Source organism: Lissotriton helveticus, assembly GCF_964261635.1.
Source record: "Lissotriton helveticus chromosome 1_1 unlocalized genomic scaffold, aLisHel1.1 SUPER_1_unloc_22, whole genome shotgun sequence".
Taxonomy (NCBI): domain Eukaryota; kingdom Metazoa; phylum Chordata; class Amphibia; order Caudata; family Salamandridae; genus Lissotriton; species Lissotriton helveticus.
Genome location: NW_027611662.1, coordinates 999,052 through 1,549,127, shown reverse-complemented (window position 1 = coordinate 1,549,127; position 550,076 = coordinate 999,052). Strand labels below are relative to the sequence as shown.

General features: G+C 46.7%; 2 protein-coding genes across 2 annotated transcripts; one reads left to right on the top strand and one right to left on the bottom strand.

Annotated features, from left to right (window-relative positions):
* The first annotated feature begins 37,207 nt into the window (after positions 1-37,207).
* Positions 37,208-106,300, top strand: LOC144805750 (uncharacterized). Its single transcript, XM_078672231.1, has 2 exons — positions 37,208-37,339; positions 102,164-106,300. Exon 2 carries the CDS (start codon positions 103,082-103,084, stop codon positions 104,792-104,794), a length of 1,713 nt encoding a protein of 570 aa, XP_078528357.1. The 5' UTR covers positions 37,208-37,339; positions 102,164-103,081; the 3' UTR covers positions 104,795-106,300.
* A 29,101-nt stretch (positions 106,301-135,401) lies between these two features.
* LOC144805753 (uncharacterized) lies at positions 135,402-521,349 on the bottom strand. Its single transcript, XM_078672232.1, has 3 exons — positions 520,006-521,349; positions 259,147-259,152; positions 135,402-139,881 (listed from the first exon to the last, which is right to left on the bottom strand). Exons 1-3 carry the CDS (start codon positions 521,318-521,320, stop codon positions 138,218-138,220), a joined length of 2,985 nt encoding a protein of 994 aa, XP_078528358.1. The 5' UTR covers positions 521,321-521,349; the 3' UTR covers positions 135,402-138,217.
* Between the last annotated feature and the right edge of the window lie 28,727 nt (positions 521,350-550,076).

Genomic DNA, 550,076 nt, shown 5'->3' with positions numbered 1-550,076 from the left:
AAAAGAAGTTGAGGTCAGGGGACCCACGCAAATAAATACAGAGTCTCAAGAGGTTCAAGTGGTCAACCTCTCCAGTAAGATTCTCTCTCAAGAAATGACGAACGTGCTCAGTAAATGACTTAATTTTAATCCTCAGGACACTGGAGACCCTTGCAAAACCAAAATAGATTTATTCAAATTCGTGCGTCGACTCAAACTAAAGAAACATTTTGTACACAACCCTAAAGAGGGGCCAAGTCCAGGTGTTACATCCACCATATGCACAGAAGGCATGCAAACCATACAAGAAATCAAAGACATACACCTTCTCCTGACTCTCAACGAAACAACTGACCAACTTTTCACACCTGAACACCTACTACATGATCTGGGTATAGTAGATGACAATACACTCACCAGCAATTTGAGATGCAAATCAAAATGGACACCCAACCTACCAGCTGGCAATCCTATAGATACACTCCACACGCTGGTCCTAGAAGACCTTGACAGATATGAAACCAGGAATCATACAACCAAGAAACATAACATCAGCTACAATCTCACTAGAGGTGAACGAATAGCCCTGAAAACTCTCACACTAGATAGAGAAATAGTGATAAAAGAGGCAGAGAAGGGCGGCAACAACTTTGTCATGGACAAAACTGATTATGAACAAGAAATATATTTCCAACTGAACGATGTTACATGCTACACGCCTATCAAGAACAATCCAATAGGGCTGTGACCCTCCAAATAAATGATAAACTAAAAGAATGGCACGGAGCAGGACTGCTGAACGACGCTGAAACAACCTATCTAAAAATCAACAAACCAATGGCCCCTTGGTTATACACCCTGCCTAAGATTTACAAACCTGCCCCTTTTCCTCCAGGGAGACCAATAGTCTCTGGAATAGGTGGACCAATCGAGAGAATGGCAGAATATGTGGACATCTTTCTCAACCCACTGGTGAAAAACCTCCTATCCTACATCCAGGATACTAAACACATCCTTAGCATTCTGAACGACTTACAGTGGCAAACAGGAATGACAATGGCAACTCTGGATGTCGTTTCATTGTACACGTCAATAGATGCAGACAAAGGTTTGGTTGCTGTGTCCAAATATCTCAACACAAGACCAGCTAACTTATGGCAACACACAAATATGATTACAACCATGATGAGCATCATTCTCAAAAACAACTTCTTCATGTTCAACCAGAAATGGTATAAACAAACGAAGGGGGCAGCCATGGGCTCAAGGTTCCCCCTTTCATTTGCAAATCTCTACATGGGCGCTTTGGAGACCACCTGGATTTGGAGTACCAAAGGCGCCGCATGGGTTGACTCAATAGTATACTGGGGGCGATACATCGATGACTGCCTACTGATCTGGTCCAGCACACACTCGAAGCTGGAATCGTTCTTTGACCACCTCAACACAAACGACATGGACATGAAATTTACCTGCAACTACAGCACCGAAAAAGTCACCTTCCTAGACTTGGAAATCTACACACTGAACAACACACTACAAACCAGGCTCTTCCGGAAGGAGACCTCATGTAATGCCATCCTCAGAGCTGATAGTTCGCACCCCAAACATCAGATTGAAACCATACCATACGATGAACTCGTCAGAGCACGCAGAAACTGCAGTGAGGAAGTGGAATTCAATAATTGCATTGATGACATGCGGAATCGTTTTCTCAAACGTGGCTACAATCAAAAGGTCGTCAATAAATCAGTACAAAAGGCGCAATTACTAAACCGGAACAGCACACTACTACCTAAGAACAAACCCAGTCCAAACACAGCTCAAACAAGGATGATCATGGACTACAACAACATCAGCCTTGTCGTCAGAAAAAGCATCAACAGACATTGGAATGTACTCTTGGCCGACAAAACTCTTGCACCATGTATCAGCGCCAAACCACAAATTACATACAGATGCGGCAAGACCTTGCGAACCAGACTAAGCCCAACCGTACCTCCCACTTACAACTCCAACACCTGGCTCACCCCCCACATGAAAGGATTCCACAAATGTAGCTGCTGTGGTGTGTGTAAATGGGCAAGAAACAACACCAAACAATTCCAGGGCCACTTCAAACAGAAGTATGAGATTAATACCAACATAAATTGCAACACCAAATTCGTCGTATACATCGTGGAATGTATGTGCCAGAGCCAGTACGTCGGCAGCACAATCAGGCCCTTGAAAGCCCGTATTGGAGAACATGCCAGGGCCATGCACCAGCAAGATCCCCGATATCCCATGGCCCTACACGTAGCAAAATGTGCGAGCCAATCTACACACAAGAGATTCGAATTCTATGGGATAGACATTGCCAAACCCAACATACGCGGAGAAAACCGCGAACTCCGTCTACGGAGATTGGAAGCTACTTGGATCATGCGTTTGCACACGGTCAAGTACGGCCAGAACATGGATTCTGAATTACAAAACTTTTTGGACATGTGAAATATACTTCATATCTTAGCTCAGTAGCGTGTGTTTTTTCTCTTCCGTACGCTTCCCACCTCTTACATATGTCTTTAGACCCAGACATGACTTTCCCCCCCCCATGTCACGAGCCATGAGGTCACCTTTTACACACTGAACCGTGGCATCCTTGCAATACACCGCCCAGTATTTCAATACTTCCTTTGTGCAGACTGTGTTTCTTTAATTCTTAGTACGAATTAACACTTTGTTGAAATAATGTATAATTTGTAACTTTCCTTCAAGCTTAGCGTTACACCTTAATATGTACCAATATGATCCCTTGTAGGACGCTCCCGTGGTGATTTTTACATTGCCAGACAACAATTTGCTGGATTGCTAACATAATACTGAAATGTTATTATTCCGCCTAGTCGATATTCATTCTTTGTACAAATATGATCCCGTTCGCGGCGCACCCATTCTAACTACTGTTACCAAGTCAGCGTTCCAGTGGTCCACGTCGCGCTTCCTCACTTCCTGTTGCACTCCCGAGTGCGCATGCGGGACTCCACACAGCCAGTACTTCTATGACAGTATGAGCAGCACCTCGCTCTCAGGAACATTGCCATACTACGGCCCGGAGCAATACCACTGTCCGAAGGTAACGACATAGCTCCTGTATACTTGCAGCACCACCCTCATGCTCCCAACCCACACGCCACCCCGGACCGTTTTGCAGCGCTGCTCTCATTTATTTTCTTTCCCACCAACAGGATACCCCGCATCAGTCGTACCCGACTGCATCGCGCACATCTTGGTTTTATCCATACCCTTGCTGACTACTACCTCGTCCTGTCATATTCTGTTTCGCCGGATTCCCAGTGAGTGTCTGTATTATAGTTACAATTCTGATGCTTTCATCCTGTCACCGATGTGTCCCTACTGAAATCTATCCCTCGTTTGCCCCCCCTTTTTTCCCTTTATAGTTTGAACCAATGCGCCTCTTACAGATAATATTTTTACATTCCCACCCGTTGCCGATCCGCCCCACACACCACTCTTTTCTTCTTTATTCTTATACCTATACACTCCCCTTGGGATCATATTTTAGTCTTAAAATCTAAACCTGCAGAAACAATGTAAACCGTTCCGGCATTTTGCCAACTACTGTTTTTCATTAAGTTGAATTTCTAGGCACGATTTCCCCATACGTAATGTAAACGCCCTAATGGCTCCAATTAACATACAATGTATTCACCATTCGAACGTACTGTAGTTGTTTCACTGTTCCGCATCCTTCTCCTCCGCCGACTCTGTAATCACAGTGTTTCCTTCCCCCACTTGTTACAGTTTATACAGAGCGTGTCTTGTACTACTTAAGACTGTTTTTGCTAACTTCTAATTCTATTGTTCCAATTCAGGTGGCTTGCGAACCGCCTTATGTTTTTGAATAAATAGCTATTATCTGCCTACCTCAGAGGGTGCTTGCTTTACGACATATAGCTAAGATTTTATGATCCTGTACATCGATTTGATTCAGTTAAAATGCTTTATAAGTAACCTGCACTGTCGACCACGCGCACTCGCTGTCCGACTGTGCACATGTATTTTTCCGCGGGAAGATCGAAATGACCACAGCATGTTTATCTTCGCCGTCGTCACTGCCCACACGCAACGTTATCCGGTAATTTTCAGCCTTCTGATCACTTTCCGCACCGTAATATTACCATGCACATCTGGCGGTTTCTCATAGCACCGTTAACCATTTCACTTCCATCCCTTTGATTATAAATACCGTTTTTCCATGGCGCACTATTTTGACCAGGGATTCTAAGACACCTATGCTATGCTCTAATAATATATATCCCCTGCCATATCCTTGCACCAGCACTCTCTCATACTACCAATACAAGGTTCTTCCTCACAGAAGACACACTTTTTTTTTTTTTTTACTTTTTTTTTTTTTTTGGCCTCATTTGCCATGCCCTCAGTATAGGAGATACCAACCACCTAGAGAGTCCTTCACTTTGAAGCCAAAGTGGTTTTCGTGCCCTCTTTCCTGTACCAGAACTCGAGTTATTTAAAGGTGGGAGAGATATCCCAGAGACTTGAGGTGTTTGAGCTGACTCCATAAAGGTTTATTTCAACCTTTAGGACCAATATCGTATCGAGGCCAGACCCAGTCCACGGAGTATTTACGGCATAATCATAGGACCCGGGGGGAAAAAAAACCACAAAAAAAAAAACCCGGATTCTATCTCCACTCGGACAACACATCCCAAAATGCTAGATTGCGTTTAGTGCATGATCTATTGAGGTCTGCCTTAGATGTTTCATATAACGATGTGAGCCATCCTGAATGTGAAGGGGCTGTTTTCTCTATCCAATGCAAGCAGATTTGCCTTCTGGCCAGCAAAATGGCATAGAAGAGGAATGACCTTGCTTTACCAGTAAAATTGTCTTCCAACCCAAAGATGATAAGTGGTAGTGTTATTACGAGTGATGTATTCAAGATGGAGTTTAGCATGGCCTTCACTTCTTCCCAAAACGGACTTATTCCAGGACAATCCATAAACACGTGGACATCGGATGCTCCCATAAGATTACATTTATTACATTATTTGTCGGGGAGGAATTTGGAAAGTTTAAGTGGCGTGATGTATGCGCGGTGTACTGAGAAGAGATGATTTCTTTTTAGCCAAGATGGTTTTACAATCTTGTGTAGAAGGGCAAAGGAATTTAGCCATCTCTCCTCACAGTGAAGGCCAGTTACTGAACCCCATAGCTGATCCGGGAGGGTAAAGTCTCCATCAAATTCTTCAAGAATCTGCCAGTACCATAAGGCTACCTCTTTTCTTCCTGCTGGTTTTTCTACTAGCTGTTGTTCCAAAGAACTTACTTTCCCAAGATGTTTGTCTTTACTACGCTGGGCTCTCGTCCAACTCTCCAGTTGAATGTTCTTAAATCTGGACAGTGCGGGGCCGGTGTAGTCGTATAACTCGTCCCATGTAATTAATGAACCCTCCTTCAGTATTTGACCCCATCTTGTAATCCCTGCATGTTCTAGTATAAGTGACAGGCTATCTTTCAAACATAATGGAAGCCCAGGGGATTCCCAAATTGGGGCAAAGTTTGAAGGGTAAGACAGCCCCAGTTTTTTTCTGAAGATAAGCCAAGTCTTAGACCATGACTGTAGTATTTCAAGTTTGATTTTTTTGAAGAATTTCTGGCTAGCGAATTTAAACAAAAACCCGTCCACTGATAAGTTTGCCCCAATTAACATGGCTCTATACATTGACCCATTTGGAATGTTGGATGGAGTTTTTAGGAGCATCCTCGAGTGTGTCACCTGGAAGGCCCAGGCATAGTATAATAGGTCAGGCAAGGCGAGACCTCCCTTCTCTCTTCTCCTCCTCAGCTTTTTCCAGGCAAGTCTGGTGGATTTATAGTTCCAAATAAATGAGTTGATTTCTTGTTGGCTTTTTTCAATTGTTTTAAGATCAAATGCCAAAGGAATAGCGCTGAAAGCAAAAATAAATTTTGGGAGGATACACATTTTGACTAGATTTACTCGGCCTGTTATGGAGAGTGGCAAGTGTGACCAGGATCTCAGCAGCTTTTCGCTCTCATTGTGGATTCTGTCCATATTGGTTTGCTCAATGTTTCCCACTTCTTGAGTGATACGTATTCCAAGGTACCGCATGGAGGTTGAAACGTTTATCTCCAAGTTTAAATCTGAAATATTCCATGTCATAATTTCAGTTTTGCTCGAGATAATATCGTAGCCCGAGATTTGCCCAAATTCCTTTGCTCGCTGTATGACTACCGGGAATGTTGTTACTGGGTCAGATGTGAAAATCAAGATGTCATCAGCGTATAATGCTACCCACCTCTCCCACTCCCCGAAACTAAATGATGGAATATTGGCCTCTACCCGCAGAACCTGGGCGAATGGCTCGATGTATAGGTTAAAGAGGAGTGGGGAGAGCGGACAGCCCTGCCTTGTACCTCTGGTGATATAAAAGGCTTCCGTCAAAACACCATTGACCAGTAGCCTGGCAGAGGGGGCACTGTAAAGTTGGAATATCGCTCTACATAGTCTGCTTCCAAAATTAAATTTTTTACGGACGTCATTAAGGTAGGGCCAATTGACCCTATCAAACGCCTTGGTTGCGTCTAGAGTGAGTGTGGCCAAGGGTAGGGAGAAGGCTGATGCAATGTCTATGGTTCCTATCAGATCGTGTGTTAATTCTGATAATTGTCGGCCTTTGATGAAACCTTTCTGATCTTGATGTACTATATTGCCTATTACACCACTCAGTCTTGTTGATATTATCGTTGTAAAGATTTTATAATCAATCCTCAATCAGTCCTCAATATTTTTTGATCTAAATTTAAACTCTTCAGTCTTAGCTGTTGTGTGGGAGACTTTTAAAGCCTCTCTGAGAGGTCAGATTACTAACAGAGCCTCTTATAGGCATAAAATATATAGAGATAAAGTAGCCAACCTCGAGCAGGAAATGAGGTTATTAGAACAAAAAATGGACACACTGCCGGCAACACCACAGGAGCAGATAACATTAGCAGAAAAAAAGGCACAACTGGAAAATATTCTACAAGAAAGGATAAACAAAAGGTGGGAAGCAAGTAAGATCTCTCAATTTGAATTTGGAGAATCCACCGGGAAAGTTTTGGCCTGGAAAATAAAATCCGATCAAGCTCTTAAATATATCAGAGAAATTCAGGTAGAGGGGGAGGCTACAGCAAGGTCTTCTAACTTAGATATAGGTAAAGCCTTCTATGATTTCTTTGAGGCAATCTATAAAGAAGACCTTCCCAACGACCAACATGTAAGGGACAAATGGCTTAAAGAAATCTTGCTCCCTGCCCTTTCAACAGAACAGAGTAAATCCTTGGTGAGTGAGATAACTGAGGAAGAGGTGAGGAAAGCAATACGTCAATCTAAAAGAGGGAAAGCTGCCGGCCCAGATGGCCTCCCAGGGGAGATATATAGAGCACTGGAAGAAGTTATCGCCCCCGTGTTGTCGGCCGTATTTAATGATATCTTAATAGAAGGAAATCCACCGCCAAAAACATGGGGGGAAGCCACAATCGTGCTTATCCCGAAACCAGGCAAATCTCCCCGGGAATGTGGGTCATATCGACCCATATCGTTGCTCAACAGAAGACACGCCTTATCTTCGTAGATATCACTTCACTTTTACTTATACTCCCCACACGATTAGGTTCCAGTCTGCACATGCTATTCTAATGTGCTGAACTAGTCACTATTATTGGTTTAATTTTTCATCCCTCCCATCCCCACCGTCTATTGTCGTGCACATCCCATGTTTCACCTTTTGACACAAATCACTTATAATTTTGGGACTGCCGGCTTAAGTCCTTTTATTTTATTTTATTTATTTTCATTTTATGTCACAAGTATGCCCAATTACCGTGTTTACTTACAATGATATGTTTTACAGCCCTGATGAGTCACAGGCATTGCCCTGTTGATGAAACACGTGTCGGCTGGCGTTTGTAAACAACTGAGAGAAAAGAAGACTTGTATAAAGTATCACATACTGTCTTCACCTTACAACCGGTGTTCATCGTGTTTTTTTGTCTTAATACTACTGTAATACTAACTTTGTCTTTATCACACGTGTGCCCAGTACCTGTTGTATATTTTGTATGGTGTTTAGGCATCCTGTGCCTGACCACCTTTGAGAGGTTACAGGGTTTTCCTCTATACTGGCAGCACCGTCCAACGCAATTTGCATTTTATCCATCACTATACACTTTAACTGCACTGTGTGAGCACCCTATTCTGTACAACTTATACCCCTAGCCAAACCCTCATCAGCCTAAGACTTCTGTAGGCGAGTTAAGCGAGTTGTTTACCATTTATAATCTCTTGAGTACCAAATGAAAGTACACCACACACCACACCACGTTCAGTGGATGCGCGGGGGGAACTTTGTTGGTTTTGAAAATGCAAACCAGTTCTAGTGACCCGCAATTATTCGTACTGCATAATACAATGTCTGCCGACAGCGTGAAGGAGAGGGAGGCTCGGGCAAGTACTATGTTCTCGGATAATCTCCCTGCACCAGCTGCTATCCGAGATAGATTGGATGTTGCCAGTGGCCCCAGAAATGATTCGCTGCATGACAAAATCAAAATACTTGAGAAGAAATCCTGACAGGAGCAAAGTAAATGGTGGGAATCGAAGTCCCTTCAGAGGTAAATTGATGTCAACAGAATACCTCGGGGGCTCCGTATTCTCACCGCGCCGAGTTATGAGAACCCGAATCCGGACCTCATGAGGGATTGGGCGGACAGTAATCTAGAAGCATCCAGGCGATTGGTCTTAATTCTTATTAAGTATGCTGATATAGAACGTACCAAACTTCTTGAGGAAATTGCAGCATTACAAGAGGAATTAGAATCTATGGGTCCAGAAGATGAAAAAGAGAAACTGATTAAAGAAATGAAAATCAGATTGAAAAAAGAGGAGGAGAAAATAATTGACTGAAAGACCTACAAGTTCCAAAGGGATAGAACGGATTACGAACTGGTTCAAATTTTCACGTTCTCCAAGAATTATGATTCTTTGCGCACAGTAGCCGCGGGGGGGCTCACACCCGGTGCTCGTGGCAGATGGACCCACAACAAAGCTCACAAAGATCAACTGGACTCAACAGTTTCCGACTTTAGCTCAGGAGCAGGGAGCGAGTCAGAGTCCGAACAACGGGGTGCAGCATCCATAGCGGCAAAGAAAAAAGTCACCTGGTGATGAGATAGGTTTTTTATGCCAAGACCGTCTCCAGTCCGTAAGACCTGGGACTCGAAAGAACTACAGCGAAAGTACAAAAACTACATCAGGAGGAAGAGGCAGAGGGCAAGGAAACGGGGGTCAGCTCAAAAAACGGGGCAGGGGCCAGTGGGCCAAGAAGTGACAACTATGAACAACTCACAATTAACTATCGTCAATCTCACACCAATGATTCTAACAGACAGGGAAGAGGACATTCTCAAGTTGGGACTTTCCTTTACTCCCAAGACAAATTTGAATTATGCGGCGGCTCGAACTGACATTTATAAGGCAATGAGGAAACTCAAATTGAAAAAATTTCATATGATAAAAAATGCCAGTACTCAGCCAGAAAGCATTGAGTTGAGTCAGGGAAACTCAACGACTACTTTGTCACAAGAAATGTTAGATCTATGGGTAACTGAAGGAGCGGATTCAACTACGATGGGTATTATTAGACCTGTACCGGATATCAGTACCCCGGGTGTGGCCCCACTTACACCATTCAAACCTCCCTCTACCTTTTGCCCTGTTATGCCACGTGATGGCATCGACGTATTTCATGAGAACTTGACCATAGAACAGAAGGATCTGCATAGAAAAACATGCAAGGGTCATTACAAACATAATCAATTGACAGTGGATTACGAATTGCTGGTGTCCAAGCTCAACAAGGACAAGAATATCATTGTACGCCCCAGTGATAAAGGGGGTAATGTTGTATTACTAACAAGGGCTCAGTGTGATAAAGAGGCTTATACACAATTGAACAATCGTGATCATTATGAAAGAGTGAATGCAGGTATGATCAAGGGTATGCAGAGGGAGTTTCATTTACTTCTGTCTAGATGGAGGACAATGAAACTGATTTCTGACTCTGAATACAAATATTTGAAAACTGATTACCCTGTTACTCCATCAATTTACTTTATACCAAAAGTTCATAAGGATCCTATTAACCCACCAGGTAGACCTATAATCACTGCCAGAGGGGGTCTCCTTGAAAAAACATCTGTGTATATCAAAGCCATGTTAAGTGCCTGGATTCATATATCCAAAATGCAGGGGATTTCTTATGTAAACTAAAGAACATCCAGTGGCAGGCTGGTGATTGGATGCTGGCATTGGATGTTACAGCCCTATATACCAGCATCCGTCATCATGACGGCATATTGGCAGTGAAATACTACCTTGAACGAAGGGATGTTAGTTTTGACCAGCACAACCAGATGCTTATTGAAATGCTCAAGTTTTGTTTGGAAAACAATGTTTTTATGTTTAACAGCTTGCTTTACAGACAGCGACAGGGGGTAGCAATGGGCGCCAGTTTTTCTCCAAGCTTCGCATGTTTGCACATGGGAAGCACTGGTCCACGGAGTTTGCTTCAAGCATGAAATGACTAACAAAGTTATTGCTTGGTACCGATTCATGACTTGTTTGTGGTTTGGCGGGTGAGTGAGTATTTGCCGATAATCATGAGTACCTTTATGCATTGATCCATTGTCCCCAACCCATTCCTGAAACCGTATTGCAGGTCAGATATTATATTACTTGCATCTAACCATATTGTTAAGCGTTGTAAAATCACTTTCCCCAGAGTTTTTGCAGCACAGACTAATATAGAGATGGGCGATAACAAGCAGGCTCATCCCGAGCGCCCTTTTTAAAATTGGGTAAAATAACCGCTGTAGACCAAGAGTGGGGTGAACCACCTACCGTTGCTGCATTAAAGACCCTGGCTAGGATCTATGCCCACAGCCTTTATCAAGATCTGCAGGGACCCCCTCAGGCCCAGGGGCTTTTCGTCCTGATGTGTCCATGATTGCTTTCTGGACCTCAGCTACCTCAAAGCATAGCGGACGCATCTCTATGCAAGGTACCGGGGGGTGATGTTTCTTTCCAAATCCATTCCTCTATAAATCTGCTTAAAATAACGAACCCATACATCAGCAGGGATGACATGGTCTGTTCTCACAAAGTGCTGTTCTATAAAAAAAAGGACTTGTTACGATTTTTCTAAATTTTGAACTATTCAACAAAACACTAACCTGATTCATATTGTGCCATGCTTGTTCCCGTATTGTCTTTCCTTTGATTTATGGCCAGTTTACAGGCTTTCCTACATGCCTTTATCTGTTCTTCATTCTTGGGTTTATATTTTAAAGCACTCATTAGAGCTTTGTGGGATTTAGAACAGTCTGCGTCGAACCACTTTTACCACTCTAATGTCCCTATCCTTCCTCTCCCCGTTAAACTTTCTGCAATCCGCTTGACAAGATTTCCAAAAGCCCCTATTGTCACACCAGCTCCAGCCTGGGAATCAAGACACAATTTAATATGAATGAATATTGGATTTATAGAGTGCGTGGTTACCCTGGAGCGTCCCAGCGCTGTACCACTGGAGAACCCGTCCTGGCTTTCCCTGTGAGATGGTCCCTTTACTGGGCATCCCCAAGGTGAAGCCAGGCATCCCCGGCGGTTGTGGGGCCGGAGTGGAGATTAAGCAAGCTATTGCCCGGAGTTGCAGCGTAGGACCCCATGGTTAGAGTGGCACCGAGGCCGCTGACATTGGTCCTGCACCCGGCCGCGTCAGGAATTGAACCCTGGTCCCAGGCCGACCTTAGCCTCCGGGTCTGCCGCCTCTAACCGTTGAGCCACACTTCTCCATATCTTCAGCACCCTTCGTATATAACTTATCTAAAAAGGCCTCCGACACTATCTTCCCCCACCTCATTTTGCGGACCTGATTTGTTGGTTTAAAGTCCCAATTTGATAAACTCTTTCTCTCCGCTACATGGAAGTCCAGCTCTCCCATCATTTGTAAAATCAGCGGATTGTGATCACTATAGCAGCTCCACATAGGGTTTACTTTTAATAATATGTCAAGGAGCAGGGGAGCAGATATAATAATAAAGTCTATATTCAAAGAACAGCCCCGCCAACAAAAGATGGGACTAACTCTGTCTCACCAGTGTACTCAAGGCAGTGTAAATTATTTGTGGCAAGTGTTCAGGTCGCTTAAAAATGATTAATGTCTTATTACCCTTGTCCAGAGGAGGTCAAAGAAGAAAAGGCTGAAACATGGTCATGTCGACACTTCTAAGGAGGAGTCCTTGGAACTACAGTTTTCCTTGGAATTGTGTAGTGACACACAAGCGCTAGTCCCCATACCCAGGTATAGGAGGGTAATTTGGGTATACCCCTTTTGTTTATGTTTGCAAGCCCACTAGCAGCATTTGGTTTACAGGCCCTGGGCACACACAGTGCACTGTACTAGGGACTTAGCAGTAAACCAAATACGGAAACACTAATCCATGATAACAATTTACAGAGGGAACACTAGTAGAGTGGTGTGGCTCACTGGTTAGAGGCGGCAGACCTGTAAGCAGAGAACGGTCCGGGACCAGGGTTCAATTCCCGACGCGGTAGGGTCTTGGACCAGGGTCAACGGACTCAATAATTCTCGCCTCAGTGCCTACTCCAACCAGAGAACACACTCTGCAACTCTGGGCATTAAGCTTGCCTCATCTCTACAACGGCCCCCCACAGACGCCGGGGATGTCTGGTTTCACCCTGGAGATACTCAGAAAGGGACCATCTCACAGGGAAAACCAGGACGGGTTTCCCAGCGGTCTACAGCGCCAGGACACTCGGGTAGAGTAACAGTGCGCTTTACAAGAATCCCACATTTACATTTACTTGCACTTGGGCACTGAACAGCAGTAATCCAAAGGATTTAGACCAGCAAAAACAAAATCCAACACACAGTAAAACACAGGAGGCAAAGGCAAAAAATGCAGGGGAACCCATGCCAAGGCTGCCAGGTCTAACACTCTCTCTTCCAATTTTCGGGTAACGCCTAATCTGAGCCATGGTATTTCCTCTAGTCACTACCTTAAATGGTTCCCAAACTGTAACTGCTGCAGCTACAGAACACGCAATAATGCCAAAATAGTCTATGATCTTATCCCGCAGATGTTTCACAAGAGTATCATCTAACAGCCACCAGGCATTCCAACACCACATACCCTTCAACTCCCATTGTTGAAGTCCGAAGGTTAGTTGGACCAGTGAATGATCGGAAAGCCCGCAGGAGAGAATGACATATTTACCTGTGTCATCTACATGAACTGTCTGTACTGAAAATGGGAAGGAGCTACAGAGGGGAATGGAGAATAGCGACAACTGTCGACCACAGAGTAAATACTGCATGATAAACACGGGTGTATGTGTACTGCCCAGGAACACACACTTTATACCTAGTAAATGAGTCTCTTGAAGTAACAGGATATCAGGGGTGGGATGCTCAACAAACAACATAACGGCCCCCTCTTAATTTTAGTTTTCAAACTATTATCAGTCCATGACTTTATACTATATCCCATCTCACAGTCTGCTAACAATTTGTGAGTCATTAGAATCAAAGTGATCCCGTACAACTCGCGGGAGCATCTGTCTGGTAACGGGAACAAAATTAAACACTGAAGAATCTAAACTAAAATCCATCCCCCTAACATCCCCACCCAATATTTCCATCCTAGAAGCATCAGTCACCCCAAATCATATGTAATAATCACATGTGAAACTCAATGGCAAAAAGTGAAAATAGAAAATAGAAACAAGCAAGCAAAAGGAGTGATGCACTTTGAATGAAGAGTCCCTTTTCTTTTCTCTTTCAGGAGCTTTGTATTGTGCAGAAAAGCTGAACATGAAGTCAGTCCTTTCATAATGGTCTCTGTTGCCACATGCGTGTTATTTGCCCTGAACCCCCGGGTATGGTGAAGACTGTCTGCAGCAGGAGTAACCTCTACCCCCAATGACTTAAGGTGTGCTAGATTCTTTGATGCCTCATCGGTTTTCGTAGTGTACTTTGCGGGATGAAGATAATTCATCAGACGCCCTTTCAATCCCCCGGATGTGTCAGCTGAAAACATGTCAAAGGAAATATCTTGACCCAGCACAGTGGAGCAGAGGTACTATCCTTCACGCCCATTTGCAGTACTAAGAGCATCTGTGAGAAAGTGCCTCGTTTGGCATGGTTATCCCCTGTTTTTGCTGCCTGGTTTTGATGTGGTTTCAATTGTAGTGCACAGGGTCTCCTGTGCCAGTGCTTTTTCCCAAAACATATCTCAATTGCTATGTCTGCCCCCTGTAAGTCCAAGATGTATTATACCATGTACTCAGAGGGCACCTCAGAGGTGGCCGCTGAAAACCTACCAATCCTGGTGTGGTTTCTGACCAACTGTAGGCATTTAGCCACCACCAGACATGTTTCTGGACCCCTGGGTGGAGAGCCCCTTCTCTCTTGGACCAGAAACAATGCACATCCTGGGCCAAGGTGTCACACCTCCTCCCCCAGGATGTGCCAGTGCTCAAAGGGGAAGCTTCAAAGGCCTGCCGCCTTTGTAATATGCAATCCTGTGCCTCCACTGCTAACAGAAGCTGGCAGTCTCCGGTTTACACCCCCACTTCATGTGGGAAAACCGGTGGAAAAACTTAGGAGAATAAGAGATGCGCCCACCTCTGCCAATCCACCCCTCAGGTGTGGGAGGTGAGGTGAAGCACATCTTTCAGTCCTCACCCTCTTAAAGATGGGTAGACCCACCAATCAGGTCTAGGTCTAAACACACTGCCACAGGAGTGTGGCATAATTGAGGGTGTAGTCACGCCAGGCAAGGTGCCAATTGGCCCTACCTGCTACTCCCCTAAAATGCCCCTAAATTTAGTATTTAGGTGGCTTCCCAGTCATGAAAATTGGATCTGCGATGACCTAAGAAAAAAGAAGACGTCCCTGCAGAGAAGACTGAATACGACGACTGCCTTGGCCCCATCCCTACTAGCCTGTCTCCAGCTTCTGCCAATCTGCAACCTGTCTTGCAGCCGGTGACCTCTGAAAACCCTGGGAGGACTGCTGCCTTTGAAAAAGACTCCAATCTCGCGTGGAGAGTGGACCTGTCCAGAAGAAAACAACTCCAAGGGCTCCGGATCCAGCTGGAACCGCGATCCCTGCACCCGACGCCCACGGGCCGAGTCTGAGTGGCCCACCTGCCCAGTGAAGTCTCCCCAGTGATTCAGACCTCGAATCCAGTGTTCGCTGACCGCTCCCTCCTGACCTCCATGACGATGCCTCTAGACTGAATCCAGAGGCTCTGCCCGACCGTGACTGGCTCAAGTAAGAAGACTTGGAAGTTGAAAGGCACCCCTGTACCCGGAGCCCCTGCGCCTTGGTGAGCTAAACCAATTGTGCCCCTACCACACCCTGCCTCTCTACTTACCTCTCCTGTAGTTGGTCTCCCTCTTGCAACCTCCGGTGAGATGCCTGCAGCCTGTTTGTCAAAGGCTACAAACTCCATTCAAAAGCATTGGGCACCGAGCGCTGATTTAGGATCCAGCTGCCCCTCTGCCCCTGGTGGTGTATGCTTGGTGCTGCTTGGGCCCCCCCTGTGCTTGTGCTCACCCCCAAAGCTTAGCCTCTGCAACTGGTGTACTTACCTGCAAGCAGCGTGGCTCCAGGCACCCCCTGTCTCTACTGAAAAGCATTAGGCCGAACTCTGACTCTGACCTCTGCACTCAGCCGCCCCTGTGCTGCTAGTGGTGCAGTTTTGGTACTCCTCTAACCCGTGCTCCTTGCTGACCTTTGGGCCCGAATACTGGATTTGTAAGTGTGGAACTTACCTGTTAAACTGCATTATTGTTTTCACCAATGGGAACATTGGACTGCTTCAAACATATTCTAAATGCCAAATTTTAAAAGCAAAAGTATTTTTATTTAAAAACGTACTTACCTTTTTGCAAAGATCTTGGTCTTAAAATAAAATACAAACAAAGTATATTTTTCCAAAAGTGGTGTGGATCTCCTTATTGAGCCGTGTGTCCATTATTGGTCAATGTTGTGCAATAAATGTCTTCCACTCCTCTGTGTGAGGCCTAAGGCTGCTCGCCCACACTCCCACTAATAGAGGACTTTGGGTTTTACGTTGAGCCCTTTACACTTTTGGAGAACCCCTGATCTCTGTGCATGGAATGACCACCTAGTAAGCATACCATATACAAAGCCAGATTCATACAGCGCCAATGTACATTTTGAAGGGCTTCTCATAGTGAACCCACCTCGGCACAGAATTTGACTCCCTTTAGTCAAATCCAAGAATCAGCAGAAACAGACAAAGGCTTTAACCACTTTCTCCAGGAAACATAAGTTTGACTTCTCTCTCAGAAAAGACTGTATGCTCTTTCGAGGGCAATTTAATCGGAGAAACAGCACAGCGTGAAAATCAGGAGACTGAAGGTACTCATAGGAACTCAAGCGAGGAACCACTTTGTGACCATAGTAAAGTTGAACAACACTGACATGAAGTGCAATTAAACTGAAACAAACATTTCATTTCTTTTTGCAGAGATCAGCACTCCTCTGGTCTGAATGCTGATAGTATAGCGCCTGCACTGCTTCCAGACACTTTCATCTCTGAGCAAAGAGCATGCTCCTCCCCCTTAGTCCAGATGAGCGCTCATGTATGGGCTTCACATAGCTCAAGGTTTTGAGATTCTTAGGAGCCAAAACAAACTATCCTTGACTATATTGATGGCCTCACAGGAAGTGATTTCACATAACATTTGACTTTGATAATGTCAGAGGAAGAGACATTAGTGAAATTATAGGAATGATGAGTACACAGGTAACATCCAAATCATTAATGCAGACATCTAAATTAACATTACACCAAAAGTATAATCTGTGCAGCCGCAAGGTGAAATATTGAAAATGTAGTGATATCAAAATGTCTGACAGTGGGTTTGCTGAACACTATGAAGTGAATAGTGTGTCCCTCTTTAGTTGTACGCGGCTACTCTGCAACAGTAGAAGTGCGAGCAAAGTCACATATGGAGTACTAGGACCCTCTCCCGTCTCCCAGTGATAAGATTCAGCTAGGTGTGAGTGAAACTTCAGCACAGACCTCTAAATGTGTGAGTGTCACTCATGATGAGTGAGACTTGAAGGCTCTGATGTGTGCATGTTGCATCTGATGTCACTGCCCAGGCAACAAATGCAACTTGCCTGACAGTGCTACGAAGCCCTCCTGCACCCGCACATTGATAGTGCGTGGATGAGGAGTGACTTATAATAGGTGAGAGGGTTACCACCTCGCGGGTCTCTTAGCGGCATGGTCAGTATTTTCTTGTTCCGGCCAGTACAAAAGTAGGAAGATTACTTAAAGCTGGCATTTTTCCTCTAATCAGTGCAAACTTATAATATCAAATATAAGCAGAAATCCCTTTAAAATGTGTTCTAGAGCTGACTTAATGAATCCTGACTGAGAGTTAAAGTAAATAAAGACAGCAAAGCCATTTTAAAAATGAATCAAACACTTTTATTCAAAGTCTTATTGAAGAATAATATCCGGGCCTTTGCAAAATCTTAAAACATGACCAGAAGGCAGGTGGTACCTCTAATAAGAGCCTGTATGAAGGAGTCTGACATTTGTTAGTGATGGAATACCCTCTCATCCTCAGAGCCGGCACCGGTCACTCACTGCCATAGGACCATCCACTGAGGGAGAAACCTCTGAGAGTCAGACCTGATTGTTCTGTCTCATGAATGTATTGAGACTGCAATTTACTTTATTTTGTTTTATAAGTAAAACTTTGGGGGGAGTGAGTGGGTAAAAAATGCAGAGAAATGCAAAACTTAATTTGGGGCAAATCGTTTGAAAGTTGTTTGAATACACACAGCCCTATCAAATATAAAGAATTACCCACAGAAACAGGAAAAATAGAAAAACAGAAAAACGTTGACTAGTTTAATTCTAGCAGTTTTCTTAAATTTTTATGTATTTAATGAAATTCAGGCTGTCACTTCCAATTCACTCTTGAAGACTGAAGGAGGCGGCGGTTCCGTCTGCGGCCACCAGAGGGCGCTCATCGCCTGCTGATGAAACCCACTGAGCTGCACATTGGATGAAAGGGAGAAGGGTTTCCTCTTCCGGGTCAGCGGCGGCAGAGACAGCACCAGCAGCGGGGGTGACATCACTTCCGGCCTCTCCTGGTGTTTGCAGCCTGCAGCAGAGAAGGAAGGAGCCCTGTCTGTTTGTGAAGTTACCTTCATCTGCAGACCCCCCTCAAACCCCAGATTTACCACCCTCAGATCCCAGAGGAGAGAGCCTGGACATGTCTGCACAGGTCTCCACTCAGGTAGGAGATTGTCAGCACCTTCTGCTGTGTTTGTAGAAATAGACTGAATAATCCCGGAGGGAATCTCTGCAGGAGCCGGGCTGAGCTGGGCTCTTCTATCTGTGGCCCCTAGGGCTGAGCTGGGCCCTTCTATCTGGGGCCCCTGGGGCTGAGCTGGGCTCTTCTATCCGGGGCCCCTGGGGCTGAGCTGGGCTCTTCTATCCGGGGGCCCTGAGGCTGATGTAAGAAACTCTTACTGGGCTCTTCTATCCAGGGCCTCTGGGGCTGAGCTGGGCTCTTCTATCCGGGGGCCCCTGGGGCTGAGTTGGGCTCTTCTATCTGGAGCCCCTGGGGCTGAGTTGGGCTTTTCTATCCGGGGTCCCTGGAGCTGAGCTGGCCTCTTCTATCCAGGGGCCCTGGGGCTGAGCTGGGCTCTTCTATCCGGGGCCCCCTGGGGCTGAGCTGGGCTCTTCTATCTGGAGCCCCTGGGGCTGAGTAGGGCTTTTCTATCCGGGGTCCCTGGAGCTGAGCTGGGCTCTTCTAACCGGAGGCCTGTGCGGCTGAGCTGGGCTCTTCTATCCGGTGGTCCTGGGGCTGAGCTGGGCTCTTCTATCCGGGGCCCCTGGGGCTGAGCTGGCCTCTTCTATCCCGGGGTTCTCTGGTGCTGAGCTGGGCTCTTCTATCCTGTGCCCCTGGGGCTGAGCTGGGCTCTTCTATCCAGGGGCCCCTGGGACTGAGCTGGGCTCTTCTATCTGGGGCCCCTGGGGCTGAGCTGGGCTCTTCTATCCGGGGGCCCTAGGGCTGAGCAGGGCTCTTCTATCCGGGTGCCCCTGGGGCTGAGCTTGGCTCTTCTATCTGTGGGCCCTAGGGCTGAGCTGGGCTCCTTTACATAGGGGCCCCTGGGGCTGAGCTGTGCTCTTCTATCCGGGGCCCCCGGGGGCTGAGCTGGGCTCCTCTATCCAGGAGCCCCTGGGGATGAACTGGGCTCTTCTATCCGGGGGCCCTTTTGGGGCTGAGCTGGGCTCTTCTATCCGGGGGCCCTAGGGGCTGAGCTGGGCTCTTCTATCCGGTGGCCTCTGTGGCTGAGCTGGGCTCTTCTATCTAGGGGCCCCTGGGGTGTAGATGGGCTCCTCTATCCATGGGCCCCTGGGGCTAAGCTGGGCTCTTCTATCCGGGGCCCTTGGGGGCTGAGCTGGGCTCTTCTGTCCGGGGGCCCTAATGGCTGAGCTTAAAACTTAATTTGGTGCAGAGATAGAAAGTTGTTTGAATACAGACAGTCCTACCAAATATAAAAAATTACGCACAGAAACAGGAAAAATAGAAAACATTGTCCAGTTTAATTGTAGCAGTTTCTTACATTTGCATATAATTAATGAAATTCAGGCTATTTCCAATTCACTCTTAAAGACTGGAGGCGGCGGTTCTGTCAGCGGCCACCTGAGGGCGCTCCTCGCCTGCTAATGAAACCCACTGAGCCGCACATTGGCTGAAAGGGAGAAGGGTTTCCTCTTCCTGGTCATCGGCGGCAGAGACAGCACCAGCAGCTGCGGTGACAACACTTCTGGCCTCTCCTGGTGTTTGCAGCCTGCTGCAGAGGAGGAAGGAGCCCTGTCTGTCTGTGCAGTTACCTTCAACTGCAGACCGCCCTCAAACCCCATATCTGCCCCCCAGCCCTAGGAGGAGGAGAGAGCCTGGACATGTCTGCACAGGTCTCTGCTCAGGTAGGAGATTGTCAGCACCTTCTGCTGTGTTTGTAGAAATAGGCTGAATATTCCTGGAGGGAATCTCTGCAGGAGCCGGGCTGAGCTGGGCTCTTCTATCCGGGGGCCCCTGTGGTTGAGCTGGGCTCTTCTATCCGGGGGCCCCTGTGGTTGAGCTGGGCTCTTCTATCCGGGGCCCCTGAGGCTGAGCTGGGCTCTTCTATCTGGGGGACCCTGGGGGGGCTGAGCTGGGCTCTTCTATCCGGGCCCCTGGGGCTGAGCTGGGCTCTTCTATCCTGGGGCCCTGGAGCCGCGCTGGGCTCTTCTATCCGGAGATTCCTGGGGCTGAGCTCGGCTCTTCTATCTGGGGCCCCTGGGGCTGAGCAGGGCTCTTCTATCCGGGGGCCCTGGGGCTGAGCTGGGCTCTTCTATCTGGGGGACCCTGGGGGGGCTGAGCAGGGCTCTTCTATCCGGGGCCCCTGGGGCTGAGCTGGGCTCTTCTATCCTGGGGCCCTGGAGCTGCGCTGGGCTCTTCTATCCGGAGATTCCTGGGGCTGAGCTCGGCTCTTCTATCTGGGGCCCCTGGGGCTGAGCAGGGCTCTTCTATCCGGGGGCCCTGGGGCAGAGCTGGGCTCTTCTATCTGGGGGACCCTGGGGGGGGCTGAGCAGGGCTCTTCTATCCGGGGCCCCTGGGGCTGAGCTGGGCTCTTCTATCCGGGGAACCCTGGGGCTGACCTGGGCTCTTCTATCCAGTGTCCCTGGGGCTGAGCTGGGCTCTTTTATCCGCTGGCCGTTGGGCTGAACTGGGCTCTTCTATCCGGGGGCCCTGGGCTGAGCTGGACTCTTCTATCCGGGGGTCCTGGGGCTGAGGAGGGCTCTTCTATCCGGGGCCCCTGGGGCTGAGCTGGGCTCTTCTATCCGGGGCCCGGGGCTGAGCTGGGCTCTTTTATCCTGGGGAACCCTGGGGCTGACCTGGGCTCTTTTATCCGGTGTCCCTGGGGCTGAGCTGGGCTCCTCTATCCGCGGGCCCTTGGGCTGAACTGGGCTCTTCTATCCGGGGGCCCTGGGCTGAGCTGGACTCTTCTATCCGGGGGTCCTGGGGCTGAGCAGGGCTCTTCTATCCGCGGCCCCTGGGGCTGAGCTGGGCTCCTCTATCCGGTGCCCCTGGGGCTGAGCTGGGCTCCTCTATCCGGTGCCCCTGGGGCTGAGCTGGGCTCTGCTATCCGGGGGCCCCTTGGGGGCTGAGCTGGGCTCTCTTATCCTGGGGCTGAGCTGGGCTCTTCTATCCGGGGCCCCTTGGGCTGAGCTGGGCTCTTCTATCCAGGGGCCTGTGGGGCTGAGCTCGGCTCTTCTATCCGTGGGTCTCAGGGGGCTGTACTGGGCTCTTCTATCCAGGGCCCCTGGGGCTGAGCTGGTCTATTCTCTCTGGGGGCCCCTGGGGAGGGCTGGACTCTTCTATCCGGAGCTGGGCTCTTCTATCCAGGACCCCTGGGCTCTTCTATCCGGGGGGCCCGTGGGGCTGAGCTATACTCTTCTATCCGGGGGCCCTTAGGGCTGAACTGGGCTCTTCTATCTGGGGGCCCCTGGGGCTGAGCTATACTCTTCTATCTGGGAGCCCTTGGGACTGAGCTGGGCTCTACTATCTGGGGGCCCCTGGGGCTGCGCTGGGCCCTTCTATCTGCGTCCCCTGGGGCTGAGCTGGGCTCTTCTATCGGGGGCCCCTGCGGCTGAGCTGGGCTCTTCTATCCTGAGGCCCTAGGGGCTGAGCTGGGCTCTTCTAGCCGGGGGCTTTTGGGGGGCTGGGCTCTTCTATCCGGGGCCCCTGGTGCTGTGCTGGGCTCTTCTATCCGGGCCCCTGGGGCTGAGCTGGGCTCCTCTATCCAGGGGCCCCTGGTGCTGACCTGGGCTCTTCTATCCAGTGTCCCTGGGGCTGAGCTGGGCTCTTCGATCCGCTGACCCTTGGGCTGAACTGGGCTCTTCTATCCGGGGGCCCTGGGCTGAGCTGGACTCTTCTATCCGGGGGTCCTGGGGCTAAGGAGGGCTCTTCTATCCGGGGCCCCTGGGCCCTGGGGCTGAGCTGGGCTCTTCTATCCGGGGCCCCGGGGCTGAGCTGGGCTCTTTTATCCTGGGGAACCCTGGGGCTGACCTGGGCTCTTTTATCCGGTGTCCCTGGGGCTGAGCTGGGCTCTTCTATCCGCGGGCCCTTGGGCTGAACTGGGCTCTTCTATCCGGGGGCCCTGGGCTGAGCTGGACTCTTCTATCCGGGGGTCCTGGGGCTGAGCAGGGCTCTTCTATCCGGGGGCCCTGGGCTGAGCTGGACTCTTCTATCAGGGGGTCCTGGGGCTGAGCTGGGCTCCTCTATCCGGTGCCCCTGGGGCTGAGCTGGGCTCTGCTATCCGGGGGCCCCTTGGGGGCTGAGCTGGGCTCTTTTATCCTGGGGCTGAGCTGGGCTCTTCTATCCGGGGCCCCTTGGGCTGAGCTGGGCTCTTCTATCCAGGGGCCTGTGGGGCTGAGCTGGGCTCTTCTATCCGTGGGTCTCAGGGGGGCTGTGCTGGGCTCTTCTATCCAGGGCCCCTGGGGCTGAGCTGGTCTATTCTCTCTGGGGGCCCCTGGGGAGGGCTGGACTCTTCTATCCGGAGCTGGGCTCTTCTATCCAGGACCCCTGGGCTCTTCTATCCGGAGGGCCCGTGGGGCTGAGCTATACTCTTCTATCCGGGGGCCCTTGGGGCTGAACTGGGCTCTTCTATCTGGGGGCCCCTGGGGCTGAGCTATACTCTTCTATCTAGGAGCCCTTGGGACTGAGCTGGGCTCTACTATCTGGGGTCCCCTGGGGCTGCGCTGGGCCCTTCTATCTGCGTCCCCTGGGGTTGAGCTGGGCTCTTCTATCGGGGGCCCTGGGGCTGAGCTGGGCTCTTCTATCCTGAGGCCCTAGAGGCTGAGCTGGGCTCTTCTAGCCAGGGGCTTTTGGGGGGCTGGGCTCTTCTATCCGGGGCCCCTGGTGCTGTGCTGGGCTCTTCTATCCGGGCCCCTGGGGCTGAGCTGGGCTCCTCTATCCAGGGGCCCCTGGTGCTGAGCTGGGCTCTTCTATCCGGGGCCCCTGGGGCTGAGCTGGGCTCCTCTATCCAGGGGCCCCTGGGGCTGAGCTGTGCTCTTCTATCCGGGGCCCCTGGGGCTAAGCGGGGCTCCTCTATCCAGGGGCCCCTGGGGCTGAGCTGGGCATATCTTTCTGGGAGCCCCTGGGGCTGAGCTGGGCTCTTCTATCCAGGGGCCCCTGGGGCTGAGCTGTGCTCTTCTATCCGGGGCCCCTGGTGCTGAGCTGGGCTCCTATATCCAGGGGGCCCTGGGGCTGAGCTGGGCTCTTCTATCCAGGGGCCCTTTGGGGCTGAGCTGGGCTCTTCTATCCAGGGGCCCTTTGGGGCTGAGCTGGGCTCTTCTATCCGGGGGCCCTCTGGGCTGAGCTGGGCTCTTCTATCCGGGGGCCTCTGGGCCTGAGCTGGGCTCTTCTATCTGGGGGCCCCTGGGGCTGAGCTGCGCTCTTCTATCCGGGGGCCCCTAGAGCTGAGCTGGGCTCTTCTATCTTGGGGCCCCTGGGGTGGAGCTGGGCTCTTCTATCCATGGGCCCAAGGGGGGGCTGGGATGGGCTCTTTTATCTGGGGCCCCTGGTGCTGAGCTGGGCTCTTCTATCTGGGGCACCAGGTGCTGAGCTGGGCTCTTCTATCTGGGGCCCCTGGTGCTGAGCTGGGCTGTTCTATCCGGGGACCCCTGGGGCTGAGCTGGGCTCTTCTATCCGGGGGTCCTGTGGCTGAGCAGGGCTCTTCTCTCCGGGGGCCCCTGGAGCAGAGCTGGGCTCTTCTATCCACCGGCCCGGGGGGGGGGGGGCTGAGTTGGGCTCTTCTATCTGGGGCCCATGGTGCTGTGCTGGGCTCTTCTATCCGGGGACCCCTGGGGCTGAGCTGGGTTCTTCTATCCGGGGGCTTCTGGGACTGAGCTGGGGCCTTCTATCCGGGGACCCCTAGGGCTGAGCTGGACTCTTCTATCCGAGGCCCTGGGGCTGAACTGGACTCTTTTATCCGGGGGCCCCTGGGGCTGAGCTGGACTCTTCAATCCGGGGGCCCCCCGGGCTGAGCTGGGCCCTTCTATCCAGGGGCCCCAGGGGCTGAGCTGTGCCCTTCTATCCGGGGGCACTGGGGCTGAGCTGGGCTCTTCTATCCGGGGCCGCTGGGTAGCACAGCTGGGCTCTTCTATCTGGGGCCCCTGGGGCTGAGCTGGGCTCTTCTATCCGGGGCCCCTGGGGCTGTGCTGGGCTCTTCTAACCGGGGGCCTCTGGGGGCTGAACTGGTCTCTTCTATCCGGGGCCCCTGGGGCTGAGCTGGGCTCTTCTATCCAGGGCCCCTGGGGCTGAGTTTGGCTCTTCTATCTGTGGCCCCTAGGGCTGACCTGGGCTCTTCTATCTGGGGGCCCCTGGGGCTGAGCTGGGCTCTTCTATCCGGGGGCCCTGGGGGGCTGTCCTTCTGGCCCTGGGGGTGTTTGTGGGAATCATGTGTGTTAAAGAGGGGATCTGTGCACTGCATCCTAATGCACTGCAAGGAATCTGTGCACTGTGGTGCATCTTGCTGCACTGTGAGGGATCTGTGCACTGCACTACATCTTGCTGCACTGTGAGGGATCTGTGCACTGTGGTGCATCTTGCTGCACTGTGAGGGATCTGTGCACTGTGGTGCATCTTGCTGCACTGTGAGGGATCTGTGCACTGTGGTGCATCTGTGCACTGTGGTGCATCTTGCTGCCCTGTTAGGGATCTGTGCACTGTGGTGCATCTTACTGCACTGCGAGGGATCTGTGCACTGTGGTGCATCTTACTGCACTGCGAGGGATCTGTGCACTGTGGTGCATCTTGCTGCACTGTGAGGGATCTCTGCACTGTGGTGCATCTTGCTGCACTGTGAGGAATCTGTGCACTGTGGTGCATATTGCACTGTGAGGGATCTGTGCACGGTGGTGCATCTTGCTGAACTGTGAGGGATCTGTGCACTGTGGTGCATCTTCCTGCACTGTGAGGGATCTGTGCACTGTGGTGCATCTTGCTGCACTGTGGGGATCTGTGCACTGTGGTGCATCTTGCTGCACTGCGAGGGATCTGTGCACTGTGGTGCATCTTGTTGCACTGTGAGGGGTCTGTGCACTGTGTTCCATCTTACTGCACTGTGAGGGATCTGTGCACTGTGGTGCATCTTGCTGCACTGTGAGGGATCTGTGCACTGTGGTGCATCTTGCTGCACTGTGAGGCATCTTGCTGCACTGTGAGGGATCTGTGCACTGTGGTGCATCTTGCTGCACTGTGAGGGATCTGTGCACTGTGGTGCATCTTGCTGCACTGTGAGGGATCTGTGCCCTGTGGTGCATCTTACTGCACTGTGAGGGATATGTGCACTGTGGTGCATCTTGATGCACTGTGAGGGATCTGTGCACTGTGGTGCATCTTACTGCACTGTGAGGGATCTGTGCACTGTGGTGCATCTTGCTGCTCTGTGAGGGATCTGCGCACTGTGGTGCATCTTACTGCACTGTGAGGGATCTGTGCACTGTGGTGCATTGTTAGACGGGGACCCTGAGGGTCGGCCGGGTACTGAGGGAGAGATCCCCGAGGGGGACCGTCTCCGGCGATCGTACAGACAAGTTACCTCCCTCCCCACAAACAGGCACCACACCAAGTCGAGTTCAATACTTTATATAAGGTTCGTAAGGCAGGGATATCAGCGATACAGGATATCTCGGACCCGGGGGTCCTCTCACTTCTAGTCTTTGTAGGGAAAGGGGGTAGCGGGACAGTCTTGGTACCGGATCGGTACAGGTAGTGGTCAGAGGCGAGCTCACAATCCTCGAGCTGGAGTGTCTGTGGATCGGGCCGCGGCAGCGCCAGCAGGCCAAGATGATAGTCTCACAAGGCAGAGGGCCGCGGCAGCACCAGCAGGCCAAGTCGATGGTTTCACGAGGCAGAGGGCCGCGGCAGCGCCAGCAGGCCAAGACGATGGTTCCACGAGGCAGAGGGCCGCGGCAGCGCCAGCAGGCCAAGACGATGGTTTCACGAGGCAGAGGGCCGCGGCAGCGCCAGCAGGCCAAGATGATGGTTTCACGAGGCAGAGGGCCGCGGCAGCGCCAGCAGGCCAGTCACAGATGAGTTCTTCTCGGGTCTCTCCACTCCAGGATACAACTGGCTTCCTGGTCTGGCCCTGCCCCAGTTATAGGTCTGGTCCCCTTTGATGTCCGGACCCTCGCGCCTGGGGGGCCGGGAGGTCCGGGATGAGGGAGTCCAGACACCCAGCAGGGGGCGGAGCCAGCGCCCAGGCGGCCGGGGGCGATCGACACCTGGCGGAGGAGAGCCGTTGACGATTCCTTTCTCCCATTGACTCGCCAAGTGGTCACTCTGCCTCCTGGGAGGAGGTTGGTGCCTCGATGTCGGGCCCGGCCGGGCCCAGGGTGAGGGTCGAGTTGAGGCCACGCGGCCTCGTGCTGCAGTGCCCCAAGATGGCGGCTGGGCCGAGGCCGTGGTGTGGATGGTGACCCGGGCCAGCTGGGTCCGGAGCTGGTGTCTTGTGGGCGAGGGATTGCAGTGTACTTCGGGTGGTCGTCGGGGACTCTGGCTGGGGATGCAGGGGGAGCCAGGGTCCAGGTCCCATTGCGGGGAGGGGGGCAGCCCGACCATGCGGCCTGTCCAACATGCGTCCCCCCCAGCTGAAGGCGGGGAGAGTCAGCCATCTTCCTGGGGACTCTCCTCGCTGAGGCGGAAAAAGCGTGACAGGCCGTCGGCGTTGGCGTGGTCCTGGCCTGGACGATGTTCTACCGTGAAGTCCATCCCCTGCAGGGAGATGGACCAGCGCAACAGCTTCGGGTTCTCCCCCCGCATTTGCATCAGCCATTGCAGGGGTCGGTGGTCTGTTTGCACCCGGAAGTGGGTGCCGAAGAGGTAGGGCCGGAGCTTCTTGAGTGCCCAGACTACGGCGAAGGCCTCCCTCTCAATGGTGCTCCAGCGCTGTTCTCGGGGCAGCAGGCGTCTGCTGATGTAGGCCACTGGTTGGTCGACCCCTTCGGCGTTGAGTTGGGAGAGGACGGCCCCCACACCATGATCGGAGGCGTCCGTCTGCACAATGAATTCCCGGCTGTAGTCGGGAGCCTGGAGCACGGGGGCCGTGCACATGGCGGCCTTCAGTCTCTCGAAGGCCGATTGGCAGTCCGGGGTCCAGTTGACGGTTTTGGGGCCCTTCTTGGAGGTGAGCTCTGTGAGGGGCCCCATGATGCTGCCATAGTCCTTCACGAACCGCCGGTAGTATCCGGTGAGCCCCAGGAAGGCCCGGACCTCCGTTTGGGTCGTAGGGGGTCGCCAGGCCTGGATGGCAGCAATCTTGAGTTGGAGAGGGGCCACCAGCCCGCTTCCCACTTGGTGTCCCAGGTAGGTCACGGACCCTTGGCCAACCTGGCACTTGCTGGCCTTGATGGTGAGCCCGGCTTGCTGGAGGGCGTGTAGAACCTCCCGCAGGTGGCGGAGGTGGTCGGTCCACTGGTGGCTGTACACAGCAATGTCGTCCAGGTAGGCGGCGCTGAAGTCTTCCAAGCCCGCCAGTACCTGGTTTACCAGCCGTTGGAACGTTGCCGGGGCGTTTTTCATGCCGAAGGGCATTACTTTAAAGTGGTAGTGCCCGTCCGGGGTAGAGAAGGCGGAACGTTCTTGGGCCCTAGGGGTGAGGGCGATCTGCCAGTAGCCCGCTGTTAGGTCGAAGATGCTCAGGTAGCGGGCGGCCCCCATCCGGTCAATTAGCTCATCTGCCCGGGGGATGGGATGAGCGTCGGTCCTGGTAACTGCATTCAGCCCCCGATAGTCCACGCAGAACCGGAGCTCAGGGGCAACGCCCGGGGCGGCTGCTTTGGGAACCAGGACGACTGGGCTCGCCCAGGGGCTGTCTGAGGGTTCGATCACTCCCAGGGTCAGCATTTTGGACACCTCGGTCTGGATGCAGTTGCGCACCCGATCGGGTACGCGGTACGCCCGGTGTCGAATAGGAGGGCTGTTCCCGGTGTCCACATCGTGAAGGCACCAGGGGGTGACTCCGGGGGTGAGGGAGAACAGGGAGGCGAACCGCCTCAGGAGCGTTTGGCAGTCTTGGCGTTGCTCCGGGGACAGGGCCTCGGAGAGCTGGACCCCTTCCACTGAGCCATCCCGTTCGAGGACCCTCAGTAAGTCCGGAAGGGGTTCGGAGTCTTCTTCTGTCCCATTATCGGTAGCCATCAGGAGGCTGAGTTCGGATCGCACAAAATGGGGTTTGAGCCTATTGGCATGGAGGACCCGTAGGGGGTTCCGGGCGGTCTCCATGTCGATTAAATAGGTGACGGGCCCCTTGCGTTCGATCACCTTGAAGGGCCCGGACCATCTGTCTTGGAGTGCACAGGGTTCAACCGGGGACATCACCCAGACCTGTTGTCCTGGTTCGAACTCAATGGAGGACGTGTGCTGATCGTACCACCTCTTCATGTCCTCCTGACTGGCCTCGAGATTGGCTTTGGCGGTGTCTCGGAACCGCCGGGTCTGGTTGCGGAGAGCCAGGAGGTACCGGTAGATGTCCGGGGGAGTTTTCTGGGGGGGCTGCTCCCAACCTTCCTTGACTAGGCTGAGGGGGCCCCGGACGGGGTGCCCGTACAGGAGTTCAAATGGGCTGAAACCGAGGGATTTCTGCGGGACCTCCCGATAGGCAAACAGGAGGCATGGAAGTAGCACGTCCCACTGGCGTCGAAGGGGTTCTTCTAGGCCCATAATCATTCCTTTGAGGGTGCGGTTGAACCTCTCAACCAGTCCGTTTCCTTGCGGGTGATAGGGGGTCGTGAATTTGTAGGTGACCCCGCATTGTTGCCAGAGAGACTTCATATATTTGGAGATAAAGTTCGTGCCCCTGTCACTGACGACCTCTCGGGGGAACCCCACCCGGGAGAAGATCCCCATCAGAGCTCGGCCCACCACGGGGGCCGTCACAGTCCGAAGAGGGATGGCCTCGGGATAGCGGGTGGCGTGGTCTACTAGGACCAGGATGAACCGGTGTCCTTGGGCTGTTCGAGGGTCGAGGGGCCCCACAATGTCTATTCCCACTCGTTCAAACGGGGTGGTGACGACCGGAAAGGGTTGTAAAGGTGCTTTGATTTTTCGGCCACTTTTTCCGCTGGCCTGGCAGGTGGGGCAGGCCTTGCAGTGGTTGGTGACATCCTTTCGCATTTGGGGCCAGAAAAAATGGGTCACCAGGCGGTCGTAGGTTTTATCCTGTCCCAGGTGTCCGGCAAGGGGGACATCGTGGGCTAAGTTCAGGAGGAAGTCTCGGAAGGGAAGGGGCACCACCAGCACCCGACTGGCTCCTAGTTCTGCAATTTTCTGCTCGCTGTAGAGCAGGTCTTGGTCCCAGTAGATCCAGTGGGCCCCCGAGGTATCCCCTGTGCTCTGGGCCAGGGCTTGCTGCCGGAGTCCTTCGAGAGAGGGACATGTTTTCTGTTCGGCCCGGAATTGTTCCTGAGTGGGGCCTCCCTCCTGACGCCATTGTGCCAGGTCAGGGACGTCCCGAAGCTGGTCGGATCCTTCTTCTGTTTGGGTCGAGGGACTGGCTTCTGGGGCGGCCTCCTCTGGGATGAGCGCGGGAGGAGGTTCTGGCCACTCGGGCTCTTCTAGACTGGGGACCGCGCGGGCGGTCATGGACCGGGTCGTGACGCAGACCCATTCGGGGAGGCCGAGCATCCCCAGGTGTTCCCTCCGTTCGACCGCTGCCCAGGGAGAGCTTTCGAGGTCGTTTCCTAGGAGGCAATCCACGGGGGCATCATCGCGGACAGTCACCTTTAACATCCCCGTTACTCCTCCCCACTCGAAGGGGACGCAGGCCATGTGGCACAGGCTTTCGGAATTGTCTGCTGAGCGGACAGGGCAGAGAATGTTCGGCAGGATCTGGTCTGGAGTGACGAGATGGCGTCGGACCGCCGTTACACTGGCCCCGGTGTCGCGGAGGGCTCCCGCCCGGCGGCCATTAATGTTGACCCATTGACTGTACTTCTGCGTGTTGGCGGGAAGGGGGGCCCGCGGAATCATCTCTCTCTCCCCTAAGCAGGCCAGTGCCATGGCGGCGGGAGCCCATTCAGAGGGGTCGGTCTCGTACTCTTCTTGGTCTTCCGGGACTAGTTCTTCCCCTAGGGCGGCCGCTGCGACCTGGCGGGGGGTAGTGTTTGGATTCTTTGGGCAGTTGGGATCACTGGCGTAGTGGCCGGGTCGCAGGCATCTGTGGCACATAACGTGGGCCCGAAAACCGGCCCGGATGGCAGGGCTTCCTCGGCCGACCGGGGTCGAGGGGCTCCTGGGGGGTGACGAGGGGCCGGGGTCTCTCTCCCGACTCTGGCCTCCTCCTCCTCCTCGGGGGCGATGGGGCCCTGGGTACGTTCTGGATGATTCGCTGGGTCCGTTCCGGCCAACTCGGGTGCTTTCCCACCGGTCGGCTTCGGCGGCGAGTTGTCGAGGTTCGGTTAGCTTGCTGTCCAAGAGGTGTTGGCGGAGCTCCACGAAGCAGTTGTTCGACAGGTGCTCCCATACGATAAGGTCAAAGAGTTGTTCGTAGGTGGTTACTTTGTTGCCCTTGATCCACCCCTCGAAGGCTCGGCTAAAGAAGTTCACGTACTCCACCCAGGTTGTACCCGGAATCCGTTTGCAGTCGCGGAACCGTTGGCGGTACATCTCAGGTGTGAGCCCGTATCGAGTGAGGAGGGCGGCCTTCATGTGGTCGTAGGATGTCATCAGCTGGTCCGGGAGTTGCAGCAGGGCGTCCCGCCCTTCGTTGACAAACCTCCCCCATAATCCGGCTCCCCAGTCGCTTCGGGGAATCCGGTGGGAGGTCATTGCCACCTCATAGGCTTTAAACCACTGCTGTATATCATCGTTCTTGTGGTATTCCCGGATGACATCTTTGGGGATGTGAACCTTGGGCTCGGTAGAGGCAGGCAGGGTCGGTCGTTCGGGGAGCCCGAGGTCTTTATTCTGTTTCTGGATCTCCAGTTCTTTGAGATTGCGCTCATGTTCGTACGCTAGTTTCTTTTCCTCTAGCTCTCTCTGTTTTTGCTTCTCTTCTCGCTCCTCTCGGAGCCGTAAGTGTTCCAGAGTTATTTTTTGTTCCGCCAGCTTGAGTTCCCCATCCAAGCGAAGTCGGGCTAGTTCTAACTCGTGGAGTCTGCTTTTTTCTCTTTCTCGGATCTCTTCCAGGGAGAGACCCGCTCTTCTTTCTTCAGTTGGTGCGGGGCTCGTCTCGGTTGTTTGTGTTCGGGGTACGGCCGTACCCGTTTCCGCCCAAGCTTCTAGGGCTCGTTTGAAGTCTTCCTTCGTGCTCAGACCTGTGGTTGGGAGACCAAGTTCTATGCAATATTGCTTCAGTTCTCGGTGGTTGTAGTCTTCCAATTTTTCCATCTGGAATTTCTCCGTTGTTCCGCTCTCTGTTGTCATGGTGGTCGTGTGCCGTGGGTCGAGTGACTTTCTGTACGATTATGCGTAGGTTCGGATCCCGTCGCTGGCCACCAATGTTAGACGGGGACCCTGAGGGTCGGCCGGGTACTGAGGGAGAGATCCCCAAGGGGGACCGTCTCCGGCGATCGTACAGACAAGTTACCTCCCTCCCCACAAACAGGCACCACACCAAGTCGAGTTCAATACTTTATATAAGGTTCGTAAGGCAGGGATATCAGCGATACAGGATATCTCGGACCCGGGGGTCCTCTCACTTCTAGTCTTTGTAGGGAAAGGGGGTAGCGGGACAGTCTTGGTACCGGATCGGTACAGGTAGTGGTCAGAGGCGAGCTCACAATCCTCGAGCTGGAGTGTCTGTGGATCGGGCCGCGGCAGCGCCAGCAGGCCAAGATGATAGTCTCACAAGGCAGAGGGCCGCGGCAGCGCCAGCAGGCCAAGTCGATGGTTTCACGAGGCAGAGGGCCGCGGCAGCGCCAGCAGGCCAAGACGATGGTTCCACGAGGCAGAGGGCCGCGGCAGCGCCAGCAGGCCAAGACGATGGTTTCACGAGGCAGAGGGCCGCGGCAGCGCCAGCAGGCCAAGACGATGGTTTCACGAGGCAGAGGGCCGCGGCAGCGCCAGCAGGCCAAGATGATGGTTTCACGAGGCAGAGGGCCGCGGCAGCACCAGCAGGCCAGTCACAGATGAGTTCTTCTCGGGTCTCTCGACTCCAGGATACAACTGGCTTCCTGGTCTGGCCCTGCCCCAGTTATAGGTCTGGTCCCCTTTGATGTCCGGACCCTCGCGCCTGGGGGGCCGGGAGGTCCGGGATGAGGGAGTCCAGACACCCAGCAGGGGGCGGAGCCAGCGCCCAGGCGGCCGGGGGCGATCGACACCTGGCGGAGGAGAGCCGTTGACGATTCCTTTCTCCCATTGACTCGCCAAGTGGTCACTCTGCCTCCTGGGAGGAGGTTGGTGCCTCGATGTCGGGCCCGGCCGGGCCCAGGGTGAGGGTCGAGTTGAGGCCACGCGGCCTCGTGCTGCAGTGCCCCAAGATGGCGGCTGGGCCGAGGCCGTGGTGTGGATGGTGACCCGGGCCAGCTGGGTCCGGAGCTGGTGTCTTGTGGGCGAGGGATTGCAGTGTACTTCGGGTGGTCGTCGGGGACTCTGGCTGGGGATGCAGGGGGAGCCAGGGTCCAGGTCCCATTGCGGGGAGGGGGGCAGCCCGACCATGCGGCCTGTCCAACATGCATCTTGCTGCACTGTGAGGGATCTGTGCACTGTGGTGCATCTTGCTGCTCTGTGAGGGATCTGTGCACTGTGGTGCATCTTACTGCACTGTGAGGGATCTGTGCACTGTGGTGCATCTTGCACTGTGAGGGATCTGTGCACTGTGGTGCGTCTTGCTGCACTGTGAGGGATCTGTGCACTGTGGTGCATCTTGCTGCACTGTGAGGGATGTGTGCACTGTGGTGCGTCTTGCTGCACTGTGAGGGATCTGTGCACTGCGGTGCATCTTACTGCACTGTGAGGGATCTGTGCACTGTGGTGCATATTGCACTGTGAGGGATCTGTGCACTGTGGTGCGTCTTGCTGCACTGTGATGGATCTGTGCACTGTGGTGCATCTTGCTGCACTGTGAGGGATCTGTGCACTGTGGTGCATCGTGCTGCACTGTGAGGAATCTGTGCACTGTGGTGCATCTTGCTGCACTGTGAGGGATCTGTGCACTGTGGTGCATCTTGCACTGTGAGGGATCTGTGCACTGTGGTGCGTCTTGCTGCACTGTGAGGGATCTGTGCACTGTGGTGCATCTTGCTGCACTGTGAGGGATGTGTGCACTGTGGTGCGTCTTGCTGCACTGTGAGGGATCTGTGCACTGCGGTGCATCTTACTGCACTGTGAGGGATCTGTGCACTGTGGTGCATATTGCACTGTGAGGGATCTGTGCACTGTGGTGCGTCTTGCTGCACTGTGATGGATCTGTGCACTGTGGTGCATCTTGCTGCACTGTGAGGGATCTGTGCACTGTGGTGCATCGTGCTGCACTGTGAGGAATCTGTGCACTGTGGTGCATCTTGCTGCACTGTGAGGGATCTGTGCACTGCGGTGCATCTTGCTGCACTGTGAGTGATCTGTGCACTGTGATGCATCTTGCTGCCCTGTGAGGGATATGTGCACTGTGGTGCATCTTGCTGCATTGTGAGGTATATGTGCACTGTGGTGCATCTTGCTGCACTGTAAGGGATCTGTGCACTGTGGTGCATCTTGCTGCACTGTGAAGGATCTGTGCACTGTGGCGCATCGTGCTGCACTGTGAGGTATCTGTGCACTGTGGTGCATCTTGCTGCACTGTGAGGGATGTGTGCACTGTGGTGCGTCTTGCTGCACTGTGAGGGATCTGTGCACTGCGGTGCATCTTACTGCACTGTGAGGGATCTGTGCACTGTGGTGCATATTGCACTGTGAGGGATCTGTGCACTGTGGTGCGTCTTGCTGCACTGTGATGGATCTGTGCACTGTGGTGCATCTTGCTGCACTGTGAGGGATCTGTGCACTGTGGTGCATCGTGCTGCACTGTGAGGAATCTGTGCACTGTGGTGCATCTTGCTGCACTGTGAGGGATCTGTGCACTGTGGTGCATCTTGCACTGTGAGGGATCTGTGCACTGTGGTGCGTCTTGCTGCACTGTGAGGGATCTGTGCACTGTGGTGCATCTTGCTGCACTGTGAGGGATGTGTGCACTGTGGTGCGTCTTGCTGCACTGTGAGGGATCTGTGCACTGCGGTGCATCTTACTGCACTGTGAGGGATCTGTGCACTGTGGTGCATATTGCACTGTGAGGGATCTGTGCACTGTGGTGCGTCTTGCTGCACTGTGATGGATCTGTGCACTGTGGTGCATCTTGCTGCACTGTGAGGGATCTGTGCACTGTGGTGCATCGTGCTGCACTGTGAGGAATCTGTGCACTGTGGTGCATCTTGCTGCACTGTGAGGGATCTGTGCACTGCGGTGCATCTTGCTGCACTGTGAGTGATCTGTGCACTGTGATGCATCTTGCTGCCCTGTGAGGGATATGTGCACTGTGGTGCATCTTGCTGCATTGTGAGGTATATGTGCACTGTGGTGCATCTTGCTGCACTGTAAGGGATCTGTGCACTGTGGTGCATCTTGCTGCACTGTGAAGGATCTGTGCACTGTGGCGCATCGTGCTGCACTGTGAGGTATCTGTGCACTGTGGTGCATCTTGCTGCTCTGTGAGGGATCTGTGCACTGTGGTGGATCTTGCTGCACTGTGAGGTATCTGTGCACTGTGGTGCATCTTGCTGCACTGTGAGGGATCTGTGCACTGTGGTGTATCTTGCTGCTCTGTGAGGGATCTGTGCACTGTGGTGCATCTTGCTGCACTGTGAGGTATCTGTGCACTGTGGTGCATCTTGCTGCACTGTGAGGGATCTGTGCACTGTGGTGCATCTTGCTGCTCTGTGAGGGATCTGTGCACTGTGGTGCATCTTGCTGCACTGTGAGGGATCTGTGCACTGTGGTGCATCTTACTGCACTGTGAGGGATCTGTGCACTGTGGTGCATCTTGCTGCACTGTGAGGGATCTGTGCACTGTGGTGCATCTTGCTGCTGTGTGAGGGATCTGTGCACTGTGGTGCATCTTGCTGCACTGTGAGGGATGTGTGCACTGTGGTGCGTCTTGCTGCACTGTGAGGGATCTGTGCACTGCGGTGCATCTTACTGCACTGTGAGGGATCTGTGTACTGTGGTGCATATTGCACTGTGAGGGATCTGTGCACTGTGGTGCGTCTTGCTGCGCTGTGATGGATCTATGCACTGTGGTGCATCTTGCTGCACTGTGAGGGATCTGTGCACTGTGGTGCATCGTGCTGCACTGTGAGGAATCTGTGCACTGTGGTGCATCTTGCTGCACTGTAAGGGATCTGTGCACTGCAGTGCATCTTGCTGCACTGTGAGTGATCTGTGCACTGTGATGCATCTTGCTGCCCTGTGAGGGATCTGTGCACTGTGGTGCATCTTGCTGCATTGTGAGGTATCTGTGCACTGTGGTGCATCTTGCTGCACTGTGAGGGATCTGTGCACTGTGGTGCATCTTGCTGCACTGTGAAGGATCTGTGCACTGTGGCGCAGCGTGCTGCACTGTGAGGTATCTGTGCACTGTGGTGCATCTTGCTGCTCTGTGAGGGATCTGTGCACTGTGGTGGATCTTGCTGCACTGTGAGGTATCTGTGCACTGTGGTGCATCTTGCTGCACTGTGAGGGATCTGTGCACTGTGGTGTATCTTGCTGCTCTGTGAGGGATCTGTGCACTGTGGTGCATCTTGCTGCACTGTGAGGTATCTGTGCACTGTGGTGCATCTTGCTGCACTGTGAGGGATCTGTGCACTGTGGTGCATCTTGCTGCTCTGTGAGGGATCTGTGCACTGTGGTGCATCTTGCTGCACTGTGAGGGATCTGTGCACTGTGGTGCATCTTGCTGCACTGTGAGGGATCTGTGCACTGTGGTGTATCTTACTGCACTGCGAGGGATCTGTGCACTGTGTTCCATCTTACTGCACTGTGAGGGATCTGTGCACTGTGGTGCATCTTGCTGCACTGTGAGGGATCTGTGCACTGTGGTGCATCTTGCTGCACTGTGAGGGATCTGTGCACTGTGGTGCATCTTGCACTGTGAGGGATCTGTGCACTGTGTTGCATCTTACTGCACTGTGAGGGATCTGTGCACTGTGGTGCATCTTGCTGCTCTGTGAGGGATCTGTGCACTGTGGTGCATCTTGCCGCACTGTGAGGGATCTGTGCACTGTGGTGTATCTTACTGCACTGCGAGGGATCTGTGTACTGTGTTCCATCTTACTGCACTGTGAGGGATCTGTGCACTGTGTTGCATCTTACTGCACTGTGAGGGATCTGTGCACTGTGGTGCATCTTGCTGCACTGTGAGGGATCTGTGCACTGTGGTGCATCTTGCTGCACTGCGAGGGATCTTTGCACTGCGGTGCATCTTGCTTCACTGTGAGGAATCTGTGGACTGTTCACTCATTGTCATGACACCATCCACTGAGGGAGAAATCTGTGACAGTCAAATCTGATTGTTCTGTCTTATGACGTTATTGAGACTGTAATCTACTTGTTTGTTTATTTTATAAGTGAACCTTTGAAGGGAGTGAGCGGGTAAACAAAGCAAACAAATGTAAAACTTAATTTGGTGCAGAGTCGGAAAGTTGTTTGAATACACACATTCCTACCAAATATAAAAAATTACCCACAGAAACAGGAAAAATTGAAAATATTGTCCAGTTTAATTCTAGCAGTTTCTTACATATAATTAATGAAATTCAGGCTATTTCCAATTCACTCCTAAAGACTGGAGGCGGCGGTTCCGTCAGCGGCCACCAGAGGGCGCTCCTCGCCTGCTGATGAAACCCACTGAGCTGCACATTAAATGAAAGGGATAAGGGTTTCCTCTTCCGGGTCAGCGGCGGCAGAGACAGCACGAGCAGCTGCGGTGACATCACTTCCGGCCTCTCCTGGTGTTTGCAGCCTGCAGCAGAGGAGGAAGGAACGATTGTCTGTCTGTGCAGTTACCTCCATCTGCAGACCCCTCTCAGACCCCAGATCTGCACCTCCCACCCCCAGACCCCAGGGGGAGGAGAGAGCCTGGACATGTCTGCACAGGTCTCTGCTCAGGTAGGAGATTGTCAGCACCTTCTGCTGTGTTTGTAGAAATAGACTGAATAATCCTGGAGGGAATCTCTGCAGGAGCCGGGCTGAGCTGGGCTCTTCTATCCGGGGGCCCCTGGGGCTGAGCTGGGCTCTTCTATCCGGGGGCCCTTTGGGGCTGACCTGGGCTCTTCTATCTGGCGCCCCTGGGGCTGAGCTGGGCCCTTCTATCCGGGGGCCCCTGGGGCTGAGCTGGGCTCTTCTATTTGGGGGCTCGGGGGCTGAGCTGGGCTCTTCTATCAGGGGACCCCGGGGCTGAGATGGGCTCTTCTATCCGGGGTCCCTTGGGTTGAGCTGGGCTCTTCTATCCGGGGGCCCCTGGGGCTGAGCTGGGCCCTTCTATCCAGGGGCCCCTGGAGCTGAGCTGGGCCCTTCTATCCGGGGGCCTCAGGGGCTGAGCAGGGCTTTTCTATCTGGGGCCCCTGGGGCTGAGCGGGGCTTTTTTATCCGGGGGCCATTGGAGCTGAGCTGGGCTCTTCTATCTGCGGGCCCCTGGGGCTGAGCTGGGCTCTTATATCTGGGGGCCCTGTTGCTGAGCTGGGCTCTTCTATCCTGGGGCCTCTGGGGCTGAGCTGGGCTCTTATTTCTGGGGCCCCTGGGACTGAGCTGGGCTTTTCTATCGGGGGCCCTGGGGCTGAGCTGGCCTCTTCTATCCGGGGGCCCTTGGGGCTGAACTGGACTCTTCTATCCTGTGGCCCCTGGGGCTGAGCTGGGTTTTTCAATCCGGGGCCCCTGGGGCTGAGCGGGGCTCTTTTATCTGGGGCCCCTGGGGCTGAGCTGGGCTTTTCAATCCGGGGGCCCTGGGCTGAGCTGGGCTCTTCTATCTGGGGGCCCTGAGGCTGAGCTGGGCTCTTCTATCCGGGGGGCCCTGGGGCTAAGCTGGGCTCTTCTATCAGGGGGTCCTGTGGCTGAGCTGGGGTCTTCTATCTGGGGGCCCCTGGGGCAGAGCTGGGCTCTTCTATCTGGGGGTCCCTTGGGTTGAGCTGGGCTCTTCTATCCGGGGGCCCCTGGGGCTGAGCTGGGCCCTTCTATCCAGGGGCCCCTGGAGCTGAGCTGGGCCCTTCTATCCGGGGGCCTCAGGGGCTGAGCAGGGCTTTTCTATCTGGGGCCCCTGGGGCTGAGCGGGGCTCTATTATCCGGGGGCCATTGGGGCTGAGCTGGGCTCTTCTATCCGCGGGCCCCTGGGGCTGAGCTGGGCTCTTATATCTGGGGGCCCTGTTGCTGAGCTGGGCTCTTCTATCCTGGGGCCTCTGGGGCTGAGCTGGGCTCTTATTTCTGGGGCCCCTGGGACTGAGCTGGGCTTTTCTATCGGGGGCCCTGGGGCTAAGCTGGACTCTTCTATCCGGGGGCCCTTGGGGCTGAACTGGACTCTTCTATCCTGTGGCCCCTGGTGCTGAGCTGGGTTTTTCAATCCGGGGCCCCTGGGGCTGAGCGGGGCTCTTTTATCCGGGGCCCCTGGGGCTGAGCTGGGCTTTTCAATCCGGGGGCCCTGGGCTGAGCTGAGCTCTTCTATCTGGGGGCCCTGAGGCTGAGCTGGGCTCTTCTATCCGGGGGGCCCTGGGGCTAAGCTGGGCTCTTCTATCAGGGGGTCCTGTGGCTGAGCTGGGGTCTTCTATCTGGGGGCCCCTGGGGCAGAGCTGGGCTCTTCTATCTGGGGGCCCCTGGGGATGAGCTGGGCTCTTCTATCCGGGGGCCCCTGGGGCTGAGATGGGCTCTTCTATCCGGAGCCCCTGGGGCTGATCTGGGCTCTTCTATCCAGGGCCCCTGGGGTTGAGCTGGGCTCTTCTATCCGGGGTCCCTGGGGTTGAGCTGGGCTCTTCTATTCAGGGGCCCCTGGGGCTGTGCTGGGCTCTTCTATCCGGGGGGCTCTGGGGTTGATCGGGGCTCTTTTATCTGGGGCCCCTTGGGCTGAGCTGGGCTCTTCTATCCGTGGGCCTCTGGGACTGAGCTGAGCTCTTCTATCTGGGGCCGCAGGGGCTGAGCTGGGCTCTTCTATCCGGGGGCCTATGCGGCTGAGCTGGGCTCTTCTATCCAGGGGCCCTGGGGCTGAGCTGAGATCTTCCATCCGGGGGCCCCTGGGGCTGAGCTGGGCCCTTCTATCCAGGGGCCCCTGGAGCTGAGCTGGGTCCTTCTATCCGGGGGCCTCAGGGGCTGAGCTGGGCTCTTCTATCCGGGGGCCTCTGCGGCTGAGCTGGGCTCTTCTATCCAGGGGCCCTGGGGCTGAGCTGAGATCTTCCATCCGGGGGCCCCTGGGGCTGAGCTGGGCTCTTCTATCGGGGGCTCCTGGGGCCGAACTGGGCTCTTCTATCCAGGGCCCCTGGGGCTGAGCTGGGCCCTTCTATCTGGGGCCCCTGGGACTGAGCTGGGCTCTTCTATCCGGGGGCCTCGGGGGCTGAGCTGGGCTCTTCTCTCCGGGGGCCCCTGGGGCTGAGCTGGGCTCTTCTATCGGGGGCTCCTGGGGCCGAACTGGGCTCTTCTATCCAGGGCCCCTGGGGCTGAGCTGGGCCCTTCTATCTGGGGCCCCTGGGGCTGAGCTGGTCTCTTCTATCCTGGGGCCCCTGGGGCTGAGCTGGGCTCTTTTATCCGGGGGCCTCGGGGGCTGAGCTGGGCTCTTCTATCCGGGGGCTTCGGGGGCTGAGCTGGGCTCTTCTATCCGGGGGCCCTGGGGGGCTTTCATTCCTGCCCTGGGGGTGTTTGTGGGCATCATTTTTTGTTGAAGAGGGGATCTGTGCACTGCATCATACTGCACTGTGAGGAAACTGTCACTGCACTGAATCTTACTGCACTATGAGGAATCTGTGCACGCTGCACTGCATCTGACGGCACTATGAGTAATCTCTGTACAACCTCCCTCTGCACAATGGAAATCACTGCATGCTGCACTGCATTTTACTGCATGAGGAATATGTGCTACTGCACTGCATCTTTACAACACTGTGAAGAATCTTTGCACTCTACACTGCACCTTAATGTAATGTGAGAAATCTATCCACGCAGCCCTGCATCATACAACACTGTGAGAAATCTCTGCACGCTGCACTGTATATACTGCACTATGAGCAGTCTGTACATGCTGCACTGCATCTTACTGCACTATGAATAATCTATGCACACTGCATTGTTTCTTACTGTACTGTGAGCATTATATGCGCACTGCACTGCATCTTACTACAGTGAGAAATATGTGCACACTGCATCTTACTACTATAAGAAATCTGTGCACACGTCACTGCATCTTACAGCATTACGAGAAGTCTGTGCCACTGCACTGTGAGACATCTGTGCACACTGCACTGCATTGTACTGCAATGAGTAATCTATGCACACTGCACTGCAGTTTAGTGTTCTATGAGAAATCTGTGCACACTGTGCTGCATCTTATTCCACTCTGAGAAGTCTGTTCACACTGCACTGTAACGTAGTACACTCTGAGAAACCTGTGAACGCTTCACCGCCTCTTACTGCACTATGAGGAATCTTTGGAGTACTGCAATGCTATTTACTGCACTGTGAGAAATCTGTGCACACTGCACTGCATCTGATTGCATTATGAGGAGTCTGTGCAGTGCACTGCATCTTATTGCACTATGACAAGTCTATGTCAGTGCACTGTACTGTATCTAACTGCACTGTGTGAAATCTATGCACACTGCACTGTATCTGACTGCATTATGAGGAGTCTGTGCAGTGCACTGCATCTTATTGCACTATGACCAGTCTATGTCAGTGCACTGCACTGTATCTAACTCCACTGTGTGAAATCTGTGCACACTGCACTGCACCTTGCTGCACTATAAGGAATCGGTGTCACTGCACTTCGTCTTACCCCACTACGAGACATCACTGAAGGGGGTGGACTGAGCTAGGTTCTTCTACCTGGGGACCTCTGGGAGGGTGAAGGGGCTTTCCTTCGGCCCTGGGGACTTTTGTGGTCCTTATGTGTGTTTAAGGGTGAATTTATGCACACTGCACTGCATCTTACTGCACTATGAGAAATCTGTCACACTGCACTGCATCTTACTGCACTATGAGAAATCTGTGCACACTGCACTGCATCTTACTGCACTATAAGAAACCTGTCACACTGCACTGTATCTTACTGCACTATGAGAAACCTGTCACACTGCACTACTTTTTACTGCACTATGAGAAATCTGTGCACACTGCCCTGCATCGTACTGCACTGTGTGGAATCAGTGCATGCTGCACGGCTATTTGCACTATGAGCGATCTGTGCATGCTGCCATGCATCGTACTGCACTGTGTGGAATCAGTGCATGCTGCACGGCTATTTGCACTATGAGTGATCTGTGCATGCGGCCATGCATCTTACTGCACTGTGTGGAATCAGTGCATGCTGCACAGCTATTTGCACTATGAGCGATCTGTGCATGCTGCCATGCATTGTACTGCACTATGAGTAGTCTGTGCCCCTGCACTGTGAGAAATCGGTGCACATTGCTCTGCTTTTTACTGCACTTTCAAGAGGATGTCTGTGAAAACGGCACTGCTTTTTGCTACTTTGTGAGAAATTTGTGCTCAGCTTACTAATAATCTCTGAGAACCGAGAACATCTGTATATTGCATTGCTTTTCCTTGCTCTATGAGGGCTGTTGACAGGCAAGTTAATATGCACACACTGCACTCCTTTTTATTACACTGTGAGGGGGATCAAAAATAAAAGAAGAAATCTGTGCAGACTCCTCTGCCTTTGACTATTCTGTACAGGGTGTTTAGAGCCCATCTGTGGTCTGCAAATAGAATTACTTTTTACTACAGTCCGAGGGGCGTTTAAAAAAGAGAAAATCTGAGCGCGCAGCACTGCTCTTTACTCTTCAGTGTGATAAATCTGTCCATACTGCACTTCCTTAACTACACTTAGGGGCACGCAGCGCAGCTCAGCAAGCCACCTAGCTGCACTGCGTGGTAGGGAAAGGGCAGGAATGCGCTGTATTTATCTGCGTGAGTGGATTTGTGAGTGGCTCGTTGGATAAGTCACTGATTGTGTGATTGCTGGTAAGGGTCTGTGAATGGGTATGTGAGGGGTTATGTGGGGTTGGGATTGGGTGTATGAGAGGTTCTATGGGGTAGGAGTGGGTGTGTGTCTGTCTGTATGTAAATGCGAGTGGTTGTATTGAGTGAGTGGGTGCATGAGTGGCTGTATGGGTGACTTAGAAATCTGACCTAATTCTAATGTCCATGTAACCTGTAGTTTTTTCAGTGAATATATATGTATATTCCACATGTATTCCGCTTTGCCTGTTACTCCTGAGAAAACAGCCACGCCAAAGCAGTAGTATTTTATCACTGTTTTTTATTTGGCAAATGAAAGTGGCGCGTTTTAATCTGACAAACTTTTTCACATAACTCGTTTTTCTCTATGTTCATTGCATTTATACAACGTGCAATAAAACGTTCAAGTAGACATAAACAAAATTCTTCACATTCTGTAATTCCTCCTCGACTCTTTGTCAACAAAAACTTTATCAAGGACGGACAAAAGTTGTTATTTAGTAAACTAAGCTTTACCAATAATATTTACTTTAGCCACCATATAATAGGTATAGTACAGTTTCTATGACAGTTCAGCTATGTTTTGCTTATTTCTGAATTATATTTTTATTTTGATAAATAATTTCTTGTTAGGGTCTAGTGCCCTAACTCAAAACTGACAAACAAATGCTGCTGTGCTTAAGGGTATAGTACCCAAATGAAACTAAATCGTACTTCCACCTCAGTTAATTACAAAAGGTGTTGCCACATGGGGGTCGCCTTCTATAGTCTCCTTAACGCTACCAACAGATGTGCATGGAAGCTTCCAAATATCTATAAGGGAGAAAAAGAATGATTTAGTATACCAGCGTAACGTAAGTACAACCTTAGTACAGCCTTCTTTGTGTTGCATCTTGGAAAACCATTATAAGAGGAGAAAATATTATCGATGATGAATGTGATATGTCTACAGAAAGAACTATATACATTTGTGACCATTAGAAATATCATCAAAAGAAAAGAAAAATGAGTTACACATAGGAGCTTCTAATTTACAAATGTGTGTAAAGCTCTTCGTCCTGGTTCATACCATGTGGAGCAAGACTTCCTGCTTCTAATATGTACCTAGATTTCATTCTGCGTAATGCAGTAGTTCTGTTGCCACCCCTAGCGTGTTTCACAACAGTATCAATGCCAAACAATCTGGCTTTGGTCCAGTCTCCATCACGGTGTTCCCTGAAGTGTTGTGCTGTAGCTCATGTCTGCATTTGTGATGGCATGCCAATGTTCGAGTATACGCTTTTGTATGGGAAAGGTAGTCAACCCTATATTTCATCTGTCACATGGGCAGATGATTAAATATACTACATATAGTCTGTTTCGCATGTGATTGGTTTAGTGATACAGTATTTCTTCCTAATCCTGTCTAGGGTAATCTCATAGACGTTAGTGCTGAATTTGCACGCCTTGCAGTGACTACATTTTCTGAAACCTCGACTCTGTTGCAACCAAGTTTGTCTTTTACTTGTGAGATGGCTGTGTACTAACATGTCTTTTATGGAGAGATTTCTCTTAAAAGTGATGTTGGGTGTTTTTGCCTCTCTTTGGACTCAAGGTGGTATCATGTGTTAGTATTGCCCATCTACTCTTTAAGATCTTGCTTAAGTTGTTTGTCTGACTTGTAAACTTGGTGATAAATCGTATCGGTTCTTTGTTAGGTTCCCTTGATATATGTGGTTTTCCTTGTAAAAGTTCATCTCTCGATTTTTTATCAGCCCTTATGCTAGCTTTTATAAGGGTTTTCATGGGATACTTTCTGGCACTAAAGCGATCTTGCATCTCCTGTTTGGTTCTCCTAAAGCCTTCTTTGGTGCTACTGTTTCTTTTGGCTCTGAGAAACTTGCTATAGGGGATACTCCAGCAGTAGCTTGGTGGATGATAGATCCGCAAGGAGGATCGAATTGCCAGCAGTGTTCTTCCTATAGAAATCAGTCTGGAGTGTGCCATTTTTGAGTGAAACTTTCATATATCAAGGAAATCCACTGTTTCCTGGCTGTAATTCGTGGTGAATCTCAGATTGATGTTGTTGTTATTGATGACAGATGAAAAGATTTTAAGGTCTTCCTCACTCCCCTCCCAAACGAGGAAGACATCATCAATATACCGGAGCCACACACTGATTTGACCAATGAATCTATTCTGATCTTGATTTCAGAGGACGTGCTACTCCCACCAGCCCACCAAAAGATTGGAATAGCTGGGGGCGAAGCAAGTCCCCATGGCTGTTCCTTGTATTTGCTTATACAATGTATTTTCAATGAGGAAATTGTTCTCCTTTAGACACGTTTCGATCATTTACATGATCATCTGTGTGTGTTGTAGAACCTTAGCATCTCTCATTCTGAGAAAGTATTTACAGGCATTCATTCCATCTTGATGCCTAATACTAGTGTACAGACTTTCCACGTCTAAACACTCTAGCCAACATTCCTTGTCCCAACACATTTTTGGATTTTTGGATGAAGTCTTGCGTATCTCTAATATAGTAATCCAAATTCTGTACATATGGTGCCAGAAAATGATCTACATAGATTGAGGTATTTTCAAAAATACTATTTTTTGAGGGAACAATGCGACGACCTGGTGGGTTTAGTGCATCCTTAAGTACCTTTGGTAAGAGGTAAAGTGTGGGGTTGGTAGGTGTTTCATTTTATAGGAACTGTAGCTCATCCCAACTGAGTAGTTGGTGTTCATGCCACTCCAGTAGTCTTTCTTTATAGTGTGTAATTACATTTTGTAAATATTCCCTGTCAGTTCTAACGTAACAGGTGCTATTCCTCAACTGTCTGAGTCCCTCTTTTATATAGTTCTCTACACATTATCACTATGTTGCCCCCCTCGTCGGAGGGTTTGATGACTATTGTCTGATCTTTCTGTAATTCAGTTAATGTGTTCCATTGTCTCTTGTTCAAGTTACTCTGTTTCAAGTGTTCTCTACTTAGTTTCAAAATGTCCTCTGCAACTGTGTCTGAGAATACGTCAATATTGTTTTTGGGTAGTTGGGGTATGGATCTAGATGGCATTCTAAAATTCGTCGCCTCAGTATCCCCTGTGTCGATACCAAGGATGTTGTTAATATAGTCAATATTAGTGGGATCTAGAGAGTCATTGGAATTACTAGATATGATTGTGGTCTCTTCCATTCCTTCTAAACTGTGTAGTGTTTGTAATACCTCAAGGTCTCTTATTGTAAGGGCAGTCTGAGGAAAATTGGTAGTTGTTGTCACATCAATTGTTTCCCTGTTTGGACGTAATGCATGTATTTTGTACAATTTCACCTTCCTAACAAACTTAAATAAATAAATCCTTAATTGTGCATAATTTACTTGTGATGTAGGACAAAAGGATAGTCCAAGTTTAAGAGTCTCAATGTCCTCATGTGAGGCTTGTGGTTTAGAGAGGTTTATTACCGTTACTTCCTTCGATTGTACTGCCATTACTTGTTCTTTCCTTGCTGGCCCCTTATTCCCATTCCGCTGTTTGTTTGTTTTCCTTCGTTGCCTTCTTCTCTGGCTTTCACTTTTGTGCCCCTTCCTCTGCCTCTTTGTTTTGCCTGAAATGAGTGTTCGCTTTCTTTTTGTAGCATCCGAAGTTCCTCGGAAAAAGAAATCTTTGGTGCCATCTTGTTTCTCAGTACGATCCGAGTTCAGAGCTCTGGTCCGTGCCTGATTCCGATACTCTCTGCTCCATTGCTCACAGTGTTCTATCTTTAGCAATTTGTTGGCGGGCTTTATCAAATTTTTTGGCAAAAGTCAGAATCCTTCCTGCTGCGTAATCCAGTTCATCCCGAAGGAACTTGCGTAGTTTGCGCTCTATTACATCCTTTTCATGGGTCTTGAGGCGTTTTTCAATTGGCTTAAGTATTTTCTTAACAGTTTACAGATCTATTTCTTTCTCAAATTCATCCATTATGCCCTTGATTTTATTTGTTAGTACCGTATGCTCTATTCATGCACTCTTGATCAGGATTCTGAGCATGGTATTCGAGCATGCATTAGTATTTTCTGTCCAATCCTTCAGTAGCTAGTTTCTCAGGCCTCTCGTTATCCTGTTTACATCCAGGTAATTTTGAAGCGATGTGGCTTCCCACCATCAATTGATTTCCTTTTTCCTCATTTTAGGTCGAGGACCGAAGGCTGGCTTGCCAGCCGGAAGTCGGAGATTTAATGATGTTCAGTAGGGCAGTTTAACCCACCTCTCTGCTCCGTCTCTCCTCCATTGGCAGGCTTCCTAAACGGAGGCCAGCCATTGGAGGAAAGAGGCGTCCCTCGAAAGAAGCTCCGTCTCTTTCGGATTCGGGGGTATGTTCGTGCTGTTCTTTCCACTTTTTAGCCACGCCCCCTTTTAGAACGCCGAACACGCCCCCAAATCCGAAAATGTTCGGAAGCTTGCGGCCGCCATTTTTTTTCGCAGTGAAGGTGAGCTGTTGCTTTCCTGCCTTCTTCTCCCTTCCTATCCTCTTCCTCTCTCTTCCGGCAGTAAAATGTGTTTCAGGGCAAATCGGGTGATGCTGTAAGCGGTGTACCGTACTGTGGCGAAGTAACATTCATTTTTCTGTAAATCGTGGTAGTTTTAGGGGTTAATGGCGGTGCAGTTACGCTCTTGTTTTAACAGCGCTCTGCCCTCGAGACCATTCCTTTTCGACAGCAAGGCAGTGCTCATATGACCCCCACTGATTTCATTACACATGGTACCTCTTTCCGTACGTGAGGCTACTCCGGCACTCTACCAAAGTGAGCCGTCCTTTTTCCCCCCAGAGGCTGTGCTCATCAGACCCCCACCGATTTCTTCACACATGGCACCTCTTTCTTTGTGTGAGGCTACTTGTGGACATCACGCCCCCTCCTCCACCCCTGTATGAACTTGCCTGAGTCCGCCAAACTATGGGCTGCCTACAACGAAATAATTAAATGTGTGTTCAGTTTTTGATCGTTTATGCTGTACATAAAAGCTTCTGGAATGGAATCTGGAATCACACTGTGCGCCTCCCTGCACACGTGGAGTTGGGAGCTTTGGTGCAGGCTACTCAATCAGGAAAGCGCGCTCCTACGTTTATTCTACCATTTTTAGTGGCTTGCCTCGTTTAAAAAAATCTTGGGGGCTGTGTGTCCCTGATGTATTGTTCTTTTGGCAGTTTAATACACCGCGAACTTGATCTGACAGTATTGGACAGCTTTACATGATGCACCAGTTGCATTACAAGGCCAGGTTGTGTTTTTTTAAGGCACAGGGATATTATGAGTTTTGCCAGACTCAGGGCGTGTAAGGGACACAGCTTACTTTATTGGACACATGTAATATTATCGAACATGTCAACTTTATGAAATCAGGAGCCATCGCGGAGTTTGTGGATATATGTGGTTGCTGCGTGTGGTGTACCGGATATACTTCCGTTGGGTCTTGCCCCTTACTACAAGCATTTTTGTGGTTTGGAATAGCTCTGTCCACACTTTGTACTCTGGTTGAGTAGTGATGGAGCGGCCTCTGAAAGGGGTTGCGATCATGGGCATCGTATCTGCATGACTAACAATGGTTTAGATTGACATCTACTGAATACACTCTTGTCAACATACATTCCTCGAGCTCCTAGTGGACATCAGATGGAAGATCCTACGGTGAAGAAGCATGGCTTCTGTTTGACCCCCACCCAGTGTGTCAGGTGAGCTACGGAGGCAGGCGCCATCTGGAGCCACAGCAGCATGCCTGGTGCCTGCTGCATGCAGGGCCGGAGTGGCTCGCCCCTCCCCCTCGTATGAAAGTGTGAACCGAACTAGCACATCCCCAGTGCACTTCACAGAAATAATGTTCACTCCACCCTAATACCCGGTCACTCTGTGACTTTTAGGTGCCAGTGACGTCAGATGACATAAAGCAATGTAATGTAGCAGCACAAAGCAAGTGTCAGCTATCAACAGTGCTTGCCCATGATCAATGGTTTCGGATTTAGATTTTTGCTGCGAAATGCCACTTGTCACATCAGTTTTTTTTTTAAGTGGATGGCTCTCGATTTATTTCAGCTTTTAGGCTACGTTTTCCTGAAAAAAATAAGTTTTCATATACATATGGTTTACACATCTGAAAGACAATCCCACAAGTCGCCCTGGTCCCAGATTTTAATTTGTCATTCGAAGCATGGCCATAGCTTGGTTTATTTTTAGTACTTTAGTGGCAGTGCTCACTGCAGGACAACTTTCAGTTCTTATATTTTCTGCTTCTATTGTCCGGGATTTTCACTCAGTGGTACTTTGGCGGCAACGTCACACTCCGCAGGACTTAAATTAATACCTCTGCCATTGTTAAGTGAGTTTAATGAGGCGCAAATCTCATCAAAACTGCTATATTTTGATATAATTTAATTACATAAAATAAGCAAGAAGTTAGTTTTTAAAGTGCAATTTACTTTTAAAAAAACTACAGGGTTCAGGTTGGGAATACCTTGCTAAACAATATCACATGATTTCATAATAGTGTCATTTATGTGGCCCTGCCCTTGTCAGAACAGTGGCAGTAGGTTGTAGGATTTTTCAAAAATGCACGAATCAACACACTGAGGTAAAGAAACCTATTTTATAGCTGATGTACCATGATTATATTTTTATTTGTATGAAGACTTTGTGCTTTTTAGTAAGTGTGTGTGTGGTGCTCTGTGTGTGGGGGGGCTCTGTGTGGGTGTGGATGTGTGTGTGTGTGGGGCTCTGTGTGGGTGGCTCTGTGTGTGTCTTTGTGTGTGTGTCTCTGTGTGGGTGTAAATGCAATAGGTCATGCATTTGCGAGCGATTAACCTATTGGCATTGTAAATGACAATGCCATTTATTTAACGATTAAGCTATTGGCAATGTAAATGACAATGCCATTTATTTAAGATTATATAAAAAAAAAATGTCATAAGCAATGCCAATAGCTCTACCTTTAATAATGCCGAGACCATTGCATTGTAAATGCTTGTTTTCTAGTGTTATTCCTCGTTGTTTCAAAGTGCCAGTTGTGCCATCGGCATCGCTTACATCGGCAGCGCCCTCAACTCTCACAGCTTACTTTGATTTAAAGATTCTAAGAGCCAATGCCTCGCACTCCTTTAAAATTTCATTCGCCATGTGTATTCCGTATACTGCGTGGAGTAGTTGTAAATACCTAATGCACCACAGTCACTGCAGGTTAGAGCCCTTCTACGTGTCGCCGGTTCCCCGTGCGTGAAAAAATGAGCGCAATGTATGTATATATATATATATATATGAAATACTAGCTGTCACCAGTAGGTAGTTATAGTTAGGACCTAGCTTCCGTAGGAAAAGTTTTTTTTGTTTTGCTAACAACTTTGGCTCCATTTGATGAGTCTAAACAAGTTTTTAAGCTAGTTTACCATTCAATTCAGCTGCTGTCTGGAAAGCTTAGGGGTCATTCGTCAGTAGAGGCCGAGAAAAAGGGTGGTCCAAAATGCCTTTTTCCCATGCAATTTCCCATAGGGATTTAAGACATGACTACAGGCCGGACCACTGAACGGAAATACACTAAATTTGGCAGCAAGCTAGAGCTTGGTCCAGAAAGATCTCTTTTCGTAATTTGGTGTAAATCCATTGATTAGTTTTTAAGTAATTAAAAAGAAAAAGATTTAGCAGCATGACCGTCTTGCGGCAGCACCTTGCAGCGCTCTCTTCCATGGTCAGCGGACAGCCACGCTTCAGCCCCGCTTCAGCCCCTGGGCCCCCTCTACATGCTGAGCGGCATGGGAGCCCCAGGTAATTGTTGCACTTTGCATCCGGGTCTGCATGTGCCTATGGCTGAGCACGGATAGGGCACTGGGGCTGGCACTCTCAATGACCGTGTGCTTATTGGGAAGTACTTGTTTATGGTGCATGTGAACAGAGGTGAAAGGGGCTTGCTGCTGTTAGGGCTTGCAGTGGACTCTCTGCTCTGTTAGATCTGCTGTCTGAGTGCAAAGTAAATCCCTGCATGGACAGGGTCAGCGAACTGACAGGAGAGCAGTGTATGCTTTCTAGCAACCAAACTGATAACGTGGGCCACACAGCGGTGCATGCACATCCCACAAACACAGACGTTAGCATCCCACACCTAATCTTTGTGCTGACACACACAGGAACAAAATAAAGTACTGAGCAGTGCATGTTTCCTAGGCATCTAGGATCTGGGTAGTCACATATGGTTGGCTGTGACACTTCTGCTATAACCAGCAGTAGCTACTTAATCATGCTTGCATTACTAAACTGTGTATTCTCTCAATATTTGTTTGATTATTTGTTATAAAAGTCAAGCTCCTTTCATTTACTGTACCCTTGTGCACACTCTGCAGTACCTTGCATGCTCACTGTACTTTGCTGTAGTACACACTGCTGAGCAATACATGGTTTCTTGAGTGCAATTTAGCACCGTGGCGAGCCATGCATCCCTATAAACCACTATTGCTTCCAGTCAGAGGCTCACGGCTGACCTTGCATAATTCTACGCACTGTAATGGGGCAATCACTGCTGAGCCAAACATGCTTTGTATACTGGGTAGTTGTGCACACTGCTGAACCACGCGTGCTTCATCTTCATTTCAGTTGTGCCCACACTGATGAACCACAAATAATTTCTATACCGTACAATTGCACACGTGCACACGACCTCTGCTGCGCCTTTTGTGCTTCATACACTGGTGAGTTCAATCAATCAATCAATCAATCAGAGTACTTGTAATGCACGCTACTTACCTGTGAGGGTCTCAAGGTGCTGAGGGGAGGGGGGTGGGGAGCCGCTACTGCTCGCAGAGCCAGGTCTTGAGGAGTCTTCTGAAGGCGAGTGGGTCTTTGGTCTGCCGTAGGTGGGTAGGGAGGGTGTTCCAGGTCTTGGTGGCGAGGTAGGAGAAGGATCTGCCGCCGGAGGTGGTTCGTTGGATGCGGGGGACAGCGGCGAGGGCGAGGCTGGCGGAGTGAAGCTCGGGGTGGGGGTGTAGAAACTGAGTTTGCTTTTCAGGTAGGCTGGTCCGGCATTGTGGAGTGCTTTGTGTGTGTGGGTGAGGAGCTTGAAGGTGATCCTCTTGTTGATGGGGAGCCAGTGTAGGGCTCCCAGGTAGGGGGTGATGTGGCTGTGGCTGTGGCGGGGGACGTTGATGATCAGTCTGGCTGAGGCGTTTTGGATGCGTCTGCACCTTTCTTAACTAGGCATGCTGAAGAAATTACATCTTCATTCTCAGGGAATACTTACTAATAAAAAAAGAACTTGGCACAGAAGCTGAAAATATGAAAAGACATCTTTATTAAATTTAATAAGTGAGGCCACGTCACACAGAAGCCGTAGCAACTGAATGAGGTAGTCTGAAGAGTACAACAAACAGAGGCCTTTTATATGCTTAGGGTTACAAACTTCAGCATACAAGTAAGGGGCAGTCCTAGCTTTTGCAAGCATGCAAAATGCCTAACATTCCTTCTTACACAAGCCGGACAAACCCATAATAAAAGGACCACAACCCATATCATAAACAGACCATAAAAGAAGGAACAGAAACAGATAGAAGTAGGATAAGGCATGTTTGTGTGCAGTAAAACTTTATGATGTCCTGTGCTCTGATCCTTAATCTTGATCAGCTAAAGGGCAGGAACTGGTTTAACAAGGTCAGCTTCAGGCAACAGGGTCAGTTCACTCAGGTCAAACAGGAGTCAGCACGATCTCGAGCTAAGGTGTAAATGTCCTTAAAAGACTAATTCAGCCACAATCATCGGCCTATGTGAAGGCAACCACAAAATGGCTGCCATACACAAAATGGAACCCACGGGTTCAGAATTCACAGAACCCCACACCCTCCTTTTGCCCTTGCATAGACAATCACTCAGTCTGTATCTGAATCGATGTCAATATTATCCGTTATTCCCTTCACTAAGACATTATTACTCGAGTTTTCTTTCATGGAACGCAAGGGATGGACTTCGTTGGCATAAATAAACATCGTCTGATATGCCCCTACAGACCCATTGTAACTAAATGACAGAACCAAATAGGGAATACCTCTATCTGTAGTATGTGGCATAAGACCACACACACAACAATTAGTGGTGTTCACTACCAACTGGTGTTGATGCAGAAGCTGTACAAAAGAATTATTCACAAATTCCGACCTTCTAATCTGCTCGTGTTCAGGTAAGATATGAAAAGAATGCAAAGAAGTAGTAGTAGGAAAAGACATGGGTTGGGAGGTGGGTGCAGAAGTCAATTGGGTAGTGAAAACAATCCAATCCACAAAAGACAATGTCATCCTTAAAAATACTAGAAAACATGTTATTAAGAACATATGGACAACAGAAGAAAGTAATGACCACTATTACAAACACAATTATCATTTTTCACAACTCTAAGCAGAAAGCAAATCCTAAAATTATCTAGTAACATTTTTTTTTTATGGCTCCTATGCATTTCAGTAACTTATTATATGTTCAGGTGAAACAGTGGTGATCCTCATCAATGCTCCGAGGTGAAAAGGGATATTCTTCCACATAGAATGGACTTTATTCTGCTTTTACTAAACAGAATACTACTTTAAAAATAATGCCGGCAAAATAACCAGAATCAGTCTCCTAACACCCATTTTATGCAATCGCACGGGAAATACCCAGAGTCCGTTCAAGCCTCTCCGGCAGGCTTCTATTGTTCATCAAATCCTCTTCTGTTGTTTTCTTCCGCATGGGCCTCTTCATTCAGGCCTTTCATGAAAATGGTCCTTCTCAGTATCCGTTGGAGTGCCCTTCTGGCAAACACTCGCAGCTTATTTGAAAGTCTCAATGTCTCAAGGCAGTGCACCAATATCTCTCCTCTGCGGCAGGCACTACAGACAGTGTGCTCTCCATTGATCATGGGCACAGATCATCTCATGCAGACCCAAGTACTATTAATCAGGAAAGAGCAACAGGCTTTCATACTCAGCAACACTTTCAGACTCCAACACTCGCTTTTCAGTGTCAGAGGATGCTCGGGCTGCTCTTTCATTTAATCATAGGTACCACAATGTAGTGCCTTTTGCCGGTCTTGGTTCCTCCGGTGCACTGCCTTTCCTTCTGAGCAAAGAAAAGGGGTGTGTGGCCAAAACTCAGGCCAAGGGGCTCAAGGGACTGCACACTGTCAGAGGTTACCAGCACATGACAGGTGGAAGGCTGAAGCCTCAAAACAACATTAATCCTTCTCTTTCGCTCTTTTGCACTGAAATTCTGGTTCTGTGATGTCCAATGCCGTCTGATGGAGCAAGTTTGATGCTTTGGTGATACCATTGATTGCGCGCTGGCGATTGCTTGTCCAGCCTTACTGCTTTCTGGGTGCTGGGACTGACACTGATGGGAATTAGCTTTTCATCAAAGGTCCGCAGGTTATTATGACTTAATCCCGCAGAACCTAGTGGCGTAGGAAATGAGACATAGTTGTTATTTTCCTTCAATTCAGTACAAAAACAGTTCATTGTATAACGAGGGGACTGCAAGCAGGTGGCCTGCAATCTGCGAGGGAGTGGCCATACGCCATTGGACTTTTGTGATCTAAAATACATTGTCATTCTCATAGAATACAAAGACAAAGACAATAAGCAAAACAGTGCCTCTAATCTCTTCAATTGGGTTTCCATGTGAGAGCATATCCTCTACCATCTAAGGGTAGATAACTATAGGAGAATTTTATCTAAATGGATGTCCTCACACATAGTGACATCGTCTAATGGGGTAAACACATTTTTTCTCTCAATAATTAAGTCTAGGTGTTCCTAAATTCCTTATCTAGAACATCTCAAAAAATAAATCACATGATACAGATTACCAGGGACATGTAGATACCTCCCTTTTAATAACTGTTCATCAAGTGCACTATGCAATACACAGGCTAATGATCAAAATGTGGAAACTTGTCTTATAATAGCATTGAGTCAGTTAACCAGTCCATCATTACCATGACGGTCAGACTGGAAAACATCGAGGTAGGCCCAAAGAAAATTCTTAAAAACCAGTCTTGTTATACAAAAGGGATTTATACATAATATGGGGGTCTCTGGGACATTACTGCAATCTGGAAGTGTGAACCTAATACAATAATAAAAATAAAAGAAGGCTAACTGGTGATGAAAGGAATATGGAAAAGGGAAAATGGGACTAGGACACAGCTAACATCCCCAATTACTAGGGACGATGCAACATCAATCAGGGGAGAAGTGACGAAAGAAAAATCTATAGGAAGAACAAGAAATTACTTGGGTGATAGTCAGGCATGTGACACAACACCAAGAGTGGGGGTGATACATAAAAATCAAAATAGTTCATGATAGTCAAATTCAAATTCAAATTCAAAAATAGCTTTATTCGGTATTTTGACAAAAAACCATAAAAGCGTACAGAATACAAACGTAAGCAGACTGAGTAATTTTTCTCTGGTTATAAAATTTCTTACAAAAATACATATCATGAAGAAAAAGCAGGTAAAATTCGTAAAAAACCATCTACAAATTCTAAAAATTAATTAAAAGACTCTTGGAGTTCATACAGTTTACTGTATACGTATTATCTGATGTTATAAGGTACATTATAATACGGTTTTACACTTTTTTTAATTTGTCCAATAAAGTCCTAATCGTTTCCCATGGTCCCTCTACACTTTACAGTGAAAGTCAAAAATGTTATCGCTGTCACTATGGTAAGTTCATCTTCCATCATGTATAGTCTGACCAGTGCAGTTTTACAAGTTCTCACGCCCCATGACTTTAACAATGGTAACAGATACCTTTTTCTCCCCCACTGATAGTACTTGCAAAAGAAAATACAATGTAAATTTGACTGTTTGGATAGGTCATCACACGGACATTTTTCCAAATTAGCAGACCAATCATTCGGAACAGGGAATGTTATTAACCTGTAAAAAGACTCCGTCCTCATTCGAGTCAGGAGCATTCTGTGATAGCACGAATAGGTTGGGGCTAAGTAAACGTGAAGACCAGTACCATGTAAGATGTTGCGATGGGCTACTATGGTGGACTTGTGCCCATCTAGGTACCATCTTCGTTCCTCCAATAAGTCAAGGCATGCCACTTTTAACGCTTTTTTTGCTATTTGTGAGCATGATGTGGGGTTTGAGAAGAGATCTGGTTTACCAATGGAAAACAAAAACTTTTTCACGTAGGCTAACCATGGCTGCTTGCTAGAGGCGGAGTAGTTTAAACAGTCTTGGATTACTTCCCTGTTGAAGCCTGTATCATCACATGTCCAGATCTTAAACCACAACATCACTGGCGCTATCTTTATCAGGTCGATGATAGGGACTCTATCCAGTTCGTTGTGGCACACAGTAGTGGACGTGGAACGGGGGACTGCTAATAAGTACCTCAGAAAGGCATTTTCCACTGTTTGAATTGGTGTACAATCTGCTAATCCCCAGATACCGGCCCCATTTACAGCAGTGGACACGCATTTAGCTGCGTAAATCTTAAGTAATATGTCCACAGGTTTCCTACCCAGTCTCTTTGCAAATTGTTTCAGAGAACCTATCGTGCGAGAAAAGGCCAGGTTCCGGGAGGTTATTGCTGTTGACCATGTGCCCTTGTTGTTAAATATGATGCCTAGATACGAAAAGGTTTTGGTCATAGCTATTTTGGTGTTATTAACGAAGGTTTTGCAGTCTGGTGTGTTTTTCCTCAGGGTGCATGACATTGTAAATGTTTTTCCCTCGTTTATTTTTAAACCTCTCGTAGTCATAAAAGTTGAGAAGCCTGTTAATGCTTTCTGAAGACCCAACTGTGTGCGGGCCATGATCACGGCGTCGTCAGCATATAGTAATAGTGGTACTGAGATGCCGTTTATTTTGGGGTAATCTACTTCAAGATCTTTTAAAAAGTCTGCTATCTCGTTAATATATAAATTAAAAAGGAATGGCGCAAGGATGCAGCCCTGCCGAACGCCCTTTGCTATCGGGAATTTTTTGGTTCGCTCGCCATTTTTGCCGTATCTGACCGTGGCACCTGCGTCTCTATATAGTTCCTGTATGAAATAAAGAATGTTTTTATCTATCCCCAACTTAACCAGGGTTTTCCATAACACAGTATGGTCTAAACAGTCAAAAGCCGAGGTTAAGTCGACGAATGTTAGGAAGAGATTCCCTTTTTTGCTTCTAATATACTTGGTTGTTATTAAGGCCAGGTTTAAACCCTGCTCTACAGTGCCTACGCCCGTTTTAAAGCCATACTGTAATTTCGATAAGATCCCTTCACTCTTAGACCAGGTTTGCAGTTTAGTTAGCAATACTCTGCCTGCCACTTTCTTCAGTGTATCTAGCAACGAGATAGGGCGATAGCATTTTGGCTCCTGTCTATCCCCCTTTTTAAATATTGGAATAACTATGGCTTCATGCCATGTGTCGGGGAAACCCATTTTGCTATACGCGTTTATTACATTTGCTAATAGAGGAGCCCATAGATCTACATTGTCTTTAAATAAGTCAATGGCGACTCCATCTGGTCCGGGGGCTTTTAAATTTGCACTCTGAGAGATTGCTAGTTCGACCTCTGGAGGGGTAATAACTATGTTTAAAGGGAAACTATCGTGCTTCGCTAGCTGATCCCCCTGCCTATTGTTAGTATCATGATCTGGGGTCATGGTTATTAGATCTTTTTTATATAAGGTGGTAAAATAATCGACCCAGACGTCTTCAGTTATGGCTATCTCCATCGAGTCAGCCTTGCTGTCCGTGGAGAAAAAAGGGGCATTGATTTCTTTCCAGAAAGAAATGTTGTCCCTAACGGCGCTTGCCTTTACTAGGGCTTCCCAGGCCTGATTTTTCAGTTCGTCCTGCCTATCACGTAGGGTCTGCTTATAGACGCGCCTGGCCTCCTTAATCAAACTAGTGTCTTTAGGGAGTGTCTTTAATGCCTTTAACAGATCATTATGTGCTCTGGAGCAGGCGGAGTTAAACCAGCCATGTGCTCTCTTTGCTGTCCCTGTCTTTAGTTTTTTTGTTAACTTATCATTTATCGTAGTTGTTATCCTTCCATAAGCCTCTATAATTGACTGAGGGTTAATATTAATTTCTAAGCAGGTCGTAAATTGCTTCAATTCTTTCTGGACTAATTCCTTCAGGAAGGTTGAGGCATCGATTTTTGCCCATTTTATGGCATAACCGTTCTTTCTTGCCAGAGACACTGAGTGACCATGAAGGATGCTGGGTAAGCTTGACGCAGGGCTGTCCGTCTTCCCAGCAGAAATAGTGGTGCTAATCGGGAAGTGATCACTTAGTGCCAAATCTTCCGTTGTAAACTCCTCCAGGCAGCCCTGATTCCTATTGGACACTAGGATATAATCGATTGTAGTGCCTGACCCTCGACCAAAGAAGGTTGTCTGGAAAGCTACTGAAGGCTCGCATAATTCGTTGGCAAACCCCATGTCCCAATCATGCATTAATTGGTTTAGCATGTTACCCATGATGGAATGTTCGAAATGTGTGGTGGGGTCCCCTCTTAAGTTATAAATGCCACAATTCTTTGTGGCACTATAAGGACATAGATGGCAGTTAAAATTGCCTCCTAATAGGATACAGTCTGCATCCCGGCCACCCCTCGTGAGCATTGTAGTGAGCTCCGCTATTAAAGCTTTAGGCTCCACTTTTGGCACGTTGATATATATGTTAACCACAAAGAGGGACCACCCCTTTGCTTTGACCATAAGTCCTTGCAAAGATCTAGCCACCTCTACTTTGGATCCGCTTGCCATGTATGTGGACAGTTTTGTATTACACAGATTGGAAACAAAAATACACAAGCCACCCGACCCTCTCCCTCGATTGCCCTGTATCGACGGGATGTAAAAGGTACTAAAACCCTCAATATGGGACTCCTCCTGGTCCCAGCATTCCTGTAAGCATATTATGTCCTGTTTTTCCATGAAGGATAGAAATGAGTGGGCCCTTACTTTGTTGTTCAGCCCTGCGATGTTCCAGGAAGTTATTTTTAGGTTAAGTTTATGTTGACTGGTTTCTGGTGTCAGTGTCTGGGGAATTGACCTCTCAGCGCCCTCTATGTTGTGTTCTAGCTCCCTATGGGGTTGCGCGGTTTTCCGCGAAATTGAGGGAGTAAGGGATGTTTCCCCTAATGGGGGATCAGATGTGTTCGCTAAGGGCAGGATATTAGCAATGGTAACCTTATGATCATTTTTACAGGGCTCAACTGGGGTACCTAGATTGTTTCCTTTATGTTTTGTTGCCATTATTGGTCAATCGACCATGTCCAAACAGTCGTACCTATTCCTTGTGGGGGCCCCCCTCCAGTAGTCATGGTGTGAATTTTCTCTTCTCGGCGGCCAGGGGCGATTATCCCATCCTCTATTCCAGTGATTGTTACTGTTCCTATTTCTGTTCCTGTTATAGTGCCCCACCTGTGTCCAAGGCCAGTCCTGTACTTCCTCCCAACTATTAGGGTCGCCATAATTAAAGGTGTTTAGAGGTGGATAAAAGAAGGCGAGACGCTGTACGTCAATCCCCCCACTTTTTTCTAAAGCTGGCCATGAGGAGATATAATCCGCTGTAGCGGGGTCCTCACAGTTAAGTACAATACAGTCACCCTGTAGACTTTTTTTGGTATCGCCAATCCAGAACACTCTTTTCATTGAGATGATACTACTTTGATTGGATGGATGAAGAGGTCTGTTTTGGCTCAACCACTGCAGTACCTTGTTGCGCAGCGACCAAGGAGGTTCGTCTGTACCGTCTGCCAGCTCAGTAACCCCAGTAAGTATAACAGTGTATGGGGTCGCCTCGGGCGGCAGGTGTATCGGACGCCTGTGCCTTGGGGCTTTCCTCTCCATGGCTTGTGGCTGGGGGTGTTGGGCTTTTTGTAATGTCTGTAGGGTATCCTTCTGCTTTGCTGCATGGCTATTTGGCTCCACAGGAGCCGGGGTTTTTTGGGCGTTATCAGTTGGGCCTTTTCGTTTATCAATCCCTTCTGTTGGGGCAGGGTTTGAAGTAGTTTGTTTGTTTTGCCTATCGTTTGTTTGGGCTTCCGGATTTACAACTTTTTCAAGCGGCTGGGACTTGGGCCGAGTAACTGGTAAAGACGGGGGTTGGGCCGGATTATTTGAATCTTTCGCAATCCCCAGGCCCTTGGCAGGTGTACCCAGTGTGTTCTGTTTGAAAGCTGGAATATTTAATTTAGCTAATTGCTTCTCAATAGTCATGATGCTCTTCTCCAGTGGTTGCAAGTGATATTTTAGCAGCCGGCCCATGCTATTTGTGATGAGATCATGTAATGTTATACATGCGGTGCATGGTTTTTGTATGCCACCCCCGAGAGCTTTGTTCTCTGTCAGCTCTCGGAGACCAGCTTCATGTAGAGTTAATATGCAATCAGCACCAGTGTTGGAAGAAATCAGTTGATCTGGTAAGGTTATGTCAGTATTTAATTTGGGTGAGGTCATGGTGTTGTGCAGAGCTATAATAGTCTCGTGTGAGGTCGTCTCTGTGTTTTGCCTCTTACTTATGGCACCCTCCCGGTTGGCCGTAGAATTAGAATCTACAGTATCCTGCTCATTTTGGGAGAATTGTAGATCGGGTGTTTTTTCTAAATCCTCACAGGAGTTAGACCCAAGTGAGAGTTGGGTAGCAGATAGATCGACAACATTAGGAACAGTGTGTATTAATACGTTCGTGTTGTCAGCTTGCTTAAGCAATGGGATAATTGGTCCCTTTTGAATAGGGGTTTGTGCAGAAGCCAGGGGCCCCATGGACGACCTTCTTGCGACCTCCAATTCATGGGATACCCTGCGTTCTAGGATGTGTATACTTTTATCTATGACTTCGTGAGTCTTGGTGATGAATAAGTCCAGTGGGCCAGTGATGTCAGTTAGGCTGGAGGTATTTTTACTTCTGGTACGCTTATTCATAGTTAATGACATCAAGTACTACAAAACTAGTAGTAATTATAAGTCAATTACAATGTCCACAACCAACAGTGGGTCACAATATAGAGGTTACGGGCTAAAAAAGTAAATGTAAATACCGTGGCCCAGTCCAGTCCTGCTCAGTCTGGAACGGGCTGAAACGGGCCCGCCCTTGGCCCGGGCTTCGCCCGGCGTCCCGCGAGACGGGGGTTACAGCAGCTTTATGCGCCGCCTGGCGCGTGAATGACGCGGGAAGCGTCTCCAAGGATGCTGGGTATTGTAGTTTGCTGGGGACGACCAGCGCCGCGCTCCGCTCGGCGGCCGGACCCGATGGTAGAGCTGGGGTCTGGCGGCGGGAGGCGGTCGGTCTCTCACACAGCACAGCAAGGGCAACTCTCTCCTCGTGACAGGGCAAACAGTGTTAAGCGTCTCTTTAGCAGATCCACCCCTCGACCGGGGTTACAGCAGCTTTATGCGCCGCCTGGCGCGTGAATGACGCGGGAAGCGTCTCCAAGGATGCTGGGTATTGTAGTTTGCTGGGGACGACCAGCGCCGCGCTCCGCTCGGCGGCCGGACCCGATGGAAGAGCTGGGGTCTGGCGGCGGGAGGCGGTCGGTCTCTCACACAGCACAGCAAGGGCAGCTCTCTCCTCGTGACAGGGCAAACAGTGTTAAGCGTCTCTTTAGCAGATCCACCCCTCGACCGGGGTTACAGCAGCTTTATGCGCCGCCTGGCGCGTGAATGACGCGGGAAGCGTCTCCAAGGATGCTGGGTATTGTAGTTTGCTGGGGACGACCAGCGCCGCGCTCCGCTCGGCGGCCGGACCCGATGGTAGAGCTGGGGTCTGGCGGTGGGAGGCGGTCGGTCTCTCACACAGCACAGCAAGGGCAACTCTCTCCTCGTGACAGGGCAAACAGTGTTAAGCGTCTCTTTAGCAGATCCCAGTTCATGATAGTCAGCTCTACCGCTGGCCTCTACACCATATACTGTAATCACAGCTAATGTTCCAGTTCCCTTCTTCAGGGAAAAATGAAACCTTGTTTCCTTTTTGGTACAAAGCCATACACTACTTAGGAAGCAGACCAAAACTGACTAATGTAATATAGAAATTAGGTCACCATGCACAAGAGTCACAAATCTATAATATTATCCTTACGTCCAATCAGGATACATAAATGTAGGGCTGCCTGTTCCTTAAGGGGAGGGGCAGTACGTGACTAACAGCATGTGACACACTTTGATTCTGTATATCTCTTTTTTATTTTCCTTCAAATACCATTAAAGCCAAATTTGACATACACTGATGAAGTGTTGTCTGTCTTTCTGTGAAATTTAGTGTCAAAGCAAATCTACCCAACTGTTTGCAGGATACACACCGTCATGTATATCCCTTCACAACACAGGTAAACTTGTAATAGTATCAAAAGCAACAACATAAACACAAAACGCACATGTCAAGCCATCAGATATACTTGCTGTATATCAAGCACAAAAAACATAGACAAGACAATAGCATATGTAAATGAGCTGCGACGCACACACTTCAAGTCCTTTACTTTATGCACTGTGAACCTGCAGCCCAAAACTCAATATTTGGGCTTGCTTAATTTGTCAGGTTTAAAATCCTCACCCTCCTTTTGACAGCAAATCACCATTTAGTGGACATTTGGCTGTCAAATACAACCCACTATGTCTCTTCTGACACACAGGACCCGCAGGAACAATTCATGATAGGACCAAATACACAAACATAAAAAAAAAAACACATGAACATTTCTTCCCAAAGGCTACGCAAAAACACATCCCTTTTTAACCAACCAAACTCACGTGTCTTGTCAGCCTTAAAATCGCCCAGAACAATCCATGAATGATCTGTGGGCAGAAGCAAAAAAAAAAATACACAACACACAAAAGAGAGACATTTCTCATAACAAACAGACATCAATTATAACTTTTAATCAGAAGACAAAACATAATACACATGAACAGACACCTAAATAAATTTCCATTACTTAACTGTTACCATCTTGTCAGTCAGCTTGCAACATTAAGCCATTTTAACTTTCCAAAAGTAAAATTCTTTCACTGACACTCCATGTTATCTTTGGGCCACAATTCGTTCTCACTTAGGCATGTAGCCTTCAAAATTTCAATAAAAAGCTTTGTCTTATTTTCTGTCTAAGACTTAATGCAGTGCTTCATTTCCGGTCAAATAAAAGCAACTAGCAGACATTATTTTTTTAGAGGCAGAGATACAAATATATCATTTCTGCAGAGCATTTAGCATGTGTTGGGACTTTCAAAGAAACCTTTTTCATATTTTCCCTTTGGAATTAAGTTCTTTAATTTTGTGGAGAAAACAGAACCCTTCCTTTTAGAGGCCTGTTTAGCAAGGTCATTCTGCATTTCACAGAGACAAGGCCTTAATTTAAAAGGTCACAAATGTCAACATGACAGCCTCCTTCCATTGTTTACAGGGAAACTAAAGATAACACCTCAGCGGGACTTGAGCAAGCCTCTGCAGCTGTACTAGCCCCCACCCTCTGCTCATTCTGAGGCTGACAAAGGCAAAAGGCCTTCCTAATTCCTCCTAACCTGCAATAATTCACTCTATTTTGAAAAATAATGTCTCCTTTTTAGGCGCTAAAAAAATTATCTCTGTTTCCAGATTATTAAACAACATTTACTGTGAATAATTCACAGAACCTAATAACACACAAACCAGTTTTAGAACAAATGCTTGTTGCAATGGTACTTATTTCATCAACCTTAAAATGGATCTCACTGGGCCATTTAAAAGCAAACCCCAAATGAGGACAGCCTGCAAATTTGTATTATACCTAAATGTATGCATTCACTGAAGCCTAAAATCACTTTAAAGCTATTATAAATGGCAAAAATACCCAAATTCGACTTTGATATTTGGGGCACTTAAAAATAAATATCCTATAAGTATGTTACATATTAATCATCCTCAGAATGTTCTTTACACATTACAAATATTAGACATTAGACATATCTCATGTAAATCCTTAGAAAAATGAGTTTTTTACGCCTGCGCTAAGTGAGATGTCGTATGCTAATGTCCTGATTATGCAGTGCAACACAACTCAAATTAAATTATAATGCTAGGAGGTCACAGTATGAGCATTAAGCTTCATGAATAGCAAAAAACGAATTTTGTAGCACTTATTTTTAATAATTATTTTTCATAATTTAACAATTATTTTTAATAAACCCAATAATTTTTGATAATTCCACATATAAAAGCAAGCTGCATCCCTTATTTCAGACATAAACAGAAAGGGGTGAAACACTCAGGACACACAATATGGTGCGCTTTAGCCATGCATTTCATAAATAGCGCCAACGCTATTCACTTACAGAAATTGCACTAATGGGAAAACCACATAGACATTTAAACACACATTTAACCCACAAACCAATACTCAGAACAAAAACAAAGGACAGCCCACAGACTGTACTTAAACCAAACCATTTGTAAATACTAGTTGTAAGTCATATTTACAAGAAACGCTTCTCAATTGTGTTTCAAAAGACTGCAAAAACAGCCCAACAGATTGATGTATGTCCAAGAAGCGAAAATACACTCAATTCACTAGCTTTGGCTAGCAGAACACCATAAAATCGTTCTGCATATCTTCCTTCATAACATTGCGCAGAACAAAGGGTCCTTATATGTATTATGTCATATTTTAATTCCCTGGGGATACAAAATCACCAAGGAAGAAATATGTTTGTAAATCTAAACCTATTTAGATATTCCCTCTAGGGAAGCCGGCTAATTAATTTCACATCACACTATGGTACCTTCCAAATAAAGCCACACATTCTTCTTATGTGAGCTTTTAAACAGGCATGCCCAAAATATTGCAAAATATACAATATTATAATCAATGTAGTGCTTAATGTACTTTTCGTACGTGCACCGTTCAACTAAACCAAATAGAGAAAATTCTCCTCATTACCTGTTCTACACAAATTGCAATTCGCATATACAAACCTATACAAATCCAAAGTTGGCCAACACAAATTCCAAAGTTCCAAAGTTACAGTCCTAAGTTTGCTAAGACCAGGCATCTTATAGCTCACTAATCTAGCTTCAAACTTCAAGGGGTTATCAACAACGATATACTCGCAAATAAACGAGACCCTCGGCTTTGGTAATTGCAATAACCAAATCAAAACTAAGAAACCAAACAAAGTCGTGGGAGCGACCCACTTGTACTTCTCATTTTTACTAATCAAAAGGTTATCCAAATTCTAACTGTCAAGTTCTACATGACCTAACGGTCTTTTTTGAATACTCACGCCAAAAAAAGGTTCTCAGTCAGGAGTGACATCATGTGGAGGATCAAAATCAGGAAGATCAGAAATATACCAGGCTGCGAAGACAGAGAATCTGTAGAATCCTTGTGCACAAAGTAGCAGAGTCCCATCCTCTCCTCCTCAGTAGAATTCAGTCTCCCGACAAGATCACTCCTTCAGAAAGTCATTTCTCTGATGAAGCCCACGTTGGCCGCGCCATTTGAAGAAATGAAATCTTCATTCTCAGGGAATACTTACTAATAAAAAAAGAACTTGGCACAGAAGCTGAAAATATGAAAAGACATCTTTATTAAATTTAATAAGTGAGGCCACGTGACACAGAAGCCGTAGCAACTGAATGAGGTAGTCTGAAGAGTACATAAAACAGAGGCCTTTTACATGCTTAGGGTTACAAACTTCAGCATACAAGTAAGGGACAGTCCTAGCTTTTGCAAGCATGCAAAATGCCTAACATTCCTTCTTACACAAGCCGGACAAACCCATAATAAACGGACCACAACCCATATCATAAACAGACCATAAAAGAAGGAACAGAAACAGATAGAAGTAGGATAAGGCATGTTTGTGTGCAGTAAAACGTTATGATGTCCTGTGCTCTGATCCTTAATCTTGATCAGCTAAAGGGCAGGAACTGGTTTAACAAGGTCAGCTTCAGGCAACAGGGTCAGTTCACTCAGGTCAAACAGGAGTCAGCACGAGCTCGAGCTAAGATGTAAATGTCCTTAAAAGACTAGTTCAGCCACAATCATCGGCCTATGTGAGGGCAACCACAAAATGGCTGCCAAACACAAAATGAAACCAACAGGTTCAGAATTCACAGAACCCCAATGCTTATGATACTGTGCAGTTGTGCACACTGCAGAGCTGTGCCCTCAATGCATCCTATTGTGGTAAATAAATAAATAATACCTCTCTTTTTGACTAGACATATATCATAACAGATAGCTCAATAAATAAGAGTCAAGATTCGAGGTAGTAGGAGTTTTGCAGGTTTAATACAGCATAAGGACAGGAACAGGACAACCTGCATAGGAATAGGATGACAGGGCCCAGCAGCTGCTGGGGCTGGATCTGGGATGAGCGCGCTGACTTTTAATAACAATACATGAGCATATATACATAACGCAAACACATAGCATTACATTGCAGTAGGCGTAGCAGTGGGTGGAGCAGAAGGCGTGACGCGTAGCAGTCGCGAAAGATAAGGGCGAAAAGAGGTGTAACAGGGCGTATACATAGACATGTGATGCAAACGTAACAGAATATGTCATAAATGGGGCGGAAACATTGGAGGGGGCTACCTAAGGAGCCGGGACCTCTAACCTGATGGTGCGCGCAAACTAGCAGTGACGTGTTACTAGGAGAAGCTGGGGGCTATGAACTCTGTGCTAGGAGCAGAGACTGAAGTCTGGAGAGTCAGGGCGACATGTACCTAAACAGTATCTAGTATCTGATGTTTAGAGAACATGTTGATATAAACTAGAAGTCAGGAGAGGAAAGGCTAACTTGATTCTAAGACTGGACCATGCATTATTCTACATGTAGTGTGTGATGAAGAATATTAAATGACCATTAAATGCAGTATTTCTCTAACGTGGAGACGTGAAGGCTAGACAATGACGGAAACTATTGATGCGATTCAGTAGTTTAGGAATGCAGAGGAGGAGGACTGAACTGATAACTGGAATCATAACATATTCTTGGCAGACTCAGAGACTGAGCCAGGCTGGGCCGGGCACTGCGAGGTAGGAAGTAAGTGAAGGGTCGAGGATACAGGTGGGGGCTGTATCGCTCCTCAGCAAAGTTGCAGGAGACAGGAGCTGAATCTGGTGTCCAGGCCCTTTTGAGGCCTAGAAACGGGGACTTTATAATAGAATAACGTGCACACTGAGAAACGTGGCAACGTAACTTTACATAGGCCTGATATTCGTAGTATTCACGAGGACTAGAAACTGGCATACTAGAGGTGGACACAACTGTAATTGCGTCATTAATCGAACATGGGGAATGCATATGCATATTTAATCATGCACACATAACATATGATGGATGACACGTAGGGACACAGAACATGGCAAAATTTACTTTTCCACATTCCCTCCTTGTCACTACGTTTCCATCAGGAAACATCAATATTCATGATACCATCTATCATTTCATACAGTATCATTTGCTCGTCTCGAATTATCCTGGAACGGGTTTTAGAACGGGGCTTGGGACTAGGAATACAAGAGGTAGCACAAATGCCGCAAATCGCAGGGCCACATTGTATACAGAGGCAGCAGCTGAATATGATCGCCACTGCAATACCTAGGAAGGACAATATTTTCCATCCCCATGCGGAAATTATATTCCAGAACCAACCGGACCATGTCCAGGTGCCTGGATCTTGGTGTAACAGATGGGCAATTTTATGGAGTCTGGTTATAGCTGAATAAACAGACGGCGCGTTATTTGGAATGAAAATGCAGCAACTAGATCCGATGACTCTACAGGCCCCGCCCCTATCGGCCAGTATGACGTCAAGGACGAGACGATTCTGTAAAACGACAAATCTCATAGCAGATTGCTCTTCGGTTAAGTTACCTAGAGCAGAGGCAGTCTCATTTACTACAGCTTCAAGGGTTCTGGTTAACCTACGGATCAGTTTACTATTCTGGATAGGTCCTATAAAGAAGAAGAAACCTCTGTTGAAATCTGTATATTGTTCTAGAGCAGTTTCAGTATAATCGACAATTGGGGACTCCCTTTTATGTCTAATGTGTACTAGATGTGTGTTTCTATGATAATCAGGTGGGGCTAGGAAAACAGGTGGCAGCAGGAAGGCAATGTAACAGGTTCCCTCCCAATCGAGGGGCAGACGAACATATGCGGTTTGACCACAAATAAAATAAGAATGACGTGAAGCTTTGAAGATAGATTTCCCACTGTCACTATACTTGACAATAGTAGTACAATCACTATGTCCTACGTGTATGGAACCATAATTACGGACACATAATTCGCCTTTGACTGGTAGTACTGAAATAGCAGGTAAGTCTGGAGTAGTATCAGACTGAACATTCAGGACCATGAAATTCGACGAATAATTACCTAAATTATACACTTCATTTTCTAGATCTAAACCTGTTCGGTGGGGAAGACCTTGTTTGTCTGGAAAACATGTACTGTTAAGAAAAGACATATCTGTTGAGGATGACGTTAACGTGGACCATGCTCCACACGAACCATTATGTGAAAATGGATAAGGAAAAAGTGGCAGAACTCCCTTCGGTGTCTGGAAAGGGGGGAGTCGACCACACACCCAACAATTAGTGGTATTGCTGGACTGGTGTGAGTAATGTAACATGCGGATGAATGAGTTATTTCGCATGGCGAGGCGGTAAGAGAGTTCATGAGGAGGCAGATCACTAAACGTGTGCTCTACTGTAGCATTAGCAGACTTATTTACATGAAGAACTGGGAAATACAAGAAAAATGCATAACTGGTGCAGGAAATCATAATGCTGAGAAATAATATGAAACATAGAAAAACGATACATCGAATTGAGTTTTGACTAACTCTCTCACTATGGGGGTCTATTTTATACATGTCAGAAACAGTCTAACCGTTTCACCTAGGGGAGGACTTAGACAATCAAACTGACTGACTTATTTTACTAGACCGGAGTTTTAACTTATACTCCTGTTGCGGAGTTTTCTCTAACAGGGGAGGGGTTGTAGCAATGTCTTTTGCGGGACAGTCCTTGAGAACAATATTTTGGCAATCCTTCAAATCCTGGGAAATGTTCTTTAAGACGGGTTTCAGTCCATTAGAAAGTTTAATATGAGAAAGGTGCACCCTGCCTTTGCGTCCTTCCAACTTCACGGCTGTACGGGTGGTGAGGAGGACCTGTCGGGGCTCTTTCCAACGAGGCTCCAGCGGACTTGATCTGTCAAAGTTGCGGACCATCACCATGGATCCTGGAACGATTTCATGCGGTGCCACCTCGGTATTGTCTGGAAATGCGGCAGCAACCTGTGAACGACATGAGTTGAGGGCAGACATCAAGGAAGCTAGGTAATCTGTCAGCATATTACTTGAAACATCGGTAATACTTCGGGGTCTAGGAGTACCCCACATGTTAGGGGGGCGGCCGAAAACGACCTCGTACGGGGACAGACCTGATCTGGAATGTGCGACCATGCGCATATAAAATAAAGCAACTGGCAGAGCTACTAGCCAGTCCACACCTTTTTCTTTACACACTTTTGCAATACGGATTTTCAGAGTCTGGTTATGTCTCTCTACGAGACCGGCTGCTTCAGGATGGCGTACACAATGAAACTTCCACTGGTACCCTAACAACAGGGAAACATGCTTCATGAGTTCAGATGAGAATGGCTGGCCGTTGTCAGAATATACGACTCTAGGGAGTCCATAACGGGGGAAGAACTCACGAACCAACTGCTTAGCAGTGGTCGTGGCTTTGTAATCTGGGACTGGATATGCTTCTGTCCACCTGGACAGAGCGCATACAACTACAAGGACATACTTGAAACCTCGACATCGCTCCATCTGAATATAATCCATCTGGAGGACTTCAAAAGGGTGGTCAGGGGGCTGGAATCCACCTTGTTCCACCGGGACACTTTTACCTGGATTAAACTGACAACATATCATACAGGTACGGACTTTCTGCTTGGCTGCAGCCCGTAAATGCTTGTTGAACCAAATGTTCTGGATACTGTCTAACATAGCTTTTTCTCCTAAATGTGCTGGACTATGTGCGGTATTAATAATGACTTGAACCATAGAGTCGGGGAGAAACCATGTGGCTCTACCCTTTGTTAACCATCCGTGATCTATCTCGACCCCTCCTTGTTAGGAACATTTCTTGATTTCTTCAGGAGTAGCATGTAACTGGATATCTATGACATCTTGTGTAGGGTCCTTAACTGTCATACATGTAGTCGGATCTGGAGTATGTGTCTGTGTCGGATTAACTTGAATGTCTGGAGTCTGTGCTGTAAGCTTGGCTGTGCGATCTGCTAGATCGTTACCTTGGGAAATAATGTCAGTAACTTTCGTATGTGCTTTGCACTTCATGATAGCAATAGATGTCGGTAAGTGTATGGCATCTAACAGAGCTTGAATAAGGAGACCATGCTGAATCTTGGTTCCATGAGAAGTCATGAAACCTCTCTCCTGCCAGAGCACTCCGAAGTCGTGTACAACTCCAAATGCGTAACGTGAATCTGTGTAAACATTAACTTTCAAGTTCTTGGCGTGTATGCAGGCTTGTGTCAGAGCAACTAGCTCTGCTGCTTGAGCGGACAGGGTATCAATACGGTGTGTTTCAATAACTTCAGTGTCAGTAGTCACTGCATACGCGGCGACTAGTTCTCCTGTACTAGTTCTCATACATGAACCATCCACATAAAGTGTCAGGTCGGGGTTTGGTAACGGAGTATCTGTCAGATCTTGTCTTGGCTTTGTCGTAATGTTAACTACTTCCACGCAATCATGTGTGGCTGGATTTGAATTAACTGATGGTAACAATGTAGCAGGATTCAGGATGTTGCAGCGTCTGATTTCTATGTGTGGCTGGAACAGTGTCAATTCATAACCTGTTAAACGTGCAATTGTCAAGTGCTGAGTTTGTGTTCGGTTTAAAAGAACTTCCACAGAATGTGGAACTTGTACTGTCAAGGTATGTCCTAAGACTATGGAATCACTTTGTCTGATAGCTAGTGCTGTGGCTGCAACTGACTTGAGGCACGCAGGCAGAGCCTGGGCTACAGGATCTAATGTGCTCGAAAAATAAGCACAGGGCTTGTATTGTCCTGCCTGATCTTGTGTGAGAACAGATAATGCTGTACCTTCACGTTCAGTAACGAAAAGTGTAAAAGGCTTACTGTAGTTCGGTGTCGCTAGAACTGGAGCTTGGCATAGGGCTTTCTTTAACTCATTGAAACTAAGTGTATGTTCAGATGTCCAAGGGAGGACAGTCGATACGGCTGCCTCCTGTGTCGTTAACTGTATCAGTGGTTTGGCTAGAAATGCATACTGAGGAATCCATTGTCTGCAGTAAGAAGTAAGGCCGATAAAAGCACGTACCTCCTTCTGTGTCTTGGGCTGAGGAAGACTCGCTATTAACTGGATACGGTCTGGTGTCAACTGCCTACCCCTCTTGGACAGCAAGTGTCCTAAGTAGACCACTTGCTGGACACAGAATTGAAGCTTAGAAGGGGACACCTTGTGCCCCATCTCGGCTAGGAAATACAAGACTGTAAGGGATGCTTGCTCGCAAGCACGTTCAGAACGGGCTGTGATCAGTAGATCATCGACATACTGGAGCAGGGCAGTGTCAGTTGGCATGTGAATGTTGTCTAGTTGTCTCTTGAGTGCTTGACTGTAAATACTAGGACTTTCTGTGAAACCTTGAGGAGCTCGTGTAAACATATAGCTCCTTCCATTTAAACAAAATCCGAAAAGGAACTGGCTGTCTGGATGAATAGGAACACTGAAAAATGCGTTCTTGAGGTCTATGACAGTGAAGAACGTGGCTTCGGAATCAATGGCTGTCAATAGGGAAGAGATGTCTGGGACAACTGGGTACTGCGGAATAATACATTTATTAAGCTCTCGTAGGTCAATCACTAATCGATATACTGGGGGTGCATTTGGATCAGTACGTTTCATGACTGGAATGATCGGAGAATTACATACATTGGAGTCAGTTTCTACAACCACTCCTTGAGCCATAAGCTCGTCAATAATTTTGGATAAGGCTGCTACAGCCTCAGGTGGCAATCTGTACTGTCTGATTCGTGGTAACACTACACCTGGCTTGAGAGTCACACGATAGGGTGTGATTTGCATGTAACCAACATCAGTTGGACCTTGCGCCCATAAGTGCTGCGGAACATTAGACAGTCTTGAATCAAAATCTCGTAATACATAGTGACCCTTAAAGTCACGTAGGAACAATCGTATTCCCTCTGGGGAACAGCATATAACTGCACCTAACTCTTTCAGTGTCTTAATGCCTAATAGGTTTTCTGGACATGACTTAGTAAGTAACAGATCAGTAGTGCGGGACAATGGACCTACTTCTAGAGTAACTGGCTTTGAAATCTCATTTACGATGGGTTTTCCTGAAAATCCAAGGGAAACATTTCTTGAGCCTGAGAGCGGAGCCCCTGGAACTTCGGCGTGACTAATTGTGGTCCTACTTGCCCCTGTATCAATCAAAAACTTTCTGTCTTTCCCTAATACTTGACTATGAACATAGGGACCTTCTTGATCTACAGGTATCTCGATGAGAGGCAAGCCTACCTCCTTCTCTAGGCTGTTTCATGAATACTGCTGGTACTCTGGATACTCAGACTGTGCATACTGGTACATCTGCTGTGTAACGTGCTGTGTTGCAGCAATAGGCTGCGGTGCGGTAACGGTCTGTGGTGCATTCTGTGGCTGAGGAATCTGTGAAACTTGTTCTTGTCTAGGCGGACGTGGTCTTTCTTTAGTCTTACCAGTAGCTATGTTGTGTTTCAGAACTGCACACTCATTTATAAAATGACCTGGCTGTTTACAATAATTGCAGTTCCCTTTAACGGGAGCTGCAGGATGACTGGCTTGATTCGGACCCCTCTTCTGACTGTCTTGAGGAACAGATTGTGCAACTAGTACTTTCATTTTCGTATCTTTCATACGTTTTCTTTCGTGTTCTTGTTCTTCTCTGATTCTATTCTGGTGGTATTGAAGCATCTGCAACATCTGGGACGGGGTATTAGCTTGCCAGGTACTTTCGACTTTCAAAACTCGATTTTTAATTTGTGGGCTTGAATTCTCGACTAATTTAGTAACAAAAAGGTGAGGGTATGACTCACTACTTGTCTTGAGGCCACTGTTGATGCTAAAACATTTTTCAAATCTAGAATAAAAATCACTAATATCTTCGTCTTGTTTCTGTTTACAGGCTGAGATTGCATCCCAGTCTTCTTTTCTGGTTGTCAATAATCTAGGTAAAACTTGTATTAATAATTCTGGTAATTCTTTACATTTATCTCCAAGACCGGTACCTGGTACTCGTGCCTTGTCTTCAGCTTCTAGAACTGCCCAATCGATCTTTTTCTCTCCCACCTCCCATTCTTTTTCCTTGAGCTTTTCATACACCCCTGCAGGCAGCAGAACCTTTAACATTTTAATTATATCTGGATATGTGTATTCTCCCATACGGAGCATGTCTTTTAGTTCTCTATGGAACCCTGCTGGATCTTTGTCATGACAGGGAATTAATTTCTTCATCTCGAGGAGTTCCATCTTTGTAATTGGAGTGTAAACAAACATTCGTTCTAGTTCGCCACCCGTTCCTCTAACTGGGTGGACTTCTCGTAACGGATTCTGTCTTTCCATGTAAAATGGTTTACCTTCTGGGGGTGGGGCAGGAACAAAATGCGGATTCAAAAACGTTCTATATTTGTGACGCTGTTCTAGAATGACACTAATTAAATCGGTACCTAGACCTTTCCATCTATACTGGAGTAACTCGTTCAGGACATCATGTAACGGGCCTGGATCAGAGTGCTGACCCTCATACAAAGTAATGAGGTGCTGAATCATATACATACCCACCAGTCGTTGCTCGGCTGGGGGCATTTTCAGAAACATTTGTGCCACTATTTCGTCTGGAAAAGTGGTAGAATCAGTAATCCATCGGACTGCTGATCGGGCTAGTTCTTGTTCATGCATGGTACTTAACTCACTGTAACCGATTTCGTGATTTCAAAATGTGATCGGTAGCTTGAAATACTTGTTCTAGGGAACCTTGTTCTGGTGCTGGAGAATGAAAAATAGACTTGTGTTCTAGGCGTAAATGGCGATCTGGAAATCTAGATTTTCCTACATACGCTATTCTGGCGGGATTCTCGTCCTCTACCTCTTCAGTATCAGAGTTACTTTCTTTCTCGCTTACTTGTGCTGCTTTACGTTGTTCGTGTATCTTTATTATTTCTCTACGGATTTTCTTGTACATACTCTCCATAGCACCGACGGTCTTGTGCTTACCCTCGGCTATATTATCACTCCACCTTGTCAGGGTTCTCATTTCGGCCGGATCTTTAGACGGGTAATCTTGTTCTCTTATTAGACAATTGATCAGAAACTTTAATATCATGAGCTGGATCTCGGCTTTCCTTTGAGACATGGCCTCGCTAATACTTTCTGGATCATCCCCTGTACGGATGAAACGATATATTCTGTCTAGATCTTCTTTCATATTCGGTAAGGTGACTAGATACTCGGCCACCTTTCTTACGCGGAATGAATATAAAACCATATTATCCTCGCCTGGGACTGGATCATAGCCGCATTCGGCAAGGGATTTTCTTATTTCTGCTACAGTCTGATGTCTGGGCGTACGCTGTGACGCTTGTGCATGTAATTCGGCTGTCGTTAGACGCTTGTGTGGCGGCGGGGTTTGAGGAGTACCTCCCCCTGCGGCCCCTAAACTAGAGTCGTCTACTGAGGCTCTTCGTCCTGGCAGAGTGGGAAATGGAAATGTAGGCTGGACTTGTATGGCGGGCTGGACCGGGGGTACCGTAACAGGTACTCCGGTGTCTGGAGGAGCGGGAAGTGCCTGATTTACAGGGACTGGCGGAGCGCGAACAGGATTTGCATATTCTGGGACTGTGTCGTCCAAATAGGACGAGATAAAAATATCAGCTGCGGTCTGTTTGTGACGTAGCTTGGTCGGAACTAATGGTGGCGGGAAATTACTGGATGCCTCTGGGGTCGCTTTTGGCAAGCCCTCGGCAAAGAGAGGATACATACCCCTATCAAGGGCATGCCTCTGTCTGTCTGATTGTTCAGTTTTAACTCGTTCACCAATCTCGATTAATTCCCTTTCTTGGGCTCGTTCCAAGGATTCTCTACTTAATTCTGACTTTCTGATTTCTTTTTCGGTTCTTTTATGAGCTTCTTTACGCCATAACTCGATGGCATCTTTCTGTGATTGTCTGGCTTTCTTTTTCCATAATGCTTCTTCTACTCGCATGATGCACTCGGCATCCCATGTACCCGATACGGGCCATCTATACTTTTCTTCTAACTGTTTGGTATACTCTACCCATAAATCTAGATACAATATGGCGCTTATGCCATGCTTCTGATACATAAAGTGACCTGGACTGTCCCTCGGCGGAACAGGAACTGCTTCTTCTAACAAACCCTTTCTAGTTTTTAGCTGACGTAATCTCGAAAAGAGAGACATTGTAAACTTGAATCGGAACACAATACAATACACGAGGAACAATAACAATTGGGAGAACAATTCAGGCATACCACGACATTGGAAATACATTGAACAACATCATAACATAACAGTTCGGACAAAATATTATCTGGAATACTGAAAACAGAAACACAAGAATTTCTCGAGAACGGAACAGACTAGAGTTACTGGATGCACTGCTGAAACAGTACGGAACATACCGGTCCCATAAAGGGACGCATCAAGACCCGTATCCACCTAGGTGAACACTTCGTTTGTGAGTCTGTGTACCACCAACCCACGGACCAGAGTCAATTTAGATTGACCCTGTCTAGATACTACCCCAGTAATGGTACTCACCGGGCAGCAAGAACGGAAAGCCTCGGATCGGACTGGACTGCTACGACGACGGACGACGAACTTCGGACTTCAGTTACGGGTGGACCTCCGGATACCTCGGACCTTGGACTCTCGGCTTGGGCTCTGGTCGGGACTCGCCGCGTTCCTCCACCGTCTCGTTTGGATGCTGGACCGCCTCCTCCGTCTCCTCCGTGGGCCTGAGGGATACTTGAAGCAGAAATATCTGCATGTGCACGGTATGGTTCCGTCACGGCTGCAGAGGGTCAGGGGGTCGGCGTGGCTTCACCGACGCGTGGGGAAAGGGCAAGTTCCTGTTCGGGCGCCATTATGTGGTAAATAAATAAATAATACCTCTCTTTTTGACTAGACATATATCATAACAGATAGCTCAATAAATAAGAGTCAAGATTCGAGGTAGTAGGAGTTTTGCAGGTTTAATACAGCATAAGGACAGGAACAGGACAACCTGCATAGGAATAGGATGACAGGGCCCAGCAGCTGCTGGGGCTGGATCTGGGATGAGCGCGCTGACTTTTAATAACAATACATGAGCATATATACATAACGCAAACACATAGCATTACATTGCAGTAGGCGTAGCAGTGGGTGGAGCAGAAGGCGTGACGCGTAGCAGTCGCGAAAGATAAGGGCGAAAAGAGGTGTAACAGGGCGTATACATAGACATGTGATGCAAACGTAACAGAATATGTCATAAATGGGGCGGAAACATTGGAGGGGGCTACCTAAGGAGCCGGGACCTCTAACCTGATGGTGCACGCAAACTAGCAGAGAACTAGGAGAAGCTGGGGGCTATGAACTCTGTGCTAGGAGCAGAGACTGAAGTCTGGAGAGTCAGGGCGACATGTACCTAAACAGTATCTAGTATCTGATGTTTAGAGAACATGTTGATATAAACTAGAAGTCAGGAGAGGAAAGGCTAACTTGATTCTAAGACTGGACCATGCATTATTCTACATGTAGTGCGTGATGAAGAATATTAAATGACCATTAAATGCAGTATTTCTCTAACGTGGAGACGTGAAGGCTAGACAATGACGGAAACTATTGATGCGATTCAGTAGTTTAGGAATGCAGAGGAGGAGGACTGAACTGATAACTGGAATCATAACATATTCTTGGCAGACTCAGAGACTGAGCCAGGCTGGGCCGGGCACTGCGAGGTAGGAAGTAAGTGAAGGGTCGAGGATACAGGTGGGGGCTGTATCGCTCCTCAGCGAAGTTGCAGGAGACAGGAGCTGAATCTGGTGTCCAGGCCCTTTTGAGGCCTAGAAACGGGGACTTTATAATAGAATAACGTGCACACTGAGAAACGTGGCAACGTAACTTTACATAGGCCTGATATTCGTAGTATTCACGAGGACTAGAAACTGGCATACTAGAGGTGGACACAACTGTAATTGCGTCATTAATCGAACATGGGGAATGCATATGCATATTTAATCATGCACACATAACATATGATGGATGACACGTAGGGACACAGAACATGGCAAAATTTACTTTTCCACACTATAGCCAACTGTGCAACACTCGCTCTTGCCTTGCATGCTTCGTTTAAGGTACAATTGTGCATAGTGTTAGGCCTTAAATGCTTAGTGTGAAAATAATTTTTGCATACTGCTGAGCCATGCTTTCTTTTTACACAGTACAATTGTACACACACTTTAGTGCCATACATTCTTTATATAGACTGCTGTGCTGCATGAGTATAAAGTTACGCCTTGCATGCTTCCTGTGTGGTGCAGTTCTGCACACTGTTAACTCCTACTTGGTTTGCTGTACAGTGCAATTGTGCACACTACTGCACAGTACAATTGTGCACACTGTTGCGCCATCCTGCTTTCAACCTGTGTGCCAGTCACACACACACACACACCACACCGCCACACACATCTTGTATGGATCCAATACAGCTCAGTTGTGCAAAAGACTATTGAGCTATGCTTGCTGTGTTTGTATCCTCTACAGCGCAGTTGTGTGCACACAGATGAGCCGTGCACGACCTTTGCACAGCATAAGTTTGTGCATGCACGCACAGAAATCGCCTCTCATTCTTCCTTCATAGAGTATATTTGTGATGCTAGAATCCTGCTGCCTTCATGCATCGTAACACTGTAATAGTGGACACTGCAGAGCCATGTATTCTTCAGATTTATTTGTGCTCTGATTGCTGAGTCATGCATGCCTCTTTAGGGTTTTTGCAGACAGACTGCTGAGCCATGCATCCATCAGATTTATTTGTGCTCTGATTGCTGAGTCATGCATGCCTCTTTAGGGTTTTTGCCTACAGACTGCTGAGCCATGCATTCCTCAGGTTTATTTGTGCTCTGATTACTGAGTCATGCATGCCTCTTTAGGGTTTTTGCAGACAGACTGCTGAGCCATGTATTCTTCAGATATATTTGTGCTCTGATTGCTGAGTCATGCATGCTTCTTTAGGGTTTTTGCAGACAGACTGCTGAGCCATGCATCCTTCTGATATATTTGTGCTCTGATTGCTGAGTCCTGCCTGCCTCCTAAGGATTTTTTCAGACAGGCTGCTGAGCCATGCATTCTTCAGATATATTTGTGCTCTGATTGCAGTCATGCATGCACCTTTAGGGTTTTTGCAGACGGACTGCTGAGCCATGCATCCTTCAGATATATTTGTGCTCTGATTGCTGCGTTATGCATGCCTCTTCAGGGTTTTTGCAGACAGACTGCTGAGCCATGCATCCTTCAGATTTATTTCTGCTCTGATTGCTGAGTCAAGCATGCCTCTTTAGGGTTTTTGTAGATAGACTGCAGAGCCATGCATTCTTCAGATATATTTGTGCTCTGATTGCTGAGTCCTGCATACCCCTTTAGGGTTTTTGCAGACAGACCGCTGAGCCATGCATTCTTCAGATTTATTTCTGCTCTGATTGCTGAGTCATGCATGCCTCTTTATGGTTTTTGCAGACAAACGACTGAGCCATGCATCCTTCAGATATATTTGTGCTCTGATTGCTGAGTAATGCTTGCCTCTCCTGGGTATTTGTATACAGACTGCCGAGCCATGCATCCTTCAGATATATTTGTGCTCTGATTGCTGAGAAATGCTTGCCTCTCTTGGGTATTTGTATACAGACTGGTGAGCCATGAATTCATCAGATATATTTGTGCTCTGATTGCTGAGTCCTGCATGCCTCTTTAGGGTTTTTGCAGACAGACTGCTGAGCCATGCATTCTTCAGATATATTTGTGCTCTGATTGCTGAGTCATGCATGCCTCTTTAGGGTTTTTGCAGACACACTGCTGAGCCGTGCATTCTTAAGTGCCTACAAGATACTGTACCGCGCTAGCATTTATTCAGTGCTTGCATTGCTTTTGTTACAGTTTATCCAAGAGTTTTGCTCACACTGGGGCATGAGACTGAGCATGGTTTGTTGTGTGCTCCTGGAAGCCTTCAGTGGTTTCCAGGAGTAGATAACCACTTAGTGCTTTGATTGTTCTTGCGAGACCTAGTGTATGCAATAATAGTTATACATTAACAAAAATAATAACAACAACTGTAATGATTTTAATAACTGCAAAAACAACACAAAGAGAGCTCAGTTTACATATCCTCCCATTCTGAACAGACAATGCTTTTAAGTGCTTTATTTCAGCTAATAAGACTGGCATTTTTGTCACTGCCTCCATTTCTGGTCCCATTATCTTTTCTTCTTGCCCTTCTATTGAAGGGCGGAAGAAAAGATAATGGCACCAGAAAACAAGCTTTTGTTTATGCCTGGAGTTCTCCTGGTGTACCTCGTTCACCCTCTTCACTTTTCCATTTTCTGTTTGTCTTGATGTCTCTCTAACGTTGTATGAAATGAAAAGGATTTATAGAGCGCAAACAAATGCCCAAAGGCGTCATAGCGCTGTCAGCAGTTAATCCTAAAGAATGAAAAGAAGACGGAAATAGAAATTCCATGGTCTCAAGCCCCAAAAGCATCCATGACAGAATAAAAAGTCAGGTTTTTAACCCCTTTGGCGCACCGTAGAATCCGCCGCGGTGCAGATGTTTCCGTGCGCGGGCGGGGCTGTGTCGGCCAACGGACGTGCGCAGCACTACGGAGGTAGTGCTCGCGATGGCCGTTGGCAGACTCACGCAACGAACGGGTTAAGGCCTTCCGAAATGGGGTGTGAGCCTGAAGACTGGAGATGGAACGGAGAAGGCAGTTCCATAGCTTGAATACGGCCACGGAAAAGGCTCTGGACTCCTCAACTTGCCTTTTGGTATTTAGGAACAATTACAAGATTTTGACTTGAGGATTGAAGCTGTCTGGAGGGAATATATCATTGAAACATGTCTTTAATATTTCCAGGCCCATGTTATGCAGTGCCTTGTGAACGATGCATAAAGTTTGAAGGTAACAGGTTTGTCACAGGTAGCCAATTGAGCTTCAGAATCTCTGCCGAAACTGGTTGAGATTCAGGAATATTAAAAATCAATCTTGCCGCCACATTGTGGACTAGCTACAGTTTGGCTATTACAGTCTTTTTGATAGCCGAGTGGATTGCATTGCAGTAGTCTAACCGGGAGGAGATCAGTGCCCAGGCCACTTGCTTACATGCTGGGAGTGAAATATAAGGATCTCTCCTTCTTCAGGAGCCATTTTTCTTCCATCCCTTGCACTTTTTCTTCCTTGGCTTTCCCTCTCTCTCGTATCTGTACTGCTGTTCCTCGTTTCCATCTTGTAACCCCAACTGCGCTTCCCGCCCATTGAATACGGATCACGAGGGCTTCAAGAGGAACCATGGCTGGTGACGGCGACCTCTGTGCTCTGTCCTTGTGTATAGACTTCTTTATTTAAGTGATCAGTCTTTTAAAAACAAAAACCATTAAACCAATGACATTTATAATAGTACTACTGCATACTTATATAAACACGTAAAATCATTAGTAGCATTTTTACATGGTTGGGCTACAACATACTTCTATACATCAATTATTAAAATTTTTGTTTAAAATGGAGATTTGGGAGTTCTAGTCATTGTGACAGATTATTGCGATCTCCACGGAGTTTCAGCCAATTTCCTTTAAATACACATTTAAAAGTTTCACCCTGCTGCACTGTTCAGTGATCTCTGAGGGGCTGTTGTGGACAGATGTGATCATGTCTGTGATCCTTGAATACTAATTTAGTGGGAAGTAGCCCCCTTTGGAATATGGTCTTGTCTGCTCAGTGGGCTAAAAATAGCTGGTATCAGAGCTTCCTGCCTGTTACCGACCCACTGGGTGTCTTAAGTTATCGCGTTGCCATCCCTCATCCCTGGCCAAGCAAGATCAGGCTGCAGATTTAGTGGGAACGGCCCCCCTAGAGCACCAGGCCAAGTTAGGCACCCATCCTCTGTGCTGCTGTAGAGACCCTAGTACTTAAAATTCTACTTCATTACGTATTCGGTGTTATACTCTGCCATGCCAGCAGTAAATGTAAATGTATTTTCAGCTAAATAGTTGGGCATAGGTGCTTTTAGTCGGGTATGGTGAGATGTCTGTCATATTTCAACAGGAATTTTTATCGACACACACTTTTCCCTTTCTGTTTTGAAAGTCTTTAAGAATGTTGGTTGTATTACAAAATAACGTGTTTTCTCTCACTCCGCATGTGTCTCCTTTCCATTGCACCGTTAGGCCCTCTCATGCACCCTGCTTGTCATATAATGCATTTTAACATTATAACTCAGCTCCATTCATAAAAAATCTGCAGCTCACCCCCTCCAATCTTACTGCCCAAGCCACGCTCCTGCCTGCCAGTGTCTCATTATTACCTATTTACTCCAGTGTCAATGAGGTGTCTGCTGGTTTACATGTGAGTGTCTTTTAGCCTGTGTGTTTGCTTATGTGTGCATGTTTGTGTGCGACTATTTGAATATCTGTTTGTGGGTGTTAGTTTGTTTCTATTTGTATTTATGTGTTTGTTTGCACCATTGTGGGTAGTGTCTGTATGTTCATGTTTGGTGCGTGTTTGTGGGTCTGTGCATCTCTTTGTATGTGTATTTCTTTGTGGGAGCACTCTTTTCTGTCTTTATCAAGCTATCAATCAGGACACTTGTAAAGCGCACTACATACTCGTGAGGGTCTCAAGGCGCTGGGGGGGGGGGGGGGGGGACGCTGTTACTGATCAAAGAGCCAGGTCTTGAGTAGTCTTCTGAAGGCCAGTAGGTCTTGGGTCTGTCTTAGGTTGGTGGGGAGGATGTTCCAGGTCTTGGCGGCGAGGTGGGAGAAGGATCTGTCTCCGGCTGTTGTTCTTCAAATGCGGGGGACAGCGGCGAGGGCGAGGTCGGCAGAGCGGAGCTTGCGGGTGGGGGTGTAGAAACTGAGCCGTCTGTTGAGGAACGCTGGGCCGGCGTCGTGGAGGGGTATCAATGTGCTTAACCTCTTCCTTAAAAGATAGAAATCCTCTTTTAATGAGGTATTCCCTATGCCTGCCCTATACATTAAAACACACGTTAAACCTTAGCACCGAATTTTCTATGTATTCACAGTCAATTATTAGGATAAGATTTTCAGTGTAAAAACTGTACTTGTAAATCATTATTGTTCTCACAAACACAGATTGTTTATCCTCCACTTCTACTTTCAAACACAATGCGTAAACTACAGGCGTAGCTTTCATTGGTGCAGCAGGTGCAGTGGTGCTTGCACATGACTGGCTGAGCATAAAAGAAGCTGAGTTTTTAGCACAATCAGCACCGCGCATCCCCTATTTCTACTGCATCCCCAAAATTCACAAAAACATCACAAAGCCACCAGGTAGACCAATTGTGTCGGGCAGTGGCTCAATCCTGGAGCCACTATCCAAGTTTGCAGATGCTTTTTTACGCCCATTGGTACAGTCCACCGACACCTACCTCACGGACACAAAATCAGTCCTTCAACTGCTACAGGACAGGACCTTTGACCCAACGAACCAACTCCTGATGAGTTTGGACGTGGAAAGCTTGTATACGAGCTTACCACATGATGAAACACTCCTATTATGGAGAAAGTATTGTTTAAGACTGACTGACTGAAATATTTGTAGAGCGCACAAATGCCGCGGCGTCTTGGCGCTAAAAGATACATAGAAGAGGGGAGGCAGAGGGTTAGATCAGTTTAGGTAAAAAGCCAGGTCTTTAGTTCTTTTCTGAAGCTCGTTTTAGCTTTTTGGGCACGAAGTGCTGGAGGTAGCGAGTTCCAGATTTGTGCCGCATGGTGGGAGAAGGACTTTCCCCCCCATCGAGCTCTGTTTATTCTGGGTTGGCAGACTAGGTCGTGGGTGGCTGACCTCAGTGTGCGCGGGGGAATGTAACGGGGCAGTAGGTTATTGAAGTCGTCTGGTCCCTTGCCGTGAAGAGATCTGTGAACCAGGCAGAGAGCTTTAAATTGAACGCGACATCTGACCGGGAGCCAATGTAGCTCCCGAATAGCTTTGGACGTGGGGTGGCGTCTGGGGATGTTTAATAAAGCTCTGGCCGCCGCATTTTGGATTGCCTGCAGTTTAGACAGCTGTTTTTCTCCTGCACCCAGGTAGAGGGAATTACAGTAGTCAATCCGGGACATTACAAGGGCTCCCATCACCGTTTTTCTTAGCATTTCGGGGATGTAGGGAAGGACTTTCCTGATCAATTTGATATTATGGAAACAGGCGGAAGTCACCTGGTTCACCTGGGCTTTGCACGAGAGTTCTTTGTCTAAATCTTATCTACGGGGAGAGGGCAAGTTCCTGCTTCGGGAGGCCACCATAGGTCGTTCCATATGGAGGGTTTATGACCGAACTCGATGCCTTCAGTTTTCTCTGTGTTTAGTCTTAGGAAGTTATTGCTTATCCAGTTCTGAACCTGAGAGAGGCAGTTCCTAAAACGTTCTGCCGTGGCATCAATGGATTGTGAGATGGACACAATGATTTGTGTGTCGTCGGCGTAAGACACCAATTGTAGGCCATGGGATCTGATCAGGGCAGCTAGAGGAGTAACATATAAGTTGAATAGAGTTGGGGACAGTGCCGAGCCTTGTGGGACTCCACCCGGAAGAGAGAATTCAGCGGATTGCTTTCCATTCCAGATCACTTGGTTAGTGCGGGTGGTTAGGAAGGAGGCGATGAGTGCCAGGGCAGAACCGGTGAAGCCTAGGGATGCAAGTCTTTTTAATAGGACAGAGTGATTTACGGTGTCGAAGGCCGCTGTGAGGTCTAATAGTACCAGGGCCGACCGCCCACCTTCGTCCATGGTTTTGCGAATTTTTTCAGTGGCCATGATAAGGGCTGATTCCGTAGAGTGTAGGGGTCTGAAGCCGTGTTGTGAGGAATCGAGTAGCTTCTTTTCCTCCGCATGCCGCATTATTCCTTGGTTCATGGCTTTTTCTAAGATTTTTGCAGGTAAGGGCAGACAGGAGATGGGCCGATAGTGTTTGGGTTCAGAAGGGTCCAGGGAGTCTTTTTTGAGGATAGGTCTAATGCAAGCCATTTTCCAGTTTTTTGGAAATTCTCCTTGAGAAATGATTTTATTAAGCAGAGGAGTCAGGGTATTTGCGATGGTCTCAGGGATTTGATGCAGCACATAGGGGGTTCATGGGTCCAGTGGAGAGCCGGATTTCATCTGGATTAGTAAGTCATGTACTTGCTGTTTTTCGAGTGCAGAGAAGCTGGAAAAGCAAGGGGGAGTTATGTCGGTATGTGCAGCTTCGTTAGCGGATATGTCGGGTACCCTAGTGCTAAGGTCATCATAAACTGTTTGTACTTTCTTTTGAAAGAAAGTGGCCATTCCATCGATAAAACACTGATCAGGATTAAAAACTGTGTCTCGAGGAGTTTTTATTAAGTGGGCAACAGTTTTAAAAAGTTCCCTGGAGGAATTTGTCGAGTTTTGGATTTTTTCTGTGAAATAAGCGGATTTGGCTAGGACTATTGTGGTTTTGTACTCCTGTAGAGTTTTTAAGTATTCCTGTTTTTTCTCGTGGCTATAGTCAGAGCGCCAGCTCCGTTCTGCGCGCCGGCACTTAATCTTGATTGTTTTCACCTCAGCCGTGTACCATTGAGCGGTGACAAGCCGTTTCCTAGGTTTCTTAGATTCGAGTGGGGCCAGTGCGTTGACCGCCTCGGTAATCCACTTGTTGAAGATGGAAGCCCAATCTTCACTGTTGCCACATTCAAAGTCGGGGGGATTACTTCCCAGTTTCTCAGCAAGTAGGTTGGATTCAAGTTTTTTCCAAGGACGTGAGATTTCAGGAGGTGTTTAACTTCTGCGCTGAGTTGTGGGATTTTTTATTTGAAAGTTAAAGAGGATGGCATTATGATCCGACCAGGGTATAGGAGTGATAGAAATGATTTCTATTGAATAACTATTAGAGAAGATCCCATCGAGGGTATGCCCTGCTGAGTGGGTGGGCTTGTCGATCAGTTGCTTCATATCAAAACTGAGAAGGTTGTCAATAAGAGTGGCTGAATCAGGATCGTTATTTAACTCTAGGTGATAGTTGAAGTCACCTAGGATGGTATAAGAGACTGCGTCAAACGTGGTTTCTAGAAAAGTGTGTAGAGCTTTAGTGAAGGGAGTTCTGGGGCCGGGGGGAGGGTACACTAGCAGTCCCTCAAAGATCAGGTGATTGTTTTCTTTGATCTAAAAGGTCATGGCTTCGGCTTCTAATTCTGGTTGGGGGCAGGTGGTTATTTTGAGGTGCGATCTGTAAATTATCGCAATACCTCCACCTATAGATCCTGTTCGATTCATGCATTAGACAGAATATCCTGCGGGCGTGGCGGTATTCCAGTCAGGTCCGGAGGCCTGAGATGCCCAGGTTTCTGTTAAAAACATGAGGTCAGTGCTGTGGTCGATGAGTAAGGCTTCAATCTCATGTTTATGCTTGGGCATAGACCTTACATTGAGTAATATGCATTTGAGAGACCTATTCCTATAAGACACTGTGTAAGAGCAGTTATCAGGAATGGTAGCCTGTAGCTGGTTACCAGCGGCAGGCTGTGAATTTTTATCAAAGGGTGGTTTAAGCGGGTTAGGAGTGGTATTCATTAGGATAATTGGTAATTGAAAGCCACAGGAGGGACACGTAGGGGTGGTATCGATGTTCCTAGAATCAGTTTTAGTCGGGTGGTCGCAGCAGCGTAGATCAAACCTACATAGATCGAGTTTAGAGTATTGAAGGTTAGGAACGCGGGCAGAATTTCCGGCACTAGGCGTGGAATCGGCACGGACGGGCGCAGACGGGCTTGCCTTAGGCACGCCTTCGGCACGCAAACGGCGCGCCCGCTGCGCTCGTCCGCTGCGCGTCCGGTAATTGCACATGTCTTATAGGGGGGATGAGGCGAAGGGGGGGGCGTGGCCGACCATCGTGGGCGTGGCCTGAGGGAGTCCCCGTCAATGTCGTCAGAGGAGATTGGGAGAGGCCGCGGCAGCGATAAATCCGCTACGCGGGAAGCTGATTCCGGTGCAGCTAAGGTCAGAGATGCCCAAAGAGCAGGACGATTTAATTTTAAAAGCAACACAAGTGAAATTACACAATTCGCTAAAAACAAGTATTAGAGGATCTATCTCCCGGCTGTGCCTCAGGAGGGTTGTATCTTTATGCCGTTGCGCTAGCAGTCAGCGTGTTAAGTAGGCGTAGGGGGGGGTGTGGCTGACCGTCGTGGGCGTGGCCTGATGGAGTCCCCGTCAATGTCGTCAGAGGAGATTGGGAGAGGCCGCGGCAGCGATAAATCCGCTACGCGGGAAGCTGATTCCGGTGGAGCTAAGGTCAGAGATGCCCAAAGAGCAGGACGATTTAATTTTAAAAGCAACACAAGTGAAATTACACAATTCGCTAAAAACAAGTATTAGAGGATCTATCTCCCGGCTCTGCCTCAGGAGGGTTGTATCTTTATGCCGTCGCGCTAGCAGTCAGCGCGTTAAGTAGGCGTAGGGGGGGGCGTGGCCGACCGTCGTGGGCGTGGCCTGAGGGAATCCCCGTCAATGTCATCAGAGAAGATTGGGAGAGGCCGCGGCAGTGATAAATCCGCTACGCGGGAACCTGATTCCGGTGCAGCTAAGGTCAGAGATGCCCAAAGAGCAGGACAATTTAATTTTAAAAGCAACACAAGTGAAATTACACAATTCGCTAAAAACAAGTATTAGAGGATCTATCTCCCGGCTGTGCCTCAGGAGGGTTGTATCTTTATGCCGTCGCGCTAGCAGTCAGCGCGTTAAGTAGGCGTAGGGGGGGGCGTGGCCGACCGTCGTGGGCGTGGCCTGAGGGAATCCCCGTCAATGTCATCAGAGAAGATTGGGAGAGGCCGCGGCAGTGATAAATCCGCTACGCGGGAACCTGATTCCTGTGCAGCTAAGGTCAGAGATACCCAAAGAGCAGGACAATTTAATTTTAAAAGCAACACAAGTGAAATTACACAATTCGCTAAAAACAAGTATTAGAGTATCTATCTCCCGGCTGTGCCTCAGGAGGGTTGTATCTTTATGCCGTCGCTCTAGCAGTCAGCGCGTTAAGTAGGCGTGGGGGGGGCATGACCGACCGTCGTGGGCGTGGCCTGAGGGAGTCCCCGTCAATGTCGTCAGAGGAGATTGGGAGAGGCCGCGGCAGCGATAAATCCGCTACGCGGGAAGCTGATTCCGGTGCAGCTAAGGTCAGAGATGCCCAAAGAGCAGGACGATTTAATTTTAAAAGCAACACAAGTGAAATTACACAATTCGCTAAAAACAAGTATTAGAGGATCTATCTCCCGGCTGTGCCTGAGGAGGGTTGTATCTTTAACTTTAAGACACCCTGGAAGTACCAAACACCAAGGGGTCTAGTCCTCGAGTGCATTTCTTTGGCATTACAGCAAAACTTTGTTCAATATAAATCGACTATTTACCTACAGAGCAATGGTACCAGCATGGGTAGTACATTTGCTCCACTTTATGTCCACCACTTGGAGACAACCAAAATTCTTCATGCAGATAACCCATATAGGAGGAACATCAATACCTGGAAAAGGTATATCGACGACGTCTTGGTCATTTGGGACGGTGACCAACAGTCTGCAGTCGATTTCCTCACATGGCTTAACAATCAGAATGCATTCCTGAAATTCACCAGCGCAGTCTCTAACCAATCAATGTTTTTTCTGGATCTAAACATTTATACCGAAGGGGGCAGGCTCAAAAGTACAACCCATTTCAAACCCACAGCAAGGAATTGTCTGTTAAGATATGATAGCTTCCACCCGAGACATCAGTCATGTCATTTGAGATGTCATCAGTGATGTCACTGACCATGTCATGAATGATGTAATATGTTACATCATCAGCAGTGGATTGGGGGCGCACGAGATATAGTGAGTACAACTAACTATATCGGAGGAATTTCAATGGTTTTGTATGAGTGAAATGTCCAGCTATCTATAACAGTCCTAAAACCTATGGTTTTTCCAGTGAATTTCTAAGGTTTTTTAAATGCTAATTCCTAACTATATCAGGCCAGAAACCTATGTTTTTTTCAGTGAATATATATATATATATATATATATATATATATATATATATATATATTCACTGAAAAAACCATAGGTTATAGACCATATATAGTTAGGAATTAGCATTTACAAAACCTTATTTTACTCACACAAAACCATTGAAATTCCATATATAGTTAGTTGCACTAACTATATATCGCGCACCCGCAATCCACTGCTGATGATGTCACATATTACATCATTCATGACATGGTCAGTGACATCACTGATGACATCACTGATGACATCTCAAATGACATCACTGATGACATCACTGATGACATCATCCAGTGACTGTGTGTTTCTGTAAAGTTTAAATATGTTTTACATATTGAAGAATGAGTGGATGTATAAGTGTCTGGATGAAGGATTTAGTAGGTGCGTGACTGACTGTATGAGTGAGTGATTAAATGTGTCTCACTGAGTGCATGGGTTAGTGACTAAACTGTCTTAATTTGTGCATCATTATGTCTGTTGTTCTGTAAAGTGCTGCATGTGTTGATCAGTAGCTATATAAGTAACTATATGGGTTATTGATTGATTGTCCAAGTATTTGTATGGGAGACTGAGTGTGTGTGTGGCTGGCTGGGAGATGTGTGACTCTGTGCATATCAATGTGTACTTGTATCAATGATTGTATAAGAGAGTAAGTATGTGTTAGTATATGTTTGAAAATGTAAGGTACTCTATGTTTAAGTTTATAGATTAGAAAATGGAAGTGTGATTGATTCTTTACAGGACTGACTAGGTGTGTGAGTAACTCCATGGATGAGTGGCAGAGTGTGAGTGTCTGTATAGGTGTATGAGTGCATATGATAGTGTTGTAAAGATGAGTGATTGTATGTATGAATGATTGTATGGGTGAATGAGTGAATGTGTGTGTAGACATAGGAATCAGTGAGTGCGTATGTAGTAACTAGTATTGGTGTGTCAATGGTTTAAAAAATTATATTCTGTATTTAACACTGGGTGTAACAGAGGTTATATTAAAGTGTGAGGAGATGCATTGTATTGTCACATGAATGATATCATCAGTGATGTGACCATTGATGTCAAATGAGATGTCATCAGTGATGTCATCAGTGATGTCATTTGAGATGTCATCAGTGATGTCATCAGTGATGTCACTGACCATGTCATGAATGATGTAATATGTGACATCATCAGCAGAGGATTGCGGGTGCGCCATATATAGTTAGTGCAACTAACTATATATGGAATTTCAATGGTTTTGTGTGAGTAAAATAAGGTTTTGTAAATGCTAATTCCTAACTATATATGGTCTATAACCTATGGTTTTTTCAGTGAATTTTCAAGGTTTTGTAAATGCTAATTCCTAACTATATATGGTCTATAACCTATGGTTTTTTCAGTGAATTTCAATGTTTTTTTAATAGCAAATATCATAAGCTGTCGAATGTCAAGTACATGGTAAGAATTTTTTTTTTCGTGTTTATGCACACTGATCTGCTTTGAATGCGGCCCCCCCCCCTCATTTCTATTAGGAGTACTCTCTCTTTGCAGATAGTGAAAGGTAGTTAACGCAGGCCTTTGCCCCCGTTGTAATATCTTTGGTTCATTCTCTATTTACAAACAAACACAGAGTCGCAATACTCTGTTTAGTCTTTGCAGATAACGAAAAATCGTGTAAAAAAACAAAAGGAATCGAGCAAAATCAGTAGGCCACTAATGGGATCTCTTTTTGACCTCGCTAAAATAGAAACATTAGGAACAACCCCTCATGACAAATACGAAACTAGTGAGATGAACTGAACTCCACACCATGATGGCTGCAATACAGCACGGCTCCGCCACCCACCCCGCCCAAAATAACGATAAACTCTATACAAATATTACAAATATATACTACACACCAGCAAAGTAACAGGGTAAAACATTTTATTAAACAACTAATTTCATAACTATTTTATACTTTTTGTTGCCCGATCCGGCTAGCTCAATCGATCGAGCATGAAACTCATGCACTCTGATGGTTCAAAGTTTTGAGGAGTGCTTGTAACACTGTCTGAAGCCTATTTGCACTTGCTTCAGCTTCACTATTCTCAAAGTAAAGTGGGGGCTGTTTGAGGACGTGACTGCATTTGAAAACAATGTAATGCGGTGCCACCCTGAACCGTTTGACGGAGGCCCCCGAGGGACGGTGTGATGGCGCGGACTCGGAAGGGGCGCTTGGCTCGGGCCCCCTCCCCAAGTCGTGTTCTCCTGGTGTGGCCTGATATCGCCCCCGACATAAGTGGCCGGCTCCCGGGATCAAGCGGAACTTTTTGCCTTTTGGTAACTTTTCCATTCTTGACCTTGTCCCACAATCCGTTTCACCTAAAGACACGCTGTAGTGGGGCGCCCCTTTACCGTTTCAGTTGCCATTCCGCCCGCTTTTGCTACACTGTGCCTCTTCTGCTATTCAGCTTTTTACCGCCCGCTCTTTCGACTACAGCGTCTCGCTCACCATGTAGTTGAGTTACTCCCGCTCTTGCGGTGCAGCGATAGGCGGCTGCCACAGGACTCTCAAAATGGCGGCCGGCTCTTCGGATTTGGGCGTGGTCCACTAAAATTGCCCTGCGACACCTTGGAACTCGGACGCTTGTCTGCTAGAGATTGGGCTCCATTCTCGAAAGCGTCCCCTCAGCCTTGAAGATTCTACAAAACTCTTGGGGGCCCCCGACTCCCGCAGGCTTCTGGTGGGGAGCGGCTAGCATTATTGCTCGTGGAATGGCCACAACGGAGCTACGAAATGGTGGTGCTCTCATGCTAACGCCAGCTTCAGTCTGAAACTTCCAGAAACACTGTAGACTACCAATTCGATCAGTTCCGGTAGCGCCCCAACGTGACCCGGTAGAGAAGAACTAGCCCTCCCCTCTTTGACTGATGGTACTTGTTGCCTGTCCCTTCTGTTGTCATTTAACAGAACTATTTAGCCTGCTGAAAGGGGTTGTGTTCCGACCGCTGGTTGGTGGAGACATTTTGACTATATTCTGGACCTGCGTTGTCGCGTAATGCGTCATATGACGCGCCGCGTTAGCGCATCCGGAAGTGATCCGGGGCGCGACGCGCAGCGCGTAACGTAAGCATAACAGGTCATGTGACTTGTTAATAAAACTTATCATTGGTTCATTTTACTTTTCTTATTCTAATGATGAAAGGCTTGGTCATATGACCTAAAAATTACGCTTTTTATTACTTCCGAACATTATTTTTTCTTAAATATATGTTATAATGTTCCAGGCTAATGTTCTTTCCCGGAAAATTTACAACTGTCCTGCAAGTAAAATATATTCTTTTTTCGAGAAAAAGGGCGTTTCTTCGTCCCATGACGGAGCCGTTGAGCAAAAGAGGGTCGACCTGCTGTCTTAGTCGCCGATACGCCTGAATATGAGATTCTTATCGATCACTTTATGTTGCAGGAGTAGAAAACACAACAGCCCTTGACCATTTATCTTTACTGCGTTCCTGCGTATTATACCTTTTACCCTTCATGTAATTGGTCTGCTTTATTTCACTTGCCTTTTACTGATTCTAAAACAGTGACTATTATTAAAAACTTTACCAATGTATATACTACTACCATGTTTTCTTTTAAAAACCTTTATTGTCAAAATGTCATTATACAAATACGAGCCTATAACCACGTGGGCCGGCCACGGAGCAAACTGTAATCGTATATGATGAGTAGACATTTACACTGTAGAGGAACGTAACGGGCGGGCCATTAGGTTACAAGAACTAAGGTGTGTAACAGTTGCGGAATCGGTGGACGTACATTTTATAATTAAAATACGACAGGGCCAGTTACAATAAAATTATCTAGATATACATTTGCGGGCAAGTACCATGGGTGACGTTAATTCGAACTTTCAATAGTACAGTAATCAAGAACACATCAGAACTTAATATCAATAGGGATGTCGAAATATTCAATCTATTCTCGTCCCCGCCCGCCATGTGCTTCAAAACTGCATGCGTATCTCGTGATATCAAGGTTGTGCAACCAGTACACAACAAGGAGTTACGAGTCCCATTTATTCTGGCGCCATTTTGGGCGAGGACGGGCAGGTCCACGATATAGTCAAAATGTCTCTACCAACCATCGACTATGATGATGTTCATATGCTGTATTTATTAGAGTAACACTCATCTGTCCACATGAAATTAATTTGCCACAATCTAAACATGTCATTTTAATCTTTCCAAAGTTCTTCTAAATATTTGGGACCGTTTCCCTTGCCTCTGATGCTGTTAGTGCCACTTCTTTGATGAATGTACTGGCAGGTCGGGGGTTCTCCTCCAAATTTCTCTTTTATGCAGCACTATAATTAATCGGTGCCACCTCTCCATATGACGATGCATGGTATAGTTACCATAACTATATTTTTTTTCGGTTCCTCTGGAGAGTACATCGTGGCAGATTAAGCGTGTAACGTACTGGGCATTTACCTTTTTTGCGTGTAGAGGAAAGGAAAAAAAATTCGAGCGTCCGAGTTCTAAGGTGTCCCAGGGCCATTTTAGTGGATCAGGCCCAAATCCAAAGAACAGGCCGCCATTTTGAGAGTCCTGTTCAGCCGCCTGTCGCTGTAGCATCAAGAGCGGCCGAAACTCAGCTAAATGGCAACTGAAACGGTAAAGGGGCGCCCCACTACAGCAGACGAGCCTCCACCTAGGAAGGCCCGTTCACACCGCCTCCCCCCCCCCTTCGGGCACCCCACGCCGTTATTCGGAGCAGTATTGTAGGATGGCCACACCAGTGCGGCAACTTGCTAGACACCACCTCGGTGCCATCCGGATCTTGGCATCTCAGCGCCTTGTGGTGTCTTCTATTCAGAAAATATTGTTGCGCTGCCTTTGGCCCCATTCGCACATCGGTCCGCTACTGACGCCACCTCACAGGCCAACGGGGCGCCCCACGCCTACTTTCAGCATTGTAGGATGGCCACACCAGTACGGCAACTTGCTAGACACCACCTCGGTGCCATCCGGATCTTGGCATCTCAGCGCCTTGTGGTGTCTTCTATTCAGAAAATATTGTTGCGCTGCCTTTGGCCCCATTCGCACATCGGTCCCCTACTGACGCCATCTCACAGGCTAATGGGGCGCCCCACGCCGACTTTCAGCATTGTAGGATGGCCACACCAGTGCGGCAACTTGCTAGACACCACCTCGGTGCCATCCGGATCTTGGCATCTCAGCGCCCAGTGGTGTCTTCTATTCGGAAAATATTGTTGCGCTGCCTTTGGCCCCATTCGCACATCGGTCCGCTACTGACGCCATCTCACAGGCCAACGGGGCGCCCCACGCCGACTTTCAGCATTGTAGGATGGCCACACCAGTGCGGCAACTTGCTAGACACCACCTCGGTGCCATCCGGATCTTGGCATCTCAGCGCCCAGTGGTGTCTTCTATTCGGAAAATATTGTTGCGCTGCCTTTGGCCCCATTCGCACATCGGTCCGCTACTGACGCCATCCCACAGGCCAACGGGGCGCCCCACGCCGACTTTTACCATTGTAGGATGGCCACAGCAGTGCGGCAACTTGCTGGACACCACCTCGGTGCCATCCGGATCTTGGCGCGTTGTGCTGCCTTCGGCCTATTCGCACATCGGTCCGCTACTGACGCCATCTCACAGGCCAACGGGGCGCCCCACGCCGACTTTCAGCATTGTAGGATGGCCACACCAGTGCGGCAACTTGCTAGACACCACCTCGGTGCCATCCGGATCTTGGCATCTCAGCGCCTTGTGGTGTCTTCTAATCAGAAAATATTGTTGCGCTGCCTTTGGCCCCATTCGCACATCGGTCCGCTACTGCCGCCATCTCACAGGCCAACGGGGCGCCCCACGCCGACTTTTACCATTGTAGGATGGCCACAGCAGTGCGGCAACTTGCTGGACACCACCTCGGTGCCATCCGGATCTTGGCGCGTTGTGCTGCCTTCGGCCTATTCGCACATCGGTCCGCTACTGACGCCGCCTCACGTGCCAACGTATTTTCTCCGCATTTTATACCCTATGCCGCATAACAGGTCATGTGACTTGTTTATAAAACTTTTCATTGGTTGATTTTACTTTTGGTTTCCTAATGATGGAAGGCTTGATCATATGACCTAAAAATAACACTTATAATTGGATGAAAACTTTTTTTTTTCCCAAACGATAAAAGCCCCACCTTGTTTCTGGATGTTTCAGACTGAAGCTGGCGTCAGCATGAAAGCACCACCATCTCGTGGCTCCGTCGTGGTCATTCCGCGAGCAATCATGGCAGCCGCTCCCCACCAGAAGCCTGCAGGAGTCGGGGGCCCCCAAAACTTTTGTAGAATCCTCAAGGCGGAGGGGACGCTTTTGAGAATGGGGTCCAAGACCTAGCAGACAAGCGTCCGATTTCCAAGGTGTCCCAGGGCCATTTCAGTGAACCAGACCCAAAAGGAAAGAGCCTGCCGCCATTTTGAGAGTCCTGTGACAGCCGCCTATCGCTGCACCGCAAGAGTGGGCGCAACTCAGCTGAATTGCGGCTTTTGACACAGTGGACCAAAAGCGTACGGAATGGCAACTGAAACGGTAAAGGGGCGCCCCACTACAACAGACGAGACTCCACCGGGAGAAGCCCGTTCACGCTGCCTCCCCCCCCCCCCCGGGGCGCCCCACGCCGTTATTCGGAGGGCGGCAACTTACTGGACATCACCTTGGTGCCATCGTTCTGCTGCCTTGGAACTATTCGCACAACAGACCGCTACTGATGACCCACCCCCCGCGACGCCTCACGCCGGATACCGAAATCAGTGCGGCACCCAGGCAACATCACCTGGGTGCCGTCCAGAAATCTGGACGTTGTGCTGCGTTGGGACTATTCGCACAACCGACCGCTACTTCCTTCTTTTTTCCCTAAAAATGTTTAAATGTTTTTACTGTTTTTGTTTTGTTGTATATATTTATAAGTTATTAAAGTTTTATAATCCTACTACTTTGTTGGAGTGCTATATATTTTTAATGTGACACATAATTGTAAAAACTTTGATGTACAAAGAGTCATCCCTGGAATCTTCCGCTTCAGGCTCGGTCCCCTCCCCAATCACAATACAGGATGGTTTTCAGATAGTAGGAACGCGTGTGCTGTGACGGATCTCATCGGGTGTGGGCCTTGATCTACTATAACTCCTTTGAAGAGGGGTGATTCTTTACAGCTGGGGCCATAAACTACATCTGCAGGGCTAGCTGATAGCCTAGGACCGGCCTGGACAATCGGACACAGAGGAAAAGGAGTGTCAGAGGGTGCGGTAGTGAATAGGGCGAAAGGGAGGTGTCGGGCGGGCACAGGGTGTGATTCTCAGGGAAGAGCAGCGCAGATGGGGGGAGGTTTATTGCCCATGCATAAGACAGAGAGCGGGGGTGACCAGTACCTGGGGGAGATGCTTGCGAGGGTGGGGAGCCATGCTAAGGATCGACAGCGTGCATAGAGTGGGTCTGGTCAAGGCATCTAAAATGGCTGCCGTGCACGACAAAAGTGTGGCATTTGAAAAAAGGCAAGATGGCGCAGACAATGTTTTTCAACACTTCCTGATTTCCTTCGAATCGAACGTTAACAGACGTTGGGGCATATTACCAAAGTTAAGCGATATTTATCCCTAACGATGCTTAGCAAATAATTTTTTACCGCTAAGCATCGTCAGAAATTATCGCAGATAAACCTTGCTATTATCAAGGTTTATCGCAAATGCGATAAAAAACGGCCGCAATGCATTAATATCGCTGAAAAGTCAGCGATATTCATGCATTACCGAGCTAATGCTCTTAGCCATGTTATCCACCTCCCATTGGATAACATGGCTAAGAACTGCTCAGGGCAGGTGTTACTTTTTGGAGATATTCGCCCTTAGCGCAAATATCTCCAAAAGTTGGTAATAGGAGATAGCGATGTTAGCGACTGTTTCCAGTCGCTAACATCTTGGCATGCCCACTTTGCATATCATTAGTGATAAATATCACTGACATGCAAAGTGGAGCCCAAGATGGTCGCTATCTCCTACTAGCGGTCGCTAACTGGTGTTAGCAACAGCTAGGTAATACAGAGATAATTTTATCTCCGCTTTCTTGGCTTTTAAAGCCAAAAAAGCAGAGATAAACCCCCTTGATAATATGCCCCGTTATCTCTCCCACACTACCGGTCCCCCTGGGCTTAAACGCCAAGATGGTAGGGACTGCATCCCGTGGAGATAGGCCGAGACGTCACTCAGCAGAAAAACAAGTCTATAAACATACAATAAGTTAAAAGTCAATCATTCTTCTTTCCTTGTAGTACGCTCCCCAGTCCGCTTCCCGTTACGCTAACCGGGCGCACCCCACCAAAAAAACGATTTTTTTTTTGCCCCTCCAAAAAGAACCAATTTTTGCACTCTATACTATAACTCTTTTTTTATACTACAATCACTTCGCTACAACCTCATAAATTCAAAATAAAAATGAATAATGTCTCAAAGAGGTCAGGGAGGATCTACTATGCCCCCTTATGGTCATTTGCCCCTTCGCTTTGGCCTCCTCTTGTCTCTCGATCCTACCGAGAGACAAGATGGCAGCCGCTACGGACTGTTTGGAATGTTTACAGACGCCGGAGAACCAATCAGCTTCGCAAAGCTCCGTAACGCGAAAAGTGCGCGAAGCGGAGCGCTGTTACAGATATATATCTTTTTTTGAACGTTAATTTCTCAAAATCCACTGGAGCACATATATTGAGACCTAGCAAAGGCAAATCGGGCTACCAGTCCCTACAATTTTGCCAAGTTTCGTGCAAATCCATTCAGCCGTTCGATTATTATTATTTTTTGTGATTTAGTGATGTCATTTGAGATGTCATCAGTGATGTCATCAGTGATGTCACTGACCATGTCATGAATGATGTAATATGTGACATGATCAGCAGTGGATTGCGGGTGCGCGATATATAGTTAGTACAACTAACTATATATGGAATTTCAATGGTTTTGTGTGAGTAAAATAAGGTTTTTTAAATGCTAATTCCTAACTATATATGGTGTATAACCTATGGTTTTTTCAGTGAATTTTCAAGGTTTTGTAAATGCTAATTCCTAACTATATATGGTCTATAACCTATGGTTTTTTCAGTGAATTTCATTGGTTTTTTAAAAGCTAATATCTATAGCTGTAAAATGTATTCTTCTTTAAATCCAAAAATATATTTTATATGTTTATTAATAAATTTTTTTTAAAATATTTTTTTTGTTTCGCTCCCGGTTCGCGAACCGGGAAGCTTTCCATTAGCTCAATTTGATGCCGCGACCCGGTCCGCGAACCGGTAAACGTTCCGTTAGCGCAACTGCCGCGTTAGAAATCAACATCGTGACGCGTCGTGGAAGCGCGACGTATCACGTTGTCGCGTAATGCGTCTTATGACGCGCTGCGTTAGCGCACCCGGAAGTGCTCCGGTACGCGAACCGGGCGCTACCCACGCAAAAAAACAAAAAAAAATTATTTTTTTTTGCCCCGCGGGGCCCTTTTAAAGCCTCCACTTTAAACCTAGGGGGTCAGGGAGGATCTACTATGCCCCCTTATGGTCATTTCCCCCTTTGTTTTGGCCTCCTCTTGTCTCTCAATCCTACCGAGAGACAAGATGGCGGCCGCTCCGGACTGTTTAGAATGTTGACAGACACCGGAGAGCCAATCAGCTTCGCTACGCGAAGTTCCGTTACGCGTAAAGTCCGCGAACCGGAGCGCTGCCCGGTCCGCTGTTACAGATATATATCTTTTTTTGAACGTGAATTTCTCAAAATCCACTGAAGCACATATATTGAGACCTACATACAAAAGGCACATCGGGCTACCAGTCCCTACAATTTTGCCAAGTTTCGTGCAAATCCATTCAGCCGTTCGGGCTAAAAGTGAGGCCAACCGCCCTATGGAAAACTCAATGTTAAAAACACGTTTTGGGACCCCCCTTTTTTCGCGGCCCCCCCTTGACGAACCCCCCCCCAAATTTCCAGGGGCTGCTCAGAAACAAAATGTTCCATTTTCCAGAAAATTTCAGCCAATTCCGTCCACAAACGCCAAAGTTATTAGACGTATAATTTTCAAAAATCCCATAGGGAAAAAATCCTAACTATATATACCTACTGGCGACCGCCAGTAGGTAATATATGTCTCTCTCTCTATATATATATATATATATATAGAGAGAGAGAGAGAGAGCGAAAGAGAGAGATATTTTCACTCCAAAAAAAACATGGTTTACAGAGACGTTATAGGTAGGAAATAGCATCAAAAACCTTAGAAATACACCAAAAAAAACAAGGGTTACCGAGACGTTTACTTAGGTTTAGATTTTACATACTCAAAACCGTAGAAACTGAGCAGTTATAGTTACCTGGGCTAACTATAACTTACACTCCCCACAATGCACAGCTTATAACGCGGGCAGAGAAACACATGAAAAGATTGTTCCTGCCCGTAGAGCGCAGGGTTTTAAGCTGCTCTCTACGGGTAGGAACAATACTGGGTCCCGCTGGCATCATGGGGACTTTGGGGGCCCTCAGCATTGATCATGTGGGTGCCCTGGATGGGCTCACGAGCACCCACCCTTTACTGGCAGGGCCATTTTTGTAAATCCTTCATTATGCATGGTCAAGGCATATTCATGGTAAAGACTTGTGTGGTAAAGGTGTTACGTGGTAAAGGCATGTGTAAGGCATTTGTTGGTATCTATGACATTATAATTAGTCTAATCCTGCACTATCTCTTGATTTGAAACTAAACCCTGGGCCTTGATAAACTGAACACAGACAGCTCAAAAAAGTGTAAAAGCAGGTTTGGTGATAATGTCATGTCACATTGTCATCACATGCCATTTTCCCAGTGCATTGTACCATTTCCTCAGTTTCCCCCAGATAAATAGTGCTATGTACCGTATAGCACTACTCGCCACCACGTTTAGAGGGTGATCCATTTCTCTTCCTACCCTGGAAAGAGAGTTACTCCAGCATTTTGTTGAAGTGAAACTCAAACTGTTTCCAGTGTCAGAAATAGTCAGATTGGGGTCTGTGAATGCTCACTTGCTCACAAACTGACAAGGTGAATCATGCATGCACTACAGTTACTAGTGTGTGATTCTGCACGTGCAAAACATGTACACCTGGCAGCTATCATCTGACTAGTTTTGTTTTCAAACATTGTTGAAAGAGCTGAGGACACAGACAAGCCCACTGACACCAAGAGAGAAACAGTAATAACAGTTATTCACAGGCCCTGGCAAACCCCCTAGGCCTGCTCAACATGAGACCAATCTCCCTCCCAAACATTCTTGCTAAGCTATTCACAGGCATTCTGGCACACAATTTAGTCCGTTCATAATGGCCTTATGACTGCAAGCCACAGCAGTGGTGAGTTAATATTGTGCTGTTAATAAAATTGATAATTTCCAACACTGAGAGGACACTGGGTGTAGGAAGGTGGATATCTGACTATATGGGTACCCCAACTTTTTGCCTTGTGTTTTGCTGGTTTTCGACTTAGTTGGCCTGGGATCCTGCTATTTAGGGCCCCAGGCTATCTGCTCTCCCTATAAAATGGACTCCATGTACTTTAGGTACATACCAGATTGGGTATTGGGTCACCTCTGTGAGCCCCTGTGTAGTGTACCATAGGTACCCAGGGCATAGGTGCATCCAAGGCCTAGCATGGGCTGAAGCATGTATTATGCCACCCCTGTCTGGCCATCCAAACTAACATCACAGGCTGATCACTCAGCTTGAGTAAAGTGGTGTAATCACCCCTTACTTAGATATAGTATACCTATATCTACCTTTATATATAAAAAGATGTCCCCATTAGAGAATTGTATTTGGATATTATCTCAGCCCCATGGGAAAGATCCCTGTATTTTAAATTTAGAATAGGTCTTCTCCCTGTAATGGAACTCACATGCCACTGGAAAATTCCTTACCAAACTGCTCCATGGTGCCCCTTCTGTCCACAGCGTCGTGAATCTGTCCCTCATTTGTTATTCGAGTGCCCTGCCTATAAGGTTCCACGGATGAAATGGTTAAAACCCATGTGTCTAACCTTGGGCACAAGACATTGCAATGTGGCACTAAGGATATTACTCTCAGACACTCGCACTTTTTTTGCATGCGCCACCTCGAAGTATCTTGGGTGGGCATGGCGGATTCGGTCAAAAAGACTTAGGCAAATTGTTTAATCATGTTTTATTTCCTTGGTCTGTTTCTTAAACATACCTCTTTTAGGTAATTTATATAATTCTCCCCCTAAAAATTATAGTAAAAATTGCTGATTTTTATCAGGCAAGGGGTTTTTACACTTTTTATTTTCAATGCTTCAAAAAGAATTTTATATGTATGTATGCTTTTTAAGATATTTTTATGTCGAAATAAAGCCTATTTGACTTGACTTGACTTTATATATAGACACATATGCACCTCTAAGTCACTCCCATGGTAGGCCTCGACAATCCTCAAGGGAGAGTGCTTGGTTTTATGTGGGAGGGTGCCCTAGCATGAGCTGAGCCCCTCTGCAGCTTTCAGAACCATGTCCTTACAGCTGTTCTATGATATAGCCATACCATATGAATGAATGAATGAATGAATGAATGAATGTTGGATTTGTAAAGCGCGTGGTTACCCTGGAGCATCCCAGCGCTGTACCACTGGGGAACCCACTGGGGAACCCGTCCTGGCTTTCCCTGTGAGATGGTCCCTTTACTGGGCATCCCCAAGGTGAAGCCAGGCATCCCTGGCGGTGATGGGGCCGGAGTGGAGATTAAGCAAGCTATTGCCCAGAGTTGCAGCGTGGGACCCCATGGTTAGAGTGGCACGAGGCGAGATTTATCGGGCCCGCTGACATTTGTTCTGCACCCGGCCGCTTCGGGAATTAAACCCTGGTCCCGGGCCGACCTCAGCCTCAGGGTCTGCCGCCTCTAACCGTTGAGCCACACTTCTCCACAGTGCATATACTCTTAAGTGCATTATAATCCTCATGGTTAAATGCTAACTTTGGTGTGGCTTTATCAAAACATGTGGTGGAAGGTGTCAAACACTTTGGAATACTACCCCCCCCCCACCAATTCTGGTAGCTGGGGTAGCATTCCACCCTTCTAGAGGGAAAAGACATGTATGTTACTGCTTTACCCGGTTAAAGTTAAATAGAGCTTCAGCATCACAAAATGGATGCTGCTGACACAGACACGAGTCTGAACTCCTGCTGCTGGATGAAACTCCAGCAAGGGAGGCCTGGATAATGGGTTTCCTGTCGAGGGAGGTACCAGCACCTCCCCAGACAGGCTGTAGTGTATTGGGGCAGGGTGGGTTGAATGGAACAATGCTTTTCCAGACACTGCCTGGGGCACACAAGATGCTCCATGCATAGCCCGGTTCAAACCAGTTGCTGGGGCACTCCAGCCCCGCTCTGGCACGATACTGGACAAAGGGAAAGGGGTGTAACCACCCCCTTCCCAGGTGCACCCATAGGAGGGACCTAGTGGGTAATCCAGCCCATTTTCTTAGTATAAAGATAGGAGCTGTGTCCCCAGGACTTTACATTATCCTGGAACGAAACTCTGAAATGAAACTCTTGGACCTTCAATATTCTATACCGACTAAAAGACTGAAGACATCTCCCTTGTGGTCAAGGAGGGACCACCCTGTGCAAACAGGGACCCCTGTCTTTAGTAACAAGCAAGGTAAAGGCGGCAGTTGGCATTTGAGCTGATCCAGTGTGAACAGGAAAGCATTGTGGAAAAAGATGCCCGGAGTTACCTTTGTCATATATACTTCCTGAAGAGTTACCTTTGTTATACAGTTCATAAAGAGTTACCTTTGTTATACACTTCCTGAAGAGTTACCTTTGTTATACACTTCCTGAAGAGTTACCTTTGTTATACACTTCCTGAAGAGTTACCTTTGCCATGTATACTTCCTGAAGAGTTACCTTGGTTAAATACTTCCTGAAGAGTTACCTTTGTTATACACTTCCTGAAGAGCTACCTAAGGTAGATACTTCCTGAAACTGAATTAATGGCAGCGCTTCCTGATTCCTCTCTTTTTCCACAATCTGTTCTGTTTAAATGAAATCTTGTCCATGTATATCTACCCAAAACTGTACCTGTAGCACATGAGTGCTCTGTAGCTGCCCTTTCTTTAGTAATTTACTCTGAACAATGGTAAATCACTGCCTTTTCAGAAGTAAATAAGATGTGACATGTTCAACCACAGTTTTAATGAAATATCCATGTATGCTAAAATGTTCCTCACTAAATTTCAAATATGATAGAGAAGAGATGTCTTATCCAGCTGGTTAAATATTGTGTATTCACATTGTATTACATTTGCATTTAGTAATATTACATTTCTTTACATCCAACAGAAAATAAGCCTTAAATGCACGGATTGATTATGAATAATGAAGATAACACATCAAACCTGCAAAAATTATCAAAAATAAGGAGCTCCAAAAACATCAGTGCAATCAGAGGCAGAGGACAGATCCAGGAAGACGCAGTCAAAGGCAATTCAGTGAGTGTCCGAGTCTGAGATCTGCACCTCGACACCCCAAGACGAAGAAATGACCTCTACAAAACCAAGACAACAAAACTGACAAACCACCTGCTGTATAAACAAGCGTCCAACACCAGCTTTGATCATGAGGCCGGTATGAGAGTTGGAGGAAGGTCTCGTGTCTATTTGGGATCCATAGCTTGTAACAAACTCCCTCTTCAGTTTTGAGCTGTTAGCAACATGAAAATGTTTAAAAAAGGTTGAAAACTTGGCTTTTTGTCCATGTTTGAAACAACCGGATTTACTTTCTTTTCTGACCTGTGCTTTGCCCCGGGACACTCTTTGGAGTAGCTGTACACATTACGAGTCGCTTCACCGTCATGATATGGCTAGAGCAGTGCTTCGCTATCTAAACTGGCAACAGACCAGCATTCAGTGCTCTAGGTGTATTGTTAACTCTTTCAAGCCAAACCACAGGAACCAGGGAAAAGCACAACGAAGTGGAGCCTAACAACTGAAGGCTAAAGGAAAGCAGAGTTCTGCTCTCTGAAGTACAGAGTATTGTCCCAATTTGCACCTACCGGAAGGAAGATTAAGCTTTACCCGCAAGCAGGCAAAGCCATTATCCAATCTAAAGATGCAATCACCCACGAGGAAGGCTTACTGATATTATGAATGTGGCAGGTATTTAGTGAATCTTGTATTTTATTGTTAAATCGGAAATCAAGCGTTCAGAATATCACACAAATACCGGGAATGTGAAAATAACGCAAGTGGTTTATTAACTATGCTGACCCTTCAGGAAACACGGTCAGGAGAAAAATCTGGCCAGTTAGAAACCATAAAAGAGCATCAGCGAATACAAACAGGGGAAAAACCATACCATTGCACTGAATGTGTGAAGAGCTTCAGTCGGTTATCACATCTCCAAACACATCAGCGAACACACACAGGGGAAAAACCATACCATTGCACTGAATGTGTGAAGAGCTTCAGTCAGTTAACAGACCTCCGAAGACATCAGCGAACACACACGGGGGAAAAACCATACCATTGCAATGAATGTATGAAGAGCTTCAGTCAGTTATCATACCTCCAAACACATCAGCGAATACACACAGGGGAAAAACCATACCAGTGCAGTGAATGTGTAAAGAGCTTCAGTCAGTTACAAGAACTTCAAACACATCAGCGAACACACACAGGGGAAAAACCATACCATTGCAAGGAATGTGTAAAGAGCTTCAGTCGGTTATCACTCCTCCAAACACATCAGCGAACACACACAGGGGAAAAACCATACCATTGCACTGAATGTGTGAAGAGCTTCAGTCGGTTACCAGACCTCCGAAGACATCAGCGTACACACACTGGGGAAAAACCATACCATTGCAAGGAATGTGTGCAGAGCTTCAGTTGGTTATCACTCCTCCAAACACATCAGCGAACACACACAGGGGAAAAACCATACCATTGCACTGAATGTGTGAAGAGCTTCAGTGGGTTAACAGACCTCCGAAGACATCAGCGTACACACACTGGGGAAAAACCATACCATTGCAATGAATGTGTGAAGAGTTATAGTCAGTTATCAAATCTCCAAACACATCAGCGAACACACACTGGGGAAAAACCATACCATTGCACTGAATGTGTGAAGAGCTTCAGTCGGTTATCATATCTCCAAACACATCAGCGAACACACACAGGGGAAAAACCATACCATTGCACTGAATGTGTGAAGAGCTTCAGTCGGTTAGCAGGCCTCGGAAGACATCAGCGAACACACACAGGGGAAAAACCATACCATTGCAATGAATGTGTGAAGAGCTTCAGTCAGTTAACAGACCTCGGAAGACATCAGCGAACACACACGGGGGAAAAACCATACCATTGCAATGAATGTGTGAAGAGCTTCAGTCAGTTATCATACCTCCACAAACATCAGAGAATACACACAGGGGAAAAACAATACCAGTGCAAGGAATGTGTGCAGAGCTTCAGTCGGTTATCACTCCTCCAAACACATCAGCGAACACACAGGGTGGAAAAACCTTACCCTTGCACTGAATGTGTGAAGAGCTTCAGTCGGTTATCAGACCTCCAAAGACATCAGAGAATACACACAGGGGAAAAACCATACCAGTGCAGTGAATGTGTGAAGAGCTTCAGTCAGTTAACAAGCCTCCGGAGACATCAGCGAATACACACAGGGGAAAAACCATACCAGTGCAGTGAATGTGTAAAGAGCTTCAGTCAGTTATCATACCTCCACACACATCAGCGAATACACACTGGGGAAAAACCATACAATTGCAGTGAATGTGGAAGTAGTTTTAGGGTACAATCAAGCCTCCACACACATCAGAGAACACACACAGGGGAAAAACCCTACCATTGCAATGAATGTGGCAGTAGTTTTACTTACTTTTCAGCATTAAGAAATCATCAGCGAGCTCACAAAGGGGAAACAAATCTTTTAAATGCCATGAATGCTTGAAAAGCTGTAGTCCATTATCAATCCTAAACAGGCATCAGCGAACACACGCAGAAGAAAAGCCATTTAAGTGCAGTGAATGTCTGAAGAAATGTAGTCAATTATCAAGCCTATGTAGACATCAGCTTGTACTCACTCTGTACATACCGTACAACTGTAGTGAGTGTAGAAGTACCTTCAGGAAATATTTCGCATTAAGGATTCATCCGTTAATGCTCACAGAGAAAAATCCTTTCAGGTGCAGTGAATGTGTGAATATCTTCTGTAAGTTATTAAACCTACGGATACATCAACTAACACACACAGAGTAAAAATGAGCATTGCAATGAATGTCAGAAGTGATTTTGTCAATTGCGAAAACACCTGGGGTAAACCTTACAATTGCACTAAAGGTGTGACGAGCTTTTATCAATTTCTGATCCTAAATAGCCTCAGCAAACACACACCTTCATTTAACTCACTTAGAAATAATCCTAGAGATGCAGTGAATTCAAAAAGAACTTAAGAACATTGACAATAATATTGACTCATCTGAGGACATAGACAGTAGCAGAACAGTGCAGTTATTGTGAGATGAAGGAATTATAGGAACAACTATATAATTATGTGGGATATGCAAATACCAGATGAATGAAGAGTCGACTAGAAGAAATGAAGAAAACCAAAGATTTGTAGAATATTGAAAGTGTCTGTTCCCAGTGATTGTTCACTTCGGTACACATAGAAAAAAACAACGCGATATAACTGGAAATCCACTGGGAGACTAGCTCAATGTGGAGTAACAGAAAAGAAACACTAGTGGTTTTTATTTGGCGATGAAGAGTTACAAAGAAAAACATCCAAGTGTTCCTGTTCCTGCTACCTGTAAAAGTTTAGGGATGAATATGATTCTGCCTGCACACATTGCTATATTAGCATAAGTGAGTTAGTTGCGAAAACGCCATTTTGCTGCTTTTGCACATGACACTACATGTCTCTGTTTTGATAAAGACAAACTGCTTGATTTTCCTTCACATGAGAACGGTCTGTTTTTCATATCTCTAGACTCACACTGCGACCTCAAGTCTGCACAAAGTGTTCAAGGTTAAAATAACAATGTATGCTGTTGATGCAGGTTGATCGGCCCACGCTCTAGACACAACACGAACACAGCTTCTCATTTCTGAAACTCGGGTGCTTTTAATATTGCACTGCATGCATGAGACTAGCACTTGGAAAAAACCTTTCAATCGAGAAAGAGCTGTGCTGATCTGGGATGTGATTCACTTCACCTGACTTTGGAGGTATGGGGTTCCCGGTTTTAACCTAGAGATCTTGTATTATTACAATACCTAGCTCCTAGCAAGGGGAGGGTGGTACACAAGGCGCTATAGACCTGGTTCCACTATCATTATAATATGATTTCTCCCTTTGTATTTTATGGAATTGTAACAATGTTGATTGTATTGATTTTATGCATCTTTTTACTTATGTTAGCAAAGATACTGCATCTTAGAGCACGTAGTTGAAATAAACATTTTAAACTATACCGTGACTCTGATTGCACACGTTGTGGACATTTATGAATGAGAATAAAAACAAAAGAGTTTTCTTGATTCCCACTATTCCTGAGAGGTCCCAAAGTCGCTTGTTCATTGGTAGCTTCGCTGTAGTACGGAGAATGAATGAGACACTGTTGCTAGTCGGATAGGGGTTCTGGGCACTGAGGTGGATTTTTGGTACACCACAATACACTGAGGTCCTGGTTTCCTGCGCATAGTTCTGTGCATGAGCAGAATTTCCGCAACATTACGCCCAAAGTCTTGATTAGTGCTCGTATCTGTCCACAATACCCTCAACACCTTTTCCGGTTAACAGGCGTGACGGATTAACCTACCTATACGAATGTGTTACAGGTTAATTCAAGCATGAGATTTATGAAAAGGTTCACATTTTGAATTACTAGCCTTTGTTGTACTGCAATTTATAGAAATTGTTTTTATTCTCTATGTCCTCATGGGTGATATTGACATAGCTCAGCATAGCTGGGCAGCGCTCTGGCGTCATCTGACGCAGTTTGGAGTACCAGACAATGGTATGTCTGTTATCTTTGGGGTGAGTGCTGATTCGGCGTTCCCCTTTGAGCTTTTCTTCTCTTGGGTCACGTTTCCTGCAATAAATGCGGATGAGGATACGTTTCATACATACACTCACACTACGATTCCGGTGAACAATACTCTATATAGGACACAAGAGATTCCAATTTCGGCATGGCAGCATCCTGTTTGGTTGTATGGCACCCTCCCCCACACCGTAACTCCGTTTTGGTTAGGTCCCTTGCCAATTCCTGGGGCCACTTGGCCAGTCTTAGGCGGGTTCACACCATATCCATGATTTGTCCGACCACGCAAGAATGAGGTCTCCTGATAGATTTCAGGTTCCTGAGCAACGTACTCCTCGTTCTTCACAGGAAACATCGCACGCAAGCTGGTGGAGGAGAACACGGCAGGGGTCGGGGTGCCCCACAAGCACGTGAGCAGCCCCGCCCATCTGATGGTAAAGACAAGCAGGAAGACTTGCCAAGTTAACGCCCTCATTTTCAGAAAAACAAAGTTGCTGCGTTTGCCGTAATTTATACCACGGATAGTGAGAACACAGCTTCGGATCCTGACATGGGCATTAACGCTGCTCGACAGCACAGCGGAGGTTACAATAGTGCGCAAGCACTGCGTCCATATCTGAAGGCGACAGCAACTGACACTTTTATCACAATGGAAACTGCTGACAGTAGGGTGGCTCCCCCTGACAGACTATATGATATAGTTCTTTTAATAGAAGGTGATATCCAACGTGTAATAAAAGGGATTTTTTTGGAACATCTGACCTCTACATATGACATTCTGTTAGCTGAGTCAGACTGGCCCCCGCTTTTCATTTTGGCCGCTCCAAGAGGGGAGGAGGTCTCCCTCCCCAGCTTTCCGCACACCGTGCCCAAGGAGCAGTTCGCAGAACTTTGCAGAAGAGTGTGCTCTGGTGCTTGCAACTGCATTGTACCATACTCAAGTCAGGTGGGCTAAACTTTCTCCCAGACACGAGATTCCATTGCGGTTTATGGCACAGCCACCACCCCGCTATCCCATGCGGCGAGTGGCTAAAGCCCCCGTTGCGGAAATCCTTGAACAATTAGAATATCAAGGTGTGATTGAGACGTGTGTCACCCATGAATAATCCTCATTTCACTGTTGGGTCGTACTGCCTGGTTTTGGATTATCTTTGTGAAACAAAGGAGTTAGGTCCATGTAGGGTATGGGGTAGACTGGATCGTAATAAACTAGAAAACACAAGAATATGTCTACACCCAATTAATTTCCAAAAACGTATTTCAGATCATAGGAGAAACACAAACGTATTGAGTTTGACCCGGTATTTTTATTTATACCTGTCTATTTCGAAAAAAAAATCATTCTTCTTTTGAAATTTTCGCAAAAAAGGAGAAAACTGTACATTCAATACATTTAAATTCCAACATCTAACTATTTACAAACAAAATATTTACAATTCATTTACACAATTATCATACATTCCACAAAAAATTCACTATACAAACACAAACAATTGAAATTTTCAATAAAGTTAATCTGAATTCATAAAACAAATAAATAATGTCAAATAATGTAATGTTTATTGTTTAGTTAATTAAAACCATAACAATTTTAAAACAAGAACCAAACAACGGATAAAAAACAGGATTGTACAAAGGTTAATAAGACAAGAATTTAAATTTAGTCACTTCATCTCTACATAGGGTCTCTAAAATGACCATTGTTAGTAGAATAAGAAAAAAGTCTGTTCCGTGAGTTAGCCCTCACTTGGGCATGCTTCAGACCCCTTTTAGCACAGCTTTGTAAACACTTTGAGAAATGTAATCAGTCTGCCATTCAATGGGGGATCAGAGGGGTTTAGGCACGCCGTTATTGCAGCTCTGCAAGATCTAATGCCCCTCTCATTGAAGCATGTTTTTAAAAGGAGCGCTCGATCCTCCTGTAGTTTCTTGCATGTGCAGATTACGTGGATAAGATCTTCTTTGTAGAAGTTGCACAGCCGGCATGTTTTGGGGCCTGTATGCAACCACGCGGGCTGGTCAGCCAAGGATGGCAAGATTCCAAAACGTAGTATCATAAGTTGCATTTTTACATTAATTGAAAATGTTTTTCTCAGGTATGCGCCGGTGCAAGGGAATTATAGTGGTTTAACACCATCCAGGCATGCGACCTTGATCTAAAAATGTTTTCATCCAATAGAGGCGAATGGCTTTTTGACGCCTTGTTTACAGCTTGCTTGAAAGATTGGCACGGCAAATTTTTGTTCCATAAATCCATTGTGCATGTAGTGGAGAGTGTTTTGGGGAGGTGTTGATTAAAAAGAGAAGTTTTATCCTCATTTAATTCACACCAAAGAACTTCGTTGATTTTTGATGTGGCTGCATTTAGTTTCAGGCGATACCAGGTTGTCACAGCCGCATACATTCTTCCTATTTCTTCATTTATTAGACCAACTTCAAGGCGGGTCTGCGTTGGAGAGGCCGACCTTTGTATGTGGAATACTTTTTTGTAGATGGAAGGTATTAGTTTGTTTATGAGCTCTCCGTCCTCGCCATGGAAGGCAGCGCTGGCATATGATGGAGTTGGCAGGATTTTTGCCTTCATTACAGCGAGCAAGGGTTTATAGGAGGGACCCTTCAGCTTTTTAGCCAGTAAACTGAAGGCAAAAGTTAAGGCACTTGTTCTCTGAGATATATACTTTTTTGCTCGGTGACATTTTTAGAGTTGTCAAAGTAGAGGCCTAGGTATTTGTATTTTTTACCTCCTCTAGCTGGGTTCAATTAAGCCAAATTGTCTGTTTTCTTTGCTTTTTGCTACCAATCACCATAGTTTTAGTTTTGGATGTGTTTATTTCAAGTTTATTTTCTGAAATATAAGATGACATTTCGTTAAGGCATCTTTGTAGACCGATCTTTGTTTGGCTCATTAACACCACGTCGGCCGCATATGAAATATGCGAAAGCCTCAATTCACCAAGCTTTGGTGGATGGGAGTTAATACTGTCCAGCCTTTGAGAGAGGTCTGATAGAAACAGATTGAAAAGGTGTGGGGCCAGGACGCACCCTTGTTTTAAGCCTCTGGTGGTCAAGCAGCTTCCTCGATAGCCTGGACCCATCAACTATCTTGATCCTTAGCCAGGTATTTGAATAAAATAAAAGCAATATGCCTTTTAATACCCTGTCAGGGATGTCCCAGGCTCGCAGCTTGGCTGCTTTTAGGTCTACAAAGTAGAGGTAGAGATGTAATTTCCTCTGCTTGCACTTGTTTGCAATTAGTGATAGACCTAAGATGTTCGTCGTCGTCCCTAAGCCTTGCCTGAAACCCGTTTGGTTAGCCAGGATGAGGTTAAGGTTGTCAGACCATGCCTTGAGATCTTCTAGCACCCGGGTAGCATAGTATTTCGCCTCTATGTCCAGCAGGGCTATCGACCTATAATGAGCTGGATTTGCTCTGTCACCTCCTTTAAATATTGGAGTCAAGATCGAACCTTTCCAATTTTCTGGTATTGTATTTATATTCTCTATTTCTTGGTATAGATTAGAGAGGTAATTACCCCAAAACGAGATGTCGTGTTTAAAAATTGCTTGCGGGATGCCGTTGGGGCCTGGCTCACCTTCGTTTCTGCCTTTCTTGATTATGCGTGTGACTCCTTCACTTGAAGGGGACATGTAGTTGTAGGTGGTGTCAGAGAGGCGTTTCCCTCTATTGGGTTTATTTCGACATTTATCTGGTCTTTTTTTGTGGAGTAAATGCTTCTTCTGGGCTGGTAATTTCTATGGCCCCTTTGAGTTTGCCATTTCCCTCTACTGAATCGTAGGAGTTTCTTTTACTTCTTTCTTGATAGAATGTTTCTGAAAACCTCATGGTTAAAAATTCCGCCCACTCCGATTCTTGTATATTTGAGGATAAAGCTTTTGCTGGCCGGTTCAAATTGTTTATAATTATCCAAAACTGTTTTGAGTTGGTTTTCTTTGAGCTACAGAGGAGTTCTGCCCAGAATTTGTCATTGCTCTTTCTTTTCTCGTCCCAGAGATCTTTTTTATAGCTTTTCCTGAGCTGCCTTGCCCTAACCCATGCAGCTGTATCAGGGGTTGTTCTTTTTAACATCCTTATTGATTTTTTAAGGTTACGTTTCAAAGTTCACAGCCGTGCTGTTGATGTTTTTCCCCGGGCATTTGTTTGGCTGAGATTGATTATCTTTTTTTGTCCAGGCGACATTAATGTTGTGAGATCCGCTGTGAAGTTTTCCCACGCTTGTATTTTATTCTGAGCCCCGGCTTTACTTGTAGATAACTTTTCTTTTATTTTTGACTGAAGGTTTTCAATTGAATCGTGTGACCATTTTAGACGTTTCAAGTCAACTGTGTGTATGTTGCCTACTACTGTTGCATTTAACAGATGTTTACTGGTTTGTAGCCTAAAATGAATCAGCTGATATGAGGGGTCGCTCTTGGTTGTAAATTCTATCAAAAAATGGGAAAGGTATGGTACCAGTGATACTGAGATTGCTGTATAGTCCAGTCTTGATCTTGTTTTTCCCCCATGGAATGTAAACTTGGGGGGGGGATCGTCAGGAGTCCGACCATTCATCACTCTTAGCCCGAGAAACTCTAGAGCATTTATGAACCCTTGGCCTGCGTGGTCGACATTTGGTCTCGTTGGCTGGTATTGGTGTGGAACAGACCAAATTATATTGTCAGATGCTAGAAATTCGTCCTCATCCGGAGTATGAATTAAGTTTGAATTAAAGTCCCCAGTGAGTATCAAGTCCCACATGGGGAAGGTACTTCCGATATTTGTGATGATAGTGATTAGTTCTTTGTTGTGTGCCAGTTTTTTTCTGGGCGTAGGGTGTGCGTATGTATTCATCAAGAGGACGGTTTTTGTTCTACTAGCAGGCCCCAATGTCAATTTGATCATTTGAATGTTTGGTCCTTCTGTTACCATTTGTTCACTCTCGATTTTTAACTCTGCCGAAATGTAGACTGCCAGGCCCCCTTTAGGGTGACCAAAGGTTTTAGTTTTGGTGGCTGGGACAGTATAGTGGATGTAATTTGCCAAGGGGAGAGCTTCTAGTGCCCAAGTTTCTTGCAGAGCTATTATGTCGTACGTTTCCCATTTTTTTGGGTGAGCACCATTCTCCAACCATTTTTTTGCCCCAGTGATGTTCCACGAAAGCATCTGTATGTTGCAGGAGTCTTGAGTTGCTGGGATGTTTTCCGTTGGTCAGTGCCATGATTTCGAATTTAGCACTCCTGGCAGCCAATTCATAAAGAATGAAGAGACAAAGTCAAAAAGAAGGAGCACGTCCTAAAATAAGGATGGCTTTTACAACCAGCCAGAGCTAGTTCAAACGCTTAGTGATATTGATTGCTCCCTCAGATGTGCTGACGCGTTTCTAGTCCGAGGAAACCAGTTCCCAGACAGTCATCAGGGCTTTGTCACTTTTCTGTGTAAAATGCAGAAAAATAATAACGTTTTAATTATCTAGCTTGAAGCCTCTATTCTTTCTGGTATTGCACTAAACGATCTAAAATATGTACCTGTTGGTTTCTGATGTCCTGGCCTCTCACGGTATCGTTTGGCTCAGAACACCCACAGTTCAGCTCTCGTTAACAGTCTGATGCGAAAAAGATTTAAGTTCACACGAGACATTTCAAATGGCTTTTTTAGTCATAACCTGTCCTCCGTTAGTAGTCAATGGACAGCGTTCACTTGTGGCGGCAAACAAAAACAATTTAAAAGATTGGCCATGGGCTATAAAAACAGCCCAGGTGTCTTCGCCGCACGTGTCGTCTCTTTCTTAGATGGCATTGATCCTGATGCGTACTCGTACATTGATGATATTTATCTAATGTACGACGAATTATGGCCGCATCTGTGTCGCATTGACCGCATCATAGTTATGTTTGTGGACTTCGGTTATAAATTCATCTTTGCAAAGTCAGACATTGCGGAGTTCACAGTGTTGTTCCTGGGCTCAACAATGATGGTAGAGGTCTTCACTTCCTGGAGAAATGCGCATGTTTATGGTCTCCTACAACTCTGAAAAAACTACAATCCTTGCTGGAATTTTTTAATTTTGGGCGTACTTATATTCCCGATTATGCCCAGCGTATCAAACCTCTTTATGCTTTGATACAACCAACTTTTACCAAGTCATGCTGGCTGCCTGAACATTCAGCTATTCTGCAATTTTTGCAGTCTGATCTTCTTGAATCTAAGTACTTATTGACTCATGATAACCACACTAACCTGGTAATAAGAATTGTGCCTAGTGCCGTGGGTTTCACGTACTTGATGTTTAATGAAGGAGACACAGTGCCTATCGCTTACAAGTCACACTTGTACACTTCGGCTGAAAAGCGATTTTCTTCTGTCGAGAAAGTCTTGACAGCTGTACAGATAGCAATTCTAAAAGAGAGAGCACTGTCACAAGGAAAACACAGGTTGGTTGTTACACCTTATCCTGCATTTAAAGCAGTGATGAAAGCCAGTGTACCAAATTCTAAAGTTTCATATCCTAATTGGATACAATGAGCAACTTTGTTGACATCTCCGGATGTCACATTTATCTTTGACCCCTCATTGTAAACTCTGGAGTTCTTACAGTAGGAGTTTGTTCATCCTGCTCCTCTGTCCAAGTGCACGCTTGAGGATTACCATTGTATCATTTACACTGACGGTTCGGCGCAACCGGTGATAGAATCTAAGCATTCTTATTCAGTGGCCTGCGCAATCGTGGCTGGTACCATGGTGAATGGAGAATTCAAGTCCGATGTCGTGCACACTCAGACATTAGGTGACTGTACCGCCCAGTTGGCAGAGCTACGTGCTCTAGTGCTTGGGTTAGTGAGAATGAGGGGTAAAAGGTCCCAATCCCTTACTGGACGTTTATTGAGCAATGGTCCCTCTTTTTTGTCAAGCTTGCCCTTGGCATGGGGAAACCTCTAACCCCCTATTATAGCAAAGTTTGAGAAAGGTGTGTCAGGGCAAGCTTGTTTTTTATAGTCTATTATGGAAAAATTCCAATCGCAGGAGACGACTCGTACCGGCATTACGCCAAAATCAGGGAATCCCTATTCATCCACAGAAAAGAATGACCAGATATACTTCTTCAACCTGATTCGTAACGCCCTGAGGAAGTTCCAGGCCGGATGGCCATGTAAGGGGTGAAACACGTGTTGGCTGTTCTCCTATGTACTATCACGAATATAGTAACACCTTTATTAAAACAAAAAAATGAACCATTGTGTGATTGGAATTTTTCCATAATAGACTATAAACAACAAAGCTTGCCCTGACACACCTTTCTCAAACTGTGCTCTAGTGCTTGCATTGGAGTTTGCTGACCCTCGTGTGCCTACTTTAATTGTGAGTGACTCTTATTACTGTGTTCAGTCCTTCGATAAAAATGTATTCTTTTGGACGCAGAATGACTATCGTGATTCCAAAGGTGGCACAATTAAGCACAAGATGCTATTGGTTTGAGCCTCAGAAATCAAGAACGTCTGCCTCTCGTAAATGTAATTCATACTCTTGGTCACCAACGTGTAGGAGTACACGCTGTTGGCAACAGTCTTGCTGATGAAGCAGCAAAGACCGCAATAGCAACATATGTAGTAGCATCAGTTACAATGTACAACAGTAAGATTAATGATGACATCTTGGCAGCTATAGCTGCTACAGAGATCGTTGATAATTACCCTAAGGGTTTCCCTTATAAATACTCTTATCATTTAAGTCCTGATAAAGTTCCCTATGTGAGAATTAACAACGTTGGGGACAGGCTTATTACCGACGCAGACCGCACGCTATCCTTGATAACAGCCGCTCACGAAGGCATAGCCTCGGCTCATGCCAGGGTTTCAGCGTATGTCTCTATCTTACAGCAGAGGTACTCGTGGCATGGATTGTATAAATGAACTTGTGAATATGTCCTTTCTTGTTATGTATGTCAGCAGATTAAACCTTCAACTGCTGCACGGCTGCCACAAACTCAGCTGTACATATCTAATAGACCACTTGGTTGTGTTTATTTAGATCCCTGCTGACCTTTTTCTGCTGATACTGCATATAAGTATATCTTCGTTGCAGTGGATTCATGCACACGTTTTCTCTGGGTTTGGCCACAAAGGAGTGCTGATGCTCGAACTGTCATCAAAGATTTGCATGTCTTTGTGGGAATTTTTGCATGTGGGACCTTCCATTCTGATCAGGGTCTAGCGTTCACCTATAAGGCGTACAAAGAAGCCATGGGGTCTTTGGGGGTGCAGGTGAAATTTTTGTCTCCATACTGGCCTGAGGGAAATTCTTTTATGGAGCGAATGAACTGTGACTTAAAGCAATATTTGACTGCTAGGGTTTTAGGTACTACGTGCACTAAATAATCTTCCTAGAAGACCTCTGGGTGGGCAGACCCCATACAAAATGCTGTTTGGCATAAAAATGTTTGTCCCGGACCTTGATGGTCTAGACATGGCTGCGACAGCCGTACCCTTTGACGTAAATAATCATTCTGCTGTGTTACAGAACCTACAAGAGACTCGAGACAGTCTTGCAAAGGAACACTTGCCCTCCACATATGGAGCTGAAGCTGCTCTACAGATTCTGGTAGATTCCGGTAGTTAGTTGGCTACCAGAGTCGGTGACCTGGTCCGTGAGAAGCTGGAGAACAAGAAGGAGTTCAGCCCCTCGTATCATGCACCCAATCCAGTCCTTGGCATGCAGGGGACAAGAACAGTCATTTTACCACCACTTCATTGTCGCAAGGGAAACAGGTACGACTCCATTGACAATGTCAAACTACAACGAGTGGCCGATTCTTTTTAGTATGACTCCTGCTGTCTCTTGTCCAGCACTGCTGAGAAATTCTTTTTTGGCCTCGGCTGACACCAACAGGCCTGACCTTGCTATAGAGATGTCCACAGTCACTAATCCATTATTAAATCCGCCAGCTGGCGATCCACATGAAGATACTGAGTATACATATCCCACGGAAGTGTCTTTGACTGGTGTGTAGGCAAGTCCAGCTGACCAGTCACATTTTTCCTTTGACTCTGACTCTATAACATCGAGTGTACCATTGAGGTTTTCTATTTTGGTTACTTGGTTTAAAAGACATTTTTTGGTTCCACCTTGGACTTACATCTGGTTGGTTCTCATCTCCATTTTTTTGTTCTTGTCGATTGGATTTGTGATGGTATTTCTTTTCGTCTGGTAAATGGACACTATATAGGTGCTCGATATTTATCGTATGGGACGCCGTCTTTTTGACCTCAGGTATTGGATAGGAATTCCTGGATTTGTTTGGAGCCCCGCATTTATACTTCTAGTGGCCAGATACTTCGCCTGTTTTTGGATTTCAAAAGACTCGACAATAGATGACTTATTCTTGAATATTTATTCTTTGATACTTCGTTCTAATACGTACTTCCGGACGGTTTGTGGAAGAATTGTGAATACACACCATCTTTTGCTTGCGTGTAACTATTTGGATCCTCTGGATAATTTCTGTTCATAGATTCATCGTTTTATGCAACCTCATATGGTGTTCATTTGTGACTAATGGTGTTAAGAGCTGGGAATCATCTATTCAGCTTCTTCTGGAACTATACGACATCGGCGTCTTATTGTGCCAGACTCTTTTCACATTTATTGTATACTTCTTTTCAGCCTTGAGAAAGTTTTAGTACTCATCTAGTACTTACGAAACACGTGTCGGCTGTTTTCTGTTTGATGAATTGAAGAATAAAAAAGAAAAAGAAGACTCTTAAATTACGAAGGATTGTGACTATTTTTTTTGTTGTGTATTACCTATTGATATCCAATATATCACCTAATGGTGACTATCAGATTGCATATTTGTATTATTGTTCTTTAGGATGGTGCACACCTTACCCAGTTCTTTTTTCTGGACACTATATAACTGAACGATCAAAAATCAGGTTAATTCATGAAACTTTGGCCCCACACTCCTCATCACACATCATGAAAAGAGACCAGACTTTTTTCAACATCACAGCCTAGCCCATGCTAGATGTTGTAAAATTTTGAGATGCTGTAAAATTTCAAATTCATGGACCCACAGAGGTGGTTAATGTTCCTAATGTACTCCGTGTTTCAATGGGGGATGTTGTGAAACAAAACATTTGTTCTGATGATTGGAATGTCCTAGCCATTGAAGCTCTCTTTTCTGATTTGAAATATTATGCTGCCTTTCATGCTGAGGATTTATATTTAGACTCCGCAAACTACGCCGACTTTTTCTGTTACCAACACTATGGCCATCACTTTCTGCATAAGACTAATACATTTAGAAATGTGGTTAATTACATCCAATGGGAACATTGTCCTACTCCCATAGAAGGCAGCTCAAATACCCTTTTGAATAAATTCACATATTTTACTGACTTTGATCAGTCTAACCCGAGTTCATTTTATTTTAAATTAAATTACAAATCGAATTCGAAAGTGAGACTTCCTCACTCAAAATTGTTGTATTCCAAATCATTTATGGATCAGTTAGCTGTTGGTGGCTGCAAGCTATGGAAAGACACCATAGATCTCAAATCTGTTTGGGGTTCTATACCCTGGCAAGTGCAGGGCACTGAAGCTTTACACCGAGCATGTCTTATTCTTGGCCACATGTTGTTTTTAAATAATACGATCTCACAAACAACTTGTGTTAGTTTGGCCACTTCAAAACACATGAATACCCCTAAAATTCCTAATCTGCATGCTTACCCTAATTGGAACAATCATACTGATAGGTCCCTTGATGAATTACAATCTTTAATTTCAAATTTCTCCTTTAACATTTCGTCCCTGGATCCTGAGGGTTGGCTGTTGTGGCCAACAAGTTCTGATTCTTGTCGACATGGCTTTCTGGGTTTAGCCCTGGCCTTACACAGGAAAGAACGGATCCCCGTTTTGAAACTTCCCATTCAGTTACCACCTATTCAGTGGGAAAATGATGTCAAAATTGGCTGAAACATTCTACCCTTTCGTCTGTTAAACATCATTTATCTTTTTTGACCGACAATGTTGATTTAACTGATTTTGTTAAGGGTCCTGTGAGTGGAAGATCTATAAGATATATATAGGTGCTATTTACTATGAAGTTTGGAAACTGTCTCAGGTTGAGGCTGCTTTCAAGCTAATTTGGAAAAAGTGCTTGCTGTCCTTGATAATAGCATTAACACACTCTCTTCCAGGATTTACACCTTGGATAATATTGTTTCATCTGTTGTGGATATTGGGCAAGAAGATGTTTCTGTTTTGTTCCATGGTCAAAATCAATTGTGGTCCATCACGCAGTTTGCATGGACCTTCCAATCTCTTAAATCTGGGAAAGTTCCTTGGGACTACATTAATATTTAGTCAGTGTTTTTACCGTTTAATTTAACGGAAAAACAACAGTTCATGTCCATGAAGGATGCGTCATATTCTCTATTGCATATAAAAAATTAGAACTATTACCATTTTCTGTAGCCAAATCTAATTCAGCTGTGTGGCTCATCCATGGTTTAATAACATTGCCTTTTCCTCTGTTTAAGTTTAGTTCATGTATGAAACAATGTAAGAAATGGGGTAACCAATTCTACAGGGGGGAGCCTGGAGCAGAGTGGGCAGGCCAAACTCCTGAGGACATGTGTGAAACATCCACGCAGTACCGACAGACGACACACCAGGCACACCACAAAAGAGACACGACACTGGGTTGGAAGTAAAAGAATACGTTTCGTATTATCTCCAACCTGCAAAGGTAAAACACAATAATATTAGTAATCACACTGGGGCGCCAACTTGCGCCAGAGCAAAGTATACCAACGGGATTATATACAAGGAAAAATGGGAGAAGTAAGAAAAAGGGTTAAGGAAGTCCATTAGTGTCCAGCTGAAATAAAAATGATATCATTGGCATGAAACACAGGGTCAATATTGCAGGGCAAACACAGGCATTAATCCTCGGCAGCAGGCGTTTAGCTTAACATAACACATTAAGTATGACGACCCAGCATACCTTGCACCAGCATCCCCTGCGAAAAGAAACTCACGCACCTAGCATCAACACCTGGCATAGGGCGGAGCAGGCCTAAATTATGGAGCAGGAAACACATCTACCAGGGGGCATGAAACCTTTAGCAGGATATTCAGCAAACAATAAACATTATGCGCAAGTGTGCATCATGGCTGAACAGGTAACATGAAAACACTAGGCCCGGAACCTGTATGGCCTGTAATCCCCTCTTTCCCTTCCTTTAGCTTGGGGGGCCTCACAAAATCAACAAGAGTAAACAGGGCCCAACTACAGTTCTCCCGGGGAGTGGCGGCCGTGAAAAGCAACAGCGCTATTCAGGATTGGGTACCAGGGCTACAGGTGAGCCAGTAGCGCTTCAAAGGGGCACAGCGCTTCCACAATAAACAATTCTCCGGGGCCCCACAGCACTTCCAGGCGGCACAGCGCTTTGGGGGCTTAGTCCTCCGGATACAGCGCTTAGAGTACACAGCAGCACTCACAGCGCTTGGGCCAGCAGCAGTTCCCAGGGCAATACAGTGCTTAACACACAGCTTCAAGATTGTGGCGCTTAGGGGGCAGACAGCTTCTCAAGCCCCAGCGATTGGAGGCTCAATGCTTCTTGCAGTCCCAGGCAGTATAGCGCTTGACAGGGGCACAACAGACAGACACTCTCCCGGCCACAACTCCCTAAGGGCACAATCTTCCTCATACAGCGCTGTAGGATCATGCAACACAGTGCTTAGCAGGTACAGCGCTTCCAGATTGTAGCGCTTAGCAGGCAATCAGCAGGTCAGTCTTGGTCACAGCGCTCTGGGGACACAAGAAGTTAGTCCATTGTTTTATCTCCATGAGTATGTAAAGGAGATAATTAAGGAAGAATGGATGTCTGGTAGATGTTATTCACTTGTAGCTGAAAGCAGTGCATTAACAAAAAAGTGAAAAAAGTGAGTGTGTTGAACATAAGATTGGATGATGCATGCAATGTAACTTTATTCTGGAGTCATGCACCTCCAACGTTAAAAACAATAGAGTGCAAAAAAGTCAGATGGTTCAAACAAATAACTTCTGACTGTGAAGTAGACCAAATGATGTACTGGGTGACACGGAACGAGTAACTGATGGACATTTTTCACAATGGTTAATTGTCCAGTCGTTTGTCTTCTATTCAAAACTTTTGCTAGCAGACACATAGCCAGCCCTACACACATGTAGTCTTGATCATATTGGTAGACCCACAGTTATCCGTTATTTTTCACAGTCTTCTCAGGGGGGTTATAACTGTGCTTTGGTCTTAAAACTTCCCTTGAACCCTTAACTAATTGTATGTATGTTGTAGATCCATTTTAAATGCGACATTTCACCAGGGTGCATTTTTACAATGGGGGAAAATAAGTGCACACCATTGCATTACAACTACTAGCCATCTCACACCACACATGGCCTATATAACTTTCTACCATGGAGGAGCCATCCTAAATTAGGGGGGTGAAAGGCGAAGATTTTTTGGGGGAAATGGACCAAGTCCAACAGGCTCTGTGTAAAGGCATTCTTATGACGAGTCCGTTAAAAGGTAGGGACGGTTAGTCACCATGGGTGTTGATGGGATTTGTGTGGAAAACTGAGGGATGGAGGAAACTCTCTGGAGGCTCTAGTAATGCGGAAAGTTTACTGCTTGAACCTCCCACTTTCAAGAAGGAAAGATTGATGGCCCAATCCTTTTCAGGCAACGCAGTGAGAATCTGGAACTCACTTCCGCCTCAGCTCCGGACCACCACCTCCCCCCAGGCCTTCAAAACGGACCTCAAAGTTCTCATCCTTCAAAGACACTTCCAAATTTAATTCACGCCCTCTCTATTATCTGAAGGAAAACCTTCCATTATAGAAAACTCTACTCTTCATGACTATGGAAGTGCCTTCCCAGTATGTTCTTGTGGTTTGAGTGTCTGCCATTTATTGCAGTATTAGCCTTCTACCTGTGTTTGGTACTCTTTTGTAACATGCACACGTCACTTTTTTCTGGTAACACACTGTTTGCTACCTCTTACATTTTGTTTGCTTTAGATACTTGCACAAGTGCCACCAATGCTTACGTAATGTTTGTTCTTGTGTTGGAGTGTCTGACATTTATTGCAGTATTATACCTCTATATGTACTGTGTACGCTTTTGTAACTTGCACACCTGTCTCTTTTTCCTCCTGTAATGTACCGTTTGCTACCTCTTGTATTTTGTTTGCTCACAATTGTCACTTTTGCCTCATGTAACTTAACGTTTGCTTTTGTAATTTGTTCACTTTTCTCCTCATGTATCATTACTGTTCCTATTGTGAAGCGCTCCGACACCTTCGGGTAAAGTCTGCGCTATAAAAAAAATTAAAAAATAATAAAAGCATCACTGTCACTACGGTGGTGATGAGAAGTCAGTTGTTATTCAGGATGCGATTGCAGTCACAACCACCTCCACTGTTTCTTTTGTGTTGTTTTGTGGCAACAATTTTAGCTGGGATGGTGATGGGAGTGTAAAAAGACACGCGTGATGATTTGTATGAGAGAGGCCTGGGCATGAATGACTTTGCGTGGTTGTGTGTGGCACTAAATAGGCAACTGTGTGCAAGAAAGCTTGTGTACAAATTACTAGAGTTTGCATGGTACACATTACGTGTGTGTTACTGTGCCTGAAGTGCAAGGGCAGTTGGATTTTGGTGTTCTGCACACATGCAAGGAAGGGGGCAGAGGGGGTGCTGAAAATGACAGAATGCTGGCTTTGCGCTGCCTTTGTCTCGGTCTGCTTCGTACAGCCCTGTGCCGTGAATGCTTCAGTACCGGCAGCAAGCTCCTGCTCACCTCTCCCATCCTACGCTTTGTATGGCTTATGTAACACTGTTATTTATTGTTGAAACATCAAGTTACCATTTGATGAGATTAGGAACGGGAATGACTGCCTTGCACGGAGGCAACTTCTGGACCGTAACAATAAACAAAATAAGTAGAAACGGGCACCCTGCTGAAACATGAAGCGCGGCGCCCGTGTGGAGAAAAGTAATACGGGTGTGGATATAAAAGCAGTAGTCCCCAAAGGAGCATATATATAACTACAGCGGTGCTCCTGAGAGAAAACCGCAAGTGATGTTACAGGAGTGCCAACAAATCAGAAGCCAACAAAGAAGAGTGATGGAGGAGTAACCAATGGCAAGCAGCTAGGTGGGATCACACTCCTTGTAATGATTACAGCAGGTCTTGCAGACAGTGCATGTGCTGATGCTCAACCTATAAAATAGTTAAGGGACATAGTGGGCACACCCGAAAGGAACTCCCCTCTACAGGCTGGCCACAACATGGACAACATGCCGTGGCAGCCGTTACAGGACTCTTGGACATGGAGCCAATTGAAATGGAAAGATGGTAACAGTTACAATGTAAATGATTTGTGGATGGTACCACACTAATTTTAGGAATGGTCTGTTTTAAGGTGATTTTACCCTGTGAAATTAAAGGATGCTAACTGTTACAATATAAATCATTTGTTGTCTGTTCCAAGCTGTTCTAAGCTGATTTTAATCATGTTTAAGAGAAAACAGCTCTCTCATGATTTTCTCGCCGGGGTTATAGAAGGTGTTCCAAAAGCTAAAATGAGAGCATGTTTCCTGTAAATCCACACTGTCTTTCTCAGCCATGTGAGAATAAAGTCTGACATTTTCATTAAATCGTGTACTTCCAGCAGGTGCAGTGAATGTCAGCGGATATAAAGTGTTCTACTGCTGCCTCCCAGAGTGTTCTAAAGAACAACTAGAGTGCTAACAGTGTTACTTATGACAATCTATGTGATACCAAAGGGGATGATGGACGGAGCGTTTGAGCAAATCAAACACTTGACCCCATTCAACTGATCTGGGTTTAATCCATCACCATTCTTTAGCTCACTCCACCACCCCAGTTCAGACATGGCCATATGCAAATCAGTCTGACCCTGTGCCTCATGGGAACATTCCAGCCCGAACTGCCAAGCCATGTCTTCCCTGGACCGGAAACAAGCATCCTGGGACCGGTTTCGGATTCATAATCCTCATCAGCCAGGCTATCTTGAATCCAGTGGTAGAGTGAGCAAGCGACCCACGTCTGGGCATACCCTGCCACACTTAAGGTGAACAAAGCGATACCAAATGGGATGATGGACAGAACGTTTGAGCAAATCAAACACTCACTCTCAGTCAACTGATCTGGGTTTAATGCATCACCATTCTTTAGCTCACTCCACTATCCCAGTTCAGACATGGCCATATGCAAATCAGTCTGACCCTGTGCCTCATGGGAACCGTCCAGCCCAAACTGCCAAGCCATGTCTTCCATGGACGGGAAACAAGCATCCTGGGACCGGTTTCGGATTCATAATCCTCATCAGTCGGCTATCTTGAATCCAGTGGTAGAGTGAGTAAGGGACCCACTTCTGGGCATACTCTGCCAACTTAGGGTGAACAAAGCGATACCGAAGGGGATGATGGACGGAGCGTTTGAGCAATTCAAACACTCACCCTCAGTCAACTGATCTGGGTTTAATCCATCACCATTCTTTAGCTCACTCCACCCCCACAGTTCAGGCATGGCCATATGCAAATCCGTCTGACCCTGTGCCTCATGGGAACAGTCCAGCCCGAACTGACAAGCCATGTCTTCCCTGGACCGGAAATAAGAAACCTGGTACCGGTATCGGATTCATGATGCTCATCAGCCAGGCTATCTTGAATCCAGTGGCAGAGTGAGCAAGGGACTCACGTCTGGGCATACCCTGCCAACTGAGCGTGAAAAAAGCGATACCAAAGGGGATGATGGATGGAGCGTTTGAGCAAATCAAACACTCACCCCCAGTCAACTGATCTGGGTTTAATTCATCACAATTCTTTAGTTCACTCCACCACCCCAGTTCAGACATGGCCATATGCATATCAGTCTGACCCTGTGCCTCATGGAAACAGTCCAGCCCGAACTGCCAAGGTATGTCTTCCCTGAACCGGAAACAAGCATCCTGGGACCGGTTTCGGATTCATAATCCTCATCAGCCAGGCTATCGTGAATCCAGTACTTTGTAATTATGGACATTTTATAAGTTAATAAATTAAAAATAAAAAAATAAGCCAGCCTCCCTTTGCACGTCCTATGGTGGAAGGGGAAGCCATTTTATAAAAAGGAATAATAATGAGAAACCAGGAAGCAGAACTTACAGCAGACTGATCCGGTAACTCCCTGGTACCGTGCATTGACACTAACTGTAACGCGGCAATTCCGAAATGGTCCCGATTCCGGGTGGCTCCGCCTTCAACTAGGCGTCCATTTACCACAGCTCGCAGCCCTAGCAGATCGGGGCAAACTCTCCTCGGCATTAGAGACTTAAAACATTAAGGCATTTAATAAGTGTCCTGATGATGGTCCCCATAACCAAGTAGTGGGACCGAAACGCTGTCGACTTGTTGTGCACCTTATACTAAACCTGATTTATATGTTATGTATATGTAATGGTTCTTGCTTTATACTTCTGTACATTAAAATGATTACAGAAATCGCTGCTTTTGCCTTATAAGCCCTGTCTTGTCTCTTGTTAACCTTCTGTACTGATCTGATTGTGTCTGGGTACAGGCTTGTGCCCCACACTGTTGATTGTTGAAGGTATTCTCCTTTTATACCTAACTTTCAATTGAGTAAATAATTGAAGACCTCTGTCCGGCTGGACATGTCGCTCCAAATATAGAATTGAATTGTCTATATTTTTTGTTTCTCATATATTTTGTATGCATGGGACCGTTGTTGTTTTGTATTTTATAAAAAAGGGGCAAAACCATTCAGGACAAAAGAGTCCGATGTATCCCATGTTTCTTGTAGGGTAACAATATGACTGCACCTTATTATTACAAGCCACGCCTCCACATGTTTTTTAGCCCTTAGTCCTGCAATATTCCAGGATATAATTCTAAGATTCAATGGGTCTGGTTGGGTGGGGACAGATGTTAAGGGAGTGTTTATTAGTCACCCTGTAACCTCCCCAACCCCAGTCGAGGCCAGTTGTCAATCAATACTATCTAAATCCCTCAGTGGAGCAAATCTATTTGCAAGGGGGATAGCTGAGTTCATGTTTTTTTTAAACATCGTTTTATTAAACAGGCTCATAATATCTCAGACATTGCATTAAAGACACACATAATTGACCGTTTTGATACATTGGTACCTATAAAGTTTCATCAAAGCCAGCACAACATTAAAAGTACACTCAACTGAGTTCATGATTGAGCAATGTATTGACCTTACTGGTTGGAAACCGATGTTTGTGCTCTGGGTTCTGTGACGTGGTACCCATGAAGGATAACATAAAATAAAAGTAAAGCAAGAACATCTTAATTCCAGTTTTAAAATCTCGTCTGCGTACCCTGTGAATCATGGTTTTTATATGTATCGGGTACGGAAAGTTAACCACAATGCAGTCGCCGTCCCTATCTTTCTTTGTGGAGGATCCGACCCATCCCACTCTTCTCACCATGATGACATGAGGTGATAAATGGAAACCATTTATTAACGAATTGTCCAGCCAGTTGGTCACTTCGTGTAGCAGGTATATCGTAGACTCCCTGGTACTCTGCTTAACTGGGGGAGCCCCGCTCAGAACGGCCACTACGGGGATTGACTCTGGAGGCAGATGTAATATATCAGTGCTCCCTTCTACCTTCTGAGGGCGTCTGGGGGAATTTGGGCCCTGCAAATCGGACCGAGAGTTGTTATGAGGGTCAATCTTATGAGCATCTAGCATAGTTCCATTATAGGCGCAAGACCCCACCCACACCACAGCAGAATAGGCATTCATGAATAAATACACAACACAACTTTTTTGTTTGGAGAAAATATTGCTGCAGGTTTTGGACTCCTCCTGGAGTCCCGCAGAAGAGAGTGGGGGTGGGGAAGTGCCCAAATGTAACTAAGGGGTAGCCGTTCTCTGAAGTGGCCCCTGGCCGAGGGCAGCCGCAATCTCAACGGGACTGCCCACCACTGCCCCATTTATTGTGATTTTCCCAGTCTCCTTTGTGAGCCTGTGCCCTTCTGTTCGGGGGTATTTATTTCCTGGACCTGACTGCGAACTACTTTTGGCATCCTTGGGGCGGCAGCCACCTGTTGAGGGGGCCACGGACGCCGTTCCAACACACTGTGTTTGCCCTGCACCCTCCGCCACCTCCCAAGTCACTGCTCCCAAGTTGCTGAATAAATGACGAGAGTGCAACTCAGCGGCCTGATGGAGCAAAACTTCTACCTTAGTCAACCGCAGCTTAATGGGTGCCAAAAGTAATTTTAACATATCTTGAATTCTGGGTAACAACTCAGCCACAAACAGACCCAAGTCCTCCTGGTCTATAGCAACTGAACTAACAGTCTTCTTGGGTATCTGCACAGTTTTTTCCCTCCTCCTCTCTTTTTATTTGGAGGTTCAGAGAAAGATGTGACTTCAACTTGGTTTCCATCCACTCCAAATGGCAGATCAATATCAAAAGCAATAATCGCCATGGGTGCCCTCCTGCCATCATTTTCCATTTGCAAAGAGTCAATAGGGGGCAATAAGGTCTAAGGATGATTTACTAATTCCAGCGAGAGCCTCCTTTTAATGAGTGCAATTTTGTTTGACAAAACGTTTGCCTTCCTGGCTAGAAACGTGTTCAGAGCAGTAGCTGTGCTGCCCCCTCCAGGCGGGCCCGTGGCTTGCTTCCCTTTTCACATTCATTTTAAGCAACTGTGTTTTAAGGAACCTTTGCAATTGCATAACGTGATCAGGGGCTTTGATTGCTTGTGTGTAGTGCCTTGCCGGATAAATTATGAGACTTAAAAAAAAAAACTCCCCACAGACTTGCACAGCAAGAAACGTTCATCACTGACAGATCGCACAGAGCAAAGAATAAATTAAGTATTGTTATAAAGTACCATAAAAATATGCCCCAGATCACAGGGGTCAGAGGGGTTGCCCAGCCCATCCTCTTCCGGGCTCTGATGGGTGCAGACGGGCCCGCCCTTGGCCTGGGCATCGCCTGGTTGTGGCCCAGGTGTGCCCACATGCGTCTCGCACTGCAAGAGACCCGCGCTGTTCAAGAGCGCCCCTGGGCGTGGAATGATGTGGTCCTGGGTGTGTGGGGTAGCAGTGGGCACGCTGGGGACTGTAGACTACCTGCCCCCTCACAGTATTGTCTGGTGTGCCGGTCTCAAACCTATCTAATGCATCTTAATAAATATATCTTTAGAGTAAAAATATAATCCTTCTGTATGAATTTTTGTGTATAATAATCAAATAAAAAACTCAATGTGGCTGAATTGCGTTGACAGGCAATTTTTGGGCTACTTAATTTATGTGTAATTAAACTCTTTACAAACATGTTCTGTCTCATTATCATATCTCTTGATTAAATCAACACAGAATAAACCTGTGGTAATTTGAAACTGTTTTTCAAATGAGTTCCATGTAAACACTTGCCCTACATTAACACTTAATACCCAGTTCACATGGACATATTGTTTTTTGGAAAAGGTGGCAAGAGGAAAGGCACTAACTGGGCTGGTGGGTAGTAGCAGCCATTCACTGTGGGCACTGTGGAGAGGAAGTCACTCACTGTGGACACTGTGGAGAGGCAGTCACTCACTGTGGGCTGTATGGAGAGGCAGCCGCTCACTGTAGGTTGTGTGGAGTCGCAGTTACTCACTGTGGGCTGTATGGAGAGGCAGCCGCTCACTGTGGGTTGTGTGGAGAGGCAGCCACTCACTGCGGGTTGTGTGGAGAGACAGCCACTCACTGTGGGTTATATGGAGAGGCAGCCACTCACTGTGGGCTGTGTGGAGAGGCAGCCACTCACTGTGGGCTGTATGGAGAGGCAGCCGCTCACTGTAGGTTGTGTGGAGACGCAGTCACTCACTGTGGGCTGTATGGAGAGGCAGCCGCTCACTGTGGGCTGTATGGAGAGGCAGCCGCTCACTGTGGGTTGTGTGGAGAGGCAGCCACTCACTGCCGGTTGTGTGGAGAGGCAAGCACTCACTGTGGGCTATATGGAGAGGCAGCCACTCACTGTGGGCTGTGTGGAGAGGCAGCCGCTCACTGTGGGCTGTATAGAGAGGCAGCCGCTCACTGTGGGTTGTGTGGAGAGGCAGTCACTCACTGTGGGCTGTGTGGAGACGCAGACACTCACTGTGGGCTGTATGGAGAGGCAGCCGCTCACTGTGGGTTGTGTGGAGAGGCAGTCACTCACTGTGGGCTGTATGGAGAGGCAGCCGCTCACTGTAGGTTGTGTGGAGACGCAGTTACTCACTGTGGGCTGTATGGAGAGGCAGCCGCTCACTGTGGGTTGTGTGGAGAGGCAGCCACTCACTGCGGGTTGTGTGGAGAGACAGCCACTCACTGTGGGTTATATGGAGAGGCAGCCACTCACTGTGGGCTGTGTGGAGAGGCAGCCACTCACTGTGGGCTGTATGGAGAGGCAGCCGCTCACTGTAGGTTGTGTGGAGACGCAGTCACTCACTGTGGGCTGTATGGAGAGGCAGCCGCTCACTGTGGGTTGTGTGGAGAGGCAGCCACTCACTGCCGGTTGTGTGGAGAGGCAAGCACTCACTGTGGGTTATATGGAGAGGCAGCCACTCACTGTGGGCTGTGTGGAGAGGCAGCCGCTCACTGTGGGCTGTATAGAGAGGCAGCCGCTCACTGTGGGTTGTGTGGAGAGGCAGTCACTCACTGTGGGCTGTGTGGAGACACAGACACTCACTGTGGACTGTATGGAGAGGCAGCCGCTCACTGTGGGTTGTGTGGAGAGGCAGCCACTCACTGTGAGTAGTGTGGATAGGCAGGCATTCACTGTGGGCTGTGTGGAGAGGCAGCCACTCACTGTGGGCTGTGTGGAGAGGCAGCCACTCACTGCGGGTTGTGTGGAGAGGCAGCCACTCACTGTGGGTTATATGGAGAGGCAGCCACTCACTGATCACTGTGGGCTGTGTGGAGAGGCAGTCACTCACTGTGGGCTGTGTGAAGAGCTAGCCACTCACTGTGGGCTATGTGGAGAGGCAGCCACTCACTGTGGGCTGTGTGGGGAGGCAGTCACTCACTGTGGGCTGTATGGAGAGGCAGTCACTCACTATGGACTGTGTGGAGAGGCAGCCACTCACTGTGGGCTGTATGGAGAGGCAGTCACTCACTGTGGGCTGTTTGGAGAGGCAGCCACTCACTGTGAGTAGTGTGGATAGGCAGGCATTCACTGTGGGCTGTGTGGAGAGGCAGCCACTCACTGTGGGCTGTGTGGAGAGGCAGCCACTCACTGCGGGTTGTGTGGAGAGGCAGCCACTCACTGTGGGTTATATGGAGAGGCAGCCACTCACTGTGGGCTGTGTGGAGAGGCAGTCACTCACTGTGGGCTGTGTGAAGAGCTAGCCACTCACTGTGGGCTATGTGGAGAGGCAGCCACTCACTATGGGCTGTGTGGAGAGGCAGTCACTCACTGTGGGCTGTATGGAGAGGCAGTCACTCACTATGGACTGTGTGGAGAGGCAGCCACTCACTGTGGGCTGTATGGAGAGGCAGTCACTCACTGTGGGCTGTTTGGAGAGGCAGTCACTCACTGTGGGCTGTGTGGAGAGGCAGCCACTCACTGTGGGCTGTATGGAGAGACAGTCACTCACTGTGGGCTGTGTGGAGAGGCAGCCACTCACTGTGGGCTGTATGGAGAGGCAGTCACTCACTGTGGGTTGTATGGAGAGGCAGTCACTCACTGTGGGATGTGTGGAGAGGCAGTCACTCACTTTGGGCTGTATGGAGAGGCAGTCACTCACTGTGGGCTGTGTGGAGAGGCAGTCACTCACTGTGGGCTGTATGGAGAGGCAGCCACTCACTGTGGGCTGTGTGGAGAGGCAGTCACTCACTGTGGGCTGTATGGAGAGGCAGTCACTCACTGTGGGCTGTGTGGAGAGGCAGTCACTCACTGTGGGCTGTATAGAGAGGCAGTCACTCACTGTGGGCTGTTTGGAGAGGCAGTCACTCACTGTGGGCTGTGTGGAGAGGCAGTCACTCACTGTGGGCTGTATGTAGAGGCAGTCACTCACTGTGGGCTGTGTGGAGAGGCAGCCACTCACTGTGGGCTGTGTGGTGAGGCAGCCGCTCACTGTGGGCTGTGTGGAGAGGCAGCCACTCACTGTGGGCTGTATGGAGAGGCAGTCACTCACTGTGGGCTGTGTGGAGAGGCAGTCACTCACTGTGGGCTGTATGGAGAGGCAGTCACTCACTGTGGGATGTGTGGAGAGGAAGCCACTCACTGTGGGCTGTGTGGAGAGGTAGCCATTCACTCTTAGCTGGAGGTAAAAGGCAGCCACTCGCTCTGATGCTGGAGTCCCTCGACGGGCTTGCTGCAGAAGGACCATTTCCCATTCAGAAAACTTTGTTCGTAGAAATATCTCGGGAGACACTTTTATAGAGAAATATTAGAATCTAAACTCCTTGTAGACAATAGATACAATACAATACATAGGCATTTATAAAGTGTGTGGCGGCTCACAAGGAAGCGTCCTAGTGTCAGCAGCCCGACCACCCAAAAACAGGCAACCAGCCTAGGCAATAAACATATCGAGTATTCAAACCTTTCCTTAAGACCATTTCTGATGGTGAAAGCCAGGACGCAGTTGAAGCGAGTTCCATAGTTTCGCTGTTAGTAAGGCAAAGGCTCTCCCACCACTCCTGGACCTACGAACGCTGAGGGTATTCAAGGGCTTTAGTGAATTGGACCTCAGGGTCTGCCCTGACAATAGATCCTGAGTCTTCTTCTCAGATACTGCGGACCTTTCTGCTCCAGGGCTCTGTAGTAGAAGATTAATGCCTTGAATTTGATTTGGGGGGGGGGGGGGTAGGCAAAACAAGGGTACCCTGTTAAGCGAACCTGGGGTTGTAATGTATATAAAAGGAACAATGGTCCAGGGGTGGCCTAATCTTAGGTCCAAAGATACAAAGAAAAAGTTATTTTATCTAGATATTGAATAAATTAGGGAGCACAGTATGTAGGGCAGCATGTGTACTTTTAATCATTATGATTGCCATTTGGCATTAGACAGGTACGTCCGGGTGCTCACATGAGTGAAAAAAGTGCGTAACGTGACTAAGTGAAAGAGAAGATACACGCAATATCACCAACACAACAACAAGAAATCCACAACGATATATACAATGGGGGGATTTTCATTGGGGGGGTCGACGGCGTTTCGATCTTTACGTAGTCAAGATCATCATCAGGACAGGGTGAGCAGTCTGAAACTGGAGTAAAAAATTAGCTTATGTTAGCACTGTGCCCTACTGGACATTTAATTAATACAGTGCCTTTGTGCTCCCAGTGCCAGAGTAATAACAGTTGGCATGTGTTTAGTTTAGTTCACAGTTTTTTGCATAAAACATCCCAAGTGCGGGAAGGGATTAGAGCTAATGCGTGCTTAAGTAATTGGGGTAATGATACCAGGGTGACCTTTACATTACGTGCTGTGTTGCATACCTATACTTACTAATTAAGGGAGCAGGTAAATGAAGAGGAGGAGTGTCTGGCGCACTCTATGTAGGTTCAGTCTCTTTGAAGCCTGGTTCATGTAGCACTCGAGTATGGAAGGATCTGGGGTGAGTAAGGCAAAACATCAAAAATCAAACCCAATTTTCCATCAATAGAGATTATATTCTGGGTCTTAGCGGTACATAGTGGCTTCTTACTTGCAACTCAGTTGGAGTAGAGGGTCCTCTACATCAATTAATGGTTTCAGGTGAGTATTTAGAGGTCATAGTCTAGAAGACTTTAATTAAACAATGTGGAACATGGTACTAATTTATGAAAGTGTGTAAATTACAGTTAAAATCATGAGCCATGCTTACTTGAGTATACTTTGTGGAGGATATACATATTTAAAGAGGGTGAATACCCCTAAATGTATGTGATACTTCGATGGTTGTTCTTCCTAGTACAGGTGTTGCTAGTGAGGTCCTGGTTCCCTGCGTAATATCTTCCTAAGGTGGTCAGGGTTGCGTAGGTGGTACTTACCTGTTACCAGTGATTACTAGTTGTGTGCTCAATTTCCTATTTTGTGCTACAGTGATTTTATATTCTAGGTTCTAAGTGATATTTCCAACAAGTATTCTAGTTCTAAAAGTGCATATTCCTGACAGTGGTCCATGTGGCCCTGTCCTGTACATATCCCCTGTAAATTCTGCCCGTGCCTGTTGGCACATTGTAAAGTGTGTGTTTTTATCTAATGTGTTTTGGTATAATACAAAGGTTATTTTTATACATAACCTTGTGTGGAGTTTCCTTTGTGGTGGGCCTTGGGTGTTGTTGCTGGGTGCGTGCGCAAACACTTAACTCACATTGCCTCCGAGTTTAGCCTTACTGCTCGTGTCACGTTACCAAGGGACTGAGCAGGGGTTTTCTTGGCGTGTAACTCCCTTGCCCTGACTTAGAGTGGTGGTCTCTGACTGACTTTGGCACGAGCCCTGGCCAGCCGGGGATCCCATTTCTAACAGAGGGTTTTGGAGAATTGTTCAAGTCGAGTCCTAAAAACAAGGTATAGATATTTTCAATTAAGATATCCTCGTTGGTACACCCTTATTTAGGTCCACTAACATTTTTTTGGTTACATAAAACACTATCCGCCTTGAGGGGCTGACCGTTAGTGAAAGCGTGGGCTCAAATAGGGCATAAGCATAATTACCAATACAGTCTCTGATTCACGTCTGAGATCTGGATCTGTAATTAGAGTGGCGGGAATTACAAGGTTGAAATGGGAGGTCATGTACAAGCAGCAGGGTCTGTGGGGCAGGCAGGGACACTTACTAAATCGCTGTGTTCTGGGCCAGGGATAGCTTACCTGCTCCACACGGCGGTCGCGCTGAATGCTGTTGCTGCATCAGGGGGCGGGGGGAGGGGGCGAAGGTAATAATGGCTTCCAGGCATGTTTGATCCTACGCACCCGCACAAGAAGTCATGCACACGTCGCTCTAGTGACTGCTAACACGCGCCTGCGTGTTGGAGCCACATGCGTAAGATGTAGGAGAGACACTACCCGTTTGCGCATGGCTAATGGTTCCCTCGTTTCCAGAATGACATGTCTAATCATTAATGCTATGAGTTCAGTATACATACTTAAATTTCAGGCTTGGGAATAGCCCTTATTACGTGCCGTAATTCTACTTTAGTGTTGACATTTAAATTCAATTGCGGACTTAAAATGAGCCCCTATTCAATAAGGTATTTAATCTGGCAATACAGCTTTTGGGATCAGTAGGTAATAGCTAGCTAGTATTTCCTGCAACCCCTTGTTGGTTATTAAAAATTACAAGTTACAACAGGGTATACGTGCTAATAATTATAATGTGCATATTTTCAACGACAGGGCTTGAGAGTAGCCCTTTAATGCTCAGTTGTGCTTAGTCCAATGTATGTGCTGATATTTACAGTGCGCATGATGAGCCTAAGGGTTCCATAGGTAAGGCAAGTGTAAATATACAGAACTGGCCTCCTAGCTGTAAGGATACATTGATTACAGTGCGCATTCAGCCTAGGAATAGTACAAACACATAAGGGATGCGTAGCGAATTCCAGCACCGCTTTGTAGGTTATGAGATATCTTGATATGTAGATATGGTTAACACAAAAAGTAACATTAGTTAATTCTGTACAAGGTTAGCATAGTGGGTGACAAAAGGCTCATCAGGTTAGACCTATGAGGAGGACAACTGGTTCAAGGGACCTTGGTGGCATGGTATCAAACACAAGTTTTCCACTCATCAAGAGTGTTCAGTCCTTTTTCAATTGTCTTGCAGTTATAGATCCATTTGCATTCTAGACGATTGTGTATGGATTCTTTGTTACCGCCCCTTGTGCCGGGTATCAGGCTGTCTATCACCTGCCAGGTGAAATCTGTTTCTGAATGTCCCTGGGCCAAAAGATGTTCCACCATTGGCACCGTGAGTACTTTACAAAGTATCCAGCTTCTGTGTTGTGAGCTCCGGGTCTTGATCTGCTGTGTAGTCTGACCGATGTAGTATAGTTGGCACGGACACTTGATGCAGTAGATTACATTTTTGGAATTGTAGTTGGTAAATGACTTAAGAACATGCTTGGCTCAATATAAGCCAGCCGGACCTAAAATTCAAATTTAGCTATGATGGACACACACCAGGTTGACTACCTGGATGTAACTATCAAGTGCTTGGATGGCCAGTTATACACTACTCTATTCAGAAAGCCCACCGAACGGAACACCCTGCTTGAATACCACAGTGCGCACCCCAGGGAAGCCAGTGATGGCCTTCCATGTGGGCTATTTCTGAGGATCAGGCGTAACTGCAAATTCAAGGAAGACTTTTTTCATGAGGCAGAGATCCTCTTTCAGTAATTAGCATCCAGGGGCTACCCCAGGAAACTAGTGAAACGCGATATGAAAAGAGTGTGATATGCCCACCGGGAACACCTACTCCACCCACGTGATAAGAAATCACTAACTAGGATCACCTGAGTCACCACTTTCAGCACAGTGAGCAATAAACTGACGAAACTGGTGGGAAAACATTGATCTGTACTAGACCCACTCGAACTAAGTACAGCAACCCTCTTTTTCTCTTTTATAAGAGGGCACAACCTTAAAGATCACTTGGTTAGGGCGTCCACCTCAGTCAGAAAAAATAACACTATTGAGGCTTGTTTAAATCTGCCACCAATTTTTGGACACTACAAATGTAATCTCTGCATGGCTTGCGACTCCACAAACAACACAAATGTTGCCACAGAGGCCAGTGCCTCATGCCCTCTGGCTGCAACGGTGAGTCTCCTCAGGACATGATGCACTTTATAATGTTTTGTAGTTTTTCTGCTATCCCTAGAAAGTTATTGATTATTCCCATTCTCAAAAAAGAGGGTTTTAGGCTGGTGAGACCAGCTTTTATCTTTTTACAACTCCTCTCTAATTACACTGTTTTGCATACGCTTAACTTTTTATGGTGTCGATGTTAGACTCAGGTCAAGCTGCGATTAACTTCTATACTGTAATTCATGAATTTTTATCTAGTGTTCTGATTAACTTGGACATATTATATTTGTCAATCTGTAACTTGGAAGATGTTTTATCATTTTATGTATGACTTTTATGGTTTTCTTTTATAAAACCGAATAAAGTTTGTTGATAATAATCACTAGGGGATTCATTTACAGGGTAGCATGGTATCCCTCACAATAACTCCAGGAGTCACAGTCCACACAATGTACATGCTTTGTTCCCCCTACTTCCAACCTTACATGTACCCCCAATCACCTGCCCAAACCTCTCCCTGCTGATGCCAATGTGGTCCTCTATCATCCCGCAGACCATATTTTTGGCCCCTTTGAAAGTGCCCACACAATAAAAATGCTGCAGTTGTAAATACATATCAACTACCATTTGTTGTGTTTGAAACATTTTATTGAATAATAAAACCTAATAAACATAAGCTGATTATTAAAGCAAAACAAAACATCAGTTGCCATACACATAAGAGACAAAAGTAGTACATAAAAATCAACATACTGTAACAGCAAAGTTATGTAGAGCACAATTCCGAATTTCAGGCAATCTTTAAAGTTCAACGATAGAAACGTTCATAAAGAACAGGAAAGAAAAGAAAGAAGGTGGGATACAGTGATTTCATTAATGTAATGCTTCCTACATATAGAAAAACAAAAATAATTATTTTCCTTAAGCACTAAAGTCTGCAAACTAAAATACTAAGAGAAATATATTGAACAATGAACATTTCATGTGCAATTTGAATTCAATTTGAATGTTTTAACCTCCTCAGCATTCTTTGACTCATGATTACAACCTGAATGCTTGCTGGAAAGGAACCGCCTCATGGGGTTCAAAATCGCATCTTTTCCAACAATAGGATTAAAATGATAAACTTGAATTTCAATTCAATTTATTGATTTAGGCCTTTTTGGAGATCAACAATTTTAAATATATACAAAAACCATACACTTTGGTATATTTGTCACCTAAACTTGAATTCAATCCACCTTTTGATTAAACACTTCCCATTCCAGCAAGCATCACAGGACCACTTGTTGTCTTCCCATTTAGTGATGATGTTTCAGATGGCAACAATAATAAATATGTTTAAAATTTTACCTCCGAAAGCAAAAACATGCCATTTCTGAATCATGGTGCACAATAAAATGTAGGAACAGAAGGGCATCTTTAGGTATACCATTCATTAAGGTTCGACCAGTCTTGAAACTAGAATTCCTGAACTTTTGGACATTTAAATGTCATATTTTTAAAGAGTTCAAACAAACCCAGAACGAGCTCCGCGAAAAATTGAAGATGAGTGAATTGTACTTAGAGAAAATGTGCTGATTAGTAATCTATGGATGTAGAATACAGTGGTCAGGCAATGCTTGTGGATCTAATCTTTTCAGATTTTAACTGCATAGTTTGTTCAATAAATTGACTGAGCATAATACTTGAAGGTCCATCTCTCAGATGAGTTCTATTACAGTTTTATTTGCGATAACACTAAAAGAAGTCAATGATAAATAGATTTTAAAAGCCATGGGTGGAATTGATCCTTGGTCTAAATTCAGATTATTGTCTGCAATAGAAAACAGTGCAAACATAACAAATCTAAAAGGATTGAATATGTTTATTATAGTGGGTTAGAGTAAACCCAGAAGGCACACATTGGTCCTGAAACTCAGAAAATATATCTAAAGATTATGATTACATCCTATTTTATGTCCAGAGACTGCTTTAGATGCTTTCCTGTTTAAGTAACATTTGCAAATATATTTAACAAAACATTAAAGCTGGATGTCAGAAATTCTGTCTTTAAGTATTGTGTAAGAGTTATGTGTGATGGTTTTTATTTGATCTGAAGCAACACTAACACTAAATAGGTACATGCCCCGGTTATCAATCAACTAACATTAGCAAACTTAATTTGGAGGGAATTGAGAAAAATGGCCTCATGTATCAAGGGTTTCATTGTTCAAAAATCCACTGGTTCGGTAATTCACAGAGTTTGCAAATGCTAAACTGCTTTTTGAAATGTACTAAGCCCATTTAACAATTCAGAATTTGGAAGGGGAATGTTAATAGTGTCCCTTCTGAATATGTAATACATCCTTAAGGTATATATTAAGCTTTGAAACCATATGTGGGTTGAAAAACAGTAACAGGAGGTAGTAACCCAAGGGGATATTTGTGAATCTGAAGTAAAATGGGGTGCATTAAAAATGCCTTTATTTAAAAGCAATCACAGACAAAGTAGTGTGCTGACTCCACAAGCAACCACTTTTAACAAATGGATTATTAGTACATGAAACTCAGTATTTCCTATATTGCTGAAATTTAGTCTCTAATATTTTTGTAATGTCGTGTAAATATTTGTTCCTGTTAGTTCCCATTTCAATATTGTCATGAAATGTACCTATTCTTTTTGTCAAACATATTGAAATATCTTTATCACAATTTTTGGGGCATTCTAAAAAGTGTTTTCACTCTCTAACTTGAAGCTTTCTTAGAAAAATACTGACGCCAGTTCCTGGTTTCTCCTAGATCTTTTAGCTTTCTCACTAAAACAAGCACAATATTGATTTGAGAGAGGTGGTTATTGTAGTCATACGCACTGGGGTTAGTTTAGAAATGACCAATTCCTTAATCTTTAGAAATAATACTTGGAAAAGTTTATATTCAATAATTTCGGATAACTTACTGATAAAGATATCAGATAAAGATCCCCAAATGTCTTACCTTGTGGTATCAAAAATATGCTAGAATTAACAGACTTCTCTTCTAGATAAATCCAGGTATGAGAAGTTATTAAATCCGATTATCAACTTTCTGTTATTTTAACACATTTTCAGTGCACAGAGTATTTTCCCTACATAGATCATGCAATGGTCTGTGCTTGAACGTACAATGAAGGGGTAAAAATGCTCTTTTGCTATAAGGATTTTCTGCAGTGTGGAGTTTCTCATTGTGAAATAGCGTTTTTCTCTGCAGCTTTTCTGGCATTCAGAGCACTCATTAGGTGTTTCATCAGTATGGAGTTGCTTATAGTTAGTGAGGCTGTGCCTATCAAATAGGAATTTCTGGCATTCACAGCATTGGTAATGTTTTTCCCCTGTGTGCGTCTGCTCATGTAGAGTGAGATTGAGTTTAAAATGTATGATTTTCTGGCATTTGGAGACCTGAATTATTTTGATGGTGTGTTTTCTTATGGCGCTTGTAACCATCTCTAACTCTGAATTTTTTCTGACATTTAGAGCACTGATAATTTTATTCACCAGTGTGGATTCTCACATGTTCAGTGAGATGAGATTTTTGGCTGAAACATTTTTGGCATTCGGAGCACTGATAAGGTTTTTCCCCAGTGTGGATTCTTATATGCTGAGTGAGACTGCTCTTTCGAATGAAACATATCTGGCATTCAGAGCACTGATAAGGTTTTTCCCCAGTGTGGATTCTTATATGCTCAGTGAGATTGTTTTTTTGACAGAAACATTTGTGGCATTCAGAGCACTGATAAGGTTTTTCCCCAGTGTGGGTTCTTATATGCAGCGTGAGATATCTTTTTTCACTGAAACATTTCTGGCATTCAGAGCACTGATAAGGTTTTTCCCCAGTGTGGGTTATTATATGCAGCGCGAGATGTCTTTTTTTACTGAAACATTTCTGGCATTCAGAGCACTGATAAGGTTTTTCCCCAGTGTGGGTTTTTATATGCAGCGTGAGATGTCTCTTTTCATTGAAACATTTCTGGCATTCAGAGCACTGATAAGGTTTTTCCCCAGTGTGGGTTTTTATATGCAGCGTGAGATGCGTTTTTTCACTGAAACATTTCTGGCATTCAGAGCACTGATAAGGTTTTTCCCCAGTGTGGATTCTTATATGCTTAGTGAGACTGCTTTTTTGACTGAAACATTTCTGGCATTCTGTGCACTGATAACGGTTTTCCCCAGTGTGGATTCTTATGTGCTGTGTGAGACTACTTTTTCTACTGAAACATTTCTGACATTCAGAGCACTGATAAGGATGTTCCACAGAGTGGGTTATTGCATGTCGAGAAAGAATTTGTTGGTTACAAAACCTTTCCTGGCATTCAGAACACTGATAAGGTTTTCCCCCAGTGTGGAATCTCACATGTGCAGTTAGAAGTGATTTAAGTTTGAAATTTTTTGGGCATTCAGAGCACTGATAAGGTTTTTCCCCAGTGTGGATTCTTGTATGTTCAGTGAGTCTGCTTTTGCAACTGAAACATTTCTGGCATTCCGTGCACTGATATGGTTTCTCTCCAGTGTGGGTTATTTTATGCCGAGTGAGACTGTTTTTGTCAATGAAACATTTCTGGCAATCTGTGCACTCATGAGGTTTTTCCCCAGTGTGGGTTCTTGTATGCAGAGTCAGAGTGCTTTGATCACTGAAACATTTCTGGCATTCAGAGCACCGATAACGTTTTTCCACAGAGTGGGTTAATGCATGTCGAGATAGACTCGGTTTGTTACAAAACCTTTTCTGGCATTCAGCACACTGATAAGGTTTTTCCACAGAGTGGATTAATTCATGTCGATATAGATTCGGTTTGATACTAAACCTTTTCTGACATTCAGAGCACTGAAAAGGTTTTTCACCAGTGTGAATTCTTGTATGTTCAGTGAGTCTGCTTTTGAAACTGAAACCTTTCTGGCATTCAGAGCACGGATAACGTTTTTCCACAGAGTGGGTTAATGCATGTCGAGATAGACTCGGTTTGTTACAAAACCTTTTCTGGCATTCAGCGCACTGATAAGGCTTTTCCACAGAGTGGGTTACTTCATGTCGATATAGACTCGGTTTGATACTAAACCTTTTCTGACATTCAGAGCACTGAAAAGGTTTTTCACCAGTGTGGATTCTCATATGCTCAGTGAGATAAGATTTACGCCTGAAACTTTTTTGGCATACTTTGCACGGAGAGTGTTTTCCCCCAGTGTGTATTCTCATATGCTCAGTGAGATAAGATTTACGCCTGAAACTTTTTTGGCATACTTTGCACTGAGAGTGGGTTTCCCCTGTGTGCATTCTGTCAAAAATCTGTGGGATAAGATTTATGGCTGTATCTTTTTGGGCACAGGTAACTTTTCTCCCCAACTTCGGTTATTTTGCCTCGATTTTAGAGTCGGGCTTGTTTAGATAATGTTCAGCACTTTTCCCTAAAAAAAATTGTGTGTAATCTTCTCAACACTTGAATTGAGCAAAAAATGTCGGGAAGCAGTCCTGTAACACCTGTTGACATTTTTCTAGCAGATAATAGTCTTTAGGTAATAGCCTCTTCGGCAGTAACTTAATTTGTGACTGAAGTTTTTCTCAAATCTTTTTGTATAGGTTATTAGCAATGCAGTAATAAGGTGTTAGTCTGATATTTACTGATTAAACTGATAAGTACCTTTTTGCACTTTGTAATGGCAGTAACTAAGGCGTTAGAACGTGCAGAGTACTATTGTGGATCATTAGTCGCAGAACATCAGTTCCTTCTACCCTTTCTATGTTTGGTGTAAGGTTAAGGTTTGTAGTTCGGAGTATGACGATTTATTTACATTAGATATAGCGCAACGGTGCTCCTTTAATCCATTTTTATATTTAACAGTTTTACATATCACTCCTGCACAACAGATAATGTTCAGGCGATTTACATAGAATTACAGAACAGTACACAATAAAAAGGAAACAATCTGAGATGGTCATTAACACAATAAAGTTTTGAATTGTTAAGGTTTTCGCAAGAGTGAACAGAGTGGGTCAAGGTGTTATATCCCAAGGCAAATAGTCTCAAACTTGCATAACTGGTTAAAAACGGTTGTTGAACAAAGGTGATTTTCCAATCTTTTGGTTGTTAACGTGTCAGCTTCGGAGTCTTCTTTCAGCGTCTTTTCTTTGATGGTATCCAGAAGAAACCTTTAGTTGTAACTTTCTTTTATGCAGTGCGTGCTTCTTCTCTAGAATTACATGATGCTTTAGATGAACGTTATTCTGTCATGCTGAGGCAATTTGTCTTTCTGATAGTATTTCAGATGAGGATGCTGAAGCGGTCTTTCTACATTATTTCTGATGCTGCGTGCACAGATATGGCTATGCTCTGGTTTAATGAAATGCAAAATTAGAGACTTCACTTACAGGTATAGTACTTTCCTCGCCACACTTAGATTTTTGGAAATTATTTAAACGTAGAATGCTGGATGTCCTTCAATTTTTCAAAATAATCCTTCTTATGGCACTGACATTCAGTTGATTAGTGCTAAATCTTGCTTTCTTTGTTCGTAATTTCAATCACCTATAGTATTGAAATTAAATTGTTAATACATGTACATTTCCAAAAATATAATTTACAAGCCAAATCAATGCAGAATTTTGAATATGCTGAGCTGTTTTTCAGAAAGAGCAGAGTGTAGAATGGTAGCCTGAGAGTTCTTGGATGTAGGAGTGAGGATTTGTAGAATTTTCCACATTTTATTAAGCTCACAAAGGATACATCTACCCTATGGAGTTCAACAAATAATTGAGTTAAACCTAAATGGCCTAAGATTTGAAAACAATACGACACTTCCGGGAGAAATAACGACAGTAAATTATAAGAAACTTTATTGGTCAGATAACACCAAAGATTCTATTACAAACACTGCGCAAGCAATTGTGGATTTTCTCTTCGAAGGAGATTATTCGAATGCTGTCGAAAAATGGTCTCTCTTCACAAAGCAAATAATTACCACAATCTCAATAATATGCTAATAAATGTCAGTGGAGGAAAAAAGCAGCATGTTCATTGGTGAAAATTTCGTTTGAAAGCCATCAATTAAAAAAAGGACGTAACAGAATCCTGAGATTGATCAAAAAGTTTGAAGTTAATTTAATTTACAGAGTAAAACTCAAAAAGATAAATACAGGAGTAAGGAAAATGACCTGGAAGGACAAAATGCAAGAAAAGCAATAGTTGTGGGCAAAAGCTCTATATGCTTGCAAAATTGAGTAATTCAAAAGGCTTCTGGATTCTATTAAACAAACTGAGTAGATCTTGTAGGAAATCTACTTCATCAACAGTAACTGAATCTGAATGGGTATCGTTCATAGATATGCATTTGAATCCTACTCCAACATGGCTGTGAATTCTACTGATTGGGCTATAAATAGAATAGGAGGAGAAAAGAATAATAACTCAATAGAGATAACAGAAAACCAAGTATGTAAATTAATAAAGAATCAGAGACCCAATGGTGCCCCAGGCCCACATGGGATTCCCGCTGTGTTGTATAAGGAGAAAGCATCAAATTGGTCGAGCTATCGAACAGCAGTATTTAATCATGCTCTCCAACCAAGAACAGTCCCCGAGGCATGGAAGGGATCTATAATTTCTACTATATATAAAAGTCGGGACTGGTCCCTCCCTTCCAATTACAGATTAATTACGCTCCAAGATATCAAAGCTAAATTAGCTGCATCTGTTCTACTTAAGGAGTTAATTGATTGGGCTAATGAAAACCATTTAATTCCACCGAACCAATCAGGTTTTGTACACAGTCAAGGTACAACAACAAATGTGTTAACACTGGGAATTTTAATGGAAAAATATAAAACAAAAAAACAGCCATTATATTTATGTTTCGTTGATTTTAAAGCTGCCTTTGACTGCAAAAATAGGCAGATTTTATGGAGGAAACTGGATCGTTATGGCACTAGCTCCAGCCTTTTAAATGCAATACAATTGTTATATACTGATACCTGGACAAGAGTCCGTCTAGGGAATGGCTCAAAGCTTTCGAGGAAAATTAAAAAAACTCAAGGCCTAAAGCAAGGGTGTGTTTTAGCTCCATATTTATTTAATCTATTTTTATCAGACTTTACTCTTGCAATTAAAAATGAGTTAGCATACTCACCAAAGCTGGCTGAGAAACAAATATCAAACTTATTATACACTGATGACATCGTCCTGCTAAGCCAAACAAGGATAGTACGGCAGCGATTAATAAACAAAACATCAATGTATTCAATTGAGAACAAAATGACAATAAACGAAACAAAAACATAAGTAATGGAAGTCAGTACCAAGAATCGGAAGGGCAGTCAATACAAATGGTACCACCAAAAGCAAGAGCTAGAAAAAGTTCAATGTTATAAATATCTTGGGGTACTGTTTGACGAGAAATTATCTATTTAAAACCATAAAATGGAGATGAAATAAAGAGCCAAAAGTCTACAAGGGTCTTTTCGCCTACTTTATAGCTCCTTGGGAGGCCCAACTTTTACCTCATTAATAAAAGTAATAAAAGCAAAATTGCTATGCACGCCCCCCCCCCCCTCTTCCGGAGATTCCGGATGTCCCTCTTTCTCCCTGATCCGACATTCCAAGACTTGTTTGGCTTCCATGTCATTAGAATTAAGTCTCTCCCCTGCTAACCCCCCCCCTTTCGTATTAATGATTTTGTATTATGTTGTATTGCATTTTCCTTCCTCCTTGAACAGGCACCTAACTGTATTGTTTCTCTGCCTTGCCTGTTTTTTTTTTATTTACAATAAAAAGAGTTATAAAAAAAAAGCGAAATTGCTCCCGAGCCTTATATGGAAGTGAAATACTCGTGGCTTGATGCCGCCCAGGCGGAGTGCCCCAGCCCTGAGACGCTGGCACTGCTTTGCCAAAAGCATACCGAATTCTCAGATGAAGCCGGCCGTAAACTGTCCTTCCTTGGTAGAGAGGGTCGAGCGCGCCGCTTTGGGGAGGGGAATCTCCCGGGACGTACCCTTGCTAACCTCCTACGTCCACCGCGCGCTGCCTCCTATATACCTGCTCTCAGTGATGGAGCCTGGACAGGACCACCTCTCCGGTAGATATTAAATCCTGTTTTCTCGACTTTTACTCTCACCTCTATTGTGCCGGCACTCCCTTGCCACTGGAGGAGTTCGACCAATATTTTGAGTCCGTTGCCCTCGTCTGGCTCGAAGACTACCATAGAATATTTCTTGATGAGCCATTCTCCAGGGAAGAAATATTGGCAGTCATCAACAGCTTACCTAGCGACAAGGCCCCTGGCCTGGATGGCCTGCCTGTCTTGTTCTACAAATCGCTCGCTGACTTCCTGGAACCGCATCTGGCCGCCATGTATACTGAGTCATTCGACACCAGGCTATTCCCGCAGTCCCTGTGCGAAGCATTGATAAATTTGCTCCTTAACCCTGACAAACCTGCCGACCGTCGTGACTCCTACCGTCCTCTTTCCCTAATAAACATAGATAATAAAATCTTTCCCAAATCTCCCTGATCAATCTGGCTTCATACCTGGTAGGGCAACCTCAAATAATCTTCGCACCATTTTCTCTGTCCTGCATCAAACTAACCCTAACTTGCCGGCAGTGGCCGCACTACTCGACACCACCAAGGCGTTCGATACGTTGGAGTGGCCGTTCCTGGTGCATGGTCCAGGGGGCAAGATGGCGGCCGCTTAGTTACGGCTGTAGCAGCAGAGCAGTGAGGACGTATGGCTGTGAGCTCCTATACATGAAGCTAGCCAGGATGCTGAACGTGTAGCACTGCGGCGTGGGAAATACATTTGAACTTTTTACTTACGCAAAACCTTTCCACTCAATTTGTCAGCAGCATCAAAAACAGATACAAAGTAATGATAGATGTGCAGATGGTATTCTCTGCTCTCTCTTGTCGCGGCTCAGCATTACGGCTATTACGGGACCTGGCGGGGGTTTGGTCTTACCTTCAGCCCAGGTGGAGACGGCGAGCTCCGCTCAGAGGGCGGGTCAACTTCCGACGTGCCTGCCGTGGTCAGAGGAATCCTGAAGGTGGAGGCGAAGGCGAAAGTGCAGCACAGAACTGGTGTGACTTGCTGGAACTCCGCGGCCCCGTGCGGCGAAAAACATCCTGTGATATGGCTCCGAAGGTGAATGCCTCGAACAAGGCTGCACAGGCACGGAAGAAGTTACGAGAGGAGACGCTTCCCGAAGATGGTACAGAACCCGGGATAACACGTACTCCTCTGATTGAAGAGCGTGTCAGGAGAAGGCAGCAACAGCAGCAGAATGGTGCCCGGACCCGACCCCCTCCAATCTCAATAGCGGAAATGCTTGTAAAGTCCGGTAAGGAGAAGGGGGTCGGGGGGAATTACAGCGGTTGAGAATACTCCTAATACTCCTAAGAAAGAGACTGTCATGGATATAAATACAGCTGGGGGTACAGAAGGTGATGACCCCATTGCAGGGGGTAATGGAATGGCTCTGGATACAGACAAGGTAGATGAACCATATGTACCTATTAATATCCCGACAAAGAGCCCCCATTTATGAATGACTTTCAGGAGGCAGAAATCTCTCATAAGCAGGGGGGAAGCGCAGGAGATGAAGAACGGGGCAAATGTAATCGCGCTAAACCTCAGTGTGGCAAGAGCAATGAAGACCTGCTTAAAGGCGATGAAGGGATTATAGAAGATGCAGGAGAAGGCAAAGAAGGTCAAGAAAATGCTTCTAATGAAGCCTTTTTCTCGGCATCAGATGGGCAAGAATGGTCTGAGGAGGAAGACGAGGCCTGCTCCTCATATTTAGACTCAGAAAGTGACCCTGAGATAGATCAACCGGCCACAACTATGAAAGCACCTGGAGCATCGAATAACGGCTTGCAGACCACACGACGGGAGCTAAGTTGGGAGCTTCTCTCCGACCACCCTCACCAGGATAACATGGATGACGAACATACCCAGATATCGTTGTTAGAATCCATACATCAAGAAATTATAGCCCACCGGGAAGAAACCCGTAGAGATAATCAGAAGGCTCATTCCGCGATGAAACAGATGCAAGGTGTAGTGCGGAAATTGTCAAAGGCATGCTCTAACACCATTGACAGGGTGGCTAACCTGGAAGATCGGATAGTAGTGGTAGAATCTGATGTGGCAGTGGCTGTTTCCAGTACTAAACAACAAAATGCACAATTGGTGGATATCCAATGGAAACTTGAACAGATGGAAAATCGACAAAGCAGGAATAACCTGTGAGTTCTGGGAATTCCCGAAGGGGCCGAAGGCTCCGATATTAGAACATTTGTGATTAAATTATTCGGACAGGCATTTCCTGAACTTAACGAGTGGGACTGGCCCAGTGAAATTCAAAGAGTCCATCGTACACCGCAAAATCTGAGGAGAGGTGCTAAGGAAGGAGATTTACCAAGAGCCATTTTGATTTATTTTGGGAACTTTATATTAAGACAAGCCATCTCTGACAAAGCAAGACCCAATGCAAAACGTAATGTGAAAGGAATTTCGTTTTTTGTGAGGCCAGATTTTTGCCACACTACAGTGGAGAGACGCTGGCGACTGAGAGGAATGATAAAACAATTTCAGGACTTAAATATGCAGGCATACCTGGTTAATCCGGCTCAACTAAAAATTATTCATAACGGGAAGACTTTGTTTTTCTCTTCGGAGATAAAAGCTAAAGAATTTTTAGACTCAATTGGAGCTACTAGTTAGAAATCCTTGATGTTTATTATAAATCTGTCCTCACTGCCTACACTGCATTCCATCATACACTAAGCTAGGACTGAGTGCCTCGCATTTCCGGGAGGGTAGGGGGGGATCCAGGGGTCACCTGAAGGGGGAGTGGGTGGGGGAGCACGGGGTAAGTGGTGATGGGGGTTGGGGGGAGGGACGAGGGAGAAAGGGAAAAAATGGAGAGTGGTGTAGGATAAGACAAAACGTATTTTTGCTGTTATGTGGTAAAGTAAGGGACTCAGTACCTGTTATTGTCGATCAATTATATAAAGGAATGCAAAATTGTTGGCTGTGGTTATTTAAAAAGAAGCTGGGTCTAGATGTTGGAACCTTAACTCAATTAAATGGCAAATGTTAAGATCTGTACTATAAACGTGGGAGGCATGAATGACTGGAAAAAGAGACAGAGGTTGGCCTACTTAGTTAAACACGAGAATATTGACATTTTTTGTATACAAGAGACTCCCCTTCCGTGGGCTAAGCGTAATTTACTTTATCTGAAGGGTTTTGAGCTAGTTGCTTGTTCAACTCAGACCTCTACAATTAGGGGAGTAGCAATTTTGGTTCGAACATCTCTGGGGAAGGCAAAAAAAGTACTGGCGGATGGTAATGGTAGGTGGGTAATAGCAGAAATGGAACTGGGTGTAACACTTTGTGTAATTTATGGATCAAATCAGGATGATCCTGATATATTTGACTTTTTAGAGGCAGAATTAGTAGGATGGCCCACCCCGTTAATAGTTGCCGGCGATTTTAATATCTCGGCAGATTGGGGGACCCTAAAACCATATACTGGACGGAAACCTAAGGTTTATCGCTCAGTTGATGCTCTTATTAATTCTCATGGATTACAGGATATATGGCTAGTTAAACAACCACAATATCCGGGGTACACATATTTTTCCAATCCTGCCCAGAAACACACAAAATTAGATTATGTCCTTATTTCTTCTTCAGAATTGTCAAAAGTAAATATCACGAAACTCCCAAAGGTAATCTCGGACCACAACCCACTAATAATAACATACGAGGTGAGCAGCTTGAAAAGAAAAAGAAATCCATGGTCTTTTGAAAAAAAATTATTAGTGGATAAAAGATTTACTGAACATCTTAAAAAATGTGTAACAGAGTTCTTTGATAATAATAGATATAGTGCTTCCCGGAATATAGTGTGGGATACATTTAAGGCTGCTCTAAGGGGAGAAACAATAAGTTGCTCTGCAAGACTTAGGAAAAAAGATCGAGAACAAGTTGATAACTTAATGCTGAAAGTAGGGAGTGCAGAGGAACAACATGTGAAGGACATTATGATGGGGAGAGACAGTGCAGAGAGTTTAAAAGCTTTAATGGTTGTGAAAGCTGACCTACAGAAAGAAATAACACAGAAGACTATCAGGGAGTTTCAATCTTCAAGATCTAAGAGATACGAGACTGGAGAACAGGCAGGTAAGGCCCTAGCCCTCCGACTAAGGCAAGTGAAGACAAAGACCACTATTACTCAAATTGAAGAAGCAGGCATAGAGTATACGGAAGAGAAGGATATTCGTAGAGTATTTGACATTTTTTATCAAAGACTGTATGAATTCGAAAAGCCTGGAAGCAAGGAAGGTGGAGAACTTTGTGACAGAGGCCCCAAATTAGACAGGATGTGTAAGGAGGACCTAGATAAAGATATTACAATGAACGAGGTTCTTGTTGCACTTCGGGGGCTAAGCTCTGGGAAGGCTTCCGGACCAGATGGTATACCTCTGGACGTCTTTAAAACTATAGAAGATGAGATCTCACCTCTATTACTGGACCTATTTAATGGGATTTTTTACTCTGGCGCAGTTCCAATGTCTTGGAGAGAAACGACTATTATAATTTTCCATAAAAAAGGGAAACCAGCGACTAGTCCGGGTTCCTATCGGCCCATTACATTAATAAATTCAGAAACGAAATTATATTAAAATTTTTTAGCTAATCGGTTGAGTGGGATCATTGGTAATCTTGTCTCCCCGTGGCAACACGGTTTTGTTCCGGGCCGTGGAACGACGGACCATGTAATTAGAGCCATTAGTTTATTTGATGCTCGGGCTGCAGCGGGAAGAGAGATGGCAATGATCCTGCTCGATGCAGAGAAAGCTTTTGACCGTGTTACTTGGAGCTTTCTATGGGATATATTGGCTGGCAGAGGCTTTGGCCCAAAAATTATCGAAGCCCTTCGGGCAATGTATGTAGAACCAAGAGCTAGAGTGATGGTAAATGGTGAGAAATCAGGGATAATAAACATCAGGAGAGGGACGCGGCAGGGCTGCCCCTGCTTCCCGATTCTCTTTGCCTTGTACATTGACCCGCTAATTCAGGAGATTTTGGCCAATCCAGGAATTGAACCAGCTGTCCATAATGGGTACTCTAATAAAATCCTGGCGTATGCGGATGACTTAGCTGTGATCACTACCAATCCGCAACAGGCACTACCTATTCTGATCAAGGTGGCAAAAGATTTTGGTTTAAACTCTGGATATCAGCTAAACGATACAAAGACCCAGATTATTTGTTCCAAAAACATAACCAGGTCTGATTATAGATTCGTAGAATCCGCAACTTATTTGGGTGTTAAGATTCATGCCTCAGTGGAAAAAATAGTTGAGGAGAATTACATCCCCTAATAAATGCTATTGATAAGGAATTGAGGAGAATTGATGTGCTTCACCTTTCTCTGATAGGGAGGGTTAATGCTCTTAAAATGTTAATGTTTCCTCGAGTATTGTACTTATTTAGAGCAATTTCATTACTAATTGAAGAAAAAATCCTGACAAATCTGGAGTCCACATTTATAAGATTTATATGGCACTATGGCAGGATAAGGCAATCCACTAACTATATGTCCCTTTCGCACGATAGGGGGGGTATGGCCTTACCGAATTTGCGGCTGTATCATTGGTCATGCCTTTTGCTTCAAATGCATATTCTAGTACAGTCAAAAGCTCAGGTAAGAACTGGATCCTTATCAGAAGAAAATCCTATCCCAATCTTTAGAATGCTTATGGGTGATAGAGCGCCAGGGCTGTTTCGGAGGGAATTAACACAGAAATTCTACAAAAAAACTCGATTAAAAACTCTGTTTAGCTTGTGGCAGACATGGAATACTGTTCTAAAATGTTTTCATGTTTCAAGAATTAACCCTCACTTACTGTTACGTAATTCTAGTATCTTCTTTCAGCTGAGAGACGATAGGAATTTTATGATGTGGGAAAGAATGGGAATTTTTACCCTGGGAGATATTACGGAAGAAGGCAAGGTTTTGGGATTTAGGGTACTCCAGAATAAATATGGCATTCCTAGGAGTCATTGGCTTCTATACGGCCAATTAGCCCGTACTATACAATCTTTAAGACCAAGAGCTTTTACCCCTCAGGAACTTCCACTGATCAAGATTCTAGAAAGGGATAGAAATAAGACCCAAATTATTTATAGCAGTTTATTGGAAGTCGTTTCTGATGATATTGAAAAGATGGAAACTAACTGGTCTTCCAAATTAAACGACCCAGAGGTAGATCTAGACCTTGCTTGGTAATGAATAAACGGGTATTAAGAGCATCTAACCTACGTGCACAACATTATAAAACAGTTTTTAATTTGTATCATACCCCTTCAAAACTATATGCTTGGGGACTGATTGAAAATGATAAATGTCCCCGTTGTAATGAGGACCGAGCGGACTTACTGCATATGTTTTTCTCCTGTATATGTCTTGAGACCATTAAAAATGAGATAGGGAGATTCTGGGAAAGCTTAACTGGCCACAACATCCTATTATCCCCGACATTGATGATTTTTGGTGTAGATGCAAACTTAAAACTAGGGGAAGATGAAGTTGCTTTGATGTTTATATGTGTTGCAGTTCTTCGTATATTGATTTCGGCTGGATGGAAAGATGTAAATCCACCATCTTTTCAAATGTGGCTTACTAGATTGTTGGGGATCCACAATATTGAAGCATGTTTATACGAATCTAAAGGTATTAGGAAACGAGTCATGGGCGAACGGAAATGGGCCCCGGTAACTAATTGGAGAACTAACAGGACTTAATTAATTTAGCGGTGTTTAATGTTTTTGTTGATTAGAAAATGTATATAATCCAATGAATGAATTATTTTAAGACATGTATTTGTAAGTTTATTATGAAGTTTTCCTTTTTGTCTATCCTGCTACACAAATCCAATAAAAAATAAAAAAATTAAAAAAAAATTAAAAAAAAGGAGTGGCTGTTCCTGTTCAACATTCTACTGCGTATGGGTTTCAGTGCTTTCTGCGTAATATCAAACTCCTTTACACCAGTCCCTCCGCATGTCTCCGCATTAATGGTCAGGTGTCTGACTCAATCAACATTGCCTGTTGCACTTGCCAGGGGTGTCCGTTATCGCCCATGCTTTTTGCCATCGCCATGGAGTCCCTGGCTGCCAGGCTACGGCAGCACCATACACACAGGGGCATTGGTTTACCTTCCAGCTCTCTCCTGGTCTCAATGTATGCGGATGACGTCACCCTATATGTCCGCCACCCTCAGAAAAATCTTAGCCCCCTGGTTCGGGAAATCGTACCTTTTGGCGGGCTTTCGGGCATCCAGATGAACAGGAGTAAGTCGGTCCTATTTCCCCAGACTGATGCTACTGTTCCCTTCACACCGGACTTTCCATTCGTGTGGGCATCCGGCCCCACGTGCTATTTGGGCATCTGGTTAAGTAGGGATTTGGATGAATTGTGGTGGTCGAATTTAAGGCGTGCTGTTGATTGGCTTGAATCGAGAATCCCTTTGTGGAGCCGACTGCCGCTATCCTTGGCTGGCCGTATCGCCATAGCAAAAATGGTGGTCCTGTCTAAATTCCTCTATCTCTTCTTGAACATACCTATCCCCCACACCTCTCATTTCTTTCACAAACTTCGCTCTCTAGTCATTTCGCTTATTTGGGCAGGTGAACAACCCAGGGTGGCCTACGATATCCTCACCCTCCCTATGTCTGCCGGTGGGATGGGTGCGCCTGACTTTCGGTTCTACGCCTTATGTGCCCAGGCCAGCTTCTTGCATTTCTGGACTCAACCCACCCCATGGAATTGACATTTTGGAGGCCGACTGGTTGTAATCACACTAAAAAGTTGTCCCCGAATTACCGGCTCCACCTGATCCACTTCAAGTACTTGCACAGACTGTACCGCACCCCAGTGCTGCTCCACCGGTTCGTGCTCACCCCTGGAGATACTTGTATGCGTTGCGCTGCTCTCGCCGCAGACTTTGCCCATTTAGCTTGGCTCTGCCCCAAGGTCTCGGAGTTCTGGCAGGCGGTGTGCTCCACCATTTCTGACATCACCGGTACTGCAGTGCGCCCAGACCCTCCCATGTGCCTTCTTGGCTTTGTTAAGTTTTGCCCTGATGCTTCCCGCAGCCTGATTTCGATGCTTTTGGTCCTCGCCAGACGTAGGGTGGCCATGTGTTGGGGTCGGCAGCCTACTCCTAGGGTCGAGAGTTGGTTGGAGGATGTCTCTCGATGCCAGACTCCTCTCTGAGTTTTGGGATTTAATGCCTGCCAGGTCCCGCCCTGTCGACATTTGGGCCCCCCTGGTCGTCTATCTCCTTTCCCGCTCCCACCCCAGTGGCGCTACCTCTACCGTGCTCCCCGCCGGCCCTGGGTCGACGGCGGCCGCCGGTGTTGGTTAGTGAATGCTCCCACCTCCCCATCTGCACCCCTGCTGCTTTAGACTTTCATCTGTTATTGTGCTTCTATGCGTGCTTCTCCTTGGGAGGCTGTAGCCCTGGACTGTGGTTCTGTGACTTTGACATTCCTGGTTTTACTGAATTGCTGTAAACGTAACCCAATTGCAACTCAATGTCTGTACTGTAATTTATCTTGCTACCGCGCGCGGCGGTTCTGCACGGTGTATTGTGTCTGCCATGTTGATATTCCTTAATAAAGGTTTTTGGGGGAAAAAAAAATGTCACTTTTAAAAGACAAAGAACTGTTTATTAAGAGATCCCACGCATGGATGTTGGTCCAGGAATATACAAGTCTTAAGGTCCAACCATATTTAGAAATACCATGGTCTCTACAAACCAAAAACACCTTTATGAAAGCACAATTCGGCAACTTACCTGGCTTAAAATATTTAGTGCCCTGGTTGAGAACATCTAAGCCGACTATGTGCAGCCTATGCAACCTATGGGACGAAAGTATTTTGCATTTTGTTGTATATGTGTAGTAATGATGGCAGAAAGAAAACAATATTTGAAAAACTGCTTCATTGGCAGAGTTGTTCGTACCTGCAGACATGCCATGGTAGTTTTTTTTAGACCGTCGGGTATTAAAATGAACGCCAATTTTACTACATTTTTAATACTTGTTAAAAAGAAGTTGGATACTTGTGAGTTGCCCACAGGAAATCTGGAAGTCTAAGATAATTAAGGACAACATTTAGGACTATTTTTATGACATCACACATAAATTACAGAAATATTAATTGACACAATTGATATTAAGTCCTGGAAAGATGACGGTCCGATGTAATGTCTATAAATTGTGTTTGTGTTATTTAAGAAAACTAATTTGGATTTTTTGAAATTTTAAAATTGTTGGTCTGTATTTAAATTGGTGTGTTTCCTTTAAGAATGCAGTAATCGTAAGATTTTTGTTAATCATGCAAATAAAATGTACCTTACTCCCTCTGTTAGAAAATGCTTTCCCCTTCCCTCCCTTGCTTCACCTATCTCCCCCCAACCAACCACATGCATATATCTACCACCTGCTTAAAAAAGTGGTAAATAAAAGCAGAAAAACACTATGAAATAGTGAATGGCATGTGGTTTGACAGGCAGAAGAATCTGTTCCTCGTGGCAACTGCCCAGTCCATGGCGTCAAACTTGTAACTGGACGTTACTGGGGTAAATCCACTACAAAGTAAAAAAAACAAAACAATTACATGAGATTTTTCTGCCACTCCAGCACTGTGCAACTTCTAACAAGGGACTATGAGAGGTCTTGGACCGGTCCTGTGACCTGGAGGGTCACACCAATTGTGCCCTTATTTAAGGCAGAGGACTGTCATGGGTTTAACAGCTAGAGCGGTGGTGGCAATGCACCCTGTTGTAAGGATCAATAGCCTGATGTGATCTTTGCATCATGGTCAGTGGAGTTGCGTCCTACTGACACACCCATGTAATGCTCCATTTCTATACATGTGCCCAAACTTTGAGCTAACATCAAGTGCGTGTTTAGGGCGTTGGTGTGCGAAGGATAAATGCAATGTGAGAGTGCTAGTCTAAGGGACACCCCCCACCTCCACCCCCAAGTCTCTCCCAACAGTTCAGCGCAGAAAATAATACGCTACGACAACGTGATTGTTGAGGCCCAGTTGGACGATTGTGTGCTGCCAACCCGCCCGTTCAAGGTTGCATTTGCCAAATTCCTAACACAACAGGGTCTGAATCTACTGGCTTCCTGGAAAGCCTGAGTTGGGCTTTTAGTGGCTGAATTCCAGACTATTCTGTGTCAGAGGCCCATGAGGGACTACACTTACGCCAGTGTCGAACACCCTGTCTGAGCTTACGCCTGTGGTCCAGCCGACCACAGTGTGGGCTCAATTGCTGACGGTCGGGCCTCCAGAGGAGCTGCACTTACCGACAGGCCAGGTGTGACTGCTACCTTGGGACTGCTGATCTTCAGGCAACTGCAAAGAAAAAACAGAGTGGGTGCCCTACTGAATGCAGCACTACCTCCAGGACAAAAGCACTCCACAAAAGCCTGCCGGTGGGTCTCTGCTCTCTCGAGTGTTTGCGCGTGCCATTCAAGTGCCGGGAAACAGGAAAGAGACCCAGACAAGACTGACTCATCCGGTGGAAGGATTAGACGCTTACGACAGAGCATAAATGCATTGGGGTGACTGGAGTGACAGAACTGCACCTATACTATATTCATTATACTCCTAAATGCCCCTAGAGGGAAGGGGGTATCAGAACCGGAGGCACCGGTCTGCTGCACATGGTAGTCTGGAATGCCTGCACTATCTTTTCACCCAGACTGTCCATAAAGTTGATTATAGTGCCGCTACACACATAGCAGGGGGAATCTCAGACCATTCGCTGGTGGTGGTGCAACTCGATGGTCCGGTTGTGGACTTCATGCTACCCCCAAGGGTTGATCCATGATATTTATAAGACAAGACGTTCAAAGCTCGTATGAGAGATGGAGCAGACTTCTATTTTAAGGAGAACGGGCTGCCTGTTGAATCAGCTTGTGTGCTATAGGATGAATTCAAGGCAGTGATTGGGGGAATGCCAAAGGAACGTAAATTGAAGTGCGAGGCTCAGAACAGGGAATATGTTTTCCGGGAGGCACGCCTGGCAAGTGGGGAATCAGTTTCTCTCCCATTACACCATCAACTGAAGCAGCACACATTGAGAGCAGTAATGGAAAATAGCGGGCACTCATGCGCTGGCTACCCAGCATTGTCTCTATGATGTGGGGGATAAAGCCAATGAGTTGCTTACATGGTTAGAGAGACAAGACAAAGGACAGAACTGGATCCTTGAGGACACAGACAACAAGGGGACGGAAATACTGGGAGAGACTTCCTGAAAGACCTGACCCTGCCAATGTTCACGAATGAGGACTGAGACGCACTAGACAAAGACCTGACAGTAGACTAATAAATAAGACAATAGGAACCTTGCAAACAGGGCAAGCGACGGGGTCCAATGAGCTCCCCTTAGAATTATATAAAAGCATGATGGATAAAATCAAGGAGTGCCTCCAGAGGAGGTTTCAGACTGCCTGAAAATAAGAGGACCAAAGAACGTCTGAGGCGGTGGTCATCCCAAAAATGGACGAACCAGCAACTGAGTGTGGGTCTTCTATACCTATCTCCCTGCCTAATTTTGAGACTAAGGTCCTTGCGTAGGCCCTGGCGATCTGCCTGCGGACAGTAATTTCAACAGTGGATCATCCTGATCAATCGGTCTTTATGCCACACCAGGGAAGGCGCTTAAATCTCCCGACACCTTAATGGAGTACCAAATGCAACAGGGAATTCCTTTGCTGAACCAGTGGTGCTGCTGTCAAGCTCTCGTATGTCTGGCATTTCCGGCTTAAATAATACTGCTGGGGAGACCACTGCGAAGGCCCATTTGCACCCATGCATGCTTTTAAATACTCGATCACTTGGCAAGCACGCCCTTGACCTCTTCAACTTACTCTCAGAACGGAAGCCGTCATGTCTCTTTCTTACGGAGACCTGGCTATGTGATTCCCCCAGTCCCGACATTTCCACTGCCCTCCCCCCTGACTACTATATTGTGAGGAAAGACCGAGAGTTAGGAAGAGGAGTAGGAGTGGCGATAGTGGTAGACAAGCGATATACCTGCTCAGTGCTTGAAATTGACACCATTCCTGGGGTTGAATCGCTTGGCTTCTGCCTATCCTTTTCCCCGCATCACTCCTGTGCCGGTTTATTGGTCTATCGAGCACCTGGCAACCTGTGCCCTTTCTGTGATAAACTCCATCAGGCCTTATCCCCTCTTGCAATGAAATATAAGCATCTTTTTCTTCTTGGGGATTTCAACATCCATATGGACGAACCTGAGTCTGTCGACTCTGTTAAATTAAGTGATGTTACTAGCATGTTTGATCTCCTACCTTATTTTTCTGAAGCAACCCATAATAAAGGTCATCTGTTAGAGCAAGTTTTTTCTTCCATGCCTATTCAATCTTATCCACCACTTCCTGTGGTTTGGTCAGACCATTGCCTGTTAAACTTTGATATCGTGGGTCTTTCTAAATCCGCCTGTACTGAAAATGGCACTCAACCTACGGTTTTCCGTCCTTTCCACCGTGTTACCACCGATATGCTGGAGCAGTCATTGGCATTCCATCCTTGTCAATTGACCGGCAATCTTGAGCAGGATCTCTCTAGTTTGCAGTCCTGGCTCGCTCAACGTTTTGATGAACTAGCGCCCATTCCTGCCAGATCTAAAACATCTCAATGTACTTCAGCCCCTTGGTTTACCACCGAACTTCACGAGATTAGGAAAAGCTGCATGAAAGCCGAACGATTGTGGCGGAAAAACTATGATGCCCTCCTGAAAATAAGATTTAAAAATCTTACTAAGACCTATCATAAAGCAATCACAATGGCGAAGAAAGTTTTCTTCGCTAAAAGAATTGACTCAGCTTGCAACATCAGTAAGAAAATATTTAAACTCGTCAGGGAATTCACTTCCCCCCTTGCTTCTAGCCCTAAATTCTCTCCCTCCGAATCCTGGGTCAATCAGCTGGCCAGCTTTTTCTTCAATAAAATTCTTAACATCCAGGCATCTTTTCCGCCTATTGCCTCTGCCTCAGATCTTGGTTCCCTTTCATCTGCTATGAACATTTCACAGGACACCCATATTCTTTCAGATTTTCCACCCCTGTCGTCGGAGGCTTCGCTTGCTTTGTTACAAAAACTGAAATCCCTGTCCCGCTAAAATCCTTTCTAAAATGTCCCATGTTCTTAATCCTTTGATCAACCCTCTTCTTAATGCCTCCTTCTCCTCTGGTGAGGTCCTGAAGGCCTGGAAAAAGGTCATGTCATCCCTCTAATAAAAAAAACTAATTTGAACCCCCTAGAACACTCGAACTTTAGGCCAATATCTCTGCTTCCTGCCCTTGCCAAACTCGCAGAAAAACATGTGCATTCCACCTGTCAAAATTTTTAGAAGCTCATGACATTCTGCATCAGACGCAGTCAGGTTTTCGCTCCAACCTTAGTACAGAAACTGCACTGTTGGAGGTAACTGAGTCTATTAAGGAAGTGACAGATCGCGGAGGGAAGGCAATGCTGGTATTACTCGATCTCTCAGCGGCCTTTGACACCGTCCCTCACAACCGGCTCCTTTTTAGACTCCATGAGATCGGAATCAGAGGGACGGTGTTCAATTGGCTTAAGTCCTTCCTCACCGAGCGCCAACAAATGATCTGGTCACCACCTTTTTCAGCAATAGTTCCATCACTTGATGTGGGAGTGCCACAGGGATCAGTTCTTAGTCCCACCTTATTTAACATTTACCTCTCCCCTTTGGCGACATCACCCCATCGCAAGACCTCTGCAACTCCCTCGCCTCCTACTTCCACAACAAGATCGCGGACATACACAACAGCTTCAGCATCCAACCGACGCACGCCACAACCGCAGCAACGCCACCCACCACCACCCTCCGCGCCTGGACTCCGATCAGCACCGAAGACACCGTCCGCACTATGAACTCCGTCCACTCCGGATCTCCGACCGACCCCTGCCCTCACCGCGTCTTCAACAAGGCCGACGTTGTCATCGCACCCCACCTGCGGGACATCATCAACACCTCCTTCGACACCGCCACCTTCCCTGAGAGCTGGAAGCACGCCGAACTCAGCGCTCTACTCAAGAAACCTACAGCGGACCCCACCGAACTCAAGAATTACCGTCCCATCTCGCTCCTCCCGTTCCCGGCCAAAGTCATCGAAAAGACCGTCAACAAACAGCTGGCCGCCTTCCTCGAGACGAATGGATCCCTCGACCCCTCACAGTCTGGCTTCCGAGCCAACCACAGCACCGAGACCGCCCTCATCGCCGCCACCGATGACATCCGAGCCCTGATGGACAACGGAGAAACAGCGGCCCTCATCCTCCTGGACCTCTCCGCGGCATTCGACACTGTCTGCCACCGCACCCTAGTGCAGCGCCTCGGCAACATCGGAATCCAGGAGAAGGCACTGGAATGGATCACCTCCTTCCTTGACGGAAGAACACAGAGAGTCCGCCTACCACCGTACAAGTCAGAGGCCACCGAAGTCATCTGCGGCGTCCCTCAAGGATCCTCATTGAGTCCCACCCTCTTCAACGTCTACATGAGCCCCCTCGCGGCCATCGCACGCCAACACAACCTCAACATAATCTCCTACGCCGACAACACCCAGCTGATCCTCTCCCTGACCAACGACCCCGCCGCCGCCAGAGCCAACCTGCACGAAGGGATGAGAGATGTAGCCGAGTGGATGACGACCAGCCGCCTGAAACTGAACTCAGACAAGACGGAGGTCCTCATCCTGGGCTCCTCGCCCTCCGCCTGGGACGACTCCTGGTGGCCCCCCGCCCTGGGCACCGCACCCAAACCGACAGACCACGCACGCAACCTGGGCTTCATCCTGGACTCCTCCCTCTCCATGACCAGACAAGTCAACGCCGTCTCCTCGTCATGCTTCAACATCCTGCGCATGCTACGGAAGATCTTCTGGTGGATCCCCACCGAGACCAGGAAGACTGTCACCCAGGCCCTCGTCACCAGCCGACTGGACTACGTCAACGCCCTCTACGCCAGAACCACCGCCAAGCTCCAGAAGAGACTCCAGCGGATCCAGAACGCCTCAGCCAGACTCATCCTCGACATCCCACGAAACAGCCACATCTCCGGACACCTGAGAGACCTGCACTGGCTCCCCGTCAACAAAAGAATCACCTTCCGTCTCCTCACCCACGCACAAAAAGCCCTACACGACCAAGGCCCGAGCTACCTCAACAACCGAATCAACTTCTACGCTCCCAAGCGCCACCTCAGATCAACCAGCCACGCCCTCGCCGCCGTCCCCCGCATCCGAAGAGCGACAACAGGAGGAAGGTCTTTCTCCTACCTGGCCGCCAAGACCTGGAACTCCCTCCCGACCAACCTGCGCCTGACCCAAGACCACCTCTCCTTCAGGAAGAAGCTCAAGACCTGGCTGTTCGAGCAGTAACTGCACCCCCCCCTCCTAGCGCCTTGAGACCCTACGGGTGAGTAGTGCGCTCTATAAATGTCTTGATTGATTGATTGATTGATTGATTGATTGGCTGAACTAGTGGAGACCTATGGCGCGCGTATTGTGTCCTACGCTGACGATACGCAGCTGCTCTTCACCTGCGATAAGAACTCCTATTTTGCAGGTGACTCCATCCAAAGCTGCCTGGAGGCGGTCTTCTCCTGGTTTCAGCAGAACCAGCTCAAATGTAATTCAGACAAGTCTGAAATCCTATTTTTTGGCTGTTCTCCTGATACCCAATGGAAATCCTGGTGGCCGGCAGATATGCATCCTCCTTCTTCCCCTACTGCGGTCGCCAAGAATATGGGTGTCAAATTTGACAATGGTCTCACCTTTAAACCCGAGATCCTTTCCCTAGTCAGCCAATGTTTTGGCCTACTGCGAACACTCAGGAAATGTCTCCCTCTATTGTCGCAGGTTCATAGGAGAATTACTGTACAAGCAATGATTGGATCTAGGCTCGACTACGCCAATGTGCTCTATTTAGGTCTCCCAGAGTACCTCCTAGCTCGCTTACAGACTGTACAGAACTCTGCCGCGAGGGCCATTTTTGGCCTGAGCCGCAGGTCCCATACCTCGACCCTCCTTGATTCACTGCACTGGCTCCCGGTGAGGAAGCGTATCATCTTCAAGGCTCTGACCTTGACTTTTAAATCCTTGCATGGTACGGGTGCAGTCTACCTTAGGAAACATGTTCAGTTCTATCATCCTGCTAGATCCTTACGTTCAGCCACTCAAGCCTTAGCTGTCGTCCCAGCTGTAAAGCACGCACGCATTGGTGGTCGCTCTTACAGAGCTTGTGCCCCGCAGCTTTGGAATAAGCTCCCCCTTTCACTGAGAAAAACTGACAATCTCTTGTCTTTCAGGAAAAGCCTTAAGACCTGGCTTTTCAGCCTTTAGTGTGTTTGGTTTTTGCTCTGACTCCCTCTACAGATCTGTACAGCGCCGGGACACTCTGCCCGAGTAGCCGTGCGCTATATAAATCACCATCATAACATAACATAACATAACATTTCTGGCCCCACACCCAGGATGGCGCCCGTTATTCGGCACCTCCTGGCTACCCACACCCAAGAAGGCGCCCAAAATACCGCGATGCGGTCTCCAAGAAGTCCTAGGTCCCGCAAAGTGCGAGTGGCGGTACAATTATAGTGCAGGTAAGAGCTACACTAGCTATAACCCCAGAAGATGTCCCCAATGCGCAAATAAGCGACTGCGTCCTAAGTCGAGCAGCGCAGTGCAAGTGCGCTTGAAGTGAGTTTTAAAATGATAATACAACAAAAAGCAGCAGCAGCTTACGCAAGCGTGCAGTAGCAGGTAAAGTCTACCTGGACTGGGGAGTTCCCGCTTAAATCCCTCCTCAGAGCGCGGGAGTCCTGCGAGGCAGATCTATGGCTCCACACCCAAGATGGCGCCCGTTATTCGGCACCTCCTGGCTACCCACACTCAAGATGGCACCCAAAATACCGCGATGCGGTCTCCAAGAAGTCCTAGGTCCCGCAAAGTGCGAGTGGCGGTACAATTATAGTGCAGGTAAGAGCTAAACTAGCTATGACCCCAGAAGATGTCCCCAATGCGCAAATAAGCGACTGCGTCCTAAGTCGAGCAGCGCGGTGCAAGTGCGCGTGAAGTGAGTTTTAAAATGATAAAACAACAAAAAGCAGCAGCAGCTTACGCAAGCCTGCAGTAGCAGGTAAAGTCTACCTGGACTGGGGAGTTCCCGCTTAAATCCCTCCTCAGTCTTGTTCTTCTGCCTGTTAAAAGACAATCTCCATTAATGTGTCAGGAAATAAAATACTATGAAAAATCCTACTCTATGGCAGGGTGCTGCCTGCCACTATATTGCAGATTACTTCCAACATAATCTGATTTATACATACATACTCCAGTGTGCTGCCAGCTATAGGGTCTGCACACAGCAGACTGGAGCCACTCAGGAAGGAGGTAAGCTCTACATTTCATCTTAGGCCCTTAGGTTACACTCACAGCCTGATGGGTCCGGAGAACTTTATCTTTGCTCTAACTGCGCAGAGCAGATGGACTTAACCCAACATAGTCTGTGTTGTGTGATGCCTGGCATCTTATTATCGTTGGCGGGAGGATGAAGCTCTGATAGGAGCTGCTACAAGAAGAGCAGAGAAACAGGACCACAGATCGCCACAGAGCGACAACTGCCCAGAAGCTGAAAAATGAACTCTGGAACAACAAATCTCCTACACCCTGGAGATTTTCCAGGATAAGTAAATAATGGTAATGAAATGCAAACTGCAGCATTAAGATCACACACTACAACATCTTTCCCTTTAAACCAAAGGTAACAACCTACAAGAAAAAATTAAACAAAAAGTAACAAAACTAGAAAATGCATTTCCAAATGCTGCAAAAGAGAAACAGTTAATAGAAATGAACAATATTGAACGTTGTTGGTACCTTAGTAATGTGCTTACTTCTTGGCTTCACTCCATCTGCAGCAATAACGCTCTGAAAGGAGAAATTACTGCTGTGAGTCTCAGAGTCTTCAGTGTTACTGGTCTTAGTCATGAAGACTGCGTTGTCGGAAGATAACTGTCTCTTATTTGGCTTTACTGTTCCACCAGTCACGCCATTACTTTTAGCAGACACGCTACTGTCAGCAGCATCATAACTTCAGACAGATCAGCAAAGCGGATATCACCACTCACATTGGGTGAACAGACTCGTCTCTGCTACATACATCCACTCTGTTCTCAAATTTGCTTGGGGCTGTCAAAATGCAAAGAGCTGCAATATATTCGCCACACTTTCCTGACTACCTTGTTTTAAAAAGTTGTGACATTCAAGCGTGATTCTTGGTTCGTCTGCAAGATGAAGTTTTTAGGTCTCGACTATTCTATCCCACAGGGATAAATAGACAAGAGTAATGTAGTTAAAACAAACTCTCTGACCAAGCAGATTCCATGCGGATTTCTCACAATGCATGTTAACTCTTGAAGTGTGGCGCTTCTCCAGTACGCGCTTGGCCTCGCACACCACCATCAAAGGCTTCTGCTCCCTCTCACTCACACCCCATCCCCATATGCTCCTTTCCTCCCTCCCACTCGCTGGCTCCCCCGCCCCCCCCCCACCCCACCAGGCTCTTGAAACGTGACGCTTTACCAGTGCTTCCCTCCCACTCGCTCACTCCCCTTCTCCCCCACCCCCACCCCCATCCAACTTGTTTGCCAACTATTTACCCCTTCTCCATTCTCAAACATTCCCTTCTTTAGCTTTCTATTAGAAACCGCTAGCATCAGCCTCCCATTCTGTGCTTTTACTCCTCCCGCCTCATTTGCTTCCGAGTCCATTTTCACGTGATGTTTTCCTTTTTCTCAGTTTTCTATATAGTCTCTACCGGAAGCTATTGGACACCTTTAAAACTCATTTGCTCCAGAGTCCGTTTTTACGTGTTGGTTACTTTTTTTTACCGTTTACAATGTAGCCAGATTTTTTACTTACACTGGTTACTTTGATTAGTTTGCTTCAGACAACAAATGCGCTCCTCTGAGATAACTTTTTTTAATTACACACGGCATTCACGCTTTAATTTTTGTAAGAAACACTGTGATTACTTTGTCTAATCTCCTAAACAAACATGCTGCGTGACAGCATTCTTCCCGGAAATCAGAAAACTAGCCAGACAAACCTCAGTAGATGTTCATTTGGAGGCCCAAGTCAAGAGTCCTAGAAAGACCCTTGTGTGATGTGTCTGAACACTAAACCGGGTAAATCTGCGAACAAATATGGACAAAACGTAGGAGCTACGCTCGCAACTAAGATGGCCGCATAGGCTCCCGGCTCCGCCGACCTCCGTCCTCCGCCGCACAATCCTGCTACAAATCCTGAATTTCTACCCTGCCTCCGGGTGAGTGAACGGCTACGTTATATTTTGGTGCAATCCCGGGATTTTTTCCAGCTTTGTAGACGAAGTTACGTCGAGTTTTAGTTTGGGGCCTACACCAGCTTGTCAGCCGGGGACTCGAGTACTGGCCCAGCCGGGTTCCAGTTGAATAACATCGGCTGTGGGTGACCATCAGGGTCCGGTCCTTGGACATGGGAAAAGCCCGATTTTGACGGCGGGTGTTGTTCTAGCCTACAATCGATGGAGGGTTGACGAGGCACGACAATCAATCATATCAATTTGTATAGCGCGCTACTCACCCGGAAGGGTCTCAAGGCGCTTTGGGGAGGGGTCCGCTACTGCTCGAACAGCCAGGTCTTGAGTTTTTTCCTGAAGGCGAGATGGTCCTGTGTCAGCCAGAGGTGGATGGGGAGGGAGTTCCACATCTTGGCTGCCAGGTAGGAGAAGGATCTTCCTCCGGCGGTGGTTCTTCGGATGCGTGGTACGGCGGCGAGGGCGAGGCTTGTAGAGCCTAGCTGACGGGTGGGCGTGTAGAAAGTCAGGCGGTCGTTGAGGTACTTGGGGCCCAGGTCGTGGAGAGACTTGTGTGCGTGGGTAAGGAGCCTGAACGTGATCCTCTTGTTGACATTTTGTACTTATGTTTAAATTTTGAAAAAAAATACTATGATTGAAAAATTAAAAAAGAGTATATGAAATCTTAATACTGGTTACTGTCTGTATAAAGTGATTAGTAGTCTATGTTATATTGTTGGAAAACGTATAGTTTTCAAGTAGGAACAGTGCTCACTACTAGTAGGTCCTCTCTACTTAGTTATTTCGCTAGGGACCGATCACCATCTACAGATAACCTCAGACTGGGCTGGTGAGGCATTAATAACACAGAACGATTCAGTTCTATGGTTAGGGGCAACATGAATCTTATTAACATCTGCTAAGAGGCCATGTTCTACACCCAGTGGCTATCAGCGCCTTTACCGAACTCAGTGGACCATTAAATCCTTGCTGTCTAAACCCATTTGTACAGTACTGCGCGAACCTAGATGGTTCAATCAGTAGTGCACAGTTGCAAACAGGAAGCTCCGCAAGGTCCTATCTCAAAGCCCTAGGTGTAATGGGATGCGGTCATTAATGCCGCCAGCTTAAATAATGGGAATATATTTTGGACTACCACTAAAGATCAATGGGACAACCGTTCACTCCCATCAGATGCAACATAATGAGCGCCACCTAGGAAAGTCACTTTTCCACTATTTACCAAGAGCCTGCTTTTTAATCCGACCCTTTTATTAACAGGGTGCCACCTGGAATCCCATTATCAATAAACAAGGTTGAGGAGGCTATACGTCAGAGTGCGGGCAAAAAAACTCCAGGCCCTGATGGGTTGGCTATTGATCTTATTAAATATAAACCAGATTTTTGGGCCCCACTGTTGTAAATATTTTTCATATTCTAACCAATGCCCCACTGTCTAAGACATGGTGTACTAGCACGATCGTTCCCATTTTTAAAAACGGCGATTGCACACAACCTTGTTGCTGTAGACCGATCTCCCTCATAGATAACAGCCTTAAAATTTTAGGCAGAGTTTTATACACAAACATTTTAACCAGGACAGAGCACAATCAGAGGACAGAGGCTGCGAGCTCGTTCCCATCGATCCCGCCGAGCTGTAGTCTTCCGGTAACAGCGCATCCAAACACAACAGCACGCCAGGGGGCATAAGAGATCAGCAATGGCCCTGTACTTGATGGAGTTGAGCAGCTACCGACGAGATGTGGCTTCCCGACAGCCGCATATCTAACAACAGCCACACGCCTGGGAGCTAATGAGATCTGCCCCGAAGAGACCGCTTTGCTTGCATCTGTTCTTCCTCGCCGGCCCTCGCATGTGCTGACGCCAGTGGAGTGTCCTGAGGCACAGCGAGGGTCCGCGACCTTACCAACAGCACTGTGGAGACAAGCCCGGACGGGAAAGCAATTCTACTGTGTGGCCCTGCCCCCTTCCGGCCAGTGATGAAACATCGCCGAGAGCGTTCATGGAAATTAAATAACAGCCAGAGAGGACCCCTGCGAGCGAGCCTCCCCTGCTGATGTAGAAGACTGCCATTTAGACCTTTGTTTTTGTAGTGTATAAGTTAAAATCCCATGTTTAGAACAGGGAACTAATAACTGTCATAAAAGAGCTGGAAATAAACTGGAAGTTACAGATTAGGGCGCTATGATCCCCCTCGGTCTTTCATTATTATAATGTTGCAGAAAGGGGTCATTTCGATAAAAAAATAAACAGTTATTATTAAAGAGAACCCCCCAACCACGGAGTAAGATGTTGAATTATGAGTTTGTTGCTTCTCCAGACCAAGTCCTCCTAAACTATACTGTCTATCAGTATGGATGCTTGTAGTTCTTTGTCTTAAGTAACATTCCTATACACTCATTTACACATTTTGAATGAGTGTATGTGTGTGATGTAAAGTGCTCTAACACCCTACACTGGTATGAGTGGCGCTATAAACCTAGTTAAATGCATCCGAGCTACAGTGGTTATGGAGAATTGAGGGGACTGTTAAAGGGGTGGTAGTAAGGGAATCCGCAGCACAGGTGGTCATTGGGGGTCCAGCAAACTAACAAGCCGGCCCTGGATATAATAATATACGTACAGCAGACAACAAGGCGAGTGCTTTTCTGCAATGGCCAAAGTCATACAACTGAATTGAATTACCACCTATCTTAGTGACTCCACTGTTGATTGAGCGTTCGTCCAGTATTATCAGGCTTGAGAGCAGCAGTGAGCCTGGCTGACTGTAACTTATGTGTGCCTCAGCCTCACTCTCCTGAGGCTTGCCTGATGCGGAGAGTCTTTGACCGCTGACCTAACAGGCTACAAGGGCACTAGGCTGTGCCCTTCAATTTCTGGTGCTTTGCAGATACATTTTAAGATCTTTTTAGGAGTTTCTCGTTGCTCCAATGGGTGTCATTTCTTATAATTGTATGTTTCCCTCGTCTTCATTGCTTGATTTTGCTCATGAGAAAGTGTCACTCATAGTGGTTTAAATGTCACTCACAATTACACTGAAATTAAGAAAATGTCACACATAGCAATCAGAAACCTTGGCAGCTCTGCTGGTGTATGACACATGCGGCAAAACCATCAAATTCCTGCCACTCTTGTGATCACTCGGAGGGTCTGTACAAGTAGTGACCGAGGACTGACTCGGCTTCTTCAACACTTCAATGCTCCCCCCGCCGTCCCATGACCGCACTGGGGGCGCTGCAGCAGCAGCTCCAACCTCCCCCCAGCTCCCTCGCGGCTGTTGAAATGTCCCAGATACAAAGCGCGCCAATGCACCTTAGAAACGAGGATGCTGCAGCCAGGCTTAGAATAGACAGGCTCACGCGCCGTGCAACTGCGCATGCGCGGAAAACAGGCACTGTCTCCAGCATGTACAAAGATGACAGTCCCCATGGAGCTTGGAACGGGGATTAGAGCGCCTCACCTCTCCTTGTGCACCGCTCAGTGGAGGCTGCAGGGCCGGGGGGAGAGGTGGGGGCACGCTGGGGACCCGGCTGCCTGTGAGGAGTGTGTCCCGGTGTGTTATTGCCCTCGGAGTGACGCGCACGCTCACGCCGATCCACGGGCGCGCGAACAAAACATGGCGTCTCACGGCTGCGAACGCGCAGGACCGCGCGTCACAGCTGCGCATGTGCGGAGCGAAGACCCTACTTTCTATCGCCGAGTTAGGACCTTGCACGGAGTGTAGCCTGTGAACTGCCCTGGACAGAAGACACTCAGTCTCACTGCGCCTGCGCAGAGGAGAGACATTTCCCCCCAATATAGAAGAGCCAACCCGAGACGCTTTGCCCTGAAATCTCAGCGTTTGCTGTGTCGCGAGGCGCCTCGTGGTCCTTGGTGGGAGAGGTGTCTGTTCTCCGCGCATGCGCAGTTAATCCAAGGCCTCTTTACCCCGCGCTCATGGTTCTGTCCTGGCCTCAACAGAGAGCCCAGGCCCCGAAATAAACCCCAGATGAGGCCCGACCAGCTGAGGCCAAGAGATACAAAGACTGTCTGCTGCTGGAGGGTCTCGAGCCTGCTCTCCGGGGTTCATTTGTTGTTGTTGTTTTTGTTGCATCGATCGATGATTATTTTGTCTCAACAATGCTCATTGGCCCTCACTGCTGGAGTTGGGTCGCTCTTTTGAAGGCCTCAGCAAACGGGGACATTTTATCTGTGTGATGAGAAGATCGACTTGAATCCCGTTTGTGGCTTTCACCAGAGTGAGGGGGGGCCGCTCCGTGAATCGAAAGTGAAAGAACGCACCCCCAGGTAGCACCGACTGCGCCTCATTGCACCTGGGCCTGCACAGCATCATCTGATGAGGATAAAACTTCCCCAAATATGATTCAACCTCACTAGGGCCTCAGTGACCAGGCAGCGGTCAGCCAATGCCCATCAGGTAAACAAGCATTGGCATCGCCAGTAGGTCGCGCCTCTGGGACCTTATAAGTGTTTAGTTATCCAGCACAATATCCTTGGTGCAACAACATCAACTGTTGCATGGCTAAACACTTATAAGGTCCTAAAGGCAAGACCTATTGGCTATGCCAATGCTTGTTTTCATTGGTTCCTGTTTGTGCCTCTTAGAGATGCAAGCTTCTGTTTCATCCTCCTGTCTAACTACTCCCGCATTTTGTTGATCTAGATCATGGGTACTCACAAACATTTTCTCTGGGGCCGCAAAGTTTGGTCTATGGTGTGACCGAGTGCCGCACTGATGCCAGCGGGGTGTAAAGTCAGGGTGGGGAAACAAAGCATGTATATCTAGTGGCTGCCCTTAAGAATAAAGGTGTTCCTAAAGTTAAAGGCCTTGTTACTTCATTTTCCTAACTGCAATTAACCTGTAAGTAAGTGTTTGCTGTATATGTACGTTTCTTGTTCATGTTAGTTCTGACTCGAGTAAACAGCAGCGCAGTGCTGCTGCTGCCCAGGAGTCCGCATGTAAAGGCCATGAAGTGCCTTATGCGGCCCCCGGGCCGTACTTTGAGTATCACTGATCTAGATCCTCCCGGCGACCACCCCAGCTACATGTGTATTTCCATGTTCTTCAAAAAGGGGTCGCAGTTGAGCAGACAGGCTTCTCAAGTCTTCAAGGAAGTGTGAGTGTGACGAGGCTGGTGTATTTATTCACCACTTAACTAATCAGTCCCCTGTCCCTCCGTCCTCGCTTAAGCCACAATTTGTGACACATTTGCTATTTTAAGGATTGTAGTAACATCCCTTTTGTATATTTAAGCCCATACAGATACTGAAAACAGCAAACCGCAAGTACAAAAATGAAAAGTACTGGGGGCACGAGCCCTAAACAAAACAAAAAATAGGTTTCAGAGGGGCAGGGTTTGTTAATTAGCATAGGCAGTGTGCAGTAATGTCACAGAGAGGGACATTGCAAATCTATTATGCCTCTCTTTAATGGTAATGAACCGTCATTCACGTAATATAAGCACACACATGAGCAGCGTATACCCTCATGTACATGAATAAAGAAGTCTTAAATGTATTTTGGTACAACAATGTGGGAGAGTTTTAATGAAACGTGGGGGAACATGTTAACATTGACTTTCATTGGGCAGAGCAAGTTTCCAGTGGGAGAAAGCTAAAATATTGTAATGCATGATATAGAATGAATATAGTGCTCTCTGAATCTGACTTGCATATCTATGTACTTTTTTTTACTGCATTGCACAGATATTCTATGCAGTAGTCTATTATTATTTTCCTTTTGCATGATAGCTGTGCATTACAGTTAGCTTATAGATGCCACTTCTTCAGCTATTCACTAATGGTGAGCATTTTTATTTTGGTGCCCGTAAATATTCTCTATGTCAGTGCGACCCTGATAGTTGGCAGCCCACTAGCGATTCATTTGATGTTTACTAAATACCAGGCAGTTGGGGTAAACCTGCTACTTGCTACCAAATGGGTGTTTGGACACACAACAAACTGGAACAAGCATTTGCAATGCAATTGGTCTCACATTTACGCAAGTTTGAGCTATTGGCATTGTAAATGACAATGCCTTTTATTTATGTTTTGGGTTTCAAAACATAAATAAAATGCTTTGTCATTTACAATCCCAATAGCTTAAACTCGTGTAAATGCGCTACCTGTTGCATTGCAAATGCTTGTTATCTTCAGTCTCATGGTCTTTTTAGTAACATTAGAAAACTTAAATTTGAAGCTTTGGTGTGGACCCTTATGGCCTAGGGCGCTGTACACACAACCATACATTTCTAATTCGTTGTCAACAAAGTTTGAATTTGAATGATTCTGCCCAGGTTTATCCAAAAGCTGTCAGTTACTGAAACATTTTGCATAGTGTATTTTCCTGTCAACAAATAAACATGTGTGTGGAATAAATGCCTTAGTGGCCGCTTACTTCCTTGAAGTACTATTTTCCTTACAGTAAAGTCCCCAATTTAATTATATTCAAATGGCATTAGATTTATGGAATTCCCCCTTCCCACCCCACAACAGAAGCATTCCTATGGATTACCTAGATACCTGTGTGTGTGGTTTGATTGCCACAGTTGTCCTTGACGACTCCGGTTCTGGTGTGCATTACTGGGTCAATGGTGAAGATGGACATATACTGTTTGAAGAAGTTATGTCCAGTGGTCCTTTTGGCAGCGGCTATAAACCACTCGCGCCTCTTTGTCCCATGCTCCACTGGCATCCCACTGATTTTTCATGGAAGATTAAATCTGCCCCTGTAAGTGTATCCCGCTCCTGGGAAGCCTGTGGGATCTATTCAAAGCCAATGGCCTGTTACATTAAACCACGCGAGCTACCGGGGCAGAACCCACAGATGGCAGCCGCGGTGCGTGCATCTGCGGCGTGACGGCCGTGCTCTCAGGGCTTCTACGCGCTTGGTTTCTTGGCCTCCACGTGTAATATTACTGTAGCACCAAGGCCGCAGGCCACGGCTCTCATTCAGTCCATTTTTTTCGTAAATGTATTGTTTGGGTGATGGGTTAAGTTCCTCTTAGTTTCCAACAGGAAGAGGACTTTTCTGCAGATGCGCCACTGGAAAATCTTTTAACGTTATTCATTACATAGGAAATTAAGGTGGTGGACATGGTGGTGGTGGATGCGATGGTGGTGGTGGTGGATGTGGTGGTGGACATAGTGGTGGTGGTAGACTTGGTGGTGGTGGATATGCTGGTGGTGGGGGTGGGGGTGGACATGGTGGTGGTTGACGTGGTGGTGATTGACGAGGTGGTGTTGGACACAGTGGTGGTGGACGCGGTGGTGGGCGTAGTGGTGGTGGCATGGTGGTGGTGGATGTGGGGGTGGACGTGGTGGTGGACGTGGTGGTGGACATGGTGGATGTGGTGGTGATGGACGTGGTGGTGGTAGACGTGGTGGTGGCCTCGTGGTGAATGTGGTGGTGGTGGTGGACATGGTGGTGGTGGACGTGGTGGTGGTGGATGTGGTGGTGGTGGATGTGGTTGTTGTGGACATGGTGGTGGATGTGGTGGTGGTGGATGTTATGGTGGTGGACGTGATGGTGGACATGGTGTTGTTAGTGATTTGGTGGACGTGGTGGTGGATGTGGTGGACATGGTGGTGGATGTGGTGGACATGGTGGTGGTGGACGTGGTGGTGGTAGATGCGGTGGTGGTGGATATAGTGGTGATGGACGTGGTGGTGGACGTGGTGGTGGTGGACGTGATGGTGGTGGACATGGTGGTGGACGTGGTAGTGGTGGACGTGGTAGTGGTGGATGTGGTGGTGGACGTGGTGGTGGTAGTGGAGGTGGTGGTAGTGGATGTGATGAAGGACGTGGTGGTGGTGGATGTGGTGGTGGTGGTAGTTGTGGTGGACGTGTGGTGGTGGGTGTGGTGCTGGTTGACGTGGTGGTGGAGGTGGGTGTGGTGGTGGTGGTGGTGGTGGACATGGTGGTGGTGAACGTGGTGGATGTGGTGGTGGTGCACGAGGTGGTGGTGGTGGAAATGGTGGTGGTGGATGTGGTGGTGGTGATGGACGTGGTGGTGGATGCGGTGGTGGTGGACATGGTGGTGGTGAACGGGGTGGTGGATGGGGTGTTGGTGGATGTGGTGGTGGTGGACATGGTGGTGGACGTGGTGGTGGTGGACATGATGATGGTGGTGGACGTGGTGGACATGGTGGTGGTGGTGGACATGGTGGTGGTGGACGTGTTAGTGGTGGACGTGGTGATGGTGGTGGACATGGTGGTGGTGGACGTGGTGGTGGGTGTGGTGGTGGTGGACATGGTGGTGGTGGAGGTGGTGGTGGTGGACGTGGTGGGGGTGGACGATGTGGACGTGGTGGTGATGGATGTGGTGGTGATGGACATGGTGGTGGTTGTGGACGTGGTGGTTGGGGTGGAGTTGGTGGTGGATGTGGTGTTGGTGGACGTGGTGGTGATGGACGCAGTGGTGTTGAATGCGGTGGTGGTGGATGCGGTGGTGGATGTGGGGTGGACGTGGTGGTGGACGTAGATGTGGTGGTGGCCGTGGTGGTGGTGATGGACATGGTGGTGGTGGACATGGTGGTATTGTTGGATGTGGTGGACATTGTGGTGGTGGATGTAGTGGTGGTGGATGTGGTGGTGGTGGACATGGTGGTGGTGGTGGACAAGGAGCCTCGTATACCACACATATAATAATACAGAACAGAGCACCCTTTCGAGTGGATGACAGTGTAGGCCACATAACTTTCAAGTCAGTAACACCCCCATGCATGCACTCATCCTGCACACACTTTCCTTAAAGCGACTTCCTAGCTGGTGACCCGCATGCATGCACTCACCCTGCAAACACTTTCCTTAAAGCGACTTCCTAGCTGGTGACCCCCATGCATACCTTCACCCTGCACACACTTTTGTTGCAATAACTTCCTAGCCAGTGACCCCCCATGCACGCACTTACCTTGCACACACTTTCCTTGCGGTGACTTCCTAGCTGGTATTCACCATGCACGCACTCACCCTGCACGCACTCTCCCTGCAGTGGCTAGTGGCTACCTAGCTGGTGATCCCCTTTGCACACACTTTTGTTGCAGTGACTTCCTAATCGGCTGTGGTGACTTCCTAACTTGTGACCCCCATACACGCACTCCCCCTGCACACACTTTGTTGTAGTGACTTTCTGCAAGAAGCCTCTCTATGCACAATCTCACTGACACACTCCCTCTGATATAACGTCTGCACAATGGTTCCCGGTGCACACATTTCTCTGAAGACACGCGCCTTGCACGCACTTTCCATGAGGGGTGTCACAGCGATATATATACCGCCAGCGCGTTTTCAGGGCATCGGTGACGTATCACGCACTGCTGGCAGACAGTTGTTCTCAGACACTACCTGCACTCACAGTCCCCTCACAATCACGCTGCACACACCTTCAACGAGCAGCCCTTCATCGCTGCACACAGCCCTCCAGCAGACAGTCATTACACACACTGGTTCACCCTCTCCTTGCTTCCTCACCACCTGCACGGATGCAACCTTCACTTGGTGATTCAATACACTCACTATCACCCGTGCACACATCCACTCTCCCCACAGTGACTTCTTGCAGTGTGCGCTCTATTCACACCTCAACCACACGCGTGCACACACAGTCCCGGTAGACAGGGACTTCCCCTCCCATACAAACTCACTCCTTTCAAGATCTCACTGTGACGGCTCACTACCAGATGCGCACCTCTGATCACTCCCCGAGTTACACCTTCAACCAGTGACGCGCTGATCGGCCTCCCTCCGTGGGGCATCCAATCTCACACCAGAGGGCGCCCGTTTACACACTTATCACACTATCTGCTCCATCCTTTTGTTGTTGTTAGCCACTGCCATGGCACTCCTCACTGTGGTAGTGCCCCCAGTCTCCCCTCTTCAATGCCCTCGATGAAGTCTGCAGCGATCCCCTCTCGTGCACAGCTCCCAGGTACACGTCAGTGTCCTTCTCCCACCAGCAATGTCCCCTCTCCCCCCTTGCAGGGCATCCCTTGCCCTCTGCAGCCCCCGTCCCCGAACCCTGTGTTACCCTTCTAACGCCTGAATTACTGCTTGTCTACTACAGTGCCCTTTCGCTCCCTCTTCAGCACATCTGTTACCCCCACCAGGCTCTCTCTCGCTCAAGCAGTGCAGCTTTCACACCACCTGGAGTTCTTTCTCACCTCTAGCAGAGCCCCTCTCACCCTTAGTAGCGACACTCTGAACCCCAGCAGCACCCCTCACAGCGTCCTCTCACCACCCCACAGCGCCCATCACACCCTCGCAGCGCCCATCACACCCGCAGCGCCCATCACACCCTCGCAGCACCCATCACACCCGCAGCGCCCATCACACCCTCGCAGCACCCATCACACCCTTGCAGCGCCCATCACACCCCCCGCAGCGCCTATCACACCCTCGCAGCACCCATCACACCCTCGCAGCGCCCATCACACCCTCGCAGCACCCATCACACCCTCGCAGCACCCATCACACCCTCACAGCACCCATCACACCCTCGCAGCGCCCATCACACCCTCGCAGCGCCCATCACACCCTCGCAGCACCCATTACACCCTTGCAGCGTCGCTCTCACACCAGCTACAGTTCTCTCACCTCTCGCAGCCCCCTCTCACCCTTAGCAGCCCCCCTCAAGCTTTGAAGCCATCGCTGTTGCATATTTATCTTATGCAACTAACAACCATTGACAAAGCCAATAGTCCTGGCTTGTAGTAGATGTAATCTTACTTGTTATATATGGATGGAATGGCGAATCAGCAAAATACCCTTGGGGCGACACACTATGCCGAGCATGTATTTTCAGTTTGGGTTTTTAAGCCACGCCCTTCATTACATCGACCACGTCCCTCTGGGAGCCAGCACAAGGTTTTTCATTCCACTTAAAGCCCTTTCTCCGGTATAGTGGCTTCCTGCTGAACTGAGAATACAAGTTCACTCAGACTTGGCAGTCAGCTCCAGAGAGACTAATCCATTCCCGGGCCCCTCATCCATTGGCACCTTGTGATTCTTACAGCGTTACAGTTCATATCTCATTCCCCTTATTGGATCTGGTCATTTTAGTGTTATTTTGTTCAATACATTTTACTTTTTTTTTCTATTTTGGTTTGGGTTTTTTATTGTTTTGCATTTTGACTTTTACTTTTTTGGTTTCTGCATAAATATTTGACATATTACCTTAAGTTAAGCCTGCCTGTTCCGTGCTTAGGTACCAGGGGGTTGATCCTAGGTTAATTGAATGGCTTTGAAAGTTCATTCTGACAACGGTTGTGATTGTTCCTCATCTACCGTAAATAATAATTCAGTTTCTTACAGAAACTATCTGAAATTATCTGCAAAACAGGCAGGAGACAACCTACCAGGCTTGAAGCACCCTGTGGACAAACTGGAATATGGGAATAGTATTGTGTGGCAATAGAACCTCTAAAAAAATTCAGCTTGGTGATGAACCAAGAATCACGCTTGAATGTCACAACTTTTTAAAACAAGGTAGTCAGGAAAGTGTGGCAAATATATTGCAGCTCTTTGCATTTTGGCAGCCCCAAGCAAATTTGAGAACAGAGTGGATGTATATAGCAGAGGCGAGTCTGTTCACCCAATGTGAGTGGTGAGATCCGCTTTGCTGGTCTGCCTGAAGTTATGATGCTGCTGACAGTGGCCTGTCTGCTAATAGCGATGGCGTGACTGGTGGATCTATGAAGCCAAATAAGAGAAAATTATCTTCCGACACCACAGTCTTCGTGACTGAGACCAGTAATACTGAAGACTCTGAGACTCACAGCAGTATTTTCTCCTTTCAGAGCGTTATTGCTGCAGATGGAGTGAAGCCCAGAAGTAAGCACATTACTAAGGTACCAACAAAGTTTAATATTGTTCATTTGTATTAACAGTTTCTCTTTTGCAGCTTTTGGAAATGCATTTTCTAATTTTGTTGCTTTTTGGTTAGTTTTTTATTGTAGCTGTTATCTTCGGTTTAAAGGGAAAGATGTTGTAGTGTGTGACTGTGGCGTGGGATCAAGAAGAGACCTAAGACCAGTTCGGGGTAGGTAAGGTTTTATTTTGGAAAACGTCTTTTTATGACAGGTTGTCAAGGTGTCTCTCTGAAAAGCTCTGGGGTGCGTGATGGCGTCTGGTTATGGTCTTGTTTCCAGATGGTTAAGAAGCAGACTTCAGGGGATTTTCCGTTCTTCCTAACTCCTCATTGGACTCCGCCAGGGAAAAGAAAAAGGTACAGGTCGTCAGGATATGTACTCTATCAGGACTCTCCCACAGGGAACCGGGCAAGTGCAGCGGACACCCGTGCTAAGGTGCTAAACACTTTATTAAACGTGCGAGGGTGCAGAGGCGTGATTACTGGTGAGAAGGGGTATATTTACACGGTGAGGACAAAGAAAGGTTGGGCATATATTGTGGCACACACGCGGCTACGGTTTACAAGAACCCCGTCTTCCACGGATTCGGTGGCCCCCTGGCTTACTCCTGTCATCCTCGGGTTCGCCTCCAAATGCTACGTTCTCTGCTCCTCCGGGCCGCTCTCCCACTCTCGATCCTCGGTCGGTGACGTCACACGCCAGGACATCTTCTTCCGCATTTTTACCCACTAGGAATCCCGCGTCGTCATCAGGGGCCGGAGCTGCGTACTCGTGTGTCTTCCAGTTAAAGGGGCCGTCATCCAATTCGTCGGCTAGGTCCCAGGAACAAGGTTCTCCCCTGTTCCAGTTATGCTGATAATGAGGCAGAGAGGGGGAGGACGTCAGTTCACAACGCCACCACTCAACATTATCCGGTTCTTTTCCTCCCGTCCCCTGTCCAGTGTTACAGTGACCTTAATGCTGCAATTTGCATTTCATTACCATCATTTGCTTACTCTGGAGAATCTCAGGGTGTAGGAGGTTTGCTGTTCCAGAGTTCTTTCTTCAGCTTCTGGGCAGTTTTCACTCTGTGGCGATCTGTGGTCCTGTTTCTCTGCTCTTCTTGTAGTAGCTCTTATCAGAGCTTCATCCATCCGCCAACGATAATAAGATGCCAGGCATCACCCAGCACACAACACAGACTATGTTGGGCTACGTCGGCGCAGTTAGAGCGAGGATAAAGTTCTCCGGACCCATCAGGCTGTGAATGTAACCTAAGGGCTTAAGATGAAATGAAGAGCTTACCTCCTTCCTGAGTGGCTCCAGACTGCTGTGTGCAGACCTGATAGCTGGCAGCACCCTGGAGTATGTATGTATAAATCAGATTATGTTGGAAGTAACCTGCAATACAGTGGCAGGCAGTACCCTGCCAAAGAGTAGGAATTCTCATGGAATTTTATTTCCTGACACATTTATGGAGATAGTCTTTTAACAGGCAGAAGAACAACACTGACCACACATTTTCCTGGCACTGTCTTTAAAATGACGTAACCATTAGGAATGGCCTTTCTTTCTGCTGGAATAATAACACAAGTTATCTTGTACTCTGCTATGATGTTGCACCACAGATCTTTGGCTGCAATGCCTTACATGTTTCATTCAAACGTGCTTTCTACAGGGCACATGCATGATTTGCTGCTGTAGAGGTATAATGCTCCTGTGTACTGTGGCAGACTCAGAAATATTGAAAAACTAATGATTTCTCTTTCAGCACTTCATGTAAAGCCTTTCATTTTTTGACTCGTACATTTGGCAGAAACATAACTTAGTACCATTAAAACAGTTGTGATGGGGAACATTCATGTGGGGTTAAGACTGGCTCGACCAGAGTGCTTGCTGACTTGGAGGAGTATGGAGTTGGTCCGGTCCGGTGTCGAACCAAGCCAGCGATGCTTTGCTGCAGGCTCGTTTGCCCTGATAGCTGGTCAACAGTTTGAGGAGGAGGAGGTGAAGAGCTGGCTAAGTGTGCCATGAGGCTGACATTTCAGTACATCCCTGAGAAGTGAGCTTTGAGTCGATGTAGTGTTCCTCTTTTACCACGTGCAATTCACCCTCTCCAAAGCCTCAAGAATTCCTGGGTGTGAAGGGCGACTGATTCTGATTGGGTGCTTGATAGTTTTCCAGAAACTTATGTTCTTGGTTGTTCATGTTTGTCAGTAGTTAATTAAACACGTCCAGGGGTTTTATCTCTTCAGTTGGCACAAGCTGCAATAAAAGTTTCTTTGTCGCTGCAAAAAAATATGAATGGCCGACGGCCTCTATAGATCAAATAATGGAAGGGCTGGAGAACTGTCATTCATCTCACTGCTAAGCAGAGCAGTGTCATGCTTCACCCTCACTCAGGCCTCTGATTTTCACCAACATCGCTTAGAACACTGGGACTTTAGAGCCCATCCTTTTAATGAGAAAAACAAAACTACAAGTCCCATAAGCAATAGTGGCGGAAGGTGTCATGCATGACCTGGGGCAACATCTGATTCAGCACATCCAGTTCCATTTTTTAAGTATTTGAGACAATATTGATTTATAACCTTTGTTTTTTATGGTCATGAGTCACCTGAATACTAAAAACGTGTCTTTTACTTTCAGTATCAATTAAGTAATGGTCACCAGCTTGGAAGCTCTGTTAAATCTTCAGTATTTGTCATTGATCTCCATGTGTGGCTGGTTTGGTTCTGCCCCTGCATCGTTCCCGATAACTCGCACAGGTAAGGAGCTTGTAGCAGCAACATGATAACCCCATACTCGTCTGTAAGAAGTGCGCTCTGAGGCAGGTATCCGATCATTTTTGTGAAACAAGCAAGCGCCAATATCTGCTATGTACAATTGTTGAAATAAAACACAATCAAATCACAGTATACTGTTCCGGAGGTTCAGTCCCAGAGTCATTATCTGTAACTGAACGCAGACACCCTAGGAAGCATGTGCTTTTAAGACAAGTTGCGTTCACTCACCTGCAGGTGACATGCTTCATCATTGGGCTATACTCCTCACCAGGCCGGCACTACAATGCCTTGCGGGCACCACAAGAGGGCATTTTGTCGGACATCTTTTATAAAGTATGCCGGATGAGCATAGTAGGACAGAGGATGTTGTGTCATAAGATGTGAGATTGGTGAAAGTCTGAATATAAGATCAGCTATCGACCAGTTGCCGCAATATAGTTAATGTGATCATACTAGTCCATGTTAAGATTAAAAATAGTGGCAGAGAAATTGAGGAACTAATGGCACCTATCACTGTGTGAATGTGTCGATCACCTATGGACCTGCTGGTAAGCTGGAATCTATACTTCAGGTCAACATTTTTCATGCCTTGTGGAGCAATCTGTTGGCATTTCATCAGGACCAAATATGGGAAAATGGGTAAATGTGACCTAATCTTCTCCACCGCGTGAGGAGCTCTGTAACTCAAAGCCCTGCACTGTGCATAGGTGATTAGGTGCCTATTAACATCTTACTACCAAAGGTGAGCACTGTTTAACAGAGTGCACTAGATAAGTAACCCTCCTAAAATTCAGGACAAACTGACTTATCCAATAGCGAGGACAGCGTATCAGAAGGCAACTGGTTTGAAAAGCACATGCTTCCTAGGGCGTTCAGTTAGAGATTATTTCTGTGGGACTGAACCTCTAGTACAGCATACTGTGAGTTGAATTATAAGAAGAATGTGTATACTGGACTGTCATTTTCCTCGTCATCTTTTATGATATGTAAAATAAAACACAACACACCTGGAGGCCAACAAATCTATCGTACATTTAATGCAAAAATAGCAAAAGGCCAAGCAAACAATTGTCTTTGCAATGGACGAGAGCATCCACCCTAAAGCAAGTTGGAGTATATAATGCTAATGCTACACAAAGTATTTTTATACACTTTTCTCCTAATACAAGTCAATGAAACATGAACACATGATAGAAACAGTGACTGAAACAACACTAATGAGTAGGAGGCAGGATCTTCTCTCGAGAGGAATGTGAGGAGTCCGTAAGGTGCAGATAAAAGATACACAGACAAGCTGCAGAATTCACTGTTTCTGAAAATAACACTTCTGTTTGTCAATATTCAATTTACTACAAGATACAGGAAAGTGTGCAGTTGGACATCACTAAATAAAATGGTTCTGGGCCCTAATAGAATCATATAACTTTGCAGGCATATTAAGGCAAACAGACACATCAAATTAATATAAGAATATTGTAATTTGGTAATGTAATATATCAATGCAGGTTGTGGCATTGATGTGTATGATGTGTAAACAATTATCGGTATTGAAGAAACCAGTATATCCAGTTATGTTTTCTCAATTCCTTCTTCCCAGTGGCCACCACTGCTGCTATCCAGTTGTGTTCAGCAGTGCCTCCTGTGACCTGGAATCCTGTATTTATTCAATAGCAAATGTTGTCAATGCTTCTAGCCAACCCCGGTCACTGGTGCCACTCGCACCCCACCATCCTTGGGACTGTTATTCTTTTAGCTAGCTCCAGTCAGTAGTGGCCCCTTGGACCTGTATGTAAGCCTACTAGCCAGCTCCTGTTAGTACTGGCCCCTGGGACCTGTTATCATTCTAGCCAACTTGAGTCTTTAGTAGCACCTTGGGACTAGTGATCATACTAACCAGCTTCAGTCAGTATTGGCTCCCTGAGACCTATTATCCTGCTAAGTAACTCCAGTCAGTAGTGACCCCTGTACCTTAAATCCTGCAAATATTCAAAACCAGAGGTTAACTCTACTGCCAACCAGTTCCAGTCAATATTGACATGTATTGTTACCCTGCTTGTAATGAATACCAGAGGCCAGCGTTGTTGCTAGCCAGCTCCAGTGACCAGTGCCCGTCACATATTATCCTCAATAGGATCGATGCCCAAGGCCTGTGCAGCTGCTAACCTGCTCTAGTCAGTAGTGACCTCCCAGACCTGTTATTCTGCATATAATCAGCAAGGCTTTGGCCCTAATAACACTCACCCCACATCCTTATGGTATATTAGCAATATAATTTATTTACATCATACGGTAGTTACCGCACTATATCACACGATCCCAAAAACAAAGAAAATAAAAATTTGCCTAACCGTTCAGCACTCCACCTTGTCAAAAATGACCAAATCACACCAAGCACTATAGCCTGCTACATCACATGGCACACTCAGCCACAACATGACAAGATACCACGGCAGGGATTTGGGGACATTAATCCTCAGGCATGTATGCTGTAGATGCACATGCTTCGCATACTCCTGCCATCTTGTGTTGGGTCCGGATGTTTGCAAGTTGTTTCATTATTACCCCTAGATTTATATTCCGGCATAAAAATTACCTGCACCACTTAACAAATCTCTATTAGTTTCATCCCCTCTGATACTCTCCCTCTTTGCTCTATTTGTTTCCAATTGTGATGGCTTATTTTCCACCTGTTTATTACATTCCTCCACTTGCAGCATTTCAAAGGACTGAATTTTCCCATTCTCTATCATTTTTATACTATCAGCTTGATTGTTTAGGCATTTATTTTTCATAACTGCTTGTACCTCCGATAGATCCTTATTAAATAGAGGGTAAAAGGGTTTTGTTGGAGACATTTGTTTACCCTCACCTTCACAATATGATATTTGGTCATGGTTGTTTCCAGTGTTCAATCTCACTATATCTGATGCATTTGTATTTTTTTTATACTCTTAGAAGCTTATTTCTTGCTTTCCGTATTTTTTTCCTCTGTCTTTTTGATAGATGAACGTCCTGAGCTGCGTCTGTCATTGTTGATTGTGTCGAGCATAGGTTTATCACTTCTTGATCTTTTTTTTTATCATCTATTTTTTCTTTAACAACAACAGTATTGTCTTTACATTTTATTGTATCTTTAGAGGGGCAGTCGGTCTTGATGCTTTGAATTCCGACATTAGGAAAATTCCCTTTTACATAGTCAAATATTGTTTTTAAAATATCCGGAATGGTAGCTAGTTTGTTAATTAGTTGGGCACAACTACACTCTGCATACGTAGATATTGGCTGAGATTGTGCCCTTACTATTAGATTATTTTGTGTTGTTATCTTCTGCTCAATTCCGGCAACAGAGGATGACGCAGCACTCAAGAGATCTATTTGGATCTCCTTTTTGTTGGACTGATATGTTAAAGCTTCCAGAGTTAATTGCGAGGTTTTGAAGAATAAATCCCAAATTGCTCCCGCGTTCCCACTTCCTGGTACCTAAGTACCTAGGCTATGGTGTTGCCCATTTATGAATTATAGGTCCTTATACTCCTCTTTTTGTGGTCCTTGAAAATCATGTCCCTCGTCACAAGAATTTATGAATTGTGGACTACTATTCAAAACTTCTTTTTGATACGGAGTACTCCAACGCTGCAGAGTTTCTGGGTTGCTGTTGTATTCGTCCTTATTAATTTGAGATCCGTTATTTTGATTACATTTCGGCTTGTCCTGTTTTTAACTGAATTTATTTTAGACAGAGTAAGATCCGATTTCAGTGGGGTATTGGCTTCCCTTATGATTTTCACCCCACCATTTAGTTCATTTGGAGCTTCTTGCTATGGTTGATTTATTTGGCCCAAATTAGATGGTTCCCCTATACCGTTAGCTTTTCTGATTTTTACTTGCACTTCTATTGGCATTGGCTGCCTAGTTTGTAGTAAGTGCTGAGTATCTTCCATTGTTAGATTTGTGCATTTTACGTCCTCTTGTTGTGAACGACCAGTAAGTGGAATAGTTAACATCTCTAGGTCCGTTATTTGACCCCAATGGTTGACTTGGTCCTTAGTTGAATTTGACATTCGTTCGACTTCAGCTTCAGACTCCGGGTGGCCTGGTTCACTTACTCCTTGCTTAGGGGCTATAACATTTGTTCCACTCAGTGGTTTAATTGGAGTTTGAAGATCACATGGGTTAGTTAGCAATGTTAGCATAGCACCAGTTGGATCTTTCATAAAATCAAACTTTGACGGCGACTTTCCCAGTTTCCCAAATGTATGGACCTTTGATGATTTAAAGGACTATATGTCACCTGCCTATTTTATTTTAAACGTATCTAGTATTAGTGTTTGTTGTATTTTTCTTTTCCTTTTGATAGGAGGGAAAGGTGGCCGCTCCTTTCCTGACCTCATAATACACCCTCTAAGGTGAAGAAGTCTTGCTTCTTTCAGAGAATCAAACGGGCCAGTGACAAGACCAAAGAGTGCTTTGATAGGACAAAAACACCTCCAAACACCTCCAAGGGAAAACACCCCCAAAGCACACCTCAGTACAGAATCCGCCGGTGCTGCTGGTTACTTATTTAATGAACTAATTCATTAATCGATTGATTAATATCCGGGCTCCGGGTAGGGCTGTAGTCTAGGCATGCAGAGTAATTCAGGGGCCGAGGGGTGCATCAATAGGGTCAAAGTCTATTGTCACTTTCCCCTTTGCATAATTTCTCAGATTTTGTTTTACAGACTTGTTACAGACTCCAATGGCTCAGCGACTTAACCTTAACTACTCGCCACATGCCACACCCCTCTTGCCACTTGTCACTCACCACTCACTGTTCATTGCTTGTTCGTTGCTATTCATCGCTGTCAAGAGTACAAGGGAGAATGCTGGCAATCGTTCAGGAGCAAGAGCTGAATCCAGAGCCAGTCCCAGTACAGACGGCAGATGTTTGCACTTCCCTCCACTCCTCGGCTCATCTCTGCTCTGCTCAATGATTGGTGTATACGTAAAATCAGGCGGCAGTTCCCTGAGTTCTGAGGGATGATTGAAGCGTGCGATGTCGGACCATAGATGCGTCCATTCCTCATCGGAAATAGGACAGTGAATTAAGTCTTCCCACATATACATATTCCGGGGGCGTGGGGAAAGCACTGTTTTAAGGAGGAAGCTATAGATAAATGAGATCACCCCTTTCATGTTAGCAGTCTTGGTGAGAAAGGCCTCAAATTTTGTGAGAGGTCGAGTAGCAGCCTCCCGTATCTGAGGTGTGAGGGCGCAGTGCATCTATTGGATATACTGATATCTTTCCATGTTCTTTGATTCAAAGTCCCTTTGACATTGATCAAAAGTAAGGGGATCAAAATTGTGGAACAAATGTATTGGAGCTAAGCAGCCTCCCCTTCTCCAGGCATCATGGGGTCCCTCATATTGGGCCGGGGGGAAAGCTGGATTGAAATGGATTGGAGTGAATGGGGATGGAAAAGGAGTCCACCTGTCGTCGCCCAAAATTAAGTCCCGTACTTTGAGAGTGGTGCATGTGGGGCAGCTAAGGTCACCCTGGCAGCCGCCTTGAAGAGAAGGGTTCCTCCAGCTATTTCCCTATGGCACTCTCATCTTTGGAGACTGCTTAGCCTGGCTGATATTTTCAGGGATAATTGTAAGAATTTCGAATTTAAATGGGGCCCCCTTGTCTCCTTCCTCTCCCGGGGCCTTCCGTCTGCGGTGTGTCCCTCCACCATCAGTGCCCTCAATCTCTTCCACTCTTGATCACAATTCCTGTATTGACCAACCTCTCATTAGTATGAATACGCCGCCACCACTGGTGGGGTGGGAGGTGTTTTTTTTTCTTTGTCCCTGGTTAGATTCATAATTACTTATCTAATGTTAGGATGAGTTTGTCCACGCTTTTTGGCTATTTCACATACAACACCTCGGTGGAGCAACCTGGAGAAATTACCGTTACAGAAGGCCGTTGAGTTTTCTTTAGACCTATCTGCTGGCTTAGCAAAGTTGCATGACCTTCTTTTTTTTCTTTTTTATCTCTCTGTCTCAGCTCCGGGGCACTTAGAAGCTGTATCTTTCATTTGGCGTATCTAATAAGAGGAGGAGCTGGTTTATATTGATCAATGCACTTTGTCCACCTGTTATAATTCTGTTGAGGCTTTATGATCCCCTGCGTGGGACCAAGTGATAATGTCATTTTTGCCTGTGGACTGTGGAAAAAAAAATATTAAACACATTTTTGACAAAAATCAGGCATTATCTGCCCCTCTGTGCTCCTCGGTGCCCTACAGCAGCCGCCGCACGAGCAGCGCCAGCAGCGCCTTAGCACCGCGGTGCCAGCAGCGGCTGTTCCTGACCCCAAAGCAGATCCGTAGAACTTAAAGCGCCCGTATAACAGGACGAGGGTGCAGCAGGAGAAACCTTTGGGAGTGGGAACCGGTCACAAAACAAACCCGGGCAGGAGTCTCAAGCTCCGCTCCGCTTGCTCGTCAACGCCTCCTTGGCTCGGACCCTTGGCTCTAACCGATATGCTCTGCACTCACCGCCGAATCACAGGCCGACTACGACTGTGAACACCAACAGAGGGAAGAATTGTGTGTTTCACCCAGTTAGTAAAAAAAAACAGCATAAGTCTTGGCTGCTTCTGCTGCACCCAGAGTCTTATGCGACTTTTCAGTCTAATTTTTCTGTCTGGAAAAAGATTGTGTCCTGGTTTTCTGCACCCAGTAAAACCAGGTGCAGAAAAACCTAATAACTGATAATCAGGTGGAATAAAATGAACACATGAAAGTACGCCTTAATTTCATTGCCCTTGATTCACACTCTCGACCATAGTTGAGGGATTGGTCTAGGCATAGTCCTCGCAGCACACAATAGATTTGCGTGAGGCAGAGGCCAAAATTCAAAAGTCAGGAAACCAGATACAAGTAGGTGGTAACTCAGGACAGGGGAAAACGCCTGTGGTCCGTGGAGGAGTCATTCCCTTCCCAGAAATCTGCATTACAAATTAATTAATAGTGTATATTTTTTAATATCTGTTTGGTGCCAGTCCATATGACTTATATATCTGCCTTTGGGATTCTATGTTACAACTCCATAGGGTACATGTATCCTTTGTGAGCTTAATAAAATGTTGAAAATTCTACAAATCCCCACTCTTCCATCCAAGTACTCTCATGCTACCATTCTACACTCTGCTCTGTCTGAAAAATAGCTCAATATTTTCAAAATTCTGCATTGATTTGGCTTGTAAATTATATTTTTGGAAATGTACATGTATTAACTATTTAATTTTAATACTATAGGTGATTGAAATTACGGACGAAGAAAGCAAGATTTAGCACTACGCAACTGAATGTCAGTGGCATAAGAAGGATTATTTTGAAAAACTGAAGGACATCCAGCATTCTACGTTTAAACAATTTCCAAAAATCTAAGTGTGGCAAGGAAAGTACTATACCTGTAAGTGAAGTCTTTAATTTTGCATTTCATTAACCCAGAGCAAAGCCATATCTGTGCACACAGCATCAGAAATAATGTAGAAAGACTGCTTCAGCATCCTCATCTGAAATATTATCAGAAAGACAAATTGCCTCAGCATGACAGAATAACGTTCATCTAAAGCATCATGTAATTTTAGAGAGGAAGCACACACTACATATAAGAAACTTACAACTAAAGGTTTCTTCTGGATACCATCAAAGAAAAGACGCTGAAAGAAGACTCCGAAGCTGACACGTTAACAACCAAAAGATTGGAAAATCACCTTTGTTCAACAACCGTTTTTAACCAGTTACGCAAGTTTGAGACTATCTGTCTCTGGATATAAAACACCTTCACCCACTCTGCTCTTTCTTGCGAAAACCTTAAAAATTCACCACTTTATTGTGTTAATGACCATCTCAGATTGTTTCCTTTTTATTGTGTACTGTTCTGTAATTCTATGTAAATCGCCTCAACATTATCTGTTGTGCAGGAGTCATATGTAAAACTGTTAAATATAAAAATGGATTAAAGGAGCACTGTTGCGCTATATCTAATGTAAATAAATCCTCATCCTCAGAACTACAAACCTTAAACTTACCCCAAACATAGAAAGGGTAGAAGGAACTGATGTTCTGCGACTAATGATCCACAATAGTACTCTGCACGTTCTAAAGCCCTCAGTTACTGCCATTACACCAGTGCAAAAAGGTACTTATCAGTTTAATCATTAAATATCAGACTAACACCTTATTACTGCATTGCTAAGAACCTATACAAATAGATTTGAGAAAAACTTCAGTCACAAATTAAGTTGCTGCCGGAGAGGCTATTACCTAAAGACTATTATCTGTTAGAAAGATTTCAACAGGTGTTACAGGACTGCTTCCCGACATTTTTTGCTCAATTCAAGTGTTGAGAAGATTACACACAATTTCTTTTAGAGATAAGTGCTGAACATTATCTAAACAAGCCCGACTCTAAAATTGAGGGCAAAATAACCGGAGTTAGGGAAAAAAGTTACCTGTGCCCAAAAAGATACAGCCATAAATCATATCTCACAGAATTTGACAGAATGCACACAGGGGAAAACCACTCTCAGTGCAAAGTATGCCAAAAAAGATTCAGGCGTAAATCTTATCTCACTGAGCATATGAGAATCCACACTGGGGAAAAACCTTTTCAGTGCTCTGAATGCCAGAAATGTTTCAGTGACAAAAAAAGACTCACTAAACATACAAGGACCCACACTTGGGTAAAACGTTATCAGTGCACTGAATGCGACACATGTTTCAGTGAAAAAAGCAGTCTCACTCAGCATATAAGAACCCACACTGGGGAAAAACCTTATCGGTGCTCTGAATGCCACAAATGTTTCCGTCAAAAAAGCAATCTCACTGAGCATATAAAAATCCACACTGGGGAAAAACCTTATCAGTGCTCTGAATGCCTGATATGTGTCAGGCAAAAAAGGGATCTCACTCAGCATATAAGAATCCACACTGGGGAAAAACCTTATCAGTGCTCTGAATGCCACAAATGTTTCAGTCAAAAAAGCCATCTCACTGTGCATATAAGAATCCACACTGGGGAAAAACCTTATCAGTGCTCCGAATGCCAGATATGTTTCAGTGTAAAAAGCAGTCTCACTAAGCATATAAAAATCCACACTGGGGAAAAACCTTATCAGTGCTCTGAATGCCAGATATGTTTCATTCAAAAAAGCAGTCTCACTCAGCATATAAAAATCCACACTGGGGAAAAACCTTATCAGTGCTCCGAATGCCATATATGTTTCAGTGTAAAAAGCCGTCTCACTCAGCATATAAGAACCCACACTGGGGAAAAACCTTATCAGTGCTCCGAATGCCAAAAATGTTTCAGCCAAAAATCTCATCTCACTGAACATGTGAGAATCCACACTGGTGAATAAAATTATCAGTTCTCTAAATGTCAGAAAAGATTCAGAGGTAGAGATGGTTACTAGCGCCATAAGAAAACACACCATCAAAATAATTCAGTTCTCCGAATGCCAGAAAATCATCAATTATAAACTCAATCTCACTCTACATGAGCAGTCGCACACAGGGGAAAAACATTACCAATTTCTGAGAATGCCAGAAATTCCTATTTGATAGGCACAGCCTCACTAACTATAAGCGACTCCATACTGATGAAACACCTTATTAGTGTTCTGAATGCCAGAAAAGCTGCAGAGAAAAACGCTATTTCACCATGAGAAACTCCACACTAGAGAAAATCCTTATGCCATAAAAGGTTGAATCTGAAAGACAGTGTTATGCTTCATGAGAGATCCCACTCTGGGGAAAAACCTTATCGAAATGCAAGCAATGTTTTGGTTACAAATTACTTCTCACTTGACTTGAGCGAACTCACACGGGGGAAGAAAGCCTTATGTGTGTTCTGAATTGTAGATAAGGTTCAGTCTTGAATACAATGTCATTTCACATGAGAGAATTCACACTGGACTAAAGCCATATACAGGAGGGGAAAGCCAGAAACATTATACTCAGAAAAGAGATCTCACTAAACATGAGAAATGCATCCACACCAGGTGAAAAGTAAGGTGTATCTTGAGTTTGTAGAAAAGCTTCTAACAACCTGACTTTACATGAGAGAGCACATATTGTAGTTGCAATAGAAATCATCAAGAAACTCTTGCAGGATAACTTAGGCTGCCCGCATGCAACATCCTAAGAAATATCAGGCCTGGAAATATTTTTAATTGCAACAGAATCCACAATTTGAGTATCTGAAAGTTACAAAACTCTCAAGGTCTCTACTATACACAGAGAAGTGTTAGTGCTTGCAAAAATCAACTAATTGCCCAAAAATCACAATAATAATGTCTTAAATTTTACTCCACCCAAAAGGTTTCTACTCACCCTTGTTTCTTAACATATGACTGATATCTATTTATTAATGATAAGATTAAGCCTATGCGGAGTTCCTCAGTGAGGAACTCCGCAAAGTGACAAAAAAACTCTTGGGTCTACGCGGAGTTCCGCAAGCAGCGGAGTGCATAAGGGTCATGCCGTTTATGGTGATTTCATCCCATGTTGGAGGATCATTTGGCCCTTCTCTTCCACGAAGTTATGGATCTCTTTGCCAAGGGAGCTATCAAACGCGTCCCTGTGCCAGAATTAGGTTGGGGTTGCTACTCCCACTACTTCTTGGTACCGAAGAAGGACAAAGGCCTGCATCCTATCTTAGTCCTCAGGGACATCAACCGCTTCCTCCGAAAGGAGAAGTTCAAGATGTTAACCTTGGCTCAGGTCTTGTCTGCCTTCGACCCTGGAGATTTGATGGTAGCGTTGGACTTGCAGGCCACTTGCTTTCACATCCCCGTCTTGCCTGCCCACCGGCATTACCTGCGGTTTACGGTAGGCCACACGCATTTACAGTTTACCACGCTACCCTTTGGCCTTACCAGCCCCCCCGGGTGTTCACGAAAGTGATGGCGGTGGTCGCAGCTCATCTGCGCAGATCAGGGGTTCCAGTCTTCCCCTATCTTAACGACTGGCTGTTGAAGGCGAGCTCGCCAAGGCTGTTGTCTCCCACCTCCAGACTACGACGGACTTCCTGCATTTGCTGGGGTTCACAGTTAACGTGCTGAAGTCGCACCTGATTCCCTCCTATAAGCTCCTTTTCATCGGAGCGGTTCTGGACACAGCACAGTTTTGGGTCTATCCTCCCTAGCAGCAAGTCCAGGATATTCGGGCTATGATCACATTTGATTGGATTGTCCACTCCTGATCCTGCTCTGGAAGGAAGTCCTTAGTCATATTAAGGAGGTATTGGGCTTAACCCTGCCTGAGTCCACAGCCAGGGGGAAGCCCAGTACCTCAAACCTGATAACCTAAATGCACTCACTCACAGCGATTGGATTATAGCACTTCACATGCTTGGGGCGGCTAAACAACTTTTAGCACTATACTGGAAAAAAGCGGAGACTCCCCCAATTGCCGCTTGGTTTGTGCGCTAGTGGTATGTAATAACTATGGAACTTTTTACAGCGCGGCTGCAATCACGAGACACCCGCTTCACAGCTGTTTGGCGACCCTTAGTTTAATACCTCTATAAAATAGAACATGCACGTTATTTACCCTCAAAAGTTAAAAAGCGCTGCGACTCTTTGAGGATGCTATACTTCCGCCAGATCCTAACAGGCTTCTCACATAATTAGAACAGTAGTGCCCGCCAACCCCTTCAACCAGCATTAAGACCTTCATTCGCCACACCTGACACCGTCACACACCTATTCCCGTCCGTCCACCCAACCGCCTACTTTGCTGTATACCTCTCCTTTCTATCTCTTTTTTCGACCCTTTTCTGTTCATCTACCGCTATCCACTTTATATGGGGTTCTAGCCTGTGTTCTCAATGTTATTGGTTTTAAACAGGTCCTGAGACTTCCCACAACACGCTAATATTGTTATATGTACTAGATCACGTGGCCGGCCTAACATGGGTTGTAGGCGACATGCTGTGTTCCAATTAGTTTATTATTGCCTTTTTCTATGCTGGGAAACTCTTGAAACCAACGCGGCCGGCCCTCAATGGGTTGTGGGCTTAACGCTGTGCACATCTGGGCCTATGTTCTACTCCTGATTTAGAAAATAAAAGAGATTAAAAAAAAGATATTTCAATATGTTTGACAAAAAGAATAGGTACATTTCATGACAATATTGAAATGGGAAATAACAGGAACAAATATTTACACCACATTTCAAAAATATTAGAGACTACATTTCAGCAATATAGAAAATACTGAGGTTCTTGCATTAATAATCCATTTGGTAAAAGTGATTGCTTGTGGAGTCAGCTCACTCCTGTGTCTGTTATTGCGTTTAAATAAAGGCATTTTTAATGCACCCCATTTTACTTTCAGATTCAGAAACTCCCCCTCGGGTTACTACCTCCTGTTACTGTTTTGCAGTCCACATATGGTTTCAAAGCTTAATACATACCTTAAGGATGTATTACATATTCAAAAGGGACACTATTAACATTCCCCTTCCAAATTCTGAATTGTTAAATGGGCTTAGTACATTTCAACAAGGGGTTTAGCATTTGCAAACTCTGTGAATTACCCAACCAGTGGATTTTTGAACAATAAAACCCTCGGTACATGAGACAATTTTTCTCAATTCCCTCCAAATTAAGTTTGCTAATAATGTTAGTTGAATGATAACCTGTGCACGTACCTATTTAGTGTAAGTGTTGCTTCAGATCAAATAAAAACCATTACACATAACTCTTAAACAAAACTTAAAGACTTTCTGACATCCAGCTTTAATGTTTTGTTAAATATATTCGCAAATGTTGTCACTTAAACAGGAAAGCACCTAAGCGGTCTATGGACATACATAGGATGTAATCATAATCTTTAGATACATTTTCTGAGTTTTAGGTCCAATGTGTGTCTTCTGGGTTTACTCTAAACCAATATAACAAACATATTCACTCCTTTTAAATTTGATCTGTTTGAACTGGTTTCTATTCCAGACAATAATCTAGATTTAGACCAAGGATCAATTCCATCCATGGCTTTTAAAATCTATATATCATTGATCTTTTAGTGTTATCGCAAATAAAACTGTAATAGAACTGATCTGAGAGATGGACCTTCAAGTATTATGCTCAGTCAATTTATTGAACAAACTATGGAGTTAAAATCTGAATAGATTCGATTCACAAGCATTGCCTGACCACTGTATTTTACATCAATAGATTAATTATCAGCATATTTTCTCTAAGTACAATTCAGTCATCTTCTATTTTTCGCGGAACTCTTGCTGGTCTGTTAGAACTCTTTCAAAAATATGACATTTAAATGTCCAAACAATCAGGAATTCTAGTTTCAAGCATGGTCAAACCTTAATGAATGCTATACCTAAAGATGCCCTTCTGTTCCTACATTTTATTTTGCACCATGATCCAGAAATGGCATGTTTTTGCTTTCGGAGGCAAAATTCTAAACATATTTATTGTTGTTGCCATCTGAAACATTATCACTAAGTGGGAAGATAACAACAAGTGGTCTTGGGATGTTTGCTGGAATGGGAAGTGTTTAATCAAAAGGTGGATTGAATTCAAGTTTAGGTGACAATTTTACAAAAGTGTATGGATTTTGTATATATTTAAAATTGTTGATCTCCAAAAAGGCCTAAATCAATAAATCGAATTGAAATTCAAGTTTATCATTTTAATCCTATTGTTGGAAAAGATGTGATTTTGAACCCCATGAGGCAGTTCCTTTCCAGAAAGCATTCAGGTTGTAATCATGAGTCAAATAATGCTGAGGAGGTTAAAATATTCAAATTGAATTCTAATTACACATGAAATGTTCATTGTTCAATATATTTCTCTTAGTATTTTAATGTGAGGACTTTATTGCTTAAGGAAAATAATTAATATTTGTTTTTCTATATGTAGGAAGCATTACATTAATGAAACCACTGTATCCCACCTTCTTTCTTTCCTTAACCTGTTCTTTATGAACGTTTCTGTTGTTGAACTTTAAAGACTGCCCGAAATTAAGAATTGTGCTCTATATATTTTTGCTGTGTTACAGTTTGTTGATTTTTATGTACAACTTTCGTCTCTTATGAGTATGGCAACTGATGTTCTGTTTAGCTTTAATAATCAGCTTATGTTTATTAGGTTTTATTATTCAATAAAATGTTTCAAACACAACAAATGGTAGTTGATATGTATTTACACCTGCAGCATTTTTATTGTATGAGCACTTTCAAAGAGGCCAAAAATATGGTCTGCGGGTTGACGGAGGACCACATTGGCATCAGGAGGGAGAGGTTTGGGCAGGTGATTGGGGATACATGTTAAGTTAGAAGTAGGGGGAATAACGCATGTACATTGTGTGGACTGTGACTCCTGGAGTTATTGTGAGGGATACCACGCTACCCCGTAAATGAATCCCCTAGTGATTATTATCAACAAACTTTATTCGGTTTTATAAAAGAAAAACATAAAAGTCATACATAAAATGATAAAACATTTTCCAAGTTACAGATTGACAAATATAATACATACAAGTTAATCAAAACACAAGATAAAAATTCATGAATTACAGTACCGAAGTTAATCGCAACTTGACCTGAGTCTAACAGCGAACCGTAAAACGTAAAGCATATCTAAAACAGTGTCTTTAGAGAGGAGTTGTAAAAAGATAAGAGCTGGTCTCACCCACCTAAAACCTGTTTTTTTGAGAATGGGAATAATAAATAACTTTCTAGGGACAGCATAAAAACTACAAAACATTATAAAGTGCATCATGTCCTGACAAGACTCACTGTTGCAGCTACAGGGCATGAGGCACTGGCCTCTGTGGAAGCCGCGAGGGTGTGCCATGAGGTAATGGAAGAGGTTGAGCCGAAACCGGGTCATTGAAAATGATTATGGATGCTTTTAAGCCCTATAAGTTAAGGTTCTCTGGTTGGTACGGTTTTTAACACGATGTACATACGCACACTAGGCTTACACCGCTTATTTCCCTCTCTATCACAGTGGCTCATTCCTAAAAACATTCTTTGACCAGTGAAAAGTCACTCTTACATCTGCGCTCAGGGTTAGCGAATGGTTCCTACCTACCCTGGAGAGGCCAACTGTTATATACTGAAGCCATCGGATGCGTGAGACACTGTCAAGTGAAAGGCATTCCCGTAGGATGTCTTTGCTAAGTGTATTTTCTTGCTTAGCCCAAATATTAGCCACAAAGCCAGGGGACAGAAAGCCAGTACATTTGAGAGGAAAGGCATTCCCAACTCTTTGTGCACGACATACAACGAAGTGCTTTGTGGGACTGAAAGGGTCCTTCGGAGGAAAGAGTTTTCAGTACTTTGCACTGCTCCTACCCCAATGTGGCCCAAAGTCTCACTCCCATAACTAACCTTTCAGATATATTTGTCTTCATATGTCTTCAAAAAAGCCCCTATTGGCTTCCTTGCCCCTCTGCTGGCAAAGTTAAAAACAGCTGCAAAAGTTTTCAATAGATCCCCTTTCTTCCAAGTAAGCAAAGGGCACCAACTCAAGGAATCGTCAAATTCAACTCCCAAATAGGAGAAAACATTGGTCTTCGGTATTGATGAAAGTCAGAGTTTAAAAGTGAACTGCTTAGCTTTTACGAGGTCCCACCTGCATAATGAACGACTTGGCATGAGGCCTGCGAGGCCTCTGGGTGGTTGGCGCTATATAAATATAATTTTTCATTTCATTTCATGATGAATCAACAGGTCCAAGTCCTCCATTAAAAGGACAAAAGAATTCAGAAGAAGTTGTAGGCCCCTAGCTGTCCTCGCCAAGAGGACTGCGTCATCAGCGTATAGGAGGACTGGCAGGCTATGCTTCCCTACCTGGGGACAATCCGCATTTGTGGCCAAAAGGGCCTTCTCTAAGGAATTAATATATAGGTTAAAAAGAAAGGGTGCTAAAATGCACCCCTGATGCACCCCTCTCTTGATGTCAAGCTGACAGGACACGTTCAGGTCCTTTGAATAGCGGACAACTACAGTTTAATCACGGTGAATAAAATGATGTTAATGTCAATGCCAATGGAGGACATCAACTGCCACAGCTTGGACCTATTAACACAGTCGAATGCTGAGGACAGGTCCATGAAGGCTAGGTATATGGGGCTGGAACGAGCCACAGTGTATTTGTTCAGAACCATGTAAAGGTTTAAACACTGTTCCACAGTGGAACGACCTGGGCGAATGCCGTTTTGTATATCGGATAAAAAGTTGTTTTCCTCAACCCATGATACAAGTGTGTCAAGTACCATGCGGCCCACCACCTTCACCACAGAGTCCAGCTGAGAAATGGGCCTATAACAATAGGTACTGTCCCGTTATCCCTTTATAAATGCCGGGACTATAAACAATAAAGCCCAAGAATGTGTGCGGCCAATCTGGACTGCAGTATTGACGACAGCTGTGAGGACAGGCACCCAAGTTTTTAAGTGGGCGATGTAGAGATCTGGTGGGATCCCATCTGGCGCGGGGGCCTTGTTTTTAGATAGACCCAGAATACCGGCACTCACCTCTTGCGTGGTGAAAATAAGTTCCACCTTGCCTTCCACCCTTTCCTGCCCCTCAATTGGAGGGGTATCCGACTGGAAGATACCCTCGAAATTATGTACCCAATCGTCCTCTGTGATTTGGGCATCCAGTAAATTAGCATGATTTCCAGATAGAAATGGGCTGTTAATAATGCCCCAGAACTTTGAGCTATTACACAGTGTACTAGCCTCCACTAAATTGATCCAGGCCTCCTCCTTCAGGACAGACTCGCGAGTTGCTGGAGCAGCCTTATATGCTCTTCGTAGTCTGTTGACCACCACCCAGTCTCGGGGCTTAACACCCAAGGTTCCTGGAAGCCTGGGAGCACACAGAGTCAAACCATTGTGGACCTGGTTGCTAACAGGCCCGTAGAAAGTTCCTTATGACAGTAGACATGGATCCAAATGCACCCATGATGTCCGGAGCACTTGTCTCATCGTCGAGACAGGTGGCAAACTCGCTGCGACACCGAGTTAAAAGGGACTCGTGGAGTAGTTCTGGGACAATACACCCCCACTTTATGCTCCTTTCCGCTTCCACCTCTTTAAGGGGGACACCAGCCCCCCGCCCACCTTGGTGTGTCCGAGTGTTCGGGTCCAGCCAGTTGAGACACAAATGGGGTTGTGGTCACTGCATTCACTCGCCTGCACAGAAAAATCGGTAACCAGAGAGTAAAAGGGGGTATATACAAAGGTGAAATCAATAACGATCTCACACCCTCTCCCAATAAAGGTGGGAGTAATGTCTGTTTTCCCCGGAGGCAGCTTATTTATTACAGATGTTAGATCGAATTCAAGCAAGATGGAGTTAAGCTCAATACCCTTGGGAGTATGTTCCATGTGTAAGCCTGCTTGTCGTGCACAGCCCATAGCTTCCACTCCTCCTTGCATGATGTCCCTACACATGAGTGTTAAAATCCCCTGTTAAAAAAATGTAGTGATAACTCTGACCTTTCAAGATGCTATGCTGAAGTACAGACCCCAGCAGAGTTATATTTCCCTCATCCGGGTGTGTAACTCCAGCGTTGAAAAAGTTACCAGAGCAGCTTGCTCCTTCTACTGGGCTACAACATCACATGTAAATTGAGAGAGACATACAGTGAGGTATTGTAAGAAACTGGCTCTGTATACTGCACCAAAGTGAGGTATAGTGTGTATAGAGTCCAAAGGTCTCCAGTGGTAGGCAGAGGTTAAAGTTAGATAGAACCTTACTCTCTAAAGTGGTAGGTTGGTCGAGCAGTAAGGCAGTATAAGAGGACAGTGTTAAGCATTTGATGTACACACTCAGTCAGCAAATTAATTCACACACTCAAGAACTGAACTCTAGGCCAATTTTCTTTGTATAAAAAATATACTGTTGTTTTATTTCTAGAACCAAGAAAGCCTGGCACAGGTAAGCATAAAAATACTTTGCAGTAATCATTTACTTGTATGAACACCGTTCAAGTATGCAGTAGAAATTGTATTTTGTTTGATTTACAAGGGAGCAGTAGTATGCAACACTTAGCAAATACAGTACATTGATATGAATAGGCTTTTTCAATAAATTGCAGGTAAGTTGCTTTTTGCTTTACTTTTCTAACTCAGTGCTGGATACCTAGATTCAGCACTGGTACATTTCCTAGAAACAGCTAAGTAATTATGTATTGGTTATTCGCATGATTTTTAAAGAATATTTTCAGTTTTTAAAACTCTACACTTGTAAACTTTTTGGAGCAGTACATTGAAATGAATGGGCTTCTACAATAAATTGCAGGTAAGTTACTTTTCGTGTTACTTTTCTAACTCAGTGCTAGATACCTAGATTCCGTCCATCATCCCCTTTTGTATCGCTTTGTTCACCCTAAGTTTGCAGGGTATGCTCAGACGTGAATCCCTTGCTCACTTTGCCACTGGATTCAAGATAGCCTGGCTGACGAGGGTTATCAACCCGAAATCGGTCCCAGGATGTTTGTTTCCGGTCCAGGGAAGACATGGCTTGGCAGTTCGTGCTGGACTGTTCCCATGAGGCACAGGGTCAGACTGATTAGCATATGGCCATGTCTGAACTGGCGGACTGAGCTAAAGAATGGTAATTGATTAAACCCAGATCAGTTGACTGGGGGTGAGTGTTTGATTTGCTCAAACGCTCCGTCCATCATCCCCTTTTGTATCGCTTTGGATACCTAGATTCAGCACTGGGACATTCCCTTGAAACAGGTAAGTAAACACGTTTTGGTTATTTGTGCAATTTAAAAAATATTTTTAGATTTAAAAACTCCACACTTTTTGGACAAAAAGTGTCCATGTTATCCTATGGAGGGAAAACAGGTTAACGGTTCTGAGGTAAGTAATTGACTGTGGGAGTTACGGTTCTGGGGTTAGACTCAGGGGGTCTCCCAAGGTCAGTGATGCACTGTTGTTGCACCCTCCGCGGCACTAGGACGGCCGGGTGCAGAGTGTTGACGCCCAATGTTTTCCTATGGAGGATAGGGGGGCTTCGTTTGGTGGCGGCTGGCAAGCAGGCCACAGGATTGTGGGAGCAAAGCTCCTAGGGTTTAGCTCAGGGCAAGTTGGGGACCAAAGGTGCACCCTCAGCGGCCGGGCGCACGGGCTGTATCGAGGTCGGGTGCCCTGTTGATTTCAATGGAGATTCTCCGGGACAAAGAAACACTGCAGGCTTGTGGACGAGGATCTTCCAGGAGCGACCACCACTTCGAGTGGTAAGTTGGGATCTTGTAGGTTGGTTAGGCACCGCTGGGTTGGGCACACAAGGCCGTGGGGAGTCGGATGTAGGGGTGCCTTTGGACGTCGGATTTTCTTACCCTCTCCGGTCACGGTAGGAGGGGTCCTCTGGATTGAGGCTACAGACGTCTTCTGGAGGCTTGAGGCAAGTCATGGGTCACCAGATCTCGTGTCAGAATCGCCGGGGGAACTCCTTGGGGTGTTTTTCCACTCGAGCTCGGGTCGGGTTCAGTGGGTGTGGAGTGGGCTGGATTCTCGGTTTCTGGCTGGCACCAGACGCTGCAGTTTAAACACGTCCGGTGTTCGCAGGAGAAACAGTCTTGAAAGTGAAGGCAGGCAGGTCCTCTGGGGTTTGTGAGGTTGTTGGCTACAGGACACACCGGAATTTCGCAGGAGCAGGTTCGATGGGAGACAGGCCTGTAGGGCTAGGGCCAAGTCAGTGGGCGTCGTCCTCTTGTTAGCTCTGCATGGCTTTTCATCCTTCTCTTCTTTTCTTGTTTCTGGATCTGAGGAAGGAAGGTAAAGGCTGCCACTAAATACTAAATTTAGGGGCGTTACAGGTAGGTAAAGGGCAGGGACCAATGGGTCCCTTCCCTCGGGTGGGTACACCCCCTATTCTGTCACTCTCCAGTGGGAGGGGGGCCGGAGCCTGTCCCTGGTTGGCTGGGTCCCCCCATCCTCAAGATGGTGGGGACTCAAGGTTGTGCTTCACCTCGCCTTCCCCAACTTAGGGGTGGAGTTGGCAGAGGTGGGCACACCCCTCTTCCTCACTTGTTTTTCCCGCCGGTTCTCCCACCCAAAGTGGGGGTTAGAACCAGTGGGGACCCATTGCTGAAAGCAGCAAATAGTATGGAGAGGCTCACAAGGGCAGTATGCCTTTGAAGCTTCCCCTTCGTGAACCCTGCCTATCCTGGGGGAGGAGGCTTGGCACCTCTTCCCAGTATGTGCATTGTTTCAGGCCCCCGAGAGCAGCAAACTCTCAACCCAGGCGTCCAGAAACATGTCAGTTGGTGGCAGCCTAAGCAGCCACTCAGGTCACTAGGAGTTGGTCGAGTTTCAGGTGGCATCTCCTAGCTGCCCTATGTTGTGCTTTTTACATTAAATACCACACTGGCATCAGTGTGGGTTTAATGTGCTGAGAAGTTTGATACCAAACTTCCCAGTCTTTAGTGTAGCCATAATGGTGCTGTGGAGTTCGTAATGACAAGCTCCCAGCACCATATATTCTTAATGGCAGCACTGCACTTACAATGCCCAGGAATAGACTTGGGCACTGTAGGGATATAGGGATCATGCATCTGTACACTCACCACTGGCATAGGGCACCCAGCTAGAGGGATGACTGATGTATGCCAGGGCAGTGGTTTGTGGGCATGGCACACAGGGATGTGCCATGTCGACTCTTCACTTTGTTCTGCACCAAGTTACTGCAACAGAAACCCACTGTTCGAGGCATATGAGCTGCAGAATTCACACTCTGTGTATAGATCACCATCTGGTGTTGGGTTTGGATGCTTGCACCTTGTTGTTGTCTTTAAAGAAGTCTTTTGTAGTCACGAGATAGGTGACTCCTCCCTTGGACCATAGTGTGCATTGACTCCATCTTCAGATTGTTTTTTTCCGCCATCGGGTTCGGATGTAACTTCTGCACTCCAGTTCGGCACCATATCTCCAAACCTTTTCGACGCGCAAACCATCATAAAATTCAACGGTATTGTTTCTCAAATATCCCATTCTGGTCGTCGACAAGGGCCGCTGGGCCTATCGACGCCATTCTGGCCTACGGCTCATGGAAAGGATTCCACACAGTGACCATCACAAGGTCTGTAATCTGGGTCTCTCGACAGAAAACAACAAGAAAAATTGCCATGCCTGCGCCTCCTTTCGATCCAAAAAGACCATCGATGATCGCCGGGCCCGATGACACATCATGGCGCAGCAAGCAGCTCTGGTACCGGTGGACATCTTTGATGAAGGCTCGATTTCCCGGAGGAAGATTCTGAGGAACTGGAAATCGTGTCCGAAGCATACGACTCCGACTCAGACCACCCCATCCCTCCAGATCAGCGAGTGAGTACCACTGCCGCAACCCCAACCCCACTTGTAAAAAAGAAGGCCATGGTCAAGACTTCGCCTGTTGGCCCCAGCAGTGACCGAAAACAATGTTGAGAAGCCCCGCCCCCGGGCTCGGCTCCAAAGACAAGGGACAAGCCTTCAGGCAGCTCGTGTCCGAGCAAGCCGCATGTTAGTGTCCCACAGGCTCCATCGGCACCGAAGTCTGGAGCACAGCCTACTCCCAGAAAGAAATCAGCATCGACCACCCCGGCGCCGAAAGAAAAGGCATCCGATCCGAAACCAACACATTCTGAACCGAAAAAGATTCCCGCCTCCATATCGAAGCCGAAGGATCCAAAAACACCTTCCAAGGCTCCAGAGCAGAAATCCAAACCTCGCTTGGACACGAAAAGATCGGCACCGAAAGCGTCTACCGAAGAGGAAGAACTTTTTCGACCGGATCCTATCGATCCGAATAAAAAAACACTCCACATAGACCCTAAAACCGGACATGTGTCTACTGTTCCACACAAGAAGAGGAAACTGGATACACCAGGCATTCCTGCAGTGCCTATTAAGAAAAAAGACTTTGCTACTTAACTTATACAACCCTCTTCTCCTATTCTTCCTACTAAGCCTATCTCTCCTCCACACTCTCCTATGCTTTCACCAAATTCACCATTACCACAGGTTGATGATGATTTAGGGGATGGGGGAGGCAACAATGACACTTTTATAGACCCTGATACCGACACAGATGTACCACAGGACGACTGGGACAATTATGATGACGCGGCCGACCCTCCAGACCTCCCTGATCCCCAGGCATACTCAACAAAGCCATCTCCCCCAGATGACAATATTGGCTTTAGTCAGTTGGTAAATAGGGCAGCTACATACCATGGTGTTTCAATGCATTCAGACCCTACAGAGGAGGACTTTCTAATAGACACTTTTGAGCAGTCACTAAACACTGCACAAACCCTGCCAATGTTAAAAGGTGTCATTAAACATGCCCCTGACATATTTAAAGACCCTGTTAGGGCTAGAATTCTCAATCCGAGAATTGACAAAAAATATAAACCTCCTCTCAATGATCCCGCCTACATCAAAGGTCCACTCCCTTAAAGAATCCCTGGTGGCAGCTAACGCTAGAAAACGGGCTAATTCTCAGACCTCTGGTGAGGCACCACCTCCGGACAAGGAGTCTAAATTATTAGATGCTTCAATCAATCAATCAATGCATTTCTAAAGCGTGCTACATACCCGTGAGGGTCTCAAGGCGCTGGGGGGGTGGGGGAGGTTGCTACTGATCGAAGAGCCAGGTCTTGAGAAGTCTTCTGAAGGCCAGCAGGTCCTGAGTCTGTCGTAAGCTGGTAGGGAGAGTGTTCCATGTCTTGGCGGTGAGGTAGGAGAAGGATCTGCTGCCGGTGGTGGTTTTCCGGATACGAGGAACTGTGGCGAGGGCGAGGTTGGCAGAGCGGAGGCTGCGGGTGGGGGTGTAGAAGCTGAGTCGGTCGTTGAGGTATGCTGGTCCAGCGTTGTAAAGGGCTTTGTGTGTGTGGATGAGGAGTTTGAAGGAGATCCTCTTTTTGACGGGGAGCCAGTGCAGGCCTCTCAGGTGGGGTATGATGTGGCTGCGTCGGGGGGTGTTGAGGATCAGTCGTACCGAGGCGTTTTGGATTCGTTGTAGTCGTCTCAGGTGCTTGGTTGTTGTTCTTGAGTAGAGGGCGTTCCCGTAGTCGAGTCTGCTGGTGATGAGGGCCTGGGTGACGGTTTTTCTCGTGTCAGAGGGGATCCATTTGAAGATCCTTCGGAGCATTCGGAGGGTGTTGAAGCAGGACGCGGAGATGGCGTTGACTTGCTTGGTCATGGAGAGGGTGGAGTTGTTGAAAATAAATGGGGGGCACTACCAACCAGAATATAAGATCCTTAAGTATTGCCCGGCGGTGTCGCCTCTTGAACCCACAAAGAAGTTAAACGATTGAAGAGGCAGGCGCTGGAGACTGGAAGGCAGGAAACAAGGTTTTTATTCTCTCCGGAGGAGAACACAACGAAACGGACAGAAGGTATCGTTCTGAGGTGCTCTAACTGCATCCCTGAGGCCTGGCCTCTTATACACACGTTTATCTGTTTATTGCATGTAACACATTCTCGTCGATACTTTGATGTACGGAAAGACATCCTCAGAATCCCCCCCTTCCCAGCCCGTTCCCACGTAAGGTTACAGTGGAAGTCCCCGTCCCGTTCACAACAGGTGACGATCATCGCGCAGCTGGATATTCCGCCGATTCACGGAGTGTGTGGGGTTCGATCGGATCTCGTGGGATGGGGGGGGCTTTGATCATCTCGGGGGGTCCTTTGAGGAGGGAAGCTTTCTATTGTACGGGGAGGGGCAAGGGATTGGTATCGGCAGAGCTGGGTGTCGGCCTGGGAACGGGGAAGACAAACGGGCACACGGGGAAAGGGGTTTGCATCAAAGGGCCGGGGATCATAAATGGGAAGAAGGGAGGTGTTGCGCTGGGAACAAGACGAGGGCCTGGGGCAGAGCAGCGCCGAAGAGGGGTTTTATGATTCGTGGCAGGTGCAGGCAGGGGGGGTTGTCAGCGAAGCTAGGAGGGAGAGAGAGGCGCGCTGGCTCTCGGCGAGAGCAGGGAAGCCATGGTGCCCAAAATGGCGGCTGTTTTACGCGCACAAAAGGTTTAAGGAGAGCAAGAGGGCGCCGATAATGTTGACGGTTTCAGCCCAACTTTCAACAGTCCCCCCTTTTCAACATATCTAGCCACCTTGCTTTACTCAATGTCAATTTTCATCAAATTCCTAACTTCGGTATCATACAATGCTCTCATATGTTCGCTTCCAATGTCCACAGTTTTGGGAAAAATACAACTCGCACATAAAGAACACATAGGTGGCAAACATTGAATTCCTAAGCATAGGCCACATATTACAACTACGGGAATCAGGATAATGGTGAGCAGTCTCCAGCCCCAGCTTTTGACGGTGTCCCAGAACCAACCACCAAGCGACCATTCTTCTTGCTCTTGGTGAACTTCCGAAGAGAGTCTGTGAAGATGTTCGATGGCTTTGTACACTGAGGGTGAGTTGTCCGGTATGTATGTACAACAGCTGGACCCAATAATGCGGCATGCTCCTCCACGGTCCGCCAGAACCACATCTAGAACGAGGCGGTTCTGAAGAGCCACCAAACGGACCGCTTGGAGCTCGGCAGTGTTGTTGGCAAAGATGCCCGCTGTGATGTTCATGGTTGTCTCGACTGCCTGAGTCAAATGTCGGATGGCACGGCTGTTTGCCATCGGGCCCCAGAGGGGGACGAGTCCTTTCATAGCATTGAGGAACTGCGCCCCTGTTGAGTCGGCTTGCTCAACGTCTTTGGCTCGTTTTTGCCTGTGGTGATTTGCTGGGGCCACATAAGTTGGAGGAAGGACAAAGGAGATGTAGCAAGTGCCCCCCCAGCCTTTGGGGAGCCAGGTGTAGGCCTTCGTGCCACAGATGAAATACATGTTTGGGGATGACACAAAGGAAGGTGGATCCGTGGAATCCAGAGTGCTGGTAAAGCGGCAAGCGCTGCAACCCACCAGCTGTGTCCCAAGTCCTTCTACACACATGTGGCCTGTGACGTTGATGACCGACAGGGCCACAGTCAGAGTGGCAGCCGTTCGTTTCCGCAGATAGGAGAAGGTGGGTCTGGTTGGATTGTTGAACACCTGCATTTCGATTCGTTCTTTGGCCGGGATGTCCATTTGGATCGAGTCACTGGGGGTCAGCGGGCAGAAGTGTGTCTTTGTCTTGTTTCGCCCGGCCCCATGAGAAGAATGTGCTGCAGTTCTGCTGGAGGTGGCATTGCCCGTATAGCTCTCTTGCAGGAGGATCAGCCAGGCAAGGCAGGAGCCGTGGACGGAGAAGGGTGAAGGGATGAATGGTATTGAATGTCCAGTGGCATGGGGTAGCAACCCACAGATCCAGCAGTTGGTGGTGTTGGTGGCAAGATTGTGCTGGTGAAGTAGCTGCACGAAAGAGTTGTTCCAAAACTCCTTTCGCCTCTCTCTTAGTTGAGGGGAGAGCGAAATTAGATGATGTTCCTTCACGGTGGTAGGCTGAGCAGTGGTTAGGAATGTTTCGTGAGCAGGTGCGTGTTCTTCCATAATCCAGAGCGTAGTCATGAGGAGAAAACAGAGGAGGATTACGATGAAGAGTGCAATTGTCTTTGAGCTATGGAGTCTGTCTATTCTCGGATTTCTGTAGTGGGTATTTCCTGCTGTCTCCGTCGGCTTCTTATTTGGCGCTTCCATCATCTTCTTATCTGGCGCTTCCATCATCTTCGTCTTCAAGGTGCTCGGTAGTGGGCAGGACCACAGACTTAGTTTTAGCTTCTCTCCAGGTAACCCTTGGTAGTTTGGGTCACCGTTCTGAGATCCTTTAACCTAGTCCGTGGCCTACTTAGCCGAAGCTCCCTCCTTTCGACGCAGGAAATACCCTTCTCGAGATGGCACAGTGGGGTCAGGATGTTTTGAAAGTTCAAGTGTCTCAGTATCAGGGTAGCAGTTCAACGATGGTCGGTCCTGGTTCAGGAGCTCTTCTTGGGTGTTGACGGTGTCTGTCGTGGCCAGGGCTGGAGAGACCTTTTTGCAGTGATGAGCGTGCAGCCAGTGTTTCTTCCCCTCCACTCGAAGTGCGGTCCGAGTGGTGATCAGCACTTGCCAGGGGCCCGTCCACCGGGGTTCCAAACTCTTTGATCGCTGAAAATTTCGGATCAGCACGAAGTCCCCCGGCTGGATGGCGTGACCCGGACCCCTGGAAGCATCGGGGATGGCCTGCTGCACCTGCTGATGAAGGACAGACAAAGTTTCACTCAATTTGTACAGATAATCAGACATTAGGACATCCGGAACGTCATGAATGGAAGTTGGTTTCGGGGCAGACCAGACGCTCATGGGTCGACCGAAGACAACTTCATAAGGGGTTAAGTGATGTCGGGTGGGGGTAGAGCGCATCGATAGCAATGCCAATGGAAGGGCGTCTGGCCATTTCAGGCCCGTCGTAGCCACTATTTTGGCCAGTTTAAGCTTTAGTGTGGCATTGTGTCGTTCGACAAGCCCAGCAGATTGAGGGTGGAAGACTGCGTGGAATTTCTGTTTAATACCCATCCCATTTAGGATGAGCTGGATAACATTGGCTACAAAGTGGGGGCCATTATCACTCCATAAAACACGACAGAGGCCATAACGGGGGAAAAACTCCTTTAACAGAACCTTTGCAGTGGCCATAGCGGTGTTGTCACGGGTTGGATATGCTTCCACCCACTTGCTAAATGCGCACACCACGACGAGTACATATTTCAGGCCTTGGCATCTGTCTAGCTGGATGTAGTCCATCTGCAGGACTTCAAATGGGTGGTTTGGGACCCCAAATCCCCCCCGGGGTACTACAGTTCCTTTCCCGGGGTTGTGTTGCAGGCATATTAAGCATTGTTGGACCAGGCGTTTGGCGGAATCTGGGATCTTGTCATTGTGCCAAACCCTGGAGACAAGTTCGATCATGGGGGCTGATCCTATGTGGGCAGGGGAGTGTGCCATGGTTAATATGGGAATCAAGTACGAATCAGGTAGCAACCATCTGTTCGTGTCTTTTGTCCGCCAGCAGCCTTCATCGTCTTTCAATCCCACCCGTGTCCATTCAGTCAATTCGTGTTGTGTGCTAGTCGTTTGTATGTCTCTAATTGTGTCCTTGGCGTCAGTCCAGTTTTCTGCTTGTGACCTGGTCACGTACATATGTGTTGTCGTTCTATTTTCAGCTGTCGTTCGGGCGGTGATGTCGGCTAGTGCATTTCCCTGTCCAATAATGCCTGTCACTTTCTTGTGTGCCTGGCATTTGATAACGGCAAGTTTGTTGGGGAGGAGGACAGCTTCGATTAAGGCGGAGACTAAATCCCCGTGCAAAATGGGTGTGCCGTGTGAGGTCAAGATTCCTCTCTCCCTCCAGAGGAGCCCAAAATGGTGAACCACCCCGAAGGCATACTGGCTGTCGGTGTAAATGTTCGCTGTGGTTCCTGTTGCCAGGATGCAGGCTCGCGTCAAAGCAATCAGTTCCGCTGCCTGGGCAGATCGCTGGGTGATGCGGGCTGTTTCTACTACAGTTCGAGCCGTGGTGACTGCATAGGCAGCGGAAGTGGTACCATCGGAGAGTTTGATGCAAGAACCGTCCACCCACAACTCCCCGTCGGGGTCAGGGAAAGCTGTGTCTCTGAGATCGACCCTACTCCTGGTCTGTTCGTCCGTAAGAGTCACGCAGTCATGTACGGGGTGCACATTGGGATCGTTCTCTGGCAAGGGTAACAGAGTTGCTGGGTTCAGTGTGGTGCATCTTTTCAGGGTGACATGGGGGGCAAGCAAGGTCAGTTCGTATCCAGTCAGTCGTGCACTCGTCAGATGTTGCGTCTTGGTTTGGTTCAGGAGGGTGTCGACTGCATGGGGTACCAGTACCGTGAGGGAATTCGAGAGTACAATCCCCTCACTCTGTCGGATAGAGACTGCAGCAGCAGCTACAGCTCGAAGGCAGGCAGGCAAGGCTCTGGCGACAGGGTCAAGAGTGGCAGAGAAGTAAGCGCACGGTCGTTGCTTAGGGCCGATGGCCTGGGTCAGGACAGATAAAGCGCACCCCTCCCTTTCGTGAGTGTAAAGGGAGAAGGGCTTTTTGTAATCAGGGGTACCCAGGACAGGGGCTGAGCAAAGGGCATCTCGCAGTTCTGTGAAGGAAGTTTGACACTCAGGAGTCCAAGGGAGTGGGAAAGGGACGTCTTTGTTTAGCAGAGAAAGCAGCGGTTTTACAACGAGGCTGAAGTTTGGTAACCATTGTCGGCAGAAGGAGGTGAGGCCTAATAGGGAGCGAACCTGCTTCTGGGTTTTAGGGACAGGGGTATCTAGAATGGTTTGGATTCGATCAGGGGTGAGTTTTCTTCCATCTTTGGACAAAAGGTGGCCTAGGTAAGTGACCTGGGGTAGGCAGAATTGCAACTTCTTCTTGGAGACCTTGTGGCCATTTTCCGCAAGGAAGTGCAAGAGTTGAATGGTGGCGGTAACCGCTAGAGGGGTGGTGTCGGCTGCCAAAAGGATGTCATCGACATATTGTACCAACACCACCCCGTCGGGTAACTGGACTTGGTCTAGTTGTCTTTTGAGGGCCTGGCTGTAGATGCTAGGGCTTTCCGTGTAGCCCTGAGGCGCTCGGCAAAACCTATATGAGCGGGCTTTTAGGGTAAAGCCGAAGAGATATCGGCTGTCTGGGTGGATGGGGATGGAGAAGAATGCGTTCTTGAGGTCGATGACGGAAAAGGTGGTGGCAGTGGATGGAATCAAGGTCAGGATGGTGGTGATGTCTGAGACCACAGGGTACTGGGGTACCACCACTTTGTTGATCTCTCGGAGGTCGATGATGAAACGGTATGCTTTCTCATCTCCCTCTCCCTGCTTCTTGATAATGGGCAAGATAGGGCTGTTGCAAACGTTGCTAACCACTTCCTCTACCACTCCTGCGTCTATCAGTGACTGGATAATCATTACCAATGCCTTCTCGCCCTCTGGCGATATCCGATATTGTGGGAGTTTTGGGAGTGTTGCGTCTGGTCGTGTTGTATAGCTCCTATATATCCATATTTCGTGTTAAGTTAGCATAGGTACATTTCAGATTTAAACGCCATTTTTCCTTTCTTGCAACTTCTGCACACGACCCTCATTTGTTGACTTAGCTTTCAACCTAGTAGTTTGCCGTGGTGAATGTGAGAATAATATGTTATTGCTCTGATATCTGCTTTGTTTAATAAAACATGTCTGCACGGAGAGTGCTGAAGTTTCAGGAGCAACACGATATGGAATTGTTATGAGGTCTGATCTCCACGCCTTCATAGTCATAACACAAGTGCAGCCTTTGCCAACTTGGGCTTGAGGCGGGATTGATATTGCTTTGCAGGAGAATAGTTAACACACACTTGATGCGGTGCACATGCAGAGAGAGCTGGTGTATGCTGATGTGATTCCTTCATGCTAGGACACTAAGGTATGGGCCCGCCCTAAAACAACCCAAAGAGACCTTCTTAGATAATAATATAATATATGTGTTAGGGAGGGTGAGATATAAGTGTTGTTAACTCTTATTCATTACAGCATGTTAACATGCTGTCACCATTCGCTTTTTATGTCTTAGTAACTATGCTGATAATTTTGCTACTGATAATAAGTATACTTGTATTATCAAAGATACTGCGCCTGAGAAGACGGCATTAGTAAATAAACATTTCAAATGCACATGTGTCTTCTTTACTCCATGTTCTGGTTTGTAATGATAATATAACGAAAGAGTGTTCATGAGTCCCACGTACCCTGAGGTACTGTAAGTTCATGTTCTGGTTTGTCTAAACATTGGGTGTTTGATATGTCCAATGAGACACTGTAGCTAGCTCGGTAAGGGGTGAGTTGGTTGCTAAGGTAAGTTTTGGGACATCCTAATTTGCCGAGGTTCCACTCCTCTGTGCACAGTTCTGTGTGAGTACAGAAACCCTGCAACATGGCGCCCAACGGTTTCGGTGGTCTTATATCATGACACTCGAGTAGTTTATCGTTCATGCCTTAACCCCTTCACGTCCGTTTCCGGAAAACGGGGTGTCGGTGAAACCTACCTATTTTTTGAAATAGGTCTTTATTCAAGCTTGATTCTTTCTTAAACGGTTTCTTTGAATTACTGCCCAGTTGTGCTACAAAGTATTCTTTGTGTTTTCTTATTTCCAATTCTGTAATGGCGGCAGCGGTGGCTATTGCGCAGCATAGTCGCGTAGCGGTACGCAACCATCTTCAGACGTACCAAGTCCCAGTAGATGGGATGGCTGTGATTTTCGTGGTATGTGCAGATCCGGCGTTTCCTTACGAGTTGTTTTACTCTTGGGTTACGTTTCCGGCTGTGGACGCTAATTCTGGTTTGTTCCACTCCTACACCGCCTCGGATGTCCCAGCTGCATATACGCCGTACAGGGCATTGGAAATACCTATTGATCATTGGCAGCATCGAGTTTGGTTTGATGGCGCCCTCCCCCACTCTATGTCCCCTGCGAGGTTAGGTCCACTCTCAATTCCAGGTACTAATTGGCCTGCGTTGGGTGGCTTTACCCCGCACCCGAATCACGGGGCTTGCACCCTGGCTGAAATTCGCAGGCTGCATGTAGTTTCCATTTCCGTGATTCGTGCTTTAGTGCAATACATTGGTCGACATCTTCCTGGTGGTCCCCAGGGGGGTGCGGCCGCTCCCATGGAACGAGGCGGTATGCGTCTCAATCCAGTGATGGTAAATTCGGTTTTTGGTGCGCGTCCTGTTGACAACGATGACTTCCCATTCTGGCTAGCAGAGAAGTTTGATCAACTGGAGGCGGTTTTTCCGAATTCTACTCCTGCTGATAAACATAGAATGTTAACGATTACTCTACCGAAGGATATTACTCCTGAACTTGCTGACTGTGACAGCTGGGGAAAAACATTTGCGGCAGTTTATACAAGGTGCTTCGGCACCCCGTCTATGACTGCCCTGCCTGAAATCGTTAGACGTGTTCAGAATGATCACGGTCCAGAGGCAGCGGTTGAATTGGGTATGCGCCTGTGTGGTTCTTTTGAGATTGTAAGTGATCTCATTCTCTCCAATGTTAAAGGAGATGCAGTTAACTTTCAGGTGTCGAATGCTTTGGCTGCTCTGCCCGATGCCGACAAACCCCGCCAGTTAGCAAAAATTGTGGTGGCCGCTTATAAAACGATTGGCCGCACAAGTAGAGGTCTAAAATATTTTCCAGTAAAGGAGAAAAAACAACCACAGGGACAATCTGCAGTGACAGATGCCCAGCCCAAGTCCAAGAAACAAAATTGGCCTAAAAAACAGACACAGGGGAAGCAGACAACGCAGACTCAGGGTAATTTTCCTGCAATACAAGCTCCTGCGCCACCCGAAAAAGTTTATGATTTGCGCGACCGCGCGATGATTAAATCGCCTGATCGTTTTCAGGGTTCTGATCAACGCTCTCCTCGTTCCTTTCAGGACACATCGGCTCCCAAGACCGGTGGAGGAGGAGGGGGTGGACGTGGACGTGGTGGCCAACAAGGACGTGGTCAGTCCCGCCAGACGGACGGCGCAGTGAAGCAGGAGGATTCTACGCCTAGGCGTCCGCAGTTTGCGAAAAAGAAAGTCGCAGCCTTAACAGCGCATCGATATGCCACAGATAGTGAGAACGCGGCTTCGGAATCTGACGTGGGCTCTGACCTTGCTGGACAGCGCGGCGGAGATAACCATAGTCAGAGAGGCGCTGCGTCCACTACTGAGGGTGACAGCGACTGATGTCTACGTTGTGATAGAAACAGCGGATACGAGACTTGCTCCCCCTGAAAGACTATATGAAATTGTCCTGTTAATTGAAGGTGACATACAGCGTACCGTTAAAGGTGTATTTTGGGAGAATCTGTCTTCTACATATGATATTTTACTATCGGAGGCTGACTGGCCCCCACCTTTTGTGCTCGCGGCGCCGCGAGGGGAGGAGGTAATCCTACCCAGTTTCGCGAACACTGTCTCGAAAGAGCATGCGCAGCATTTTGCAGAAGAGTGGGCTCGGGCTCTCGCGCCGGCTCTGTACCGTAACCAATGTGGTTGGGATAAATTGTCGCCTTGCCACGAAATTCCGTTGCGGTCTCAGCCGCAGCCTCAACCTCAATATCCCATTCGGCGTGAAGCAAAATCTTCCGTCGCGGAAATCCTTGAACAATTGGAATATCAGGGAGTTATTGAAACGTGTGTGTCACCGATGAATAATCCCCTTTTTACTGTGAATAAACCTGACGGATCATATCGTTTGGTTTTGGATTACCGGCTTTTAAACTCGCATTGCCGTAACTGTGCAGTACAGAATACCCACGGCTCTGCCCTAGTGGATAGTCTCGTGCGTAAGCGTTTCAAGACAACGCTTGACATATCCAATGGTTTTTATGCCCACAGATTGGACAGCTTTAGCTCCCAATGGACCAGTTTTACAAGCGCTGGAGTCCAAAAGCAATTCCGGCGTCTTCCAATGGGCTACAAGAATAGTCCTGGTGTATTTACCGCTCGAATTGTCTCTATTCTGGAGGCACTCGACCCTGATGCTTTTTCGTATGTGGATGACATATATCTCACAGACGACGATATTTGGGAGCATCTGTGTCGTGTAAATTCTCTTGTTTGCAACTTCGCAGACATGGGTTACAAATTCAACTTTGCAAAATCGCACATTGCTGAACACACAGTGTTGTTTTTGGGCTATGAGCTCAACAATGAAGGTAGAGGTTTGGCTCCTCACTTCTTGGAGAAGTGCGCACAATTGCGCGCACCAACAACTCTGAAAAAATTACAATCCGTACTGGGCTTTTTGAATTTCGGCAGAACTTACATTCCGGAATATGCCCAGCGTATCAAGCCTTTGTATGCTTTGATACAACCAACTTTCTCAAAATCATGCTGGCTGCCTGAGCATTCAGCCATTTTGCAATCCTTGCAGGCTGATCTGCTCGCTTCTAAATATTTACTGACTCGTGATAACCACACCAACCTGGTCATAAGAATAATTCCTGGGACGGTGGGTTTCACTTACCTCACTTTTAATGAAGGTGACACAGTACCTATTGCTTACAAGTCACACTTGTACACCTCGGCTGAGATGCGGTTTCCCACCATAGAAAAGGTTTTAACTGCTGTACAGATGGCTATTCTAAAGGAACGAGCTCTGTCACAGGGGAAACGCATGCTAGTGGTAACACCCTGTCCTCATTTGGAGGCAGTCACGAAAGCCAGTGTACCAAATTCAAAAGCTTTGCACCCTCGGTGGATTCAGTGGGCTGCGTCATTGTCATCCTCGGATGTCATGTTTATTTTTGACGCTTCCTTACGGTCGCAGGAGTTCTTGCAGTATGAATTCGTTCACCCTGCTCCTCTGGCGATGCGACCTTTGGAGGACTTCCATTGCATCATTTACACTGATGGGTCGGCGCAGGTTGCGCATGGCTCTAAACATGCCTACGTTTCCGCTTGCGCCATTGTGGTCGGTGCTATGTTGAATGATGAGTTCATTTCCAGGGAAGTGCACACGATGCCCCTGGGAGATTGCACCGCACAATTGGCAGAGCTTCGTGCTCTATTACTAGCGTTAGAGTACGCAGATCCAAGTGTTACTACTCTAATTGTAAGTGATTCTTACTACTGTGTCCAGTCTTACAATGAAAACTTGTTCTTTTGGATTCAAAATGATTTTCATGATTCCAAGGGTAGCACAATAAAACATAAAAAGATCTGGGTTCGAGTGGCAGAGCTTAAGGCTGTGTTGCCACTCGTTTATGTGATTCATACTCTCGGTCATCAGCGCGTGGGAGTTCACGCTGTTGGCAACTCGCTTGCTGATGAAGCAGCGAAATCAGCAGTATCTACATACTTAGTTGCAGCAGTTACTAGGTCGAAAACCAAGATTGATAGCGACATCTTGGCAGCGATTGCTGCCTCTGAGAAGGGAAGTAAACATCCTTCGGGATTCCCTTCGAAGTATAAATACCACTTAAGTCCCGAAAAGGTTCCTTTTGTGACTATACCTGATGTTGGGGAACGGCTGATTCCCAACTCTGATCGCAGAACAGACTTGATTACAGCGGCTCATGAAGGTGTGGCGTCTGCGCATGCGGGCGTCTCAGCCACTGTAACGCAACTACAACAACGTTTCTGGTGGCGGGGACTGTACAAACAGACGCGTGATTATGTCCTTCTTTGTGACATATGCCAGCAGATTAAACCTTCAACTGCTACGCGTCCGCCTCAGACTCAGTTGTACATTTCTAATAAACCACTAGGCTGTGTTTATTTAGATCACTGCGGTCCATTTTCATCTGATACTGCGTATAAATACATCTTAGTAGCAGTTGACTCATGCACACGCTTTGTGTGGTTATGGCCTCATCGCAGCGCTGATTCCCGGACTGTCATCAGAGATTTGCGTATCTTTATAGGGATTTTTGCCTGTGGTACCTTCCATTCGGATCAGGGTCCGGCTTTCGCCTCTAAGGCGTATAAGGATGCCATGACTTCGATGGGGGTCCAAGTCAAGTTTTCGTCACCCTACAGACCCGAGGGTAATAGTGTAGTTGAACGAATGAACCGTGATTTAAAGCAATCTTTGACAGCCCGAGTTATAGGCACTGGCAGAAACTGGCTGGCCCACCTCTATGGCGTGCAGCGTGCTCTTAATAATCTCCCTAGAAGGTCTCTGGGTGGGCGGACCCCATACGAAATGCTCTTTGGCATCAAGATGTTCGTCCCTGACCTTGACGGTCTAGACTCGGTGGTTCGCGCCACTTGCTTTGACGCAGATGAACATTGCAATGTTTTACAGAATCTACAAAAGACGAGAGACACTCTTGCAAAGGAACATTTGCCCTCCACATCGGATGATGCGTTGCAGATCCCGGTAGTTGGCTGGCTACCCCAAGTTGGAGAACTGGTTCGAGAGAAGATCGACAACAAGAAAGAGTTTGGTCCCTCCTATCGAGCTCCGGTCCCAGTGCTTGGAGTGAAGGGCACAAGAACAGTCATTTTACCACCACTTCCAGGTCGTAAGGAAAACAGGTTTATTTCTATTGACAATGTCAAGATACACAGAGTGGCCGATTCTTCTTAGCATGACACCGGCTGTTTCCTGTCCTTCCATTGTGAGAAATTCAATTATGCCCACTGCTTCTAATAATGAACCTGAGGTGGCCATCGAATTACCTGCTGTTTCCAGTCCATTATTGAATAATTTACCAGGAACTAACCTTGATGAGACAGACTATACATACCCCACTGATTTGTCCATGCCTGACCTGCAAGCTCGTTTAGCCACGGAATCCAGATTTTCATTTGACTCTGCTTCCCTTGCCTCGAAAAAACCCTCTAAAATTGCATTATATGCTAGCCTGTTTAAAAAACATTTTTTGATACCTCCTTGGATATACATTTGGCTGGTCCTTTTTTCAGTTTACCTTTTTATGTCAATTGGTTTTGTGTTTTATTTTTTTCGGATTATGAATGGACACTATGTCGAGGAGAGAACTTGCATTACTCATTTGAATGGAACTTTGGCCCCACTTTCCTCTTCACATTCTACACACAGATTAAAAAGAGACTTGACTTTGGTTAACATCACAGCGTGGCCTGTTCTGGATGGAATCGCGTGGGATGCAGTTCGTTTTCAGATTCATGGCCCAACGGAAGTCGTTAATGTTCCTAATGTACTAAGAGTTAATATGGGGGATGTGGTGAAACAAAACATTCGTTCTGATGATTGGGATGTTAATGCTGTGGAAAGTTTGTTTTCTGATTTGAGATATTATGCTGCTTTTGATGCTGAGGATTTATATTTAGAATCTGCTAATTATGGTGAATTGTTCTGTTACCAACATTATGGCAATCACTTCTTACACAAGACATCTTCCCGAAGGGATGCGGTTAATTTTACTCAGTGGGAACATTGCCCAGCACCAACACAAGGGAGTTCAGAAACGTTTCTTAAAAAGTATACTTATTTCACTGACTTTAATCAGTCCAATCCCGAGTCCTTTTATTTTAAATTTCAAAAACAGCCACTGTCCAAGGTTCGACTTACAAATACAAAATTGTTATATTCAAAGGCCTTCCTGGATCAATTAGTTTCTGGAGGGTATGAGTTATGGAAGGATACCATAGACCTTAAATCAGTTTGGGGCTCAAGGGCCTGGCAGGTACAAGGCACTGAGGCTTTGCACCGTGCATGTCTCATCCCAAATCATATGTGGTTTTTAAATGAAACCATTTCCCAGACCACGTGCTTTGGATTGGCTACATCTAAAAGGTTAAACACTCCGTCTTTCCCGGAGTTGGAGGAATATGAGAATTGGAGTAATTTTACTAAATTGTCCATTAGAGAAATACAGGCTCTGCTTCTGAATTCCTCCTTTAACATTTCCAGTATGAACCCCAAGGGTTGGCTGCTTTGGCACCGTGGTGCTGATTCTTGCCAAAAGAGATTTTTAAATATGACTGACGGTTTTAGGGCTGTTAGATCTGATCCCCGTTTTGATTTGAGTCATACTGTCACCTCTTACTCTGTGGGCAAGTTGTGTCAATCATGGCTGAAACATTCAACTTTACCTGCGGTTAAGTATCACCTTTCCAAACTGAATGCAGACGTGGATTTGAATGATTTCATTAAGGGCCCAGCTAGTGGCAGGTCGAAACGCTGGTTATATGGTGTTTACAATGAAATTTGGAAACTCTCACAAATTGAGGCTGCTTCACGCCTTAGGGCTATTGATCAGGCAAATCTTGAGAAAGTTCTTGCAGTTGTTGACAATAGCATTAACGTGCTTTCCTCTAGAATTTACACATTAGATAATTTTGTGTCGTCTGTTGTTGATATTGTGCATGATGAAGTGTCTGTATTATACCATGGTCAAAATCAATTACGTTCAATCATGCAGTTTGCATGGACACTACAGACTCTAAAAATGGGTAAAGTTCCCTGGGGATACATGAACGTTTCCTCTTTATTTGCACCGTTTAATTTGACAGACAAACAACGCTTGCTTTCAATGCGTGATGCTTCCTTTTCTATGCTCCATATTGAAAGATTGGAATCTTTACCTTTTTCTGTGGCAGAGACCACTGCTGCTACGTGGCTTATCCACGGTTTAATAACACTGCCTTTTGCTTTATATAAGTTTTCAAATTGTATGAAATATGTGCCAATAGGTCGTTTTGAACCCTTAGGTAGCGGTTTTCTTCATGAGGTCTGGTCACTCCCATATACATACAGATGTTTCAAGGATGAACAAGAGGTTTATCTAACAGGGGATGAGTGTACTGAGACGCCAGATCATTCTTTAATGTGTAGACACATACAGTTACACGGTTCATGTAACAAGGACAGACCGAATATGGCTTGCGTTTTACAGGGCACGCCAGTTCCTGCTATCATCCCCACGTTTAAATTGTTAGAGAATGGTAGTTATTTAATGCTCAATAATGAAAACTGTTGTGGTTTAATTAAAGGTATTGCTTTCATAGTAACAGTTAGTGAGCGAGTTATTTGCTGCAGAAATGTTCTTTATCCTCCCACACGTGAACATAGGGAGTCTTCCATTTGGCCACAGATACCGACCTTGGGAGCAGAATTCAGCGGCATGGCTAGAATAAGAGCTCTATTGTCCCAGAAAGAGGTGGCCTTGAGCTCGGCCCGTGAAACTTTCGTGCTTCACATTGCTAACACCCGCACGGAGGTTCAGGCTCTTTTAAACACTGATTTGCCCTTGCATTTCGGAGCTATGGTCCGTTCTATCTTTAACGCATCCTCCACAACGGGCCTAGCACATTTTTTTAAAGTTGTTAGCGGTGGTCTCGTGACTTCCTTTGAGAAGATTTTTGGAGTCATCCCTGCTTTCTTCCATTCTATTTTTTCGTCCTTATTTGGAGGGTTCCCGTTTTTACTTGCTTTAGCGGCAGGCGCATTGGTGGTTTTCTGCCTTTTTAAATATGGATGCCCTTCCTGTGCAAGACCACGCACAGCTACTACTGACGCGGTTTCGCAACCGCATGCTTGATTATTATGGCACACTGCCGTTGGCGACTCTAAGCACGGCGTTTGGATTATCTTTTCGGTTCTCCTATTTCACCTGTGTCCAGCCTGTATTTCGCTGCCTGACCTGTGATTTCCTTTGGGCCATTGATTTGTGTCTCTGCGGACCAGCATCTTCTGACGTCGATTTTGATCAACTGATGAGTCCTATCATTACTCACGAGTTGGTTTGTTCTGACGAAAGAATTATGGCCTTGGCGGTGGCACATGGACTAATGGGTCCCTGGGATGTGTTGTCGGCAGCGCGAAATTTCTTGGAACAAAGTTTTCTTGAAAACCCACCGAGCTGTCCTCTGATGGTTATAGAGGATCCGGTGCTGGAAGATCACGTATGTTCCTTTCATCTTTTAAACTGGATGGCTGAACTGTTTTCGGATGAGGACAGTGATTTCCTCCTTGAGGCTGTTGCAGCTTACTTTTCATATACGGTCTTATCATAGACACTGCCTCAGATTGGCATGCTGATTGATAGCATTTCCTTGATTTTATTGACTTTTGGTCAAGACATTTTTTTTGCTTGCCTATTGGCTTGAGCCACATTATATTTGTGGGCTATTTTTTAGCATTAGTTTTTATAATTGAATTTTTATTCATGCTCGTTTATAAATGGATTCTGCTCTCATGTGATGGCACTTCTGTTACCTTATTTAGTCCGTTCTCGGATCATGGGGGGGTGTTGTATAGCTCCTATATATCCATATTTCGTGTTAAGTTAGCATAGGTACATTTCAGATTTAAACGCCATTTTTCCTTTCTTGCAACTTCTGCACACGACCCTCATTTGTTGACTTAGCTTTCAACCTAGTAGTTTGCCGTGGTGAATGTGAGAATAATATGTTATTGCTCTGATATCTGCTTTGTTTAATAAAACATGTCTGCACGGAGAGTGCTGAAGTTTCAGGAGCAACACGATATGGAATTGTTATGAGGTCTGATCTCCACGCCTTCATAGTCATAACACAAGTGCAGCCTTTGCCAACTTGGGCTTGAGGCGGGATTGATATTGCTTTGCAGGAGAATAGTTAACACACACTTGATGCGGTGCACATGCAGAGAGAGCTGGTGTATGCTGATGTGATTCCTTCATGCTAGGACACTAAGGTATGGGCCCGCCCTAAAACAACCCAAAGAGACCTTCTTAGATAATAATATAATATATGTGTTAGGGAGGGTGAGATATAAGTGTTGTTAACTCTTATTCATTACAGCATGTTAACATGCTGTCACCATTCGCTTTTTATGTCTTAGTAACTATGCTGATAATTTTGCTACTGATAATAAGTATACTTGTATTATCAAAGATACTGCGCCTGAGAAGACGGCATTAGTAAATAAACATTTCAAATGCACATGTGTCTTCTTTACTCCATGTTCTGGTTTGTAATGATAATATAACGAAAGAGTGTTCATGAGTCCCACGTACCCTGAGGTACTGTAAGTTCATGTTCTGGTTTGTCTAAACATTGGGTGTTTGATATGTCCAATGAGACACTGTAGCTAGCTCGGTAAGGGGTGAGTTGGTTGCTAAGGTAAGTTTTGGGACATCCTAATTTGCCGAGGTTCCACTCCTCTGTGCACAGTTCTGTGTGAGTACAGAAACCCTGCAACAGTCGGACAGTAATGTGCACTGGGTCAATTAACATACGCCCTACGTCCGAATCCGCTTTGGCCCACAGATACGGAGGTAGAGTGTCAAGCAGGGACGCGTCAACGTCGGTGATGGAAAACATGTGTCGGGGGGAACAATGTCTAAGCAGAACGGGGTTGTCGTAAAGAAACACTCGAACTCCATCTTGAGAACACCTAATCGTCGCTCGGAAGTGTTTCAGTAAGTCAAGTCCCATAATGGCGTCAGGGCTATTGGAGGAAAGCAAGAACGTGGTGTCAGTGGTGTTGTTTTCTACGTCAAAGAGAATCGGGGCAGACAAAGGGTTGGTGGAGGGCGTTCCATCGAAACCTGTCGATGTTATGAGTGAGCCAGACAAGGGTGCCCTTGGAATCAGTCGTTTAGATAACGCACTACGTGTTGCGCCAGTGTCTACCAGAAATGGAGACTTGGTACCCAGGACCTTAGCAGTGACATAAGGGCCCTGCTGGTCAACATAGAGCTCGACTGGATCCCTCCCTCGCCCTTGGCTGTCCTATGCGAAGGTGTGAGTGTCGTCATAGTCAGATTGTTGATATTGGTTCTGCCTGGGTCGATCGAACGTATTTGGTCTGCTTGATCTGTCATTAGTCGCGTCATTTGGGGGCCCTCGTTGTTGTCCCTTAGGTCTCGGTCCGTTTGCTACATCCCTGGGGTCTTTGTTTCTGATCATTTCCAGAAGAACTGGGCACTGGGATTTCCAATGGCCAGTCCCTTTGCAGAAAGCGCACTGGTCTTCTCTAAGGTCTGTGCGTCCACTGTAGGAAGTCAGAGTGCGGTCCTGGGGAAATGTAGTCTTAGGGACGTTTGTCTGGTAGTTTCCCCGGTATTGGTCCCGTCCTATAGTCACCCCTTGCAGTTTGGCAATCATCACCCTCTCTTTTAAGTCCTTCTTCTTTTTCTCTGTCGCCCTATCGTTTTCATTTTTCTGATGCTCATAATATTGGGCCATTTGGAGAATCGCTGTAGGTTTGGAGGCTGCCCAACTACTCTCGCTGGCTTGTAGTTTCTGGGAGATTTCCGATGATAGGCCCTTAACATAATTCTGGACAAACAGATGGTGTCCGGTTGCAGTGGTCATGTCCTGGCCGCTGTAATCGGAGAACATCGTTTCGAACCGGGAGAAGTATTCCGATACATCCTCCTGGGGTTTTTGGCGACAGGCTGTTACTATCGACCAGTCCACTTTCTTTTCTGGGATTAGGGTTTTTAATTTCTCTACGATTTTATCTGGGAGGTCTAGAATGGATTTCAACGGCTTTTGTCCTGGTCCCCGTTGTTTGTCCAGGTCATCGAGTTGTGACCAGGTATGTCCAAACAGCTCAAGGTGGTCGACTTTCCGGATTTGCTTCCACACATCAGCTGGTAGACATAACCCGAAGAACAAGTCGATGTCAGCCAGGGTCATGATCGTTGAACCCAGGGCTGTACCCAATTCAGTATAGAAGGCAGTGGGGTTTTTACGTAGGTCGGGTAGAGATTTCCGGAATGTCAGTATCTCTTGCCGGTCCCATGGCTGGTAGACCCAGTTGTACACTACCCTTCCCTTCGCATCTTGGTTGTTTGCATCATCGTGAGTCCCTGTACCCCGAGGAGGAACCCAGTAAGGGGCAGCCTCACGTATCGGCATCATGGCGCTAGATTGCTCGGTTGGTGGTTCGGTCACTACGGAGGCTGCGGATTTAGCTCCCGGCTTTCGTTCAGTGAGGTGGCGGAAAACCTCAAGCGTACGCGTAAGGAGGTCCGACACATCACACTCGCCCTCATCCCCGATATCGACCTTCCGGTACAGAGTCCTTAGGCTCTCGGGACCTTTGTCTCGATATCGGTCCTCGTATGCATTCAAGACATGATAACACAGTCGTACGGTGAAATGTCGTCTGTGACTCCCTGTATACGAGCTGAACATATCTGTGATGTACTCTTCATCATCCTTCCTTTCTACCAGTGTCCTTGCTATTTTGTCGATCCCCGCTCGCTCATCTTTGTCTTGTCTGTTTGTTCTTGCAGGGCCAGCCCCTCGAGTCTCATGGTCGTCTAACGTTGTTGTTGATGCAGGTTTTAATACAAGGGGTTCGGCTGGCACAGAGGCCATTGGGGCCGACGCTGTGGCGGTACCTTCGTTTGTACCTGGGGGTGGCGCGTGCTGCGCCAAGGGTTGAGAAGGGGCATATGGAGGGGGCATGTGGATGATAGGAGGACCTAACAGCAGGTCCTCATTGGCTTGTCGTTTCGAGGGTAAATCAGGGTAGAGCATGGAGGGGGTTCTAACCGGACACTGGCTTGGCGTTTCCATTTCTAGTTTCTGTTTAGCTTTCTCTCTTTCCTTTATCTCTTTTTTTTGTTTCTGAGCAGCTAGGTGGGCTGCTTTTCGCAGCTCTTTTTCCAACCTACTCTCAGTTTTCTTTTTACGTTGTTCAGTTTCTTTTCGCCACATGCCGAAGCTGTCAAGCATAGTAGGTGTTGTCTTGTTTTTACCCAGGGCAGTTTCTAGCGTTTTTATTTTATCATCATCGAAGGATCCTATCAGGGGCCATTGACTTTCTTGACCCTTTTTTGTATATTTATGCCATAGTTTACTATAGGCTATAGCGGTCAATCCATGCTTCATGAACATGTCCTTATTAGGGGTGCCTTCCAGTGGGGCTGGATGGTCCATCTCTAATAGGCGGTCCGGGCTAAACAGGCTACTAATCAGTGGGGAGAAGACAGACATGACGGCTCGTAACGAGGGACTAAAAAGTCAGCACTGCCTATCTTATCACTAGGTGCAAAGACTGGACAGAATATTTCTATTCTACGTTGTTTGCAGGCAGTGAATACCTCATGGATCAAAATAACCAAAGACCAATAAATAACAATGGGGAGAATGAGTAGGTCCGCAAAGATCTGCGTTACCTACCCTTTTCACTATCTGCAAAAAGGGTGGTCTCTTCCCTGTTTGCAGACAGGGAATCTCCAGGAAACAATAGTTTTGCGAACAACAGTTCAGTTTCAAGTGATTATTGAGTGGGGGAGAAAAAATAAGCACGGCTGCTGCCCTACCTATCCTCCACTGCTTGCAAAGAGAGAGCCCGTTGTTTCTCCGTTTGCAGACAGTGAATCTCCAAATAAATAAAAAGAGCAATACTAGTATTTTTTAAACAAACAAGCAATCAAGCAATTTTTTTTTCGCAACTTGTCGTGGTAACACGACCTTACCCGGACCGCATGGACAGTTTCCTGGCTTCCGAATCCAGCGCCCGATCGTCCTCTCTTCTCCGTTATCCTCGCGGCACTCCTGATGGTTCCCAGTCAGGACCGTAGATCACTCGAGAGAGGTCTGTTCGGAACCAGTGAAGTTCGGATGATCGGCTGTCAGACGAGGGTCTATCGGACAGACGCGTTCCCGATCGTTGCAGTCGTTCACTTTGTCGTCAGGACCTCTCCCACTGGATCCATGGGTCGCTGATGGGCCCCACGCTTGGGACGCCAATTGTTGAAAATAAATGGGGGGCACTACCAACCAGAATATAAGATCCTTAAGTATTGCCCGGCGGTGTCGCCTCTTGAACCCACAAAGAAGTTAAACGATTGAAGAGGCAGGCGCTGGAGACTGGAAGGCAGGAAACAAGGTTTTTATTCTCTCCGGAGGAGAACACAACGAAACGGACAGAAGGTATCGTTCTGAGGTGCTCTAACTGTATCCCTGAGGCCTGGCCTCTTATACACACGTTTATCTGTTTATTGCATGTAACACATTCTCGTCGATACTTTGATGTACGGAAAGACATCCTCAGAATCCCCCCCTTCCCAGCCCGTTCCCACGTAAGGTTACAGTGGAAGTCCCCGTCCCGTTCACAACAGGTGACGATCATCGCGCAGCTGGATATTCCGCCGATTCACGGAGTGTGTGGGGTTCGATCGGATCTCGTGGGATGGGGGGGGCTTTGATCATCTCGGGGGGTCCTTTGAGGAGGGAAGCTTTCTATTGTACGGGGAGGGGCAAGGGATTGGTATCGGCAGAGCTGGGTGTCGGCCTGGGAACGGGGAAGACAAACGGGCACACGGGGAAAGGGGTTTGCATCAAAGGGCCGGGGATCATAAATGGGAAGAAGGGAGGTGTTGCGCTGGGAACAAGACGAGGGCCTGGGGCAGAGCAGCGCCGAAGAGGGGTTTTATGATTCGTGGCAGGTGCAGGCAGGGGGGGTTGTCAGCGAAGCTAGGAGGGAGAGAGAGGCGCGCTGGCTCTCGGCGAGAGCAGGGAAGCCATGGTGCCCAAAATGGCGGCTGTTTTACGCGCACAAAAGGTTTAAGGAGAGCAAGAGGGCGCCGATAATGTTGACGGTTTCAGCCCAACTTTCAACAGAGTCGAGGATGACCCCCAGGTTGCATGCGTGGTCGGTGGGTTCTGGGGCTGTACCTAGCGATGTGGGCCACCAGGACTCGTCCCAGGCTGATGGGGTGGGTCCGAGGATGAGGACCTCCGTCTTGTCTGAATTCAGCTTCAGCCTGCTATCCTTCATCCAATCGGCGATGGCTTTGAGGGTGTGGGGGTCTTCAGTGAGGGATATGATCAGCTGGGTGTCGTCGGCGTAGGAGATGATGTTGAGGTTATGTTGTCGTGCGATGTGGGCGAGGGGTGCCATGTAGATATTGAACAGCGTCGGGCTGAGGGAGGATCCCTGTGGGACGCCGCAGATGATCTTGGTGGTTTTGGTGCGGAAGGGGGGGATGCGGACGCTCTGGGTTCTGCCGGACAGGAAGGATGTGGTCCAGGCCAGAGCCTTCTCTTGGATTCCGGCGGCATGGAGGCGTGCTGATAGGGTGCGGTGGCAGACCGTGTCGAAGGCTGCTGATAGGTCCAGGAGGAGGAGGGCGGCTGTTTCTCCTTTGTCCATCAGGATCCTGATGTCGTCGTTGGCGGCGATGAGGGCGGTCTCGTTGCTGTGGTTGCTGCGGAAACCGGATTGGGAAGGATCCAGGATGTTGTTGTCTTCGAGGTAGCGGGTTAGCTGTTTTTTTTTTGTTTGTTTTTTATTTATTTTTATTTATAGCGGTGATTACAGAAAATGCTATCAAGCAAATCAGCATGCGAGCAAGCTTAAATTAGGAGTAGTAGTCCTATCATGAAGAATTATACACAGCCGTTTAGCCCACAACCCGGAGGACGGACCGCGTTTACCTGAAAAGTTCCATACAGCAAATAGTGCATAGACTTGCGTCAAATAACAACGAATATATGAACACTGCTTTTTAACATAAATAACTCTAACAGACCTGAGGTGCCATCCAGCTATTGCAAACGTGTGCCTTAGGGGAACATGTCATTCGACAAACTAAAATAAAACTCAGCTAGCCAGGTACGTGTCGTGGATGCTTTGGTTCGTGTCACAGGTAAGCGCGCAGCAACCATGGAGGGATATCAACTTAGCTCTTGGCCGTGCCTTCCTCATCCCCCCCAGTGACGTTCTCGTCTACTCCCTGTGAAGCCTCCACTTCCCGTCTATACTTGTTATCAAAGAATAATCCCCAAAAGTTCTTGGGTCTGCTTTTGGTAGAGAGAAGTTCGCTGTAGTTGTCGGATTGCGTGCAGCAGTGTGTCAAATCCCCAATCCACTGCTCAGCTTTGGTGAGGAGGCCCCTCATCCAACACATCGCCACCCGCCTCTATGCCAGGAGAAGCCCCAGTTCCACGACCCTACGCTGCGCCTTGGATAGTGGCCTGGAGTAGCCTAGCAACGCAAGCAACGGGGATAGGGTTATCTCATCTTGTATAATATTGCTCAGTTCTTGGAACACCGTCCCCCAATAGAGCTGCACCCCCGGGCATTCCCAAGCAAGGTGAATGAACCCCGCGTCCGGTGTGTTACATCTATCACATGACGCATTTTCTCGCAGCCCATATCTGTGCAGTCTTGCCGGGGTGTGGTATACCCTATTAATGTACTTAAAGTGCACTAACCTGTGCCTACCGTTCAGGGAGACGGACCTCGTGCTGGAGCAGCAGTAATGCCATATTGCATCAGAGATAGGTGTATCTAAGTCGCGTTGCCAAGCCAATCGCGCCTTATTATACCCAGCCGCGCGCTCTGACATGGTCATCTTATAGAGAGTGGATACCATTTTTCCCAGCTCCTCCGTTTTAATGACATGTGTGAGTTCTATTAATTCTGGGGGCTCCTGCAGTTTGTCCCCTAGCTGTTCCCGCCAAGCCTCACTAATTCTATGAAATTGGAAGCGCTGCAGCACAGTAGGTCGCGACTCCTGCGCGTCAATATCACTGAGTGTTTTGACAGTCCCGTCAATGAATATATCTCCTGCTGTGTGTATTCCTATGGCCTTCAAGGCCGCAATAACGCCTTTATCTCTATATGGGGCCAGCCAAACTATCTGTCACGCTTGCAAATTCCCGAGTCCCCAAGATGGTTGCCTCACATTGCGCATGTGCAACAAAGTCAGGCAACTTTAAAAGCCTGTCTTCCTCTAAGGGCGGTGCTTCGCGTTCTAGTGCACGATCGTTCATCGCGTCATTACCGCTTCACCGCGCCACCCTTTTCTGTCCTCGTCGTTTCTCCTGCTTTGCAGGTATTCCTGATTCTTCGTGCTGATTTATTGCTTCATGAATCCTGGGCGGCTCTTGGATGTTAAAGGAGTCGCATTCCTTCGTATTGTTTTCCTCCCCGAGGCCAAGGGCTGTGTTCCACTGCTGTGCAGTTTCGGTCCTTCCTCCTGTGTCCCTACCCCTTGTACTTTGAGGCCGGCTGTCTTCTCCATTTCTTCCGGGGGCTGGCCGGACTATTGTTGCTGGGTTCCGCTCACCGGCCGGACTTGTTGTCCTGTCGGTTAGCCGGACTCGAGTGGTGTGGTTCAGCCAGTCCTTCCGGGGGCATTGTGGTAGTTGAAGTCCGCCGATCCCCTGCACCTTCCTTGGAGTTCGTCATCATACTGGCCAACATCACCCATCGGAGAAACCGGGGAGTGAAGACCTGGTAAAAGTGCTCTGTGCACCTATTTTGTCCCGTTCTTTTGAGAAAGGTGTATATTCAGTTATAAACAGAGTGTACTATTTATTGCAGATTCGACCAGTTAACCCATTAGATCCAAGAAGAGATTTTAAGCCTAGTTGTAGACAATTATCTGGGGTGAGAGGTTATTAAAGGCTTTGGGTAACAAGGGTTTAGCCTTGGGTATTCACACAGGCTTACCTTTCTTTTCTTTGCCAGCTTACTAACATTATAGGATCCGGTCCTGTTTCTCGAAGATTCCGGTGTTTGGGAACTTACAAGAAAGACTTTAGGTAATCTGTTAGAGGAACGGCTAGAGTTGTATGGTATTTTTCCTAGCATATACTGACCCTGTTCTTTCTTTCAGTGAGTGTGTTCTGCCAGACGGTTTTGCGACTCAACCAAGGACTCACCTCCCTCTTCCTTTCCTTGTTTTGTTCCCTCCTTCTCCTCCCTGTCAGCAGTGTGGTCTAGAGTTTGATAGACGCACAAGGTGTAGGAGGGAGGGGTTGGGCCTGTCTTCGGTTCCAGAACACTCCTGCAGAGACTACACTTGGATCCTTACAGAACGCGAAGCCCACATTGTTTTCTCTGCCCGGGTGCAATGGATCTGAACCAGGTCACATTGGATGATTTAGCCAATATGATGGGGCGCCTACAATTAGAAACCCAAGCTTTGAATAATAGAGTTGATGCCTTACAAAGAGATAGACTAGTAGAGCCTGATTTAGGAAGGGCTGGTCCCAGTGTTTCTCCCGTTATTCATGTGTCCACTCCCCAGTCCGTTCCTTTAGCGCCACCTGAACGCTTTTTTGGTGACACCGCTAAGTTTGCTTCTTTTATTAGTTAGTGCCAGTTACATTTCATGTGTAAGACTAATTGTTTCCCCAACGACCAAGCAAAAGTCGCTTTTGTTATTTCCTATTTGGGAGGATCAGCGGCTAATTGGGCCGTACACCTGATAGAAAGGAATGATTCTTTATTACATGACTTCACAGCATTTAGACATGAATTAAAGAAGTTATTTGATAAACACACGTTTACACACTCTGCAGACACTGAGTTGTTATCTCTGAAGCAGGGAACCAAAGACTTAGCCACATATGTTACCTCTTTTCATAGACTATTGGCGGAAGCAGGTTGGCCAGATGAAAAGCGTAGTGCCCTGTTATACAAGGGATTACGAGAAGACCATAGGGACGCTTTGGCTCAGGTGGTAGATCCACCTGACAGTTGTCCGGAGCTCATAGATTTAGTGGTTAAGCTAGACCATAGAATCCAAGAACGCAAAAGAGAAAAAGGGAGGTCTGACACCAGGGGCTATGTCTATAAGGAAAGAAGGGCTGAGACGGAAAAGACTGTAGAAGATGTAGAACCCATGCGATTAGGTACCATCAGAGGACCTTTAAGTTCAGAAGAGCGGCAATGCAGAAGAGATAACAAGTTGTGTCTTTACTGCGGCAAGGCAGATCATTTTTTAAGGTCATGTCCTACAAAGCCCCAGCAACAAAATAAATTGGAAAACTAGAGAGCCCGAGGCCCTGTGAGGCCGGGACCTCGGGTAATTCAGGATTGATAGTCTCTTCAGTAGAAACTAGGATTGGTTACCCCAGTCATCTTTCATTACCTGCTTGTTTAACCTGGGAAGGAGTGGAATTGCAGGTCCAAATAATGATAGCCTTAGGGGCCACTGGGAATTTCATGGACGAGGACTGGGCGCAATGCCACAATATCCAACAGAGACCAAAAGAAGTTTGGGAGAAGGTCACCACCATAGATGGTAGTACATTAAAATCTGGGCCCATAACTCACCAGACCGTGACACTACAATTAGATTTAACTCAAGGACATAGAGAACACTTAGAGTTTGATCTAATTCAATCTCCTCAATTTCCAGTGTTATTAGGACTACCCTGGCTTCGTACCCATAACCCTCTGATAGATTGGGAAAAGTCCACCTTGGAATTTAGACAAGAGGTATGTGGTAAAAACGTTGTAGGTGCCTTGCACACCATGGAACCTTCTGATATTCCGATGTTTGTTGAAGACCATACGTTACCCCCAGAGTACCAAGATTACAAGATTATATTCGATGCGGAACAGCCCACGTGTCTTCCCCGGCACGTCCCTACGACTGTCAAATTGATTTACAAGATGGGGCACGTATACCTTGTAGTTGGGTGTATTCACTCACTGAGAAGGAAAACCTGTATTTAAGGGAATATTTGGATAACATGCTCAAGATAGGGTTCATACGTCCCTCTAGAACCCCCAGCCTCCTCGTCTCTTTTTTTATTCCCAAAAGGGAAGGGGCCCTGAGGTGTTGTATTGATTGTAGAACATTAAATGGCATCACCATTAAGAATCGTTATCCTCTGCCTTTGATTTCCTCCCTCCTTAACAGAGTTAAAGACGCCACCATATTTACAAAATTGGACTTACGTGGGGCATACCATCTTGCGCGTGTCAAGGAGGGGGACGAATGGAAGACGGCCTTCTGCACCAAGTTCGGATTGTACGAATACCTGGTGATGCCCTTTGGGCTTTGTAATGCCCCTGCGGCTTTTCAATTTTCTATCAATGAGGTATTGAAGGACTTGCTAGACAAATGTGTCATAGCATTTATTGATAATCTATTTATTTTTTCTTCTTCAGTGCAAGAAGATGAGGGCCATATAAAGAAGGTTCTAGGGCGATTGAAAGACAATAATCTGTATTCCGAATTGGATAAATGTTTATTCCATGTACAGGAAGTGGCTTTTTTAGGATTCATTGTTTCACCCCATGGTTTACGAAGGGATCCTCAAAAGGTGGAGGCGATCCACCAATGGCCGGCTCCTCGGAACGTTAAAGAAATCCAGAGCTTCCTGGGCTTCGCCAATTTTTATCGCAGATTCATCAACGGCTTTTCTAGTTTAGTAGCTCCCATCACGACACTACTAAAGAAAGGGGTGCCCTTCCAATGGACAGTAGATGCCAACACAGCATTTTACACCTTAAAGACAGCCTTCACTCAAGCCCCTATCTTACTACATCTCAATCCAGTATACCCATTTCTGGTGGAGGCTGATGCTTCCCTAGTGGCAGTAGAGGGAGTACTCTCCCAAGCCTATCCAGACACAGGCGTTTTCCATCCAGTGGCCTTTTATTCAAGCAAACTCACGCCTGCGGAGATTAACTATAGCATAGGTGACAAGGAACTTCTGGCCATAAAGAAAGTGTTTGAAGAGTGGAGACAGTATTTATTGGGAACTAACCATACGGTAACTGTTCTAACCGATCACCGTAACCTCCAATTCCTGAAATCTGCCAGAGCGCTCTCTATGAGACAATTACGGTGGACCCAGTTTTTTAGTGAATATGACTTCATTATCAGGGAGAAAGAACGGTAAAGCAGATGCTTTATCTTGCTTAGGCTATGACCCCATCGAAGAGAATACAGAACCGCCTCCCATTATTGCCCAAGATAGATTTCTAGGAGGAATCTACTCAGAAGAAGAATTTCTAGCCCGAATAAAGAGCAGAAGTCAGAAACAATTAAACAAATTCTGCAGTCACAAGAAGCCATAGCAGTGGAAGTTTATTATTACGTAAATTGCGTTCTAGTTCTTCAGACTACAGAATTACAACGACAGGCTTTGGAATGGTGCAATTCCCATCCGTTAGCAGGGCATCCTGGATATAGGAAGACACTAGAAACCATAAAGAGACATTTTTGGTGGCCAGAGATGGGGAAAGACACCAAGCAGTACATTCAGACATGCCATGTTTGTGCCCAGAGTAAGGTCTCTCATCAAAATCCTGTAGGGCTATGTCATGCCCCGAGTTTCTCGATGTACTGCCCCTTTAAGATTCACACTACAAATCATCACAGAACCCTGGGAGCGACGCTTTACGTTCTTGCGTCAAGCTCCGTTGCTCCAAGCTCCGTCCTGTTCCTGTTTCCAGTATTCGGATCTCGACTGTCTGTTCGGTTTCTGAGCGGATTCCTCTGTCCTTTTGTGACTTGCCATTTGTATTCGCGTCTGGCTCTCAGACGTTACGGTGCCTATATTTGCACCTCCTACCTCCGCTCCTATCCTTTGCTCCGCCCGACGGCCGGGATTGTTTCTCCGCCGTCCGGCCGGGCACTGTGTTTTCCCTGCCCTCGATCCTCTCCCCTGCTCCGCCTGTCAGCCGGGATTGTTTCTCCGCTGACCGGCCGGGCGCTGTTGTTCTTTCTTCCACTCCTATTCTTTGCTCCGCCCGACGGCCGGGATTGTTTCTCCGCCGTCCGGCCGGGCATTGTGTTTTCCCTGCCCTCGCTCCTGTCCCCTGCTCCGCCTGACGGCCGGGATTGGTTCTCCGCCATTAGACCGGGTGGTGTGTGTTACCCCTTCCCTTTTAGGTATTTAGGTATATTTTCATTGTTTGGCATATTTACACCCCTCCTCTGGTTGGGCTTGTGCTCCACCTTTTTTTGCTTAGCCCCCTTATTTCGTCCCTTCCTACTTGGCTGTATGTTGGCTGGCCCTTTCACCATCCATTATCCGGTGCCAACATTCTTCAGTGTTTTGGGGATACTTGTGTGGACTCCAACCGAGGTGCAGGATTCCAGATACTTCATATAGAAGAAATACGGTAACAGCGCTGTGCGCTGCCCACTTACTTATTTACCGTGTTGTTGATAAATATAGAGTCTAACTTATGTGTTTCATATTGTAGATGTTAGCACACATTAGTGGAGTGGCATTGGAATACTGTCAAGGGTATTGTTGGATTACTACATTCATTGGACAGTCTTGTACATCAATCCAAGTAAGAACATTTTGTTTAGGTGCTTACATCACGAGCATTTATTTGTAATGAGTTGTCAATAATTATATCCTATCAATCCACTTATAGTTTATGAAGACTTCCACATCTCCCATCTCTCTGTTCTGGGGCATAGACAAAACATTGATGGTATGTACTGTTGATACAGAGTGACTTCAGAGCTACATGAGTATAAGTCGCTTGTGTTCCATAACGTGTACATTTATTTCAGCTCTACAACCACCAGACCTTCCATACAGCGTGTTGCAGGACCAAACCGAAGATTACAGTCAAGTTATCTTTGTACCTCCCCAACCTTTCCTTGTTTTGTCTCCCTGTTTTCCCTTGGCGAGCCTCTCGATACTCTAGTGTTTGATAGAGTCGGAAGGCGCCAGGGGAAGGCTGCGGAATTGTCTTCGGATTCCTGACGCTCCTGCAGAACCTGCCTGGAAATCATTACAGAACGTAAAGCCCACGTGGTCTGTTCTGCCCGAGCGTCATGGATTTGGAGACAGTGTCCCTCTCTGATGTAGCTAGTATGTTAGGGAACTTACAAGTAGAGACCCAGGCGTTAATATCTAGAGTAGACACGTTACAACGACAGCAGGCAGGTGGGGCTCAGGGGGGTGGAACATCAGTAGTTCAGGTAACCACACCTCCTTCCCTACCGCTAGCACCCCCTGAAAGATATGCAGGCGACGCAGCAAGATGTGCCGCTTTTCTTAGCCAGTGTCAGCTTCATTTTTCCTGTAAAGCTAATTGTTTTCCATCTGAGCAGGCAAAGGTGGCCTTTGTGATATCCTATCTCAGTGGGGCAGCTGCTGATTGGGCCATACCTTTAGTTGACCGAGATGATCCTCTCTTACACAGCTACACAGCATTCAGGAGGGAGTTTCGAAAATTATTTGATAGACATGTCTACACCCATTCATCCGATACGGAATTACTGAATCTGAAGCAGGGTACTCAAGATCTTGTGGCTTATATTACCTCCTTTCGTAGACTGGTAGTAGAATCCAACTGGCCAGAAGAGAAGCGCAGTACCATGTTTTACAGAGGTTTAAGAGAAGACCTAAAAGATGCTCTATCACAAATTGTAGACTTACCGACTTCTTGCACTGACCTCATTGATTTGGTGGTTAAGATAGATCATCGCATTCAGGAAAGAAAGAAAGAGAGGGGTAGACACGATGTAAGATATATGCCTCTTAGGGAAAAAAGAGGTGTAGCAGAAAAAACCAGCGATGAGAGTGAGCCTATGCAGATCGGCATAGTAAGGGGACCCCTTACAACAGAGGAAAGACAGAGAAGACGAACACTAAGACTTTGTTTATATTGCGGGAAGGCGGGTCATTTTTTGAAGGATTGTCCAGTTAAACCCTCACAGTCTAAGTATTTGGGAAACTAGGAAGCCTGGAGTCCTGTGAGACAAGGATTCTAGGTAGGTCTGGATTAACAGTCTCGTCCTCAGACTATGACCACACCCCCACTAACCATATCTATGTATCAGCGCTGCTTTCTCAAGGAGGGTTGGGGATACATGTGTTAGTTATGGTGGATTCCGGTGCATCAGGGAACTACATGGATGAGGAGTGGGCTAAGGAAAATATGATTCCTTATACTAAAAAAGAGACAGCCAGTCATGTTACCACCATAGATGGCAGCTCACTTGTTTCAGGTCCCGTAATTCATCAAACCGCACTCCTTCACATGACTTTAGAACCGGAACATGATGAAGAAATACAGTTTGATCTCATCTGTTCTCCACAATTCCCAGTACTCCTTGGTATTCCATGGTTAAGAACTCAAAATCCTGATATAGATTGGGAAACCTCTACGCTCACTTTTCCCCGGGTAACAGGGACTCATGCGGTAGGAGCCTCCATTGATACCGTACCATCTGAGGTTCCATTGAAGGAGAGTAATCCCGAACTCCCCTATTGTTATCAAGACTTGAAGGCTGTTTTTGATGTCACAGAAGCCGAAGTACTCCCTCCTCATAGGGTTTATGACTGCCGTATAGACCTAGAAACGGGGGCAAGAATACCTTGTAGTAGAGTATACGCCCTCACAGAAAAGGAGAATGCGTATCTAAGAGAATATTTGGACACCATGCTAGACAAGGGCTTTATTAGACCTTCCCGTTCCCCAGCCTCTTCATCTCTCTTTTTCATTCCTAAGAGGGAAGGGGGTCTTCGTTGCTGCATTGACTACAGGAAACTGAACAACGTCACTATAAAGAACAGATATCCACTACCTCTGATCGCCTCTCTCCTTGACCAAATCCGCAACGCCCAATACTTTACCAAGCTAGACTTGCGAGGCGCATACCATCTTGTGAGGGTCAAGGAGGGGGACGAGTGGAAAACCGCTTTTTGTACCAAATTCGGGCTGTTCGAATATCTTGTCATGCCCTTTGGGCTTTGCAATGCTCCTGCAGCATTTCAATTCTTTATTAATGAAGTGCTGAAAGACATGCTGGATTTATATGTCATCGCCTACATTGATGATCTCTTGATTTTTTCGTCTTCCATGGAGGAACATGTACGACATGTACGCAATGTATTGGAACGGTTACTGATAAACCGCCTGTACTGCAAGTTAGAGAAATGCGCCTTCCACACACAAGAAGTTCCCTTTTTGGGGTATGTTATCTCTACTTGGGGTTTACGTATGGATTCCACTAAGGTGGAAGCGGTATTGGCATGGCCAGCTCCTAGGACGGTAAGAAATATCCAAAGCTTTTTGGGTCTGGCTAATTTCTACAGGCGATTCATTCGAGACTTTTCTACCCTTGTGGCTCCCATCACTGCCTTGTTGAGGAAAGGTGTTCCGTTTGTATGGTCCTCAGAGGCGGAGGACTAGTTTCAGTTCTTGAAGAAAGCCTTCTAGTGCCCCAGTCCTAAGACATCCTGACCCGGCCTTTCCTTTTGTTGTAGAGGTAGATGCTTCACAAGTAGCAGTGGGAGGAGTATTGTCCCAAGTTGACACGAAGTCTGGCGAGTGTCATCCAGTAGCCTATTATTCCCATAAGTTCACCCCTGCTGAATACAACTATGCAGTGGGAGACAAGGAACTTTTAGCCATAAAAAAGGCTTTTGAAGAATGGAGACAATATTTACTGGGGGCCAGACATCCAGCCACGGTTTATACAGACCACCGCAACCTGCAATACATCAAGACCGCCAAGGCTCTTTCCATGAGACAATTGCGATGGTCACAATTCTTTAGTGAGTATGATTTCACTGTCCAATATAGGCCAGGGAGAAGAAACGGCAAAGCGGATGCTTTATCACGGTTAGGATTTGACGCTCCTACTGATAGGGTAGAACAAACCTACATCATCCCCAGAACCAGTATCATAGGGGGGGTGTCCAATGAAAACGATTTTCTAGCTCAAGTGCAGAATAGTCAGGCCGCGGTGGATATGCCATCCTTGGTAGGTTCCCAGGAAGTGACCTTGAGGGGAGGTATGGCTTGTGTTCAGGGGGGAGTGGTTCTGCCCTCTAAAGAGTTACAAGAACTGGCCATGCAATGGTATCACTCACATCCTGTAGCAGGTCATCCTGGGATTAAGAAGACCACCAAGTCTTTGAGAGACCGGTTTTGGTGGCCTGACATGCACAAAGATATAGAAACCTATGTGAAGACCTGTCATGTTTGCGCTCAGACTAAGGTGTCACGTCTTAATCCTGTGGGTCTACTCATGCCGCTAGCTTCTCCTCCTGGCCCTTGGCATACCGTGTCTCTCGATTTCATAGTAGAGTTACCCCTCACTAAGATGAAGAACAACACCTTGTTAGTAGTGGTAGATTTGTTCACGAAGATGGCCCATTTCGTGCCGTTGCAGGGGTTACCCACAGCAGGAGAATTAGCGTCTGTATTCATGCAACAGATAGTCCGACTCCATGGGTTTCCTTCCGTTCTGGTTTCTGACAGAGGTGCCCAATTTGTATCACGTTTCTGGCAAGGTCTATGTTCTTTGATCCAAATTGAGGTTCGATTGTCCTCCAGCCATCACCCTCAAACAGATGGACAGACAGAAAGGGTTAACCAGTGTTTTGAACAATACATACGTAATCAAGTATTGCATTCACTGAAGGATTGGGATGAGTTTGTATGGCTAGCTGAGATCTCTTACAATAACAGTCCACACTCATCCACCAACACCACCCCGTTCTTTTGTTCACATGGGTATCATCCCAAGTTATTGCCTTCCGGTTCCCCTACTGAGTGTTCCACTCCCGCTGCTTCTGATAGAATAGAGAGATTACAACAGGTGCATAAAGATGCATTGGACTGTCTTGAGATGGCAAAGGTGAGGTACACAGAGGGGGCGAACTTACACAGGAGATTGGAACCCATTTACACACCGGGAGATGAAGTCTGGCTCTCCACGAAATACATAGCGCTGGGGGGTCCACGCAAGTTTATCCCCAAATATATTGGCCCATATAAGGTGGCGAAAATGATAAATCCTGTGGCCATGAAACTGGAACTACCCCCTTCCTTCAAGATTCATCCAGTGTTCCATGTGTCGCTACTGAAGCCTGTGGAACCAGGGACTAGATTGCCTCAAAGGCCTGCTCCTGTGATTCTTCAAGACACGGAGGAGTATGAAGTGGAGGCAGTACTGGATTCCCGCAAAGTAGGAAAACACCTTCAATATCTGATCCATTGGAAGGGTTATGGAATAGAAGAGCGGACATGGGAACCTATGTCCAATATTCATGCACCTCGTCTGCTACGTTTATTCCATCTGAAACATCCTGACAAACCCAAACCAGGGGAGGGACATTGTGGGGGGAGTGTACTGTCATGCCCCGAGTTTCTCGATGTACTGCCCCTTTAAGATTCACACTACAAATCATCACAGAACCCTGGGAGCGACGCTTTACGTTCTTGCGTCAAGCTCCGTTGCTCCAAGCTCCGTCCTGTTCCTGTTTCCAGTATTCGGATCTCGACTGTCCGTTCGGTTTCTGAGCGGATTCCTCTGTCCTTTTGTGACTTGCCATTTGTATTCGCGTCTGGCTCTCAGACGTTACGGTGCCTATATTTGCACCTCCTACCTCCGCTCCTATCCTTTGCTCCGCCCGACGGCCGGGATTGTTTCTCCGCCGTCTGGCCGGGCACTGTGTTTTCCCTGCCCTCGATCCTCTCCCCTGCTCCGCCTGTCAGCCGGGATTGTTTCTCCGCTGACCGGCCGGGCGCTGTTGTTCTTTCTTCCACTCCTATTCTTTGCTCCGCCCGACGGCCGGGATTGTTTCTCCGCCGTCCGGCCGGGCATTGTGTTTTCCCTGCCCTCACTCCTGTCCCCTGCTCCGCCTGACGGCCGGGATTGGTTCTCCACCATTAGACCGGGTGGTGTGTGTTACCCCTTCCCTTTTAGGTATTTAGGTATATTTTCATTGTTTGGCATATTTACACCCCTCCTCTGGTTGGGCTTGTGCTCCACCTTTTTTTGCTTAGCCCCCTTATTTCGTCCCTTCCTACTTGGCTGTATGTTGGCTGGCCCTTTCACCATCCATTATCCGGTGCCAACATTCTTCAGTGTTTTGGGGATACTTGTGTGGACTCCAACCGAGGTGCAGGATTCCAGATACTTCATATAGAAGAAATACGGTAACAGCGCTGTGCGCTGCCCACTTACTTATTTACCGTGTTGTTGATAAATATAGAGTCTAACTTATATGTTTCATATTGTAGATGTTAGCACACATTAGTGGAGTGGCATTGGAATACTGTCAAGGGTATTGTTGGATTACTACATTCATTGGACAGTCTTGTACATCAATCCAAGTAAGAACATTTTGTTTAGGTGCTTACATCACGAGCATTTATTTGTAATGAGTTGTCAATAATTATATCCTATCAATCCACTTATAGTTTATGAAGACTTCCACATCTCCCATCTCTCTGTTCTGGGGCATAGACAAAACATTGATGGTATGTACTGTTGATACAGAGTGACTTCAGAGCTACATGAGTATAAGTCGCTTGTGTTCCATAACGTGTACATTTATTTCAGCTCTACAACCACCAGACCTTCCATACAGCGTGTTGCAGGACCAAACCGAAGATTACAGTCAAGTTATCTTTGTACCTCCCCAACCTTTCCTTGTTTTGTCTCCCTGTTTTCCCTTGGCGAGCCTCTCGATACTCTAGGGTTTGATAGAGTCGGAAGGCGCCAGGGGAAGGCTGTGGAATTGTCTTCGGATTCCTGACGCTCCTGCAGAACCTGCCTGGAAATCATTACAGGCTATTACAACTATTACCCACACCTCCCGGTCCCTGGCATACGGTTTCCTTAGATTTTATAGTGGAATTGCCTCGTACAGTCAAGGGACACACCACCTTATTAGTTGTGGTTGATACATTCACCAAGATGGCCCATTTTATCCCGTTCAAAGGGCTCCCTACAGCTAAATCATTGGTGTCTGTATTTCTTCAGCAAGTGGTCCGACTACATGGAATCCCATCGGTTTTGATTTCAGATAGGGGCGCCCAGTTTGTGTCTAAGTTTTGGAAAGGTCTGTGTGCCCTGTTATCTATAGATGTACGGTTGTCTTCCAGTCACCATCCTCAGACAGACGGGCAGACAGAAAGAGTCAACCAATGTTTTGAGCAATACATTAGAAGCCAGGCATTACAATCTCTTAAGGGGTTGGGATGAGTTGGTTTGGTTGGCTGAAATCTCATATAACAACAGTCATCATTCTTCCACTGACTACACTCCTTTCTATTGCTCCTACGGATACCATCCTAGAACACTACCTAGTCCCTCTTGTTTGTCTACTTGCTCAACACCTGCTGCTGATGAGTTGATACAAGAAATACAAAGAATACATAAGATCACACAAGATAATTTAGAGCAGGCGAAAGCAAGATATAGAAAAGGCGCTGACCTCCACAGACGCCAGGAGCCACCTTACACACAGGGAGAAGAAGTCTGGCTATCATCCAAAAACCTGAATTTGAAGAGGGCATGTAAATTTAAACCTAAGTACATAGGCCCCTGTGAATCCAGTGGCTATGAAACTTGATCTCCCGGCTTCTTTCAAGATACATCCAGTGTTCCATGTCTCACTCCTAAAACCAGTAGAGCCAGGTACTAGACTCCCTGTGTCCCCTCCTCCTGTACTACTCCATGATGATCCTGAATACGAAGTCGAAGCTATCATAGACTCCAGGAGAGTCAGGCGTAGATTACAGTACCTCATTCATTGGAAGGGGTATGGGATGGAGGAACGTACGTGGGAACCAGCTAGTCAGGTGCATGCGCCTCACCCAGCGAGAATGTTCCACAGACAACACCCCAACAAACCCAAGCCAGTAGGGGGGACAGTAGGGGGGTGTACTGTCATGGTTGCAAATTCCCGAGTCCCCAAGATGGCCACCTCACATTGCGCATGTGCAACGAAGTCAGGCAACATTAAAAGCCTGTCTTCCCCTAAGATTCGCGTTCTAGTGCACGATCGTTCATCGCGTCACTACCGCTTCGCCGCGCCACCCTGTTCTGTCTTCGGCGTTTCTCCTGCGTTGCGGGTATTCCTGATTCTTCATGCTGATTGTTTGCTTCATGAATCCTGGGCGGCTACTGGATGTTTAAGGAGTCACATTCCTTCGTATTGTTTTCCTCCCCGGGGCCAAGGGCTGTGTTCCACTGCTGTGCAGTTTCGGTCCTTCCTCCTGTGTCCCTACCCCTTGTACTTCGAGGCCGGCTGTCTTCTCCATTTCTTCCGGGGGCTGGCCGGACTGTTGTTGCTGGGTTCCGCTTACCGGCCGGACTTGTTGTCTCGTCGGTTAGCCGGACTCGAGTGGTGTGGTTCCGCCAGTCCTTCCGGGGGCATTGTGGTAGTTGAAGTCCGCTGATCCCCTGCACCTTCCTTGGAGTACTTCATCATCCTGGCCAACATCACCCATCGTAGAAACCGCGGAGTGAAGACCTGGTAAAAGCGCTCTGCGCACCTATTTTGTCCCGTTCTTTTGAGAAAGGTGTATATTCAGTTATAAACAGAGTGTACTATTTATTGCAGAATCGACCAGTTAACCCATGAGATCCAAGAAGAGATTTTAAGCCTACTTGCAGACAATTATCTGGGGTGAGAGATTATTAAAGGCTTTGGGGAACAAGGGTTTAGCCTTGGATATTCACACAAGCTTACCTTTCTTTTCTTTGCCAGCTTAATAACATTATAGGATCCGGTCCTGTTTCTTGAAGATTCCGGTGTTTGGGAACTTACAAGACTTTAGGTAATCTGTTAGAGGCGGTAAAGGTAGACAGTGGCAGTGTCTCCCGACCCCGCTTGGTGCCAGGTAAACACTTGCAGAGCAGAATACTCTGCTGGCTTTGTGGATCTTATCTTAAAAACTTAATGTCACGCTTTTAAAATTTGATTACGAATTTTAATTCACTTATGGTGTGTTAAAATTGATTAAGAATTTTAATACACTCACCCTCTGTGCATTCACGCTCATTCACGGAGCTGCCAGGGGCATTAGGGCTCACTTAGGAAGTCTGTGCTCAGTGTTGCAGCCTGCCCGCCCCGCTCCGACTCGGTATCCAATACCGTTGAGCGGAGGGCGGGACAGGTACGAGCCAGAGAGACACGCCCACACACTTCCTGACTGTCGAGTCGAGCGGTTAGCGCTCCAGCCTTTAAGCACAAAGGGCTATTTAGGCTACGAGGAGGCAAGGCTGATCGCGGTAAAGGTAGACAGTGGCAGTGTCTCCCGACCCCGCTTGGCGCCAGGTAAACACTTGCAGAGCAGAATACTCTGCTGGCTTTGTGGATCTTATCTTAAAAACTTAATGTCACGCTTTTAAAAATTGATTACGAATTTTAATTCACTTATGTTGTGTTAGAATTGATTGAGAATTTTAATACACTCACCCTCTGTGCATTCACGCTCATTCACGGAGCTGCCAGGGGCATTAGGGCTCACTTAGGAAGTCTGTGCTCAGTGTTGCAGCCTGCCCGCCCCGGTCCGACTCGGTATCCAATACAGTTGAGCGGAGGGCAGGACAGGTACGAGCCAGAGAGACACGCCCAGACACTTCCTGACTGTCGAGTCGAGCGGTTAGCGCTCTAGCCTTTAAGCACAAAGGGCTATTTAGGCTGCGAGGAGGCAAGGCTGATCGCGGTAAAGGTTGACAGTGGCAGTGTCTCCCGAACCCGCTTGGCGCCAGGTAAACACATGCAAAGCAGAATACTCTGCTGGCTTTGTGGATCTTATCTTAAAAACTTAATGTTACGCTTTTAAAAATTGATTACGAATTTTAATTCACTTATGTTGTGTTAGAATTGATTAAGAATTTTAATACACTCACCCTCTGTGCATTCACGCTCATTCACGGAGCTGCCAGGGGCATTAGGGCTCACTTAGGAAGTCTGTGCTCAGTGTTGCAGCCTGCGCGCCCCAGTCCGACTCGGTATCCAATACCGTTGAGCGGAGGGCGGGACAGGTACGAGCCAGAAAGACATGCCCAGACACTTCCTGACTGTCGAGTCGAGAGGTTAGCGCTCTAGCCTTTAAGCACAAAGGGCTATTTAGGCTGCGAGGAGGCAAGGCTGATCGCGGTAAAGGTAGACAGTGGCAGTGTCTCCCGAACCCGCTTTGCGCCAGGTAAACACATGCAAAGCAGAATACTCTGCTGGCTTTGTGGATCTTATCTTAAAAACTTAATGTCACGCTTTTAAAAATTGATTATGAATTTTAATTCACTTATGTTGTGTTAGAATTGATTAAGAATTTTAATACACTCACCCTCTGTGCATTCACGCTCATTCACGGAGCTGCCAGGGGCATTAGGGCTCACTTAGGAAGTCTGTGCTCAGTGTTGCAGCCTGCGCGCCCCAGTCCGACTCGGTATCCAATACCGTTGAGCGGAGGGCGGGACAGGTACGAGCCAGAGAGACATGCCCAGACACTTCCTGACTGTCGAGTCGAGCGGTTAGCGCTCTAGCCTTTAAGCACAAAGGACTATTTAGCCACTCGTCGGCACTAGCGCGCATCGGTTGCGCGCAGGGGTGCGCCTTCGTATGTACCGAAGACGAGCCAAAGGCCAGCCCGTCTTCGTCCATCCGCGACTGGACGGGGTCAGGGGCCAGGGTCTATGGCTTTTACCACCGATGCCCAGTTTCTTGCTCCCAGCATACCGAGAATGTACACAGCCCAGGTATTGCTAGGTATACGAAACTGCCTTCCAAGAGGTTGTAGCAAGATGGCAGATATTAATATAGAAGGCCCGTTCTCCTGCAATTATTGTAAAACCCAGTTCCATACACTACTTGAAGACGTAACCTCCAGTGGTAGCCCGCCTCAGCCACTCGAGAGGGAGCCGATACATTGTAACACCGCCCATAGCCACCGGGTAGATATGGACATCTCTTTAGGGAGTAAGAATCTGCTCTGTAACATCAGATCCCTGCCCAAACACTCCACAGAGGTTTGGGACCTTATCACTTCTGAACAACCGGACATATGTTTCCTGACGGAAACATGGTTAAAGCCCACTCTGTCCAAGCCATAACCTTAGGGATCCCAGCTGGGTACAAGATAGTTAGATTAGATCGGCTCGTCAAACCAGGAGGGGGAATTGCAATTGTTCATAAAGAAGAAATAGACATCTTGGTGATCGAAGGAATATGCACCCCTGAACTAGAACATTTGATTTTTAAAATCAAAACTACGCCCAAAGGGAGCAGGAAAGGAGCATTAGTATACCGCCCCCCTGGTTCATGCACCAACTCCTCCATTCCACTCTTAGAAGTATTGGCTCCTTACGTACATGAACGTGAAGATTTCCTGCTTGTAGGGGACTTCAACGTTCATAGCGAATTAGCAGAATGCAAGGAGGCACAATCTCTATTAGCAGATCTGTCTTCATTGGGACTGAAACAAGTCAATGACGGTCCTACACATAACGCAGGACACACTTTGGACCTGGTCCTGACCAACTCTCCGCGGATTAAATGTTTACCTCCTTCCCAAGTAGAGTGGACTGATCACTTTATTATTAAATTTTATATTCCTATGGTTAAACTCCCGCCAACTAGTCAGATCTCCTTACCTAGTAAAAGAAGACAATGGCACAAAATGACTCAGGAGTCTTTCAAAAATAGATATGTTGAACCCACCCTGATCCCTAGTGAAAACATTGAGACTGCTCTGGCTAAATTTGAAGAGGCAATCACCACAGCAGTAAATGACATTGCTCCACTAAAACATTTTAAAACTCGTCGTGCACAAGAAGTCTGGTATTCAGAGCACCTAAGATCATTAAAACAAGCAGCCAGAAAACTTGAAAAGAAATGGAGAATATCCAAGCTGGCCGAGGACAAACAATGTTACTGGCAGTCTCTCACGACATATCACAAAGCCATTCGTGCTGCACGGAAGAACCACATTGAATCCCAGCTTATGACCGAGGGTAACTCTCCTTGAGTGCTTTATCAAATTCTGCAATCCTTCGTGAAACCAATGGCTTGCCAAAGTCCTGAGCTGGCATCGCAGCAACTCTGCGACGACATTTCGCAGTTTTTCACCCAAAAAATGGACCGAATTTATGATAAAATTATCAGTTCAACCCTACCCTCTGGTGGAGGAAAGCCACTTCCTAGTTTAGCTGTAGGGACAGTGGCAGAAACCCCTCCCGCCCACTCCCTCGACATGTTTCCCCCTATTTCTTTAGAGGAGGTAATATCCTTAATCTCTCAGATTACGAGTGGTTGCCCAGCTGACATCATCCCGGCAAGACTAATACCCATGCTTGCCAATGATCTAGGCCCTGGGGTTCAAAAACTCGTAAATCTCTCCCTAAACAACGTAGAGGTCCCTAAGGAATGGAAAAGGGCCCTGGTCAGACCTATTAGGAAAAATACCGCGATCCCATGGACAGAACTCACTAATTTAAGGCCAATATCCCTTTTCCGTTCTTGGGTAAACTTATTGAGAAATATGTCAACCGCCATCTATCTAATTATATCGAATTAGCTGGAGGATTGGACTATTCTCAATCAGGGTTCAGGCCCAAGCACAGTACCAAGACCACCCTGATGTCAATCGCAGACGATCTACGTATGTATCAGGACAAGGGCTTTTCCGTGAACCTGGTACTATTGGACCTGTCTGCGGCGTTTGACACCGTGTCTCATAACATCCTGACAACTCGGCTGGCCAACATTGGCGTGGAAGACAAGGCTTTAGCTTGGCTTAAGAGCATCCTATCTAACCGGACCCAACGTGTGTCCATGGGGGCATACTGCTCAGAGGAGGCTGAGATCTCAAAAGGGGTGCCACAGGGCTCCTGTCTGAGCCCCACCCTCTTTAATATCTATGTGGCACCCCTGGCCAACATCATGAGAACTTATGGCTTCATTCCGGTGTCTTACGCCAATGATACCCAGCTCCTCTTCCCTTTTAAACTTCTCACCACCAAGATTAAGAACTCCTTTTCCCAGGGCATGAAGGCGGTGGTGTAGTGTGTTTATCTAGGTACCTGAATCGATATTCCTATTCTTTGCCCTTGTCCGGTTATAAATCAATAATATCCCTACAACGGCATAGAAACCCTTTTCATAATTTCAGTCATAGCGCATGCTGTCACATTAAGCAAGCCTACTCCTCCAGCCCCCTAGAAAGCACTCCGAGTTCTTAAACAAATCCAAGCCTCCAGCAACCTGGGAAATCCCCGCTGCTTTGTTTTGATTAAGTCCGAGAACTCCTGCAAAGCACTGTAAGAACGACCAGTTCTTAGTGACATCTTTATTGACGTCTTATGTCCAGCCTTACGTCAAACCCGGCACCTTTCAGGTATAAATATACCAAAGTTGCCTTAAGCAAACACACAGTGGTAATCCTGGAGCAGAGCAGCTATCTACTTCCGAAGAGCCCAGCTGATGCGAGAGCCCACGGACGCTGCCCCTCCCTTTTGACGCGCTGAGAAAGACGCTGTCTTTTCTCTTGCCGAGAAATCCAGCCTCCGGCGTTTCCAGCTTACCCTTGCGGGTGACTGGGATACCGAGTCCTGAGAGAGAGACACCAGCCCTCCTGCCTTCTAATACCCAGGTACTAAACTGACTAAACCCTTACAGAGAAATCTTGAGTCAGATTCTTGGCAAAACAAACTTAACTTAAACTGCTACTTACTTACTCCTTCCCACGTATTAGGCTTAGGTCAGGTACACCGGGGTAGGCGTAGTTAGAAGCACCAGTTGAGTACGATTAGTCAATGTATATATGTATGTATCTATTTTATCCATTTTAAAGTATCATATGGCTAAGAAACCATATCAATGCTTTTACAGTATTATTTCATAATCCTGCTTTTACTGTATGCACTTTACTTAACTATAAGTATTGCAATTGTAGCAATTCATTTCTCTTGTATGAGGAAAGAGACTGCTCAGTAAATAACACCTTTTATTGAAAACGCCCATCTCTCTTTTTCTCTGCCATCTGGTGAAACTAAGTACGCACTTATTGACTGAGTGAAATAGCTGTCTTTTGTTTTCACACGACTCTAGAGATATACTCTTATTCAGGGAGAGCAAAGTTGTCATGTTTTATGGTTGCCAGAAACTAAATCCCTTCTTGTCTATCCAGGGAGATTAAAATTCCTCCTCGCTTATTCGAGAAAGTTTCTAGTGGACTCTGAGCTAGCTGGCAAAAAACTTAAGCCTAATATAGTCAGTAGAGACCTAGTTAGTTAACCTCAGTCCTACGTCTACACTACTGAAGATATTATTCCAATGCGCAGAGCCTATTGGGACTATAGGAACTACACTACAGTGGCAAATTGGATGTCTTCCAACTACCTTCAATGCAATGTCGGGAAGACCGAGGTCATGCTGTTTGGAGAAGCTAAACTCCTGTGGACCCCGGACTCGTGGCCACAAGACCTTGGCCCAGTCCCAGAACCGAAGCAGGTCGTAAAAAATCTAGGAGTCCGACTAGATCAGGAGCTTTCTCTAAAGCAGCATAGCAATTACGTTGTGGGCTCATGCTTTCACGTAATTGGGCTACTACGGAAAGTTTTCCCTCTGCTCCCTGACGCAGTCACAAAAACACTGGTACAGGCTCTTGTCTTAAGCCGAATGGACTACTGCAATGGCCTGTTTCTAAGCGCTAATGAAGGAGTTTTGGCAAAACTCCAAGTAGTTCAGAACCCGGTTAGTCCTAAACGCCCTTTCCAGAACTCCCTCAAAACCTCTGCTGGCAAAACTTCATTGGCTGCCTATTAAACAGAGAACCAAATTTAAAACTTGTTGCCTTATTCATAAATGCCTTAATGGTTTCGGCCCTGAATATCTAAAAAACAAACTCACCCCCTATATCCCTACACGCCCCCTCAGGTCCAGTGACCAAGGTTTGCTATGTGTCCCTCAGATTAAGAAGGCCAGACACGGTGGCAAGGCATTGTCCGTGGCTGGACCATATCTATGGAACAGTCTCCCAAGAGCTCTCAGACAATGCTCAGAACATTTACGATTTAGGAAGCTACTCAAAACCTTTTTGTTTCCACTTTAATTTCCATTCTAGCTACTCCCTTTCGTTCTACTGTTTGTGGCTGCCAAAGCGCAGAGATACTCCTCCGGGAGTCGAATCAAGCGCTATATAAACCCGCAAATAAATAAATAAAGAGGAACAGATAGAGTTGTATGGTATTTTTCCTAGTAGCATATACTGACCCTGTTCTTTCTTTCAGTGCCTGTGTTCTGCCAGACGGTTTTGCGACTCAACCAAGGACTCACCTCCCTCTTCCTTGCCTTGTTTTGTTCCCTCCTTTCCCTCCCTGTTACCAGTGTGGTCTAGAGTTTGATAGACGCACTAGGTGTAGGAGGGAGGGGTTGGGCCTGTCTTCGGTTCCGGAGCACTCCTGCAGAGACTACACTTGGATCCGTACACCATCCATTCAATAGTTATCAGCCGGGCGTAGAGTATCACCCCAGCGTGGTACTGCAACAGTGCATGCCAAGCATGTCTGGGTGAATTCAAGGAGTCTAGCAGCCCTGTGCGTCTGTCCACAGTGTCAAAGACGACCGCTGAAGCGGTAACAGGGCCGCGAAAAGTCTAGCTAGCTCGATAAATGGTGCATTCTCCCTGTCGTGTACCCACTGATGCAAGTGCGCTCCCTGCGCGACCCGATGGTATAATTCGAAATCGGGAGCGCCCAGGCCTCCCAACTGATACGGCAGGACCAGGACTTTCCCCTGCACTCTTGCCTGTTTGCCTGCCCATGCAAGCTTAATCATCAGTGAATTGAGCTGCGAGAAAAAGCAACGCGGAAGTACCATCAGGATATTTGTGAACAAAAACAGCAGTCTGGGTAATACGATCATTTTCATTATCGAGAGCCTACCCAGAAGAGAGAGAGGTAGTCCAATCCATTTATCTATGTTATCTTCCAATCTATCTATAGCTCTGCCGTAGTTTTCACGGAATACCATCTCAGCATCAGTATGCAAGCGTATCCCTAGGTACCGTACGGGCTCTATAGTCCACCTCAATGGATATTCCATCTCAAACTGTTCTGTGGATTCCGTGAGAGGGAACGCTATTGACTTGTCCTAATTCACCTTTAGTCCCGCGAGAGCTCCAAACCGCACCACTTTGCGTAACAGCAGTGCAAGATTCGACTCAGGCTCTCGGGCGTAAAGCTGTGTGTCATCCGCATACGTAGTTATTACTAATTGGTATGTGGGAAAGTTAAGTCCCCGATGTGAGTGGTTTTGTGCATTGCGCACGCCAGAGGTTCTGCAACCAAAGCGTACAACGTGGGAGATAATGGGCATCCGTGTCGGGTGCCCCTACGAATCTTGATAGGTTCGGTGATGTTGCTACCAATTCTAATGCGGGCAGTGAGGTCGTTGTACAGGACTGAGACCATCTGTAAGAACATTGGGCCCAGCCCGAGTCTCGTGAGTACGGCTCTCATGAAAGACCACCCTACTGAGTCAAAAGCTTTCTCCATATCTAAGAAGACCGCTATCACCTTCGACTCCGGCCTCGTGTGTTGGATAGCCCCAAAGACCGTTTGCAAATTATAGGTGATATTTCTGCCCGCAACAAACCCTGCCTGTTCCGGAGCCACAAGATCCGGGGTGAGTAGGGCCAGTCGGGTCGCAAGGACTTTGCATATATTTTTATGTCCGCGTTAAGCAGGGACAGTGGTCTATAAGCACTGCACTCATCAGTGGGTTTATCTGGTTTGTGGATGGCAACGATGAGCGCTTCCCTCATCGTGCTTGGCATCTGCCCTGACTCAATCATATCTGTAAACAATGTAGAGAGGTGTGGGAGCAGAAGTTCCAAGTATGTTTTGTCGAACTCGACCGTTAGGCCGTCGGTGACCGGCGCACTGCCCATCTTCATCCCACCAAGTGCTTCTCGAGCTCATCAAATTCTATAGGATGGATTTAGAACCCCCGTTGCGTGTTCGTGAGGAACGGGAGATGGCTATGTTCTAAATAGTCCACAACCTCCTCCTCGCTGCCCGTAGAGTGTGCCGCGTATAAGTCGGAATAGTATTCAAGGATCTCTGCGCTATCCCTTCTTCCTCTGTGATTAGTGTGCCTTCTTTTGACTTGACCGCTGCAATCTTCACTCTCGTCTTCTGTTGTTTCACCATGTTGGCTTAGACCCTCCCCGGCCTGTCCCGCTCCCCGTATGTTCTCGCTATAGCGTACTTCCCCATATGCTTGACCTCCGCGCTTGCCTCATCCTGATTTTCTGTCAGAAGCCCGTTTCAATTCCTTACATGCGTCTGCAGCTTCCCCGTCAATAGGCAGGCTTCACAGTCCGCTAATTGCTGCTCTAGGCGCGCAAGCCTCCGGCGTATCGAGCGCAATATACCAGAGTGTTTACTCATGGCCTCACCCCTAACATAGACTTTGAACGCCTCCCAGACCGTTTGAAAACTATTCACCATACCTATATTAGTGTCAAAGTATGTCTCAATTTCTTCCTGTGGTTCTTCCCGGAAAACAGGGTCTAGCAGAGAGAACGGTGGGAATCTCCATGTGAATGGCGGGGACCTCTGCGGCAGCACAAAGCCTAGGAATATAGGGGAATGATAGGAGAGGGTACAAGGTAGCACCTGACATCTGCGGACCAAAGAGAGCAGCCCCGGCGAGGCGAGACAGTAATCAATGCGCGTGTGTATGTTGTGAAAGGCAGAGTAGCGCGTGTACCCTCCCTGTGCTGCATGCAAACTGCGCCAAACATCCGCCAGATCTTCACTGATGAGTATCCCATCTAGTTCCCTAGCCGCTTTTGCAGGGTGTCTATCCAGACCGCACGAACGGTCCAAGGCTGGGCATCTGGTCATGTTGAAGTCCCCGCCCCAAAGCACGTTCCGGCTGGAAGTCTCCCGAGCAACGCTAGACAGTTTTGCATAAAACTCAGGGCTGTCATAGTTAGGCCCATAAATATTAACTACCAAAACATCCATCCCTTTCCCCGCCAGTCTAGATATAACGTATCTGGCGTCCGGGTCGGCTGCCACCTTACTAATGGAGTAGTCTGATTTTGGATTGACCCAAGTGAGTACCCCCCGGGCATGAGTTGTAAAACCAGCAGCGTTGATCTGTCCTTGTAACCCCCTGGCCTGCAACCTTGATGCAGCCCTTTGGTAGATGTGTCTCCTGGAGCAAGGCCAGGTCAACCTGGTGTCTAGTCAAGTAATTCAGTCCCCTCCGCAGTTTCCGATGGTCAATAAGACCCCGAACGTTCCACGTCAGCGCATTAAGGCCCCTCGACTCATTGTTCCCAGAAGACATTTCAGGTGTAACACTCATCGCTAGCCAAGTGTTGCATTATCCCGCACACAGTAGACATCTGCATAGTGTCTGTTCTACGCAATATCGTGTCACCCCCCTCATGGCCATAAACCTTAAACTTCCCCACCCCCGGAATCCCGCCCTTCCCGCCCTCAGCGGACCTCCCCCAACTAGGTCGCGAAACAGTCTACTACCGAATCCCCCCTCCCCTTCCCCCCTCCCCAGCTGAAAAAAGAAAACCATAACCAGCTAGGTGTTACCACATGTGGGCGGAGGTGGCTGCGAACCATTCAGAAAAGTAAAATGAAATCACAATGTCTGCCTCTTCTCCCAACCCCCGACCGCCAGTAGTTATGTGTCCCTCAAACCTTGTAGTCATCATGGCAAATCTCAGCATGCATTGTCTCTTAATCCTGGTCCTCCAGTCTGCCTCCCACTGCCTCGTCCAGTAGATCTCGCTCCGGTGATTTCCTCCATTCTTTCGCCCATTCTTTTAGCGCCTTCTGCAGTGTCCTGGGCTCTGTAAAAAAGAGTGTCTGACCGTTCATTTTGACTATCAATTTTGCCGGATAGAGCATTGCGTAGTCAAGACCTTGCTCCCGGAGTTGACGCTTCATCGGGACGAAGTGCTTCCTCGCCTCCTGTACCTTTGCCGTAAAATCAGGGTATAGTGCAATGACAGAGCCCTCATACGACAATGTCTGTTTTTCCCTGGCCGCCCTTAGAGCCGCATCTGTGTCCCTGTAGTTGAGGAACTTAGCTATTATCGGCCTCGGTAGAGCGCCCGGCTTCTGGCGGGGTGCCAGCGCCCGGTGCGCCCGTTCGATAATAAACATGTTGAAAAAGATTCCGTTCCGAGTGAGGACCCCAGCATACGCTCGATGAATCTCTCCATCTTGCCCGTCTGTACAGTTTCCGACAGGCCCAGGATGCGTATGTTGCAGCGACGTGAGCAGGCCTCTAAATCCTTTGTCTTGGAGTACCTGCATGACCCTACCTAATTGCTTGTGATCCCTGTCTATAGTCGACTGCGCTTCTTCAACCTCCTTGATCCTTCTCTCCGACATGTCAAGGCGCTCAGCATGCTTGTCGAGCCTCTCACCCATTCTGTCCTTTCTATACGTTAGTGCATCCATTTTTACTCCTAGAGAGGTGAAACCTTCCTGCAGCCCTTTTTCCATTGATTTCAACATGCTCTTTAGATCTTGGTCCGGTCTCCGACTGTGTGGTGCGTTCCCCTTCGTCTCCTACACCATCGTCCTGTGATTTGGACTGTGTCTGCGTGAAGGGAAGTTTTGATTGCCCACGGTCTGTCTTCCCCATAGCGGCAGTCGGACACACCAGTTGGTGCCTCAGTTGTAAAGAACTGTTGTCCCCTCACAGGGACCAGCTGGAAAAAAAATTGTTTAAGCAGGGCCAGGGCCACCGATGACAATCCCAGCAGGAAACGCCAACACACACGAGATCCGCTCAAAAACCCGAATCCAGCCTGACCCCCAGACCTCACCTCGCAGGGAGTGCGGGCCCAGATGCCTGCAGTGGGCCTCAGAACCTTACACCGATCCTCTCTGACTCTCCGTCTAATGTCTTGCGCCTCCAGGCCAATACAGCGCTGTCCTTGTCCCCGCTGCGTCATGATATATGGCTCTGGCTATACACTCCGCGGGGGTGTCATCTCCCTGTAGTGCCCCTGTGGATCGCCGTCCGCCACTTTGTTTCGGCACCCCCGAGGCCCCCAAGCTCATGAGCCCACGCACACCCCAGTGGGCTGCAGCAGGAGGCCACGAGGCTCGCCGGTGTTGATCACTTCTTTCAGCAGGCAGGCTGCTGTTTGTTCTCCAGCCCGCTCCTGCAGAGTGCCATTCTTCACGGGAGGGGGGGCACCGCGCCTCCGATCACCACTGGAGTCTCCCGGCTGCCACCAACACCTCGGGCCCCCCTGCCTTCTCGCTGAGGGCTACTGGTGTCACCGTATCATAATAGTGACCACTGCTGGTATGGATCCCCTCACCGGATTTTGCTTCTACTCCCGGCACCGCACTTACTCGCCGCCATGTTGTCTTCATGGGCCGAAAAGCAGCACGCAGCCCCAGTTTGCCAATCGCCGTTCTTTATGGGGTCTCCAAAACCCACTCTCCGGAACTTCAAGGACGCTGCCACTCTCCGATCCCTGCATCAGCTTCCGGGCACAGGTCCGACCGCCGTGGACCGCCTTCCCCCCAACCCCACCCCCCGCCGAGGCCGCACGCACTGTGACGTCGCCGGGACGCCCAGCTATACGAGGCCGGTGCTTTACGGCCCTCTCCGCTGCCAGTCCACCTCACGGAGTATCTCCTTATTTGGGCGCCATACACATTCCCCAATTAGACAGCCGTCGGCGGGCCACCTCACCAGACTATGCAGCCGCAATTAGTGAATTCAGTGCCCGAGGGAGCACAGGATAGTGTAGTATATTTCGCTGGCTCGACGGAGCCCGGGATTCAGGTGGCCATCTCCGACTCGAGCAAGCTCCGCCCCCCGGTTAGCTGTTTGTTGACAATCTTCTCCGTGACTTTCGCCGGGAACGGGAGCAGGGAGATGGGCCGGAAGTTCTTGAGGTCCTTGGGGTCCACCTTGGGTTTCTTCAGTAGGGTGTTGATCTCTGCGTGCTTCCAGCTTTCCGGGAAGGTTGCTGTCTCGAAGGAGATATTGATTGTTTTCCGGAGGTGGGGTGCGATGGCTGTGCTCACTTTGCTGAATACGTGGTGAGAGCAAGGGTCGGATGGGGATCTGGAGTGGATAGAGTTAATGATTTTGATGGTGTCTTCGTCGCTGACGTTGGACCAGGCGGTCAGGCGACTGGTGCGGGTGGAGGTCGTAGGGGTGGTGTCGGAGTTAAAGCTGTCGTGGATGTCGGTGATCTTGCGGTGAAAGAAGGTGGTCAGTGAGTTGCACAGGTCTTGTGATGGTGGAATGTCGTTGGTGATGGAGCTAGGGTTGGAGAGTTCTTTCACGATGATGAAGAGCTCGTTGGTTTTGTGTGTGTTGTTGTCTAGGTGGTCCTTGAAGGCGGTCCTCTTGGCTGTCCTGATGAGTTGGTGGTGTCTGCGGGTGGCATTCTTGTGGGCTGTGTGGCTGTCTGGTGTTCGGTCACGGAGCCATTTCTTCACCAGCTTCCAACAGGTGTGCTTGGAGGTCCGGAGGTCTTCTTTGTACCAGGCGGCTTTCTTGTTGGTGTGGTAGGTTGTGGAGGTCTTGAGAGGGGCAAGGGTGTTGGTGCAGTCGTTAATCCACTGTTTGAGGTTGGTAGCGGCGGTTTCGGGGTTGATGGGGTAGGCCGGTGGTCTCAGGGCGAGGGTGGTGGTCAGTTGGTCCTTGGTGACCTTGCCCCAGCAGCAGAGTGGCAACTGTTGGGTGCGGTGGTGTGTGGTAGGTTTTCTGAAGGTGAAGTGGATGCATCTGTGGTTGGTCCAGTGGGGTTCGGTGGTGTGGTTGAAGGAGACGTGGGGGATTGCGGAGAAGATGGGGTCCAGTGTGTGTCCAGCGGCATGGGTGGGTGTCGTCACGAGCTGTTTGAGTGCGAGGTTGTCGATCAGGGCGGTGGAGTTGGCACTGTTGTTGTTCTCGAGGTGGAAGTTCAGGTCCCCGAGGAGGATGTAGTCCGTGGAGGCGAGGGTGTGGGTGCTGACTAGGTCGGCGATGGTGTCGCTGAATTGTGGTCGGAGTCCGGGTGGTCTGTAGACAAGTGTAACTCTGAGGGTCGTGTTGGGGTCGGTGTGGATCTGGAAGTGCATGTGCTTGGCGGTGGTGAGGGTGTCATCGGTGTTGGTCGAGACTCTGGGGGTGCCCTTGTGGATGATAGCGATTCCTCCTCCAACTCCGTTGGTGTGGTCTCTGCGGGAGATCTTGTAGCCCTGTGGGATGGCTATTGCGATGTCTGGTGCTGAGTTGGCGATCAGCCAGGTCTCCGTCAGGAAGGCAACGTCGGGGTGGTAGAGTCTAGGAGGTCCCAGAGTTCGATGGCGTGCTTGCGAGCGGAGCGGGTGTTGAGGAGGATGCAACGGAGGTGGTTGGGTTCTCTGGTTGATGGTTTGGCGGGCTGGATGCTGGTGAAGCTGCAGTTCCGCCAGGTGAAGGGCCCTTGGGTGTACTTCGGGATGGCCTGGTAGCAGGGGTGGTCTCATCCGGTGTTGAGTGCGTGGAGGGTGCTGGAGTAGTATTGCAGTCTGGTGTAGTGGCGGCCTCGGGGTCCAGGGGTTCTGGCGCTAGGCACGGTCCAGGCGCAGACGGGCGCCGACGGGCTCGCCTTTGGCGTTTGTGAATGGTAAAACCCTATTTTACTAAATTGTCTCCAAATTAAGGTTGCTAATACCATTAGTTGAGTTAGTAACATGTACACCTACCTATTTAATGTTAGTATTGCTTGAGATCAAATGAAACCATCTCGCTTAACTCTGACTCAATACTTATTTAAGGACAGAATTTCTGACATCAAGCTTTAATGTTTTGTTAAATATGTTTCCAAATTTTGTGACATACAGAAAAGTAGCTAAAGCTGTCTCTGGACCTTCAACATAAGATATGATGTAATCATAATTTTTAGATACATTTTCTGAGTATCAGCAACAATGTGTGTTTCTTGGTTTTCTCAAAACCAGTTTAATAAACATATTCAATGATTTTAGATTTGATCTGTTTGTACTGGTTTCTGTTGCAGATAATAATCTAGAATTAGACCAAGGATCAATTCCACCCATGGCTTCTAAAAGCTGTTTATCATTGATCTCTATTACTATTATCAGAAAGACAACTGTTATAGAACTGACATGAGAGATGGACCTTCAAGTATTATGCTCAGTCAATTAATGGAACAAAGTATGGAGTTAAAATCTGAAAAGATTAGATCCACAAACATGGCCTGACCACTGCTTAAAATCGTTTAAGCAGGGCCAGGGCCACCGATGACAATCCCAGCAGGAAACGCCAACACACACGAGATCCGCTCAAAAACCCGAATCCAGCCTGACCCCCAGACCTCACCTCGCAGGGAGTGCGGGCCCAGATGCCTGCAGTGGGCCTCAGAACCTTACACCGATCCTCTCTGACTCTCCGTCTAATGTCTTGCGCCTCCAGGCCAATACAGCGCTGTCCTTGTCCCCGCTGCGTCATGATATATGGCTCTGGCTATACACTCCGCGGGGGGTGTCATCTCCCTGTAGTGCCCCTGTGGATCGCCGTCCGCCACTTTGTTTCGGCGCCCCCGAGGCCCCCAAGCTCATGAGCCCACGCACACCCCAGTGGGCTGCAGCAGGAGGCCACGAGGCTCGCCGGTGTTGATCACTTCTTTCAGCAGGCAGGCTGCTGTTTGTTCTCCAGCCCGCTCCTGCAGAGTGCCATTCTTCACGGGAGGGGGGGCACCGCGCCTCCGATCACCACTGGAGTCTCCCGGCTGCCACCAACACCTCGGGCCCCCCTGCCTTCTCGCTGAGGGCTACTGGTGTCACCGTATCATAATAGTGACCACTGCTGGTATGGATCCCCTCACCGGATTTTGCTTCTACTCCCGGCACCGCACTTACTCGCCGCCATGTTGTCTTCATGGGCCAAAAAAGCAGCACGCAGCCCCAGTTTGCCAATCGCCGTTCTTTATGGGGTCTCCAAAACCCACTCTCCGGAACTTCAAGGACGCTGCCACTCTCCGATCCCTGCATCAGCTTCCGGGCACAGGTCCGACCGCCGTGGACCGCCTCCCCCCCCAACCCCACCCCCCGCCGAGGCCGCACGCACTGTGACGTCGCCGGGACGCCCAGCTATACGAGGCCGGTGCTTTACGGCCCTCTCCGCTGCCAGTCCACCTCACGGAGTATCTCCTTATTTGGGCGCCATACACATTCCCCAATTAGACAGCCGTCGGCGGGCCACCTCACCAGACTATGCAGCCGCAATTAGTGAATTCAGTGCCCGAGGGAGCACAGGATAGTGTAGTATATTTCGCCGGCTCGACGGAGCCCGGGATTCAGGTGGCCATCTCCGACTCGAGCAAGCTCCGCCCCCCGGTTAGCTGTTTGTTGACAATCTTCTCCGTGACTTTCGCCGGGAACGGGAGCAGGGAGATGGGCCGGAAGTTCTTGAGGTCCTTGGGGTCCACCTTGGGTTTCTTCAGTAGGGTGTTGATCTCTGCGTGCTTCCAGCTTTCCGGGAAGGTTGCTGTCTCGAAGGAGATATTGATTGTTTTCCGGAGGTGGGGTGCGATGGCTGTGCTCACTTTGCTGAATACGTGGTGAGAGCAAGGGTCGGATGGGGATCTGGAGTGGATAGAGTTAATGATTTTGATGGTGTCTTCGTCGCTGACGTTGGACCAGGCGGTCAGGCGACTGGTGCGGGTGGAGGTCGTAGGGGTGGTGTCGGAGTTAAAGCTGTCGTGGATGTCGGTGATCTTGCGGTGAAAGAAGGTGGTCAGTGAGTTGCACAGGTCTTGTGATGGTGGAATGTCGTTGGTGATGGAGCTGGGGTTGGAGAGTTCTTTCACGATGATGAAGAGCTCGTTGGTTTTGTGTGTGTTGTTGTCTAGGTGGTCCTTGAAGGCGGTCCTCTTGGCTGTCCTGATGAGTTGGTGGTGTCTGCGGGTGGCATTCTTGTGGGCTGTGTGGCTGTCTGGTGTTCGGTCACTTCGGTTTATCAGCACATATTCTCTAATTAGAATTAACTCATCTTCTAATTGATACTGGTCTTGTGCTGGGTCTGCTGGAACTATTTCCATATGACATTTAAATTCCCAAAAGATAAGGAGTTATGGTTTCAGGTCTGGTCAAACCTTAATGAAGGGGGCGTGGCTACGGCGGCAATGTGAGCAGACGTGTCTCACTTGAGCTCCGTCGCCCCGCTGCTTTAATTCGCCTGCTTCAGCGTTTTTCGGGGGGTGATCACTCCGGGGGACCCCCACACATCACGGTCCCTGCTGGTGCCCCTCTTTGACGGAGAGACGCGGCCGCGAAAGCTCCTGCGGCCACACCGCCAGCCGGCGGGGATTCCACCAACGGTTGCAGACCGCCATCTTGCCCTGAGGCTGCTGCTGTGGTGTCGGGACGAGCCCCTGGGGAGGGGACCGACACTGCGGCCCAGAGGGGACACCGGAACACTCCTGGCCTCACCTGTGGCCGTGCGGGTGCAGCGGACCCAGTCTGTCGCCGGCGGAGCCGCGCCGGAGCTGCTGGAGCCGGACTGCCGGGCTGCCACCAGCGAGAGGCACAGCGGCGGCCCGGACGCCGCTCCTACCTGAGCCCCCGGCCTCGGCGGGAAACCCAGGCCCTGACCTGTGGGATTGCCGGCGGCCCCCGAATCCTGGTCGGAACTCCATCGCCCGTCCTGGGCCCAGACGGTGAGCTGCAGCACGCTGCCCCCCCCCCGCCTGCCATCTCCCGAGGGGGCCCGACGCTTGCTCCTCCCGCCACTCCCCACCTCTGACGGCGGGCCGACCCCACGCACCAACGATCCCTGCCTGAACGCCCCCAGCCGCCCTGGACACATGGACTGCGGCCTGGCGCGCTGCTGACCGCGGTGCATTGGCGACCCCTGAGCCTTGGTGGGCCCCAGCCTTGCAGCAACCGACCCCTGGCCACCTAGCCGCCGAGACCCGACCCGACCACGCCTGGCGGACCCCGGACTGGGTGACCCTGCTGTACTCGCGCGGGGACCTCAGGGATCTCTGCTGCCTGCTGGCCCTTGCCACTGAACTGGGAGGCAGGGACCCTCCTGGACACTCCTTGCCGGCTGCGGTGGGACCGGCTGGGCACGACGCTGGGAGGAGGCCCTGGCCTGGACGGCGCCGGGGTACTGAGTCACACCACGAGACTGCGAGAGGCCACCCGCCTGCGAACACCGGCCCGGCCTGCTGTGGCCCATCTACAGTCCTCACCTCTCCGCCGCCTCCCCTGCCTCCGCGCTGCCTCATCTTCTCAGGTGCGCTGCCCGCCCTAGCTCCGGCGGCCCCCCCACGGCCTGGACTTCCCCTATTTGAGTGCGGCCCACGCGGACCATGACCCGCGGCAAGGGGAGTAAACCGGACCCCACACCCACGACGACCAGAGGGGCGTCAGTAGCCTCTATGTGGGGTAAGGCAGGCTCGTCATCACCCTCCGGTGGGTCCTCGGCATCGTCAGGGGGGAAGCCCCCACCGTCACCCGACTCCCCACCGGTGACGCAGGCCTTCATGACCTCCTTTATGGCCGATCTGAAGACTGAAATTGGGTCCCTCAGGACGGAGGTCCACACCTGCGTCAAAGAAATGCGCAGAGAAGTCACCGACCTTGGCGATCGCGTCGACGGTCTAGAAAGAACGGTCGACTCCCGCACGGAGGACCTAGAACAGATCTGGCGGAGAGTGCGACCCTCGAGGAACAACATATCCAGCTCCAGATCAAGCAGGAAGATTTGGAAAACAGGGGGCGCCGCAACAACCTCCGCATACGGGGTGTGCCACTCGGAGAAGAGGGGACTAATACTATGGCCTATGTGGCCCTACTCTTGCAAGCGGTGTGGGGCGAAGAAGACGCCCCCCCACCGCGCCTGGACCGCGCGCACCGTGTCTTCGGAGCGGGGGGAAAAGCGGGTCTCCTGCCTGACATCGTCACCAGGCTCCACTACTTCACCGAGAAGGAGGCCATCTTGAAGGCGGCTAGGGATAACCCGGACCTGCGCTACGAAGGCCACAAGATCCAGATCTTCCAGGACCTGGCCCCCACCACACTCCACAGACGGCGAGTCTTCCGCCCGATCACGGAGAAGCTCCGGACCCTCAACATCTCTTACCAGTGGGGGCATCCCTTTGCACTCATCTTCAGATGGGAAGGCAAGCGCAGGTCACTTAGATCCTACCGAGAGGCGGCGCAACTGCTGGACTTGCCGGAGTCACCAGATCACAGCCCGACGCGTCTTCCCCCCTCGGAGAAGGCTCCTCCACGCTCTGAATGGTCCACTGTGCACAGACGACGGCGGTCCCCTCCGGTGGACGCACTCTCTACCTCGCAAACTAAGCAGGACATCATTGCCCACATCCGCTCCCTCGAGGGCGACCGCGAGGAGCGAGCCTCCCAGCCCCCTGCTTCAGGATCTGAGGGTGGGGATCGCCCCTCGACTCCGGCTGACCATTGAACGTTGCCACTGTGACTCCAGCTACCCCGTACACACGCTCGCCTTCTAGGCACCTCAGCGTGTCTCCCTGCTCCATGCTGGCCTACCCCCAATGTTCGCGGAAAAGACGTCGCCCCTTGCCTCCCTCAGGTCATGGACTTCACCGCAGGGCCCCTGCGCCCCACTGGCGCCTAAACGGACTGAGTGGCCCCGCAGCCTGACACACCCCCGGACTACCTCTGGGCAGCGGGGTGGACTGGCTCTGAGACGATTTGATTATACTCTACTTGCCCAGATCTCCGCTTCCTCCCCTTGTCCCTTAGGAAGTGACATTCCTGGATTCATCCAAACCCTCGGGTAGAGGATGTCCGGTACCTGGGACATTGTATGCTGGCCCTGTTGGCCTGTTTTGGTTCGATCTCTTTTTTGTGCCTTTCTTCTTTTTTCTCACCTTTCTCTTCCTGCTTTACTTTTATACTACCCCTCTTGCGCCTGCGGTGGGGTGGAGGGGTGGGTTCTGCGGGGGCTGCCGCGCTGGAGGCGAGAAGCGGCTGCCGCTGTGCTGTCTACGGGAGGGTCTGCTACACTGGGTTATGCGCGACTCCACCCCCCCTTAGTGCTATGACAGCGAACATCCCTACACCCTTGAAAGTCCTCTCTCTCAACGTCAAAGGGCTCAACTCCCCCAACAAGCGGCGGCAGGTATGGCGCTACCTCCTACACCAGGCCCCTGACATTATCCTCCTCCAGGAGACGCACCTTCTCAGGGGAGACACCAAACGCATGGCCCACCCTAGATACCCTACACAGTTCTGGGCTTCCTCTGACACCAAGACTGCGGGGGTGGCAATCCTATGCAGGGCTGGCATTAGGCGGGGATCCGTGAAACCTTTCAAAAGTGCTGACGGGCGCTTCCTCCGAGGCACGGTACAGCTGGGCCGTGCGCAGTTCACGCTTGGGTGTGTCTACGCTCCCAACCAGTCGCAGGACAAATACCTCCAGACACTCCTGCGGGAGCAGTTCCCATCGGGCGATAGTAATGTGATCCTGGGCGGCGATTTCAATCTTGTTTGGGACCCCGAGCTAGATCGGGCGGGAGCCCCCTTAAATGGAGCGGGAGCAATGTCTTCCACTCTTAAATCACAGCTAAGGGACCTGGGACTTGTGGATGTGTGGCGCTACCACAATCCGGGGACCCGGGACTACTCCTTCTACTCACACTCTCATAGGACATACTCCCGGATCGACTATCTTTTCGCCTCCCTCGAGATGGCCCGAGACTCTTTGGCTGCTGCTATCTCCGACATCTCCCTGTCAGACCACGCTCACGTGGAGCTCTTGCTGCAGGACCCCTTGTCCCACGCCGTTCGTGAACGCCGATGGACGCTCCCCCCGAGGATCCTTCGGGACCCGGACGACGTCGCCAGCATCCGTGACGCCATAGACTCGTATTTCGCCGTTAACGACACCCCTGACCTGCCGTTCCACACGATCTGGGACGCCTTCAAGGCCACCATTCGGGGTCACATCACCTCCCTGGCGGCGGCACGGAGGAGGGAGGAGTCCAAGATGGAAACCGACCTGGCTAGCGAAATCAAGCTTGCGGAGGCCCGAGACCGGACTTCCCCCTCGCGGGCGTCAAAGAGAGCTCTAGCTAACCTACGGGGGCAACTCCGCACCCTGCGCACCAACAAGGCGGAACACTCCCTGCTAGCACTCAAGCAACGATATTACGAGGGTGGGGACAAGGTTGGCCGACTACTGGCCGGCAGGCTGCGGGCACGTACCGCTAGGGCCCACATCGCCAACGTCAAGCAGCAGGACGGCACTTGCGCCACCACCGAGAAGGCCAAGCAGGCCGCCTTTGTTGCTTACTACTCCTCCCTATATGCCGAGGAGCCCACCTCCCCGGAGGCCCGAGAGGCCGTCCTCGCAGACTACGGAGGGTCTACCCTGTCCCCGGCATGTGCGGCCTCGCTGGAGAGCCCCTTACAGGAGGAGGAAATAACGGAGGCTGTTAAGGATCTCCCCGTGGGGAAAACCCCGGGGCCAGACGGCCTACCGTTGGCCTTCTATCGTCTGTTCTTGACCCAGCTCCGCCCATATCTGTTGCGACTATACAGCTCCTTTTCTGACACCGTCGGCCCCTCCCCTGACAGGGGACTGGCGGAAATAGCCCTGATCCCCAAACCTGGGAAAGACCAGGACCTGTGCGCCTCCTACCGCCCCATTGCCCTCCTTAACACTGATCTTAAGATTTACACCAAGGTCTTGGCCAAACGACTCGACCCACACATGCCGGGCCTGGTGAATCCGGACCAGGTGGGATTTATCCGAGACCGCCAGGGAACCGACAATGTCCGCAGGCTGGCGCACTTGGTGGGAAAGGTACACCATTGGAAACTACCGGCTTGTCTCCTCTCGCTGGACGCAGAAAAAGCCTTCGACCGGATCGATTGGACCTTCCTGCGGGCGGTCCTCAAGAAACTAGGTCTTGGCCCTATCATGATCTCCAGGTGCATGGCCCCCTACCTAGGACCACATGCCCGAATTCGGGTCAATGGCCAATTGACATCGCCGCTTTCGGTCCACAGGGGTACGAGGCAGGGATGCCCGCTGTCGCCGCTCTTGTTCGCCCTTGCGGTTGAGCCGCTGGCGGAGCTGATTAGGCGTACCCCTGATATTCATGGTGTCCCCCTCGGAGGGCGCACCAATAAGGTAGCACTCTTCGCCGATGACCTGATTCTTACTCTTACGAACCCTCGGGTCTCCTTCCCCGCGGTGCACGAAGTCCTTTCCCTGTTTGAACAGGCGTCCGGCCTTAAAATCAACCATGCCAAGTCTTGGGCGCTTAACCTCACCGTCCCCGACGAGGAGATCTCTTTCCTGCAGGGGGTCATGCCCTATCGCTGGGCAGACAGCCATATTCAGTACCTGGGCCTGGATCTCGCGCCCCATCTTGACTCGTGGTCCTCGAGGAATTGGGCCTCTTGCCGCAAGGAAGTCCTGGCTGACCTGCGAAAATGGAAACCCTTGATGGTCTCCTGGCTGGGGCGGCTCAACGCTGTCAAGATGTCCGTCCTTCCCCGCATTCTGTATGTTTTCCAGTGCCTCCCCACCCCGATCCCGATTCACTGCATCAGAAACCTTCAACGCGACCTTACGTCCTTCATATGGGGGGGCAAAAGACCCAGGTTCTCGCAGAAAGTCCTGATGGAACCGAGAGACAGGGGCGGTCTTGCCTGCCCGAATCTCCTCCACTACTATTGGGCGTCACACCTCCGGTACGTGATCGAATGGGGTGCACGCGAAAGCGACAAGCACTGGTTCCACATGGACCGATCGGTCACGGGGCGCACCATATGGGACCTGCCTTGGTTGCCACGAGTGGCACGTTCCAGAAGTGCATATCTTGCGGTCCCCACGAGGACGGTTCTTGAGGTATGGGACAGGGTGGCAGTGGCCAAGGGTCTCACCACGTTTCCCTCTCCGCATACTCCCATTGCGGGTAACCCACACTTCCCTCCAGCCGCCCGGACCCGAGCTTTTGAGAGCTGGACGCAAGGCGACTGCAGAGTTGCAGGGGACCTTTTTCTTGGCGGATCGCCTAAAACATGGCTAGACTGCAAGGAGGAATTTAGGCTTCCCCCCACCGCCCACTTACAGTACACGCAGCTGCGCCACTGGACCTCGGGGGAGGACATGTACCAAGCTGCTACTAGGACGTATACCCCCTTTGAGAAGTTGGCACGATCCCTCGGGGGGCTGAAACGGCTCATCTCCCAGATCTACAACATCTTGCAACACCCCACCGCCTCACCTGTACACCCCTATCAGAAACAGTGGCAGTCGGCGACAGGCGCTGACATCACGCCCTCTCAATGGACTCGACTCTGGAACGACATCCCCAAAACTTACCGCAGCATCCCGCAAAGGGAAAACGCATACAAAATGCTGACGCAATGGTACTACACCCCCCTGCGACTCAGCAAAATGTTCCCCGCTTCCTCGCCGTTGTGCTGGAGGTGTGGCACTGCGACTGGCGACTTCGTACACATCTGGTGGTCCTGCCCTACCCTAGCTGTCTTTTGGAAGGAGGTCCTCAGTCACATCAAGAAGGTGTTGGGTTTCCCCCTCCCTGAAGAGATTTGCACACTCCTACTGGGCATCCGACCCCCCACACTTAGGGCCCTCACGCGCAGCGACTGGATCCTCACCCTCCACATGCTAGGTGCTGTCAAACAGCTCATTGCCCTGTACTGGAAGCGAACAGAGGCGCCGCCGATAGCATCCTGGTTCGTGCGCCTCTGGCAGATCCTGACTATGGAACTACTCACAGCGCGGATACAATTCAGGGGGGTGCGCTTCAAGGCAGTGTGGGAACCCCTGGTGCGCCTCTTGTGCTCGATTAGCTATACCCGACACATGCCACCCAGGCTCCGCGCTCTGCAATTGTTCGAGGACGCCCTCATCCCTGCTGACCCCAGCAGACTAGAGACTCTTAACCGCTAACCACAGCGCCGCTTTGTGCTCTGCACTCCCTGTTTGTGGCCACGGGTGTGCCCCTCTACCTCCTCCTCACCTTGTCACTGCTAGCTCCTTTCCTGACTTTACTTCCTTCCTACTTGCCACTCTGGCTTCCACCCCTCTTTGGGGCAGTTAGGTCCCTGTTGGGCCTGTTGAAAATGTGACACCATTGCTATTCCTCACATACGTGCCTACCCCACGCAACGGCGCATTGCCAGCTTATGGACACCTCTTGCTCTGCTCTCCCCTAAGCCACGCGGCCGGCCCCCCCCTCCGGGGGTTGTAGGCAGGGCGCTGTGTTAATAACTCCATCTCCCCTGTCTAGTTCTACCTACTGGCTCTTCCATGCGCGGCCGGCTCCGGAAAGGGGTTGTAGGCTTATCGCTGTGTTCACAATAAAAACAGATTTGAACAAAACCTTAATGAAGGCCACACCTAAAAATGCCCTGTTGTGCAGCATGATTTAGACGTGGTATGTTTTTCCTTTCGAAGGTAAAATTGTAAACATATTTATTGTTGTTGCCACCTAAAACATTATCAGTAATTGGGAAAATAATAATAAGTGGTCCTGTGATGCTTGTTGGAAAGAGATGTGTTTAACCACAAAGTGGATGGAATTCAAGTTTATAACTTAATTGCTAGTGTAGAAAAATGTATGATTTTGAACCCTACGAGGGGGTTCTTCTCCAGAAAGTATTCATGTCCGTATCATAAGTCATAAGTCAAATAATGCTGATGAAGTCAAAAAGCCTCCTTGAACATTCAAATTGAATTTTAATTACAATATAAATGAATATTGTTGACGATATGATTATTGTTCACAATATTTCTCTTAGTATTTTAATTTCTATACTTATTTGTGTAAAAAAAGTAATTTGTATTTGTTTTTCTATATGTTGGAAGCATTACATTAATGAAATCCCTGTATCCCACCTTCTTTCTTTTCTTTCCTTTCTTCATGAACATTTCCATTGTTGAACTTTTTAGGTTCCCTCATACTAAGAATTTTGCTCTACATAACTACGCTGTGTTACAGAATGCTATGTTACAGTATGTTGAGTTCTATGTACCACTTTCTTCTAATATATGTTTGGCAGCTCATGTTTATTTATGCTTTATTAATTAGATTATGTTTATTAGGTTTTATTATTCAATAAAATGTTTCAAACATAAAAAATGAGAAATGCTGTGTGTTTACAACTGCACCCTTTTATTGTACGGGTAATCTCAAACATTTTCCCTGGGGTCAAAAGGATAATGTTACTTACCCAGTAAGCATCTGTTCTTGGCATGTAGAGCTGTAGATTCACATGCTTTCCATACTCCTGCAATCTAGTGTTGGGTCTTGGGTTTGCAAGTTGTTTTTCTTTGAAGAAGTCTTTCCAGTCACGAGGTAGGCGACTCCTCCTTTTGGTGATAGTGCGCATGGGCTTCGACTCCATTGATAGATTGTTTTCGAGCAGAGGGTGAGAATGGAGTTAGTAAAGGTAGAATAGAGATGTCTATGTGTTTGTATTTAAGTAAGATGAACTGCAACAGTTGTAGGTACCTGGGGAGGCAAGTGGGCGCATGTGAATCTACAGCTCTACATGCCAAGAAAGATGGTTACTGGGTAAGTACCATTATCCTTTCGAGGCATGTGAGCTGCAGATTACATGCTTTGCATAGACTATACAGCAGTAACTCCCAAAGCGGTGGCTAACCTGTAGCTGTTGCTGTTGTTTGAAAAAGCGTTTTAAGAACTGCCTGGCCTACATTAGCCTGCTGCCTCGGTAACACATCTACACAGTAAGGTTTGGTGAATGTGTGCGGTGTAGACCATGTTGCTGCCTTACAGATGTCAGCTAAGGAAATATTGCAGAAGAAGGCCATAGTCGCACCTATTTTGCAGGTGGAATGCGCCCCAGGGGATATTGTCAAGGTTATTTTCGCTTTCACATAACATTTTTTGATACATTTGACAATCCGTCTTGCAATGCCCGATTTAGATATAGTATTGCCTTTGTGTGGTGGCAAAAAAACAACTAAGAGTTGTTTTGTCTTGCGAAAATCTTTTCTTCTTTCCACATAATATAGTAGAGCTATTCTAACATCTAATGTGTGTAGAACTCGTTCTGCTACAGAATCAGGTTAAGGAAAGAACACAGGTAACTCGACTGATTGATTGATGTGAAAAGCAGAAACCACTTTAGGTAGAAATTTGGGAATGGTTCATAGAATCAATTTGTCTTTATGAAGTTGAAAGTAAGGTTCTTGTATAGTTAGGGCCTAGAGTTCACCAAACCTCCTTAAGGAAATTATTGTGATAAGAAAAGCAACCTTCCCAGAGAGAAATTGTAATGGACACCTGTGCATTAGTTCAAAAAGTGGACCCATCAGCCTTGTAAGGAATTATGTTCAAGTTACATGTTGGTGCAGGTGGGACTCTTGGCAGTATTACTCTTTTTAATCCTTCCATTAAGGCTTTAATAACTGGTACTCTGAATAGAGATAAGTGTTGTGTGTTTTGTAGGTATGCAGCTACTGCTGCTAAATGCAAGCAAATGGATTTGTAGGCTAGTCCAGATTGCTAAGTGTAAGAGGCAACAGAGGAAGTTTTGCACTGAGGCATCAAGGGGATTGATATTGTTATTTGTACAATAGATAACAAATTGTTTCCATTTTGCTGCAAAACATGCCTTAGTAGTAGGTCTCCTAGCCTCCTATAGGATATTCATAAAATTGGGTGGTAATTGTAAATAACCAAACTCTATTACCTCAGTAGCCAAATCGCTAGGTTGAGTTCGTTGGGATTTGGATGCCTGATTTCTCCACGGCTCTGAGTGAGGAGACTGGAGTTGAGATGCAGCTTTTGATGTGGAACTACTGAGAGCTCTAGCAGGGTGGTGAACCAAGGTTGACGTGCCCATGTGGGAACTATTAGAATCAGTTTGAGGGATGTTTGTCTGAGCTTCCGAACTACCAGTTGAATGAGTGGGAGAGATGGAAAAGCGTAAGCAAATATCCCTGACCAGTTCCTCCATACTTTTTAGTCACAAAATGATTTATTTTCATTTATAGTTAAGTTTCATTAATCAGACCATATGTTTTCAAAGGAGACTCACGTCAAAACAGTCAAATCAATAACATACAATAATGTGCATAATATATACAAGTGTACAGGGGTTCACAATGGATACTCAAGATTCAAGACACCAAAATAACTTTCTACATAACAGATACATTCAAAGTGAATTGCAACGTAAAAAACATTTCAACAAGGAAAACTGATACACAAAAGAAACCAGTCCTTTCATTCAAATACCAGTGGACAGGCGGAAGTAGGGATGGAATTAGACTGCTTGCCTGTCTCACAAAACCTGTGACGTGTTTATTAATTTAAAGGATTAACAGCGGGTTCCACCAGAGTGATATTAGTCAATCCTAGCTGCACCCTTCTTCCTTGTCACAGGCTGGGGGTCAACGCGTTTCGAACCATATTAAATCGTGGTTCTCCTCAGGACATGGACTGGGTAAATTCCTCACTGCCCGGCACACACAGGGGCTGTGGGAGTGAGGGTTATCTGCAGGCGGGGGTGAGAACGAAGCCTTTTGTTTTGGTTGACTTGGGTTTTGGGTTAAGGGGCTTTCGGTACTCACGGTACGTTGACCTTGCGGCAAGTCTTCTTCCGCATCTGAGTCCGATTCAGGGATGGAGACAAGTTCTTCCTCTGCCTCTTGTGCGTTGAATTCCTGTTCGAAATATTTGCCAAAGATGTCCTGCATGTAGTCGACGTTTAGAGTTTGCATCTCGTGACGTCAAGCCCGACTATCATGGAGCGTTTTCTTTGATCAGAACGATCATCACATGTCACAGTTCTCTTTGTTGTGCTCCGGAAACAAGCACAAGTTGCAAACTTCGTGCAGGTCAGTGTGCGTAACTTAGTGCGGCACCAAGGGCAGAATTTAAATGGGGTCCGTTCCATCGACTGCAAAGTGGACCGAAGAGGGTAGGCTGGACGGCCTTTCCAAGACCTCTGATTGAAGTAGATGTTTTTTGACGGACACGATACGCAGAGAAGTGGAATACGTGTTCGAAAACAGTACCGATGCGGGTAAAGTGGATTGCACACCGGGGGGAACCCGAAGCAGAGTGCAGCAATAGACATCCGAACCCGATGGCGCAAAAAAAACTATCTAACAATGGAGTCGATGCCCATGCGCACTATCACCTAAAGGAGGAATCACCTACCTTGTGACTGGAAAAACTTCTTCGAAGAACAACTTGCAAACATCCAGACCCAACACTAGATGGCAGTGTGTATGCAAAGCATGTGATCTACAGCTCACATGCCTCAAAATATGGTCTGCTGGGTGACAGAGGCCCACATTGGCATCAGCAGGGAGAGGGTCAGGCAGGGGATTTGGGGGGATGTAAGGTTATAAATAGGGGGAACAAAGCCTGTACATTGTGTGGACTGTGACTCATGGGGTTATCGAGGGCATAACAAACTGCCCTCTAAATTAATCCCCTAGTGTTTACATGAGACGTTTTGAACCTGGGTTTCTTCCTTTTAAAGAAGTAAACGGGGAGACTCCTGACACTGAATTAGGAGTGGTGTGATATGACCACAACATTTTCCTTAAGCTGTCTACAACTGATTCTTTGGTCGACATGGCAAGTTGAATAGTGTCTTTAAGCATTCTATTTACTCTTTCCACTAATCCATTGGATTGGGGGGAGTACAGAGGAGATTTGATGTGGGCAATAGATAAACTGTCCAGGAAATCCCTCATTTCATCAGAAGTGAATTGCACACCATTGTCCGTTATCAACTCACTAGTTCAAGTTCAAGTTCAAAAGACCTTTATTCGAATTTCTTAAAATTCATAAAAGTACCGATCATAACATCAACAAATCATGATAATATATATACATACAAATGATTAGTAAAAATAAAACATATGACATTACATTCCATACAGTGACAATACAATATATTTCAGAACAATATGCTACATTTCCATAATAACACAATTAAAACTGATTACTATGTTCAGGGATTTTCCATCGACTTGCGTGCTCGTATGGCCAATCTTAAAAAAGAACTGGTGCGAAAAGTTAATTCATCACTATCCAGAGCAATCAACATACTATATGAGTCTTTGAGAGTCAGTGGTCTGGATTTTTTAAAATACGGAGTTAAAAACCATTTAATAAATTTAAGATAAAATTTACAAAAAAATAAAAAGTGCAAATCATCCTGAATACTCACACCATCACAGGGACATAAGATAGAGTCAATACTGTGACAGTAACCTAATGGAAAGGACAACATAAATTTTACAGTGCCTGCCCTTAAACGAAACAATAATGATCTCTCCCAGCTGGTCATAGGCAGGGAGAGATAGGGTGGCAAAATCTGTCTACACAGTCCATTCCCTATAAATTTCATTACAGTTGATTTTTGCGATTCACTTCTTAGCCTTTCACTATTGTAAAGTGCATATAGTGCGTTACTGACCTCAATTTTATCCTTTAATTCTATAGTCATGGGATCGCTAAACAAAGTGCCTCTGTCAACTTCATTTAGTGATTTAGAAACTTCGGACAGCCATGGGATCCTCATTCCGTGATCACTACTTAAGCAGTCCTTTATAATATTTTGAGTAAGAGCAGCAGCATCATTCCTCCAGATTCTAATCCAGAAAAGTGCAGGTCTTGCTCTAATAAAATCGCTTATATGTGGAAGATTTAATTCACTATGACAGATAAAATTGGATGAGGAGATCGGTGCACCCAACACTTTCCTACAAAAGCGATTTTCCTCCCTTTGGATGCAGAGGGTGTTTCTCGATCCCCATACCTCTGCTCCATACGTGGCAACAGGTGAGCACTGTAATTTAAAAATCTTTAAAATAGCCTTAGTGGCACCTATTTTCTTTGGGCGGGGGAGACTCAAAACAGAGTTGTTGGCCTTCGAGAACTTGCTCGTGGCGTGGGCCAAATGCCCACTCCACGAGCCGTTCGCAGCGAAGACCAAACCTAAATACGGAAATATAGGGACAGATTCCAATTTGTCTGTACCTAACTGTATAGTGTTGAGTTTCCTTTTGCCAGGGCCGCAGGACATGATAAAAGATTTTTTTAAATTGACCCTCAAGTCCAGATCCTTCATGAACTTAACAAAACTATGTACAAGCAGACGAAGAGCGTTAGGAGTGCGGGCCATAAGCACTGCATCGTCTGCATATAGGAGCACTGGAAGTGGTTTCCCTAAAATGATTGGGACATCTGTGGTAACTTTTTTCAGGCAGGTGGATAAACCGTTAATATAAATGATGAATAGCAGGGGTGCTAAAACGCACCCCTGCCTCACCCCCTTCCAATATCAATGGCTCCTGATACCTCACCGCCCATCCCAATACGTACCCGTGCTTTCAGGTCAGTATGTAGATAGGCTAAAAAATTTACAAGAGTGATATCAAGGCCATTGGTTAAAAGGATGGACCAGAGCTTCGATCTATTAACAAGATCAAAAGCGGATGAAAGGTCCATAAACGCGAGATAAGTGGGGGAGGAGCGGGCAATACTATATTTATCAATTATCAGTTTTAAGTTTAAGCATTGCTCCACTGTTCCTACCCCACTACGGAACCCCATCTGACATGGATCTAAAAAGTCAATGTCAGTTGCCCATTCCAGTATTCTATGGAAAATTATACGACCCAATACTTTTAAAGTATTGTCCAAAAGGGAGATAGGGCGATAATTCGCAGGGTCAGACCTATCTCCCTTTTTATAAATTGGGACAATAATACTAGTAGCCCATGTAGTCGGCATGGCTGTTTTTGGGAGACTATTAAAAATATTGAGAAATATGGGTGTCCACAAATCAGCATCATATTTAATAATATCAATGGGGAGACCATCGGGTCCGGGTGCCTTGTTTCCCAGACTCTCTTTTATAGCTGTTTTAACTTCATGATCTAGGATTAATAGACCACCTGATTGGCCAAAGGTAGGAAGAGGAGGATGCTCCTCTAAGGGGGCTGCATAAATACCAGAGAAATGGGCCTCCCATGCTGCACTTGTTATATTACAACTAATTTGGGTAAGTTTCTTTCCCATTTCCCTTGTCTTTCTGACAGCCGACCAAAAGGGACCGCTGCCACCCAAGTTTGCACTGATTACCAAAGAGTACCATTGATCAGAAAGTAGGTTAGCCTTCCGTTCTGTTGTTTTGAGTTTGTAGTTTTTCCTGGCTAATTGGACGGTGGCTTTACACCTTGGTTTTATAGAAAGAGCCTTTCTTAATTCTCTGTTTGCCAGGGAACATGATGAATCGAACCACCTTGGCTTTTTACCTTCCTTGGGTAATGGGACAGACAAAAGAGTTTTGATAGTTGAGCACAAAACTTCAAAATTGGCAATTATTTGGTCATAATTATCACTTGGAGACAAACAAGAGTCAATCAGATGTGGGTATAGCGTTTGCACACTGGCTAAAATAGCCTCACAATCTACTCCCCTCCATTTTAACCGAAGGCCATCAATTGATGGGGTAATGTCCCTTGCACCATTTAACTTCGCAAAAATCGCACTTGGAGCAAGATCCAAAATTACAACCAATGGATTATGGTCACTAAGGGGTGTTTGTACCACAGAAGTTGTTACTATACAATCTGTTAACAGTGGTGATGTGAATACATAGTCAATGGTAGAACTACTATCTCTACCAATAAATGTTGGAGCATAAGGGGAATCAGATGTATGTCCTATTCTCAGAGCATCATCTAAATCAAATTCAATGAGTAATTTGGACAATTCCGAACCTCTACGCTCAGCTAGATCAGAATAAATCTGATTAGCAGATCCTACACTCACTGCTAATTCTGCATTGAAATCACCCCCTATTAAAATACCTGACTTGTTGTCTACTGAAATGGAGCATTCCAATTTACTTAAAACCTTGGATAATGCCAAAAAATTCTTATTCGGTACATGATAAAAATCATTATTATAAAAGTTAATTAAATAAACTGTGGTCTTTGACTTCAACTTATATTCAAGAATCTGGATATTGGAATTACCAGGACCGTCGTTCTGCAGGTTTCTAATTGTACCGCCTGCGAGAATCTTAATCCCAACAAAGAGGCCACCCACTGCTCGGCCAAAACTCGGTTTAGGCGATGTTAGGCTGAAACAGTGATAGCCCTCTATATACAGGTTGTCAACAGCCCATGTTTCCTGAAACATAAGAATATATGCATCATTAATTATCTCGATCCATGCAGGATCCGATAGTTTGGATTCCAGTCCTGCGACATTCCAGCTTAAGATTGATAACCCATGAATATTACGTTGGTTACCAGGACTTGCCCTAATGCTCCCTGCTTTTTCAAAAGTAGTATTAACAACAACAGGGACATTACTATGAACGGGCATCAATTCCATGGTTTCCAATGTGCCATTCAAAGCCTGACAGTCTACAGCTAATGCTGAATATCCCTCTTGTGTACTGACTGAGACTTGGCTGTGGATGTCTATGTTGGGAATTGAATCCAGTCAATCCTGGTCATCTAGGTTGGAAAAATATTCAAAACGATTGTACGTAGGAATGTTAAATGTTGACCTTACTTCGGTTATCGGTTGAAACTGATAAGGGTCAGAAGCAGGATAAGACCCATCTCTATAGTTGTGTTGGTGCATGTTTGAGAATTGAAAATGTTGCAGGGGGTAAGAAGGGGGTACTGCTGACATTGGGATCTGGTTCCGCCAATTATTATGGCCGTTCAGATGGCCAAAATCCTGGTTTTGTAAGAAAAGCGGTGATTTGATCCTTGCACCAAAATTCGAATCTTGAAAAAAGGTAGTGGGGTGGCTCACCATGACTTGTTTTTGGGGTATCAAATGTCTATAAAAATAGCCTAGTGGAAGGAGTGTGGTGTTAAATTCCCAAGTTGAGGGCGATGGGGCACTAGCTAGTGTTTTCTCTGCCCATTTAGGGTTCTTAAAGTTGATGTTAACACAATCCCCCTCAAACTTTTTTCTGAGGGGGCCTATCCATCCCACCCCCTGAGTATTAATAATCTCCCTGGCTCCTTCTATGGGGAAATTGCAATTTGCATTTAACCAGTGAAGGGTTTTATTTTTGAGGGATGGAAGAGTCTCCTCTTGGTCCTTCCTTAATTTGGGAACATTAACTAAAACAAGGACATAAGCCCCGCATTCTGGTGGTAAATTAATGCGGGAAGGGGCCTGTCTATTTGTTTTTTGTGGTGGTTGGGCCAGAGTAGAGCCACCTATGGAATTGGGAGGCTGGCCCGCCATAGGCACGGTTGTCTGTTTGGTATTATGGTCCTTCCTTATAGATGAGGCTGCATTATTATTGCGGTTAGTTGTTGGTTGGCTAGCACTTATCCCCTTCGGTAGAACTGGGGCTGGTTTGGGTAAGATAGCTACATTTGTAGATAGTGCTTGGGAGGTATTGGAATCAGGACCTACTGTTTTGGTGGAAATAGATTTAGTTGCATCATTTGCAGCATTTATTTTAGATAAATTCTGAATGGGGGTGATTAGTTCAGCTATTTGCTTTTCTATCCGGGTGAGCCTGCTTTCAATGGGCGATAGATAAATACCAAGAAGTTCACCCAGTTTTGCCAACATGTAATCGTTTGCTATTTCGATGCGGTCATTTGTTTTACCATCCTTTTCTACTTTCCCACCCTGCTGCTCCTCTTCTCTTTCTTTGTCCTCATAATCCTTGGTAGTCTCCTCAGTCCTACTTATATTCGGATTTGAGTTAAGGTTAGCATCTTCCCCCGTTTGATTTTGGGGCGGGACATGTTTACTAGTCTTTGAAGATTTACAGTTAGGTGCATATTGTTTTTGTTGTTGTTTTCGAATGGCACCCTCTCATCTGCCCCTTATTTCCCTAGTATTTTCTACTGATATAATTTCAGGGGAAGGGGTCATATGTAAATCAGGGGTCTTCTCTAGATCCATACTGATGTCTGTCTTGGAATCTATGAGGGGAATAGAAGCAGATAGATTTACTTCATTTGGGATGGTATGAATATCGACACACGTATTTAATAACGGTCTAATGTTAGAGGGCAAAACCTGGATAGGGGTAGTTGCGGAAGCAATAAGTCCCAGGGAAGAACGTTTGGCATGGGCAAGATCTTGTGAAACCCTGCGTTCTAGAAGAGATATACCCTGGTTTATAGCATCATTGGCCTTAATTATAAAGTTATCGATAGGGCCAGTTTTGCAACTTCCCCCAGCAGCTGCTGTTCTACTACGGCTCCCCCTTGGAGACATGCTGACAATAAGTAGTAGTAAACTGATGCAGTCACGTAGTAGGAAATAGAAACCTGTTGGGCACTTCAAAAATCAATCAATTATACAAGTACCCGGATACCTAGGACATATTATACATGGCCACGTGGTCGGTAAAACAAGTCACACCAGGTAAGTAATATTTGTTATGTTCTTTCTCCCAATCCAGGTGTTAGCAGTTTACTCCTTAGTCCTTAGTGCAATTTACCACACACAGAGTCTAAATATATAGTCAGATACCTTAAAATAGGAACGTAAGAGGGCTGCACCCGTCCCGTCCTCCTTCGGCCTCTAGAGGGCCACAGAGGGCCCGCCCTTTGCCCGGGCTTAGCCCCGGGCACTCCAGCGCGCGACTCGCGGGGCGAGAGGGGGTGTCAGCCTTTTACTGGCGCCTCCGGGCGCTCTCGGCGCGTCACGAGCGCGCTGCCTGCCTCAGGGGCCGCTGGGAAGTGTGGACCCCGGTCTCGCGGTCAGCCTCCCGGCGTCTGCCTTCTACCGCCGTTCCCCTCACGGCTCCGCCCGATGGCGGTTTAACAGGTGAGTCACTGGTGTTCCCCCACTGGCTCCTGGGGGGTCTGCCTTTTACTGGCGCCTCCGGGCGCTCTCGGCGCGTCACGCGCGCTGCCTGCCTCAGGGGCCGCTGGGAAGTGTGGTCCCCGGTCGCGGTCAGCCTCCCGGCGTCTGCCTTCTACCGCCGTTCCCCTCACGGCTCCGCCCGATGGCGGTTTAACAGGTGAGTCACTGGTGTTCCCCCACTGGCTCCCGGGGGGTCTGCCTTTTACTGGCGCCTCCGGGCGCTCTCGGCGCATCACGAGCGCGCTGCCTGCCTCAGGGGCCGCTGGGAAGTGTGGTCCCCGGTCGCGGTCAGCCTCCCGGCGTCTGCCTTCTACCGCCGTTCCCCTCACGGCTCCGCCCGATGGCGGTTTAACAGGTGAGTCACTGGTGTTCAACTCACTAGGAATGCCCTCATTCGAAAAAGTTTCTTTGAGAAATTCGATGAGATAGACTGTAGAAATGGAAGGAATAAACTTCGTCGTTATCCAATGGGAATGATAATCTATCAGAACGAACATACATTTTTGAGATTGACTCAATAAATTCAATGGACCTATAATGTCCATCCCCAGTTTATCCCAAGGTTTGGTGGGAACAGTGACAGGAATAAGGGGAGCCCTACGGACATTCTTTGACTTATCACTAGCCCCACATTCAATACATTCCTTTACCAGCTCTTCAATTTGTGTGTCCATTTTAGGAAACCAATAGCTTTGTCGAATTTTGCTTTTAGTCAAGCTTCATCCTGGGTGCCCTTCATGTCCAATTTTTATGATGCGATCTCTCATTCCAACCGGGGGAATTATTTTGTTACCCCTCCAGACCAGGTCATCAATTATGGACAACTCGTCCTTCACATTCCAAAACTCCTGGAGATCCTCATGTACTTCATTTATTTTCTCTGGCCCGGCGTTAGAAATCATTTCTTTCAATTTGCGCATTACATCATCTTCCAAAAGTGATTTCTCCCACTCATCTTTCTTAATGGCTGGAATATCGATTGCCAGGATGGTTTCCTCCTCTTTGTTATCTACGGTTTCATTTTCCAATAGAGGCATACGTGAAAGGTAATCCGCGAATTTTTTTTTTGATCCAGGGACATGTACAATGGAATAGTTGAACCCTTGCAGTCCTAAAACCCACTTGGAGATGCGTGGAATGGTATTTTCTAAAAGTTTGGTGGCAAATAACGGGATTAATGGTTTGTGATCCGTTCTCAAGCAGAATGGAATTCCCCACAGGAAGAATTTGAAATGGTGAAATTGCCCAGGAACACGCAAGTGCTTCTTTTTCAATCGTGGAATAATTGACTTCAGCAGTCTTCAAGGTTCTTGAAGCGAAGGCTATCACTCTTTCTTCGCCCTTTACCATTTGAGTAAATGAAGCACCCAGGCCTTTATTACTTGCATCAGTAGAGAGTGTGGTCTTTGCATTCGGATCAAAAGAGTGCAAGATTGGAGCTTCCGAAATGGCATCTTTGATGTGTTGAAACATCGTGAGAGAGCTCTCCAACCCCAATCCCGGAATCAACGACATCACCCCGTCGCAAGACCTCTGCAACTCCCTCGCCTCCTACTTCCACAACAAGATCGCTGACATACACAACAGCTTCAGCACACAAACAACGCTCCCCACGACCGCACCAACGCCCCCCACCACCACCCTCAACGCCTGGACACCGATCAACCTCGAAGACACCATCCGCACGATGAACTCCATCCACTCCGGATCCCCAACCGACCCCTGCCCTCACCACGTCTTCAAAAAGGCCGACGCTGTCATCGCACCCCACCTGCGGGACATCATCAACACCTCCTTCGACACCGCCACCTTCCCTGAGAGCTAGAGGCACGCCGAACTCAGCGCTCTACTAAAGAAACCAACGGCGGACCCCACCGAACTCAAGAACTACCGCCCCATCTCGCTCCTCCCGTTTCCAGCCAAAGTCATCGAGAAGACCGTCAACAAGCAACTGGCAGCCTTCCTCGAGACTACTGGATCCCTCGACCCATCTCAGTCAGGCTTCCGGGCCAACCACAGCACCGAGACCGCCCTCATCGCTGCCACCGACGACATCCGAACCCTGCTGGACAACGGAGAAACAGCGGCCCTCATCCTCCTGGACCTCTCCGCGGCATTCGACACGGTCTGCCACCGCACCCTAGTGCAGCGCCTCAGCAACGTCGGAATCGAGGAGAAAGCTCTGGAATGGATCACCTCCTTCCTCGCCGGAAGGACACAGAGAGTCCGCCTGCCCCCATTCAGATCAGAAGCCACGGAAGTCATCTGCGGCGTTCCCCAAGGCTCCTCGCTCAGCCCCACCCTCTTCAACGTCTACATGAGCCCCCTTGCAGCCATCGCACGCCAACACAACCTGAACATCATCTCCTATGCCGATGACACCCAGCTGATCCTCTCCCTGACCAACGACCCCGCCACCGCCAGAGCCAACCTACACGAAGGGATGAAAGACGTGGCCGAGTGGATGACGACCAGCCGCCTGAAACTGAACACAGACAAGACGGAAGTCCTCATCCTGGGCTCCTCACCCTCCGCCTGGGACGACTCCTGGTGGCCCCCCGCCCTGGGCAACGCACCCAAACCGACAGACCACGCACGCAACCTGGGCTTCATCCTGGACTCCTCCCTCTCCATGACCAGACAAGTCAACGCCACCTCCTCGTCCTGTTTCAACATCCTGCGCATGCTACGTAAGATCTTCCGGTGGATCCCCACCGAGACCAGGAAGACGGTCACCCAGGCCCTCGTCACCAGCCGACTGGACTACGGCAATGCCCTCTACGCCGGAACCACCGCCAAGCTCCAGAAGAGACTCCAGCGGATCCAGAACGCCTCGGCGAGACTCATCCTCAACGTCCCCAGACGAAGCCACATCTCCAGACACCTGAGAGACCTGCACTGGCTTCCGATCAACAAAAGAATCACCTTCCGGCTCATCACCCACGCACACAAAGCCCTGCACAACCAAGGCCCGACCTACCTCAACAGCCGCCTCAACTTCTACGCTCCCAAACGCCATCTCCGCTCGACCAATCATGCCCTCGCAGCCATCCCCCGCATCCGCAGAGCGACAACAGGAGGAAGGTCCTTCTCCCACCTGGCCGCCAAGACTTGGAACTCCCTCCCGACCGACCTACGCCTGACCCAAGACCACCTCTCCTTCAGGAAGAAGCTCAAGACCTGGCTGTTCGAGCAGTAGCGGACCCCCCCCCCCAAAGCGCCTTGAGACCCTCCGGGTGAGTAGTGCGCGGTATAAATGCCTATGATTGATTGATTGATTGAAATGTTTGTTGATGTTCCATTCTCCATTTGAATTTGGATCCCTGTTTGAGTAGTTCTCTTAGAGGTTGAACTTGGTCAGTAAAGTTCTTCACGGATTTTGACATATACTCAACCAGGCCCAAAAATGATTTCAGTTCATCTTTATTTAAGGGGGCAGGTGCAAGTTTAACAGCGTCTACCAGGCTTGCCTTGGGTTTGATACCTTCACTTGAAATCATGTGCCCCAGATACACCACTGACTCCACACCAATCTTGCATTTATCCTTCTGAGTCGTGACACCAGCTTTGCTGAGTTTAGACAATACTTCCTCCAAGATTTTGTTGTGCTCACTTTCAGATGCTCCATAGAGTAAGATGTCGTCTTGGAAGCAGACTACTTTTTCAAGACCATGCAGGATGTTTTGCATAATACGCTGAAAGACTGCGGCCGCAGATGTGAGCCCAAAAGGTAATCTTGAGAACTGATATGCTCCAAACGGGGTTATAAAATACGTGAGGTGCTTAGATTCAGGATGGAGAACAACCTGGTGGTAAGCGAGGACAGATCTAAGACTGAGAAAAACTTAGCACCTTGAATGGCCATCAACATTTCATTAATGTTGGGGAGGGGGTGTCTATCCACCCAGATGTTTGCATTCAAATCCCTGAGGTCAACACAGAGGCGGATGCCCTCCCCCCCCTTTTGCCGCTACGACAATGGGGGCCAACCACTCAGAGCTTTGTATACGCTCAATGATCTTGTTTTCTTCCAGTCTGTTCAATTCATTTTGTAGGGGTTCTCTTAAAAGCAAAGGGATAGACCTAGCTTTGTGTACTGCAGGCTTTGAATTTGGCTTAAGCTTGATTTTGTGGAGGAACCCTTTAAGCTGCCCCAACTTATCTGTAAACACTTCTGGAAATTTTTCACACACTTCGTTTCCCACCGTAGGCCTATCAATAAGTAACACAGGTTCAGGGGGATTAGGGTCTAATTTGATACCTAGGTCTTTTTGGTGCTTCCACCCTAACAAATTGGATCCCTTTTCCGTGATATACACTTTTCCCAATGTAGATCTATCTTTAAAGTTAATCTGCATCAACATACCAACCAGAGGAATGGGATTGTAATTGTATCCTCCTGGTTTAATATCCGGAGGCAAAAGATTACAGTTTTTATGCCCTGAATTTAGCTTGAAAGAAGTTTCATTTATCAATGTGTAGGGCAAACATGAATCCACAAAAACCTCATATGCAACATTATCAAGAAATATTTCACATTCGGGATAAGAATTTCCATTTTGTTCTCCAATGTTCAACACTTGGAAAATAATGTCCCCTTGCAATGTTTGTTCAGAATCTTGGACCACCATATGAGTAGTACTTTTCTTATCATGGCACACTATTGAAAAGTGACTTCTTTTTTTACAATTACTACAAGTGACACCCCTTGCTGGACACGTCACATCATTAGCCAAATGGTTTGGGTTACCACATCTATAACATTTGGGCTTGCTAAGCTGAGTACTTTGTTTATTCATCTCTGGTTGGGAAGGTTTACATTTGATATCTTTTTGAACCACTTTGTGCACACAGTTGTCACTAATTTGTTTCACATCATTAGCTTCCTTCATTTCATTCATACAGTAGCTTGTATGCTCTATACTAATATCTAAAGCTCTCTGTAAATCAGGCGCTTCTGCTAAAAGTCTCTCCTGAATCTTCTTTTTACATGTGCACCTAACTAATTGTTCCCTGATTAAGGACTCTGTGAGCAAACCAAAATCACACGTGGCTGCCAAACCCCTCAAAACAGCAATGTAATTCTTTACTTTTTCATTTTTCCCTTGAACACGTAAGAAAAATTTATGTCGCTCAAGTACAATATTGATCCTGTCCCCAAATTGTTCTGCCAATTTTTTAACCGTAGCCTCATACACATCTGGTTGAACTACTCCATCACCCCCCACATTGATGTTAGCACCACCATCAGCTGTCTCAGGCAAATCCTCAAACACATCCCTTACATATTTACCCAAATTGTGAAGTAGAATGTGTTGCTTCCTTAAGTAGGAAAACATATTACCACCAATAGCAATCAAGTATGACTCAAATAAGTGAAACCATTTTTTCCAAGAAATCAGAGGATCACCTGCCTCATCCAAAAATGGCGGTGGCTGGGACATATTTAAAGCAGTCATGTTAAAGAAAAAAAAAAAGAAAGGTAGAATGAATGTTAAGAAGAAAAGTGGAGGAGGACGATAAGAGGAGAATAACCAAAGAGAAAACAGAGGGAACTATCACTTTTTAGTGACTATAAACCAATTGCCTCTGTGAAATGTACTAGAGAACACAATAAAAGGAGACCAGAGCTGTGCCAATCAGCGAAGAAAACGCTAGATGGCAGCTGTGGAGAAATAACTAAACTAAATGTTCAATAATAGTGGAAACACCGGAATGCACATTCTGAATTTTGAACATGTTGTACATAGAATTTGGTAGAGATAAGAGGAGAGACCTTAAAAACCTTGTTGGCGCTAGAAAGGTTAACACCTCTTATACTGTAAAGATATCTGAAATGAGATTTAGGAATGCCGTGAAGAAAGAATTCCTTGTGGAGAAAGTAGCTAAAGAGCATGCAAAACTTTATGAAGAATAAAGTCAGTCACATATCCCTCGACGGCAACATTCTAGAGCAGGCAACCGTATAGATGCTTAAAGTCAGTCACAAGTCCCTCGACGGCAACTGAATTTAACTCCAATTGGAAGTTGTGCTCTAAGAACAGATTGCAGCTTCACTGACAGAAAAGATGAGTCACAATACTATAATGAATCCCTCGACGGCAGGACAGGCCCCTCAACCCAGCTTGTCGAATAACATTAACGGAGCTTCCTACCTTTTCCGCGCTTATCAAGAGTTAGTTACGATGCGCAGCAAGTCTCTGGGACGGCACAGAAGTCAGGAAACAATGATGGAAAGGCAGGTTCCGCTCTTACCTCGTCACGGTTCTCCTCCCAAAGCAGTCCGTAAAAGAGGAACTGACAAAAGGGAAAGCGAGGAGGGCGGAACGGATACTCCGAAGTAGATTCCTGTGACAACAACCAGGCGGAGCTGAAGAGCGTCTCGTTACCCAGCAACTCCTTTGCAAACACTCAATCAGCTTCCTGACAGAAGAAGGCGGAACTGCTCGACTGCTTCTGAGGCAAGACGTCGCGATGCTTCAAATTCTCCCGCTTCCCTTGAACGCCGCGTAGCAGCCGATGACACCCGCAAAACAGGAATAGGATAGCCAGCACAATCCACTGATTGTCGCACTGACAACCACGAAAACAGGAATCACAATAGCCAGCACCATCAATAGGTCGTCGTGGTACCAACTTCACCTTCTTTACTAAATAATTGACTTTCGTAGCCAGCAATGATAACAGGGGAAAGAATCCAACCGTCCCCAGCACGGTATTCATCGCCAAATTGTTAAGAGAAGACTCCAAACGTTGTGAGGTGAGGAGAAGTTTAATATCAACCGGATTCTTCAGTGCCAGCCACTAGAGTGAGCTCACCAACATTCCAAGGCGAGCTTCACTCCAACATTCTAAGGTAGGATAGACCAACAATGGCGAAGGGAGAGCAGGGGGAGATAAGGGGCATACCAAGATTACAACACCCAACTATCCATTTTATGTTACACCCCTATTCTCAGAGCCCACTCACTGAAATATGACGTAGTGAGAATCTTATTGACTGCATAGCAAGGGAACTTGTGCTGTGGTGTTAATACTCCTACTTGACTACATTATTTGACCACGGTCACATCAAGTGATTCCTTTGTCTTTGTCCCTTTGATTGCCATTATGTGATAGAGGTGGACAAACCACTGAAGGCTCGAGCCATATGCCTGGCTCTGGCTCAGCACAAGGTTCTCTTCTATCCTTGAGCCCAAAACAAGCCAAGTGTGGCTTCTTCCTGCCACCCAGACTCACACCTCATGCACCAAGAGTTAAAGACAAATAATTAACGTTTATGTCAAATGAGAGAGAGAAATAGATGCCGACTTGCACAATGTGAAACAAGAAAACCTGGGATCAGTCCCGGCTTACCCACTTGACCAAATTAGGTGATTCTGGCCAATTGTTTTATTTCTAAATTCACCAAGGAGCCTGAGGGGTACTATATAAGCCAGGTCAGCCCCCCCACTCACTGAAGCAAAACACAATAGAGACCTGGCCTAAATGCTAGAACAGATGCACGTGGACCTAATATCTGTCAATAGCTGCCACAATATCGTGTCCTGCTTGAGCAGTGAATCCTACACTGTCTTTCTCTATGGGTCCCTGTTCTATGTATAAAAATATTCCCAAATAGTGTAACCCAGTGCTTAGTGTAATAGATACAATCCTAATAATGCAAGTGAGTGCCAATAAAGTGACAAACGTACAAAAATGTGAAGGGGTATAGGGTGCCTCACGGAAGTAACACCATGGGAGTCCACTGGTTGGTTCTCACCAGTGGACTCAGGTTCTCATCATCAGCAGACCCGTACCCTAAAGGAAACAGTAAAGACAAATGAATAATGGTGATGGTGAAGTGCACATATGTTAAGTGTGCAGTGAAACCAGTCGTGAGCCTACTGGTTATGTGTACTAAAGTGTTGCTCTAAGTACTAAAAAACTGACCCCATAAAGTAGATCCTAGCATTTAGGGACTGCTTTATGTTTTAAAAACTAGTTATAACCAACACTAGCTTATCACCTTTATTCTATGCTGTGGGTTTGCTCACATTAAAAGGACACTCTGCTGCCTCTTTTCATCATAGAGAGCCAACATGTTTCATTGCCTATTGTTTTGGAGGCAATTTCTTCAGGGCACGGGTCAGTACCATCACCCTGCTTTCCTTTCACAAATGAATGTATTCCTAGGGAACAATTAAAAATACAGACAACACATAATATAGCAACACAGAGGCACATCTCCCGCGGAGCAGTTACTTCACTGAGCCATTAGCCTTTCGACCGCGCCACCCCATAGTTACCACTTAGGTGCTCAGTCTGAGCATACCGGTGACCTCCTCTTTAGGTCTCGCTACGCAGTGCGTAAGCACTGCTTAGAGGGACCTCTTGGAATCAGTCAGCACTTTACTTGAAACTCGTGCATGTTTTGCACAGCTTCCTATGAGTGCTCGTGCATGTATCGCGATTCCCTCACGGGAGCGAGCAGCAGCGCCATCTGTTAGCAATTATTGGGCCTGTGCAGCTGGTTCCCGTGAAGGAAACGCTGTACAGGCACAACTTTACAACTTTGACGGCCACGAGGCCGCGCTTGTCTTTCAGCGCTGCTCTTCTTTGTGCTTCGTGTATGTATGAGCTGCGCAAAGGTTGAAGAAGCACTTGGTGAGTGAGAGGGTGACCCTCTAGCGCTCAGCTGGACCCACCCCACCCCGCTCAGTGGGAGAGCTGACAGGACCCCTAGGTGCGCCCTGGGTGACTGCATCCTTCGCCTCTCGCACCTGACGTCCGGTCACAGAAAGGTCAGCACTTTCCAGAGTCAGTCAACACCGGGACAGCAGCAGGGTCATTAGGTCCCTCCGGGGCAGAAACAAGTCCCGCCGCCGGGGCAGCCCGTGCCCCACCTGGTGACATTTTGGGAGGTCAGTTCCCCCGGGCCCCGATCTTGCCGCAGCCGGGCCGACTCTGCCTGTTTTCGTTTCACGGGTGCCATGGGAGGTCTGAAGAGGAGTGCCGGCAGGTGCGGCAGTCTAGATCCAATTTACTGATGATCAATCCATTGATAATTATAAGGCGGCGGTGCAGGTCATCCCGGCGTGACCGCAGGATAATTAATGAATACACCACAATAAAACATGGAACACCAGGGATTTATTGAAACCTGCGTACACACTGCAGGCAAAATGTTGGAGGGCTGGAGGGGACGACTCAGCCATTCATCCTTCGGAAGCGGATGGCATGTGTTCGACGGCTGAAGTGACTGGCATCTTTTGTGGAGACGGCGAAGTGCGTGCATTTTTACACTTTAAACAGCGCTTATCGCCGGACGTAGGTAATTAAGTGGCGTTTACTGGGGGTTGAGAGCAAACAACAGACATCGCTGGGGTGCATTGAATGCCCTGTAATGGGTCGCCTCACTGTGTGTCCCGCGGGCGGGCCGTGCTGCTTTTATTGTCCCCTTCCTCTCGACGGCTCCTCTTCCAGGACCCCCCCTCGCTCCTCAGGCCCAGAGCGGCCCTGCGCAAGTGCTGGTGAGAGCTGTGGGGGCGTGTCCTTCAGGGGGCCCCGGATGCCGAGCACCGACAGCCTGCAACCAGCTGTGAACTGATGAGTTCCGCATGCGATATACATGTGTGGTATGTACACGTGCATCAAGGGAGGATTGTACATACCATGAAGCAATGTGGATGCCGTGGGCTGGCTTGATCACACGACACTCGGCCCTCGAGCCAATGAGGGCTGGTGTTGTGATTGGCACCAGGACCCTGAGAATACATTACTGGGCCACAATACACAGTGTATGTATTGTTTATTTCACAGCTGTGCCCGTGAAAGTCCTTCAGCCTACCCTACATACTGTCAACACTGCCTCTAGGACAAGCTTCCCTAGCCCCCTCCAGAATGGGTGCGCCCCCCCCTGCCTGAAGCTTGAAGCGGGAACAAGTTGTGAAGATTTTATGAAATGGTCAGTGGCTTCGCCCAAGAGAGGGCTGGAGTGGTACTTAACGCCATAAGGGTGCCCTGCCGCAGGGTTTGCATTTTGGGAGGGTGCCGGAGTATCCTTCAGCGTGGTTTCACTGTAGTGCTTTAAATCACGGTGGGGTCCTAAGCGCTTTGGGCTGTAGCGGTCATTGTGCACCTGGTGAAGGGCCGGGAGATGCTCTCTGTGCTCCCAGCACTCAGATGGCAGGGATGAGGGAGGTGCTCTCCAGTGGAGTCAACAGACAACTGTACCCCCACATGGTTCCCTTTGACGCATGTGTGTCCCCCAGCGGGGGCTCAGGGGGGGGGACAAGTAACACTTCAGAAGGCAGATAATGTTCATCCCTATCGCCCCTCCAGACCTCCAGCCTCCCGGTTCAATCATTAGTCTTATTAAAAGGGGGCACCCCAGGAGGGACGGGCTGCCCCTCTCTCCTTGTGAAGAAAAACAAAGGGGCAGAACAATGGGGCCGTCCGTCCGAGGCACATGTCCAAAATAAACCCCCTCCCCCATTCACTTCACTAGAAAGGTCCAGCCTTTGTGTTTTTTTAAAATTTAAATATAAATTGTGATAGAAAAATATTTTTAAACCGATTGTTATATCTATTTTGTGGCGCAATCCATAATAGCCTAGTTTAAGCAAAGGGATTTTTTGGGTGAGCAGTATTTGATGCTGTCTTTGGAAATCAATGTGCAGTTGTTGTTTATTGCCACCATTGTAAAACTGATGTTTTTGGGGAACACTGGGCTATTGATATATTGTGCGATCAGTGTACATTGAGGCTGTTCTGTATGCATAGAGTGCATTGATTGAGGCCACAACAGCTGGAAAGGCTTGGGATGAATGACTCAGTCCATCTAAGTTGTTCAAACGTAAGAGCGGGCGTGCTGGTGTTTAGTGGTAAGGCGGGTACTGTGTGTGATTGTTTGCAGGCTTCTGATTACAGTATTCAGCGGTTTGTAGAAAATAAATCTCTGGGGTTTTTGTGTCCGTTGAAAATGCCCTTTGTATAATGTGCTACAGGTGGTTTAATTGAAGTTTTTCTTTTTAGGACTTTATTGTGAAAATTAGGTGTCATTATGAAATACAATGGTACAAGAAAAAGTAAAAATAAAGAAATACAATTAACAAAACAATCTGTATCAGTATAAATATGAAAAAGAAAAAAGGAAAAGAACAGTAGGGATCAGTGAATAGTATCATGAATAAAAACAGTATAAAAAGATGAATTTTATAAATAGAAATATAAACAATACACATAAGAAAATATAATTTAAGGAGGTTTGAGGACTTCTTGCTGGGAGGGTTGCAATGGGGAATGGGATTTAGCACAATTATCAAAAAACACTGTAATAGGTAACCAAAGTTGAATCCTCTTTGCAATCATAGGTGAAGGCAGATTAGAGAATGTATCCATTCTATGATTATGACAGACATCATACCCCCAAGCTTTATATGAAATGTTAGAAAAATTCTTTCAATTCCTCGTTATTTATTGAAAGGCAACTGCCAGTAATAAATCAACAATTTTAAAATTAGTTACATCAACCCATGCTGATGAAAGGCTGCCTAAAAAATATTAGTTGTGGAAAATGGGATATGTGTGTTAAAAAGTAAATTGATTTGAGCCCAAACACCCGTCCAAAAATTGCTTACTAGGGGGCAAAGAAATAACATATGAAATAAATCAGCATCAGAAGAGGCGCAAGACCAACAAATATTCGGTGTGTCAGGAAACCTTTTATGTAAGGTCTGTGGGGACAAAAAAAGTCTATGATAAATATAAAATAGTGTTTGTGTGAGGCTAGCTGATCTCAAAGTCTTCCTAAGTTTTGTCCAAATGGCCTTCCAAACTGATAAAGACCAATCAATGTCGAAATCCTTCTCCCACTGTTGTTCAACTGGTGTTTTATTTCTAGGTGTAGGAGTAGATTGGAGAAAGGTATACAAAGTTGATGCTTGGGGTTGAAGACGCAAAAGCAGGGCCATATTTGTATGAGTATGCATGGATTGAGATGGTTGAGCATTAGTAGAGAGGAGTGAATATGCGTCTAAAACGGTTGTTCGAAGAGCATTGTATTTGTCTAGAAATGAGCTGGGCAGATTATACAGCTGACTAAGTGAAGAAAAAGAGAGAAACTCTCCATTAAAAAAAAGTTGGGAAATCCACAATAAACCTTGCTGTCTCCATGTTTTCCAGTAAAAAGGCTTTTTCCTTCTCAATAAACTTGTGTTATGCCAAATTGTAGGGGTTGGAAAGGAGGCTATGTTAATGGGAGCTACAGGGTACAAAGGACTAAGGAGTTTAGAGATGAATTTAAAAAGTGGGGTGGAATTAATTTGGGGTTTACGAGAGAAGGAAAGATACTCTTGATACGAAAAAGGAGAGATAAAGGAAAGTTCAACTGAGGTCATAAGGGAGAATCATCAATAGAGTCAAGCAGCCAATAAGAAGACTGCCGTAGTTGAAAGGCCCTATGATAAACTGAAAAGAGAGGAAAGTTAACGCCTCCCTCTTCTTTGGGACGAGCAAGTTTGAGGGTAGATATACGCGGCGTCTTATTCCATAGAAAGGATGATAAAACTGAATTGATAGCCTTGAAAAGTTTAGCAGATATAGGAACTGGAATATTAGATATGGTATATAAGACAATGGGTGAAAGCATCATTTTGATGGTATCTATTGTTGTTTTTGCATCTAACCGACCCTACCAGGACAAAAATAAAGGATGCCATTTGGTGGTGAGATCAGAGATTTTTTTAAGGCAATTATTCAGACATAAAGTGACTGTTCCTTTAATAGTTGGTGCAAAATGTAAGCCCAGATATTTAATAGAGGAAGATTTCCAGGTAAAATTAGTGGATTTAAAGTCATCTTTAAAGGTATATTTAGTTAAAGGTAAGATCTCGCACTTATCATTATTTAGCTTATAACCCGAAATCAAAGAGAAAGTATTAACTTCCTCAAGAAAAGCGGGAATCGAATCATTGGGGTTCGATAGAAAAAGTAGGATATCTTCAGCGTACGCTGCCAGCTTAACATGAGTAGCAGGGGATTTTGCCGAATTTTGAAAAGAAAAGGTTCAAGGGCTAAATTAAAAAGAAAAGGGAAGAGGGGACATCCCTGACGAACACCTCTGCCAAGATTAAAAAGGGGCGACAAAGACCATTTGCAAAGACAGCATCTCGAGGATTAGAATATAAAAGGGAAACTAACAAAATAAAATTGGGACCAAAGCCGAACCATTATAGGGTTTAAAACAGATAGCGCCATTCCACTCTTTCAAATGCCTTTTCAGCATCCAAAGCCAAGGCTGCTAAAGAATGATTAAGATGAGGGGCTTTAGAGAGAATATCAAAAAAGAGTCTGGTATTATCCTGAATCACTCGTCCTTTCACAAAGCCAGATTATTCTTTGCCTAGTATTCGTGGAAGATAAGGATCTAAGCGTAAAGCTAATGCTTTTCAGAAGATTTTATAATCGATATTAACAAGGGATATGGGTCAATAATTCTTGCAATACTGAGGATCCTTCCCCTCTTTGGGGATAAGGCAAATGTGGGCATCTGAAAAAGAACCCTCAGAGTTCCCCAGAGAGTGGAAGGAATCAATTAAGAGATGTAGTTTAGGCATTAATAAATCAGAAAAATGAAGAAAAAACTTCAACTGTGAAACCATCTGGTCCAGGTGCTTTGTCTTTTTTGAGATGATGTAATGCATTTAATAGCTCTGATTGCGTAATCTCACTTTCTAGACTTGATAGTTCAGTTGGTAGGTGTTGGGGTAGGATGTAAAGTTGAAAAAAAATGTGAGAGTGTATCTTCCGAGGGATTAGTTTCAGATGAATACAATTTCTTATAAAAGGCAGCAAATTCATTTAAAATGTCTCCATCTTTGAACTTTAAAACAGTTATCGTCACAAATTGAGTCAAAATTAAATTTGTTGTGTTTGGTTTTCAAGTTGTTGGCTAAAAGCTTGCCTGCTTTATTTCTACCACCATAAAAGTTTGCGCTAGATTTTAAAAGGTACAAAAAGGCGGTATCCGTAGATTCCTAATTAAATTGCAGTTTCGTTTTTATAAGTTCATCAAGAACCTCTTTAGAGTTGGATGTATAGAGAGAATGCTCCAGTCTCTTAATGCCCTGAAATAGCACATGTGTCAGGGCCTGACGGATGTGCCTGCCGAATGGTTAATCAAGGTTGACTACGTCTCCCATAATGCCTAGCGGTAGGGGGGTGGACCAGGAAGGTATTTAGCTATGCGAGAGACAGAGGTTCTCGCATGTGATTTGTCCTTAGAGTCTACTGGTAAGCGGACACCCTGTTTCCGCGGAGCTGCTGTGGGATACTTTGTTTGCTTCCACGTTGCTGTTCCGACTTCGTGGCTGCGAAGTGGTGTTTGCGAGCTTGCTCGGCTGAGCAGGTACGCCCGTGACTTTTACCGGTTGTTATTGCCGTGGGTTCTAGAGTGAGGCGCTAGGAGACTCAGGATTGCCCCCTCCGCGTCCTCACTGGTAGCAGTATGAGTTTTCACTCGGCTGAGTGTTGACGCCGATGAGACGTCGTGTGTAGGGTTTGGTTACCTCAAAATTGGGTCTGGGAGACACTGTATTTGCCGCCTCCCCGGCCGTATCAAGTAGATTGCCTGGGGGTTTGTTTACTGCGGAATTGAGAGTTGGGAGACGCCGGAATGCCCCCTCCTAGACTCTCGTGCCAATCCATCGCCCGGATGTTCGTGTTGGTCTTATTGCGGAGATGCAGTGAGACGCAAATCTGATTTCCATGACCTCCCGGTAAGGCTATTCTTGTCTTCTTTCCTTTGACTTATAGTTTTCCAAACTTTAGTGGGCAGTTCTATACAGCCAGACTTTTGGGTAGCGATTTACTGACCACAGTACGGTTACATTTGTTTTGGAGCCTTGTGGGTGAGGAGTCCTATTTCACCACGGAGAACTGAGAGGCCGAAGGACCTGATTTATTAAGGAACTTGTGGGAGTGCTTTTGGTACGTATGGTATTTGGATGGTGGGTGAGTACGGGGCCGATTGTATGCTGCCCCGAGAGTAACATGGTTGTCGTTCTTCTATTTTATGTCAACTGTGTTTCATGAGAGAAGTATCTCAGATGAGGGAAGGGGTCATCTCCTGAATAATTACCAGGTACTGTTTTAAGTCAGGATAACAGAACAAGAGAGCAGAAAGAAGAGGGTGTGTACTAATGTGTGCCATCTTTTGATACAGGTGTCCCTTCCACTGCTGCTCCTACCCCTACCTTTCCCTCGCTTGACTGCTTTTGTGCTCTGGATCTTTATAGCTAGTCAGAGTACAGGGACGTCAGGAGGTGGACCCCATTTGAGAATCGTTCCGACCTCGAGGAGCCAGCAGCCGTGACAACATGAGTACGTTTACGGGCAATAATGGGTTTTTTGGATACATATGTTATAATAAAATCTCTTGCTGAGGCTTTAAATGCATCACAGATAACAGAGAAGGGTAATGATTCAGTGTGATTAAGAAGAAAATATTAGGCACAAAAGGTCTAAAAAGCATTGGAAAATGCCAAATCAAGAAGTAGGGCGTTGTTAAAGCGCCATCATCTTGGAGCGTTAGTTTTGGGTAGGATATCTAAATCCATGGAAATAGGGGCATGATCTGATAAGAGTATGGGTCCTATATCAGCAGTTATGAGGGATTGTGAAATGTTATGCGAGATGAAAAAATAATCAAGTCGTGATTGAGAATGATGAACTGGGGAATAAAAGGTATATTCCCTGATGGTCGGGTTACAGAGCCTCCATGCATCAAGAAGTTTGTGCTGTGTTATCATATGGATGAAAGATTTATGGGTTTTTTGGGGATAAATGCGACTTTAGAATTGCGGTCTATAAAGGGATCAGACACTTGGTTATGGTCCCCCTCCAATATAAAATTGTCCTCCATATGAAGAGTAATCTGCTTAGCCAGTGTAACCCAGAATGAAGAGTCACCTCCGGTTGGGGCATAAACATTAAAAAAGGAGACTGGAACATCCTTCAACATCAACTTAACATTGAGCCAACGGCCCTCCGTATCTGCATCCTGAGAGATCAATTGGTAGCGTAAGGATTTACGACATAACATTATGACTCCATTTCGTTTACCATCACCACTGGAATAGAAGACTTCACCTACCCAAACTTTTTGTAACTTTTTGTAACTTGAGAGATTCATTCTCTGTAAGGTGCGTTTCCTGCAAGAAAACTATATCAACATTTAGTTTAGCTAGATGAGAGAGAACTCTCTGCCTTTTAATGGGAGAGTTCAGCCCTATCTCATTCCATGAGATTAATCTTAACGGCAAAATGGATCAGGGAGAACAGGGCAATAAGATATAGTGAACAATGATAACATAAGTGAAACAAAACAACTCATGGATATATAACGGAAAGAAAAAATAAGAGATGGCATATGTACCATAATCATAAGAGAAAAGAAAAAAGAAAAGCAGGAAAATAACCTGTTAAGGAGGGAAGCTGAAGAAATCACTTGACAGTTAAAAGCAATAGCAAAAACCAAAGATAATAGGAAGCTTAAAATAGGGTAAATAATTGGAGGAGAAGTGGGAAAGTGAAAATTATGTGAAGAAGTCAAAAATAAAAATTCGGAAGTAGCAATAACGAGAGTACAATGGAGCAAGAAAATGAAGAGCTTGTAAGAAAAAGGAATATGAAGAAAAGAAGTAACAATGACACCTAGAAAGTATGGGTACAAGAAACCTGGGAGAGGAGAAAGGAAGGGAATGATGACGAAAGACAGGGAAAGATGCAATAGAAAAACATACTTACATGGGGAAGATAACATGTTATGTTATGTTAACAAGTATTTATTGAGCGCGTGTACACCCTTGGGTTTCATGGCACTGAGAGGAGAAGGCTGTTATGGCCAGAACGCTTAGCAGCCGCTTGCACGAATAGCCATGTTTTCAAAGATTTTCTGAAGCTGATAAGGTCTTTGCACCTTCGGAGTGCCAGAGGCAGAGAATTCCAGAGTTTTGGAGCCAGATGGGAAAAGCTACAGCCACCCAGACGTTTCCGTCTAAAAGACGAGGTGGTAAGCAGAAGGTGGTGGACTGAGCGTAGGCAGCGCCTCGGGATGTATTTGGTAAGCCGGCTGCTGATAAATTTGGGGCAGTTGCCGTGCACAGGTTTGAAGGCCAAACAGCCAGTCTTAAAGGACACTCTGTGGGCCAACGGGAGCCAATGGAGTTGAGCAAGGCAAGAGCTGGCCGAAGACCACTTAGGGAGTTTGATTATCATTCTGGATGCTTGATTATGGACCATTTGAAGCCTTTTTAGCAGACCAGCAGGGTTGCCAAGGTAGATGGAGTTGGAGAAGTCGAGCCGTGAGAGTATCAATGCTATTACCACCTGAATCAGGGCGGAGTGAGTATGCAGATGGGCAATCTTCCTTATTTTCCGTAGCTGATAGAAGCTGGAAGAGGAATGAGGAAGTGCTGAATTTCGCGCTACTGCAGCCTATGCCACGCGTTTGTTGTGCTTTTAAAAATTGTTTTGCTTACCTGGAATTTTTTTTAACTTTGTTCTTTCCCTCGCCGCTTGCCTCCCGCTCCGGCCCCGGACCCCTGTAGCTGCCTGCTGTTTGTGGGGAGGACAGACCGGTGAGAGTGAGACACGCCCCCTGTCACAAACTTACAAAGGGCATTCAGCTCAGGGATGCGCGAATGAAGAAGTGCTGAATTTCGCGCTACTGCAGCCTATGCCACACGTTTGTTCTGCTTTTAAAAATTGTTTTGCTTACCTGGAAACACTTTTAACTTTGTTCTTTCCCTCGCCGCTTGCCTCCCGCTCCGGCCCCGGTCCCCCTCAGCTGCCTGCTAATTGTGGGGAGGGTGGACCGGTGAGAGCGAGACACGCCCCCTGCCACAAACTTACAAAGGGCATTCAGCTCAGGGATGCGCGAATGAGGAAGTGCTGAATTTCGCGCTACTGCGGCCTATGCCATGCATTTGTTGTGCTTTTAAAAATTTTTTGCTTACCTGGAAACATTTTTAACTTTGTTCTTTCCCTCGCCGCTTACCTCCCGCTCCGGCCCGGTCCCCCGCAGCTGCCTGCTGTTTGTGGGGAGGGCGGACCGGTGAGAGCGAGACACGCCCCCTGCCACAAACTTACAAAGGGCATTTAGCTCAAGGACGCACGAATGAGGAAGTGCTGAATTTGCGCTACTGCAGCCTATGCCACGCATTTGTTGTGCTTTTAAAAATTGTGGGCGGACTGGTGAGAGCGAGACACGCCCCCTTCTATGCCCCCCTTGGGCTTGTCCTTCCCCGTTTCATGGGAGCATAAAACCCGGCCCCCATTCGGATCACGCAGCGGACGTGTGCAGCGGGCGCGCCAGCGACGCGCCAAAGGCAAGCCCGTCAGTACCCGTCCGCGCCTGACCGGGCCCAGGGGCCATAGATTCTGGTCAACTCACTACTTATTCCTCTGAGGCACTAAAATCATTGAGGCCCACACTGGAACTCTGCCCTCCTTTAGCGTCCTACACTCTCGACCGTATACAAATTAATGGTATTGCCATCCCTCACACGGAGTGCAACACTCCCACTGCCACTCAATTACCGTCTCCGGCAGTCACATCTAGCTCCGACTTCACCGACACCTGTCTTCGTTTCAACTATCTTAACACGCGATCTCTGGTAAAACATCAGCTTGACATTTTTCTGCTACTTATGTCAGATAAACCAGATGTCCTCCTCCTCACTGAGAATTGGCTTACCCAGGACTCTCTTCCCGACATCTTAGCCGCTCTTCCAGCTGACTATTACATATTGACGACTAATCGGGCACCTGGGAAGGCCGGTGGAGGAGTGGCCGCCATCATTAACAAAACCCTCAAATTCATGATCTTGGCCCCACTGGCACTCGCCGAAACGGAGGATCTGGTTATACAACTTAATATGGAGTCAGGCTCCCTCTTCTTATCTACCGTCCCCCCAAGTCAGCGCCCACTTTTCCCACAAGCCTCAGTGAACAAATGGCAATGTTGGTGATTAACCACGACAAGGAGCTCAGGTTGGGTATATGAACTATTGGTTCAACGACGCACCTGGAGGTCCTCAGTCGGCTGAGTTGTCTGAACTTTTATCCAATCTCAATCTTGTCCAACAAGTTCTCACACCCACTCATGAAGGGGGTCACATCTTGGACCATATATGGACCTATAACATCTCATTTTCCACCCCAGACGTCCTGCCTTGCATTTGGTCAAACCATCACCTGATACAATTTACCATCCCCTCCACTATCTGTAAAAAACTCATGACGCTAGCAGGCGGGGAATCCAGGAAGTGGAACTCTTTAAATAAACCCGACTTTATTAAAACTTTGGAGAATTCAGCCCCCTCCTTCTGTCGCAATGTCAACTCTATGGAGGGAAAAATTGCTGATTGGCTAATATCTACTATTAACACTCATGCCCCCATAGTGAAATTTGGTCGCGCTCGCCGCTCGGAGGCACATAGGTGGTTCTCTCAGGACCTTAAGCAACAAAATCTTGCACTGCGCCATACCGAGAGGAAATGGAGATCTAGCTACTCTGCCAAAGACAAGGAACTCTTTGTCATTTCCCGTAGAGAGTACAAAACTGCTATTTCTTCCACTAAAGCAGCTTATTTTTCCTCTAAATTACTCAATGCCCCCAATAATTCTAAAGTGATCTTTAACATTGTTAATGACTTGTGCAACGACACCAGAACCACGCTGACACAGACTCCTACTCAAGAGCTCTGTTACTCTTTAAATCACTTTTTCCTCGATAAAATCTCTGCCATCAAAGCTACTCTTCCCAACACCTCTAACTGGGAACCTTCACAGGACATTGCAAGTAACCAAAGTACCCTAGACACGCTTCAACCCATCTGTACTAAAACCTTAGCAGCACTCATGAATCGTGTTGAATCAGGTTCCCCCGAAGACTGCTGTCCCCCGCACGTCGCCAAAGACATATTTACCACCTTGCCCCAGAGCGTGCTTCCTTTTCTTAATGAGTCTCTGTCCCAAGGCATAGTCCCTAGTGTTTTCAAGCACGCTACGGTCATCCCCCTTCTAAAGAAGCCTGAGGCGGATCCCAGTAACCCTATTAATTACCGTCCTATTTCCCTTCTGCCCTTCCTCGCTAAAGTCTTGGAAGCCCACGTGGCCAGCTGTGTGTCCAACTTCAATGAAAGTTCGGATTAATTAGAACCAAACCAAGCTGGTTTTCGCCCAGCACACTCCACGGAGGCTGTGATCTTAGCAGTAATGGGCACCATGAGGGGCAACGCAGACAGAGGTGAACATCAAGCGTTGGTGCTCCTGGATTTGTCGGCCGCGTTCGACATGGTTGACCATACCATCCTCCTTAACCGTGTCGAGCAGGCCGGCCAGCGAGGAGCTGCCTTAGAATGGGTTAAATCTTTCCTCGCAGACCGTACCCAGGCAGTCAGGCTTGGAGAATTTACTGCTCCCAAATTTCCTTCTACCTGCGGGGTCCCACAGGGCTCCTCTCTGTCCCCGCTGCTTTTTTAATATCTACCTCAGACCTCTTATTCATTCACTCAAAATCAGAAACATTACATTATTCAATTATGCCGACGATCTCCAGATCATCTTCTCCCTCAGCTCCCCTAACGTCGTAAGCGAGTTTCAGGCCACCTTACTCCACATTCAGCGCTGGATGGATATAAATCATTTGAAACTTAACCCAGGCAAGACTGAGCTGGTCCTGCCTGGTAATAGTAAGTCCAGCTGGGGCCCGCATTTTTGGCCACCTGAACTCGGGCTCCCCCCAGTCCCGTCCTCCTCCGTGAAAAGCTGAAAGAGATGGAGGAGGGGGTGGAACCACGTGGCACAGATGGCAAATGCGACGTCGGCCAAGCGGAAGCCAGGAAGACAATAAAGAACTTGGACTAGAAACCTGTGAAGAGGTGGAAAAAAGAACAAGTTAGGAACAGATAGAAACAATGACCAGAGTAAGCAGGGAATTAAAAATAAGAAATAACGAATAAAAGGAGTTACATAACCACAGGCATAAACAATGCAAACTAAAGAGACCAACTGCTAAGATAGTTGGAATCAAGAAGCAGAAACAACCAACAGCATCAAAGTTAAAGTTCCAATTGTAGTTCAACCATGGAACGAGGAGGAGGAACCAGAGGTATCCATAGTAGGTGCGTGACATGAGTTATTGAAACTCTGCAGACAAATCGGATCTTCATATGTTATTGTAGGTAACTTTGAACAAGCAAGGATGAAAAAGGCCATATCTGGCACCCAGCTGGCGTAGGTCGGCTCTCAGTTTAGGAAGGCTTTACGGCGGGCTGCAGTTGCTTTAGCATAATCTTGGCAAAAACAACAGGTGATGGACAGAATGCAGAACATGGTCATACATTCACCCCAGTACAGAGATCTGGGCCTAAATCCATCGATTTTTTGCACTCCACACCACCCCAGTTCAGACATTGCCATATGCAAATCAGCCTTGACCCTGTGCCTCATGGGAACAATCCAGCCCGAACTGCCAAGCCATGTCTTTCCTGGACCGGAATCAAGCATCCAAGGACCAGTTTCTGGCTATCAGCCGTCTTCAGCCTGGATAGCTTGACTCCAGTGGTGTGGAGAGCATGGGACTCACGTCTGAGCATACCCATCCCACTCGGGGCAACAAAGGCAAAAACAACAGGTGATGGACAGAATGCAGAACATTGTCATACATTCACCCCAGTACAGAGATCTGGGCCTAAATCCATCGTTTTTTTGCACGGCCTAGGAAAGACATGGCTTGGCAGTTCGGGCTGGACTGTTCCCATGAGGCACAGGGTCAAGGCTGATTTGCATATGGCCATGTCTGACCTGGGGTGGTGTGGAGTGCAAAAAATCGATGGATTTAGGCCCAGATCTCTGTACTAGGGTGAATGTATGACATTGTTCTGCATTCTGTCCATCAATTGTTGTTTTTGCATTAGCATAATCTTGGGCAAAAAACAAGGAAGAACCGGACCAAGAGATCTTTGGAGAAGACTTAACTGCCGCCAATACCTTCAGTAAGTCTGTGTACTCTAGGAAATACAAAATGACTCCTCTAGGCATCTGTGATGATGATGCTGAAGAGGATGGACGACCAAGCCTGTGCGCTCTTTGGATGTTCAAAAGCGTTCCTTCCGGCATATGGAGAAGCTTTGGAATAAAGGATTTGAAGAAAGCGAGAGAATCAGATCCCTCAATCCCTTCCACCAGTCTCTAAATACGGAGGTTGTTCCGTCTATTACGATTTTCCAAAATCTCAACCTGTTGCTGAAGCACTGAAATTTGTGAGCGGAGACTGGAAAAATGAACACAAGTCTCTTTGAACAAAGTGATGTTCTGTTCAACTGAGGAGACCCGCGTCTCCAATTGGGACCAATTGTCTGTCAAAGTTTGTAACTTAGCATTAGTCTCTTCCATGAAGGGTCGAAGGGACCTAATCTCCTCCAGTATTAACTCCATAGAAACCAGCGACGATGACTTAGGAAGGGATGGTGGATCTTTTTTCAGCCGCTTGGTATTTCATTTTCTAGAGGGAGCCTGGGAGGACTCCATCATTGCGTCGGAGTTGTGTGAGGAAGAGGTGAGGGAATCCTCAAGTTTAGAATACTCTAATAAAGGTGCGCTTTGATGTGATGGAAGGAGATGACGAGTTTAACCTCCCCATAAAACTTCACTTAACAACCTCCATCTCAATAAAAAGAGGATATCTTGCAACATAATCTTGCAGTCGACAAAGAAACAAATGAGAGGAGATGCAGTGAAGGGAAATATGAGAAGAGTCAAGCAGTTTAAAACAGTTATCTCAAAAAGAACAAAACACCGCCAATAGGAGTTGGGCACAACATACAGTAGAATGCAGCAAAAAAGAAAAAAAGAAGTATCAAAATAATCTGCACGTAAGGAAATGCTCCATATGGTTCGTATTGTGCCAATGAATGCCGTTTAAACAGGCGAGCAGAAATGTCCCTGAAGTAGAATGTCCATCAGGAGATAGCGTTGGTGAGCTGAGGAAGGGACAGTGTTCTGAAGAGAAAGAGGAACTCCTGAAGTGGTTGCGAAGGAGTTTCAAGACTAGTGTTGAAAAGGGAGAGCCTGGTGCATAGCACTATATCCTTGCAGTCTTATTAATGAAAAAATGAAAAAGGCTTGCTAGAATGTGAAAAGGCCCTCTGACATGAATGCACCAGGAAACGGGACCGCTGAAGAAATGTGCGCCATCTCGCTAAACATACAAAATGGGGGCCGCTATGCGAGCCGAATCCGCTTCTGACTTCCTGCGGTAAAAAGAGAGGGTGTGCTCGCACTCGGACAGCCGCCGCGTGTTCTAATGGCATCCCGGCATCTTCCGACGTCGTATTGTCCCCTTTTCACAGGCCAGCGAGTGCGGAGAACGGTAGGTCCTCAAGGCGGTCCTCATGGCGGCGGAGCTTCAGTCGTCCGCCGCCATGACCGTCGGGCGCCAAGCCACGCCCCTGATTGAAGTTTATCTGAAGTTTCCAGTTACTATGATATGCAGATGTATGCTATAATCATTCCGAAGACGCCACACTAGGCCTGGTGAAGCCGGTGATCCCCATCCCCCTCCCCCTGAGTGCTTCCAATTGCTCTGCAGGGCAAAGTGTGGCCACAGCTTCTAGCTGGGTTACACCATTTTAGATGCTGACTTGTGATACTCGGGAACTAAAAGGGCTAAAAGAAAATCCAAAGTAAAGCCCTCTGCATTGAAAAGCTGCACTGATAAATGGACCTTATGCCGGGCAGGGCAGGTAGTCACTAAATCCCAAATTAAAGGTCACTCAGGAAGACTACTGTAATCTTAGCTGAGCTAGACTTACAACTCCAAGGTTCTTAACTAATGCAAAGGCGGTTGGTGGCAGTCCATTCCTTGAGGCAATACGATAACAAGCATTGAAAATGCAATAGGTCTTGCCTTTTATTAAGTTAAAGCCATTTGCTTTTCTAATGGTTTTGTATAGCAAAGCAAGTAGCTTTAAGTTATTTGAAGCCGAGACCTATTGCATTTTTAATGCTTGTTTGGTAGGCTGTAGGTTCCTAGATCCGTCCCCAAAGCTGTTCCGCGGTGCCAGGCAGCAGCAGAGGCCTCGATGGGCAGAGCACACAGCCCTTGGGCTTGGCATTATCCCGGCTCCTTCACGCCTCCCCCTTATCAGTTGACACAAGTATTTAAGACCTGGTAATGAAGGGCCTCTCTCTCCCCAAGAAAGAAAGCCGGTTTAAAAAGCCAAACTGCGCAGCAATTACATAGGGCTCGCAGAGAGGAGTGATGGGGCTGCCTCTTAATTGTGGCCTTTGAAAACCCACTTCCTCCAACCCCTCAGAGCAGATAATCAGGTAGAGTCAGCCCTGAGAGAGTCAGGTATGAGGAGGGCGGTTCACCACTCGACAGCGTCATCGAGGCGCCGGAGAGCAGGTTCTCTAGGCACTAGTAGGCGCTGCTGCACACCCCGTGTTTTGGTGAGTAAAGCAGCCAGCAGTTTCAGTGGCCAGCAGTTTTAGTGTTTGTGTACTGTAAACACTGTTCTCGAGATTCGCTTATTACGCTAACAAACAGAAACGTCACCATTTCATGCTGCTCTCCTACACAGAACAGCAGCCGGTCAGGCAACAGCAGCACAAGCTTCACACACACACACATGACTGGCAGGCACCCTCTAGCAGAAGCAGTGCTGCACATACATGTGCTTTCACAAACATACAGAAACACACACACACACACATGACTGGCAGGCACCCTGTGGCAGAAGCAGTACTGCACATACATGTGCTTTCACAAACATACAGAAACACACACATCAATATCAGAAAAAGCTTCACTCGCTCTCTTGCTCACTTACATTTGACATGTACAGTCAGGCAACAACAGCACACGCTTTACACACACAGAGCAGGTACAGTACAGCAGCTCATGCTTCATACACACTACATGTACACACAATCACAATTACATATGCACATTATAAAAGGTACAGTTGTGCATGCAAGTCGGTCAGTTTAAGGAGGCAGTTGCTAGAACTTTTTAAAATTTGTGACCCCATGTCTAATTGCATGTAATATAATTTGGTATTAAAGTGCACTCTTTTTAAACATTTTCACAGAGGGGACAACCCCCAAATCCCCTTTTGTGGATCAGGCTTGCTTGCTTTGCTTGGTTCCGATGTAACACTCAGCCCCAACTTTTACGCCCCACTATTTTCAAAAGTCACAAGCCGCCACTGCAATGCACCCCATTATGTTTAGGAATATGTGGTTCGTACGGCCACCAGTGGCATAACTAATTAAAACAATGATACGCATCCAAGCACAGCCCATGGATAGAAATCCAAGGGCCTTAAAAGAAGAATGACATTAATAAGAACGTATATTGGTGCAATTGTAAAGCTAGAAAATGCTAGATAGATGCTGTTAAGATAACGTATGGTGCAAAGAGATAGCACGCATGCGAGCAATGTGCGTGGCTGACATTACAATGGCCAGGCCGGAAGCTGATTCTGATCCTTTGGATCACGCACATGCATGTTCTTTCCCGGCATGTAGGGACCAGAAAGAGCAAAGTCCTATGAACACTCTAGAAAGCATAAGACAAACCTCAAGGTGACTGTCTAGATGACTCCCCCCTGCACCCCACTCACGAAGTGCTGAGGATACAGCTCTGTCCCCTTCAGCTTTGACACATGACCTGTGCCTCATTGTCACTGATCTTGTGTTTAAAACTCCATGGTATTTTCCTCTGTTTACTTTCCTGTGTACCACTCTGTGGATTTAAAAAACTGCAAATACATGAGTTAAATAAATAAATAAGCTGCCCAGTTTATTTGCAAAACTGACCGATATGCTCATATATTCATTGAAATACAGATACATTCATTAAAATACAGATATATTCATTGAAATACAGATATATTCATTGAACTACATATAATTCATTGAAATTCAGATATATTCATTGAAATACAGGCTGTCACTTCCAGTGGTCACCTTTCTGTAAATACTCTTACGTCCTTTACATCAGTGTTTGGAAGATGCTCATCTGAAGTGAAGCTATAAATACTTTTCCACAGCAGCAGCCAAGTGTGAGGCCCTGTACTTGAACTGTCTGGTGCTTAAAAACATTCATGTCTGTGACATCTGAAATCCCAGGTTTTTACAGGTATATATGCTTGTTTGTGTGAAATGTATTCACTGCTGGTACCTGGAAGCGGCGGTTCCGTCAGCGGCCAACAGAGGGCACTCCTTGTCTGCTGATGAATCTCACGGAGCTGCACATTGGGTGAAAGGGAGAAGGGTTTCCTTTTCCGGGTCAGCGGCGGCAGAGACAGCACCAGCAGCGGTGGTGACATCACTTCCGGCCTCTCATGATCTGTCCAGTCTGCTGCAGAGGAGAAAGGAGCCCTGTCTAGTGGGCAGTTACGGCCATCTACAGACCCACACAGACCCCTCCCTCAGACCCCAGACCTGCCCGTCCCCCCAGACCCCAGATCTGCCCCGGCGCCCCCCCTCAGACCCCAGATCTTCCCGCCTCCCCCCCTCGGCACCCCAGGAGGAGAAAAGAGCCTGGAAATGTCTGCACGGGTCTCTGCTCAGGTAGGAGATTGTCAGCACCTTCTGCTGTGTTTGTAGAAATAGACTGAATAATCCTGGAGGGAATCTCTGCAGGAGCCGGGCTGAGCTGGGCCCTTCTATCCGGGGCCCCTGGGGCTGAGCTGGGCTCTTCTATCCGGGGCCCCTGGGGTTAAGCTAGGGTCTTCTATCTGGGGCCCCTGGGCCTGAGCTGGGCTCTTCTATCTGGGGCCCCTAGGACTGAGCTGGGCTCTTCTATCCGGCGGCCCCTGGGGCTGAGCTGAGCTCTTCTATCCGGGGGCCCTGAGGCTGAGCTGGGCTCTTCTATACGGTGGCCCTGAGGCTGAGCTGGGCTCTTCTATACGGCGGTCCCTGGGGCTGAGCTGGGCTCTTCTATCCGGGGGCCCCTGGGCTGAGCTGTGCTCTTCTATCTGGGATCCTCCGGGTGAGTAGTGCGCTTTATAAATGCTTGATTGATTGATTGATTGATTGATTATCTGGGGGCCCCTGGGCTGAGCTGGGCTCTTCTATCCGGGGGCCCCTGGGCTGAGCTCTTTTAAAACCACATCTCGCCTGTGCTTTACTGCACTTTTATAAGTGTGCCTTAGTACTCTAATGAGGTTAGGATCTCTAGGGGAAGCTGATAGGGCAGCTCTGAGTTCTCTGTTAGCCCTGGAGCAAATGTTATCAAACCACCTAGGGTCGGGTAGAGGTGTAGCTGCGGGTCTGGTGATTAGTTCTTTAATACCTGTGCATAGTAAGAGAAAAGCAGAGACTGCCTCTGGGTTAGGGTTAGCCAGTGTGAGACAAGTCTCACAGAGTGATGGATAGTTTTATACCATCTTTTGGAACACCTTCGTGCAGTCCAATGCTTTCCATTTAACTCTTAGGTTATCAGTGGAAATGTCTAAATTGCCAGCCCCTGGCTCCTTTCTAGTTTTGGGTCTCGGGGCTGCCCAGAAAGAGACTAAGATGGGATTGCGATCCCCAAAAGTCGATGCCCTAACCTCTGCCCAAACCAGATGATCTTCTAATGGCGCAGATATAAAAACATAGTCTATAGTTGAGGCTCGACCAAAACCTCTATAAGTCGGTGTTGAATTTTCCCCATTATTTACAGAAACAATATCCATAACATTTAAAAGGCTGCTATTTGATAGGTGGTTTATTAATTTGTGTCGTCTCTTACATGGATTAACTGAGATGTGCTGGGTGGGACTCGCAGTATTTCTCCCTTGCTATCTTCGCATTAAAGTCACCTCCCAAACATATCCCTACCAGTTCATGCTTTCCCAGTAGATTAGCCATGTCCGAAATAAAGTTAAAAAGATTAACAAAATTAACGTTAGGTGTGGTTAAGAAGTCCTTATTATAAAAATTAATAAAACAAATAGAAACCCCCCATGTATAAATCAGTACTTGAAAGTTAGCGTTTCTAATGGGAATTAATTTTGGTCTGCCACCTGATGCGATACTGACCCATATTGATAAACCGCCAGAGGGTCTACCGTGTTTGGGGTGAGGGGGTATAATATTACAGCACTCATATCCTTCTAGGTATAATTCTTTAGTTGCCCAGGATAAGGATATCAAATTTATTTACCATATTAACCCATTCTTCGATGTCTAGTTTAGGAGCCAGACCAGCCACATTCCAGCTCAGCACCAGTAGTGATGAGTCAGAATGATCATTTGGAGAAAGTTTCCACCTCAGTGTCAATATTAATTTTAGGAGTCTCAAAGGGTGCCGCGAATACAGAAACAGTCGGTTGAGATTTAGAAAAAGGTCAATCAAGAGTGTCTAGGTCAGAGACGGGAGAGAACCTATTTACCGATTGGGAAAATGGGCTAATGAATGAGCACTGTGTCGGTGGTGGTCTATAAAAGAAGCCGAGGGGTAGTGTACTTATGTTTGTGGGTAGGGGGTAATTAGTCTCTCTAACAACTAGTTTAGATCTAACAATACCTGGTCGGCTAAAGTTGATGACAATACAATCACCCCTAATAGCTTTTTCTGCTGGTCCCACCCAGCCTACCCTTCGTACCATTAGAATATTATGTATATCCCACCTCCTGTACCCTTTGTATTTAGCCAGCCAATCCACACTTTTGTTCCGAAGTTGTTCCCAGGACTCTATTTTGTTTTTCCTTAATGGAGGTACCCCTGCAAGAACCAAAGCATACGGGCAAGATGCTGGAGGTAGATTTAAAAAGATTTAAAACATCCTTGTTTGGCTCAACATGTTTGCCGATATTAATATCGACAGTATTCGAGCGGACTGTCGTGACGTCATGAGCATAAATGACACTCATGTTTTGAATATTAGCAGGTCAAATGCATGTTTTTAAAGCTGCAGAATCATTAGTTTTACTGTTAATATCACAGGGGGCAGATAACGACTTTGCAGTTTGAGGTACATATTGCCCACTCTGGGCTAAATTTTCCTGGGGACCGGCCTTTTCAGGCTGCTGATTAGGTTCCCTACAGGGAGATTTTGCCTTAGTGGTTAAGGATTCCAGGCGATCTAGACGCTTCCATAGTTTTGCAAAGCTTTTATCCACAATTCCTTTAACACGTTCATACAGTGTGTCTATAATATTATCTATGGCAGTGTCCCCAAGTGTAAAATTTGAAAAACCAGTCTGTGTGGACTCCGTCTGTGTGTATACAGAGTTACTTAAAACATCCAATGAAACTAAATCAATTGAGTCACTACTAGGGATTGGGTCTACTATGGCCTTCAGGCCTTTAATCCATGTATTCAATGTTGTGCATTTTGAGTTCAAGCGTGGAGGTTGTTTCCGTTTGGAGCAAACTGGTTTCGCTGCCTTCCTCTTCCTTTTCGCTCCGCATACCTCAGGGTTAGGGGATATGTCCGAATTAACCAAAACTGTAATGTCAATTGGGCAGCTCCTAGATAGAGTCCACTATTGCACCTATATGGTCAGAGCCTTCCACGTTCAGTAAGTTATCTCCAATTAATAGGTGTGGACAGTGGTCAGCCTCATTGTATACCATTATTTGAGGGTCACTTATATCAGTGTTCTCAACTTGTACTGCAGGTTGGGGTTTTGTGAGACCCAGGGATAAACGTCTCTCTGTCAGTTCGATCTCGGTACTGACTATGTCCATTGCCCTTTCCAACATAGTATCTATAGACGTAGCATTACGAGCTGTGGCGGTTGGATTTTTTTGCCCATGGTGTGTTTTACCCCAGACATTCAATAGGTACTTTATAATAATAATAATAATCCACATTTGTATAGCGCACAATCACCCGTTAGGGTCTCTAGGCGCTGGGGGCCGTCGGGAAGATTAAGCAAGCTATTGCCCAGAGTCGCATGGTGCTGGGCTAACCTGCCGCCGGAGCCGGGGATCGAACCCTGATCCCCAGATTCCAGCGTCAGTCGCCCTGGCCGCGGCGCCACACCTCTCTCTTTTCTCTTTAAAAAATACACCCCACTCACTGCTGCAGGGTCCAGCTGTCCTTGGAATGGAAATATCAGGGGGGTGGCCCTGCCCGGCCTCGAACGATCCCGGACGGGCACAGACAGGCCCGCCCTTGGCCTGGGCGAGCCCACGCACGTCCCGCACCGCGGGGTCTCCCTGGCAGATTTATGTGGTGGTGACGCGGGTCCTCTCGTGCCTCTTCCCGCGAGACCGCACTGCCTTCTGGGGGATGTAGTTCCCCGGCAGTCCGCGGTCCGCGAGGAAAGCGCGTGGATTGCTTGATGTAAGGATTGAGCCCGCAAATCTCAAGAGGCTCTAGGCGGCAGCAATAACGGGCAAAGGAAGTACTTCAGAAGACCAGGTAATCTGCAAACAGCGTCCCGCGCCGCGGGGTCTCCCTGGCAGATTTATGTGGTGGTGACGTGGGTCCTCTCGTGCCTCTTCCCGCGAGACCGCACTGCCTTCTGGGGGATGTAGTTCCCCGGCAGTCCGCGGTCCGCGAGGAAAGCGCGTGCATGGCTTGATGTAAGGATTGTGCCCGCAAATCTCAAGAGGCTCTAGGCGGCAGCAATAACGGGCAAAGGAAGTACTTCAGAAGACCAGGTAATCTGCAAACAGCGTCCCGCGCCGCGGGGTCTCCCTGGCAGATTTATGTGGTGGTGACGTGGGTCCTCTCGCGCTTCTTCCCGCGAGACCGCACTGCCTTCTGGGGGATGTAGTTCCCCAGCAGTCCGTGGTCCACGAGGAAAGCGCGTGGATGGCTTGATGTAAGGATTGAGCCCGCAAATCTCAGGAGGCTCTAGGCGGCAGCAACAACGGGCAAAGGAAGTACTTGAGAAGACCAGGTAATCGGCAAACAGCGTCCCGCGCCGCGGGTTCTCCCTGGCAGATTTATTTAGTGGTGACACGGGTCCTCATGCGCCTCTTCCCGCGAGACCGCACTGCCTTCTGGGGGATGTAGTTCCCCGGCAGTCCGCGGTCTGCGAGGAAAGCACGTGGATGGCTTGATGTAAGGATTGAGCCCGCAAATTTCAGGAGGCTCTAGGCGGCAGCTACAACGGGCAAAGGAAGTACTTCAGAAGACCAGGTAATCGGCAAACAGCGATATCAAACTGGACCACGGTGGGCTGCAGACAAAACATGGGGACTGTATCAACCTAGAAAAACAATTGTATCAGTAATGACGTCCAGTACCAGCTCTTTGATGCAGTCATCTTTAGTAACAAATCTGTAGTGAAAAGAAAATATGCGGCCCTGACCATGCATGGGGTCTGGTGGAGGAACTCTTCTCAGTCGTTATTCCTCTTGCCGTTGATGTGTATTTCACGACGAGTCTAGATTCCTTTCTCTTTCAGGTGCTTTAGATTGTGCTGAAAGGTTTAACCTGCAGACCTTTCATAAGTGATCTCTCTTGTCACATGCATTTCCTTGCCCCTGAAGCACTGGGCATTGGTAAGACATTATCTGCAGCAGGAGCAATTGCTATTCCCATTGACGTTTTCTGATGTGCTAGAATCTGGTTACTTCCGGGATCATGACGGGCGCAGATGAGCTTGCCTTAGGCTCGCCTTCAGTACACCAGTGGCACATCTGCACTTTGAACATCTTAAGAAGCGTTAGAAGAGAAAAAAGTAAGCTGCCCCGCCCACTGCCAAACACTGGAGTGGGGAAGCGAAGGCTTTGCAGTGGAGTTACACCGCCGCCATTTGAATGCAGGTAAAAGTGATTCAAGCAGATTCAAATTCAAGCAAATCCAAATCGTATTCAAGCAAATTTGAATTGTATACCCCCCAGTAAATTTAAAAACTAAAAGCTACCCCAAACTTGTATGACAACATCGCCCGTGACATGTAAGTACAAATAAGCAATGTACAAATGAGTAAGGTATTTTTAAAATGAGAAAGGTAAAATGTAAAGTGTTTGAAAGAGCTTAAAAACGCGGTGCGGAAGGCAAGCGGTGTCTCTTACTTTCGCTCTCTCTTAGGAATTCTTGTTTCAACAATATCTTTTTAGGTCGAGCCTAGCTCTATGGGAGGCTTCTTGTGAGCACTCTTAACTTCTCCGTATGGGTCTGACTCCTCCCACACATTGGATTGGTCTTTGTGTGTGTCTTTCAATAATGGAAGCGCGCAAACGGCCAAAGGCGGGTGCATGGCCCACCTCTTCTCAAAGGTTCCCTCCCACCTCATTTTGCTCTCGGGAGCGAGCAGCAGCGCGCAGGGTGGCAGCTGCATTCCTCATTTTGGATCAGGTTACTAATTAAACCCAGTGCAGTCACTTTCACTTTACCGGCGCACTTGTTTAATTTCCTGTTACTTTGCTCCCACCCCCCACTCTTTGTCCGTGTTCACCAGGCTATCGCCCCCTGCTGTCCGCATACCCTTTGCTCCCGCCCCCCTCCTTTGTCTGTGTTGAACATGCTCCCGCCCTCCTCCCGTTGTCTGCATTTCTTTTTTGTTTCCGCCTGCCTCTTCACTTGCAGCGGCCCGTGAGGTGCTCCCCCGCCCTTGCCCGCCCGTGGCACACCACTGTTTATTAAAAGGCTAAACAGAGTCATCAAAAACCATTAGCAAAGCCAAAAGGTGTGACCTTTTGGCTTTGCCAATGCTTGTCTGCCAAGCCGGTACACAAGGGGCGTCAGTGTTGGGGTAACGGATCCGGTGAGGAGAAGGAGGGGGAGGGGAAGGACTGGGAAAAGGGATGTCCGAAATCACTGCCTCTTCTGCAGGACCCATGTCTCTCTTTCTTCCCTTATGGGAGATTTGTCACCTTTGCTGTAAAAGCCTTCCCATGGTGTGCCTGGCACGGCGACCTCTCCCCGGCATGGGCACTGGCTGCCAGTTTAGCAATGGCGACATTCATTAAAAAAAAAAAGGCGAGGTTCCAATTAACAGTGCCTCAGTGCTTGCTGTCTCATTATCCATGATATCGATTTAGTCAATCCGGTTAATAAAAGAGACGTGCCTAAGGCATCTGGCGCAGTGTGCGGGGGCTCTGCTTGGGCAGCACGAGGAGCTGGGCACATGCTCCCTCTTCATTGCCTGCTTGCACGAGTGTGTATGCTTGTACGTGTGCCTGGATCTGCTTGGTTCTGTTGGTGGTTGATTTGCGTTGCAGCAGCATGACCCCACATACAGTAGCTTCAAAGATTAGTGCTAGTCTAAGCAAACCCACCCCTGCGCCCAAACCCTATTCTCCTGCATGGCTAAACACGTATTAGGTCCCGTCGGCGAGACCTATTGGCTACGCCATTGCTTGTTTATTTTTTGTAATTGAATCATACTTGGGAGAGGGAGTTTTTTTTTTTGGTCGACTATTATTGGTGCTGATGAGTGTCCAGTGATAGATGAAGTGGTTATGGTGGAAATAGAGGATTATTGACCATCTGGAGAGAAACACAATAGATTATTCAGTTTACTTATGACGCATTGCCTTTTATGAATTTATTTAAGTCAATTTGTTATTGGATAAATAACTGATATAAAACAAGCTTGGTAGTGTTGTAAGATATTATTATCCCTAAACTGGCGCTATTTCATATTTAATGTCTTTTTATTAAATTATTGTAAATGTTTTAGGCACTTTTATGCAAAATAAAGTATTGAATTGATAGAGAGAGGGAGGTGGTCAACAAAGCAACAAACAAAGAAACAATCCCAAGTATCAATGCCTGACAGAGGCTGCTAACTTAGGGGACGATTAGGATGGCGGACGGACTGCCACCGCCATGCAGGCGGTGGCGATCCGTCCCCCAACCTTGCCCGTCCACCACCTATTTCCCCTGCCATATTACAATGGCGGGGGGGACTGTGGCAGACGGGAAGACCGCCCGCCTCTTTACCGCTGCGGTCACCTTGCGACCGCTGCGGAAAAGGTCTAATATGGTGGCGGTGTCTATCAGACACCGCCAGCCATATTAGGATGGGCTGAGGGGAATGCCTTTCCGTGGCAGAAATGCCACCACGAAAAGGTATACGGTTCTTGCTTTGGTGGCCCGTTGTGGGCCCCCAGGGTGAAGGGGGTTGGGGGGTTGGGAGGGGTACAGCATGGCAGGCACCGCGCGGTGCCTGTCATGTTTGGGATATCTTGATGACCAACCTAGGGGTGGCACCGCAATTGATGGCCCGTCTGACCTTGCTTCACAAAATGTCAGCATTCCAGGATTTAACCCACCACTGTAAGAGTTAGCTGGCTATGGCCTTCATAGTGGGAGTTGGCTTTTTGTGGGCAACTATGGGGCTTGGCACCCTGACATTTTTTTTTCCTGTTCCCATGTCCCTTCCCCTCGTGTCCCCCCTCATCCTCCTCCCCTGATCATCTGCGGGATCTCCTGGGATACATCACCTCTATCTAGAGGGGTTATTTCAATTATTGTTTTTCCTGTTTCAATGTCTTCTCACAAGTTCTAGTTTACACAGTATCTTGGACTCCGCTGAATCGATAAACATCCATCCCTGTAATATGCTCATTGTATATGAAAAATCAATAGAGAATTGAGGTATTTAAAAAAGACACAGGGAGTGTTGTCACTTAACATTTGACTTTGACAATTCCAAAGGAAGAGACATTACTGAATTTATAGACATGATGAGAACACATGTAAAGTGATAAGATTGACAACCAAGTTTCACTAAAATAGACATTCAATGTAACATTCTACTGAACTGTGTGCAGTACTCATGGTGAAATATGAGAAAAGTTTTGCACCAAAATGTGGGACAGAGGGTCTGCTCTGTGCCGAATAGTCATGTGTGAAGTTCTAGTTAATCCCCATAGTTTGGAAGAATGGGCCAGGTTTGTGTGAGACCTCACCACGACCTACAAATGTGTCAGTGTCACTCGTGATGAGTGACGCTTGAAGGCTCTGATATATGCACGTCCAAATTAATGTCGCTGTCGAGGCACTCAAGGTTGCTTGCATGACAATGCTACAAAGAGTTGACGCGCTCACTAATCAGCAGTGTATTGATGACGAGTGTACTGTGACATAGGGGCCTATGTGAAGGAGTAGAATATTTTAGAGTAAAGAATTGCCCCTCCCCTGTTCTTCAGACCAGTAACACCCACTCATTTTTATGATACAATGTAAACTGTGTAAGAAATTTCTGGCTCATACTTGGTTGCCCTATCTTAGGAATTAATTGTTTCAAAGATATATTGCTTTATTTTTGTCAGTGAATCTTGAGAGAGGATGGTGGTTACTGTAAACAAAAAAACAAAGCCTGGAGGAGACCGCTATCTTAATATTTTAGGAGACAGTTGTGCTCTTAAACCATAAACTCAAAACCTAATTAGAACCTACAATTCAGTCTTGTTTGAGGATATAAAACCGAAGTAAATATAAGGAATACGCCGCAGACATAGGAAAATTATAAATAAGCTGTTCCTTCAATTGTCGCTTTGACACATGACCTATGCTGCATTGTCACTGATCTGGTGTTTAAAACTCCATGGTATTTACCTCTGTTTACTTTGCTATCTAGGACGTTGTGGATTTGAAAAACTGCAAATAAATTTTTTAAAAGAATAAATAAGCGGCACAGTTTAATGGGAAAACTGACTGATATTCTGATATATTCATTGAAATACAGATATATTCTTTGAAATACAGATATATTCTTTGAAATACAGACTGCCACTTCCAGTCAGAAGCGCAACTAGAGCCACATTTCGGGGGGGGGCTAAGAAAAAATTTCATGGGGGGCTGAAACATTAAGCAGTAGGTAAAGTGGCACTGCAGGGGCTCTTAGAAGGGGTGAAACATCAACAAAGCCTCTTTAACATGCACATGGTGTTTTAAAGACCTGTGAAGTGCTCGGTTGCGGCTGCATGTGTGCCCGGGAGCTGTCTGAGCCCGGGCTGCCACACACGACGGGGGGGGGGGGGGCTGAAGCCCTTTCATTCCAATGGGTGTTGCGCGCCTGCTTCCAGTTGTCGCCTTTCTGTAAATACTCCTAAGTCCTTTACATTAGTGTTTGGAAGATGCTCATCTGAAGTGAAGCTATAAATACTTTTGTACAGCAGCAAAGTGTGAGGCCCTGTACTTGAACTGTCTGACCCTTAAAACATTCACATCTGTGACATCTGAAATCCCAGGTCTTTACAGGCACCAATGCTTGTTTGTGTGAGCCTGGAGGCGGTGGCTCCGTCAGCAGCATTCAGAGGGCGCTCCTCGCCTGCTGATGAAACCCACAGAGCTGCACATTGGATGAAAGAAGAGTTTCCTCTTCCGGGTCAGAGGTGGCAGAGACAGCACCAGCAGCGTTGGTGACATCACTTCCTCCTTCTCCTGGTGTGTCCAGCCTGCTGCAGAGGAGGAAGGAGCCCTGTCTGGTGGGCAGTTACCTTCATCTACAGACCCCCCCAGACCCCAAATCTACCCCCCCACCAGGAGGAGGAGAGAGCCTGGACAGGTTTCTGCTCAGGTAGGAGAGCTGCTAACTCACTTGGCTGCAATTTATTAATTCATGGATCAGATCCATCCCTCCCCCCCCACGCCTGGCATTCATGGTGAGGTCAGGAGCCTGAGTGGGGAGTGGAGGTGATGAGGCCTGTCCAGGGGGGCAGAGGAGGGGAGGCCTGTCCAGGGGTGTAGAGGAGGGGAGGCCTGTCCAGAGGAGGGGCAGAGTAGGTGAGACCTGTCCAGGGGTGTAGAGGAGGTGAGGCCTATCCTGGGGTGCAGAGGAGGAGAGGCCTGTCCAGGGGTACAGAGGAGGTGAGGCCTGTCCAGGGGTGCAGAGGAGGGAAGGCCTGTCCAGGGGGGCAGATGAGGTGAGGCCTGTCCAGGGAGGGGAGGCCTGTCCAGGGGTGCAGAGGAGATGAGGGCTGTCCAGGGGAGCAGAGGAGGTGAGGCCTGTCCAGAGGTGCAGAGGAGGAGAGGTCTGTCCAGGGGGTGCAAAGGAGGTGAGGCCTGTCCAGAGGAGGGGCAGAGGAGGAGAGGCCTGTCCAGGGGTGCAGTAGAGGTGAGGCCTGTCCAGAGGTGCAGAGGAGGAGAGGTCTGTCCAGTGGTGCAGAGGAGGAGAGGCCTGTCCAGGGGGGCAGATGAGGTGAGGCCTGTGCAGGGGTGCAGAGGAGGTGGGGGCCTGTCCAGAGGTGCAGAGGAGGAGAGGTCTGTCCAGTGGTGCAGAGGAGGTGAGGCCTGTCCAGGGGTGCAGAGGAGGAGAGGCCTGTCCAGGGGAGGGGCAGAGGAGGTGAGGCCTGTCCAGGGGTGCAGAGGAGGAGAGGCCTGTCCAGGGTTGCAGAGGAGGAGAGGCCTGTCCAGGTGTGCAGAGGAGGTGAGGCCTGTCCAGGGGTGCAGAGGAGGAGAGGCCTGTCCAGGGGAGGGGCAGAGGAGGTGAGGCCTGTCCAGGGGTGCAGAGGAGGAGAGGCCTGTCCAGGGGAGGGGCAGAGGAGGAGAGGCCTGTCCAGGGGAGGAGCAGAGGAGGGGAGGCCTGTCCTGGGGTGCAGAGGAGGGGAGGCCTGTCCAGGGGTACAGAAGCAGAGAGGCCTGCCCAGGTGTGCAAAGGAGGAGAGGCATGTCCAGGGGTGCAGAGAAGGTGAGGCTTTCCAGGGGTGCAGAGGAGGTGAGGCCTGTCCAGGAGTGCAGAGGAGGTGAGGCCTGTCCAGAGGTATAGAGGAGGCGAGGCCTGTCCAGGGAGGCAGAGATGGTGAGGCATGTCCAGTGGACAGAGGAGGAGAGGCCTGTCTAGCGGGAAGAGGAGATGAGGCCTGTCCAAGGATACAGAGGAGGTGAGGCCTGTCCAGGGGTGCAGAGGTGGTGAGGCCTGTCCAGTGGTGCAGAGGAGGTGAGGCCTGTCTAGGGGTGCAGAGGAGGTGAGCCCTGTCCAGGGGTGCAGAGGAGTTGAGGCCGTTCCAGGAGTGCGGAGGAGGTGAGGCCTGTCCTGGGGTAGAGGGGTGCAGACGAGGTGAGGCATGTCCTTTTCGAGGTGGGGTTGCAAAGGTGCTGAGAATCAACTGTTCTACAAGCTCCCAAATGCTGAAATCCCAGCTTCATCTAGGAAAAACCTGAGTCTAGTCCTGATTCTATCAAGAATGAATTTCTGCATCTCTTAATACGAAGGCATATCTAAATATCTCCTTTATAAAAACACAGCAACTCCAGTTGCTTATCGCACACGAGAGCAACGTGAGCGACGCGCCGGATACCAGGAGAGACTGTGTAGAGATACCTGCAACCGATAGACACGAGGGAGATATTTACTTGATATGAGAGTGGGCGCGTCGCAAGAAACTTGAACCCCTATGTGGGTCGGAATTATCACCACATATCAAAGATCGCGGATGAGAAGCATTAGCCTTGAGGAAGTCGCGGGAGAGCCCCCCCAATGCGACGAAACACGTGTTGGCTGTGGTGAATACATTAAAGATGAGATATGATGGAATAAACAACGAACAACCTTTTTTTTTCATCAAAGTTTAATTTACTTGCTTGAACATTGATATGTGAACTATCTACAAACCATAATAGGCAAACCTTGATGCGAATTTCACGTGTGCTGGGGAGTGTATTAATTTGTAGCTTTGAGCACAGGCTCGGGTTTATAGAGTTTAGTGTTCTCTATACCTTGCAGCACCGTCCCAAATAGGGATCTTTCTTTACCTAATATCCATGTGTGAATTCCACCAAGAAGCGCTACCACCCTAGAAATAATACCACACCTCGAGTTTAAATGTTTGTGTTCTGAGCCCCTCCTTCTCCCCTCGGACCCACCAAGGATATATAGTCTGTGTCTGAAGGCGCTTTCGTGTACTGGATTCATGTGAAGTGCAGAGCCCATTTCAGGTGTCTCCTTTGTATCTACGTAGCCTCTAAAGTTGTGTGCTGTTCCATAACGTAAGTGACAATTTGCATTCTCTCCTCTCACTGCATGCCCCGTTGCTGCTTTTTAATGTCTCTCCTCGTATTGAAATTCTTTGTAAAGCAGATGAACCTTGTAGGGAAGATTATAATCTCCCTGACACCACTTGGTACGTAATATCCCATACCTAAAAAATTGACTCTGCATGATTTACTGTATGGTAATACTTCCTTGAAATATTGCTCATTTTGCCCATGCTTCAGTCCATATGAAACCAGTCTTTGCCCTACCACCCTCTTGACCTCAAAGTTCCCTGGATCCCGCCAGCTATTACATGCTCACCTGTCAAGAGAACTTGCCGACAGAATAGAAGTTTTCCTGCTGGTGGACACTGAACACTTTCTGTTAGTAACTCCACTGGGTGCAACCCCATTGGTGCCAGTGTTATTGCATTGTTTACATCAGATTCTCCTCGTGCCTGGCCTGTGTTAATGCATTGTTTACATCAGATTCTCCTCGTGCCTGGCCTGTGTTAATGCATTGTTTAGATCAGATTCTCCTCGTGCCTGGCCTGTGTTAATGCATGAATGCATTGTTTACATCAGATTCTCCTCGTGCCTGGCCTGTGTTATTGCGACATTTGCATCAGATTCTCCTAGTGCCTGGCCTTTGTTATTACATTGTTTGCATTAGATTCTCCTAGTGTCTGGCCTGTGGTATTGTATTGTTTGCATAAGATTCTTCTCGTGCCTGGCCTGTGTTATTGCATTGTTTGCATCAGATTCTTCTAGTGCCTGGCCTGTGTTATTGCATTGTTTGCATCAGATTCTTCTAGTGCCTGGCCTGTGTTATTGCATTGTTTGCATCAATCCTAGTTCCTGGCCCATGTTATTGCATTGTTTGCATCAACCCTAGTGCCTAACCTGTATTAGTGCATTGTTTGTATAAGATTCTCCTTGTGCCCGACCTGTGTTACTGCATTGTTTGCATCAGAGAAGGTTGAAAGATCTGAGTCTTGATCCTGGCAGATGAACTGGTGATCCCTGAGAGGGTGTAGTTGGTCTGTGTGTTGCCACGGCTGTCCTGCGTCTGTAAGAAAATGTCAGCAATTTGTGGAGGGCCCTCTTTTGGGTGAGAACCACCCAGCTTCATGCAATGTGGACTTGAGTTACATTCTGATAGCAAAATGGAGGACCTTGTCCAAAGGGGATTGATGTTACCAAGGATTAACATCTTCAGTTATGACAGACAGAGAAAGTCAAGGAACCTCAATATTCTTGAAAAGCTTTCTGCACTCTGCTGGTGCAGGCTGGATGTTATCTCTCTAGTTGGTATTTACCAGGGGATGTTCAGATACAGTTGAATAAAACCTTGGAGCAGCACTTGTAGCGTTGACAGAAGCCCACCCTGGAAGGAAGATCTGCACAAGGCACAGCTGACAGAAGCCGCAGTCTAAAAGGAAGATCTGCACAAACTTCAGGTGACAGACGTCCTGCCTTGAAGTAAGATCTGCACAAGGCACAGCTAACAGACGTCCTGCCTGGAAGGATGAAATGTAAGATGAAATGAAATTGAATGAAAGTTAGATTTGTAGAGCACTCTGCTACCCAAAGGTGTCTAGGCGCTGGATACTCAGATTAAGAAGAAGGAAACAAGCCAAAAGATAATATGAACTGGAAGCTCCAGTCAAGAAGAGCTTCTGGTTGGAAAGGCAGGTTTTTAATGATTTACGGAACAAGAGCAGGTCTGACGTCTTTGTTGAGATCAGGTGGCATAGAACTCCATAGCCTAGCTGTGCAGGCTACTAAGCTTCTGTCTCCCCAAGGAGCCCTTCTGACCTTGGGTATAATGAGATTCGATGTATAAGATATAGGCAGTGATCTTTTAGTGACGTACCACTGGAAGCGTTGATTAAGGTATTCTGGACTGGAGTTACGCAGTGCCTTGAATGCAATGCATGAAGATTTGAACTCAATCCTTTTTTAGGTCTCGTGACCTACAATGCGCGCAAGCGCATTGAGGGATCGAGAATTCAAGTGCTCGAAATCCTCGTCAAACCAAGGGCTTCGTTCCTTGCAGTTTTCTTGAAGTTCAAGTGGCCACAGGCACGCGCTTTTGGGCCATAAACTCTGTTCCCCACAGCCTTACATTCATTTCTCCTCCCCCTCCCCAGCCAGCTTCCCCTAGGCCGTAGCAGCACTCCTCCCACACTCCCATACTTCAAAGGCTTATCACTTCACACGTCCGCAGGCCGTTCAAGGCTTATCACTTCACACGTCCGCAGGCCGTTCAAGGCTTATCACTTCACACGGCCCCAGGCCGTGCAACCAGAGCACTTCAGTTGGTGCGCAGCCCCCCTCCCAGCACTGCCTTGTTACTCTCGGCAGCCAACTTTCGTTTCATGGTGGAACAAACCTCACTGATAACTAAGCATGGGCGTAAAATCCGCTCCGATCGCGGATTTTTCGGATTTTCGGCAAATTCGCAATCCGCGAACTCTCGCGAATTTGTCGAAAATACGTGAATCCGCTCGCGGCGGATTTTTTGCTTGGTTGCGGCGCGCGGCGTGGTGCACGGCGTTCACTTTCCGTCATTTAGCGTTTGCCGAGTTGTTTTTCTTTGCGAGTGCCGCGCCATTTTGGATCTTGCTGCGTGATCCCGCGGGAGTTTGGCGCCCGCGAATACGTAATCGCGGCTTGCCACCTTGCACAGCACACCTCGCGAGAGTTCGCAATTGCGAACACGTAGTTGCGGCGGAAAGGAACAATCTCGCACTCGCGAAATAGAGATTTTGCAATTCTGCACAAGAAAATCACCAGCAAACAGGATAAACCTTCAGAAAATTATGATTTTTATCAGAATCACTGCTCAGGTTGACATTTGCATGGCCTTTTTTTTTGCAAGGAGTCCATTTTTGGGGGGGGGGGGAGGAAGGAAGTGCCCCACAGTCTCCAACTTCCTGTTCCTGTCCAGCAGGCTCCTCCCAGTGCTTTGTCCATCTCCTGGTCACTTTCATTTGGATCTGGAGCTGGAAGGATTACTTTTTGTGGGTGCTGCTGGATATTTGGATTTGAGGCCTTTTTGACTGTCTTTGGATCACTTTTGGATTAGAAATCAACTTTCACAAGTAAGTTTGTTTGGGGCATTACAGTTGCTGCAAGTACAATTTTGGAACTTTTTCAGAACATTAAATAAATTATATTGTGGGTAGCCACAGTATCCAGTAGGACCAGGGTTGGTTAGGGGTGCATGATACAACTGTTTTGTTGAATTTAAACACCATTGAGGCCATGGATGGGCTGGGATTGTGCTGATTTTATTGTTTTTTGTCGTTTTTTGGGGGCTGCTGGTGTGGCCTTTTGCCCAGGGGTGGTGGTGCATGGACTGAGTGTGCCTGTAGTGTGGTCTCACTCTCTTTAATGTAAACATCATGGATGGCATTGGATTGTGGTGATTTCTGGCTGTTTTTCAGTTTTTTGGGGGTGTACTGTTGATGTGGACTGGCCATGTGGGTGGTGGTGGTGGCCATCTTGAGTGCTGGCTGGTACAGGCAACATGTGCTTGGGGTGTAAGGGGCCATTTTGAGGAGAGGCAGTGTCTGAGGCCTGCACTTATTTTGCCTACTTTTCATCCATTATGCCCAGGGGTAGTGAGTGTTGCATGGGCCTAGTGTTTCTGAGGGGTGTCTTCTTGAATTTAAACACCATTGAGGCCATGGATGGGCTGGGATTGTGCTGATTTTATTGTTTTTTGTCGTTTTTTTGGGGCTGCTGGTGGGGCCCTTTGCCCAGGGGTAGTGTTGCATGGAGTGAGTGTGCCTGTAGTGTGGTCTCACTCTCTTTAATGTAAACATCATGGATGGCATTGGATTGTGGTGATTTCTGGCTGTTTTTCTGTGTTTTTTGGGGTGTACTGTTGATGTGGACTGGCCATGTGGGTGGTGGTGGTGGCCATCTTGAGTGCTGCTGGCTGGTACAGGCAACATGTGCTTGGGGTGTAAGGGGCCATTTTGAGGAGAGGCAGTGTCTGAGGCCTGCACTTATTTTGCCTACTTTTCATCCATTATGCCCAGGGGTAGTGAGTGTTGCATACTTGCATGTCCCTAGTCTTTCTGTGGGGTGTCTTCAATGTAAACATCATGGATGGCATGGGATTGTGCTCATTTTTCTGTGTTTTGTCGATTTTTTGGGGTGTATAACTGAACTGATGTTCCTCTGTCTTCCATTGCTTTTAGGTGCACAAGACTCAAGAGAACCACCAGTGCCAGGAAGAAGTCCTGCAGCGGTGTGTGTGTGCAGCATAACGTCACGCGACGTCACGTCTGGACACAGACAACTCTGCAACTCGTGCAACTGCTGCCTGCTGTTCTGACCTGCTCTGAAGAAGATGGCCCCAAAAAAAGTAACCCGTAGCTCCTCTAGCAAGAAAGGTGCCAGTAAGGAGCAGAAGAAGCAAGTTACCAAGGAGACTGGTGTGCCGCCCGCCCCTTTTTTTGGTGGTAAAAAAAAAAGTATGCCTGCAGCAGCAGCGGGATCTGCTGGGGACCAAGCTGGCAGCAGCACCCCCGCTCCATTGGGCTCAGTGCCACCACCACCACCACGCCAACTTAAGTCCAAGCCCTTGAGTGCTGCAGAGGCAGCCAGTATAGTTCTTCAATCACCATCGACCAGTGATGTTGGCTCATCGCAAGAAAGCAGCAGCAATGTCCCTCAATCAACACAGGTTGTTGTAGCTCATCTGACGAGTGTTGAACAACCACAGCCGCAACAACAATCACATGTGCAAGTACAAGCCCAAGTACATGTGGAAGGAGAGGCAGCGCAAGGAGATGCGCAAGCAGAGGTGCATGGAGGGTCACAAGTGCCCACAATAGTTGTCCCTCCCGAAGTAGGGGCACATCAGGAAATCGACAATCAAGGCGAGGTATCATTTGAGGAAGCCACTCCTCCTGATGATCCTTCATTGTCTTCCACACCCCTAGCAAGGAAGAGATCAAGGGTGGTGTCTACATCTTCTTCAAGCACACCTCCTTCTGATGATACGGATCAAACTTGGGAACCAGCACCACTGCCGTCTGAGAGTGAGGCACACCATGATCCGACAAAGGTAGTTAAGCGTAAAAGGAAGCTCGTCCAAAGTCTCAGAGTTATGGAGTGTGATGAGGCTCAACAAGAAGTGGCGGATACTGCTGCTGATGAAGACTCTGCCAACGACGACCCAGTCATCATAAAGGTCACTGCAGCCTCAGCGGGCATGCAGCAAACAGACATTTTGACCCTAGCCCGAAGAGCTGCTGAGCGTGATGATGATGATGTTGTCGATGAGGAGGCAGTGGAAACACCACAATCATTGGAGTTAAGTAGTACACCAACTCGTCCCGCTTCCATATTTCTTTCTGGCAAGAAGAGACCTCCATCCACCTCGACCTTAATTAGTGGCGGTGAAAGTGCACAACGTACAAAAGTTGGGCAATCCAGATCCTCCACTTCATCTGGCATTAGCTTCATGACCACCACCACCAGTATCGCCGCCTCCTCCAGGTTCCACAGACACTTCAAGTCCCCAGTTTGGGACGACTTCTTTACTGTTTGTCAAAAAAATCCAAAGTTTGCCATTTGTACCCTTTGTAAGCTTGCAGTTAGTCGTGGTAAGCCAGGTACCAACTATGGTACCGGAGGCCAGAGAGGTCATCCTAGGAGACAGCACACTGTCCAATGGTTTGCGCACCTAGATGCGATCAAGAAAGGCCCAATTCAAGGAAACGTTGATGTTGCATCTGATGATGACGAGGAGGAAGAAGACGTGTCAAACACTTCCCTTACACCCAGTACCCCTGTCAGCAGCACACCCAATGTGAGGCACACTAAGAGTGTTGGAGCGAGTGAGACACCAACGCACAAAAGTTCACCAGCGAGCAAAATTGGGTCAACGAAGTCATTATCAGCCCGTAAATGCTTGGTCCAGGGCAACATTAGAACAATGCTTACTTCAGACGTGCCATATGAACGCAACCACCCACTGACGCGTCTGTATAACACTAAGCTGGCTAAAATGCTAGCTGTGGACCTTCTCCCTTTTTCTTTTGTAGAAGCGGTAGGTTTTCTAGAATTAGTGGCAACGCTCTGCCCTAAATGGAAGGTTCCTAGCCGGTTCTATTTTGCCAGAGTTGCGGTTCCAGCACTACATGAAGATGTGCTGGAGGCGATTGGGGCAGCTTTGCAGAAGAGTGCTGTTCACACAATACATCTGACAACAGACATGTGGACCAGTGGCGCAGGCGCTGATTACATGTGCATCACTGCACACTGGGTCTCTTTTTCAGGTGTTAAAGCAAAGCTAAACGCAGGTGTTGACCCGGACAAAGTTTTCAAAGCTGCTCGGAAACATGCAACACTAGCCATGTTTGGCTTGGAGAAAAGTCACACATCCCAAAACATTTTGGACGAGTTTGACAAAAAGGTCTTGAAAATGCTATCTCCAATAAAACGCAAGATTGGTTATGTTTCCACGGATAATGGCGCCAATATAGTTAAGGCCATGTCGCTGGGTGACTATGTTAGAGTGCCGTGTTTGGCGCACTGTATCAACCTGGTAGTTCAAAGATTCTTGAGTGATAGAGACAGTGCAGCGTTCGCGGTAATGGCCACCTGCCGCAAAATGTGCAACCATTTCAGCCATTCTTTTAAGGCCCGGAAGCATCTGAGGAGGCTGCTACTTCAAAGTCGAATACCAGTGAAAGCACTCATCCAGGAGGTGGCAACACGTTGGAACTCAACCTTCTACATGCTTGAGCGTCTGTATGAGCAGTATACGGTACTCGATCACTATTTCTTCACAGAGGGTACATCTCAGAAGGAGGACCTGCGGATGAGTGCGGCGCAATGGGACATAGTTAAAAGCCTGACAGACATGCTTCGTCCTTTTGAGTTCTTCACGCGTGCAGTCAGCCAGGAGGACTGTAATTTGGGAAAAGCTATCCCATTGTTGTGCATGCTGGAGCACCAACTGATGGCGGTGTCTTCTGAGTTTGAAAAAGATGAAAAAAAAAAGACCATTTTATTTTGTCTCAGAAATTATTAGAGCGCCTACGTGGTGATGAACGTCTTAAAATGATCAACTCAGAACAGCATTACATTTGTGCTACTATTCTGGATCCACGCTACAAAAAGGCGCTGGCAGACGAAGCATTCTTTCCTTTTGCTGATGCAGATGTTCAAAAGTACAAACATTGGTTAGCCTGGTCAGCCAAGAGGTTTGAAAAAGAACGGCAGGTTATTGAAGGAGAAGCCAGTACATCAGCATCAGCATCAGCAGGCCATCCCCAGTCACAAGAATCCACTTCTGCACCTGTGGCTGGGGCACAAGTGACCTCTCAGCCGTTAAAGACACCGGCAACTGGATCATCTGCACCACACACAATGACAACACTAACAGTGGCTGCGGAGGAGGATTGGCTAAGTTTGATGGGGTATGGTTCTCGAAAAAATGTTACAGGCACAGCAAAAAGTAAGCAAAGTGGAGGAACAGTTGATGACCTTGAGTCGATGGTGCAGGACTATCTGAATGACTCAACAGAGGTCTTTCTTAATGAGGAGCCATTGCAGTATTGGCATGGCAAAAAACATTTGTGGCCACAGCTCTCCAACCTGGCTATAAACTATTTGTCTTGCCCACTCGCAAGTGTGTCTTCTGAACGTGTTTTCAGTGCTGCTGGTGGCATTGTAACTCCCAAACGGAGCCGCCTCTCGCCCAAAAATGTGGAGCGGCTGACAATGATCAAGATGAATCAGCACCTCATACCACCAGATTACAAAGTACGAGAAAGCACGCCGCATGAAGACGAGGAGGACGGCAACGTAGATGAGGGGATTTTTTCTCTGTTCGGTGGCACTGACCTCATCCAGCCTGAATTCGCAGAGTATGATGACGAAATCTTGTTCTTATTCCCTGACACCGAGCCCTGAAAATGAGACAATCAATCAAGAACTTTCTTTTTCGTCCTTATTCACTTTTATTCCTGTGTGCTTTGTGTCTCTCTTTCTTTGTTTTGCACAGTTAATTTAATTCAAACTTTAATCACCTAATCCCAAAAACAAGACCATCATCAGAACTGTCTTCACTTGTTTGCTTATTGATTTGAAGGTGCCGCAGTCTACATTCCTCAGGTTCACAAGTTCTGAAGAACATGCTCCTCTATCCTCCTCCTCCAGACTGCGATTTCCCTCCAAGCAGAGTGCTGGATTACGCCCAATGAAGAAAGACTCAGCACTTGTGGGGGTGTTGTACTTCTTTGCGGGTGAGTTGACGGATTTGGGCCCATTGCTGTGAAGCTCTAATAATGGACAAAAGTGTTTTGGACCAAATATGAGGTGGAAATTTCTTGCCGTTTTTGCTGACTTGCTTGCCTTTGAGGTGCTCTTTGGCGGGGTTCCGGGTGTTTGTGGGTAATTTTTGTTGTCTGTCGAAGCACTGCTGCGAGCCTGCGACAGTCTAATCTTGATTGCATTTGCTTTTCAGGAAATCCGTGGTGGAAAACAGGAGTTATGATGATTGATGATGATGATGATGACCTAGCTGCACAGCGCCGCGTTTGGACCGAAGGCCGAGAGACATTGTAAGTATGAGATTTAGCTTTTTCGCTGTTTGGGGGTGTTGTCGGGTGTTTTTTTGCGGGTGGGTTGGTGGGTCTTGCCTGGGGCATTCCTGGGAAGGTCTAATACCGGATAGAAGTGTTTTGGACAAAATCCATAAGGAACAGCCTTTTTTTTGCTATTTCTTCTGACATCTTGCTCAATGTAGCGTTTTGGGGGGCTTCCTGCTGTTCGTGGGTGGGTTGCGGCCGGGGTCTCTGTCGAAGCACTGCTGCGACAGTCTAATCTTGATTGCATTTGCTTTTCAGGAAATCCGTGGTGGAAAACAGGAGTTATGATGATTGATGATGATGATGATGACCTAGCTGCACAGCGCCGCGTTTGGACCGAAGGCCGAGATACATTGTAAGTATGAGATTTAGCTTTTTCGCTGTTTGGGGGTGTTGTCGGGTGTTTTTTTGCGGGTGGGTTGGCGGGTCTTGCCTGGGGCATTCATGGAAGGTCTAATACCGGATGGAAGTGTTTTGGACAAAATCCATAAGGAACAGCCTTTTTTTTGCTATTTCTTCTGACATCTTGCTCAATGTAGCGTTTTGGGGGGCTTCCTGCTGTTCGTGGGTGGGTTGCGGCCGGGGTCTCTGTCGAAGCACTGCTGCAACAGTCTAATCTTGATTGCATTTGCTTTTCAGGAAATCCGTGGTGGAAAACAGGAGTTATGATGATTGATGATGATGATGATGACCTAGCTGCACAGCGCCGCGTTTGGACCGAAGGCCGAGAGACATTGTAAGTATGAGATTTAGCTTTTTCGCTGTTTGGGGGTGTTGTCGGGTGTTTTTTTGCGGGTGGGTTGGCGGGTCTTGCCTGGGGCATTCCTGGGAAGGTCTAATACCGGATAGAAGTGTTTTGGACAAAATCCATAAGGAACAGCCTTTTTTTTGCTATTTCTTCTGACATCTTGCTCAATGTAGCGTTTTGGGGGGCTTCCTGCTGTTCGTGGGTGGGTTGCGGCCGGGGTCTCTGTCGAAGCACTGCTGCGACAGTCTAATCTTGATTGCATTTGCTTTTCAGGAAATCCGTGGTGGAAAACAGGAGTTATGATGATTGATGATGATGATGATGACCTAGCTGCACAGCGCCGCGTTTGGACCGAAGGCCGAGAGACATTGTAAGTATGAGATTTAGCTTTTTCGCTGTTTGGGGGTGTTGTCGGGTGTTTTTTTGCGGGTGGGTTGGCGGGTCTTGCCTGGGGCATTCCTGGAAGGTCTAATACCGGATGGAAGTGTTTTGGACAAAATCCATAAGGAACAGCCTTTTTTTTGCTATTTCTTCTGACATCTTGCTCAATGTAGCGTTTTGGGGGGCTTCCTGCTGTTCGTGGGTGGGTTGCGGCCGGGGTCTCTGTCGAAGCACTGCTGCGACAGTCTAATCTTGATTGCATTTGCTTTTCAGGAAATCCGTGGTGGAAAACAGGAGTTATGATGATTGATGATGATGATGATGACCTAGCTGCACAGCGCCGCGTTTGGACCGAAGGCCGAGAGACATTGTAAGTATGAGATTTAGCTTTTTCGCTGTTTGGGGGTGTTGTCGGGTGTTTTTTTGCGGGTGGGTTGGCGGGTCTTGCCTGGGGCATTCCTGGGAAGGTCTAATACCGGCTAGAAGTTTGTTGGACAAAATCCATAAGGAAACACCAGTTTTGGCACTTTTTGTAAGTTAGGGTTCGTTAGGGTTAGCCCTAGCAGCAGGATTGCATGTGTTTCGGGGGGTTCTATTGCAACGCAGTTCTGTTGTTGTAGAGCACTGTTGGAGCGATGCTGGCTATGGATACTTTTGCTTGCTTGCAAGTGGTTTGAATACAATCCACGGTCTGTATTTGGGCCTACTGTTACTTTCAAAGTACGTTTTGTAACCATTTTTCTGCTAGGCATCGTTTTTGGAGATCTGATTGGGGTTCTTCTACATTTTTGCGACTGGCTTTAGTAAGGGTCTTGGTGGGAGCATTGCTGGGAAGGTCAAATTTTGTTCTAAAACACAGTAGTACACCTACCTTGAGGGGAAAGATCCGCTATAATATTTTGGCCATACTTATTGATCCTTAAAAAGGTGACTCAGACAGAGCACGCAATTTCAAAAATATTGTACTGTCTATTAGGGAAATCAAAGTGTCACTTTTTGAACCACACAGCGTACATACCTTTTATTTATTTATCAGTGGTATTGTAATAGCACTTCCTGTTTTCCGTTCAATAATTACAGGCCGGGTTTCAGTCAACATCCGCCAGGTAGGCAGTGGACAGGGTGTCTTCTGTCAGTGGTCACCACATTGATGGACGAAGCGTCAGCTGGAATGGAGGAGTGCCGCCAATAAGAGGAATTGTTTGCTGCATGCAACTTACTTACCAAATTCAACAGGACAACTCCAACAACATACGCAATACAGATACAGTATCCATTGTTGTCTTTTATTCTATGAGTGTGACTGCATGTGCTTACCTTTAGTTTGTAACCAAAGATTGTCTGTATCTTCAATTATTGTTTGTCCATGCTCTGCTTTTTTTTTCTTCTCTCAACAAAACCTACCCAAAAAGAAACCCCCATTCCCATCCATTTTACAAACCCTAACCCTCTTCCCCCGGGCTGTGTTGTTTTGCTTGATGTCTGACTAAAATGACATCAATAATTCCACACACTTGCTGGGGAGGATAAGGTCATAGCAACAGGCTGGTGAAGGAATACGAGGATATCTTCTAGACTTACTCAGCTTCAGTACTATATCTTCTAGTAGTAGTAGCCAATGTCAAATAAATTCAACGCAAGTACTAGTTATACTTGCAAGCAAATACTTTACCATTTGTTAGGCTACAATATGGCACTGTTCTAGTGTACTGTCACCTGCTATTTTCTCGATCGTACCGTAACCGTTGTAATGCTACAGTAAGGAGGACAAACAAGGTTTCGTTTTCTTTTTTTCCATAGGCATGCAACTGCCACTGTGTCACACCACTAGTACCACCGCAATGAGGAAATGTCACCCGCCCAGGATTGACAACGTTAATCCCCATTTCACCTGGAGCCAGCCCTGGGCCTAGCCCTAATTTCTAACACAAATTACAGGTAAGATAAGCGTTTGGTGGGAGGTAGTATAATGGAGTATTATTTCGGAGTAGACAAGAGATTGACGGTTGTGCTACTAAAGTCCTACGACTGTTCAGGAAAACAAAGTTACTGTTACACCCCCGCCCCCCACCCACCAGACTGAAAAGCAGTAAAAAACAGGTATGGTCAGATAAAGTTTAAAAATATATTTATTTAGCCCTAACAAAATAATCTCCCTCACCCACCCTAACCCCAACGATTGTCTTTGAAACGTCCCAAAACGATCCCAACTCCCAAATCCCACCCCCCAAAAGTCTATAAAAAAAGGGCAAGGGACACTCCACTACTGGAGGGTGCTGGTGCTGGTGCATGATGCGGCATGGGTATCATACTCCTTGCGGAGGGTGGCAAGCTCGGAGCGGAGGCCCTTAACCAAGTTCTTATACCTCAGGACCTCCTGCTCCAGGTTGGACATGCGGACTCGTAGGCGGCGTTGGCGGTCCTTGCAGCTCCTGTGGGGGGCAGCTGGTATTTCGGTTGCTTGGCGGTGGCGGTCGTCTTTCTTAGCCCGGCTCGGTCCCGCTGGCTTAGTCACGGAGGAGGATGCAGTGGTCACAGTCGAGGATGTCGTTGTTGCCCCGCTCGACTGCGTGTCCTCCTCCTCCTCCAGGGCCACCAGCCGCCGATATTCAGCGACAGTGGCCTCCAGCCTCCGTTGCCGGGCCAATCTAGCCTGCTCCCTCCTTGTTGTTGATTTGGAAGGAGCAACTATATGAAGAAAGAAAGACATAGTCTGTAACCAATGCTCCTTATTAATAACACAAAGTGATTGAGCCAAAAGTTGGGTCACAGAGTACAAGTAGCAAATTGAAAGCACAGTACATAACTATTGAGGACAGTATCTATGTAACCTCCCACTTCTGCATCCTTGCTCTAACATTAGTGGTAGTTTAATGAACAAATTCTACGACCACTATGGACTTCCATTACAGTCGACTATGACAGTACACCAGTCTTATTCTTCTTCTTCTCTCTTGTTTAGGGAAATTGGTACGTTATCTTATGCAAGCCGGCAGAATGACATGGACAGCACAGTGAACTTGCACCCGAGAAAAAAAGTTGCACACCATGATGAGTGAGACAGACTTGCGTTACTGTACCGGTCCAGTACATGCAGGTGGTGAAGCTATTACTTTTCTATTACGGGTGGCACTGAGAATACTCTGTTACAAGGGCTACTGCTTAATTAATTTACCTTTCACCCTACAGTGCAAATGAGTACTAGAAAAGGAAAATGAAGAAGCTAACTAATTTGATTATCTATCACTTCACATGGGACGTATTTAATGACAGATGAGATGACTTTAGGTGCTTTGCTTAATATTGAGTGAACAGTGATACACCCACACATGAATGACGTACTACAAGTAAACTAAAGTTATTAAGAGAGGTACGGAGTGTCCACCGTAATAACCAGATATATGCTGTGATTGCAAACGCAATACAAAGTACTGCTACTATTCATGGTAGTATTGGACACATTTACAATTTCTTTTCCTTGCCTTCCCTGCACTGGAACGGACGTGCGGGTGCGGTGGTACATGCTCTTCAAGGTAACACTTACTTCACCTGGCGACCATCTACTCTCTCTAGATACACATGTGCTATCTAAGAGTCAGAGAATACCATGCTCCAGGCATCCATTCAGTCAAAGTATACGCACACATACAGTTTCTGTTTCACCCACCCAGGCTGCTGTCCTTCCACCCATCCTTGCTTCATCATTGACCCAGCCATGCACCATACCATATTCTTTCCTTCCCAGCCACCTCGGGGGCCAAGCAAACACATATCGTTCTTCTTTGCCAGCCATCATACAAGTTCGCGTCCCACTTACTTACACCCTTCTTTCGCTTTTCGTTCATCCCATCCATCACGTTCGTCTAAGAACTTATTGGGATTCTTCTCACGAAAAACTTCACAGCTAAGTCGGAGTACATTTCGAGGAGGCTACTACCTGGTTGATTTGTAATACACCCGTGCAGAAAGCACACTATGCAGTCTTCAATCTCAATAAGTAAGGAATATATAGCTTACCTGTTTCCGCCACCACCGTTTGATCCCCCACAGGACCGTCCGCCGGCTCTTGCACCGCCTCCTCCCCAGAGGCCTCCGAGTCCTCGCCCAACACAGCCACCTCCGCGCTGGCCCCGTCACCAGATGTTACACCTACAAAGTACATTTAAGAATGTTTAGAATACACCACTCACTACTATATAATATTTGGTCTAGGAGAAATGTTAAAAAAACAGAATACAATGTAATAATTTGTGACTGTCTACTCCATAGTAAAAATGTCCCATTTTCCAGGGAAGGCTGTTGTCTTGCTGCACTTTTATGCACAACTGATGAATGCTTGCTTTTGATTTTTAACACGCACCACTTTTTCTCCTAACAGACAGAAGCTTGACTCCTAAGAACACGACCAGGATCAAGTTCAAACAAGGTGAGAGCTCGGCTCGACCACAAGAAATGTGTCCAATTAATCGTCAGCACTAACCACTTTTCCGTTTTCAGTTAAATAGTTTTATGACAAAGTAGATTTTAATAAATGTGTTTACTTTTAATAAAGCTTTTAAACTTAAATAGACTCTGTGGTTTTTGTTCCTCTAGACTAGAGTGGATGAGCTAAAGGTTTTGGAATTTTTGCAAGCATGAGTGCCTCTGACACTTCTTGACTGTGCTGTGACTCCGTACTACTCTCTTGTCCTGCGTACGATAATCTAGAGATCATTGGGGATCTATAATCGGTGACTTCGGGAGCTGAATGACTGTGCCACACTATCTAGTCAGTAAGGAGACAGTGCATAGAGGTATTGCTGAATATAATGGGAGTCCAATGGAATTGCCAAATGTCCAATCTTAGTTAGCTACACAGACAGACTAATAAGAATAGTCTAGTAATACCACAGGGAGTCATATTCGAGGCAGGATAAGAATTTATATCCAGTCTACAAGAAGATCAAAGACGATTTAGAAAAAATCGAATGAGGAACGCTAGGAAAAAATAGGTACTGTTTATTAAAATGTAAACTTACTGGGGCCAGCAAAGGAGCCCTCGCCTGCCCGATCCTGGCCTGCATCCTCAGCACCCTCCTCCTGTGTCCTCTTGCCCTTGGGGGGAGCTGATGTACAACATGAAAGAAAGAAAAACCAGAAAACATGGATGAGATTTTTCAACCAAATCAAACATTTCAAAAGAACAATAACAAAATATTTTGGAAAAATAGCAAATAGATAGACCACTATTCCACGGGATCTATCTCATGTGGTATACTACGTTATTCGTATTGCCTGATTTGCGGAACGTTGACTTAGAAAGTTCCTATGTAACTCAATAAACAGACTACTAAAGAGGTTTGCCTAGGCCTGGCACTGCAGGCAGCAGTGCGCAGCACGCGAAGTGACAGACAAAGTCCATCCTGCTTGCAGATCAGTGAATACTCAAACTATCAATCCACCCGCCACCACCGCCACTATTTCTTCTTATAGCCATGTGTCTAAAGGAAGGACTGGACTTCAGTCTGTTGGGGCTGATTTAGAAGTCCCTTGCGGAAGTTGCGGCTCATTTTCCTCCATTGTTGCGTGCCTTTTGTGACGCAGCGGCAGAACAAAAGACTCGCCATGGTGTTGGTGCGGCGTATATATTAAAAAAAAACACATATGGGCATATGGGCGATGCATCACGTTGTAAAGCCCTGCGCCATCAGGGGGCGTTCCGGCGCAAGGGAGGGCGTACCTGCGCAGGAACGAATCCTAAAAGTGGCTGAGGGAAATCTACAAGATGTCAATCAGTCACTTTTAGGACAATGATGCATGACTCAAACCCTGCGCGCTTGAAGCCGACGTACGGCTTGATGCAGCATTGGGGAGATAGGGTACCCCAGAGCATTGCTGGAGCTGCGCCATCGTTGGCACGCAACTCCAGCAATGCGCTGCCTTTACGGCACAGATGCGTAAGGCTTCTGTGACGTTTTGGGCCAATGGGTGGTGGTGGCATGGCACACAATTACTGCCACATCCCTGCTACTTTGCAGGGATGCGCCGGTAATTGAAAATATGACCCTTACTGTCTAGCATTACGCAGTTCTTTTCTTTACACTACACTCATACATAATTTCTCAGGCCAATGAAATGCTTCTGAACACAACATACAAAACAAAGAAGCATAGTAGCAAGCAAGGCTACTGAGAAGGAGAGCAGTGCACCTGAAATGCATAGAAGATTTTGAAATATAATTTACCTCAATGTAATCGGCAGCATTATTGCTCTTGGTAAAGAACAAAGATTTGCAAATAACAGAGCAGGATAAAACAGAGTAGTAAATGTACTACTACTACTACTCACCAAGCCCGGGGACCTCTACGCCGAGCGCGTCCAGCAAGTCCCGCTCCCGGTCCATGACATCGGTCCAGCGGTGGGTGGCCTGGTTATATGTGCGCCGGACCCCAGAGATCTTGTACATGGCCCGGCACACCTTCTCCCACCGCTTGCGACGCTCCAGTCGCGATCTTGCCGCCTCCCAGGATCGTCTTGGGGAGGCGGCGCTGGACGTGGAAGATCAGTGCCGCCACTTCCTCCGCGCTGAAGATCTCCCTCGGGACCACTTGCTCCCCCCTTAAACGCCCGCACGGGAGCCGGGCACGGGGTGCGGGACCCTTCCCCTTCTCAGGGTGCTTCCCGGCTCCCTTTACCATGGTCTGGGCAGAAATAGAGTTAAATGATAAACAAGAAATAGGATAGTGAAGAAGAAAAGAAAAGAGTTTAAAAAAGTAGTTTAAAAGTAACTAAAAGCTGCAGAAAACACAAAAATATAGAGCTAGAAAAATAGAGGGATAGATAATAAGTAAAATTAGATCAAAAAAACTTCAAACAAGCAAAGGATGGCAGAGATTGAGAGAGGATAGAGAAAGCATGCCCAGAACCATAGCAATGAATGAGAAACAAGATGGCCGCGCCCGTTCACGACCGCGTGGGTAAGTTCGCGCGAGATTTTCCTTGCGAGTACGCGCGAAATTGTACTAGCGAGCAGCACACTTTGCGAGATTACACATAGCGGGCGGAAACGGAATTACGTCACGCCAACAAGATGGCCGCGCCCGTGTACGACCGATAGGGTAACTTGGCAAACGTATAGCTAGAAGCGCCTCGCGAACACGCGCAAGATCACGCGAACATACACGTCGCAAAAAAACCAATTTTGTATTCGCACGTATTCGCGGCTTCCGAAATCGATCTCGCACGGATTCGCGCCCCAAAAAACGTGCGAAATTGCAGAAAAAAACGATTTTAGCTAAACTGAAAGCAATGAGCAGGTGCAAAAGTTCAAACTTAACATTAGTAACATTCAAGGTAGTGCTTCCTGATGGGCCCCTCCAGAGTTTGCAACTATTCTATGACCCTGCTATGACCCAAACAGCAGGCTCATAGAATAGCTACAAGTACACCATAAAGGTCCTGTGAAAACATTTTTTCACTGCAACAAAAAGCAAATTACAGATAAGGAAGGAAGCAGGTGCCAGCCAGACTGGAACTTTCAAAATTACTGACACATTAATGAAACACAAATTAATTGATGGCAGTTGAAGAAGGGCAGGTGTGCTTGCTTTTTTCAACCACCATAATCTACAGTGATAAATAAACCTAATGGGTGGCAGTGAGGATGTACCAGAGGGTGGCATGGGTGTCCCAGAGGGTGGCAGTGGTGAAACAGAGGGTGCTGTGAACCTGTGATGATAAACCAGACGTAGAAACAACATAGTCGCGGCCGTTGCGAGCCGAAAAGTAAGTTCGCAATTGCAAACTTGTCCCAAAATCGGCGCGAACGCGCGCCAACACAAAAAACGGGAAAATCCGCAAATCCGCTAGAGTTCGCGGATGTTCGCGGATTGCGAATCCGTAAATCCGCAAGTTCGCGTACGCGAGATCCGCTAGATCCGCCCATGCTTAATCCCCACAGGAGGAGGAGAGAGCCTGGACATGGCTGCACAGGTCTCTGCTCAGGTAGGAGATTGTCAGCACCTTCTGCTGTGTTTGTAGAAATAGACTGAATAATCCTGGATCTGTGCGCTGCATCTTACTGCACTGTGAGGAATCTACACACTACGCTGCATCTTACTGCACTGTGAGGAATCTACACACTGCGCTGCATCTTACTGCACTATGAGTAATCTACACACTGCACTGCATCTTACTGCACCATGAGGAATCTACACACTGCGCTGCATCTTACTGCACTGTGAGGAATCTACACACTACGCTGCATCTTACTGCACCATGAGGAATCTACACACTGCACTGCATCTTACAGCACCATGAGAAATCTACACACTGTGCTGCATCTTACTGCACCATGAGGAATCTACACACTGCATTGCATCTTACTGCACCATGAGAAATCTACACACTGCGCTGCATCTTACTGCACCATGATGAATCTACACACTGCGCTGCATCTTACTGCACCATGAGGAATCTACACACTGCACTGCATCTTACTGCACCATGAGGAATCTACACACTGCGCTGCATCTTACTGCACCGTGAGTAATCTACACACTGCGCTGCATTTTACTGCACCATGAGGAATCTATACACTGCGCTGCATCTTACTGCACCATGAGGAATTTACACACTGCACTGCATCTTACTGCACTGTGAGGAATCTACACACTGCGCTGCATCTTACTGCACCATGAGGAATCTACACACTGTGCTGCATCTTACAGCACCATGAGAAATCTACACACTGCGCTGCATCTTACTGCACCATGAGGAATCTACACACTGCGCTGCATCTTACTGCACCATGAGGAATCTACACACTGCGCTGCATCTTACTGCACCATGAGGAATCTACACACTGCGCTGCATCTTACTGCACCATGAGAAATCTACACACTGCGCTGCATCTTACTGCACCATGAGGAATCTACACACTGCGCTGCATCTTACTGCACCATGAGGAATTTACATACTGCGCTGCATCTTACAGCACCATGAGAAATCTACACACTGTGCTGCATCTTACAGCACCATGAGAAATCTACACACTGCGCTGCATCTTACTGCACCATGAGGAATCTACACACTGCGCTGCATCTTACTGCACCATGAGGAATCTACACACTGCGCTGCATCTTACTGCACCATGAGAAATCTACACGCTGCGCTGCATCTTACAGCACTGTGAGGAATCTACACACTGCGCTGCATCTTACTGCACCGTGAGGAATCTACACACTGCACTGCATCTTACTGCACTGTGAGGAATCTACACACTGCGCTGCATCTTACTGCACCGTGAGGAATCTACACACTGCGCTGCATCTTACTGCATCGTGAGGAATCTACACACTGCGCTGCATCTTACTGCACTATGAGTAATCTACACACTGCACTGCATCTTACTGCACCATGAGTAATCTACACACTGCACTGCATCTTACTGCACTATGAGTAATCTACACACTGCACTGCATCTTACTGCACTATGAGTAATCTACACACTGCGCTGCATCTTACTGCACTATGAGTAATCTACACACTGCGCTGCATCTTACTGCACTATGAGTAATCTACACACTGCGCTGCATCTTACTGCACCATGAGGAATCTACACACTGCGCTGCATCTTACTGCACCATGAGGAATTTACACACTGCACTGCATCTTACTGCACTGCGAGGAATCTACATACTGCGCTGCATCTTACTGCACCATGAGGAATCTACACACTGCGCTGCATCTTACTGCACCATGAGAAATCTACACACTGGGCTGCATTTTACTGCACCATGAGTAATCTACACACTGCACTGCATCTTACTGCACCATGAAGAATCTACACACTGCACTGCATCTTACTGCACCATGAGGAATCTACACACTGCTCTGCATCTTACTGCACCATGAGTAATCTACACACTGTGCTGCATCCTACTGCACCGTGAGGAATCTACACACTGCGCTGCATCTTACTGCACCATGAGGAATCTATACACTGCACTGCATCTTACTGCACCATGAGGAATCTACACATGAAATACGACCTGGGGGATGGCTACACGGACATGGTCGGCTTGCTATATCAACGACCCACCGCCCGAATACGCATAGGCAGACTCCTCTCAGATACTGTTCGAGTGCGGAGGGGCACCAGACATGGTTGCCCCCTGGCCCCCTGCTTTTTTCCATGGCTATGGAACCCCATGCCACGATACTACGAACGCAAGGGGAGGAATGGGGAATCCCAATGGCGGACGGAATACATTCAGTCTCGCTCTATGCGGACGACCTCCTCCTGTATGTCAGGGATCTCGCCAACGCCCCGGGGTCCCTAACTGGGATATTCTGGACCTTCGAAGCCGTGTCAGGCTTGAGAGTCAACTGGTCCAAGTCAGGTGCCTACCCCTTCAGCTAGGACACGCCTTAGTGTGATGTCCGGATCGGTGGCGAGAAGCTCGACTGGTATCCCACCACGTTTAGGTATCTGGGGATCCATGTGTACAGGAACCCGTCGGACATCCTGGACGGGAATCTGATGAGAGCGATCTCCTCCATACGCGCACAGATAACCTTCTGGAAAACTCTGCCCTTGAATGTGCCTAGCCGTGTGGCGCTGGCTAAAATGATTGTTCTGCCACGACTCTTGTATTACTTTGCCAATATCCCGACTTACGTCCCTACCAAGGTGTTCCGTGAACTGGAGGTTCTACTTCGCGGCCTTATCTGGAATGCAGGCAGTCCCCGTGTGGTGCTGGCGAAAATGTACATGACCACTGACTCTGGAGGCCTCGCGGTCCCCAACCTGGAATTATACTACCTGGCAGCGCAACTAAAATGGGTGTCGGGATGGTTGTGTGGCAAGACGTTAGAGGACGCTGCCACGGATGCCACTACCTGGAACCAAGCACAGCTGTGCACATTGTTCCATCCCCTGACTAAGGCCCCCCGCCCTGCACAACTCCACCTAGTAGTGGCACGCAAGTGCTTCCCGCGCTGCCTGAGACTTACCCGAGTGGCGACACCGTACGCCCCAACACTCCCTTTGCTGGGCACTCCCAGAGAAGACGACGTGATGATGGAAGCCATGTTGGAGAGATGGACACGGGCAGGCGTGGAAACCTTAGGAGACCTTTATACAGACGGCGCCTTGCTTACTTTTGCTGAACTCACTGCGAGCACAGGCTTACCGGCCGGGCAGTTCTTACTGCATGCGTCGCTGATACGCACGCTGGCGGATGCCTGGGGGGACATGTCGGAGGAACGCCGATGCACCACTTCATGCAGTACTTGCATGTCATGGGCAACAGCACCCACATAGTGCACTGGCTCACACAAGCCCTCTTGGTACATACACAGCCCTCCACCCTACAACTGAAAGACAAATGGGCGGCAGACAGAGGGAGGGACTGGACGGACAAAGAATGGGCAATGGTGTTGAGCGGTCCGATCAATATCCCACGCAACCCCCGCTTCAAGATCATACAGTTCTATATCTTGCACCGCGCCTACCTGTCGCCGGATAAGATCGCCCGGTACTTCATGGTCACTGACGCTGCCTGCCAGAGATGCTCCCTAGTGGGAGCAGACTTCCTACACATGCTCTGGCTGTGCCCCAGCATCCAGTCCTACTGGGACACGATCACGACACTGCTAACGCAATGCACAGTCGTAAATTCACAGCATACATGGGAGTCCTGCATCCTGGGGCTCTATAAAAGGACCAAACTGAACAAGGTACCGACTAGGTTTTGGGACCTGGGACTCATAACAGCCAAACGCCTCCTCACCAAGCGCTGGAAGAACAGCGAACCTCCACACATACGACACTGGTATACTTCTTTTACTAACTGGGCGCGGGCGGAAGGCACCGTCCTATGCCGAGAGGAGACAGCGGGGCTCAGGAAGTTCCCCATCGCACAGCGTTGGGATGATACTTTTGAAATCCTTCCAGCAAACAAGCCTGGAACACGGTATCACTTAAACTAGGACCCGCTGGGTCTGGCAATAGCAAAAAGAAACATCGCAAGACTATGGGGGGCGGCCACACCACCAACACTGGGGGGCTGGCAGAAAGATATTGACTTGAATATGGTGCAGGAAAAGACGGTAAACGTGTCTAGAGGCTGTCCGAGGAAATGGGGTGCTGTATGGGCTAAATGAAATGAGTACAGAGGCAACATCTGTGAACCCCCCATGATCAGGACTGTTAACGAGTTAATTGATTAATGTATAGAAGAATGTATGAACTGGACCTACTTTCATGATGCTTATTGAAACGTCAAACTATTTAATCCATGTGTCTTCCTGGAAATGTACTATTGCTAATGATAATATGCTAATACGTGCTTGTGCTGTGGTGATTATGATCTTTCTTTATTTTGAAAATAAAAAGAATAAAAAAAAAAAAACATAGTACGTACATCATACATAATGTGACTGCCCCTCCCTTCTTGTTGACATCTCCAGGAGTTCCTCCTCTCTCGTGGCTGAAGTGGAAGAAGGTTTTCACACATTATGCTCGTGTCTGTGGCGCTTCCTTAAGCGCAGAGAGGAAAGCCTCATGGTTAATGCATTGCTTGGGCTCTGAGGGACAAGAATTCTTTGAACACCTTCCTGAACTCTCTGATAGTGACTCTGCCACTCTTAATGAATACGAGATCTGCTTCAAAAAGTTGGACTTGCACCACCTCCCCAAAGTGAGTACTGTCCTTGAACCATATCTTTTTGGGAGAAGGATGCAAAGGCAGGATGAGTCAGTCAAACAGTACATCACTACCTTGCGCAAATTGGCTTCCACGTGCAATTTTGGTGCAGCTTAGAGGAGCAGTTAAGATATCAGTTCATGTTGGGATGCGCCCTCGACAAAACGAGAGATCCCCGGTGGCAAGAAGAAAAACCATCGCTTCAAGAAGGGCTGACCATAGCCAAAAGTCACTAGCATTCAAGAGCGTGTGTTGATATTATACGCAAAGACAGTTCAGGTGAAAAAAGGAGTACATTGATGTCAAGGTGCTGGTGGATAGATTTGTTGAACACAAATCGAGCACCACTTCAAAACCCTTTAACACAAAAGAATTTGAGGTGAAGTACTTCAGGTGTGGCAACCCTGGCCATATGGCCAACTTTAAAGACCACCCAGGCTGGAAGGCCATGTGAAAAACTTGTGAGAGAAAAGGTCACGTCTCAAAAAGCTGCAGAACGGGCCACGAGCATTAAAAAGTCTGGGAAGTTGATCTTTATGAAGAAGAATTGGAAGGAATCAATATTCTCCCAGTCACAGGGAACGCTAGTGATGGCTCTCAGGAGGTAGTTTTGATCAATGGTGCTCCAATGAGCATGCTGTTCGACTCTGGGGCCAAGATAACTCTAGTTCCAAAAACATTTTATGAGCGTAATCTGCTGGGCAAAGTCAACCTGCTGAAGCCAGACATTAGACCAATAGGTTAAGGAGGGGTGACTATTGAGTTGCTGGGTTATTTCTGGGGCACAATTGACTTCAAAGGGAGAGCCTTGCCTGGTAAAATCTATGTCTTGATGAAAGGGGATTCGCTCATGAGTTGGTTCCATCAGCATGATCTACATATCTGCCTTGATCACAATGAGATCTGTCTGTGTAAAAGAATTACCACCAGTTAGGGTTGTTAGTAATGTTAATCGAGACTGGATTAAGGAATTCCCTGAGGTCTTTGCTGGTGAGCTGGGTGTGTCTCAAAAACTATGTACATCGGAAAAAGGTCAAATCTAATGCTGTTCCAAAACAGCTAAGGTTAGGAATGCACCTCTGTTAGTAAGGGAGTGCATGAAAGTTGAATTAGACAATCTCTTAGCCAAGTGCTTCATTCAAGAAGTTGAAGCAACGGATTGGGTCTCTCCTGTTGTTATGGCCCGCAAGCCAATGGGGAAGCCAGGCTCTGTGTCGGCTCGAGGGAGCTCAACAAAGCAGTTATTGTTGATCATTACCCTTTACCCAACATAACTAAAATGCTGGATTCTCTTGAGGGGGAAAGGCATTTTTCATCCTTGGACTTGACCTCCGTCTATCACCAGGCCGGGCATCAATCACTCAATCAATCAATCAATCATAGCATTTGTAAAGCGCACTACATACCTGTGATGGTCTCAAGGCGCTAGGGGGGGTGCAGCTTCTGTTCGAAGAGCCAAGTCTTGAGGAGTCTCCTGAAGTTTAGAAGGTCTTCGGTCTGCTGTAGGCGGATGGGGAGGGTGTTCCACATCTTGGCGGCGAAGTGGGGGAATGATCTCCCGCCGGCGGTCATTCTTCGAATACAGGGGACAGTAGCGAGGGCGTGGTCTGCCGAACAGAGCTGGCGGGCGGGATTAATAAATCCACATTTGTAAAGCGCACAATCAACCGCAAGGGATTGTAGAGGCTGAGTCGCCTGTTGAGGTACGCTGGTCCGGTGTCATGGAGTGCCTTGTGTGCATGGGTGAGGAGCTTGAAGGGTATCCTCTTGTTGATGGGGAGCCAGTGCAGGTCTTTCAGGTGGGGTGTGATGTGGCTGCGGCGGGTGATGTCAAGGATCAGGCATGCTGAGGCGTTCTGGATGCATTGGAGTCATTTCAGGAGTTTGGCTGGGGCTCCTGCGTAGAGTGCATTGCCGTAGTCCAGTCTGCTGCTGACGAGGGCCTGGGTGACCGTCCTTCTAGTTTCGGTGGGGATCCACTTTAAGATCCTGCGAAGCATGCGCAGAGCGTTGAAGCAGGAGGAGGAGACGGCGTTGACCTGCTTTGTCACGGAGAGTGTGGAGTCGGGGATGACCCCTAGGTTTCGTGCGTGGTTGGTGGGTGTAGGGGGTGCTCCTACTGCCGTCGGCCACCAGGAGTCGTTCCAGGCTGAGGGGGTGGAGCCGAGGATGAGGACTTCCATCTTGTCCGAGTTCAGCTTCAGTCGGCTGTTCCTCATCTAGTCGGCGATGGCCTTCATTCCTTCGTGGAGGTTGGTTTTAGCGGTGTGGGGGTCCTTGGTGAGCGAGATGATCAGCTGGGTGTCATCGGCATAGGAGCAGATGTTTAGGTCGTGCTGTTAGGCGACGTGGGCGAGTGATGCCATGTAGACGTTGAACAACGTTGGGCTGAGAGATGAGCCTTGGGGTACGCTGCAGATGATCTCGGTGGATTTGCAGCGGAAGGGGGGAGGCTGACGCTCTGGGTTCTCCCGGAGAGGAAGGAGGTGGTCCAGTCCAGCCCCTTCTCTTGGATTCCGGCATTGTAGTAGAGGCGTGCTCTTAGTGTGCGGTAGCAGACTGTGTCGAAAGCGGCTGCCAGGTCCAGGAGGATGAGGGCCGCGGTTTCTCAGTTGTCGAGCATGTTCCTGATGTCGTCGGTGGCGGCGATGAGGGAAGTTTCGGTGCTGTGGTTGCTGCAGAACCCTGACTGGGAAGGGTCCAGGATGTTGTTCTCTTCAAAGAAGCTGGTCAGTTATATGTTGACAGCCTTTTCTATGACCTTCTCCGGGAACTGGAGCAGGAAGATGGGCCGGACGTTCTTGAGGTCCTTGGGGTCTGCCTTGGGTTTCTTTAGAAAGGCGTTGATCTCTGCGTGCTTCCAGCTCTCCGGGAAGGTCGCTGTCTCGAAGGAGATGTTGATGGTTTTCCAGAGATGGATTGCAATGGTACTGCTGGCTTTGTTGTAGATGTGGTCATGATCTTGATGGTGTCATTGTCGTTGATGTTGTCTAGGCGCGCAGGTGGTTGATACAGGTAGTGGTCATTGGAGCGGGGTGTGGGCTGTTGCCGGGGTGGTGATGGCGTCGAAGATGTCGTGGATGTCTTAATTCCTCTTCAGAACAACCAGAACATTCACTCCTCTTCCCAGTACCGTACCTCCTGTGTAACACCCTTTGGTACCTTTAGATTTCTAAGAATGCCTTTCAGACTGATTTCTGCAGCCTCAGTTTTTCAGAGGGCGATGGAGGGCATTCTTGGAAGCCTTCAGGGTGTTAAGGTGTACCCAGATGATGTGCTCATCTTTGGTGTGGATCTTGAGCAACATAATGGGAGGCTGAGGTCAGTATTGAAGAAGTTACGTGATGCTGACCTCACCCTTAGGGCTGACCAGTGCAAATTTGATGTCAAAGGATTAAAGTACCTAGGGCATTTTGTGTCCGCTGCAGGCATCAAACCCAAAGACTCATTGGTAAACACCCTTTGTAATTTGCGCACACCTGTAAACAAAGAAGAGTTTGTAAAGTTTCTGGGCATGGCTGAATTTTATCAGAAATGTGTTCTGAACTTTGCAGGGAAACCTCTTGTTTGAGGTCTCACCTCCATTTGTTTGTTCCAGGGGCTGTGAGGAAGAGTTTGAGTGCAGTAAGAAACATCTGAATGAAACACCTTGTCTAGGAAGTTTTGACCACACACAGGTATCTTATCTCATCACTGATGCCAGCTCAAAGGAGTTAGGGGCAGTTCTTTTGAAGAAGGTTAATATGGAGGATAAAATGATTGATTTCGTCTCTAGGCCCTTGAGGGGTGCTGAATGCAACTATTCTGTTGTGAAAAAAGAAGTGCTGGGAGTTTTCTGGGCGGTGCCAAGCTGAGAAAGGTTTTGTGGGGGAAAAGATTCAGAATTCTTACTGACTACAAACCTCTTAGGGAGGTCTTCTCCAAAAAAGGCATTGACTTTGTCTCCCGTGGGATACGGAAGTGGGTTGTAGCTCCACAGTTCTGGCAGACTGTCTGCCAAGACTCGGGGGTGAGGAGTGTGAAACGAGAGATGATGTTGACTGGTTTGGAGGTGAATAACTGGAGGAAGATATTAATGTGTGTAATTAGCGAAGGGTTGATTTCAGAGAGTGAGTGGAGGGAACATTACATGATCGATTTAGACTTGCAGAAAGTCCTAACCATCGTCAAAGGTGGCTGGTGTGAGGAGGACTGTGAAGAGGTCTTCGAAGGCTTTTGGCGAGTTAGGGAAGATCTGGCGGTGGGGGGTGGTCTCCTCATGCGTGGTAGTAAGTTGGTTGCACCCCTTGCACTAAGGGATAAGCTAGTAATGAGTGCTCACACCTCGCACATGGGCATTGCCATGACAAAGGAAAGGATCAGGGAAGCATATTGGTGGGCTGCCCTGAATGTACATGTAGAGAGGTTGGTGCGTAAATGTGCTGAATATGCGTGTTGTGACACGATATTGAAGTGCAGGACGCAACCCATGGTTTTTAGGGAACAGGCTACTGGTCCTTTTAGTCTTAAAATCCCTATTTGCGTAATGCTTCCTGTCACATGACGTCATAAGTATGTTATGTTAGCATTGCGTGGCTAAATAGATACAATTCGCATTTCATGTTGTACAACCCACTTAGCTATCTGAGTAATGAGTAGGCCCCTATGTATACTTGTGACTCCATTAGCTTTTGAAGTTCCTATTAGGTTGCTTTAACTAGGCCCGAAGTAGGCCGCAAAATGTTCAGGTTGCTTGCCTCAGCAGAATACGGCATTGCGTTATTATTTTCTGCCTGCCTTTCCAAGGCCGCTTTCTGATGTACTAATGAATAAGCCATTCTGTGTGTAATGTTTATCTGTAGGGAGGTTTCTGCTCCCACGTTAAGGAGATGCTGAGACCCAGCACCAATGCCTTGAACCCCTGATAGTGTGCCCATCTGGCAAGGTGTTAGCTCATCCTACGGTGCACGCATTGTTCCCTGTTCAGCTTGAGCTGTTAGTTTTCCATTGTGGGCGTGGTTGGGGGTTTCTTGGAGGGATAATTGTGCATTACTGACCGTTAGGGGTCAGGCCCTCGGCGAACACCGCAGGTTATGAGTCAGACTGGGCTCGCTCTGCAGAGATATGCTAATAAAGTACGTTTGTATTCTCCATTGTCTGACCGACTCTACATTTGGGAAGGCATAGTAGATGGTTGTGTAAATAACCCATGGGGCCCTTAGTGGCCCTGTCCTTCAGTTGGTAGCCAAACAGGGACCCCACAAATTTGTGGCCCCCTTACCCATCAGCTGGTGACAGGGTCCAGGGTGGTGTCTGGTCAGTTTGGGCCGGATTGTGGCTCCACATCTGAAGACCGAGCTTGGTTCTCGCAGCTGCCCCGCCCTTCAGATCGGGCGGATCCGTGGCTAGTGGTCTCCAGCTGGGATCCTGAGAAGGCGAACCCTGGATTTGACTGCTTCGTCTGGAGATTCGTCAGTGGAGAATAATTTGCCTCACTCTGAGTGCACCAGGTGAGTGGTTTGGTTCTTTGGTTCTTTGTCCTTTGGTTCTTTGGAAGTAGCACCACATTTAAATGACACTGGCCTGTGGGCAGTGCCTGGTAATGGTCTTCGGACCGCCTTGAACGACACCAGCCGAAGAGCTGAGTGCCTTGAACGGCAGTCTGTGGATGTCCCAAAGGTGTGATGATAGTGTGCGAAAGTGACCTGTTCTGGCATGGAGAGTTTATTTTTGAACGCTGTTTGCTTGCGTGGAAGTGTTTGTAACAGATTGCTCATTAGTAACGGAATTTTGCAGTGTCTTGGTGGGTCCTCGGACCCTTGAGGGACACAGAGTGCTTGTGAGTGGTCTACTGGGCCAACTGGTAATTGGCTTCTTGAAAAGGTCCGGGACCATTTGCAGACAATCTGCCAGGCCAACTGGGAATTCGGTCCGCGCTTGAAAATGTCTGGGTTCGAACCTGTCCTCTTGAACAACTTGGAATAGTCTTTGGATTGTGGAGTATGGTTTTTGAACAGTGTGGGTCTTTTTAAAGTGGGGATGCCTTGTTTTAGTAAATGTATGTGTTTTGGATGCCAATGCTGTTTTTCTGATGCCCGATTGGAAGAGAGCCAGCCTGCACCTCCGGAGGGTACCCCAAATTCTGACATATACGTCAAGCATAGTATTGGCCCTAATATGTTTAGCACGCTGTGCCATAAGTATACGAGGGACAATGCCAACCTGCAATGGCAACTTACTGGCTCGTTTGATGAACAAAAATTGGGTTTCTTGCAAGATAAATTGTTCACTAAGAAAAGCAGGCAGTCAATGTTGGATTCGGTAAGAGTGTGGCAGAAGGAAGCAAAACAAAAACGTATGAGAGCAGAAAAGGAGGAAAGGAAGTGACAGTCGCAAACAATTACGCAGAAAGCAGTGGCATAAGAGAGAGGGAAGATAAAGTAAGGAATAGAATGTGCCGACAGGAAGTTTCGATTGCAGACCGAAAAATGTTATGTTACTATGGAAGAAAAGGACGATTTTCTTGAAGAAGTATTGGATTCTTGTCCGCCACCCCTTATGCCCCTGAACGGATATATCCAATAGTCTAGACATCTTCGTCTGCAACCTCTGGATCCGCCCCCTCTGGCTCTCCTGTACCTAGCTCTGTTGCATCAGCTTCGAGTGCGCTCACCCTCTCCCCGCCTTGTCACGTGGGAGGGGTGGTACCGGTCGGTTCTCTTATTTTGCCTACTATCTTGTCTGATGATGCTGCCTCGGCCACTACTATCCCTTTCACCCCTGTAGTGCTATCCCCTCATGCCATGGTACCTGTCTTCGCATCTGCTCTTTCTTCTTTGAATGTGACATCCCATACATTGCCCAATGTGGATACGCATGTGCGTGGAATGTTTGAGGGGGATTGGACAGCAGCACGCCATCGTATAGAGAAGGGGTTGGTGGGTTCTGCTGTCGGTACTGAAGTAAAGAAGATGGTGGTGAATCAAGCGGCCCTGTGGGGTCGGAATGCGATTTATACTGTGGAAGAAGTGTGGAGTGTGATGAAAGATTATGAGCCATTTTTGCAGCAACTTGCTCTTAAGCACATGTCGACCACATTGATAGCATTATGAGAACAATGTCGCACCACAAGCTATTTATGACATACGGGACATGCTACTGCTATGGCCCGAGGTGAAGTTTTTAGTAATGTGAGGGTATTAGTAAGTTATCAAGAACCTCTGCCTCCAAAGGTTCCAACAGTAGGGTCGCTGCACCCTATGAGGGAAGTTCATCCCATATCATCCCGAAGTACCCGAGCTGAGTGATTCCACGAACACAGTAATTAGACAGCGGGAGGACGCTCGAATTCAATAACAATGGATATATACTCCTTCGAAGAGGAATGAGGTCCTATCTTTAAAGAGCCAGTTGCTTGATTCTAGCCTCCTCCACAATAATGACGTTAGCTGACACAGAGTTATTTTTTAGACTATTGGTACTGGTGGATACCTGGCGACAATCCAAAAACAGAGTTGATGGCATTGTCGGGCAGGATGATAACGTACATGCACTCCCTTATCCCGCTGAGGAAGGTGGACTTGGATAAGTTGACTGCATGTCATCAGAAAAAGGATGAGAGCAGATCAGATTACTTTACTAGGTTTGAGGGGTGTTTATGGATTTTAGTGGGCAGGACCTGTCTTTAGAGGGTGGCGTTCGGTTGTTTGTTAACAGGTTCGTCACTAATTTACTTCCTGAAATTGTAACATGGTTGCAGGCCTTGGAGAGTACTTAGACGAAGGCGTCCCCATCTGTAATTTTGAGAATGGCCCAGTATTATGAACATAGGGGCATATTATCAAGGCAGGCGATAAAATTATCGCCGCTTTAGCGGCAGAGAACAGCCGCTAAAGTGGCGATAATGGGCTTGATTATATGCTCTATGGAATTCTAATTGAAGCTCATGTTAGATGTCTGTAAGAAATGGGGTTACCAAATCTCCAGGGGGGTAGCATGGAACCAAGCGGGCAGGCCAAACTTCGGAGGACATGTGAAGCACTCACGCAGTACCCACAGACGACACACCACAAAAGAGGCAGGACACCAGCTTGCGTTGGAAAATTAGTAAGTAGTTTAGTATCTCCAACCTGCAAGGCAAAAATACATCAACAGTGGTATCACAACACGGCGCCAACTGGCACCAGAGCCAAGTGTATCAGGGGGGATTATTTACATGGGAAGTAAGGGCTGAGTCTGTAAGTCCATGGCTGAAATAAAGAAGGTGATTACATTTGTCATTAAACCTTGGGTCACTATGGCGGGGCCAACTCAGGCTCTCATCCTTAGCCGTATAACTCCAACCCGATCCCTGTAAAGGAAAACTTCATGGCATCACAGCAAATCCCAACAGACAGGAACACCTGTAATAAATCAGCAATGCTTGCTTATTAACATGGGATATAACCAGGGGCCTGGAATGACACGTCAGGCCAGCACAGGGGCAGGACACCTGCAGTAAAAGGGCACATCAACATTAGATATCGGTCTCATCACCTTAGGCCAGGGAGATGACCATCTCATCAGGGTAGTAGGCACCTTGTATGCAATTCAACCTTAGGCATACACATTACGGTGTGACATTTAGGCATTTAACCATAAGCATATCACACTGGCGCATTATTCCTGAGCAATACCCTGGGCATCCAACACATTGCGCACCTCACCAGTGCGTACATTAGGCTCACTTAGGCAGGTAAATAATATCCGCAGGGGCCCACAACCTTAGTTGTCTAACAGCCTGGAATCAGCATAGGATCACCTAACAGGCGTGAAACATCAACATACATTGGCATCAGTGACGGTAGTAACTGATCACAACCAATCAAACGCTTCCTATAACCTGGTCACTGTGCAGGAATAAACATTTCATTAGGGCAACCCTAAATACCTCTTCAGGTGACTAACACTTCCCTAGGGGGGCAGTCAGCCTTAGCAGCATAACGCATGGGGATGCCCACCACTAACAGGGGCATTAACACTAGGCCATAAACACACTGGGCGCGAAACCATCGGCCTGAACCTCAACCCAGCATTAGCATAAGTCCTGGAAAAACACAATGTGTCAAGAATCCCACCCCAGCTGGGGGTTACTCCTCCTTCAGCCCAGTCTGTAGGGGCTTAATTCAGGCTCTTGCCCAGTCCATGACGTCTTAACAGGACGCTTAGGCCAACGGGGCCCTCGCAACAGTCACTCCAAGAGAAGGGGAGGGGGCGAGCACCGACCCTGTGCCCCGACACCAGCAATCTGGGGTGCTACAGCATTCCACGGGGCATACAGCGCTTCAAGGGATCACAGCGCTGGGGTGGAGCAGGCAAGTCCCACGCAGCACAGCGCTCAGGACAGCGCTTGGGAGGCAGATCACAGCGCGATTGAAAGGCCAGCAGCGCTTCACTTCTCTAGCGCTTCGAAGCTATAGCGCTTAACAGGCAGCTCCACACAGCACAGCTCCTTGGGGGTACAATCCTCCCCATACAGCGCTTAGCAGATACAGCGCTTCCAGGTTATGGCGCTGGGCAGGCAATCAGCAGGGCAGTCTTGGTCACAGCACTCTGGGGACACAAGCAGTCTTCTGCAGGCCAGCGCTTCCAAGGGCACAGTTCTAGGCGGGATAGCGCTTCCAGGCACACAGCGCTTCTTCTAGGCACAGCGCTCCCCAATAGCAGTTCCCAGGGAAATACAGCGCTGTAGGAATCTGCAGTGTAGCGCTCCCAGATTATAGCTCCTGGGGGACACAATACTTTAGCTTTATCGCTTAGCAGGCAGCACTCACGAGGCACAGTAGTTTCCAGGGGCACCCAGCGCAAGGGGGGCGGACAGTCCCAGCAGCTAGCCCTTGGGTAACACTCCTCACCTCCTGGGGGTCCAAGGTGCTCCTTCCCTTCCAGGTGCTTCTTTGCGCAGCGCTTGCGTAGCGATGGGTCCCGCAGCTTCAGGGACCTAGGAGGGCCCTCCTTCTTCAGGGGCCCGGGGACAGAGCAGTAGGCACTACTGGGCCAGGTCAGCAGGTAGTGGGGGCTTCATCAAAGCAGGGTGGTAGGCTTTCACCATCCCCACTGCAGCGTGGCCCTCCTCCCACACAGCAGCCTGAACTCCAGCAGTGGGGCTCCACTAGCCCTGGGGACAGTAGGGGGGTCCTAGATGGGTGTAGGGTCCAGCACACAGGCCCAAGTAGCGGTATCCCCTGGCAGCAGGTCCCCTCACATTCCTGTCCCACCTCTGTCTCTCCTCATCACATCTCTACTGCTCTCCCAGTACCAGAAAGGCTGGAAGCTTCTAGAAAGTCCTTCCCAATGCTGGGATTGCTGGGTACCAGACAACTAGACCGCTAACCCACCTCAGACAGGCGAACTAGTTCTAACTGGCTCAGGGGGAGGAGTAGAGCACCCTGGGTGCCAGGCTTTCCCTCCAAATGCAAGGGTGGCTAGGTACCTAAAAACTAGACTGCTAACCTCCTGCAGTCAGGTGGCACAACACACAGCCATGGCAGCCATTTTAAAAACACAACATTTACCCAGGGTACATTTTACAATGGGGGAAATTGACAAGTGCTCACACCATTGCATGAAATTACATATTAACAAGGTGTCTCACACCACACATGGCCTATACAAGTTTATTACCATGGGGGAGACATTTCAAATTAGGGGGGCAAAAAGTGAAAACGTTTGGGGGAAAAGGGCCAAGTCCAACACTTACATTTTGATAAAATCATCCTAAATATTAGATGCCCCTATGTTACTGCCATAGCACTTTTCCATTTCTGGTTTTTACATTTACAATTCATTGTTTTAAAGTGTTTTAGTCTGATTTGCTTACTTGAACTGAACCAGAATGAATAATTTAAAAATGCACAGATTTGCTGCAGAAAAAGAGATGTTCTCATAACATGATGTCTTTTGTTAAACCTATATCTGGCTCCCGTACATTCCCAAGGCTTTGTGAGTAAAAGCGAGTATATAGCTTTAGAAGAGTAAATAGCTTTAGCTAGTCTTGCAAAGGTTCTGATAATCTTCATTTTTAGTTGCATCTGCGGATAAATGTGAAGAAGTAAGAACCTTTTTGGAGCACCAAACAGCTCTATGAAGGGCCTCCCAATTTGCCATGTCTTGGACCACGGTGTAATGGAGTGGCCTTCTGTGCCGTGTCTTTCAAAAGAACTTGGAAACCTTCAAATGTTTGGGACTTTTAGACTTAAAGGTTAGTGCCAGCATCGCAGCCAGTTTTAGCACTAAGGGCCTCATGTTGCAAAATCACACGGTTTCCAACCACACAAATACTTATCATTATGCTCAAAATCCTTTTTTATCAGTTGGAGATTTTTTTAGACTAGTAAAATGACACTTGCGATCGTTTATGAATTGCAAATAGGAGGGTTCATGAAAGGGGTTTCCTCCCTCCCTTTTCCAATGCAGAAAGGAATTGATTGATCATTTGTGGCTGCAAATGTTGATTTAAACCTTTGATGAGCTAATGGCTCCTAGTAGGGGGTGGCAACTAATTTGCAAAGGGAAGGCGTCCCTTCAGGACCGATGCCTCATGGAGGGAGAGCTTTTCCAAAAACTGCTGGCTAATTATGCAGTACCCTCCACTATTTAGACAATGACCAGACAAATATAAAAGTTGTTCTGCTATTTTCACAGCAGATGGACAAACAGTCAGAATCTCTACTTTTCAGCCAGCAGCCACATAAGTATTTAAGTTTTCCTGCTATTCGCACAGCTAATAGATGCACCAGTGCAGAATATCTACTATTTAACCAGCTGCAGGGTAAGAAGTGAATGTTTTCTGCTATGTGTAAGGCCGCCAGCCACACAGTGCAGAATCTCTACTGTTTATCCAGCGGGTGAGTAAATAGTGAAGTTTTCAACTAATTGCATGGTGCTAGCGGGACAGAGCAAAATCTCTACAATTTAGCCAGCAGTCATGTAAATAGTCAGCAGTCATGTAAATATTTGGGTTTCTTGCTCTTTGTAACGCCACCAGAAAAATAGTGCAGAGTCTCTACTATTTAACCAGTTTCCGGTTAAATTGTGATTTTTTTCTGCTATTTACACGGTTGTGAGCCGAACAGTTTAGAATACCAACTGTTTAGCATGTGGGCAGGTAAATGGTGTAGGCCTGGTAAATAGCTGCTAACATTTATTAATTATTGGGAAGCAGGAGGGACATGCCTGTAGGCACTGGTAGGCCTGATTATTAAGAAGTTCAGATTGTGCAGTTTAGTATTGATCATTGCCAAAGAGCGTTCTGCCGTTTATATAGCAGTTATTTGTTTTTCAAGGATGTGTGTTTGTCGCAAAAGACCTGGGATCATCACGTTATGCAGCTGATAGTTCTTACCAATTTGTTTGGTTATTTTGAATTTAGTCTTCTTCTGGGTAGATGATTTCCTCTGAGGTTTGTAAAAAATCTAATGCGCTTGATTCAAGGGGATCTTCATTTGTTATTTGATAAGCGATTGGCTTTTCGATCTGGTTGAGTACAGGGGATGTTTGCTTCGTTAGCAACATAGTATTTAAGTCTACTTGGACCGTTGCTCATTTTCATTTACAGTTTGGGTGATTTTGTTGGTCGCCAGTTCTGATATTCCGAGGGCTGGAGATTCCTGGTTTTTATTGGACCATGTAAAGGAAGCCTTTGCCTTGTAGCATCTGTATAAGCTAATAATACTAAAATCTGAGTATAGAGATCTATTTAGCTGTTAGTCCTAGTGGCTTTCAATTTATCATGACCCTTCGAGCGGCTCCATGTCACTGTGTATCATGGGGGCCTGAAGTGCATTACATTTTTGGGATTTGATCCTGCAGGGGTATTGATAGTGGTTTTATTAGTTTTGTCGGTCTCCAGAGGGTTTAGCTGTGCGTGAAAGGGTTCTATAAATATTGGGACAGATGTATGAAGCATCTGATTAGTGATTTCCTAATTGCGACAAATAGCACCTCGCAATTAGGAAATCGCTATTCAGAATGCACGATAGTATTTGCATCAACAATTTGAGAATCAGTATTTGTTTGGTGTGCTACTCAGGTAATCGCATTCTACAATTTCCTAAATTGTTAATTCTTTCAGAATTAGTGGCCGTTGTATTTTGTCATAGCCTGATGACCTCACAACTGAAAAGTGATGCTCAATTGGAAATAGCAGAGTGTGCATGCTGGAGATTGTGGACAGGATCCAAACAACATCGACCTGTGTGTGTGGCATCCACCCATAAAGATATCAAATGTCAAGAAAGGATACAGAGAAGGAGGCTGGGGCCTGGAGATGGAAAATACAATATTCGAGACAAGAACTGAAAATATTGACAGAGCAGTGCACTGGGCACCAAGACAAACCTTTTGGGACGTCATCCCTCACAGTGCCTTTATCACAAAATAATTAAATATGGACAGTAAAACAGAAAACAATCCGCACTGTTGGTGTGATGCAGAGATCCATTAAGGGAAATCAGAAAACGAAGGCAAGATCTCAGATCATGGACAAACGAGAAGGTTGCAAACTGTCTAATCGAGGCTAGAGCTACTGGAGGAGGTCCGCCACTGCCCCAAACCAACTGCGGTAGATGAACTGGTAAAAACTACTCTGAGATCAGAACCAGTCAATGGATTCAGTAACATTGATCCACCTGACATTCCAGGAGCCTCTCTAGGGAAGTATAAGATAGCTTTTTTTGCATACAAACATATACGTGGTTAGGCAGTGTCAAAACACTTATACATTATACAACCCTTTTAATTCTTGTGTATATATAAATAGGGAATGGAATCCACATAATAGTGTACATTAAAAAAGCAGTGATTGTTCATAGTGTATCATGGTAGATGTAGGGAAACCTCATTAACACTATAGCTTGAGTACAACAAATTTATTAATCATGATTCCATTTTCTAACAGATATCCAGGCTCATGGAAGTGATGTGTCAGAAGCCAAGAGACATGTGAAATCCCACGGACCAATTAATCTTCACAGCCAGGGCACAGCACTGTAAGCGGAATATATAAATGACAGAGTCACAGAGCATACACATTTAGTGCAAGAAGTCTGTGGAAGAGACACACAGCGTTTCACCCAGGAAACTGCAGGGAGGCTAAGATAAGTCCGGTCGATGTGGAGCTCGCACTCGCCAGGTTGCCAACATACAATCCTAACAAATTCTGGGAACTGCTCATATTGATGAAAATGTGCCACTCTTTGGAGGTTGGAAGGCGTCGATGCTTAAGGTTCAGCACCTGGAATGAAAAGACAAACATTAAGAAAATCATTACATTTGGTTTTCAAAAAACTTCAACGTCCTCATGCTTGAACACAGATATCCATGAAGGAAAAGCGAGACATTTTATTTGTCATTTTTTTTGGTGTGTTTAGCGTAACAACATACATGGTATACCTTTGATTTTATATTATTATAAGGCACACATATACCTTTTGTACCTTATCATTTACATTTTGTGTCATAGAGTAATGTTACATTACTTTGCTTACATACGTTACCATATATGAAAGTAAAGCGAGACTATGGTTTACCAACTACAAAGCATTTGTATTATTATGCTAAAATGATTTGGTCCATTTATAACTTACCCTTAGTGTGGCGTCCGCGGCCTTAGGCTCTTCTTGAGCCATCATCTTGTTGACGTGTTGATGGCTCTCTGCCGTCTTCATCAGACTCTGACTCAGACATCCAAACTTCCAATTCTTTCTGAGTCACTATATTGTGAAGAATTGCACATGTTGACACCATTTTATGACTGATTTCTGGAGAATATTGCACGACATCACCACACCAATGGAGACATCAGACTTTGCTTTTTAAAAGTCCAAAGCTCCTCTTGTACTTCTACGTGTTCCTTTTTTAAATACAAGGCTTAAGTTCTTCTTTTAATATATCATTGTGCGTCAGGTTTCCTTGATTTTGCGCTGCAGCTATATCCTCATATTTTTGTGTCTGTGTATATTTGCATTTTTTTCGTTGTGTTTGCAGATTCATTTGCCAAAGGCAATAAGTCCATTGTTGAGGTGGGTGATGGATCTTCCCCTAAAAGCCAGAGATTTTCATAGAGTTCTGATCATTTTTGGGGTTTTTTGTGATGCACTGTAGGCATATTGTTAGAGTGTGACCAGGCTCCAGGTGTGAAATTAGATTGCCCCACTTGGCAAATGTTGGTTTTTGTATCGTAATGCAGTCAAACACATTCTGGTATTTTTTTTCCATTGTTATAGTTTTTCCTCTTTCTCCTTTCAATGCAGAAATAAATGCAATTTTTTTATTGATTCTTAAGAAAAAACATTGGGACATTCTGGAGATACTTCAGGAGTTGCCTTGTTCAAGTAATCATGTTCCCTCTAAAGTTGTATTGCGGTTCTAATGGAATAAAAAAAGACTCAAGCTCTGGGTTACAGCTGGTGGACTTGTTGAAAGGGTGTTGACTTTTGTCCTGTTTCACCTACTGGGTGTTCCTTGGCCTGAGTGCTGGCACAGATACCTTCCCTGTCATGTGCTGGTGGTTTGGGATACTCCCTATCTCAAAGGCTCGGAGAGACGTACAAGTCAGGCGCATCCATGTGTGGGGGATGAAGAGAGGGCTCGTCCCCAGATTTAGCTAGTGTTATTTGATGGGCTAGTGAGGACTGAGGACAGTGCTGGCATAGTTTGTTGAGGTTTTATCATTATGCTAAATTACCCTAAACACGATTTGGACTATTAGTTAGATGTCTGCATCTGCTCCGCTAGGCAAAATGATGGAGGGGCAGATGGTGGCTGCAGGGAATGGGGGGAGCGAGGACATAGCTGAGAAGGTTCCAGTAGAGCTTCCAAGGTGAGAGAGGACACAACAGGCGGGTTGGGGAGGCCAAGCAGTTTTAAACCCAGACAGCAAGGTAGCAGGGAGGTAGCAGGGAGGGACAAGGAGATGGGGTGGTTCAGAGGGGAGTTATTCACATAGCTGCTGCCATTGGTCTCAACTGACCGCGTCCACTCCAGAGTCTCAGAGACTCCAGGAGACATGGAAAGCCAGACAACTGGGTAGATCAAGAGGAAAGCAAAGCGTCTCGCTATGTATCTACACAAAACATGCAGCGGAGGGGGCAAATTAACAGCTTTGACCTGGAATATAAATGGACTTGGGAACAAAACAAAGAGATGCATAGAGGTTCACAAGTGACATGAAGGGGCAATGTTACAAGAAACACACCAGAAGGGAAACAACTGTGAGGCACTGAAAAGGGGGATATAAAGTGCTGGCACATTTGGCACACGCATCTGACTCAAAGGGAGTAGGACTGCTAATTAAGAAGTCAACACGCATCATACGTGTGTCGACGTGCAAGGGTGATAAGTTGGAGATTCGGGCTGCTAGGACAGCATGCACATCACCCTTTGCTCCCTATACGTGCCACCTAAACTCCTTGCATTGAACTTGAAGACGCTGGGCACCCTCCTATTGTGCCTACCTGACTGGGTACTAAATTTAGGCAACTTAAATCTGGTGGTGAGTAATGGAGAGGATAGATACCCACAATGACAGGGACGGGCAAGGGAGATTCCTTTGGTGGAATTCCTTTGGGCCAAAGCTCTATCTAACATCTAGACAACCAGCACGCCAGGGCGTGCCAAAAGACTTTACTGAGGGTTCGAGAGCAAGATTAAGGGGACCCGGCTGATAATAAAGAGAGAACCACCACCTTGACCTCGCAGTACTGAAAACAAGGTAGGCAATATACCAGGGAGGTTCCTGTATGGCTGAGCAAGAAAGGGATAGAAATTTGGCATAGGAAATACGTCGAAAGAAGGAGCCGCTCGTCAAGAGGCAAACAGAAATAGTGGCAGAAATCGCAAGTTACTATCAAGACCTATATCGGTCAATCATGAGCAAGTTACAAAGTGACACAGAGGGCTTCCGCAAACATATACGCCTCCTGGTCCCAATGCCAGAGGAAACAAATTAACTAGATGGAGACATAGTATAAAGTGAGACAGTTAGGACCATCAAAGACATTCATCTGGGAAAGCTCCAGGGCTGAACAAATTTCCAATAGAACTCTATAAAAGTATGGCTTAGCGCCGCACAAGAGTCAGATGTTCCCTGAAGCCAATTATATAAGCTAGATACCCTATGTCCAGCAGTTATCTATGGTAGTGGCAGTCCTGAAAGACAGGAAACCAGCAGATAGTTGTGCCTTTCTATAGGACTATATCACTGCTTAATACTAGCGAAAGTACTGGGCACTCGACTAAGGCAGTCCATCCTGAAACTGGTGCACCTGGACCATTTGGGCTTCATGCCTTACTACGCTAAACCTCAAACACCTATATGGCAACCTTACTAGATTTAGAGATCACCGAGAAGATTTAGCCATGCTATACCTTTATACCGCGAAAGTCTTCAACACTCTGTAAAGGACATACCTACCTGAAGTGTTGGAAAGGGTGGGTCAGAGGTCAAGATCTTCAACACTCCGGAGAGGACATACCTACCGGAAAGTGTTGGAAAGAGTGGGTCAGAGGTCAAGGTTTTCAACACTCCGGCGAGGACATACCTACCGGAAGCGTTGGAAAGAGTGGGTGAGAGGTCATGGTCTTCAACACTCTGGCGATGACATACCTACCGGAATAGTTTGAAAGAGTGGGTCAGAGGTCAAGGTCTTCGAAACTCCGGCAAGGACATACCTACCTGAAACATTCGAAAGAGTGGGTCATAGGTCAAGGTCTTCGACACTCTGGCAAGGACACACCTACCTGAAGCGTGGGAAAGACTGGGTCAACGGTAAAGGTCTTTGACACTCCGTGGAGGACATATCTACCTGACGCGTGGGAAAGAGTGGGACAAAGGTCAAGGTCTTCGACACTCCGTCGAGGACATACCTACCTGACACGTGGGAAAGAGTGGGTCAAAGGTTAGGGTCTTCAACACTCCTGCGAGGACATACCTACCGGAAGCTTGGGAAAGAGTGGGTCAGAGGTCAAGGTCTTCAACACTTCGACGAGGACATACCTAGATGACGGGTGGGAAAGAGTGGGTCGAAGGTCAAGGTCTTTGACAATCCGGCGAGGACATACCTACCTGACATGTGGGAAAGAGTGGGTCAAAGGTCAAGGTCTTCGACACTCCGGTGAGGACACACCTACCTGAAGCGTAGAAAGAGTGGGTCAAGGTCTTCGACACTCCGCGGAGGACATATCTACCTGACACGTGGGAAAGAGTGGGTCAAAGGTCAAGGTCTTCGACACTCCGGGGAGGACATACCGACCTGACGCGTGGGAAAGAGTAGGTCAAAGGTTAAGGTCTTCGACACTCTTGCGAGGACATACCTACCGGAAGCGTGGGAAAGAGTGGGTCAGAGGTCAAGGTCTTCAACACTCCGGGAGGACATACCTACCTGACGCGTGGGAAAGAGGGGATCCAAGATCAAGGTCTTCAACACTCGGGAGAGGACATACCTACCTGACATGTGGGAAAGAGGGTGTTAAGCGTCAAGGTGTTCGACACTCCGGCAAAGACATACCTACCTGACGTGTGGGAAAAAGTGGGTCAAAGGTCAAGGTCTTTGACACTCCTGCGAGGACATACCTACCTTACGTGTGGGAAAGAGTGGGTCAAAGGTCACGGTCTTCCACACTCCCGTGAGGACATACCTACCTGACGCATGGGAAAGAATGGGTCAAAGGCTTCGACACTCCGGTGAAGACATACCTACCTGAGGCATGGGAAAGAGGGGGTCAAAGGTCAAGGTCTTCGACACTCCTGCGGGGACAAACCTACCTGACGCATGGGAAAGAAGGGGTCAAAGGTCAAGGTCTTTGACACTCCGACAAGGACATACCTACCTGACGCATGGGCAAGAGGGGGGGTCAAAGGTCAAGATCTGCAATACTCCGGCGAGGACATACCTACCGGATGCATGGGAATGAGAGGGTCAAAGGTCAAGGTGTTCAACACTCCGGCGAGTGCATACCAACCTGACGCGTGGGAAACAGGGGGTCAAAGGTCAAGGACGTACCTACCTGACGCGTGGGAAACAGTGGGTCAAAGGTCAAAGTCTTCGACACTCGGGTGAGGATATACCTACCTGACGCGTGGGAAAGTGTAGGTCAAAGGTCAAGGTCTTCAACCCTCTGGGAGGACATACCTACCTGACGAGTGGGAAAGAGAGGGTCAAAGGACAAGGTCTTCGACACTCCTGCATGGACATACTTACCTGACGTATGGGAAAGAGTGGGTCAAACGCTTCGACACTCCGGTGAGGACATACCTACCTGACGCGTGGGAAAGAGGGAGTCAAAGGTTAAGGTCTTCGACACTCCGGCTAGGACATACCTACCTGACGCATGGGAAAGAGAGGGTCATAGGTCAAGGCCTTCGACACTCCGGCAAGGACATAACTACCTGACGCATGGGAAAGAGTAGGTCAAAGGGTTCGACACTCCGGCGAGGACATACCTACCTGACGCGTGGGAAAGAGGTGGTCAAAGGTCAAGGTCTTCGACACTCCGGCGAGGACATACCTACCCGATGCATGGGAAAGAGGGGATCCAAGATCAAGGTCTTCAACACTCGGGAGAGGACATACCTACCTGACATGTGGGAAAGAGGGTGTTAAGCGTCAAGGTGTTCGACACTCCGGCAAAGACATACCTACCCGACGTGTGGGAAAAAGTGGGTCAAAGGTCAAGGTCTTTGACACTCCTGCGAGGACATACCTACCTTACGTGTGGGAAAGAGTGGGTCAAAGGTCACGGTCTTCGACACTCCCGTGAGGACATACCTACCTGACGCATGGGAAAGAATGGGTCAAAGGCTTCGACACTACGGTGAGGACATACCTACCTGAGGCATGGGAAAGAGGGGGTCAAAGGTCAAGGTCTTCGACACTCCTGCGGGGACAAACCTACCTGACGCATGGGAAAGAAGGGGTCAAAGGTCAAGGTCTTTGACACTCCGACAAGGACATACCTACCTGACGCATGGGCAAGAGGGGGGTCAAAGGTCAAGATCTGCAATACTCCGGCGAGGACATACCTACCGGATGCATGGGAATGAGAGGGTCAAAGGTCAAGGTGTTCAACACTCCGGCGAGTGCACACCAACCTGACGCGTGGGAAACAGGGGGTCAAAGGTCAAGGACGTACCTACCTGACGCGTGGGAAACAGTGGGTCAAAGGTCAAAGTCTTCGACACTTGGGTGAGGATATACCTACCTGACGCGTGGGAAAGTGTAGGTCAAAGGTCAAGGTCTTCAACCCTCTGGGAGGACATACCTACCTGACGAGTGGGAAAGAGAGGGTCAAAGGACAAGGTCTTCGACACTCCTGCATGGACATACTTACCTGACGTATGGGAAAGAGTGGGTCAAAGGCTTCGACACTCCGGTGAGGACATACCTACCTGACGCGTGGGAAAGAGGGAGTCAAAGGTTAAGGTCTTCGACACTCCGGCTAGGACATACCTACCTGACGCATGGGAAAGAGAGGGTCATAGGTCAAGGTCTTCGACACTCCGGCAAGGACATAACTACCTGACGCATGGGAAAGAGTAGGTCAAAGGGTTCGACACTCCGGCGAGGACATACCTACCTGACGCGTGGGAAAGAGGTGGTCAAAGGTCAAGGTCTTCGACACTCCGGCGAGGACATACCTACCTGAGGCATGGGAAAGAGAGGGTTAAAGGTCAAGGTCTTTGACACTCCTGCGGGGACAAACCTACCTGACGCATGGGAAAGAAGGGGTCAAAGGTCAAGGTCTTTGACACTCCGACAAGGACATACCTACCTGACGCATGGGCAAGAGGGGGGTCAAAGGTCAAGATCTGCAATACTCCGGCGAGGACATACCTACCGGATGCATGGGAATGAGAGGGTCAAAGGTCAAGGTGTTCAACACTCCGGCGAGTGCACACCAACCTGACGCGTGGGAAACAGGGGGTCAAAGGTCAAGGACGTACCTACCTGACGCGTGGGAAACAGTGGGTCAAAGGTCAAAGTCTTCGACACTCGGGTGAGGATATACCTACCTGACGCGTGGGAAAGTGTAGGTCAAAGGTCAAGGTCTTCAACCCTCTGGGAGGACATACCTACCTGACGAGTGGGAAAGAGAGGGTCAAAGGACAAGGTCTTCGACACTCCTGCATGGACATACTTACCTGACGTATGGGAAAGAGTGGGTCAAAGGCTTCGACACTCCGGTGAGGACATACCTACCTGACGCGTGGGAAGGAGGGAGTCAAAGGTTAAGGTCTTCGACACTCCGGCTAGGACATACCTACCTGACGCATGGGAAAGAGAGGGTCATAGGTCAAGGTCTTCGACACTCCGGCAAGGACATAACTACCTGACGCATGGGAAAGAGTAGGTCAAAGGGTTCGACACTCCGGCGAGGACATACCTACCCGATGCGTGGGAAAGAGGGGATCCAAGATCAAGGTCTTCAACACTCGGGAGAGGACATACCTACCTGACATGTGGGAAAGAGGGTGTTAAGCGTCAAGGTGTTCGACACTCCGGCAAAGACATACCTACCTGACGTGCGGGAAAAAGTGGGTCAAAGGTCAAGGTCTTTGACACTCCTGCGAGGACATACCTACCTTACGTGTGGGAAAGAGTGGGTCAAAGGTCACGTTCTTCGACACTCCCGTGAGGACATACCTACCTGACGCATGGGAAAGAATGGGTCAAAGGCTTCGACACTACGGTGAGGACATACCTACCTGAGGCATGGGAAAGAGGGGGTCAAAGGTCAAGGTCTTCGACACTCCTGCGGGGACAAACCTACCTGACGCATGGGAAAGAAGGGGTCAAAGGTCATGGTCTTTGACACTCCGACAAGGACATACCTACCTGACGCATGGGCAAGAGGGGGGTCAAAGGTCAAGATCTGCAATACTCCGGCGAGGACATACCTACCGGATGCATGGGAATGAGAGGGTCAAAGGTCAAGGTGTTCAACACTCCGGCGAGTGCACACCAACCTGACGCGTGGGAAACAGGGGGTCAAAGGTCAAGGACGTACCTACCTGACGCGTGGGAAACAGTGGGTCAAAGGTCAAAGTCTTCGACACTCGGGTGAGGATATACCTACCTGACGCGTGGGAAAGTGTAGGTCAAAGGTCAAGGTCTTCAACCCTCTGGGAGGACATACCTACCTGACGAGTGGGAAAGAGAGGGTCAAAGGACAAGGTCTTCGACACTCCTGCATGGACATACTTACCTGACGCATGGGAAAGAGTGGGTCAAAGGCTTCTACACTCCGGTGAGGACATACCTACCTGACGCGTGGGAAAGAGGGAGTCAAAGTTTAAGGTCTTCGACACTCCGGCTAGGACATACCTACCTGACGCATGGGAAAGAGAGGGTCATAGGTCAAGGTCTTCGACACTCCGGCAAGGACATAACTACCTGACGCATGGGAAAGAGTAGGTCAAAGGGTTCGACACTCCGGCGAGGACATACCTACCTGACGCGTGGGAAAGAGGTGGTCAAAGGTCAAGGTCTTCGACACTCCGGCGAGGACATACCTACCCGATGCGTGGGAAAGAGGGGGTCAAAGGTCAAGGTCTTTAACACTCTGGAGAGGACATACCTACCTGGCGCTTGGGAAAGAGGCGGTAAAATTTCAAGGTCTTCAACACTCCGGCATGAACATACCTACCTGAAGCATGGGCAAGAGGGGGGTCAACGGTCAAGATCTGCAATACTCCGGCGAGGACATAGCTACCGGATGCCTTGGAAAGAGGGGGTCAAAGGTCAAAGTCTTCGACACTCCGACAAGGACATACCTACCTGACGCGTGGGAAAGAGTGGGTCAAAGGTCAAAGTCTTCGACACTCGGGTGAGCATATACCTACCTGACGCTTGGGAAAGTGTGGGTCAAAGGTCAAGGTTTACAACCCTCTGGGAGGACATACCTACCTGACGCGTAGGAAAGTGAGGGTCAAAGGTCAAGGTCTTCGACACTCCTGCAAGGACATAGCTACCTGACGCATGGGAAAGAGTTGGTCAAAGGCTTCGACACTCTGGCGAGGACATACCAACCTGATGCGTGGGAAAGAAGGGGTCAAAGGTTAAGGTCTTCGACACTTCGGCGAATACATACCTACCTGAAGCGTGGGAAAGAGAGGGTCAAAGGTCAAGGTGTTCGACACTCCTGCAAGGACATACCTACCTGACGCATGGGAAAGAGAGGGACAAAGATCAAGGTCTTTGACACTCCGGCGAGGACATACCTACCTGACGCGTGGGAAAGAGGGGGTCAAAGGTCAAGGTCTTCAACACTCTGGAGAAGACATATCTACCTGACGCTTTGGAAAGGGGCAGTAAAATGTCAAGGTCTTCGACACTCCGGCGAGGAAATACCTACCTGACACCTGGGAAACAGGGGGTCAAAGAATAAGGTCTTCAACACTCCGGCAGAGACATAGCTACCTAACGCGTGGGAAAGAGGGGGTCAAAGGTCAAGGTCTTCAAAACTCCAGCAATGACATAGCTACCTAACGCGTGGAAAAGAAGGGGTCAAAGGTCAAGGTCTTCAACATTCCGGCGAGGACATACCTACCTGATGCGTGGGAAAGAGGGGGCCAAAGGTCAAGGTCTTCCACACTCCTGCGAGGACATACCTACATGATGCGTGGGAAAGAGGGGTCAAAGGTCAAGGTTTTCAACACTCCGGCGAGGACATACCTACCTGACGAGTGAGAAAGAGGGGGTCAAAGGTCAAGGTGTTCGACACTCCGGCGAGGACATACCTACCTGACGCATGGGAAAGAGCAAGTCGAGGTCTTCAAAGCTCCGGAGAGGACATATCTACCTGATGCGTGGGAAAGAGGGGGTAAAAGGTCAAGGTCTTAAACACTACGGAGAGACATACCTACCTGATGCATGGGAAAGAGGGGTCAACGGTCAAGGTCTTCAACACTCCGGCGAGGACATACCTACCTGACGCGTAGGAAAGAGGGGGTCAAAGGTCAAGGTCTTGAACACTCCGGCGAGGACATTCCTACCTGATGCGTGGGAAAGAGGGGTGTCAAAGGTCAAGGTGTTCAACACTCCGGCGAGGACATACCTACCTGATGCGTGGGAAAGAGTGGGTCAAAGGTCAAGGTCTTCGAAAGTCCGGCGAGGACATACCTACCTGACGCGTGGGAAAGAGTGCGTCAAAGGCTTCAACACACTGGCGAGGACATACCTACCTGACGTGTGGGAAAGAGTGGGTCAAAGGCTTCAACACTCTGGCAGGGATATCCCTACCTGACGCGTGGGAAAGAGTGGGTCAAAGGTCAAGGTCTTCAATACTCCGGCGAGGATATACATACCTGACGCGTGGGAAAGAGGGCGTCAAAGGTCAAGGTCTTCAACACTCCGGTGAGGACGTACCTACCGGAAAGTGTTGGAAAAAGTGGGTAAAAGGTCAAGGTCGTCGACACTCCTGCTAGGACATACCTACCTGATGAGTGGGAAAGAGTGGTTCAGAAGTCAAGGTCTTTGACACTCCTGCGAGGACATACCTATCTGACACATGGGAAAGAGTGGGTCACAGGTCAAGGTCTTGAACACTCTGGCTAGGACATACTTACCTGACGCGTGGGAAAGAGTGGGTCAAAGGTCAAGGTCTTCGACTTTCCAGCGAGGAAATACCTACCTGTAGAGTAGGAAAGAGGGGGTTATAGGTCAAGGTCTTTGACAGTCCAGAGATGACATACCTATCTGGCGCATGGGAAAGAGTGGGTAAAAGGCCATGGTCTTCGGCACTCGGCCGAGGACATACCTACCTGACGCGTGGGAAAGAGTGTGTCAAAGGCCAAGGTCTTCGAAAGCCCGGCGAGGACATACCTACCTGACGCATGGGAAAGAGGGGTTCAAAGGTCAAGGTCTTCGACACTCCGGCGAGGACATACCTACCTGACACGTGGGAAAGAGGGGGTCAAAGGTCAAGGTCTTCAACACTCCGGCGAGGATTTACATACCTGACGCGTGGGAAAGAGGGGGTCAAAGGTCAAGGTCTTCAACACTCCGGTGAGGACATACTTACCGGAAAGTGTTGGAAAAAGTGGGTCAAAGGTCAAGGTCGTCGACACTCCGGCTAGGACAAACCTACCTGTTGCGTGGGAATGAGGGGGTCAAAGGTCAAGGTGTTCCACACTCTGGCGAGGACATACCTACATGACGAGTGGGAAAGAGAGGGTCAAGGTCTTCAACGCTCCGGAGAGGACATATCTACCTGACACGTGGGAAAGAGGGGGTAAAAGGTCAAGGTCTTAAACACTACAGGACAGGACATACCTACCTGATGCATGGTAAAGAGGGGTCAAAGGTCAACGTCTTCAACACTCCGGCGAGTACATACATACCTGACACGTGGGAAAGAGGGGTCAAAGGTCAAGGTCCTCAACACTCCGGCGAGGACATACCTACCGGAAATTGTTAGAAAAAGTGGGTCAAGGGTCAAGGTCTTCGACACTCCTGCAAGGACATACCTACCTGACGCGTGGGAAAGAGTGGGTCAAAGGTCAAGGTCTTCGAAAGGCTGGTGAGGACATACCTACCTGACACATGGCAAAGAGTGGGTCTAAGGCTTCGACACTCTGGCGAGGACATACCTACCTGGCGCGTTGGAAAGAGCGAGTCAAATGTCAAGGTCTTCGACACTCCGGCGAGGACATACCTACCTGACGCGTGGGAAAGAGCGGGTCATGTTCTTCAACACTCCGAAGAGGATATCCCTACCTGATGCATGGGAAAGAGGGGGTCAAAGGTCAAGGTCTTCAACACTCTGGTGAGGATATACATACCTGACGCGTGCGAAAGAGGGGGTCAAAGGTCAAGGTCTTCAACACTCCGGTGAGGACATACCTACCGGAAAGTGTTGGAAAAAGTGGGTAAAAGGTCAAGGTCGTCGACACTCCTGCTAGGACATACCTACCTGATGAGTGGGAAAGAGAGGGTCAAAGGTCAAGGTCTTCGACACTCCGGCGAGGACATACCTACCTGACGCGTGGGAAAGAGCGGGTCAAGGTCTTCAACGCTCCAGAGAGGACATATCTACCTGACGCGTGGGAAAGAGGGGGTAAAAGGTCAAGGTCTTAAACACTACGGAGAGGACATACCTACCTGACGCATGGGAAAGAGAGGTCAAAGGTCATGGTCTTCAACACTCTGGCGAGGGCATACCTACCAAATGTGTGGGAAAGAGGGGGTCAAAGTTCAAGGTCTTCAACACTCCGGTGAGGACATCCCCTACCGGAAAGTGTTGTAAAAAGTGGGTCAAAGGTCAAGGTCTTCGACACTAAGGGGAGACATATCTACCTGACGCGTGGGAAAGAATGGGTGAAGGGTCAAGGTCTTTGACACTCCGGCTAGGACATACCTACCTGACGCGTGGGAAAGAGGGGGTCAAAGGTCAAGGTAGTCAACACCCTGGCGAGGACATACCTACCTGATGTGTTGTAAAAAGTGGGCCAAAGTTCAAGGTCTTCGACACTAAGGCGAGGACATACCTACCGGAAAGTGTTGGAAAGAGTGGTTCAAAGGTCAAGGTCTTCGACACTCCTGCGAGGACATACCTACCTGACGCATGGGAAAGAGTGGTTCAAAGGTCAAGGTCTTCGACACTCCTGCGAGGACATACCTACCTGACGCATGGGAAAGAGTGGCTCAAAGGTCAAGGTCTTCGACCCTCCGGCGAGGACATACTTACCTCACGCGTGGGAAAGAGGGGGTCAGAGGTCAAGGTTTTCGACACTCCAGAGAGGACATACCTACCTGACATGTTGGAAAGAGGGGGTCAAAGGTCAAGGTCTTCAACACTACAGCGATGACATACCTAACTGAAGCGTGGGAAAGAGTGGATCAAAGGCCAAGGTCTTCGATACTCCGGCGAGGACATACCAACCTGATGCATAGGAAAGTGTGTGTCAAAGGCCAAGGTCTTCGAATGTCTGCCGAGGACATACCTACCTGACGCTTGGGAGTTAGCGAGTCAAAGGTCAAGGTCTTCAGCACTCCGGAGAGGACATATCTACCTGACGCATGGGAAGGAGGGGGTAAAAGGTCAAGGTCTTCTACACTCCTGAGAGGACATACCTACCTGTAGCGTGGGAAAGAGTGGGTCAAAGGTCAAGGTCTTCAACACTCTGGCGAGGATAGACATACCTGACGCGTGGGAAAGAGGGGGCCAAAGGTCAAGGTCTGCAACACTCCGGCGAGGACATATCTACTTGACATGTTGGAAAGAGTGGGTATAAGGTCATGGTCGTGAGTGACTAATGAAATAGAGGCATGGGTGACCTTGTGGCAAACAAAGAAGATGACATACTTGCCATGAGCAAAGAGGTCAAGAACATACTGGGTTCCCTATCTAATAAGGTTGAAGAAATCAAGGCGCTCTGGGAAAATTGAAAGATTCGTAAAACGGATCACGGTGAGATAATGTGCTGATCCGGAATGTTTCAGAACAGAGGAATGTGATGACATCATCCTGTACCATAAGTCTCTTTTCCAAATTGTACTCAAAGAGGGCCCACCACATAAGATTCCCTTAATCCAGGCACATCGAGTAAGAGCACCACGGGAAGCACCTGCTGTCTGCCCCAGCAGCATTATACTTAAGCGGGGGTCCTCCCACCTAAAGGACATTGTTAATGTGAGAAGTAAATACATTAGATCTGCTCATTTTTCGAGAATATACTCTTGACCTTTTCTAGGATGTTTCACATGTGGCCATGAACAAATGACGCATGCTATCCTTAGTAACTCCTGTGTTTCACAGCCGAGTGAGTCATATCCATGCAGTTCTCCTGAGTGGGAACGGGAGGGTCGAAGAGTGGGGGAGGGTCAGGCGAGTGTGGACAGAAATTGATGTTGGAAGTGTTTTGTATTCACTTTGACTGATGGTCCACACTGTTTTATCCTAATCTATAAAAACAAAGAGAAAAAAGAAAGCTGGAGCCAGAAATCCCAATGCTACTGTGTGATGGAGGGGACGTGCCAACAGCCTTGCCAAACTCACAAGGGGAGTCTACGACAGTGGAATTGCGCTACTAGATAGCTAGGAATAATATTCTGCATTGCAATGAGCCATTCCTAAAAGTAGATACAGTGATTCTGGGAAATAGGGGCTACCCAACAGTTTTGTATGGACCCAAGACAATGGCAGAACTAAAGTGTCATACCAAGTCCATGATTCGATCATGGAAGGAGACCACTGGATAAGTGTGTGGGAGAAGGAAATAGTGAATCAAACCCTGATATGGGACAGTGTGGCACAGGCTGAGGTGCAGAAAACGCGGAGATCTGAGGGATAGGACTAGACATGTTCCTAAAATTGGGAGCTTGTGCCAAAATGGGAGGCTCATAAACTAGAGTTGTCCTTTGGGAGGACTGCCAGATGGCTGAGATCTTTTTCTAGTTCCAGACACACCATACTATCTCGACTCACATAGTGGTGGGAGCATAGGTTGCAAAGGCGCCACCGCTGAAAGACCACCCTGCTGTCAGAACCACTTACCAAGAAACCATCTCACTTACTTAGAGCTGCTCAACAATTACTGAAATGCCGTAGAGAAGCTAAAGAGGGGGTGGGAGCAGGCACTTAGCACCCTCGAGAAATAGTGATCTGGGCTAGCTTTTGCCTGGTCCAGCTGCTCTTTCTACAGACATCCTACTAAATAAAATCTAGGTTGTGTAAGATGGGGAAAACAGGGTCAGATCTCTGTGCCAGAGGATGCAGCTGATTGGGAACCTTTCTTCACGCACAATGGGGCTGCCAAAGGCTAACTGGCTACTGAAGGCTGCATGGGCGTGCCAGAGCGATGTCACTGGATCCCAGGGAAAACTGTCTCCCAGGCTAGAGGTACTCAACAGTTGGAGAGATTGAACACACCCCACACACACAGAACTCTCACCGCCATGGGGCTGATAACAGCAAAAAGGAATGTGGGCAAGAAATAAGGATCTGATATGCCTCAAAATTTGAACTTGGGTAAACAGACATGGATGGGTGCATGTTGGTGGAACAGCAGGTCTATGAGTGGAGGGGCCGCCCCTATAAGTGGGAAAACATATGGGAGCAATGAAGAATGCACTGGGGACAATAGTGGCCTGGCCCTTGTGTGAGGCAAAAAAGGAAACCACTGGCAGGATAGTGGAGAATTGAAACAACAATTTGGAGCTGCCGGAGCAAAAAGGTTTGGTGTGCTAATCTTGCTGGGTGCTTGAGGTACTCCTTCTCTCAAGAAGCCTGAGGACATGCACAAGCGAGGCCTATCCATGTGAGGAAGATGAGGAGAGGGCTCTTCCACAGATTTAGGTAGTGCAATTTGATGGACTGATGGAGCGGGAGTAGAGCTGGGGTGTTTTGATGGAGATGTTTTGCACTGTTTTTGTAGTTTTCTTGTGTCTTATAAAAAGGATGCCTTGCAGTACCTGGCAGATTGGAATGGATTTAGTTACAGGAGGTCCCTGTCACTCTTCGTTCTGTTGATTTGGCTCTTACTCCCCATTATGTGGTCTTGTTGGTTGTGTTCATGATTAAAGTTAATGCTTTTTCCATCTCAACCAGTAGATCTTGATGGAGGTGGGTGGGGCTTGGGGTGATCTAATCTCACGCTCCTCTGAAGATGTTGGATCACAGCTTTCAACATGATCAGTGTATGAATGTGATTGTTTCTTTAAATATATAACATATGTTTTTTTCAATTTATCATTATGTGGCTAGTGTCCTTGACTTTCTGTCTGTTGCGTGTTGCCATTGTATTTGCAGATTTGTTTGCCTAAGGCAATAGATTCTTTGTTGAGGTAGGCGGTGAATCTACCACTACAAGCGCAGGCTTTTTCACAGGGTTTGATAGTTTTTTTTTGTCTCATGCTGTAGGCAATATTGGAGAGTGAGTCATCGCAACACTTGTGAACATTGGTCTGCAGAGGGTTATGTTGGGTGAACTGTAGCTTGGTATCTCTCTCCGGTTTGTTGCTGTTGCAAATTGTGTCACACCAATGTCTCTCAAATCTCGCCTTTGCGTAAGATGGTAGTGGTCTCAGAGAGTCTTCAAATTCCCTCGTTTGCTCTGATTTTGCCAATTTTGAATCAGCGCAATGCTTCAGTTTTACCAATTTAGAGTACATTTTTGGTGTTGAATTTGGCTGGCTGAGTGGGAGATTCAGTTTAAATTGCCCAACACTGATTGGAATATTGATGGAACATTCCCAATGTGTTCAGCATTGGGGGCAGGGACATGCCCATGGCTCTGGTTGGTCTTATCTTGCGGCCAAATTATTAAGGAGTCTAGATTTTGCAGAATGTTCTGCCCTTAATGCAGAGGTTAGTTGCCTTTCAAACAATTAGATGTCCTCTGGAAGCACTCTAGAGAACTATAATGACAGGAGAAAGGTAAATACTGTAAGTTAACTTTAGTTAGTCACATTAACAAGAGCAAATTCAACAATTAACAACAGTAAATACAACAGCGGCCCTGATTTAACTGAATAAGTTCCTCATGGTCGCTCACAATAATTCAGGCTCTCAGCCAAAGAAGAACACTGGTCCAGTTATGGACCCTGCAATGTGCCGGCCTTTGACTGGCCAATAGTAGCTGCTTCCATCCGAGATATTATATGCCGGAGGTGGCTACTTTCCCCAGGAATGCAAATGCAGTCTCATTCTTTGTGTAGGGCAGCAGCCAGTGTAGGACAGGAATGGCCATGTCGGTTTCATATCAGTCTGTTACATACGATCTTACATTCTTTTCAAGTTAACCATGTCTATGACAATGAACCTTTAAACAGAAGTGCTGCTTGTGTAACCACTGAGGGCCAGGTGTACAAACCTTTTGTGAGGTCGCAAACTTCCCCAATCACAGAATACGATTGCCTCCTCCAAATAACAATTTTTAATGTACAAAGGCCCAATTTGAAATTTAGTAATCTATCACTGAATTGCAAATAGGGTTTGCGACTTGGTATTAGTAAGGGGCGTGTTTAGTGCGTCCATTCCTAATACCGAATCGCAGTGGTATGGTGAATGTTTTGCAACCGACGTAGGTAGTAACCCATTTAACAGTAGTAATAAGCTTTATTCGATAATATGTATCATAAAAGCATATACATCCAAAAATTCATATATATAAAACATATATGCAATGTAATAGATAAGACCGGCTATACATCATATATTTACAATTAAAATTAGGTTAAAAAGTTCCACAAAAAAACGTAGAAAACAATGATCAAGGTAAGTACATCAAGTGACATGTGCATGGGCTGCCGGGCAGCTATTTCTCGCTAAGAGCTTTGCTCTTGTTAGCCATGCGCAGCCCAAAAATTTAGCCACACCACAGACCAGAGTAAGGGAGGAGGTGTCAGTCTTTAGGATGCGCAATGCCACCCAGTAGTTCTTGGAGCCAAGCATTTTACAGACTGGTTTGAGCCACTTGGCTCTAGCCATCCTGTACCCCGGCCACACAAAGAAGAAATGGGCAATGGACTCATTTGGGGCTGCACAGCCTGGGCAGGGAACAGATGGAGATTTATGCTGGTTGCAGGTTGCCATCACCTCGTTTAGCAGGAGAGTCTCTAATCTCATTTTCAGATAAAGTGCCCTATTCTCTGGGTGTTTGATAAAATCAAGAAAGGATTCTAATTTGCAAATGGGTTTATGCTCAAGGAACATCTCAGTGAGTGTCCCCATTTTGGGATTGTGCATCTCTTCTTCCTGTACCCATTGCCAGTAGGCACTTTTTAGGTCCTGCTTGGATGGTGGAGTCTGACTAGCCCAAGCCTCCCCAAACCCAATATCAATTCAAAGCTGTCTGAGGTTGAGGATCCATTTGATCCTATTTCCTATGTCAGCTATTATCAAGGGCACCAGCATAATTGGACAGCTCAGGGGTCCTTCTTTTGCGTGCCCAAAGGAGTAGGGGGCGCAGACGTACAATATCCTTGATGGAATGTCTTCCCAAGTCCTGGTATAGGGGCTTCAGCGGGGTGGAGGTTGGAAGATAGACGAGATCCCTAAAGAACTAATTTTCGGATCTTGCCAGTTCAGTGGTGTTCTCGAAGCCCCATAACTCGGCCCCATATAGGGCCGGGGGGAGCGATTTACCATCATAGACCACAATGGCGGGGGCAGCTGGCCTGCTTAGAGACAGATGCTGCTCTCGTAGGATAGCCCCGGACACCCGTTTATGGCTAAAGAGCATCTTGGCCATGTGGGAGCTCCATTTCATCCCTTTTACGTCCCGGATTCCCAGATAGTCAAAAGACTCAATGGTGTCAAGTGGAACGTCATTAAGGGTCATGCCGTTTCTGAAGCGTTTCGGTGGGTTGATTATCATTAACATTGTTTGCTTGTATTTATTGTCAGCCCCCGAGAGTCCCAAAAAAGGCTAAACTTACCAGCAATCGTAGAGGAGAGGTTTTCCTTCGAATCTTCAGTCAGTCAAATAAGAAGGGTAACCTCTGAAACAAAAGGAACAGAAGGTTAATATTAAAGAAAGCAGGAAAGAATAGACGCCTAATAAAAGAGAAGGAGTAATAAGCAGCAAACACTCTTAAGAGTAGTGAAAAACTTAAGAATAGGTGGAAAACTAATGAGCATTTATGTATTCTATAGATAGGAGTGAATAAACACGGACATAGGAAAAGAATATCTAGAACGGAGAAGAAAAGAATAATAATAAGAGTACGGCAAATTAGTGAAGTAAGTATAGGAGTCAGAAGATAATAAATAGGAAGTTAGACAAAGCAAGAAATAAAGTTAAAAAACGACAATCTTGTCATTTCAGGTTCAACTAATTTGACATAAATCTGATAACTAGAATAAACAGAAAAGACAGTAGAGAAGCATAGATCTTGGAAGACCAGGGAAGGTGAAAAATAAGTTAAGACATTATAAGAATAGACTAGGAGAGGAAAGATTAGAACTGGTAGTTAATTGCCTATTCGTTCCACAGGTTCCATAGAAGAAAGAAGTCTGCGGGACAGACTAAGAACTAGAGGAACCAGCCCAGGACCAGTCTCTTCTTTGTTTGTTATTTTATCCATTCCCCCTTCCCCCGAGGGAGTAGTTTTGAGGCTCAGTATAAGTTGCCCTCTGGAGTATTCCTGAGAGGGTTTTGAGATCTAGCATCTCTGTTCCCGTGCAAGTCAAAGGTAAGAATTAGAACAGTCATTTTGACAAGATAGTAAGGTCTGACAGAGTGAAGTGCCCACGTTGCACTTAGCACCCGAACAGAGATGGCAGAGGGAATACATTTACAGACGTTAGGAATAGTCTTAGATACAATTCACAAAGAATTGGTCGCGGTCAGAGAAGAGAATCAAAATCTTAGGCAGGAAGTAGTGAACTCTCGAAAAGAAACTGCAGAATTTGCGCAGAGGTTGAGACAACCATTTAGTTCAGGACGAGATACCTTAGACCCTACATTGGAAGGTTCAAATAGAATGACCACACATTTAATCCATTCCTTGTCCACAGTGATTCCGTTAGCTCTCCCAGAAAAATCCGCAAAAGGCGCAAATATTCATTACATAATGTTCTTTACATTACATGTGCCGCCCTTCAATTTTCCCTGACGCGCAATCTAGAGTGGCCTTTGTGTTGTCATATTTAGGTGGGGACGCAGCTTCGTGGGCTAAGCCTTTGATTTCCAGAGATGATTGTTGCAAAATTATGAAGAGTTTAAACAAGAATTTCTTCGGATATTTGATCGACGAAGAATCTCCCAAGCAGTTGACAATGAACTGCTTGATTTACGACAAGGAAACCGAGATCTAGTGGCCTACTTGGCGCAGTTCAATAAACTAGTGGTGGAGACAGACTGGCCCGAGAGTAAGAGAGCAGCAGTCTTTTACCGTGGATTAAAAGATGAGCTCAAGGATGTGTTAGCTCAGATACCGAACAGACCTACGGAGATTTCTGCGTTGGTGGACCTAGTACTAGAGATTGATTTCCGTCAAGGAGAAAGGAAAGGCGAGAAGAGAAAATAATTTAGACCAGTGGTACCAAGATTTGATAGAGTTCGACCGGACAGTAGTAGGAGCACTGAAGGACAACAAGGTGTAGAGCCCATGCAAATTGGGACAATAAGAGCCAATTTGTCGAAAGAAGAGAAAGAGAAAAGGAGGACAAGCAATTTGTGCATGTACTGCGGTTCCGGAGGACCTTTTGTTAGGAATTGTCCGAAGAAGCCGAAGACGAATTTCAAGCCGAAGGAAAACTAATTTCACCGGCTGTGGAAGGAGTTGAACAGGTGGGTGCGAATCAAAAGACAACTCCAGGAGAGCTTCAAATAGCCAACACTTTGTAATCTTTGGCTCCACATCTAATCTTGTCCATGCAAGTTAAGTTTCGATACATAACCCTGACAGAGGTTTCAGTAATGATTGACTGAGGAGCCACAGGAAATTTTTGTGATTTGAAATTTGCGGATAAGGTAGGAATACAAGCAATAAAGAAATTTAGGAGCGAGCCGGTCCGAGCCATAGATGGGACAAACCTTTCTTCTGGGCCTATTGTGAGTCATACGGAACAAATACAATTGTTTTCAAACGATGGGCATGAAGAAAAGATTCAATTTAATTTAATTGATGCACCTCAGTTTCAGATGATACTGGGTCTTCCATGGCTTACAGAAGACATTCCAACTATCAATTGGAGCACTAGAACGATCGCAATGGATTCCAATTACTGCCTAGAAAACTGGTTAGGAGAAAAAGAAAAGATTCAAGAGGGTAATCCAGCTCATTCCTTGAGTTTGGCTGAAGCTACAGTGTGTATCATCAATGCACAAGCAATACCCGAAGATTACAAAGATTTTGAAGATGTATTCAACAAGATGGAAGCTGAACAACTTCCCCCTCATCGGGTATATGATTGTAAGATCGATATAGAACCTGGCTCAAATTTACCGTGCAGTCGTGTATATGCATTGACGGAAAAGGAGCACCATCATTTAAAAGAGTATTTGGATAAATACTTGACCAATGGGTTCATTCGACCCTCACAGTCCCCAGTATCCTCGCCTCTGTTTTTTGTGCCAAAGAAAGAAGAATTGAGAACCTCTATCGATTATCGAGCAATCAACAAAATCACAAAGAAGAATCAATATCCATTACCCCTTATTTCCGTCTTATTGGATCAAGTAAAAGGGGCCCTGTTAGACCTGTCTGGATTTTTTTTGCGCAGTCCCTCCTCATTATTATTTATTTTGTCCCCTTTTTGCCCCTCATATCCTTAATATTTTTCTGTCTACTATTTTTTTAGGTGTTGGTCAAGGGGATAGGTGTTCTTTTTCCCCCCATAATCTTTTACCTCAGGCCCTGAGGCCTGTTCTGACAGGAAAGTTGGCACTACCTAAAATGGTGGCCACCAACTGCCCTAACTGTCACACCCAGAACTTGGCCATAGCCTAGCATAGGGCATTCTAGAACCTTCTGGTCCACTCTGGACCACTGAAGGGCAGCCTATATAAGGCGGAATGCGGGGCAGCCATTTTGTCTACCTGTGGAAGTCAGCTGGAGGACAGGCTGTAGCTAAGGGTGGGAGAGGTTAGACAGAGGGTTGACCTCCTAGATAGGGAAGCTGCCTTGGGTTGTCACCTCATTATCCCCTTTTGGGTTACTTGTCCTGACCCCGCTGTGAAGGGTTACTGGAGACCCTGGGCGCCTAGCTTGCCCCTTGTCCAAACTAAACAGGGGAAGTCCAAGGAGAAGGAGACTGCAGTGCTGCGGTGCGCAGTCCTCTGCCCAGTGGGAGGATCGGAACTAAAGAAGACTCCTGAACCTGTCATCCGTCCAGTAAGGTGGGCTGGGGTTCCAGTGCCTTAAAAGTGCACAGTGACTGTCTACTGAGGAAGCCCCCCCCTTGATTCCCTCCTCCCTTCTGAGGATAGGAAGAAAGCTGGTGGCCTGGGTAGCGCTGTACACCCCTTACCTGTGGCAGGACTGCTAGTGAGCCGATCCCCCTCTGAACGCTAAGGTGGTGAAGTGTGAAGGAAAGTCTCATCCCATCTGAAGAGTCCTGAGCGCTTCTGCCGTGATTGGGACCCCGGGGGCCCTTCCGCGCTGTAATTACATTGTTGGGGAGTGACCCGGTTGCCGGGGAAGAGCCAGAGCGAGACGCTGCAAAAAGGCGCCTTCGCGCATGCCCAAAGCGGGTTCATCGTCTCTTCAGGAAGGGCCTAGGGTCGGGCAGGTCCGTGAGTAGCGTTTTCCTTCCTGAGAGCGGGTGCGAGCGCTTCCGCGCATGACGAGGAGATCAGTGGCCCCGCCGATCATCGTGAGGAGGAGCATCGGAGCGAGCGCTTCAGCGCATGCCCGCGGGAGCAGAGACCCCGCCGAGCAACGTGAGGAGCCGGCTGCAGCCAGAGTGAGTGTCTCCCTGCTCCCCTGCTCGCGTGCCACGCAGAGGAGCTGGCCGAGTAGGGAGAGGGAGTTGAGAGACTCGACTGTTTTTGGGGGCATTGGGAAATCGGCCCTGTTCTCCGCTTGAGTGCCACGCAGAGGAGCTGGCCCGAGTGAGGAGAGAGCAGGGGAGCTTCCAGGGAGCCTTCGCCCCAGTTAAGTGATTGACCACCTCGGTGGTGTACTCAGCCCCCCCCCCCCCCTTTCTCATCTTGCTGTTGAACACAGAGAAGAACTTAACCACGCGGTGGAAACAAGTAAGGAGTGGAAAAGCAGGGGGAGTGGCGCTAGTGCCTACAAAGGAGAGAATTAGATACTGGTCAGTCAAAAACACAGGTTGGGGAATAGCATAAGGAAAGCAGATCTGGCCAATGTGGTGAACTTATTAACTGTACTGTTATTAATAACAAGTAAATAACAAGTAAAATAAGTAAATATCCCTGAAAGTGGAGCTACTGTTTATATGTTATCTGGATGTAATGAGAGAATACTACTGATGTGGAATTTTTTATGACAGTTAACACTGCTGAAAAGTACCCTATTAATTCCATGAACTCTGCATGTACTTAAATTGAGTGGTAGTTTTCTCTCCCAAGGTTCTAGCAGATTATTATTTCACCTGTGTGATTATAAAGTAATGAACTGTGAATCCTAGAGTAAAAAGTGTAAGAGTACTGACAAGTTAAATGATTAATTGCTTAGCAGTTTAAGTGATATAAGTGCTGATACAAAAGTGACCTGCAATGTTCTAAGTTATATTTATATATTTTGAGGATAAGGAGAATATTATTTTTATAAAGCAGCTCGTATTTTTCCACAGTTTTGGTGTAGTGTTTTCTTTTGAGTGCTATTGCGTGGAATTACTTTTGGGTGGTCTGCAACCTTAACACTGTGCCTCTGAAATGTTTGCCTTGCCCTAGGCCAGGCTACCCAGTTCCAACATTTGGTGCCTAGCGGTGGGATTACTGACTTGGTTGCAGCTACTCACTAGTAATTCAACGCAATACACTAAACCTACACCAGGAGTTTTCTCCTTGCGGCCCTCCTAATTTACATTTTTGTTTTTCTAAATTTATTTCTGGTGGTGGGTGGAGGTTGACCCTAGGACACTTTTGGTTTCCTCCTGTGTGAAAAGTTTATACTCTAGCAAAAATGGAGATAAATGTGGAAGAGCTGGATAACTATACTGTGACCCAACTAAAGGACTGGTGTCAGCAGCAGGGTGTGTTTTTTAACAAGGGTGCCAAGAAAGGCGAGCTGCAGACCAGCATACGGGCATGGGTGGAGGCTCATTCCGGGGAGGTACCAGTGTCAGAAGGGAGTGACAGGGACACTGTCGTTGAGACTGCCATGCTGTACCAAGGGGAGGGGGGAAATCTACTGACAGGTTCCAAGACACCTCCCAGGGCGGGCAGCAGCGTCTCGGAGAAGGGTTTAACTGAAGCCGAGCTAGAAGATAGGAGGGAGGAGAGGAGAATGAGGCTGGAGTTAGCTAGGATGGATATGCAAAGGGAGGAAAGGAGGTTAGCTCATGAGCGAACCCTCAAGGAGATGGACCTACAGGTCCTGATACGAAGGCCTCCCACTCCAGACAATGGTGGCAGCGAAAAGAAAGTAGACACCAGGGAATCTAAACCCTACTTACCTAAAGATGTCATCGCTAGTTATACCTCAGGTGATGACATTGCCAAATGGTTAGCCGCCTATGAAGTTTCTTTAAGGGCTCACGGGATCCTAGAGACTCACTGGGGAGGTGGGCTGTACAAATACATGCCACCTGCTGGCAGAGACACTTTGTTGGCTCTGGAGCAGAATGAGCAAACCCACTACCCTGCCATGAAGGTGGCACTGGTGAAAAAGTTTGGACTTACCCCTGAAAAGTACAGACAAAAGTTCAGGGGAAGTCACAAAATGAGTAACCAGAATTGGGTAGACTTTCTAGACTACGCCAAGAAAGCTTTAGAGGGTTGGGTCAAGGGCAGCGAGGTAAAAGATTATGAGGGGCTGTACAATCTATTTTTGAAAGAACATCTCCTCGAGAAATGCTTTCCCGAGTTGCGCCAACACCTGGTGGACAGCAAGCTGACCGATCCCCGGAAGCTTGCAGAGGAGGCGGACACTTGGGCAAGTACCCGGGTGTCCTCCAAGGGGACTGGAGGGGATTCTCAAAAAGCCGGACAGGGCGCCCCCCAGAAGAAAGAGGGAGGAGACAAAAAGAAAGAGTTCTCCAAAGGTCCCCAAATTAATTTCCAAGGTAAGGGAGCAGGTTTCACCCCTAGGGCAAACCCGCCCAGAAACCCTAATCCTGGCCAAAGCCAGCAGCCAAGGGTTCTCCACTGTTTTGAATGCGGTGGTGTTGGACATTATAAGGGAGATGTCAAATGCCCAAAGAGACCACCCCCTCCCACCGGAGGAAAGTCACCGGGAGTAGCTAGTGTAGCGCTCGGGGAGGAGTTGCCCTTAGATAAGGGGGGTGAGTGGGCGGGTGTCACCTTAGTGTCCCTGGGAGAGCGGGAGATGGTGCCAAAGATCCAGGTGCCCCCAAATACTATTAAGTATGGGCAATGGGTTACCATCAATGGCCAAAGAGGGGAGGCTCTGAGAGACACAGGAGCCAGTATGACTATGGTAAGAAGTCAACTGGTGTCTCCAGAGCAGGTTGTTCCTAATGTACTCCACCCCGCCGCGATGGCTGACGGCAGAATGGGCCACTATCCAGTGGCTGAGGTTCCCTTTGAGTGGGAAGGGGTTGCAGGTTCACTTCGAGTTGCCGTAAGCCCTGCCGTGCCAGTTGATTGTCTGTTGGGGAATGACATGGAGCACAACACTTGGAGAGAGGTGGAATACCGGACGCATTCTGCGATGCTGGGTACACCTGACTGGGCCTGTGTAAGCACACGGTCTGTGACTGCCCGGAGAGGGAGTTCGCCTGGGTTGGAGCCTGGAACAATGGCCCAACCCACTGCCAAAAAGGGTCAGAAACGGAGACAGGGACAGCCTGCTCCGGCTTCCACGCCCCATGTGACAGATCGGCCACCTGCAGTGGTAGGCCAGGAGTCCGTGGAGGGGGAAGTAGACTCTCTGGAGGATTTGCCCATCGTTGCTGAATGGCATGTGGAGGGAGGTCCTACCAGAGAGGAATTCTGTAAGGGGCAGAGGGAGTGCCCTACCCTTGAGGGACTGAGGCGTCAGGCTGAAGCCCAGGCAGCAGGTGATGCTACGGGACACCACCATATTTACTGGGAGGATGGCCTCCTCTACAGTGAACCCAAGGTACCTCTACCTGGCTCATCAAGGGCCTTGGTGTTCCCGCAGCAATACCGAGCCTTTCTGCTGGAATTGGCTCATGCGATACCACTGGCAGGACACTTAGGCCAGGACAAGACCTTTGCACGGCTTGTCCTCCACTTTTACTGGCCTCAGATGAAAGTGGCGTCCAACACATACTGTAGGACATGTGTATCCTGCCAGGCCAGTGGGAAGACAGGGGTGAAGCTAAAGGCTCCCCTGGAACCACTTCCTGTCGTTAGCACCCCCTTTGAAAGGGTGGGCATCGACATTGTAGGGCCATTGGATCCACCAACAACAGCTGGTCACAGGTTCATCCTGGTTCTGGTGGATCATGCCACACGGTACCCAGAGGCCATCCCTCTGAGGACTGTTACTGCACCTGTGGTAGCTAGGGCCCTGATGGGAATCTTTACTAGGGTAGGATTCCCGAAGGAGGTTGTGTCTGACAGGGGGACTAACTTCCTGTCTGCTTACATGCGGACCATGTGGAAGGAGTGTGGGGTGACCTACCGGTTCACCACTCCCTATCACCCCCAGTCCAATGGACTGGTTGAGAGGTTCAATAAGACCCTGAAGGGCATGATAAGAAGTCTGCCAGAGAGCTTACGGAGGAAGTGGGACATCCTGATGATGGTGACTGATGGTGCTGAGGAAGCAGAAAGCGAGCCTCTCCCAGACCTCTTTTCATGTCAAGAGAAGGATGGGTCGGTGGAGGGAGTGATTCTCTCCCCGTCTCTCACTCCTGAGCAACGAGAGGATTGCCGACAGGTATTGGGGCAGTACTCTTCACTGTTTTCCCTTGTCCCGGGAAGAACCCACCTGTGTACCCATGATGTGGACACAGGAGACAGCCCTCCAGTGAAATCCAAGACCTATAGGCTGTCGGACAAGGTGAAGGCTAGCATCCATGGCGAAGTTGCCAAGATGTTAGAGCTAGGAGTGATAGAACCGTCCAGCAGCCCTTGGTCCAGTCCGGTGGTGCTAGTCCCAAAAGCCGCCCCACCGGGTACCACCCCAGAACTGAGGTTCTGTGTGGATTACCGAGGACTGAACTCAGTTACCAAAACTGATGCTCATCCAATCCCCAGGGCGGATGAGTTGATTGACCGGCTAGGAGCTGCCCAATACCTAAGTACCTTTGACCTCACTTCAGGGTACTGGCAGATCTCCTTGACAGATGGAGCAAAGGAAAGGTCAGCCTTCTCCACGCCTGAGGGACACTTCCAGTTCTGTGTGATGCCCTTTGGTCTCAAGAACGCTCCTGCCACATTTCAGCGACTGGTGAACCAGGTCCTCTCTGGAATGGAGGGTTTCTCGGCTGCTTACCTGGATGACATTGCTGTCTTCAGTAGCAGTTGGGAGGACCACTTGCAACATTTGCAAGCAGTTCTCCAGGCGCTGAAACAAGCTGGATTGACCATCAAAGCCAGCAAATGCCAGATTGGGCAGGGGTCGGTTGTGTACCTTGGACACTTGGTGGGTAGGGGGTCCGTGCAACCCCTGCAGGCGAAGATTGAGGCAATCATGGCCTGGGAACCCCCCAAGACACAGACTGAGGTCCGAGCTTTCCTGGGCCTCACAGGTTACTACCGTCGCTTTGTGAAGGGGTATGGCACTATTGTAGCGCCCCTCACAGAGCTCACCTCAAGGAAACAACCTCAACGGGTAGTTTGGACAAAGGCTTGTCAGCAAGCCTTTGAAAAGTTGAAGCAGGCAATGTGTGAAGCACCGGTCCTGAAGGCTCCCAATTTCTCCAAGGAGTTTATTGTGCAAACAGATGCATCCGAACATGGCATTGGGGCAGTGTTATCGCAACTAAATGAAGAGGGCCTGGATCAGCCTGTAGTCTTCTTATCCAGGAGACTGCTTCCCCGGGAACAGAAGTGGAGTGCAATTGAGAGGGAAGCTTTTGCGGTGGTGTGGGCTCTGAAGAAGCTGCGGCCATACCTCTTTGGCTCGCACTTCCTGGTTCAGACTGACCACCGTCCCCTTCATTGGCTGATGCAAATGAAGGGGGAAAATCCCAAGCTGTTGAGGTGGTCCATCTCCCTACAGGGAATGGACTTCCGGGTGGAACATCGGCCTGGAGTGGACCACGCCAATGCAGACGGTCTCTCCAGGTATTTCCGCCTTAGTGATGAGGACTCCCAAGGGGTTGGGTAGTTCTCCCCACTTTCAGCTGGGGGGGACGCGTGTTAGACCTGTCTGGATTTTTTTGCGCAGTCCCTCCTCATTATTATTTATTTTGTCCCCTTTTTGCCCCTCATATCCTTAATATTTTTCTGTCTACTATTTTTTTAGGTGTTGGTCAAGGGGATAGGTGTTCTTTTTCCCCCCATAATCTTTTACCTCAGGCCCTGAGGCCTGTTCTGACAGGAAAGTTGGCACTACCTAAAATGGTGGCCACCAACTGCCCTAACTGTCACACCCAGAACTTGGCCATAGCCTAGCATAGGGCATTCTAGAACCTTCTGGTCCACTCTGGACCACTGAAGGGCAGCCTATATAAGGCGGAATGCGGGGCAGCCATTTTGTCTACCTGTGGAAGTCAGCTGGAGGACAGGCTGTAGCTAAGGGTGGGAGAGGTTAGACAGAGGGTTGACCTCCTAGATAGGGAAGCTGCCTTGGGTTGTCACCTCATTATCCCCTTTTGGGTTACTTGTCCTGACCCCGCTGTGAAGGGTTACTGGAGACCCTGGGCGCCTAGCTTGCCCCTTGTCCAAACTAAACAGGGGAAGTCCAAGGAGAAGGAGACTGCAGTACTGCGGTGCGCAGTCCTCTGCCCAGTGGGAGGATCGGAACTAAAGAAGACTCCTGAACCTGTCATCCGTCCAGTAAGGTGGGCTGGGGTTCCAGTGCCTTAAAAGTGCACAGTGACTGTCTACTGAGGAAGCCCCCCCCTTGATTCCCTCCTCCCTTCTGAGGATAGGAAGAAAGCTGGTGGCCTGGGTAGCGCTGTACACCCCTTACCTGTGGCAGGACTGCTAGTGAGCCGATCCCCCTCTGAACGCTAAGGTGGTGAAGTGTGAAGGAAAGTCTCATCCCATCTGAAGAGTCCTGAGCGCTTCTGCCGTGATTGGGACCCCGGGGGCCCTTCCGCGCTGTAATTACATTGTTGGGGAGTGACCCGGTTGCCAGGGAAGAGCCAGAGCGAGACGCTGCAAAAAGGCGCCTTCGCGCATGCCCAAAGCGGGTTCATCGTCTCTTCAGGAAGGGCCTAGGGTCGGGCAGGTCCGTGAGTAGCGTTTTCCTTCCTGAGAGCGGGTGCGAGCGCTTCCGCGCATGACGAGGAGATCAGTGGCCCCGCCGATCATCGTGAGGAGGAGCATCGGAGCGAGCGCTTCAGCGCATGCCCGCGGGAGCAGAGACCCCGCCGAGCAACGTGAGGAGCCGGCTGCAGCCAGAGTGAGTGTCTCCCTGCTCCCCTGCTCGCGTGCCACGCAGAGGAGCTGGCCGAGTAGGGAGAGGGAGTTGAGAGACTCGACTGTTTTTGGGGGCATTGGGAAATCGGCCCTGTTCTCCGCTTGAGTGCCACGCAGAGGAGCTGGCCCGAGTGAGGAGAGAGCAGGGGAGCTTCCAGGGAGCCTTCGCCCCAGTTAAGTGATTGACCACCTCGGTGGTGTACTCAGCCCCCCCCCCCTTTCTCATCTTGCTGTTGAACACAGAGAAGAACTTAACCACGCGGTGGAAACAAGTAAGGAGTGGAAAAGCAGGGGGAGTGGCGCTAGTGCCTACAAAGGAGAGAATTAGATACTGGTCAGTCAATCCCTGCTAAACACAGGTTGGGGAATAGCATAAGGAAAGCAGATCTGGCCAATGTGGTGAACTTATTAACTGTACTGTTATTAATAACAAGTAAAATAAGTAAATATCCCTGAAAGTGGAGCTACTGTTTATATGTTATCTGGATGTAATGAGAGAATACTACTGATGTGGAATTTTTTATGACAGTTAACACTGCTGAAAAGTACCCTATTAATTCCATGAACTCTGCATGTACTTAAATTGAGTGTTAGTTTTCTCTCCCAAGGTTCTAGCAGATTATTATTTCACCTGTGTGATTATAAAGTAATGAACTGTGAATCCTAGAGTAAAAAGTGTAAGAGTACTGACAAGTTAAATGATTAATTGCTTAGCAGTTTAAGTGATATAAGTGCTGATACAAAAGTGACCTGCAATGTTCTAAGTTATATTTATATATTTTGAGGATAAGGAGAATATTATTTTTATAAAGCAGCTCGTATTTTTCCACAGTTTTGGTGTAGTGTTTTCTTTTGAGTGCTATTGCGTGGAATTACTTTTGGGTGGTCTGCAACCTTAACACTGTGCCTCTGAAATGTTTGCCTTGCCCTAGGCCAGGCTACCCAGTTCCAACAGGCCCAAATTTACACCAAGTTAGACTTGAAAGGGGCATATCACCTGGTGTGGATGTGCGAAGGTCATGAGTGGAAAACAGCCTTTCAAGACAAGATATGGGTTATTTGAATACCATGTCATGCCTTACGGTCTATGTAATGCCCCAGCTGCCTTCTAGCACTTTATCAATGACGTTCTGAAGGAGTTCATAGATCAGTGTGCAATTGTGTACATCAATGACATCTTAATTTATTCCTCAGACAAGAGTAAACATCCAGGACAAGTCAGAGGGGACTTGCAGAAGTTAAGAGAGAATCGGTCATTTGTGAAACTGGAAAAGTGTGCATTCAACGTTCCACAAGTGGAGTTGTTAGGGTTTGTTCTTTCTCCAAAAGGAATACTCATGGATAAGCGGAAAATTGAGGCAGTAATTGATTGGAAATCCCCTACAAGTGTGAAGGAGGTCCAAAGCTTCATTGGATTCGCAAATTTCTATAGAATTTTTTTTAGCATATTCTCCCGGAAAATCCTTCCTCCCACACGACTGTTAAGGAAAGGGATAAAATTCGAATGGACAGAAGAATCAGAAGCGGCTTTTAGATCCTTAAAGAAGGACTTCACCACTGCACCAATCCTCCAACATGCTGACCCTTCGGAACCATTTTATGTGGAGACAGATGCTTCTGATCAATCTGTCAGAGGGGTATTATCCCAATGGCATAAGTTGACTGGCCAGTTACATCCAGTAGCTTACCGATCAAGGAAATTGACTCCAGCTGAAGTTAACTACACAATCACGGAGTAAGAATTGTTGGCAATTAAGGACGCATTCAAAGAGTGGCGGCATCATCTAATGGGAGCTCAACACCAAGTAACAGTGTTCACGGACCATCGCAATTTGAAGTTTTTGAAGACAGCTAGAACGCTTACACCAAGACAATTGAGGTGGTCATTATACTTTGCAGACTATGATTTTGTGATCACTTATCGGCCGGGAGCACAAAACGGGAAGGCTGATGCGCTATCCAGAATAGGCACAGAAAATCAGAAGACTCAAGCAGAAAATCAGACTATTATTGCAAGTGCAAGGATTATTGGTGTTACAACTTCAATCAATCTAGAGGAACATATTTCTGAAGCCATGAGTCCAGAGGCTATGCAAGATTGGGTCAAGGAAGAAGCAGGAAGGAAGATCATCCATCAGCTACCTTACTTTAAAGAAGCCTTGTACCTACCTACCAAAGAGTTTCAACAGCAAATCATGCACGAATGCTATGACAGTGTATTGGCAGGATACAAGGGAGAAGAAAAAACAGAAGAAATAATCAAGAGACATTATTGGTGGCCACACATGACCAAAGATATAGAAAAGTACGTAAAGTCATGTGCGGTTTGCGCTCAGGGAAAATCAGAACGGCAGGCTCAAAGAGGGTTACTCCAACCTTTACCAACGTCACCCTACCCTTGGCACACCATAACACTTGACCTCATGGTAGATTTACCACTTAGTCAGGGTTTTAACACCATTGTAGTGCTTGTGGACACTTTTTCAAAGATGGCGCATTTCACGGCTTTGAAAGGAGTTCCCACTGCTAGGAAACTAGCAACTATTTTTAGCACACAAATAGTGAAGATACACGGAATCCCTAAGATTGTTATCTCAGACAGAGGACCCCAATTTATATCCCATTTCTGGAAGGCCTTTATGGAAGGGTTAGGTACAGAGGTCAGATTCTCTACCAGTTATCATCCAGAAACAGATGGATAGACAGAGAGAGTCAATCAGGAGTTAGAACAGTATTTGAGACTATTCCTCTTGAAGCAAGATGGAGATTGGTCGGATAATCTGTGGGCAGCTGAGTTTGCCCACAATAATGCAAGAAATGTCTCCACTGGTTATTCTCCATTTTACCTGAACTATGGTAGACACCCGAATTCGAAAATTAAACAAACTGATCTTACGGTTCCAGCAGTCAAGGAGGTAGTCTCTCATTTAGAACAAGTTCATCAAAGTACAATAAAGAATCTAGAACAGGCAAAAAGAAAATATAAAGTTTAAATAAGCAGAGCGAGGCAGATAAAAAGAGACGGGAGGGCCCTCCCTTAGACAAAAGGTCGTCATGTTTGGTTAAGCACAAAGAACCTTAGGTTAAAGGGAAATAGGAAATTCCAACCCAGGTTTATTGGACCATATCCAATCGAAGATAAGATGTCTCAAGTCACTTATCGATTAAAGCTACCTGCCAAGTTGAGAATTCATACAGTTTTCATGTTTCATTGTTAAAAAAGGCATCTTAAATGTATTTTTATTAGCATTTTGTTATAATTGAACAATACAATCATGTCAGTAGCATAGCACACATTTTACACCCCTCCCCCGCCTCCCCCCGTGTCACTGCCCAGTTGGGCTCAAATAGTTTCCAATGTACAAAGACCTCAAGTTTATCACTTCCCCGTGTCGTCAGCATTCAATCTACCCTGCAACACCTCCGTACCCCCCTGTGCGCCCCCCACCCTTGCCCACTCACCCCCCTACATCCAGGCCATGGTATTGTCTCCATTTCCCCCACACCTTGCGAAACTTCCTCGGGCATCCCCTCGCTTTATATGTGACTCTCTCCGCCGCCATATATAAGTCTAAACCTCTTCTCCACTCTTCTAATGTTGGTATCTCCGGTGCGCCCCAATGTTTTGCTATGTCCCTTTTGGCCACTACCATAGCCAGCACCAAAAAGGTCAATAGAGGACGTGCCAGATCTACATCATTTGTCATGCCTAATAGGGCCAGCTTAGGGTCAGTTCGTATTTGGCTCTCCAATACTGCATTAAGTTCCGTAAAAATGTCTATCCAGTATCCCTGTATTTTAGTGCATGTCCACAAGACATGGAAGAAGTCCCCTCTGGGGTCTTGGCATCTTAGACATCTTGCATCATCTATCTTCCCCATCTTCTGGAGCCGCACCCTATCAAAATAAGTCCTGTGCAGAATATTAAATTGGATTAAGCGGAGTCGGGACTTTACGGCCACCTCTCTAGGATGTGTTAACACCAATTCCCAGTCTATGTCCTCCATGCCACCCACGTCCGTCTCCCACTGCTGTCTAAACTTGGCCAAATCACCTAACACGTTATTTGTGAGAGTTGTATATGTTAGGGAGACCGCCTTATGCTGAACGTGTTCCTGTAGGAGTCTGCCTTCAAGCGGGGCAAATTCCACTAGTTCTGCAGTCCTGACATTTTGGGCCCCCCAGGCATGCCTGAGTCTTATGTACTTATAAGGCTGCAAGGGATGGAGTCCAGACTCTGAGGTCAATGCTGCAAATGATTTCAATTCCCCCTTGGCCACGATATCCCCTAGGGTAGAAATTCTTGTCATCCCATCGTTGGTACACCTTCAGCTTGTGCAATGCTGCCAGCCACGTGCAGTGCCAGATTGGCGTCTGTCTAGTGGGTTTCCTACCTCAACCTGTGCGTTTCACTGCAGTGTGCCACACCTGTAGAGTGATCTCCGTTGCCGGCAGAAGACGACTGCGTCCAGTCCCCCCATATAGAGAAGATAGTATGTGACGGGGTGCTAACCTGTGTCGCTCTAACGCGTATGAGGGGTGGTCAGCCGGCACATGCAACCAGTCCTTAATCGGGGTCAGGTGTTCCGCCCAATAATAAGCCTCCAAGTTCGGGAGTGATATCCCCCGCTATATTGATGCCTTTGAAGCGTGGTCAACGCAACTCTGGGTTGTTTGCCCAACCAAAGGAAGGCGCGTAGATCTGCGTGTATTCTGGTGAAAACTTTTGGGGGCAGCGGATAATACTCATTTTGTAAAGCATACAAGTACTTGGGGAGGATGACCATCTTGTACATAGCAGCGCGGCCCAAGAGAGTGAGCGGGAGCAGCCTCCATCGATCCATGTCTACTATGGAGTTCACCATGATGCGGTCTATGTTTCGTTGGTACGCTATGTGCCTGTCGAGAGTAAGATACACTCCGAGGTATTGAAAGCCCTCCGTTGTCGTCAATAGTCTTCTTGGGAGTTACGGCCAGGCGTCCCGTACCTTGGGGTCATACAGAACTGATTTGTGCCAATTTATTTGGTAGCCAGCGTATCTACCGTATTGCTCTAGTTCAAGGAACAACTCCGGGATCGTCGTCTCCGGCGATGTGACATATAGGAGAACGTCGTCCGCATATAGCGAAATTTTTTCTTCGGCCATGTCTCCCTCACTTATTCTAACTCCCTTAATGCTTATGTTTTGGCGAATCCTAGTCGCCAATATCTCGATAGTGAGGGCGAACAATAGTGGGGACAGCGGGCAACCTTGTCTGGTCCCACGTTGCACCCGGAATTCCCGCGACAGGACGCCATTCACCCGTACTCTGGCTCTTGGCTCGGTGTACAACAGCCGTATCCATTGCCGGAACTTTGGCCCGAAACCAAATTTCAGTAACACCCCTTCAAGGAACGGCCAATGAACTGCATCAAAGGCTTTTTCTGCGTCCAGGGACAGGAACCAACGAGGGTCCTCTCTCTCCCGTTCCTCCTGCAGCCAGTTGTGGGTGCGCCGGAGGTTCATTCTGGTGGCCCTGTCTGGAAGGAATCCTGTCTGGTCCAAATGGATCAGATGCGAAATCACCAATCGGAGCCGCAATGCCAGGATAGTTGCCAGGAGTTTTGTTTCCGTGTTCAGTAACGAGATGGGGCGGTAAGACACGCAATCCTCCTGCGGTTTACCCTCCTTATAGATTGGGATTATGGTTGCCATGGCCAGGTCAGGGGGGAGCCTCCCCTCCTGCAGGGCTCCCTCATATAAACCCTTCAGGTGTCGCATCAAGAGGTCCGCTGTACGTTTGAAAAATTCCACTGGGAAGCCGTTGGGTCCCGGCGTTTTCCCCGGTCGCAATCTGGCCAGGGCCTCAGAGATGTCATCTATGGTAATGTCAGATTCCAAGTCTTTAATGTCCTCTGCGGACAGGGCTGAAAGGTCGACTTGGTCCATATAGTGTATAGCCTCGTTACAGGTCCCTAAGTCCCTAGCTCCATAAAAGCCTTCATAGTGGGTCCGCGAATGCTTCTGTGATGAGAGCATCCGATCTGAGCAGCACCCCCTGTGGGTCTCTGATCTGCTCCACCCATCTCCCTGCGCGCTCCATTTTACTGAGCCATGCCAATAGTTTACCTGATTTATCCCCTACGTCGTATAGGCGATGTAGGGTAGCCAAGGTTTGGGTTTTCGCCTCCTCAGTAACTAGTTCTCGATATTGCGACTGTCTGTCCGTAAGTCTCCTAAGGGCTACTGGGTCCCCGGAGGACTGGTACTCCCTTTCCAAGTCCAATACGTTTTGCTCTATCAGCTCAGCGTCGGAGTGGAGCTTTCTCCGTTCCTCCGCCAGTCTGCTTTCAGCCCTGTCTCTCAGAACCACCTTCAGTGCTTCCCAAAATACCACTTTCGAGGCGACCATGCCCTCGTTTTTGGCGATATAGACTTTTACGTCAGCTCTCAGACCCCTCAGGATGTTCGGATTCTGCAGGTCCCAAGCCGTCAGTCGTAACATCCGTGTACCGCTTTGACGTCTCACGCCCACTCTCACCAGCAACGGAGAATGATCCGAGATGCCTCTTGCTTTATATTCTGCTAAGTCTTGCATTGTCAGGTTTTGTTTGGACATAAAGACATAATCTAGCCTCGAGAATACCTTATGGGCACCCGAGAACCGGTAAGAGGAGAAGGCCTGTCGCCCTCCCGTTGTCCCCCCCTTTATTCTGTTCTAACCAATTCTCCCTTAGAGTTGCAACCCTGCTGCCCTTAAAAAATACAGTGATCAACAACCTGTAGTGTTTCGTGAAGAGGTTACGTACAGAACCAGGACGGACAAAAAACGAAAATATAAAAATATATAAAGGGGCGTGTCAACTTGCGTGCTCCCCAGCGACGAGCTGCAGGTAACAGAACCAGTTCCACCATAGTCTATGAACAAGAGTCTTGAGTGTCAGGGACTGGCACACTACTTGGCCCTGAGTTATCTTGTTCCATGTCTCGGATCGCCTCCACCAACGGGTGAATGGAGCTCGGCCCCCCTTCTTCTTCTTCCCCACCCGAAGTCCGACTCCCAATTTCGTCTTCATCATCTTCCTCCGATCGAGTTTTGCTCCGCAGACAGTCGTATCTGGATCCCCCCGGGGCGTTTCCTCTCGGCGATGCCGATCTCCCACGTCGTGCGCTTCCAGAACCATGTCCCTGGTAGGGTGTAGCCGGGGTTTGTCTCCTTGCCCGCCGGGACTTCAGTCTCTGAGCCTTCGGCACTTTCCATTGAGGTCTGTGCTGCGGTGACTTGTCCTTCCTTTTGCGGCCAGTGGGCTCTCTCTGGTGGAGTATAGGGCGTTCTTCCAGCCATTGCCAGGCGTCCTCTGGGTGGGTGAAAAAAAGTGCCCTTTCCTTATAGATGACCTTTAACTTCGCTGGGAAGAGGAGCATGTAAGAGAGATGAAGTTCCCGCAATTTCGCCTTCACTGCATCAAAGGAGCGACGATGCTTCTGATCCTCTTGGCTATAGTCTGGGAAAATCATAATGTTAGCGTTCTCCAGTTGAATTTCCCCCATTTTTCTGGCTTCACGTAGGATCAGGTCTCGATCTGCAAAGTTAAGGAACCTCGCGATCACCGGTCTGGGTCTCGCCCCCTCCGGTGGCCTTACCAGGAGGGCCCTGTGGGCCCTTTCGATGATGAAACAGGATGAGAACCGTACCGTCGGGAAGGTTTTGGTTAACCAGATGTGGAGGAATGCTGCCATATTTGTTCCTTCAATTCCCTCTCTAAATCCTACGAAGCGCAGGTTGTTGCGTCTCGCCCTATTTTCGGCATCGTCCACCTTCCACATCAGTTGGCGATGGGATGCTTTGAGTTCCGCCATATCTTTCTGCAGGGTTTGATATTGAATCCTAAGCTTCTCCTAAGCGTGTCTCCGCTGTGGTCACCCTTTCCGACAAGTTCCGAAAATCTTGCCTCAGCAGTGTCACTTCGGAGCCCACCTCGCCGATCTTAACTTCCAGAGCCACCCGGGATTCCTGGATGTCGGCTCGCGACGCTTGAATGGCTCCCATCAGAAGGTCAGTGTACGATCGGGCCCCCGGGGCAGTATGGAGCATATCCGTTGAATGTTTAGGGGCGGTAAAACTGTCCATTGGCCCCTGCTTGGCAGGCTTGGGGAGTGTGTCTTTCTTCCCCATGTTGTACAATGGCTCCATGTTAAACCTGCAGGCCACTTACGCTCCCCCACCCTCTCGTTATCCTGCCGGAGTCAGATGCCAGTGTCTTCCGCTGACTGGCGAGATGTGTGGCCGTCCCGCTTGCGCGAGGTGTAGATGTCGTGGGGCTATGCGTCGTTTTCCGCTCTCAAAGGGCCCAGGTCGCACTTTCGCGTTCGCTACCTGTTAGCAGTGTAGGGTGTGTAGGCACTCCCAGCGTCCGTGTCTGCCTTCCCTCTGGTAGGTGTTTGTGTGGGCCCCACAGGGGTGATTTCCTGATGTGGAGGCGATGGGCCTGGCCAGTGGATACAGCCTCCACCGCAGCCCGGGAGTTCGGAGGAGTCGCGGCGCTGTAGGGCCTGTGCACAGCAGCTGAGACCAACGTTAAGGCAAGAGCACCTTTAAGCCCTGTTCCTCGGTTACGGCCGCCATCTTGGTAAAGTGGCCGTCCCGTCAGGGGAGTCCAGGAGGTGTCCCTGGGGTCTGTGTTCTTCCTCTCTCCAGCCCGCAGCACTCGAGCGTCTTGCCACGCGCTCTCGCCCCCGAGCAGCCCTCCGTGTGCAGAACCGCTCCCTCACCGCGTCTCCTCGATCTCAGGCGCCATGTTGGTACAGTATATCGAGGTCACCAGGGGATTCCGACGCCACACCGGGGCGCTTCAAACACCGTTCTGTACCCCCCGGCGGTACCCCCCGGCAGGATCCTCCTCGCTGCGGCCCCTACAGGGCTTGGAAACCCCGCGACAGCTCCAGTCTCAGGCCTCTGTGTCGGCGTCCGCCGTCTTGCCGCCGAGCGTCCTCCCAAGTCGGAGCTAGCAAGACCGTTATTAATCAGCCACAGTACTTCCAGGGCAACGTGGTTGGTCTGGGAGGGGTCCGACTGTTTCAGGGAGACCCTCTCGCAATTTTGGTGGCTCCGGATGTATTAGATAGGCGGATTCGGGTGCAGCTCGCCGGGACCTCAGCACAGTCACGTCTTATCCAGCCATGCTGCTGGCCACGCCCCCCGAATTGTGAAGAACCTTGCCCCCAAAGCCAATTCACTTGGAAACTGGAACAGAATTTGAAGCCAAAGAGATTTCAGATTCAAAGAGATCAAAAGGAAAACTATACTACTTAGTAGATTGGAAAGGTTATGGACCAGAAGAACGATCTTGGGAATTAGACACTGATGTTCATGCTCCCAGGTTGGTAAGGTCCTTTCATCAGCGATTCCCCGCAAAACCAAGGGTGACAGGACCTCCTTTGTTGAGGGGTACTGTCAGGACTCCAACTCAGATTTTGGCAACAGTCCGCTCCGATTTGAATAAAACGAGCGAAGTACTGCCAGAAAAACATTCCTGGACGGTTCTCGTTCGAAATCGGCGTTCCAAGATGGCCGCCGATTTCGATGTCCAAGTCGCGGTCTAGTCTTTAGACCGCAGCTGCTCGGTGATCGATGTGAAGCGCGAACGTGAGGGAAAGTGCACACTTCACCAGAGAATCAATCGGGTTAAGCAGCCATTTCACTACGTTCCAAGTTTAGTCGGAGTTATCATTTGAGGCCCCCTTGTAGAGAGGTTAAGGTAACGAATAGCTGCGAGTCTTGAATACAGAATTGAAGAAAAAACGATTGAACTCGGTTTTTTTGAAGAATTACCTGACCAGTGTTTCAGCACCACCGGCATTCCTGTGAATTACGGATTCAACACATCGGCAGATATCAGCACGAGCTCGTAGTGAGAACTGGAGACCTGAGGAGAGAGACACCATAAGAAGACAAAAGCTAAGTGACTTGAGAGAATGAGAATATACGTTAATAAGACCATTAAATAGTGAAAAAGATAATTCGATACTTACCAGCAATCGTAGAGGAGAGGTTTTCCTTCGAATCTTCAGTCAGTCAAATAAGAAGGGTAACCTATGAAACAAAAGGAACAGAAGGTTAATATTTAAAAAAAGCAGGAAAGAATAGCCACCTAATAGAAGAGAAGGAGTAAGAAGCAGCAAGCACTCTTAAGAGTAAGTAAAAAACTTAAGAATAGATAAACGCATGGTTAAGCTTAGGTGGAAAACTAATGAACATTTATGTATTCTATAGATAGGAGCGAATAAACACGGATATAGGAAAAGAATATCTAAAACAGAGAACAAAAGAAGAATAATAAGAGTACGGCAAATTAGTGAAGTAAGTAAAGGAGTCAGAAGATAATAAATAGGAAGTTAGACAAAGCAAGAACTAAAGTTAAAAAAAATCAATCTTGTCATTTCAGGTTCAACTAATTTGACATAAATCTGATAACTAGAATAAACAGAAAAGACGGAAGAGAAGCATAGATCTTGGAAGACCAGGGTAGGTGAAAAATAAGTTAAGACATTATAAGAATAGAGTAGGAGAGGAAAGATTAGAACTGGTAGTTAATTGCCTATTCATTCCACAGGTTCCATAGAAGAAAGAGTCTGTGGGACGGACTAAGAACTAGAGGAACCAGCCCAGGACTAGTCTCTTCTTTGTTTGTTATGTTATCCATTCCCCCTTCCCCCGAGGGAGTAGTTCTGAGGCTCAGTATAAGTTGACCTCTGGAGTATTCCTGAGAGGGTTTTGGGACCTAGCATCTCTGTTCCCGTGCAAGTCAAAGGTAAGAATTAGAACAGTCGTTTTGACAAGATAGTAAGGTCTGACACTCTCTTTTTCACCCTCCCTCTCTCCCTCTCTCTTCCTCTCTCTCTCTACCTCTCCCTCCCTCTGTCTCTGTCTCCCTCTGTCTCACTCACTCTGACTGTCTCAATCCCTCTCACTCCGTCTCTCCCTCTGTCTCACTCATTCTGACTGTCTCACTCCCTCTCTCCCTCTGTCTCACCCACTCTGACTGTCTCACTCTCTCTCTGTCTCCCTCTCTCTGTTTCCATCTCCCTCTCTCTGTTTCCCTCTACTTCACTCTGTTTCTCTCTCCCTCACTCTATTTCCCTCACCCTCTCTCTCCTTCCCTCTCTCTTTACTTCCCTCTCCCTCCTTCCCTCTGTCTCCCTCTCTCTCCTTCCCCCTCCCTCACTCTGAGGTCTCCCTCACTCTGAGGTCTTCCACCCTCACTTTGTCTCCCTCCCTCACTCTGTCTCCCTCCCTCCCTCACTCTGTCTCCCTCTCTCACTCCCTCGCTCTGTCTCCCTCCCTCCCTCGCTCTGTCTCCCTCCCTTTGTCGCTCTGTCTCCCTCCCTCGCTCTGTCTCCCTCCACTCTGTCTCCCTACTTCGCTCTCCCTCCCCCTCCCTCACTCTCCCTCACTCCTCTGTCTCCTTCCCTCTCCCTCGCTCTCCCTTGCTCCCCCTCTATCTCCCTCTATTGCTCTCCCTCACTCTCCCTTGCTCTCCCTAGGTCTGCCTCTGTTTCTCTCCCTCACTCTGCCTCGGTCTCTCTCCCTCACTCTGCCTCGCTCTCCCTTGCTCTGCCTCTGTCTGCCTCCCTCTCTCTCCCTTACTCTCCCTTGCTCTCCCTCACTCTCCCTCACTCTCCCTCACTCTGCCTCACTCTCCCTTGCTCTGCCTCACTCTCCCTCACTCTCCCTCCCTTGCTCTCCCTTGCTCTCCCTCGCTCTCCCTCTATCTGCCTCTGTCTGCCTTGCTCGCTCTTCCTTACTCTCCCTTGCTCTCCCTCGCTCTGCCTTGCTCTCCCTTGCTCTGTCTTGCTCTCCCTCGCTCTCCCTCGCTCCCCTTGCTCTCCCTCGCTCTCCCTCCCTGGCCCTCTATCTGCCTCTGTCTTCCTCCCTCGCACTCCCTTGCTCTTCCTCTGTCTGCCTCTGTCTCCCTCGCTCTCCGTGTCTGCCTGTCTCCCTCCCTCACTCTCCCTCGCTCTCCCTCTGTCTGCCTGTCTCCCTCCCTCGCTCTCCCTCTGTCTCCCTCCCTCTCCCTCTGTCTCCCTCCCTCGCTCTCCCTCTGTCTACCTCTGTCTCCCTCCCTCGGCCTCTGTCTCACTCCCTCGCTCTCCCTCAATCTCCTTCCCTCGCTCTCCCTCGCCCTCCTTCTGTTTGCCCCTCCCTCGCTCTCCCTCTGTCTCCCTCCCTTGCTCTCCTCCCACTGTCTGCCTCTGTCTCACTTCCTCGCTCGCGCTCTCCCTCGCTCTCCCTCTGTCTGCTTTCAAAAACTTGCCTAGGAGAGCATTTGGGGACTTTGACCATATCGACTGTTGGCAAACTATCCCCAGGGGGGTTGCGGTTCCCATGAAGGGCAAGTCTATCCTGCACAGCTGTATTAGAAGAAGTGCGTGGAACCACCGAGGCTTTTGTGGAATCAGCATAAGATCTTACAGTACTAAGAAGGGGACATTGGAAGAGGGGCCATTGCCTTGATTGTGTAGCGCACTTTGAATCCTATCACCCACCCCAGGGGGAGCATCAGACAATAACATACTTGTTGAGGTAACAGGTGCAGGGGGGAAGCTGAGATGGTGGGTTGGTAGCTAGGGGGAGGAGCTCAACCCTACGATTTAAATGCTCCAACATTTTCTTTAGAAATGCCACCTCCAATTGGAGTGATTCAACTTTATGAGCCGAACCCTCATTTCTAGATCCACAATTACATCTTGGTGCTGAGTCACTAATAGCAGTGGTAGATTTTTGTTTACTCGGAGTGATGGAGTTTCCTCAGTGATGTGCTCTAGTATTGCAAATCTGTTTAAACAGGGGAGCTGCTCGCCGACTAAATTGTCGCAAGGGTCCATTGAGTTGATTAAGATTGTTGATGGTGAGGCGGGTGCATCTGAGGCAGATTCCTTCGGGCCGTCAGTGCATGTACTGTGTACAGTAAGGATGGGGGATTTACGCGATGGTTTCTTTAAAATCGATAGAATTCCACCTACTCCAAGTAGGTGGTAACCCATTTGCAAATGGAAAGGGGCCCCCTCGGGACCCATTCCTCTGTGAGAATATTTGCAAAAACATTTTTTAAGAGCAGGCAGAGGTCCCACGCACCACTGCCTACTCTTAAAAAGTGAAAAGAAAGCTTTTTTTTCTTTTTGAAACAAATCCCATTTCCATACCTGTAATGGACACACGTAACTGTTACAACTCCATGAAAAGTTCTCACTAAAATAAAATCCCATATCTCACATACAGTGCAATCTGCCAACAGACAGATTGCATCATCTCTCTCACATCATTCAACAAATACAGTGGACTCTCACAAGTAAGAGTTTACTTTCCAACATCGAATAGCATTACAACTCGCTGCACATTTACTCACAAGTTAACTTTATAACTATTTGATAAAGTTCTAGCAAGTAGTGTAACAGTAAAAATTCATCTTATATTAGGGCTAATTAAAATCTCCTTTAACATCATATTGTTACGTATGTAAACATAACAGCCTATTAAACTTCTATTTTATCATATGCTGGGACAAAATCCTGATCAATAAAATCAACAAAACATCTACCGATCAAATTAGTAAATTGAATCAGAAGAAATGAGCAACCTGCAATCTTGCGTTATGGGAAGCAGCAAGATACTGGTATCTTGAATCACGTCCACAAATGTTGTTACTGCTTATGCTGAATAGGTCACTGTCACTGTGAGAAATGCATCATTGAAGTGGAGAAGTGTAGCTCAATGGTTAGAGCGGCAGAACCTGATGAAGAGGTCTAGCCCGGGACCAGGGTTCAATTCCCGCCTCGGCGGGTCTTGGGCTCAATTTCCTCGGACCTGATAATTCTCGCCTCGGTGCCTATTCTAATCATGGGTCCCACTTTGCAAATCTGGGCAATATCTTGCTTAATCTCCACAGCGGCCCCAACAGCGCTGGGATGCCTGGCTTCACCTTGGGGGTGCCCAGGAGTGGGCACTTCACAGGGAAAAGCCAGGAAGGGTTCCACAGCGGTATGCCAACAAGCGCCGAGATACCCTCATGGGTCGATTCGTGTGCTATACAAGTACTACTACACACCATTCACACTGTGACATCACCAAACATCTCTCAAGCTTCGGACTAGCAGTGCATGTGCGCTAATCTCATGAAAACGAGGGAATACTGGTGCAAGAAAGTGCACCTATTTCTAATCAATAATTAGACAATTTTTCTCTTTATCTAGTATCAATTTATAAATTACTGTGCCCTACTCAAATTAATTTAGGACAAACCTTTCATACGTGTCTTAACCCGTTAGAGTTGAGGAACCTGCCACCCGCCAGACTTTATACAGCCGTCAGTACCTTCTGCAGTATTATGGGGTGAGTACAATTTTCTGCTTGCCTCCCTCTGCCCATGGTCCCTTGCTCACTGCACCATCAGGATTCAAGCAAGCCGGGCCGAAGACGGCTGTAATGCCAGAAACCGGTCCCCGGAAGCTTGTTTCCTTTCTAGTAAAGAATTGGCTTGGTAGTTTGGTCTGCCCTGTTCCCATGATGCACTCGGCCAGGGACAGACTCATTTGCATGTAGCCAGGTTCTGAACTGGGATGGTGCAGTGAGCTAAAAAACGGTGATGGATCAAGCCCTGATCTGTTGACTGGGTAGGAGTGTTCTGATTACCTCAGATACTCTGTCCATCACCACCCACTTTTTGAATCGTTTTGGCCACCACAAGCGTGGAAGGGTATGCTCAGATGTGAGTCCCTTGCTCACTGCACCATCAGGATTCAAGCAAGCCGGGCCAAAGACGGCTCTAATGCCAGAAACCGGTCCCCGGAAGCTTGTTTCCTTTCCAGTAAAGAATTGGCTTGGTAGTTTGGTCTGCCCTGTTCCCATGATGCACTGGGCCAGGGACAGACTAATTTGCATGTAGCCAGGTTCTGAACTGGGATGGTGCAGTGAGCTAAAAAACGGTGATGGATCAAGCCCTGATCTGTTGACTGGGTAGGAGTGTTCTGATTAACTCAGATACTCTGTCCATCACCACCCCCTTTTTTAATCGTTTTGGCCACCACAAGCATGGAAGGGTATGCTCAGATGTGAGTCCCTTGCTCACTGCACCATCAGGATTCAAGCAAGCCGGGCCAAAGACGGCTGTAATGCCAGAAACCGGTCCCCGGAAGCTTGTTTCCTTTCCAGTAAAGAATTGGCTTGGTAGTTTGGTCTGCCCTGTTCCCATGATGCACTGAGCCAGGGACAGACTAATTTGCATGTAGCCAGGTTCTGAACTGGGATGGTGGAGTGAGCTTAAAAACGGTGATGGATCAAGCCCTGATCTGTTGACTGGGTAGGAGTGTTCTGATTAACTCAGATACTCTGTCCATCACCACCCCCTTTTTGAATCGTTTTGGCCACCACAAGCATGGAAGGGTATGCTCAGATGTGAGTCCCTTGCTCACTGCACCATCAGGATTCAAGCAAGCCGGGCCGAAGACGGCTGTAATGCCAGAAACCGGTCCCCGGAAGCTTGTTTCCTTTCCAGTAAAGAATTGGCTTGGTAGTTTGGTCTGCCCTGTTCCCATGATGCACTGGGCCAGGGACAGACTAATTTGCATGTAGCCAGGTTCTGAACTGGGATGGTGCAGTGAGCTAAAAAACGGTGATGGATCAAGCCCTAATCTGTTGACTGGGTAGGAGTGTTCTGATTAACTCAGATACTCTGTCCATCACCACCCCCTTTTTGAATCGTTTTGGCCACCAAAAGCGTGGAAGGGTATGCTCAGATGTGAGTCCCTTGCTCACTGCACCATCAGGATTCAAGCAAGCCGGGCCGAAGACGGCTGTAATGCCAGAAACCGGTCCCCGGAAGCTTGTTTCCTTTCCAGTAAAGAATTGGCTTGGTAGTTTGGTCTGCCCTGTTCCCATGATGCACTGGGCCAGGGACAGACTAATTTGCATGTAGCCAGGTTCTGAACTGGGATGGTGCAGTGAGCTAAAAAACGGTGATGGATCAAGCCCTGATCTGTTGACTGGGTAGGAGTGTTCTGATTAACTCAGATACTCTGTCCATCACCACCCCCTTTTTGAATCGTTTTGGCCACCACAAGCGTGGAAGGGTATGCTCAGATGTGAGTCCCTTGCTCACTGCACCATCAGGATTCAAGCAAGCCGGGCCGAAGACGGCTGTAATGCCAGAAACCGGTCCCCGGAAGCTTGCTTCCTTTCCAGTAAAGAATTGGCTTGGTAGTTTGGTCTGCCCCGTTCCCATGATGCACTGGGCCAGGGATAGACTAATTTGCATGTAGCCAGGTTCTGAACTGGGATGGTGCAGTGAGCTAAAAAAACGGTGATGGATCAAGCCCTGATCTGTTGACTGGGTAGGAGTGTTCTGATTAACTCAGATACTCTTTCCATCACCACCCCTTTTTGAATCGTTTTGGCCACCACAAGCGTGGAAGGGTATGCTCAGATGTGAGACCCTTGCTCACAGCACCATCAAGATTCAAGCAAGCCGGGCCGAAGACGGCTGTAATGCCAGAAACCGGTCCCCGGCAGCTTGTTTCCTTTCCAGTAAAGAATTGCCTTGGTAGTTTGGTCTGCCCTGTTCCCATGATGCACTGGGCCAGGGACAGACTAATTTGCATGTAGCCAGGTTCTGAACTGGGATGGTGCAGCGAGCTAAAAAACGGTGATGGATCAAGCCCTGATCTGTTGACTGGGTAGGAGTGTTCTGATTAACTCAGATACTCCGTCCATCACCACCCCCTTTTTGAATCGTTTTGGCCACCACAAGCGTGGAAGGGTATGCTCAGATGTCAGTCCCTTGCTCACTGCACCATCAGGATTCAAGCAAGCCGGGCCGAAGACGGCTGTAATGCCAGAAACCAGTCCCCGGAAGCTTGTTTCCTTTCCAGTAAAGAATTGGCTTGGTAGTTTGGTCTGCCCTGTTTCCATGATGCACTGGGCCAGGGACAGACAAATTTGCATGTAGCCAGGTTCTGAACAGGGATGGTGCAGTGAGCTAAAAAACGGTGATGGATCAAGCCCTGATCTGTTGACTGGGTAGGAGTGTTCTGATTAACTCAGATACTCTGTCCATCACCACCCCCTTTTTGAATCGTTTTGGCCACCAAAAGCGTGGAAGGGTATGCTCAGATGTGAGTCCCTTGCTCACTGCACCATCAGGATTCAAGCAAGCCGGGCCGAAGACGGCTGTAATGCCAGAAACCGGTCCCCGGAAGCTTGTTTCCTTTCCAGTAAAGAATTGGCTTGGTAGTTTGGTCTGCCCTGTTCCCATGATGCACTGGGCCAGGGACAGACTAATTTGCATGTAGCCAGGTTCTGAACTGGGATGGTGCAGTGAGCTAAAAAACGGTGATGGATCAAGCCCTGATCTGTTGACTGGGTAGGAGTGTTCTGATTAACTCAGATACTCTGTCCATCACCACCCCCTTTTTTAATCGTTTTGGCCACCACAAGCGTGGAAGGGTATGCTCAGATGTGAGTCCCTTGCTCACTGCACCATCAGGATTCAAGCAAGCCGGGCCGAAGACGGCTGTAATGCCAGAAACCGGTCCCCGGAAGCTTGTTTCCTTTCCAGTAAAGAATTGGCTTGGTAGTTTGGTCTGCCCTGTTCCCATGATGCACTGGGCCAGGGACAGATTAATTTGCATGTAGCCAGGTTCTGAACTGGGATGGTGCAGTGAGCTAAAAAACAGTGATGGATCAAGCCCTGATCTGTTGACTGGGTAGGAGTGTTCTGATTAACTCAGATACTCTGTCCATCACCACCCCCTTTTTGAATCGGTTTGGCCACCACAAGCGTGGAAGGGTATGCTCAGATGTGAGTCCCTTGCTCACTGCACCATCAGGATTCAAGCAAGCCGGGCCTAAGACGGCTGTAATGCCAGAAACCGGTCCCCGGAAGCTTGTTTCCTTTCCAGTAAAGAATTGGCTTGGTAGTTTGGTCTGCCCTGTTCCCATGATGCACTGGGCCAGGGACAGACTAATTTGCATGTAGCCAGGTTCTGAACTGGGATGGTGCAGTGAGCTAAAAAGCGGTGATGGATCAAGCCCTGATCTGTTGACTGGGTAGGAGTGTTCTGATTAACTCAGATACTCTGTCCATCACCACCCCCTTTTTGAATCGTTTTGGCCACCACAAGCGTGGAAAGGTATGCTCAGATGTGAGTCCCTTGCTCACTGCACCATCAGGATTCAAGCAAGCCGGGCCGAAGACGGCTGTAATACCAGAAACAGGTCCCCAGAAGCTTGTTTCCTTTCCAGTAAAGAATTGGCTTGGAAGTTTGGTCTGCCCTGTTCCCATGATGCACTGGGCCAGGGACAGACTAATTTGAATGTAGCCAGGTTCTGAACTGGGATGGTGCAGTGAGCTAAAAAACTCAGATACTCTGTCCATCACCACCCCCTTTTTGAATCATGGTGGGGTTATGTCATCCATAAGGTTGTCTTTGTGGTCCTGGGGTAGTGTTATCATGTGGGTATATATTGTTTGGTTAAAACACTGGAATGCCTGTATTATCAAAGCTTTCCCCCTAATGGGTTCTCCGTACACAGGGATCGAACCACCATTCTTGGTGGCAACCCTTTTCAGTATCAGCAAGAGGACACTCCCCCCTCCACATAAGTCCCGGCCCAGGTATGTTTCCCAAGGTAGACCATTTCTCTAAATTCTGGAAACAGGAAATCAATTGGGCAAGTGCGGAGCCACTGGGAGAGATATTGTATCATCGTTAAGCTATATTTAACGGTGTCAAAACAGAATATAGAGGACAAAATGTCGAGGTGCACAAATACCAAGTTTGAAATATCGTGGGTCAGAAATATCGACAGCAAAAATATAAAGGTTAAGAATATCGAGTTCAGGTAAATAATATCGATTTTACAAATACCAAAGTCTTCAATATCGTTTGCAAAAATACAGTTGTTAAAAATATCGTTTTTATTATGGTTATTGTGATGGTGTACATCTATTTCTATAACTGTACCTTTAACGTGCTGGAACATTCTTCTCTGTGTATTCTGATCTCGTGTGAGATTCTGGAATACATGGAAGTTCCTTTTAGTCAGTTGCGATTTGGACCTGAGGCTGGGGTTATAATTAAAGCTTGCTCTTCAACCTACACGTTCCTGTCTACTTAATTCTGGATTTAGACACTACATTATTTGGCGACGATCGGGTGAACCCTACCTCAACACAGGCGGGAAAGACTTCCTGACTTGTCGGCTGGAGAACAACGAAATTTGAATGAATATGAAATTGCAATTGCACAACTTGATAAACATTATCTGCCAAGGGTCAGTACCATTATGGAACGCTATCACTTTGGATTGAGAGAGCAGAAAAAGGATGAGACCGTTGAAGAATATGTTTCCTCATTGAGAAAGCTGGCCTCTTCATGTAATTTTGGTCAGACTCTAGATGAACGGATTAGAGATCAATTTGTACTGAGGTGCGCACATGATGACATCAGAAAGGAACTATGGTTGAAGGATGAACCACCCCTTGAGGAAGTAGAACATATGACTAAGTGTGTTGGTGAGTTGAAGAAGGAGAAGGAAAAAGGATCTTTAAATGAGAAGAAAGAAGAAACAAAAGTAGAAGATGTGGTTTGTCAAGTAAAGAAAAATGAGACTTCAAGTAGTGTTGAGAAGGAAAATACAGGATTTAATCTTGCAAGTCAGAATTTGTATGCAGGGCAAAGTAACAAATTTGCCTGTTTTAGATGTGGTCAAATAGGTCATTTGGCGAATTCATCAATATGTCCTGCATTGAGGATTGTGTGTAACTCGTGTGGGAAGAAAGGTCACTATGCCAAATTTTCTAGAACCAAAGTGTTTAGGCCTGAAATAACTAAGAAGAGTTAGAATGATTACTTTTGAAATAAAATGTGAAGTGGCTGATCATCCAACACATTTAGTAAAAGTGGAAAATGGAATGATAAACTTTAAGTTTGATTCGTGTTCACGCATAACATTGATTGATGAGGAGTTGTTTAATACAAAGTCAAAAAAATGATTTTATTTGGTTTGGTACTCGACTGAGGACCACAAATATTATAAAAACAATTTCTTTACAGATTAATATAATGTCAAGAAAGATTTAAAAAATTTATAGAAATCATAACATACAAATTCATTGGGTGGTTGATTACACACAAGTAACAGTTCTTTTGCAGTTAAAATTCTACATTTCCGATATATAGGATCCAGATATCTTGACCGTGCTGTTACTATATTAGCGTTTGGGCATATAAATAAAAGATGCTCAATGGTCTGATTTCCCCCCTGACAGAGAGTGCATAATGGGGATCCACCTGAAGTCCATTTTGATGTAACAGTTAACACAGGTAGAATACCTAGGCGCAGCATTGTAATTGCCCTCCTTGAACCGTGTGTGAGGGAAAACCCTAGGTAGGGCTGTACATGCTTATACTCCAATGTCTCTGCATAAAACTTGTACAAAGATAATTTAATACAATGTTTATGATCAATTTCAAAACTCAATTTAGGAGTAAAACATCTTTAAAAAAGTTTAAGTTCAGAAGGTGACCAGGTTAACAAAATTTCAGTACTGATATTAGCTAATTGAAATGCCACTTTCATGTTTCTGAAGAATGTTAAATTTGAAGCGTCTCGATCAAAAGTCTCGATCTTTAACAAAGAACATAGTGATCTTTCTTTGGCATGGAGGAGATTGTAAGCCCACCTGATAAGGTTAGCAACCGCCGTAGCGTAGGAACTAGTGGACGAAAATTCAAGTCTTAGTGCTTGCACCGGTGTAGATTCAGAGACCTTCAAAATTTTCTTTAGTATTTTCCCTTCTTTTTGATCCATATAGGACCACTGTTTTATTGGTATATATTCAGTGGCATAGGATAAAACAGGAGGAATATTTGCTCTGTATACTTTTAGCAATGTGGAGAAATGCCTGTTCCCAGTGGCCGAATACAGTCTCGAAAGGGCCCCAGCATGTAGTTCGGATTTCTTTTTTAGATGGATGATTTGTTTGGTATTTTTCAAGTTCTTTGTGAAAATCCTACCGAGATAGGTGTATTCCTCGACCTCTTCTATTTTTTCTCCACCGAGCCTCCAACAGTACTTGACACTTTGTTTCCTACCAGAGAAAGAAACAACTTTTGTTTTATTTAAGTTGGGGATTAAAAAGTTGTCTTTCGAATATTTGTGTAAAATGTCCAGAAGATTTTGTAAGCCAAAGGGTGTAAGGTCCAACAGCACAATGTCATCAGCGTATAACAAGGCGTGTATGCTTTGTGCAGCGAGCTTTGGAGGCAAACTAGAGCCTTGTTGCAGATGGAGGGGTAGGTCGCTGAGATACAATGAAAATAGTATCGGCGCCAAAAGGAACCCTTGTTTGAGCCCATTGGACGTGTGGATTATTTTTGTCAAACCTTTTTCGCACCCCATTTGGACTTGACACCACGTCTTAGTGTGGAGATTAATAACAACCTGGAGCAATTGATCAGGGATACCTAACCTCCTCAACTTATTCCATAGAGTTGGTCTATCAACTCGATCAAAAGCAGTCGAATAATCAATGAACGCTGCGTATATTGACTGAGATCTCCCTACTGTGTATTTGTCGAGGATGGTCTGAAGTGTTGCTGTATTATCAAGAACAGAATGATTGGGTCGAAAACCTGCCTGAAACATTGGTATTAGACCCTGCGAAAATGCCCAGACTTTTAGTCGGTCCAATACTTCTGCGGCAAAGATTTTCCCGGTAGCGTCCATCAGCGCTATTTGCCGATAATTACCGGCTACGTTTTTGTTCCCCTTTTTGTGAATGGGAATGATGATACTTCCCTGCCATGATTTAGGTATTTTTCCTGTTTTAAATATGTAATTAAAAAGGGGAGAAAGCATCTGGCTCCACTCCATAGGGTCAGTTTGTAGGACCTTGATGGGAATTTGATCAGGGCCGGAGGCTCCAGTGCTTCTAGCTTTTCGAATATGCATGGCAATGGAGATTGCCGAGATCTTACTGATTTTAGTGATGTTCCTTACCATAGTGGTATTGGGAACCTTTCTTTCGAAATTGGTTGGATTTGATTTATATAAGTCACTCAAGTAGGTTTCCCAGTCCTGGGGTGATACTGGGATAGCTTGAAGTTTCTTTTTTGATCCGGGCATTTTAGCGATTAAGGTCCAATACTTTCGCTGATTGTGTTGTTTAGCTGCTATTTGAATGTCTACCCAGTTGCGGTCCTGCACCTTTTTATTATGTTTGTTTTTCTCTCTTCGTGCTTGATTTTTTAATTTATTAATTTCTGCTTTAGTTGTGATAGAGAAATTCAAATGTTGTTCTCTAATGAGTTTATTCAGTTTTTTTACAGTAGATGAGTTCCGGTTTTTATTTTTATTGTTATTTTTACTTTTTCCTGATGTAACCTGTTGTGATTTATTTAGAAACACATTCTTGATGTTCTTAACTATATATTCAAAATTCGTTATTGGGTCATCTGAATATATGTTAGTTAGGAGTTGGGTATGTGCAACCAGTGCGTTTATATTGTCCAATGTGGATGAATTCCAATAGATCCGTCTCTGATTGATGCTAACTTCAGTTGAAGTGTTGTGAAATATTATCTGACTTGAAAAGGAAGGAATGGCCATCCAGAGGGTAGTTAGATGTAAAAGGGCATGATCGCTCTCATCTGTAAAGTTGGAGCGTAGATGAGTAACTGTCTCCGTTAGGTCCATTCCACAGATTATGTAATCAATAGTTGAAAAAACTCAGTTTCCCCGTCGGGTATGGGATGCCGGTATATCTCCTTCCATGTTACCGTTCAAAATTGTCCCATTTAGACTTGGTAGAAATTATAGTAGCGACCTGCCTCTCTTATCTGATTTATTGCCCTTAGGGAATTTTGGGATGGTCATTTCCAATGATTCTTCATTGTATAGTTTTACCCATTTTCCAATTTCGATGTTAGAAATTTTTCCATTCAGGTCTCCCATGATCACATATGGCGTATATGAGCGATGTTCTAATATATGGATGATTGTTTCCATTATATTCTCAAATAGGGCGTCTTGATTATTGCCGGGAGGGGCATATATGTTAAAAAGCAACATTGCCTTTTGGGAAGCTGTAGTATGTGTTTTCAGTGCCACCTTGATGCACTGAAGGTTTTCGGAGTTGGTCTCAACGATTTCTTGGGACCATAAGTATTCCTCTCTTAACAGGATTGCCAATCCGCCCTTTGCATGGCCCCGATTGGATTCTTTTGCAGGGATATCATAAACGTAATAACCTTTCTGGTAGAATGTTTTTATAGCCCAAGTTTCCTGTAGGGCCAAGATATCGGGTTGATTTTTTGTGGCTTCAATCATTTTATTAGTAGTTTCCCGGCCATGTTCCATGAGGTGATCTCCAGGCCATTACTAAACAGTATATTGGTGGAGGTTGATAGTTTTTTTGCTGTTTAGCGTCTCCGAAATCCAAGCCCAAGATTTTGTTGTTTTTTTGTGATCGCTCTCTCCTGGGTCTTGGCTCCATACTACCCGTTCTCCATTGTTCACTTGAATTTTTAAGGTGTCGTTTCCTAAACCATTTAATCCAGATTCTTCCAAATTTGTGGTATTTTTATACTGATAGTTGCTCAGTGTATCAGTATTTGATTTTAAGAGGCCGTTGTATCCTTTATTAAATTTGTTTTTCCTTGATTCTGGTCTTTCAATTACATCATAGCCACTTTTGTGTAATATTTCCTTCTCTCTGAGGATTATCCCGGGGAGTACTGGTGACCAGAATGATACCACCGCTAGTTTGTTGTTTTCTTTTTTGGGAAAGATCACCAAGTCTATTTCATTACTTGTGAGAGATTGTAGTGATGGTATTTGTTGGAGAAGATTGATGATTCTTCCTCGATTTAGTGGCACGTTGTCTATGGGAAAAAGTTCTTCAATTATTAAGTGTTTTGACGATGCTACTTCCTCGCGCCAAGATGTCTTATCGTCATCTTCTCTTGTTCCATTAATTCTCAGCCCTGTTTTTGAAAGTAATGTAGCCGGAAGATATTCGTCAGCTTTTGGGTTCAGAGTTTTCTCATTCGATATGGTTTTAGTAGCTCTGATTACCTCTAATGTGGAAATATTGGGAATTGTTATGACATTTTTGCCCTTATCAATTTTTGAAGGAGTAATTGGTTTTTGAAATTTAAGTTTTCGCGCTTATTTTTTATGAATTCTTCTTTGCGGCTTTCTTCTCCTTTTTTTCATCCCTTCATCCTGGGTTTCTTTTGCTTTGGAGATCTTCTCCCCGTGATCAACTTCGGGTACATTTTTGGTGGTGGTTTCTTGAGCGCCTTTGTCACACCCAGTTTTATTTAGATCTGTTTTTTTGATGGGATTCGAAAATAGGGAGAACTGTTTGAGAAGTTTTGGTGGTTCTTCTCTGAAGAGTTTCTTCAGAGAATATGTAGTAGAGGCTTTATGATTTTTCCTGGGTTCCTTCATTTTTCTTTCTATTATTACTACTTCTGATGTTTGAGTACTTATATCACATTTACTCAAAATTTGTGTATTTTTAGTAAAATTTGTTTAGTGACCTTCCTGATGTTGCATCTTGTCAGATACTTGTAGTTTTTTTCGTTACATCAACTGATTCTTTTTTCCTTTTTTCCTCTAATAAGAATTTGAGTATACCAATTTGTACGTCAAGGATATCATCCTAGTTAGCTAGAATATGACCTAAAAAGGTTAAAACTGATTCCAAAATTTCCTGCAAAGAAAAAAGAGCTTTTGACATAGGTGTTGCAAAGTTAACAGAATTTGTGTTAGGAAAAAAAGGGTCAGGAAAGGAATCAAGTGATGGATTGTGATCTGATGATTTTTTCGGAGAACTAGTGAATAACTTATCAGGACATGGCTGTAGTTCTGTTTTATTGTTTGGTGACTTCGTGTTGTTACCAATGAGATCCTCAGAGCAGACTTGACTTCCTGAAGGTTTTATCGGTGTTAAGGATGTTGAATGCGACACCTCTTGATCCAGGATTTGTAGATCCTCTGATGATGAAATTACTTTTTGATTTTCTTCGAGATCTAGATCACTTAAGTTTTGAGTGGAATGATGGATCAGAGAAGAGACCTGTTTTACCTCATTAGTTTCCATGAGTTCGAGATTATTACCTTTTTCCAAAGCGTGAGTAGGTGATAGTTTTTTCGGTGATAAGGCAGAGAAATACTGACTTATTGCAGGGGTCCGGGTTATCCGGCCGTGTTTTAATACTTTATCAGTGGATTTCCTGATTGCATCCTCAGTGCCCATTCGTTTCATGAATATTGTAGGAGATCGTAACTTTTTTAGTGCCATTAATTTGACTGAAGATCCCCTGTTAGGTGTAGGTTTAGCTCCTTCTCCAGTAGTTTGTTTAGAAGATTTTCTTTTAGAGACTGTTTAGAATCTACTGAAGGTATGGGTTAGTATTTCACAGGGAACGATGACAACTCCAGACTCCTATATCCGTGCGTTGGTCTCAGTGGATAGATTGATACACTCCACGACCCACCTAGTGAGATCAGTGCTTGTCAATGAATTGCCGGCGATGCGAGAGAAAATGAAAATAAGATGGCCCGTCCCGTCCTTGTACGTCCCCGGACGTCCCCGGACGGCCACAGACGGTCCCGCCCTTGTCCCGGGCTTCTCCCGGCGCGCTCCCGCGAACGCGGGTCCTACTTCCGGTTTATAGCGGGAGGGGGCGGGAAGAGGACCAGCTGCGGCGAGTCAGGAGAGCAACGCCCGCTGGTCCTCGCAGTCCCGCAAGGGTGGGTGGCGGCTCTTACAGTTCCTTTCAATGAAGGTGTGTCCAGATAACGTTGGCCTCGAGCGGCGCCCGCGGAGCGGGGGCCGCGAGGAGTGGGGTGAATGAAGAACAGGTAAGATTATTGCAGCCCGCAGAGGTCAGATCACAAAGCACAGCAGCCACAGATCACCAGAACCCTCTCTCGACAGCAGCAGAGTTGTTTAATACATATTTTGTGGGAAAAGTAAAACTGATGAGATCTGATTTGAGACCACTTGGATATGGAGATAAACCAATTAAGATGCTTGGATGTTTTATGGCTGAGATAGAACTTGGGAGTAAGATAATAGTTGGCAAGATTTACGTTGCAAAGAAGGGTGATACATTACTGGGCTGGGTGCATCAGTGTCAACTAGGAGTGAGTTTGAATCCGAATGCTAATCCTCAGGTGCAGATTCAACAAGTAGATATAAATGAAATGAAAGAGGGTGAAGTGGATCTGGGAGGAGATTTAGCAGGAAAATTCCCAAAGGTTTTCAGGGAAGGCTTAGGATGTTTGAAGGGGTATAAACATCACATTAGATTGAGGGAGAAGGCTGTTTCTGTAATAGCGAAAGTAAGAAGAATACCCCTGATGGAGCAAGAGAAAGTGAAGGAGGAAATAGATAAGTTGTTGAAGAATGGAGTGATTGAGCAGGTAGAAGCTACTGAATGGTTAGCTCCCGTGGTTGTCGTTAAAAAACCTACTGGTGAGATTAGGCTTTGTATTGATCTGAGATCGTTAAATAAAGAAGTGGTAGTGGATAGATTTCCTCTACCAAATATTGATGAGATGGTGAGTACGTTAGAGGGGGCTAAGTTTTTCACTACTCTGGATCTGGCTTCCGCTTATCATCAGGTGGAGTTGGATGAGTCTTCTCAGGATCTGACAGCATTTATCACTCCCATGGGCACTTATAGGTATAAAAGGATGCCTTTTGGGCTCGTGTCTGCGGCATCTGTATTTCAAAGGATAAAGGCTAGAATTTTGAGAGGGTTGGCTGGAGTGAGATGCTATCAGGATGACTTACTGATTTATGGGAACAGTGTTCAAGAACATTATGGTCGTGTGTGTGCGGTTCTGAAACGTTTGGAGGATGCGGGCATGACTCTCAAGAAAAGTAAATGTAAGTTTGGTGTGCAAGAAGTAAATTACTTGGGACATAGAATAACTGGGGAAGGTATTTATCCCAAAAAGGAGTTAGTGGACACTATTAACAAGGTAAAGGAACCAGAGAACAAGGAAGAATTAATATCCTTTCTTGGCATGGTAGAGTTTTATGGTAAGTTCATTTGTAATTTTGCAGATAAAACTCAGTGTTTGAGAAGATTGACTTCTAGGAATGTTGAGTTTGAATGCACGGATGACTGTAAAAGGGAATTTGATTGTATTAAGTTTGAGTTGAATAAAGCACCCTCTCTTCAGGCATTTGTACCGGGTTTGCCTACAATGTTATTTACAGATGCGAGTGAGAAAGGACTTGGTGCTGTCCTGGTTCAGAAAAGAAATGGTAAAGACTTCCCGATTTGTTGTTCATCAAGGTGTTTAAGAGGTTCAGAATTGAATTATTCTGTTATAGAAAAAGAGTCTCTCGCTATCTACTGGGCTTTGAGAAAGTTGAAGAATTTGATTTGGGGCACAAAAGTATTTATTTTTTCGGATCATAAACCATTGAAAGAGATTTTTGATAAAAAGGGCTTGGATGCAATTTCGTCAAGGATTAGGAGATGGGTAGTTTCTCTACAAGAGTTTGATTTTGTTGTTGATTACATTCCGGGTGTGTCAAATAAATCGGCTGATTGTTTGTCGAGGATGGTAGGTAAGGAAAATTTTGATGATGAGGATGATTTTGGTGAGTGTGATGACTGTGTAAGTGTATGTGAGATTACGGAGGGGGCAATTGAAGAGAAAGAGTGGAGAGATGAGTTGGAGAAGGACGAGGAGATTAAAAAAGTGATGCTGTCACTGAGTAGTAATTCACGGTTGGAGAAGCCTTGGATGTTAGTTTCTGATGAGCTTTCAATGTATGGTGGTTTTTTGACTCGTGGTACAAGAATGGTGCCTCCTTTGGGTATTAGAAAGAAATTATTGTCTCATGCGCATTCAGGGCATCTCGGTTTTGTTAAAACAAAGGAGATTCTACGAATGCGGTTTTGGTGGCCTGGAATAGACCTAGAGATTGAGAGATAAGCGAGGGATTGTCCAGAGTGCTGTGCTAGTGATAAGATCTTAAAGACGAAGCAGATGCCCATGGTGAAGAGATTACTACCAAGGCATCCTTGGGATGAATTGGCAATAGATATAGTTGGTCCGTTGTCAGGTGTAAGTGATACACCTTATCTTTTGGTGTTAATGGATTTGTATTCGAGGTGGATTGAGGTGAGTGCTGTTAGGGAGATTACATCGGAGGAAGTGATTAAGTTTCTGGATGCACTTTTTAGGAAGGAGAGTTTTCCTAATAGTCTTCTTTCGGATAATGGGCCACAATTTTGTTCGAGGGTGTTTGAGGAGTTCTTGAGGAAGTGTGGTGTGGTACATAAGAGATGTTCGTTGTATCATCCTGAGTCGAATGGGGCAGTTGAGAGAGTCAATAAAACGCTGAAAGAGGCAATACAGTTAGCTAGATCATCAGGGTTGAACTGGAAGTCTATTCTTCAAGAAAGAATTAATGCTTATCGCTTTGCACCACATTCAACAACTGGGAGATCTCCGATTGAGTTGTTTAAAGGGAGGGCTCCCAACACTTGGTTGTGTCCTGGGTGGATGAAAATTAACAAAGGTTTGGTGGATAATGGGATTGGTGAATGGCGTTGTAAGGAAGAAAGGAAACTGGATGAAAGGAAGCAGTATTATGATAATAGAAAATGCGTGGATGTACAGAAGATTTTAGTGGGTGATCTTGTGAGAATAAAAGCTCCGGTTGGTTGTAGATCCTGATCGAAGTATACTGAAGTAGTATGTGAAGTAGTGTGGCTCACTGGTTAGAGGCGGCAGACCCGAGAGCAGAGGACGGCCCGGGACCAGGGTTCGATTCCCGGCGCGGCAGGTTTCTGGACCAGGGTCAGCGGACTCGATAATTCTCTCGCCTCGGTGCCCACTCTGATCAGCGTTCACACTCGGCAACTCTGGGCATTAGCTTGCCTCATCTTCACTAACGGCCCCACCAGACCGCCGGGGATGCCTGGTCTCACCCTGGAGATACCCATTAAGGGACCATCTCTCAGGGAAGCCAGGAAGGGTTTCGCAGCGGTCGAAGCGCCTTGGGACCCTACGGGTAAGTAGTGCGCTATATAAATGCCTATACATTTACACTGATGTAAGAGCTGTGGTGAAAGTTTTTAGGAATGCCATCAAAACGGAGGATGGGAGGATATGGAATAGGAGTAGAGTTGTTGTGGTTAGGTCAAGAATTCCTGCACAAGATTTGACGTGCGGAAGAGAAGAATTACTTCGTCCATCTTTCAGTTTTGCTAATGGTTCTAATTTATCCTTATCTTCCCTCAGGAGTCAAAGGGTACGTAGACCTCCTGTTTACTTGAGGGATTATTCATTGTGAGTCTTTTCTCCCATTTGTTTCTTTTTGTTAAGTTTATCGTTATATGCTTTTGTTTAGAAGGGAGATGTGTGATGGTGTACATCTATTTCTATAACTGTACCTTTAACGTGCTGGAACATTCTTCTCTGTATATTCTGATCTCGTGTGAGATTCTGGAATACATGGAAGTTCCTTTTAGTCAGTTGCAATTTGGACCTGTGGCTGGGGTTATAATTAAAGCTTGCTCTTCAACCTACAACGTTCCTGTCTACTTAATTCTGGATTTAGACACTACAGTTATGTATTTCAGTGTATATTTTATATGCATGGGATGTATGTTGTGTACAAGAATTGTTTGTATGTTTTATATTTTTAGTAGTTATAAAAAAATTATCTACATTTTGCACTTTTAGTTCTGTATTGAGTTGTGGGTTTATAGGGGCATAGGGTGGGAGGCAATTTAATTATAATAAATGTATTATTATTATTAATATGAATTTTAATATGAATGATGTGCTTATAATTCCATAGCGGGTTGTGAGTTTATAGCGGAATAGGGTGGGAAGAAATGTAATTATATTAAATGTATTAATTTGTTTAAAATGAATTTTGCGCTTTTAGTTCTGTAGCTGGGTTGTGGGTTTATGGGGAAATAGGGTGGGAAGTAATTTCATTATTTAAAATGTATTGATTAATTTGTATTAATTAACACTTGTATTTATTGATAGTTTTTAGTGTTAAATATATATATATCCGTTTATTATTAATTAATTAATATTTTATTGTCAACCTCCCACCCCTAACTCCTCGTTATCCTCTTATTAGCTTTATATCACTCCACCCTCCCTCCTTTCCCCCATCTCCTCCAACCTTTAGACCATCATATTCACCTTAGTCCCAATCCCACGTCTCACTCCAACCCTGATCTCTCCTGCCTACACCCCTCCCTCACCAAACATGGCCCCAACTCTTGGTCCATTCTCTACCCTCCCAATCTTTCTAAAAATGCTAAGAAAATTTCAAACATAAATAACTAATCTGGCATCCCGAAACCCTAATTGTAAATAACTACCACAGCCTCACGCCCCCTATAATAACCAACTACATTTTCTATTCTAAGCGCCTCTCCAAATGGAAGAGCACCTTCCTACGCTACCTCCCAGTTACTAAATCTATCATTACGGTTTCAAACTATCTACTACTCCTTCCCCTATTTTCCCAGGTGAAATGGACATCCTCATCTTCAAAACTGGAAATATCCTCATACAAGCCTCTGAACACCACCTCAACATCTTTGAGCATCATTTCAGCACTCTGTCCCACCAATTGCCCTTACCTACTCCTCCCATCTCTACTCCCCATTCCCCAGACACAACCCTGTGCTCCCCTGCCTCCACGACAAATACCCTTCTTCCCCTAGACATCTCTAACCTCAAGGATATATTCTATGCTATGACTTCCTATCCACCACCCAACCCCGAACCCCCAAAACATCTCAAACTCACTCACCATCCCCCAAACTCCCATGCTCTCCAACAACCGTTACCTTCTGACCCCAAGCACCACTGATAACCCCTCTCCTTACCCCAAGCTCCCCTCTTAGCTAGCACCACCATAACCCCTCCTGCCCCTATAACCCCTCTCTGAATTTCCCCCACCCCCAACTCTGATGTTGCCGCTCCACTCACTCCTTACATCCTCTTTTCTCCTACTATCCCATCCCCAAACCCCTACAACTATCCCACCCCTCTCCATGCCTGTCCCTCCCGCACACTGCTAGATCACCCTTCTCTCCTCCCCAGACCTCCCCTATTCCCACAGCTTCAGCACCCCGCTTACCACCCCCCTGGCCTCTCACCCTCTCCCAACACCAGACCTACCAACTACAAACACACCTCCTCCACTCCTCCTCCACTCCTCCTGCCCCAACTACCTCTTATAACTATCCCGTCCTTCCCCACGGACCTCCCCCTCTGACTGCCAGAACTCCCCCAACAGACCTCCCCACTCCCACAACATCAGCACCGTTATCGCCCCCAGACCACCCACCCTCTCTGAACGCCAGAACACCTCCCCCGACCAACTCAGAAAACACCTCCTGCCTCAACTATGTCCCATCTCATTCTTTTAACTCAGACACTTTGCCACATTGACTGCAATATTGCTTACTTGGTATCTGAAGTCGCCGACTTACAGAGGATTTCAAATCCCTTAACCCCCAAAGCCCGCCTCTTCTGGTCCACTTCACCATACACTGGTCCTCAAAAACCCACTAATCCCAAACCTTGGAAAACCACACCACTACACAACAGTACACATAGACCTCTTCGCACCTTAAGTGACCACTCCACCACTGACCTATCCGACATCTGCAACTCCTACCCGCCAATAACCTCACTTAAGGAAACGGCCGTTCCTCACTCCAACATCCCTGTTATTATAGGGACCAGCAGAATCCCCTCCTCTCCCGGCTCCCCAGACCCATTCCTCAACTTTCCGCCATCCACTCGTGCCCCCCCCCGCCCCCCACACAAAAACAACCCTAAGCCCTGGCCTGCATGCTCGTGAACTGCCGTTCGGCGGTCCAACATGCGACCAAAATTTCCGTAATTATCCTTAGTGAAGATATAGACGTCGCCTTCCTCACGGAAACCTGGCTCAATGATCATTCAACACCCATTCTTGACTTACTCCCCCCCCCCCGCCCCCAGTTACTCTATCATCAGAAAAGACAGACCAAAGAGAATAGGAGGTGGATTAGCAATAATCTTTAAAAGCGAACTCCAGCTCTCCCTAGTCAAAAACACAGACTTTGCAACATTTGAATACCTAGGAGCGGAACTTAAGATCCAAGATGCTCCCCCAATACGTCTACACAACATCAATCACCCTCCAGGTGAACCTCTTCCCTTCGCTGAGGAATTATCTGACCTTCCTTACTCAATCATCACTTTCTAGCTCTAAAAATCTCTTCCTAGGAGACTCAAACCTTCACTGGAACATGCACGAGGACCCTATCATTAAACTCCTAAATAACCTTCTTGAGATTAATGACCTCAACCAACTCTGCCATTCCCCAACCCACTCTAAAGGGGCGACTCTTGACGCCATCATTGCAAACAATGATTTGGCATCCCTATCCAGCATTATCCCTGTCGATTGGTCTGACCACCACCTCATACTGTTCATGATCTCCCCCTTAGCCCTGCCCCCCCACCTAAAAACAACAAAATGAACATTTCTACCAAAAACCTTAATCTAATCACCCCTGGAGTACTGGAGGCCAAACTCCAAGCTCAACTTAGTTGCACCCCTCTCTCTCTCTTAATGCAAATGAGCTCACTGAGCACTATAATAAAACTGTCTCCGAGGTTTTAGATCAACTGGCACCATCCAAATGAAAAACTCAAAAAAATATCCCTTCCAAATCATGGTTTAACTCAGCCCTCACCAATGAAAGAAGTGCTCTCAGACTGGATGAAAGAACTTGGAGACAACACCCTTCCCCCTCCAATCTCGTCCTCCTTAGAACCACTAGATCTACTTTCAAGAAAAACATTTTCTTTGAAAAGGCATCCTTCTTTCGTTCACAACTCGCCCATGCCAAAAATAGACCCAGAGAACTGTTCAATATTGTTGGAAACCAAACCTTCCCCGCCCCCCTCCACTTGACCGCCTCCGCCAACATATGTCAAGAAATTGCTAACTTTGTCTCCTAAAAAATCACCAATATTGACCAATCTTTCATTTTAACTCAGATCCCTCCCAACCCCCAATATACCTATGTTACTACTCCAACACCCTCCCCTCTAATCTTGCCCCCTGCCTCCCCCGCACTAACTTTCAATAACCCCTCCAAAATACAGCTAAAAAATAATGCCTCCAGCAGAATTTCCACTCCGTTTCCGAACTAGAAGTCTTTAACATCCTGTCCCAATTAAAACCGTCCTCTCACAAAAGACCCCCTCCCGTCTACCCTTGTCCAAGACCTTAAGCGCATCATTGTACCTTATCGGACCAAAATCATCAACTCCTCCCTTTCCTCTGGTTGCGTTCCGGTCTGCCTTCAACTCGGACAGGTAAACCCCATTCCTAAAAACCCTAAGGCTGACCCTAACAACCCTAATAAGCTCCACCCCATCCCAAACCTCCCCAGTCTTTCAAAAGCCCTTGAAAATGTGCCCTTCTTCAATTGGATAAACACATTGACACTTACAACCTACTCGACCCCCTATAATCCGGCTTCCGTAAAGGCTGCAGCACTGAAACTGCATTGCTAAATATAGTTGAAGACATCCACCACACCCTGGATAATGGTGAGACCTGCCTTCTCATTCTCCAATACCTCTCTGCGGCATTCGATACAGTTAAACATTTAACTTTACTCAAAACACTTAAACTTTGTCTCGATCTTAATGGCACTGTCCTGAACTGGCTCACCTCCTATTTCCAACACAGATCCCAGCAAATCCAAATCCAAAACTGTCTCTCCAGCCCCACTCCTGTCTCCCTTGGTGTCCCCCAAAGATCCATCCTCTCTCCTGCTCTGTTCAACTTATTTATGTAACCCCTTACCCTCATACCTAAAAAAGCCGGTATTAACTATCACCTGTATGCTGACGATACCCAACTGTACTACAAAATAAAATCCCACTTAGATGTCCTACTCCTTAACACTGCCCTGGCTAATATACAAACCTGGTTCTACTCAAATCATCTCAAACTCAAACCAAACAAACTGAAATCATTATTTTCTCTCCTAAAAACAACCCACTCCCCATCCAAAAATGGATCTCTGACCTTAATGCCCTAAACTGTTCGCTCTCCTTATTTGAATCAGTAAAATCCCTTAGCATCACCATTGACAGTAAGTTAACGCTCAATTCCCATATAACAAATTCTGGAAACAGAGCACTATTCACGCTCCACATCTCAAAAAAATCAAACCTTTCATTCCACCGGAAGATTTCAAATCTGTTGTCCAATCTCTAGTCCTCTCGAAAATTGACTATGGCAACGCCCTACTCTCTGGATCTCCCATAGTCGACCTTGCCCCCCTTAAATCTGTTCTCAACCTAGCTGCCAGGATTACAACTGACTGCAAACGCTCTGACCACATCTCGCCTTCGCTTAAGACCCTTAAATGGCTTCCTATCGAAGGCAGATCCTCCAATAAAATAGCCTGCATTACGTACAAAGCCCTTCATCAAAAGACCCCACTTTACCTCTCAAACAAACTCAATAAAGTGGGCAGTGCCTGGCCGTTGAGAAGCACCAACTGTCTCCTCCTCGTCCCCCCTCTGTTAAAAAAGAAAGCTGTGCAATCTCGCTCCTTCTCTAGTAAGGCTCCCAGCATCTGGACTGCCCTCCCTAAAGAGCTACGACCCAACCCTTCATACCCCAGTTTAAAAAAAGACCTTAAAGTGCACCGCTCAACAAATATTGGGGTCCTTAATCCTTCCATTACCATACCTGTTATACTCTCCCCCCTTCTTGAAACCCCGTCTTCCCCCTCTCTTCACACCTCCTGTGACGACCCCACCTATTCACCCCCTTCCCATCTTCACCTTTTCTTCCACCCTACCACCCCTTTCCGAAAACTTCCCCTCCCCCTTTTTCTCATTTGCACAACCCTTCCTTATTCACAAAAAAAATAGTCCACCTCCTTTATTCTGTGTAATAATTTGTAATTACTCTCTTCAACTGTTGTTTTGTAAATTGCTACTTGTTTGCATTTGTTTTAAGTCAAGTCCGTCATGTCTGAATGCTTCTTTTGGACACCATTGTTTTGTATTCCATTAACTATTGTCATTCCAATGTAAAGCGCTCTGATACCCCCGGGTGGAGCCAGCGCTATATAAAACCTTTTAAATAAATAAATAAAATAAATATTACATTTCAATGAATTAATTATTAAATAATTATGGTAATTATGTCTTTTATTTTAGGTGTGTGTTGTGGTGTTTGTAGATATAAATGGTGGGAAGTAATTTAATTTAAATTTATGAATTAATAATTGGTTAATAATTAAATTTAATTAATTTGTAAATTAATTATGGTAATTGTCTAATTAATTTTAAGTGTGTGTTGTGGTGTTTGTAGGCGTAAATGGTGGGAAGTAATTTGGGTTTAATTAATATATAGTTGTTAATGTTAATAGATTCATATTTTGGGTAATTTTCGATTTGTTTTTGTTATATTTATTTTGTAAAAGGGGTAAAGTGTGGGTATTAAATACATTTTAATAATTTAATTATTAGTTGTACATAGTAATTGATTATAATTTTAAGATCATTTCTAAATGTGTTTTATTACATGATAGTTTAGTTTAGTTTGTGTGGTGGAAATTATAGTGTTAAAGTGTGTGTAGTAGATTATTATTTATAATTCTTGTATTAGTAAGAATTTTTAATTGTTTATTAATTATGTAAAATATGAACATAAATTTAATTAAGAAATGTGAAGTGTTTTATTATTAGTATGGTGTTTTAGGTTAGGAAATTATATAAATACATTTATTTTGTCATTAGTTGATTTTTTTGTAAGTATTTTAAAATAAATATATGTTGGTAAAAGTATTTGTTATTTTTTTTGTATATAGTATTTGTAAGATTTTGTTATATATATATATATCCACATTTGTAAAGCGCACAATCACCCGTAAGGGTCTCTAGGCACTGGGGGCCGTCGGGAAGATTAAGCAAGCTATTGCCCAGAGTCACATGGTGCTGGGCTAATCTACCACCGGTGCCGGGGATCGAACCATAATCCCCAGATTCCGGAGTCAGTCGCACTGGCCGCGCCGCCACACCTCTTCCTACTATAAATACTATAGTTATATGTGTTTTTTTATATATTTTAAACATTAATTTAGAATATTGATTTTTCATTTTTATAATATTTTTGATTTTTTAATATATATATATATATATTTAAGTGTTTCAGTGTGAATAGTATTTTTTTTTTACTACGGTATCCAGCACTTTCCCTACTCTTGCACTCGTCGGAGTGGTAATAGTAATTTTTACCCCTCCACTATCAAACCCTTACCCTACTGTTGCACTCACTGGAGTTGGAATAGGAAATTGTACCTCTCCGCTATCAAACACTTTCCCTACTATTGCACTCACTGGAGTGGAAATAGTAATTGTTACCCCTCTGCTATCCAGCACTTTCCCTACTGGTGCACTCACTGGAGTGGCAATAGTAATTTTTACCCCTACACTATCTAGCGCAATCCCTACTGTTGCACTCACTGGAGTGAGAATAGTAATTTTTACCCCTCCGCTATCCAGCACTTTCCCTACTGTTGCACTCTCTGGAATTGGAATAGGAAATTGTACCTCTCCGCTATCAAACACTTTCCCTACTATTGCACTCACTGGAGTGGAAATAGTAATTGTTACCCCTCTGCTATCCAGCACTTTCCCTACTGGTGCACTCACTGGAGTGGCAATAGTAATTTTTACCCGTACACTATCTAGCGCAATCCCTACTGTTGCACTCACTGGAGTGAGAATAGTAATTTTTACCCCTATGCTATCCAATGCTTTCTCCACTGTTGCACTCTCTGGAGTGGGAATAGTAAATGTTACCCTACGCGTTCAAACACTTTCCCTACTGTTGCATTCACTGGAGTGGGAATATTACCCATAATTTCATCTATTGGAAGTATCAATGAGAATGTATCGAAATACATTGATCACTTCCTTAGAGAATTTGTATGCCAATTGCCTTCCTACACAAAAGATACCACCGATTTTCTAAATAAAATAGAAAGCATTCAACTGACAGAGGGCTCTCTGCTTATTACCATGGACGTGAGCGCACTATGTACTATCATTGACCATGTCCAAGGAATGGAAGCGAGTTATCACTTCCTTAAGAAAAGGCAGATAGGTTTTCGGGACCACACTGGTATGCTCATACAAATGATGAAATTGTGTTTAAAAAATAACATTTTCATGTTTGATGGGGCAATATATAAACAAACCTGTGGCGCGGCTATGGGTTCTGCCTTTGCGCCAAACTTTGCTAATCTTTTCTTGGGCAAATGGGAGGAGGAGCTAAGAAATGAAGACTGTCTGGCAGAGGATTTTGCAAAAGTACAAACCTGGTTGAGATATTTATTTATTTTATTTTATTTATGACATTTATTGAGCGCGACGAATACCCTAAGGCGTCTCGGCGCTAGACCATTCAGTTTGTTTCCTTGTTGTGCAGATAATTTCATTGATTGAATAGCCATGTCTTTACTTGTTTCCTGAACTGGAGGAGAGAGGGACTCATCTTAATGTGATGAGGAAGTGCATTCCATAGCCTGGGTGCTGCTACAAGAAAACGACGATCTCCCCATGACACCGTCTTTGAACGTGGAACAACCAATTAATGCTGCTCCGATGATCGCAGGTGTCTGCTGGGATTGTAAGGTTTTAATTGTTCCTTAAGGGTATGGGGTCCTTGGTTGTTGAGGGTTTTGTAGACAATGCATAAGGACTTGAACTTTATTCGATTTTTAATGGTGAGCCAATGACATTGCCTTATTGTTTCAGCGATAGGGTGAAACTTGGCAGTCCCAGAAAGCAGGCGTGCTGCCGCATTCTGTATAGACTGAAGCTTGTTTATGACTCTAACCTGGGCGTCTAGAAAGAGTCCGTTGCAATAGTCCAATGAGGACAGGACCAATGAACAAACCAGTGTTTTAATTACTGCTTCTGGTAGGAAAGGTCTGATCTTCCTTATCATTTTTAATTTAAAATGAGCCGTTGTTGCAACTTTATTTGCATGGTCCATAAAGCTGAGCCCATTGTCAAAAATGACTCCCAGGTTCCTGACCTTTGTAATTGGGATGGGGGGTGATCCATGGTCCGTAGGCCACCAGCAGGATGGCCATTCTGGGAGAAGGGAGCCGAAGATGACTACCTCGGTCTTCTCCGAGTTGAGTTTTAAGCAATTTGTGGCCATCCATGCACTTATTGCTGTCATTCCATTTTTAAAATTGTGGGCTACCTGTTTTCCATCCCCCTTGATGGCCAGGACCAGTTGCGTGTCATCCGCGTATGATGTTAGGCTCATCCCGTATGCTCTGATGACATTTGCAAGGTCCGACACGTAGATATTGAAAAGTGTCGGACTAAGGGATGAGCCTTGGGGGACACCACATGGCAACGTGAATTGAGTAGACTGAAATGGTCCGAGGGAGACCGCTTGAGTTCTCTCCGCGAGAAAGGAGGCAAGCAGGTCTTTAGCAGCATGCCCAATGCCTAGCCTTTCGACACGATCGATCAAGGTGTTGTGATCGACCGTGTCGAAAGCTGCTGACAGATCCAGTAGGACTAGGATCGCAGTCCCACCTTGATCCCTTATAGCTCTAACGTCGTCAGCAGCCTTAATAAGGGCAGTCTCAGTCCCATGAAATCTCCTGAAGCCATATTGCGAGTCATCCAGCAATCGATGCTTCTCAATGTAATCTGAGAGTTGGATATTCATCGCCTTTTCGGTCAGTTTGGCCAAAAATGGTAGGCTCGCTATAGGTCTGTAATTTTTAAGTTCATTTTTATCGAGGCCAGGTCTTTTTAATAGGGGCTTTAGTAGAGTTTTCTTTAATAGCTTGGGATAGATTCCTGAGGATAGAATGGTATTGCAAACTTGTGTCAGCGTTGGTATAATCGAATCCCAGACTGGTGGTAGCACTGACAGAGGACAAGGGTCCAAAGCAGAGCCAGATTTTATAGTAGAGACTATGGTCGATGTAAGGTCATCTGACAGTTCTATTATATTCAGATATATTGACGATCTCTTTGTCGTATGGAGGGGTACAAAAGAGGAAGCGTGTAGTTTCATTGAGAAACTTAACAGTAATGTATATAACATACACCTGACACACATGATAAGTAAAGACCATGCTGAATTTCTTGACACAGAGATTGAGGTAATCAATGGTAACCTCGTCTCTAAATTATATAGAAAAGAGACGGCGGGAAACAGTCTACTGCACGCTCTCAGCGCCCATCCTGACCCTCTAAAATGGAGCATCCCTTACGGAGAGCTTCTTAGAGCCAAAAGAAACTGTAGTGATAATGAAGGGTATGCTGCAGAACAAGAACTCATGCTGTCAAGGTTTCGTGAGAGAGGTTATCCTGAATGGGTACTCACTAAAGCCACCACAAAAGTGGCAGAAGTAGAAAGAACGGATATTCTAAAACCCAGAACTAATACCGAAGGTGAGATATCCACGACCAGAGTCATCACTACCTTTCACCAGAGATCCAGCAAGGTCCGTAAACTTTTGGTGGATAACTGGAATATTTTACAGGTAGATAATATAATAGGTCCCAGTTTACCCAAGAGACCTCAAATCACCTACAGAAGAGGGAGAAACCTAAGAGATATCCTGGTAAAGGGGGATATTTCTGACAACAAGAAACAGCATGTACAGGGTCTAAAAGGATTTTATCCCTGTGGGCACTGTCGGGCGTGTAAATCTAGCTTCATGGTAAAAGAAATTGATGTTCCAGGGGATATAGAAAAGCGTAAAATCAAACAATTCCTTACATGCAATACAAACTTTGTCATCTATGTGTTAGAGTGCCCGTGTAAATTAAGGTATGTGGGCAGCACTACTTGCATGGCTAAAAAACGCACCCAAGAACATCTAAGAGCAATAACTAATGTAGATGTCCACTACCCAGTTGCCAGACATTTTCAAGAATTTCATATATCCAACACCTCTCTACTCAGGTATTTTGCAGTAGAACAGGTATAGGTAGACGAGGTGGCAATAGGATTCTGGCGCTACGTAAGAGGGAATCTAAATGGATCATGGAATTAGAAAGTAGATTTTCCGGAGGCCATAATTTAGATGAGGAATTGGCAACTCATCTTTATGAGTAGTAGCCTTGATGTCTAATATTGTAATTGCAAAATAATGTGTCCTAAGAACAGTACAATATTTGCTGGCCATTTGATGAATTCAACTGTATAGATCTGTATAGATATAGTAATTTTTCATTACTCTTATTCTATTTTAATGTAACATTTTATTGTTTATATGTTTCTTTTAGGAGGAAAGGAAGGGAGACACTACCTTTGTAAATGCACTGCACTTCTTCCCTCCTCTTTCACTTCGGCGAATGGAGAAGTCACTTCACCTTAAGGAGATAAGAAACACACTTTTGCACTGTTTAGTTGGACATCTATTTTGGACTTATTAGGTTTTTTTGGGGTCCAACTGCTTGTATAAATAGATACTATCATGTTGAGAATCACAAGTTCAATGTACTATTTGAAGGGGATCACTACGAACATTTATATATGAATTTTCCCCTGAAATATGGTTTTTATGGTCTCCTGGGCACTAGACCGAATATGAGAGCAATTATTCAGTGAAGTGCATGTCCCCAAGATTGGGGGAGTGTACAGATTCGATACGGGCACTAGACCGCGAAATTGAAGGTTGATACTGAGACCATAGAATGGCCCAATTCCTGTAGTTATGGTTATTTTATCTTTCAACTGTAACATATCCTGGCAAAATATCGCTGTTGACAATTTTGTTACCAGATCATTAATACATGGAGTACTGGTCTATTGGTAGAGGCTTTTCTATTAACCCCAAAAAAACTGGGGGACCATGGGGTATGTCCATACAAACAGTGAAATCTCAGATAAGAATGGATTATAATTCTGTAAATATGAGAATGCAATGTTGATTATACTCTTAGAATTCATATTTACACTATATGTTTTCAATTCTATGGCATACCATTCCAAAATGGCCGAAATAATTACCTACATGTTTGTGCAACCTTAACCTGTGTACCTTTTCACTTTCCATGTGGTTAAAAAAAGTTTTTACTTTATTTAACAAGCTAGAAATGCTGTGTTGGTTACCGTGTGATCAAGGCACTATCAGTGTCGAAAACGCGTAACGGTTTTCTGTGAATAAAATTTGAGCATCCATACTCCTGAGTGCGCGTGGTGCTTCCGAGCAAACTGTGGACTAATTAGGCTATTCGGCACTTGGGTTCGCCGAAAGAACGCGCCACCTGACAATGGGAGAATGATCCCGGAAGGACCCTTCTTGGTAACGTATATATATATCTATATATATATCTATATATCTATATTACCTACTGGCGGTCGCCAGTAGGTATATATAGTTAGGATTTTTTCCCTATGGGTTTTTTGAAAATTCTATGTCTAATAACTTTGGCGTTTGTGGACGGAATTGGCTGAAATTTTCAGCAAAATGGAACATTTTGTTTCTGAGCAGCCACTGGAAATTTGGGGGGAGTTGGTCCAGGGGGGGCCGAGAAAAAAGGGGGGTCCCAAAACGTGTTTTTAACATTGAGTTTTCCATAGGGCGGTTAGCCTCATTTTTAGCCCGAACGGCTGAATGGATTTGCACGAAACTTGGCAAAATTGTAGGGACTGGTAGCCCGATGTGCCTTTTGTAGGTCTCAATATATGTGCTGCAGTGGATTTTGAGAAAATAACGTTCAAAAAAAGATATATATCTGTAAGCGCGGACCAGGCAGCGCCCCGGTACGCGTACTTGACGCGTAACGGAACTTCGCGTAGCGAAGTTGATTGGCTCTCCGGTGTCTGTCAACATTCTAAACAGTCCGGAGCGGCCGCCATCTTGTCTCTCGGTAGGATCGAGAGACAAGAGGAGGCAAAAGCGAAGGGGCAAATGACCATAAGGGGGCATAGTAGATACTCCCTGACCCCCTAGGTTTGATATGGAGGCTTTAAAGGGGCCCCGCTAAGCAAAAAAAAAAAAATTTTTTTTTGTTTTTTTTCGTGGTTAGCGCCCGGTACGCGAACCGGGAAGCGTACTGGGGAGCGTATCACAATAAAAAATGAATGATAGACTTTTCAAATGCTGTATGTTAATTGATTGTTGGTTTTGTTGATTATTTTTTTTTTTTTTAAACTTTTTTTATTGTGTTTCATAATTTATTAAACTTTCTAACATTTCATTGTCAGAAATTTCATAATCATGGAATATAGATTGTAGTCTCTGAGGTTGTAAAATGTCCTCATTTGCAAGGAGGTTATCTACTGCTTGCACACATTGCAGTAGTTCTTGGTCCCAAGTTTCATCCATAAATTCAATCTCATTTGGATCAATGATTTCTGTGTTGGACTCTGGAAGGACAATTTCAAATGAAATGTTTTGTTCACTTTCCATTTTTCCTGAAATTTGCATAAAAAAATATATATTAGTAGAGGTAGGGCACTGTTGGGATTAATTTTAGATAGGCAGTTTTTAACAGAGAATTTATCTTTGGGCAGTGTATAGTATCAGAGTGGAAGTAGGAATATAAAAAAGTGTATCTAAATTTATAAGTACTACAGAGGGATAGTATATAACTAACAGAAAAAGTTTGCCATATTAACTTAAAGTGCACAATATACTTCAGTTTTAAAAATAACAACTTACCTTTAAAAAGAAGTTGAAGTTATTAATGAAAATTCTAATAGAAATGTACACCAGGAAGTAGTAGTCAAAATGGCTGTGTTTCCTTCTCTTCCTTTATATATATTCGGGTACATAACCAATCAAATGTCAGGTAAAAAAAGTAGAAAATGAAAGTAACATTTTAATTGGTTGTCAATTCCAACACTTCAGATGTGTTTTGTGAAGTAATTTACCTCACGGTATTTAGAGAGGTCTACAGGCTAAATGGCTAAATGGAATTCCAATCAAATTTGTGAAAATGGTAGGGATTGGTATGTAGTATGAGCTAATCTATATTTGGTGAAATTGTCTCAAGTGGCTTTTGTGTGAACTACTTTCCCACCTTTTTTGATGGTGCGCTCCCCAGGAAGCGACCCGGTACGCGAACCGGTGAGCGCCCTGGTACGCGAACCTTAAGCGTAACGGGAGTCCACCATTTTGTGTTTCGGTCGAATTATGATACAAGATGGAGGGCAAATAATGTTCAGAATAGGTAGAAGGGGGCACGGTAGACTTATCTTGACCCCCTAGGTTTTGTGAGGGTGGCTGATGAGGCCCATATGTGCGAAAAAATAACATTTTTTTTTAAAATTTCGCGAGGTTAGCTCCCGGTACGCGTACCGGGTAGCGCCCCAGGGAGTGTACTTTGTTGAAAATTAGTGAAAAAAGTTAGAGTAAAATAATAATTGTGAGTGATTAGATGTAGGGTAGCTCTGAGAAGAGCTTTTGGGTTTATGGTACATTTAGGTACTTATAAGTAGGTACCAATGCACATTCTTAAATTCAGAGTGAAAATTCTGTTGCCCTCATCTGAGAAGTGAACTCCATCTCCTCTGTAGATATCTTGCATGTAGTAACGCAAGTTATTGTTGTACAGGGAGCCCATTCCATGGTCTCTCATGTAAGCTGAAACAGATTTGTTTACATGCTTCCTCGACTTCTCAATTTGTGGACAAAATTGGTTTGACCACCTCCATTTCTGTCTTTGGCATATATTTGAATATACCAAGGCAGTCTGAGGAAAAAGTGCCATTAATTGCTCAAAGGTGTCCTTTAAAAGCATTTCCAGACCTACACCAGTCAAAGTGCCCAAGTCATTACCTCCACAGTGCACAATTAACAGGTCAGGTTTTGGCAAATGCATAAAGGTTTTCACCAATGGTATCAATTGGTGACATTTTAATCCTCTGTGGCCAAACCACTTAATTTCCACATCTTGTAAATTGAGGTTAGGTAAATTCCTGCTTTCAACGTACCTTTGAGCCCAGTGAATATAACTATGACCAACAATCCAGACAGAAAACATGGTGAGAGAAGGTTCTCCTGCAGTCAGATGAAGTGCGGCAATGAAATGGTAGTTGAAAAAATGTGAGTTTGAAATGAAAAAAACTGTGGAGTTTCTGTGTTCATGAAGTAGTAACAGTGATTGGTGGATTTTGATTGATGAAAACAGAAAGTTAGGGTGTACAGATGTGTTGTTTGAAAGATGTATTTTGAGTGGTCAATAAAAAATCATTAAATGAAAGAAAGCACTGGATATGCTGGTGCACTGAGAGTTCAGAGTTCAATTGCAACATTGTTGTGTGAATTTGCAAACACCAGAGTTTCTCCAAGAGCTGGTTGCTATGGAAAATAGGCAGAAAGGGCAGAGGGGGAAGGGTTTTCATTTGAAAAAAAGTGAGGGAAGAGTTTTGATTGGGTGACATGAGAAATATGTGTGAAGAATTACACCATTTCTGTGCTTTTGATAGCTGCAGACTCTGGAGTGCATACCTTTTGCTCTGCTGAAGACAAATTGGTGTGTTTCTTAGACTGTTTTCAAACTCAAAGTATTTGCTAAGGTGAGAAAATATTTCTTTACTTTAGATAGAGAATAGTGTGCTTTAAGGAGAAAATTATGATTTATGTGGCGCAATTTGCTTGTAAATATGCTCTCACATGTGCATGGAAAATTTTGATTTTGAATGTTTTTGTTATATAGCCATGTTAAAAGTGACGCAACCATGCTGGAAAGCCAATCAAAAAATGATTTCATGTGTTTTAATGACATTTTAAGTCATTTTCTGATGTGCAGTGTTTAGAAATTATGATTTGAAAATCGTTTTTGTGGAAAAGGAATTGTTTTTAAATTCATGACAAGGATATAATGGTGTATGGTTCTTTATAAGGCAATTGACTGTCCTTGATGTTATTTTTCTCATTTTAGTGTAAGACCTTTCTCTGTGGCGCAAATTGCTTGTAAATATGCTCTTACATGTGCATGAAAATTTTAATTATCAATGTTTGTGTTACATAGCCATGATAAAAGTGAACCAACCATGCAGGAAAGCCAATAAAAAAACGCTTTCATGTGTTTCATTGACATTTTAAGTCATTTTCTCATGTGCAGTTTTTTGAAATTATGATTTGAAAATCGTTTTTGGGAAAAAGGAATTGTTTTTAAATTCATGAGAAGGACATAATGGTGTATGGTTCTTTATAAGGCAATTGACTGTCCCTGATGTTATTTTTCCCATTTTAATGTCAGACCTTTCTTTGTGGCGCAAATTGCTTGTAAATATGCTCCCACCTGTACATTGAAAATTTTGATTTTGAATGTTTATGTTACATAGCCATGTTAAAAGTGACCCTACCATGCAGGAAAGCCAATCAAAAAACGCTTTTATGTGTCTTAAGGACAATTTAAGTAATTTTCCCATGTGTAGTGTTTTGAAGTTATGATTTGAAAATCGTTTTTGAGGTAAAGGAATGTTGTTAAAATTTATGTTCGCCATATGCCCCCAAATTTCTTTTTCAGGGTTGCAGCAGGGTGTTCTTGAGACACCCCTGCACTTTTGGAATAAATTCCTAATTTGTGATGAGCAAATTGTTAATCGCAAATTGCACCTTCATTTATATGAGCCTCCTAGCCCATGGAAATGAATGGGTAATTTGCAATTAGCAATTTTCTCAAACAAATTTGGAATGGTAAAGAATCGCTATTTATTCGTTAAAATTCGCTTTTTTGGAAATGCAAAATAGTTATATGATACATATGGCGGTTGATGTCTAACAAGATAAGAAGCTTACGGATACATTTATGATGACTGGTGCAATGAAGTAGAAATCACTTACTTCATTGGTAGGCCTTTACAATAAATTATCTCCTCTGTATTCTTCATCAAGCATAACTTTAATCTGCAATCCTGAGTAGGCCTCACCTTAAACAAACCTCTGGATAGGCTACATCTTATTGTCATCCTGATTTAATCATTTATAATGCTAGGGACAGATTTATGATAGGTGTATACCTCTTTTGTGCCACTTAGAAAACATTGTCCATGGGGAAATGACTTAAAATGTCATTAAGACACATGAATGTTTTTTTTTAAAACGTTTGCAATTTTTTTGGGTCACTTTCAACATGGCTATGTGTCTGAAACAGTCAAAATCTAAATTTGCAATGCACTGGTGGGAGCATATTTACAAGGAATGTGCTTCATGGGGAAAGGTCTTATAATGTAATATGGGAAAAATGACATTAGAGATACTGAAATGCCTTATAGAGAAGCATACACCATTATGTCCTTGTCATAAATTTGCAAACCATTACTTTTCCCCAAAAACGATTTTCAAATTATATTTAGAAAACAGTGCACATGTGGAAATTACTTAAAATGTCAATAATTCAAAATTTGTGATTCCTTAAATGCAATGTATCAAAAAAAAATATGTAAAAAATGATATTAAGGATTTGGAAACTACCACCAACTTCTAGTTTGTGGTAATTTGCGAATTCTTTTCAAAAAGCATTTTTTTTTAAAAAAAAAAAAAGGTCCCATATGACGCCCATACATGCCATTAGGGCATGTAGGTGTGCCATGTGCTCCCAAATTTCTTTTTCAGGGGTGCAGCAGGGTGTTCTTGAGATACCCCTGCACGCTTGAAAAAAATCCTATTTTGTGATGAGCTAATTGCTAATCACAACTTGCAACATTAATTCCTATGAGCCTCCTAGCCTATGGAAATGAATGGGTAATTTGCAATTAGCAATTTGCTCATTGCAAATTAGGAATAGTAAAGAATCGCTATTTATTCCTTAAAATTTGCTATTTATAATATGTAAAATATTTTGATGATACATATGGCAGTTCATCTGTAACAAGATAAGAAGCTTAGGGATAGATTTATGATGAGTGGCGCATCCCCAGGGATGTGACAGTCATCCTGCGCCACTGTTCCGCCACCCATGGTGTGCTGCATTTACAATGCGGCGCAGCATGGGGCAAAAAAGGCACAGATGCGTGACGCATCTGTGCCGTAAAGGTGGCGCATTGCTGGAGTTGTATCGTAAGTGCGATGCAGCTCCAGCAAGGATCAGGGGTGCCCCATCTATACAATGCTGCGTCAAGACCTATGCCAGCTTCAAGCAGGCGCAGGGTTTTGAAGCAGCTTTCTCCTATCTGATTGTAAATGCGGCACACCATGGGTGGTAAAGCAGTGGTGCACATTAACTGGTGCATGCCTGGGGATGTGCCATTTAATATAAATCTGCACTTTAACATTTGAGTATGTGCAGGGGACACAGAGTCGTTGAGGCTTATCCAAGGTTAAGAACAGATGAGTCCTGTTCAGTGAAAAATTAGACATAGGCTTCACCTGCTCAGCATCGCTGGACATGGCTAAATAATAGCTGCAAAATGTTACTCCTGTTAAATAATTTTACTATTATAATCTGTGAGATTTGTCTCTTACTCTGCAACATCTCATTGTTGTTGTCTTTCTTTAAAGATAAAGACAACCTCAACATGAGCGACAATCTGCAATCAGTTGATTTTGACCTCATCATTGAACTTGTAATTGAAACATCAGTGGATGTTGATCCATTGGATGATTTAAATCCTGAGGATGAAGAAGAGCGTGATGAGGATGCAGATTTGTCCGAATTATATGATATAGGATGGGAAGCTGACCTGCTTGAGCCTTTGGAATTATAAACATTTATTTTTAAATTTTATAATCAATAAAAAGTAAAAAGGTAAACCGTTTAATTTAAAAATAAAGACACCTTCAAAAACAGGTTATGTGTAGTGTCTTCAATAAAATATTAAAATATGCTCATAAAATTAGATCAGATTCACATATAAAATAGCATAGGTAACATAAATATAAATCTCATTTCTTTTCTGCTATTTCTGTATTGTAAATTTGCAAGGACTAAAAAATATTCTATTTAAAATGTCAAGTAGTGTGTTAAGTTTTTGATCACTATTACTGATTTACTGTTTGATAATAATGTTTAATAACATTTTTATTATATTTTTCCTCAGATTCAACTATGCCTACAAAAATAAGAGAGATGAAGGCTGCAAAACGTCAAAGACAGCAGGAGAAAAAAAAAATGCAGCAGTCCTCTAACAAAAAGATTTCTCAAGCCATGAAGAAAGCACCGGGTAAGAGCTCTAAATATTTCATAAGAAATATTTCTAATAAAAAAAATATTAGTACAGAAAATGTTTCAATCCATAAAATGACAAGTAAATCAAATGGAAAGAAAAGGACAAATGAAAATGTTACTGCTAGAGCAAGAGATAAATCTGTGCATGATAGTAGAAGGAAACAACAGTTTACGGAGATTCGTAAACGAATGTTCCGTAACAGGATAATTGGCAATTTGTTAAAAAATATTAAGAAAGGTCAACAGAAATTAGTTTTTTATAGGAGAAAAAAAAAGTTGAGAAAGTTATTGATCAGGCTTTTGAAATTAAACGTAAGTTATTTATTTTGATAATCAATAGAATTAGGAAGCTAAACAAGGCAATTTTTGATTTCAAAAGAAATATTAGATGGAAGAGAATAGTTAATCGTAGTAATTTTTGTGAAGTTTTTTCTGGAGAATGGATACATAGTTCAAGCTGTGAGGCATTTTTTAATGAAGAGAGTTATTTCCAGGATAATGATTTGGTGCATGCAGTTGACATCAGTGGTCGTGCTTATGAAGTGAAAGATGGTTGTCCAGTTGAAAAAGAAAAACTTGTGACAACAGAGGCAGAAGAGTTGTTAGGTAATGAGGTTTTAGGAAGACGTGCTAAGGGTCCTGTGTACACCTGGAAGTGTAGTAGTATTTGCAGTGTGCGACAGGATTCCATCAATTTGCTTTGTGATTTTGTACGGACATTTAACAAGAAAAGTTTGAAGCAGAAAATAAGGTTGTTGCAAGAATTAGATCCTTGCAGAGTGAGAGAAGTGACAGGTTTGCATGGTCATTCACTGGCTTGTCTTTCCAGGAGAGTATGCCAGAGTGTTTTTCATCATTTCAGGATGCTAGCAGTGCATCATAACAAAGTGAGGAAGTTAGTTAGACTGTTGTATTATGCTAAGAGTCCAGCAATTATGCTGAAACAATTATGCGCTGCTCTTTTGCATGGTTCTGAAATAGATGTGAAGAATATATGTGAAGAAATTGAGTTTTGTTACTTTGGAAGTAAAGAGGAGAATGTTGAAATTGAGCAAGAAGTAGAGGGTCATTTGGAAGATAGTGTACAGGTTTCCAGTACAGATAATTTCCAGAGGGAAATTGCGACGTTTGACATGAAATCAAGTGAGAGGCCTAATTTCACTTGTGTGTGTTGTAGACGCACTTATTATAAGAATCAGACTAAGTTAGTGGATTTATATGCAAAAAGTGAAAGGGAAAATAATAGTGAATGGAAGGATTTTGCAACATACTTGATGGTAGAAAATTGTTTTGATTTGGGATTGGATCAACGTGTGTGTACTTATTGTTGTAACAAATTAAAACAAAACCAGATGCCTGCTAGAGCAGTTCATAATAATCTGGAATTGGTTGAGATTCCTTCTGAATTGAAGGACTTAAATACTTATGAATCTATTTTGATTCAAAGTATCCATCCCTTTCAGGCTATTGTAAGAATGGAGCCAAAGACAGGGAAATTGCCTCCATCAGATTTACAGAGAGGATTAAAGGGAAGAGTTGTTTATTTGCCTCTAGATTTCAAGAAAAACATTAACACAATTGGAGTAGAAAAAGTGGAAGAGGAACCTCTGGTTATCTTAGTTAATGGGGTTCCGACAAAGAATAAGAAAATATGGCAAGATTTAGTAGATGTTAGGAAAGTTAAAAAGGCAACATTGTATTTGAAAAAAAATAATAAATACTATAAGAATGTATATGTTGCAGAAGAGGAAGTAAGTGAGGAAGAGGATAGCGATTTGTGTGCTGGTCAAATTGAGAAAGTAGAACCCTCTACTAGTGAGGAAATATATGAACATTATAGTGTTCATCCTTTGCATTCAAAGGAAGTCATGGGGAATGCTATTGAGTTGTTTCAAATGAAACAAGCCAAAGGGAGTCCCATTAGTGTTTGGGAGGAAAGTTTGGAAGCTCGGTGTTTCCCACAGCTTTTTCCAACAGGTCAGGGAGGAAGATATGATGAGCGACCTCATCAAATTCCTGCTTCTGAATACCGGACTTTGCGATTGTATGCAGGAGATGCTAGGTTTCGACAATGCATTCCTTATTTGTTTCATCTCCTGTTTGAAAGCGATCTGTCTGGACTGTCATATGCAGTGAACCACATCTTGAAAAGTGGTATACACATGCAAAACATCTCGGCAAGTGATTTTATGGATAAAGTGAATGTCCAAGATAGTATTTTGGATTCTCACCTGATTAATCTCATGGCGTGTCAGCGTGGTACTAATGAGTACTGGTACCGTCGTCATGGTGATTTAAAATGTATGCTGAGGAACTTAGGTACTCCCACATGGTTCCTCACTCTGAGCTGTGCCGAGTGCCGAGGCTGGGAAGACTTACTTGAATTTCTACGAGAGGCAAATGCTAACGTAGAAAACATCGAATTCAAGACACCCGGAGAACTGTGCTCTTTGGATCCAGTCAATGTATGTAGGTACTTCAATCATAGATTTGAAGCTATGATGTCTTTCATCATGAATAAGAAGAATCCACCTCTTGGAGAGGTGTTGGATTTCTTCTGGAGAAAGGAGTACCAAGCAAGAGGTGCTCCTCATATACATATGTTGCTGTGGATCAAGGATGCACCTAAATTTGGAACGGATCCAGAAGACTCAGTGATGAGTTTCATCCAACAGTATTCTACGTGTGCTGTTCCAAACGCAAAGGAGAAGAAAAGCCTAAGAGAAAAAGTTCTGCGTTTCCAAAGCCATCGATGTGGAAAGTACTGCCGTCGTAAATTCCGAAAGAAAGACAAGTTCTACACCAAATGTCGTTTCGGCTTTCCACGACCGGTGATTTCTAAAGGAAGAGTAAACAGTATGATGTCTTCGCTGCGACACAATGTGATGAAGAAATCACCTAAAAACACTTACAATTTGAAGAGGAACGAAGAGTCCAAGTACATCAACGACTACAACCCGGTGATTTTGTCCATGTGGAATGCTAACATGGATATACAGTTTGTGGCTGATAACTGTATGGCTGTGGCTCGGTATGTGACGTCTTACATCACCAAAAAAGAGAAGACAGAATTGAAGGATATGTGGGAGGACATTTCCCATGAAAAGAGCCTCAGCAAGAAGTTGTACAGTTTCAGTCTGAAGATGTTGTCGCATCGAGCAATCGGAGCGTACGAATGTTCTGACCGGTTGTCTTCAGCAAGTCTCTATGCCAAGTCCAGGAGTATCGTTTGGGCGAGTCTTGGTCTTGCTGCAACGCGTAATCGAGTTCTCAAACCTGTGCGGGAAATTGAGTATTTGGCGGAAAAGGAGCCAAACAGTACCGACATTTTGAAGACAAACATGTTGGATACATATTATCCAAATCGAAGCAGTCACCTAGAGAATGTTTGTCTGTATGAGGTTCTGCAAAATTACATGTTCAAGAGGAACATCAAAGAAGATACTGAGAAAGGAGTGTATGCTGTAATAGGAAGTGAGGGATGTCTGGTCAAGCAAAGAAAATGCCACTTGATAAACCATCGAAAATTGAGTGGCGAATCTCCTGAAAAAAAGGAGTTTTTCTATTTAGCACTTTTGCAACTTTTCAAGCCTTGGCGTGCAGAAGAGGAACTGCTTGGAGATTTCCTCTGTTATGAAGACTCTTTCAATGCCGCCAAGGAGACCATAGAATGTCCTGCTTTTCCCAAATATGTAGAAATGTTGAATGCGGAAATTGAGCAGGAAGCAACGATTGCAGCCGAGATTGCCAGAGACAGTTCTCAGGACAGTCAGAGTTCTGCTTCATTGAGTCAGGATCCACTAGGAGGACCTCTTATTGAAAATGAAGCTGCCACTGCTATGAATGAGGTGGAAAGAGCCATGGCACATGCTCAAGAGGATGCGGTTAACTTAGAAGAGTTGGAAAGGCAACTCAACGTTGAGCAGAGGAAAATATATGACGAAGTTACCATGCAAATTGATCATGGATTAAGTCATGATAAGAAAGAGTGCTCATGTACGTCGTTGAAGCCTGTCCGACTGTACGTGAGTGGAGAAGCGGGAACTGGAAAAAGTTTCCTCATTAAAGCAATTTCATGCTATTTGCAGGAAAGGACAGAGTCATCGCTGTCTTGTGTTGTCACTGCTCCAACTGGACTGGCAGCACATAATATTGAAGGGATTACTTTACATCGTTTACTGATGCTGCCAGTGGAGCATGACAACAAATTAGAATATCACAAGCTATCTGGAGATGCTTGTTTTGAAGTTTCAAGAATCTTGAGGAAAATGAAACTTCTTATCATTGACGAAGTAAGCATGGTTTCCAATGTCATGCTTGCCTTTGTGCATTTGAGGATGCAAGAAGTTCTCAAAACAGAGTATGATGTGTTATTTGGTGGCAAACACATCATTGTTTTCGGAGATCTTCTGCAGCTGACACCAGTGAAAGGGCAACCTGTGTTCAAAATGCTCACGCATGAAGATACCAGGAAGTGCCTAGGCAGCATTGGCAACGTCAATATATGGTTAAACTTCAATTATGCTGAACTGCATGAAAATATGCGTCAGGCAAAGGATGAAGTTTACAAGACTATTCTACAAGATGTTAGAATTGGAAAAGTGACCGAGCATGGGAAAGAAGCTTTACATGCACGATTACTGTCAAATTTATATCCAGAACAAGATGTTGTGCCTGAGAATATTTTTCAGAAAATTACTGATAAGAAATCTGGAATATGTTTGATGCCAACTCTTGCAGAATGTGCCAAATTTAACAACAAAATGTTGCATTTAGAAAAGCAAGAGATTGTGAAAGTGGAAGCTATTGATAGAGTAGAGCATATGGGATCAACAATTATTTTGTCTGAGAATCTGAAAACAAAATTGGATTCATTAGAGAAGAGTATATCTAAAACTGCAGGTTTTGAAAAGACTCTGAATGTGTGCTTGAACTGCCGTATAATTTTAAGAAGGAATTTACATGTTGAAAGAGGTCTGGTAAATGGATCAATGGGTAATGTTGTTGATTTTGTGAAATACAGAAATAGAGATGGAATAGAATTTTTAAAAATTAAATTTGATGGCATTGAGGAAGTACAGCTAATTGCTCGTTGTTCTGCTAGATTTTTGCTTGTAAAAGACTTATATGTTTGCCGTAAGCAGTTCCCTGTTTGCTTGGCATATGCGGTGACAATTCATAAATCGCAAGGTTTAAGTGTAGACACTGCATTGGTGAATATTGGCAGTTCTGTGTTCAAGGAGGGTATGGCATATGTGGCATTGTCACGAGTTAGAACTTTATCGGGATTGTACTTGATTGAGTGTGATGTCAGAAACATTTGTGCAGATCTAGATTGTGTTAAGGAATACAATAGGTTAAGAAGAGAGTATGCGCCACATTTGCCTCAGTTTCCTTTGTTTGAGAAACGTCTGGTAGGCCGGAAACGAAGAAATGAGAACAATACTGGGGAGGTTGTAGCAAAAAGACAAAAAGTGAATGAACCTAAAATTACAAGCAGAAACAAAGAGGATTCTGTTGAAGATGTTGTTGGTTTTCAGTTTGAAAACAGTTCTGGTGTCAACTGCTATGCTAATGTAGTAATTAATGTTTTGTTTTCTCTAAAAAATGTAAAAGAAGAGATTGTGGTCAATTCTGATCAAAGATTTTGCAGTTTGTTGAATTCTGTGTTAGAGAAATGTAGCACAGATAGAACAAAAATAGAAAGTGTGTCTGAAATTCGAAATCTGTTAGACAGATGTTCAGGGCAAACACAATTCTCTCAAAATATTCAGCAAGATTGTCAGGAGTTTTTAATGTATATGCTTGATGTATTACATGCTGAAGGTGTAGATGTAGATCAGCTGTTTGGGCTTTCTTATCAATGGCAGCATGACTGCGAGAACTGTATGGTATCAAGTACTACTAGTGTAGACTCAGAAAGATTTATATATTTAACTTTGCCAGACAGTAAATCAGTCTCCTTTAATAAGCTAGTAAAAGCTGCTAATCACAACATGGAGTGTAGCCAATGTAAATCTGAAATGATGTCCACATTATTTATACGAACATATGGCCAGTACGTCATTTTAATGTTCCAACGATGTAGGCCTGATGGAACAAAATTGACAACTTTAATAAAAAATTTTGTAGCTTCGCAGTTGTCAATATCAGGAAGGACTTTTGTAACTACAGCAATTATATATCATGACGGCCCTTCAATATCATCAGGACATTACACAGCTTATTTAAAGTCTAGAAATGGCTGGTCATTCTGCAATGATTCTGTTTTAATTTTCAAAAAAAAATTGCCGTATGACCTTAAAAACTCTTACCTGGTGTTTTTAAAACCAAAATTTTAGGAAAATAATCTCGGGATATGATCTGTGGAATTTCAAGAAGTTCTAATGGCTCCTACACAATTTGGCCTTGAGGATAAGTGTAGTTCAGAGACATAACTTCTAATCATAGGATTGGACATCATGGAGATGTATGTGCACTTTAAATGAGTTCAGAAAAACTGTTTCTTTTCATAAGCTAATTGAAGCAGCCAATCAAAACATGGAGTAGAGGGAATGTAAGTCTGCAATGCTGTCTACTGTTTTACATTGCTTTGTGATTAAAAGTGATGTAGAGAATTAAATAATTGTAGTACTCATAGAGGTAGTGTAAGTCTGCTTCATATTAAGCAGTATCAGTGTCATAGGAAATGTAGAACATGACTGAGCAAGAAGGGGAAGATATTACTATTCCAGGATTGTGAAAATGATCTTCAACATTTTAATTCTGAAAGTTGCGGAAATGCCAAATGATGGGATTGGCTTACAAGAAATCCAAGAGTTATAAATATCTCTGACTAGATTTGGCCTTGTGGAAAATAGTGGTAGAGAGCAAGAAGTCATTTATTGCATGTAACGTGTTTTTAAAAACGATGGAGGTTTTCTTTCAGAAAGTGGCGGGCTGAAAGTAATAACAGCACAAAAGAGTGTAAGCTGTTCATAGGACATCCTTGGACGTCATGGAAAGTAAGTTAACTTTAAGGAGTTCTGAATTTTATTTTCTGATGTTGTATGGGTTTTTTAAACACAATCATTTTGATTGTGTTTTTTTTTCCCCGCTGTTACATGATGAATACCTTCAAGTCACTGTTTTTAGTGAATTTTGATACATTCTGAGAACAGCAAAAATAAACCATTTAACATGTATAATTAATTCTGTACTGTTTGCATTTATGATGTATATGTAGAACTGTGTAGGAGGCATGGAGAAGGTGAGTTTTCTGTAAGTGTTAAATTTATTGTATGCAGTGCTGCACTTCTACGTATTCTTTCATATGCTGGACTACATCTGCACAATGAGATACCTAAGCAAAGGAAACACAAGTGATGTGATTGTGAAATGAGCAAAATAAATTGCACATATTTCAATTACATCACCTGAGTTTCCTATCATTACGAATCACATTGTGCAGATCAAGTTTAGGTCTGTCCAGGGAAACATAGGAGGTTTCTACTTTGTTGAAGAGTGCAGTGGACATGACTCACTTCATTAGTAGACTTTCACAGATATTATCTCCTCTGTACACTTCAACAAGTGTAAATCTCATCTTGAACTCTGAGTAGGCCTCACCTCAAACAAATCTCTGGATAGGAGACATGTTATTGGCATACTGAAGCGACACTTTTCTGAAACAAGAAAAATGCAAAAGATGCACCATGTTTTAAGATAGGCCTCACTTCATCTGCATCAAGATACTGTTAGTTTAAAATGTATATCTTTAGGATTGTGTAGAGGACCTGGAGAAGCAGAAGCTTCTGTCAGTGTCAAAGTTGTTGAAAAACTATTTGTCTTTCAATATTTTCCCTTGTCTTTTGTAATTTTTAAATACATATTTTAATTTTTTTCAAATGTTGGTTCTCTCTTTCACAGATTGAAAGTATAGAAATAAAATGTGATTAATTTAACGGCAATTACAAGGTAAATAGTTGTACTCTTTTCGTTACATTTCTATCACATTCACCTACTATTAGATCCACTGCTTCACTTCTTTAATCCTCAGTTTCCTGCCTTTGCTACTTTCCTCATTCCTTTCTCTATTACCTATTTACTCAACTCCTTCCACTCTTTTTCTCAGTCCCTCTGTTCTCATAGTTCCTCAGTCTTGTTCACTCACTCCATCTCTATTACTCTTAGTGTCTGTGAATTACTTTCCCAACTTTTTTTTTTTTTGGACCGCTTCCTGGGAAGTTGCCCGGTTCGCAAACCAGCAGCGTTATGGCAGTCCACCATTTTGTGTTTCGTTCGAATCAAGATACAAGATGGAGGGCAAATAATGTTCAGAATGGGTAGAAGGGGGCACGGTAGATGTATCTTGACCCCCTTGGTTTTCTGAGGGTGGCTGAGGAGGACCATATTTCTTCACTCTTGTTCACTCTCTCTGTTTCTATTAATGTCACTGTTTATGACTGATCAAAAAAATGTTTTTTAAAAAAGAACAGTAACTATAAGGGAAGGAAATAGACAGTTATGTTAAAAGAAAGACAGCTATAGGGAGTAAACTAACGATACTGTTACCTACAATCCACTGCTGTTGATGTTACTGACCATGTCATGAATGATGTAATATGTGACATCATCAACAGTGGATTGTAGGTAACAGTATCCTTAGTTTACTCCCTAGAGCTGTCTTTCTTTTAACATAACTGTGTATTTCCTTCCCTTATAGTTACTGTTCTTTTTTAAAAAATATTTTTTTGGTTAGCTTCCGGTACGCGTACCGGGTAGCGCTCCGGGAGCGAACTAAGAGAAATAGAGGTTGGCAGAGTTCCAAATATTCTACCAATTTTTTTATAATGGGGAGTTAGTTCTGAAAAGAACTTTTTTTTTATGTTTTTGTTGTTTTATATTTTTTTTAGTATTTTTTGAACATTTTTTTACTTTTTTTGTATTTTCTGAACGTTTTTAAAAATTTTTTTGGTTTTTTTGGGGCGGGGGGGAAACAAAAACGATCCATTATAAAGGGCTCAACAGGAGCAAAAAAAAAAAAGAATTTATTTTTTGGTGCGTCTTGTGCAAACATTAATATGATTTTGAATTGCTCGCAAAATCAAAGTGATGCTACTTTCTCTGTAGCAGATGAAAGCGCCACATTCCACGCACACTTGTTTTACGTGCCCAAACAACATTTGGATGTTTGCAATCACCTCCCTCGCCTCTGGTCCCGACACCTCTGGAACCACCGATCTTCTTGCCATTTGTAGGGGATTTTGTTGTTGGTCACGTAGCTGGGCAGCACTATAATTATTTGGGTGCCACCTACTCATATGCCGATGCATAGTATGATTGCCATAACTATATTTTTTATCAGTGCCCCTTGACAATCTATCACCGCATATGCGGCAAAACACGTAACGAGCATTCACTTTCTTTTGCCCCTCAGGAATTCTGTAGAATTGCCAGATATAATTCTCCTGTCGATTGTACCTCCTGGGCTCCTCTGGCAAAAACTCATGCTCTTCCTCCTCTTCCTCCTCTTCCTGTTCTTCCTCTTCTTGCAGAATTACTTCTGCAGGTGGTCCTCTCTTTCTTGGATTTGGTGGAGGTGGTGGGCTAGCACCAGCTGAAGCTACTAATGAAGCCATCACAAAGTCTCAATAAAGGGTCTTTCTCTCACCAAGATGAAAGTCAGAGTGATGAAAGAAGGAGGGTTTTTCATCATTTGGGAAAAACAAAAGTTCTAAACCAATGAAAAGTGTCCATTTTAGATCACATGACCTTGTATTACATCATTAGGAAACCAAAAGTGAAATGAACCAATGAAAAGTGTTATTACCGAGTCACATGACCTGCTATGTTTACATTACGCGGTCGGCGCCGCGCCGCGGATCGCTTCCGGTTCGTGTACCGCTGCGCTTCCGGGTACGCGAACGTAGCACGTAATATGACGTATTACGCGAGAACGCGAAACGTCATGCTGACGCGAAGCGTCGCGATGTTGTTTTGTAACGCGAGAGGTGCGCAAAAGGAACGTTTACCAGTTCGCGTACCGGGTCGCGCCTCCGGATTGAGCTAACGGGAAGCTAACCGGTACGCGTACTGGGAGCGAAACAAAAAAAAATACAAAAAAAATTGTATAAAAAACATGTAAAAAATATTTTTCTTTTTAAAGAATAATACATTGTAAAGGTTTTGATATTAGCTATTAAAAAACCAATGAAATTCACTGAAAAAACCATAGGTTATAGACCATATATAGTTAGGAATTAGCATTTACAAAACCTTAAAAATTCACTGAAAAAACCATAGGTTATAGACCATATATAGTTAGGGATTAGCATTTAAAAAACCTTATTTTACTCACACAAAACCATTGAAATTCCATATATAGTTAGTTGTACTAACTATATATCACGCACCCGCAATCCACTGCTGATGATGTCACATATTACATCATTCATGACATGGTCAGTGACATCACTGATGACATCACTGATGACATCTCAAATGACATCACTGATGACATCACTGATGACATCTCAAATGACATCACTGATGACATCACTGATGACATCTCAAATGACATTACTGATGACATCACTGTTGTGATAATACGATGAACCTCTTCAGACTCTAATATAACCTTAGATACACTCAGTGTAAACACAGACTCACAGATTGTCACTCATCCATGAAGTTACACACACACCTAGACAGTCATGCAAACAATCAATCACACCTCCATTTCCTTAACTATACAGTTAAACACACCTTACTTACTTATTCAAACAAATACTAAAACATATTTACTCACTTATACAATCCTGGATACAAGTTCACAATGATCCATACAGCCACTCACACATTCACTGGCTCTTATGCACAGTTATTTATATATGTCAACTCTCACATGTACTGTATTTTACATATGTACTTAATTTGACATGTAGCACTGAGATATCTATTCACTCACCAATACAGTCATGCACACAGTCAACCGCCCATACAGCTGTTTCCAACATGCACTTTTGAACCCATACATCTATGCACAGAGTCATACACTTCCCAGCCACTCACACACACACTCAGTCTCCCATACAAATGCTTGGGCAACCAATCAATAACCTATATAGTTACTCATATAGCTACTGATCAACACATGCAGCAGTTTACAGAACAACAGACATAATGATGCACAAATTAAGACAGTTTAGTCACTAACCCATGCACTCAGTGAGACACATTTAATCACTCACTCATACAGTCAGTCACGCACCTACTAAATCCTTCATCCAGACACTTCTACATCTACTCATTCTTCAATATGTAAAACATATTTAAACTTTACAGAAACACACAGTCACTGGATGATGTCATCAGTGATGTCATCAGTGATGTCATTTGAGATGTCATCAGTGATGTCATCAGTGATGTCATTTGAGATGTCATCAGTGATGTCATCAGTGATGTCACTGACCATGTCATGAATGATGTAATATGTGACATCATCAGCAGTGGATTGCGGGTGCGTGATATATAGTTAGTACAACTAACTATATATGGAATTTCAATGGTTTTGTGTGAGTAAAATAAGGTTTTTTAAATGCTAATCCCTAACTATATACTAACTATATATGGTCTATAACCTATGGTTTTTTCAGTGAATATATATATATATATATATATATATATATATATATATATATATATATATATATATATATATATATATATATATATATATATATTTATATTTATACACTTTTATAATAATACAATTAATAGTTTACAAATTGTTTTAAAATACATATATATATAATTACATTGTATATACGTATGTTTAAATGAAATGTATTTGTTATATGTATTCACATGTATATTACATCCAATTAATGTTTTAAGTTAATTTTATTTTTTATAGATTTAATATTATTTTTATATATATTAAAATCGATATTTCGTACAACTATATTTTCTCATCTATATATTTTATTTAAATGTGTACTTACAATAATAAATATCGGATGTCAATATTTTTTACATCTATATTAAAAACTCGATAATTGTGTATGGGGATATTTGAGGGGTTGATACTCTGTCAGTGAACCCTATTTAACTCCCTCATAGGACTCCGAAGCCAGATCCACATGGATTTAAGGACTTCATATGCCTTGAGATTGCTGTCCATGTTATGTAAACTTTAAATGCTTCCGAGATTGTCTGATAAGAGCCAACTGACCCTACATTCTGTTTAAAATATTCATCTATGGCTGTCCTCTTTGCTCTGAATACTGCGTCCCCTAGTGCTGATAATGGAAACACCCAAGGTTCATGTCTTTATAGTAAGTTGGGTAGCATAATGGCAAGTAAAGTAAGTAAAGTAAAGTCCACATTTGTAAAGCGCACAATCACCCGTAAGGGTCTCTAGGCGCTGGGGGCCGTCGGGAAGATTAAGCGAGCTATTGCCCAGAGTCACATGGTGCTGGGCTACCCTGCGCCGGAGCCGGGGATCGAACCATGGTCCCTAGATTCCAGCGTCAGTCGCCCTGGCCGCGGCGCCACACCTCTCCCCATGGCAAGTACAACGGATGAGGGGTCGGAGAATTTGCAGGGTTAGTACTCAAGGGAGTGGACCCAGGGGACCTCCTTGGCGGATTGAAGCAAGAAATCAGTCCTCAAATATGTGTTGTGGGCAGCGGAGCACTGTGAGTAGAGGTCTTTGCTTCCCCCCGCAGCTTACACCATACATCCACTAAACCGTCATGCTCAAGGATTTATTGCAAGGCGTCCGCTGCACTGGGGGCGCTAGTCATGTCTCTGTATCTGCTATCGAGTTCTGAATTAAGAACTAGGTTAAAGTTTTAAGCCCCAAATAACACTTATGTCACCATGTCTACGATAATGCTGCATAACGTCCTCGAAAAACTTTAGAAGTCTAAGTTAGGTGTGTAGGAGTTTTTGACTGTGATGGCAAAGTCACAAGGTAAGCCAGTTAGATAAATGAATGTGCCCAAGGAGTCTCAATGAATATAATTAAATGAGAAAGGCAATGTTTGATGGATTAAGATTACAACTCTAGCCATGGATGAGCTATAGGAAGCAAAGTAAATTGTGGTTCCCCCGTGATGCACAAACTTAGCCCTGTCCTAAAGTGTTAGTTGCATTGCTTGAAGAAAAGCCACTTCTGCCCCGTGTCTTTCTAAATATGCGAGTATCAATCTGCATTTTTAGGGATACCAATTTCTTGTACATTGCATGTTATATACCGAATTATATCTGCCACCCTTCAAAAGGAAAAACATAGCACACATTAAACAACCTGTTGCAAATATCCATCAACAGTGGTGTAATGAAGGACAAGTAGTTCCAGACAGCTCGCTCCTCAGTGAATGCCGCCAAACCAAAGTTGCAAATGAAACCAAACTCCTTTCCTCCCACCTCCCGTACCGACAACCCAACCATCAGTGACAACTGAAAAACTCAGCAACTCAGTTCAGATCAGCAAACGTGTGCTTAGCACATGAGACTAGAATGGTAGAGCAAGCTACCGACACACAGCTCAGTGCAGCACAACTGTGATTTGAGATTAAATACTTGGGGCATATTTACAAGCCCCTTGCGCCACTGAAGCATCACTTTTTTTATTGAGGCCAATATCTACAAGACCCTGTAAAGCCGCTCTGCGTGGCTTTTCTTGGCATTGTAGATAAGGTGAAAGACACAAGTCGCTGCGCTGCCAGATAACCCGGAAGGGAGGCGTTCCGATGCAACACCCTGGGATTTTGACACTGCCCCAGATTTACAACATAGCGTGAATCTGCGGCAGCGCCAAAACACATATGCCTCCCAGAGTAGACACAGCGAGAAGAAATGTTTACATTTCTCCTAGTTTTCTGCTCTTTCCATGTGTGCTGCATTGTGTTTATGCAGGAAGGTGTCCCTTGCTGCACAAATATAATCATGCCAACAACACAGACACCTGGCACCATGGTGCAACAGTGCCTGAGTTGGCGCACATCTGCCGTTTATGATTTGGCACTGGCTGAAAGAATTGGAATGCACTGTATCTTGTAAATGCAGTGCATTTCTGTCCTTTCAAATTTGCATAGGGCAGCGCATCAATTCTTTGTAAATATGGCTGTTGAATTTTGCAACAAATGACTAAGGCAGGGTGGAACATCAGGTTGTCGTAACTGTTATTGTGCGGACCACCTACAGGTGTATAGCTAAGACACGCTGCCCTCTATCACTGTCAGCACATCAGAGCTAAGTGTCCACTCCAGGGGACGTCGTTTGTGAAGTAATAGTTAAGGTTAGGCATGACGGGGGGCCATTACTGGTAGGAATGCAATCGCTGATCGAACACCAACAAAAAAACAACCAAAACAAATAACTTCACCCTGCAGTGGATTCTGGTGAAAGCAATCAATCTCAGCAAAGGTGGTGAAACCCGAGAGACAGCATTCCACACATGCAATGCACATACGTAACTGCAATAACTACGAAAAGACCCCAGTCTCATGAAATTACATCTCATATCCTATATAGAATGGAATCTGCCAACATAGAAATGTGCCAGACATTGCATCATCTCTCTAAAATCAGACAACAAATACAGTGGACTTTCACAAGTAAGAAATTACTTTCCAGCAACGATTACCATTAAAAAGCACAGCATGTTTTCACAAACATAAACTTTCTAGCTATTTAAAAAAGTTCAGGCAAGTAGCGTCACAGTAGAAAGTCATTTTATATCAGCCCTGATTAAAATCTTCTGAAACATGCAATTTTCATTTAGGTAAACATAACAGCCCACTGAACTTCCGTCTCATCTTGTGCTGGGACATATTCCTGATCAATAAAATTGATGTAAAACTTACCAATAAGTGAATTCGCAGAAAGCAGCCGTCTGCAACCTCGCTCCATGAAAATCAGCGAGACCCTGGGGTCTAGAATGACATCGACAGGTCTTCTACTGCTTATGCTGAACAGGTCACAATGCGGAACGCATCATTCACACTATGACATCACCCAACGTCACAGAGCTTCAGGCTAGCAGGGCAGGGTCCCTAAAGCCATGGCAACAAGGGAGCACTGGTACAGGAAAGTTCACATATTTCTAATGAATTATTAGGCAGATTTAGTTTTCCTATTTGTTGTCAATTTATGAATCACTGTCCACTACTACGTTCAATTTAGAATGTACCTCAAATAAATGCCTCTGGCACTGGTTAATATCAAATTAAAAATTATTTAATAAAAGGAAGACCAGTTGATAAAAACAAAGAGATTCTAGGGGCCTCATTTACAAACTTTGGATTCACGGCAGCGCTGCAGGCCTTTCTGCTGCCCTGTTGTGCGTCACAAGAAAATGGCAGGAATGTGCTGTATCTATGAGATACAGCGCATCCCTGTCCTTCTCCCCTGCGCCGGCGCACAAACAGCAGCCGTGCGCCAACACTGACACCCTTGCGTCATGTTGCCAGGGTGCCTGCATTGCGGGTATGATTGTTTTTGTACATGAAAGGACACCTTCCTGCAAAAAAACAATAATTCATGGCATTTGCCTCTTTCTATGAGTGCTGCAGAATGCATCAAGCATAGAAAGTGGACAAAAACCAGGAGGAGTAAAAGTATTTCTCCTTGCTGGGCCCCTCCTATGCCACTCCCACGCCACTCCCACACCTCCCATGCGTAGGATTATGACGCAATCCCAGGTTTGCGATTCCTTGTACATATGGTAATGCTTCAGATTCCAAGCGTGTTGTGTGGGAAAACCCACAGCAACTCACATGGAACTCACCTTTAACGCAGTGTCCTGCATCAAAGGGGCATATATGGAGAGAAGTGTGGCTCAGGGGTTAGAGGCAGCAGACCCGGAAGCTGAGATCGGTCCTGGACCAGGGTTCAATTCCCCGCCTCGGCGGGTCTTGGGCTAAAAATTCTACGGACTCGATAATTCTCGCCCCGGTGCCTCCTCGACTCACGGGTTCACACTCTGCGACTCTGGGCAATAGCTTGCTTAATCTCCACAACGGCCTCTCGCGGCGGGATGCCTGACTTTCACCTTGTGGATACCCTGCTATCTCACAGGGGAATACCAGGAAGGGTTCCCTAAGCAAGCGCCGGGAAACCCACTGCGGGTAGCTGTGCGCTATATAAGCTCAACTACATTTACATTTACATATATTTACAAGGCAATGAAAAGCACTGTACGGTGGCTTTGCGTGACCTTTTAAGTATGCTGTGGCACTTTGTGCCGCCGGAGCGTCAAAAAAGTGATGCTCCATTGGTGCAAAAGTGCCACTGGTGGCTCGTAAATGAGGCCCCAAGTGTCCAATCAATTCACTCACAGAAGATGTAATAATCACTTTTCATAAATAACACTGTACACCGCGGCTGTCATAGAGACATACCCAAGAAGAAGAAATCCTTACATTTGGAAGTGCATCTTTTCATTCACAACTAGGCAAATGCAGGTTTATGCTTCATTCAATGAAGTTCCTGATATATGTTTTGTTTACTGTCACGCAGCTGCCCGGCAACAGCTCGACTTCTTAATCTGGTGCTCATGTAAAGCACACTAATCCCCTTAGGGCCAAGCTCGCACTATATAAAGCTGCCCAAAAATAAGAATTAAAAAAAGCATATTTGGATTTCATCCCAAGAAGGAAAAGCCAACTCCAATGACTCAGTAGATGCCAGTGGTGAGCAGCTGCATTCACTCCCACTCTGAACAAGTGGAACGGGCATCAGTACCCTGGACATTGGCACATTAGACTCCCAGGAAAGACACCTGTGTGTGTCTCACGTGCTACGTAGTTTCAATCTGTGATCTTGCTGAAGTCCCTGAAAGACTGTGGGGCTTTGTCGGCTTACATTCTACTGTCCACATAGGATCACTTGCAATTCTGCCCCTCCGCACCCCTTCTCACAGCGGTCGTAAATAGGTCTCAGGCAGGCTAGTTACCAACCTCAGGTCATTAGGTGCCTAGTGGGTCTGTGAAACATGACAGCCACTCCCTGAAAGAGGGGGACATTGGGGCTTCTGTTCTTTGTTTATTCAAGCAATGAAGTACATCTGCAGGACCTGGTACTAACAGTAGTAATACCACCTCTCTGTCTACCAGTGTCCTGCTGTCATCTAAAAACATGGGACTGCAGTCATTCCTAGCTTGTGAAAGTGCAGCAAACAAAGTTGACCAAGTGAAGAGGTAGGAAAGTGAGAGCCACAATGCACCCTAGTATCAAATAAGAAGGATGGGCACGAAATAGCAAAGAAAACATTGTGTGCTTGAAATAGGTGGGAAAAACGTATTCTCATTTGGAAAAATCATGCTTAACATAAGTTTGGTTCAGTTAGCATAACTAGGCCGCAACGAGCCACTTTACTAAATATTGGTTTTGCTCTCAAAGTGTTTTGACCCCACTGACTCATATGTTTGCTGGCTTTGGCTCTAATGAAAGCCCGAAGAGCTGGACTGTGTTAACAGATCATGTGTATTACCTCTTCTATCGCTCCAGCGCTTACCGGAGGCTTCGCAGCGCTCGGCTCCCGCTGTCTTCGTGGATCGCGCTACAGATTACTCTGCCTCTGTGACGCTGGATTGTAACAAAAATAGCCCCTAAAGCAGCACAAATCTCGAAGGAGCAGGGAGGCACGAAAGAAGAGAAGAACATCAAGGAAGGTAAAGATGCGAAAGACCTGAGAGACCTGAAAAAAGCAGCCGGGGGGGCCAAAGAAAAGAACGAACACCTGAAAGAGCACCCGGGCGGACTGGTCTCTTACACTGAAACAAACCAGGGGCAGTCACGGCGCGGAGGAGCCAAAAAGAAAGGCAAGGAGAGCAAAATGCTGGATGTTGGTGTGGCTAGCACAAGATTGGGGACAGCTAATGCGGGTGAGTGCACTCTGCGCCAGCCATCAGTAATGGAGGTGTTTGGGATGTCAAGCACTACAGACGCTACAGCAGTAGGTCCCGTGAGCAATACGAGTTTACCGGTCAGTGCCCCTGTTCTGGCTTCGCCACCGGGAACCGAGACTGTCCAACAGGCTCTACAGGTTGCTCCACTGGGGGAGTCCCAGTCCAGACTATGTCAAACACTGCTCTTTCCATCACCACCCAGCTGCATTCTGGGTCTGGTAGTCTCTCCTATGAACAACCACATCAGACAGGAGATAGCAATGTGCTGGTTTCGGGGGGAAATAGAGCGAGACAACTGGAGGGAAATGAGGCAGATGGACTGCATTTAATGCCTAATTTGGAGGGGAAGAGCCAATCCACAATTGCATGCTCGATAAATACATACAACAGTAGTGGGGGCAACGGCGATGTGTAAAACAAGGGTGCAAGTGGCTCTCACAATAAGGCCCCAATAGGAGGTATGAACATAGAGGTCGAGGCTGAGACTGGGGGTTTTGGGGGGTCTCCCCTCTCAGTCAATCGAAGGTCACTTGCACGTGCAAACTCACCCCACGAGGGAACCTTCGGGCATCGAAGTTGGAAATATGAGCATGTCTGGCAGGCCGGGCGATCAAGAGACTACCTCTACTTGGCTGAGCGCCCCCCTGCTTTCCCCCGATGGAGAGAATTTTTTTCACTGAACGACGACTCTGACACATCTAAATCAGTGTGCAGGAATCATCACAGGAGAGTGTCTCAGGGGAAGAGTTCCCGGATGCGCAGAAGAAGCATCACGACCAGCTTAAGGCCGCTAGGCGACGGACCAGGACAAAAGGCCGATCCCTGGATTCAGCCAGTAGGTGACATGAATGGGACTATTCTGCATCAATCCTGACAGCCGGCTCTGGTAGTGGGCCTGAAGGCGGCACAGGAGGACCTGGTGACAATGGCAGCACACCTCAACTTCCATCCCGTACTCTGGAGCTACTGAACACGACCCTCAAACAAATGCAGGGCGAGGCACGGCAGGAAAGCAAGAGGTCGCAACTAGCTTCTAAGAAACTTCAAGGTGCAATTCGCAAAACAAATAAGTTATGCTCTGACATGTCGGAGCGGATAACTCATTTAGAAGCACGAACTGTTGCAGTAGAGGAGGAGGTAAAGAAATTGCATATATTCAAAGCTGCTCAGGAAAAACAAGCACGGGATGTGGACTGGAAACTCGAGGATTTTGAGAACAGGCAGTTCCGAAATAATGTCCGGCTGCTAGGCCTTGAAGAAAATGTGGAGGGGGAGAATATTCTGGCCTTTGTTGTGAAACTCTTGAAGAGTGCATTCCCAGATTTGGCTCACTGGAACTGGGAGATGGAAGTGCAGCGGGCGCATCGCTTCCCGATGTTAACCGCATCCGTGCGGCTCATTTTCCCGCGGTGCGCTAAAGATTTTAAAACCCCGCGGTTCATGATGAGCTCAGCTCGTCATCAGCGTACAAGAGATGTACTTCATGACGAGCTGAGCTCGTCATGAGCGTCCAAGGGGTTAAGGAAGAATCACACCAAACATTAGGGAGAAGGACCTAGAGCGATACTGATCTTCATTGGCAACTTCCTGCATAGGCAGGAAATTATAGATCGAGCCAGACCTGACTCAAAAAGAGCAGTTGAGTGGCATACCTTCTTCGCTCGGACAGACTTTTGCCACACAACGGTCGAGCGGAGATGGAGGCTATGCCAGCTGATCACCCCATTTCAGGGGGTGGGCTGTGAGGCCTTTTTGTTATTTCCTTCACGACTTAAGGTTATTTACATGGGGAGGGTTAGAATGTTTTTCTCGGAGATTAAAGCGCAAGAGTTTCTCACAGAATGAACCAAATCTCGAGGGATGAGGGCTTTGGTGAATGCAGTTGAAAGTGAAAAGGGTGCCACAGGGAAGGAATGATGTTTTTGTCTAGATAAAAAAAGTCTATCCCAAAAATGATAAATATATGGAGAATTCTGTTAGTAATCAAGTAGTTAGTAATCATCTAAGTGTATGGATGATAGGGCTTGGGGAGAAAGAGAAGTGAAGATAAGAAATGTTTTGTTTGATTATCATTGGAGTCACTTCCTTGCTAAAGCTGGGGGATGGGGTCGGGGTCTGTAATTACTTGTTAGACAGATGTAACAATGTTTTCATTGGAGTTTTGAAGTAAGTGAAGCATTTTTGTTTTCAGGGTCACCTGGGGGGAGGAGTCCGGCGCTGCCTGAGATGAAGTCATCTCGGTCATATTTAGGTCATGTCTGACCCAATTGTTTGTAATGGAGGTAAGGGGGGGTGGGGGTTAGGGGTGGGAGTGGTGGGGTGTTTCTGGAGGGGGTTGGTGTGGGATCAGTACAGTATAAGTTATTCCATCATGTGAGGTTAACGAAGGGGTAGCAGAACTGGATACAAGACGGATTGGCTAGGCTATTTAAGGAGGCTTGATAAATGAGTAGGAAGGGAAAGGCAGGATGCAAGAGACTAATTGGCAGAAGGAGTCACTGTATAGAGCTGAGAAATCTTAAGACATGAGTTTATGGATCTTGTCATTGAATATTTGTGGGCTTAATGATCAGATCAAGAGAAATAAAGTAGCAACCTGGCTGAAATTAGCAACCTGGCTGAAATCTCTACGGATAGATTTTCTTTGTGTCCAGGAGACACACATAGAGGGCAGTAGAGCTCGTATAATGGAACAGCTTGCGTTTAAACTGCTGGCCTATACCACACAGGGGTCTCAAAATCGAGGGGTAGCAATTCTTACACGGAGGACTGACATTAGGGTGCTCAGAAAGTCCGTAGACCAATGGGGTCGGTGGGTAGTGATTGAATGTCTGCTCAGTAATTTTTAATTTACACTTTGCTCGCTATATGGCTCAACATGCGATGATCCGGAGCTCCTAGAAACCTTAGATCTTAGTCTGGCTATATGGCCCGCCCCGATCATTATCTACGGGGATTTTAATATTAATGGTTTGGGCATACGATGGGGTATGCCAGGAAGAACGTACTTGGGGAAAAAAAGGAAGGTTGGTTATGCCCTTACTAATCTAGTGCGCAACAATGGCCTGACTGATATATGAGCACATTTGAAACCATCTGATCCAGCCAGTACTTTTTTTCGGCCCCGTATAAGGTGGTTTCCCGGCTGGATTATTTTTTTATTTCAAAACAACTCATAACTAACTCTGGTATAGAGAGGCATCCTCGTGTTATATCGGACCACAACCCGCTAATTCTGACTGTTAATTCTAATAGCATAGAGAAGAAAAATGTGGCATGGACTTTTGAGCAGAGGTTGCTATACGACTCAGATTATATTGTATTCATGAAAGGGTGGATTAAGGAATTGTGGGATTTTAATCGGGGGAGCTTGGGATGCTTTCAAGCGGGAGTGGGAGGAGAGACAATAAGCTATAGCTTGTGTCGTCAAAAGAAGGAACAACTCCGGGCACTTTTAGCTCAGGAAGAGCTAATTAAACTCGAAGAAGCTCTAGCCACTACTATTTGTGTTGGAGGAGAGACAGCCAGAATATTATTACAGCTGGCTATGAAGAAGGCTGAGGTGGGAGAGCATATTGCCAAGAAGGCAGCAGAGGTATATTTGTCTAAAAAAGAGCATTGCTATGAATTCAACGAGCGGGTGGGGCATACGTTGGCCGTAAGAGTTAGGCAAAAATTGGCAGCCGGGAAGATTCTCTAAATATATGAAGCCAACAAGAATTTATTCGAGAAACCTTCAGGCAATGTTATCAGTGTTTATATAGTAGTGGACCACTAGTGGCAGCTGCGGATGTTCGTATATTTTTGGATAGGGTGCCTGTGCAGAGGGTAGACCCCTCAGACAGGGAAGAACTGGAGAAGGTGTTCTCTCATGAGGAAATATGGGTTGCTCTGGGGTCTCTCCCCTCTGGTAAGGCAGTCGGTCCGGACCAGATTCCGCTGGAGTTTTACAAGATCTTCAAAGACGCTATCCACCCAGACCTTATAGATGTTATGCTGCTAGCCCAAAAGGGTGGGTCGTCCCTGAATCTTGGGCGGGAGCAGACGTTGTGGTCTTTCTGAAGAAAGGCAAACCAGCCAGAGAGACGGGCTCATACCGTCTGATCACACTGTTGAATAGCGATGTGAACATTTTTTTCTAAAGTTTTGGCAACACGTTTAAATGGGATTTTAAAAATAACTATTCAACACGGCTTTATAATGGGCCGGGGGGCCATACAACATGTGCGTCGGGTGATCACTCTCTTTGATGCAATGGAGATCTCAGGAGACCCTATGGCTGTTATGTTTTTAGATGCTGGGAAGGCATTCGATAGGGTCTCCTGGGATTTCCTCTGGGAATTTTGGGCTAGGGGGAAGGGTTTATCAAGTCTATTCAAATGCTATACGTGGCACCTACTGCTCGCTTAAGGTTAAACGGGAACTACACTCTCCCTTTTAATATATAGAGAGGGACACGACTTCACCGCTACTATTTGCTGTTTATATGGACCCCTAATGAGGTTATTTGAGTCCAATATGGAAATTTGCCCAGAAGTAAGCCATGGGATCGAGTCTAAAATCCTTGCCTATGCCGACGATGTGGCTATCATCACCTCAGACCACGTCTATTGCATTAGAGTTTGGCATATATAGTGGATATGCACTGGATAGATCTAAAACTCAAATAGTATAGAGTCAGTTTGCCATATATGAGGACCCCCGGGTCGCAGAATCGGCAATATATTTAGGCATAACGGTTACATCTGATTTAGAAACGTTGGTGGCAAAAATATCGAACCGATTATCAGGAAAGCAAGGCTTGATTTTGACAGGTTAAATAATCTACATCTCTCTTTGGTGGGATGGTGCAATGTAATTAAGATGATGTTTTTACCTAAGATTCTGTATTCGATTAGGACTATCCCTTTGGAATTTCAAAAATCGTGGTTTGTTATTTTGGAGGGTTTAGTTAATCGTTTCATCTGGGCACATGGGAAAACTAGGAGGGCTCTACGGTTTATGTCTTTGACACGGTAAAAGGTTTTTTTTTCAGTGTTGGAGAGTAGGGTCTGCTGCCTATGGTCACCCCCACTTTTTGCTATGATTCTCTGGTTTTTCGGCTTTAGTGTGGCTGTGGGTCTGCTAATCAGCCCCACAGCCCAGCTGTTCTCTCTCTAAATTGACACCATGTACTTCAGGTACATACCTGATTGGGATTGGGTCACCTTTGTGAGCCTCTGTATAGTGTACCATACGTACCCAGGGCATAGGTCTATCCAAGGCCTACCAGCGGCTGCAGCATGTATTATGCCCCCCTGGCTGGCCATCTAAACTGACACCGCAGGCTGATCACTCAGCTTGAGTAAGGTGGTGTACTCACCCGTTACTTAGATATAGTATATCTATATCTACCTTATATATAGACACATAGTAACCTATAAGTCACTCCTATGGCAGGCCTTAACAATCCTGGATGCAGAGTGCTTGGTTTTATGTGAGAGGGTGCCCTAGCATGAGCTGAGCCCCTCTGCAGCTTTCGGAACCATCTCCTTATAGCTGTTCTATGATATAGCCATACCATATACTCTTAAGTGCATTATAATCCTTGCGGTTAATGCTAACTTTGGTTTGGCTTTATCAAAACATGTAGTGTAAGGTGTCAAGCACTTTGGAATATTACCCCCCCCCGCCAGTCCTGGCGGCGGGGGTAGCATTCCACCCTTCTAGAGGGAGAAGACATGTAGTTACTGGTTTACCCGGTTAAAGTTAAACAGAGCCCAGAGCCTCAGCATCACAAAATGGATGCTGCTGCCACAGACACGAGTGTGACCTCCTGCAGCTGGACAAAACTCCAGCAAGGGAGGCCTGGACAACAGGTTTCCTGTCGCTAGCACCTCCCCAGCGAGGCCGTAGTGTATTGGGGCAGGGTGGGTTGAATGGAAAGATGCTTTTCCAGACACTGCCTGGGGCACACAAGGTGCTCCATGCATAGCCCGGTTCAAACCAGTTGCTGGGGCACTCCAGCCCCGCTCTGGCGCAAAACTGGACAAAAGGAAAGGGGTGTAACCACCCCCTTCCCAGGTCCACCCTAGCAGGTAATCCAGCCCCTAAAATCAGTATAAAGATAGGAGTTGTGTCCCCAGGACATTAGATTATCCTAGAATGAATCTCTGATATGAAACTCTTGGACCTTCGACGTTCTATTTCGACTAGAAGACTGAAGACATTTCCCTTGTGATCAAGGAGTGACCACCCTGTGCAAACAGGCACCGCCAGTAACTTGCCCGTTTGCTTTGTCAATGTTCCTACTGGGACACGAAGACTCAGTGACACAGGAACTGGACTTCAAGAGTTCTCTGACTCCGATCCACCTCTACAGCAAAGCTGAGACCCGTGACAGACACGAGAGACGTGGGACCAGACACCCTGGACTTCCTGCATTTTGCTAACTGCATCGACTCCTGAGGTAACTCGCAGTTGTGCAGTGGGGTACAAGAAGCCCCAGACCCGAGCGCCATTTGCACCAAAGCTGAGCCCTCCACACTCCATGAGTGCTGCGTGGGTCCTGCTCCTGCATTTCAGCTCGATGCGTCTTCCCAGTTGCTAGCCTGCTGGCTAGTTAGCCCTCTAAAGACTTCTTTTTGAATTTACACCACGGGCCTAGTTGCTCCAGGCTTGCTCCAGCTTCCCTTCAAAGGAGAAGCTCCCCCGACCTTGCTGGTCTGACTCGAAGCCAATCTTCACTTCCTGCGTGGGTTGCGTTTGCCAAGGCTTGTTGGGTCCAATCCGGATACTGATGCCGCAGTCAACTAGATCCTTCATGGGGCAGCTCAAACCCAGCTTCTGCTCATCGTTGACGCCTCCTGGTCCTTGTGGCTGTAGAGACAAGCTTCACCTCTTCACCTGAAATCGACTCGACATTGCCTGGTTCCTTCCTGGTTCCTTCCTGGTCACTGGCTAGTGACCCAGACTCTGTCCCCTCTGCTTTCAGGTTCTTCAGTTCCTCCATCCACCTTTGGATCCACCCGGACACTTTTCATCTGGTCGCCTGCAGCACTTCTTTGCAGATCTCCATTGAAACGATAGACAAAACCCAACATCAAAAGGCACCTATGGACCCGGCTTCCCTGGGTGAGGTAACACGAGTACTCCGGTGCTCCCGTGGATCTTGACTCTCGAAGTGTCCTACTTTAAAGTGGTTTTGTTGTAGTCCATCCGGAAGTGCCCAAAATCTTTAACTTTGTAACTTTTACGTTCCCATTATAAGTCAATGGTATTAAAGCTATGGGGAACTCGGGTTTTTTAGAAGTTCAGGGAAATACTGGGCGCACAGCTTACGTAAGTGTAGAGAATGGTTAGGTCTGGGTGCAAGAAGGTGAGGGGAAAAAAGGCCCTAAACCCCTCTAAAGAGTGTGCAGGGCACACGCTCAACAAATACAGAACAACTACCAAATGCACACCAATATACAGTACAGAAAGAGATGTCTCAATGGGCATAATATAGTACAAATGACCAAGTTCAGAACAGAAAGAGGGAAGCGAAGTTGTGCGGTTCCTCTTTAATTGTATGGATGGCCAGCCGACACGTGTTTCGTCGTCAAGCGGTAACAATGCTTGTACGACTCATCAGGGCTGGGGAAGATACAAAATACATGATGGAATAGGTAGTCCACACAACAAAATGAAGTTTTTCTATAGCAACTAGTGATCGTGTCTAGTTCTTGGTGCGCGTGAGAGTGCAGGTGAAAGTTGTGACAGTAATAACTTAGTATAAGTCCAACAGATTTCGTAGTGGTAGCACACAGTGCCAAACACGGTGAAGGCGAAAAAACCGTAACGACGGGTGTCAGGAGTGATTGAATGCAGGTGCGTGAAAAGGTGCGGTGTGGGTAGTGCCGGTCGTCAGGTGCCTATGGTAACTGGGTTGTCCCCTATTGAGAGTAGACGGATGAAGGTGAGTATTCTGTGATCGTAACATGGGTGGTGGTGCCAACTGTGGTGGTTCTAGAGAAAAGAGGATTGGTAGTCCTCCGAAGGTGTTGCTAGAGCATGCAAACACACTACGCGGGTAGATTCAAAATGTAAAACAAGAGGGGGGGGGGAGGAAATGGTTTAAAAGTGCACGCGCACGTCATCAATGTGGGAAGTGAGACCGAATTGGCTGAGTACTTCCTACCTGTAACGCGATGAAATAGGACCATAGGTCTATGGGGATGAAGAATGAAAGAGGGAACAAAAATGGCAAGACAAAGTATCAGGCTCAATGGAAATTGAAGAATAATAATAAAGAGGAGCACTGTACATTTAAGTAAGGTCCCATGCGTAGATATTGTCACAAACCAAAAAAATGAGTAATGTGCAGACATGAAAGACTCACCGCTAAGCCGGTGATACTTCCGACCCGGCCCCTGCTCGAGACCAGGTTAATGCTTGTCGGTGATTGATGCTCCAAATTTCGAGAGTTATGCAGTTAGGGCACGCTGTTATGAAATACAATAGAAATATTGTATTTGTGAGACCCACAAGTAGTGCATAAGTAAAGTTAAAACAAGGCCCCAAACTAAGGAACGGGGCGCGGTTAAGGTAACAGAATCATTCATAGCGATTGAGTCCCAAAGTGAAAGTGAGGCTCTCACCTTTGTGTTTCAGAAACAGTGCTCCAGGCGATTATGGTGGATACGAAGCCACAAATGAAATACAGCAAAGCCTCTGTTTTCGTGGTGCTTGAATGTCTGGGTTGGACGATCCGTAGTGATGGTCCAAGGTTCTAGTACTCGCACAAGTGTGTGCGTTCTGTATGGGACAAGAAAGGAGAGCGCGAGCGTGAGTAAGCTCGTTTGCACAAGACCGGAAAAAGCGGTCTTGTCATCAAGAACGTGGGGATCGGACTGAAATACTCCGTGCGAGGGAGCATAACAAAAGGATAAATAGATAAAATGAAAAGGGGGGCTTACCAGAGATTAGAGCGAGCTGCTGATGGCACGGTCTGCGGGATGTGTAACTCCTCACAGCGGTTCCGGGTACGGACACGTGATTCCGACCCGGAAATGAATTTATAGCTTTTCGGCGGAACTGCCCGTATGCGGACAGCTAGAGCGCTAACACCTCCGGTTTGGTTTTTGTATTGAAAGGAGCGTGAAGCATGTTTCAGGAGGTGCGCAAAAAGGGCCAGGGCGACCCAATCCGTCAAATCGTGGTAATGGCATGTGTCAGAGGTGTCAAGACAGTGTTGTCTGTAGTCATATAATACGTGGCGGGATATTGTGAGGCTTGACAGTTTACAGCCAGTATGTTGATCATCTGGGAGTAAACGGAAAATGGATAAGATACCAATTACTGCATAGATAAGTCCCGCGACAAGACAAAAAATAGTGTCAGCGAAAAAGTAGAGTGATACTTTATACAAAAAATATAATCATCATGCAAAAAAGGTGGTCATGCATCCGATCCACGACGTGTAGAGGTGATCAGTGACACATTAACATGGACGAAAAAGCACATAATACATCACATCGGTCATATCAACTCAATTAGGACGACATGTAAAGGTAAAAAGGTAGCTGATCAACACATCTTATCCCAATTAATTGTGGAAAATTATGCAGATGATCCAGATTGGGCACAAAAGTACATGATAACACAGTTGAATGGAAATGCCTGCAGGTTGATGGTGTTGCGTGTCCATTATGACACGAAATGAGTGACATGGGTATCGCAGTAACATTTGTGGCATGAAATTAACATACATGTGTTGCAACGATGCAGAGATAAACAATAGTGTCATAACCAATAGTGGCCTCATGGACACTTCACTGCGAGACACTGCCGCAAGGGCAGTGGCGGAGCAAAGTACAGTAGGTCTGGTATAATGTTCCCTACAGAAATGACAAGATTATAGCATGTAGAGAATCGCAAGCAGGAAATGAACAAAGGGGTTGGAAATGTACACAGGGATTCAATCCCCTAGAAAGAATTGCATCTCCTGGTCATAATTGAGCCCCTGGGTCACGGTGCGAAGGCGGAGAATCCATGTTGCCTCCAGGCGTCTTAGCTTGAGTTCTCTGTTACCGCCTCGTGCACCAATGGGGACAGTGTCAATCCCATAGAACGAAACTTGTTTGTCCAAAGACTGATCGCCACACGCAGCCGCGTGTAGGGCCACTGGATATCTAGGATCCTGTTTGTGTAGCGCCCTTATATGTTCCGCTATTCTCTCTTTTAACGGGCGGATGGTACTCCCCACGTAAATTTTCTTGCATCTGCATTCAATTATGTAGACCACATAGCGTGTGGTACAATTAATGTTAGTTCTGATGCAGTAGGTTTCTCCCTTGGTATCCTGAAATTCAGTAGTTCTGTGTTTGGCCCACCGGCACATGGAGCAGAACCCACATTTGTAGAAGCCAATGTTACGCTTGGTCAGCCAATTGTCCTCCGTGCTGCTTCGAGGTATTGTGGGACTTAGTCTGTTCTTCAGCGTTCTGCCTCGCCTGTAGGTGATCTGGGGGTATTCTCCTATGTAATTCGAGATGTTTTTGTCTTTCTTCAGGATGTTCCAGTGTTTGCTAAAGGTCCTGCGCAGTGCCTGGTGGTGGTTGCTGAAGTCAGTAATCATGCGAATAGTACCAGGGTCGTCTGTCTTCTTGTTGGGTCTCTTTTTCAGAGTGTCTTGTCTTTGAATTTTCATGATCCTAGATGTCGCTTTATTTAGTAGGTTGTCTGAGTAGCCTCTTCTCTTAAAACGTTCCTGCATGCTAACCAAAGTGTTCTTGAAATCTTGGTCGTTACTGCAGTTTCTGCGAGCTCTTAGGAATTCTCCAAAGGGAATGCTGCTAATCTGGTGGGATGGGTGAGCGCTGTCGGCGTGCAGAATCGCATTACAAGCAGTATCCTTTCTAAAGAGTCTGCTGTTCAGTTTGTCGTCCAGGACATAAATCTCCAGGTCTAGAAACTCAATCCTATCTAGACTCGCCATCATGGTGAACCTCATGTCCCACGTGTTGTTGTTGAGATGCTTGTAGAAATCCATCAGGTGTTCATGTGTGCCAGACCAAATCAGGAAACAATCATCTATATAGCGCCCCCAGTATACTATTGAGTCAATGAAGGTCGCTCCTTTGGGGCCCCATATAAGATCATTCTCAAGGGCGCCCATGAATAGATTGGCAAATGATGGGGAAAATTTCGAGCCCATGGCGACTCCTTTTGTTTGTCTGTACCATGAATTGTTGAACATGAACGAGTTGTTATTCAATATGAGGTCCATCATGGAGATGAGCATGTTGGTGTGTTGCCACATGGTGGCTGGACGCTTCTGTAGTATTTTGGTGACGACTTCGAGTCCCAGATCTGGTTTGATGCTGGTGTACAGCGCTACCACATCCATGGTGACCAAAAAGTTGCCAGATTGCCATTGTAGATCAGAGAGAATACTCAATATGTGTTTGGTGTCCTGTATGAAGGACGGTTGGTTACGTACCAGAGGCCCCAGGAACAGGTCGACATATTCCGCAATTCTTTCTGTGGGGCCCCCAATCCCGGAAATAATGGGACGTCCGGGCGGGAAGGGTTGATTTTTGTGCACCTTGGGAAGAGTGTACAGCCAAGGGTACGATGGTTTAATAACCTTCATGTACAGAAATTCATCCTCATTAATCAGGCCACTCTCTTTCCAAGTGATAAGAGATCGGTTAATGTGGGTCGTGAGTGGTGCCATGGGATTGTGGTCCAGAAGCAGATAGCACGTGTTGTCCTGTAGCTGACTGAGGATTTCTTGGTCATAGTCCTTTTTATTCATAATGACAACGTTCCCTCCCTTGTCCGCTTCCCTAATGATGATCTCATGATCCTTGATGAGGCTGTTCATGGCTGCTCGTTCTCCTGGAGTAAGATTGTCTTTGTATCTAAAGGTTCGTTTGGTGTCTTTCAGTTCAAGTTTATCAATGTCCTCCAAGACTCTTTTGTGGAAGTTGTCTATGGAATTCCCTCCCGGTAATGTGGGGATCCATTTGGATTTAGATTTGAGCCCACTGACAATGCTGAAATCTGATTCTATATTAAGCTCCTCTAGTAGGGTGTCCATGTCTTGAGGAGATCGTTCTACATCCGTGAGAGAGAGAAGGAGGTGTGTGGCTTGAATATCATTAATGGTTAAAATATCAGGTTCAAACTCAGTAGGGATGTTTGTAGGGTTTTTAGGGTTTAAGAACAGACTAAGTCCCACAATACCTCGAAGCAGCACGGAGGACAATTGGCTGACCAAGCGTAACATTGGCTTCTACAAATGTGGGTTCTGCTCCATGTGCCGGTGGGCCAAACACAGAACTACTGAATTTCAGGATACCAAGGGAGAAACCTACTGCATCAGAACTAACATTAATTGTACCACACGCTATGTGGTCTACATAATTGAATGCAGATGCAAGAAAATTTACGTGGGGAGTACCATCCGCCCGTTAAAAGAGAGAATAGCGGAACATATAAGGGCGCTACACAAACAGGATCCTAGATATCCAGTGGCCCTACACGCGGCTGCGTGTGGCGATCAGTCTTTGGACAAACAAGTTTCGTTCTATGGGATTGACACTGTCCCCATTGGTGCACGAGGCGGTAACAGAGAACTCAAGCTAAGACGCCTGGAGGCAACATGGATTCTCCGCCTTCGCACCGTGACCCAGGGGCTCAATTATGACCAGGAGATGCAATTCTTTCTAGGGGATTGAATCCCTGTGTACATTTCCAACCCCTTTGTTCATTTCCTGCTTGCGATTCTCTACATGCTATAATCTTGTCATTTCTGTAGGGAACATTATACCAGACCTACTGTACTTTGCTCCGCCACTGCCCTTGCGGCAGTGTCTCGCAGTGAAGTGTCCATGAGGCCACTATTGGTTATGACACTATTGTTTATCTCTGCATCGTTGCAACACATGTATGTTAATTTCATGCCACAAATGTTACTGCGATACCCATGTCACTCATTTCGTGTCATAATGGACACGCAACACCATCAACCTGCAGGCATTTCCATTCAACTGTGTTATCATGTACTTTTGTGCCCAATCTGGATCATCTGCATAATTTTCCACAATTAATTGGGATAAGATGTGTTGATCAGCTACCTTTTTACCTTTACATGTCGTCCTAATTGAGTTGATATGACCGATGTGATGTATTATGTGCTTTTTACGTCCATGTTAATGTGTCACTGATCACCTCTACACGTCGTGGATCGGATGCATGACCACCTTTTTTGCATGATGATTATATTTTTTGTATAAAGTATCACTCTACTTTTTCGCTGACACTATTTTTTGTCTTGTCGCGGGACTTATCTACGCAGTAATTGGTATCTTATCCATTTTCCGTTTACTCCCAGATGATCAACATACTGGCTGTAAACTGTCAAGCCTCACAATATCCCGCCACGTATTATATGACTACAGACAACACTGTCTTGACACCTCTGACACATGCCATTACCACGATTTGACGGATTGGGTCGCCCTGGCCCTTTTTGCGCACCTCCTGAAACATGCTTCATGCTCCTTTCAATACAAAAACCAAACCGGAGGTGTTAGCGCTCTAGCTGTCCGCATACGGGCAGTTCCGCCGAAAAGCTATAAATTCATTTCCGGGTCGGAATCACGTGTCCGTACCCGGAACCGCTGTGAGGAGTTACACATCCCGCAGACCGTGCCATCAGCAGCTCGCTCTAATCTCTGGTAAGCCCCCCTTTTCATTTTATCTATTTATCCTTTTGTTATGCTCCCTCGCACGGAGTATTTCAGTCCGATCCCCACGTTCTTGATGACAAGACCGCTTTTTCCGGTCTTGTGCAAACGAGCTTACTCACGCTCGCGCTCTCCTTTCTTGTCCCATACAGAACGCACACACTTGTGCGAGTACTAGAACCTTGGACCATCACTACGGATCGTCCAACCCAGACATTCAAGCACCACGAAAACAGAGGCTTTGCTGTATTTCATTTGTGGCTTCGTATCCACCATAATCGCCTGGAGCACTGTTTCTGAAACACAAAGGTGAGAGCCTCACTTTCACTTTGGGACTCAATCGCTATGAATGATTCTGTTACCTTAACCGCGCCCCGTTCCTTAGTTTGGGGCCTTGTTTTAACTTTACTTATGCACTACTTGTGGGTCTCACAAATACAATATTTCTATTGTATTTCATAACAGCGTGCCCTAACTGCATAACTCTCGAAATTTGGAGCATCAATCACCGACAAGCATTAACCTGGTCTCGAGCAGGGGCCGGGTCGGAAGTATCACCGGCTTAGCGGTGAGTCTTTCATGTCTGCACATTACTCATTTTTTTGGTTTGTGACAATATCTACGCATGGGACCTTACTTAAATGTACAGTGCTCCTCAATTTCCATTGAGCCTGATACTTTGTCTTGCCATTTTTGTTCCCTCTTTCATTCTTCATCCCCATAGACCTATGGTCCTATTTCATCGCGTTACAGGTAGGAAGTACTCAGCCAATTCGGTCTCACTTCCCACATTGATGACGTGCGCGTGCACTTTTAAACCATTTCCTCCCCCCCCCCTCTTGTTTTACATTTTGAATCTACCCGCGTAGTGTGTTTGCATGCTCTAGCAACACCTTCGGAGGACTACCAATCCTCTTTTCTCTAGAACCACCACAGTTGGCACCACCACCCATGTTACGATCACAGAATACTCACCTTCATCCGTCTACTCTCAATAGGGGACAACCCAGTTACCATAGGCACCTGACGACCGGCACTACCCACACCCGCACCTTTTCACGCACCTGCATTCAATCACTCCTGACACCCGTCGTTACGGTTTTTTCGCCTTCACCGTGTTTGGCACTGTGTGCTACCACTACGAAATCTGTTGGACTTATACTAAGTTATTACTGTCACAACTTTCACCTGCACTCTCACGCGCACCAAGAACTAGACACGATCACTAATTGCTATAGAAAAACTTCATTTTGTTGTGTGGACTACCTATTCCATCATGTATTTTGTATCTTCCCCAGCCCTGATGAGTCGTACAAGCATTGTTACCGCTTGACGACGAAACACGTGTCGGCTGGCCATCCATACAATTAAAGAGGAACCGCACAACTTCGCTTCCCTCTTTCTGTTCTGAACTTGGTCATTTGTACTATATTATGCCCATTGAGACATCTCTTTCTGTACTGTATATTGGTGTGCATTTGGTAGTTGTTCTGTATAAGTCAATGGTAACTCGCGACTGTGTTTCCGTGGGAGTCGACCTGAGGGCTCAGTCAGAGCGGGCAGCTGGAGAGGCACACTGACAGGAAGACTGTGTGCAGTTGAAAGATTAGTTAGAGCAACTCTGCCACGTGAAACAGCGGCCAGGAAAACATTGCGGGCGGCGAAGTGTGGTCTGAGAAATAGCTCATGTAAGGCATCGCCACGAAGTGAGGAGCCGCCTGGAGTGATCCTGTAGGCTCCAAAGTAACCCAAGAGACACGCGACCCAGGAGATATGGATGCAAAGGGGAAATCCCATGTAGTGCGGCCTGTGAGTATGAGGTGGAGCAGCGGTGGAACCAACATCGGAGTATAAGTGGGGTACGGATCGCAGGCATAGCCCTACACGACAGACATATGCTTAGTGAATTGAGCAGTTGGTCCCTCCACGCACGACGCTACACGCTGCGGCTGATAGGTACAAGGTGGGGAAATAACTGGAGAGTACAGTGCGTCTGCAAAGGGCACTACATGGGTGCGTGGGGAAACCAGAATTGCAGCCCGGAACTTCTGATCTGTGGATTGAGCAAGCATACGCCCAGTGGCAGAGGAACAGCCTGGGGAAAGCAGATAAGGCACAGGCAAAGTTGCAATTTGAGCCACAAAAGTCTAAAAAGCAGAGACACCGAACCTGATGCTGCTGGCTCCATGCCTGAAGTTAGTGACCTCCTGCGGAAGCAGATCTCAAACAAATGTTGGTAGCCATGCAACACAGTTCAACAAAATTAGATGGGAAAATAGGCATGCTTACTAACCGTATGGACAAAATGGTGGAAAGACTAGACAAACATGCAGAGAGACTTGACACTGTAGAAAGAAGTGTCTCTGACATGGAAGATACGATCAGCGAAGGAGTGACTAGGAACAAGGTAATGGATGGAATACTCCACACCCTGCAAGCAAAGTCAGAGGATCTAGAAGCACACTCTAGGCGGTGCAATATACGCATAGTGGGTGTTGCAGAAACAGCCAATATAATGAATATAGAGGAATTTGTGGAAAGCACACTGGTGAGCATAAAGGGCAGAGACACTTTTTCAGAGATCTTTGGTATGGAGTGGGCTCACAGTGCCTTGGCCCCGAAGCTGGTCCTGGGGGGCCGCCCCTCACCCAATAATTGCCAAACTTTTAAACTATAGGGACCGCGGAGGGGGGCGTGGCTTGGCAGCGACCAAGATGGCCGCATAATCCCACCGCGCACCGGCGGCATACCTGAAGACCCCTGAAATCTGAAATCGATCCTGTGGATCCACGACGCTACACACTGGGATCTGAGAGTTGACATACTCCGATGCACAACAGTGTGTTTTCTATCCGGATCCGAAACTGGGAAGCCGAGTACTGGGGATCGGTGAGTGTGGGCCTGCTGCGGCCTAAGCGGTGGAGGCCTGCCATTGAAGCACCGGCCTCGAGTGGAGAGCGGGCCGCCGCGGGAGCGCAGGAGGTCGGCACGACACAGGGAGGGGACGCGACGTAGCGGCGATCCCCAGAGTAGGACGAAGCGTTTGGAACCCCCACCTCCCCTGGTGTGTGCCGGTGTGGTGTGCTGCTCTCTCCAGTGCTACGGTGAGTGGGCTGGTCCCCCGGGCAGTGGATGCAGAGAGGGCAGGCCAGTGTGGCGGTGCCCCTACCACGTGGCGGAACAAGGCGGCGGAGAGGCCTAAGAATCCTTGCCTGCGGGCCCAGGATATGGCGGCAGCAGGGGTGCACTAATTAGTGGAGGTAGCAGTGGCAGAGGCCCTTGGTGACCACGGTGCCGAGGCCGGGGGCGACAACAGACCGCGGACCGGTGGGAGAGGTGTGGGGTCCCCGCCGGGCGGCACTAACGATTGGCAGACGGCCGGCCGGCATCAGTGGGCTCATGCTGGACTGACAGGGGCTACCCCTGCCTTTCCCGAGTGAGATGGGGTGCGAACGGAGGACGGAGGGCCAAGTGGCGGGCACCCTATGTCACGGACTGCCATGAGAAACAAGAAGTCCACGGTGACCCAATACAACACTATGGACAACTACACGGCGGAACAAGGAGGGGGAGTCGGACCCCACCCCGGGACTTCGGAGGAGCCCCGTGAGCCATCCCTGTCCTCCATAATGCAGGCCATACAATCTTTAGGCACCACTCTGGAGTTTGTCTATCGAACTGACGCTTTAACGGGCGGACTTGAACAAGACGTCCAAGAAAGCCACATAGAACGCCGCCTCCATTACGCAACTACATGGTGCTACTAAGAAGTTACAACAACAGGTCCAACAGCTCACACACCAAGAGAGACAGATGGCGGCAAAGCTGGAGGACCAGGAAGGGAACTCTCAAAGAAACAACCTGCGGGTGGTGGGAGTGCCGGAGAAAATGGAAGGGGCTAGCATGGAACTGTTTTTGGAAGATCTCATTTTAAACCGCCTGCAACCCAAAAGACTGTCTAAATTCTTCGTCATAGAGCGGGCACATAGGGCACCGATCCCGCCGCCACGCCCGGGGGCCCCACCGCGCACCATCATTGCGCGGATTCTCAACTACAGAGACAGGGATGCAATCCTACAGGTGACCCGGCAACATGGGAACATTCATATGGACAACGCCACGATACGTTTCTTCCCAGACTTCACACTTAGGGTCCAGCAAGAGCGCCGTTCATTTGATGCAGCCAAGAGGGAACTCCAGGAACGCGGAGTCAAGGACATGATGTTCTTCCCGGCGTGGCTCACGGTCTTGGCGGAAGGGAAATCCTTTTTCTTCACCCCCCCGGAGGAGGTACAAACCTGGCTTGAAGAGCGTGGCCAGCAGCAGAAGGGCCCGGAGCGTGGGGGAAGTTGGAGAAGCGTGGCGCCCCAGTCTCCGGCCTCATCTGTGGGATCAGCAGGGGGAGCACGACGACGACAGGAGAGCCAGCACCAAGCAAACAGGAGGAGGACCCGCAGCCTTTCGGCGTCTCCGGACCTGGAGTGACAAGAATGAACACATTGGTTTGGACTGGCCGGAAATCGTGGACACGTAATGTATATGGGGGCTATTGATACTGGTCCTACAGGGAACCTGAGGGATGGGGGTCTCAGAATGTATGGGGGTCCTGCGAGGGACAGATATGAAGGCCCCGAATATTATTTGCTGTTACTCCTATACCGTACGGGCGGTGAGACCCCGGTTGAGTCTCTCGGAAGTATTCTTTCATAATGGGACGCTGCTCTAGATCAGGGCAAATGGGGGAGTACATTATGAACTGTAAGGGGGGGTCGGATGGGAGCCTCGGATGCTGATCTTGGTTGTACCACTCGCCTCTGAGTTTTTCGTTTTAAGGGCTACAGGCGCTCTGCTTGTAGGGGATGTCTGGCGCGGTTCGCCGGCGTAGCAGGCCAGCAGGGTGGGGGGCTGATGATGGGGGGGGAATGGGGTTTTTGTTCTAGTTCTTACTGTTTGTATTTTATGCTATATGTCTTTTCTGACTCCATTGACACAATCAGCTGGCGGGTGGGAGGGGGGTGGAGGGGAGATTTGGTTGCTCACCCTTATACTTGGCGGGAACGATGGCTAGGTTACACACGACATGGACGCAACACATTGATATAGTATCCTGGAATGTGAACGGCCTGCAAAACAAGATCAAACGCACTGTGGTCCTTCAATACCTTCGAAGGCACACCCCTGATGTCATTCTCCTACAGGAGACGCATCTGTTAGGGAATCGCTGCAAGGCCCTAAACAGATTTGGTTACACCTTACGTGCCCACTCTGGCTTTACTACGAGCTCCAGGGGGGTAGGGATCCTTGTCAAAAACTCCCTGCCACTGGTCCTGGGGCGGTGTTGGTTGGATCCCCTGGGTCACTTTGCGGCGTTGTCTGCACAATGGGAGGGCCGAACTCTGAACCTATGCTCACTTTACATTCCTCCACACGAGTACTCTCCCCGATATTGGAAAGTTGCTGTTGGAAATGCCCATGAGGACACTGATCCTGGGAGGGGATATGAACGACGTGATGGCTAGGGAACTGGACCGGTTGCCGCCTCAACTGAGTAGGAGAGGGGCAAACCACCTTAGGGACTTTGCACAAGCGCTGGGTCTGGTGGATCTCTGGAGGACACATAACTCGCAGGCTAAACAATACACACATGTCTCCGCGGCCCATGGATCGTCCTCCAGGATCGATTACAAATTCACACGGACAGACAGCATGAGCCTCTTTAGGGACAGACATCATAAAGCTAGAGGGATATCTGACCATTCACAGGTGGGGGTTCAGATGGTGGGTCCCAGGCGAGATTGGAGTGTCCCCCCTTGGCTCGATACCTTTTTATTTAAGGACAGGGAGTTCCAGGAGAGATTACGGGAGAGGGTAGATCATTATTTCGAGGACAATGTAGGCTCGGTGAGCTCCCCTGGGATAGACTGGGAGGCGTACAAGACAGTGGCCAGGGATTTCGTGCAGGCCGAGGTTGGGAGACGGCGCAAAGAAAAACATGCACAGGTGGAAAAACTGGAATTGGAGCTTTGTGCTCTGGAAGATAAGACGGGGCTTACCCAGGAACAGTGGCAGGACAGGCAGCATAAGGCACGCCTCCTAAGCAAAGAGTTAAGGGACATTCTGACGGAACAGGCACTATCACATGCACTTGCTACCCATTGGAGGGTGTTCGACTTGGGAGACAAGGCAAGCAAAATGATCGCCTGGCTGGAGAAGAGAGATCGGGAGCGCAGTTAGGTACCGGGAATAGAGCGACCGGACGGGTCGGTGAGCACCACGAGTGTGGCGATTTCAGAGGAATTCGCGTGCTATTATGAGGAGGTCTACCGATCTCAAACGGCTAGGGAGGAGCGGGAGTGTCGCAATTTCCTAGCCCCCTTGCGGCTGCCCATACTGGAGTCTGCTGACAGGGATATTCTGGAAGTAGATATGACGGTCAAAGAAGTGGAGGAGGCCATGGGGGACCTGCAGGCAGGAAAGGCCCCGGGACCCAATGGGTTCCCAGCAGAAGCGTTTGGGTGTGTGGCAAGTCGCACTGCACCACACATGTGAATTATTCATTTTAGGGAATCTCGGTTGTGTTAATGTATTTTTATAATTGCGTTGGCTGGTCTGTTTTAAAGCAGGTTTGAGTGGGAGCCTGACTCGTGCACAATCTAATATTTAAACACAGAGTTACATAATATTTGTTTTCGGTGAGTCCCAGATGGTATTTATGTATTATGTATGTACAGCGTGATTATAAGAATGCTTACATTAATCCAGGATTGGAGTTTTAAGTGCGATTGTATATTTCATGGCGTAAAACATTTGTTTTAAAGGATTGAACAATTCTGTATGAAATACAGATTGTGAGGATTGATTTTGGATAGAACTGACCAGGATTCAACCACTTGGATGTTTCATAGGTGGGGACTTTTCCACAGGTACACTGGACATCTTGTGGTGTTCTTCTTGCCCAGCGACTCCAGGTGTTGTACACTTTCTGGGGTGTCTTTTTAGGTCTTGCCTACGCAGCGCACATGCGCTGCTTAGGAGATCTTTAGCCGCCGTTCAGCTCTTTTTTAAGCACTGCACTCGTGCTTGTGGCAGCATACACTTTGCGGGAGCGCGCAGGGGCACACCACTAGCAAGAGTGTGTCCTTCGAAAAAGAGCAGACTACTCTCCAAAGCGCGCACCTCGCTCCGCCTCTCCATCTTGCTCACGCTTCTTGTTTCACTATCCCATCCTTTTCACTTTGAGGTTTATTCTTTGGGGATGCATTTTTCATATGCTTAGATTATTCTTTGACGTTTGCAGATTGAGACTCACTCACCGTTCACAAGCTCATACAACTTTATTGAGGCTTTGAGCCAGTGGACTGGTAGAAATGAGCACTGCACTTTTAAGGTCGACCAGGATTATGACGTTCGCATAACGTTTTCACATCCGGTTTCTACATAAACACACTATGTTTTCTTGCGTGCATTCACTACTTTGTTGGTTTTGGATTATATATGGATGGAGGTCACAGATGCACCAGTAAGGAATGCTTATATGTCTTTTTTCTGATACTTTTTCACTACTGTGACTTGGTCTCGTTTTCACATTTGTTGCCATATGGGATTAGATTCGGGTTAAGCCAATCTCCAATCATAATAGCTTTCACGGGTAGCGGTCACGCAATTGTTGTTAAATTATACAAGTATTCCTAGACTCTCGTATTCACTACTCTGGTCTGCATTTTTACAGGGTGGCATATTCCAACTGTATTGTTTTCTGTCTTTTGATCAGGTTACCGCGCATCCCTGTGTCCCTTTACCAATTACTGATTTTTGCTTAAGAATTTGGGGACTCTGTGTCCTTTGCTGGTGAGTTTTAGCTTCCTACAGATCATTTCACCATTGGGTTCATTCCAATTCTCTAGTAACGTTTTATGGCCTATTTGTTTTCAGTTGGAATGGGACATATGATGTCCCATTCTGCCTTTCATCCACGTTGAGTTCCTTAGGTATTGTAGTTCAGCGATTAGAATAGGTTTAGCTTTTTGGACCTAATAAGTATTTAGTTATGCAGCACAATATCCTTGGTGCAACAGCATCAACTGTTCCATGGCTAAGCACTTATAAGGTCCCAAAGGCAAGACCTATTGGCTATGCCAATGCTGGTTTGTTCTTGATGCAACAGAGTTCTTGATGAGAAAGAACTTGTCTGTTGTGGCATCTTTCGGGTCTTTTTTCCTACTTATGTTTCTGTTACCCGACTAGTGAACACATTGGTACACCTTGTAGTTGCTTTTGAACTAAATAACCGAACATGAACTGATAAATACTCTTGGAGATGGTCTTTTGGCGTAAAGTGATATAGCATGAAATAGAGTGCTGTGTAGTGGCATTGAGAGGCTTTACATTGTTGTAATTGCGTATAGTGGAGTGGCATACACTGGAGTGCCTTAGAGAGGAGTGGGGTAGAGTGGTTCTAGTTTTAAAAATAAGTTTATTTAGACAATTGTCCATAGGGCAGAGACAAAGACCACTATTATTTTGCACCCCGGTCCTATATGTGTGGGATGAATAGATTGGATTACATTCCCCCCGAGCCCATTAGGATTTCTTTTCTCAATACCTGGATCTGGTAACTGTGTTAAGTAAGGGAAGATACAATCTTGGTCAAGTGAAGCCAACGAGAAGCTAATAGATGATTTCTTCTTTAAATTTAATACATCACATTGTTGCGACACCATAGCAGCAGAATCTCTCAATACTCGTTTGCCTGGGAATGTGAGCCAGGATGTGACTGTACCACTATTTAAATGGAGATTCTTCATTGCAGTCATTCTGGTTCTAACAGCCTTTGCCCACATCCTTTCTCCTCTTCGGCTCTCTCAATCAATCAATCAGGAGTTTGTTAAAGCGCGACTACTCACCCGTAAGGGTCTCAAGGCGCTAGGGGTCAGGGGGGGTTTGGGGGGGTGCAGGTTCCATTCCATCAAGGAGGGGGTCTGTCGAAGAGCCAGGTTTTGAGGTTTCTTGCGAAGATGGGGAGCGATGTTGTCTGTCTGAGGTGGAGCGGAAGGGCGTTCCATGCTTTGGCCGCGAGGAAGGAGAAGGAGCGGCCTCCCGATCTGGTCTTTCTGGTGCGGGGGACCACAGCGTAGGAAAGCTGGGCAGATCGTAGGGTCCTTTGGGGTGCGTGGAATTTGAGTCGGCTGTTCAGGTATGCTGGTCCGGTGCCGTGGAGGGCCTTGTGTGCGTGGGTGAGCATCTTAAAGGTGATTCTCGCCTCGACGGGGAGCCAGTGGAGTGTGCGCAGGTGCTGGGAGATGTGGCAGTGTTTTGGCAGGTTGAGGACCAGTCTTGCGGCGGCGTTCTGGATGTTCTGTAGCTTGCGGATGAGGTTTTTGTTTATTCCGGCGTAGAGTGCGTTGCCGTAGTCGAGTCTGCTGGTGACCAGGGCGTGAGTGACTGTCTTTCGGTGTTCGAGGGGGATCCATTTGAAGGTCTTACGAAGGAGGCGGAGGGTGTGGAAGCAGGAAGATGAGACAGAGTTGATCTGGCGGTCCATTTTGAGCTCGGAGTCCAGGATGATTCCCAGGTTGCGTGCGTGGTCTGTGGGGGTTGGCGGGTTTCCGAGGGTGGTGGGCCACCAGGTGTCACTCCAGGCGTCGGGGTTTGGGCCCATGATGAGTACTTCTGTTTTGTTGGTGTTTAGTTGTAGGCAGCTGTTTTTCATCCATTTGGCGACGGCTTCCATGCCTTCTCGAAAGTTGCGTCTGGCGGTGTTGGGCTCGTTGGATAGGGAGAGGATGAGCTGGGTGTCGTCTGCATATGACACGATGTTGAGTCCGTAGGTTCTGACGATGGGGGCAAGTGGAGCCATGTAGACGTTGAAGAGCGTCGGGCTGAGGGAGGAGCCCTGGGGGACTCCGCAGGTGATAGGTGTGGGGTCCGAGAGGAAAGGGGGGAGTCTGACCCGCTGCGTCCTGCTGGAGAGGAAGGAGCAGATCCAGTCGAGGGCTTTGTCCTGGATTCCTGCATCGTAGAGTCTGCGTATTAGGGTGCGGTGGGAGACTGTGTCGAACACCGCTGATAGGTCGAGGAGGATGAGGGCTACTGTTTCTCCTTTGTCCAGTAAGGTGTGGATGTCGTCTGTTGCGGCGAGGAGGGCGGTTTCCGTACTGTGGTTTTTTCTGAAGCCGGATTGGGAGGAGTCGAGGATGTTGTGTTCTTCAATGAATGTGGCGAGTTGGCTGTTGATGGCTTTCTCGATTACTTTCGCTGGGAACGGGAGCAGGGAGATGGGTCTGTAGTTTTTGAGGTCGGTGGGGTCCGCTGAGGGTTTCTTTAGGAGGGGGTTGACCTCGGCGTGTTTCCAGTCGTCGGGGAATGAGGCGGTCGCCAGGGAGCGGTTGATGGTTTGGCGGAGCATGGGTGCGATGGTGTTGGTGGCTCTGTTGAAGATGTGGTGGGGGCAGGGGTCCGTGGGGGCCCCTGAGTGGATTGACTTCATTGTCTTCAGTGTGTCTTCGGTGGTGAGGGCTGTCCAGTCATCAGTCGCTGGTTTCCGGCTCTCTTCCCAACACAGTCTGGATACTTTAACCACCTCATCATTCTCCAGCAGGGTGTTGAAGCATCTTAGAGCCCGGGTAGCGGCTGCCATGTTCCAAGATACCAGTGCTAAAACGTACCTCTGACGCAGGCCATTGTCGAGAGAGATTCTTTGGGACAACCGTCCTGCCTTATCTAACTGCACCAGGGCCCAATTGCCAGAGTGCAGGGATTGAAGAGCCCCAAGAAGGTATGGTTGTAAGTTCCAAGCAGGAGATTTTCTCCATAATATCCCTGTCAACAGAATCGAAGGCTGTCCGGAAATCTACAAAGCAACTGCACAATCTATGATTTCCCTCCAGAGCCTATCGAGTAATAGCCCACAAAGCAAAGCAGTGGTCTGTGGTGGAATGACCCTCCCAAAAGCCCCCTTGTTCTAATGGAATTCTCTTGGTTTCAGTGGCCCATTCTTCAAGTTTGGCTAAAATAATCTTGGAGAATATCTTTAGTGAAATATCCAAGAGGCTTATAAGCCTGTAATGCATCGAGTCTTTACCGCTCCCTTTTTTTATAATCGGTTTCACACCCTCCAAGTGTTGGTCTAGCTGTACAGGGAATAAACGAGCATTTAAGTCCCCCGCCATTATAACTGCTTCTGGGTATTTTGCCACTAAATGCTGGAAAGAGGATTCAAATAATTCCAGCCATTGATTCATTTGGCGATGATCTTCTTTGTGAATATAAACATTTATAAGCAAAAAAATAATAGAGGACATTTTTACCCACAACCATTTCCCCAACAGATTCTCTCTTAGCCAAGACTCCTGAAGTAATACCGGATGAAAGGGTTTCAAACTTTCTTCCAGTTCACTGCTGTTCCTCAACTATTCAAACCCATGGATATTTCAACTTAAGATTCTTAGATTTTGAGAGGACTCCTCATTCTAGAGTAAGGTGGGCCTAATATTCCAGTTACCTTCTGCCGGCAAGTGTCGCAGAGGGGAAAACCTATTACTTTGAGCCCATACTTATTGTCTAGATAGATTGTGAGATTGGCCTATCATTTACTATAACCACTCTCAAGGCGGTGGGTAGATGGCTACTTTGTTGTGTAGCTTCGGGCCTTTGGGACGGGATGTATGATAAAGATCATTCCCATTGAGTTGCGGATAACCCACTGTGCATGTTTAAAATAGCGGAAGGAAATGAACCTGGCTGAGGTATTATTAATTGAGGGCTCTTTTTTACGGATCATAAGGCCTGTAAAGCTAGTTTGGCCTGGTCTTCGTCTGCCTTAAGTACTAGGTCAGCTCTACAAAGAGATATAAAACAAACTCTGGAAACTTCTCTACCTTGATCGCCCAATTGAAAACCCACAGACTCTAAGTCTAACGAGGTTATCCCTGAAAGAGGGGGGATTTGTTGGAATAACTGAAGGATTTTGGAGCGGTTCAGGGGTCGAAGTTTCTTTGCTTTTTTTCCTCAACGAATAATATCGAGCAGAAGTTCTGTACTTCCTAATTGCGACCTGATAAAGGATTCCTTAGCTGAGGGGTGTTCTAGGGGCAATTTATTTAAGGGCCGAGGCTCAACCATCTTATTACGGGCCACCATATGTTCCTTATTAGGTATGGTAGAGCGGACTATTGGGGAAATAGAAGAAGAATCAGGACTGGTTTTAGGACGGGGTTTCACACTAAGGTTTACGCTGTTATGTGCCTTTTTATGTATCTTTTTGCATTGAGGCACTTTTACAGTACTACCACAATGGGGTCTGGGATGTTGGCCTTGGGCTTGGGAACAAACACCATTACTATATTCCCCTTTCTTATGCTTACATTTCTTTTTGCATACACGTGGGGCACACCACCAAGCAATCCATTCCAGGACCCAACCCCCATTGTACGGTATGACCTTGCGGTAAATTTTGAGGGCATAAAACCGTGCTGCCTTTTCCTGACAAGCATAGGGTATTTAGAAACATAAACAGATCTCTCCATATCTAACTGGCATTCACCTTTCTCTGATGTTACACTATGCAACCCAAACGCTGTAGCCATTACTACAGGAGGTAATTGAGTTTTCACAGAGCCACCCAGATTGTCTTTAAAAGATTTTAAGGGTATCAGTTCATGTCGAATGTCATTCAAAGAATTTAATTGCATTAAATTGATACCAGAGTTTCCTTATTGATACCAGAGTTTCTAGAATCCCTGGAAAGGTGGTCTGCATAAGTAACATAACGTCCAACAAAGATGACGAGGAGGAGGGCTGGAATGATAAAGACCTCCCCAGCAATCCAAGCGTAGAGTTTGGCTCCCCAACCATGGAGGCAATATATAATAACGTTGAGCTTCCTTGATGGTCTTCTCGTGAAGGTGACTGGGATGAGCTGGAGTCATCGGGACTAAATGATGGTAACGAAAAGTTCAAGCAGGGAGAAGAGGACATTCTTGGACCCCCTCTCACAGATGCCGTTTCATTCTTAAATGGATCCACTGAAGGATAAGCTGGTTGCACTTCATCCAGAGCTAAGAGAGAGGCATCTATAACTTAAGCCGGAGGACAGAGGTGCCTGTGGGGGGTCTTTGCCACCTCCTCTGAGAACCGCTGAGCTCCATTATGGTAATGCTTAAATACAAAGTTCCTTATAGAGGTTGCTAGGGGTGAGCGTGGGACCTCGCTTGACGACACACTTTGGACATGCTGGACGGACCCCTTCTCCCCTCCAATCTTCCTCTTTTTAGTAGCTCTCCCCTTCGTTTTGCCTTTTGAGGCAGCAAGAAGAGGTCTCTTACTGCGGAACACAGGGGGAGATGGACATGAGGACATACTCCTTCCTTAAAAGGATATGCAACAAGAAAGAAAAAGAAACCAGCTCACGGGGGCACACAGGATACGCAGAGGCACTACTGCCACAGTCTCTACTTCTGCTGCTTGCAATATGCCACTAGCCGTCTGCCTTTTCAAAGCTCACCTGTGCTCCTGTGCTCCCCCATCATTGCTGTTTCTGGTGCTCTGGATGAGGTCAGCAATAGGTTGGATACACCACCGGCAGCCGCAGCCACAGCCACACTCACGATTAGCACCCGGCTACTCGCGGCTCCAGAAGTTGTACAAAAACCCCCACTAATTGGAGGGCAGAGAAACGGCGCAGATCAGCCAAAGAAACCGGGATCCGGTGTTCAGCCAGGGGGCGTGGGGCCGCGGTTCAGCTGCATTGGCGCCTTCCTCCACGAAGACAAGAGCCGCAAATTGGCGATAACCAGGGTCCGCAATGCAATGCAGTGATGCAGCAAGCCGCGGTTCAGGTGAGAACCGGGAGCCGCAATGGCGTCTTCCTCCTCACCGCCGGCTGTGCGACTGTCTGCTGTCTGGCAGGCGGAGTCCCGTCAAGTCCGGCCTGGAGATAGGGAGATGATGAGAGAGGGGGAGAGCAGGGCTCACTGGAAGCACCACAAGCCTCACCTGACCTATGTGGGCATGCCTGGGCTCTTCACTCTGTGACCTCCACTAGAGGTAGTCACGCTCTCCTCCTCACTCTCTCATGGCCCTCTGTGAGCTCTACACCCTGTTCACTGCTGCCAGCTCCTCACCGGTGCCCCGCTGTGCTGCACCATACCTCACAGAGCCTCTCAGCTCTCAGATCCGCTCAGTGCACAATGCTGTCCATGGCAGGCTGCGGTAGTCTGTGGTTATTGCTGTGGTTTCAAGGCACAGAGGGCTCGGGCCGACTCATGCTGGTGCAACACCAACACCAACTCGGCCCCACCGCGCACCTCACAACCCTGCTCCTCTTTGCATTATCTGCCTCACTCAGCTCAGCTTGCCCCAGTGCCACAGCAGGGTTGGGAAACTGGGACCTGGAAACCACGGAAGCGCAAGGCAACAAGTTCGGAGTATCGACGTCTCTGAGTCCTTCCTCATGTCTCCTTGAAGCCTGAAGCACACCGCAATCGGCAGTCAGCGGTCAGAGTGGGGCCAAGGAGAGGTCAGAGTGGAGTTACCTACAGTGGAATAGCATAGAGTAAAGGGGAGTGGTATAGAGTAGAGTGGTGTAGAGTGGGGTAGAAGGGAATGAGGTACATTGGAACAGTATTGAGTAGGGTGGGGTAGAGTCGAGTTACCTACAGTGGAATAGTGTTGAGTAGAGTGGTGTGGATGGGAGAGACTTCCAGTGAAAAAGCCTACAGTATAGAATCACACACTAAAATAGGGAACAGTGGAGTAAATTAGAGTGAAGTGGCATACACTGAAATGCCTTAGAGTGGAGTGGCATAGTGTGGAGTGACGTACAATGAAGTGGCTTAGAGTGGAGTGGTGTACACTGAAGTGCCTTAGAGTGGTGTGGCATAGTGTGGAGTGACGTACACTGAAGTGGTTTATAGTGTTGAGTCGGCATAGTGTGGAAGTGGCGTACAGTGGAATAGTAAACACCGGGGTGGAATAAAGGGGAGTAGCATAGGGTGGAGTCGGCGAAAGTGGAATAGCATAGAGTAGTGCACAGTGTAGTGGAGTGCTGTACAGTGGAGTGGGGTAGACTATAGTGCCGTACAGAGTAATAGCGTACTGTGGAGTGGCAAACAGTAGAATAGCGTACAGTGGAGTGGTCAAGAGGAAAGTGGCATAGAGTGGAGTGTCACACAGTGAAATAGCGTACTGCGGGCCCGCTCAAACAATCAGGAAGGACTTTGCGCCACTCTGGGGTGACCCGCTCTCCTGGCGGGACCACTCCCTCTCTGCCTCTCCCCACCCGGACTCCCTGGCTGACTCACCGGCTGGGGCGGGTGGAGGCAGAAGTACTTAATCAGCGGCAGTAGCGGGGCTCTCAGAATCCCTGGGAGCCCCGCCCAACAGCGCCCTTGTTCACCCGATCCCCCATCTCGGGACCGGGACTCAGAGATGAGCCTGCGAGGCTCGGCGGCTTCTCTTCTCCTGCTGGCAGCCCCGGGGCTCTCCACAGCTCATGTGAGCCCCGGGCCGCGTGGGGACTTCTCTCCTTCCCTCTGGAGCTCAAGGAGGCGGAGTCTGCTCCCGGCCTCCTCTTCCGGCCGCACTTCCTGGTTGCCGCATCCGGCGCCTTGCCCACAGTCAGGCGGGCCGCGGGTGGCGGCGGCATCTTGTGTCGGAGGCAATAATGAGGGGTAGGCTCCCTCGGTGCACAAAATAAACATAGAAATGGGGTGGGCACCCGTTCAGCTACCCAAATAAGCGGGGTGGGCACCCGCTCTAGAATTAAGCAACTGACCAGGCATAACGCAGGGTGGGCACCTGCGAGGGGTGCAAAAGGGCAGGAGAGCTTCCCTTGGGGAAAATGCCAGCACTCTCCCTAAAAATAGAAATAAAGCACTCACGAGGTGCTGGGGGCCTAGAAACCACCAAAGGCCCGAGAAGGGGGAACCCCCTAAAGCAAAAAGGGGTCCCAGCGGTCCTGGGCATCAGGAGGGGAATGCAGGGACCAGAGGCCAGCACACAGGGCAGGAGACAGCCCCCATGGCGGTCCCTCCTGGGCCCCACCAGCAGCAACCCCCTCCTATTAGGACCCAAGCAGGAACTCCAGGAATCCAGGCATCCAGGGGCTGGGCAGGGCCCAGGAAGGCAAGCCTTCCCTTGGGCCCCAGCAGCAGCACGCCCCTGGTAGATTCAAGTTGAGCACAAAACCTTTTACAGGAGGTCACAGCCTCCTTTTATACATAAAATCTCTTTGTCTCTAGGGTGCAGTGTGAGGCGAAAACCAGACGCAGCTGGTTTTGGAGCACTCTGTTGCTCAGCCCCTCTTCCCATTCACTGGCCAGGCTAGGGTCATCAGTCGCACCACAGGGGGTGGAGCCAGCATTGTGTAGGGAAAGCCCAGCCCTATTCAGGTCCCAGGTGCACTCCACCCCAGCCATCAACAAGTAGATCTCCCATTCACTACCGGGGCAGACCCATCCTGACTCCTGGAGCCAGCACACCAGCCAGCTCCAGCCAATCACAAGCCAGACAGCCAATTCACATAAATTACACATACATGCCAGCTTCTAGTAGTGGCACTTCCACACTAGACACATTTATGCCGCACACATCATTGCGCAGCACTTAATCACAAGAGTCCGTACATACCAAACTCGCACCTGCACTCCCCAGGCATCAGGAACTACCAGAGACACACATATTCCCCATGCATTCCTATGGGAGGGCAGGCCACTCTCAAACACGCACTCAGAGAGCGCACACACTTTATACTGCGCCACGGTGCTAATGTGCGCTAAGACCAGAAATCACTATAATGAGGTAACCTTAAAAGGCAAAAAGTTCAGGGGTGAACCTGCCAGAAGGGCCAAGTCCAATACACTGGCTATCACAGAACTGCAGCTCTGCGACATTCATTATTGATCCTGCACTCTTCTGAGATGTGCTCGGCCTGGTTATCACACAGCTGCAGTTCTGTGACCTTCATTTTTGATCCTGCACTCTTCTGAAGTGAAGCCTTGAGCTCGGCCTAGCTATCACAGAGTTGCAGCTTTGTTTGCTCAGAGGGCAGCGTACACCAGCAGGGTTTATGTAAAATGAGGGTTCCGTTTTGCTCATAAACACAAACCCAGAATATTATTTGTGTCAGGAATAAATATCATTCAAGCTCCTTCTCTTTTGAATCCAGATTTTTCTGTTCTAGGCCAAGGGACCAGAACTGTAAAGCAGAGAGTCAGTAGGTCTGTATTCTAGCTTCTAAGCCCTGGAATTTTTTACTGTTCAAGATTCAATTTTTACCGAGCCGTCAAGATTTCAGAAACCTGTTAATAACTAAAATGTTTAAACTTCTTTGTCTCCTCAGATTTGATTGAATGATGATGGAAATGAGCATCATTTCTTCCACATCAGGGCTTCAGGGGTAAATTATTAGACCTGGCATCATTGGCGTGAGTCTCCCATCCATTTTTTACAGATTGCCACCTCTATTTTGATTTTTTTTTTGCTGGATTTATGCTTTGGGCACTGTGCCACTGCTAATCAGTGCCACAGTGCAAGTGCTCCCTATGTTACATTGATGTACTAATTGGTTATTCCATGATTGGGGAATTTGATTTACTGTCAGTCCCTAGTACTAGTACAGTGCACCATGTGTGCCCGGGGCTTGTAAATCAATTGCGGCTGGTGGGCTTGCAGCACTGGTTGTGCCACCCACAGAAGCAGCTTGTAAAGTGTGTCTCACACCTGCCATTGCAAGGCCTGTGTGCAGATTAGCACTGCCATGTTGACTTGGCCAAGTGCACCCACTTCCCAGTCTCTAAACCATCCCTTTGCTTCATATTAGACACCCCTATGGTAGGCCCAAGGGCCGGGTGCATTGTAAGTATAAGGTAGGACATGCTCTGATGGGTGTAGTATGTTCTAATAGTGAATTACAGCCATTTTTGTTTTTCACTATTGAATGCCAGCTGTTCTCTATAGGCCAGAATGGGCAGTTAAGATTAATACATTCTTATAATCCTAACTGACTGGTAAAAATTCGAATTTAGTATGCCTGAATTCAGAAATAATAAAATACATCTTTTAGTAAAGTTTATTTTAATATTCTGTGTTTGCAAATATCACTTTTAGAAAGTAGGTATTTGCTTGCCTAACCATTTGAGCCTGCCTCTGCTGAGTTGTGTATTCCTTGTCTGGATTTGGCTGTGACAGGGTTAGGGGATTCCAAGAGACGGGCTGGGGCAGCCCCGTGGTGAATAGAGAGATCTGCATCTAGATGGGAGGGAGTAGTTGCACCTGGGACCTGAATAGGGCTAGGCCTTCCCTCTACAATGCTGGCTCCACCCCTTGTGGCTTGTCTGATGTCTCTACCCTGCACTGTGAAAGGAGAGGAGGAATCATGTCAACAGAGTGCTCCAGAGCTGTATCTTCCCTCCCCTGTGGTGGCTCCACCTCCTGTGGGGCGGCTGATGTCTCTGCCCTGCACAGTGAAAGGAAGAGGAGAGTCATGTAAACAAAGTGCTCAAGAACTGTTTTGAACTAGGCAGAGGCCTCTCTGCCTTCAGAGAACAAAGGATTTTGGGGTATAACTATTGGGACCCTGATCCCAAGAAATTAGATCACTTCTGGACAAGAAACCTTTCTGCCAAGGAGAAGAACCAAGGAAGCTGCAGGAGTTTGGACTACCCCTCTGCCAGTGTGCTGTTTGCTGGGTTGGCCTGCAGTGGTTGCTTCATTGCAAAAGGGAAAGGAGAGGAACTTTGTAAGGACTTCCATCTACAGAATATTCTCTAAGGGCTTGAACTGTGCTTGCCTCCTGCTGAAGTCTCAGGGACAAAAGACTTCACCTCCCGCTCCCTCCTGAATTTCCTTGCTGGGAATTCTGACTCCAGTCACTTGCGTGCCGCTGGGAGCTGGAAGCGCGATGCAGCGATAAGAAGCGTGTCGCCGCAGCAGCTGAAATCATCGTAACGCCGGAGAAGCGAGCCTTCGCTGCATCTTCCTGGAAGCGTGTGTTCATCGAAGCTGCCTGCTGTCGCAAAACCGGAGAAGCATGACGCCATCGTGAGAGTCACCATCGCATCATCGGAGAAGCGTGTCGCAGGGCCTGTCGCAGCTCCAAAGTACAAAGTCGTCTCAAGGCTGCCAGGGCGTCATCACATTGTGGTAAATAAATAAATAATACCTCTATTTTTGACTAGACATACAATAACAGATAGCTCAATAAATAAGAGTCAAGATTCGAGGTAGTCGGAGTTTGCAGGTTTAATACAGCATAAAGGACAGGAACAGGACAACCTGCACGGGAATAGGATGGCAGCGCTGCCGGGGGCAGGATCGGGACAACAGCAGCTAGCTTTTAATAACAATGCACAAGTATATATAGTTAAACAAAATACATGATGTTCAATACAATAGGCGTAGCAGTGGGCAGGGCCTGTAGCAGTCGCGAGAGGTTAAGGCAGAAAGTAGGTGTAACAGGAGGCGTGAACAGGGCGTATACATAGACATGTGATGTAAACGTAACAGAATATGTCATAAACGGGGCGGAAACATGGAGGGGGCTACCTAAGGAGCCGGGACCTCTAACCTAGTGGTGCGCGCAAACTAACAATGACGTGTTACTAGGGAGAAGCTGGGGGCTATGACTTCTGCGCTAGAAGGAGAGACTGAAGTCTGGAAAGTCAGAGCGACATGTATCTAAACACTATCTAGTATCTGATGTTTAGAGAACATGTTGATAGAATCCAAAAGTTATCAGAGTAAAGGCTAACAGATTCTAAGACTGGTGCATGTATTATTCTACATGTAGTGCGTGTTGAGGAATATTAAATGACCATTAATACAGTATTTCTCTTACATGGAGACGTAAAGGCTAGACCATGACGGAAACTATTGATGCGATTCAGTAGCTTGTGGATAAGTAAATTTTGCCATGTTCTGTGTCCCTACGCCTCCTCCATCATATGTTATGTGTGCATGATTAATATGCATATGTATTCCCCATGTTCGATTAAAGACGCAATTATAGTTGTGTCCACCTCTAGTATGCCAGTTTCCAGTCCTCGTGAATACTACGAATATCAGGCCTATGTAAAGCTACGTTGCCACGTTTCTCAGTGTGCACGTTATTTCATTATAAAGTCCCCGTTTCCAGGCCTCAAAAGGGCCCGGACACCAGATTCAGCTCCTGTCTCCTGAGCTCTCGCTGAGGAGCGACACAGCCCCCACCTGTATCCTCGACCCTTCACTTACTTCTTGCCTCGCAGTGCCCGGTTCAGCCTGGCTCTGCCTCTGAGTCTGCCAAGAGTATGTTATAGTTCCAGTTATCAGTTCAGTCCTCCTTCTCTGCATTCCTAAGCTACTGAACTGCATCAATAGTTTCCGTCATTGTCTAGCCTTTACGTCTCCATGTAAGAGAAGATACCGTATTAATGGTCATTTCATATTCCTCATCACGCACTACATGTAGAATAATGCATGCTCCAGTCTTAGAGTCTGTTAGCCTCTCCCCTCCTGACTTCTAGTTTCTATCAACATGTTCCCTAAACATCAGATACTAGATAGGGTTTAGGTACATGTCGCCCTGACTCTCCAGACTTCAGTCTCTGCTCCTAGCACAGAGTTCATAGCCCCCAGCTTCTCCTAGTAACACGTCATTGCCAGTTTGCGCGCACCATCAGGTTAGAGGTCCCGGCTCCTTAGGTAGCCCCCTCCATGGTTTCCGCCCCATTCATGACATATTCTGTTACGTTTGCACCACATGTCTATGTATACGCCCTGTTACACCTACTTTCACCCTTATCTTTCGCGACTGCTACGCGTCACGCCTATTGCTCCACCCACTGCTACGCCTATTGCAATGTAATGCTATGTGTTTGCGTTATGTATATATGCTCATGTACTGTTATTAAAAAGTTATCCTTCCTTAGCGCGCTCATCCCAGATCCAGCCCCGGCAGCGCTGTCGGGCTGTCGGGCCCTGCCATCCTATTCCTGTGCAGGTTGTCCTGTTCCTGTCCTTATGCTGTATTAAACCTGCAAAACTCCTACTACCTCGAATCTTGACTCTTATTTATTGAGCTATCTGTTAATCATTTATGCATTCAAAAAGAGAGGTATTATTTATTTATTTACCACATAATGGCGCCCGAATAGGGACTTGCCCTTTCCCCACGCGTCGGTGAAGCCACGCCGACCCCCTGACCCTCTGCAGTCGTGACGGAACTCTTCTGCGCACCGGCAGATATTTCTGCTTCAAGTATCCCTCAGGCCCACGGAGGAGACGGAGGAGGCGGTCCAGCATCCAGACGAGACGGTGGAGGAACGCGGCGAGTCCCGACCAGAGCCCAAGCCGAGAGTCCAAGGTCCGAGGTATCCGGAGGCCCACCCGTAACTGAAGTCCGAAGTTCGTCGTCCGTCGTCGTAGCAGTCCAGTCCGATCCGAGGCTTTCCGTTCTTGCTGCCCGGTGAGTACCGTCGCTGGGGTAGTATCTAGACAGGGTCAATCTAAATTGACTCTGGTCCGTGGGTTGGTGGTACACAGACCCACAAACGAAGTGTTCACCTAGGTGGACACGGGTCTTGATGCGTCCCTTTATGGGACCGGTATGTTCCGTACTGTTTCAGCAGTGCATCCAGTAACTCTAGTCTGTTCCGTTCTCGAGAAATTCTTGTGTTTCTGTTCTCAGTATTCCAGGTAATATTCTGTCCGAGCTGTTATGTTATGATGTTGTTCAATGTATTTCCAATGTCGTGGTATGCCTGAATTGTTCTCCCAATTGTTATTGTTCCTCGTCTATTGTATTGTGTTCCGATTCAAGTTTACAATGTCTCTCTTTTCGAGATTACGTCAGTTAAAAACTAGAAAGGGTTTGTTAGAAGAAGCAGTTCCTGTCCCGCCTAGGGACAGTCCAGGTCATTTTATGTATCAGAAGCATGGCATAATATTGTATCTAGATTTATGGGTAGAGTATACCAAAGAGTTAGAAGAAAAGTATAGATGGCCCGTATCAGGTACGTGGGATGCCGAGTGCATCATGCGAGTAGAAGAGGCATTATGGAAAAAGAAAGCCAGACAATCACAGAAAGATGCCATCGAGTTATGGCGCAAAGAAGCTCATAAAAGAACCGAAAAAGAAATCAGAAAGTCTGAATTAAGTAGAGAATCCTTAGAACGAGCCCAAGAAAAAGAATTAATCGAGATAGGTGAACGAGTTGAACTCCCTCATTAAGGGTATGTATCCTCTCCTTGCCGAGGGCTTGCCAAAAGCGACCCCGGAGGCATCCAGTAATTATCCGCCACCACTAGTTCCGACCAAACTACGTCACAAACCGACCGCAGCTGATATTTTCATTTCGTCCTATTTGGACGACACAGTCCCAGAATATGCAAATCCTGTTCCCGCTCCGCCAGTCCCTGTAAATCAGGCACTTCCCGTTCCCCCAGACACCGGAGTACCTGTTACGGTCCCCCAGGTCCAGCCCGCCACACAAGTTCAGCCCGCATTTCAATTTCCCGCCTTGCCAGGACGAAGAGCATCAGTTGACAATTCTAGTTTAGGGGCCGCAGGAGGAGGTCCTCCTCAGACCCCGCCGCCACACAAGCGTTTAACGTCAGTCGAATTACATGCACAAGCGTCACAGCGCACGCCCAGATATCAGTCTGTAGCAGAAATAAGAAAAGCCCTTAATGAATGCGGCTATGATCCAGTCCCAGGCGAGGATAATATGGTTTTATATTCATTACGCGTAAGAAAGGTGGCCGAGTATCTAGTCACCCTACCGAATATGAAAGAAGATCTAGACAGAATATATCGTTTCATCCGTACAGGGGATGATCCAGAAAGCATTGGCGAAGCCATGTCTCAAAGGAAAGCTGAGATCCAGCTTATGATATTAAAGTTTCTGATCAATTGCCTAATAAGAGAACAAGATTACCCGTCCAAAGATCCGGCTGAAATGAAAATCCTGACAAAGTGGAGTGATAATATAGCCGAGGGTAAGCACAAGACCATCAGTGGTATGGAGAGTATGTACAAGAAAATCCGTAAAGAAATAATAAGGTTACACGAACAACGTAAAGCAGCACAAGTAAGCGAGAAAGAAAGTAACTCTGATCCTGAAGAGTTAGACGACGAGAATCCCGCCAGAATAGCGTATGTAGGGAAATCTAGATTTCCAGATCGCCATTTACGCCTAGAACACAAGTCAACTTTCCATCATCCAGCACCAGAACAAGGTTCTCTAGAACAAGTATTTCAAGCTACCGATCATATTCTGAAATCACGAATCGGTTACAGTGAGTTAAGTACTATGCATGAACAAGAACTAGCCCGATCAGCAGTCCGATGGATTACTGATTCTACCACTTTTCCAGACGAAATAGTGGCACAAATGTTTCTGAAATTGCCCCCAGCCGAGCAACGACTGGTGGGTATGTATATGATCCAGCACCTCATTACTCAGTATGAGGGTCAGCAATCTGATCCAGGTCCGTTACATGATATCCTGAACGAGTTACTCCAGTATAGATGGAAAGGTCTAGGTACCGATTTAATTAGTGTCATTCTAGAACAACGCCACAAATATAGAACGTTTCTGAACCCGCATTTTGTTCATGTCTCACCCCCAGAAAGTAAACCCTTTTACATAGACAGACAGAACCCGTTACGAGAAGTCCACCCAGTTAGAGGAACGGGTGGCGAAATGCAACGAGTGTTTGTTTACACTCCGATCACAAAGATGGAACTCTTAGAGATGAAAAAATTAATTCCCTGTCATGATAAAGATCCAGCAGGGTTCCATAGAGAATTAAAAGACATGCTCCGTATGGGAGAATACACGTATCCAGATATAATTAAAATGTTAAAAGTTTTGTTGCCCGCAGGGGTGTATGAAAAGCTCAAGGAAAAAGAATGGGAGGTGGGAGAGAAAAAGATAGATTGGGCAGTTCTAGAAGCTGAAGATAAGATACGAGTACCAGGTACCGGTCTTGGAGATAAATGTAAAGAATTACCAGAATTATTGATTCAAGTTTTGCCTAGATTATTGACAACTAAAAAGGAAGACTGGGATGCAATCTCAGCCTGTAAACAGAAGCAAGATGAGGATATCAGTGATTTTTATTCTAGATTTGAGAAATGTTTTAGCATCAACAGTGGCCTCAAGACAAGTAGTGAGTCATACCCTCACCTTTTTGTTACTAAACTAGTAGAGAATTCAAGTCCACCAATTAAAAACCGAGTTTTGAAAGTCGAAAGTACCTGGCAAGCTAATACCCCGTCCCAGATGTTACAGATGCTTCAATACCACCAGAATAGAATCCGAGAAGAACAAGAACACGAGAGAAAGCGTATGAAAGACACGAAAATGAAAGTACTAGTTGCACAATCTGTTCCTGAAGACAGTCAGAAGAGGGGTCCGAATCAAGCCAGTCATCCTGCAGCTCCCGTTAAAGGGAACTGCAATTATTGTAAACAGCCAGGTCATTTTATAAACGAGTGTGCAGTTCTGAAACACAACATAGCTACCGGTAAGACTAAAGAAAGACCACGTCCGCCGAGACCAGAACAAGTTTCACAGACTCCTCAGCCACAGAATGCACCACAGACAGTTACAGTACCACAGCCTATTGCTGCAACACAGCATGTTACACAGCAGATGTACCAGTATGCTCAGTCCGAGTACCCAGAGTATCAACCGTATTCATGAAACAGCCTAGAGAGGGAGGTAGGCTTGCCTCTCATCGAGATACCTGTAGATCAAGAAGGTCCCTATGTTCACAGTCAAGTATTAGGGAAAGATAGAAAATTTCTGATTGATACAGGGGCAAGTAGGACCACAATTAGTCACGCCGAAGTTCCAGGGGCTCCGCTCTCAGGCTCAAGAAATGTTTCCCTTGGATTTTCAGGAAAGCCTATCGTAAATGAAATTTCAAAGCCAGTTACTCTAGAAGTAGGTCCATTGTCCCGTACTACTGATCTGTTACTTACTAAGTCATGTCCAGAAAATCTATTAGGCATTAAAACACTGAAAGAGTTAGGTGCAGTTATATGCTGTTCCCCAGAGGGAATACGATTGTTCCTACGTGACTTCAAGGGTCACTATGTATTACGAGATTTTGATCCGAGATTGTCTAATGTTCCGCAGCATCTATGGGCGCAAGGTCCAACTGATGTAGGTTACATGCAAATCACACCCCATCGTGTGACTATCAAGCCAGGTGTAGTGTTACCACGAATCAGACAGTACAGATTGCCACCTGAGGCTGTAGCAGCCTTATCCAAAATTATTGACGAGCTTATAGCTCAAGGAGTAGTTGTAGAAACTGACTCCAACGTATGCAATTCTCCGATCATTCCTGTCATGAAACGTACTGATCCAAATGCACCCCCAGTATATCGATTAGTGATTGACCTACGAGAACTTAATAAATGTATTATTCCTCAGTACCCAGTTGTCCCTGATATCTCTTCCCTATTAACAGCCATTGATTCCGAAGCCACGTTCTTTACTGTCATAGACCTCAAGAACGCGTTTTTCAGTGTCCCCATTCATCCAGACAGCCAGTTTCTTTTCGGATTTTGTTTAAATGGAAGGAGCTATATGTTCACACGAGCTCCTCAAGGTTTCACAGAAAGTCCTAGTATTTACAGTCAAGCACTTAAGAGACAACTAGACAACATTCATATGCCAACTGACACTGCCCTGCTCCAGTATGTCGATGATCTACTGATCACAGCCCGTTCTGAACGTGCTTGCGAGCAAGCATCCCTTACAGTTTTGTATTTCTTAGCCGAGATGGGGCACAAGGTGTCCCCTTCTAAGCTTCAATTCTGTGTCCAGCAAGTGGTCTACTTAGGACACTTACTGTCCAAGAGGGGTAGGCAGTTGACACCAGACCGTATCCAGTTAATAGCGAGTCTTCCTCAGCCAAAGACCCAGAAGGAGGTACGTGCTTTTATCGGCCTTACTTCTTATTGCAGACAATGGATTCCTCAGTATGCATTTCTAGCTAAACCACTGATACAGTTAACGACACAGGAGGCAGCCGTATCGACTGTCCTCCCTTGGACATCTGAACATACACTTAGTTTCAATGAGTTAAAGAAAGCTTTATGTCAAGCTTCAGTTCTAGCTACACCGAACTACAGTAAGCCTTTTACACTTTTCGTCACTGAACGTGAAGGTACAGCATTATCTGTTCTCACACAAGATCAAGCAGGACAATACAAGCCCTGTGCTTATTTTTCGAGCACATTAGATCCTGTAGCCCAGGCTCTGCCTGCGTGCCTCAAGTCAGTTGCAGCCACAGCACTAGCTATCAGACAAAGTGATTCCATAGTATTAGGACACTCCTTGACAGTACAAGTTCCACACTCCGTGGAAGTTCTTTTAAACCGGACACAAACTCAGCACTTGACAATTGCACGTTTAACAGGTTATGAATTGACACTATTCCAGCCACACATAGAAATCAGACGCTGCAACGTCCTTAATCCTGCTACACTGTTACCATCAGCTAATCCAAATCCTGCCACACACGATTGTGTGGAAGTAGTCAACATTATGACAAAACCAAGACAAGATCTGACAGATATTCCGTTACCAGATCCCGACCTGACACTTTATGTGGATGGTTCATGCATGAGAACAAGTACAGGAGATCTAGTAGCCGCGTATGCAGTGACTACTGACACTGAAGTTATAGAGACACACCGTATTGATACCCTGTCTGCTCAAGCAGCAGAGCTAGTTGCTCTGACACAAGCCTGCATACACGCCAAGAACCTGAAAGTTAATGTTTACACAGATTCACGCTACGCATTTGGAGTTGTACACGACTTCGGAGTGCTCTGGCAGGAGAGAGGTTTCATGACTTCTCATGGAACCAAGATTCAGCATGGTCTCCTTATTCAAGCTCTGTTAGACGCAATACATTTACCGACATCCATTGCCATCATGAAATGCAAAGCACATACGAAAGTTACTGACATTATTTCTCAAGGTAACGATCTAGCAGATCGCACAGCCAAGCTTACAGCACAGACCCCAGACATTCCAGTTAACCCGACACCGACACATACTCCAGATCCGACTACATGTATGACAGTTAAGGACCCTACACAAGATGTCATAGACATACAGTTACATGCTACTCCCGAAGAAATCAAGAAATGGTCCGAACAAGGAGGGGTCCAGACAGATCAGGGATGGTTAACGAAGGGTAGAGCCACATGGTTTCTCCCCGACTCTATGGTTCAAGTCATTATTAATACCGCACATAGTCCAGCACATTTAGGGGAAAAAGCTATGTTAGACAGTATCCAGAACATTTGGTTCAACAAGCATTTACGAGCTGCAGCCAAGCAGAAAGTCCGTACCTGTATGATATGTTGCCAGTTTAATCCAGGTAAAAGTGTCCCGGTGGAACAAGGTGGATTCCAGCCCCCTGACCACCCTTTTGAAGTCCTCCAGATGGATTATATTCAGATGGAGCGATGTCGAGGTTTCAAGTATGTCCTTGTAGTTGTATGCGCTTTGTCCAGGTGGACAGAAGCATAACCAGTCCCAGATTACACAGCCGCGACCACTGCCAAGCAGTTGGTTCGTGAGTTTTTCCCCCGTTATGGACTCCCTAGAGTCGTATATTCTGACAACGGCCAGCCATTCTCATCTGAACTCATGAAGCATGTTTCCCTTCTGTTAGGATACCAATGGAAGTTCCATTGTGTACGCCATCCTGAAGCAGCCGGTCTCGTAGAGAGACACAATCAGACCCTGAAAATTCGAATTGCAAAAGTTTGTCAAGAGAAAGGTGTAGACTGGCTAATAGCTCTGCCAGTTGCTTTGTTTTACATGCGTATGGTCGCGCATTCCAGATCAGGTCTGTCCCCGTATGAGGTCGTATTCGGCCGCCCCCCTAACATGTGGGGTACACCTAGACCCCGAAGTATTACCGATGTTTCAAGTAATATGCTGACAGATTACCTAGCTTCCTTGATGTCTGCCCTCAACTCTTGTCGTTCACAGGTTGCCGCCGCATTTCCAGACAATACCGAGGTGGCACCGCATGAAATCGTTCCCGGATCCATGGTCCTAGTGCGTAATTTCGACCGATCAAGTCCGCTGGAGCCTCGCTGGAAGGAGCCCCGACAGGTCCTCCTCGCCACCCGTACAGCCGTGAAGTTGGAGGGACGCAAAGGCTGGGTGCATCTTTCGCATATAAAGAAGTTTTATGGACTGAAACCGGTCTCAAAGAACATTTCCCAGGATTTGAAGGATTGCCAAAGTACTATTCTCAAGGACTGTCCCGCAAAGAACAATGATACTGAACCCCCCCTGTTAGAGAAAACTCCGCAACAGGAGTATAAGTTGAAACTCCGGTCTAGTAAAATAAGTCAGCCAGTTTGATTGTCTAAGTCCTCCCCTAGGTGAAACGGTTAGACTGTTTCTGACATGTATAAAATAGACCCCCATAGTGAGAGAGTTAGTCAAAACTCAATCCGATGTATCGTTTTCCTAAGTTTTATATTGTTTCTCAGCATTATGATTTCCTGCACCAGTTATGCATTTTATCTGTATTTCCCAGTTCCTCATGTAAATAAGTCTTCTAATGTTACAGCAGAGCACACGTTTAGTGATCTGCCCCCTCATGAACTCTCTTACCGCCTCGCTATGCGTAATAACTCTTTTATCCGCATGTTACATTATTCACACCAGACCAGCAATGCCACTAATTGTTGGGTGTGTGGTCGACTCCCCCCTTTCCAGACACCGAAGGGAGTTCTGCCACTCTTTCCTTATCCTTTTTCACATAATGGTTCGTGTGGAGCATGGTCCACGTTAACGTCATCCTCAACAGATATGTCTTTTCTTAACAGTACATGTTTTCCAGACAAGCAAGGTCTTCCCCACAGAACCGGGTTAGATCTAGAAAATGAAGTGTATAATTTAGGTAACTATTCTTCGAATTTCATGGTCCTGAATGTTCAGTCTGATACTACTCCAGACTTACCTGCAATTTCAGTACTACCAGTCAAAGGTGAATTATGTGTCCGAAATAATGGTTCCGTACATGTAGGACATAGTGATTGTACTACTATTGCCAGTTATAGTGACAGTGGGAAATCTATTTTCAAAGCTTCACGTCATTCATATTTTATTTGTGGTCAAACCGCATATGTTCGTCTGCCCCTCGATTGGGAGGGAACCTGTTACATTGCCTTCCTACTGCCACCAGTTTTCCTAGCCCCATCTGATTACCATAGAAACACACTACTAGTACACATTAGACATAGAAGGGAGATCGAGTCCCCAATTGTCGATTATACTGAAACTGCTCTAGAACAGTATACAGATTTCAATAGAGGTTTCTTCTTCTTTATAGGACCTATCCAGAATAGTAAGCTAATCCGTAGGTTAACCAGAACCCTTGAAGCTGTAGTAAATGAGACTGCCTCTGCTCTAGGTAACTTAACCGAAGAGCAATCTGCTATGAGATTTGTCGTTTTGCAAAATCGTCTCGTCCTTGACGTCATACTGGCCGATAGGGGCGGGGCCTGTAGAGTTATCGGATCTAGTTGCTGCATTTTCATTCCTAATAACGCGCCGTCTGTTTATTCAGCTATAACCAGACTCCATAAAATTGCCCATCTGTTACACCAAGATCCAGGCACCTGGACATGGTCCGGTTGGTTCTGGAATATAATTTCCGCATGGGGATGGAAAGTCTTGTCCTTTCTAGGTATTGCAGTAGCGATCATATTCAGTTGCTGCCTCTGTATATAAATGTGGCCCTGCGATTTGCGGCATTTGTGCTACATCATGTATTCCTAGTCCCAAGCCCCGTTCTAAATCCCGTTCCAAGAAAATTCGAGACGAGCAAATGATACTGTATGAAATGATAGATGGTATCATGAATATTGATGTTTCCTGATGGATACGTAGTGACAAGGAGGGAATGTGGAAAAGTAAATTTTGCCATGTTCTGTGTCCCTACGCCTCCTCCATCATATGTTATGTGTGCATGATTAATATGCATATGTATTCCCCATGTTCGATTAAAGACGCAATTATAGTTGTGTCCACCTCTAGTATGCCAGTTTCCAGTCCTCGTGAATACTACGAATATCAGGCCTATGTAAAGCTACGTTGCCACGTTTCTCAGTGTGCACGTTATTTCATTATAAAGTCCCCGTTTCCAGGCCTCAAAAGGGCCCGGACACCAGATTCAGCTCCTGTCTCCTGAGCTCTCGCTGAGGAGCGACACAGCCCCCACCTGTATCCTCGACCCTTCACTTACTTCTTGCCTCGCAGTGCCCGGTTCAGCCTGGCTCTGCCTCTGAGTCTGCCAAGAGTATGTTATAGTTCCAGTTATCAGTTCAGTCCTCCTTCTCTGCATTCCTAAGCTACTGAACTGCATCAATAGTTTCCGTCATTGTCTAGCCTTTACGTCTCCATGTAAGAGAAGATACCGTATTAATGGTCATTTCATATTCCTCATCACGCACTACATGTAGAATAATGCATGCTCCAGTCTTAGAGTCTGTTAGCCTCTCCCCTCCTGACTTCTAGTTTCTATCAACATGTTCCCTAAACATCAGATACTAGATAGGGTTTAGGTACATGTCGCCCTGACTCTCCAGACTTCAGTCTCTGCTCCTAGCACAGAGTTCATAGCCCCCAGCTTCTCCTAGTAACACGTCATTGCCAGTTTGCGCGCACCATCAGGTTAGAGGTCCCGGCTCCTTAGGTAGCCCCCTCCATGGTTTCCGCCCCATTCATGACATATTCTGTTACGTTTGCACCACATGTCTATGTATACGCCCTGTTACACCTACTTTCACCCTTATCTTTCGCGACTGCTACGCGTCACGCCTATTGCTCCACCCACTGCTACGCCTATTGCAATGTAATGCTATGTGTTTGCGTTATGTATATATGCTCATGTACTGTTATTAAAAAGTTATCCTTCCTTAGCGCGCTCATCCCAGATCCAGCCCCGGCAGCGCTGTCGGGCTGTCGGGCCCTGCCATCCTATTCCTGTGCAGGTTGTCCTGTTCCTGTCCTTATGCTGTATTAAACCTGCAAAACTCCTACTACCTCGAATCTTGACTCTTATTTATTGAGCTATCTGTTAATCATTTATGCATTCAAAAAGAGAGGTATTATTTATTTATTTACCACAAGCTTAGGAATGCAGGGAAGGAGAGCTGGACTGATAACTAGAATCATAACATACTCTTGGCAGACCAGCAGGCAGAGCCAGGCCGAGCCGGGCACTGTGAGGCAGGAAGTAAGTGAAGGGTCAGGGATACAGGTGGGGGCTGTATCGCTCCTCAGCGAGGGTTCAGGAGACTGGAGCTGAATCTGAGTCCGGGCCCTTTTGAGGCCTAGAAACGGGGATTTTACAATGAAATAACGTGCACACTGTAAAACGTGGCAACGTAACTTTACATAGGCCTAATACTCGTAGCTTTCACGAGAACTGGAAACTGGCATACTAGAGGTGGACACAACTGTAATTGCGTCTTTAATCGATCATGGGGAATACATATGCATATTAATCATGCACATATAACATAACATGGGGAACACGTAGGGACACAGAACATGGCAATATTTACTTTTCCACATTCCCTCCTTGTCACTACGTTTCCATCAGGAAACATCAATATTCATGATACCATCTATCATTTCATACAGTATCATTTGCTCGTCTCGAATTGTCTTGGAACGGGATCTAGGACGGGACTTGGGACTAGGAATACAAGAGGTAGCACAAATGCCGCAAATCGCAGGGCCACATTGTATACAGAGGCAGCAACTGAATATGATCGCTACTGCAATACCTAGAAATGACAATACTTTCCATCCCCAGGCAGAAATTATACTCCAGAACCAACCGGACCATGTCCAGGTGCCTGGATTCTGGTGTAACTGATGGGCAATTTTATGAAGTCTGGTTATAGCTGAATAAACAGACGGCGCGTTATTAGGAATGAAAATGCAGCAACTAGATCCGATGACTCTACATGCTCCTCCTCTATCGGCCAGTATGACGTCAAGAACGAGACGATTTTGGAGCACGACAAATCTCATAGCAGATTGCTCTTCGGTTAAGTTACCTAGAGCAGAGGCAGTCTCATTCACTACTGCTTCAAGGGTTCTTGTTAACCTACGGATTAACTTACTATTCTGGACAGGTCCTATAAAGAAGAAGAAACCTTTTTTGAAGTCTGTATACTGTTCTAGAGCAGTTTCAGTTTGATCGACAATTGGGGACTCGATCTCCCTTTTATGTCTAATGTGTACTAGATGTGTGTTTCTGTGATAATCAGATGGGGCTAGAAAAACTGGTGGCAGTAGGAAGGCAATGTAACAGGTTCCCTCCCAATCGAGGGGCAGACGAACATATGCGGTCTGACCACAAACAAAATAAGAATGACGTGAAGCTTTGAAAATAGATTTCCCACTGTCACTATACTCGACAATAGTAGTACAATCACTATGTCCTATATGTACGGAACCATTATTTCTGACACATAATTCGCCTTTGACTGGTAGTACTGAAATAGCAGGTAAGTCTGGAGTAGGATCAGACTGAACATTCAGGACCATAAAATTCGAAGAATAATTACCCAAATTATAAACTTCATTTTCTAGATCTAACCCTGTTCTGTGGGGAAGACCTTGCTTGTCTGGAAAACATGTACTGTTCAGAAAGGACATATCAGTTGAAGATGACGTTAACGTGGACCAGGCTCCACACGAACCATTATGTGAAAACGGATAAGGAAACAGTGGCAGAACTCCCTTCGGTGTCTGGAAAGGGGGTAGTCGACCACACACCCAACAATTAGTGGCATTGCTGGTCTGGTGTGAATAATGTAACATACGGATAAATGAATTGTTGCGCATAGCAAGACGATAAGATAGTTCATGAGGAGGCAGATCACTAAACATGTGCTCTACTGTAGCATTAGAAAACTTATTTACATGACAAATTGGAAAACATAAATGAAATGCATAACTCGTGCAGGTAACCATCAAGCTGAAAAACAATATAAAACTTAGAAAAACGATACATCGGATTGAGTTTTGACTAACTCTCTCACTATGGGGGTCTATTTCATACATGTCAGATACCTGTCTAACCGTTTCACCTAGGGGAGGACTTAGACAATTAAACTGGCTGACTTATTTTACTAGACCGGAGCTTCTTTTTATACTCCTGCTGCGGAGTTTCCTCTAACAGGGAGGGCTTGGTATCAATGTCATTTGCGGGACAGTCCTTAAGAATAGTATCTTGGCAGTCTTTAAAATCTTGACAATCCTTGGAAATGTTCTTGGAAACAGTTTTTAGTCGGAGTCCGTGAAATTTCTTGACATGCGACAGGTGCACCCACCCCTTCCTGCCTTCCAACTTGACGGCAGTGCGGGTGGTCAAAAGGACTAACTTCGGTTCCTTCCAGCGAGGCTCCAGCGGACTTGAACGATCAAAATTGCGGACGAGGACCAGGGTGCCGGGAAGGATCTCGTGTGGCTTGACTTCAGTATTGTCGGGAAATGCAGCGGCAACCTGTGAACGACAAGAGTGTAGGGCAGACATCAAGGAAGCTAGGTAATCTGTCAGCATATTACTGGAAACATCTGTAATACTTCGGGGTCTAGGTGTACCCCACACGTTCGGGGGGCGGCCGAATACGACCTCATAAGGGGACAGACCTGATCTGGAGTGTGCGACCATGCGCATATAGAACAGAGCGACTGGCAAGGCAACTAACCAGTCTACACCTTTTTCTTGACAGACTTTGGCAATACGGATTTTCAAGGTTTTATTATGTCTCTCTACGAGACCGGCTGCTTCTGGATGGCGTACACAATGGAACTTCCACTGGTACCCTAACAACAGGGAAACGTGCTTCATTAGTTCAGATGAGAATGGCTGGCCGTTATCAGAATACACGACCCTAGGGAGTCCATAGCGGGGGAAGAATTCACGAACCAACTGCTTGGCAGTGGTTGCGGCTGTATAATCTGGGACTGGATATGCTTCTGTCCACCTGGACAAAGCGCATACAACTACAAGGACATACTTGAAACCTCGACATCGCTCCATCTGAATATAATCCATCTGGAGGACTTCAAAAGGGTGGTCAGGGGGCTGGAATCCACCTTGTTCCACCGGGACACTTTTACCTGGATTAAACTGGCAACATATCATACAGGTACGGACTTTCTGCTTGGCTGCAGCTCGTAAATGCTTGTTGAACCAAATGTTCTGGATACTGTCTAACATGGCTTTTTCTCCTAGATGTGCTGGACTATGTGCGGTATTAATAATGACTTGAACCATAGAGTCGGGGAGAAACCATGTGGCTTTTCCCTTCGTCACCCATCCCTGATCTGTCTGGACCCCTCCTTGTTCGGACCATTTCTTAATTTCTTCAGGAGTAGTGTAGTAAACACTATCTTCACTGTTCCTCTCTGGCTAGACAATACTACAATACTTATGACATCATAGAATGCCAGAGTATCTCTCTAGCTGGTTGTACCTCTCTATTCCCTGTTGTGGCAGTTGATCACCTGAGGCTGAGCTAACGACAGCGAGCTCCTGGTGGGGTTTCCTATCTATCTACATTATAAAGTAACCTGTCTGTCTAACCTGGAAGGAACCTGAATAAAGGATCTTAACCTATCAAGTGGACTCCGCATCCTTCATTTATTACAACTTGGCGACGAGGGTGGGATTTCAAGTTACATTCTTGTCATACATCAAGTGTCGACATTTCTTCATCAAGGGTTGTGTTGAGGGTAGTCTTGGTTTGTTTCAAAACCTCACTCTTTTGTTAAGGAGAGGGGATGTGGTATATTATGTCATAGTCTGATGTCATAATATTGTCATAAGTAGTAAATACTCTCTTCACTGTTCCTCTCTGGCTAGACAGTACTATTATACTTATGACATCATAGAATGCCAAGGTGTCTCTCTAGCTGACTGTGCCTTTCTATTACCTATTGTGGCAGTTGGTCATCTGAGGCTGAGCTACCAACAGCGAGCTCCTGGTGGGGTCTACCTATAATCTTAACCTGTCTGTCTAACCTGGAAGGAACCTGCAATAAAGGATCTTAACTACCAAGTGGACTTGGCGTCTTTCCTTTACCACAATTTGGCGACGTTTTCTAGAGGATGAACCTGCGTCTGCACTAAAGAAGGAACGGAACTAAAGAAAAGGAACTAAAGATAGGAACTAAAGAAAAGAACTAAAGACATTTAAAAAAAAATTATACATATAACGAAAGGTAACGCCCAGCTGACCCCACCAGTGTCCTATTACATCTAGACAGCCTGCACCCTGGGTGTGTGTCTTTATGTATATGTCTGAGTGTGACAAAACAGCCTGCAACCTGAGCGCTTTATTCTATAAGTGACTTGTCAACATTCTCTATCTGATCTGCCTGTGTCTTTCCAGCATGTAGAAACGGGCACTTTCTGGAGAGTCTTTCTGTTTTAAATCGACACTGCCACTGCACCTTAGAGGAAGGCATCAGGTCCAGTGAGAGCTGTGATCGAATGGTTTGAAGTAAAAAAAAAAAGAAGCGTTTTTTTTCCTTCGTCACTTAGACATTTCTACAGCGACTTTGTGAACTAATTTCCTGGTAATTCAGTGCCTCTGCACCGCCAGCGCTTTCAAGCTTCGAATCACGTACAAGTCAGCATTTTGAGTTCGGCTGTTGGACAGCAAGTGGGACGAGAGGAACATTTATTTTAAAGGTATAGTCTCGTTTATATTCTGGAGAGCAGTGACTGAACAATGACTGCGTGTTTCTGGGTGAGTTAAGACATTTTTAATAGACATCTCCTGTTGTTTTGCACTTACTGTGGCAAGACAGTTTAACTGCTGCAGTTCAAATTTTTCTCAAGTCTTCCCCACGCGCACACCCTTCACACGTGCAGCTCTGCCGTCCTGATCCAGTCATTGTCTGTGACGTATACCCACTGTCCGGTCGTCACTCTCCAAAGCACGTCTTTGCCGTGAACCATCCGGCGGAGACGTAACAGCGTGCTGCCATCTTAATCTGATTCAGTGTGCAGTCCCTGCTTATACGTGTGTAGTGCTGTTCTTGTGACATTCAGTGAAGTACGGGGCTGTGGCTACAACTCGCACGCTATGTCCTGGCTCTAGGGTCACAAAGTGTGCCGGCAATGTTGGTAGTGATGTTCCCTATGCACCTTCATGCCGCCGAGCCGACCCATGATGAGACACAAACATTCTCATTCTCTGATCAGCACCTGGAACATTTCTGTTTCACTGATAATTACGACATCACACTGAAGACAATGGTAACTTTACCACAACTGGATGGATCTCAGAAACTAACCTCGGGTGAGACATCGCTCACCGGAGCTGGCGTTATTTACTATTTTGTTATGAAGTACTTAACTTTCCAATGTTTATGATGGTTGAATACTGTTTTTAGATAATCGTTAGTTCTGATGCATTAACTATATGGTGGTCTCTGCTGTGTTTGCCCCATCGTTTGTATGTGGGGTCAGATTGACATATGTTAGCTTTACAGTATATCTGTCTTATGTAAAAAAAATACTGAGTCAGGCTATGTCAATTTCAGTTTACTCTGCTTATGATGTATCTTGTAGTGTATGGGTAGTCCATGCCCATACCAGTTCACAGGGTGTGTATTGAGGGTTGTCCATGCCCCATGTTTTATTTTCAGGATTTCTCTCCTGCGGTGTACCCTTCATAATTGAGTGTTTGTGGGCAGTCCAAGCCCCATCACCAGTCCCAGGGTTATAGTCTTTACTCTGCGCTGTACCCTCGTCTGGGGGCGTTGGTGTCTGTGGTAGTCCATGCCCATGGTTGGTTGTTTGGGGATGTTGATGGGTAGTCAACGCCCATAGTATGTTCCATAAGTATTTATGACTAGTCCATGCCCCTTTTCCCAGAGATATTTTGTTTATTCTGCGGTGTACCCTTTTCAGGGGAGGTTATGTGTTCTTTTTGGGTAGACAACGCCCATAGTATGTTTCATAAGTATTAATGGCTACTCCATGCCTGTGTTCCCAGAGATATTTTGTTTACTCTGCGGTGTACCCTATTCAGGGGAGGTTATGTTTTTTTTCCGGGTAGTCAACGCCCATAGTATGTTCCATAAGTATTTATGGCTAGTCCGTGCCCCTTTTCCCAGAGATATTTTGTCTACTCTGCGGTGTACCCTTTTCAGGGGAAGCTTTGTGTTTTTTTTTTTGGGTAGTCAACGTCCATGCTGTCCTGCAGCGTACCCTTTTAAAGGGAGGTTCAGCGTCTCCTGATATTGGTGGAGATTGTTTGTACACAGTGTTTTGTCTGAGTCTACCTGCTTGTAGCTGCTGGCCAGGGCTTCATTTAGGTGAGATTTTCAGTTGTATTTTTATCATACATTTAGTGTCAGCGAATCTTCTTCAAGGGTAATGTTAAAGGTAGTCTTAGTTTTGTTTCAAAACCTTACTCTATTATTAAGGGAAGGGGATGTGGCATAATATATCATAATGCTGATTCTTTGATATAATGCTGATTCTTTGTTCTTTTCTCAAATAATAATACCTCATGCTAAAGTCATCTTTTGTTGTACACTACTAATTTTGGTTCTTCTAAATTGTGTACTTCCTTGCTGTTTGAGGCATATTAGGTATTGTTACTGATTATTCCTTTGTTCTGCTATTACTCCGTAAAGAGAGAGGATGTGTAGTAAATACTCTCTTCACTGTTCCTCTCTGGCTAGACAGTACTATTATACTTATGACATCATAGAATGCCAAGGTGTCTCTCTAGCTGACTGTGCCTTTCTATTACCTATTGTGGCAGTTGGTCATCTGAGGCTGAGCTACCAACAGCGAGCTCCTGGTGGGGTCTACCTATAATCTTAACCTGTCTGTCTAACCTGGAAGGAACCTGCAATAAAGGATCTTAACTACCAAGTGGACATGGCGTCTTTCCTTTACCACAAGTAGCATGTGACTGGATATCTATGACATCTTGAGTGGGGTCCTTAACTGTCATACAAGTAGTCTGTTCTAGAGTGGATGTCGGTGTCTTGTTAACTGGTGTGTCTGGAGTCTGAGCTGTGAGCTTGGCTGTTCGATCTGCTAGATCATTACCTTGGGAAATAATGTCTGTAACTTTCGTATGTGCTTTGCATTTCATGATAGCGATAGCTGTCGGTAAATGTATTAGAATAAGGAAACCATGCTGAATCTTGGTTCCATTAAAAGTCATGAAACCTCTCTCCTGCCAGAGCACTCCGAAGTCGTGTACAACTCCGAATGCGTAGCGTGAATCTGTGTAAATATTAACTTTCAGGTTCTTGGCGTGTATGCAGGCTTGAGTCAGAGCAACTAGCTCTGCTGCTTGAGCGGACAGGGTGTCAATACGGTGTGTTTTAATAACTTCAGTGTCAGTAGTCACTGCATACGCGGCTACTAGTTCTCCTGTACTTGTTCTCATACATGAACCATCCACATAAAGTGTCAGGTCGGGATCTGGTAATGGAATATCTGTCAGATCTTGTCTTGGTTTTGTCATAGTGTTAACAACTTCCACACAGTCATGTGTGGCAGGATTTGAAGTAACTGACGGTAACAGGGTAGCAGGATTTAGAACGTTGCAGCGTCTGATTTCTACGTGTGGCTGGAACAGTGTCAGTTCATAACCTGTCAAACGTGCAATTGTCAAGTGCTGAGTCTGTGTTCGGTTTAAAAGAACTTCCACGGAGTGTGGAACTTGTACTGTCAAGGAGTGTCCTAATACTATGGAATCACTTTGTCTGATAGCTAGTGCTGTGGCTGCAACTGACTTGAGGCACGCAGGCAGAGCCTGGGCTACTGGATCTAGTGTGCTCGAAAAATAAGCACAGGGCTTGTATTGTCCGGCTTGATCTTGTGTAAGAACAGATAATGCTGTACCATCACGTTCTGTGACAAAAAGTGTAAAAGGCTTACTGTAGTTCGGTGTTGCTAAAACAGGTGCTTGGCATAAAGCTTTCTTTAACTCATTGAAACTAAGTGTATGTTCAGATGTCCAAGGGAGAACAGTCGATACGGCTGCCTCCTGTGTCGTTAACTGTATCAGTGGCTTGGCTAGAAATGCATACTGAGGAATCCATTGTCTGCAATAAGAAGTAAGGCCGATAAAAGCACGCTCCTCCTTCTGTGTCTTGGGCTGTGGAAGACTCGCTATTAACTGGATACGATCGGGTGTCAACTGCCTACCCCACTTGGACAGTAAGTGGCCTAAGTAGATCACTTGCTGGACACAGAATTGAAGCTTCGAAGGGGACACCTTGTGCCCCATCTCGGCTAGGAAATACAAGACCGTAAGTGATGCTCGCTCGCAAGCACGTTCAGAACGGGCTGTGATCAGTAGATCATCGACATATTGGAGTAGGGCAGTGTCTGTTGGCATGTGAATATTGTCTAGTTGTCTCTTAAGTGCTTGACTGTAAATGCTAGGACTTTCTGTGAAACCTTGAGGAGCTCGTGTGAATTTATAGCTCCTACCATTTAAACAAAAACCGAAAAGGTACTGGCTGTCCGGATGAATTGGAACACTGAAAAATGCATTCTTGAGGTCGATTACTGTAAAAAATATTGCCTCAGGATCAATAGCTGTCAACAGAGATGAGATATCTGGAACAACTGGGTACTGGGGAATGATACATTTATTGAGTTCTCGAAGGTCAATCACTAATCGATATACTGGGGGTGCATTTGGATCAGTACGTTTCATGACTGGAATGATAGGAGAATTACATACATTGGAGTCAGTTTCTACAACTACTCCTTGAGCCATGAGCTCGTCAATAATTTTGGATAAGGCTGCTACAGCCTCAGGTGGCAATCTGTACTGTCTGATTCGTGGCAGGACTATACCTTGTTTGAGAGTCACACGATGGGGTGTGATTTGCATGAAACCAACATCAGTTGGACCTTGTGCCCATAGATGCTGCGGAACATTAGACAATCTCGGATCAAAATCTCGTAAAACATAGTGACCCTTAAAGTCACGTAAAAACAAACGTATTCCTTCTGGGGAGCAGCAAATAACTGCACCTAATTCTTTCAGTGTCTTAATACCTAACAAATTTTCTGGACATGACTTCGTAAGCAATAGGTCAGTAGTTCGGGACAATGGACCAACTTCTAGAGTAACTGGCTTTGATATCTCGTTTACAATAGGCTTTCCTGAAAATCCAAGGGAAACATTTCTAGAGCCTGAGAGCGGAGCCCCTGGAACCTCGTCGTGACTAATAGTCGTCCTACTTGCCCCTGTATCAATCAGAAACTTTCTGTCTTTCCCTAATACTTGACTATGAACATAGGGACCTTCTTGATCTACAGGAATCTCGATGAGAGGCAAGCCTACCTCCCTCTCTAGGCTGTTTCATGAGTACGCCTGGTACTCTGGATACTCGGACTGTGCATACTGGTACATCTGCTGTGTAACATGCTGTGTTGCAGCAATAGGCTGTGGTGCTGTAACTGTCTGTTGTGCATTCTGTGGCTGAGAAGTCTGTGAAACTTGTTCTTGTCTAGGCGGACGTGGTCTTTCTTTAGTTTTACCAGTGGCTATATTGTGTTTCAGAACTGCACACTCGTTTATAAAATGACCTGGCTGTTTACAATAATTGCATGTCCCTTTAACGGGAGCTGCAGGATGACTGGCTTGATTCGGACCCCTCTTCTGACTGTCTTGTGGAACAGATTGTGCAACTAGTACTTTCATTTTCGTGTCTTTCATACGTCTTCTCTCGTGTTCTTGCTCTTCTCTGATTCTATTCTGGTGATACTGGAGCATCTGTAACATCTGGGACGGAGTACTAGCTTGCCATGTACTTTCGACTTTCAAAACTCGATTCTTAACTTGTGGACTTGAATTCTCGACTAGTTTAGTAACAAAAAGATGAGGGTATGACTCGCTACTCGTCTTCAAACCACTGTTTATTATAAAGCATTTCTCAAATCTAGAATAAAAATCACTAGTGTCTTCGTCTTGTTTCTGTTTACAGGCTGAGATTGCATCCCAGTCTTCCTTTTTAGTGGCTAATAATCTAGGTAAAACTTGTATTAATAATTCTGGTAATTCTTTACATTTGTCTCCAAGACCGGTACCTGGTACTCGTATCTTATCTTCAGCTTCTAGAGCTGTCCAATCGATCTTTTTCTCTCCCACCTCCCAATCTTTTTCCTTGAGTTTCTCATATACCCCTGCGGGCAACAGGACTTTTAACATTTTAATGATATCTGGATACGTGTATTCTCCCATACGGAGCATGTCTTTTAATTCTCGGTGGAACCCTGCTGGATCTTTGTCGTGACAGGGAATTAATTTCTTCATCTCTAAGAGTTCCATCTTGGTAACTGGGGTGTAAACAAATACTCGTTGCATTTCACCACCCGTTGTCCTAACTGGGTGTACTTCTCGTAACAGATGCTGTCTGTCTATGTAAAACGGTTTACTTTCTGGAGGTGAGACATGAACAAAATGTGGGTTCAGAAACGTTCTATATTTATGGCGCTGTTCTAGAATGACACTAATTAAATCGGTACCTAAACCTTTCCATCTATACTGGAGTAACTCGTTCAGAATATCATGTAACGGGCCTGGATCAGAATGTTGATCCTCATACAGTGGAATGAGGTGCTGGATCATATACATACCCACCAGTCGCTGCTCGGCTGGGGGCAGTTTCAGGAACATGTGTGCCACTATTTCGTCTGGAAAAGTGGTAGAATCAGTAGTCCATCGGACTGCTGATCGGGCTAGTTCTTGTTCATGCATGGTACTTAACTCACTATAACCGATTCGTGATTTCAAAATTTGATCGGTAGCTTGAAATACTTGTTCTAGAGAGCCTTGTTCTGGTGCTGGATAATGAAAGACTTCCTTGTGTTCTAGGCGTAAATGTCGGTCTGGAAATCTAGATTTACCTACATACGCTATTCTGGCGGTATTCTCGTCGTCTACCTCTTCAGTAGGAGAATCATTTTCTTTCTCGCTTACTTGTGCTTCTTTGCGTTGTTCGTGTAACCTTATTATTTCTTTACGTATTTTCTTGTACATACTCTCTATACTATTGAGTGTCTTGTGCTTACCCTCGGCTATATTATCACTCCACTTTGTCAGAGTTTTCATTTCGGTCGGATCTTTAGTCGGGGAATCTTGTTCCCGTATTAAACAATTGATCAGAAACTTTAATAGCATGAACTGGATCTCAGATTTTCTGTGAGACATGACTTCACCGATACTTTCTGGATCTTGTCCTGTACGAATGAAACGATACATTCTGTCTAGATCTTCTTTCATATTCGGTAGGGTGACCAAATACTCGGACACCTGTCTTATACGTACGGAATATAGAACCATACTATCCTCGCCTGGGACTGGATCATAACAGCATTCAGTAAGAACTCGTCTGATTTCTGCAATGGACTGATATTTGGGCGTACGCTGTAATGCACGTTCATGTAACTCGACTGCTCCTAGACGTCTATTTGGCGGCGGGGTACCAGGAGGACCTCCTCCCGCGGCCCCTATACTGGAATCATCGACTGATACTCTTCGTGCTGGCAGAGTGACTGATGTGGCGGGAATTTGTACTACGGGCTGGACCGGGGGTACCGTAACAGGTACTGCAACAGGTGCCCCGGTGTCTGGAGGACCATGAATTACATTATTTGCAGGAGCTGGTGGAACAGGATTTGCATATTCTGGGACTGTGTCGTCCAAGTAGGACGAGAGAAAAATATCAGCTGCGGTCGGTTTGTGACGTAGCTTGGTCGGAACTAAAGGTGGCGGAAAATTACTGGATGCCTCCGGGGTTGCTTTTGGCAAGCCCTCGGCAAGAAGAGGATACATACCCTTAATGAGGGCATTCCTCTGTCTGTCTGACTGTTCGGTTTTAACTCGTTCACCTATCTCGATTAGTTCCCTTTCTTGGGCTCTTTCTAATGATTCTCTACTTAATTCTGACTTTCTGATTTCTTTTTCGGTTCTTTTATGAGATTCTTTGCGCCATAACTCGATGGCATCTTTCTGTGACTGTCTGGCTTTCTTTTTCCATAATGCTTCTTCTACTCGCATGATGCACTCGGCATCCCATGTACCCGATACGGGCCATCTATATTTCTCTTCTAATTCCTTGGTGTACTCGACCCATAAATCTAGATACAATATGGCACTTATGCCATGCTTTTGATACATAAAATGACCTGGACTGTCCCTAGGCGGGACAGGAACTGCTTCTTCTAACAGACCTTTTCTAGTTTTTAACTGACGTAATTTTGAGAACAGCGGCATGACTGAACTGTAGTCTAGACACAATACAATACACAATGAACACGATAATTACTGAAGATACACCACTTTCATACCACGACATTGAAATACATGAATGACATTTAAAATAACAGTTTTGACAAAATACTACCTGGAATACTGAAAACAGAATACATGAATTTCTCGAGAACAGAACGGACTAGAACAGAAACTAGATGCACTGCTAAAACAGTACGAAACTTACCGGTCTCATAAAGAGACGCGTCAGGACCCGCATCCACCTAAGTGGACACTTCGTGTTGGATCTGTGTACCCAAACCCACGGACCAGAGACAATGCAATTGACCCTGTCTAGATACTACCCCAGCAACGGTACTCACCGGGCAGCAAGAACGGAAGGCCTCGGACTGGACTGAACTGCTACAACGACGGACGGACGAACTTCGGACTTCTGTTACGGGTGGGCCTCCGGATACCTCGGACCTTGGACTCTCGGCTTGGGCTCTGGTCGGGACTCGCCGCGTTCCTCCACCGCCTCGTCTGGATGCTGGACCGCAACCTCCGTCTCCTCCGTGGGCCTGAGGGATACTTGAAGCAGAAATATCTGCACGTGCACGGTATGGTTCCGTCACGGCTGCAGAGGATCAGGGGGCTTGCGTGGCTTCACCGGCGCGTGGGGAAAGGGCAAGTCCCTATTCGGGCGCCATTATGTGGTAAATAAATAAATAATACCTCTATTTTTGACTAGACATACAATAACAGATAGCTCAATAAATAAGAGTCAAGATTCGAGGTAGTCGGAGTTTGCAGGTTTAATACAGCATAAAGGACAGGAACAGGACAACCTGCACGGGAATAGGATGGCAGCGCTGCCGGGGGCAAGATCGGGACAACAGCAGCTAGCTTTTAATAACAATGCACAAGTATATATAGTTAAACAAAATACATGATGTTCAATACAATAGGCGTAGCAGTGGGCAGGGCCTGTAGCAGTCGCGAGAGGTTAAGGCAGAAAGTAGGTGTAACAGGAGGCGTGAACAGGGCGTATACATAGACATGTGATGTAAACGTAACAGAATATGTCATAAACGGGGCGGAAACATGGAGGGGGCTACCTAAGGAGCCGGGACCTCTAACCTTGTGGTGCGCGCAAACTAACAATGACGTGTTACTAGGGAGAAGCTGGGGGCTATGACTTCTGCGCTAGAAGGAGAGACTGAAGTCTGGAAAGTCAGAGCGACATGTACCTAAACACTATCTAGTATCTGATGTTTAGAGAACATGTTGATAGAATCCAAAAGTTATCAGAGTAAAGGCTAACAGATTCTAAGACTGGTGCATGTATTATTCTACATGTAGTGCGTGTTGAGGAATATTAAATGACCATTAATACAGTATTTCTCTTACATGGAGACGTAAAGGCTAGACCATGACGGAAACTATTGATGCGATTCAGTAGCCTAGGAATGCAGGGAAGGAGAGCTGGACTGATAACTAGAATCATAACATACTCTTGGCAGACCAGCAGGCAGAGCCAGGCCGAGCCGGGCACTGTGAGGCAGGAAGTAAGTGAAGGGTCAGGGATACAGGTGGGGGCTGTATCGCTCCTCAGCGAGGGTTCAGGAGACTGGAGCTGAATCTGAGTCCGGGCCCTTTTGAGGCCTAGAAACGGGGATTTTACAATGAAATAACGTGCACACTGTAAAACGTGGCAACGTAACTTTACATAGGCCTAATACTCGTAGCTTTCACGAGAACTGGAAACTGGCATACTAGAGGTGGACACAACTGTAATTGCGTCTTTAATCGATCATGGGGAATACATATGCATATTAATCATGCACATATAACATAACATGGGGAACACGTAGGGACACAGAACATGGCAAAATTTACTTTTCCACAACATCATCATCGCATCACCACATCAAGGGCGCCATCTTCTCGCAGCGCAACCGGATCATCGCATCGCATCAAGGCGACATCTTGCGCATGGCAACAGGCCCACAGGCCGAGAATCTACGCATCCCCTCAACACCGGTAAGAAGCACGACGCATCCTCTACTCTGTGCAAGCATTGAGGCACGACGCATCATCTCCCCCGGATCACGCAACCGACGCATCTCCCCTTTTGCGAGCCTTTTGTTTACCTTGCGTTACGCATCCAGGTACTTTGTTGAGAACTTTGTAGCATTTAACAGCAACTTTAACTGCTCATTATTCCCTGTCTCTGCCGAGCCAAAAGGAGTGTTTTATCATTCCCCTGGAGGGGTTAGAACGCTGTTTACTTGCCCTGAGAGGTCCGACCGCTGGTGGGAGATCGTCCACAATCGGCGGATTGATAGCACGCTCCCAGTGGTTGTAAAGACCCAGGTTCATAAGGCGCCCTACCGGGGGACTGCGAGGCCCAGCATCCATCACTGAACGCAGCTGGTGCCTCTTCCCCCGGCGGACACGCCCCCACGCTCGCCTGCTGAATACCTTTCGCGACACCCGCTCCGCGGGTGCCGCTCATTATTCCCTGCCTCTGCCGAGCCAAAAGGAGTGTTTTATTGTTCCCCTGGAGGGGTTAGAACGCTGTTTACTTGCCCTGAGAGGTCCGACCGCTGGTGGGAGATCGTCCGCAATCGGCGGATTGATAGCACGCTCCCAGTGGTTGTAAAGACCCAGGTTCATAAGGCGCCCTACCGGGGGACTGCGAGGCCCAGCATCCATCACTGAACGCAGCTGGTGCCTCTTCCCCCGGCGGACACGCCCCCACGCTCGCCTGCTGAATACCTTTCGCGACACCCGCTCCGCGGGTGCCGCTCATTATTCCCTGCCTCTGCCGAGCCAAAAGGAGTGTTTTATCGTTCCCCTGGAGGGGTTAGAACGCTGTTTACTTGCCCTGAGAGGTCCGACCGCTGGTGGGAGATCGTCCGCAATCGGCGGATTGATAGCACGCTCCCAGTGGTTGTAAAGACCCAGGTTCATAAGGCGCCGTACCGGGGGACTGCGAGGCCCAGCATCCATCACTGAACGCAGCTGGTGCCTCTTCCCCCGGCGGACACGCCCCCACGCTCGCCTGCTGAATACCTTTCGCGACACCCGCTCCGCAGGTGCCGCTCATTATTCCCTGCCTCTGCCGAGCCAACAGGAGTGTTTTATCGTTCCCATGGAGGGGTTAGAATGCTGTTTACTTGCCCTGAGAGGTCCGACCGCTGGTGGGAGATCGTCCGCAATCGGCGGATTGATAGCACGCTCCCAGTGGTTGTAAAGACCCAGGTTCATAAGGCGCCCTACCGGGGGACTGCGAGGCCCAGCATCCATCACTGAACGCTGCTGGTGCCTCTTCCCCCGGCGGACACGCCCCCACGCCCGTGAGTACTTAACAGACCTTGCTCAAACCGCGAAGCGGGACGCACGCGGGACAAAGCACGGGGCGAAGACCGGGCAAAGAGCGGGCCGTTTGAGGCCGTTCGAGGACCTGAGAGACTGGACTGGGCCACTCCCTTTGTAAAGTATTTTAACACTCTTATAAATTTATTAACTAAATAAGATTTTACGTGCTGCTATCCTCTGTGCTTTTCTTCCTTTACTTTTTTATTATGGTACTTACCAGAGGAAAGAAGATAGCGGCTCCAGGGAGTGTAGGTAAACTGCTAGGTCCCATGGACGACTTCATCACTAAAGCGAACTCGTTCATTGACCAAAGCATCTCTCTAATGGAGAAAAGGGTTTCACTAGATTTAGATTTTGCTAAAAGATCTTCCCTGGGAAATCTCGCAGAAGCTAGAACACCTATCCCGAGTAGTAATAAAGAAAGGTCAAGGTTAGCTGGAGAGGGAAGACGTAGCTTACCCAACAACGTAGACCTGTCTGTATCTGAGCTCGCAGATTCACCCCTAAGCTCAGATATAGAAAAACCCCCCTGAGTTACCCCCTCAATCCCCTTCACAAACGTCAACTATAGAGAGAATTCAAGCTAGGGGAAGGAGGGAAGGAGCAATAAGCAAAACAAAGATTAATCAAACAAACTCCAACAGAATTATGACGGAACCCCTCCCTAGCACTCCACATATCCCACTCCCAAGATTAGACCAACATGCTGTTACAGCATTAATACATCAGGACGACCAATCTTAGTATCTACTGACAAGGGTCCGATAGACCCTGATAATGCAATCATCCTAAACAAAATTGCCGACCTCCTTAAACTATCCTTACAACCAGTAGAACAAAAACTAGCAAAATTGGAGAGTCAGATTTCAAAGCTTATTACACTTTCACAACACAATCAGGTGCCCGCTTCACAGAAAAGAGGGAGAACCAATCCCGTCCAGCATCCCCTTCTGAACCCTTTGGGTGTCATCCCAAAACCTGTTACTCCCCAAACGAATTCACCACAGACTGTAAGATCCACAGCACCGACTCCCATTCCAACGTCTTTAGTAACGTCTACCTCGAGCACACCAAACCCAACCACTAACTTAGTAACTACAGCGAAACAGGGCAATACCGTACCATCAATAACAACCCTGTCGCAGCCAGTGGCAAGAAAGAACCTAGCCCCCAAAACTTCGGCGCAAAATTTCTTTCCACAACCAACCAATAGAAACGCGTTAAGAGGTCCCGGAGAGGTCAGAGCCCCTGTAGAGTTACCTCCAGAGGCTGCACCGTATGTAGCGGTCATGACTGGTGTACCTGAGTTAGCTCCCAATAATGCGGAACCTCCTTGGTCACTAAAAAATAAGGTACAACACTGGCTACAGACAAACCGTCCCATGCCACCAAATTGGCATGGAAGGATCTCCTCACTGCGCAGGACCCCATGGGTGGGAAAAGGCAGAAAACTGCTTCCAGGAGATTGCATAGTTATCACCTTCGAAGATCCCTGGGTAGCTGATTACATTAGCTCCTGGGATCAATCTAATGTAAACGGGGGTATTAGAATTAAACTGCTGTCTTTCTTCTATCCCATAACCCTACCTAACAACAATAATTTCTTCGAGGATCCTGTTTTTCCCTGGGGTGAACCACCCTCCCGTCAGGTCACACTCTACGACAATAGACAAAACGGAGCCCCCCGCTTCCGTGAGTACGAGAATCCCTGGCATGTAGTAAGACCACGTCTCCAGGGAGGGAACTGGGAGGAATGGGACAACAACAGCAGAGGATGGCCTACAGAGAACCGCCCGATGGGACCCCTGGCATAACATCCCGCTAACAAACAGATTTAGTGCATTAGAAATGGTTGATTGACCATCAAGGGATACGGAGTACATCAATCCCAACCCACCACACACCCCACCCCCAAGAGAAAACACGGCGCGGGCTCCAGCAACAGCAATTCCAAAAACTGACGCATTAATTATACCCCTCCTTTCCTGGAACATGGCGGGTCTACGCTCAAAGATTGAGGACGCTGTGGCCCTGAATTTCCTGGAGCAAGGGGAAATAATTTGCATCCAGGAGACTTGGTCCATAACAGAGCTCCATCTTTTGGGCTATAAAACTTATTCCTCTCCAGCTACCCGTAGTACAATAGGTAGGCCCAAAGGAGGGCTAATAATATATATAGCGAACACACTTACCCTCTTAAAGTGTTTAATGTATTCACTGATCCTAACTGCCAGATTTTATCCCTCTCTCTTCCAAACAAGGACATTATCCTCCTAGTAAATATGTATAATAATCTAGACGAGAATGACTTTTTGATTCTTGTCAGAAACATACAGGAGAGACTAAGAAGTGTTTATCAGTGGAAGGACCACCCCGGAATGATTCACCTCCTATGGGGAGGTGATTATAACCTTCACCCATGTTCTATGGCTAACTCCCAATGTTGTGGGTTTGTGGACGAACATGAGATTTCATTAGCCCATTTCGTCCACAACAAATCGGGAAATATAATGAATAATATACTTTCCGACTTTGACCTGGTAATTGCTAATAGCCCAAATCTGGAAAAAAATCTTTTCTATCCGACCTATGTGGGCATAGGCCATCAAACGACAGTCGACTATATTCTTCTGTCTCCAGGACTGCTTCCGATGGCCAAAGCCTACCAGGTCATCGCTAATCCACTAAGTGACCATTCCGCATTAAAAATGGACATTCATATTATTGAATCCAAATCCAAGTTCACCGAAATAGCCAACACTCTCACCCAAAACAGGTTAGAGCTAGCAAAAAACAACGGATTCTCAATAAAATGGGAAAAAGTTAATCCCAATGAACTCACGAAAAAGTTAGTGGACCGGGCATATCCAAACATAATTAAATGCTTGGACCTTGCGGCAAACCATAAAGAGGTTCTAAACAATTTTATAGAAATCCTAGAAATAACTAAGGGATTGCTCACGATGAAAACAATAACTAAACACCCCAGGAAGAAAGGGTGGTTTAACCACAATTGCTCCAGAGCCCTATCTGATTTAAAATCCGCTCTCCACAATAAACCGAGAGATGCGGGCTTTATCCAACTCCTTAGACGCAATTACACTCAAGAACGCAAGCTAAGAGTTCAGCAACTGAAAGAGAAGCTCTGGGAAGATCTAAATAAGAGCGCTCTCTCAAAAAATAGTCAGGCCTTCTGGCGAACGGTCAGATCCCCCTACTTTACAGACAACAATTCCCCCAGGATAGAGGTAGCCATAGATGAGGACACCTGGGTAGCACATTTCGCAAATATTTTTAAAGATCATGTGTGCGTAGATGGGCTAACGAACCTCCACGCCAAGGTACAATACCCAATTCCATTGTCCTTTGACATCCCCGATATATTAGTGGCCCTAAAAAAAAGTAAGACTGGTAAAGCGCCTGGCCCTGATGGTGTCCCAGAGGACCTTTTTAAATTTAACCTAGATCTATGGGCGCCTATTCTCACAAGAGTGTGTATAGCTGCAGCCAGTGAGGGCGTATTAGATTCTTGGACCAAGTCAATTATGGTCCCCATTTTCAAGAAAGGGGACCGCTAGGACGTGAAATGTTATCGCCCCATTTCACTCCTGGACTCTCTGGGCAAAGTGGTGGGGAGGGTCATCTTGGAGAGACTTCAGCAGTGGGGCGAGGAAAGAGGCATTATTTCGGACTTGCAGTTTGGGTTCCGAGAAGGTTTTGGGACGGTAGAGCAAGCCCTTAACCTCAGCCTGATAATGGGCAAATACATGCAGGCAAAGAAGAGTACGGTGTACATGGTCTATGTGGACCTGTCCGCCGCATTCGACTGCGTCTCGCATTCAAACTATGGACAGTTTTAAGACAAATGGACATGGATCCCTCCCTACTAGACTTCCTGAGAGAGCTCTATTCAGGTGCCTCCGTGAGAGTTCGCTTTGGAAGAAACGGCAAGCTGACGGCGTCATTCGGAGTGGAGCGGAGAGTTAGGCAGGGGTGTGTCCTGACCCCCTTCCTATTCTCACTTTACACCAACGGCCTGGAGGGGGATATGTTGAGGGGGGCCCAGGACCTCCCAAGAGTAAACCAGCGCCTGATCCCAGCTCTGCTCTATGCGGATGACGCCGTCATCCTGGCGAGAACCCCGCGCGAACTCCAGAGCTCAATGAACAGATACACTAATTTCATGAGTAGTCTGGATCTAAAGGTGAATGTAAAAAAAAACGTTTGTCATGATCTCAGGGGGTGCGAAGAAAGGCACAAAAAAGATATATCTTGACAATCAAAGCCTCGAGACCACAGCCCAGTACCCATACCTAGGGATCATGATAGATGACAGGCTGACATGGAAACCAGCAGTGGAGACGAGATGCCATCTGTTTAAAAGATCGATAGCGGCCTTACATATTTTTTCACAGAAACTGGGGAGGAGGGCCCCAGTGGAGTTATTGACAATCTATAAAGCTAAGTGCCAGGCCATCGCTCTTTACGGAGCAGGAGTGTGGGGTCACACAGACACAAGAGCCCTCCAGTTAATTGAAAACACATTTATAAGATTTCTCTTAGCAACATCAAAAGGCACATCAACCTACGCCTCCCACATGGAACTGGGAATTCCCTACCTTGAGGACCTTCTTAAAATTCAGCCATTAATGCTGTGGAGGCGCATTTGGTCATCCGACACGAATGCGCTAACACAGTCAATTGTGGCTGATACAATGTCACTTGACCAGTCCTCAAAGCTAAAGTGGCTCCGCTATATCAGAAACTTCTTCACAGACCTTGGCCTTGAGAACTACTATTTGCAACCTGACTCGATGGCTGGCTTGTCGAAGAAGAGTCTGAAGGAGCTAGCCCTCCATCACTTAGAAACATTGAGATTGACATCAGAGGCCACAAAACCATCAGTTATCCACGCGAACCTGGTCCAGACAACATATGGCATTCAACCGTATTTAACCTTACAGATTAAAACATACGAGAGAATGCTGATGACCAGATTCAGACTGGATACTTTTTTTAGATTGGTTGTTTTTCCAACAAATAAAGGCTGGGAATTAACTTTGCCCCCATGTCCATGTGATGGGAAATCTATACAGTCCAACATACATGTGATCATGTTCTGTAAATTTTACCATCCGCACAGAAAATGTTGGCTTCTTCCCACATTTAGGCGGTGGGGTCTCAGACAGTGTCGACCAGCATTTTATCGACTGCAATTGCTAAAGACCGAAGAAGTGTGTTATGTAGCTCTAAACTTTTTAAAATGTATCATGAATCACAGAAAAAAATCTTTAACATATTTTTCCTGATAAAATAATAACATTGAAATGCATTACTATTTTACCATGCCTGCTTATATTCAATTTATACTGTCTTTTGTATGAACCTTTTAAAAAAAAAAATCACTGTATAACCTGCACCTTTTTATCAATTGTATTGCTGATTGTCTCTTTTATGCTTTTCCTTGTGATAAACCGAATAAAGATTTGTTATATTATTTAACTGAGAGACTTTAATCATCTTTTAAGTAATCTTAAGTGTGATATTGTGGATTTTTGTTGTTTGTGGTCTTGTGTTTAAGTCTATATAAAGAACACTTATTTTGATAAAACCTATGTTGTATCCATCTGTAGTGTTTTCAATGTATTACTGTGTATATTCACAAATGCTTAACACACTCCCTATGAGATTAGCCTGTCTGCTCGTGTCAAGCTACCAAGGGGGTGAGCAGGGGTTATTAAGGAGTGTAATCCCCTTATCCTGACTTAGAAGTAAGGGTCCCTATCTGGACGAAGGTGAATACCATTGCCAACTAGAGACCCCCAGATCTAACATTGGTGGTCAGCGGTGAGGATTTGGACTTTGCATTTGTGTTCATATACAGTGATTGGTGTACACTACTAGTGAGTAAAGACCAAACGCGACCACATACTGTGTTTAGAATCTTTTTCCTTGGACTGTTAGTTTTTCATGAAAACTTCCCATTTTTACTACCATGAGTAAACCGTGTTCTATATAAAGGGGGTAACCCATATATACTACCTGGCCTGGGTCAATGAGTACAGTATCAAAATGTGTGGTCGCGGCAGCAAACAAAACTTTTCATGCAATTATAGTAGCATTCCTTTTTCCTACCTCACCCAGAGCACTGTAAAATATTGCACATTTGTTTCAATGTGCAATTGTATGGCTCCTATCTGTAAATACTTTGAATTGAATTGCATCAGATATCCTTGAACGATATAAAGTCACAGAAGTGGACTTAGACCACATAAATTTGAGTTGTGTTTTGTGCTACTATATTTGCATGAAAAGTTTTGTTTGCTGCCGCGACCACACTTTTTGATACTGTACCATGATTAAACCAGCATCTTTTGCATCTATGGATCTTGAATTTGAGGAAGAAAGGTTGGCAACCTACACTGTGAAACAGCTCAAGTATCTCTGCAGGAAATTGAAAGTTGCTACACCAGGCATTTCTAAAAAGGAAGATTACCAGAAGGCGCTGAGGGCCTGGGTAGAAGCAAGAATTGCCCCTGATCTTGTAGAGCAGCCAGTTGGGGATGCAGATGGGCAAATTGATGGGCCAGAGTTTCCAGCCAGGGGAGGGGTGCCGTCCCTACCTGGCAGCAGCATCTCTTGCAAAGAACTGTCTCCCAGAGAGCTGGAAGACAGGGAGAGAAATAGGGCACTAAAGCTGGAGTTGGCTAAGCTTAAGATGGAGTCAGAGGGAAACAGAGAATAACAGGTTGCCTTTGGAAAGAGTGAGAATGAGAATGGAGCATGAGAGAATGTTGAGGGAGTTAGAAATCAAGGCCAAGGGCTTAGAACTCAGTTCCTCTGGTGGCAGCGCACCATCTGTGCCTTCAGAAGGTGGAGTACATATTCCCAAAGATGTCATCAAAGATTTTCACAAGAATGAAGATATTGGGCAGTGGTTTGCAGCCTATGAGATAGCAATGTTGGCCCACCGGGTCCCTGAGAAGGATTGGGGAGCGGGGTTGAGGGCCGCTTTTTAACTGAAGGTAGGGATACTTTGTTAGACTTGCCCAGTACTCACAGGATGTCTTATGCCCACATGAAGGAAGCACTGATGACAAGGTATGGATTAACTCCAGAGCTCTATAGACAGAGGTTCAGGAATTGTAAGAAACTGGAGGGAACCACTTGGGTAGACTATGTGTCTTTCTTTTGCAGAGCTATGGATGGTTGGGTGAGGGGTAGCAATGTTGATAATTTTCAAGAGCTCTATGACTTGATTGCTAAGGAACACTTGTCTGCTAATTATTTTCCAGAGCTACGCCAGCACCTTATTGATAGCAAGTTGAATAACCCTAGAAAACTTGCTGAAGAGGCGGACCGCTGGGTCAGTACCAGGGTCCACAAGGGTCTTGTGGGAGACTCTGCCAAAGGGGGGACAGGGTCCCCAGCAGAGGAGTGGTGGGGCAAAGGGTAAACAGAGGGAGTTACAAAAAGGTCCCCATAGTAATTCCCAAGAGAACCAGGGTAAGGGTTCCCAGCTTCCCCCTGAAAAGAAGTCAGGACCCCCAAAGGGTAAATATGTTCATAGGGGGCTTGTTACCTGCTTTCAGTGTAAGCAGGTGGGACACCGTTGGTATGATCCCGAGTGTCCTCAGAAAGGACAGTATGTGCCACCCCGTGCACCACCCCGTCAGATGGCCAGTGTAGCCCTGGGTGGGGAGAAGATGGGTGCCCAAGGTGGGTGGGGTCCCGTAGAAATGTCCCTTGACTCATTAGGAGACTTTGAGGTGGTCCCTCAAACTCAGCTGCCTGCTAACACTAAAAAATACAGGCAGTGGGTAACCATGATTGGCCATAATGTGGAGGCTCTCAGAGACACAGGAGCAAGTGTGACATCTGTCAAGTGTCACTTGGTCTCTGAAGAGCAGGTAGTCCCCAATGCATTCTTCCAGTTGTTGCCGCTGACAAAACAGAGAGCCATTGCAAGGTGGCTCAAGTTCCCTTTGAGTGTGGGGGGGTCTCTGGTACTCTTCAAGTAGCTGTGAGGCCATCCATGCCTGTTGGCTGTCTGTTAGGCAACGATTTAGAAGCTCCCCTTGGGCTAAGGTGGAGAGGAAGTCGCATTTAGAGATGTTTGTCTGCCTGAGTGGGCATGTGTGACCACTCAGTCTATGGCAGTTAAGGGTGTTCAAGAGACCCTGGAGCCTGGTCTTATTCTGGGGCAGAATAAGACCTTTGAAAGGCTTGTCTCCCACTTTTATTGGCCCCAGATGCGGAAGAGTTCAGATACTCATCATAGGACCTGTCAAACTTGTCAGGCAAGTAGGAAGAGTAGGAGGAGGCACAAGGCCCCTCTCCAACCCTTCCCTATAGTCAGTACCCCCTTTGAACGGGTAGGGAGTGACATTGTGGGGCCACTGGACCCCGAGGCAGCCATGGGCAACAGGTTTATCCTGGACTTGGTGGACCATGCTACCTGGTACCCAGAAGCCATTCCGCTCAGGACAGTGACGGCACCCGTGGTGGGACGTGCACTGATGGGGATCTTCTCCCGTGTGGGGTTCCCCAGAGAGGTTGTGTCTGACCGAGGTACAAACTTCATTTCTAATTATATGAAGTCTCGGTGGAAGGAGTGTGGTGTTCGCTACAAGTTCACCATTCCTTACCACCCACAAGGTAATGGGCTGGTTGAAAGATTCAACCGGACCCTTAAAGGCATGATCATGGGTCTTGAGGAACCAATGAGGTGTAAGTAGGACGTCCTCTTGCCATGCCTTCTGTTTGCCTACCGAGAGGTGCCACAGAAGTCTCTAGGGTTCAGTCCTTTTGAGCCTTTGTATGGTCACCCGGTAAGAGGACCTTTGAGTTTGGTCAAGGAAGGCTGGGAGCAATCTCCCAGGAAACCTCCCCAGGATGTATACAGCTACATGCTGAAACGGTAAACAATATGCTAGATTCAAGATCCTAAACAATTACAAACAGTGAACAAAGCCTGGTCACTGTTTGTAATTGTTTTGGATCTTGTATCAAGCATATTGTTTACCATTTCAGATATTGTGCCCTACAGCTAGCAAGATACATTATTGTTTTGTAGGGGTCCCCGTTTTTCAAAATAGTATAGCTACATGCTGGCCTTCAGGAACCAGACTCAGCGTTTCAGAGATCTTGCTCAGGCGAATCTGGAAGCCAGCTAGGAGGAAATGAAGCGGTGGTACGATCAGAATGCCACTCTGATTGAGCTTCAGCCTGGACAGAAAGTTTATGTCATGGCCACTGTGGAGCCTTGTGCGCTCCAGGACAGGTGGACCGGTCCATATGAGGTGGTGGAATGCAAGAGTGATGTCACCTATCTGGTGAACTTTTGGTCTCCCAGGAACCGCTTGCGGTTTCTGCATGTTAACCACCTCAAGCCCCACTTAGAAAGGTCCAAAGTGGGCATGCTCCTAGCGACAGATGGTGAAATGGAGGAGGAGACTGAGCCTCTTCCTGACCTCCTGTCTGCAACAGAGCAAGATGGGTCAGTGCATGGTGTCAGCTTCTCTACCACACTGAACCCTGATCAGCAGCAAGATTGTCGCCAGCTGTTGGGGCAATTCTCTGATCTATTTTCCTTGGTTCCTTGTGTCACAGAGTGGTGCGTCCATGATGTGGACACTGGCAACAGTCCTCCTGTCAAGCACAAGGCTTACAGAGTGACTGACAAGGTTAGGGCTTACATTAATGAGGAAATCTCCAAGATGTTTGCTTTAGGGGTCATTGAGTCCTCCAACAGTCCTTGGGCCAGCCCAGTGGTCTTGGTCCCAAAGGCTGCCTCGCCAGGCGCCACACCCGAACTCTGGTTCTGTGTGGACTACAGAGGGCTCAATTCAGTAACCAGGACTGATGCACACCCCATCCCCAGAGCTGAGGAGCTCATTGATCGGTTAGGGGCTGCACGGTACCTCAACACGTTTGATTTGACGTCTGGGTACTGGCAGATCGCCTTGACTGGTGGGGCTAAGTAGAGGTCAGCAATCTCCACACCAGATGGGCACTACCAATTCCGGGTTATGCCCTTTGGGATGAAGAATGCCCCTGCTACCTTTCAGAGGTTGGTCAACCAGGTGTTGGCTGGGCTGGAGGATTTCAGTGCCGGCTACCTGGATGACATTGCAGTGTTCAGCGCCAGTTGGGAAGAACACTTGCAGCACCTCTGGGAAGTGTGGATGGCACTGCGCAAGGCAGGCCTCACTATCATGGTGAGTAAGTGCCACATCAGGCAGGGTTCTGTTGTGTACTTGGGTAACCAGGTAGAAAGAGGCCAGGTGGCGCCCCTACAACCCTAGATTGATATCATCCTGGCATGGGGACCCCCAAAGACTCAGACACAGGTGAGAGCCTTTTTAGGACTCACAGGGTACTACAGGAGGTTTGTCAAGGGGTATGGCAACATTGTTGCACCCTTGACTGAGCTGACTTCCAGGAAGCAGCCCAAGAAAGTGAACTGGACTGACACCTGTCAGAAGGCTTTTGAACCCCTGAAGACTGCCTTGGGTACAGCCCCCGTGCTTCATGCGCCCAACTTCTCAAAATATTTCATTGTTCAGACAGACGCTTCAGAGCATGGTGTGGGGGCTGTTCTATCACAGATTAATGAAGAAGGCCTAGACCAACCTGTAGCCTTCATCAGTAGGAGGTTACTCCCACGGGAACAGAGGTGGAGTGCAATTGAGCGTGAGGCATTTGCTGTGGTCTGGACACTGAAGAAATTGAGACCATACTTGTTTGGGACTCACGTCCGGGTTCAGACCAACCGCAGGCCCCTCAGATGGCTGATGCAGATGAGAGGTGAGAACCCAAAGTTGTTGAGGTGGTCCATTTCCCTACAGGGTATGGACTTTACGGTGAAACACCGCCCTGGTACAGAACACGCCAACGCTGATGGTCAGTCCAGATTTTTCCGCCTTAGTGAAGAGAACTCCCAAGGGGAAGGGTAGGTCTCCCCACATTTCAGCTGGAGGGGACACGTGTTAGACCTGGCATCATTGGCGTGAGTCTCCCTTCCATTTTTTCTGATTGCCTCCTCTGCGTTGATATATTTTTGCTGGTTATATGCTTTGGGCACTGTGGCATTGCTAATCAGTGCCACAGTGCAAGTGCTCCTTATGTTAAATTGATGTACTGATTGGATTTCATGATTGGGTTATTTGATTTATCTGTCAACCCCTAGTACAGTGCACCATGTGTGCCCATGGCTTGTAAATCAAATGCTGCTGGTGGGCTTGCAGCACTGGTTGTGCCACCCACAGAAGCAGCTTGTAATGTGTGTCTACGGCCTCCCATTGCAAAGCCTTTGTGCAGCCTAGCACTGCCATGTCGACTTGGCCAAGTGCACCCACTTGCCAGTCTCTAAACCTTTCCTTTGCTTCATATTAGACACCCCTATGGTAGGCCCAAGGGCAGGGTGCATTGTAAGTATAAGGTAGGAATGCTCTGATGGGTGTAGCATGTTCTAATAGTGAATTACAGCCATTTTCGTTTTTCACTATTAAAGGCTACCTGTTCTCATAGGCCAGAATGAGCAGCTAGAATATTACACTCTTATAATCCTAACTGACTCAGGGAACACAGTAGAAATTTGAATTTAGTATGCCTGAACTCAGAATAATAAAATGCATATTTTAGTAAAGTTTATTTTAATATTCTGTGTTTGCAAATACCACTTTTAGAAAGTAGGTATTTGCTTGCCTAACCATTTGAGCCTGCCTCTGCTGGGTTGTGTATTCCTTGTCTGGGTTTGTGAGTGATAGGGCTGGGGAATTCCAGGAGACCGGCTGGGGTAGCCCGGTGGTGAATTGAGAGATCTACATCTAGATGGGCGGGAGGAGTTGCACCTGGGACCTGAATAGGGCTGGGCCTTCCTTCTACAATGCTGGCCCTGTGGCCTGTTTGATGTCTCGACCCTGCACTGTGAAAGGAGAGGAGGAATCATGTCAACAGAGTGCTCCAGAGCTGTATCTTCCCTCCCCTGTGCTGGCTCCACCTCCTGTGGGGCATCTGATGTCTCTGCCCTGCACAGTGAAAAGAAGAAGAGAGTCATTTAAACAAAGTGCTCAGGAACTGGTTTGGACTAGGCAGAGGCCTCTCTGCCTTCAGAGAACGAAGGATTTGGGGTTATAAATATTGGGACCCTGATCCCAAGAAATTAGATCACTACTGAAACAAGAAATCTTTCTGCCTAGGAGAAGAACCAAGGAAGCTGCAGGAGTTGGACTGCCCCTCTGCCAGTGTGCTGTTTCCTGGGTTGGCCTGCAGTGGTTGCTTTATTGCCGAGGGAAAGGAGAAGGAACTTTGTAAGGACTTTCATCTACAGAATATTCTCCAAGGGCTTGAACTGTACTTGCCTCCTGCTGAAGTCTCAGGAACAAAAGACTTCACCTCCAGCTCCCGCCTCAATTTCCTTGCTGGGAATTCTGACTCCAGTCACTGGAAGCTGGAAGCGCCATGCATCGAGAAGAATCGTGTCGCCGCCGCAGCTGAAATTATCGCAACGTGGGAGAAGCTAAACTTCGTTGCATCTCTCTGGAAGCGTGTGTTCATCAAAGCTGCCTGCTGTCGCATCACCGGAGAAACGTGACACCATCGAGAGAGTCGCCATCGCATTACCGGAGAAGAGTGTCACAGGGCCTGTCGCGGCTCCAAAGTACAGAGTCGTCACAAGGCTGCCAGGGCGTCATTGCATCGTCATCCCATCGCTGCATCAAGGGCGCCATCTTCTCGCATCGCAACCAGATAATTGCATCAAGGCGCCATCTTGCGCACCGCAACGGGCCCGCAAGCCGTGAATCTAGGCATCACCTTCGCTCCAGTAAGGCTCACGACGAGTAACCTACCCTGCGCAAGCATTGAGGCAGGACGCAACCGTTCCCCCGGAACACGGAACCGACGCAACTCCCCTTTTGTGAGCCTTTTGTTTACTTTGCGTAGAGCATCCAGGTACTTTGCTGAGAACTTTGTTGCATTTACCAACAACTTGAACTAAGCAACTTGCATCATCTTTTAAGTCATCTTAAGTGTAGTATTGTGGATTTTTGTCATTTGTGGTCTTGTTTAAAACCTGTGTTGTGTTAATCTGTAGTGTTTTCACTGCATTACTGTGTATATTCACAAATGCTTAACCCACTGCCTCTGAGATAAGCCTGTCTTCTCGTGCCAAGCTACATAGGGGATGAACAGGGGTTATTAAGGAGTGTAATCCCCTTATTCTGACTTAGAAGTAAGGGTCCCTATTTGGACAAAGGTGAATACCATTGCCAACTAGAGACCCCCAGATCTAACACATCCTCATACATAAAAGTACTTGCAGTTCTCACAGTACACTAGCTGCACATCAGAATCGGCTTGCTCCTATGCAATTCCTCTGTGGCTTCCTTGGTCTTGTGACGTGAATGTTTAGGCCACCAACTTTCGGACCACAACCACCTCAAAAAGATGATTCAGTGGAGCAGAAGACATGCACCAGTACCTATTAGGAGGCGGTGAGCCCCGGCCCTACAGGACAGAGTCTTCTGTGATACTGTAAGTACACATATCGCCATCTTTGAGGAGAACAAAGGGACTGCCTCTACGACAGTGATAGAGTGGGATACCTTTAAGGGTGTCACATAAGGCCTGTGCATCAAGATGTAGCACGGTGTAAAACATGCCTTGTGAGCCAAGAACCTCTCCTATGAACAAACAATATGAACAGCGGAAATATATGTGTGGTAGCTGCATGAAACGAGAACCTAATCACCCCTCTCTGAAAGGAGTAAAGAGAGGCGATGGTCAGACTAGGAACACTACACTATCAAATAGTAGCAAGGCTCCTATGGTCGTTGACCCCAAAGACCCCAAGAAACGGCAGTAGATCACCGGTGGGAGAGATATTGAATGTGCAAGCAGATATAAAACAGGCTTTCCAGTAGAACCAGACGTCTGTATACCAGGCTGTGTTGAGAGTGCAGGCACCCCAATTAGATGAGTATTTGAAAAGACTGACGATCCCCAAACTTAAACATCTTCAGGGACATACATCAGATGAAACCCTGACCACTGAGGAAATTGGCTTCATGATTGACTAGATCGCGTGCAACAAAACTTCTGGGATGGACGGGTTACCGGTGGACTTTTACTTAACCTACAGAGCAACCCTCTCGCCAAAGCTACTCCAAATGTACCAACAGGCCAGGTAGGAGGGCACATTGCCGGGATCCCTATGGGAGGCTATGATATTGGTACTGCCTAAGCCCAACAGGGACCCACTGGAGCTACGCTCCTACTGGCCACTGTACACCAACCACAAGATTTGCAGGAAGGTCCTTTCAAACAGGTTGCTCCCCTGCCTCTCTACATTGGCATCAAGACCAGAATGGTTTCGTACTTGGGAGGAAAGTATATCTTAACCTATGGCGCCTCTCCGGCTGATGGAAAAGAATCTTCATGAATTGCCTCCATACACAGCACTCTCACTAGATATAAAGAAGGCCTTCAACACCCTGGAGTAGTTTTACTTAACGAAAGTGCTAATGTGCATGAAACTAGTCCCAGAAATATTACACTGGATTAATCTCCTCTACACCAACCCGCTGTCCCGCATCCGGACAGACAGAAATATCAGTTTATTTTGAAGCATGCAGCAAAGATGCCCACTGTCGATTACTTTTGCCCTAGCCATGGATCTGTTTGCTGTCCTGTTTCGGTCACAGGACCCAGCAATCAGTATACCGAGTGAGCCAAATTGAGAGGACATATCACTGTATGCTGATGATGCATTTGTGTACCTCAGGAACGTGCATTCGTATCTACCACAGGTGATGGATGTTCTAGACGATTTTGGTAGGGCTTCTAGACTAAGGCTAAATTTGACCAAATCCAGCTTATATCCCATGGGCAAACTAACAACTTAAAACAGGAAGTGCTGCCACAATTAGCACTGGGGTGGAACCCTAACATCTTCAGGTATTAATCGATGAACTTACCACACGAAAATGAACGTGTACAGGGCAACTTAGGTGATATCCAAGGTTTGCAGCTCCCTGTTGTTTTGGGGCTCCCTGCAACTATCGACCCATGAGTAGAGTGGAAAAGCAAAAATGCTGTAAATACTTTTATACTGCTTCTCGACCCCTCTAGTTTACCTGCCTCTGCGCTTCTTCAGGCAGGAAATTGGACTCTGTTTCTGTTCTTATGGACTTAATCTGGGGAGCGGGCCACGAGAGAGTCGCGCTTCGCAAACTTTATTCTAACTTGGAACGGGATGAGGATGTACATTTAAAATACTAATAAAGAACTACAAACTAGTGTGTGACTTGGAAGACGATTATTTCTCAATACAGCCCTTGTTTGTGATCTCGTTACAGTTCTCACATTATCATCTGCACTAGAAGAGATGGGAGCCTGGGGTGTCTGATCACAGAAACTCATTTGCATACAAAGGGGGGTGAAAGCCTGTTCACAAAGCACAACACAACTTGTTTATGTAAAAGTTTGAACATTGCACAGGGAGTGTGATTCAGTGTGAGTGTTGTATGACAGGAGCGGGCAGTCTTAGTTGCTGAGACATGGATCTCTGACGGGTGCCTCTTGAGCTCTTTCAACTGTTTGAGACTGTTTGAGAGGCAGTCTCAAATTCCCGGGGCACAGCTACCAACAGCTTCCCTCATAATCTTTGATTTTTGCATCTACAGGTGATGCAGAAGCCACCTAAGACAGTAACCTTGGTGTGCTTTCTGGAGTCAGCCTGCTTTGCTTTTCCCAAATTTTGGCCAGCAAAGGTAAATGTGTCTTCTACTGAAGTGTTCTTAGCACGCTTTTGGTAACGTGGCTTGAGCAGTATGGCCTAAGGGTCGCTCGAAGGAAAAGCAAAACAGTGGAAGTCACACATTTCAATACAGTTTATTAAAAATAGACAAGGAACTGTAAGATTCAAACCAAGTTTAGAGCAAAAAGAATATTTAATAATTATTAAGAAGCAAAATCAAAAGGTGGGCTGTGATTTAAGGACAACTGTCAAAACCAAACAAAAAGGTAAATAAATAAAAAACAAGCAGTTCTACTAAATCAATCAGGAAGTCATCTACAAAATTGTAGCTGACTTTGGTAGCTATGCTCGAGAGGACAAAGATAAGTTTAGTCTCTGGTGATGATTAACACTGGAATTTGATGCAAGGTTTTTGGCTGAATCAGTCTCAGAAGATGACGAGCTGCACAGAAGTGGCTTGAAGTGCAAAATGCCCACAGAGTAGAGTTGGGTCATCAAGTTGAACCTGAATCCACGGCCATCAAAATGTGTGAAACTTCAATTACAACAGCTGCGAAGTCTTCGGAGCTTCCAAGTTATGGAGACGGTTCAAAGTTGATGATAAGAGCTAAAGCATGGAACCTGGCAGGCCTGAGGCATGGTTTAGGGGATAGCAGGTTCCATTGGAAACAAAAACAAGATGGAAAGAGGCCACTCATGTGGATCTTTGTAATACGAGGCTGTGTCCTTTTGGAACATAAGTCATTACGACTATTTAGGAAGGGGCCAAGAATCGTTTGCATATGGCTGACCTCATCTGTAATTACACAAAGACTACAGAATGATGTGGTGGGATGTTGCAGAGATTAACTACCAGTCCATCCATCACGTTTAGTTTTTCTCAATGATCAGCCCTACGTGGTACAGACATGAACAGATGTTGGTCCCATAGAGACCTATGCCAAAGGGACTCCTTCTGCAGCCCCCTGTGAGGCTCGTTAAGGCTGGAAACAGTTTGAGGTTCAAGCATTCCAGATCCTTGGGGGCGTGGCCTCAAAGTTCAGGATCGAATGGACTTTGTGGGTCAGTCATTGCTTATAAACACTCAGCAAACAAAACACGCTGAATGGAATGAGGCCACAAATAGTTACAAAAGAATGAGGTTAATTCAAGCATTTCCATTCCACGCTGTGTACTTTTCTCAGTAGACGGTTTGTTGGACAATCAATAGAGCGGTGTCTTTGTGGCTGCTTCATCTAAATGTTTTGTGATGCTGAAAGCTCCTCCTCAGGGTTGACAGTGAGCACCTTTTATTCTCCAACATTGTCTCTTTTATGTGGAAAGGTTACATTTACAACTGAAGTTTTTGTCACATTGAGAGCACGGATCATTTTCTTTCACGTTGTGGGTTCTCTCTTGTTGAATGAAACTGAATCTCCAGCAGACCCTTCCCTGGCATTTAGAACAATGACAAGGTTTTTTCCAGGTAAGTTCTCCCAAATTGAGTGAGACCAGATTTCGGACTGAAACTTTTCCAGCATTCAGAGAGCTAAGAAGGTTTTACCCCAGTGTGAGTTCTCTCATGTCTAGTGAGAGTTGTTTTCAATCTGAAGCTTTTCTGGGATTCAGAACACTGATACGGTTTGAGCCCAGTGTGTGTTCTTTCATGCACAGTAAGGTTGGATTTCTGACCAAAGCTTTTCCAGCATTCAGAGCACTGATAAGGTTTTTGCCCAGTGTGAGTTCTCTCATGGTGAGTGAGAGTCTGTTTCAGTCTGAAGCTTTTCTGGCATTGAGGGCACTGATATGGTTTATGCCCAGTGTGGGTTCTTTCATGCACAGTAAGGTTGGATTTCTGACTGAAGCTTTTTTGGCATTCAGAGCACTGATACGGTTTGAGCCCAGTATGGATTCTCTCATGTTGAGTTAAACCGGATTTGTGATAGTAACCTTTTTGGCATTCAGAACACTGATACCGTTTCTGCCCAGTGTGGTTTCTTTCATGCACAGTAAGGTTGTATTTCTGATTGAAGCTTTTACAGCATTCAGAGCACTGATACTGTTTTTGTCCAGTGTGGGTCCTTTCATGTGCAGTAAGGCTGGATTTATGACTGAAGCTTTTCAAGCACTCAGTGCACTGATAAGGTTTTTGCCCAGTGTGAGTTCTCTCATGGTGAGTAAGAATTATTTTCCGACTGAAGCTTTTCTTGCATTCAGAGCACTGATAGGGTTTGAGCCCAGTATGAATTCTTTCATGTTGAGTTAAACCGGATTTGTGATAGAAACCTTTTTGGCATTCAGAACACTGATACGGTTTCTGCCCAGTGTGGGTTCTTTCATGTGAGGTAAGGGTAGATTTATGACTGAAGCTTTTACAGCATTCAGAGCATTGATAAGGTTTTTGTCCAGTGTGGGTCCTTTCATGTACAGTAAGGGTAGATTTATGACTGAAGCTTTTAAAGCATTTAGAGCACCGATAAGGTTTTTGTCCAGTGTGGGTTCTTTCATGTGCAGTAAGTCTGGATTTATGATTGAAGCTTTTCTGGCACTCAGAGCACTGATAAGGTTTTTGGCCAGTGTGAGTTCCCTGATGTTGAATCAGACTGCCACTAAAACTGAAGCTTTTTTGGCATTCAGGGCACTGATAAGGTTTTTGCCCAGTGTGGGTTCTTTCATGTGAAGTGAGATTGGATTTGCTACTGAAGCTTTTACAGCATTCAGAGCACTGATAAGGTTTATGCCCAGTGTGGGTTCTTTCATGTACCGTAAGGCTGGATTTGTGATTGAAGAGTTTCTGGCATTCAGGACACTGATAGGGTTTTCGTCCAGTGCTAGTTTTCTCATGTTGGGTGAGGTGGGATTGATAACTAAAGCTGTTCTCACAGTCATTGCTCTTATTCGAGTTGTTTGTTTCTCCAAGTTGGGTTTGTTCCTGGATACATGCCATCTTAAGACTAAATTTGATTTCTGATTGTGTAGTTGTTTATGTTACAACTCAGCATTAACTTCTAAAGTACATTTCAGATGCTCTTCTTAACATATATTTAACTAATGATAGTTTTTACCTGGAGATAATTTTTCTACCTTTAAAGGCACCAATCTAACTTGTCTTATTAACTTTCACCGAGGAGCCCCTTGTATTGATTAAGATGCCCTCATGGATTCATTTTCTCCAAGTTATGCCCGGGTGAATTCCCTCTAGTTTAATTAGTCTTATTTAGTGATACTAGTTTATCACATTTGATTTAGGAGTTTTAAGGTCTTTGGGCTTTAGTGTTTGCCTGTTAGGTATGTTCGTTCATACCAGTAATGACCGATGATTAGGGCATGCCAGGGTGGTTTATGAATTATCAATAGCGTAACACTGGGCCCTTTTATACTTTCTGTGCCAGAATATGCTTTTTTGTTCAGTGGTTAATGATCGACTTTGGAGTTACAGGACACTTTGAAACCACTCGGATCGACCCAAGAGACAGAGTTGGTGGGGGAAAATCTTCCTATATTGGAAGTGGTAATCCAGCATCTTTGCTGTAACGACATCTGAGAAAGTGTATTTAAACAACCTTTTCTCTCCTCTCATCTTCAGGAGACAGAGACAAAAGCTTCCGCTTGTAAACCAGGGATATTAGTCTTTTTGACGGTTCTGTCACATCACAACACGTCTACGGATGCTGATCTGTTGGGGAGGGTTTGCGTCTCCAAAGCATTTCTCATAAACCATCAAACAGAATTTACAACACTGAGTTTTCTCAAGTGCACTGTGTAGGTATCAGTTGTGGCCAATGTTCTCCTCAATCTCAGTTTCCTGACACTTGATAAACATTTATGGTCATTTTCCTTTAGGGATTTGACAACTTTCACATTCACCAGTTTCTTCCGCACCAACATCCTCACCATTCCTGGCACATAGAAAATGTTTTCTTCTCAAGAGCTCGAGAATGTTTTAACTTATTTGAAATAATCCTTTTCGTTGCGTTTCACTAAATTTAAACCTTCTTTTTTCTCTTCATGCTTCAGTCACCTGTAGAAACGGAGTCAGAAATTGTAAATGAAAACAAAGAAAAAATATTTATGACCTTATACTTTGCACAAAGAATGTATTGACAAAAACAAGCCAGGAAATCTGATAGTGGTGAAACAGCTCAGGGACACTGTAAATCGGGAGCTTCGGATCACTGGAACTCATAGATGTGAGAGAAAACGTAATTAATATTTAAGAAAGAAACACAAGTTGCACATATATTGTGACACAGATTCTCAGCAGCAGCCAACACTATCAATTTACAACTACTGTGGCAAAGGCTGGCATCACAAAGAGATATTTGTAATACTTTTAATTAATTATCTCCTGCCCACCTAGACTGTTAATCTATTCGTTTTTCCAGTGATCTAGAACAATTATTGAACAATTTATTGAACAAAGGTATTTGCTTTGTTGTAATCACTGCTTTAAATGCCACCATAGACTGACGCTGTGTCCAGTTAGGTCAGTGGAATTCACTATTTCAAATTGTGCGGATGATAAGGACTTACTTGGTGCCCAGAACTCATCACACTCCTCCGACAGGCCCCAGGCACTGCAACACCTGAAAAAGAGAAAAAAACAGCACAACAGTAAAGGAAACAAAAAGGGTCTAGAAAAGAAAAACACAAAACAGAAGAAAGAGATAAAAGGCTATCTTCCACTCGCACCACATGTTCCAGCACAGGAAACTGTGCAGCAGGTGCTTGTGAACCCATAGGTTACTTCTAAAGACAGTGCCCCCAAGGTCAGCACCAGGTGCAGCTCCACCGGTTGCACCACCCTAAAGCAAGCCTTGTGTGCATGTGTGTCCACACACATATACTGTGTCTTTTGCTTGTAGTAGATAAGACTGAAAAGGATAGTTTAGGAGGACGTAAAGAGATGGAAGTCAGATCAAGAGAGAAAGACGGCAAAAGAACAGTCAGAGGGGGGAGAGTATCACGTGGTGTAGAGGAGGAGACAAATGTGCCAATAGTTAACGAACTGCTGGGCAAAACCGACCTAAAAAGGAATCGGACCTGCACTACACCCCCAACATTTCCAGGAGGAATGTGGCTCCATCATATTATTATCAGAAGTTTGATAACAAGAAGGTTAGTATACAGAAGGAGTCAAATGTTGAAGCTGAAGAGACAAAAACAAAACAGAGATGAAGAAAGGGAATAGAGAAAGAAGAAACAGGGTAAAAGGAAACTTAAGAGTTATAGGAATCCTTACCTGACAGTTATATTATATTTTGTTCCTCCAAGGGTGGCAGCCCGCTGCACTGCCTGGTCAGCCCAGAATACCTTGAAAGCAAGTAAAGAAATAGTTTTGCGTCAGATGACTATCAAACTTCATCACATTTTACAAAAAAAGTCCTGAACTTACAAAACAAAAGAATCTCTTGTTCTCTGGAGGCCATTGTGAAGCAAATATGGGCATGAATAAACACTTTTTTGGTTCACCAAGAACCATGAACCCTAGCTGGAAAAGGTCTCTGTGAATATAGAGTGCACCCACAGTCTCAGAGAACAAACTCTAACAACCCGGTCCATGTCTTCATAACCCCCATCTTTCCATTTACAACCTGTGAAACTTGCAAATCAAAACAATCTGGTTTGCAAAGGTATGTTAAATTCCTTGTACATAATTCTGCCCCGTTCATAAATCCGTCAACCAGACTCTTAGATTTATACAAACCATGCTCTCGGAGGAACTGCAATTCATGCTCAAGCTGATGCAGAGTTCGAATGCTGAGCAATGGAAGCAACAAAGCATCAATGTGTTGGCGCTTTGTATTTAAAAATTATCTGAAGGGATGATGCAGAGGGTCAGTGTCTAGTGAGCCCCACAAGATGGAATTCGGAATTGAACCTTCAGAAGACAAAGCTTAGAACATTGAAATGTTAAGATCTATTGAAGACAACGGAGCAGCAGCAGCAGCCTATATATACAACCTGATATTGGCCCGCTGCTCTCAACAATACAATGTCCTAATATACAGCCTCTGCCTCTCCAAAATATTTGGATTGGGCAAGAGAAGGCAGAAGATAGAGGCTGGAATCAGGGCACACAGGAGCCTCCCCCCTTCCTCCTCCCGTAGCTTGCAATGTCACTGGCGTCTCGGAAGGAGGGGGGGTTCTGCTCATCTCCTGCATCTCCCCGGCTCACGTGAATGATGAAAAGCAGTTTAGCCGAGCCCAGGGAGAACCAGGGGCTGACTTCAGCCTCCTTTAACAGCTATTGCTGTGACCGTTCATCAATTAACCACCGTGGTCCAGCTTGCGGCTGTTAACCTTTGAACAACAGCTGTGAAATAAAGGTTTCGGAGTACCGGAGGTGTTTCTACCCCCTCGGTCTCTGGGACACCATTGTTTTATTAATTAACACATTCTGCCCTCATTGTGCAAACAGTGCAACGGCCTTATAGTCAGCCGTAGCAGGCAATACTGCCCATTAAAGGACCGCTCCCTTGGTAAAGGCCCTTGCCTTTGGAGCTACAACAAGCTTCAAAGCTATATTAAAGGTTTCAAATAATTACTGAAGGCATAAACATGGTTACTCAGATAGAGAAATAATTATCATAATATTTGCAGGAGGATCACATATTGGTAACCTCTAAAGTATATCAAAAGCCAGAATCAGAACTAACTCTATCTGTAAAGTCAATAGACAGACCACACACAACAAATGTGTGCTAAGAAATAAGAAAACTTTTTTAATAATATCAAATAGCAAACTGGCATAGAACCTGCTTACTTAGAAATCAAGGAAAAGTTCTTAAGTTTTTAGACAGAGAGAACACATTATTGTTATGGTTCATGAGGAGGTAAAAATGACATCAATCAATGAATGTTCATGAAAACCTGACACAACAAAATGTAATTTAATAAACCACAAGTAACAAAATGAATAATTAATTGTGACTTTTTCCCAAAAACCCACAAGTCATTTTACAAGGTTATTGCCTAACTTAATAACTGGATCTTAATCACAGTTTAAGTTTGTGGCCATTCATTTATGACAAAATTTGTACAGGAACATTTGCTGACAGCTTATTAGTTGTTTATTAGAAATGCCTACAACTTGGACTCCTTTCCCAAGAGGGGTGGGTTGGGAGCTCCTGTCAGTCTGACTGTGGAACGGGAGGCACATTTATTGATTAAAAGTAATGCTGGATTCCCATTTTCTTCTTCTACAAAAGGGCCACTCTGGGTGACCTCCAGGACTGCAACAAGCATGCAACCCTTCTCCCGTCCCAGGCACCGTCATTGTGTCTGATTCAGTCCCGTAGAAACTCCTAGTGTAGATGCAAGTTGTGGAAAATCCTTATTAATCACTAATGGATTTTGTTGAAATCCTGATTTTGTTGAGAATTTGGCATTCTATTCTACTCTGGGCTGTGGGACCATCTGGACAGAAGGCATGTTCCAATTTATCTGCCTTTGATTCTGCATGCTCGTCACAGAGGCCAGTTGGGCTAGGACCATTGACTGAGACATCGCATTCTGTACCATCTGATTCATGTTCCAGTTTCCCAGGTTCCTGCGCAAATCGCAAGGATCATGTCTTATTCGGCACATTATTAGCGTTTGAGGTATTTAAATTGCCACTATTAGTAAAACCTATACCCTAAGCTGGCCGTAACGGGCTTCCGGTGTTTCCCCAGGAGGCTGGAACAGTGGAGACCGATTGTTCAGTGCTTTGAAACATATTGGTCACTGGGGGCTGGTTTTGCTGTGGTGCTGCTATATCACCCCCCAGCAACAAAAGAGGCAGGGAGCTGGTCGGTCATAATTGTCAGGCCTGGTTTGGGCTCCCAGTCTGGCCCTGACCCAGAGGAACAACATTTCCTCCTTGCGCATACTGAACATCATTACTCTGCACACCAACGCCGTGCATATCCAAATTCACACCAGCAACAAACCCAGAATCAAAACGAGAATACAATCCGTGAGAACCACTTTCGTCAACCGTTTGGAATAATTTTGTCTGAGCCATCATTATTTTTATTTTGATCTTCTTCTGCTTAGTAATAAAATTGTCACTAGAGTACTTTGGTTACAACAAAGTCTCATCCAGAATGTTGGTCTGCAGCCCCTCACATTTTGCTGGATATGTGAACTAACCTCTGGATGCAACGCTAAATGATGGGTCCTCTTTCACCCGGTCTTCGACTTTGCAATATTGTCTGTAAATCTGCATTAATCTCTTGTAATATATAATAAAATATTTTGAGGTGCTTCACTCTGTGGCTCTTCAATTGGTCAGTTTACAAACAACTTACACTCATTCCACAAATCTCTTGGGACAACAATTATTAAACTTAGACTCAGCTCTCGACCACCCCGCCTAGACGAACAGGCCTCATCTCCACTGCATCCCTCCTGGACAGGCCCCACCTTCTATGAACCACCCAAACACAGGACAGGCCTCACCTCATCTGCACCCCTGGACAGACCTCTCCCCCTCTGCACCCGTGGACACCTCACATCCTCTATACCCCTGGACAGGTCTCACATCCTCTACACCCCTGGACAGGCATCACCTCCGCTGCACCCCTGGACAGGCCTCACCACCTCTGCACCCCTGGACAGGCCTCACCTCCTCTGCCCCTTGACAGGCCTCACCTCCTCTGCACCCCGGGAGAGGCCTCTCCTCCTCTACACTGCTAGACAGGACACACCTCCTCAGCACCCCTGGACATGCCTCACCTCCTCTGCCCACCTGGATCGGCCTCATCTCCTTTGCACCCATGAATAGGCCTCACCTCCTCTGCACCCCTGGCCAGGCCTCACCTCCTCTGCACCCCTGGACAGGCCTAACCTCATCTGCACCTCTAGACAGGCCTCACCTCCTCTGCACCCCTGGACAGGCCTCACCTCCTCTGACCCCCTGAACAGACCTTTCCTCCTCTGCACCCCTGGACAGGCCTCACCTCCTCTATGTCCTCCTGGACAGGCCTCTCCTTCTCTGCATCCCTGGACAGGCCTCACCTCCTCTGCATCCCTGGACAGGTCTCTCCTTCCCCTGGACAGGCCTCTCCTCCTCTGCACCCCTGGACAGGCCTCACCTCCTTTGCACCCCTGGACAGGCCTCACCTCCTCTGCACCCCTGGACAGGCCTCACCTCCTCTGCCCCCCTGGACAGGCCTCACCTCCTCTGCACCCCTGGACAGGCCTCTCCTCCTCTGCACCCCTCTAGACAGGCCTCACCTCCTCTGCCCCCCTGGACAGGCCTCACCTCCTCTGCCCCCCTGGACAGGCCTCACCTCCTCTGTACCTCTGGATAGGCCTCTCCTCCTCTGCCCCTCCTCTGGACAGGCCTCTCCTCCTCTGCCCCTCCTCTGAACAGGCCTCACCTCTTCTGCACCCCTGGACAGGCCTCACCTCCTCTGCACCCCTGGACAGGCCTCACCTCCTCTGCTCCCCCTGGACAGGCCTCTCCTCCTCTGCACACCTCTGGACAGGCTTCACCTCCTCTGCCCCCCTGGACAGGCTTCACCTCCTCTTCCCCCCTGGACAGGCCTCTCCTCTTCTGCCCCTCCTCTGGACAGGCCTCTCCTCCTCTGCCCCTCCTCTGGACAGGCCTCTCCTCCTCTGCCCCTCCTCTGGACAGGCCTCTCCTCCTCTGCACCCCTGGACAGGCCTAACCTCATCTGCACCTCTAGACAGGCCTCACCTCTTCTGCACCCCTGGACAGGCCTCACCTCCTCTGCACCCCTGGACAGGTCTCACCTCCTCTGCACCTCTGGACAGGCCTCTCCTCCTCTGCACCCCCCTGGACAGGCCTCTCCTCCTCTGCCCCCCTGGACAGGCCTCACCTCCTCTGCACCCCCCTGGACAGGCCTCTCCTCCTCTGCCCCTCCTCTGGACAGGCCTCACCTCTTCTGCACCCCTGGACAGGCATCACCTCTTCTGCACCCCTGGACAGGCCTCACTTCCTCCGCCCCCCACTGAGGCTCAGCAGCAGGAAGAGATGAACTCTTCTGATGTCACCATGAATGCCAGGCCGGGGGGAATCTGATCCATGGATTAATAAATTGCAGCTAAGTGAGTTAGCAGCTCGCCTACCTGAGCAGAAAACTGTCCAGGCTCTCTCCTCCTCCTGGGGGGGCAGATCTGGGAGGAGGGGGGGGCAGGGGCAAATCTGGGGTCTGAGAGGGGTAGATCTGGGGTCTGAAGATGGAGGTATCTGCCCACCAGACAGATCTTCCTCCTCTGCAGCAGGCTGGACACACCAGGAGAGGCCGGAAGTGTTGTCACCGCCGCTGCTGGTGCTGTCTCTGCCGCCGCTGACCCGGAAGAGGAAACCCTTCTCCTTTCATCCAATGTGCAGCTCAGTGGTTTCATCAGTAGGCGAGGACCGCCCTCTGGTGGCCGCTGACAGAGCCGCCGCCTCCAGGCTCCAGGAGTGAATACATTTCACACAAACAAGCACTTATACCTGTAAAGCCCTGGGATTTCAGATGTCACAGACGTGAATGTTTTTAAGGGTCAGACAGTTCAAGTACAGGGCCTCACACTTTGCTGCTGCTGTAAAAAAGCATTTATAGCTTCACTTCTGATGAGCATCTTCCAAACACTGTAAAACCTTCCTAGCTGACCTAAACTTGATCCAAATATGCAAAAGTCCTACCTAGAACCTGGAAGCGACATTGCATCTAATTACCTCTAAAGCTAATTCCATTCAACTAGAATCTATCATTGCATGTGATTGGACAGACCACCACTGCATCACTTTGCTCATCACTGAATCACTGTCCTCAAAAAAGGTTCACATAAAACAAAAACACTGGAAAAGGAATTCTCGAAACATAAACCTGAATGAACTAATATCTATTAGCAATTATATCCTCCCCGCTCCCGAAGACATGTCAAATGCCTAGGACCTTACTGATCATTACACTAATTCAATGACAAACATTCTAGGCTCTATGGCACCCCTCCAACCAAAAAGAGTATCCACCAAAGACTCCGAGCCTTGGTACAATGGTAGTCTAAAAGCTGAAAGATGCAATCTAAGATTGACTGGATGGTCATGGAGATTCTCCTCCTCGCTTGAACACCTCCAGCAAGTGAGATCTCTAAGAATCATTTACAACAAACACATACATAGCTCAAAAGCAAACATCTTTAGGAAATAGCTAAACAATGCCAGGAATAGACCTAAAAAAACTGTTTGAACTCGTTAAATTGCAATATACCAGGCAGCCCCAACCTGCTTTCTGGGTTTAATCTGCAGCCTAACTGCGAAGAACTTGCCGCCTTCTTCCTGGGAAAGACAAAAAAATTGAAAGTGACTTAAAGACTTCATTGGATCTACTCCCGACGCCTTCACACGTCAGCCCCCACCCACCCATGTGGCCTGAGCATCCTGCACACCCCCCCAAAAAATATTGCCACGTGGTGTTCATTCAAATCTTTTGATGAAATGACCATACTACAAATTCTGTCAACTTAGCCCAGGGGCATCAAGGCGCTGCGGATAGGGATCATGATCAGGGGTGTCCATAGATACAGGGCTCACAGATTCGTATTGGTAAAGAGCCAGGTCTTCAAGGCCTTACGGAATGAGGAATGAGTTTCCAGAATCGAAATTGAAAGAGGAAGGGAGTTCAACAAATTGGCCGCAGCCAGCGAAAAGGACCCCCCCCATCTAGATTTCCTGAATCTAGGCGCAGTAACCGAATTCTTGCTGGAAGATCTTAACTGCTTACCAGGGACATATCTCCTAAACAGTTTTTTAATGCCTTCTGACCCCATATTATAAAAAGGCCTTGTGCACCAAACACAGGGCTTTAAACTCAATTCTCCGACCCAAAGGAAGCCAAGGAAGGCTCTTGATGGTAGCCGCAACAGAGAGGAATTTAGGAAGGCCCATCACCAGCCTGGCAGCAGCATTCTGCACAAGTTGGAGTCGGTGTAGGAGACCCTTATTGATCCCTACATAAAGGGCATTGCAGTAATCCAATCTGGACAGCACAAGGGCCACCACTGCCTGTTTCCACGCGAGGGGGAGAGAAATTGACATATCTTTCAGAGAGTTCTTATCATTCCGAAGCAAGTGGAGACTTCTATTTATTTGGGGGCCCAAGGAGAGGGCGGTATCAACTATGATGCCTGGATTTTTGGCACTGAGGCCAGGACGAGGGCAAGATCCAAGAGTATCTGGCCACCAGGCCCTGGACCAAATCTCCTGAATGTCTCCGAAAATGTAAATCTTAGTTTTATCCCCATTGAGTCTTAGATAGTTCTCTACCATCCATGCAGCTACGGCATGCAGTTTTTAAAATTTGCTACTGAGGCTTCAACACTCTCAGTGATGCGAATCATGATTTGAGTGTCATCAGCATAGGATAACACTTCTAGGCCAAAAGATCTTACAACCCTGGCAAGCGGGGCTACATAAAGGATAAAAGGGGTGGGACTCAATGAGGATCCCTGGGGAAATCTGCAGAACAGCCGTTTAGGAGCAGAAAGGAATTGATCCATCGTAACTCTTTGAGCCTCTTCCATAAGGAAAGATGTAAGCAAATTAAAGGCGGAGCACTCGAACCCCTATTTCCCGGAGCCTCCCAGCCAATCTAAGGGGAGAGAAGGTATCGAAGGCTGCCGTTAGGTCCAGAAGGGTCAGTAAGGTGGTGTGACCTGCGTCGAGCTGTTGTCGAATGTTGTTATAAACGGTTAATGCCGTCTCGGTACTGTGCTCGCTTCTGAACCCATGTTGAGAGCCATCGAGCAACTGATGGTCCTCCAGATAGGTGCTAAGATGGAGGTTCAGGTGTTTCTCCAAGATTTTAGCTGGGACGGGCAACAGGAAATTGAACTGTAGTTCTTTAGTTCCGCTGGATCCAGAGAGGGCTTTTTTAAGAGAGGTTTAACCACAGCCGTTTTCCAGGCAGTGGGATACTGGCCAGAAGTAATAATGGCATTAAGAACTACGGTCAAAGTAGGAACAATAGCCTCCATTCCTAGTTTCAGGATCTTCAGCGGACAGGGCTCCATAGGGGAGCCAGATCTAATTCCCCTTACCATCCGCTCCGTGTCTTCTTGAAGTATAGGGGGAAAGGTGCTCAAGCGGCAATCCTTTGGAGGAGCTACCAGAGAATCCGAAGGACGATCGGCCTTTGACCCTCCGACATTGGATATCTCCAGGGAGGAATATACGTCCTTGATTTTGTCAGTATAAAAGCATGCCTTTTTATCACATAGCTCCTGGGAGACCTCGGTGTTGTCAGAGGCCGAGGGGGCTAGGAGGGAATTAATCACAGTGAAGAGTTCCCTGTGGGATTTGATGGATTCCGTCATCTTGGAATAGTAGATAACCTTTTCCTCATTAATATCTAGCCTGTATTCCTTCAATCTGAGTTTATGCAGGTCCCTTTCGGCTGGTATAAACTCACGGCGCCATATTATTTCCTGCTGTCACAATACCTGCCTAATGTTTCTCAACCTTTCGGAGAACCAGGGCGCCGAAGGGCCTTTTCTGGCCAAATAATGCTCCTTAAGAGGGGCAAGAGAGTCCAGAGACGCCAAGATCCAGTTAGAAAAATCATCATAGATTGAGTTAACATCCAGGTGGAGGAGAAAGCAATAATTGCTCAGCTTAATTTGAAGACCCTCCTTATTTATGTGGCTACGGTTTAATGGGATTATTCACCTCTATCCTAGGATCGGTAGAGAAGATCCCGTCCAGAATGTGTCCTGCAGTATGAGAGGGGCTCCTCACCAGCTGAGGAAGGCCACAGGAGTCCATAGTTTCCAGAGCACAGTGTTTTTTCCAAATGGAAGTTAAAATCACCCAAAAGAGTGACAGTGGATCTAGCCAAATTAGGCTCAATCCGATTGCTGAAGTCCTGATTAAACATTCCTCTGGGTCCGGGAACAAAACTATCAGTGGGTAGGATCTTCAAGGAGAAAAATAGGGCCTGATAGGGATCTGAGGGAGCGGTGAGGGCCTCTGTGAAGTACGAGAAGGTGTCTTTATAAAGTACTCCCAAACCCCCCCACCAGGTCAGGCTCTGAACACTCTCTAGCCCAGGTTTCAGTAATAAATACCCAATCAGGCCTACGGGAGGGAGACAAAATCATTAAATTCTGCCCTATGTTTAATCAGAGATCTGACGTTCAGTCACTTGCTAAACGCAGTAGCAGCGCAACAGCGTGGCACCTCTAATCAGGGTGAACCACTATCCGCTGCGTGTCCTGCCCGGTATGCAGATTAAATAGCTGGGCCGGTCAGGAACAACTAGAGCGCTGCCCATCGATCTGGGACAGGAAGTGGAGTAGAGAAGCACGAGTGAAACACTCACTTCCCTCCACACAATTGGCGAGCCGTGGTGGACCGAGGAAGGAGCAAAAGACCACCACAACCCCGCCTCGCTCCCCCTCCCCTCCTCCCCCGCCCGAGATAAAGAAAAAAACGGAAGAGTGCCTGGAAAGAATGCAGTAATCCGACACAAGTAAGCAATTATAATAGTTTTTAAAACATTCCCCCCATTAGAACGCACACAATGATTCAATAACATTTTTAAATCACAGTCACTTTCTAAACGCAGTAGCAGCGCAACAGCGAGGCACCTCTAATCAGGGTGAACCATCATCACGTGGTGTAGAGGAGGAGACAAATGTGATAACAGTTAAGGAACTGCTAGGCAAAGCTGACCTAGAAAGGAACTGGGCCTGCACTGCACCCCCCAATATGTTCCAAGAGTGGAATGTGGCTCCATCATATTATTATCAGAAGTTTGATAACAAAAAGAATACTGCACAGAGAGAGTCAAAAGTTGAAGTAAAGAGACAAAAAAAACAGAGATCAAGAAAGGGAATAGAGAAAGAAGAAACAGGGGAAAAGGAAACATAGAGTTATAGGAATCCTTACCTGACAATTATTTTATTTGTTCCCCCAAAGGTGGCAGCCACGCTGCACTGCCTGTCATCCCAGAATACCTGGAAAGGAAGTAAAGAAACAGTTTTGCATCCGACGACTATCACACTTCATCATATTTTACAAATAACCGTCTTGGATTTACAAAATAACCGAGCCCAGGGAGAACCAGGGGCGGACTTCAGCCTCCTTTAACAGCTATTGCTGTGAATGTTCAACAATTAACCACCGTGGTCTCACATACGGCTGTTAACTGTTCAAGTTTCACAGCAACAGCTTTGAAACAAAGGTTTCAGAGTACCGGAGGTGTTTCAACCCCCTCGGTCTCTGGGACACCGTTGTTTTATTAACACATTCTGCCCTCATGGGGCAAACAGTGTAATGACCTTATAGTCAGCCGTCGCTGGCGATACTGCCCATTAAAGGACCGCTCCCTGGTAAAGGCCCTTGCCTGTGGAGCTACAACAAGCTTCAAAGCTATATTAAAGGTTTCAAATAATTACTGAAGGCATAAACATGGTTACTCAGTCAGAGAAATAATTATCATAATATTTGCAGGAGGATCACATAAAGGTAACCTCTAAAGTATATCAAAAGCCAGAATTAGAAATAACTCCAGCTGTAAAGTCAATAGACAGACCACACACAACAAATGTGTGCTAAAATATAAGAATTTTTTTTATATTATCAAATAGCAAACTGATATAGAATCTGCTCAGTTAGGAATCAAGGAAAAGTTCTTACGTTTTTAGACAGAGAGAACACATTATTGACATGGTTCACGATGAGGTAAAAATGACAGCAATCAATGAATAGTCATGAAAACATGGCACACCAAAATGTAATTTAATAAACCACACCTACAAAATGAATAATTAATTGTAACTCTTCCCCAAAAAGCCACAAGTCATTTTACAAGGTAATTCCCTAACATAATAACTGGATACGTATACGTTTCTGGCCATTCATCATTGACCCAATTTGTACGGGAACATTTGCTGACAGCTTATTAGTTGTTTATTAGAAATGCCTACAACTTGGACTCCTTTCCCAAGAGGGGTGGGTTGGGCGCTCCCGTCAGTCTGACTGTGGAACGGGAGGCACATTTATTGCTTAAAAGTGATGCTGGATTCCCATTTACTTCTTCTACAAAAGGGCCACTCTGGGTTACCTCTATGACTGCATCAAGCGTGCAACCCTTCTCCCGTCTCAGGCACCGTCATTGTGTCTGACTTAGTCCAATAGAAACTCCTAGTGTAGAAGCAAGAAGTGGAAAATCCTTATTAATCACTGGAGGATTTTGTTGAAATCCTGAATTTGTTGAGAATTATTTGGCATTCTATTCTGCACTGGGCTGTGGGACCATCTGAACTGAAGGTATGTTCCAATATATCTGCCTCTGATTCTGCATGCTCGGCACAGAGTTCAGTTGGGCTGGGACCACTGACTGTGACATCCCATTCTGGCCATCTGATTCATGTTCCAGTTTCCCAGGTTCCTGCAAACATCGCAAGGAGTGTGTCTTATTTTGCACATTATTAGAGTTTGAGGTATTTAAATTGCCACTGTCAGTAAAACCAACACCCTGAGCAGGGCCGGACTGGCCGGAAACGGGCTTCGGGTGTTTTCCCGGGAGGCTGGAAGAGTGGGGGCCGATTCTTCAGTGCTGGGAAACGTATTTGTTACTGGGGGCTGGTTTTGCTGTGGTGCTGCTATATCGCCCCCCTCCCCCCCAGCAACAAAAGAGGCAGTGAGCAGGTCCGTCAAAATTGTCAGGCCTGGTTTGGGTTCCCAGTCCGGCCCTGACCCAGAGGGACAACATTTCTTCCTTGCACATACTGAACATCATTACTCTGCACACCAATGCCGTGCATCTTCAAATTCACACCAGCAACAAACCCAGAATCAAAACGAGAATACAATCTGTGAGAATCACTTTCGTCACCCGTTTGGAACATTTTTGTCTGAGCCATCATTATTTTTTCTTTGATATTTTTCTGTTTAGTAACAAAATTCTCACTACAGAACTTTGCGTAAAACAAAATCTCATCCGGAATGTTAGTCTGCATCCCCTCACATTTTGCTGGATATGTACACTAACCTCTGGATGCAACGCCAAAAGATGCGCCCTCTTTTACCCGGTCTTTGCCTTTGCAATATTGTCTGTAACTCTGCATGAATCTCTTATAATATAATAAAATATTTTGAGGCACTTCACTCTGTGGTACTTCAATTGGCCAGTTTACAAGCAACTTACACTCATTCCACAAATCTCTTGGGACAACAATTAACAAATTAAACTCAGCTCTCGACCACCCCGCCTGGACGAACAGGCCTCACCTCCACTGCATCCATCCTGGAGAGACCCCACCTCCTTTGAACCACCCAAACACAGGACAGGCCTCATCTCCTCTACACCTTCCTGGACAGGCCTCTCCCCCTCTGCACCCCTGGACAGGCCTCATCTCCTCTACACCCCCCGGACAGGCCGCACTCACCTCCTCTGAGCCCCCTGGACAGGCCTTGCTTCCTCTGCATCCCCCGACAGGTCTCGCCTCCTCTGCACCTACCTCCAAACAGGACTTACCCCCTCTACATCCCATGGACAGTCGTCCCCTCCTCTGCACCTGCTGGACAGGCCTCACCTTCTTTGTGCCTCCCCCTTGACAGGCTTCACTTCTTCTAACCTCCCTCTGACTGGACAGGTCTCACCTCCTCTGCCCCCTCCCCCCAATCCACAGGTCTCCCCTCCTTTGCCCCTCATCCCCTCTCCACAGGTCTCACCTTCTCTGTACCACCCTCACAGGTCTCATCTCGGCTGCACCCCCCTGGACAGAACAGGTCTTACCTCCTCTGCACCCCTGGACAGGCCTTACCTCCTTTGCACCCCTTGGACATTCCTCACCTCCTCTGCACCTCACTAGACAGGCCTCACTTCCTCTGCACCCCCCTGGACAGGCCTCACCTATTCTGCACCCCCCAGCTCTGGGCAGGCCTCCCCTCCTCTGCACTACCTTGGACAGACCTCGCCTGTAGCATCCCCCTTCCCTGACAGGCCTCACCTCCTCTGCACGGCACCACACCACAGAACAGGCTTCTTTTGCAACCCCCTACCAGAAAAGCATCACCTCCTCTGCCCCTTGGACAGGCCTCACCTCCTCTGCACCCCCTCAGGACAGACCTCATCTCCTCTGCACCCCCAACCCTTGCAGGACATGCCTCATCTCCTCTGCCCCCACATGGACAATGTGAGAAGTTGGCCTGGTATATGCTGTCCACTAGTTATAATGGGCACCTTGTACCAGTCCAAACAACCCTTATTGATGATAGCTATGGGGAGCAGCCTTCAGGCTAAGTCTTGAAGGAATGTAAAGCAGCTTTTTTTACCAGTCTATAATCTCATGAATGACCAAACGAAAGGAGAACCACACCAGGTTGCACAGGCCCGAAGAGAGACACTGCTCCCCTGGACAAGCCTCACCTCCTCTGCACCCCTGGACAGGCCTCACCTCCTCTGCACCCCTCTAGACAAGCCTCTCCTCCTCTGCACCCCTGGAAAGGCCTCACCTCCTATGCACCCCCTGGACAGTCCTCGCCTCCGCCACCCAATGAACAGGCCTCTCCTACTCTGCACTCCTGGACAGGCCTCACCTCCTCTGCAGCCCTGGACAGGCCTCACCTCCACTGCACCCCTGGACAGGCCTTACGTCCTCTGTGCCCCTGGATAGGCCTCTCCTCATCTGCTTCCCTGGACAGGCCTCTCCTCCTCTGCACCCCCTGGACAGGCCTCGCACCTCCTCTGCACCCCTGGACAGGTCTCACCTCCTCTGACCCCTGGGCAGGCCTCACCTCCTCTGCAACCCTGGACACGCCTCACCTCACTGCACCCCTGGACAGGCCTCACCTCCTCTGTGCCCCTGGACAGGCCTCTCCTCCTCTGCTTCCCTGGACAGGCCTCTCCTCTTCTGCACCCCCTGGACAGGCCTCGCCTCCCCTGCACCCCTGGACAGGCCTCACCTCCTCTGCACCCCTGGACAGGCCTCTCCTCCTCTGCTTCCCTGGACAGGCCTCTCCTCCTCTGCACCCCCTGGACAGACCTCTCCTCCTCTGCGCCCCTGGAGAGGTCTCTCCTCCTCTGCACTCCTGGACAGGCCTCTCCTCCTCTGTACCCTGGAGAGGTCTCTCCTCCTCTGCACTCCTGGACAGGCCTCTCCTCCTCTGCGCCCCTGGAGAGGTCTCTCCTCCTTTGCACCCCTGGACAGGCCTCACCTGCTCTACACCCCTGGACAGGCCTCTCCTCCTTTGCTTCCCTGGACAGGCCTCACCTCCTCTGTGCCCCTGGACAGGCCTCTCCTCCTCTGCTTCCCTGGACAGGCCTCTCCTCCTCTGCACCCCCTGGACAGGCCTCACCTCCTCTGCACCCCTGGACAGGCCTCGCCTCCTCTGCACCCCTGGAGAGGTCTCTCCTCCTCTGCACTCCTGGACAGGCCTCACCTCCTCTGCACCCCTGGACAGGTCTTACCTCCTCTGCACCCCTGGACAGCCCTCTCCTCCTCCGCACCCCTGGACAGACCGCCCCTCCTCTGCACCCCTGGACAGGCCTCGCCTCCTCTGCACCCCTAGACAGGCCTCACCTGCTCTGTGCGCCTGGACAGGCCTCACCTCCTCTGCGCCCTCTGGACAGGCCTCTCTTCCTCTGCACCCCTGGACAGGCCTCACCTCCTATATACCCCTGGACAGGCCTCACCTCCTCTGCACCCCTGGACAGGCCTCTCGGTGAAGGATTCTCATTAAGGACAGAGGAGCCTAGAGTTCATTGCACCCCATACAGCGCCTCTGACTCCTCCCTGAGCCTCGGGGCGCTATGTACTGGTTACAAAGAGAGACGCTGCTCCCCTGGACAGTCCTCACTGCCTCTGCACCCCTGGACAGGCCTCTTGGTGAAGGATTTTCATTAAGGACAGAGGAACCCAGAGTTCATTCCACCCCATACAGCACCTCTGACTCTACCCTGAGCCTCGGGGCGTTATGCACAGGCCCCGAAGAGAGACACTGCTCCCCTGGACAGGCCTCTCCTCCTCTGCTCCTCCCCTGGACAGGCCTGTCCTCCTATGCACTCCGCTGGACAGGCCTCACCTCCTCTGTACCCCTGTAATGGCCTCGCCTCCTCTGCACTCCCCTGGACAGGCCTCACCTCCTCTGTACCCCTGGAATGGCCTCGCCTCCTCTGCACCCCTGGACAGGCCTCACCTCCTCTGTGCCCCTGGACAGGCCTCACTTCCTCTGCACCCCTGGACAGGCCTCACCTCCTCTGCTCCCCTGGACAGGCCTCACCTCCTCTGCTCCCCTGGACAGGCCTCACCTCCTCTGCACCCCTGGACAGGCCTCCTCTCCTCTGCCCCCTGGACAGGCCTCACCTCCTCTGCTCCCCTGGACAGGCCTCACCTCCTCTGCTCCCCTGGACAGGCCTCACCGCCTCTGCACCCCTGGACAGGCCTCCTCTCCTCTGCCCCCTGGACAGGCCTCTCCTCCTCTGCACCCCTGGACAGGCCTCGCCTCCTCTACACCCCTGGACAGGCCTCACCTCCTCTGCACCCCTGGACATGCCTCACCTCCTCTGCACCCCTGGACAGGCCTCCTCTCCTCTGCCCCTGGACAGGCCTCTCCTCCTCTGCACCCCTGGACAGGCCTCGCCTCCTCTACACCCCTGGACAGTCCTCTCCTCCTCTGCACCCCTGGACATGCCTCACCTCCTCTGCACCCCTGGACAGGCCTCCTCTCCTCTGCCCCCTGGACAGGCCTCTCCTCCTCTGCACCCCTGGACAGGCCTCGCCTCCTCTACACCCCTGGACAGGCCTCACCTCCTCTGCACCCCTGGACATGCCTCACCTCCTCTGCACCCCTGGACAGGCCTCCTCTCCTCTGCCCCCCTGGACAGGCCTCTCCTCCTCTGCACCCCTGGACAGGCCTCACCTCCTCTGCTCCCCACTCAGGCTCAACAGGAGGAAGAGCTGAGCTCTCCTGACGTCACCGTGAATGCCAGGGGGCGTGGGGTCTGATCCACGGATTAAAAATTGCAGCCAAGTGAGTTGGCAGCTCTCCTACCTGAGCAGAAACCTGTCCGGGCTCTCTCCTCCTCCTGGGGCTGGGGGGGGGGGGCAGATCTGGGGTCTGAGGGGGGTCTGTGAGGGTCTGAAGATGAAGGTATCTGCCCACCAGACAGGGTTCTTTCCTCCTCTGCAGCAGGCTGGACACACGAGGAGAGGCCGGAAGGGATGTCACCGCTGCTGGTGCTGTCTCTGTCGCCGCGACCCGGAAGAGGAAACCCTTCTCCTTTCATCCAATGTGCAGCTCAGTGGTTTTTCATCAGCAGGCGAGGAGCGCCCTCTGGTGGCCACAGACGGAACTGCCACCTCCTGGCTCCAGCAGTGAATACATTTCACACAAACAAGCATTTATACCTATAAAAACCTGGGATTTCAGATGTCACAGACCTGAATGGCTTTAAGGGTCAGACAGTTCAAGTACAGGGCCTCACACTTGGCTGCTGCTGTAAAAAAGTATTTATAGCTTCACTTCAGATGAGCATCTTCCAAACACGATGTAAAGGAGGTAAGAGTATTTACAGAAAGGTGACAACTGGAAGTGGCAATCTGTATTTCAATGAATATATCTGTATTTCAAAGAATATATCTGCATTTCAATGAATATGTTGGTATTTTAATGAATATATAAGTATTTCAGTCAGTTTTGCAATTAAACTGGGCAGCTTATTTATTCTTTTAAATAATTTATTTGCAGTTTTTCAAATCCACAACGTGCTAGATAGCAAAGTAAATAGAGGTAAATACCATGGAGTTTTATACACCAGATCAGTGACAGTGCGGCATAGGTTATGTGTCAAAGCGACAATTGAAGGAACAGCTTATTTCTAATTTTCCTGTGCCTGTGGCTTATTCCTTATATTTAATACGGTTTTATATCCTCGAACAAGACTGAAATGTAGGCCCTAATTAGGTTTTGAGTTTCTGGTTTAAGAGCACAACGGTCTCCTAAAATATTAAGATAGTGGCCTCTTGCAGGCTTTGTTGTTTTGTTTACAGTAACCACCATCCTCTCTCAACAAAGATTCACTGACAAAAAATAAAGCAATTTATCTTTCAATTAATTAATTCCTAAGATAGGGCAACCAAGTATGAACCAGAAATTTCTCACACAGTATACATTGTATCATAGAAATGAGTGGGTGTTCCTGGTCTGAAGAACAGGGGAGGGGCCTTTCATTACTCGAAAATATTCTACTCCTTCACATAGGCCCCTATATCATAGTACTCTCGTCATCAATACACCATTGATTAGTGAGTGCCTCAACTCTTTGTAGCATTGTCATACAAGCAGCCTTGAGTGCCTCGACAGTGACATTAATTCGGAGGTGCATACATCAGAGCCCTCAAGCCTCACTCATCACGAGTGACACTAGCACATTTGGAGGTCGGTCTGAAGTCTCACTCAAACCAGGCCCTTTCTTCAAAACTATGGGGATTAACTAGAACTTCACAAGTGACTACTCGGCACAGAGCAGGCCCTCTGTCCCACATTTGGTGGCAAAACCTTTCTCATATTTCACCATGAGTACTGCACACAGTTCAGTAGAATGTTACATTGAATGTCTATTTTAGTGAGACTTGCTTGTAATTTTATCACTTTACATGTGCTCTGATAATGTCTATAAATTTAGTAAAGTCTCTTCCTTTGGTATTGTCAAAGTCAAATGTTAAGTGACACCACTCCCTGTGTCTTTTTTTTATACCTCAATTCTCTATTGATTTTTAATATACAATGAGCATATAAAAGGGATGGAAGTTTATCGATTCAGCAAGATACTGTGTAAACTAGAACTTGTGAGAAGACATTGAAAACAGGAAAAACAATAAATGAAATAAACCCTCTAGATAGAGGTGATGTGGCTCAGAAGATCCCGCAGATGATCAGGGGAGGAGGATGAGGGGGAACACAAGGGAAAGATACATGGGAACAGGAAAAAAAAATGTCAGGGTGCCGGGCCCCATGGTCGCCACCAAAAAGCCAACTCCCACCATGAAGGCCGTAGCCAGCTAACTCTTACAGTGGTGTGTTAAATCCTGGAATACTGACATTTTGTGAAGCAAGGTCAGACGGGCCATCAATTGCGGTGCCACCCCTAGGTTGGTCATCAAGGTATCCCAAACGGAGCCCAGTAGCACAAAGTACTGTTCAGTCCGCAGGAAATGCCAAATGTCACAGGCCGGTGTGCCGCACCTCCAGCACTTGGAATCCTCCACCATATGTGCTTTATAGACTCCGGCGTCCAGTGCCAGTGGTGTAGGAACTTGAAATAACTGAATTTCAACCTGACCACCTGGAGGAATCTGCCATGGTCTTTCCAAAGGTCGTGTCCGTCCTGCTCAGACAGTGAGAGGCACAGCCTCTGCTCCCACAAACAGCATAATGTGTGGCAGTGGTGCTCGAAAAAAGGCTGTCCATAGTGGTAACATACAATTCCACCATAGTGTCCTTGAATCCTTTCCACATCAGGATATAATGCAACATTGGGTCAGACTCAAGATCGTAAGAGGGAGCATCCAGCATGTGTGGCAGGCTCTGCATGAGCTGTCGGTACCGTCAGTGATGCGATTGTGGCAGCCCATAATCATGCATGAGAGTAGCAAAGGGGGCCAACTCACCGCCCCCTACTATATCGTCCACAGAGTGTATCCCTCTGGCCCTCCACTGTGTAATCGGAGTTCAGATCATACTTGGCTCCAAGCAGCTCCTTGAGAAGAGCAGGTGTCAGCAATGCATTATACGTCTGAGCCAGGTGAAGCATGAGGTCAGTCAACCAACACTATTATGCTTCACAGTGTCACTTATAGGCAGCCAAATCGTTCATCAGCCTTCCTGCCCTCTCACAGCACCTGTGCAGAGGACGTGGACCCAATGTTCTCCTCAAAGTACTGGCTCAGATATTGGCACCGTCTGTACTTGTCTTCAGGGGCTTTATACTGTGCTGTATACATACGCCAATGGGCCTGAGGGGTTTGCAACAGTCTAAGATTATGGTCGAGTAGCAGAAGATCATGATCAGAGGTACTGTTTGGGAGGATCAAGGCGTAAACGTTTACAATGGACGCAGGAGGTGAAAGTATAGTCCGCGTCCTTCAGGTGCGTCAATCACCATGGATCCATCAAGGCATGATCATCAATAATGTCAGAGAGGATGAACCGGTCTCGGGGCTGCCTGGTCGTTTGGTTTCTGGACTTGTCAAGGTGCCATATTCCAGGACCCCCCTCATGAATACCCTGGCTGTCCAAAGAGAGCAGGAGTTTGGTCAGCCGCCGGGGCATAGATAGAGCCCACACACAAAGATTCAATGGGTATCTGAACCTTGACAACATTTTATATCTGCCAAGGGGGTCCCGCAATGTTCGCAGTATGCAAACCCCCAGCGATTTGTGAAATAAGATGTCCAACCCACTCTCCCTATGTTCCAAAGGAGTAGATGGCTGTGTAAGGGTAGTCTGGATCCTGCTGGCATGTAGTACCGTACTCATCCAATCCCTTCTGAGTTTATCATGTTCAATAGGTGACAGGTGTGTGTCCTGGAGCGATGCTTCATTAAGGAGGTGTATCTTCTGAAATGAGAGGATTTTCTGCCTCTTGATAAAATAGGTTAGGCTGGTGACATTAAGGGCATATTTACAAGCAATTGGGGGGGGAGTATGGCATTAGCCCCTTTGGCTTAACCCCGCCCTCTCCACTTCTGAAATGCAGGGGTGCACCGTATTTACAAGAATATAGTGCAGCCCTGCATTTCTCCCTGTGCTGGTGATGAATTTAGCTGCTGAGCACCAACGCAGGTAGACTTGCACCATAGTGCAAGGGTGCCTGCGTTGAGGGGAATAGGCCTGTCAAGTACCACGCATCACAGGTGAGACTAACGCATTTCAATGTGGTGGTCCACATCACCGTACTGAAATGCAGGACTACACCGTATTTATAAGAATACGGTGCAGCCCTGCATTTCTCCCTGTGCTGGTGCTGAATTTAGCTGCCTAGCGCCAATGCAGGCAGCCTTGCACCATAGTGCAAGGGTGCCTGCATTGAGGGGAGCAGGCCTGTTAGACTAACGCATTTCAATGTGGTGGTCCGCATCACCGTACTGACATGCAAAGTCACACATTTTTATGGCTTCCTGAGCTGTCAAGTGCTGGAGCGATGCTATAATAATTAGAAGTCAAACTGAGCAAAGCTGGCAACACACATTTAGGGGTTCTAGTTCAGTTACATTCAGTCATGGCACTCCAATCCGTCACGTGAGATTGCAATGATTTGCCCAATGCTGAGCTGTTTGCCAGGGCCGGTTTCGGTTTCCAGTCGGGCCGTGGCTGGCTCTGTCACAATAGTGCCTGCCACAACTGGTATTTATGTCCTACAGCCCCAATCCTGGGGAGGGGGCGCTTGCATTATGTTGTCGATTTTACTCTGGTCTGGGTTCTAGCACAGGCAAAATAAATCCAAAAAAATGAGTCAGCCCATGTCTTATCGGCATGCGTAGCTGCTCCTCAAATGTTGATAACATAACTGCCATCACCTGCAGACAGCCCAAGGCACACGTGTATCCATAAGGCTGCGCCTTGCCTGCTGATATGTTCTGGCAAGGCTTGCTATGCGTATTCAGAATTGCAGCGAGGCAGACATTCCAACATATCCCCAAAAAGCCACCAGCTTTGCAGCAGGCAGCAGCAGTGAATGTACTCTTTCCTGGTGTGCTCGAGCCTGCCATAGTCAGGTCAAGAGACCATGTGGTCTGCTGCATCCTAGCGCCAGATATCAGAGTAACCACTCGGACGACTTTATGTCTGCAGCCAGCAGACTCTCATGCAGGGGGACTTACAGCAGCCCTGAGCCGGGGCCTCAGCACAAGCACCACTGCCACGTCACCAGTGAAGCGCTCAGATGGGCAGACACACTCCCCCAAGCACTTGTGAACTGGCAGCCTGGGGGAGGCCCGCACTTAGGGCCCGATTCACAAAGGTAAACTGAGACGAAAGTCTAACTTTGCAACTTTTGGAATTCACAAAGGGCATTTACGTGTAGTAAAGTTAGACTTTTGTATCAGTTTAATTTAAGTTTTGGTCTTAAGTCTAACTGAGTGCAAACTTAAGTTAAACTGAGAAAAAGTGTACCTTTACTACTCGTAAATGCCCTTTGTGAATACCGAAAGTCGTAAAGTTAGACTTTCGTCTCAGTTTACCTTTGTGAATCAGGCCCTGAGTCTGTACTGAAGTTCACTCTGACCGCTGCAGGCATATGTTTTAACAGTCGTAGGCCGTAATTCCAATTAGTTTAATCAATCAATCAATCAAAGCATTTATATAGCGCGCTACTCACCCGGAGGGTCTCAAGGCGCTGGGGGGAGGGGGTCCGCTACTGCTCGAACAGCCAGGTCTTGAGCTGCTTCCTGAAGGCGAGGTGGTCCTGGGTCAGGCGGAGGTGGGTCGGAAGGGAGTTCCAAGTCTTGGCGGCCAGGTGGGAGAAGGACCTTCCTCCTGTGGTGGATCTTCGGATGCGGGGGACGGCGGCGAGGGCGTGGTTGGTCGATCGAAGCTGGCGTTTGGGAACGTAGAAGTTGAGGCGGCTGTTGAGGTATCCTGGGCCTTGGTTGTGTAGGGCTTTGTGTGCGTGGGTGAGGAGCCGGAAGGTGATTCTTTTGTTGACCGGGAGCCAGTGCAGGTCTCTCAGGTGTCCGGAGATGTGGCTGAGCCGGGGGTTGTCCAGGATGAGTCGTGCTGAGGTGTTCTGGATCCGCTGGAGTCTCTTCTGGAGTTTGGCGGTGGTTCCGGCGTAGAGGGAGTTGCCGTAGTCCAGACGGCTGGTGACGAGGGCCTGGGTGACCGTCTTCCTGGTCTCGGTGGGGATCCATCGGAAGATCTTACGTAGCATGCGCAGGATGTTGAAGCACGACGAGGAGACGGCGTTGACTTGTCTGGTCATGGAGAGGGAGGAGTCCAGGATGAAGCCCAGGTTGCGTGCGTGGTCTGTGGGTTTGGGTGCGCTGCCCAGGGCGGGGGGCCACCAGGAGTCGTCCCAGGCGGAGGGTGAAGATCCCAGGATGAGGACTTCCGTCTTGTCCGAGTTCAGTTTCAGGCGACTGTTCATCATCCACTTGGCAACGTCTGTCATCCCTTCGTGTAGGTTGGCTCTGGCGGTGGCGGGGTCGTTGGTGAGGGAGAGGATCAGCTGGGTGTCGTCGGCGTAGGAGATGATGTTGAGGTTGTGCTGGCGTGCGATGGCTGCGAGGGGGCTCATGTAGACGTTGAAGAGTGTTGGGCTGAGCGAGGAGCCTTGAGGGACGCCGCAGATGACTTCGGTGGCCTCCGATCTGAACGGGGGGAGGCGGACTCTCTGTGTCCTTCCGGCGAGGAAGGAGATGATCCACTCTAGTGCCTTCTCCTGGATTCCGACGTTGCTGAGGCGCTGTACTAGGGTACGGTGGCAGACAGTGTCGAAGGCCGCGGATAGGTCCAGGAGGATGAGGGCCGCTGTTTCTCCGTTGTCGAGCAGGGCTCGGATGTCATCGGTAGCTGCGATCAGGGCGGTCTCGGTGCTGTGGTTGGCCCGGAAGCCAGACTGCGAGAGGTCGAGGGAGCCGTTCGTCTTGAGGAAGGCGGCCAGTTGCTTGTTGACTGTCTTCTCGATGACTTTTGCCGGAAACGGGAGCAGCGAGATGGGGCGGTAGTTCTTGAGGTCGGTGGGGTCGGCTGATGGCTTCTTAAGTAGGGCGCTGAGTTCGGCGTGCTTCCAGCTCTCCGGGAAGGTCGCGGTGTCGAAGGAGGTGTTGAAGATGTCCCGCAGGTGGGGTGCGATGACAGCGTCGGCCTTGTTGAAGACGTGGTGAGGGCAGGGGTCTGTCGGAGATCCGGAGTGGATGGAGTTCATCGTGTGGACGGTGTCTTCGGTGCTGATCGGGGTCCAGGCGCGGAGGGTGGTTGTGGGGGGCGGTGGTTCGGTCGTGGCGTGCGTCGGTTGAGTCCTGAAGCTGTTGTGTATGTCCGCGATCTTGTTGTGGAAGTAGGAGGCGAGGGAGTTGCAGAGGTCTTGCGAAGGGGTGATGTCGTTGTTTCCGGCGTTGGGGATGGAGAGCTCTTTCACGATGTTGAAGAGTTCCTTGCTGTTGTGTGCGTTGTTGTCCAGTCGTTCCTTGAATGCAGTTTTCTTGGTGGTGTGGATCAGTTGGTGGTGTTTTCGGGTGGCAAACTTGAGGGCAGTCATGTTGTCCGGTGTTGGGTCTCTGCGCCAGGTTTTCTCGAGTGCTCTGCAGTTCTTCTTGGAGCTCTTGAGTTCATCGTTAAACCATGCTGCTTTCTTGCTGCCGGGTCGGCTCGGCGGGGTCTTCAGAGGGGCGAGGTCGTCTGCGCAGTCGCTGATCCATTTCGTGAGGTTGGTGGCCGCTTGGCTGGGGTTCGTTGTGCTGGTGGGAGGGTTCTTGCTCAGGGAAGCAGCGAGCTGGTCTGCAGTGATCTTGTTCCAGCTTCTGCGGGGAACCTGTTGCTGGTGATGGTGGAACGTGGTCCTTCTGAAGCTGAAGTGGACGCAGCTGTGATCCGTCCAGTGGAGTCCCGTGGCGTGGCTGAAGGCGATGTCCTTGCTGGTAGAGAAGACCGGGTCGAGTGTGTGTCCGGCGTAGTGGGTGGGGGTGGTCACCAGTTGCTTGAGTCCGAGGGTGGCGAGGTTGTCCAGCAGGGTGGTGGTGTTGCGGTCGTTGTTGTTCTCCAGGTGGAAGTTGAGGTCCCCGAGGAGGATGTAGTCGGCGGAGAGGAGGGTGTGCGGGCTGATGAAGTCGGCGATGTCTTCGCTGAATTGTGTGCGTGGTCCCGGGGGTCTGTAGATGAGGGTGCCTCTGAGGGTGGTCTTGGGGTTGACGTGGATCTGGAAGTGCAGGTGTTCGGCGGGTGTGAGGGTATCGTCGGTGTCACCAAAATGAGACATAGTCATAGTTTTCCTAATTTATATCTGAATCATTTGAAACGGACACAAATGTTATGCATAGAGGTGAACTTGTTCCACCCACAAAAAGGGAATGAAACATTCATGAAAAAATATGAGATGAATGTTGTGTCTTCAGTGACTTTCTCATTGCTCGAATGGGTGTAATTTCTGATATTTATGTTCCCTATATGTTTCATTGCTTGATTTTCCTTGCGTAAAAGTGTCACTCATAGTCCTTGAAATGTCACTCATAATTACACTGAAATTATGAAAATGTCGCACATAGCAATCTGAAACCTTGGCAGCTCTGGGATGTTTTCAAGATACGCGCATTCAAGTGCAGGCCTCACACTTGGTTGCTGCTGTAGAAAAGTATTTATAGCTTCACTTCACGTGAGCATCTTCCAAAACCTGATATCGAGAACTAAAAGTATTTACAGAAAGTTGACAACTGTAAGTGACAAATTGTATTTCATGGAATAAAAGAGAATATTGGTCAGTTGTGCAATTTTTAAGAACTTTATCAGGTTTTTCAAATGCACAGTGTGGTACATAGCAAAGCAAACAGAGAAAAATACCACACAGTTTTATGCACCAGATCAAATAAAGTGTGTGGCATAGTTCATATGTCAAAGCAAACATTTTAAGTAAAGCTTGCGCGTTTTCCTATGTCTGTGGGACATTTCTTATATTTAATAGGGTTTTACATCTCCGAACAAGATTGAAATTGGGGCCCAAATTAGGTGTAGAGTTTCTGGTTTAAGAGCACAATGGCCTCTTAAAATATTAAGGGGTCGATTAGGATGGGGGACGGACAAAGTCCGTCTGCCATCCTGCCTGGGGCAGGTACCGTCCGCCACAAGGGCGGAGGAACCGTGCCCCCAATTAGGATGCACCCGCCACAGTGGCGGGTGCATCCCGCATTTTTAACATTGCGGCCCCCCCAATTACCACAGGTACCCCCCATGTGCACCCCCCCACCCCCTTCACCCTGGGGGCCCACAACGGGCCCCCAAAGCAAGAACCGCATGCCTTTTCGTGGTGGCATTGCCGCCACGGAAAGGCATTCCCCTCAGCCCATCCTAATATGGCTGGCGGTGTCTGATAGACACCGCCACCTTATTAGACCTTTTCCTTGCGACCGCGGCGGTAAAGCAGCGGACGGTCTTACCGACCACCACGGTCCCCCCCGCCATTGTAATACGGGAGGAAATAGGTGGCGGACGGGCAAGGATGGCGGACGGATCGCCACCGCCTGCATGGCGGTGGCGATCCATCCGCCATCCTAATCGGCCCCTAAGTTAGCGGCCTATATCAGGCATTGATACTTGGGACTGTCTCTTTGTTTGTTGCTTTGTTGACCACCTCCCTCTCTCTATCAATTCAATACTTTATTTTGCATAAGTGCATAAAACATTTACAATAATTTAATAAAAAGACATTAAATAGGAAATGGTGCCAGTATAGGGATAAAAATATCTTACAACACTACCAAGCTTGTTTTAGATCAGTTAGTTATCCCACAACGAATTGACTTAAAAAAAATCATAAAAAGGCAATGCGTCATAAGTAAACTGAATAATCTATTGTGTTTCCCTCCAGATGGTCAATAATCCTCTATTTCCACCATAACCACTTCATCTATCACTGGACACTCATCAGCACCAATAATAGTCGACCAAAAAAAACAAAACCTCCCTCTCTCACGTATGATTCACTTAAAAAAAATAAACAAGCAATGGCGTAGCCAATAGGTCTCGCCGACGGGACCTGATAGTGTTTAGCCATGCAGGAGAATAGGGTTTGGCGCAGGGGTGGGTTTGCTTAGACTAGCACTAATCTTTGAAGCTACTGTTTATGGGGTCATGCCGCTGCAATACAAATCAACCACCAACAGAACCAAGCAGATCCAGGCACACGTACAAGCATACACACTCGTGTAAGCAGGCAATGAAGAGGGAGCATGCGGGCACCTGATCTGCCAGCCAGAGTCTGTGCCCAGCTCCTCGTGGCTGCCCAAGCAGAGCCCCCCGCACACTGCGCCAGATGCCTTAGGAACGTCTCTTTTATTAACCGGAGTGACTAAATCGATGATATCATGGATAATGAGACAGCAAGCACTGTGGCACTGTTAATTGTTAATTGGCAGATCGCCTTTTCTTTTTTTAAATGAATGTCGCCATTGCTAAACTGGCAGCCAGTGCCCATGCCGGGGAGAGATGGCCATGCCAGGCACACCATGGGAAGGCTTTTACAGCAAAGGTGACAAATCTCCCTTAAGGGAAGAAAGAGATAGATGGGTCCTGGAGAAGGGGCAGCGATTTCGGACATCCCTTTTCCCAGTCATTCCCCTCCCCCTCCTTCTCCTCACTGGATCCGTTACCCCAACACTGACGCCCCTCGTGTATCGGCTTGGCAGACAAGCATTGGCAAAGCCTTTTGGCTTTGCCTTTGGTTTTTGCTGACTCTGTTCAGCCTTTTAATAAACAGTGGTGTGCCGCGGGCGGGCAAGGACGGGGGAGCACCTCACGGGCCGCCGCAAGTGAAGAGGCAGTCGGAAACAAAAAAAAAATTCAGACAACGGGAGCATGTTCAACACAGACAAAGGAGGGGGGCAGGAGCAAAGGGTATGCGGACAGAGGGGGGCGATAGCCTGGTGAACACGGACAAAGGGTGGGGGATGGGAGCAAAGCAACAGGAATTTAAACAAGAGCGCCGCTAAAGTGAAAGTGACTGCACTGTGTTTAATTAGTAACCTGATTCAAAATGAGGAATGCA

Bases quoted from the DNA above. Each gene is read 5' to 3' on its own strand.
- LOC144805753 (XM_078672232.1), bottom strand. From the start codon at position 521,320: ATGGCATGTATCCAGGAACAAACCCAACTTGGAGAAACAAACAACTCG.
- LOC144805750 (XM_078672231.1), top strand. From the start codon at position 103,082: ATGCTGACCCTTCAGGAAACACGGTCAGGAGAAAAATCTGGCCAGTTA.